The sequence below is a fragment of the Macrotis lagotis genome, chromosome 5, assembly GCF_037893015.1.
Source record: "Macrotis lagotis isolate mMagLag1 chromosome 5, bilby.v1.9.chrom.fasta, whole genome shotgun sequence".
In the NCBI taxonomy this organism is placed as follows: domain Eukaryota; kingdom Metazoa; phylum Chordata; class Mammalia; order Peramelemorphia; family Peramelidae; genus Macrotis; species Macrotis lagotis.
The window spans coordinates 25,608,526-26,110,740 of record NC_133662.1 but is presented as its reverse complement, the minus strand read 5'-3'; the positions used below and the strand labels follow the sequence as shown (position 1 = coordinate 26,110,740).

The 502,215-nt window shown below is 35.4% G+C and overlaps 2 protein-coding genes, 1 long non-coding RNA gene and 4 pseudogenes across 11 annotated transcripts; 5 read left to right on the top strand and 2 right to left on the bottom strand.

Moving 5' to 3' along the window:
• Positions 1-77,892: 77,892 nt before the first annotated feature.
• Positions 77,893-382,489, top strand: RCAN2 (regulator of calcineurin 2). Of its 2 annotated transcripts, XM_074237103.1 has the most exons (5): positions 77,893-78,223; positions 127,391-127,617; positions 355,333-355,506; positions 357,542-357,713; positions 382,239-382,489. In XM_074237103.1, exons 2-5 carry the CDS (start codon positions 127,393-127,395, stop codon positions 382,400-382,402), a joined length of 735 nt encoding a protein of 244 aa, XP_074093204.1. In that variant the 5' UTR covers positions 77,893-78,223; positions 127,391-127,392; the 3' UTR covers positions 382,403-382,489. The 2 variants fall into 2 exon arrangements, with proteins under 2 accessions (XP_074093204.1, XP_074093205.1); XM_074237104.1 differs by lacking the exons at positions 77,893-78,223; positions 127,391-127,617 and adding an exon at positions 260,986-261,178.
• Positions 128,295-147,784, bottom strand: LOC141523705 (uncharacterized). Its single transcript, XR_012478565.1, has 3 exons — positions 145,076-147,784; positions 132,140-132,236; positions 128,295-129,431 (listed from the first exon to the last, which is right to left on the bottom strand). It is a non-coding gene; the product is annotated as an uncharacterized LOC141523705 (long non-coding RNA).
• LOC141523704 (cytidine deaminase pseudogene) lies at positions 192,961-226,268 on the top strand (annotated as a pseudogene).
• On the bottom strand, positions 196,079-215,334 carry LOC141487737 (transmembrane protein 179B-like; annotated as a pseudogene).
• Positions 226,300-257,157, top strand: LOC141523702 (farnesyl pyrophosphate synthase pseudogene; annotated as a pseudogene).
• Positions 382,490-402,045: 19,556 nt separating the features above from the next.
• Positions 402,046-501,686, top strand: LOC141523700 (maestro heat-like repeat-containing protein family member 1). Of its 8 annotated transcripts, XM_074237096.1 has the most exons (35): positions 402,046-402,181; positions 407,092-407,166; positions 416,658-416,753; positions 417,767-417,836; positions 418,240-418,359; positions 419,359-419,435; positions 425,734-425,856; positions 428,897-428,995; positions 429,323-429,470; positions 433,649-433,716; positions 435,948-436,089; positions 438,006-438,055; positions 439,075-439,182; positions 442,969-443,085; positions 445,140-445,262; positions 448,277-448,420; positions 449,108-449,227; positions 454,297-454,376; positions 458,616-458,745; positions 460,048-460,143; positions 463,147-463,242; positions 466,466-466,607; positions 468,473-468,558; positions 472,206-472,355; positions 473,272-473,426; positions 480,502-480,649; positions 480,759-480,925; positions 483,266-483,403; positions 485,344-485,458; positions 485,832-485,984; positions 490,623-490,802; positions 493,858-494,007; positions 495,562-495,693; positions 500,474-500,543; positions 501,515-501,686. In XM_074237096.1, exons 3-35 carry the CDS (start codon positions 416,694-416,696, stop codon positions 501,580-501,582), a joined length of 3,825 nt encoding a protein of 1,274 aa, XP_074093197.1. In that variant the 5' UTR covers positions 402,046-402,181; positions 407,092-407,166; positions 416,658-416,693; the 3' UTR covers positions 501,583-501,686. The 8 variants fall into 8 exon arrangements, with proteins under 8 accessions (XP_074093197.1, XP_074093196.1, XP_074093199.1 ...); XM_074237095.1 differs by lacking the exon at positions 407,092-407,166; XM_074237097.1 differs by lacking the exons at positions 402,046-402,181; positions 407,092-407,166 and adding an exon at positions 413,083-413,175.
• Positions 473,507-475,295, top strand: LOC141487735 (protein tweety homolog 2 pseudogene; annotated as a pseudogene).
• Positions 501,687-502,215: the final 529 nt, after the last annotated feature.

Here is a 502,215-nt window from a genome sequence, read left to right as displayed (position 1 = left end):
TGATTTTAATTGAGGTTATGCACTGGGTTCATGGTTCTGAATATAGAAACTGTATTCAGTTCTGCAAATAGAACTAAATATTTGAGGGGTTCCTCTGGGCGTGTTTGGGCGAAAATAAGATCCATGAACAAGTATGGGACGGAAAGGGAGACAGGTCTTTGGATAGGTCAGTGCCTACAAAGAGTAAGGCTTTAAGGAATTGTTGGAATAATGGTTAATATGACCCCTGTGAAGGTCATTAAAGAATAAGTCATAGGGAGTTTTGTTGGCCTTTGGAATAAGGGAATCACAGAATTTTAGAATTGGAAAAGGCCAACTTTTAGAAATGGAAAAGTTGAGAATCTTAGTTAAAGTTGACAGAAAATCACTGACTTCTGATGCAACTCTTAGTCACCTAGATTTGTATGAGAATGACAAAGTCAACTTTCATCCCACCAAGAACCATGAGTGGTAGTCTTTATAGTTAGGGTGATTCTAGCCAAATTGTAGATCAGTTACAGAATGTAACTTAGCAGATATATCAAAATGCAATCAGAATGCAATGTGCTTTTAAAATGTTGTCACATCGGAGGCAGCTAGGTGGTGCACAGGCCTTGGAGTCAGGAGGACCTGAGTTCAAGTGCGACCTCAAATACTTAATAATTTCCTAGCTGTGTGACCTTGGGCAAGTCACTTAACCCCATTGCCTTGCAACCCCCCCAAAATTGTTACATACCTATTAAGAATTTACCATCTGAGCAAATCGTGGATAAGTTCAATGGAAAAAAATTATAAAATAATTTTATTTTCAGGTATTCAAATAAAAATTGCAAAAATATCAAATATGCCATTTTAGCCAAGAATTTTATCAGAATTGTTTTTCTTTATTCACTGATGAGATATCTATTGTAATCTTGTTATTGATTAACTTTTGCAGAGATACATCTTGCTTAAATATCTTAGAACAACAAGTAGTGTCTTGGATGAAGATATAGAAGATCATTTTAAAATATAATGCAATACAACAATTAAACATGAAGTTCATTTGATATGTGAATATAAACATCATTGCTGAGCTCCAGTCAGTCCAAATTGATTTCTTTACAAATCTCTTAATGGGACACTTTGAGTAGATTTGTGATTTTTTCCCTTCATTCTCGAAGAAGACCATGACACCAGGGAATTGGTCCCATAACAAGCACATGATTTAGATTTAAGTAAGGGATTCTGTGCAAAGTCACCAGCCTCACTTCCTTCTCTAGAGCTGAGTCCAGTGGCCTAATATGATTCAGGATGACTAGAGATTGTCCTGGAGGCAGTCAGGGTTAAGTGACTTACCCAAAATCACACAGCTAGTAAGTGTTTAGGCTGGATTTGAAGTCAGGTCCTCTTAGCTCTTGGGTCAGTGCTGTATCCACTGTGCCACCTAGCTGCCCTATTAGGAGATCTGAATTCTATCCCTGGTTCTGCTATTTACAGATTGTGTTACTTCGGCTAAATCATTTCTCTTCACTCCAACTCATTTTCCTCTTCTGAAAGGTAATAGGTTGAACTAAATGATTCCAATTTTATCTCTTGTCTTTGACCTTCTGATTTTGTCATTCACTTGGTCTACCAAAGGCATGAAATATATTTTTTCATCAAACTCAATGTCATATTCCTATTATGTTCATTAACAATGAAGACAAGCCCTGGCAGAACTGATTTCCTAGGGCTTGTTTTCCCTGCTGCTAAAAGTAAAGAAAACAAAGTCCCAAAATAATATTCCCCCCCCAAAAAAAAACCCAACATTGATTTCCAAAGAAGCTCTTTGTGTTGAATAAAGAGGATATGAATGACATACAAGAACCTTGCTCTATAAATAAATATGAATTATAGCTCACATTTTTGAGAAAGGGGAGAGGGGAATGGAGACACAGTCAAGAATTCTGGTTTCTTGACCTGCTGCTAATGTAATTTATTGTATTGCCCAAGGCAAGAAATGGAAATATTGACTTTATGGTTGCCCACCTGCTGGTAATCAGCAAATGGGGTTTGCTTCCATTTCTGATTCTGTGTTTCAGGAAAAGCAGGACAAAGTCCAACTGAAAGATTAATTCCTGGGCATAGTTCTTTCTTCTGCAACAGGCAATTGGAATGGTATATTTGGCATGCTGGAATGAAAAACATCTTAATTTTTTCATTCCCATTGTACTTCTTACTAAGGTCTTCTACTTATAAAAAAAACTTTCACATTTGACTTGTGCATTAACTAGGGAAAATAATAAGGATGGGATAACCATTTTAAAGTAAAAAGCTGTGTGGTTAAGAAGGTCCTAGGATACAGACTTCTCTGAAATGGAAAAATGATAATGATCACAAGTGACTAAGATATCTATTCACCCAGCCTGAGTCTCCCTCCTGAGCTCCAACTGTATATCTCTGACTTACTTATTGGGAATGATAACTATAATTGTAATAATAAGTAGCATTTATATAGTCTTTAAGGTTCACGAAACACTTTAGCCTTGTTTATCTCATTTGAACCTCACAACAACCCTGAGAGATAGGTGCTGATATCATTTCCATTTTATAGACAGGGAAACAGAAACAAATAGTATTAAGTGCTTGTCAAGGATTTTATATATATATATATATATATATATATATATATATATATATATATATATATATATAGTTTCCCATTATAGAATATAATTTCCTTGAGGGCTAAAAATATTTCATTTTTGTCTTTGTATATCCATTTTTAATAGCTATTGGCATATATTCATTTTAGTCTAGTCATTTTTCAGTAATGTCTGACTCTTTGTGACCCCATTAGTGTTTGGTTTTTGAGTTTGTTTTTTCTTTTTGCAAAGACTGGAGTAATTTGCCATTTCCTTTTCCAGCTCATTTTATAGAAGAGATAACTGAAGTCAGTAGGGTTAAGTGACTTGTTCAGGATCACATAACCACTACTACTGAGGCTAGACCTGAATTCTGGGATATTACTCTATCTATCTCTAGGCCTAGAACTTTATCCACTGTGCCACCTAGCTGCTTCCTGGCATGTATTAGTCACCTATTAAATGTTTAGCAATTGAATCACTGATAAACCTACACCCCAGCATGTTTATATTTTCAGTACCCATTAGAATCAGCTCTTGGGGTGAATTCCCAACCATCAGGTTTTTTTCCGAAATCCACCTATAGAGCCATTAGAAGTTTTTCATTTGAAATGATGGTGGCAAAGAGGACACCCTTAAAGAATCTAGTGGTGTTGGAAGGGGCATCCTCCCATCCTCCAGAGAGTCTAGTCTTGCCCTTTTGAGAACCTGGAGGAAGGAAGGAAGGTCATATTTCAATGGCAACATGAGAATGGATGTCATTTGGTGGTCAAGTGAGGAAAAGGGGATCACAGTGAAGAGGGCCACAATGTAAAAAGTTAAAATACTGTAGTGTCTCTAGATTGCTGTGAGAAAGTTTGACTCCCCCTACTAGGTGCTAGTACCCTAGGAAATTACCTTGTAGGATCCTTCATTTTTGAAGTTATAATTAGGTTACTCTAAGTTTTGAAATTATTTCTTTCGCAATGTCTCATTCACCAACTGTCATCACTTACCTTTTTGAGTATTTTCCTTTTATAGTCAATTCTCTATTAATTTTGATTCCACCACTTATTGCTACAGAAGCCCAAAGGGAAGGAGTTTTAAGAAAGGAATTTTTCGAAGAGTAAAAATCAATGACAACTGTTGCTTGGGTGCTAGGTTGCATTTTCAACATTCTTTTCCCACACTGTGTACATTTGACATATGGCCAAAAAAAAATTCTAGCTCTTAGACATGGAATGTAGGCTCATAAAAATGAACTAGATTAGAAAAAGTAGTAAAAAAGAAAATTAAAAAAGCACAATACAAGTCTTACATGGGAACACTTGGAATATTTGAACAAGTTAATTTGGTAAATAGAGAGAGACAGTAAAATCTAAGCAGTCATAACAAGAAAGTAGCCCATGTGCATTCTCTAGTATGGACTTGGAATTTTGGTTATTACTGGAAATAACTGAAAGAGAGAGAAATCCTATAATGAGATCATCTGGAAAAAATGCTTTCAATGAACAAGAGTCCCTCAACATCTCCCCAGGGTACTTAATGGAAAAGGATCTTAGTTAAAAAACCTAAGTGAAATCTTTATTTAAAAGACTGCATTTTAAAAAGATCATTTATAGAGTTATCCTTTCCATTTTTTTTCTGAGTATATAGAAAGGGCTCAGAGGACTACAACAGAATGTTCTCCTTTTACATGAAAAATGTATATTGAGTTGCTTAGTAATATCAAGGTTTCAAAATGGTTTAGATCTGATGACTGAATAGAGATGTGCTTTTTTGTTTCCTTATCCTGTCTGCAATGTCATATGAAAGCACTATTTTAGACATTAAAAACTTAGATGGTCTGATTTCTCTATACAGGTCAATGCACTTCAGTAGTGAAAATCTTGTTATTTTTAAATAGACGAATAATTTGCCTTCAATCTAAGAATAAGTAATTAGATTTATTCTCAAAATAACCAAGATTGCTCAACTTGGGACTCTGGATATCTTGTAATCCTAACTGAAAACTGGTTACTTAATTTGTGGTTTACTTGATTGATAAGTTGGTACAAAGTTGAGACTTGAACCCTCAGCTTTTAAACCCAGGACTGACATTTTTCCCACTTGAGCTCTTTGTCCTATTTCTGGGCTGTCAAATGATACTGACTCTGTCTATGACACCCCCCCCCCCACTATCAACTGGACTTTTGTTTCTATAAGGAGATCCTTTTATTCATCCTTTTCCTTTGTTTACATGTTTTTCAGTTGTGTCTGACTCTTCCTGACCTCATTTGGGATTTTTTTTTTTTGGCAAAGATATTACAAGAATTTGCTATTCCTTCTGTAGCCCCTTTTTACAGATGAGAAAGCTGAGGCAAACAGGATTAAATGACTTGCCATGGTCACTCATATACTAAGTATCTGAAGCCAGACTTGAATTCATGAAAGTGAGACTTGCTGATTTCAAGTCCAGTGCTCTATCCACTGCCACCTTATTATCATATTTCCTATCACTTTTCCAAATCTTTTCTTCTCTCTTCAAGCTCCCAATTTACCTGCTTCCTCCTCCTCCTTCCTAACAGATTATCTTTGTTCCTACTTTACTGAGATTGAGCTCATCCCACATTAACTCCCTCTATGTCTAAACTTATCAACAGCCTCCCCCACAAAGAACATTGTAGTATTATCATAATTTATAATTATAACTTAATACTATTTTAAGATAATAGAATTTTTGTACCTAGAAAATACTTTAGAAATCATCTAATCCAACCCTCTCATTTGACATTTGATTAACCTGAAGCCAACAGAGATAAAAATGATTTGCACAAGGTCATAAAGTCTCTTTCATATCCCAAAATTCATCCTTCACTTTTAGCTATATTTTCCTCACTGAAATTAGAGTAAGTGAGGAGGAGGATGGGGATGATGTGGCCTCTGTGACTATTCTTTCATGAGAAACAGCCAATTTACTAGGCTTAAAAATGGAATCTTTCACAAAGCAACACAGAACTAATAAAAAAAGAGTTCTTAAGAGTGTAGGTGTTATAACCCTCAGTCAAGTTTCTTTTCCTGTGTGGTTCTGTCATGCGTGAAAAGGGACAGGTCTCTGTGTAGATCATATTGACAGCCATGTTTGCTATCATCTGAGAGCCAGGGAAAGAAAAGTTAAAGAGATTATGGAGGAAAAACCTTTTACTAAAATTTTTAAAGGTATATGAGAGAGGTAGTAGAGGAAGGAGAAGGGAAGGTGTGAAATGGGGGAGAAGATTAAATGAGTAAACACATGTTACTAAATGTTTAAAAATTGACTTTTTTTCCTTTTTGTTTTTTGCGAGGCAATGGGGTGATGTGGTTTGTCCAAGGCCACACAGCTAGGTCATTATTAAATATCTGAGGTTGGATTTGAACTCAGGTACTCCTGACTCCAGAGCTGCGCCACCTAGCTGCTCCAAAAATTGACTTTCAAAGGAAAAACTGTATGAAACACTATTATGTTTAATCTGAAATATCAATGCTTTGTCTATCAAAGTTGTAGTTTCCTAATATTTGACATATAAATGCTCCTAATAAAAATTTAATAATCAGCTTCAGCACAAGACTACAGTTTAAAATAGTTGGTGATGGAGTGGGAGAAAGACATATGCGAGTAAATATGGGATCCATAGTTTGCAAATAGAAATGAGACTGACAATTTGATGTATGTTGAAGATTAAATTATCCTAGGGAACTAAAAAAAGTAGTTTAAGCTGTTATTGTTACTGTTAGTGATTTTTTTTTGTTTTGATATTCATAAGAAAGCAGGTAGTATGGTGGAAATGTATGAAATTTGAATTCATGGGACCTGAGTTTGAATCTCAAATCTGTCACTACCTGTGTGACCTTGGGCATGCCATTTCACATCTCTAGACCTCAATTTCCTCATCTATAAGAGGAGATTGAACTAGATGACCTTAAAGCCTCTTCCAACTTTTAAGTCAGTGATCCAATGACCTTTTTTCCTAAAATCATCCCTCCTCCTTTACCTCCCTTGTAAGAAAGAATAAAAAAGAAAGAAAATTAATGGCCAACAAAATTCAGTAACATATTAAGATCCCTTACAAAGAAGGGAGGAACTTCATTTTCTTAGATCTTATCCAGGGCCAAATTTGGTCATTGTAATTACTATAAAGTTTCATTCTCTCTTTCCGTGGCCACTCCACCCACCTCAACACTAAATCAAGGAAAATATTTTATTCTCTATTCATGTATTAGTGTCTGTATTTATTTGTTTTTCTGTATGTATTTATCTTATACAGTCAGCTTCTAGGAAGTAAGGACAAGTTTTAAGAGTTCTGTGATATGACAAAGTTCCACCCCCCCCAAGCCTTAAATGAACTAAATTTTACTGAAACTGTCTCCTTTCCCCTTCCACATTAGCTAGCCAGCAGAAGTTAGGACAGAACAAAACTGCCCCTGCCACCTGATTGTCCTCCATTAAATTCCTGGTCATCTAGGGACATGAAAAATCTCAGCCACATGGAGATTTAGTAGTTTATCTAAAACCAGTGAGTCTTTCAACTGAGCAGACAAATTTCCAAATGAAGATTAGGGGGACTGTGTCCAGAAAAGCTAAGTGCCATTTTATCCTTGTTGCACATTCTGACTGTGTTAAGACAAAGTAAACTTTCTTTATAAAATATTTAATGACCATCTAATGTCTCACTGAATCCTAATTTTGAACCTGAATTAATAGGTTATTGGCATTAAGTATCTAACCTTGTCTCATCTGAAATTAGGTTGTTACAAATGCTACCAACAGTGCTGAGTATAGCCTATTGAATCATTGTTTTAGAGTTGGAAGAGATTTCGGAGGTCATCTAGAATTTCCCTACCCCTCTTCCATTTATAGATGAAGAAGCTGAGACCTACAGATGTTAAGTAACTTGCCCAGGATTTTACAGCTGGCTAAGTAGCAGAGTCAATGTTTTGAACACTTTTTTTTTTTCCTCTGAATTCAACCCTTATTCCAGGACATCGCTTTGGGATGGATGAGGCTACAAACTCCTTGCATTCTGTCCTAATAAGACTACACTTGGGAGTACTATGTTAAATTATGGGTGTCATATTTTAGAAAATTCACCGATCATCTCCACATTACTCCAAGAATAGGGTGAAAGTGGAGAGTCACTAAAATGAGAAGATGAGAAACTATGCTCCAGGAGGATCTGATGAAAAAAGAGGGCCTGATTAGCCTAGAGAGAAGACTGGGGAAAGCAAGCTAGTTCTAATATTTGAAGAGTCAATATATGGAAGAGGTAATATTTAGATGAGGGTGGTGGTGAAAGTAATAGTGATAATGAAAAAAGAACTAATGAATGTTATGGTGGAGATCACAATTCAATTCAATTAAACCAACATTTATTAAGTCCTATTTTATGTACAAGGCATTATGCTTATATAAGCTCCTGCTCTGGGCATACAAATGAAGGAAATTGAACTTTGATCATCCATTTCCTTCCCTCCCAGCCCATAAAGTCCAAAGTTTTCACAGATATTAAGCAAAGTATTAAATAATAAATATGCTTCTAAGCCTCCTTCCCTTTATGGTGTATAAATATCTTTTTCTTAATGGATCATGGGGGTCAATCCTATTATTTCACAGAATAAGAATGTAACCAAGTAACCTGTAAAAAAAAAGTTCAAGGAACTACAGACTTACTTTAAGGAAGAAATTATTGCAGGGTGTGAGGTGAGAATTCTGTGTCTTTTTTTTTTTAGCATAACTCAGCATATAGTGCTATTTTCCCAGCATAGCCTAGCATATAGTGCATTGACACTCTAAGTGGTCATTCATCAGATCCTTAGAGTTCCAGGCACAATTGAGGAAGGAGAGAAATGTATTTCAGAGATTAGCAGTCACTTGAGAGAGGGAACTTTGTCTAAGAATGAACTGCAAGTAGAGAAGAAAGCTAGATATGGATTCAAGAGATCTAACCATGTCCCTGTCTTTACTTCCTCCTTGCATTCTGTCCTAATAAGACTACACTTGGGAGTACTATGTTAAATTATGGGTGTCATATTTTAAGGGTGAGTCTTCATGACCTTTCATAAAAAGATAAATGACTTTCAGGTCCAGAAATTGTAAGATTCATTGTAGGGCAGAGTGCTGGCCCAATGAATAGAACACCAGACCTGAAGTCAGGAAGACTCTTCATGACTGGCCTCAGTTGTATGACCCTGGATAAGTCACTTAACCCTGCTTGCTTTAATTTCTCTTTTGTAAAATGAGCTAGAGAAGGAAATTGGGATAGTAGTCCCCACCTTCCAACTGGTAATTTAGCCTCAGGCAAGGAATCTGACTTCACTTGTCTTCCAATGACTTACTTGTATTTATTTACCTTCTTGGAAATGTGGCCTCCAGAGTGGACTAGACAAACAATAAAGGCAACGAATATGGTAATAATGGAAAGGACATTGGTTTTGGAGTCAGGGAAACTGGTGGAGTGACAAAGAGTCATATTCAATTGAACAACAAGGTCCCTTGGTCACATATGAATACATATTCATGCGCTATTAATATGGTATTCTAAAATCATGATTACTCTCTTCCCATCATTTCTCCAAGTATTGGTAGGAGAGTACAACCTGGCTTTATTTGGGAGAATGTTTTGTGGCTACTTCCTATATCCATGTTAGTAAATGGTTTTGCTAAGAGTCAGTTGAGTCTATTGGTGAACTATTAACAGGAAGCATAGTAGTGCAAGCTATATGTTGTTAGGAATGGAGACCTACAAGGCACCCCCTTGAACCTCGAGATAATAAACAACATTTAGGGGAATATCCCAAAGGGGACACTACATAAGCATAAAAGAAAGGCATTTTCAAGAATTTACTATATACAAATGACATGCACACAAATAAAAATAACTAAAGGAAAACCAAAAAGGAAACACCCAAAACCTGGAGGAGGGATATGCATGAAATCTTATAGAAAGAGGTAGCATCTGAACTGAGAATTAAAAGAAGGCAAGGATTTTTGAGAGACAGAAGTGAAGAAAGAGCACATTGAATATGAGTAGTGTAATATCAGAATTTAGAGATGGAAAGGTATTTTGACACAACTTAGTCTAACTCCTTCATTTTATAGATAAGGAAATGAGAACCCAGAAAGGTAAAGTAAATTTCCTAATGAAAAACAGCTGGGATTTAAAGAGCTAGGATTTGAAACCAGTTTCCCTGACTCCAAAACCAATGTCCTTTCCATTATTACCATATTCGTTGCCTTTATTGTTTGTCTAGTCCCCTCTGGAGGCCACATTTCCAAGAAGGTAAATAAATACATGTAAGGCATTGGAAACCAAGTGAGGTCAGATTCCTTGCCTGTGGCTAAATTACTAGCTAGTCCAAAGATGGGGACTAGGATCCAAATCTCCTGATGGGTCAATGTTTTTCCACCACACCATCTAGGAATTCAATTATAACTTGCTAGGTTAAAGAGAAGTCAGATGCATGTGTAACTGTACCCCTTCTCGCCACTCCTCCCTTTCTTTCCTAGTATTGGGAGAGGATGAACATTGTTTTTTATTTCAGTGTTCATACTCTTGTTTGTTGGATAGAACTGATCTAACAAATGAGATTCATATTAACACATGTAGCTTATAGTATGTTACTTCTCTTAGACCATTTATACCAGTGATTTAAAGAACAATAGTTTTTTAGGCTAGAGTAAATATTTTCAGGATACCATCATCAATTTCACTATTTCCTGAGAATAAGGGGGAGTCATTTTCAGAATAAGTGAGAAGAACATACCATGTCAGGTCTCTAGACCAGTCACCTAGCTGGCTTGTCCAAGAGCTCAGACACAGTCTACTAGCAATGGAGTTGTTCATGCTTCATTTTTGAAGAGGACCAATAATGTTACGAAGGTGATGGCTAGACTTCAATTTGAATTGGATTTAAGTGAGGCAGAGCTGTGCAAAGTTGTCAGTCTCACTCTCTCCTCCAGAATCATCGAAGTCTAGTGGTAAGACACAAGTTAAAATTCAAAAAGAATTTTGTGATGGAAAATGCCATGCACATCCCCCCCCAAAAGAACTATACATCTTGAATGTGACTAAAGCATACTATTTTCACTTTTTAAAATTTGTTGTGTTTCTTCTTTCTCACAGTTGGTAAACTTGCTATGATATAGAAGAAAGATTTGTAGCCAGAGCATCTGAGTTCAAATCTTGCTTCTGTCAATAAGTATCCATTTGATCTTAGGCAAGTAACTTCTATGGACCTCACTGTCCTGCTGTATAAAATAGAGTTGGATTAAAAAACTTCTAAGGTCCTTTGACTAATTATTGAAACCATAGTCTCTCTGTGTACTTTCTACTTCCTTTTCTAAATGGTGACTAACTCAAAATATGTTCATGAATTTTTTTCCCCAAAAGATATTTTATTTTTCCAATTACATGTCATAAAAGTTTTTCAACATGCATATGCATATTTTAAAGTTACATTATTTCCTTCCACCTTCCCTTCCAACCCACCCCTCTCTGTCTGGTAAATATTGTACATAAACAAATCTGTTTAACATGTTTACAATTAGTCATTTTCTGTATGAGAATTAGGATTAAGAAAGAATTAGGATTAAGAAAACTAGGAGATAACAAAGAAAAACCGAAGAGAAATTGTTAAAAAGTGAATGTAGTGTTCATTCAGATTCTGTAGGGGGTTTTTTGTTTGTTTTCCTTTGTTTTTCTTGTTTTAATTTTCTTTCTCTGGATGGGGATAGCATTGTTCATAGCGTCTCCCAGGATTGTCCTAGCTCTCTGAACTTCCGAGAGTAGCTACATCCATAAAAGTTGATCAATTCACAATAATGTTAATGTGTACAGTGTTCTCTTGGTTCTGCTCTCTTCACTCAGCATCAGTTCCTGTAAATCTTTCCACATTTCTCTAGAGTCCAACCATTCATGGTTTCTTATGGAATAATGGATAACAGTACTTCATAACATTCATATACCATAACATGCTCAACAATTCCCCAATTGATGGGCATCCCCTCAATTTCCAATTCTTTGCCATTGCAAAAAGAGCTGCTCCAAATATTTTGGAACATAGGATTTTTCTCATTTTTATGATTTTTATAATTTCTTCTAGGCCTAGTATTGCTATTTGTGGGTGAAAGGGTATGATCAGTTTTATTGTTCTTTGGGCATAGTTCCATATTGCTCTCCAGAATGGTTGGATCAGTTCACAACTCCAACAATGCATTACTGAACTAATCTTTCCACAATCTCTCCAATTTTGATTGTTTTCCCTTTTTGTCATTTTAGTAAGTCTGATAGGTATGAGGTAGAACTTCATAGTTGTTTTGATATGCATTTTTCTAATGTGTAATGATCTGGAGCATTATGAAATAAGATTATGTATAGCTTTAATTTCTTCATTTCAAAACTATCTATCTGTTCATATCCTTTAACCATTTATCAATTGAGGAATGATTTGTAACCTTATAAATTTGATGTAATTCTCTGCATATTTTAGAAATGAGACCTTTATCAGAACAATAACTGAAAATTGTTTCCCAACTTTCTGTTTTCCTTCTAATTTTGGCAGCATTCATTTTATAAGTGCAAACTTTTTTAAATTAATATATTCAAAAGCATCCATTTTTCAATTTATAATTAAATTTATTTCTTGATTGGTCATAAATTTCTCCCCCCTTTCCATAGATCTGACAGAAAAAGTATTTCTTGGGACGACAAGGTGGTGCAGTGGATAGAGCATCAGCCCTGGAGTCAGGAGTACCTGAATTCAAATCCAGCTACAGACACTTAATAATTACCTAGCTATGTGGCCTTGGGCAAGCCACTTAACCCCATTGCCTTACAAAAAAAGAAAAAAGAAAAGAAAAAATGTTTCTTGATCTGTTAATTCATCTATGGTGTTGTACTTTATGTTTAAATTCTTTACCCATTTTGACCTTATTTTAGTGAAGGGTAAAAGATGTGGGTCTATGCCTAGTTTTTGCCATATTGTTTTCCCAACAATTTTTGTCAAATAGTGAATTCTTATCCAAGAAGCTAATGTCTTTGGGTTTGTCAAACAGTAAATTACTGTAGTCATTTACTATTATTTCTTTTGAACCTATATCCTAATCCACTGATCCATTTCTCTATTTCTTAACCAGTAACAGGCTTCTTTATAATATAGTTTTAGAATTGATAGAACTGGGCTACTTTCCTTTATATTTTTTTCATCAGTTCACTTGATATTTTTTACCTTTTGTTACTCCAAATGAATTTTGTTACAATTTTCTTCTAGCTCGGTAATGTAGTTATTTGGTGCTTGTATTGGAATGGCACTGGATAAGTAATTTAATTTGGATAGAATTGTCCTTTTTATTATGTTAACTATTTAATTATATTAGAAATTTTGATAATAACTGAAGTCAAGTTTGCTGATCTACAGTTTGCAGGTTCCATTTTTTTCCCTTTTGGTAACATCAAGAGAGAATTTCTTCTCCCCAGTGCTAGGGTAACTGTTCTTCCTAAACTTTCAAATATCCTAGAAAAATGCCTCGATTTCCATGTCTGCCATTATTTTGTTCTCTAAAGATAGGATTATCAGGGCCTAGTAACTTAAATTCACCCACAGCTTGTTCAGTCTTTTTTCAGTTGCATTCAACTTTTATAAACCCTATTTAGGATTTACTTGACAAAGATCCTGGAGTGATTTGCCATTTCCTTCTCCAGCTCATTTTACAGATGAACAAAGTTAGGCAAACAGGATTAATTTACTTGCCTGGTTAATGGTTAAACCAGTAAGCTACTAAGTGGTTGAGGCCAGGTTTGAACTCATGAAATGAGTCTCTGACTTCAGGTCTGGTGTTCTAGCCATTGAACCACACAGCTGTCCCTTATCAATAGCCACTTTAGGTTTTCTTTGTAATTTCCTATTTGCCTTGGTTTTAACTCCTTATTAGCCATTATCACTTTCCATTACAAAAATTTGTCATTTCCATTATAAAAATTATTTTCTTTGGTAGAGAAAATGAAGAAATATAAGAGGTGACTAGTTATTATTCTGTCATTTGTAAGTTATCATTTGATCTGATCTCCCCAATTAGAAGTGATCCTTTCTTTATTTTCTGCTTTCTCTCAGTTTGAAATAACACACCCCAAATCTTTCTCACTACCTTCAGCTCATTCTGAATTTATTATTTCTGATACTATTCTTAGAATACCATGACATACTTTTATATTTATCCACTATTAACCTGGCCGTCTATCTTCTTTTCACATCTTTTATGAATCTCTTTTAACAATTTCCCCATCACCTCCTAATTTTTTGTCTCTTCAGAATATCATTTGTGAGAGATTTGCACACCCCTAGGACTGATTTCCCTTATAGAATGTTTAGTAATTATCTAATTATTAATTTTTTGAACTAATTTTAACTTTTAGAAATGCATTCTCTAAAATCTGGGGTTCTTCTGTGACGGTTCTCTCTCCAGTACAAATTAAGATGGAATAATCATTCCCCAGTCTCTGGAACCTGGTTCTCTTTTTTAGTGAGATTTTTTTCCAGAATAGAAGTTCCCTTTGTTGGTTCCTCTTTATTTTGAAGGATGAAATTATCACTGTGCCAAGCCAAGAAATAAATATATTTGATTTTTGAAAAAAGAGAAAGGTTCAGTTCATAGACATCTAAATAATTTAAATCTTCTACCACTACTATGTCATGTCTCTGGAATTGACTTGTGATCTGTTTCTCTGATCTCCTATTTCCTTTTTCTGCCCGGGTGCTCTGTAACATATGCAGATGACAATATCACTTTCATGCTTCTTTATCCAAATACACCCTCCATGCTTCTCCCTTTGATTTCTAGATTTCCTCATATCTTTTTAACAAAATGGTTCTCACTCTTTTTTTTTTTTTTTAGGTTTTTGCAAGGCGAATGGGGTTAAGTGGCTTGCCCAAGGCCACACAGCTAGGTAATTATCAAGTGTCTGAGACCAGATTTGAACCCAGGTACTCCTGACTCCAGGGCTGGTGCTTTATCCACTGCGCCACCTAGCCGCCCCTATGGTTCTCACTCTTGACCCTGCCCTCCCCATCGTCTGATTTAACTTGTTTCTGTTGGTAAGGCTAACTCTTCCAGAGGCCATTCCAGTCATGAATTCCTTTTCTTCCTTCTTAACACCTGAGATTAAGCTTTCCGTTCTGCATTAGGATGTTTCATTCCCCTTGCTTGTTAGCTTACTTTCTGAGGCAATGCATAGACATAATTAACCCTTCAATATCTCAATTTTTCCCTATCCCAGTTTCAGTATATCACAGTTCATCATAAGAAATTAAATGGGAATTTTGGGGAGTTTTGCAGAAGCCAAAGATAACACTCGAAAACCAGCAGATGGCATAGAAAAAGTTTACAAACTCTGAAATGTATAAAATGTATATACAATACTATGAAAGAGCTTATGATCAGATGCTTAACCCAAATTTTACAATAGGGTAGTGTAAACATCCCATAAAAGAAAAGAAAATTCAGACTTTGTTTCTGGTGTGAAGGGAATTTCAAAATATTTTATGCAGATTTTCCAGTTCACAGGGCCATCATCCTCTGTGATATGAAAGGGATAACTTTATAAATATGTACATATACATATTTATACATAAGCACATATGTATCCACATATAAATATGTACACATATACATTCACATAGAAGTATGTATATATTATTATAAGCTATTTGATTTAAATAGCTGTTATTCACACTATTTATAGGATCTACAATTATATAAATTCATATTGCACACATATTCATATATATATTTATATACACAGTGGATATGAGGACATTTTTCTTTATCTCTTTTCATTTTTCATTTAAAGTCATTTTGATTAGATTTGTAAGATTCTGGGCAGTGTTTTTTAAAAGGTAAATAAACACAAGAAGATTTTGTTGTAGTACACAGAGTCTGATTTGATAAGCTGACCTACTTTGCTTAAAATACAACATGGATCTGTCCTCCTGCTGTTCCCCCTCCTCCAATTTATACATTTTATTTACATATTCCTTTTCTTTTTTTAACATTAGAAGCATTTCCAAATATTTTCCCTTTTTCCATTCAATTCTCTACTGTAACAAAGAAAATCCAAACTAAAACCAACCAACCCAAAAATAGTCTTACTGACCCTTGGACAGGAGCATTAACTTCCTGAATTTTAAGTCTTAGTTAAAAAATTCCAATCCCATTCTTATACATCATCTTCTGGAACACATTTTCACTTGCTCATATGCCATTATCTTCAGAATACTTCGCCTTCAATCTGTAAGTTATGATTAAATCACTCCCTGTACCATTAAGGTCTGAAATTTATTGTCCAAGATTTTGTAATCTTTATTTTTGCTTTCTATATCCCTTCTTGCAATGCTATTTGTACCTATGGGACTCAAAATAACATCAGCTTTCACTGTAAAATAGTAATACAGTAAGACTCATTTTCCTGAGTTCAAATCTGGCTTCAGACACCTACTAGCTGAGTGATCCTGGGTAAGTCACTTAACCTTGCTTGTCTTAGCTTCCTTACCTGAAAACAAGTGGAAAAATAACAATATCTTGGCCAAGAAAACCCCAAATGGGGTCATATTGAGTTTGGTCATGACTGAACAACAACTGAACAATATGTAAATGTACAAAATATAGCATTTAGTCCCTGGAAGAATTTATGCATTCATATATGGATTTATGGACCTCATCAGTAATAACTTTACACCATTAGTCCTATTCTCCAACCTTGACCTACAGGTTGAGTGAGGATCCTCTGATCTAGTTCAATCTTCTCAATGTGTTGTTGAGGAAAATGAGGCTCAGAGAAGATGCGACTTGTTCAAAGTCAAACAGGTAGTTATGTACAATGAATAAAATTCTGGGTCTGAACTCAAGAAGAATTGATTTCAAATCCTACCTCAGATACTTATTAATTATGTAACCCTGGGCAAGTCATTTAATCTCTCTGTCTCAGTTTTCTCAGCTGCAAAATGGGGATAAAAGTCATTGTGAGGATAGAATGAGGTAATATTTATAAAATATTTTGCAAATCTTGAAGGACTATAAAATTATTAGGGATGATTATGATAATGATGATGATGATGATGATGATGATGATGATGATGATGATGATTATGATGGTGATCTGAATCCAGATCTAGTTTTTTTGCTCACATTAAGGTGGGAGGAGCAGAGTGAAATCTGAATATGATATTTTAAGAAGGGGAATGTGACATTTCAAGAAAGGCAATCTCTAGGAGGTTTGATGAGAGGGTGTAATCCTATGTGATAGTGCCATTACAGAAGATGCTTGTTTGTCCAATAGTTTCCAGAAACCATCTACCTTATTAGCTCACCTTGCCCAAATAGGGCTGATGGGCCTCAATTTGTACTGACAGCCTGCCTGTTATTTAGAGTAAGTATTTTGGCTATTGAAGGGGAAAAAAAGCAAAATAGTTACTTTTATGCAGTGACTTGCCTCATCCTTAAATTCTTTTTTTTCTGTTTTTTCAAAAATGTAGGATTGATATGTCATTGTCTTTCAGATTTACTGCCATTTGGATACATATTTTTGTTGCCCTTGATCTTTTTTTTGGAATTTGAAAAAAAGATAAGCTATATAATTTAGACAGCTGACAGTTATTCATATTGTTCACAGGATCTGTGATTATTTCAGTTCATTAATGGTAGATTCAAGATTTTCCTTATAGGTTCCAGAAAATTCACCCACCTTTTATTCAATTTTTATAGAACTTAAAAGTTCACTTGGGACAGTAATATCCTGACATCTACACCCTCTTCTATGAAGATAATTCTATGAAGATAATATCTGGGTATTTTTTAAGAAGATAAAAAAAGGAAGACTTGATCATTTTGCATGGTCTGCACTTTATGACAAAAAATTAAATTTTACTAATTTTCTTCACCTTCTTTCAATTCTGTTCTCTCTTTCTCTCTCTCTCTCTCTCTCTATATATATATATAAACTCCATATATAATATGTATCTATTAAATATATGTGTATATACACATAATACATATATACATACATGCATACATGCCACACCATGTGGCATCTAGAGGTAGTCCTCTGTCAAGTCATTCAAAGGTCTGTTATTAAACAAAGGATATTCATTTTGCATTACTTGAGACCTCTGAAGAAAAAGAGTTTTGTAGTATAGTATCATGAGCACTAACTCTGGCAATAGAAGGTCTGGCTTCAAGTCCTACCTATGATACTAGTTGTATGTTAGTGAGCAAGTCCATTTTTGACCATAGTTTTGTCGTATGTAAAATGAGGGATCTGAACTAGATACATGTAGAGGTTTTATAATTCTAGATCTCTGATCCATAAAATACTTTTAAATATAATAAATAACTACTTCATCTAAATCCTCTAAGCTTTCAGGATCTTTCTAAAGATCAGTTACTTAAACTTTAGAAGGTTTTAATTTGATTGCAATCTCCATGAAAAATATATCTTAAATGCCCCCCTTCTGTTCAATTAATGGTTTTTGTGCAAGACATATGAATGATACCAAAATGAAGAAGCTGTTTTCTTTCTGCCCTCACTGAGTTCACAATCAGTGAAGGAGGGGTAGCTAGGTGGTGCAGTGGATAGAGCACTGGTCCTAGAGTCAGGAGTAGCTGAGTTCAAATCCTCAGACACTAATAATTACCGACCTGTGTGGCCTTGGGCAAGCCACTTAACCCCATCCCCCTTGCAAAAACCTTAAAAAAAAGACCACAATCAGTGGAGGAGATCATAAAAAGTCACAAATAGCCATAAAATTTGATGGCATGTGATTTTTTAAAAATAACATTAAGAAAGGCAGAAAAAAGTGCTCTGAAAAATTCAGATGATGCACAAGAAATGGTAAGTTGTTTAGCTCTTAACTTCCTGGGACCAATTCTATCTCTTACTTTGAGAACTGTAGTCAAATTAATATTACCATTGCCTCTGCTAAGGACTTATCAGGCCTATTGTCAGGGTTATTAACCTCCCTCACCATACAGGTGACTTCCAAGACATACAATATAAAAGGTGGATGAGGATACTTTCTGATTGTTTCTGGTTGCCCAAGTATGGATGACTCATGATGTGATGGCTTATTGCATCACTTAGCAAAGAAAGGAAAGTGGTGTTCCAGTTTATAGGTGTGAAATAGAATAGCCAGTAAGATGTAGGACATGCAATATTCAGCAATGAATATAGAGTACTTAGGGTTCTTCTAAATTGTTACCTTAGCTGAGACCCCAGTTGACAAGAATGTTATATAAAGGTCCATTCTTCCTTATAATTGATGACCATTAATAGCATTCTTAGACAACAGATTAATATTGTGTTGCTCTGGTATCATAGAGATATGTCAGTTTGCATATATTTTCTGAACTACAGTGTCTTAAAAGGATCACATACCATCAAGAACAGCCCACATGGACTACATTAAATTTTATCTTTTACTATGATATAATAAGCTTAAATAATTTTTAAGATTAAAAATAATGCCCAGATTAAATTCCCCTCTCATTCTGATTTTTCTCTCCTGTTACTTTCTGCTTCTCTATCTCTGCCTTTGTCTGATTATCTCATGCAAATACATATGCATGCACTTATATCTCAAGGATTTTAAGCACCTACACAATGTCCTGTATACCCCACATACCTTGATATTCAGAGAATCTAAGAATCACCTTATGTCAGCTCAAATTTATTTGATTGATTTCAGAAGTTCATGTGTGTATATATGTGTATATAAACATATATACATCCACACATGGAGATGGGGTGTAATGTTCTGGATAAGAATAGGAATAGCAGGGGAGTACCATCTGCCTCTGTGGGCCTCAATGCCCCACTTCTGTGTACAATAGTCATGGTCATATTTCTCTTTTCTTGCTCCCATAGGAAGCTGCTGTAATTATTATTTATATAGTGCTAACTATGTGCACGTCACTGAACTAAGCAGCTTACAATTATTATCGATCCTTAGGACAACCCTGAGAGGTAAATATTATCCATTTTGCCCGGGGTGACAGCTATTAAATGTCTAAGGTTGGATTTGAACTCAGGTCTCCTTGCCTTCATACCCAACACTCTATTCATTCTATCCACTCAGTTACTTAATTGTCATTGTGTTGTGCTGTGATTTTATCTGGAAGGGGAAGGTAGTCCACTGCCAATAGGTGAAGTGTGGAGTCTTCCGTAGCTCAAACTTAGGCTCCATGAACTAGGGAGTAAAGTAAAAGTCAGGCTAGGAGTTCTTCACTAGTAAGGATTAAGAAGCACCAAATCAATTATCCAGAATAGAGTCAATTATCAGAGCTGTAGAGTGCTAAGTAGAGGGCTAGAGTCAAAATAACTAGGTCTCTCTCTCAGAATAATGAATGGGTATCAGAGAACCACCAGAATTCAAGGAGGAGAGAAAGTTGTGGATTAGAAAAATGTGGAAGTTGAACAAGGAGGTCCAACTTCTTCAAAAAGTCAGCGATTATTTGATATATATGTGTATATATATATATATATATATATATATATATATATATACAACTTATGGACACAAATATTTTCATTTCTGTGTGTGAGAGAATTGTCATACTTTGCAATTTAGAATTTCATTTCTGCTGGACAGCTCCCTGCAATATCATCCTCAGAGAAAAATAGAAATGTGTGTGTGTGTGTGTGTGTGTGTGTGTTGTGGTATTGTGGGTATGTGTACATGTGTCTGTTTCTTGGCTATGGGGTGGGAAGAAAGGATGGAGGGATAAAAGTAGACAATGATACTTCCTCAGACCCTTTATAATAACTTTTATTTTAACTTTTTATTTATTTCACCTCATTTATTAATTTTTTATGCTTATGATATTTCTTAGATAATAAATGTTTGATGAATGAATGAATAAATATTCTAGCTCAGCAGCTACCAATTTTTTTTAGTTCTAGGTATATAATTTATTGATCTAAGTTCATAAATTAACCCTAATAACAACTTCACAATATATAATATTGCCGAGATATTTAGGACATTACATTTTTCTGAAAATATATTTAAACATTGCCACATATGTATTCATTCATATATATATAATATGTATGTATATATATATATATATATATATCAACTGTATACATTCTCAGTAAAGTCTTATAATAATTGTGTGAGGTAAGAAGGATAGAATTTTAATTTTCTTACTCCAAGCACAATGTTTTTGTTACTCCACTTGTTTTTGTATTCTTTCTTTTTTTTGGAATTATAAAGATTTTATTTATTTTGAGTTTTAAAATTTCCCCCCAATCTTACTTCCTTCCCCCCACCCCCCCATATTGTTTCCATGTTATACATTGATCCAAATTGAATGTGATGAGAGAGAAATCATATCCTTAAGGAAGAAACATAAAGTATAAAAGATAGCAAGATCAGACAATAAGATATCAGTTTTTTCCTAAATTAAAGGTAATAATCCTTAGTCTTTGTTGAAACTCCACAGTTCTTTCTCTAGATACAGATGGTATTCTCCATTGCAGACAGCCCTGAATTATTCCTGAGTGCTGCACTGATGGAATGAGCCAGACCATCAAGGTTGATCATCACCCCCATGTTTTTCTGGTTCTGCTCATCTCATTCAGCATCAGTTCATGCAAATCCTTCCAGGCTTCCCTGAGTTCCCATCCCTCCTGATTTCTAATAGAACAATAGTGTTCCATGATATACATATACCACAGTTTGCTAAGCCATTCCCCAATTGAAGGACATTTACTTGGTTTACAATTCTTTACTACCACAATCAGGGCTGCTATGAATATTTTTGTACAAGTGATGTTTTTACCATTTTTCATCATCTCTTCAGGGTATAGACCCAGTAGTGGTATTGCTGGATCAAAGGGTATGCACATTTCTGTTGCCCTTTGGGCATAGTTACAAATTGCTCTCTAGAAAGGTTGGATGAGTTCACAGCTCCACAAACAATGTAATAGTGTCCCAGATTTCCCACAACCCTTCCAACAATGATCATTATCCTTTATAGTCATATTGGCCAGTCTGAGAGGTGTGAGGTGGTACCTCAGAGAAGCTTTAATTTGCATTTCCCTAATAAGTAATGACTTAAAGCAGCTTTTCCTATGACTATGGATCACTTTGATCTCATCTGTAAATTGCCTTTGCATATCCTTTGACCATTTGTCAATTGGGGAATGTTTTTTTTTTTTAATTTGACTCAGTTCTCTGTTTATTTTAGAAATGAGTCCTTTGTCAGAAACATTAGTTGTAAAGATTGTTTCCCAGTTTACTACATTTCTTTTGATCTTGGTTTCAGTGGTTTTGTCTATACAAAAGCTTTATAATTTAATGTAATCATAATTATCTACTTTGTTTTTAATGATTTTCTCCATTTCTTCTTTAGTCATAAACTGCTTCCCTTTCCATAGATCTGTCAGGTAAACTAGTCCTTGATCTTCTAGTTTGCTTATAATATCGTTATTTATGTCTAAATTCTGTATCCATTTGGATCTTATCTTGGTATAGGGTGTGAGGTGTTGGTCTAATCTAAGTTTCTTCCATACTAACTTCCAATTTTCCCAGAAGTTTTTATTGAAGAGAGAGTTTTTATCCCAATAGCTGGGCTCTTTGGGTTTATCAAACAGCATATTACTATAATTACTATTAATTACTATAATCATTTCCTGCTATTGCACCTAGTCTATTCCACTGGTCCACAGCAGCTTCCAATTTTCATACATATCCCTGTAGCCACATATTCACTGACCAACCAATCAACAGATATTTATTCATCAACTACATTGTAAGAGGAGTGCAAGAAATGGTGGCTTATATTCTAATCAGAGGGGTCAAAATTACATACAAGAGACAATCAGAAACCAATCCAAGGAAACATAATTACTGGATTGTGTAATAGAAAAAAGAGTTGTGTAAATTCAGAGAAGAGAGAAATAGAAGAAGAGAGTTGAAGAAGAAATCAAAGATGTTCATGGGATCATAGATATAGATCCTTAGAGGTCAACTGTACTATGTCCTTCATTTAATGATGAAGAAACTGAACTTTGGAGAAGTTAAGTGACTTAGTCAAGTTTATATAAGTAGTAAACAATTGATTGTTCTGGAGTTTAAAGGATAGGGAGAACTTTCAATAAGCTGAACTTAGAAACAATACCTATTTGGGGAGTTCATGGACACAGGGAAAGTAAAGGGAAAGCTCTTTATGTACTTAGTTTAAAATGTATCACCAGGGTTGAGAGGTTCCCTTGATCTTTTCTTGACACAGTTAAAACCCTGGCCAAAATAGACAACTACATTCAATGGAATAAAATGTCAGTAGTTTGAAGTTCCTTATTATAATGATAAGAGAAATGCACAAAGGAATGTATATATTCTGTCTGAGATCTGATAATCCAGTGATTTAGAGTTCATCCTTTCCCAGGTCCTAATTTAGCAAAGATTGTGCTAATACATAAACTACTTCTATGGTTACAAATTGCCCCTATTCACCTCATTTAGAGTTCTATTAGGAAACAACTTTTCCTTTAAACTTGCTGGCAACAGAAGACAGCAACCAGCAGCCTGGAACAGAACTGAAAGAAAAGAACAATTGAAAGGCAAGTTTTGAAATCGGGTCATTCCTAGTTTTGGAAGAGACATGAAATAAAATTCTGTGACTTTGTAGGATTGAGTCAAATTCCCTTTTCTTCTTATAGATAGGAAAAATCAAGCCCAGAAAGAAAATGACTTACATAGGATCACAGATTGAATTAATTAATGAACTAGAACTGGAAACTTGGCCTTATGATTCTCAGTCAGTGTTGTTTTTATCCAATCAAAACCAAAATTCTTGCTTCTTACTCACTGATTGATTGGTTTGCTAAACATCAAGGGGAAGCCAAACTTGGGAATGTACCATATGAAAACCAATTATGTCTCTCTATGGGGACAAAGAAGTAATCTCTGAACTTTTGGATTGAGCATACCTATCAGAATAAACAAAACAAAACTCAAAAAAACCTTTTTAGTATGCATCTCTAATATGCACTTAGGTATGATTTATATATGTGTACTTCTGTACAAACAATTATATACATTATAAAACTATTCAAGCATAAAAAATTAGATTTGAAGTCAGGAAGAGCTGGGATTCAAATCCAACCCCAGACACTTACTGGTTATGTGACCCTGGGTAAGTCACTGAATTTCTGTGAGTCTCAGTTTCCTCATTTGAAAAATGAGTCAGTTGGATTGTCTAGCCTCTAAGTTTCTTTTCAGTTCTAAATCTATGATTTTTGATGAGATAAAGACTAAATCATTTTTGATCCTTGAGTCAATAGTCAATAGAGTCACTTTCCATTGACTAGGGCAGTGATATGACCAGACCTATACTTCTCTTTGACAGAATTTATTGGATGGGGAGATTTGAAGAAGGAAAAAAAATTAGGAACTTATTATTATTATTCAGGCAAAGAATGATAAAAGCCTAAATTAGGGCAGTAGCTGTGTGAATTGTGAAAAGGAAACACATGGCAAATATGTAGCCCTAGAATTGACAAAATTTGGCAACTGACTGTACATATGAAAATGATAGTAAAAGATGAGGAGTCAAAGATGTCATCTGACTTCCAGCCAAGATAGTGGAGAGAAGTCAGGCACTGTGCTAAGGTCTTCTGGCTTTCCCTCAGAACTAATATGAAATGGATCTCTGAACAGAATTCACATTCACAAAATCCAGAGAAGAACAAAGGAGAAGAACATCTACCAATAAGGTCTGTCTCAGGGGAATGTGGGTGAGCCAGGGACAGAGAGTAGAGAACCAGAACAGGGGTAGTGGGGTGAGATCTGGACTAGCCTCAGAACAGCCATGGAAGGTTTTGGCTTTGTAATCAGGCAGGAGAGCTCCATTGTGGTTGGAGGAAGAGTTCACTGCTAGACATCAATCCAGTCAGCTCTGCTGGCCTGGAAGACCAGGGTCTCAGCCAATATTTCCAGTGAAGTCCCTGTGTTTCCAGTTGAGTGTCACCACCACCCACATCACTGTGAGAGAAAGGGACTCTTCCCAGAAAAAAAAACACATTAACAACCTTCCCACCCCACCCCATCCCCCAGGTTCATGTGAGGACAGCAGATCTCTCTCAATACTGAGTAAATAATAAGATTAACTACATAGCCTGAAGGCCCAGCTCACATTGTTCAAGGATAATTGGACCCTCCTCCCATCCCCCCAGGTCTGGGTAGGCAACAAATGAAGTTTACAGATATTCTAGAGAAAGCATCTAACACCCCCAGTGGTGAACCCACTTGGAGTTACTAAACCCAGGCAGCAAAGCCTTTAGGGTTTTCAGAACCAAAGGTCTGTGAACTAGCACCTCCCCCAACACAAGATCCTAGGAAAATGAAGAAAGGCCAGTGAAAGAGAGGGTCCATTGAAAACTACCTCAGAGACAAAGACCCTAATTCAAAGAGAGCTAGAACTTCTGAGGAGAATGTGAATTGGTCTCCAACCCAGAAAGACTCCTTAGAAGAGATCAGGAAGGAGTTGAAAAACCAATTGGAAAAACTGGGAAAAGCAATCCAAGAGAAAATTAACATCTCGCAACAAGAAAATAATTCTCTCAAAACCACAATTGGCAAATGGGAAACTCCTTCAAAAATAGAATCGACTATTTGCAAAAAGTAAATGAAGAAAATTCTTCTCTTTTTTTTAGGTTTTTGCAAGGCAAATGGGGTTAAGTGGCTTGCCCAAGGCCACACAACTATGTAATTATTAAGTGTCTGAGACCGGATTTGAACGAAAATTCTTCTCTTAAAAAAGAATGGAATATGTGGAAATAATGACTTCATGAGTCAACTAGAATCTGTTAATCAAAACTAAAAAATAAAAAAAGAAAACATAAAACACCTCATTGGCAAAACTATTGCCCTATTGATCCAGGAGAGACAATTTAAGAATCATTGGGCTTTCCTGAACACATTAAGGATAAAAAAAAGGCTGGATTCAATTTTTCAAGATGTTTTGATGAAAAATTTCCCTGATATCATGGAACCAGAGGGCAAAATAATTATTGAAAGATCCCCTCCTGAAAGGGATCCCAAAATGAAAACACCAAGGAATATTGTGGTCAAATTTCAGAATTATCGGATAAAAGAGAACATCCTGCAAGTAGCCAGAAAGATACAATATAGATACCAAGGAGCCACAATAAGGATTACACAGGACCTGACTGAATCAACATTAAGGGATCAAAGGGCCTGGAATACAATATTCCAAAGAGCAAGGGAGCTTGGAATGCAGCCAAGAATTCACTATCCTGAAAAACTGAGCTTTCTTTTCCAGGGGAAAAGATGGACATTTAAAGAAATAAGAGACTTTCAACTTTTCCTGATGAAAAGCCCAGAGCTAAATAGAAAATTTGGATTTCAAATAGGAAACTCAAGAGACACATGAAAAGGTAAAAAAGGAAAAAGAAAAAAACTGCTTTCAATAAGATGAAACTATCTGTGTCCCCACCTGAAGGAAAGATTCTCATAACTCTAGAGAACTGTAACTCCATTAGAGAGAATATACTTATCCAGAAGTAATGGATACTCATGACTTGTCTGTGACTCAGAATGATTTAAAAACAATATCGTGTTTTTAAAAGTGGTGGGGCATAAAGATATGGGAGGATGGAGAAGAGTGGATGGGGTAGATCACATTAAATAAAGAGGTACAAAGGACCTATTGCAATAGAGGGGAAGAGGGGGAGGAAGTGAAAACCATCTGAATCTTTCTCTATCAGATTTGGCTCAAAGAAGGATTAACATACACACACTCAGTTAAGTTAAGAAACTTATTAACCTTTCAAATATTAAAAGGAAAAGGGGAGGTTGGGAGGCATAGGGGAACTAACAGAAGAAAGGGAAGGAAGAAGGGGAAAAGGGAAAGGGGAGGGGTGGATATAAGGGGCAAACAAACTGCAGGAGGTGGTATTTAGAAGTAAAATACTGGGGAATATGGATAAAGTAAAAAAGGGGAAAAATACAAACAGAGGGAAGATAAGATGAAGGGCAATAAAGAGTTAGTTATTAGAATGCTGAATGTGAATGGGATAAACTTTCCCATAAAACATAGGTGAGTAGCAGAGTGGATTGAAATAAGAATCCTACAATATACTGCTTAAAAGAAATTCATTTGAAGCAGAGTGATACATATAGAGTAAAGGCAAAAGGTTGGAGCAAAATATATTTTGCTTCAGACAATGTGAAAAAGTTAGGGGTAGCAATCATTATCTCAGACAAAGCAGCTGCTAAAATAGATTTCATTTAAAAAAAATAAGAAAGGAAATTATATCCTCTTAAATGGTAGCATAGATAATGAATCAATTTCAATACCAAATGTGGTATAGCATCCAAATTCTTAGAGGAGAAGCTGAATAAGCTACAGGAATATAATAATAATAATAATAATAATAATAATAATAATAATAAAAGTTTGAAATAGTGTGAGAATTGTCAAAATGTGACACAGAGATATGATGTAATCACACACAACTGGAAAAATGTTATCAAATAGACTTGCTAAATACAGGGTTGCACAAACTTTAAATTTGTTAATAAAACAAACAAAAACACAATATCTGCAAAGAACATCTAGTGCTGGGAGATCTCAACCTCCCTCTCTAGATTTAGATAAATCAAAGCACAAAATAAACAAGAAGGAAGTTAAGGGGGTAAATAGAATGTTAGAAAATCTAGATGTGATAGACCTTTGGAGGAAACTGAATGGGGATAGAGGGGAATATACATTTTTTCCCTCAGTACATGGCACTTACACAAAAAATTGACTTCATAATCAGATATAGAAAGGCAGAAATAATTAATACTTCCTTCTCAGATCATGATGTAATAAAGGTCACATGCAGTAAAGGCTCATGGAGAGACAGACCCAAAACTATTTGGAAACTAAATAACCTTATTTAAAGAATTAGTGGATCAAACAAATTATAGAGAAATTTAATTATAGAGAAAATTATAGAGAAATTATAGAGAAATTTATAGAGAATTATGGAGAAAATGATTTAATCCTTGAAAATGACAATGAGATGACATGCCAAAATTTATGATATACAACCAAAGCAGTTATTAGGGAATATATTATATCTTTAACTGCTTCCATGAATAAAATGGAGAAAGAAGAAATCAATGAACTAAGCATTCAACTAAAACAATTAGAGAAAGAACAAATCAGTCCCCCCATTAAATACTAAATTAGAAATTCTAAAAATTAAAGGAGAAAATAATAAAATTGAAAGCAAGAAAACTATTGAACTAATTAATAAAACCAAGAGTTGGTTTTATGAAAAAATCAATAAAATTGATAAAACTTTGCTTAATTGGATTTTTAAAAAGAAGAAAACTCAAATGCTAGTATCATAAATGGAAAAGGTGAACTCACCACCAAATGAGGAGGAAATTAAAGTAAATTCAGAATTGTTTTATTCAACTGCATGCCACTAAATTTGATAATCTAAGTGAAATGGATGAATATTTATGAAAATATAAGTTGTCCAGGTGAAATGAAGTGGAAATTAAAGACCTAAATAACACTGTCTCAGAAAAAGAAATTCAACAAGCTATCATTAAACTACATAAGAAAAAATCTCCAGGGCCAGATGGGTTCACAAGTGAATTCTATCAAGAATTTAAGGAGCAATTGGTTCCAATTCTATAAAACCTCTTTGGAAAAATAATTGAAGACAGAACTCTGCCTAACTCCTTCTATGACACCATTATGGTGCTGAAACTTAAACCAGGAAGAGTCAAAACAGAGAAAGAAAATTACAGACCAATTTCCCTAATGAATATGGATGCAAAAATCTTAAGTGAAATCTTACCAGAGCAATTACTGCAAGTTATCACTGAGATAATACACTATGACCAAGCAGGATTTATCCTCGGAATTCAGGATTGTTTCAATATTAGGAAAAATGTAAGTGTAATTGACTATATCAATAACAAATCTAACAGAAATCATGATTATCTCAATAGATGCTGAAAAAGCCTTTGACAAAATACAACACCCGTTCCTACTCAAAACACTAGAGAATGTAGGAATAAATGGATTTTTCCTTAGAATGTTAAGCAGTATCTATCTGAAACCATCAACAAGCATATGCAATGGGGATAAGCTAGAAGCATTCCCAATAAGATCAGGGATGAAACAAGGATGCCTGTTATCACCACTACTACTCAATATTGTATTGGAAATGTTAGCTTCAACATAATAGAAGAAAAAGAAATGGAAGGAATTTCAATGGGAAGGGAAGGAAGAAACAAAACTTTCACCCTTTGCAGATGACATGATGATACATAGAGAATCCTAAAAAAATCATCTAAAATACTACTAGAAACAATTAGCAATTTTAGCAAAGTCACAGGATATAAAATATCTATATATTTATATATATTAATAGCAAGCTACAGCAGCAAGAGCTAGAAAGATAAATTTCATTTAAAGTAACTTTATACAATAAAAAAATACTTGGGAGTCTATCTGCCAAAGCAGACTCAGAAACTCTGTGAAATCTACTATAAAACACTTTTCACACAAATAAATTCATATCTAAATAACTGGGTAAATATGAACTGCTCATGGATAGGTCAAATTAATTAATAAAAATGACAATTCTGCCTAAATTAATCCTACTTATTTAGTGCCTTACCAATCAAACTTCCAAAATATTACTTTAATGAGCTAGAAGAAATTGAAAATAAATTCATATGGAAGAACAAAAAGTCAAGAATATCCAGGGATTTAATGAAAAAAGGGACAGAAGAAGGTGATCTAAACTTAAAAATTAAACTAAATTTAAATTTAAATTAAAGCATCAGTCATTAAAACTGTCTGGTATTGGCTAAGAAAAAGAGTCGGGGATCAGTGGAATGAATAGATTAGGTGCAAAAGAAACTGCAAGAAACAATTATAATAATCTGCTGTTTGATAAAGCCAAAAGTCCAGCTTCTCGGATAAGAACTCTCTATTCAATAAAACTGTTGGGGAAAATTGGAAGTTAGCATTGCAGAAACTTCAATTAGATCAACACCTCACACCCTACACCAAGATAAGATCAAAATAGGTACAGGATTTAGACATAAAAGACAATATTATAAGCAAACTAGGTGATCAAGGAATAGTTTACTTGTCAGATCTATGGAAAGGGAAGTAGTTCATGACCAAGGAAGAGATGGAGAACATCTTTAAAAACAAATTAGATAATTTTGATTACATTAAAGTAAAAAGCTTTTGCACAGACAAAAACACTCTAACAAAGATCAAAAGAAATGTAATAAATTGGGAAACATATTTTGCAACTAGTATTTCTGACAAAGGACTCATTTCTAAAATATATAAAGAACTGAGTCAAATTTATAAAACTAATAAGCCATTCCCCAATTGACAAATGGTCAAAGGATATGCAAAGGCAATTTACAGGTGAGGAAATCAAATCCATATTCATATGAAAAATTATTCTAAATCATTATTGATTAGAGAAATGAAAATTAAAACAACTCTTAGGTACCACCTCACACCTCTCAGACTGGCCAATATGACCAGAAAGGACAATGCTCAATGTTGGAAGACATGTGGAAAATCTAGAGCACTAATACATTGTTTGTGGAGCTGTGAACTCATCCAACCTTCCAGAGCAATCTGGAATTATGCCCAAAAGGCAATAAAAATGTGCACACCCTTTGATCCAGCAATGCTACTCCTGGGGCTATATCCTGAAGAGATTATGCAAAACGGTAAAAACAGCACTTGTACAAAAATATTCATAGCAGCCCTGTTTGTGGTAGCAAAGAATTGGAAAAATATTTTTTTTTTAAAATGGTGGGAAAAATATTTGAGGAGAGAAATGATAGTATTTTATTTCTATATCCCAAGAACTTTGTCTATCTTTTTCTTTAATGTTGGACTTGTGATTTCATTGGCATAAGGAATTTTTTGTGAGGAAATTTCTTCCATCAATGTAAACTAATATCCTCTGAAATTTATAATCACAGAGAATCACTTGGGGATTCTGAAAGTTTGAGTGGCTCACTCAAGGTCATAGAAATAGCTTGCATCACACACACATAGGCTAAACTTGAATTCAAGTTTCCATGACTTCTAGCTATTTCTTTATCCGCTGTGCCACACTGTATCTAGTATGTATCAGTTTTGAAATTAATTGAATTGCTAAAAATTAAATCTATTTCTCCTCCCCTAAAACATACTTCTTTTCCACTATCTATTGTAGCCCTAGATGTGATATTCTAGAAGCAATGAATCTTTACATAGAAAACTTTCAGGTATTATTATCCTTGTTGAAGTTGCTACAGTCATCCCACGTTAGTGCTTCAGAGTCATAATATAAAATGTAATGTTTTACCAAGACTATTGACCTTGTTTAAAGATCCCATTCTGGCCAGAGAGACTCAGAAATGTGAACCTCTTTCCCTGTTTAAATCTGATGGTATTATCATTGCCTATTTTAAGGTTGTTTACAGAACTAGAATAATACTGTACATAGATATATAAAGGTGATTACAGCAGAGGAAGTTTGACCTTTGAAAATCCTTGCCTGTATAAACAAAGCAGGAATGTTTTAATAACTCAAAGCTATTCAGTGACTTTTTAAAAAAATCATAAAATAAATGTCCATTTTGTTTAAAGTCTACTTAAAATTTCCGTTAGCTCATAAGCATACAAGAAGCAAGCCAAAGGAGGTTATCTCCATGAATATTCCACCGGTCTGTGTGTGAGTTTCTTTAGGCTGAGGATGGTATTTTATTTATTCATGTATTTCCTCTTGTGCCTGACACAGTATATTGCACAAGAGATATTCTTAATATCTGTATGTGGAATGAATGAATGAATGATTCTTAGATTCATTTAACCTTTGGCTTTATCTAGGCCAAACTAATTTGCTGTGATCACAAGATTCTCCATGGTACAAGAGTAAATACTGGCATGAGAGTTAGAAGATAAGAGTTCAAATCCAACTTTAATACTTTCTATGTGTACTTGGGTAAGTCAAAGCCCCTATGGGCCTGAGTTTCCTTATCTAAGAAGATAGGGGGTGACTAGGATGTAGGTACTACCATTCTTCCTTCTAGAACTAAAATTCTTAATCCGACTTTAAACTTCTTTTTTGATTATTCCCCTAAGTGTATCCTCTTTGCTTTTTAGACTGTCCTATTTTCCCTTTTCCTTCCCCCTGGGCTTTTTTTTTAGGTTTTCACAAGGCAATGGGGTTAAGTAGCTTGCCCAAGGCCACACAGCTAGGTAATTATTAAGTGTCTGAGGCCGGATTTGAACTCAGGGACTCCTGACTCCAGGGCCAGTGCTCTAGTCCCTGCCACCTAGCCTCCTCCCTCCCCCCCCGCCCCCATCCTGGACTTTTTAAACATTGTTCTCATCACTTCTCTCATGGCTCTATGGCCTACTAATTCTATGTGCCCCTGACTCTGTATTTTAAACAAATCATTTAACCAAAGCCAGCTTCAGTTTTCTAAACTGTAACAGGAGAGATTGGAATTAAGTAATCTATGTTTGAAAGCTATGATCTCATGATCCTCTTTTCCAAGAGGATTTCTATTAAGTCATCTCATACTAAGCTCTGCCTTCTCTTAATTCCTATGATATATAGCCCTATAAGACTTAATTATTCTCTAATTGTTTTTAAGTGCAGGTAGGTGAGAGTTCTCAGGCTCAGGAAAATTCCTCTTACTGAATTAAAATCTGTATTAAAATCTGTAAAAATCTATAGTTAACTGTGTGAACCTGGGCAAGTCACTGAACCCCGTTTGCCTCAGTTTCTCATCCATAAAATGAACACAGAAGGAAATGACAAAACACTCCAGTATCTTTGCCAAAAATACAAACCAAAACAAAGCAAAATAAAAACAATGGGGGTCACAGAGTTGGACATGTCTGAAAAACAAAAATCACTGTTTTATGTGTTTTAATTTTGACTCACCAAATAGACTTTATATTCCTTTTGGTTAAAGAAATTGATTTCATTTGAAGTGATTTCAATTGCTAAAGGAGAGTGCTTTGTAAATTTTTTAAGATTAAGAAATAAGGAGGGGTATGTTTTGCATGACTTCACATGTGCAATAGGTATCATATTGCTTGAATTCTCAATGATTAGGAAAGGACCTAGAAGGAGGGAAAGAATTTGGAACTGAATTTTTTTAAATTAATGATAAGAAAGGAGAAGAGAAAATAAATGAGAAAAATGGTCTAGAGATTAAGTGCTTGATTAATTCTTAATGGACCAGTACCTTTAAATCTGGAGGCTCTTAAATTGGGATCCATGAATCCATGAATCTGAATGAGAAAAAAATTATGTCATTATTTCACTATGGTTGGTTTTCCTTTGAAATTCTATGAATTTCTATGAAATTTCTATGAATTTCATTTTATTTTGTACATTTAAAAACATTATTCAAGAAAAAAGTTCAAAATCTTCACAAACTGGCTAAGGAGTCAATGTCTTAAAGCAGGCTACAAATCCCTGTTTTAATCCCTATAAAAGGTGAAACAACCTGGAAGTTTTACCTGGGTAAAGAATAGAGAATCCAACTAAAATCATTCTCTATTAAGAATTCTCTTATGGTAAAATGTTCCATATCTTTTCCAGAATATTCTCAAACAGGGAAATATAATCTCATGGTAAGTTAATTATGTCTTTATATTTTGATGTAGAAAAGACAATTCCCAAGTGTGTAAATAAATTTATTCTTTTAGGATTCCAGAAACTTTTCTTTTGTCCCCCCCCCCAATACTTTCATGTATGCGTGCGTATATCATAAGATTCAGAGCTCCAAGAAAATTTAGTGAACATTTATTAAAACTGAAATTTTATGAATGAGAAAACTGAAGCCCAGAGTGGTAAAGGAAGCATTATCCATGTCCTATGCATGGGCATATTGCAGAATTCCATCCTTTCTCCATACTTTTGACTCTTGGTAAAATCATCAGTTTCTACGGGTTCAATTATTATATATTTTCAGATGACCCTCCCCTTCCTTCCCTCCTTTACTCTCTCTCCTTTCTCCTCTCACCTTTTTTTCTTTCTCTTTTCTCCTCTTCTCTCTTCCACTCTCCCTGATCTCTCCTTTTATATTTCATATATATATTATATATAATATATATATGAGTGTAACTTCTCTCTCCTCTCTCTCTCTCTCTCTCTCTCTCTCTCTCTCTCTCTCTCTCTCTCTCTCTCTCTCTCTCTCTCTCCCTCACTCTCTCCCCGCCCATATCCTCCTCTCCTTTTCTTTCCTGGGCATCATCTCTTGAGGTTCATATTCATCTCTACCTGGAAGACCCATAGGCATTTCAAATTCAACAGATCCAAAACTGAACTCCTTATTTTCCCTACCTCCATTACTACCTTTTTTCCTAAACCTGCTTATTTTAATCTAGAATAACACCATTCAAGGGCAGTTAAGTAGTGCAGTGGATAGAGCAAGTCTCTGGAGTCAAAGAAGGAACTGAGTTCAAATTTGATCTCAGAATACTTAATACTTAGCTGTATATGACCTTGGGCAAGTCACTTAACCCCACTGCCTTGCCAAAACAAAACCCAAACTGTAAAATATTACCATTCTTCTAGTCACTGAAGTTCACAACCTTGGTGTAATCTCAGACTTTATTAGTCATCGCAACCTCCTACTGGGACTTCTTGCTCTAGGTCTTTCCCCTCTTCAAAATATCCTCCAAAATAATACTTCTAAAACACAGACCAGACAATATAATTCTCCCTCTCAAGAAATTCCAGTGGCTTCTTCATGTATCCAGGATCATCTCCTCTGTCTTGATCCATAACTGGCCATGGGACCCAGATGACTCTGGAGGAGACAGAGAGAGACTGGTGACTTTTTATAGCGCCCTCCCCCACCGTTAAATCTAATTCACTTGGATGCCATGGCCTCACATTCCCCAATGCCACAGTCCTTTTTGAGAATGGAGAGATAACAATTGTAATAGTATAAAACATATATATCTATCTTTAAAAGCCATTCACAGTCTGGCTCCAACCTATCATTCTAGACATATTTTACTTTATTCACTCTCATGTACTTTGCACTCTAACTAAATGATGTACCCATCATTCCATTGCCCCCATCCATTCTCAGACTGTCTTCATCCCTGAAAGACTGTCTATACACATTTCTGCCTCTTGGAATTTCTAACTCTCTACAAAGTTTAGGTCAAATGATGTGTCTTATAGGAAACCTTTTCTGATCCAATTATTAATATTTCCCCCCTGCTTCCAAATTGCTTTCTGATCACTTTGCATTTACTTTGCTAGATGTATGTGGTTTCTCTTCAATAACATGTAAGCATTTTCAGAGCAGGAACTGTTTATTGTTATATCCTTGGTACTTACCCTGCTGCATCGTGGCTGCATGTATGTATGTATATATATGAACATATGTACATATATTTATATATGTGTGTGTATTTTTCTCCCTAGGATCAAGCAAGATTTTATTGTTTAGGAAACTCTCAATGAGGAAACTCTCTACAAATAAAGTTTGGCATCTATTCTGAAATGGAAAATTTTAGAGTGGAAATATTAGGTGATTTGTCCAGGGTCCCATAGCAATATATACCAAAGGTGGCAGGTAGATTCTCATTCACCATGACTTGTACACAGTAAGCAATTGTAGACTGAATGAATTTTGGATACAAGGTGAGTGAAATTCTGAACTTAGTATTTCCAATTCCAAATCATTATTTCTTGCAGCAGACTACTTATCTATGCATAAATGCCTGTGTATATATTTAGCAAATATGTATCCTTGTAATTATCCCTGTTATTATAAGTCTGATAGATCCTCTGCTTACCAATATTAGCATAAATCTCCAAGAGAGCATACTCCTAGTGAATTTGAGAATTTGAGAATAAATTAGGCATTGGTTAAAATAAAAGCAGCAAAATGAAAATCTCAAAATGATCTTTTAGTTGTGAACATATGCTCCTTTCCTATTATCCCCACTTCTCATATGTAAGTCATGAGTCATGGTACCCCACAGAGAATGAGCATGCCAACAGTCTCTTCTACTTGAATGCATACTTTTCTAATTAGGGGTGTTCTTAAGGCCTTTCCTTAAGAATTTAATACTTGGGATGTCTCTTCTAATTATCATAAATGCCCTGAGACTGAGAACTTTCTTCTATCAAGGAATAGAAGTCAAATAGACCCAAAGCCAAGTGCAGCTATGTCTTACACATAGATCTGTTTTAAAATCATAAATCATCTTTTGAAAAATCATTTTGGAGAAAGAAATCAAGTGGGGGAATAGAAGGAGTGATGGCAGTCTTACTGCTGTACTAAAAGTACAAGTTGGGATTTTTGCTCTCTCTCAGGCCCCCATCCTCTTCCCATTTACATCCCAATCTCTCTTCTCAGACCAATTGTCATCTTGGTTCTTGAAGTACCCATCCTTGATCAAAGAATTCATTGACACTCACCTGGTAGCTGCTGTCTGCCACTATCTTGTGGTGATGCTTGCTCCTAGCCTTTGTTGTCAGCCAACCAGGAACTCTCTATTCCATTTTTTGTTTCAATCTTCTCTGGTTTTGCCTGGAACTCTATATCTATGTACCTCCTATTTTTAGGGGGTCAGTTACTAGCATCTCAGTTCCATTTGACAGGTTAAATAGATAGATATAGAGCTAGATTATATATACACATACAAGTAAATACATATGTATGATATAAGAGAGAGATGAGGAAGGGAGAGCGAGAAAGAGAGATCTTACATTCACCATCCTACATGTTTCTACATCCATCTATCTGCCAGTCTATTTATCTATGTATATAAATATCACTATAAGATAATAGTATAGGACTGAACCTGTGATTCCATTAGTATAATTTAGGGATGCAACTTCCATGGAGAAGAAGCAGCCATCCCCACTAATTGCTGTCTAAATTATACCTAACAAGAAAGCAAGACAGCCTAGCTGAAGTAGCAAGATGATCTAAGGGATAGACAAGAAGCAGAAAGTACCTGGAAAGTCAAACCACCCCTAACTCTATCAATCTCTTTTCTCAGATCCCAATGGCAATAGTGTAGGACTCTAAATCCAAGAGCTTGGGAAGAACGTGCCCCACCCCAGACCATTAGATCTGCTTCCAATTCTCCTCCCCACTTTCCAATCCTCACTGAGATTAGTAATAATTATGGAAAAGGAATTCTCCTTCTTAGGTAAGACTCACTACACCAGCTGCTGACTAACTTCCACCAAGTGACAAGTAAACTCAAGAGCCCAGAGAGTGATAACACCACTAATAGCCCAGATCATTAGTCTTGTTTCTTACCCAAATCCCTCAGTCATTATCTCAAGAAACAACTCCCTTGAAGATACATCCTAGCAACTGCAACAGCCAATAACTGCTGAAGACCCAGAAAAGAAAGATTTTGCCAATAAAGTCTTTGACACTTTTAAATGGTTAACATCAAATATGAATTATTTCATTAGTTGAAATTATTTTTAAGAAGAGATAATTTCAACCTAAGCACTAGAGGAACAATCCTGGGCAATGCTAAAACCAGGATGAATTGGCTCATGAAAGAGATCTGGTTGTTAAATTTTCAGTATGAGCATTAAGACTTCGAAAATCATCATAAGCTATAAATCAGATCTTAATTTGTCACTTTGCTAACTACCTAAACTTAAGAAAGTGATAATCAGAGAAAATTATAGTAAAACAGAGAAAACTTTAAAAGTATTTCATGGAAGCTTGTTTTTCAAGATTCTTTAACGTTATTAGAACTGGTTTTAAAGTCAGTGGACAGGTAAAACTCTTCCCTTCCCCCAAGTACTGGCACCAATCTTATTAAACTCCTGGGGAGAATACAAAAAAGTCTTCATTCACATCTCTGTTGGGGGCAGGGAGGGATTTTAGTGGGCCATTCATTATGGTTGTCAATTAAAAAAAAGTTACAAATATTAAGGCAGAAGATACCAAAAAGGGTTTTTTAAAAAAAGGATAACATTAAGTTACATGAAAAACAATACCAGTACCTTCCCCCCTCCCCCCTCCCCTTCTGGATGTTTTGTTAAGTAGCTCCTTTGCAGGATAGCCACCTTCACAGAGACAGGTAACTCTCTAACAATGCATTATACAATTATTTGGAATGACTTGTACATTTGGGGTTTTTTGGTTTTTTTAAGCCATTGCAAATAATTGTATAATGCATTGTTACAGAGTTAAACATACTTTCATAAATGCATATTAAATATAAAGACTTAAACATACATCAGATCTATCTATATCAATGGATATAGATATATAGAGAGATAGATATTTGAATATTAATGGATTAATATGAAAGGTTCCCATCCATTAGCATGTCATGTTTCTCAACTATTTTGTGCAATGTGGATGGTTGAGGCAATCTCTGAGATATAAATATATATATACACATATGCATACATATATATACATACATAAATGTACATATTTAGTTATATATAAACTATGTAGTATTCTAGACTTATTATAGTTGTTATGCAACTATTTTCAAATAAGAGTTTATAGGGAATCTTCTGATTACTAAGGAAAACTTTTGCCACTTTATCAATATTAGCAACATCTTATATAATCAAATACCTCCCAGTATTACCTCTTCATGAATATACTCAGCAGACTATTAAACAAGCTTATCTCCATATGTCAGAAAGCCTGATATAGTTTTAATACATACTTGAGAGGTATCTCACTTGAAAAGAGACTCCAAGTTTCCATTTTATTCAATAGAATCAAATATATTTTGTAATGAATAAAAAATATGAATTTCTATGTTCTTTACACCTCTTAGTTATGTAACTATGATCATGTGCACTTGTCTGGAAAACTCCCTACCCTTCCCTTCTGATATATCCATTAAAGATATTTTTGGTAGGTGCATGGAAAATTTTCATAAATATTTTAAAGAGATAAAAAGTAGGCATTATATTTGACAAATGATATTTTAGTTTCCTTTTTTTCTTGGTAAAAGCACCTCTGGCAGCCTTTTCCATTCTTTTGAAATCTTCTGCTCTTTGAAATACCTTGAAAAATCACTTCTAAATATTTTTTAAAATTACACTGCCTCCTGCAAGAACTTCTTGTCTATGCATGTAGTTATTTATGTACAGTCATACTTCCCTTGTGCATTTACTTTTATTCCATTAGCTTTTGGTCACAGCACATAAAGTGGTAACAGATCACCATGGAAACACTAGCAGAGCTGTTCCATTTTGATTCCCTTTGTTGTCTTCCTGGTTTCATCTACAAGTATTCTTGGCTTAACTGAATTTCAAGCCACATTCTCTGCAAGCTCAAGTTTTTTGATACAAGACTATGAATAGCCTTCCATGCTCTTCCTTTCCCCACTTCTCCTCCTTCCTTTTCCTCTGTAACATTTCGTAAATGAACTTGTATTCTAAACAGGTGTTGATCTTGGCTGCCATGGCTCTTGGCTTGGCAAGAGCATTAAATGTTTGGCGCCTGAAGGAATTTCAATGACAGTAGTGCCAAAAATAAGGCATAAATCTTTAGTAAAAGCATTTTGAACTCTATGTAGACCAGATAATATATAAGCATTTTAAAGTATTGAAATACCAATTATTTATAGTATAGTTTAGTCATTATAAATGCTCATTTATCACTAAATTATTGTAAAAAGTTTGATCTATTGTTTTGTATTTGGGCAAGATTTGAAGACTGTTTTTTAAGAGTCACTTCATTCATGCCTCCCATTAGAGCAATCAGAAGAGAACTTGGGAGTTGTATTAGTATTAGTATTAGTATTATTAGTAGTATTATTATTCATAGTAGTTAGATGGAGCAGTGAATAGAGTACAAAGCCTGGAGTCAGGAGGATCTGAGTCCAAATCTGACCTCACATAATAGCTGAGTGATCATGGTTAAGTCACTTAATCCTTATTTGCCCAAAATGGCCACACAGTAGAGGAGGAAATGACCAACATCTACAATATCTTAGCCAAGAAAACCCCATGAACTTTGACTATAGGGTCATGTAGAGGCAGACATGACTGAATGACTGAACAACATTATTATTGTTAACGTTTATATAGTGTTTAAAATGTGCCGGGAACTTGACAATTATTATCTCATGTGATCCTCACCACAACCCTGGGAGGTAGGTGCTGCTATTACTGCCATTTTCCAGATGAAGAAACTGAGATCTAGATAAGGTAATTGGTTTGCAAAAGTTTCCTAGATTGTTAGTAATAGAAACCTGATGTCCTGACCCAAACTCAGGTCTCTTGGAACAATGAATGGAGGAATTGTGGAAAATAATATGAGGAAAGATAAGCAGTTTCCTACCATGCCTTAACATTAGGCATTTCAACATTTAAAGCAATAGAAAACCATTGAACGTCATAGTGAGGCTTCTTATGTAACAATGGTGCCTCTGTAGAACATTTACTAGGGATGCTAGACAATCAATGGATAAGTATTTATTAAATGTTAATTATGTGTCAAGCTCCACGATAGGAGCTAGAAATACAAAGTTAAAAGGAAAACAATCTTACCCTTGAAGAGCTTCTTTCTCATGAGGAAAACAATATGCACATATTTCCAGAACATCTTCAAAATGGTTATACATTAATAGGAGGCGATGGTGAGAAAAAGGAGGCACTAATAGTTTGGGGTTTTCAGAAAGACCTCATGAATAACATAGTCTTCGACCTGAATCTTTAAAGAGACCAGAGATTCTATAAAAGTAAAGATAAGAATTGAGTGTATCCTAATCATGGAAGACCATCTTCAGGAAGAAATGAAGTTGGGAACTGTAATGTTGCATGTGGATAAACTGTAATATCTGTTTGCCCATACCATAGAATGTGCAGAGGGGAATAATGTCTAAAAAGGGAGAATAAGGCCAAGTTATAGAATACAATGTACTGATATATATATATATATATATATATATATCCCATTCAGCTAAGTAAATGTCTCTAAAAGCATCATGAAGCTTAGAGAGGGTGAGTTTCCAAGAACAGGACATGGTCTGTTGGGTTCAACACCTTGTGTGCCTGCTAAGGGAAGGGATACTATAACTCACTTTGGATAATCATCTTATACTTAATCTTATTTTTTATACATATTTAGTTTTGAATATACATAGTAATATGCATATTAATAATTAAAACAAAAAATGATTATGTTCAGATGATAAAAAATATTTGGCAATATTACTATAAAAACACACAAAAAGCATAGGATTAAATGAATACTTTTTTAAAAGGTTTTTGCAAGGTAAATGGGGTTAAGTGGCTTGCCCAAGGCCACACAACTAGGTACTTATTAAACGTCTGAGGCCGGATTTGAACTCAGGTATTTCTGACTCCAGGGCCCATGCTCTATCCACTGTGCCACTTAGCTGCTCTTAATGAATACTTTTTAAAAATAATAAATAGCAATAAAAGCAAGTATTATCTATAATTGGGTTAAAACTTTTCACAAGATCAGAGTTAAGTTAAAATGTTCATTATTGGCATTACTATCCATCTTTGTACTAGAGATACTAATTATAGCAAAAGTCAAAAAAATGAAGAAACAAAACTTTGACTTTTTTAGATGCGAACCAGAGAGTAAAAAAAAAAAACACCTACTCAAAACAATGAACAATTTTAGTAAAGTTGCAGGATATAAAATAAACCCATTGAAATCATCAGCATTTCTATATATTAACAATCCACAATAATCTCCCACCGAGAAAACCCAATAGTAAGAGACAGAGATTCCATTTAAAATATCTTCAGACAGCATAAAATATTTATGAGTCTGTTTACCTAGATGTGCAGGAACTATATGAATATAATTATGAAATACTTTTTTATAATTTTATAATATAATTTATAATTTCTATAATAATTTTTGTGAATGAAGTGACTCTTAAAAATAGTCTTCAAAAATGCCCAAATCCAAAGCAACAGATCAAACTTTTACAATTTATATTACATAATATAATTTATAATAATATAATACAAAATTAATAATATCTAATTATGGGTAGTCTGAACCAATATAAAAATGACAATATTACCTAGTTAATTTACTTATTAAGTGACATACCAATTAAATGATCCAAGAATTACTTTATAAAACCAGAAAAAATGTTAACAATTTTCAGAAGGCACAATAGGTCAAGACTATAAAGGGCATCAGTGGAAAAGATGGAAAGAAAGAAGGCCTAATAGTACTAGATCTCAAACCAATTTATGAAGAAGTAATCATAAAAACAATTGGGTAGTGAATAAAGAATGGAATGGCTGATCAATGGGCTAGAGTTGGTACATAATGTATAAAAGAAAATGAACACAGGGGGCAGCTAGGTGGCGCAGTGGATAAAGCACCGACCTTGGAGTCAGGAGTACCTGGGTTCAAATCCGGTCTCAGACACTTAATAATTACCTAGCTGTGTGGCCTTGGCCCCATTTTCCTTGCAAAAAAAAAAAAAGAAAATGAACACAATTACTTAGTGTTTGATAAATCCAAAGATTTCAGTTATTGGGCAAGAACTCATTATTTCACAAATTCTGTTGAGAAAACTGAAAAGTAGTCAGGTAAAACTAAACATAAACTATCATCTTATACCATATACCAAGATAAGTTCAAAATTATTACATGATTTGGGTATAAAAGATGATATTGTAAGCAAATTAGGAGGTATGTTAGATCTATGATAGGGGAAGAATTCATGACTAAACAATAGATTCATGTGAGGTAAAATGTATATAAAATTAATTTTTTTGCACAAACAAAATTGACAGAAAAACTGAGGGTAAGGGTGAATTACAGCAAATTTCTTTGAAAATTTTCTCAGATATTAAGAGAACTTGAACTAAATTTAAAAATAGAAAAATGAATAAAAATAAAAAATAGTAGCAATTCAGCTGATAGTCAAAGGACATTGTTTTCAGAGGAGGAAATCAAAGCTATTAATAGCTAAATGAAAAAATTCTCTAAATCACTATAAATGCAAATTTAAAAAATCTCTAAGCTACTATCTCACTCCCATCAGATTGACTAACATGATGGAAAAGGAAAATAATAATTGCTGCAGAAGTTGGAAAAATAGGAACACTGAGGCATTTTTGGTGTAAGTGTGAACTGGTCTAGGGGTTCTGAAGAACAATCTATAATTATGTGCAAAAAAACTATGAAACAATGCATACCCTTTGACCTGGCAATACTTCTACTAGTTCTATACCCCCCAAAGAAATCAGAAAGAAAAGGAGCCATATATACAAAAATATAGTAGTTCATTTTTGTGATGGCAAAGAATCAGACTCTAACTTGTTAACCAATCTGATGGGTGTATTGGTACTCAGAGCTGTTTTAATTTATATTTCTTTAATTATTAGTGATTAAGCACTTTTTTCTATTTAAGAGAATGCCTATAAATTAAGGAATGGTTGAATAAGTTATGACATGTGAATATGATGGAAAAATATTGTGATGTAAGAAATTATTATGGAGATGATTTCAGCAGGATCTGGGAAGACATATAAACTGATATAAAGTGAGCAGAACCTGAACAATATGCATGGTAATAGAAATATTAATATTGTAAAGTCAATCAACTGTGAAAAACTTAATTACTCTGATTAATGACCCGCTATAACTCCAAAATCATGATGTAAAATGCTTTCTACCTCTAGATGGAGATCTCACGGACTCAGATTGAAGACAGAGACATAATATTTTTTCCTTTTTTTTTGGGAGGAGTTAGCAGAACTGGTATGCATGTTTTCATATGTATAATGAGTATCATATTTCTTATTTTCTCAATAATAGTGGAGAAATTAGAGGGATGGAGGTCATTTGGAAGTGAGGATAAAGATCAAATTTAAAATAAAATGACTATTAGCAGTTCATTCTTAAGTAGGAAGAAATTGGTAAGTGGAATTCCTAAGTATTCAGTCTCAAGTATATGGCCACAGTGCAGAAAAATGTAACTCATGCTTTCCTTTTAATCAGTGAATGGCACGATGGTGTAGAGAACAGTGTGATAAAATTGACATAATCCAACAAGCTGTCAAGAGTTGCCAGAAATTTGGAAGGGCAGTATCCAAGACAATCTTGGCAGATGAAGGAATTGTCTAAATGACTTAGAAGGGAATAACAAATCCCATAAATCCAAGGAGACAAAAGAGATAAAATGACTCAGCTCTCAATTGTGTAGCACAGTTTTAAAGAGCTAAAATGAGAATAAAAGTCTTTCATTCTAATTGCTCAGAAGGGGAGAGTAGGAGCACCCCACTGAACAAGTTACAGGTTCCCTGGGTCTTTTCCAATCTTGACCAAGTGAGACTTAATTAAACATTATATGCAGATGTAAATTATTTCTCTTTTGTCCAAATTTCTTCTGCCTATATTTGATTAAGGTGCAGTTAGGTGGTGCAATGGATAGAATATTGGCACTATCTTCCTGATGCATCTTCCTGAGTTCAAATCTAGTCTCAGATACTTGATTCTGAGCAAGTCACTTGACCGTGTTTGCCTTAGTTTCCTTATCTGTAAAATGAGTGGAGGAAGAAAAATGGCAAAACCACTCCAAAATCTTTGCCAATAAAATCCTAAATGGAATCACAAAGAACTGAATATGATTGAACAACTGAACAACAATATTTCATTAGGTCTAAGTTATCTTCCCAACTTCATTTTTAAAATGCCATTACCATTTGATTGAATAGTAATAAGTTGGTAGAGTTCAAATTGGTGGTTCCAGAATCATCGTGGTTGATAATAATTTGCTCTGAAAATACCAGCACATCTGTTTTGTCTGCTCCTTATCTTGCTCTAGGCTTCATCTACCAATATTCTTGAGATTATCTAGTTTAAGAGGATCTAACTGGGCAGATAGGTGTTAACAGTGAATAAAATGTTAGATTTTAGAGTCAGAAATTGAAATTCAAACCAGATTTAGACACTTAATGTGTGACTCTGAGCAGGTCACTTTAACTTCTATTTGCCTCAGTTTCCTCATCAGTAAAATGAGGTTAAAAATAGGACATATCTCCCAGTGTTATTGTAAGGATCAAATGAGATAATAATTGCAGAGGATTTAGTGCCTGACTCTATATGAATATTATTGGTGTTCTGTCATGTCCAGTTCTTGGTGATCTCATTTGGGGTTTTTATGGCAAAGATGCTGGAATGGTTTGCCATTTCCTTCTCCAGCTCATTTTGTGGATGAGAAAACTGAGGCAGACAGAGTCACAGAGTCACAAAATCACAGAGCTAATAAGTGTCTGAATCTAGTTTTAAACTCAGGAAGATGAATTTTCCTAACTCCAGGTACAGGGCTCTGCCCACTGCACTACCTAGCTGCCCCATGTAAATCTTAGCTGGATATTATTATTATTATCTCATTCCAAGTTCATTTGCCCCTCAATGTACTTCATCAAATGATGAAATGATCTTACACAAAATGTCTCATTATCCTAATGTTAGTTTTTTTTAAATGAATTTGTTAAGTATATTCACAGTTAAGGTAAAACTTATAGTCTAAAAATTTTCCCACTACTCTTTTGTGATAATTGTAAAAACGGAAGAGGCTGAATAGGGCTGAGAATTAATATAATCTGTCTATTTCATGGGTGCATGTGGTCATCAATATTTGGCAATTATTATCCAATATTCTGGTAATGAATACCAATCAGTCAAGCAGAGACTTGGGCAGCTGAGTTCACACTTAAAGACTTTCAATTTATAAAACTTACACTTAGCTGGCACATAGAACTCATAGATGTTATTGATGTGATTGAGGACAAGAAAGTCAAGTATCAGGGAGGCATACACCTGAGCTCTCTCATACAATTCGACAATGATTCATAAAATGAATCTGATTGACTTCTGATAGGAAAAAATATTAGAGTGAGTCACTTTTCCAGCCAATATTGCAATGGGGGAGACACATAGAGGTCTCAAGACACTAGACATGGAATTTTTCTTAGGAAATAAACATTCTAGCACAAGGGCTAAGATCCTGTGTAAGGAAAAGAATTGATTCTAAAATAGTGCAGGAGCCTGGCCTGGTATAAAGTGCAGAAAGGGCAATTAATTTGAATTAATTCTAATTTTAGGTTACAAATCCAGGGTAGACTGAGGAGTGAACTTGTGTCTTGGGATGATATTCAAAAGGAAGGAATGATCACAGACCTTTATCCAGAGCAAGGAAGAAGGAACAACAAAAATTAGTAGTTTTGTGTTCTGAATCTGGGAATGGAGTGGGGTATCAGTTTTAGAACTTAGCCCAATCTGAAGCCTATAAAATAACCTGGACAGGGATCCCAAATAAAAGAGGAGTCTGTTGTTCTACCATTCTGAATGTATATAATTTTCCAGGTGGTTAGACCTCTGGAATTCCAAATAAGGGCAAGTTCATAGATGTGTTGGTCAGATGCAAACTCAGGTCAGGAACTTTCTGAGCTCTGACAAGGAGGGGATTGAATGGACTTTGTCCTGGATCAAATCACTTTGGGAGCACAGAGGACTTTCAGTCCCCAGTCTAAGTTATCCCCCAAATCCTGGAATAACACATTTGATACCTCAAGAAAGCAGCAAGAGAACCCGAGGACACAAATTCATCCTAGATATAGAAGTATGCAGACTGTAGATCTAACATGAAATCTGAAGTCTGGAAGTGAGGTAGAAGAATGAATAAAAAACAATGCTAAAAAAGACTATTATGGTGACAAAGAGGTTGAAGATGAAAAATGAAAAAAAGATATTAATTCCAAAATATGTGCAAACACAACCTCAAAGCAAAACAGAACTTGGGCACAAATTCAACTAGAATTCTTGGAGGAGATGAAACAAGGTTTTTTTTTTTTTAATTAAGGGTAAAAATAATTTTATAAAGGAAATGAGACCACTAGAGGTAAAAAAAATAGAAAAGAAATTATGTGTATATGTGTGTATGTGTAAAAATAGATATAAGGCCATTTGGAAAGAAAATTAATAGTTTGGCACAAGAGGCACGAAATCTTCTTCAAATAACAGTCTCTGAAAATTACAAAGAATGAAATAGATAGAAGATAATGAATCCATGAAAGAACAAGAAATAATAAAAATAAATACAAACTTATGAAAAAATGAATGAGATGTAAGGTATCTCTAAGAACAAACAAACTTGACTAAGAAGACAGTATCTTATGAGTAAACAAGCAAAAAACCTAGACATTCTATTCCAAGAAATTATAAAGGAAAACTGTTTTGATCTCTTACAAGATAGAAATATGAGGAATACACCAATCATCTCACAGAGAAACATAAAAATGGCAACTCCTAAAACTGAATTTCCTTGAATGGGTACAGTCTTGCATGCCCAAGCAATTTCTCCAAATTCTCCCATGAAAGTAATTACCATATATCCCCAGGTATAAGATGCACCCTTTTTCAAAAGATTTTGGGGTCTAAAAACTGGGAGCACCTTATACAGTGGTTGTAGATGTTTTTACTTGCATTTCCACTTTTTTCCACTTGTCTTTATGTTTATTGTTTAGCATTTGTTACCAGTATATTAGGTTACATTTTACCAGATTCTGATCAGAAATGGCTCAAAAAAGATTTTCATACAGTACTTAATTCAAGTTCAACGTGATCTAGTTTGTAAAAGTGGATGGAAATCGTGCTGCTGAATGTAAGTTTGGTCCTCTTACAACTGAGAAAACAATCCAAGACTGTCTATGGGAAGAAGAAATCCTACTGAAAACACCCCTGGCAGAAGAAGGCCATGAGAGGCAAGTCAGCAAAATGGCCTGAGTTAGAGAGAGAATTGAAGATATGGATTGAAGAGTAAGGGGCAATTGGAATTCCTGTATCCATAAAGATGGTTCAGCATGAGGCAAAAACAAGTTACTGGTTTCAAAAGAGTACATAATTGGTGCTTCAGGTTCATGAAATGAAATACAATAAGTATGTGTACACGCACCAGACTTGCCCAAAGTAAGTCTGAAAGCTATCAGCAGAAGGTCCTTGAATTTTATGATACTTTAATATTTAAGTACATTAGCTTTATGTATGTACTACATTTTTTAAAAAAACTTTGGGCTCCAAAATTAAGGCGTGTCTTATAAATGGGAGCATCTTATACATGGGGAAATACAGTATAACTTATTGATCTTATTGTTATTCTGATGAGGTCTGTGATGAAAGAAATTAAATAAAGAAGGGACATCCAGGTGGTGAAGTAGATAAAAAAGCTAGGTCTGAATCAGAAAGACATAGGTTCAAATTCAATATTAAATACTTTCTATCTGTACACCTGAGGAAGTCACTTCACATAGATAAAAGACTAACAATAATAACAAATTAAGGACTAAAGTCTATATACCAATGTACTTTATGTTTGTCTCTGCTGATGCAAAGTGGAAAATAGACAAATCTGCTCAGATAACTGAACCTTGAATCCTTGTTCAAAAATTTCTCATAATAATGAAATTTCCCCCCCAAATTATAAACATGTTACTAAACTGTTAGAGTTGATTTTAATCTTAGAAATCCAACCAATCTTAGAAATCCAGGTCCCACTTAACAAATAAATTGAGCACCAGAAGGAACAAGTGACTTTCTCAAGGTTACTGAGGTAGCAACCTGGGCTTCATATCCAAGACATTTGATGCCAAATGTGCCACTTTTTATATTACATTGTACCGTTTCTCCATCTAGTCAACATTTTGTTTTAATGTGATCATAGTTTATGGATACAATAACACAGACATGTTTGGCCCAGCCCTTTGACTTTACCAGATGAAACAACACTTTTTAGAACTATAAAAAGCATGAAAAAGAAGCAAAAATATTATTATATTTCAGAAAAGTATGATCTTTGGAGTGAACTTCAGAAAATGAGACTTGTTCAACATAGGGGGAATAAAATAGTAAAAGGGAAATGATCACAGTCCTTTGTCACTTATAGACAAGGAGTAAAACTTTTTCCTCTCTTAGAATCCTTAATCTCCTTCAAAGTGCAACAGAAAGGCTGGCTCCTATGCAAGACCAGTATAAATTCCTAGAGTTGTTAAATATTCCAAAGCATTATTTTGTTTATATTTTGTATTTCTCTATCAGAAACTAGTTTTTTCTCTCTATTGTATTTATCTTTCAGGAAGCCAGAGACTATTACATTTTTATATCTCTAGTACCCAGTACAATACTCTACACTTTGTAGGTGCTTAACAAATGTTTGTTGAATGGATAGTTACAAAATGTAACACAAGATCCTCAATAAAAGTTAAAAAATTGAGAATAAAAATTATAAGCTCAATGATACATTGGAATATTTCACATTTGAAGATGATGGAAGTAAACTAGGAAGCTCCCACAACTTTTTCTGTAATAACTTTAAATGAAGCCTCTAAACAGACCCTAACATGATAGAACTCAAAAAAACAAAACAAAAAAAAAGCAGAGTGAAACAAGTTCTCAACTCAAGATATCTTTCAGTAAAGGTCTGTCTTATATGGGTAATATAGGAATATAGTCCAGCACAGGCAGAAAAGCTGGAAAGTCAGTGGGAGATGCTAAACTACAACACAACTCAGGCTTAGACTCAGGTAAGCCAGGGGTACAGCAGGTCAACAGTGAGGGTCCCAACACCAGCTCAGAAGACAAAGCCCAAACCCTGGGATTGCTGATGCAACAGATAGGACTGGGTTGGGCTATTCATACAGGGAACAAACTACTAGCGCATGAAATACCATAGTCAAGTGGTAAGCCAGGTATCAGCCCCCCAGCTCCAGCACAAAAAGATTATATCCTACCTTTGCCCTAGAAATAGAACTTCGACTTTCAAAATGAGCAAAAAAACTCCCCCCAAAAGTGATAAATACAAAAAATCTACTATTCTGAAAGGAGGCTAAAAATGCCAGTTCAGAACAGGAAAGCAGGGTCAAGATGCTTACATGTGAGTCTCAAAGGGGTTTTTAAATTGTTCTCAAATCCCCCCAAAAAAAACTTCTTGGAAGAGCTCAAAATGGATTTCCAAAACTAAAGAAGAGAAGGAGGGAAAAAAATGGAGAAAAGAAATGAGAGTCACACAGGAAAATTATGAAAAATTGACTGAAGAAAACAATACTTTTAAAAATAAAGTTTACCAAATGGTAAAAGAAATTAAAATTAATCAATTAAGGAAACACAAATGTTAATGAAGAAAATAACACTAAAAAGTTAGAATTAGACAAGTGGGAACTTCATGAGACTCCAAGATTCCATCAAAGAAAACCAAAAGCCTGAAAAAAATTGAAGAAAATGTAGAGTGCATTTTAGGAAAAACAACCAACTTGGAAAATAAATCCAGGAGAAATATTTTGCAAATTTTTGGTTTACCTGAAAGCCACAACCAGAAAAACAGCCTGGACCATATCATACAGGAAATTATCAGGGGAAACTATGCTAATATCCCAATACAAAAAGATAAAATAGTCCTTGAAAGAATCCATCAATCAGTCACAGAAAGAGATTCATTCCCAAAATAAAAATTCCAAGGAATATTTTAGCCAAATTTCAGAATTCTCAGATAAAGGAGAAAATAATATAAGCTGCCAAAAAGAAGTAATTTAAATTCCTGGGAACCACATTCAAGATTACACAGGTCTTATCAACTTCAACATTAAAGGATCAAAGGGCCTAGAATATGATATTCCAGAGGGCCAGAGGGCAAAGGAGTGTGGATTACAACCAAGAGTCAACTATCCTGCAAAATTCAGCAGATTCTTTCTGGGGAAAAGATGTACTTTCCATGAAATAAAGGATGCTCAAACTTAGTTGATAAAGAAACCAGAGCTGAACAAAAAAAATTTATCTTCATATAGAAGATTCATGAGATACGTAGGAAGGTAAACAGGAAGGACAAAAATATTAGTAAGACTAAGAAAAAAAGTCAGAACTAAATGAGAATATAATACCTGTAACTTTTGAGAACTGTATTTATTTTAGAACAGTTGAAAGACAGATAAGTAAACAGGTTGTGGGTATAAAATGATTATGATAGGATGATTTACTTTACCTCATGAAGGTTACAGTTGGAAAGAGGGTAATTGGATAGAGGATGTGGATACAAATTCATCATGATCATAATAATACTTATGGCTCTTGAGTATTGTTCATCTTTCAGGATAATTGAAAGAAGTGTAGTTTCACAAAGTGTCAGAATACAAGACAGTACATAAAACAATTAAGATATAAAAAAGGATTATAATGGAAGAAGAAGGCAGAAGCATTAGAGAATAATTAACACCATATGAAGAGACACAATGGTCTAATTTTGTAGTACGGGGAAAGAAAGGAGAGTATAAATAAATCTTTGACTCAAAGAGGGAATGATATATATTCCCAATTTTGTTTAGAAATTTATCCTATCCTACAGGGAAATAGTATGGTAATACTATAGTACAATAGTACCCTATTGGGTAAAGGACTATGTGAGACAGATGGCAGTTAAAAGCAAAAATTGGTGAGTAGTGAAAAGGGGAAAGGAGGAAGAAAAGTGTAAATAGGGGGACAATAGAATGGATGTAAAGAAATGGTGTTTGCAAAAATAAAACCAATGCATCCAAGATTAGCAGGAATGCAGAAAGTTGGACAACAATTTTCACAGTTACTGTTTCTGGTAAATATAGAGAGATATAGAAATATAGAGAACTGATTTGAATTTCTAGGTATATAAGTCATTCCACAATTGATAAATGGTCAAAGGAGACAATCAGACAATTTTCAGGTGAGGAAACTAAAGCTAACTATAGTCATTAAAAAAAGCTCCAAATCATTAATGATAAGAGAAATACAAATTAAAACTACTCAAGATACTCCATCACTTCTATCTGCTTGACTAAAATGATGAAAAAGGAAAATGATCAATATTGGAGAGGAAGTTGGAAAACTGGAGCAATAATGCATTGTTGTAGAGTTGTGAGCTGATCCAACAATTCTGCAGAACAATTTGGAACCATGTCCAAAAGGTAATAAAACCCTTTGATCCAGCAATAACACTACTAATTCTATATACCAAAGAGATCATAAAAAAGGAGAAAAGGCCTACAAGTACAAAAAATTTATATTAGCTCTTTTAATAGTGGCTAAGAATTGGAAATTGAGGGAATGTCCATCAATTGGGGACATAACCACAAGTTATGGTATATCAATGCTATTGAGTACTGTTGTTCTGTAAGAAATTATAAGTGGTCAAGACTTTAGAAAAGCATGGAAAGACTTGAATGACCTAATGCTGAATGAAGAGAGTAGAACCAAAAGAACATTATACTCATTAACAACAGCATTGTGAGATGATCAGCCATTATAGAAGCAGCTCCTCTCAGAAGTTCAGTGATCAAGGATAATTCTGAGACACCTCTTATGGAAAATGCCATTTCACATTCAGAGAAAAACCTATAGAATCTTAATGCAGAGCAACATACTATGTTCACTTTTTAAAACTTCTTTTGTACTGTTCTTTCTCTCTCATAATCTTTCCCCCCTTAGTTCTAAATTTTCTTTTACAACATTCCTACTATGAAAATATGTTAAATGGATTGTACATGTTAAACCTATATCAAATTGTTTGTTTCCATGGGGAGGGACTAGGGAAAGGAGGGTGGTAGAAAAATGTCTCTCTGCCTTTCAAAAGTTAGCAAAAGAATAAATATTGAATTCAATTGGAAAAAATTGATAAAGAATATTTCATATTTGTTATGGTATCTCTTCCATTAGGGAAGGAGGGAGAAAGGAGGAGGAGAGGAAGAGAGGCAGATAGACAATCAGAATCAGAAAGAGATGAGAGACATAGACAAAGAGAGTTATACAGAAACAGAGACAGACAGAGACTGAGAGATAAGAAAGAGATAGTCAAAGACTGAGTCAGATGAGAGGGGCAGAGAGGTAAAGACAGAATAGAAGTCAGACATCATCTCAAGGGAATAATTCTGGATGGTTCATTTTTGTGATGAGCTTTCATGAAGGAACAAAGTAGATGATCTTCATAATTTTTCCAGATTTATTTGTCTGGGCCTACATGATGCCATGTTATAAATGAATGAACAGTCCCATGTGAGGTCTACATTTGCCAATGAGATTCTCAGCACCTAGTTCCAGTGCTCTTATTTCATGTAGTTGTGCTTTGTATATCTAGGATTAGGTCATAAAGGAAAAGTGAAGGTGGCTGTTTCTCATTTTTACACATCACCAACCGATATATCAAGACTTTCAGCCTGGAATAGCAGAAGTGATAAGAGAAAGAATGGAGGTGAATTGGCAAAGCACCACAGGGAAAATTTAAATAGCAGCCTGCTATCTCTTTTCCACAAGCCACTTTTAATTGTATCTTGCTTCAAAATACTTCCATTCTACCTTATGAGTGACTGTTCAAAAAAAAAAGACAAAAACAATCTTGTATACATATAATAGATATAGGAATACACCAAAGAAGGTGACTGTCCCAGTTAATATTGGAATTTCTTCCTTTCAATTTTCCTTCCAATACCAGCAATTAATGTTACAATGAACTTTTAAGAACTTTTAGGTGGATATTTCCTTTTCTTCTTAATCCATCAAGATCAATATTAAATTTTTATTCTAATTAGTTGAATGTTAGGGGATTTTTTTTCTCTTGGTCTCCCTACACTTCCCCTCCACCAGCAAGGGAGCAGGGAGTAGAAGTCTCTCATGTCCTTTGCAGATCATTGAATTTTTGTTAAATATATATGTGTGTATATATATATGCATGTATATAAATATATATGTATAAGTGTATACATATATATGTATATATGTATATATATATATATATATATATATATATATATATATATATAATATGTGTATGAATGTGTGTGTGTTTCTGCTACAGCTAATTGTATTTTTTGCTGTCCTCTCTACCAAATCCAGGCATGTCACCAGCATATCACAGAAATACATCATGCTGACAAGTTGACAGCTGAAATGGAGTCCCTAGGCTGGCATTAAATCAGATAACACCAATCCACAAACAGAAACTGGTTGTTAATAGTCACTGCTTTCCCCCCAGACAGTATTTCTATTGATAGATCCTATTATCCAACAAACAATACACATTCTGTTTGTACTGAGTCAGGTTCAATGCTATGCTACACCTAAGGATGCATTAAACTGCTTATTTTCTTTTAATAGTTCCTTTTATAAGTATGTTCAAAATCTGAGTTTTTTTCTCTTTTAGGTCTACACTTGATAGCCACAGAGTCATTCTTATTCTTCCTTTTTCACTTCTCCCCTCTCACATTTGTCTAGCCTCTTTCTGACCTTCCCCTCTCTCCTCTTTCTGTGTCTTTCATATTTATTCTTTTTCCATTTCCTTAATTTTGCCATTTCCTTAAAAATGACATTTCTCTACCTCTAGGTAGAGATTGTGAAATAAAGGAGATTTTATTTAAGTAGATGTGAGATGACCAGTAGAAATACTGATTTAAGTGAAAAATATAACTCCATCATATTGGTAACATGTTTTCTTGGGGCACCAAGCCAAATATGGCTTTGGTATAATCCTGCCAAGTGGGGGAAAGGCTGGGCAACATTCAACATACTGCTCAATGTTTTTGCAAAATGGTACAGAATTTTTTCATAGAATGTTAGAACTGGAAGAAATCTCTAAGACCATTCAAATTACCATCTTATTTTATAGATATGGAAACTAAGGACCAAGGAGATGAATGATTTTGATCCATGAAACACAGATGCTTATAAAGGAAGGCAGATCTATTGATTCCTTTCTTGGTGAATTTCCACTATATCATGACCCCTGCCTCTGATGCTAATTGCCTGTATGACTTTGGACAAAGCTTCTAGCTTTATCTGTAAAATGAGGGAGTTGAACTAGATGACCTCTAATGGTCCTTTTGACTTAAGATCTATAACTGAATAAATCCTAATTCAACCTCCCTGAAATACATATCTGTGTTATATACATATATTTATATATACATATGTGTATATTCTTATGGATGTATCTATATTTGCTCATGTTTGTGATTTTAAAGATTTAAACAAGTTCGGAAGTTCAGGCTAAGAGAATTTGACCTTGTTCTCTGAAAGAACTATAGTATATGTAAAGCACAGCTAGATGGCAGAGTAGATAGAACACTGGTCTTGGAGTAAGGAGGATGGGAGCTTGAATTCAATTTCAGACATTTGACCCTTACAAGCTGTGTGACCTTGGGCAAGTCACTTAACCCTGATTACCTTGCATCCAAGGCCAACTCGAGTTGTTTTAATTCATATCTGACCACTGGACCCAGATGACTCTGAAGAAGACAGAGATGCTGGTGTCTTAGCACAGCATCCCCCTCACTCAAATCCAATTCATGTGCTTGTCATGGCATCATCTCCTTGATGTTGTGGTCTTCTTCAAAAATGAAGGACAATATTCATATATGATTTAAAAAATTAATAGTTTTTGGTCACAGACATGGAATTTAATATAGAATCTAATAGATTGTTGCTTTGTAGATTTTTCTATAATATTAGAGTTCTACTCTATATTCTTCCCTGCTCAGAAAATATTTGGAGTATTATACACACTTCTAAATTTCACATTTCATATTATGAAGAAAGATTTAAAATTCTTAGAAATAGTATTTTATTTTTTCCAATTACAATTCCAGGCAATTTTAACTTCATTTTTATAAGATTTTGATTTCCAAAATTGTCTCCCACCATTTCTTATCCTCCTTTCTTCTGCAAATGGTAGGCAATTACATTTCTAATTAGTTGGTGTTATGAATGAAGAAACTGGCCAAGAGAGAAAAAATAATGATAAAGAATAAAGTAAGGGGAAAATATGCTTCAATCAGCATTCAGAGTTCAACAGTTCTTTATCTGGATGTGGATAGAATTTTCCTTTATGAGTCCTTTGTTCTTCTCTTGAATCACTGTGATGCTGAGAAGAGGTAATTTTAACATAGTTGATGATCACACAATGCAATCCTCCTATTCATCATTTCTTATTGCACAATACAAATTATATTTATATTCCCCAGTTGTACAGCCATTCCACAATTGATGAGTATCCCCTCAATTTACACCATTTTGTATATGTAGGGCCTTTTTCCACTTTAGTGATTTCCTTGGGAAACAAAGCTATGAATCAAAGGGTATGCATAGGTTTTTGGTCTTTTGAGAAGAGTTCCAAATTGCTCTCTAGAATGGTTGGGTCAGTTCATAACTCCAACAGTGCTCATTTTTCCATATCCTCTCTAACATTTATCATTTTCTTTTGTTTGTCATATTAACCAATCTGATAGATGTGAGATTGTACCCCAGAGTTGTTTTAATTTGCCTTTCTCTGATCAAAGTGATTTAGAGCATTTTTTCATAAGCTTATAGATAATTTTGATTTTTTTATCTGAAAACTGCCTGTTCATATATTTTGACCGTTTATCAGTTGGAGAATGACTTGCATTCTTATAAAATTGATGCTGTTCTCTCTCGAGAAATGAGATCTTTATCAGAAACATTAGCTGTAAAAACTGCTTCCAAACTTTCTGTTTTTTTCTAATCTTTGTTGCATTAGTTTTGTTTGTACAAAACCTTTTTATTTTAATATAATCAAAAATTATCCATTTTGTATTTTATACTCTTCTCTATCTCCTGTCTGTTCATGAGTTCTTTCATTTCCCAAAGTTTGACAATAGACTATTCTTTTCTCTTCTAATTTTCTCATGGTGTTACTTTGTCTGAATCATGCACCATTTTTTACTTTATTTTGTTATAAAGTATGGGATATGATATGTACCTAGTTTGTGTCCCATTGTTTTCATTTTTTCCTAGAAGATTTTTGTCAAATAGTGAATCCTTACCTCTAGGGTGGGATCTTTGGGTTTATCAAACACTACGTCCATGGTCATTGACTACTGTGTCTTGTGTACCTAATCAATCCCACTGACCCAGCACTTTATTTCTTAGCCACTTTCAGATAATTTTGATGATAACTACTTTATACTATAGTTTGAGATTTAACATTGCTAGACCACCTTACTAGACAGAATTGTCATTTTTATTATGTTGCTTGGCTTGTCCATGAACAATTGATATTTTTCTATTGCTTAGAACTGATTTTATTTGTGTGAAAAGTGTTTTATAATTGTATTCATATCATTCCTGGGTTTATCTTGACAAGTAGACTCCCAAGTATTTTATATTGTCAATAGTTATTTTATCATTTGCAAGGAAATGGGGTTAAGTGCCTTGCCCAAGGCCACATAGCTAGTCAATTATTAAGTATCCAAGGCTGGATTCACACTCAGGTCCGCCAGACTCCAGGGGCAGTGCTCTATCCACTATACCACCTAGCCACCCCATCTGTATGGAATTTCTCTTTCTATTTCTTGCAGTTAGACCTTGTTAGTCATATAAAGAAATGTAAATTATTTTTTTGGAGTTATCTTCTATTCTACATCTTTGCTGAAGTTGCTAATTATTTCAAATAGTTTTTTTTTTTTGGTTAATTCACTAGGGTTCTCTGAGTATACCATCATACCACCTGCAAAGAGTGATGATTTTGATTGCTCATTGCCTGTTTTAATTCTTTTGATTTCTTTTTCTTCTCCTATTTCTAAATCTTACATTTCTAGTGCTATATTGAATAGTAATGATGATAACAAGCACCCTTGTTTCACCTCTGATTTTATTGGGAAGGCTTCAAATTTATCCCCATTAATGCTTGTTGATGATTTTAGATAGATAATGTTTATCATTTTAAGGAAGGTTTCATTTATATCTATGTTCTCTATTTTTTTCAAGGAAAGGGTACTGTATTTTGCCAAAAAGTTTTTTAGCTTCTGTTGAGACAATTTTAAACTTTCTGTTGGTTTTGATATTGATTTGGTCAATTATATTGATAATTTTCACAGTATTGAACCAACCCTGCATTACTGGTATAAGTCCCACTTGATCATAATCCTTGTTATATGTTGCCACGATCTCCTTGCTTATATTTTGCTCAAAATTTTTGCATCATTATTCATTAGGGAAATTGCTCTATAATTTTCTTTTTCTTTTTTGGTGCTTCCTGGTTTAGATTTCAGCACCATATTCATGTCATAAAAGGAGTTTTGTAGAATTTATTTTTTCCTATTATTTCCAATAGTTTATGTATTATGTACTATGTATTGAAATCTATTGTTCTTTAAAGGTTTGGCTAAATTCACTTATGAATCCATCTGGTCTTGGAAATTTTTATTACTGTTCAGTTTTTTTGAGGATGGCATTATTTTGGCATTCTATTTCTGTTAATCTGGGGAATTTATATTTTCATAAATGTATATATGTATATATGTAAAAGTACATATATATGCAACTCAATGCACACAAAATATATATGTATATATGCATAACATATTTATTTCTCTAGGTAATGTATGTGTATGTATGTAATACATACACACATATATACATTTTCCTATGACTAGATATTTCATTATATCACTAACTGGAGCTTTCAATTCAGGTAACTAATTGATTGGTGATCAAGAATTTCCAGCTCTGCCTAAGCTAAGACAGCAACTACAACTGTAGTCCTCTCTGGTTCGATCTTGTTCTTTCTGATTATGGTTTGAGATAGCAGCTTTAGCTTTAATGTTTGCTGATCAGATTATTATTTTACCTGATACTGATTTTTCCCCTCTATTATTAGTTCTTCAGTGTTCAAATCTTTACCTTCTCCTTTTGCTGTTCGTAAAGATTCCAATTGTATTCATCCTGCCATGATCTATATAAGATTTTGGAAATGCTACTTGAGATGAATTGTTTTTTGTATATCATGAGCCTATGCTAAACATTAAATAAATTGGCTATTAAAATATGTCTACATGTCAACACATATGATTAGCAGCAGTATCTATAAATAAAACCTTATTTATATAATCATCTATCTATTCATATGTATATGTGCACATACAAGCATACAAATATATATATAATATACATATTTTGAATACATGTGTGCATGTTGAGAGAGAGAGAGAGAGAGAGAGAGAGAGAGAGAGAGAGAGAAAATCTCCATCCCCACCAGTGTCCTGGTCAGGGTCTGGAGGAAAGTAAAGTTACTTCCACCTAAAAACTGTGTGTGTTTGTTTATAGGACAGGTGTCAAACATGCATGGAGGCTGTAACTTTTCCTTACCTCTAGAACCATATTAAAATATAATTGGGAACTAAGTAAATTAAAATAAATTAAACAGAAATAAGATATTCTAAAACTAAGTCACTATGCAGTGTGCAGGGATACTTATGAAACAACTATTAGCAATATTTCTGTTTAAAGAAGCTAAAGAAGGGGTGGCTAGGTCGCACAGTGGATAAAGCACTGGCCCTGGAGTCAGGAGTACTTGGGTTCAAATCCAGTCTCAGACACTTAATAATTACCTAGCTGTGTGGTCTTGGGCAAGCCACTTAACCCCATTTGCCTTGCAAAAACCTAAAAAAAAAATCTAATGAAGATATGGTATGTGGAATCCTAAACCTACAAGTGCTTAAGATTCAATCAGATAGTTTTCATATTTTATCTCGTCATATGGGATAAATTCTTTTTTCTGACTATCGTGTTTATAGACACCTTATCTTAGCAGTTCACTCTAGTTCTGAAATTCACTCATTGGTAGAAATCCTGTGGGATCTCCTTCTCATTAGATAATGTTTGCCCTTCATTTTCTAAGAAAAACACCGTATCAGGAAGACAATGACCCCTCCCAGAATCTCCCCTTAAGGTAGAGTCCTAGGTCATCCAGATTTCATTCCTCTGTGGTCAAATGTTTCCTATTTTCCTTTCCCCAGCTCTATCTCCTCATTCCCTACTTTTTAGTTTTGTTTTTTAAATAACTAGTTGTAATATAAGATCCTCAAGAACAACCATTCTTTTCAGGTTTGTATTTTTCTTTCTAGCTGAGAGAAATAATTCTTTCCTTCCCATATTAGTAGTCAATTATTGAATTAGGACTAAGGTTCTTCCTCTTTTCTACTTCCTCATTCAGAAACAAGTCCCCATAAGGGAGACTTTGAAATCCAGGGCTGATAATGAGAGCGAAAACTCAAATATGTTCAAAAGGTAAAGAAATTTAGTTCAAGTGAATTGATAGATTCTAGCCTATTGTAGTTTACTCAAAACAGGTCTGGGAAAAAGTGAATTCTCCTTTTTTACTAGATTACCCTAAATAGGATGATATGGGTATAGATAAGTTTCTTTGCCTAAAATAGAGTGATCAGAGTCAATGCTCATATCATGAGTCCCAGCTACTCATTAAAGTATGTTCACCTCTTATTCTTTCCCCTAATTGTTAACCATTGCCCAGCCTCAGGAGCACCGACTCTTCCAAAGGGATATAAGCATTGAATGTGTTCCAAGAGTGATCTCTAGCATTTGGAAGTGTCACTGACTCTTTATTAATTATATGCTAGCATGATTAATAAAATGATTAATTACCCAGAAACTATGTCTCTTGAACTTTTCATTTGTCACACAACACTTAGCACAATGCCAGCTCATGGTAAACCATTAATAAATGCCTGTTGACTAATTGACCGATGGGAGTGGAAATAAGCCCACAAGGATGTCATTGTGACTTGCCCAAGGTCAAAAAAGTAGTAAGTAGCAATGATGAAAGGAGAAGATGAATATCAGGAAGAGGCATTTTTTGACCAGCAGGAGGGAGTACATATAAGTGTGGGGAATGGTGTTTGGGAAAGCATGGGGAGAAGACAGTTCAGGTGAAAGAAACCATTTTTTTTTTTGTTAAACTGAGCTCACAGCTTGATATGAGTCAAAATGATGGAATGCAAAAAGCAAGCAAATGAACTTTACCCTTCCCTTCCCCCTCCTTTTGCCCTTAGGCTATATTAATAGAAATAGCAACCAGAATGAGAGAAGTTATATTGCCCTGGCCAGACCAAATCTGCAGTGATACCTCCAGTTCTGTGTGTCACATATTGGTAAAACTGGATTGTGTCCAAAGGCGGGCAGTCACCATGTTGAGGGGACTCAAAATCATGCCATACAAGGATTGATTAAAATGTTTTTAGCCTCTAGAAGAATAGATTTAGTAGGACAGGGACAACATGATAGTTGTCTTCAAATAATGGGCCAGTCATGTGAAAAAGGGATTAAACTTTATTTGCTTGGTTGCAAAAGAAATAATTAGGATAGACATGTGGAAATTACAACAGGGCACTTTTTGGTTTAGTACAAGAGAAAGCTTTCCAATAAGTCCTGTCCAAAAATCCAATGGGCTGCATTATCAGGTGGGAATTCTCTTATGTTGTAAGTTTTCATAGAGAGGACTGAGGATCTCTTTTTGTAGAAAAGATATACATTTCAGGTGCCAATAATGCCAACACTGACTCTGGGACCTCTGGGAAGACCCTCCTTGGATAGATTTTCCAGGAATGGGGATGGGGGGAGGAGGAGTTAGATAACCTCTGAAGTTTCATCTATCTCTAGTATACTAAATATGGGAAAATGTATTCTGAGTTCCAAATAACTAATTTATAAACTTTTATAGGGTCAAAAAGTAGAATGCAAAGAAATATTTTTACCAAGTTTACCCAACATATCTTCTTTAAAACAACCTTGAGAACACAAGACTGACTTCTAATTGGGAAATTCAAGAGAAAAATCACAATATATCATTTTTTGAGCCCAGGACAGTTTGGAAATATAGACACACAAAGAGTTATAGACACTGGTGTGAGGTCTGATCAGTAGTGTTGCTCTTTGGTGGCAGTGGTGGCAACAGCCAGATTGTAAACAATCTGGTATCCAGGGATGGAAAGGAAACCAGGATATAAGTAAGGACTGGAATGGAAAGAAATCCTGGGGAAATCCTGAACTAGACAAGGAGCAGGAGCTGGTATCATCTGGCAGTTCTGATATGTATTATTCAGGTTCAGCTCAGAGATCCAGGGCAGAGAGAAAAATTCATAGGCCCCTAGTTGAGTACTAAGCATATTTTTTTACAGAAACCTGTTACTACACTGAGCATTTGACAGAAAAAGTGATATGTGGCAGTGTGGAAAGGATCAAAAATCTGACATTGCCACGTAACAGTGTTATTACCTTGGGCAATTCACTTTACTCCAAAAGACCTCAATTTCCTCATTTGTTAAAAAAAAACTGAGAATTGGATTCGATGACCCTTCAAACCAGATTCTATATACTTATGACAAGACTTTTTCTATATTGTGTGGTGGAAACAGGCGAAAGAATTTTTTATTTTGACTTATACCAGGTGATTATTGTAACGTTCTTGAAATTTAAAGCATTTTATTGGCTTCTTTGAAAATGTCAATTTTATCACACAGATAGAGTAAGCTAGAGGATGGAATTTAAATATTTCCAAAGGATCTACTTCTTTCAAATATCTCCCCCATCAACCTTACCCTAGTGCTTGTATTCACATTGTGACTCTTCCAGGTTGTCATAGATTTTATTTTGTTATATATTTGTTAAAATATAGATATTATGTGAAAGATGTTAGATATGGGGAGAAGAGATGTTGGGTAAGGTGGATTGTATCTGATTTGTCTTTCCCTTTGTAAACATATACAAAACGGATATTCCCCAGGGTGACTTATGTCTGCTACTAACCACACAGTTTCCAAAGGACCTGAGTGTGGGGTGACTAAGGTAGAATAATGTAGCAAAAAGCACTTTTATTTTAAGATGCCTTGTTCAACTCTCAATCCTGACATTAACTGCACAACCCTAGATACATCCCTGCTCCTTATGAACACCGTTGTATACCCTAGAATCTTATGAATGTAAAAAAACCTTTTAAAAGGAATTATTTAAACCTTCAAGGTTTGGAATTTGCTTAAAAATTCAATTCAGCAGACTTTAGAAAAAATCTACTATGTAGAAGGCTTGATGTTAGTAGGTGTTCAATGCCTATTTGCTTCTTACTTTTTAAACTCAAATAAATTTTATTTAAGCCCTGGCTATGTAAATTTCTCTTTTTCAAGGAGCTTACATTATCCTTGCTGGGAAAAACAGCATGTAAACAGAGAAGAAAATGTAATATTCAAAGTATTCCTATTTTTTTCACTTGCAGACAGTTAACAAGCATTTATTTAGATCTTGAATTTTTTTTTCAAGGCAATGGGGTTAAGTGACTTGCTAAAGGTCACACAGCTAGACAATTATTAAATGTCTGAGGCCAGATTTGAACTTAGGTCCTCCTGACTCCAGGGCCAGTGCTCTATCCACTGTGACACCTAGCTGCTCCAAGAAGATCTTGAAATACAAAGAAAGACAAAAATCACAGTCCCTGTCTTCAAGAAATACACTTTCTAATGGAAGAAGACACATGTAAATTACTCATGTCTACTTTTCCATCATGATTTATCTTTAGAAACCTACTTTGCTATTGTTGTTCAGTTGTTTTTTTCTTCAGGTCTGACTCTTTGAGACCCCCATTTGGGGATTTTGTTGCCAATACTGAAATAGTTTATCAAACTGAGGCAAATAATGATAAGTGATTGGTTCAGTGCTACATAGTAAGTAATTGAGGTCATATTTGATTTCAGATTGCTCTATCCAATATACCACCTAGCTGCCCTTAGAAACCTACTGAGGGCCACTTATTAGGAGGGGCATTGACCAAATTCAAGACCTTATGCTATGGCTTACTCCATGAAAAACTTTGGGTAGATTGTTTTACGTCCTAAGATTTTAGATTCACCTGTGGAATCAAGGTGATAGAACTTTAACTAACAATTCTGGCCTAGCACAAATTCCATAAAATGGGCCCAATTGTTGGAAAATTGAAAGGCTCCTTGGGAAATCTGGAGACTCTTGCTGGGAAGGCTACTACTCAGTTGTTGAGAAACCCTCCTGGGGTACATTTTCTGGGGAGAGGAAGTGTGTCATTTACTTATTTCCTATTATAACTAATTATTTTTTTCTAATTAGGTGATAAGCTGAGTTTCTAAAGGAATTAAAATGTTATAAAGGTTCTCTAAATTTTGGAACCCAGTTCCAAGTTCTAGTTGTCCCAACCTAAGTTCTACATTCCATGATTCCATTGCAGACTTACTTAGAAAAGCAATAAGAAAACACTGGGTACCTTGTGAGGTTCAAAGGAAGGAAGAAGCAGAGATGTCAAAGATAAACAAACCCATAGTTTTGCCCATGCAAAATAATCAAATGATTTATTGGGACATTATTATTATTATTATTATTATTATTATTATTATTATTATTACTATTACTATTATTATTCAGTGAAAATGAAAACATAAGGGAAGGATAAGGAATAATTATATAATATTTATTTGATTCCAGATAACATGCCAAGTCCTTTACAAATGTTATCTCATTTGATGTAGCACATAAAACTCTAGATAGGATGCAAATACATTTCATATTCCATGTTGACTGATATAATTCTGCCATCCTATTATTTTCACCATTATCTAAACTGAATGAATAAAATGAATAAAAAATGAAAAACATTTCTATGGTATATACTATATAACATCCATCATGCTTGGTGCTTAGATGGTTAGGTGGCACAGTGGATAGAGCCCTGGGCTTGGACGTAGAAACACTCAGCTTCATGAGTTCAAATCCAGCCTAAGACACTTATTAGGTATGTGATTTTAGATGAATCATTTAACCTGTGTGCCTCAGGTTTTTCTCACGTATAAAATCCACCTATAAGATGAGCTGCAAACCATTCTAGTATCTTTGCCAAGGAAACCTCCAAAAAAGAACCTGAAATGATTCAAGGACAAAATGCTTAGTGATGAGCACATACATTGCCAGTTTTTGACTTCAAGATTTCCCACTAGGGAAAGGCAGCATATGTAGGGGTTGGAGGGTAGTGCGAAATCATTGAGCAATTTTTTGACAATTTTGAGTCTATCTAAACCCTATGATTGGGGAAACGATGTCAGGAAAATATTGATGATACAACTTGGCAACTTTTATTTTTCACTTATACATACAAAATTGTAATTCTATTACATATAAATAATAGTACCATCTCAAATCCCGATCTGGAAATTGAATGATTTAAATATTGTTTTCAGGACATAGTCTTAGCAAATAAAGGAAATTTCAAAGAAGCATGAGTTCCAAGTCAAAACACAGTGAATAAAGAAAAGTTAATATAAAAAATCCTACTTTCTATAAGAAACCTTTCCTGATTCCTCTTACTTTAGTGTCTTCTTCCTCCCCACCCCTACCCCAGTTATTTCAACTATATCCTCTTGATAGCAAGTTTGAAAATAGTTTTTTGTATGTCTTCCTCCCTTTAGACTGTGACCTCCTGGAGTACAGGGAGTGTTTTGTTGTTATTGTTCAATCTTTTTTTGGATCTCCAGTACTTAGCACATAGTCACATAGTGTTTCTTAAGAAATTGACTGATAGATATCTAAATATTGTGATCCTATGGAACAGTAGACAGAGCAATGTACCTGGTATCCATAAGTACTGAGTTCAAATTATTCTTTGAATAAATGCTTACTGTGTGACCCCAAGCAAATTAATTAACCTCTGTCTTTCTCAATTTCCTTCTGTGCTAGTTCTTATTCTGAATTTAGCATTTGTTTAAAGTCATATCAGATAAACACAGAGCAACAAAAAATTAAATACTAGTAGTTTCTTAAAAACTTAAATAAGATAACTGACTTTGTTCAGTTCTCAGAACTAGCATGAATCAGATAGTTATCCTTGAGAATGGGCAGAAAGTAAGAGATTATTTTGTTGTTACTGTTTAAGTTGCTTCAATCATGTTTAATTATTCATGAACCCCTTTGGGGTTCTTGCGGTAAAGATATTGGAATGATTTTCAATTTCCTTCTATAGATCATTTTACAGATAAGGAAACTGAGACAAACAAGATTAAGTGACTTGTCGAAGATCACACAGTTAGTAAGTCTGAAACTGAATTTGAACTCAGGAAGAGTCATCTTTTGGACTTCAAGACTGAACTCTATCTACTGTGTCATCAGAGAGTAATAGAGCTTTTCTTCAAATATGGCTTTCTAACTCAAAGTATATAAAGCTCTGTATATTCCAATATGTAACACATCCTTCCTACAATAGGGGAAAAATATTTTTCAAAGTTACTATTATGTTTTCTTTCTCTTCACTCTAGCAATACACACATTTGGATATAACAGAATATTCCCTTGCCACATCCTTCTGCCCAGTCCTCTCCCCACCACCAAGAAGGAGAGGGCAAATAGCTCAGCTGCTGGGTAGCTGCTTCTCATGTGTATGCCATTTTCTGACACTTAACTGAACAGCTCTAACACACCCCAGACACTCAGACACAGCTATATGAGATCTAAAGCCAGCAACTGTTACTTTCATTCTGGCATGCTGAATGTGGTACACTCGTGAAGGTTGACAAGAGCTATTTTGGGCACAGTGTGCAGTAAGAGGTGAAAAAAGGGAAGATGGCAGACAGGTCGTTTTCAGGTACCATCTGAACAGCAGAACAGATGTATGGCAAGCACTAAAGAAATATCTGGAGGAAAAATACTTTATTGTCAACTGGGAGATAGTAAGGTATCGCTCTGCCCTATTCAATTAAAAGTTTTGGGGGGGATTTTTTCCCTTGTTTCTGTAGTCAAGAAGCAATAAACACAATGATCTTGTCTTTGTTAGTCATTTGTAGTCAGTCACTTGTGGGAGAGTTAAAGAGACAGCCTACTGTAGAATTTTGCTTGACAAAACCCACCTGGTCCCTTTGATGATATTAATAAAGGATGCTCTCCATGTGCATCTCGATTATTTGCACTATTTTTGTTTTTGCATGGTTATAAGTCATGGAATGCTGGTTTCCAAAGAAATGAAAATGAATATAATACCTGAATATTACTATGCTGTAAGAAGCCATGCATTTGAGAACTATAGAAAATATAGGGAAGATAATGTAAACTGATGCAAAGAAAATTAAGTAGAGCCCAGAAGACCCAATGACTACAATGATGAGAATATAATAAACAACAAGAAAACAATAGAAACTGAATGCATAAAATTATGACCAAAATTATCTTTAAAAGGGAAATAAAAGCCATTCCTCCAGTTTCTTTGAAGACATGGGAGACTATTAACATGGAAGATTGTACAGATTGTCAGACATTTTTGATATGTTTGTTCTTTTTTTAATATTTTCATTTTTATTCTAAACTTAACAAACACCAAACAAAATGGACATTTTTATAAACAAAGAACTATATATTCATATAGTTAATATAGGTGATATAAAAGCAAAAGATTAAAAATAAAATGTGCTAAAATTCATCCTTTTATATTTTTCACTTTTTATTCTTAAACATAACAAATGAGTTCCATAAACAAGGAAGAGTTAAAAAAGAGGAGCACTTGCGAAATTGCACATTTCTATTCTGTACAGCATACTTTTCTTTTAAAACATAATACATTCATATATTAATTAGTTTTGATGAACTGTTTATCCCCCCCCCCTTTTAAAGGGAGAACTTTCTGGGAAGGGAATTGAGGACATATTCATATACTTAATACAGGTAATATAAAAACAAAAGATAAAGCATAAAATGTATTAAAATTAAAAGAAAATGAATATCACCTAGAGAGAAAAGTACAGCAAATGAGTATTTGCCAAGGAGAATCACAGGAGCATAGATCATATGATGATAAATTTAGAGCTGGAAGAGACGTTAAAGGTCTTCTAGTTCTTTCATTTTACAGATGAGGAAACAGTCTGAGAACAATGTTAAGAGACTTACTCAAGGTCACACTGATAATAAATGATATAGGCAGAATTCCAAATTATTGCTCACTCTACTTCAGCAGAAATATTTTTGAGACAAAAAAAATGGGCTGGTTAAGTGGAGAGAGTTAGGGATAATATATGTGAATATGTCCCACTGGTCTGGCACAAAGCTCCCAACATTGAACAAATTCTTATGGCAATCATGAAAATCATTAAGTACTTATTAAGCACTAATGTGTCACAGGCTTCTAGATGACTCAGTGGTTAGAGGTCTGGGCTTAGAATAAGATAGTTCAAATCCTAACTAATTGTGTGAACTTGGACAAGTCTTTCCTCCTATTTGTATCAGTTTCCTTATCTATAAAATGAGCTGGAGAAAGAAGTCACTCCAGTATCTTTGCCCCCCAAAAAAACCTTGGATAGTGTTAGCCTTCTATGGTCAATGAGGTTACCAAGAGTTGGGCAGAATTGAACAAGAAAAACAACATGTCATATATTTTGTATGACATGCATGACAAAACATTTGTCCCTGGGGACAAAACAGATATAACCCTATGTACAAAGAGTTTATAATTCTATGGAAGTAGATTACACATGTGCAAATGGCAGTACAGAATATATTCAGAGTAAATATAAAATGTTTTTCCCCCCGGGGATAGAAGGGAAGTACTCTTACAGTCACTGTGTAGTATCTGAAGAAAGTCTTTTTGAAACTCATGGGAAGACATAGACAAGAGTTGAGCAAAATGAGTGGATGTAAATGGGTTGTCACCTTATAAGTGAAATCATTGACATACTGATGATAAACTCATGGATCTATTTGAGGCTGCCATGGCACAGTGAGAGAAGAGGGGATGAATCGCTAGGCATTTTTTCTAACTAGCTTCTTTCCTGGAAGAATGCTATAAGGGGAAAAGTCTCACACTTAGACTGTGCTGGAGCCAATTCAAAAGGATTGGAGTCTATTGTTAAATTCTCACTTTGGAAATCAGCAAATCTACAAATTGGGTTTGATTTACTGTTTTCTTAATTATCTAGATAGGCGGTGTCAAATGACTCTACCTAAACCAGGTTAAAATATAATTGGGCAATATTTAGCCATATAGTATAAAACATATTATATTACATTACATTTAAAATTAAGTCAATAATTAAGTCAGTTTGGATCCTTATATATGGATTGATAACCCTTGTTTCTATTGGTCTAGACTTAAGAAAGTGACAGAGAAAATGTATATTAACAATGCATTTAAAATGTATTATTTATCAAATTTGAGAGTAAGATTATATATATATTATATACATATAATATATATATATATATATATATATGTATATGCATTTTCTCCCCAGGGAGTCAGTTGTTAAACATTTCTGAATATACCACTCCTCAGATTCTTCCCTTCTAAGGGCTGCCAGGCTCTGTGCTTGTTCTTGACTCTTAGGTGAAGGACACCAGCACTGGCTATGACCTTGTGGATTCCATGCTGGGATTTGCTGGAAGCCAGATGGTGAGTATCAAAGTCCTCAGTGTCTTGCCAGGCCCCAGTCCAGTAGAGCAGAGATGCAAAGTGATCCAACTTTCCACCATGAAGCTTTTGAAAGTGAATTAGTGAATTATTTGTAAATGAATGTTATGCAAGGTCTGAACCTACTCTCCCTAGGGACACAGGTGATATAGGGGAGAGTATGCCATGCAGTATTGGTTCCAGGATGACATCCATATCATGAGCCAGGATGCCTGAAAGAATGGTGTTGCTTTTAGCAGTAATACATGAATTCTCTAGAGGGTAAGGTTGAAGGGAAAGAGAATTACTTTTATGTTAAACCTGGTTAGTTTGAGATATTTGGGGGACATTCAGCTTGAGATGGCAGAGTGTGAGATAAGAGAGTAGAGTTCAAGAGAGAGGTTAAGGTTAGATAAATAGATCTAAGAATCATCTTTATAAAGATGATAATCGAACCCATTAGAGAGTTGATGAACTTTCCAAATGTAATAGTAGAAAGAGGCAAGAGAAGGAGGTCCAGGACAGAACTTTGATGATCAATTACAGAAATGAATATGATCTGGATGAATATGACAAGGAGGGGTCAAACAATTCAAAGAACACTGGTAGAAAACATTGTCAGGAAAAGCTATAGTTTCTAAGAGGAATGATGATCTATAATGCCCAAGGTTAGAGAAATCAAGAACAATGAATATTGAAAAAAGGCATCAGATTTGGCAAACATTGCTAATTATGGAGAGAACAGTTTCTGCTGAATGATAAAATCAAATGTCACACTGCAAAAATACTAGAAAGGGGGCAGCTAGGTGGTGCAGTGGATAGAGCACTGGCCCTGGAGTCAGGAGTACCTGAGTTCAAATCTGGCCTCAGACACTTAATAATTACCTAGCTGTGTGGCCTTGGACAAGCCACTTAACCCCATTGCCTTGCAAAAACTAAAAAAAAATATCAGAAGAAAACGAGAGAAAAGGAAGTGGAGACACCCATATAAACTCTTTCTAAAGGAGTTTAGCCACAAAAAGAGGGAGATGGAATATCATTGTTTAACAGCAAATCTCTAGGGTAACAAGTTACCAGAGAAACTTCTGCCTATAGTCATTCATTCTTCTCACTCTGCATTCCAGGGGAAAAAAAATGACAATGTGAACTGAATCTGAAATTCTTCAAGATCCATTTCCTCCTTCATTCAAATTCTGACTCAACTCACCATGATTTAACATGAAATATCATAGACTAAAATATGTTTTACTCATAGCAAGAACCATTTTCTGGATGGTGATTAGTCTTTTTCAGTCTTTTCTTCTTATCCAGTTCATTCATTAATGAATGTATAACATTTATTTCTAACCTAAGGAATATGCATTTTCACACCTGGATTCACAACTAATTCAAATCTATGGGAATTTTTCTGAAATTTGAAATGCTTTGGAATGTACTGTTTCTTAAAATAAACACAATCTTCCTCTTCTGAGGCCTCAATAGCTTGTTTACCTTTCAAAAAAAGTCCATATTCTGATTTATTCTATATTTAGTTGTTTTCTTGCCTTATTTCTCCCACTAGATTATGAGGTCTAAGAGCAGAGAGTGTGACTTGTCTTTGTATTCCGTCTAGGGTCTAGCACAGTTCTTTGTGCACAATAGGTACTCAATAAATACCTAAATTATAGGAATATGATTTCTGAATTGCTTCAAGGCAGTATATTTGTTTAATTGTTCTATTAGCCACAAATAAATACTTAAAATGTTATTAGGAGAATGTGAAAAGGAGACAAAAGAAAGGCCTTTTTGAAACTTCAGGAAATCTGAGTTCCTCATAAATTATTTAATCAATAATTTTTTTTATCAAATACCACCTATATGCATTCATTGTGTTATATACTAGACTTAGAATCAGGAGCTCTAGATAGGAAACCTATCTCTGATGCTTGCTGGGTGACATTGAATGAATCACTTGACTACCTTTTCCAGCTCATTTTACAGATGAAGATACTGAGGAAACAGGGTTAAATGACTTGCCCAGAATCTCATTTAGTAAGTTTCTGAGACTGAATTTGAACTTGGGAAGATGGGTATATCTAATAAACTTTTTACTTTGCTATTCAACCATAATTGTCAAAGAGAACCAATGATAATATGAGGGTGACATCTTGACTTGCATGTGAATTGGATTTGAGGAAGGAAGAGTTCCACAAAGTCCTCTGCCTCACTCCCTCCACCAGAGGTAAGACAAATGTCAAAAGGACTGGCTCTGGTCCAGGATACAGTAGATGATGTTGGCCTTTCCAAATTAAGGTTTTTCCTTGGTCTTAATTTATCTGAGACAATGCCCATGCAACTAAGGAATAGGTAAGGATTGAATCAAAAGATGGCCTTGTTTATCATCACAAAAATATTATTTTCTGAGGGGAAGACCCTCAGAGTTTCTAGAAAGAACAGAAAGCACTCATTCTAAATCATCAAAACTATGAGCTACAGAGGCTTGAATTGAGGTCTATTATTGACTATTCAATGAAATCCACAGTGATTTGAGCTTAAAGGCATAGTCAAATTACTTGAATTGAAGTACAGTGGAAATAATCTGGGATCTAGATTGTAATCCTGGTTCTGGTACTAAGAAGCTATGTGATCGGCTTCAGTTTCCTTATCTGTAGACATAAGGGACTAGACTAAATTATTTTTTCTGTAGTTCTATAACTATCTAGGAAAACAGGTTCTATAGCTATCTAGGAAAACAGTATCATGGAAATCAATAACTGGGAGTATCTCTGGATCATTCAATCCATCCTGTTCATTTTTTTGTTAACAATGAAAGAATACAATATGGAAAAAGGCACTGGATTTATTTTATTGTGCCAATAGCCAAACATTAATATATGTTTTATTATCAAGAGACAATGTTGTAATAATGTGAAAAAGATACAAAAGAAATCAATGAGACCATTAGTTTAAAAAAGAGAAAACAATTGATCTGCTAATGCAGTTGCTTGTCTTGGGCCTGTATTCTTGTCCTAAAATACAATCTTGTAGAGTTTACAGTGTTCTCCTAAATCAAAGTCAATGATATCCTTTCTCTTAAGCATAGCCTGTCTTTAACAATGTCACCCTAAGACATGATTTTTCAATATCTGCAGTAACTTCTTTTCCAGGGCAGAAAAGCATGGAAAGAGCCTTGGGAGGACCAAGGATACAAGCCCAGTTCTGTTGCTTATTCCTTTCATCAACTTGTATATGCTAATTAAGATTAACTCCATCTATTAGAATCATATACCTTCTCTTGTACTAGACATTTCCTGATATCCTCCCCATTATTGTAATTGCTCCTGCCCTAAATATTGCTATTTGCCTTGTTTACTTTTTTAAAAATGTTTTTCTTTTTTATTATAAAATAATAATAAAATAATAAAAAATGTTTTTCCACACCTTTTTTTTCCTAAAAAAAAATTTCTTTCCCTCATTCTCTCCATTAATTCTCTTCTCTTCCACTCTATTCTAGACTTTCATTATTATTTGACTTATTTATTCCATTTTTAGTCTATGTATTCCTCATGGAATAAGTTTCTGAGAAACTTATTTTTGACTGCCCTCTTTTAAAGTTTCTGTGTTATTGTTGATGAATCATCCAGGTGGCCCAGTCCTCTAAACTATTCATTATTCTGGAAGACTTGACTTCAAATACTTACTAGCCATGTGATCCCAGGCAAATCACTTCTCCCCCTCCCCTTTTTTGCTTCATTTTTTTTCAACTGTAAAATGGGGGTTGGAACAGTACCTTCTTAGGGTTATTTTAACAATCCAATAAGTTAACATTGTTTTTAAAAGCCCAACACACTAATTATAATTCCTGCCATATCTCCTTTACTGTCTCTTATTTTTGTTCTTGTTGTGCTTCACTCTTAGAAGTATCAATACCTGCTGATAAGAGAGCAGAGAGTATAGAGTAGAACTGATGAAGACAGGGAACTGGGGGAAACTACCAGTGCTGGGAGAGGAGCGAAGCTCCACCAGGCCTAAAGAAAAGAGGCCTGGTGTCTAGCTAGGGTCAGTTTTGTCCCATTTCTAATTCTTCTACAAGTTGTTTGGGACACTGACTAAGGGCAGTGAAAAGTGAATTTCCCAGATAAGGGGGAGGCTGAAACAGCTTTGAGATTTAAACCTTGGGGAAATCTACCATCAAAGGGGAAGAAAAGTGAGTGGAAGTAGAATAAAAGGCAGGCTAAGAAATTTTCCTGGTTTCCTAATTGTACCATTCTTTACACCTTCTGTGTTTCCAATGACTTTTTTCCCCTTCCATTTGCCATGAAATCTTGTGCCCTACCATCCTTCTGAATGATGGTTGCTTCTCCCCTCCCTCAGGACACTGATTCCCCTTTTCTTGAGAAAGACCACTATCTATGGGAGCATAGTATTTTCTCTCAAAGGTATTGATCCCTCTAAATACAAATAATTCCTGCAGATTTTAATCATTTTACATTCTGCCTATCCCATCACAGAATCTCTTGCCTCATATGGCAGTATTCTTCTGTGTTACAGCTTCCTATTTCTGAAACAAGATTTTCCCCCCTTTTCAAACCCTCTTTGGTACTTCACCCATTCTCCAGTAGGGATTAAATAACTTATTTTCCCATCATATTTTTTTACATTGACTTTGATTAGTGTACATTTCACGTTGCTCTTTTTTTCCTCTCTCTCCTTTTATATTTCCTCTCATTCTGCAGTTTTTTTCTCTCCCCTACTCCTAAAAATCCAAATCATTGACTCTTCTGTGAAGTTTAATCCATGGTATTTCAAGCCTGAACCATTATTTCTTTAGCCTTTTTCCTTGTACAATAGTTTATATTCCCTCCGGGTTGTTTGTTTTCGATTTTTACTGCATGTGTCTTTCTCTTTCTAGTTCTTCCCCCTTTACATATTCTGAGTCAATTTATTTCATTTTTTGCACTTTAATTGCTGTATTTGTTTACCTTTCTTGTATTTCTGTTGTCTGGGGTGTTTGCAAAGCAATAAATCTGCTTACATCTGGTTTTCTTTGTAGGAATGTTTTAAATGATTCTCTTATTGAATTCCTATTTTCATTGATGCTTAGGCTCTGGTAACCCAGTGGTGGGATTCAGTCAGTTACCACCAGTTTGAATTGATACCTAATTTTATGTTGAGTTTGGCAAACTGGTTGCTAAAATGGCACTTGTAATCAGGGTTCTCTCTAAAGTGGTTACCTGGGCAGCTACCTAATGTGAAAATCACAAATTTTCATTCCCTTACTCTTTTTTTTTTTCATTTTTGCGAAGCAATGAGGTTAGGTAATTATTAACTGTCTGAGGCTGGATTTGAACTCAGGTACTCCTGGCTCCAGGGCCGGTGCTCTATCCACTGCACCCCTAGCCGCCCCCTCCTTACTCTTTTTTAATGTTCACCTGCACAACAGTGTTTTTCTAAGCACCTGTAATAATGTTCATTCTATACATAGGTTAAAAAAAAGTAATGGAGCTATGCTTGTGCTATCTATTCATTTTTAAAAACTCATTATACCGTTGATGAAATACTACATTTTAATTCCCTTGTTGTTACTTCAATAAACAAACATATAACATAAAGAGAAAAAGTGCAAACAACCAGTGGGTGACAAGTTGTCATTTTTTTCTACTTTGTGTTATGCTCAAAATTCCTCCTGGATATTATGAGTATGCTAGTGTTCCCTGAATGGTGAAACAATGAACCAATAGAAATATAAATTTCAGGAGTGTTATTGCTCACTTTGGAAGCCATGGAAGTAGAAGAAAAAAGAGTTAGAATATGTAGAATGAGTTTTGGATCTGCATATGTTCCAACATTGGCTGCTGTGGTCACATGACTGCTTTTGTTCCATAAGGATTTGTTTGCTTACTGTGAATAATATAATCTAGTTTTGTGGATCTCTTATATTCTTCTTATTTGAGAATTAAATGCACGAAATATTAAACTATCTTTTGGTATTCATTTTGTATCCTTAAAATGCTCATTAGGGCAGAGAACCGGTTATTAATTTATTTGAATCCCAATGGTGATGTAAACAAGTTACATCTTGAACTACTTTCCTCTTTGAAAGATTTTATTCTGTTTCCTTCAGCAGTTTCTGTTGAATGTAGAATCTGTTATTTTTATTTGAATTTCTCTTATTCATTTACAGAATATGTGTGTATGTCTTTTTTTGTCATTGTAATTATTAGGTTTAACCACTATGTGTCTAACTTTGAAGCATAGAAGTTTTTGGTTTGTTTATTTGGGTTTGTCCCCTAGGGGCAATCAACATATTATTTTCATTGACATCTTGTATTCTGTGATTTGTTCTGATGCATAATGTCTTCAAGGTCAATATATTTTACTTGTATAGCGCTCATAATTTCTTTTAACATTATTGCTTTTTGCTTCTCTTCTTCCGGATTGATCTTCTAGAGGAATTCTGTGTATTTATATTCACAATCTATTTTTTGTTCTCTGTTTCTTTGTTGAGGTTTGCCACTATAAATTCAAGTTATTTTTTTCTATTTTACTGATTATTTCTGCTATGGTTGTAAATTCTGATTTCAAAATTTTTGCTTCTTTCTTAACCATTCAAGAATATCCTTCTGTGGATCTATGACCTCTTGAGAAGCACAGGCTCCTTTATCTCATCAAGTGTCGTTTCATTTTCCTTTCTTTTGAAATCTAGATTCATAGATATTTGAAATTATTTAAATATTCTGGGAGACCTCTTCTCTTATAAATATATTTCATGCTTATTTGCTTATGCTTTGAGGTTTTTCTTCCCCAATTTTTTGCAATATCTCTTTTTTCTTATAGTCTACTTTCACTCACTTTTCCTCCTGAGGGCTAGACCTCAAAGTTGTTTCAGTCTCCTCCCAACCTGGAGAACTTGTTTTCCATTGACCTCAGTTTCTGCCCCAAGTGACTTCTAGTGGGATGAAGAGATGAACAGGAGTGACCTCAGGAGGATGCCAGTCCCCATTTCTTCTGCTGGAGTTCTGTTGGATGTCCCCTCACTTCCATGCCAGTTCTGGTACCCTTCCCCAATTCCCTGTTTCATTAGTTCTCTGGCTCATCATTGCTATAGCATAGCACACTGTCTGGCTTGCCACCTTGATAGAGCAAGCTACTTATCTTCCTATATATCTGCTTCTTCCATACAAGATATGGTAGGGAGAAGAGTTGAGTTCTGTAGCTAACTGCTGCAGAATGGTGAAGTGAGGACAAGGTTAAAAGTGTACTGATAGAGACTATAGCAGCAGCAAAGGGATTACTGAGTGGATGCCAAGAACAGCTGTTGGGATCTTGTTGTGCAGTCCTGCCAGAGTATAAAGGGTGGTGTGGAAAATATTGTTGAGTTAGTGTGTTCAGGAATTGGGATTAGTCTTCTCTGTTATTAGTTGAACAGGTTGTTGTTTCATAAGAGATCTTGGGGTCTTAGACATAGGAGAAAACTGTAATTGCTTTAACCACTTATGAATAATTTGTATTTTGGAGAATTTTGGGAGAGCATAAGGTTTGGAAAAAATTGTACAGTCACATGATCCAGAAGGCTCTATCTACTCTTTATAACATATTGTGTATGAACATATCTACATACATTTTCTTTTTCGCAGGAGAGTGCAAACTACTCGAAGTCAGGAAATCTTTTGCTTTTGTCCCAGGTTTCCTTTTCTTCCTCGCCCTGTCCCGAGAAAAATATCAATATACAGGAGGTGTTTAATAATGTTCACGAAATGAATGGATAATGGATTAGGTGATCTAAAGCAGTTGATTTCCATAGGGGATTCATGAGTAGATTTCATGGGGTTCTGTGACTGTGGATTGGGGAAAAGATACATCTTAATTTTTCACTAACCTCTAATAGAAATTTGGTAGTTCCTTAAATTATAAATATAAGAAACAAATTCTGAGAAATTTGTAGCTTTTACCAAACTGACAAAAGATTTCAAGGAAGGTTAAGAATGCCTGATGTGGAGAAGATCCCTTCCAGATCTTAATCTTATGGGTCTTCTTCAGTAAGTATTAAATCTCTCTGTGTCTGATTTCCCTCTCTCTCTCTCTCTCTCTCTCTCTCTCTCTCTCTCTCTCTCTCTCTCTCTCTCTCTCTCTCTCTCTCTCTCTCTCTCTCTCTCTGTCTCTCTGTCTCTGTCTCTCTGTCTCTGTCTCTCTGTCTCTGTCTCTCTCTCTCTGTCTCTTTCTCTCTCTCTCTCTCTCTCTCTCTCTCTCTCTCTCTCTGTCTCTCTCTCTCTCTCCACTTTATACCTTTCCATTCAATTTCACTTTCTGCAAGACATAGCTCCATAACTCCATCATTGCCTCTCAGTTAGTCATAACTGTCTCAATCATCTCATCTGTAAATTATCAACAGTCACCGGCTCTGTGTGCTTCTTTATCACTTTCCCTTCTCGAGCCTTTGCCTTCTTTCTGGATTAATAGACAACTCTTTCTCTTCACCACTATCTATCCCTGTGTTAGAGTTTCTCTCTGTCTGACTCCTCCATCCCTACCTTTGTAACCAACCTAAACCACCACTCTCCCTACTCTGTTGCCATTCAAGCCACAGTCCTATAGTCTTGTCTTTTCTGTGACAGTGACACCCAGGTTAAAGCCAGCCAGTCTTTTCTGCATCCTTTCCAGGAGCAAACAGGGCAGCAGAAAGACTGAGGGTCTATGAAGGGGATCGGAGTATGGAGAGTGGTTTTTGAAACAGGGTGCTGGCTGAACCGGCATGTTGGGGGGCTACTGGGGGTGGATTGGAAGTTGTGGGGTGCGAGGTTTGGAGAGAGAACAAGCAAAGGTGGTGGTGGTGGGGGGAGACTGAAAGTAGAACCGAGCCCTCCGGTAGGATCCAGGGTTGGCTAGGTGAGTTGGAGCTCAAGAGTCGCCCATCGTGGCTCCTCTGTGTCCTGCCGTGCCCCTCCCTGGAACAGCTTTGTCCCGGGTGACAGCAGTGGAGGTTGGGGCGGGTGAGACAAGGGAGGGAGAAAGAAGAAGAGAGAGGGAGGGAGGAAGGGAGGAGGGAGAGCTCGGAGGAGAGCTCGGCAGCCTTTCAGTTGCTGCGGGCCAAGAAGGCAGGTTGGGCGCTGTGGACACTCTTTAAACACACCTCCGCAGCACCGGCACACACACCTATTTGCACGCTTCTACACAACGCGGACACGCATCAGCAGGGGCAGGTGAGGAAGATCCTGAGCTTTATCCTGAGGAGTCCAACCCGCACCATCCATTTTGCTGCGTCCCGGGCAACTGCAGATTGCCCTGCCCAGTCCAACTAAGCCGAGTCACTCTTCGGACCCCGATCCGCTGCCCTCCTCGGGGCATCTCGGACAGCCGGCAGGTCAGTTACGTAACAGCGCCAGTCCCTGGATCACCCCACCTAACACATGCGCCTGACCGGCGGCGGCCAGGGAGGTGGGGGAGAGCGCTCTGGCCTCCCTGGTCCCCCCAAGGATGGGGGTGGGGGTGGGGACGAGGTCTGCCAGTGAGTATCTGCCCAGTTTTCTGAGGGGAGAGGAGGGGAAATGGGGGGAAGGGTTCATTGTTTATGATGGGGTAGGAAGAAGGGATGGGGGGGCAGCAGGTTTAGTCGGGCAGTGGGCGACGGTGCATCCTGGGGACTGTTCCCCGCCTTTCCCCTCCTCCCCCTTCACCTCAATTGAGGCGTTTCCGCAGGGACCGGGTGGACTGAATCTCTGTGGCAGTGCGAGTTCGAATGAGCCGGGTCCCAAGAATTCCGCTTTACGGGAAAACGGGCTTCGCGTTAAGTATCTGAGGTCGAGCAGTAGCAAGCAGCAGGTGGATAAGTGGAGTAGAGCAAGGAACAGAACGCACCCGGGACTGAGGGCTCGCAAAGGGGGCTTGGGGTGGGAGAAAGAAAGGAGGAGAGCCCCTCCCCAAGGCCAGGGGTAGGAGGATGTGGGTGCTGGGGAAGGGGGCGACTTGTTGCCAGGTGGCTGAGCTAGCTGGGAAACTGCCCTGAGGGGAATTAGCTAGCTTGGGTCAGCTAAAAATAACTTCACGTTTGTAAAGTGAAAGAACTAGACTGTTCTGTGTCTGCCTGGCCCAGGATTGTGGGATGCTTCGCTTTAGAAGTCACAGGAAAGAACAGGAAAATCTCAACTTGCCCCAGAGATACCATCACTTTCTTCCATCGCTTTGGTTTCCAGGGCAGCTCTGTTGGACTTTGAGTTAATGATTCATTTTTCCAAGGCAAGCAGATTCTTTCCTTCATCTGCTAAAGAATAAAGCCAGAGTTCATGGAGCCTGCTGGTTTGGACCTTTTCTGATGCGATGCATTGGGCAATTCAAGCATCAGCTGCAATGCCAAAAGGGGGGGGGGGGCTTGTGAAGAAAGGGTTAAACATTTATTTTATGCTTTTGCTAGCAAGAATTTTTAAAAGCTTCTCTGTTGTTTCAGTTTACTGAGGGGGGGGGAGCCTCTTTGTATCTATTACAAAAATAAAGTTTAAAAAACATTATCCCATTCCTGTGGTACTGGAAGACTTATATAGATCCTAAAATTTAGACCAGGAAAGAACATTAAAGATCATCTAAAAAGAAATCTTTATACAGATGAGCAAATGATCAGAGAGGTTTAGTGATTTTCCTAAGGACCCAAAGCAAATAGAACACAGATTTTGAAGACACCTAGTCAAAACTCTATCTACAAGTAGGTTCTTTACCTAAAAGTCCTTATCAGAGTTAAGCAATATTTAGGAAAAGTAAGATATTGTTAGCAACAACATAATCCAACTACTTCATTTTCCTCTTTTATATCCAATCCAAAATCGGGGAACAACAACAACAACAAAAGGCAAAAGATCCTCAGCTGACTTGCCAAACAGTCCCAGCTTGAGGGTATTATGAAGTTAGAAATTCACAGGGCTGGGAAATATGCTTAAGGGAGAAGCACATTGATGATGGCTCTCCAGTGGTAGTGGATATTTGGCAGGATTTCAGACCTTATTTATTGATTGTCTTTACCTTAAAGCCATTGTATCAAACATTGCCAATCACCCTGTTAGCTCATCTTTTGCACAGTATATAAGTTTCTTATTGAAAGCAGATAAAATCAAGATATATTTACCAGGAACCCACTAGGTGCAAAGCACTCTGTGGGACTCTAGGGCTATTTACAGTAAATACTTCCAGCATCAAACAGGGTTGTTCTAGGGTGGACTTTTTGACCTTTTGCTCCATTAGTTCTTTCAGAGCTTAATTCCCTTCCTTAGATTATGGAAGAATTTAGTGATTTAGCTTGTGAGTAAAATTTGACTAGCATAAATGATGCCTTGGGAGCCCTGTCATTTACAAATACTCATCCCACTCCTTTTAAAAACACCTGCCTAATCAGGCAAAGAGATGCATGCCTGTGCATTGCAAATCTATCCCTTATCATTATTTAGGTCAATTTTTTGCTCTCCTTAAAGTTGTCATGTTTTTTATTCTTCTCTTTTCTCCGCTCCACTAGTCTATTTCCCCACCCATTGCACAAAGCAAATTTCTTGGGGTTTGGCACCCCTGAGTCCTATTTTATCTTCCAATGCGAAAGTGTTTGTCTGAACACTGAAGAACTCCTGAGTAGGAGTGACCTAGCTCCTAAATGTATATCCCATCTAGTAGCTAAAGTCAATCTACTTAAGAGATTCATTCCTTTTCATTACTTAAAGTCTCAATGCTACATTTTTAAAATGAAAATTCAGAGAAAGAATCATCTATGAAGTTGTTATCCATCCTTGAGAATTAGTGCGATTTAGTTTTTCACATATTTTCTTCAAAGATATTGTTTTGGTGGTCTTTGATTCTCCAAGATGGCTGGATAAATGAAGGAGGTTCAGACAATGACTGTATTGAGGAGAGAGGGGTTATTTTGAAGGGCTGAGTGCTGATTGGATAAGTGGGCCTCAGAAGAGCCTTGCAGCAAGAAGTTTAGAACAACCAATTGAGTATAGGTCATTTGGTGACTTTGTAGAGAAAAATATAAAAAAGACTTCGGAAAGAAGTAATTTAAAGTGTTTCCAAGGGTCATCTCTACTATTGAAACCAAAATTGTATTGATGTGTCAGGCACCATGATATTTTGGAAAGAGCACTCATCTTGGACTTCAACTCTGCCTCTAACCACCTAGTTTACCTTGGACAAATGATTTAAGCTCTCTGCATCTCAATTTCTTCATATGTAAAATGAAGGTATTAAACTAAATGACCTTTATGGACCCTTCCAGTTCTAGATCTATTATCCCAACATCCTAGAAGGGATACCAGAGTTCAAAGTCACAAGACCTGAGTTCTCCAGCTCTGACTTTATTATTTATTGACCTTGAGAAAGCCACTTTAATCTGTTTCCCTTTCTGTTAAATGGAGAGATATTAGAACTTGCACTGTCTTTTTCTCAGAATTGTTTTTAAAGATGAAATGAGGAAATGTAATTTGAAAGTAACATATAAATGTGAGTTATCATGCAACTATAGAATATTCAATGTATGTGTATGTTCACATTGAGACATATGCTTTGAACCCTTTTAATTTAGTTTATTAATTGGTTAAGAACACAATAAAGCAGCAATGTTGTCTAAAGTCAGTGATTCTAGTTAGGTTTATCGTGGCTCGAATTATAGCAGATGAGATAAAATATTGGGTTTTTGTTGTTGTTTCTGTTTTCCCCTCATACTTTTTATATCTTTGTGAGCAACATTTTTATGCCTATAAAATTTTAATTATTTTTTTTACCCCATCAACTTATTTTACTGACTGTGAGGTGCCCCCTGGCATGATTTGAATGACTTAAGATGGGTCATTTTTGTTTTTACACATGGAAGCAGCCTAAAACTGAACAGAAGCTATTATTCAATGTCTTGAAAAATAACCAAAGTGAATGACTGTGAAGGGCACTCTCTAGAGGTTAAAAAAGTGGGGGGAGGCGTTTCCCAAAATAGCCTAAACTAAAATTCCCGAACTTGAAAATGTTCACAGAAAATCTCTTTCTCCCCATAAGAAAAAGGAGTCATGTCACAGATGATTTATTTATTAGGCACTTCATGACTATAATTTATATTTCTAAAACATTTATACATTTAAAAGGTACCTTTTTCATAACAACCCTATGAGGTAGTAATAGCAATATTAATAGATAACAGTGCTAGATAGAACTCTTCAAAACTATTTTATGTATGTTGTCCCCAAATTCTTAGTTCACAAAGAGTTTTAGGACATTCTGAATATTATCTCTTTGATATCACAAAATAACTTACGAGGTAAATACCAAAATACAGATGAAAAATCTAAGTTTCAGAGAGATTAAAGGACATATATGTGTCAGAGATCACAGATTTTATGAGTTTGTAAAGAACATGGTTTAGTCTAACATTATGTTTTATAGATCAAGGTAAAAGAATCTGCCCAAGGTCCCATGGGTAAGATCTGGGATTTGAATCAGGTTCCCTGATTCCAAATCCATTTCAAAATCATTCAATTGAGTGGTGTTAGAATCAGAACTGTAATTCAGGCCCCTATTGACTCAAGACTTTTTTCTCTTTTCACCCTTATTACTTAATAAATTCCAGGGGCTCCCTCTCATGTCTAGGATAAAATGCATAATCCTCTTTTTGGTATTCATATTATTATTTCACAATCTAGCCATTTCCCCACTTGCCAGATTTCTTACACCTTAATTCTTGGCTTCTACTCTTAGATCCGGTGATGCTGGCCTACTAGCTGTTCCATGAGCAGGACACTTCATCTCTCAGTTCTGGGCATTTTCCTGGGCTGACCTAGAAAGCTCTCCCTCCTCATTTCTACTTTCTAGCTTCCTTTGTTTCCTTTAAGTCTCAATCAAATAATAGATACTAAAAGAAACCTGTTCTATTCCCAGTTAATTCACATAGTTTCCCTCTCTTACTTTCTATTTATCCTGTTTATAGCTTCTTTGTACTTGTTTGCTTGTTTTCTCCTCCATTAGATTATGGCTTCCTTGAGGGCAAGGATTGTCTTTTGCCTCATTTTTTTTTCATTCCCTAGCACTATACACAGTACCTGGAGTATATATATTCAATTTTTTAGTCATATCTGACTTTTCATGACTTCATTTGTTCTTGGCAAAGATATTGGAGTGGTTTGCCATTCTCCAGATCATTTTACAGTTGAGAAAACAAACTGAGACAAATAGAGGTAAGTGATTTGCCCAGGGTCACACATGTAGTAAATGCCTGAAGCTAGATTTGAACTCAGGAAGATGAATCTTTCTGATTCTAAGCTAGCACTCTTATCTTTTGTGCCCACCTAGCAGTCCCTGAGATATACTAAGCACTTGATAGCTGATTGATGGACTGATGAAATAGTGCTTCCCCTCTTTATTACTCATTTTTTCTCACATAAAACGTCATATCCTGTGTTCCAGTTGGGCAGGCCAGAAAACCCAGCAGTAAAAATAAGACAAGAATATTAGGATGAAGTGAACATCAGGGCATACTGGCGACAAATAGGTCAAATTATAGTTATAACATATAGCTATAGTTAGGGAGTAGAGAAAAATGAGATGTGACCTGGGTTGTGCTGATAATGTTTATCAACTGGTTCTCTGGAAAAGAAAAACCAAAAAGGAAATTTGTTAATCTAATCTGCATTGTTAACATTATCTTGTGGGTTTCTGAAGTGAAATGACTACACAGAAAAGAACAAGGACTCTTTTCACCTTTGAGTTGGCCCCAGCACATCTCTGCATGTTCAGAGACCTGAACAAGTCAGGCCATTGTATTAGACCAAATCACAGGGAACACCTAAGATATGGGGTCCAAGTGTATATCCTTCATTCCTGAAGAGGAACATGATATCAGAGAGGTGATGCCATGACTTGCAAATGAGTTGTATTTAAGTGAGGGAGGGTTGTGCAATCACAAGTCTCACTTTTTCCTCCAGAACCATCTGTCTCCAATGGCAAACTTAGGTCACTGTTCAAAAAACAAACCCAAAGGGAAAGCACAGTCAGAAGAAAAAATGAAAGATAGGTAAAACATCTAGGCAGGTTAAATCAGGTAGGGAACAGGATCTGATCAGTATGATCTTGAAGGATCTCATACTGAGTCAAATGAATGGGCCACCCCAATTGTTCTGAAACCCCCTAATTGAGGTGGGCATATATTGAAATTGGTATATATTGCTCAATGGAACAAGCTATGACTATGTAGGTTGCTTTAACAAGGACTTTGAAGGTTTCTATGAGTTCTAGAATGTCTGAATGAAGCTAATCAAACTGTTATTGATGTTTTTCAATCATGTCCCACTTTTCATGCTCCCATGGACTGAAGTAGTGAGTAGTCATTGCCTAATGATTTTATTACTGAATTCCAGAGCATATTAATATTATAGTATCTACACAGAAGCCTGCAGATTGACCTATAAGCAACTAGCAAATTACCAGAGAAGATATACCCAAAATCACCAAGTTAGTTAAGTACACTTAGACTATTAGGAACAATAGTTATAATTTGAGATGAGAAGAATAAAGTCCCAAGTGGAAATGTACAAATGAAATATTTTTTTTAAATAGACATCCATTATGTGCTGGACACTGTGGTATAATCTGGAGATAGAAATACAAAAGTGAGATGATCCCTGCCTTTAAGAATTTTGCATTCTGATAGGATGAGACAACATAGAGTGAGAGGTGGATGACTAGGGAAGGGTTTGGTTTCAGAAGTCTAAGGAATAAGATAAAGCAATGGGCAGTCAAATGTAGCACCCTCTCCAGAAGCTTTGGTCCTGTTGATTGGTTAATTGTTTCCAGACCTAGCTATGTAATCACTTCCAGGGCTTTGTTTTTGGGCAGGTGGCAAGATAATATGGGTGGGTGAATGTGTGGGCATTAGTTCTACCTTTTTCTTCCTTTCAGATCTACTAATCCTTATGCTAGATTTGAATTCAGTGATTCTGAGTTTGAATCCTAACCTATTCATAATTTGTGATCCTCTGCAAGTCAGTTACCTTCTCTAGATGTCAGTGTACTTATTTGTAAAATGAGGGGGTTGGAGTTTCTTCCCAGCTCTAAATTATTCCTTCTGTGAAAGTCTGACTATTTCATAAGTACTCCACCCACCCACTCCCATCTCTTTTGGGGTCATTTATTTATTCTATCACCAGTCTAACTCAAAATTTATAATACTTGGTTCCTTCTGACTGCAATTGTTTCTGCCCAAATACACAGAATTTATATTATCATATTCAGAGAATTTCATCTATCTTCAAATGGACATGGGATCAAAGTATTTATTTTCTTTATTTTGTATATGCTTATTATTTATGTCACAGTTGTCTCTCCCATGAGAATATAAGCTCCTTAGAGCCTATTTCATTTGCTCTATTTGTATCCTTAGCACCTTAGATAAGTACCTGCTATATAACAGAAATTTCAAAAATGATTATTGATTCATTGAAAGGGATCCAGTCCAATGTCTCATCTTACCTTCTGAAGTCCATAGAAATCAAATAACTTGCTTAACATAACAAATAAATAGCAGAGCTGAAGTTTAAACCCTTTTCTTATAACTCTAAATTGAATAATCATTGAATTTGGATATATTGCTCTTCTGCAAATATGCTGTTTGCTCAATCTATGACTTACTAAGGATTATTATAGTGAAAAACTGTAATTTGTTGACTAAACTGAGGGTTACTTTGGGGATCAACTGCTTGATTTGTATGAAAGTACCAAACAGACCATTTTTATTATATTGACTTATCAATGCAGGCACAAAAAAGTCCTTATTTGAATGTTAATTTATTCTACACTGAAACTGCTAGCTGTTAAATTGATTGAATCAATCAGCTGTCTTGATAGATTGTGAATGTTAAATAAAATGCAAATTCTGTAAGTTTGATTTTTGCTCTTCTTTCTCCTTCCAACAATCATTTATGCTTTAAAAAAACTTGACTGATTGAAACCAAGGATTAAACATTATTTGGTTAATTCTGCAATAGCATCATAATGCTGGGATTTTTGATGGAGTTTTAAGATGGTTGGGAAACCTTGGGCCCATGAGCCATATAAGATCTGTGTAATCATTTGGTTTGACACTGTCAAGGAAATCATAGGTGGAACTTGAAAAAAAATCAATAAATCTAGTTACTTTTTAGGTGGGAATTGATTAAATATTTGACCAAACATAGCCTTCGAATGATGTTATAAATATCCAAATAGCTCTTGGTGGAAGAAAGGTTCCCTACTCCTGCTCTAGACCCTAACCTAACATGCCCTTAGAAAATGAATACCTCAGATAGTTTTGCCAGAGAATCCAGGCTTCATTGACTTTGTGCCAAGGATTAATGACAACAAAATTTCTAATTTGTTTTCTCTGCTCAAGACCTCAGCTGGCTTGACAACTCAGTATGGTCCATAAGATCCTCCAAGGGAACATCCACATTAAGGCACAAACATACTAATAGTCAACAAGAGAAAGACAATCATAGACACAAAGGGAAACACATCCAAGGACAGACACCTAATCTACTCAGCCTTGCAATGAATCAGGGTTCTGTTTACATTTCTAATAAGGATAAATATTCAGAAAATTTAGTTGACTGATTACAGGGCCAGTTGTTCCTTGAAATGGAAAATGGAAACAGCTACATGTATGCATTCAGAAACATCTTCACTTACTGAAGAGAACTAATAACTAGAACAAATAATCTTTTGTCTTGATAAATGCAAACAGGGCCTCATTTCATGAATATGCTAAATATGTCTTCTGCAGAAGACACTAATAGTATTCAGGCTTTCACTGTGACAAAGTCACAACCTTAGGCAGACTATTTATATTTTAGCCAGGAATCATAGTCAGTAGCACTCATTTTTCTATTTTTCAATATTTAATTTTGTTCGAGTCATCCTCAGAATTGTTATTTAGAATTAAATGCTGTAGGTTGACAAGGTCAATTGTACTAATAAGGTAAGAAAGATGAGGTAATGAAGACCTGAGTTCAAATTTTATCTTAAACATTAGCTCTATCACTCTCTCTTAGCTTCAGTTTCCTCATCTATAAAATAAGGACAATAACATTTAATTCATAGGATTTTTGTGAAATTGAAATTATATAATGGACATAAAATAATTATTAAACCATAAAACTCTTTATAAAAGTGAACTGTTTCAATCTATCGATTTTAAACTTTGGTAAACAAGTCTACAAGCACTTATTGAGCACTTACTATTTTCCAGGCATTGTGAGAAGCTCTGGAGAAACAAATACAAGCAAAAAAGAAAAGTAGTCCCTGCCCTATAGGAGCTTACATTCTAATGGGGGTTGGAAAGTTAAGGATGAGGATATACCATTTGGAGAATTGGGGCTTTTCTTCCAAAAAAACCAAAAAGAAGACACTGGTGGGAGTCAGGAGGAGATGTGGCAGAAGAAGCAAGCAGTCACAACATAGTAATAATATCTGGAGGATGAAGGTGAACTACTCAGTATTTTGACATACAGAACTTTTTTGTATTCCTTGTCAGAACTCTAGAGCTTGGTTCAGTTCTATTCACCCAAGAAGTACAAATGTCAAGGTGTCACTCCAATCTGGAGTCATTATGAGAAGTTCCATTCTAGTTCTGAGATGATCAAAGTCTCTGACCACTGATGTTAAGATATACCTTGGGAATATTGACCCTAGGGGACAAATGGAGACTGAATCAAACTCTTTGGGAAATCTTACTTTTTTGGTCTACATCAGAATTCCTGAGATTGATCTAAAATTATAAAAAGGTATAAATTAGGAAAACCAAGAAGTTCAACATATACCTAGAGTGATTTATAGTATATTTCATTTATGTCAGACATGGATCCTGGTTCCCCCCCTTGTGACTTTATGGCCTTGGGCAAGTCATTTCATTCTGAGTTTCAGTTTCAGCTGTCAAATGAGGAATAGACAAGATCATCTTTAAATCCCCTTTATCAATCAGAATTGGCAATGAGGAAGCAAAGCTTTCATTCTTTGTAGATGATATGATGGTCTACTTAGAGAATCTGAGAAAATCATCTAAAAACTCCTTGAAAAAATTTAAAAATTCAGCAAAGTAGCAGGATATAAAATAAACCCTCATAAATCATCAGCATTTTTATATATGAACAACAAAGCCCAAGATCAAGAGATAGAAAGAGAAATTCCATTTACAGTAACTGTAGACATTAAATACTTGGGAATCTATCTCCCAAGACAAACCCAAAAACTATATGAACACAGTTATAAAGCACTTCTCACCCAAATAAAGTCGGATCTCAATAATTGGAAAAATGTGAATTGCTCATGGTTAAGTTGAGTTAATATAATCAAAATGACAATTTTACCCAAATTAAATTACTTATTCAGTGCCATACCAATCAAATTACCAAATAACTATCTTACTGAGCTAGAAAATAGTAGCAGAATTCATCTGGAGCAACAAAGGATTGAAAATATTGAGGGAACTGATGAAAAAAAATTAAAGGTAGACTAGCTCAACCAGATCTAAAAACTATACTATAAAGCAACAGTCCTCAAAACTGCCTAGTACTGGTTAAGAAATGGAGTAATAGAGTAAATAGAATAAAGAAACTGCAGTAAATGACTATAGCAATCAACTGTTTGCTAAACCCAAAGACATCAGTTTCTGGGATAAGAATTCATTACCTGACAAAAATTGTTGGGAAAATTGGAAAACAGAATGTCAAAACTAGGCATAGACCCACATTTCAAATAAGGTCAAAATGGGTACAGGATTTAGACATAAAGGGCAACACCATAGATAAATTAATAAACCAAGAAATTATCTATCAGATCTATAGAGGGCAAATTTATGACCAAACAAGAATTAGAATACAGTGAGAACTGCAAAGTGAATGATTTGACTATATTACATTGAAAAGGGTTTGTACTAATAAAATTAACACTGCCAAAATTAGAAGGAAAGCAGAAAGCTTTCTTCACAAAAAGGAGTTCTGGAAAAAGTCTCATTTCTAAAATATATATAGAGAATTACATTAAATTTATGAGATTACAAGTCATTCCCCAATTGATAAATGGCCAAAAACTATGAATAGACAATTTTCAAATGAAGAAATTAAAGCTATATATAATCATAAGAAAAAATGTGCCAAATCATTATTAATTAGAGAAATGCAAATTAAAACAACAAGGAGGTATCATCTTACACCCATTAGATTGTCCAAGGTGAGAAAAAGGGAAAATGAGAGGTTGTGGGAGGATTGAGACATTGATGCCTTGCTGGTAGAGTTGTAAAAGGATCCAACCATTCTAGAGAGCAATATGGAATTATGCTCAAAGAGCAATAAAAATGCTCATTCCCTTTGACCCAGCAATTCCAATTCTAGGTCTATATCCAGAAGAAATAATAAAAATGGGAAAAATCCCACATGTTCCAAAATAGCAGCTCTTTTTGTTATGGCAGAGAATTGGAAATTGAGGGGATGCCCATTAATTGAGGAATGGCTAAATAAGTTATGGTACATTAATACTATGGAATATTATTGTTCTACAAGAAATCATAAGTGGTCGACCTCTAGAGAAGCATGGGATGAGTTACAGGATCTGATGCTGAACAAAGGAAGCAGAATCAAGAGAATAATGTGCACATTAGCAATAACATTGTGAGATGATCAACCTTGATGGAAGCAGCTCCTCTCAGCAGTTCAGAGAGGTGGGACAAATCTATTAGACTGGCTATGAACAATGCTATCCTTGTGCAGAGGAAGAAAAACCAAACCAACCAAACAAAAAATAGCCCTTCAGAATCTGATGAACACATTATAAAAATTATCTCTTATGCATCTCTTTCCCTTAATCCTAATTCCTCATACCAAAAATAACTAATCTGCAAACATGTTTATCAAAAGTTTGCATGTACAACGCTAACCTGACTGTTCACTGCTGAGAGGAGGAGGGTGAAAGGAAATATTGTAACTTAGAAATAGACATGTGCATGTGGATGAAAAATAAATAACAAGCAATCCCCTTTATCTCTAAAATTTGTGGCTCTATAATATACTCCTCTATGGACCTGTCAGTCATCATTGTTTCTTGTTGTTGTCATTGTTTTTGCCTTGAAAACAGATGCAAACTCCCTTTGCTGACTGTCATCACTCACATTCTACCTGTATATTTAGAGTTACATTTTACATGAGCAGTTTTGAAAATGTGCAAACAGGCAGATGATCATATCCTGGCTAGTCAAGTTTTACATTTTACAAAGAGGGTGAGAGGGGAGCAGACTTGGTAGTTATATTGATTTAGGGAGCTCCCTTCAAAGACATTCTCTATTCCAAACAGATTAATACCTTCTCCAGAGCTTGTGACCTTAGAGAATTGTCTGGACCATGGAGAAATTAAACATCTAGAGTAAATATGCATGGGACTGGACTCAAATCTTTTTGACTCTGAGCATGACTTTTTTTGTCCATTATATCAATATGTGACCCAACTTAGGAACCTCTTAATTTCTCGGCAATTCTTGACTAATAGTATAATGCCTGGAACCAGGTAGGAGAATGGATGAGTGCTTCAAATAGGTCTTTTGTTGAGAAAAATGGATGAGCATTCATTTTTTGGATAGGGATAGGGAAAGATGGTCTTTTCCATCTTGAATTCTCTAATTATAAGGTTAGGCAGCCACTAGGTGATGTGTGTTCAGGAATCCTTCTGCCCTCCCCCCACCTTCCCAAAGTCTTTTTCACTAATCTTTCTAGAAATTACTACATGAGTCATTCCATTAGAATATGAGATTCTTGTATTCGGGGACTGCTGTTATCCTTTGGATGTCCACCTTAGTATAGTGCCTGGGATATAACAAGAAGTTTTTAAATGCTTGTTGACTGACTTGTTAACTTTCAGTTCAACTAAGCTTACTTTCCATCTATTCTTTCTATATCTTGCATGTACTCATTTATTCATAGAAAGTCTCTTCATTGGAACAGAAGTTTCTTGAAGGCAGAGACTGGTTTTACAATTCTGTAGGATGAAAATTATAAATGCCCAATAACTGCTTATTATTGATTGGTCATTAAAATTCTTATGTGTGTGAAGACTTTGATCCTCCCTTAGTTGGAGTTTTTTTTGGTTGTTTATTTGGTTTTTGTTCGTTCTTTCATTTGTTTTTTGTTTTAATCTTGATTAGTTTTCTGGAGATTCCAGATCCTCTTTGAAGGTGATCTGAAGGGCAGGAATGGGGGAGGGAACAACAAATAACTCCCTGGGCTTTCCTCTTACTAACTATACTAAACATTCCTCATTTCTAAACCCCAACTTGAGGCACTGCACTCTCTGACTCCTTTAGTACTTGAATCTATATGATAGACTGACGTCAGAGATATGGTGGCACTGGAATCTTAATTACCTTTCCTCTTTCAGCTGCTTCTACAGTGGATGCATGCCTGAGTCTAAGCATCTGCTTTTTTCCTTTTTGTCCTTGTCTGTTTTATGCTCCAGATGTCAAGAGAATATACCAATATAGAATAAAAGAAAAACTGTAAGGTAATTGGGAAAGTATATAAGAAAAGACCACTCAGTCCCAAACTGGGAGTAGCTAAACTTTTAAACTTTGTTGAACTGAATTTCCCTTGGACTAAGAGTTAGCCCAGACCATTTGTTCCATCCAATTGTTGGCCTGCTGGACACCAGTGGACAATTGAGTATTCACCCAATAGATAGGCTGGCTCAAGTTTATTCATTGCCTCTCCAATCCCAGGTTTACTTGAGCTAAACTATAAGACTCTAGAGGATTTGAGATCTATTTTATCCATACTCCTATGAGCTTCTTTTTTTGTTCAAATGGAATATTTTATTTTGCTTGGTAATAGAAATCTAAATTAATTTATTTAAATTCATAGAATATAAGTAATTTTTTGACTATCTCACCATTTTTCTTTCCTTCTGATTTTTGGCTTATTTAATCATTCTCATTCAAAGTTTCTTTTATATGATCATAAATATTTCTAGTTCTACTTTTTCTTCAGATTATTTCACAAAGGTCTTTCTAGACTTCTTTCTATTCCTTAATACTTATAGACCTTAATTATAGTATTCCAATACATTAATGTATAACTTCAGTGAATTATTCTCCATTGTTGGACAATAGATTGCTTCTAGCATTTTAAATACAGCTGTGAACATCTCTGAATATGAGGCTCTTTTGGATTATTTTTGATAATACTTTTAGGGTTTATTTCCAACATTAGAATAATTGAATTGAAGTCTATTGCAGTCTTTTATTTTATTATTGTTTCCTTTTTCAATTATCAGACATGTATTTTCTTTTAACCATCAATCATTTATTTATTTTTTCTCTCCTACCTACCTACAGAGGCAAGGAGATGGGTGGAGGGTGATGCAATAGTGGGGAGTGATCAGGGTAGAAAAACCCTGTAAAAAGTATAGGAAAGCAAAGCCATTTTCCATATTGGCCATGCTAATAGTATATATGTCTCATTCTACTTGTTAGGCCATCACGACTATATTATTAAGCTTGTAAAATTTGTTACACTCTTTTAAAACTAGCAATAAATGACCTGTTTTTTCATAACATAGCCAGAATTAAGTTATTTTTCTTTACTTTTTTTAAAAATAGGTCCTCTATAGTGAAATGGAATAAGGATTTTTGAGTTAGAGGATCTGGACATTTGAATCAGTTTTATTTCTTATGCCTGTGTGAACTTGGGCAAACCATTTGAGGCCTCATTTCTTCATATGAAAAATGATGAGGTTGAACTTGATGATCTCTGTGGTCCCTTCCAGTTCTAAATTTATTATTTTAACTTTTCTTTCTCCTCAACTTTACTTCAATAAAGAAAAGTCACTATTACTGTTGCAGCAAACATCAATAATCCAAGCTTAAAACCAGTTCATATCTTACATACTATAGAAAAGAGTACCTCGTGGGAGTCAGAAAGACTCAGTGTCTTGACACTAACTGTGTGATCTTGGTCACTTAACCCAGTTTGCTTCAGTTTCCTCATCTGTAAAATGAGCTAAAAAGGGAAATGACAAACCACTCCAGTATCTTTTACAAGAAAATCCCAAATGGGGTCCCAAAGAGTCTAACATGACTGAAATAACTGAAGAAGAACAACTAAGTTACCATGGGACGAGGCTATAAGGCAAAAATTTTCCTGGGGAGAAAAAGAAAGAAGCAGAAATATAGAGTGGGGTGGAATGCTGTTTTTTTTTAACTGGTAGAGGAATTACTTTAAAGCAGGAGATTTGATTCTGAAGTTTAATGTACTAACCACTTCTGTTTTCAAGCTTCAATAGATTTCCCCATGAAAGACCAAACCTATTAAGATTCAGTACAATAACATGAATTACAGCATTCATGCATCTTGTCTGTTATTAAAGAGAATGACCACTGTTGAAGTTCCATCTCTCAGACTATAGGACTATTCTTAGCCAAGGGGTCAGGGAAATTTTGCTTTCATCATCTCTAATGATAGTGACTTTCAGCTCCCAAATCTCTCCCATGGCACTTAGCCTTTCAAGTGTGTCACTGGAAAAAAAGACTTTAACCGAAAGTCCAATGTCAGAATTATCAGGATTCTAGATCTTCCCATACACTTAGAGTTTGTCATTCTAGGATGGAAATTGCAGTTACTGATGGTTTTCCTAAGTGTGGTCAACAAGGAAAGCATCCTCATCCACCAACAGGCACTTACACCCACCCTAATTTTTAACTGACTTAGTGGAATGATGCCAAGCAATGACTTCAGTCATGATTAATATTATCAGGCACTTTCTATTTCACTGAAATTCTGGGTTGTTTGCTTGGAAAACATTTTTATTTTAAAAAAAAAACCTGTGATGCCTAAATTGTCCATAAATTGGGCACATGTAGAAAATCCATGAAAAAGTTTGTTCTCTTGCCATCCATTGGTGTGCCTTTTTGCATGTAGATTCTCAATAAAGATTTTTTTTAAATCGAAGAACAAATGATTTTAGTGGATATCAAAACCAATAGACATCACAGTATAACATGATAACCAAAAAAAAGCAATTTAAACTCAGAACACTTGGTTAGATCCATATGCCTACTTTCTTACAGCTCTAAAACCTTCATGTTATGATCTTCTTTGAATGAAGGACAAACAGCAACAAAATCTTAATCATAATGGGCTAGATCATTCTTGATAAAACAAAGACTAGGGGCCAGGGAATCTTTGTAAGTGATCCTATGGAGAGAGACTTGAGTACATCTTTAGAATCACACAGAAATGACAGAAAATTACAAAGAATAGATGATTATCTATATTTACTATTTATTGACCTCAAAAAAGTGTCTGACTTTAGCAGGCAAAAATGAAGTCTCTGATAGTTTCCATAGATAAGATGTCTCTGATTTCTGTATCAAAATTACATAAACTTACAATGGACAAGAGTTTTGTTTAGTAAGTTATTGAATATTGATTGACATCCAGGGAGGCCTTAAACAAACAAGTATTGATAGTCTCCTTAATGTTCAGTTACCATGTGCTCCAGAAGATTTTTCTTAATTCTTCAGCCATCAGTGTTTTTTTCTCTCCTCATTAGTTTGAATATAATTTTGATTTACTGACTTGTGGATATATCTCATCTTCTCTGTAGAATGTAAGACAGGAACTGTTTGTCCTTTTTCTTTTTCTCTTCTTTCTCTTCTTCTTTCACTTCTTCTTTGTTCATCTTTTCTTTATCTTTATTCTTTTCTTTCTTTTCCTTCCTTTTGAATCCCAAGAACTCAATGCCTTGTGTATTGTAGGAGTTCAACAAATGTTTATCTACTCAATGGGTGGGAGAAGGGTTGATAGGAGGGAGAGAATTTGGAACTGAAAATCAAATTTAAAAAACATTTTTTGTGACAGCTAGGTGGTACAATGGATAGAGTACTTACTGGCCATGGAGTCAGGAGGACCTGAGTTCAAATCCAGTGTCAGACACTTAATTACCTAGCTGTGTGAGTCTGAGAAAGTCACTTAGCTCCATTGCCTTGCTAAATAAACAAACAAACAAACAAACAAACAAACAAATAAATAAATAACTTTATTAAAATTAGTTGACAATTTAATGGTTTGGAATTATGTGATATATAACATCAAAACAAAAAATATTTTTTTTTGTTTACTTTTAGTTTTCAACAATCATTTCTGTTTTCTGTAAGGTTTTGAGTTTCATATTTTTCTCCCTCCCTCTTTTCTCTCCTCCCTTCCTTGACATAAAGCAATCTAATATAGCTTTAAATATATGACTATGTTAAGCACATATCCATATTAACCATGTTGTGAAAGAAGAATCAGATTGAAACATAAAAAAATTAGAGAAGAAAAAACATAATATATGACAACTTTTAAAAAACTGAAGATGTTAAGCTTTGATGTGCATTTAAACTCCATAGTTTCTTCTCTGGATATAGTTGGTATATTCCATCATAAGTCCTTTAGAATTATCTTTGATTATTGTACTGCTGAAATTAAGCAGTCCATCATAGTTGATCATCACACAATGCTCCTGTTAAGATGTACTATGTTCTCCTGATTCTGCTCGCTTCACTCAGAAGCAGTTCATACTAGTCTTTTCAGGCTATTCTGAAGTGCCATCCCTCATGACTTCTTATTGAATTATAGTTTTCCATCACATTCATATACCATATATTCAGCCATTCCTCAATTGATAGGTATCACCTCAATTTCCAATTCTTTGCCACTTAAAAAGGAGCTGCTATATTTTGTTCATGTGGGGTTTTTTAAAATCATTTTTTGTGCTCTCAGAAAGGGTTGTGTTTTATTTATGAAATTGTCCAATTACTCATTTGTAGAGATAAAATTCCATTGTTACTACGACTACTATTGCTACTATTACTCCTGTCACTGCTACTGCTGTTAGCTAACATTTATATAGTATTTCACTGTCTTCTCATTTTTTCATATTTACATCAGTCCAATGAGTTAGGTTTTATTACTTTCCTTATTTTACAAATGAGGAAACTGAGGCAGGCAGAAGTTAAATGACCTTGACCATAGATACAAACTAATAAGTGTCTGATGTTGGATTTGAATTCAAGTTTATTCAGCTTCTAGGTCCAGTGCTCTATACACAGTGCCACCTTGTTACCTATTATAGAAGTCTAATTTGAATGCAACACAGAATTAAATTTTCTTAAGCAAAATCTAGACACAAAAATGTGTAAGATTGACCAAACCCTCTGTACAGAAAAACTAAGGCAGCTGGAAAACAGATATTGTTCAGATTATGACATGTAACTAGCTAAGTAACATGCAAACTCAACCACTTTGAAGAAACAATGAATTGGACCTATGTTAAAGGAGGAAGAAGAAGGATAGATTGAACCTGAGAAAGTATGCAGTGCATTTAATGGTCCTAAACCATCTGTCACTGATGCAGCATTGCTCTTGGGGATACAGTCTGACTATAAACAATGGAAACAATAATAATAGAACTCAAAATGCCACTTTAGAACATATGACTAGAACCATACTTTCCAGAATAAGGGATATAATAGTCCTAATTTACTTGATCTTGATCTAATTCAATTTGGAATATAGTGTGAAGTTTGGGTATCATTTTTAGATATCAGTCATATAGTCTTGGGTGTCAAGACAAGATATGGACAAACTTGTGCAGTAAAAAGCAGGGATTCTTTAATTGTGTTTGTGTTTCAGATCTTTTTTGTTCTGGTGAAGCTTATTGACCACTTCTCAGGGAAACACATAGAATTACTTAGGAAACAATTTTACTGAAATATAGCTATTAAGAGAACAGCTAGGTGACTCAGTGGATAGAGTACTGGACGTGAAGTCAGGAAGACTCATCTTTCTGAGTTCAAAACTGACTTCAGACAATTACTAGCTATGTGATCTTGGTTAAGTCATTTAACCCTATTTCCCTCAGTTTCCTCATCTGTAAAATGAGAAGGAAATAGTTTTCCTTTTGCCAAGAAAACTCCAAATGAGGTCATGACTGAAACAACTGAACAACAACAACAGTTAATGAGAGATTAAGAAGCTCTGACCTAGAAAGTAACTAGAAAGGTGAAAGAATCTAAAAAGCATATCTTTTGAGGATTGATTTAAGAAAATTTGGGTATTTATTTTAGAAAAGGAAAGTCTTAGGAACATCAAGAAAACTGACTTCAATTATTTAAATGGTTGTCATTTAGAATCCAAGCAATTAAGAGACCTCAGTACAGTTCTACTTCTACATGCTACAGTCCAGAATCTAATCAGACTCTGTTAAACAGTATAGCCAAAATTGGAAATTCCTCCAGAATTCTCCTTCAGCAGTCAGCCATGTTTTAAAAATTGAAATGATTCACAAGGACAGACCAAGACAAGGCCTACTTTAGGTCAATTCATCAATAAAAAAATCTTATGAAATTCTTATTCCATGATGAAACAGAAACTTCCAATTAGAAGGTATAGTGAAACAATTTTGCAGTATTCTTTAGGCAACAGAATAGTACAGTAAAGTGCTAGTCCTGGAATCAAGAAGACTGAAGTCTCAGGCACTTAATAACTATATGACTTTGGGCAAGTCACTTAACTTGTCTTTCTGTTAAATGGGGATAATAATAATAATAATAATAGAATTCAGGGTTATTTTGAGAGTAAAATGAGATAATTATTTATAATGATTTTATCTATAAAATATAACAATAATATATAAATATATGTGTAATGTTATAATTATATTATAATTTTATCACTATATGCTTATATAATTATAATTTATAAAAACACAACACAGTACCTGCTCCCTTAGTAGGCACTCTATAAATGCTAGTTATTATTCTTATCATTATTATTATTAAACTAAACTACTTGAGAGGTATTGATGATAAATTAAATGATTTTGGAAAATAATTTGGAATTATGTCTAAAAAGTTGGTAAGCCAAAGATACTTTTTAATCTACCAAGATTACTAAAAGGAATGTACCTAATAGTAGGTTAGAAGAATATTTATAACAACATTTTTTCTCGTAGCAAAGAAGTGGAAACAAAATAGATGTTCAACAGTTGGAGAACGACAGAACAAACTGTGGTTTGTTAATGTAAGGGAATATTTCATTATTCCTTAAGCAATGGGTAATATGACAGATATAGAGATATAAGGAAACATTTATATGAACTAATTTACAGTGAGGTTAGAAGATCATTGGGGATGACCACAACAATAATGTGAGGTGATACAATTATGAAAGCACTCTGCTCAGAGCAGGAGTCAATCATGAATTAAGAATACCTATGATGAAACAAATCCTCTACACTTTGGCAGAGATAGACTAGAGAAACCGGATAAAAAGTGCATTCTCAGACATGACTAATACTTTGATATGTTTTACCTGATTATACATATTTCTTATTTTAAGGGATTGCTTTCACTAGGGAGAGTGGGAGAGAAAAGCTAGATTTTTGGGTAATAATGTTGTTTTGCAGTCATGTCTGTCTGTGATACCATTTGGGATTTTTGGGGGGCAGAGATACTGCAGTGGTTTACTATTGTCTTCTTTAGATCTTTTTATGGATGAATATACTGAGAGAAACACAGTTAAGTGACTTGACCAAGTGTTTGAAGTCAGTTTGGAACTCAGGGAATGAGTCCTCTGACTCTTCAAGGTCTGGCACTCTATTCAACGAACCACTTAGCTGCCACATAATACTTATAGGGATTTTTTTGAGTTATTCTTTTATTCATTGAAATGAATTTAAGTGTATATGGATATTAAAATTTTAAAGTTATTGTATTAATGTTCAATGCTATCTTCATTAAAATATTTATGTTTAAAAGAAAGTTTGTGATAACAGACATATATGGAAAATGAATCTACCCTTTCAAATATTCCATAGTTGATGTCAAAACCTGAGTTGCAAGTGACTCAATCCTGATACATGCACATTCTTATCAGGGTCTTCTTTAAAATTTCCAAATATTCTAAAATTTTGAACCATGAGAGAAGAAAAAACTTTCATATTTTTACCTAGGTATGCAAGAAATATCAGTATAAACATCTGTGCTTGTGTGATCTAAGAGGAAATCAAAGAAAACATTTGGGATACTTCATATAGTATTTAGAAGGAATTGAAGAAATATTTATGTGATTGTCAACAGATAGTCAGCTGAAGGTTTTGAGTAGAGTAGAGGAAAAATCAGAATTGTGGATAAGGAAGAAAACCTAGGAAGTAATGAGAAGTAGAACTAGAAGGGGGAGCTAGAGACAAGGAGATTTATTAAAAGGCTTACACAATAGAGTAGGTGAGTATTGATAAATGCCTTAATTATGGTGGTAACAATGAGGGAATGAATGTCCTCTTCATCTCTTATCCACTCCCAAACCTGTATCTGGAAGAAACCTCTTCATCTTCTTTTCTTATTGAAATCATTCTCTTTAAGGAGCATTTTGTCATTGAATTTCTACAAGTATTAAATAACTAGAGAAATATTCAGAGATCATGGCTGGACCGTGCCAATATTATAAAAATGACAATATTATTGAAATTAATTTATAATATTAAAGTTATGCCAATCAACTGTTCTTCTTTTAGGAAAATACCCTGTAGAATTCATTTATAAAAAGAAAGTTCCCAAATGAGAATATTTGTAACAGTACTTTTTGTGGTAGCAATGATGTAGAAACAAAGTAAATGTCCATAGACTGAGAAATGATAAAACACATTGTGATAAAAGATTATAATGGATTATTACTCTACTATAAGGGAGACTATAGAGAAGAACAGGAAGAGTTATGTGAAATGAAACAGAATAAATAAGTAGTGTCAAGAAAAAAAGTATACACAATGACTACAAAGTGTATATAGAAAGAACAACCATACATACATTGAAAAAAATTGAATGCTGCCAAATTATAAAGAACAAGCAAGAATCAATAAAAGAGATATAAGAGGATAATTTACCACTTTGCAGAAGTAAGTAATCTACAAGTATGGCACATTACATAAAATTTCAGGCTTTTGTATTGATCAGTTATGCTGATTTTTTTTCACTTTTTCTTTTTGTCTTTTAAAATATTATTTAGTATATGGAATTTTTATGGAAGGAGAAGTGATAGGAAAACTGGAGAAAATTTTGATGATATTAAAAACAAAATATATCAATAAAAATTTTAACTTTTGAAAAAGAAAGTGAATGTTGCAGAATTACAAAAAAAATATAGATCCAAAAAAAGATATAGGAAGACATACACCTCTCTTTTGCAGAGGTGTTGGGTTCACACATATGATTGGCATTATATGTTTTCAGTTTTATCAATGTATTGAGTCATTCTTTTTACTGTTTTTCCCCTTTATTCCTCTTTTTTCCTTAAAAATACCCTTTGTTATATGGAATTACTCTCTAGAAAGACGAAATGATACTGAAAGAAATATAGATGATATAAAAAGCAATATTAATAAAATATATTGTTTAAAGATTATAAACTCTGAAAAACAATGTAATTTTTCACCTTTGTGTACAAATTACTCAGCACACAGTCATGCACACAATAGAACCTTTTGTTGTTGTTGTTTGGTTGGTTTTTTTGTTTTTGTTTTAGGTTTTTGCAAGGCAAATGGAGTTAAGTGGCTTGCCCAAGGCCACACAGCTAGGTAATTATTAAGTGTCTGAACCCAAGTACTCCTGACTCCAGGGCCAGTACTTTATCCACTGTGCCACCTAGCTGCCCTGTTGTTGTTTGTTTTTGCAAGGCAATAGAGTTAAGTGACTTGCCCAAGGTCACATAGGTAGGTAATTATTAAATGTCTGAGGCCAGATTTAAACTCAAGTCCTCCTGACTCCAGGCTCAGGGCCCTATCTACTCCACCACTTAGCCCCACACAGTAAAACTTTAATAAATGTTTTTATTGTTGTAGAATTAGCAAAAGCAAGAGATACTGAGAAGTAGAAATAACACATGGAAATTGATTAGCAAAAGAATGTGAGGGAGAAGAGTCAAAGATTAATGAGATTTAAACACCAGTCCCTTGGAAGATGGCAATGTAATCATTATAAGGGTAGATGCTAGGAAGTGATAATTTTGTGGAATACCTTGAGAGTTTCAGTTTGGGTTGTGCTATATTCAAGGAAAAAGATGGATGGCAAGTGGAAATACCTACTAGAGGATAGTGACAGTAGGACCAGAGCTTTGGTAGAAGCTTTTATGGTTCTGAACATTCTGATCATCTTTTACAATAACAAATCTATGGTTTCTTGTATGTTTTTAAATTTTCATCTTTTATTTCTACTACAATTTGATCTCTGATCTGGGAGCCAATCTGTTTTCCCAAATGCCTTTCAACCAGTGGAAAAATTCTATTAGTTTCCTTCATCTTTTTTTTTTTTTACTCTGTGCTTTAAAATATGTCTTTCTATACTCTTGAATTCTTTTCTATATTGTAATATTCATCAAATTTCTGAAAATAGTTCATATTAAAACTTTTTTTGTTTTTTTTGCAAACATGGGGTTAGGTGATTTGCCCAAGGTTACTCAGCTAGGTAATTATTAAGTGTCTGAGAGTAGATTTGAACTCAGGTCCTCCTGACTCCAGGGCTGGTGCTCTATCCACGCACCACCTAGCTTCTTGGTATGTTAAAGCATTTTTAATTCAAGTTCAACCTGAGGAACATCTCATTCTTTGGGGTTAGCAAATAGTGGATTCTAACTGGAAGAGATCTTGGAAGCAATCTAGTTCTACTCCCTCATTTTATAGATGAGGAGATTAAGGCACAGAGAGATTAACTGATTTATGTAAGGATACAAAGGTAGTGAATATCGATACAATATCTGAATCTATCATTCAAATAGCAACACAGCTCCATTATTCTTTCCTACTTCGTCATGATGCCTTATTGTCTGTCTACTCTATGTAGATTTAGCAACTTTTTTCCTTCTCTCTTTCCTTTTCCCATGTTACCTAAAAGCTATAGTTCAGGACGGTCCAAAATTAATCTTCCACTTCTGGTACCACGTGTTGTTTACAAGAGAAAGAAAGGACTGACCTAGATTCTAGATGAGCTAAAACCACTGAAACATTTAATTAAAACAAGGTGGCTGCTAGGATTGAAATCCATGATTCTTTGGGATGAAACCCACATTCTTCATTCTTTAAAATTCTCAGGGAAGGGTCTGAGGACATGTGAACTGTCATAACTCTGGAAGGGAGATTGACTTTTCTCCATGGTACTGAATTTAGATTTCAAAATTTCAAGAACATCAACAGAACTTAACAGCAAGTTAAGGGCAATAATTCATTAAAACATCACCTGATTTTTCTTATAAAATGATGGTGTATCTTGTGATTATAATCATCAATGAGATAATGCACATATTTATATCCACATTTTATAAATTATAAACATTATAATAATTACTATTTTCTCAATTTTACAGATGAGGCTCAGAGGAATCAAGAACCTTATCCATGGCCACAGAGTTAATAAATGCTAGATATGAGAATAAAACCCAGTTTTTTTCCTAACTCCAAATTCAGAGTTCTTTGTATCATCATACTTTTGTACTAACCTCTGAGTGGACAAATATCCAGCATAGGCTAATCTTAGATCTGCTCTGACATATTCAACATGACAAATTTGATTAAGAATTCTGTACTGTAGTGAGCACAGACCCTCAAAGTAAACCAATAGCAATCATCTGATAGGAATAGCATCAATTCATATAATAGGGTAAATGGTAGAAAAAATGGTAGCCTTAGCAATTTCTATCCTCAATGGTTTTCATCATAGATTAATCCAAGTGTTCTGAGTGAAAACTAAAGTTCAGGATTTTTTCTGCTGATTGTTAGATGAATGACTAAGATCTTTAAAGATAATTTTTAAGTGTATTGAGAAGTGTTCTGATATGAATAATTAGTTAAAACTATCTGTGGGTATCAAAAAGATTGCTTTTGTGAGTTTCATTCTTTAAAAGGTTTCTTGACATTTTGAGATCATTGGCAGTTAACTGGCAAAATGGATAGAGACCTGGTCCCATAGATACGACAGACTGTGTTCAACATCAGAGGCAAAGCAGCTATGTGCCTAGTCGATTAACTTTTGCTTGTCTGAATTTCTCAGCTATAAAATGGTGATAATAATAGTACTCACCTCTCAGAGTTACTGGGAAGATCAAATGAAATTTTGTTTATAACATATCATAATAATATTGACATAATCAATCCCTCATAGAAAGAATGAGAAAAACTAGCTATTTAATAATTATGACAAACCTCACTTAAATTCTCAAAATATACCATGGTAATAAGCATCTCTTATCACCACCCCTAATCTTATAATCTTTTCTATACTCTCTTCTCCTTGATATTTATCCTAATTGTTGATTGCCAGTCTCATTGCTTCATTTTCCACAGAGCTTTTCCAAACTAATTCTATTCTAGTATTCTCATGGGGATTTTCAGCCTCTTAAAAAATCTCCCTGCCCCAAGTATGTCCCTTTTCTAATCTACTTCCAGGATCATTTTTCCTGATGCACTGTCTTGATTATGTTTTAATTCTACTTAGAAACCTTCAGAGTCTTTCTACTGACAGATAAACCAACTGAGCAATCAATCAGCAAGTATTTATTAATCACCTACTATATACAAAACCATGTTGAACATTAAAAATAAAATATAGAAAGAATGCAACATTTTTTATTCTCGAGGAGTTTATATTCTAATGAAGTACATTCAAAAACCACGTAGAATTCTAATTCTTTATCTTTCTTTGAGGTTCTTTCAATCTGATTTCAGTCTACCTTCTCCAATATTATCTTACATAATTATCTTCTGTGCCAAATGAGAGATTTACAACCTCCTTTTCATGCCTTGTCTTCTATCTCTATGTCTTTACCCATATTGTCTTCTATATTTGGTATAGACTCCCCATAATTTGTGCCTTTTGAAACCCTTATTTACCTTCAAGATCTAAATCAGAGACTACTTTCTCCAGACAGTTTTCCCAGATAAAAGTGATCACTCACTCCTCAAATTTTTCATCTCTTTCTGGATCTCTCCTTTGTATTTCACCAAATTCTGCCTGGTATTGAAATCATTTATATGGGCATTTAGATGACACAGTGAACAGAGCTCCAGGTCTGGAGTCAGGAAGACCTCAAGTCAAATGTGATCTCAGGCACTTACTAACTGTGTGACCCTAGACAAGTCATTTAACCCTGTTCAATATCTCTGCCAATAAAACCCAAAATAGGGTCATGAATACTTGAACATGCTTAAAATGGCAAAACAACGACAATTATAATCCCTCTCATACATGTTTAATGGTTTTGTTTCTCCATTAGGCTATACATGCTTTAATTGCATGTTCTGTCTCATCTCATTCCTGTATTCCCTTTAGGCCTTCTACACAATGAGGATTTAATACATATTTTTATGAATACAATGAAGTATTTTCATCCAGAATTTAGTTAAAGAAAACAAAGCTGTAGGAAAGAATATAGTCTTCAGGGGGTGGAGGAGTGCTCCATTAGAATCTGGACATTGCCATCTTTTTCTTTCTCATAAACACCACATATTCAGGAACCACACCGTGTGCCAGCCCTTACAGGCAACAACAAAAATGTCTAACCATATGGAAGAAGATGTTAAAATTGCACTAAGCTTACTCATTTTGCCAACTGTTATAAATAACAACATATGTATGATCTGGACAAAGTATTGAAGAGATATGTAAACCTTCTCCCACCACCCCCACTCCCACACAAATCCAGAGGAGAAATTCTTCACTGGAGTCTTGAATGATGCTCTTCCAGAGAAGAATGGAACATGAAGTTAGAAGCCAATAATAAGTCTCAGTTGGCTTCTGGAACTCAGGCTCATATGATGCCAGAATTTGTGAAACAGCCACTGAAATATTAGCTTGAATTGGTGCATTGGAAAGAATACTGAGGGGCAACTAAGTGGCACAGTGAATAGAGCACTGGCCCTGGATTCAGGAGGACCAGAGCTCAAATTTGACCTCAGTCACTTAATAATTACCTAGCTGTGTGGGCTTGGGCAAGCCACTTAACCCCATTGCCTAGCAAAATCCTAAAAAAAAGGAAGAATATTGGTTCTGTCAGGAGATTTGGGTTCAAATCCTAATTCTTTTTGTTTATTCCCTTGGACTTTTTGTTTGACTATGGACAATTTACTGTCTCTCTAGATAGGGTTTGGACTACCTAATCTCTGTGGTCTCTGCAATTTTAATTTTATTTAAACCATTGAAATTAGGAGCATAAGTCAACAAATACTTTTCTATTTGATATAGAAATAAGCTTATTGGAGCAAAAAGAATGCATAAACAGAATGGTCAAGCTAACAACCACAAAAATAGGGTATAGCACTACTTAAGTATAGGTTCTTGTATACAAATAGAAAACGATTTGTCTGAAATAATGATTTCATCAGCCTGGGGAACTCACATTATGGGGACTCCCTCCTCTGTTCATCAGTGATTTGAAGAGAATTATCTGGGGCACTTGGATAGGAGTGACTTGCCCAGTATCACAGAATTAGTACTTGGCCAGCCCTCTTTAGTCACTGCTCCTCAGGGTTTCTCAAGGACAAATAAAACTTGGTTTAAAAAATATAGCCCTTTTGTAGAGGAGTGGGAGTATAGGTAGAGAGGACTTGGGGGGGGGATGCAGTAACAATATTATAAGCTACAATTGTAAGAGTCCTTTAAGTTAAAAAAGTATTTGAGACATTTCAGAGACAGGCATATGGTAATATGGTAATAGGATTACCCAGAATTAGAAAGACCTGAGTATATACATATATATGCATATGTGTATATGCATGTATTTATATGTCTATATGTGTATAATTGTGCCTGTATATGTAAGTATGTATATATGTGTATATGGATATATTGTGTGTAGAGATATAAAGTATCTTTATATATGTAGCTATATAAACAGAAACAAGATATAAATCAATGAATAGTTTAAAGATCTATAATTTCAATAATTTAATAATATATTCCATACAGTACAAATAGATGACTAAAAGATGATCTATGATAGAGGCATAGACAGACAGACAGATAGATAGGTAGATAGATAGGGAATATCTAGAGCGTTTGGAAAAAAGATGATCCGTATTAAATGGGAGAAAAAGTTATAGAGCTCATCCCCCCACCTGAGGTTACTTGTATGATATAACAGAAATAGTCTTGGATTTGGAATTAAAAGGTCTGGGTTTGAGTCCTGCCTCTTCTTCCTTACTGTCTTTGTGACCTTATGCAAATTAACTAAATTTCTTTGGCCTTACTTTGCTTCTCTGTGAAATGAAAAGTTGGACTAGAAGAACTCAAGACCTTTCCATGCTGGGATTTAGTGGGATTCATTTTGTTTCTTTTTGTCATTCACAAAAATAAAATAGAAATCCACATGAATACATTTAAATAATAGTCTTTTATATATAATTAATAACTTAAATGTTATATGTAGGAAAAAAATAGAAAAATTAAGAGAATTCTAATATATTCCTCTCCTCATGCTTCTATTTTATTAGACTTGGAGTTAAAGGTGTGAATGCTAAAGGGAAAGTTGGTCCTTCCTGATATGTTTACCTTGATTTGTGTTATGGCATTAACATACTTAAAAACGGAAGGGACATGGAAGGTCATGTAGTCCAAACTTCATCTTGTATACACACACACACACACACATCCAAAGTGGGTAAGTGATTTGTTTAAGGTTATATAAAAGTGTAGGCATTTAAAGTCAGTATTTGGATTCAGGTCAGCTGACTCCAAGTTTAGTATTATTTTCCTTTCTTGCATCACTGTCAAAGCTAGAAATAAAAAGATCATATTATAAATGACTTCCTGGTGTGCCTCTCAACTAAATTTTTTACTTTCAAATATGACCTCAAAGACACATCTGTGTGACTGTGGGCAAGTCACTTCACTGTGTTTGTCTCAGTTTTTTCACCTGTAAAATTATTTTTGAGATGGAAATGACAAACCACTCCTGTAACTTTGCCAAGAAAATCCCTAATGGGTCACAACTGGAAAATAACTAAGCAAGGAGATTAAACTGCTTTGGGAAGTAGTAAGTCCCTTTCACTCTTTGGAGGAAGAGGTATCATAAAGAAGATTTCTTGGCCAGCCAGGAAGAAATTTGTTTTACTTGACCATTTGTAACAGAGATTTTGTTTTTCTTGCTTATTCATAGGAGTATAGGAGAAGGAGGGGAGAAAAGGCAGATTTTCATTTGAAGAATAAAATGTAATTTCAAAACAAATGTTTCTCAGCCATATATAGGTTAGACTCCTCTGTGTGACTGTCTGAGACATACCTAGGTGGCATAGTGAATAAAGTGCAGTACTTATAATTGCTAAGAGCTGAGTTCAATTTGCTCCAGTTGCTTCCTGACTAGTCACTTAACCCCAGTTTTGTCAGCTATAAAATGTGGATAATAATGACACTTACATTATAGGACTATTGTGAGGATCAAACAAGACAACATGTAAACCTTAAGAGATATATAAAATGTTAACTTTAGAATCTTTAAGAATACTAGTTGTTATTATCATTCCATTATTTCATCAGATTTTAGTAACCTAGTCTAAACATTTCTTTTTACAGATAAGGAAACTGAGTTCATCAAAGGTAAAGTAGCACCCCTGTTTTCAGAAAGACAGTAAAACTGAGCTTGAAATTAAACCTGGTTCTTCTGATTTGATATCAATGCAGTTTCTACTTTTTTCCCCTCTAGTGGGCAAAACATGGAGAATTTGGCCTTTAAGAAGAAAAAGTTCACTGAAGGGTAGTAAATGTGACTAATTGCAACAAAATTTTCAATTTGGTTTAATCTAAGCTACAATGGTAGGGTGAGTACTTTTTACCTCATGATAGAGCCACTGGAGAGATTCAGGTGCTGGCAGACACTGCTCCAGTGTTGGGGGGGGGAGCAGGATTTGAATGGGTGGAGGGAAAGGAAGAACAAGATGTAGATCTCAACTGAGAACACAGGAAAACCTTTCCTTGGAATATTCATTGTGCACCCACTCTCCCCACATGTTGTCATGCTAACTTCTAGTTCTCTGACTGAAAATAGAGCTTTTGTAATATATTCCCACATAAGCTTTCCTCTCCCCCTCAAGTCTATTCCAGAAATTTCTGACTGTTTCATCCCCCCCTCACCCGGCAACCCCTAACCCTCTTTTGCTTTTCTTTTTTCTTCCTGGAATATCAGATAGCTCTAGCCAGACTTCCTATTCCTTTTTTTCCTTCATGGTTCAAAACGTACTATTCTTCTCCCCCCCACTTCTTCAATCTCCAGGATAAAGGTTTTTTTTTTTTTTTTTTTTGTCATTTGCTTCTCTAGTTTATTGTGGAACCCTGGCTATATTACTTAAGCTTTGTATGCTTCAGTTTCCTTATCCATGAAATGAGGGAACTGAGGAAGAATTAAGTGTCTTGCCCAGGATGATATAGCTGGTAAGTGTCTGAGGTTAGATGAGAACACAGGGAGATGAGTTTTCTAACCTCCAGGCCCCATATTCTATCCACTGTGACACTAGGCTGCCCCCTAGGATAAGCTAGCTGCCCAAAGACAAGAGGAGAAAGCTCATCTTTGTTACCAGAGCACCATCTTAGTTTGGAAGTTCCTTGCAGTTGTGAAAGTTATTTTGCATATAGCTGCTTAAAATCACCTATTAATTAATTTGAAGGGGTGGAAAATAAATATTTATTAAATGCCTTCCTTTTGCTAGGGACTATGCTAAACATTTCACAAATGTTATTTCATTTAATCATCATATTCACTGTCAGGTAAATACTATTATTATACCCATTTTACAAGTGAAGAAAGTGAGTATAATGACATGCCCAGGTTGATCCAAGTAGTTTCTGAAGCTGAATTTGAAATCAGAAGTCAGTACTCTATTCACCATTACCACCTAGCTGTCTCTACATTAAAAGTCTTCTGTTCTCTCCAAATTTCATTTTAAAGTAATTTTGTCCCTTTTTTCTGTCAGAAGTTTATATTATCTATTCAATGTATAACTAGTGGATTGAAGAAAAGAAATGTGGCAGGAGAGAAAGCTAACTTAAGTTCACATCTGGCACAGATGTTTTTATTTTATGATCTTAGGCTAAGTATTAATCTTTCTGAAATCAGTTTCCTTATTTATAATGTGCAGTTAACAGTTTTACAATATTTGTCTTAGTGTGCTGTTGTGATGGTCAAAAAAGATAATACATGTAATATATAAATATCCATTGGGGCACTAGATGGTTGGATAGAGCACTGGTCTCAGAGTCACAACAGGAGTTTGAATCCAGACTCAGACATTTACTAGCTGTGTGACCTCGGGCAAGTCACTTAGCCCTGATTGCCTCACATCCAGGGCCATCTCCAGTCATCCTGATTCCTATCTGATCACTGGATCCAGATAGCTCTGGAGAAGAAACTGAGGCTGGTGACTTAGCACAGCGTCCCCTCACTCAAATCCAATTCATGTGCTTGTCAGAGCACCACCTTCCTGAAGTCATGGTCTTCTTCCAGAATAAAGGGTACACATTAAATATCAGCTCCTCCCTGAGGTTCCTTTCTCCTTAGTACTGACTCTCTTCTTAAATACTATTTCAAGAAGGACACAAGGGATATTTCACCCTCCTCTTCTTTACCAGCCACATTGTCTTCACCTGGATACCACTTTCCCATGCACTTCCCCAAATACACACATGCCTTTCTAGCTCCTCTTTTAGTGTCATTTTTTAAAATTAGAAATAATGATAATTGTTAATTAATATGGAATTTTACAAATATTTTATCCACACACCAACCCTGGAAAGGAAGGTGTTATTATTTTCATTTCATTGATGAGGAAACTGAGGCATACAAAGCTCAAGTAACATAGCCAGGGTCACACAGAGTGAAAGAGAAAGAGAGAGAAAGAAAGACAGTTAATGGGTTCTAACTTGCAAAGGTCTGGAACAGGATTTGAGCTTAGGTCTTTCTGACTCCAGTTTTAGTAGTTTATTCACTGTGCCTCTCCAGCTCTTTGTTGGGACTATCATTTTTGCTTGATTTCTCTGGAGAACATGATAGTACCTGGCATAGACTAGCACTTAATTATGCTTTCTGTCTCTCTTTCTACCTCTATCTCTCTGTCTGTCTCCCTTTCTGTCTCCCTTTCTGCTGTCTCTCTCTCTCTCTCTCTCTCTCTCTCTCTCTCTCTCTCTCTCTCTCTCTCTCTGTCCCTGTCTCTGTTCTCTCTGTTCTCTCTCTCTGACTCTTTCTCTGTCTCCCTGTCTCCTCTCTCTCTGTCTCTCTGTCGCTGTCTGTCTCTGTCTCTCTGTTTCTGTCTCTGTCTCTGTCTCTCTCTGTCTCTCTGTCTCTCTGTCTCTCTGTCTCTCTGTCTCTCTGTCTCTCTGTCTCTCTCTCTCTCTCTCTCTCTCTCTCTCTCTCTCTCTCTCTCTCTCTCTCTCTTTCTCTCCTTTTCCATATTCAATTCACTGACCTTGGCCTTAGAAAGTCTATTCTGCCCTTCAAACACATTAATTGGAAATGATTCTTCCTTAAACTAGGCCAAAAGCTAGAATATCCTGTACCATACATAGTACCATTTCTGTCTCTTTCAGTCTTTTGTCCCTGTAAAAATACCATCAGTGGTGGTGAATCAGAGACAGCATTATTCAAGCCCTAGTTAGAATTGTCATCTTAGAAATGACTACTTCTTCATTTAAAAAAATATCTCTAGTAGGGATTCAAGGCAAAATCAAATTAGTGCAATTGAGTTGTCAATTTGTACAATCAAGTTGTTTTCTACTTTTAAGGACACACCAGCTTTCTCCTTAGTAGTGGCTCTCTTCTTAACTACTATTTCGAGAAGGACACAAAGGATATTTCACCCTCCTCTTCCTTACCAGCCACCTTGTCTTCACCTGGATACCCCTCTCCGATGCGCTTCCCCAAATACACACATGCCTTTCTAGCTCCTCTTTTTGTGTCTCTTTCTGTCTCCCTTTGTCTCTCTCTCTGATTCATTGCATTGTTTGTCTCTCTTTCTGACTCTCTCTCTCTCTCTCTCTCTCTCTCTCTCTCTCTCTCTCTCTCTCTGTCTCTTTCTGTCTCTGTCTTTCTCTGTGAAACAAAGACTCATCTTTTGAAATAATTTTCTTCTAGCAATACTAAATGTAATATGAAACAATATAGTCTGTGAAGGGCTAAGTTGAAGGTCACTCTAAGGACATTGCAAAAACACATGAGGATGATGTGTAAACAATGCATTACAAATTGAGAACAGGAAAAATGTAGAAAACACATTATCTAAGAGGTGCATAACTAGAATAAAGATGAACTGGTCACATAACAAGGATGGGGAAATGATTAATGGGTAGCTTCATAGACACTATTGTTATGCATAGGCTGTCAAGATCAGAGAGAGTTCTCTAGAAAGAGGCAAACATAGAGGGTTTATGGGAGAATTCAGATAAAAATTTCACATGATGGGTAGATAATAAAGAGTTACAATTTGTATCAAAAAAGGCATACTCACATCCCTTAGATGAGTAAACCATTGAAGAATGGAAATCTCAAGTTGCTGAGACATTGTCTTCCTTTTATAAGGCATCTTGCACTATTAGGATAATATGAAAGAACTTTTGCATAATTAAAATAAATATTTCTTATATAGATACATATCCTCATCTATTGTAGGAGTTTAAAAAATCATCCACATGCATTTATTAAGCACAGATTTTGTATTGGCCATTGTGCTAAAGTAGTGGAAATAGGAAAAACATGGCACCCATAGTCAAATAGGGGAGATAACCTGCAAACAATTCAGCACAAACAAGATATATTCAGGATAAACTGGAAAGAAGCAACAGAGGGGAATCACAAGCATTAAAGGGGGTGGCTTCCTTTAGAAGGTGAAATTTTTGCTGAGGTTTGAAGAAAGCCAAGGAATTCTCCTATGGGAATGGGCAGATGAGAAGAACATATTCTGACAGACCTGAAGTTGGCTGAAGCAGGTGCTATGGGGCTATGGAGTATGGTCAGACATGGAAGATATTAATTGATTGCATCCTGGGCCGTTGTCAGTCTTTTGACTTTTGCTCTACCACAGGACTTTGATGACTTTGAAAGAGATTGATTGGGATGACTTTGTGCAATTGTTATTTCACTTAAATTCAATTCACATGATAGTCAAGACATCACACATGATGTCATTGATTTTCTTTGAAAATGAAGGCCAAATAATAACAACAATGCAGAAATGAAGAAGACCATTCCAGGTATGGGGTTGGAGTGGGAGGGTGGTTAGCTAGTATAAATGCACTGAGGTGGGAGGTAGAGTGTCTTGTTACAGGAACAGCAAGAAAACTGGTATCACTGTATAACAGAGTACCTTGAGGAGAGGAAGGAAGGTATAATAAGAAAAAGGTAGGAAGGAGACAAGGTTAATAAAGACGTCAAGATTTTATATTTATATCAAGACTAGAAGATTTTATATTTTATCTTGCAAGTCATAGGGGACCACTAGAGTTTATTGAATTGATGGAGGGAGAAGCATAGAGAGTGACATGGTCATATCTGCCTTTTAGAAAGATTAGTTTGATAGCTGAGTCAAGGATGGACTGGAGAAGGGAGAAATTTGAGAAGGAGATCAAATGGAAGTTTTTCAATAATCTCTCTATGTGGTGATGAGGGTCTGCACTAGGGTAGTTGAAGTATCAGAAGAGGAAAAGGGGATATATTTAGGATATATTACAAAGGTGAGTGATAGGATTTGGTAGCAGATTGAATTTAGAGAGTAAGATTTGGAATTGAATCCCCAGTGAATGGCATACTTAAAGAGTTTAATAGATACTTTGATATTAATTATTTCATTTATTAATTCATTTTTCTGCCCATTTCTACCCAGCTGAAAGGGCTTTAAATGAAATTCTGTCTGCTAAGCCTGGGGAAGCTCCTTACCAAGTTACCAAAAACAAAACTACTTTCATCTGGAGAGCATAGGAGTCAGGAAAGAACCTCAATAGACAAAGGAGCTATTCTATATAGCCTGAGAAGCTAGTGAAAAGGATTAAGACTCTACTCAAATTCCCTAGTATTCAACTTGCTAGAAAGATAACAGTAAGGTGGAAAGGAGACAAGAATGGGAGGTAAAAGACTAGTTCTATCCCTGAACCTGCTTCAAATTGACTATCTGACCTCCCAGAAATACCTTTCTTCTTTCTTGGCCTAGGTTCCTTCATCATTTTCGGAAAACAAAATGGTGCACTCAAAAAGACTAAATTTTATATCAGAAGATTTAATTTTGAATCCCAGCCCTGCCATTTCCTACCTGTGCCACTTTTCCAAGTCATACACAGAACCTCTCTAGTTTGAAGTTTCTTCACCTGGAAAATGATGGGGTTGAACTAGATGGCTAGAGATCAGAAGTTCTTTCCAATTTTAAATTGGTGATCCTATGATTAAATGAGGGCAGCTAGGTAGTTCAGTGTATAGAACACTAGACCTGGAGTCAAGAAGATTCATCTTCCTGAGTACAAATTTGGCCTCAGATATCTACTAGTTATGAAACCCTGGGCACTTAACACTGTTGCCTCAGTTTCCTCATCTGTACAATGAGCTGGACAAGGAAATGGCAAACCTCTCCAGTATTTTTGCCAAGAAAATCTCAAATGGGTTCATAAAATGTCAGTTATGACTGAAGTTACTGATCAACTATCTGACTAAAGAATTTTAACTTCCTTTCTAATCTTTTACCTTTCAAATAATAATAATGGTATGCCATGATCCCTAAAGCTACAATATATAGTATTATGATGTGTGTGGTTTAGGTACTTGCCACTGTTAAAAAAAATTAAATTGGCAAGGAAAAGAAAAAAAATTGGAAACAAATTGTTAAGTTATCCCCTTCAGCTACAGGTGTTTGGGAATGGATGCTTCCTTAGGTCTTGCATTGAGTTAGTTTTAATTAAATTTTTGCCTTGTGGGAAACTCGAAGTGAACAGTAGCTCATGAAATTGTCCTGAAGGGACATAAGAATAAGGTAACTTGGATAATTGGCTCTGAAAACTGCAAGTCATTGACTCTTTTAAGACCACTCCAAAATTGATAACAGGTATAGCATGAGGTTCACACAGCTCAGCAGATGTGAGAATTCTGTCACTGAATTAAGTCCTGTTACACTTCAGAAAGAGCTGGAATTTGTCTCTATAGAGCACTGTCTAAGAATATCTCATCTCTCTTTTGTAGCTAGTGATATAAAAAGTTATTATGACAATTACATTGGTCTGACTATAAGCTGTTCCCCTAAGGAAATACTGATTTGAAAGGTAAGCTATATGTCCAATAAGAAGGTGATTGTTCAGGAACCTTCAAAGTATGTTTAACATTTAAGCAGCATTGGGTAGTCTTGGGAAAAGAAGGAAGGATTCACGTCGTGGTGCAATGATAGTAGTCTCAAGTTCCATTTCCTTCTAGGGGGAGTACATGAACTATTTTTTTTTATATCTCTCTCTTCATGAACTCCTTTAAGTCCCTATGAGGGTGGGGAATAGGTAGGATAGGTCCCTATCCTACATTCAATTAGACAACAAAAAAAATATGAAGGTTTGTGAGCTTATTTGGAATTTTCTTTTTCTCTTTCTTTTTTTTTTTTGATTTTCTTAACAAAGACACTGGAGTGATTTGCCATTTCCTTCTCCAATTCATTTTATAGAGGAGGAAACTGAGGCAAAAGTGTAAAGTGTCTAGGGTCATACCCTCATGATATCATTGGTCCTCTTTCATAAGGAAGGATGAACACAGACAACTAGCCAGTAGGTATCTAAGATCAGATTTGAACTCAGGGCCCTCTGACTCCAGGTCTGGACCACTATCTATTGTACCACTTAGCTGCCTATTTAAGGTGGGGAACTATTAGACTAGATGATTTTCCACTCCAGACAACAGACTTGGCATATGGATCAAATTTATATCCTTTTCATCTTTGGAACTTTTGCAATGGAGCTCCGTGATTCTGTTTGGTGACTGCCTCATCTGATATACTATTTCCAACATGCTTTATTTCACTTCCTACTACGCTTTGCTATCTTTGCTATACCAGCCTTATTGTTGTTTCTTTACTTCTTCCTTGATCCTGCTTTTTTGTCTTACCCCCTACAATTCTTGAACTGTGATCAAGTAAACTCTGCCATTGCTGCTGGGATGAGTGTTTCCTTATCGTCCCACTCATTATTCTTCTCACTTTTCCAAACAAAGTGACTTTCCCTGACCACCACTTTTTTATTTGGGTTGTCATCATTTATTAAAATCTAAGGTCTTGGTGCAGCTAGGTGGTACAGTAGATAGCGCACCGGCCCTGAAGTCAGGATGACCTGAGTTCAAATTCCGCCTCAAGACTCTTAATACTTACCTTGCTGTGTGATCTTGGGCAAGTCACTTAACCCCATTGCTTGCAAAACAAACAAACAAAATAAAATCTAAGATCTTTGAGAGTAAGGACAACATTTGTATTTGTTTCTCCAGTGTTTGCACTTTTTAAAAATTAATTAATTAATTTGACTCTAAAGTCCCTCCTAGCAAAAAATTTTATGAATTGATATTTCTATAGATGAGTCATTTTCTTTTTCTTCCCTTTTCTATTTTTTCTTTTTAATAGTATTTTATTTTTCCCCAATTGCATATTGCAAAAATTTTATCATTCAATTTTACTTGATTTTGAGTTCATAATTTTCTCCCTTACTCCCTCCCCTCCCCTCTTTTGAAAATGCTAAACATTTTGATAATTTTATTCATATGCTATCATGCAAAACATATTTCCATATTAGTCTTAGTTGTAGAAGAAGGAATAGATCAATAGGAAAAAATAACCATGAGAAAGAATAAAGTAATTGAAAAAATATGCTTTGATCTGAATTCAGAATCTTTATCTGGATATGGTCAGCCTTTTCCTTTGAGAATCTTTTATACTTGTTTTGGATCGTTATTTTTCTGAGAAGTGTTGGGCCATTCACAGTTGACCATCTCACAAAACATGTACAATGTTTTTCTGCTTCTGCTCATTTCACTTTGCATCAGTTCATTCAAATCTGCCTATTCTTTATTTCTTATTACACAATAGTATTCCATTACATTCATATTCTACAACTTGTTTAGTCATTCCCCTGTTGATTGGTATCACTCCTGTTTCTAATATTTTGCCACCATGAAAAGGGCTGTTATGAATATTTTTGCACATATAGTTCCTTGTGCCTTTTTTATGATCTCTTTAAAACATACAGACCTAGTATTGGCATTGCTAGATCAAAGGATATACATATTTTGATTGCCCTTTGGATATAGCTGCAAATTGCTCTTGGAATGGTTGGATCAGTTCACAACTCCTCCAATAGTGCATTAGTTTCCCAATTTTTTCCACATCCTCTCCAACATTTATCATTTTTCTTTTTTTGTCACCTTACCCCATCTGATAGGTGTGGGATGATAATATAGAATTGCTTTAATTTACATTTCTAAATGAGTCAATTTTTTGCCCTTTTTCCTTACCACAACTCTACTTCAAGGCTAAGTCCTCATTCTCTTGCAAAGTTTGGAAACCCCACTACTCAGTGATATCTGACACCCTTAATTTTTCATTCTATGACAATGACCTTTATAGAACATCCTCTGAGATCTTTTAACTACAAGTAGCAAATGAAGCCCAAACCTGAAAACCAAGAACTGACTTTTTAGAGAAAGACATTCTTGAGGATTTCTTATTACAGAGGCAATATGGTGAAGAAGAAAGCACCCTAGCTCTGGAATGAAAATCTGGGTTCAAGTCTACCTCTTATACTTGCTGTCTTATGACTCTGGGTAGGTCACTTAAAATTTCTAGATCCTAGTTTTCTGAGAAATAAGGGGGTTGGATTAGATGACCTCTGCAATCCCTTTGAGCTCTAGACCTTCATCTTCCCACCCACTGGTAGAAGTTCTTTTTTAGTACTGTCTAATACTATGCTATACATAGTGAAAGGAATTTGTTATAAAACAGAATTTTGTGAGTAGCAGATCTATATTGTATGTTATCCCTTTATTTATTGAAGTATTTTATCAAAAGAACTAAGTGGTTTCCCACTAAAGTTCTTCCATAAAATGAATAGTATTGTGGTGGGCTATAATATTTTAGATTGCTTTATTTTTTCATCTTTGACCTGAGATTTCATTGCTCTAGGGAAAGCTAGTGAGAAAATCTCCTCTACCAAATGAAGATTGGCAACTGTTTTAATTGTCAAGAGTCATCTAGGGACTCTGAGAAGTTGTGATTTGTCCAGAGTCACTTGATCAGTAAGTGTCAGAAGCAAGACTCCAATCCATTGTGATTCACTACTTACTGTGTCAACCTGCCCCCCAGCTTTACCTTTGTTGTCGTTGTTGTTCAGTCTTTTCCGACTCTGGAGTGAGAGGCCAGTTCTTTGTCAGTGGAGATATTGAAATAGATCTCTTCTTGGATAAGTTGTAGGGGGATTCATGCTTTGGGTAGTATCTATGATTCAACTGTAAAGTAAGCTACTAGATGATTTCACTTGAAGAACCCTCCTGTAGAGTAAGCTACCTTAGTGTCATTGTAATTGTTATTTGTGTAACACTATTTTCCTTCCAGTCATTTCAAAGACTTCCAGATGCCACCATGGAATCATAGAATGTTAAAACTTTAGATCATTTTAGAGTTGTTATAATTCAGCTTCTGTATTTCACAGATTTAGCTTTTAAGTTCTATAATTGAATGTCCTAGTACAATATACAAATTGTAAAATTTCAGATTTTTCAACTATTCCTTATAGTAATACTCCAATCCAAGACCAGAGTTTGGATGGATAGGGTCAGGAATGCTAAATGAATTGAAGTTGGAAAGGAAAATTTAGTGCAACAAAGAGGTTGGTTTTGTTTTCTTTGATTTTGTTTTCCTTTTGATTTTTAACTATCTTGGAGGAAAGAAGAGTATCAAATAAAAGGTAAAACTACAATAAAAGGGAAAAACACAACACTACTCAATTCTTACATTGGTTCTGTTTCCCATGCCATAGAGAATGACCATTAGACTAAGAAGACCCTAATAAAAATGACTAATAGGGAGTTATATCATTGATATTGAAATCAAAAGGCCTAGATTTGCATTTTATTACTCATTTCTTTGAAATATTCTGGTGGTGCAGTGGATAGAGCATTGGACCTGCAGTCAAAGAAACTCATCTTCTTGAGTTCAAATCTGCCTTTGGACACTTACCTTGGCACATCATTTTACTGTTTGCTTCAATTTCTTATCTATAAAATGAACTCCAGTATCTTTGCCAAGAAAGCCATAAGTGGTAGCATGAAGAGTTGGAAAGAACTGAACAACAACAACAATTTCTTCTTATATGACCTAGCTTTTCTACTTCTATCTTAGGTGACTTCAAGTGGACAAGTCAGTTAACCTTTGTGGGTTCAGTTTTCTCATCAGCAAAGTAATTGGGGAAAGGGTAAGGTTTGGTTATTTATCTAAAATATTCCTTCAAACTCTAAATATAAGATTGGTGATCACCTAAGGCAGTAAGAGAGAAATCATCTTTGATTAGTTCAAATTTCCTGCCAAGGTAATCAATTTAAAAAATTATTAAGGTTGAATTAAGACCAAGGTGATACATTTTAGGGACAGTTAGGTGGTACAGTGGATAGAGGACCATGCCTGGAATCAGGAAGACTTGAATTCAAATCTAGTTGTGTGACCCTAAAGCAAGTTTGCCTCAATTTCCTCACCATAAAATAAGCTGGAAAAAGAAATGGTAAACCAATCTGGTATTTTTCCCAATAAAACCTCAAAATAGGTCCTCAAAGAGTTGGACATGACAACTGACTTACATTTGAGGGTGCTGGAAAAATTTATTGATGTGATTGTATAGTCACCATCAATTATATTTGAAAGACAATGGAGAAGTAGTCTGAGATTAAAAAATAGACACATACTGTTCTGATTTCCAAAAGTGAGGAGAAAATGGCCAAGAAAATACTTTGGAGGAATATTTTCTGGCAGATGGGAAGTTTAAAAAATGATTGATGAGAGCAGTTAAAGGCAGAGAAATGGAAGTAGAAAAGTCATAGACTGGGGTAGGAGTGGGAGAGCCCTGTGGAGCTCTATAATTTCCCAAAACCCAGGAATCTGAAAGATTATGGACACCAGAGCCAAGGTGAGAAATATATGGAAATCTTCAATGTGTCTCAAGACTTCATCAGGGCTCCATAACAAGAAAATATTAGATTCGGTGTATTTTCTTTTAAACCACTGAACTTTAAGTTTGAGGTAGTAGCGTTATTACCTCCAATATACAAGAAGAATTTGTGGGAATTAAATGGGGAGGGGGGAAATTAGATTACAATTCCTCTGAAATCTATTGCAGATTGTACCCTTTTACATAATAGGGTATCCAAAGATGACTCTATTTAATGATTATTCTATTCTTGTTTTAAAATTTTTTAAATAAATGCTATTCCCTGAGATTTGTCATTTTTGCAAAAAACTGTGAACAAGATTATAAACCAATTGAAATGTGGGTTATTATTTACATAATTAATTGCTGCAAACATTCCTCAGTGAAAAATAGCAAGGGAGATAGAATGCTTTGGAATACTTCTGTTATTTAAATGCATCATATTATTGCCAGCTTTTTATATGTTTATTATTATATATAACAACTATTTCTTTATTGAATAACAACCATTATTCTTGAGAGGGGGTTCCTGACATCACCATAATAATCTTAGTTAATATTTCTATTTTACCTATTGCTATATTACCTTCTACACTATATGTGCCAGGTTATTCTCCCCATTGTCCATATGAGAAACTAGGACAATCAGAGGTTAATTGGCTTGCCTAGGGTCACACAGCTAGTGTGTGCTAAGTATTCTTTCCCCTGTATTGTGTATTATACTTTAACCTCTATTTTGGGGTGGGTGTCTCTTCATTCATTGCTTGTCATTTGTTGCCTGACTCAAACTAGCCAGCTAGCAAATTGTTAAAGTATCAAAGGACTTCATAAACCAAAAAATGTTAAAGACTTCTGATCTATTGTTTCCTTCTCTGCTTTTTCTCTATGATATTTCTATCATAGAAGGGACTTCCTTTTCTATTTTATCAAATAGTTTATATAGAATTAATTATTATAATTATTCCATTCCCATCTACATATGAATTTCAATATATTGTAAATCTTCATAAGAAATTAAATGGGAATTTTAGGAGAGTTTTGCAGAAACTGCAGAAGACACATGAAGACTGGCACATGAAGGTCACTACATGACAGAAAATGTTTAGAAACTCAGAAATGTATAAAATACATAAAAACATGTACAGAATTGTATAATATCAACACATTTCATATTTTAATACCATATATACATACACATAATACATAAAACTTAAAATAAGAAAAAAAATAGTTTTGCAAAAAAGAATGCAAAAGTTAACAGAAGACAAAGGGTACTACATTTTATGTAGGTTTTCCAGATCATGGGGGCACTGTGCCCTCCAATTCCTGCCCAATATAGAAGGGATAATTGCATTGATAATTATATCTGATTGTTTACTTGTTTAATTCAAACCTTTAGAATTCTTTATAGCTCTAATAGCCTATGATTTTATTTTCTTCGCTTTAGACTTGTGTAGACACATCATTCATATCCAAAAGATATTTAATGTCTACCATATAAAGCATTGTGCCAACTGCTAGTAATACAAAGACAAACCAAAATTAGGGTCCCTATACTGGAAGGGATCAAATTTGCCCAGATAGCTCCATATCAAATAGTTTGAGGAGAAAGAAGATATAACAACCACAAAAGGGACCAAGAAAAATGCTTCTAATATGTTTAAATAGGGTTTTTCAAGATTTAATTAGTAAATGGATAAATCAGAGGCATAAAGGATAAAACATTTGCATTGGAGTCCAGAAGACCTGGGTTCAAGGACTACTTGTGACATATATTGGTTTTGTGATCATGGTCAAATCACTTAATCTTTCCTTTTGCTCTGTGAAACTTTTTTAAGACTCTCAATTGCAGGGAACATGTTGACCTGCATTGGTAAAACTTGTCTCCACTTATAGCTTGCTACACTGGTAAATCATAGGTTTGGCTCAGATGAATAAAGAGAAAAAAAGTTATTTGAGAATTTCAGATAAAAAATGACTTTAGTGAAATAGTGCAATTATATTTCCATATTACAATCTTTTCCTCTTTTAAAATAGCCGAAATTAAATTTCTGTGGTTCAGTGCATACAGAATTTACATGATTTTTTAAGCCAGTTGCTAAATGGACAATTTGCAAAGGAACTACTATTTTATTATATTCCTCTCTAAGAAGATGTTTTCATTTCTAAGGGGTTTTACTCATCAAATTCACTGTAGATATTAATGAAAATTCTTTGCTCTTTCCTCCCTTTTTCACTTAATGATTCAGATTTAGCACTCATTAACATTCTCTGAAAAAAAGAAGCCTGAAGAATTTGAAGTAGTCTAATATCAGTAGCTGGCAACTGTGTTCACAATGCCAGAATTCTACTGGTATTTATCCCCATTTTATGTGTCTAGAAATGATAATATGCTACATTTTCATGAGTTTCCATTTTAAAAATACTTTTAATGAAATACTATTTTGTTGTAAGAAATGATGAGCTTAATGATCTTAGAAAGGCATGGAAAAACTTGCATGAAATTATGAAGAGTAATTTAAGAACAACTAAGCGAACAATGTATATACATTATACATTACTGTAACAATATTGTTTTAAGGATAACTGAACAAAGAAGTCATTTTGACTATTATAAATATACAAATTAAAAATACAGAACATATGTAGGAGATGTATTTAGATCCAGAGAAAGAACTGATGAACGATAGTATGTATAGAATAATTTTGCATATTTATGTCTAATGGATAGACATCTTTAGGGCAAAGGGTAAGGGAAGAAAAAAAAGGAAAAAAGAAATTAACATGAAAATTTTGTTGTATAATTGGAAGGAACAGCAAGTTGTACATGGTAGATTTGCAATTTCATATACAGTCACCTTTTAAATTGTGTATCGTGCCATGGAAATACTTATTTTGTTTTGATTTTGCTTGAATTAAAAATAAAATGATTTTTTATAAAAAAGTGACTTGATCATGATGATCCTGAAAATAACCTTATTTTGATAGAGGAGCTGTCTTACTTTACCAATGGGGATACTGAGTGGCAGACAAGTTTAACAATTTAGAGATTATAGAGAAAGCCCTGGTTTAGGCATCAAAGGAAGTTCATTCAAATCTAAGCTCTGTCATTTGCTATGTAACTGTGGTCAAGACTCATAGTGTCTCTGAGTTTCAGTTCTGCCTTACCTATAAAATGAACAGTCCTTCCAACTTAGGATTCTATGCAGATAAGAGAAGTATTCTTTCTATAATAATAATAATAATAATAATAACAATAATTATTATTGTAATATCTACTTTATTACTATTCTTTCTCTACTCTACAAGCAATACTTTGGTACAGGCCCTCGCCTAGACTTCTATTTGCTCTCTCTCAACTTATCCCTTTTCGAAACCATCTTCCACAAAGTTGCCAAAATAAATTTACTAATGCATACATTTGACAGTGTCATTGCCTTGCTTGAAATTCTTTAGTTTCTCACCAATGTTGAGAGGATAAAATTCAGATTTTTTTAGCCTGTCTCTAAGACCCCCTGTAATCTGACTCCAACCTACTTTCCCAACCTTATTTCTCTAGGTCACAGGTGTCAAACAAATGACCCAGCATGCATAAGTCCTTAGAAGGGCTCAACCGGATTAAAATATGGTTGGGAAATACTTTATGAAAGAAATAAAAATACAATAGACCATGGATAATGCTACTATGTATTCTTCTAATATGAACCAATAGGAATCTTTATGAATAATTCAGCAGCCTCTGTTTCTATTTGACTTTGGCATCACTATCTAGTTTCAGTCAGATTAAACAACTAACTATTCCCCAGATTCAATACTCTTTCTTGCATTTTTGTTTGCACAACTGTTCACCATGTCTGGAAAACATCTCACTTCTGATTTTACCAGGAAGTGAGAAAAGAAGAGGTGGAGGAGGGAAAGGAGAGAGAGAGAGAGAGAGAGAGAGAGAGAGAGAGAGAGAGAGAGAGAGAGAGAGAATGAGAGAAAAAGAGAAGGGGAAAAAGAGAGGAAGAGAGAGAGAGAAGGTAAAAGGAAAAAGAAAGGGGAAAAGGAGAGAAAAGAATGGATTGAGAGGAAAGAAATATATATACATACAGAGAGACAAAAAACAGAGACAGAGAGAGAGAGAGAGAGAGAGAGAAAGGAGAAGAGGGGAGAGATGAAGAAGGGAAAGAGAGAGGAAAGGGAAAGAGAAAAGAGGGAGGAAGAGAGAGGGGAAAGAAGAACGAAAAAGAAGAAGGAAGGGGAATAGACACAGAGAGATAAACACAGAAAGAAAAAGACTCAGAGTAGACGGGGGGAGAGGAAAAAGGAGAAGAGTAGGGAGAAACAGAGGGAGAAAGAAAAGATGGACTAATGGACTTTGCCCAGTTGAACTAAAAGTTAAAAGGCTCTTAAGGCTGGTTCTAATCCTTATGAATTAAGGATTTCCAATACAACATCTTTGACAGCTGGTTGTCTAACCTAGGCTAGAAAAGTTTCAAATGATAAGGATTTCATGTTATCACAAGCTAGTTCATTCTGTTCTTAAACAGCTTTAATGGTTTAAAAAGCATTCCATCTTTTTTGTTTGTTTGTTTTATAGAGGGTGCTTTTTAAAATTAAAGTGAATTTTTTTTCTTCTCTTAACTGAATCTTTGGAGTTAGAGCTGGAAGGATCCTTAGAGAGGAGTTGGTGAATCTAATCCCTCCCCACCCTATTCATTTTAGGGATGCAGAAAAGGAGATGAAAAGTGACTTTTCCAGGAAAAATAGCAGTTGGTAAATGGCAGAATCAGGATTCAAATTGAAATTCTCCAAATTCAGTGCTATTTGGTTTTTCCCCTGCATTTTCATTAAGCTTTCTTAGACTCATCAGTAATATGTATATGTAATATATATATATATATATTTCTATGCATATACATATATATTTATGCAATTTACATAATTGAGTCATTTAGCCTCCATGAGTGATAAAAGTTTATGAGCATTTTATCTTGCCTCCAAAGGCTTTCTCATAGTAGTTAGATAATTGAAAATGAGTTTTAGTAGTTAAAACAGTTTACTTGATCATTTAATCATTAAATGTCTTTATTTTAGAGTTGTGCTTCCCCCCACCCAGTTCTTCACTTCTTTTCTTCCTTCAAAGTAATAGAATTACTGGAAATTAATAGCAAAGGTTAATTATTCGGCTTCTGAGATTGCAATAATACCTAATATCTTATATTTAAATATCTCCTTACATATTAGATGATACTGATTAAACATACTTCCTTCTCCCTTCATGTACCCCTTTACCTCCAACTTTGCTTATATAGACAATATATCCTTGTTAAATATCTTTGTTCTGTTGTTGGACAAACTGAGTCATAGAATGATTAATGAATTTATTTAAAATTTTGAGGTGAGTCCATTAAGGATTCTTTATTCATGGTTCACTAACCTAAATTCTGAAATATTTCTCCACATAAGTGTAATAGGTTAGTTGCCAAGGATTTATTCACCTTTTAAATCTTTACTGAATTTAATGGGCTTAGAATAATGTCCCATGAAGATAATCACATTGTTACAACTTAGATCTGAAGTTCATTTTATTTGAGTAGATTAAAGTGAGTCATGAGTGGGGCATAACAATTAGTCTATTAAATTAATTGGTGCAGCAATGACTATAGTTTCCTGAGAAGAAAGGGGAAAATGAAAACACTGTATCAGAACATATCTGGAAGCATTTGGGAGATCAGATGTTAATTATTTTTAAAAATATTTTTATTAAAGGCATTAGGCAATTTTTAAAATTCAAAATTGGTACTTGATATTTATATTGACAATGATCATAAATGTTTCATACTTCTTTATTATAAATGTTTTATCCATTATGAGACTCATCTAATCTTGACATTCTTAGTGTTGTATTACTTATAATGTCTTAAAAACTATATGCTTAATAATAGAAATAGTAATAATAATAATAATAATAATAATAATAATAAACGGTTGATGAAGCTATGAATTGGTACTTCATGGAAGCTAAATGACCCAGTGGATAGCTGGGTCTGTAGTCAGGAAGACCTAAATTCACATTCAGCCTCAGATACTTATGCTGTGTGACCCTGGACAAGTCATTTAATCTCAGCTTGCCTCAGTTTCCACAACTGCAAAATGGAGATGACAATAATACTTTCTTTCCAGGATTGTATGGAGGATAAAATGAGAAAATATTTGTAAAGCACTTAACACAGTACCTCACACATAGATGGATGTTAGTTGTTATTTATTTTCTTCTTATTATTATTATTAATTATTATAACCATTCTGGTAATTTGGAGATATGCAAATAAAGTGACTAAATTGACTCAGATATTTCACTGCTGGAATATCTAAATGAAAATGAAGTCATTGACCAAAAAGAGGAGTCCAAATATGCCAAAATTGTTTATAGTAGCACTTTTTGTGGTACATAAATATTTATTGACTAATTATGGAACAAAGAACTAAAAAAAGCAAATCCACCCAGATTGAAGAGTACCTAAACATTATAATAGATGCATGCAATGAAATATTGCCTTACTTTAAGAAATGGAAAATTTAATAAATATAGAGAAGCAGAGAAAGTTTTTGTGAACTGATACAAAATGACTTAAGCAGAGCTGGAAACCAACATGTGCACTTAAGCCCCAGAATGTAAATGGAAAGAACAACCACCACAAAACAATTGAAATTGAATACTGCAGAATTATAATGACAAGGCATAGATCCGATGAAGAAATACAAGAAGCCAAATCCCCAAACGTCTTGGTTCATAGTTGTGGAACATTGCATAGAGTTCTGTTTCTGACCTACAGTAAAGACAGAGACAATGGGATGCCTGTTCTAGGTTGGATGTTAATATTATAAGTCTCAGACTATCCAAGGAGGGGCAAACCAACCCAGGTTAGAAATGGAGATCAGAATTCCAGTACTGATCAACAGTAGTAAGATCAAACCTGTGAGTAATTGTTACTCCCACCAATTCATTCTAATTCAATAAATATTTATTAGTTAAGTGCCTATGATGTGCCAGACATTATGCTGAATAATGGAAATAAAAATTAATTAAAAGAAAGATAATGCATGTCCTCCAGGAGCTTATAATCTAAAAATACAATATGCAAAAGTAGACAGAAAAGAGGAGTGGACACCAAGGAATATTTGGTTAGTAAGAAAAACAATCCAGCATCTTTGCCAAGAAAACTCAGCTGGACGTAACTGAAATTACTAAATAACAAATAGACATCGGGATGAGATATGCGATTTCCCCACTTAAAGGACTCCTTGGTGTTGCAAAGTAGAATCCAATTCCTAAGAATTCAATCTCTGCTCTTTATAAAGGAAGACATAGGGAAGAGTCGGGCACTTTGTCTTCCAGTCTTCAGTTAGAGAAAAAAGAAAGTTTATTTTACAACTAAGGCAAACAGTGTTATGTGACTGCCTAGTATCACACAGCTAGTAAAATGACTGAGGTCACATTTGAACTCAGGACTCCAGGTCTGTACTCTATCCTCTGTACCTTATTTGTCTCCTTTTTATGAAGAACAGTGAGTTTGGTTTTTAGTAGGTGCAAATATTTCAACCTGTGTAATGATATGTTGGAATATAGTGTTTCTTTGAAAACTGAATTAATCTCTAAGTCTGTACTTCCTAAGAATGAGCTCTTGGGTAGCAAATGCCAAATCTTTTTTATCATGACTCCCTCCATCTATTTTTTTAATTCTCTTTTAAAGACTTTGTTCTTGACTTATTATATTTCTGTTATTAGCCATTTGTTCAAAAACACTTCTTTGTTATATTATTACTATCTGTTTTCATCTTGTTTGATGACATTTAGAACAAAATAGTCCTGGTAAAAGATGTTATTTGGATATTGTTCTTTAATGTTATTTGAATTGTTGTTTAGGTGGATAAAATGATTGACTCTTGTACTTAAATAAAAGGAATTGGATTATTAGTTTAATAATAGTTAATAAATCACACTAGAGGCTAATTTTGGCTTCTTTTCTATTTCACCACATTCAACTTGACTGAGAAATTTCTAGTCAAAAAATACCTGGGGATATAGAACTATTCTGGAAGTTGAATATCTGATAATCTTTGTCACTCACTCTGTTACAGTTTCTCACAACTCGTTTGTACCCGAATGTCTGTAGAAAACAAAGTAACAATATCTTTTACTTCTTACCTATTTCATATCTCCATGCTTTATATTGATTATCTCCCATGTGCATAATTATAAGTCTCTGTCTTGTGAAACTTGACTTTTATTCCAATGTTGAATTGTCTTTTTCTCACCAGAAATGAGGGCAGAATCTTACTTCATTGGAATGAGAAATCCTGGGCAATATGGTCATCTCTCAGAAGATGGAGGACTTTTCTTACTATACTGCATAGATAGAGACTGGGATATAACGAGATGTTTCACAGAAGAAGCCTTCCAAGCAATAACCGACTTCAATGACCTCCCAAATGCTCTTTTTGCCTGCAACGTTCACCAGTCAGTATTTGAAGGAGAAGCCAGTAAGGTAGAAGCCCTTTTTTATTTATAACACCTGATGAAGCCATGGGGTTTTTTTTTTTATTTTGTTTTGTTTTGGGGTTTTCTTTTTTGGTTTTTGCAAGGCAAAGGGGTTAAGTAACTTGCCCAAGGTCACACAACTAGGTAATTATCAAGTGTCTAAGGTCAAATTTGAACTGAGGTCCTCTTGATTCCAAGGTCAGTGCTCTATCTACTGTGCCACCACTAGCTGCCCCTATTTGGGGAGGACTTTTTGTCCTAATTTATTTGAGGATTTTTTTCCTTGGTGTCAAAGAAAGTTCTTTGTAAAATGTTTGGGTTGTTCACTTCTGAGTATACACATGAGAATGAAAAGATCATTTTTTATTACTTAAGTGCTAGAGGCCTTTGAATTGTTGCTCTGTAGAATAGATTTTGTTAAGTAAAATTGCTATCCCCAGAAGATCAACAATTAAAAGGCAGCTATAGCAGATGAACTAAGGACAAAATATTCTAAAGAATATAGACTACAAGAAATTTCTTTGTTTCAGTTAACAAAAGTCATTTTCTCTTGTCCCTTGTCTAGCCTCAACCTGAAATGTGACTTATGCCTCCAAATGATCTGATAGCTATATATATATATATATATATATATATATATATATATATATATATATATATATATATATATATACATATGTTCTGGTACAGTCCTCACTATTTTTATTATAGAAGATATTCTCCATAAAATCTAACTCACTTTTTATGTCAGTTTTTAAAATTTCTAAAGTATTTTTCACTCAATAGTATCATTAGCCCCATTTTGATGAGGACAATATTACTTGGTATCACACAGTTAAGGAAGTGTTGGAGCCAGGATCTGAAACTATGTCTTGTCCTTGACAGTATGGTATTGGAAAAAACAATATTCTGGATTTTGAGTCAGAAGACCTAGATTCAAATCTTAGCTTTACTATTTATGAGTTGTATGACTTTGGATAGGTTACTTGACTCTTGGGCTCACTTTCCTCATGTATAAAATGAAATGATTTGATCTCTAAAGAACCCTTTCACCTCTAAATCTCTAAATAATGATTTATGATCCTTTAACTGAGTTTTTTCCAGGAAATACTACTAGAAGTAATGTATGAAAATATGATCAACGTAAGTGTAGAATTTATGTCAGATTGTATAGTCAGTTCATTATTGACATAATCATTCTCAAAAAGTACTGAGCCATTTAAAATTAGGAGCAACTAGATGGCTCAATGAATAAAGTACTGACCCTGTAGTTAGGAAAACCTAGCCACAGATGCTTACTAGCTGTGTAATCCTGGGCAAGTCAATTAGTCTCTGTTTTACTTAATTCTCTGGAGGAAGAAATTGCAAAACACTGCAGGATCTTTGCCAAGAAAATTTCATGGATTTAGCATTGGTGTGCTATATGAAGAATCAGACATGACTGAACAACAACAATGCAAAATTGAACAATAAAAACAACAGAACTTATGGGGGAAATGAAGCAAGAGGTACAATGCTCAAAAATTTCATTAGTTGCACATAAAAAAATAAAAAGGGATGTGAGGGTAATCTTTCTGTGACATGTCATCCTATTGATCACTAAGATTGATTTGGCTGATCTTGCTGGCTCCATATGCAAGCCGCATATGCCTTTCAAGAGGAAGACCCTCACCAATAGAAGAGTATCATTCTTTGGTCAAGAATATATGAATAGTTGTGCTCCCCTGGTAGAACAAATCCTCAAGTTTCACAAGTTTCAATTGTAGGAAAATGTGAGATAGTCAAGCTTCCAAGACTCCAACCATGCAGTCATTTGCTTTCCTTTAAAAAAATGAAATTAAAAATTTTAAAAAAAGTTGGGAACCTGATTAAAATGATAACAGTTTTATGCTTGTTTAATGGTTATATATATGTATATATATATATATATATATATATATATATATATATACATATATTGCAAAAATGGTGGCCTGATCTATAACCTCCAGATTGCAAGTGGTGGTGAACAAGTCAAAACTCCAAGATTCAGATTGGAGGCTATGGAAGAAGTGAGTAGAGTAGAGGTGGAAGTGGGAGTGGTAAGAACAAATTCTACATAACTATTACTGCATCAGGAGATATAATGCAAAAAATAACCACATATCACCTAAGTAAATACTGAAGTTTTCTTGTAGAAGTTGGTTTAGTAAGTGAGTTATTGTGAAGTGGTGTTGCTTTCTGAATGTTTTCTCCATATCTCTTTAAAGAAAGCATAATAAGCAAACTCAAAATCTGAGTCATGCTCAAAACATTTTCATTTATCAATCAAGTTGGAACAGACTCTTGTTTATAAAATATGTTAGAACAGAACTGACTACTGAAAAAACATTGGCATTCATGGTTCAGTCTTCAGTGGCTCTCTATTGCCATTCACATAAAAATATCAGTTTTCTAGCCTTATTCTTAAATCTTTTCATAATGTGACTCCCATCAATTATTTAGGGCAGGGGTTGACTCATATTTTTACTTTCTACTCTACTTTTACTCAATTAGTAGTTGTTTCCTAAGCTCAACATTGCATTTCTCTTCTCTATGACTTCATAGCAAACTATTCTCTGAACCTAGAAGACAACTCTTTCTTATCCATCTTTCTTCAAGACTTGGGTACTATTTCCTGAATCTGCTCTTTCCCAATTGATAGATTTTCTCCTTCTTCAATTTATCTTCTATTTATTTATATATGTAAATACTATATCTCCTATTAGATCAGATTCTTGAGGGTCTCAAGAACATGTATTCCCTGGGCCCAATGTACTACCTTGTCCATAGTAGTAATTTTAGGAATATTTGTTGAAATGAATTGAATCAAATTGCAATTGTAAAAATATAACTCCTAAAGAAGTTGATAAGGATTTGCCAACAAGCCTTTAAATATTTTAGAAGTTAATTTTAATTTATTCAATTTAATTAGATTAATTTACTTCAATTTAATTAGAGAATAAAATAGGATAAAGATACAAACAAGTATACTTGAAAGAGATACTGGATAGAGAGTTGATTTGGGAGTTAGGATGTCCTATATATGGGCTATTTGGTCCAAGGTAAGTCACTTCACTTGTTTTGTCCCAGGGAACCATCAAAGACTATAAATTGCCAAATTATTGAATATCTGCACAGGTAGGGAGAGAAAAGGAAATAATTTATATATAATCCCACTATGTTGGTCACTGTGCCAAGCATTTTTTTGGTAAATATTATCTCATTTGAGATTCTCACAACAATATTATCCTCATTTTACAGTTGAGGAAACTGAGACAAACCAAGGTCAAGTGACTTAACCAGGGTCACATAGCTAGTAAGTTTCTGAGGCTACATTTGAACTTAGGTCTTCCTGACTCCAGAATCAACTTTCTAGTTACTTCACCACCTAGTTTCCTTTATCTGGTAGGAAGAGTTTCCTTATTGAGAACTTCATATTCTAGTGAAAGCAAAGAAATATCCCTCCCCATTCACAAAATATATAAAATACATATTTTCATTATGTATAATTATATTATATATGCTCTATAATTTTACTATATACTTATATAGTATATATAATAATATACACATATATAATCAATTATAATTTTGAGACTTTAAATCACAACCTTATTTTACAGATGAGGAAACTAAAGTATAGGGAAGGATGTTAACTATATCATGAAGTGATATGATGCATGGCAGAGGGAAGATTCACTTTCATTACCTCTGACTTTACATAACAGTTTTATCTTCTCTCTGGTCCCAACTGACTTTCTGGAAGTAAGTTCCCTGATTCATTTTCCCTTCCATTCATCAAGAGTGAAAACAAGGTCATTCCATTTGTCCACATGAATTACTGGGAAGAGAGCAATTTGAGGAACACCACCAGAATTGAAGAGGGTCTTAAGAAATTGCACAGTTGAAAAGGAATAAACATGATGGAGATCAATGGTGACCAGGGCAGAAATGACTCAGAGTCCACAGCCAAAGTGAGAATTTTTACAGTAAACAGGTAGTGACATATATTAAAGCTAGCTAAAAGCCAGGCATATGAACTTTAACCTTGATTTAATTATATATAAACAATTTGAGAGAGGAGTAAAAGTTTGTCAGACAAAAAAAATAGTCTGAATCTACTGAGTGAGGCAAAGCAGTAAAAGAATTGTTTCTTGGAGCCCTTGGATGCCTGCCTTAAATGCCAAAGATATCCAGGCTTACTTACTCCCCTTCTCACATCTCCTTTCTTCTTTGCCTCATTAAAGTATATCTTTAATGTGAATGCTCCTACAAGGTGACAGCCATGTTTATCCTCATAAACTGCTTAAATTTTCTTCCCTTTCTTAATTTTTTTCTGATATCTCTTGTTTTTTTCTAAATTTTAATTCTACCCCTAAATTTGTCCTTCCCTATCCAACCAGTTGGCCTCTTGTAACAAATAATTTTAAAAAAAGAGAGAGAGAAAAACTGGATTTCGGTAAAATGAATCAGTCTATCAAATGAGTCTGGCAATGTCCCAAACTCACCTCCACATTTGAACAACATCTTCAATGGACAGTAACAATGAAATTTCATCAAATGGTTGGAATTTCAGTCATCATTTTGAACTCTTAGAAAGGTGTTCTGGGGAAGAGAAGAAAATTCATTAACTCTCATACAACATAACATAGGCAGATACTTGCTCTATGAGAAGGACTATCTAGCCTTAATGACATGTGACCTCAAATCATCTAAGTCTAAAAAACCTGTGTTTTAATCCTCCCTTTAGCCCTTGTTAACTGTGATCCTGGATAGCTAGGTGGTGAAGAAGACAGAATGCAGTAAGACTTGAGTCTTGTAAAGGCATATGGGACACACATGTATTTCTATGGGCTTTGGTGACTAGTGACATCTTTAACAGCATTGAGGTTATTCCAGGGGGAACTCACATAGGGTGAGAAGAACATATGATGCTTATGGTCAGTACAGGGTGGGTATGTGAATGACTATAATTAGATGCTTAAGCAGAGACTATTTTTGTCTTCCTACTTTAGTGACTATTGGCCTTGGGGTCTCTTCATTGTCCAAATGAGTGCAACATCAGTAGCCATCTTTCCCTCATTGTCTTTAAATAGTGACATGGTCATTTTTGCTGAATAGTTGCTTACTTGAAGTCAGTAGCACCCATGTATGTGTCCACCCATCTATATGGAGGACCTTCTCTAATCCCATTTGATTTAGGTGACGTTGTGAACCAGAATAACAAATATAAGAGATAGATACTGAATTGTGATTTCATTGGCATAACTAACTCCCATTAAGGAAAATTATTCTACCAATGTGGGTCAGAGTCATTTTGGCAATTAATAGTCTTGGAGAGTTACCCAAAGTCTTAGGATGTTATATGAGTTGTCCATTGTCAGGAAGTTAGTATATATCTAAGAGACAGGAACAAAAATAGAATTGTTTATAAATAAAGGTAAGAAACAGGAGGGACATTTTGTTTCCCTTTAATATCTACCTTGGAGAATGAATGATATTGAAAAGGTGTTTATTAAAAGCATTCTATGTCAAAGTATCCTGCTAAATACTGAGAATCTAATTATAAAAACAACACAAAATCAGTCTCTGACTTCAAAGAGCTTACAGTCTGATGATTTGGAAAGTTATAGGCATAGTGTCATGTAATCATGGAGAGTAGATGGATGCCTGGATGGATGGATGCACTGGAAAGTGGAAAAGGGGATAGCAGAGGGTACATGGTTTGGAAAGGCAATTTGTCAGAAGGTGGTAAGGGAATGAAATGAATGATTGGAGCCAGGGAAGGGTAGGGCATAGAAGGGGGTAGAGTTCTGGATCTGAAAAGATTAAATCTCCCAGGGAACAGTTAAGTGGTGGCATAAGGTGACTACTGAGAAGATACTTTCAGTCTGGAAGTGAAGAGAATGAGGAGTGTCCCTGGGTACTCCTTTTATGTCTTGTAGATATGGAATAATTGAGAAGTTCTTTGCAAGGGTCCTGACATTTGTTTCCAGTTTTTCAATGACAGAATAACGTGAGATTCATTTCAATATGGGATCATTGTGACTTTTCCTAGCACATACTTCAGTGTGGCTTCTTAGGGTCCAGATGGTTGGGATTTGTTTATATAACACCAAGGAGAAAGTGGAGCTGGAGGAAATTGGCGGCTGAAACTGATAAGTACAGATTGCTGTTTGTATGCCACAGCTTGGAGCATAAATATTTTTGTATGAAACAAATTTAGATTTGGGATATTCATAGACTCCAACTCTTAAAAAGATACTAGGGCTCATTCCCCTTCAATGAAATTCCCAATTATTTTTCCTTTGGTGATCCAGCTAAGGAGCAGAATTAATAATATAGTAGGTGAGGATAATAATAAATTATATTTTATAAAACTTGCATAATTACAAAGTTTTTGCCTCACAATTATGGGAGTCAGGAAGTATTAGCCTATTATTCAGTCTTCTAGATGAGGAAATTGAGTCCAAGGGACTCACTCAATATTATATAGCCAAAGCATGGTAGAGCCAGGATTCAAAGTCAGGCTTATTTAAAATTATTTATATTTAGAGTTATGTTATGAAGTCACCAAAACATTTTGTAGCAATTATTATTTTGTTGAGATAAAAAATCAAAATTATTTTTCACAAGGAATCATCTCTTATCAAATGATGTCTTCTTGGCAATCCACAGATTTGTAGAGGCAGCTAGATGATTTGAGGTCTAAAAAGCCTGTGTTTTAATCCTCCCTTTAGCCCTTGTTAACTGTGATCCTGGACATCTAGGTGGTGAAGAAGACAGAATGCAGTAAGACTTGAGTCTAAATGCTGTTTCAGACAGTTACTTGCTATGTAACCCCAGGCCAATTGCTGAACTTCTATGTGTCTCAGTTTCCTCATCTGTAAAATTAGGTTAATAGTTCCTACCTTTTTTAGAATTCAAATGAAATGATATTTTCAAAGTTAATTGTAACTACCATAGGGTCTGACACATACCAAACGAGATAGAAATATTAGCTATTACTTATCTATACTTTACATTGATAATATTTTTATATGATGCCAGAAGGTAGTTTGGTATAGTGGCTTGAGGGCTGTATTTGAAACAAAAGAAGACCTGGTTTCAAATCCCATTTCTGTCACATGCTTACTGCATGAAGTAAGTAATTTAATCTATCAGGACCCTAACCTGTATAAGACTAAGTTATAGAGAAGATGTCAAACAAACTATATTGGTAAAAGGAGTTTCCTCTGAGCTTAAGTTTTCACATCTGTAAAATAGTGATAATTATTTTATCGTATACCTCACAGGCTTGTTGGGAAGAATGAACTTTGTTTAACAGTATGGACATGAAGGTGAGTTATTGTCCTGAAAGAGGCAAACTGCAAGATACATACTTGGATCCTAATTCTCATTACTAATGCCTGATGGCCAGTTGGGTTCTTGTAGGAAAGTACAATTCACCTCCTATACTGTGTTTTGATATATCATTTTAAAAATGTTTAGAAGTTACCTGGACTTTAGTGAATCTAAGCAGAAAGACTGAAAGTCATTTACCTCGAAGGGGAGAATTACAAAGAGTAAAAAGCAAAGAAGACTGTTTAGAATACAAAGCTATAACCAAGACTGAAGCAAGTAAGGATTTGACCTAAAGAATGACAATTTAGAGATGTTGGAAAGTCCTGTACTCTTTCAGAGGCAGTTGATTATCTAGGAGATTGAGGATTGGGTCTGGAGTCATGAAAATCTGAGTTTCAATTCTATTTTAGATGCTTACCAGTTTTGTGATACTGGTTAAAACACTTAATTTCTTTTTGCCTGTTTACTCAACTTAAAATGGGGATAAGAGTTAGCAACCCCTTCCCAGAGTTATGAGAATCAAATAAGATAATATTTTAAAAAACACAAGATTTACCATGAAGTGTACATAGTAGGTACTATATAAATGCTTATTCCATTCTTCCTTCTCCCATCCTTTCAAAAGTAGAGCCACCTAAACTTATTACCTGATTTTTATTCATAAGAATAATTAGTTAAGGAGTAGATAGATGGCGCAATGGATAGAGCACTGACCCTGGAGTCAGAAGGACCTGAGTCAAATATGACCTCAGACACTTAATAATTACTTAGTTGTGTGACCTTGGGCAAGTCACTTAACCCCATTATCTTGCAAAAAAGAATAATTAGTTAAAATAGGAAGTTCCCAAATGATGCTTCACTCTTCTTTCTTTCCATTCCACCTATTCCCTGTTCCCCCTCAACCTAACATTTCTGTTAACCATCTCATAGTTTTGTCCTGTCCCTCCTCTCGGAGTGGGTCCTTTTATCCTAGAGTCTGTCCCATAGTTTGACTACTTTCTTTCTGGAAAAAGTTAACTTGAAGACAATTTTTTTGCTATTTTCTTCAGGCCTACCTTGCATATCTTGGCATCTTGCTTAAGGCTTCCTTATAAAAGGCAAATGAAAACTACTTGGAGAGAAGGAAAATTACGAGGAGGGATAACCATGGAACATCATGGAGACTTGGTCTTTGGAAACCTTGTCAACTTTGAAAAGTTTAGAAATGGTTGAGATTTTTTTCTTTTAAATTTTTTTTGATGTTTTGTTTTTAAATTACAAATATTTATGTATTACCTCCATCCCATTTATTGAGAGCTTACTTGTAATAAAAAACAAATAAGTAAATCTAACAATATAGCAATTCCATCTAAAAGTGAATACGACATTTTTACACTTCTGAAGCAACCAAACTCTATTTCTATTAGATTGTATTAGATTTAGTTTTTTAAATGTTTGGTTCTGAATTCTCTTCCTCTTTCTAGCATCTCCCCATCCTTTGAGAAGGCAAACAATATGATAGCCATTATAAATATGAAATCATATAAAACATTTCTATATTAGCCATACTGAAAATAATTTTAAACCAAGAAAAATTAAGTTTAAAAACACGCTTCTATTTGTACTCAGTTTATTAATTCTTTCTCTGGAGATGGGTAGCATTTTTCATCATGAGTCCTTTGTAATTTCATAGTTGATTATCATTTTAAAATGTTGTTTCTGTGTACAATGTTCTTCTGGTTCTGTTCATTTCACTTTACATCAATTCCTATAAGTCTTTACAGATTTATCTTAAACCATCCCCCTTGTCATTGCTTTTGACACAAGACAATTTCATCACAATCACATACCACAACTTGTTCAGCTGTTATTCAACTGATAAACATCTGCTCAATTTCCTATTCTTTGTTGCAAAAAGAGAGCTACTACATTTTTGTACATATAGATTCTTTACTTTTTATCTCTTTGGGGTACAGATCTAATAAAGGTATAACTGAGTCAGAGTATACACAATTTTATAGTCCTTTGGGCATGGTTCCGAATTGTTCTCTTGAATGGTTGGACTAGTTTACAACTCTGCTAACAGTGTACAAAGTTCTCTTTTTAAAAAGGAATAGAAATCTATTTTCTTTTCTTCCCAACCTATTGAAAAAGAGCGAAAGAAAAAGAATTTCTTGTAATACAAAAATGTAGCACAAATTCCTTCACTGGCTATATGCATCAAAAAAGCTAGCTAGCTAATAGATAACATATGAATACACACACACACACACACACACACACACACACACACACACACACTGCTCATTCTGTACCCTAAATCCATCTCTTTTAGGAGTTGGATAGTATGTCTTACTATCTATCTTTTGGAAACATAGACGATCTTTGTGTTGATATAATTCTTACAGCTTTCAAAGTTGTTCGTCCTTACGGTTTTGTTACTGTATAAATTATTCTCTGGATTCTAACTCGGTTCAGTCATCATCAGTTTACAAAAGTCTTCAAAATTGTTTATATTATAATATTGATGTTACAATATAAATTCTTTTTCAGTTTTTGCTCCTTTCACTCTGCGTCACTCTTCCCATATCTCTTTGAAATCATCTATTTCCTCATTCCTTAATAGTAAAATAGCACTTCATTATATTCATATAATCACAATTTCTCATTTGATGGGTATTCTTTTAGTTTTGAATTCTTCACCATCATAAGAAGAGCTTTTGTGCCTATAAGATCTTTTAATATATATTTTTAAATTCTTTTGTGTTACAGTGCTATATAGCCAGGTCACACCCTCTGTTCAGTAACTTTTTGTGTCTTTTTCAAAACTGTTTTCCAAAATGACTGTACCTTTTTACAATTCACCAATGGTGCATCAATGTGCCTGTTTTCCAACAGAGATTCTCTAGATAGGTGTTATAAAGTTGACATGTGATATTTCTGATCTGGGCATAAGTAACAGTGCAGTGGCAGTCATTATCCATAGCTTAAGTATCAGACTGAAAAAGTACACCTGGAAACTGTGAAAGTACTTTGTAAAAACTCAAATATTGAAGAAAAATAAATGAGTCATCAAGACATCAGTAAGCAAAACAGTTTAATACCAAGTGCATAGTTTTTCCTCTCCTTTTATGTTGATCTAAAAAGAAAATTTTGAAGTTTACATTATAAAATGAAATTGAGTTATTGTTTTAGTATGCTATTATGATTTTTAAATTTAAAAACAAGTGAATGCATTATGTGATCTCTCCTTGTCTTGGTTCTCCATATCTGCGGTAAATTAAACTGTGCCTCAATTATCCTAATTAGCCAGGATTAATCACTCAGTGGCAGCTGCTAGAGGTGAGGCATCTTGAAGTGGAATTTTAAAAAACCCCAGCTTTTCTATGGCTTGTTTAAAAACCTTTGCCCTTTTGCTGCACATTTCTCCACTTGCTAGCTAACTTTACTGATATGCACAGTCTAAGTGTATTGTAGTTTCTTCCTACTACAGTCAGTCATTAAGGATCAAGAGATGTCTTGAGGCTCTTTTATATCTGGGAGAAATTAAAAGGAGTGTGATATCCCACAGCTATGGAAATAACACTCCCCTCATTTGCTCTCCCTACTCCAGCTCTCTGCATTTCCCTGGCATTCTTAATATCAGTCCTGTAGGTGAAATAGTTGAAAAGTCATTGTTCTTCAGAGATTTTTCTTTGCCTTTCTCCAAGAGAGGTCTCAGTGACTCTCTAGAGTCCTAAAAGGGGAACACTGCTTCCCTGAGCACCTCCTTTTACTATCAGGAAGCAATTTAGGCACTCTGGAAGATTAATCCTAATGTATACAGAGTTTAGTGTTTGCAGTGTCTTTGCCAGGGAGTGAGTGAGAGTACATTTTTGGCTGCCTACGTGGGGAGATTTATGCCTTGCTTCTTCATTCAGTCAGAGAGGGCTCTCTGGATGGAGTAAAACTTTGCCCCAGCATCAAAGTGAAGATGCATGGCACCTACCTCTCCTACATCCCCTTTTATATCATTTTCCCCCACCCCCCTATTTCTCCTTACTGAGCCTCTGATTCTTTCAGAATCCTAGCTTCTAGCTAGGTACCAATGATCCCTCCAAAGGAATACAATGTGATTTAGACTATGCTTCTTCCCATTGAATTGACATTTTAATAGGGAATCCTAATGCCAGAAGAGCCTTTGAGACCCAAGAAAAAAATAATCTCTAATGCTGGCTTTTCAGTATTAGTATGCATGTCAGTGAGGGAAACTGATCTGGAGTCAAAGGAACTGAGGTAAACTCCTAATTAGGTTATTAATTTCATTGTAGTTTTGGGGGTCAATCACTTAAACTCCCTAAACTTCTATTTTCTCTTATGTGAAACAGGGGTAGGGGGAAAACTCTTGATGATTGCTGAAGTCCCCAGAAATCCTAAGTTTTTGATATTCTGACTAAGAATTCTAAATAACTTAGAATAAAGATTGTCTATAAATTCAGTTGTTTGTGTATCACTTAAGGAATGTGCATTTAATTAAGGTCTGTTAAAATCTGATGTCCCAGCTCAGTGCTCCAATTACCTCTATCCTTAATTCCAACTGCTTATGTGGGCCAGTTATGTTTATTTCTGATTGTTTAGGAGAATGCATTTGGTTGCATGAAGGTACAGTCATATATTGAATCCAGTCACACTGGTACCTGTTATTTCTGAGCGACTTTCTCAAAGGGGAAGAGTAAAGAAAGTATAGGCAAAATGCTGTTCTGACCTAGAGAAGATACAAGTATTGTCCAAATCCTCCTTATCTTCAAGGGGGTTTAATCAGGACAGAGCTTAATGTTCATGAAATCCGTAGATGGATCCGAAGATAAGCCTAGGATGTCAGGGAGTTTCAAAAATCCACTTTTAGACACTTCCAAGGCATCTGTCACAGCAGGTCTGACATTTAGTTCAATAGAAGAGATCAGTGGGGGTTAGGCAGGCTGGGTGCCAGTTCCATTAATGTCATATGATGGTATTTACTGTAGGAGAATAGCATTATTAAGAATCACAGGATAGATCTTTGGAAGGAACCTTGGAGATCATGTGATCAGGTCACTGATCGTTTAACCAAGACTGGCCAAGGTCATGCCTCTCTCAGACCTCAGTTTTCCAAACTCTAAAATGAGTGGGGCAGGCTATTTAATCCGAGGGCTCTTCAAGTTCTTACATTCCTCATGTCTGATTCATTGTTATGTTAGCATTAGATATACCCTCTATTCAGTCATTTTTTAATTGTGTCTGACTCTTCATGACCCCATTTGAAGTTTTCTTGGCAGAGTTACTGGAGCAATTTGTCATGTCCTTTTTCAGCTCATTTTACAGTAAGGAAACTGAGGTAAACAGGGGTAGTGACTTGCCCAAGGTCACACAATTGATTTGAACTCAGGAAGATGAGTCTTCCTGACTCTAGCCCTGGCATTGAATCACAATGGCATCCAGTTGTTTATATGTTCCACTTAACCAAAATTCCTTATTTTTAAAGATATTTTCAAGATACCGAAGTTAGTTTAGAACATTCATGTTTTCCTGATCTTTCTGTGTAATGAATTTACCTAATCTTATCATATCTGGGAAACTGGATTATAAAGAACAAGAATTTTTTTTCAAATTTGAGGAGAGATATTAATTAGTGAGATTTCTTGAGATTAAAGTTCTTCCTCTGGCATTGAATTGTATCACAGAATGGATACATAAAGTGTCTACATAGTAGACACTCACTATATGTTTGTTATATGGAATTAAATAAGATTTTGATCTTTCACAAGTTTTTGCTTAATTCATTCTGTCTTATATGGACCTCTGGGTGTTTTAAGAAGATTCTAATTTGCTTGAAGACAGGGACCACATCTTATATTCCTTTTAGATTCCACACCATCCATTGTTTGTCTATTATGGTATCATGGAGGGGGGTTCTTTATCCTAAAATATTTCTTCCCTTGACATGTTGTGGTACTTGAAAATTCTACAATTACAATAACAATATTTTTATTATTAGTTATCTTTTATATAGTGCTTAAAATTGTATGAAATATTTTACATATGTCATCTCATTTGGTCCTCACAATAACATTAAGATATAGGTGCTATTATTATTCCCATTTTGTAGATGAGAACATTGAGGCATAGAGAGAATAAATAATTTTCAAGGATCCCATGCCTGGTGTCTGAGTAAGGATTTGAACTCAGGTCTTTCTGATTCCAAATCCAACAATCTGCTCTGTGCACTGTGGATAAAATGTCTTTGAGTCCTGGAGGCATTTTTGTCATTATATTTTCCCAGTTAAAATGAAAATACTACAGGAAGACTATTCTTTAAACCATTATTAATTAATTCCTTTTCAACTAATTGGGAACAAATCTTGAAGGGAAAAAAGGGAACCATAGTGGGGAATGGGCACAAAAGGGGTGATACTAAGTTATCACAGACTTGACTTCTGTAAAAATTTTGCCTATGAATTTTTCCTGATTGATATTGGAAAAGCTGGATTTGAAATCAAAGGATCTGAGTTTGAATTCTAATTCTATTGCCTACTACTGTGACCTTGGCATTACTTAACCTCTATAGGTCTCCTATTTCTTATCTGTGAAAATAAGGATTAGACTCTTTTAGAATGGAAGCTTTCTGAGGGCAGGAACTGTTTCACTTGTGCACTTGTATCCCTCTTCCTTAATATAGATATTGGCACAAGGTAGGCACTTAACTGTTTATTGATTTATTGAAAAGATGACCCTTAAAATCCTTTCTAGCCTGAAATCAATCATTCCATAGGATATTGTAATTAATCTAGTTCAACTTCCTATTTTTAGAAATTAAAATAGCTTCTCTCAGAAAAGCTTAATGAATTTGCCCAAGGCAACTCAGTTGGAATTTCAACTCATATCTTTTCATTACTAGTTTGTGATCTTTGTTATACCATCCCTTTGACCAGGAACCTGTCCAAAACCTAGTTTAGCTTCAGAGATGCTTTCTGAAGCTATGAGCCCTGAGTAAAAGCTTGTTACTTATTAGAAAGTGCACCCACCTTTATTTCATATCTGCCTCCCTTTTCTCCCACATAATGGGTAATAATTACTCGTGATTGATGGGAATCACCACGATCAAGGTCTGACTTGTTTACCAGTCTCCATGTTACTGTACTAAAGAATCAAGAGGAATAACACTGACTTTGGTTGGGGAACGGTTGGGGTGCCTTTTCTAGCTGGCAGATTGAACCAAGGTGACAGGAAACTGCATGCCTTGAATATTTTGTCCCCAAACCCAGGTCCTATTTTCCTCTTTCACTCTGGGAAATATTCCTTTCTCTGAGGTGAGCTGCTATCTTGCCTAATTTAAAAACAGCAACCTGTGAGGAGATGGGGTGTTCTTTGACAGCATTACATCATTGAAGCCTCTAGGTGTTGAGTCATCATTATTTTAGGCAGCTATGTGCTTTTTTTTTGGTTATTCTAAGAATAGCACTTGGGGCTGGACTCCATGGAAAGTCACCTCAGCAAGGATTCTGTCCCTGCTAGGAGGTTGGAATGGAATGCACCCTTCATTCCTAACTCCTTCGGACACTCTAATTGTTGCTTTCAATATACCTTCCCATTTATTACCTTTTAAGGTAATTCTTCACATGATAACACCACCAGGAATTGCCACTTAAAATGACATAATGCTTTTTTTAACTGTATTTTTGTTTTGTTCTTTTATTTAAACCTTTACATGCAAATAAGAAAGCATTAAGGAGCTGCACTTCCTTACAAAACAATGCAACATTTCTTAGTGTTTTTATGCGCACATATTAATCTGCAGAAATATCACGAGAGTAGGGCTAATTGAAATGATCACCTCACTTCTATGCTTCTGATAGGAAAAAAAAAGGAAATAAATATTTATTAAATCCCTACTGTGTACCAGATGGATAATTAGGTAATGCAATGAATAGAGCACTGGGTCTGGAGTTGGGAAGGTTCCTCTTCCTGAGTTTAAATCTGGTCTCAGAAACTTACTTACTGCATGACCCTGGGAAAGACACTTAACCCTATTTGTCTCAGCTGTCCCAAAATTCTATTTATTTCACCACCTCGCTGCCTATTTAGTAAATGCTTGTTATATGTGTTTAGTGAATGGATGAAAAATTCATTCATTGAGTTTCATAGCATTGTAATATTCTATCATTTATGTACTAACAATTTGTTTAACTCTTCTCTCATCCATCATGCATTCATTCAGTCACACCTCTGAGTCTACATGCTATTTATTTGTCCCTGCTCTGACTAAAAAATTAGAACTAGAAGGAATCTTAGAGGTAATCTTAATTCAACCCTTTTATTTTACAAAGAAAAAAATCAGAGACTGAGACAGATAACACTGAATTAGTGGAAGAGCTGGGACTAGAACTCTACTGGGACTAGGACTCTAGGTTTGAATCTCATTGTTCATTTTCAACTGATTTCATCTTTATAAACAATTGTATATGTGTTTTTCTATGTGTGTATGTGCGTTTATTTATGCAATATGTAAATAAATTAAGAGAAGAAAAGGAATTAATAATAAACAATGTAATATGTCTCAGACCTCAAATCTAGATAGCCTACGAGAATGCAAGTATGACACCAAATACACCTCTCCTCACAGATTGTGTGCTTTAAATTAAGAAAGCCATCAACTAGCTCATAGTCTAAGGTAACAGAACATTTAAGCATGGTGCTCAGGAAGCTAAATCACTAGAGGCTGACTGCTTGCATTCTATGAAGATTGAATGTTCCTCTGTGAAAATAAATATGCATATAAATTGTAGCTGATATTGTACTGGAGGCCAGGGTAATAAAAACAATTGTGCAAGAACAGAAATGGAATTTTGTATGTGTCTCTTTCAATAGAGAGGTTAATTTTCTCCACTGCTTAAAGAGAACGCAGGTGCATATAGCATCACCTTATATTATCTGACACTTTTAAACCCAGAGGAGGGCTAATGGTTTTGTGAACATCTCCCCAAAGCTATTTCATCTGAAGTATAAATGAAACACCTGCTTGAAATGAACTGAGGAAGTTGTTTAATGTTACATTACAGTGTTGTCCTTTTGTAGATGGAGGTGACTGTGAAACTGATCCTGTCCTTAACCTTAAGCCTGTAAAGGCGTGGCATTTTTCCCCAACCCTGAGGATATAGGGCTGAGGTCTGTGTTTTGGTTTGTTCTTATAGGTACTGTTTACAGAACCTGGAGCTGTTAGCAATTTGGCCCACTTCACAAAAGAGATCATCTCAGTTGGAATTGCTGCAGAACCAAGCAAATCCCTGGCTGGTTACCAGCTTTCCACAGTGATGTTGTCTCATTCAAAATCATATGTGTTTCTCTATGTTTTTAATACTCTTTCTCCCCCTCTACCTCTGAGCTCCCACCCTGACTATGGCTGCCCCACAACTCATTATAATGGCACTTCCCTGGAAATCCTGCTGTTATCCATCTTTTACACTTGTCTAGCTAATTTCTGTAAGCAAGCCAACTGGCAAGGGCATGTTGAATGTTTCCAAATTTAACTACAGGGAGAAATTAGGTAGGCAGAATATAACTTATTACCTGTTGAAAATAGAACAAGGTTTCTTTCTTTTCACAAGAAAGTGATCTCAAATAACCAAGTTTAAGATCTGCCACATTTTTTTAAAAAGCCATCTTTTGTTTTTACATCACTTTATTTTCTAATATATTCCCTTTCTCTTCTATACTACAGAGCCATCCCGTATAACAAAGATTTTTTTAAAAGAAAAAAAAAACATTTGCACAAACCAGCCAACACATCACCCAAATTAGACACTATAATCATGGTTTTGTCTCTGTATTTACCCACCTCTGCAAAGAATACAGAAAGGGAAGGCACATTCTCATACCTTTTGGGGACTAAGTTCAGTCATTATAATTTCACAGCATTACACTTTGATTGCTTTTCATCAGATTATTTGTAGGCCATTCAACTGCTAATTCCTTCCCTGTTCAAATTACATTTATCTAATTTGAATATATAGCTATAAATGGCAGCTAAGTAGTACAGTGGATAGGGTCCTGGGACTAGAGTCAATAAACTCATCTACTTGTGTTGAAATATGACTTCCAACACTTACCAGTTGTGTGACCCTGGGCAAGTCACTTAACCCAGTTTGCCTCAGTCTCTCATCTATAAAATGAGCTGCGGAAGGAAATGGTAAATTATTTCAGTATCTTTGCTAAGAAAGTCCCAAATAGGGTCATAAATATTTAGATACAGCTTAAAAACAAGCTAATAACAAAATATAGCTATATATTTACCTGTTGTTACCCTCATCAGAATATATGTTCCACCTATAATCTAATCAAAGTCCTTGCCTTCTCAAAGTGGGGAAAGGACAGGGAGGGAAGTGATTTGGAATTCAAAAGTTATTTTAAAATGAAAGTTAAAAATTGTTTTTACATATAATTGAGGAAAATTAAAATAAAAAAACCTTAAAAAAATAATATGTTCCTTGAGAATAGAGAATGTTTTTTTGGTTTTCTTTTGTTGAAGTCAAGTCAGGGGTTAAACCCCAGCCCCAGCAAAATAAAAGCTTGGATCTAGATTCTGTATATTCCAGGAGCAGAACTACAACAACAAAGATGAGCACAAAAGCTAAAAGAGCACTCACTCTAGAAAAATACTTCAGAGATAAAGATGACAGACAGCAATACCATGTCTGAAGAAGAAAACTGTGAAACAGCATTCACAGAAGTACCAAAACAGTGTATAAACTGGACTCAAATACAGAAGTCAAAAGAATTTAAAAACCAAAGAAAAGAGAAGGAAGAAAAATGGAAAAAAGAAATGAAAGTCATTCAGGAAAACTGTGAAAAGTTGACCAGAGAACTCAACACCTTTAAAAAGGAAACACAAAGGTAATTGAAGAAAATAAAATCCTAAAAACTAGAATTGAACAATAAGAAACCAATGAATCTTCAAGATTACAAGATTCCATCAAACAAAATAAAAAGGCTGAAAAAAATGAAGAAAATGTAAAGTACCTTCTATGGGAAACGAATGACCTGAAAAACAGATCCAGAAAAGACAATCTATGAATCTTTGGACTACTAGAAATCCTGGACCAACAAAAGAATCTGGAGAACATTGTGCAGGAAATTATAAGGGAAAACTGTCCCAATCTACTAGAACAAGATAACAATATAACAACTGAAAGAATCCTGAGATAAAGAGCAGAACTGAACAGAGAATTCAATTGAAGAGTTACATTAAAAAAGGAAAATGAAAAAGAGGACTGAAAAAACAAAACTGTTTTAAACAAATGTTGATCCCTAAAAGGGAAGACATGACACTTTTAACTCATTAGAACTTTACTTCTCTAAGGATAATTAGAGGGTAGAAAATAACTGAAGGGAATGAAAATAAGGGATATAGGTTTAATTGGGTCTTGTCCCACAATTGAAGAGGTCCAAGATCACATCACTATGCTTGAGATAAAAAGCCCTGAAAAAAAAGCAGGAGAGTCAACTTTAACTTGTTTTGTGGGAGTTAGAAGAGGAAGACTTTGGCTATTTTCTGTAACCTGAATATCATTAGATTATAAATTATTTGAGGTCCATGACTGCTTTTTGCCTCTTTTTTTATACCCAGAATGTCGCATAGTACTTCATTCTTAGTAGATACTAAATAAATGTTTATTGATTTCTTGATTGATGCTGGCACATAGTAAACTTTTAATAAATACTTCTTGTGATTTATTATTTAAAGTTGTAGCACTGTATTTTTCCTCTGGTTCTGCTTCCTTCATTTTGCATCAGTTCATATAAGGCTACATAATAACTCTTATATAGCATAGTAATATTCCATTATATTCATGTATTACAATTTATTTAAGCATTTTCCAATCCATCAGTTATCCTTTGTTTCTAATTCTCTGCTACTATGAAAAGTGCTGCTATAAATACTTTCATATGAGACTTTTGTGTTTTTTTAATTATTGACCTTGGTGTACCTGCCCAGAAATGGAATCTGATTTACAGGATAAGGACATTTTAATCACTTTCTTAGAATAATTCAGACTTGCTTTTGAGAATGATTACAACAATTCAGAGCTTTATCAATAGTGTATCCATGTGTTCACTTCCTAAATGTCTTTTTATAATTTAGTTTTTTTTTCTGCAAGGCAATGGGGTTAAGTGGCTTGCCCAAGGCCACACAGCTAGGTAATTATTAAGTGTCTACAGTCAGATTTGACTCAGGTATTTCTGACAAGGGTCGGTGCTCTATCCACTGAACCACCTAGCCTCCCCTAAATGTCTTTTTTATGTTTCATTTTCCCCCAATTTCATGAAAAAACAATTTTTAATATTTTCTGGGATTTTATTAAGTTTTAATTTTCCAGTTCTATCTCTTTCTTTCCTTATCCTCCCCCCTCCCTGAGATAATAAGAAATCTATAGAGGTTATGCATGTACAATTATGTAAAACTTTTCCATATTAACTATTTTGTATAAGAAAACTTGTACCAAGAGAAAGTGAAAAGTGATGTGCTTTGTTCTGTACTCAAACAATGTAGTTCTTTCTCTTGAGGCAGATGGCATTTCATCATGTTTCCTTTAAGATTGTCTTGGATCTCTGTATTACTGAGTATATCTATGTCATTCATAATTCATCACCATATAATGTTGCTGTTACTTCATACAATATTCTCCTAGTTCTGTTTACTTCACTTTTTATCAATTCATGTATGTCTTTCCAGATTTTTCTGAAATCATACTTCTTGTCATTTCCTTAAGCCCAATAATATTCCATTAAAATCATATAACATATAGCAACCTTTTTTATTTTGCTTGGAAAATTAGGCAATGGCCATTAATTAGCCATTAATTAATGGACATTGCCTCATTTTCCAAGCAAAATAAAAAAGGTTGCTATATTTTGCTCTTTGCCCTGTTTTTTTTAAATCTCTTTATCATTCAGAACTAGCAGTGGTATTGATGGATCAAAGGGTTACTTGAAAGTCTTTTAACAGTAGCACATTTTCGCTTAGTTCTAGGCAGAGTTCAATACTTTCAATACTTTTTTTTCTTGATTTCCTTCTTGAACATTAGAAAACTATTCTCTTCTACACTATATGGTAGGATGACTTCTAAATTCATGTATATGGTAGTACTGCATATATATATGTATATATATACATATATATGACTTGAACTTTCTCTCTGGATTAAAGGTACTTATTGGACTAGGAAGCTCTTTAAAAGGGAACAATCAGGCATTCTTTCCTCTTTGATTTTTAAAAAACTGCTTCCTCCTACCTTGTTTTTTTTTCATCTGTTGCCTCTGGAAACTTGATTAGTTGTCCATTCTGTCTTTTCAAAGGAGTTGAGCCATAATTAAGGTTGCTTCATATTTTAATGTCAGGAAATATAAGTTGACTGTGCTTGGATTTCATCTTACTTAGTGGCAGGTTTTGAGTGAGTGCAATCATAACTGCTGATTTTCATATATTTAATGGATTTAGAATGGATTTGCATAATAAGACTTTGGTGAATTGAATTTACATATATACAGAATATAAAAAGATAAAAGAATGGAATTTTGTAACCATGAAAGATTAATAACATTTTTCATATTCAGAAAGAATTCCAAATATTATTCAAATATTTAGAAGATTGTGATATTAATCTTAGACTTTTGGGCTTTTTTTCCCTTTTAACTTTATTTAGCCAAATAGAGAAAATGTAGGCTCCTTGAGAATAGGAATTCTTTTATTTTTTGTCTTTCTATCCTCAATATTTAGCATAATTTCAAGCATAATAAATGCTTAATAAATGCTTATCAGTCATTGATTAGAAAGTATACTTTGGAAGAGAAACTATATTCAGGACAGAAATATAATATAATATAAAGTAATTATTTAGGCCACTGTTACCTTATAATTTTGAGGCAAGTATATTAGAACCCTGATCTTGGAGCCAGAAGACCTGAGTTCAAATCTTCCATCAAACATTTAACAGGTTGTATGATTCTAGTCAAGTCACTTAACTTCTACGTACCTTAGTTTCCTTATTTGAAAAATGTGGATAATAATAACACCAATTTTGCAGGTTTGGTGTGAGGATAAAAGGAGATAATATGGGTAAATTACTTATCACAGTATCTGGCATATGTGCTTGTTGGGGGGAAAAAAACTTTGGACAGGTCACTTTACCTCTCTTGGCTTCAGTTTCTTCATCTGTAAAATGAAGAGAGTAGTTAGACCAGAGGAATTCTACGGTTCTTTCCAATTTTCTATTTTCCTATGAACTATTCACTATAAGAGCACTGCTCTATGCTTTGGGAAAGATACAAAGCCCAATAAGATAATATATTCATAGTTTTAGGAGGAATCTCAGAAGTCAGACTCATGGAAGTTACAAAGGACTTATCAAGGTCAAACAGGTAATAAGCATCAGAGGCAAAAGATTGGTCCTTGACCTTGATAAAACAAGTTAATATGAGTATCTTATGAAAAGGCCTTGGGGATCCTGATCTACTCCCTCACTTTACAAATTAGAAACTGAGGCTCACTGTAGTGACTTACCCAAGGTCAGACAAGGAGCAAATGATAGATCTATGATTTAAGCCCAGGTTTTCTGTCTCCAAATCCAGAATTACTATTCTATTCTCAAAATATACTTAATGTTTTCTGTGACAAAAATAGTTTTTAAAATGAATTAAAGATAAAAAATAGGAAATCCTCTGTAGCAGTAGCAGTCTGTATGGTAATATTTAATACCATTTCTAAAATTCTATTTTAGTCTCCTTGGATATAGTTTGTCACTAGACAATAATAGCCTACACAGTAAGGAGGCAATGGGATACAATGGAAAGAGTACCACCTCTGGAGTTAGGGGAGCTGGTTTCAAATCCTGCCTATAATGTTTATACCTTTGTGACCTGGGCCTCAGAAACACCTCTGTAAAATAAAAGAACTGAACTTGAGGAGTTTGGGGCTACCTTTTAACTTTTGTTCTAAGATCTTGTTCAATGCTTCCATTGGCAAAGAGGATAAATTAACATAAAATCTGGCAAATAATTGTGGATAATCAGTTCATTTCATTCATTCTGGAAACAAGTTGGAGTCCTTTATTTGTTCTTTTTTGTTCATTTAAAAATATAATTTCCATGACCTTGGTGAACAAAACTCTAGTCATCACTTCTACCAAGAAAAAGTCAATACCTGGCTTTACATTTATTTACTTATTTGTGTTTGTATATTAGTCTTACAAACATTTTATGAATGCTGCCTTTTCTTTTAAATTTAGTAAAGTTGTGCTTAATGTATACCTGCAAGTCATGGAATACCCCAAATTCTAAAAAAATATTGTTGTTCACTCAAAAGCCAATGGAAGCTCAGCTAGATGGCACAATGGATACAATGCTGACCCTACAGTCAGGAGGACCTGAGTTCAAATTTGACCTCAGACACTTTTTACTAGCTGCATGACCTTAGTCAAGTCATTTAGCTCCACTGCCTTACAAAAACAAGTCAATAGATTCTCATTGTGGATGGGTTGTAGCATATTGTGAAGAAAGTATTTAAAGAAGAAATGGTATAGATGATGTCATCAGAGAAATATATATATATATATATATATATATTTATATATATATATATATATATATATATATATATATATAAACAGTAAAAGATGTAGGGAAGTTCTAGAGGGAGGATGGAAATATAACTGACACATAGACTGTGAGCCCTGTGGATAACCATGTAGGATTAAGAAATCTAGTTGGAGCCCTGCCAATCAAAATGTGGATGGGTTGTGATTTGCCTATCAAATTGTTGTGATTGGAGAACACATACAGACAACAGTGTGATCACAGATAAAATAAGACATTGAAATAAAGTTATTCTAATATACATTTTAAATCAATCCATAAGTATTTACCAAGCATCTAATATCAGCCATGAATTGTGCTAAGGATACAAGTTAAAAGAATGAAAATAGATTTACTGTCATGAAACATACATTCTAATGGGGTAGACAAATACATATAATGTGTTCACATACACACAGATATCTAGTTTAAATGCAACATGAATAAATTCAAACATATTCAAAGTATTTAAATACAAGGAAGTTTAGTAATGAGAGCACTACAAATGAGGAAATCATTCAGTCAGACCATACACATCTGCTATGTTCCAAGACTGTGCTAAGTATTAGGGACATCTAAAAAGTCCAGATAGTTCCTGTTCTCAAGGAGCATATAGTCTAATGGGCAAGCAACATGCAAACAATCAATTACAAACAAAAGATAAATTGGAGATAAACCAAAGGAAAGGACTAGAATTAAGGGAAAAGGGGGAAGAGTTTCCCTGTGAAGGTGGGAGTATAACTCAGATTTCCAGGAAGCCATGAAAGCCTTGTGGGAGAGATGAGGATGGAGAGCATTCCAAGCAGGAAGAACAGATGATGAAAATGCCTCGAGTCAGTGCTAGAAAAGTAAGGAAGTCAGAGCCCCTTCATCACAGGTAATGTAGAGAATAGTAAGGTGTAAGACTGGAAAGATTGACTCAGGAAAAGTTTTGTGCAAAAGATGGTGCTTGATCTCAGTCTCAGAGGAATAGAGGTAGAGGTATGGAAAAGGCAGAGATAACGATATATATATATATATATATATATATATATATATATATAGAGAGAGAGAGAGAGAGAGAGAGAGAGAGAGAGAGAGAGATGGAGATGGAGATGGAGATGGAGATGGAGATGGAGATGGAGATGGAGATGGAGATGGAGATGGAGATGGAGATGGAGATGGAGATGGAGATAGATAGATATAGATATCTGAGGTATAAGATGACCAGTTCATGGAGATTGGAAATAGAAGTTCATGGAGAGGAGTAAAGATAAAGTCAGTTTGTTTAGATCACAGAGTGCCGAAAAGGGAGTAATGTCTAATGTGCTGGAAAGATGAATTGGACATCAGCTGAGAAGGGCTTTTCAAAGCTAAACAAATTTTATCATTTATTCTAAAGGCAGTAGGAAGCCATTGGACTCAGTTGAGGAGAGGAATCACGTGATCAGAAATACACTTGCTTTGACAGTGGGGTATAAGATGGGCTAGAGTGATGAGAGGCACGGAGGGGTAGGAAGATCAATTAATAGGCTGCTGCAATAATCTAAGTGAGAATTGAAGAGGGTTTGAACTAAGATAATTGCATGAATGGAGAAAAGAGATAATACGTGAAATGTTGTAAAGGTAGATTTGGCAAGATTTAATATATGAGGTTTGAGACAGAATGAAGAATTTTAAAAAATGCTAAAGTTACAAATATGGAAAACTGAAAGATTGGTCTCCAAGATTGATTCTATCTTCGGCTGTTAAACAAAGTAGGAAAAGGTTAAAGGAATTGTCTAAATAGAATTTAATTATGTGTAATGGTCAAGATTATGAAATAGGGTTGGTGTCTCTGTTCCTTTATAGAATATTTTATGATCTTTTGAACAATTAATTTATCAGAATTCATTTATTAAGTACTCACAATATACCAGGTCTCATGCAATGTTCTGGATAGAAATTAAAAAGTCAGATAATGCCTGCCCTTAATTCTATTGAGAAATACATGTACAGTATATCCTAAGTATATACTAAATAAATACAAGATAATTTTGTGGGAACTAGTATTTGAGGGTATCCAGAGATGTTTCATGGCAAAGATGGCTCTAAAACTGTCTTTTTCTGAAGGAAATGAGGGATTTTTAGAAGTAGTAGTGAAGTAGGAAAGGATTCCAGATCTGAGGAACAGCAAAAGCAAAGAGACAAAATGATGACTGATAAAGTTTAAATGATGCAGTTTAAAGGGGAAGGACTGGAGTGATAAAAGTTAGGGAGTGATAAAGGTCATGATAGCACCTATGGCACAGGATTGTTGTGAATATTAAATGAGATAGTATGTCCAATATAACAGTCAGCTAATGCTATTATAGCTATTAAAATTTTGAGGCCTCTATATAACAAATTACATAGAGCACTGAGACTGGAGTGAGGAATATTTTATTTTGAATTCAGTCTAAAATGTTTACTAGCTTTATGAAATTGGATAAGTCTCTTAACCTCTGCCTGTCTCAGTTTCCCATCTCTGTAAGATGGAAAATTAAAATAACTGTAACTATGACTATATATAAGATAACTATATATATGTAATAATATAACAACATATAGCTACAACAAAGGTTTGCTAAGATAATTAAATGAAATAATATAAAATGCTTGGCACATAGGAAGTGCTTAAAATGCTTATTTTCTTTCTTGTTTCTACTCTGATGTTCATGATGATGATATACTTTTGCCAGCTCTACTTTGTATACCATGTGAAATATCTCAGTTGTCAGAATGCCACTAATCCAGTTGGGCAGAGTATTAGAACTGATTATTGGAAATATACCCAGAGTAGTCTCTAAAAAAAATCTTCTCAGTTCAATACTTTAGTATTTTTGAAGGAAGAAGAACTCCAGTCAGAAACTCTTATTTATTTACTTTCAATCCCCCCCACACACACATATATACACACATATGTAAATGTACATATGTATGCATTTAATCACTGAAAAAATTTGCTTTCTCTTTCTCCAGTGAGAAACATTTTTTAAATTGTCAATATATTTTAATGTAGTGGTAAAGAGAAATGAAATTCAAAAGTCATTTTTGGAATTAGAAAGACGTCAGATTCAATTCTGGCTTTGCTAGTTATCAAGTGACAATGGAGGAACTGATTGGCAGTCAGGTGACTTTGAAAATATTTCTCTGAGCCTCATGGTCCTCACCTGTAATTCTTTTAAAATTTTTTTATTTATTTAAGGCAATGGGATTAAGTGACTTGCCCAAGGTCACACAGCTAGCAATTATTGTGTCTGAGATTGGAGTTGAACTCAGGTCCTCCTGACTACAGGACCAATGCTCTATCCACTGCATCATCTAGCTTCCACCTTCACCTGTAATTCTTGCACTGTTTATCTCACAAGATTGTTTTCAGAATCAAAAGAGATCATGGGCTTTTGAACTTGAAAAGTCTTTAGGAAACCAACGAGTTCAACCACTTCGCAGATCAGAAATGAGGATGTCTAAATAGTAAGTAGCGAAGTTGGTATTTGGAATAAGGTCTAATGATTTCAAATCCAAACAATATACATATACATATATATACATATATATATACACACAATAGATAGAGTGCTAGGCCTAGAGTCAGCAAGACCTGAGTTTAAATATGACCTTAGACATTGAAAACTGTGTGACCCTGCAGGAGTAACTTAACCCTATCTGTTTCAGTTCCTTTAATTATAAAATAAACTGAAGAAAGAAGTGACAAAACTCTCCAATGTTTTTGTCCAAAAAAAAAAAAAAACAAATGGGATCATGAAGAGGCAGACATAACTGAACAACAAAAGCATTACTGTTATGATGATTGATAATAATTTTTAAAGGAATTTAAGAATAATTTTAAATGAAGAATAATATTAAGCTTACTTTTCTTTGATGAAAATAAATGATGCTGAATGATACCCTAGAGGCCTGTTACCACTTGATTCAATAATTCTTACTGATGGGAACTAGCTTTTTCAAATCATTGTTCTCTGAATGACCTCAAGTAAAATACAAAATATATTATATGTATTTTTTGAGGGGTCATTTTGTTTTTCAAAAAAGTCTTTGTGAATCAACATTTAGAAATGACATGTTTCCATGCACAATGCCATTAGCATTTCTGTTTAGAGAGCCTCTTACACAACTGAAAAAATCAACTTTAAAAATGTGCAGTCCTAGCTGAAGGAAATTAGTAAGGAGTGAAATATCTCCAGCTTCTTTTAACTTGTAGAAACATTCCTCTAAGAGAAAGTCCCTCTTACATATTCTGTTTCTGTCTTCATTCATTCATTAATTATTTACATCTGCCATATTCTTCTCTGCTAGGGATAATTTTCCTGATTGATGGTCTCTGAAAACCTCTGCACAAAAGTATTTTAAAGGCCATGTTGGTGAGAGTCATTTAAAAAAAAAGTCTTCTCACTTCTCCCTCAATTTTTAATAACCTCTGGAATCTAATGCTAATAACTTTCCTTAATGCCCCTACTATTCCTTCATATTCTTAGTATAGCCTCCATATTCTTAGTATCAGAATTCTTCTTACATTCCTCTCTTTTAGGAAATTATATTTTTTCTCTTTGCTTTAGAGCAAAAAATCAAGTGACCTATTTAGTGAGGACTACCCAATTTGTTTAAATAGATAAGACCTGAGGCAACCTAAAAGTAGAACCTCAAAGTATTTTCAAATGTTAATGAAAAATCATTGAAAATCTCTGAATAGAATTATCTAAAGGCAGATAATGGAAGAAAAAGACACTTCTGAAAAGGACCAGGTGGGTGGATTAATTGAAGTATTCTTATTGAGAAAGTAAATTCATCAAATACATAAGCACTGCTTGTGTCCAGCATATCATGCTAGGTGAGAGGGGTTGCAATTTAAATTTTTATTATATTTTGAGTAGTCCAAAATATTTTCCTTAATGTGTTAAGGAATACACAATGTGCTATTTTTGCTTAATTTACAGATGAAGCAAGTAAGTCGCAGGGAACACAAGATCATAGATTTAGCACTTTAGAGGTAATCTAGTCCAACTTCCTCATTTTATATTCAACAAAACTGAGGTCTGGAAAGATTATGTGACTTGTCCACATCACACAGATATTAAGTAACCTATCAGAGCCAGGATTTCAAGTGAAGTTAGTTCTTTGATGACAGATATAATGTTGTTTTCATTATTCCACACTAAAGTGACTTGCTGAAGATCACACACCTAGTTTCACAACCTGGATTTGATACTAATTTTCATCTAAGTCCAAAATTCTTGCTGGTATCTTTCCCCTGTCCCAGCTTTTCCTTTTATACTTTCTTTTTATACTCCCCTAAGCTCCTTAAGGACAAGATTTGTTTTTCCTTTGCCTCACATTTGTATTCCTCCCTTTTTTGTGATTCTTTTAAAAATTTTCAAATTATTTTAAGTTTCAAATTCTATCCCTTCCTCCTTACTTTCTGCCTTCTCTGAGACACTAAACAATCCAATATATTTTATACAATACAACACATTTTATGCAATCATGTTAAAATATGTGTATATTAGTCATTTTGTACAAGAAACCACAAAAAAAGAAAGGAAGGAGGGAAGAAAGTAATAGAAAGAAACAAAGAAAAGGAAAGACAGAGAGACAGCAAGACAGCAGGACAGCAAGAAAGCAAGAAAGGAAGGAAGGAAGGAAGGAAGGAAGGAAGGAAGGAAGGAAGGAAGGAAGAAAGAAAGAAAGAAAGAAAGAGAGGGAGGGAGGAAAGAAGGAAGGAAGGAGGGAATGAAGGAAGGAAAGAAGGAAGGAAGGAAGGAAGGAAGGAAGGAAGGAAGGAAGGAAGGAAGGAAGGAAGGGAGAGAATGCTTCAGTTTTTTCAACTCTTAAGTGTTTGGCACTGTTGTAAATAATGTGTGTTGCCCTAACTTTCCATTCTATCAGTGAAAAGATGAATGGGGAAAAAATTACATAGCCCCAGCCATTAAGGACTTTAAAATCCATTAGAGAGGGGGCAGAGGCAAAGGGCAAGGAGACTAGAGAGCTGTAAAGAAAGGAGGAGGCATTAAAGAGAAGAAGGCATGCTGGGGAAGAGAGACTTGTGATGATCTAATTCTATGTCAGAAGAATATATGATGGATTGAAACCTGAGATTTTTGAGACATCTAAGAAACAAAAAGTAATTTATAGACTGGAGAAAGAAAATGTAGATTTCCCAATCCCTATTGCAGGAACCAATAAGTAATCAGCCTACTTTGGAATGGAGATGGCTGTCAAATTAGCTTTGCTTTAGTTAAAGCCAAAGCATTAATGTTTTTGGTTGTATGTAGCTAGGATCTAGACAGGACAGAACTCTGTTTTTCCACATACATAAAAGGGCAGCTAGGTAGCTGAGTGTATAGAGTGTTGGGCTTGGATGTCAAGAAGATTAATTTTCTAGAATTCAAATTCAGTGTTAGAAATCAACTGTGATCCTGGACAAGTCATTTAATACTGTTTGCCTCAGTTTCCTCATCTTGGGAAATGTCCAAATAAATTGTGGCATGGAATTATGATAAAATACTCCTGTGCTATAAGAAATGATAAGCTCAATGATCTTAGAAAAAACATGGATGCATTTACATGAAATAATGAAAAGCAAAATGAGTGGAATCAAGAAAACATTGCCTATACTAAACACAATTTTTATTAGCAACTTTGAGTGACTAATTTATTTTGATTTTTATAAACATCCAAATTAACTACAAAGGACCTATGAAGGAATACTCTATATTTATCCAGAGAAAGAACTAGTAAATCAATGTATGTATGGAATGTTTTTACATATACATACACTCACATATATACATACATATACATATTATTTATAAGTGCAGTATATATGTTTACATTGTTTAAGAAACATTAAATTGTTTAAGAAGCAGTATTAATTAAGCACCTAAAGATGTTCTAGGAACTCTATTGAGTACTATATGAACACTATCTTAGGAAGTTGGTACATTTCATCACAGGTTCACCATCCTAGAAATATACGTGTATATATATATACATATATATATATATACACGTATATATGTATGTATATATACATATACATATACATATATATATGTATATATATATATATATATATATATATATATATATATATATATATACCTTTTCCGCCAAAGTCATGTTTCAAGGGCATTGTCCAGTTTTAGATGACATGAATAACAGCATTTAATCTAATCTAGTATTAGGTAACAGAAGTGCTGACGTTTAATTTAATCTAGTTTTAAATAACACAAGTAATGGCATTCATATTTCAGTTCAATCTCATTTAATGTAAGGTGATATACACAAATTTTTTTTATAACACATAGGATCAATCAAACCAGATTTATGCAATTAAATGACTCTACAGACTTTGAAAGAGCCTGTCAATGTCCATGTTGCTTAGAATACCTGTCCTCTCTGTTCTTGCCTTGACAAAGTAAACTATTTTTCAGGTCTTTCTGCTTCTCTAATCTTAGTTTCTTGGTATTGTATTCTAGAATTACCATCTTTTTTCTCCCTCTTTAGCTTTGCCTTGCTTGTATCCTCTTAATTTTCCTTCTTTTTTTTGCCAGAAAGGCTAACCAACTTCTAGGCAGTGCAGTCTGGAAAAAATACAAAAACAAACAAAAAACAATCTCAGCTGTTATAATCATGTACCTTGCTTCCTGACTGTCAGCTCTAATAAGAACAGCTACTTCAAGGAGACTGCCCTGCAAATATAACAGGAACAAATCAAAAATGTCTCACACTTGCAGATGCTGTTGAAGTCTTTCTGAATCTTGTTAGAGTATATTTTTTACAACCAGTGCAAATTTCCCTAGTATGGCATTTCTGTTTCTTCAGGTGCTTTAAAGGTATCTGAAAAGAAACTTGCAAATATATATATTATATATATATATATAATATATATATTTGCATATAATATACAAATATATTAGAGACTCTATAACATTATTATATATTGCAACTATACCACATATATTGTTAAATTATAATACATTTTTCAAGAAGGAAAATTATTTAAGAGAACTAATGCTAATTCTACTTTGGGGATGGGGAAAAGGAGCTATTTTGCATCCAATAATAAGGTCATAGCAAGCAAACAAAAATTTCAATATGCAAAAAAGAGCATGAAAAAGGATTGTATAAGAGATAATAAACTGTAAGGTAGAATGTTGTAATGCTTGTTTTTGTGTGTTTTCTGAATTCTGATCACATCAATGACCAATCATGACTTTAGAGACAATTCACTGAGAAATGAAGAGGTGCCTAATGGGATATGTGATTTCAGACATGGCTAATGTTTTGGCTTTGTTTTATCATGCATTTTTGCTATAAGGTCTTTTACTTTTCATTCTGTAGCTAAATCAAATCTCTCTCATGAATTCTAGTCCCTGGGGCAGCTAAGTGGCACAGTGGATAGAACACCAGCCCTGGAATCAGGAGTACCTGAGTTCAAATCTGGCCTCAGACATTTAATAATTACCCAGTTGTATGGACTTGGGCAAGCCAATTAGCCCCATTGCCTTGCAAAAACCTAAAAAAAAAAAAAACCAAACTAAAACAAAAACAATTAATTCTAGTCCCAAATTGCCAACTGCCTGCTAGGTATTTGCACTCGGATCTCAAACTACCTGCATCTCAGACTCATCATGAATTATATTAAACTCATTATTCCTCTTCCCCATTGTATACTGCTAGCCTCTTCACCCCAAAATATTCCTAAACAAATTCATTCTTCTTCTAAGCTTCCTTGTTTCTACTGAGAATGCCATAATTCTTCTAATCACCCAAATTTACAACCTTAAATACATCTTGAATGTTTTTCTCTTCCTTAACCCTCCTATCCAATCAGTTATTTGTTTTTTGTGGATTCTTGTGTTTTTCAGTCATTTTTGACTCTTTGTGACCCTATTTGGAGATATCTTAAAAAACAGTGATTTGCCATTTCCTTCTCTAGTTCATTTTACAGGTGAATAAACTGAGAAAAACAGGGTTAAGTGATTTGCCCAAGGTCACATGGCTAGTAATTCCCTGAGGCTAGATTTTAAATCAGAAAGATTAGTCTTTCTGACTCCAGTCCAGATGTATATCAAATGCTCCACCAGATTGTGGCCACTATAGCTGCAAAATAGGCTATCATTCTGATCTTTTCTAGTCTTAATTATTATTGTAACCTCCTAGTTCATGTTTCTGCTTCTTCCTTCCAGTCTTTCCTCTTTCTAAGCCATTCTCCTTACACCTGAGAAATTAACATTCCTAAGACACAGGTCTGACTAGGTCACTTCCCAGTTTTAAATCTAGAGTAGCTTCTTTATTGCTTTTTAGATAAAATACAAACTCTTTATCCTAGCATTGAATGTCCTTTGTAATCTGGTTCCTATCTCTCTTTCTAGACCAGGGGTTGGCAAATCTGGGCCTGAAAGGAGCTTCTGCCTGTTTTAAAGCAGCCCCACTCAAAAGTTAAGATGTTTTTTACATATTTAAATGAAATTTTGTAATTTTTAAAAATGTTAAAATCATTCTTAGTTCTTGCCAAATCCTATTCTAGACATTCCATTTAGTATTCCCAAATTTAGTATTTCTGCTTTTCCCTAGCACATGGCATTTTCAAAGCCATGACACTTCAACTGATATTTGACTTATTAAGTATTGTTATTCTTATCCCTTTTTAATTAAAATTATTGTGATTTCTTTAATAAGTGATAATAAAGATATCCTTAAATCTTGGAATTGAATTATTTTAATATTACCCTGGAGATATTATTTTTTCTTTCTTAGAAACACATCTTTGATATATCATAAGGGAATTGAAAAACATAATTTTGTTGGCAAAATTGAACTTAGGATCAGATGTTACATATTTCATATCCCTGTGCAAACCTCTTAGCTTCTTCAAGTTCAAATGTTCACATCAATAAAATGAAGGAATTGTACTAGGTGCCATACAAATCCACATATGACAATTTCCTAAGTGACCTTTACTAGTGCATCCCAAGAAACATTACTCCAAGGATCTTTCTATAAGCTTCTTCTTAGGTATAACAAAGGATATTTCTGGTTTTATTTTTTGTTTATTTTTTAAAAATTAAATATCCATTCTTATTTGCTGACTTTTAGATAGGCAAAACAATTTGCTTTCATGTCACTCTTGCCTTTAGATATTTGTTATGGCCAAGTACAATGATAGCATTCTTATCAGGGTCTCAAAATCATTTATTTTAAATTAGTTTTATCTTCTGCTATTTTATGAATTGAAAGAATGTTTCATTTAAACTTTTAATTCTAAAGTATTATAAACAAATCTTTTCCTTCTACTCAATTTAGAAACATTCCCTATAGAAGTGTTCTGAAACTTTATTTTCCTAGTCATATCTCTGATATTAAGCCTGTAAGATTTGAGTTGTGATCCTATAGGGAATCATTATTTTGAGAAAGCTAGAATAGCTTATTTACTCCACTTAAATATAACAGTATATTAAGCCATATGTGGCAAGCATTGTGCAAGGAATGTCAAAGGAATACAAAGATAGAAAATAAGACTGTCCTCAAGGAGCTTATATAGTCATTCCTTGCACACTGTGGGATTTAGGTGTATGGTGTCCCCAAGTTCTGGAAAATGCATTTAAAATTTTTGACCTCTTCATAACAGAGAAGTCGGAATTTTTTCTTTTTTTAATGGGGTGTTTACAGTACCTTATTATAAAATTTGAACTGATCTACAGTACTAGACAGATATTTTATGCATTTCTAAGTTTCTAAATTTTTCTGTAGCTTCCACAAAACTCCATCAAAATTCTATTTAATTTCTTATGTGAACTCATAATATATCAAAACTGCAATGGAGAAAATTACAATGTGAAAGAGATAACTGGAATGTCCTAGAGGGATATATATGTCTATCCCTCTTCAGACAGGTCTTATTTAAAATAAAATTGTTCAGAATTGTATTAAAAGTATTATCTTAGTTGTCTATCCACTATAATTTCATATTATAAATCCATTATTCCTTTCCTTCTAAATATTGATATTCAAAATTGCTCTAAGATCTAAACTATCTTTGCAGCCTAATTTTGCCTATACTTCTTCATCTATTCTGTCTCCTTTAAAAGTGAACTAGTAGTGTGTCATCGGTCCTCCCTTCTGCCTTCATGAATTCACTCAGCTCTTTCTCAGTCCCTTAAATACAGCACTTCCATACTTTCAATTAGGGTATTACTTATGTTCTTTTGTAACTCCAATCCCCAACCCCCAATTAGAATGGGACACTCTCCTTCTGTGTAGAGATCAATGCCTTACTCCTCATGCAAGGACAAGGCATTGATTTCTACTTATAAGGATAGAGTCCCATGGTAATGAACTTTGGGGTTAATTTAAAGGGATGCCTCTTTCAAGAAGTCTTTCCTTAAATTACTCTCTTCCAAAATAACAAAAACACCCCTAAACAACAATAATAATAAAACCCAGAAAGTGATTGATCCTTTACATTTTCTTATTGTATCATGGAATTTAAAACTGAAAAGAAAGAAAAAAAAAGGAAGGAAGGAAGGAAGGAAGGAAGGAAGGAAGGAAGGGAGGGAGGGAGGGAGGGAGAGAAGAGAAAGAAAGAAGGAAAGAAGGAAAGAAAGAAAGAAAGAAAGAAAGAAAGAAAGAAAGAAAGAAAGAAAGAAAGAAAGAAGGAAAGAAAGAAAGAAAGAAAGAAAGAAAGAAAGAAAGAAAGAAAGAAAGAAAGAGAGAGAGAGAGAGAGAGAAAATCTTTGCCTTTGAGGATCTTACATTCTATCAAGAGGAAATGACATAGAAAAGAGAGAGGTAGGAAAAGTACCTATTTAGGGCCCTGGTGGCAAATTCTGAAGAATTATAAGTAGAACTGGAGAAGAATGATGGAAGGTTGTTGGGACCTTCCCTCAAAATGTAAGTTCTGGGAGGAACACAGCATTGGAAGAAGGAAACTGCAGGGATATACAGATATATACGTATACGTATACATATACATATACATATACATATACATATACATATACATATACATATACATATGCATATGCATATACATTTATATTTACATAAATGTATATATTTGCATATACATATACATTTACATATACATATACAAATATATATTTGAAGAGGAGGTTCTTTGAGCACAGGGGCCGTGTTGTTTTTCAGTTTCATGTTTTTCTTATGAGGTAGTCTAATATCTTATTTATAGAAACCTCCTTTTAAAAATATTCTTATTTCAATACCAAATTGTCTCCCTCCTTCCCCCACTAACTGAGAAGATAAATGATACTTCTAATAAATATGATGCTAAGCAAAACATTTCCATATTAGCTATATTTTTTTAAAAAATAAGGAAAATATAGGAAAAATCCTATGCACTCTGAGTACATCAGTTCTCTAATAATTTTTAATATTGATATCTTTTGTTTTTACATTGCCTAAATTTCTCTCTCTATGGTCTACTTTTTCCTATCTCATTTAATAATGAATAGTATTTTTTAAAAAAAACAAAAGAAGAAATGAATCAATGAAACAAGTCAACATCAAAAATTCTGATTATATAATATATACACACATTTATAATATGTGTGTATAAAAATGAGTGTGGGTATGTATTCTATACTCATGGACCCAAAGAAGATAATATTTATAAATATTTAGCAAGCATACTGTCAAGCACACAGACATTGTTTAATAAATATTTGTTCCTTCCCCTTTCCCTCCCTTCTCACTTACCTTGGCAAAGGAGTTGGGGGAAGTGTGTTATCATCTTTGTTCTTTCAGGCCAACCTTGTTCTTTTTAAGCCTCAATCCTTTTCTTGTTTGGGGATGGTTGTTCATCATTGAAGTTTTTTGGGAAATATACCAAATATTGATATACTAATATATGAATAAGTATTTATTTAATTGAATTGTTTGTTGAATTGTAATGCTTCTAATTATTCATTTTCTTTCTCTAGCTCATTTCACAAATAAGAAACTGAGGTAAATAGGATCAAGTGACTTGCCTAGGATCACCTAGCTAGTGCCTGAGACTGAATTTGAACTTTGATTCTCTGGACTCCAGAACTGGCATTCTTTCTACTATATCATTTTAGCTGCCCTAATGTAATATGCTTAAAATTAACTATTCACAAGATGCAACTGCTTTTGGTTTTACACTAAAATATTAAATTTTAAAATTTTTATAATTTTAATATGAGAGCTAATTTGTTTGACAAATATGAGAGACTATACTTGGAAACATACTTAAAGTAAATTGTAATTTTTGCTTAAATATATATATATATTAAAAGCATTTATAATTGAAGAATGATTAAAATTTAAATATTTTATCATAATAATAATAATGAATCCCAAATTGTAACTTTATTAATGAAAAAAATTATTTAAAAATAAGCAATTCAAGAAAGCTAAAATTGCTTATAATAGTATGAAACTCACTATCACTGTCAAAATACAGAAGAAAATAATCATATAGAATTGGAGAACCAATAATATATTTATGAGGCAAATTCTCAAGTTCTTATTAAGAACTAAGCATACATTGAAAACAAAGCATATATATATATATATATATATATGTATGTATGTATATGGAAAAGTATGTGATAAATGCACATATATTTAAGAATTACACTTAAAGGGAGCAGCTAGGTGGTGCAATGGATAAATATACCAGCCTAGAAGTCAGGAGGACCTAAGTTTAAATGTAACTTCAGATATTTAATACCGACTAGCTGTGTGACCTTGGGTAACTCACTTCATTGTCTCATAAAAAAAAGTATTACATTTAAATATATTTATATTCTGCTCTACATTTATAATAAGTAGCTCTATGGTCTATTAGAATTGTTTGTAATTTTGTAAAAATTATTTTCTTTTAAATTCACTCAGTTTTACAATGGATACTAAAAACAACTGACAAACAATGATACTACTGAAAGTTACAAAAGCATATGCAACATAGTAAGGCCTTTGATAGTTTTCTGAATCACTGGAGTCCTGACTATTCTTCCCCCATCTCAGGTCTGGTCAGATGAGATTATGAGGCTTAAATGAAATTTTATATATAAATATATGCATATAAACCTATGTTAAAGGTTAAAATAAGAATATAAACATATGTATACACATGCACATATATATATATTTTAGGGTTATTAGTAGTAACTATTATAGCCATTATACATATATATTTGCATGCACACATATGTATTTAAACAAATAGGTATATATGTATATATTTATGCATATTTATACATGCATGTGTATTATATGTATATGTAAATATATAATGCATATTTATATAAAATATATATATAACCTAGGGGGCCGTGAGGTGATATAGTGTCTAGAGTACTGGGCTTAGAACCAGGAAAACAAATTTTTATGAGTTCAAATCTGACCTCATATACTTGCTGTGTGACCCTGGGTAAGTCACTTAACCCTGTTTGCTTCAGTTCCTCATCTATTAAAATGATCTGAACAAGGAAATAGCAAACCATTTCAGTATCTTTGCCAAGAAATTCAAATGGTTTCAAGGAAAATTAGACACAATTGAAACATCTAGTAACCTTTAAATACTTAAATATTAGTTTATTTCTATTACTTTTTAAGTAACGTGCAAGTATTAATCCAGATATGCTTTAGTTATGGTTTGGGATGAAGCTAAATCTGTGATTAATTATTGTAAAGGACTCTGGGTTAGGAAACTTTACCAATTCAGACTATTATTTAAAGTAAATTATAATCTTAGAAACTTTTCTTATATACAGTTAAGTGAATTCTCCAATATTTCAATACCAGCATGTATCAGACTGAACTTGAAAGCTAATCTTCCTAAAAAAACTAGCTTGCTGTCCACTACAACACATTGTCTTTCTTTTTATTTATATTATCCAAAATATTGTTCACTCTTTAGGCAGCATATTTAATTAATGAAAATTTGTCTAACCCACAGACACTTTACTGATGTAACATGTCACAATTCTATCACTTACACGAACTTGGTTAAATCCTATGGACCTCAGTTTCTTTCTTTGTAAAATGACTGGGATTATGACTGCTAAGATGTCTTTCCACTTCTGATTCCATGGATCCTTGGTCACCTTAAATTGCAGATTTCTAATTACCTTCCTTTCCCTTTCCTTAGAAATCTAGTTCCTCCATTACTTCTCTTTCTAATGTGCTACAAAATTCTTGAATTTAGGAGAAATTCTAGTTCCTTATTCTAGGCTTTGAGACTTATTCATTTACCTTTTACCTATTTGCATATCCAGCTGCTACTCCTATTCAATGTATACAATGTACAGACTCCCTGCTGTTTTCCCATTCAGATTAATTAAACTGGTTGGCAGGAAGAGCTGTGTAATTGTATGTCTCTTTTAAACTACTTGGTTATTAAGAGTATTACAGCAGTAAAAAAAAAAATTGTTGATGGTGCTGGCACACACACACACACACACACACACACACACACACACACACACACACACACACACACACCAAATCCTGAGTCTTAGTGGTACATTTTATTGTCTTTAAGATCACTATGTTACAGAGATCCTGAATTCCAACTTTCTCAAAGTCTTTGTTGGAAGGAGGGAAGGAGGTAGCAAATAATTTAAAAAAATGGAAACCAATTAAAGACAGAAGTCTGTCACAAAACCATTCTAAAAGTATTTAAACTTCTGACAAGAAGGTTCTTTAAATGTTTCTTTTTTTATTTCTTTAAGTGTTTATTTCTCTGGAATGGGATGTGATTCTTTTAATAGAAAGCTGTTTTTATCTGAACCAAACCTAAGAGTTAGAACTCTTCTAAAGGTAACAAACTGATAAATGTTTAAAATATAAATATTGGAATTATTAGTTCATATAATACATGAAATGTCATGAAATATTTTCTTCCTAATAGCTCCTGGAAAAAGATAGGCTTGAGCATTATTATTTGCATTTTTTTCAGATGAAGAAACTGAGTCTAAGAAGAGTTGAATGGATTGCCACTGGCTATATACAGTAGCTAACAAATCATAGAACTGGATCTGTATCCTGGGTATACAGACTCTATATCTAAGGCTATTGCTACCATCCCATACCTAACAGTTGAAAATTTACTTCTATACATGCTTATTTATTAATAGTATATCTTGACTTGTTATCTGTGGGACCCTAAGCAAATCACTTAATCCTGTTTGCCTGTTTTCACATCTTTAAAATGAGCTGGAGAAGGAAATGCCAAACTATGCCAGTATCTTTGCCAAGAAAACCCCAGATGGTAACACAAAGAGTCAGATATGACTAACTGAACAACATGTTAAAGTTCCCTTGTAGCATCTTATGTAAATTTTCCAAATTTACTCCAAATTTAAGTAATGAAAACAGAAAAAAATAGGATGAGAAGAAATTAAAAGTATTTGAGGTTAGAACTAGATAGCAAAGGTCTATGAAGATATATGTATTTTGCTTCATGAGAAATTGAGGGGGAAGCAGTGGAATAGCTGGAAGAATACATTGAGCTCCCTTCACAACTTGTTCAAATAGATCTAGAAAAATACACACACACACACACACACACACACACACACACACACGAACGAAATCTTGATTAGAAAAATCTAAGAAAAAAAATCACAGTGAGTCATTTTTCTAGGCTAGGTTGACATAGAGAGACAGAGACATCTGGGGAGAGGGTCTGACTAGGAGCAGATCACAAGGACTAATCTAGCCCAGTGGGAAGGGAGGCTCAAGAGAAAGACATAGCTCCAGACTCATCTGGGGAAGGCTTAAACTACAGGGCAGGAACAAGTGCCAGTTGACATCTCCAACATGCAAATACTCAGTTTCAGATCATAATTCCAGGATAGACTGAGGAGGAAACCAATTCCTCTTTGTGGTGTTCTGGGGTGAGGAGAGGTCATGAGCCCTAGGCTGTGTATCAAGCAAGAAGCAAGTTCAAAAGCAAGCAGCAGCTGTTTGGCTCAGAGCCCAGGGGAAAGAGGCAGTATACATACACAGAGTACATGTGTATAGAGTAATGTCAGGAGGGAACAGTGTGGTCAAGGTTACTCTCATCCTCAGTGCTTCAGGGACTTGGATGTCATTCTCTCTCCTTTTGTGGCTACGCTCTGAATATAGCATCTTTGCTGGGTAGGTCACTCTAGGGCTGCTGGCACCTGCTTTTCCATAGTTCAATTCAGTTCCATATAAGTGGAATCTTTGGTCCTTTTCTTCTGGTCACAATATCTCTTGGATGAGTTCCTCTATTGCAAGATGTCATTGTCTATAGGAAAGAAAGTTCTCGCCTCCTGTTCCTGCTTCCTTGCTCTACAAGAGGCACAGAGGAAAAGGCAAAAGACAATTTCCTTTCAAGACCTCCATAATAGTATTTTCTCCACTACCAAAGATGGTTCTCTTTTTGATGGATAGCATTCTCATGTGTTCACTGACCCCCTGAGGTAGTAAGTGTGCTTTTTTTTAAAGGAACTTTCTGATAACAAAAAGCTGAGACCCTAAAATTTTATCTAGTCTGGTTGAAGAGCTTCTTCCCTCTTTCTAAAGGAAAAAGGATGTGTAAACCCTCTTTTACAATGACAAGTCTATTTTATCATTCCAATGTAGGATAACATCTTCAATTAAGTTTTACCTCCACCTTCAGACCTTGGGGAAAGAACTTCCAAAAGCGTTTGTCAGTGTTGACTGACAGAACAGAAGGGCAATCAGATTGTCATCTGACAGTTCCTGAGAGGAAAGACTGAATTTCTTCTTTGTTCAATTTGAGTAGGCCCAGAGAGTAATGGAAAGTAGAGAGAAAATGGAGTGACAGTTGTGATGTTTCTGTGGTGGAGTGAAAGGAGGACCAACCCTGAAATCAGAAATATTCAAAACTAGGTATGTAGATAAATAGATAGATAGATAGATAGATAATTAGATAGATAGAAAACTAGATGATGGGTGGATGAATGGATGATTGGTGATAGATAAAAATAAAAATGTGTCTGTATGTATGTGTGTGTGGATATAGATATAGATATAGATATAGATGATATAGATAGAGATAGAGATAGAGATAGAGAGATTTATATACATGCCAATATGTATACACACATATGCATCTTAATCAACTTCTATATCTGAACCCTGTGACTTTGGACAAGGTAAAAAAATGTGTCATAGACACCTGTCTCAAAGACTATAAATTACATCCAGTGATCTAGGCACCCTTCTAAGACTATAAATTACAGATTAGTAGAAATATGAATCAGTGGAAAGACTTCAAAACTGGGAGTTTTCCAAACCAATGAAGTCACAGGAATAGCATACTCAAACACTCCTCCCCACCCAAAAGTGACAACTTATGATATCTTGACACTTCATGAATAAGCCAGTTCTTGGTTCTTAGGTTTTCAAGAAGGTGAAATGGTAAAAAGGACACACAGGTACATGAAGACTTGGTTTTGGAATAAATGCTATGAAGTCTCTCTGGGTCTCAGTTCCCTTATTTGTAAAAGAAGAGGATTGGATTACAACATCTCAAAGCTTCCTCCTAGCTCAAAAATGCCAACAATCCCATGAAGTCACAGATTAAATACAGAAGTCTGTGGGTTTCCCAGAATTATAAATAAGAATTCTACATATTCTAGTAATCACTTTAGACACCAACATGGCTTTACTAGCAGTTACTATTAAAAGTTTACCAAGCATTATTTAAGCTGTTTTGAAAAGTTCATAACAACCAAGTTCTCATAGGCATTCCCAGAATAATGCTGGACATTTTATCTCCAAGGGCTCACTTTCTTTATCTGTAAAATAAAACAACATGGACTAGATTGTCACTGGGATACTTTCAAGTTCAAACTATAAGGTTCCCCCCCCCAAAATATTTTAATTCTTTAATTCCCCAAATAACAGGAAATTATAAGCTTACTTGATACTAAAGTGTTATGTGAGCTAAAAGTTGCTTATCTAAGCTTATTTTCCTCTATAAAGCCTGGTTTTAATAGATTTTATTTTAGCCTTTGCACATAATTACCAAAGATTCTTCTGTTCTGGTGACAGGCAAACAGGACAGATCTTCTCCATCTCTTAAAAAGACATTGTGATCAGTTTTCATATCCTAGCATTTTTACCCCAATGTGTTCTAAAATATTCAGCAATTCTAAACACATTCTTACATTTCATTTTATATATAATTGATCATCTGTTAAGTGAGAATCATTGTATTTTCCCATATTCCCCATCACAATTATTTCAATGAAATCTACTTCTATGGCATTTTTCAAATCCTCATAGAATAGATCCAAAACTGGAAGGGACATTAAAGTCCATCTATTTGGACTATCTTATTTTACATATAAGGGCGCAAAAATGGCACAGTAGATAGAACTCTAGGATTCATCCTCCTGAATTCAAATCTAGTCTTAGGCACTTACTAGCTGTTTGACCTGGGCAAATCAATTAACTGTTTACCTCAGTTTTCTCATCTGTAAAATGAACTGGAGAAGGAAATGTCAAACAATCCCATTATCTTTGTCAAGAAACCTCAAAAATAGACACAAAAGTTGGACATATTGGACAATATTTTATAGATAAGGAAAATTAGGCTTGGGGTGTTAAATGACTTACTAAAGTTCACAAAGTAGTAAATACCAAAAGTAAGATTTGAACCCAGGTCCTCTGACTTCAGAATCTTTCCACTTTTACCCAGCCTCCTATTTTCCTTGAATTCTCTGTAATTGTACATCCTTTTGGTCATCCACTTCATGATATTCTGTTCTCACTTGTGAAACTGTGAAAGAAGAAATGGATCAAAAGACTAAAAAACATGAGAAAGAATAAAGTGGAAAAATTATGGCCCTGGGCCATAATTAGTCCCTAAGACTTGTGGTCCCTAAGACTTACTGGGCCTTGCGATCTGTCACACCAATGCATCCTGCATTTTTAGGAAGTCTATCCCAAATCTGAATCCTTTTTTCCCCCTTATCATCTCTCTTTTTTAGAGCGGTAGCTCCTTGAGAGCAGGGACTGCCCCATTTAAAATATATATATATATATCTTTAGTGCTGAACACAATGGTGGACACAGTAAAACTCTTAATAGTTTTTCATGTATAATAGGTTTAAAATAGGTTAATCATTTGCCTCCAAATTGCCTCCCTACCCCAACCTCACTTATTTCTTCATTCTCCAAGGGCAGCTATGGACAGAATACCAGCCCTGGAGTCCTCAGGAGGGCCTGAGTTCAAATGTGACTTAAGACACTTAACACTTACCAGCTCTGTGACAAGTCACTTAACCAGGGCCATCTCCAGTCATCCTAATTCATATCTGGCTACTGAATCCAGATGATTCTGGAGGAGAAAGTGAGGCTGGTGACTTAGCATAGCCTCCCCTCTCTCAAATCCAATTCATTTTCTTGTCATGGCATAATCTTCCTGATGTCATGGTCTTCTCCAAGAATAAAGGACAAAAATCATCACTTAGAATAGAATCATTAATATTATCTTTGATTTATTGCTTATCATTGACTGTTGGTCAACACTCCCTTCTGTGGAGCTCTTATACAATAATTTGTTTTTAAAATTATCTACCTGAGATTTTTTGGATCTGGGTAATAGTTGATCTCTATTCCTATTTAAACCCAGACTAAACCTTATTTCCTTGTAGAAATTATAATGATCCTATATAAGATCATTCTCAAAAAATGCTTTATAATTTTCTTTACTTTTACAAAATAAATTGCTTGTACTATTTTTGTATGCTAAACAAAATAAATAAAAATAGTTAATACATAATAAATCAGTGGACATTATTTAAATTATGCTGCTACTTGATTAAATATTGAACAATTTATGAGACATAATTAGATAAAAATAAATATAATTTGTACTATTTTGCATATTAAACATTGAAATAAACAAATAATCAATAATAAATCAATTAGTAAGAATGAAAATTATTTGATTTATTTAAATTATAATTATTTGATTAAATTAATTATTGAACAAATTGAGGAACATAATTAGATAAACATACTACTTAAAGATAATTTGCATCATTTTTGCATACTAAATATGTTGATAAGATGTTTGACTTTTCATGGTTGATGATTCTGATGATCCGTTTTCAAATTTGATTCAAATATGAGAATTTCCGTCCGAGACTGAATAACCTGACAAAAACTAGAGCTGTTAAAGAATGGGTCATTTTGTAGAAGGGGATGACTATTCTCTGAAAAACAAGTGACAGAACAAAATTATCCTAGTTTTAAGAAATCTATCCAGAGATAGAAAAATATGAAATAGATAATTATCTGGAAAAATACTTATATTTCCCATAATAAATTATGATCATTCTATTCCAATTCCCCAAACTTTTGTGTTTTGTATCCATGAGGTTATCATTAAAAAATTAAAAAATATCTCTAGTGCCCTCTGCTGACTCCTACTTTCATAGCTTAATCCTTCCTTAATGGAGTATAAACAAATTGGTTTTGTAATGTAATTTTAAATACATTTGGGGATGGAAAGATGTGGGAATGGGGAAATTGAAAGGAAATATAGTAATAGATTAAAATGGTATATAAGATTTTCCTTTGAACACATTATTCAGAAAAAAGAACTTTTGAATAGAATCTAAAGCATAAATAACAGAAAAACCATCAAAATGAAACATCATAATTTAATTAATCTCTAAATTTGATTATATTCAATCTAAGGGAAAATTAAACTATTTCCCCTTTGTCTTCATCCTTATCCCCTACCAACAAGCTTCAAATGGAAAGGACAACACGCAGTTTACTTTTATAGTCTTCATTTTTATTGATTTAATAATTTGCATATTATTCTCTTTCACAGATTATCTGGTCTCACCAAACTAAAATTCTTATTGTTCTTTACTTGTGACATTACACCTCTCATTTCTGTGCTTTTATACAAGGTAGCTCTCTTCCCGATCCCTCCTTATTCTGGACTTGGAGTCAGGAAGATCTGAGTTCAAATTCTACTTTAGATACTTACTGGCTCTGTGTGATCCTAGACAATCTCTCAAGGCCCAATCTATAAAATGTGAATAATAAAAGTGCCTATTTTCATTCTTCATTTATTTCAGTTGTGTCTAACTTCATAGAGCCATTTGGGGTTTTGTGGCAAAGATATTAGCGTAACTTGCCAATTCCTTCTCAATCTCATTTTACTGATAAGGCAACAGAGGCAAAAAAGGTTATGTGTCTTGTCCAGAATGACATGGCTAGTAACTCTCTGAGGCTGGATTTTTACTCAGTTCCTACTGACCCTAGGCCTAGGATGATTCTATACACCAAACTACCTAGCTGCTCTAAAAGATCCTATATCACTGGGTTAATGTCAGGACCTAATGGAATAACATTTGCCAGAGATATCTAAAGCACTAGTTATTATTATTACTTTAGAATGCTTGTAGTTTAGTATTAATTTCTTTATTGATTGCATGGGGCAGGGGAGGGCAATTTTTGTCTAGTATTATTACTTGTATTCTCTGGCAATTTCAATTAATTTAGATTACTCAGACATCATATCATTGTAACAGAGCCTAAGAATATTAGAGTTGCAAGAGATGATGGGTGCTGCCTTGTGCCCCCTTTTCCTGAACAAGGATCCCCTTAAAGTATACCCAATAAGTGATCATTTAGTCTTTATATGAAGACCTTCAGTTGAGAAGAAACAATCGTCACCTCTTTATTCCATTTTTGTATGGTTCTAATTATTAGAAAAGTTGTTTTGTTTTTGGATTTGGGGCCAAAATATGCATTGACAACCCCAAGTAGGCTCTACTAGTTCTGCTCTCTAATAATTTTCTTGTGGTTGCCTGGGCTTACAACCTAAGAATGATCTTTTTTTAAGATCCAATAATCAATCAGTTGTCTTTTTATTATATCTCTTCTACATTTCTCATATCTATCTGATTTTTTTCTGTTAACATTGCAGCTCCTTAGTTCAGATCCTTATTACCTCTCTGATGTATGACTGAAATAGCCTCTTAATTAGTCTTCCTGCCTTTAGTCTCCCTTCTTTTGTCTTGAGATGCAGGTAGGTAGTTCAGTGATTAAAAAGAGCTGGACCTGGATTAGATCTAACTTCATACACTTACTGAGTGAGTCACTTAACCTCTTAATATAATCTAATAAATTTTTATTAAGCACCCACTATAAGCACTAGGAATGCAATTAATAAAAAGACAGTATTGCCCTCAAGGAGCTAACATTTTAAAGGAGGAGACAATATGAAGGAGGTTATAAAACATCCCACAGAACCAAGTGAGAACAGTGTGGAGCCATGGACTATCTTTCCTGGTTAATTAATACCTTTACTCAGCATTGGGATTTGGGAAGAAGTTTGTTAAATTTTCTAGTTTGTTTAATGATATTTATTGCTGTCTTTAAAAAATAAAATAAAAAGTTTCAGAGCATCTTAAAAATACAGAGGGTATCTTGCTGTGGAACTGAAAACAGGCAGGGCAGCAGATGCAAGTATTTACCTCAGTTTTCTCATCTGTAAGGTGGGGATAATAATAGTATCATCCTCCCAGGGTTGTTGTGTGGACCAAATGAGATAATTATAAATCACATAGACAGCGGCTGGTACATTTTAGGCACTATATAATATTGGTTATTATTACTATAATATTATTTAATATACCTTCTTGACATTTGCAAAATTGGGATTTCATAATAGACTGTGAATTCCTTCAGAATAGGCTTTACTTTTTGCTGCTCTTTGTATCCTTAATCTTTAGCATAGTGCCTTAGCATAGCTACCTACTGGTGCTAAATGGTATGCTTATATGACTTGACTCAGGTTTGAATTTGTCATACCTTTGCTCATGAATCTTTACTAGCTCCCCATAGATTTGAGATAAGTAAAAACTCTTTTGATTTTTAAAGTCCTTCCCAATAGCCTGTCTTTCTATATTGATTACATGTTAATGACTATGTTCCACTAACCCAAGCTACTTGCTGTTTCCCAATCTCCCACCATTGTGCCTTTGCATAGTTTGTCTTTTACGTCTGGAATACCCTCACTCCTTGCTTTTTACCTCTTGCAACACCTTTTTTACCTTAAAGTCTCAGCTCAAGGACTGTCTCCTTCGAGAGGCTTTTCCGAATTGCCCCTTTTGTTAGTGCCCACCCAGTTCCCTTCACTTTGTATTTATTTTGCTTTTTTATTTACTTCTTTATGACAATGCTTTATGCCTTCCAGTAGAATATAAACTCACTGAGAGCAGGGTCTGGAATTTATATCCCTAGTGCCTGGAAAATAATAATAATGCTTGTTATTTGATTACTTGGTTGGTTAAAGGCAAGTAGAATAAATTCAATCCATCATCCAGGTCATAGTCCTTCAGTTACTTGAAGGAGGCAAAATGAGGGATTACAGATCCCTTGAAGGAGCAAAACTTAGGGATTACAGATGGATAGCCTACCACCCATTGGTGACCATAGATTAATATGTTATAAGGGGCTCTTAACTTAGGGGTCCACAGAATCTCAAAGAGTATTAGGATATAATTCAGGGGATTGGTGAACTCAGGAATGGGAGCAAAATAAGTGTCTTTATTATTAGTAACCTTTAACTAAAATTTAGGAGTAGCTAAGTGGCACAGTGGATAGAAAGCTGGGCCTGAAGTCAGGAAGACATATCTTCCTGAATTCAAATCATGTCTCTAACGCAAGTTTTATGACCCTGGGTAGGTCATTTAAACCATGTTTCCCTCAGTTTCCTTATCTATAAAATGAACTGGAGAAATGGCAACCCACTACAATTTATCTATCAATAACACTCCAAAATGGTATCACAAAGAGTTAATCATGATTGAAATGACCGAATAACATCAAACTGAAATTTAACATTTTCTTCAATAATTTTAAAATATTATTCTGAGGAAAATTCCAAAGACTTCACCACACTACTAAAGGGAACCATGACACTTTGGGGAATTCTTTTGTCTTCTTGGAATAAATACAACTATCAGTGGGGGTCAAAGAGAGTCAAAATTAAAGTAAAGAGATGTATTAACCATTCTAAGAAATATGTTCTCATTTATAACAAATGAATCAAGTCCTCTGGTTTTTAAACCTCTTTCTAACTTTCCTAACCTCTTCCTCTCTAAATTTTCTTCTTTCTTATGCCTTGCTCCCCTTTACCATTTAGTTACACTGCTCTTCTTGCAGTATCTGGAGCATGACCCTCAATATCCTGCCTCTTTGATATTTCTCTGGTTTTCTCTCTTGTCTGGAGTGCTCTTCTTCTTCCTTCTCCCCTTTCTTGTCTTCCTGCAGTACCCAGCTCAGATTTTACCCTCTATAAGAGTTCTTTCCTGGACCCCACAGCTGCTAATCTCTCCATCTTTAAGTTGACCTTAATATACTCTGAATATTAACTTGTATGGTCCTAAATCTTTATATATTATCATCCTTTTGAGAGTATACACTCATTGAGAGCAAGGATTTTGATAGTGTTTTTGGTTTGTTTGTCTTTTTCCTCATCCTTCTTTTAGAAGATAGGCTACATCCATTGCTACTACTCTTCTGAGATCATTATTTAAGGAACAATGGTTTCAGAAAATGACCATCAGGGACCAGGATGACCTGAATAAGGAAAGACAATTCCTTGAGGATATCTCCAGACTGGACTATCACATCTCAGCAATAGTTCCATAGTGATGGTGGGGGAAGAAGGCAATCAGTTTCCTGTTTTGTTATTAACTTGCAAAGTAATGTATATAGAATTAAACCTGCTTTGTTTTTATTTCTTCCCCTTTAAGCTGGGATATTTGAAATTAACTCACACATACAAAATAATAAACTTGGTCTCATAGTCATCTTAGACTCATAGAGTGATAAAACTGAAAGCAACTCTTCAGATCATTTAATATGGTCTAGAAATAGAAAGTCTAGAAAAGATAAGTGACTTGTTTGGGTGCTTAATAGACCATAGAATTTTAAGGTTGGGAGAGATCTCAAGGAGTACCTAGTCCAGACAACAGTGACGACTATAGTATCATAGATTCAGAGCTAGAGTTCAACTTCATTTTATAGATCAGAGAAACAGAAGTCTAGAGGACTTAAGTGATTTAACCAACATGACATAGGTAGTAGGATAGCTAGATGTTGCAGTAGATGGAATGCCAGGCATGGACTCAGGAAGACTCAGTTTTAAAGTTCAAATCTGGCTCCAGATATTTACTATCTATGTGACCCTGGGGAAGTCACTTGACCCTGTTTATCCAGTTTTCTCATCTGTAAAATGAGCTGGAGACAGAAATGACAAATCACTCTAGTATCTTTGTCAGGAAAACCCAAAATAGGGTCACAGAAGATTTAACATGACTAAAATGATTGAATAATAAAATATAGGTAACAAATGGAAGAATAGGGATTTGGGGGCAGCTAGGTGGCACAGTGGATAGAGCACAGGCCCTGGAGTCAGGAGTACCTGAGTTCAAATCCGGCCTCAGACACTTAATAATTACCTAGCTGTGTGGCCTTGGGCAAGCTACTTAACCCCATTTGCCTTGCAAAATCCTAAAAAAAAAAAAGAATAGGGATTTGAATTCCATTCTTCCTGACTTCATATCCAATAGCCTTTCTAGGACAACTTGATATTTCCCTAATGGTGCTGAATCTAAATCAGCATAACTATTAATTCTGAGAATCTAGTGTGTTCCACTCCTATTGAGTTAGGGAGTTGGGCAATAATGATAATGATAACAACTAGTATGTATACATCACTTTAAAGTTTACAAAGCAATTTTGCAATCATTATCGCATTATTTCCTCATAACAATGCAGGAAGGTAAATGCTGCTATTACCCTCAATTTATAGATGAGATTGAAAGAGGTCAAGTGATTTTCCAGGGCTTGTTGTTCAGTCATTTCAGTTGTGCTTAACTCTTCATGACCCTATTTGGGGTTTTCTTAGCAAAGATACTGGAGTGGTTTGCTATTTCCTTTTCTAGTTTCAGATGAAAAAACAGGCAAACAGGGTTAAGTGATTGAGGGATGAATAAAACAAGGTGGCCCATGAACATAGTAGAAAATTTCTATGTTATAAGAATAAATGGTCAAGAAGAGAGAAACATGGGAAGACTAATGTGAAATGATGCAAAATTAACATTTTTGTTTGATTATGAAATGAATTATCCCTTAAGATAGTTGAAACTTTGTTTTAGCTTGCATTTCTATGAAAGGAAAAACAGAAATTGGAGGAAAGAATGCTTTAGATAAAGGCCCAGATTTAGTCCAATTCTCATTCTTTTAGGGAGAGTTCCAGAGAAGAGTCCCTAGAATTTCTTTTCATTCTACAGGTGGTCTGGGATCATAGAAAATGGCCCCATCTGCAGAACAAAAGAAATATAACTATACACTCTATTCTTTTTAGGTTTTTTTTGCAAGTCAAATGGGGTTAAGTGACTTGCCCAAGGCCACACAGCTAGGCAATTATTATGTGTCTGAGACCGGATTTGAAGCCAGGTACTCCTGACTCCAAGGCCGCTGCTTTATCCACTATGTGCGCCACCTAGTCGCCCCTATACACTCTATTCTGAGACTACGTTTCAATGCCTAATATAGTCACCTGTATTAGTTCTGTATGCCTAGAAAATATACATCAATGACACTTAGTTCATTTTCCTAAAGAAGGGAAATAATGTGGAAGAAGGGATTGAGTGATAGACTTGGAATGAGAAAAACCTGAGTACAAATCTTGTATGACACTAGTTATTTGACCATGGACAAATCATTTAATTACTTTTTGTTTGACAATTTCTCTATCCAAAAATGGAAGGAAAAATATCTAGAATATCTACTTCAAATGATTTTTATAAGGAGCAAATGAGATTCTGTATATAACGGACTTTGCAAACTTTGAAAGGTTGCATAAATGACAGCTGTTACTAAAATAAAATAATGAATATATAAGAAATGTTGTATATGTTCTTAAACATGTGTTCTCAAAGATTTTTAATATTTTTATTGATTTTCTTTGCTTTTTATCTCACCTTTATTTCAAATGTATTCCTTCTTCCTTCCTCAGAAAATCATATCTTGTAATAAGGAATAAAAAGGAGAGAAAAGGACTTCAACAAAATTAATCAATGTCAGCTGAATCTTACCATATATTCCTTTGCAAAGAAGAGTTGCATTTTCTCCTCTTTTCTTCTGGACCATTATTTGCTTTCACTTTAATTTTCATTGTTGTTGCCTTTTCCATTTACATTGTTTTAATTATTGTGCACTTTTGTACTTTTTTTGCTTACCAAACTTTGCATCAGTTCACAACAATCTTCCCATGTTTTTCTTTAACCTTCTTATTCGTTTATTCTTATGCCATAGAAATATTCTACTACAGTCACATGCTTCAATTTTTTAGCCATTCGTCAGTCATCATCTCTTTCTCAAAGGATTTTTAAACTCCCCCATAGAAAAACATATGTTTGTGTTCTAATGCGAATTGCTTTCTCCCAAATCATTTTATTTAAGAGTCCACTGGTCAACTTAACTTCTATTTGCCTCAGTTCCTCATCTGTAAATTGCAAATGTGCTGGAGAAGAAAATGGCAATTCTTCTCTTACAAGAAAGTACAGGGATCACGAAGAGTCAGGAATGACTGAAGTAGTAAACAATAACAATAATAATAACAAGTATCATGGTAGAAAGAGCAATGGACTTGAAGTCAGAAGATTTCACAAAGAACTGAATTTGAATCCTAACTCTGTTCCTATGAGACCTGGCAGGAGTTATTTACTCTCTCTGGGCTTATTTCCCCATCAGTAAAATAAGTGGGCTGCCTGAAATTAGATGACCTTTAATATTTCTTAGCTCTAAAAATCCTTTATCTGAATTATTTTTTTAGGTTTTTGCAAGGCAAATGGGATTAAGTGCTTGTCCAAGTCCACACAGCTAGGTTATTATTAAGTGTCTGAGGCCAGAATTGAACTCAGGTACTCCTGACTCCAGGGCCAGTGCTCTATCCACTGTGCCACCTAGCCACCCCATCTTAATTCTTTATACATAGGCTTAACCTTGAATATCAAACATGATTACAACTCCTCTTCAAAACTAGAGGGAATTTTTTAAAATTCCCACACCACTCTCTATCCTTCCTTGAATAATTCTTTCCCCCTTCTTCAAGCCTCCTTTTAACTAGGGCTGATGCTCCCCAGTGCATTTCTTTTAAAAAGTGAGTAACCGCCAAAACTTAGTAAAGAGAAAATTCATCATACTATAGAAACTTTTTATTTTATAATTAATAAAACTAATTATTTAATTCAAATACTCCCTAATTATCACAGTGCTTTGAAATGTAACCTGTTCTTTTAAAAAGAATCTTCAAGGCTTCTCCTTTATCTTTATTTAGTTCATTTTAAAAGTCTGCCATTAGCTAGGACTTTGTTTTTATGACAATCCAAGTGTGCTGATTATTTTTAAAAGAAGCTTTCTCTGGCTGACCTCCTGCCACTATCAGAGTCTACTTTTTTCTGTCTGAAAGTTGAAAAATTTAAGGTAAACTTTTTAAATTATGGCATCTCACCTCAGCAGTAATTAGTTAAAAGGGAAGATTTTTGTCACAATAGAAAATGATTGGAGAAGGAATCTAAGAATGTGTTGTTGGTAATATTGAAAGAAGTACATGTTAAAAAAAACTTCATTAGATAAGAGGCAATATTGACTTGCAGAATGGTTTAAAGGGATATGAATTGTTGCCCTCTTGTTAAGCTACAGATCAAGATGTTCACTTTTAAAAATAAGTTTTAGTTTATGTAATTTTTTGCATTCATATAATTTCCTCTGATATTCCTCTTCCATTCTCTCCAAGAAATATATCCTATGCTAAAAATAGTATTTGAGAAAGAACAAGGAAAAATTATCATAACTAAAGAATAATAATAATAACTAACAATTATATAATGCCTTCTGTTGTGTCAGGCACAGTGCTAAGAAGTACATCAAAAAAAGTCTTAACCTATGCACATGTCCAATTCTTATAGATCTACACCTCTGCCAAGGTATCTCTTCTTCTGAAACATGCTTGTTCTTTATAATTTTGTTATATTCTTTCCATTTACACTCTTGTGGTCATTGTATATATCATTTTCTTGACTTTGCTCACTTCACTTTGCATCAGTTCATGTAGATTTTTCCGTACTACTCTGTATTCATCACGTGCATCATTTTTTACAACACAGTAATTTTCCATTATATCAATGAACCATAATTTATTTCATAATGTACCTGTGAAGGACCATGAAACAAGAGCAAGTACACATACCTGAGGGTGACTCAGAGGTCAATGGGGTGATGCACCAGATGATATGTCATCTTTCCAGAGATGACTTGTGAACAAGAAGTGATATAGATATCCTTAAATAAATGTATGATCAAAAAGAAAGGTAGCTGATCATATAGAAGGCATGCAGCTTAAGTAGGTGGATATAGTGAGTATTATACTGGTATTCATGGGAAATAAAAAGACAGCATGTTGGAGTGGATAGAACTTTGGAATTAGAATCAGGAAGACATAGGTTCAAATCTTGATAAAGATACTGGTTGTTTGATCATAGACAAGTCAAATTAAACTCTGCCTTTCTCAATTTCCTCATCTAAGGCTTGAAGACTTTCAAATTCTAAATCTATGATCTCTAATTCTATTACCCTATCACCAAGAAAGGTCTCTTGTTTGTTGGGCAGGTTATTTGTGAGTGATCTATGGGCAAAGATTCTTTTACTCTCATTACATGATCAGCTTATCTCCTCTTCAGATTCACACATTTCTTTTAGGGTTCTACCACTTCTTGTTCATATGACATGATTGGAAAGAAGGCACAGGCTACTTATAATCAAAATGTGGAAGTCTGACTAGGTTGAGATCCAAACCAAAGTAGGGAATAGACATTTTTTTTCCTAGCTCTGTTTCTGACCTCTATTCCTAGGTTCTCCATTTTAAGAAAAGACCAGATAATCCATCCTTCACTACTTTCTTATCTCTCCTCCTGACTATATTTTACACTATGACTTTTAGCTCCTTTTAGATGTTATCTTCCTTAAATAGAATATAAATTCCTCGAGACCAGGGACTGTCTTTCTTTTTGCTTATATTTGTATCTTTGATGTTTATTACAGTTTTTAGCACACAGTAAGTTCTTGCGTAGTTGAAATATTTTCTTTTAATTTATTTTGTTTCTCTTCTTTTAGATTGTCCTTCACTTTTATATATTCACATCCAGTTTTTCTAGTCTTTCCATCATGTTCTGCTATACACATCATAAATTCTACTCTCATAGTTTTCATTCTCTTTTGAACCATTCAGGAAGAGCCAATTTTTGGTTCTATTTTCTCCTCACATTCTATAGACTCTTCTATCTTATCAATTGTTGAATCATTTTCCTTTATTTTGAAGCATTTGTTCATAGATTTCTGAACCTTTTTTTATTAGATCTGGAGGTCATAAATCCTTCTGTTGTTTATGTTTTCATTGTTGATTTACCTACTTATTTAAGTCTCTGAGTTTTCTTCTTCCTGAGATCTTTGGTAATTTCAGTCTTTCCTTCTTTCCCATAATTCTACCTTATTGCTCACTTTCTGACTCTGTACCCATTGATAATGGTTTCCTTGAGGGTTGGATCTTAAAGAATCTCAGCTTCCTCTCATACTAGGTAATTCAAGGTTCACCAGGCCAGGTGAACTTTGACTCAAGTGATATTTGGGTAGATAGAACTGGCACTAGCTGGATGCTGAGCTCTTTCTCTCAGGCTTAGTGGAATGCTTAGAGGGCTCCCATCCTCCCATTCCTGCACACATGTCCTGCCTTATTCCTCTGATCCTCAGTTCTCTGACCCAACTGGTGGTTCAAAGTTTTTCAGCACTGGTAATAGTCCTATTGAAAGAGTATGCCAGGGCAACTAGGTGGTGCAGTGGAGAGAGCACCAGCCCTAGAGTTAGGAGTACCTGAGTTCAAATCTGACCTCAGACACCTAGCTGTGTGGTCTTGGGCAAGCCACTTAACCCCATTGCCTTGAAGAGAAAAAAACCCAGAAAGAATTTACTGTCATATTTTTTATCACATCCTGACCAAACTTGCAGTCTGAAACTGGGGTCACCCTAGCACTTGAAGAAGGAAAGGGATATACCAGGATATGGGTTGAATTTTGTTGCAAGCTTGTGTATTAGTGTCCTTGGATTAGTTTCTGAAATCTTGTAACTAGTGAGGGACCTTAGGTTCAGTGAGTGTTAGTTCTTTTTTTTTAATACCTTATTTTGGATTCTGAGTATTTCCAACCAGGGAAACAAATGAAGTTACCTTATGTTTGGTACATGACTTCCATTTTGGAGAAGGTCAAAAGACTATGTAGATCAGAGAAAATGTCTAGTCTTCTATTGTCTTGCTCATATGATCACATAAACACTTTTAATAAATGTTTGAATATCCAAAATAAAACAGCTTTTAATGTCTTAACATGAAATCAAAAATAACATAGTCACATTATATTCCTGAAAATGGCATTAGAAATCAGAATATTCATCCCCTTTCCCCAACAAAAACAAAACAAAACAAAATGAAATACTGATGACATCATAACCCTATTAGTTGAAAATTCAGCAGTTTTACTCATCAGGAACATAACCAAGAACCAGTGATTGACCTTTACATAAAGACCTCTGTGTAGCCAAGATAAATGGCATTTTACTTATAGCACTTTACTTATAGTAGAGTCCCTTAGGCTTTCACTTAGAGCCTATTCCCTCTGTCTTCATGCGTTGTTACAACTAATTAAATTATCTGGCTTCCAAGAACATAGCATATTAGAAAGGAAAATGAGCAATTAGTAAGGATTGCTAAAATCAGGAGGATCCGACAGTTGGTAATAAAGGAGCAAATAGAAAAATTATGAAAAATAGACATAAGAACTGAAAGTACAGCAGTATGAGAATACTGAGCACAGAAACCAGTAACTGGAAGTATAAAATAACAAATGACCGCTGGCCCCTCACGTAAAGAAAGCAGCAGGGTAGGGGCAACTAGGTGGCACAATAGGTAGAGCACTGGCCCTGGAGTCAGAAGGACCTGAGTTCAAATGTGGCAGCAGACAATAATTACTTAGCCGTGTGACCTTGTGTAAGTCATTTAACCCTATTGCCTTAAATAAATAAAATTTTTAAAAAACAATAGAAAGCGGCAGGGGGGTGGTGGTGGTGGTAGCAGTAATTTATATGATATCTGATATCTCATGTTTAAGGATTTACATCTCTATATGATAGACATTTTAATTTGTCCTCTGTATGTTATGTAGCTTCATTCATGTCATTATATAACAGTCATTCTATTTTTTTTTTTAGTAAGGTAAAATACTAACTAATCACATTAAAAGATGAGCTCCTTCAGTCAAGGGCTTGGAGTACATGGGGTTACAAAGAGTCAGTATACAGAAACTTAAAGTTAGTTACCAAAATTAACTTATGAGTAGGCAATTACACCCTGAAATTATTAATGTTAATTTCTCATGGATGAATGAATTATAAATTATACAACCCTGGTAAGAGGGATTGTGTGGGTATACATGTTTATGCATATATGTAAGCTTATATCTATAATGCCAATTCAAAATATATATGCTTACAAATATATATATATATATATATATGTATATGCATACAAGATCCTTATCATTTGTGGCAGCTATTCTATGAATTGCGGGGAATAATGAATTAGTAAATAGTGATCCATTGCTCCTAGGGTAATACAGGGTTTGGTTCCTATGAACTTCTTATCCCAACTTTATTTCAGCACTTTCCAGAGCAGCCTCTTTTTCTTTTGTATTGTTGATTCATTAACATTGAACTTCAAGCTAACAGTATTATAAACCTATGCTTGAAGAAAAGTCAGTTATCACATCTATTGTCTCCATAAGGTACATAAGTGCTTAGGAACACTAGATAGTTTTTCACTAGTAAGCTTAGGGCCCTTTTAAACAGCAGACTCACCAACTAAAAGCACAGTAGCACAAAAAATATGACTGAAAAGGTCATTTGTTTACAGTATGAGAATTAAAAGAAGGCAGAGGATTGCCTTGTTTGACTTCATTTGTGAATATGTTTGCTTCAGATGATTCAAATTTTTCATTGCCTGCACATGTCCAAGAATGACCCCAATAATTCAAGAATATTGATTTTAGGATTACAAATAAATTTTAATAAGTTGACACATTTAAAAATACAGAATAAAAAAATAATGAAGATTTATTCTTTGTGTCTGTATATATGTATATATGAGACATCTGTACATACACACCACACACACAGACATATATATATAAACCATTTCTGTATACCAATATACTCACATGCAAGAAAGTTTTTATAATAATATATATTTATGTAAAAGATGATCTCTTCATACATATATATATAGTCTATGTGTATATAGATCTGAATCTATACTATATACTATATTTATACAAAATTAGATCTAGATCAAGATAGAAAGAAAAATATACACATTTCTGTTTATCTTTGACTTCCTTAGGCTGCAATATGCCCAGAAGTTGGATCACAGAACCAAAGGGATCATGAATTTGCTTGCCTCTCATTGCAAATTCTTTTCCCAAATGGTTACAGCAATCCATAGCTTCAGTTCTAGTGTATTAGAATGCCCATATTCCCACAAGCCTCCAACAAGGATTCTTTCTGTATACTATCATGTTCCTTGCTTGCAGTTCTGATGAGGTAGTCTTTTTCACTGTGCCTTGAGTAAACCATTGTTATATGAGCTCTGTGAGACACAAAGTTCAGTGAGACTGAGCAAAGATCTCAGTGAACCATTTCAAGTTAAAAGTCACTAGTATCTCATGAATTATTGTTGTTATTTTTATTGCAAATTGCTACTATAATTCAATGTAAACAAACACAGAATTTCAGAGTATGCATTTTTCTTTAAAAAAATTTAACATTCATTTTACAAAATGGGGTTTTGAATAATCTTCCACCCCTAACCATTTAGAAGGCAAGAAATATTATATTGGCTATACATGTGGAATAATATGAAACATTTCCCTATTAACTACGCAACAAAAAAGGCAAGAAAAATAAAATGAAAAAATTATACTTCAATCTGCACTTGGATTACATCAATTCTTTCTCTCGAGGTGGATAGCCTACTTCATTATAAGTCCTTCTGAATTGTCTTGGATCAATGTATCAATCAGAATAGCTAAATCATTCACAGCTAATCATGGTACAATATTGGATTTTCATTTCTTTATAGAATATTGAAGAGAATCATCCTCTTCTTTCACCAGACGGTGGCGACATACTACTTTAAACACCTTACCTGTGTTTTGTTTTTTCTTCCAGTTTTTCCTTTAAATTAGGTATTTTATTTCCACAGCTGTGTGGTGTTGTCAATATTATAAAAATCTACTTCAGAAGATTTTAAAGATAGGTTCTACTCCATGTTCAGAGTATTGTGCTGGGTATATAAAAACAAAAACAAAAAATCCAGTTTCTGCTCTCAAGGGGTTTATACTTCAGGGGAAGGAGGTGTATACTTTGTACACATACAAGTAAATTCAAAGTATATAAGAAAGTAATTTCAGAAGAGTGAGAGTTTATATAAATGGAGATGGGCAATAGACAAGGGAGTTGAGTCAGGAAGACCTGTAGAAGAGTTAATACCTGAATGATACTTTTGAATGAAGCTAGAGATTACAAGAGAGAATTTAAGACATGGTGGTAGTCCTGGGGAGCACTTGTCCAAAGGCATGAGTGGACTACTATGTGTGAGGAATAGCTATTAGGTCAATTTGACTGGCATAGAAATCACATAAAGGAGATTAAATATGAAATAAGACTAGAAACTTAGGTGGAAGCCAGATTGTGGGAAGGATGCAAAATGTCATGGCATTTTATCCTAGAAGCTATGGGGAGGGACTGGAGGATTTATGGGGAGGAGAGTTCTATGGTTAAATCTATGTTTTAAGAGTATCAAATTGGCAAATGGGTAGAGAAGTGGCTAATGGAGAAACTAAACTCAGATATTAACTAGGAGATTATTGCAATAATCTAAGTGAAAGGTGATAAGGACCTGAACTAGGGTAGGAGGTAGTGCAAGAGGAAAGAAAGATAGATACAAAAGACAGATGTTAGAAGTAGAATCAATAAGACTTGTTAACTCATTAGATATAAGGGGAAGAGAAAGAACCAAAATTAACTCCAAGTTGCAAGTCTGGATGACTTCACAACAGAAATAGTAAAATTTGGGAAAAGACAGATCTGGGGACAAAGTTTTAACATGGGTGATCTTAAGACTCCCATGGAAGAGTCAGGTGTATATAATAAGCAAGCAGTTATTAATGTAGGACTAGAGTTCTGGGGAGATATTAGGGCTGCTTATATAGATTTAGGAGTCATCTTCTTGGAGATTATAATTGATCATAGGGGGCCTAATGAGGTCACTAGGAGAAAAAATAGAAAGAAAAGAAGAGGACCTAGGACCAAGACTAATATAATAGATGGCTATCACTATAAAATTACATACATACATACATTGAATGGTATTTCTCCAATGGAATATTTTTTTAATACATTGAGTTATTCCATCAATATATACCTCTTAGACAGATACTATGCATAGAAATTAGTTGGAGGCAACTAGGTGGTGCAGTGGATAGAGCATTGACCCTGGAGTCAGGAGAACCTCAGTTCAAATCTGGCCTCAGACACTTAATAATTGCCTAGTTGTGTGGCCTTGGGCAAGCCACTTAACCCCATTGCCTTGCAAAAACCTAAAAAATATAAGTTGGGATCAGAACTGAGACAAAAAAGATATGGATTGACTTTGGGAAATGGTGTTATGCTTTTAGTGATCCAAAACTTTTACTTCATGAACAAAGGTCCATATTGGTAATATCATTATTACTCTTATGATACTCTGTGGTCATGAATAATAAATTATCATGGTCTACAAAGATTTGAAGTTAAAGGCAAACAGAGGATAATAAGGAATTGTATAGGGACAGTTAGGTGGTACAGTAGACTGGAATCAGGAGGACCTGAGTTCAAATATAGCCTCAGATACTTACTAGCTGTGTGACCCAGGACAAGTCATTTAACCCTTATTACCTAAAAAAATTACAAAAATTGCATAATTGGTGCTAGTTAACTGTACATATTTGAAATAAGGCATCAAAAGAATGTATATTCAGAGAAGAAGTGAGTTTGTCATGTGGCAAGAGCAAGGGAAAGAGTTAGGTTTGCTAGGGATTTCCTTGCCAAGAGAACAAGAGGAAGGACCCCTAAATTCTGGGTAGACATAGTAAGTATTTAAGTATTTGTCAATTAGTTCTTTTGAAGAAAAATATTTATATGGTACTCTTCATTTTAGGCATGTCTTTCAGAAACAATATTTTATTCATTTAAACATTCTAAATCCAAGCATCTCCTACTTTAAAGAGATATCCAAATGGGCAAAACCTTCCCACTCCCAAAGCCCAACCTGTTGGACAAAGCCCCTCTACCAAGACAATTAGAGGAATTCATAGGAATCTTGTCAGGATATGTATAAATACAGTTTGAGGTTAACAATCCTGAACAGTGGAACAATCATCAATTTTCAACCTGAAGTACTTAATTCTCTCCTGGATCACTTTCCTCCAGGATTTAATGGTACTGCTCCCTTCAGATTCATATACTAATCTTTTCTGAATGAAAGGAGGATATTTTTCTTTGGGGAATGGGTTGGTAAGTCACTGGATAGGCTTTCCGGAGAGGAGTAAGATTAGTTTGATCCATAGTTTGCTACATCTCAGCTTCAGAGGCTGCATTGAGTAAGCAATCATCTGCAAATAGACAATCATGCACCAACACTCCCTCTACTTTGGTCTTGGCTTGTAGCCTTTTCAAATTGAAGAATTTGCCATCAGTGTGGTAACTAACCTTAAGGTCAAGTTCATTCTTATTAAAAGTGTTTGATAACATAGCTGAAAACTTCATGCTAAAAAAGTATGGGAGCAAGGACACATTTTTGTTTCACTCCATTGGTGACTGGGAACTCTCCAGAGCATCGTCCACTATCCAGAACCCAGGCGTGCCTGTCGTCATGAAATTGATGTGCAATACTGATGAACTTCTCTGGGAAATCAAATTTTGACATAATTTTCCATAAAGCCTAATGACAGATAGTATCACAGTCCTTGGTCATATCTACAAATATTGTATACAGACCTCTGACAGTATGGATCAATTCTCTGTTGCTTGTGCTAATTTTGGTATAACAATTAATACCAAGGAAACACAGATGCTCCATCAGCCAGCACCACACCATCCATATGTGGAACCATCAATTATAGCAAATGGAGAAGTTTTGAGTACTGTTGCCAAGTTCAATTACCTTGGCAGTGTCCTTTCCAGGGAGGTACACATTGACAATGAGGTTGACACATGCATTACCAGAGCTGGTTAGTATCTGGGAGGTTCTGAAAGAAAGTTTGGGAAAGAAGTGGTATTAGACTGACTACCAAACTGTAGGTATACAGAGCCGTTGTGCTGACCTCATTACTATATACTTGTGAAACCTGGACAATCTACCAGCACCATGTCAGGAAATTGAATCGCTTCCATTTAAATTGTCTTAGGAAGATTCTGAAGATCACCTGGCAGAAGAAGATACCAGAAATTGAGGTCCTTTCCTCAGCTGAATTGCCAAGCATTCCAATATTATTACAGGGAGTGCAACTATGATGAGATAGCACATTGTTAGAATGCCAGATGTACACTTGCCCAAAAACCTATTTTATGAAGAAGTCACACAAGGGGATCTAAAGAAGCACTACTGAGACCCCTCAAAGATCTCACTGAAGAACTTTAAAATTGACTGTACAGCATAGGAAAAACTGGCACAGGACCACCCAGCACGGCATGCCCTTATCAGTGGGGGTGCTACAGTCTATGAGAAGGGCAGAATTGAAGCAGCTCAAAGGAAACTTGACATATGTAAGTTTAGAGAATTCACCACAGGTATTCACATGCCAAACCTGTGGTAGAGCATTCTGAGCTCATATTGGTCTGATCAGCCACCGTTGGACAACATGTCTCAAACATGGTAATGTTTTTTGGTTTTCTTGGATAAAGGAGGACAAGAATCAACCAAGATTATCTTGATAAGAGATAACTTTGTCAAGTTTACTTAAAGAAAGACTTTTTTTTCAGACCTAACTACTTTTCTAAGAGCTCAAGTCCCCAGAAAGAGTTTTTAGATTAGGAAAAAAACATTTCTTAAAATTTCTGTAAGGGGGCAGCTAGGTGGCGCAGTGGATAGAGCACTGGCCCTGGAGTCAGGAGTACCTGAGTTCAAATTTAACCTCAGACACTTCACAATTACCTAGCTGTGTGGCCTTAGGCAAGCCACTTAATCCCATTGCCTGGCAAAAAAACTAAAAAAAAAATTTCTGTAGAAACTAAAAAAGATGTTTTTAATATGAAAATTGGTAACCAACAAGTATTATATGTTCTAGGCACTTTGCTAAGGTCTGAGGATACAAATACAAATCAAAAGAAAGGTAGTTCCTGCCTTCAATTTTTTATTCTACTAGGGAAAAACAATAATTAAAAAGATATTGAGGGGCAACTAGGTGGTACAGTGGATAGAGCACCGGCCCTGGAGTCAGGAGTACCTGAGTTCAAATCCGGCCTCAGTCACTTAATAATTACCTAGCTGTGTGGCCTTGGGCAAGCCACATAACCCCATTGCCTTGCAAAAACCTAAAAAAGATATTGAAAAGGAGAAGAGAAGAAGAGGAGAGGTTGGTGAATGCTAATTAGAACTGGGAAAATCAAAAGCACATCTGGAAAGAGAACGAACCATAACTGGTCTTGACCCATTTCCAAAATGGAGACCTTGGAAGGAACTCACTAAGGGAAAAAGGGATCCACTGGGCAGAAACTTATTTCATCTGAGTTATGGTGGGAATCATGAGAGTCAGGAGTACAGCCAAGAAGGAAAATAATACTTCCACTATCAAATCTCAAGCCCAAGGACTTTTATACTAAGCTATAAATGGGGATTGAGATAGTGTAGTGGGGAAATCTGCATTGATGAAAAGAGTTTTTCATAATGCTAAAATATAGATCTTTCACATAATATTTTATTATGGTATTGCTCTGCATCTGGTAAATGGTTGTACTTCCCCTGTTATTGCTATTGCCAACATGACAATATAAGAATTATAACTAGGGGTAACTAGGTTGCATGATGAATACAGCACTGGTCCTGGAGTCAGAAGGACCTGAGTTCAAATCCAGTCTCAGACACTTAATAATTACCTAGCTCTGTGTCCTTGGGCAAGTCACTTAACCTCAGTGCCATGCAATATCCAAAAAGAAAAGAATGAAAACTAAACTATATAAACATGAAGATGTAAACAGGGGAGTGCTGGTGTTTAACAGATTTCCCCTCCCCTTCCCCAAACTGCATGGAAGACACATTTTAATTTACATCATTAACATTTTCTCCATCACTTCCCTAAATCTGGAGAATAAACAAAATAACAAATCAGACCCCATATTATGTGCTCATTTCTGAGGTATAAATGTTCATTTAAAAAATTTAGCAATCTCTGGAGGAGCTGGCTATACCACATCCCCAAATGTAAGGGACATCAAAAGATGGAAGAGTCCATGAATTTTGGCTTTAGAGACCATTTAGTTAAATCCACTTATGTTTACAGAAGAAGAAACTTTGGCTTAGAGAAGCTATATGACTTTCCTATGGTCACACTGGTGACGGAGGAAAAAGAGAAGCCAACAACTTCAGCCTAACTCCCATTTATCGTGCAGAATTACTAACATTTGTGTATTTTTATACCTAAAAACCTCCAGGGCTGACAATTGGTATATTCTATGACAGAATTAGTGATGACAACTGAATACCTTCCATTTATATAGACATTATCATTATGAAATGCATCATATCTATTTTCTCATCTGAAACTCACAATCATGAGGTGAACAGGGCAGATATTAATTCCCATTTTATAAAAGTAGACTTGCTCTTATGGTTAAGTGCCTTACCTAGTGTCACACAGCTAATTATAGGAAACTTCTATCTCAACTTCAATGCGGTTCTTGTTCCCCAAAAGATGAAAAATAGTCATGGATTTAACAAGACTATTACTTTTAATATTCACAAAAGAAAAACATGTTACAGAAGAGAGTACCACAGTCCTTGAGGTTGAAACTGTCATCAACAAGATACAACAATTGACCTTTGGACTAAATAGGTTTCTTTAGCTAGGCATTGGATGGGTTTAAATTTATAAAAAGATATCTAAGTAAACTAATGGTGAATGGGGTAAGTTGAAGAGTCCATAGGGAAATAATACTGGGGACTCTCAGAAGAGCTGTTTCTTAAAGATATCTGACAGAAGAAGTTAGGAATCATGAAACATTCAAATTTCAGAAGTACTCAATCCAGAAAACATTCAGTAGATGTCCCATAAAACAGCTTCCCTCCTGAAACAAATTGCTGGTATCCTTATTTAAAATACTGATTTTACATATTAATGATAAAAATCAAGGATTCTCTTTTCAGAATGGACTGTTTAAAGGTCACTCACTGGCTAGCAGATGCATAACCTTTTTTTTTTGACTTTTTACAAAGCAATGGGATTAAGTGACTTGCTGAAAGTCACACAGCTAGGTAATTATTAAGTGTCTGAGGTCAAATTTGAACTCAGGTCCTCCTGACTCCAGCGCTGGTGCTCTGTCTACTGTGCCACTCAGTATAGCAGGTACATCTTTATAACTTTTCCTTGATTATCTTCTAGAAATTTCCAAATATATCATTTTTAGGTTCCTTATAATGAGATCACCTTATAAAGGAAGTGTCTTTTTACATATGTATCTCTATGACCTTTCATATCTTGTTAACTGAGATATGAAATTGGATAGGTGTTAAAGATGAATCAAATTTATACTCATTTCTATTCTGGAATAATTAACTTATGTAAATTTGGCATAATGGAAAAAGTACTGGCCTTTTTCAGGAAGAATTAGATTCATCTTTACCTATGACTTCTCCTATATACCTCACTTCAGATAGTGTTCTAAAGCACTGTTGAAGATAGGTGTTAATCCCAATAGAGAATTTTCTAATCAGGAATTCCCTCTATCAACAATTCTCCTCTTCATCCAAAATCTACAATGATATCTCTTTCTCTCTCTATGTTTATCTCTGTTCCTGTCTCCATCTCTATCTCTATTTGAATTGATATACATATATATATATACATATATGTATACACACTCACAAATTCATATATTGATTTTTTGAACTGATGTTTATATGGATTATTATATTCAATCAATTGATTAAATTGATGATCAATTGACTGAATATATGTCTATACATTATATATGTTCAATGTATAGATGCACTCAATCGATATATAAATAAAATATGTATTCAATAAATATGAAATCAATCCAATATCACATAAACAAATACATAAATACATTTAAATAGATATATAACTACTTTCTTCTGTCATTTTATACAACCATAAAAATACTGCACTAGCAGATATTTGTCATAAAGGAAAATTTGGTATCAGACTTTTAATAAATATAGTATAAAAACCTCAATTAATTAAAAATCCAATTAACTAGTACCTAAATTTATCCTATAAATTACCCTCCCTTCATTTTTATTTTTTAATGTCTTTGGGGAAATTTTATAAATGTTTATTTCTTTATGTCTTTGAGAAATTTTTAAAATTTTTATTTATTTTGTTTTCATTTATTTTATTTATTTTACATTTTAATCTGGTTCAGCTACACTCAGAAGTATTGTGAGTCAAATGCTTTATACTTTTAACCTAGAAAACTGAGAAATTGTGCCTTGCTCAGGGCCACAGAAACTGTATTTGTGAGAAATAGGAGTCAAGGTCTTGCTGGTTTCTGATTAGATCTCTGTATAGGTAAACCTCAAAGTTAGTGTGGGTTTGGTTCCAAAAGCAAATGTCACAATACAGTCAGCGGTACTAATTTTTAGGTTTCTAAGTGTATATGAAATTTATATTTGTACTTAAGAGTTATCTATTAATTAGGCAGTAGTATTATGGCTAAAAATAAACCCCCAAAACAATATACATACCTTAATTAAGCAATACTTTATTGCTAAAAGAAAAATGCTAACCATCAGCTGAGCCTTAAATGAGTCATAATCTTTTTGCTAGTGGAGAGTATTTCCTTGCTATTGATGGCTGCTGACTGACCAGGGTGGTTGTGGCTGAAGGCTGATATAATTGAAGTAATTTTTAAAAATAAGACAACAATGACATTTGCTACATCAATTTATTCTTCCTTTTACTTAAATATTTAGAGGCCATTGATGGTTATTAATTGACCCAGTTTCAATATTGTTGCGTCTCAGAGACTAGAAAGACACATACATATAGCATTTATCAATAAAGTTCACTGTCTTATATGAGCATGATTTGTGGTATCTCAAAGATCACAGACCACCATAACAGATATAATCATAAAAAAGTTTGAAATGTTGTAAGGCTTATCAAAGTGTGACCCAGCAGCACAATGTGAACATGTGCTGTTGGGAAAATGCCACTGATTGACTTGATTGATGCAGGATAGTGACAAGCCTTCAATTTGTAAGAAATCCAGTATCTGCAAAGGACATACAGTATTGCTTAATAAGATGAGGAATGCCTGTACATTGTATCTTCATAGTTCAGAAATGTGACTAAAAATTAGTGGAAATTGTGGAATCTCATATTTATACCTTAAAAAATTTGAATTCCTATTGCTCATCACTGATTTGAAGCTGGATGTCAAGGGAAATATCTTGTGGTTAGTTTTTTTTTTACTTTAAAATCAGGAGGAGGGAGGAGAGAACATTACATTTCACAGGGACAAAAATACCACTGTTTGAACTAAAAGTTTCAGGGTGATTTGTCGATAACCTAGTTTGAGTAAATAGCCACTCTGGATGGAACAAGTGTCTCTTAAAAGTGTTTTGACACATTTAACAGTCATCTTATGTTAAACCAATGGATTTTTTAAAAGCAAGGCTTCTCTTTGTGAGTCATTTTTGAGTGTCAAAAGAAAGAGCTGCAGAAATATTTGCTTTAAATTGCCCTAAAATTTGAACTACCATTATGAGCTGGCTTTGGTCTCTGATCAAAACTAGGAGACATATGAAGGCAGAAGGAACTGAGAGGACTGAACTAAAGGTTGTAACACTTTGATGAAAGCATTTGAAGTTTAAGAAAGAAATAGAAATAAACAAAAGAGCTGCTAGAATCTAACAAGAGAAAATATATAATATAATAATAATAATAATAATAATTTATTTTCCCTTGAACTTGAATACAGACTTTTTTTGTTTAAAGCTACTTAAAAATGGAATAATGATATTGAATTAAAAAGAATAAACATGGTTATAAAGGAGAAATTTAAGAAGATACTCCCACCTTACTACTTTGCAGAGGTGAGAAATCTCCTGGTGTGGAACATTGCTCACAAACATATGTATGTATGTGTGTGTATGCTTATGCATATATGTATGTATGCACATATAAAAATTCTTTTTGATGCAACTCTATCACCTCATACTTTTTTGTAGAGTGCCAGATCTGACATGCAGTCCAGCAGTGTAGTTTGGCCACTCATTCTTTCTTATTTTGACTCTCCTCTTTTTTTCCTTTAAAATATTGTTATATGGGATGACTTTGGGAGGGGAGGTAATGATACTTTGAGAAACTGGTGGGAAAGCATAAAATCAATAAAATTTTATTTCACTGATGAATTTTTTGAGTTATTTATATCCAACTTTTTTTAATCTTTTTTTTTACTCTTTATGAAGTACATACTCACAAAGAGTATCATTTGATTGTTCCAGTCTTTTGCGACAAAAGTTTGCAGCAGAACATATGAAAAGGCATATAAATGAATAGCACTGTGTAATGCTTGATGGCAGGAAAGATTAAGTATAAAATTCCAACTCTGACACTTAATAGCTGTCTGGTTCTTTAAGAATCACTTAATCTTTCCTGAGCCACAATTTCCTCATCTGAAAAATGTTTATTTTACACAACTATCTCACTGGGATGCTTTTGAGAATATATTTTGTAAGTTTGAAAACTTATATAAATGTGTGGGGTTATGGGGGAGAAATTCAGAAACATTCAATTGTGGCCAGTACCTGAGTTATACAGAAGGGAAGCTTAAGTAAAAATGCTAAGCAGCCTTCCCAATGACATACAATCTGTGATCTTTGACACTAAAATCTCCATTTACTAGAGTTTTGCTATTTCTACTATTGCTAGGTTTCTCTGTGTACTTACCGAATATTTGAAATCCCATTTGACTTTTTTGTGTCATTTGGCTTTTAAAAACTTTTGATTCATGCAACAATAATATATATATATATATATATATACACACACACACACACACACACACACACACACACACACACACACAAGCTTCTGTTCTGGGCTCTTATCAAGTTTGCCCTCTATTTGATATTCAGTCTTGTGGCTTTTTTGGATCACATTGATCCAAAAGCTTGTCAAGGGCTGCATATAGAATTTAACATTTATGACTCAATGTAAGCAATATTACCAATAATAAAATGTAATAATTTAGTAAAGTATAATAAGAATAATTAGAATAATAATCATTTAATTTAAAAAAAAATAAGAGCATGCCATTTTTAATGTGAATACTGAGCCTGCTTTTTCAGTACCAGTACATCTTTTAACTGGCTTGATAGAGGTTGTAGCAATGAGAAGAATATTTTCAGTTATTCAGAAAGCCTACTTTTTTGTAGGCTTCATACAGGGAAAAAAAGTTGCTCACAAATATACATACTTCAGAACAGGGCATGTTTGTGAAATGTCAGACATTTTTGTCTAGACGAGTACAACTTAAAGAATTCTAATAAAGACACTAGAATAAGTTTTTCTTTGACTTTGCATATCTGATTGCAACTCTATACACTCTATTTGAAAGTTTGTTGGCAACCTGGTATTAATGTCAATAGGAGAACAATGTAAAAAATATACTGAAACGCAGTTGGTGTTTTCTAAAATATTGAAATTTACTTTCAAAATCCTAAGACAAAATGGCAGTGAATGCAGCATACAACAAAGTTGTCTGTTGCAGTTTTGATGAGTCCTACAAATAAATATCCTAATTGAAAATAAAGATTCTAATCCCTACATGCATATCTTTTGTAAAACAAAGCAAAGCAAAACAAAACTCCAGCAGTCTATGAGATCACACAATGTTAGTTAAATGAAAAAGTTGAGCCATGTAGTTAAGGGTTAAACTCATCTGTAATGTTGCAAGTTGGCACATGTACTCACTTGTTCCTTCATTTTCCAGTTAAGTGACAATGGGCTTTGAAGGTTATCCTAAATAGGAACAGCTAGGTGGCATAGTAGATAAGGCAGGATTTAATAAATTCTGTGATACTTTGGTTTCTGGAACACTGTCCTCTTCCTAGGTAAAGATGGTATTGCTATAAAACCAGAGAAGGGACTGGTAGACACGTACACTCTCTTACCTGCTTCTCTGACAATTAGAACAGCAGGGAAAAGATGCCATGATATTCATACATCAATACTATCCAGAAATGCAGTCATCTATTATTGTTACAACAGAGGTGAACTAGCCAGCTTCCATAAAGCTGCTGATCATGGCACTGACTATTACAGAGACAATATTAGTGGTTACAGACATTTTACCTTACCTTTCCTTCATATAACATGCTATTACAGATAAAACATATATGTTAGGATTAGCAAAATTTTAGCTATTATTACATGTCATTATATTTCATTATATACATTGCTACAATGTATATAATAAGGTCATTTGCTATTTAGGATTTTTTTTAGGTTTTTTTGCAAGGCAAATGTGGTTACGTGGCTTGCCCAAGGCCACACAGCTAAGTGTCTGAGACCAGATTTGAACCCAGGTACTCCTGACTCCAAGGCCGGTGGTTTATCTACTATGCCACCTAGCCGTCCCTATTTAGGATTTTTTGTAGTTGTGATTTTTATCCTTCCTCTACAAATAAAAATAAAGTAATATCACTGTGAGAGAATGTTTATTGACATATACTTTACCTCCTTACACAATTTAAGTATATATTCAAGTACAGAATTCCAAGGGAAAGTTCTAAGTTCTTTGGGGCAAAGGGCATTAGGATTCTCCCCAAGTCAGAAAAATTTGTCTTCCTGAGTTCAAATCTGACTTCAGATGCTTGCTAGATGTGTGACCCTGGGCAAGTCACTTAATCTTGTTTACCTCAGTTTCCTTAACTGCAAAATGAACTAGAGAAGGAAATGGTAAACCACTCCAGTATCTTTGTCAAGAAAACCTCAAATAAGTTCACAGAGAATCGGGCAGGATTGAAAATGATTAAACAAGATTCAATTTATTCCTAAGTTTCAAGGGAACATCTCTCCCTATTTCTAAAACTGTGAGAATGCCCATTTCAGCACAAATAAAGAAAGATTTTAGAGTGCCCTAATTCCTACAGATAATGAATCTGTGCATTTCAAGAAGAAATAAGAATGAGTCTCCTTATCTTAGCCTGATAGTCTGTCCAATTAATTCTCCTGGATCCCTAAAAACTAGAAAAATGAAAGTACACTGCAATAAGTCAGATTTTGGGGATTTGGGGTATTTTTGATGCATAAAAAGGAAAAATTGGTGATCTGTCCTGGGTACTGGTACCCCTGCCAAACACTTACACTAGTCCCTAGACATACTTATATTCCACTCCTATTCCTCGACTGCTCTGAGATCATAGATCATAGTGGTAGTTGGTGGAGAATAATTCATCTTTGGTGCCAATACTACTTCTGGATTGCTACCAACCCATTTTGGTGGTCCAGTGTTCATAACACTTCTGGAAGTAATCAGTCAACCCTTACCAAATTAAATGAGACAGTGAGCCTCTAACTAAATCATCCTTGATGCTTCCACTGGATCTGTTGTACTATAATTCCTGATCACTAGGACATTGGGGAAGCTTCCTCCTTTTTCCCCTTTCCTTCACTAGCTGATATTGAGAGAACAGATTTCTGCACTGCTAAGACTCAGATAAAGGGTGTAGCTCTCTAACTCAAGAAACAGACTTGAAGTGCATCCTATCTCATCTCCAGCCTTCTAGAGAACTCTACTCAATGTAAAGATTTCCTTCAGTAAGGTATAAGAACACCTAAGTTCTCTACATGTGACCTATTTTTTTCCTTGACTGTGGTGACTAGTTCAATACAAAATAGCCTATTTATAGAGCATGTAGGGAATGATATGAATAGAGAAATATGTATTTCTCTATTCTCTCTGGACCCCCAAAGAAACCATAATTTATTTGCTAAAAGCAATGGGATATTTCATCATATTGTTCTGAATTCTTTACCAACTCTATTTCTTTATGTAGGTTGCATCAAAAACCTAGAATAGTCTTCTGTCATAGCTTTTCATCTTCAAGTTCCAGAGAAGGTGCTAAATAAGAGTTGATCTTGTTAAAGCACTTCAATATAACTTATTTAACATTCATGTTTTAAATTTTGAGTTCCAAATTCTCTCCATCTCCCTTCCCTTAACCATTGAGGAAACAAGTAATATGGCATAAATTATATATGTAAAGTCATGCAAAACCTATTCCATATTAGCCACTTTTTAAAGTAACAAAAATAAAGTGAAAAAAGTATTCTTCAGTCTACACTCAGGTTTCATAGAGGTTAATTTTCTCTCTGGAGGTGGATCTCATTTTTAGTCATGAATCCTCTGGAATTGCCTTAGATCATTGTATTGATTAGAGTAGCTAAATCTTGACATTTAAACCTTGTTACATTGTTGCTATTTCTGCATACAATATTCTCCTGATTCTGTTCATTTTACTTTGCATCAGTTGATATAAGTCTTTCCAGATTTTCCTGAAATCATACCTCTTGTCATTTCTTAAAGCAGAGTAGTGCTTCATCACGAACATAGATGTGATATAATTCTAACAAACTATATTTAAGCAAATTCACAACTCATTAACATGGTGCTTTTTATCTTACTACTCTCAACTAAATACTAGTGATCAAGAAATGGTTCTTGTCCTATGTTATCGAAGAAGACCAAAATGGCATCACTATGTTTGAGACAAATTACTGTGTGTTCAACTGTGACTGAGCAGACCAATATGAATTCAGAATTCTCTACCAGAGCTGGATACAAATAGTCCACGGGAACCCCTGGGGTTGGTACTCTAAACTTAGGCATATCATTTTCCTTTGAGCTGCTTTAATTCTGCCTTCCTCATAAAGGATAGCATCCTCACTGATGAAGGCATGCCATACTGGACAGTCCTGTGCCAGTGTCTTCCATGCTATGCAATCAATTCTAAAGTTCTTCGATGAAACCTTCAAGGTGTCTTGGCAGTGCTTCTTCTGATCCCCTTATGAGCACTTGCCCTGTATAAGTTCTTCATAAAATACTTTTTTTGACAAGCATACATCTGTTATTCTAACATGTCCAGACTATCATAGCTGCCCTGTCTATAGTAATATTAGGATGCTTGGCAATTTAGTTTGAGAAAGGACCTCAGTGACTATCTTCTTCTGCCAGGTGATCTTCAAAATCTTCCTAAGACAATTTAAATTGAAGTGATTCAGTTTTCTGATGTGGCTCTGGTAGACTATCCAGGTTTCACAGGCATATAGCAATGAGGTCAACACAACAGCTCTGTAGACCTTTACATTGGTGGTCAAACTAATACCTCTTCTCTCCCATACTTTCTTTTGAAGCCTCCCAAACACCAAGATTGGTTTGAGGAAAATGATGGGGAAATACAGTAGCTGCTAAATGAAAAATGAGAACTCCACAAGGTTTACTAGCAGGATAGTTAATCCATTTCTAAGAAGGCAGCATTTAATTCCATTAAAAGTAAAGTCCAAGTGAAACTTAGAGGGATACATGATTCTTGGCTCAGTAAGAAGGCAGATGAAATTCAATTTTATGCAGAGTTAACAAACCAAAATGCTTTTATGATGCCCTGAAAGCTATTTATGGACCAAAGACATATGGGGCATTTCAATTACTCAGTGCTGATGGAACCATATTGATTAATGATAGGCACTTAATCCTAGAGAGATGGGTTGAACACTTCCATAGTGTTCTTAACAGCCTATCATCAATCAATGCAGAAGCCAATGACTGTTTACCTCGAGTTGAAGTCAAACAGTCCCTAGCTGAAGTTCCAATTAAAGAAGAGGTTTATGAATTCCATTAGGCTCTTTTCAAGTGTCAAAGGACCTGGTAATTATTCTATTCCAGCTGAGATCTACAAGGTAGGGGAGTCTGAAATTTTCCAGGTTATATGGCATGAAGAGGTTATCTCCCAAGAATTCAGGGATGCCTCCATTGCCATCCCTATGATCAAGAAATATATCCTTTATGGAAGTCAAAATTTCAAACTTTTACCTTTCAAATTAATTTTTTGGTTAAATTATATGTTCTCTAAAGAACAAAAATTATAAATGATTCAAAGGACAATGAATGAGAAGATACATATGAGTTTAAGTACTTGCCACATGTCAGAAATGGTGACTTGTGTACATGAAGTAGTTTAAAAGAAGATGATCAACAAACATTTATCAAGTAGCAGGTACAGTGCCAAATGTTAGGAATACAAAGGACAGTTAAAAAAAAACCAGTTCCTTTTCTCAAGGAACTGCTGTTGGTGAAGACAATATGCAAACAACTATGCAAATAAGATGAATTGGAGAGAATCAACAGAGGACCGGAAGAAGCACCAAAGACATGTATGTCTAAGAAAGGCTAGACATGAAGTAATATTTAAGAATAATAGAAAGTCTGTATGGATATTGAAAGGTAATCCTAGAATAGTAAAAGAAGCAGAGGTATATTATGATGGAGACTTTTAAGCAAAGACATGGACAAGAATGATAGAGGATAGCTCTCTTAATAGCCAAAATCTGCTTAACTCTGCTTACCCTAGTTTCATCACTTGCAAAATAATCTGGAGAAGAAAATGGTAATCTACTTTAGTATCTCTACCAAGAAAACCCCAAATGACTGAACTACATCTGCAACAACAAGACACTGATTTAGGTAATGAAGAGATGATTTTGTTGATGACTTAATTTGGAAGTTCCTTAGAGGTCTATTTAGGCTTAATAATAACATGTACTCTGTGACAATAAGAACTCCCCAAAAGTGCCTCAGGAGGAGGTGGATTGCCACTCAGAGGTCTTCAATCAGAGGCTGGATGACCTCTTGTCACCTGTTTTTGTGAGGGTTCCTTTCATGTATTGACATTAACGACTACTGAGGTTCCTTCTCAATATGAAATTCAGTTATTTCGATTCTATGAATACATGAGATCAAAAAGAATTACTAAGATGCCCTCTAAATCAGTGGACAGTGTGCTTTCTTTCATTCATTATGGGTACTTTGATGTATTGATGGAGTATTGATGTATATGTTGAGGCAGGAGGCAACTAAGTGATACTAGGGAAAGAGGAGGTGAACTTATGAGAACCTGAGTTTATATCCTGTACCAGATATTTATTAGTTATGTGATACTGGGAAAGTCATTTAAGTTTCCTCAACCTCTATTTTCTCATCTATAAAAGGGGATTAATAATAGCATCTAGTCGATAGGATTATTGGGAATATTAATGAGATATGTGTAAAGTGTTTTGAAAAAAAATCTTAAAACACTGCATAAATGTTAGCAATTATAGATTGTGGTCCTCAATAAAATTTAAAGCTGCAATAAGGTTTTTGAGATGCCTTTTGAGTAAGTAGTTTATATATGAATATATATATATACATATTCTCATACATATGTGTATATAAAAATAAACATTTAAGTACTTCAGTGCATTTGTAATAGATTTAGAATAATTGGCTGGTTATCTGTTAAGTGCACACACATCTATAAATTTATACCTCTCTAGATTTTTATTTATTATTGTTCAGTCATTCCATCATGACTTCACAGATCATACTGCCTGTGGAATTTCTTGGCAAAACTACTGGAGTAGTTAACCATTTCTGTCTCCAATAATTTAAGGCATATGGTGATGATTATGATGATGATGATGATGCTCCCCTCTATAACTGAAGATGTCCATGTAATCATATACATGGTAACATGACTTGCATGATATTTATTATAGCAAGGAGAGTATTGTTCAAAGACATCCTTCTCACTTATCTTTTCAGAACCATTTTACCCCATGACCTGATTTAATATGAAAGAGGACTATTGGTGATGGCCTGGATGCTTTGGGAGTCTCTTGGGCTACAAAGATTGTGACTTAGCCAGTGTCATTTAGACAGTTAAGTTAAATTTAAACACCTCAGGTCTTTAGGATTTCAGGCCCAGAACTCTATCAACAAAGTCATCTCTTCATTGCCTCTCCTAAAGGCTCACCATATTAGTGCCACATTTAATGTATGTACCTGATCAATTTTAGTCCATTTCCATCTCAGGACTTCCAAACTCAAATTATCCACCATCTCAACCACAGGGGATTTTGAGCATGTATCATCGTACTCAGTTGAAATTTATTATCTTATGGTACTCTGCCCTTCCATCCTGATCTCTTCTGTGCTCCTGCATTACAGAATATGTAACAGTCTAATACATGATTTAGTCTTATATTGTTCCCTAATTATTTCATATTTCTAAGTCTTACCTCTTTCCATGAATGATAAGCTGCTCACTGGGCAGGAACCAAATCACATTTATTTTATATACCTTACAATACCTAGCATAGTTCCTTGTACTTGTAATTGTTCAATAAATACTTTTTGATTCATTGAAGTTTAATTTTTATTTTATTAAATATTCATTTTAACACCCATTTTTTCATTCCTATTATTTCAACTTCTCTATCTCAAACATTTCTTCTTTTTCACTAGAAAACTTGTCTATTTTTTGCAAGAAGCCAAACAGCTACTTTTCCTCACTCTCTTCTTTCCTGCCTTTGGGGACATTCTCAGGCACATTAAATTAATCATTTCTTTTCTTTCTGATATTCTCTCTACCTGTCCTAGTTTTTGAACTGCAGCATTGCCATAGGCCTGAGCTCAAAAATATCATTGAATAAGTCTTTTCTCTATTTTTCTAAATCATTCAGCTCTATAAAGTCTCCAGGATGTATTCGGGGAATATCATAATTAGTCTCTATATCATGATCAAGAAAGGGTCTCACATATATTACTTTTTGATTCAAGGTTGGAAAGTGAGGGAAGTGACCAGTAGAGGGAGTTAGGAAATATTTCAACAAGGTAGGAAAAGAAAGTTATCTTTGCTTATAATAAGCAAGTGATTAAAGATTTGCTAGTTTAAATTGAAATTTAATTACTTTTAATATTTTTTATTTAAATTTTTAACCAATTCTTAAAATTCTACCAATTAGAGAGTCTTTTGAAGATGCAAAACAACAAAAATTCATCTGGAAAAGCAAAATCAGAACCTTAAGGGCAATAATTTAAAATGAAAGGAGCATAACATTTTAAGACCACAAATTAAGTAATTGCTAAAACTATGCATTAAAAGTAAAAATGCATTTTTTAAAGTTGATAAATGTAATAGACTAGAAAAGGGAAATTACAAAGCAATTAAATAAATTAGCCTTGAGTTGAATAAATCAGAAAACCACTGGGTTAAGGACTCCCTATTCAACAATAACTGTCAGAAAAATTAGAAAGTAGGTAGGCAGAAATAGTGTTTCAAACAACATCTTATACCATATATCACTTTAGGTTCTGAATGAGAATGTATTGTAAATGTTAAAATTCATACTATAAGAATTAGAGAGAGAGAGAGAAGGAAATGTCTTGCATAAATGTGGTTAAAGAGATAGAAGTGATTGCCAAAGATAAAGCATAGATGCTGTTCAGTCAGTTATTTCAATCATATTCAACTCTCTGTGATCCCATTTGGGGCTTCTTTTTGGCACTAGAGTGACTTGCCATTTCATTTTTCAGCTCATTTTACAGATGAGAAAACTGAGGCAAAAAGGGTTAAGTAAATATCCCAGGGTCACAACTAGTAAGTGTCTGAGGACAAGATTTGAACTAAGAAAGATAAGTTTCCCTTATTTTAGTCTAGATGCACTATCCACTCTGCCACCTAGCTACCCAGTTGTAATTGTATATGATATAAAAGATTCAGAAGAGAAGCTGTTATTGGGAAAAATTGCTATAGCAAATATCTTTGTCTAATATCTAAGCTACATAAGAAATTGATATAGACATGCTAAAATAAGTGTAGTATAAAAATTATCAAAAGAGAGGAAGATGTAACTTTCAAGAGAGGAATGGCAAATTGTCAGCATTGATATGAAAAAATGATTCAAATATTCAAAAATAAGAGATGGATTTTATAACATCTTTCAAACTTCAAATCAGCAAAGATGACAAAAGACAAAAAGGGTAAGTATTGAAATGTCTATGGAAAGATAGATGTAAATAAATCATTAGGGAACCATGAATTAATTTTTTTCTGGAAATAAATTGGCATAATACTAGAAAAATAATGAAGCTAGATGCCTTTTTATCCAGTCATCAAATCAAACATATACCCACAAGAAAATAAAAAAGAGAGGGCTCATATACATAAAAATTGTGCCAACTTCTTTTGTTTAATCAAAGAACAAGAAATAAAGTGATTATCTTGTGATTAGTAAACTGCAGAACATATTAAGGCAATATTGTTGTACTTTAAGAAATAGCAAATAGAAAGAATTCATGGTAACAGAGGAAGATTTGTAAGAACTGACATCCAGCAAAGTAAGCAGAATCAAGAGAACAACTTACATAACAGCAAAATACTGTAAAGGAAAATAACATAAAAGGCATCAAAGACAGATGGAATCTTAAAGGCAACACAGATAAGCAGAGCAGTATTAGAAAAACCATGTTAAATTTTACCTATACAAAAACAAAAGAAACAAAAACAAGGTATAAAGATTGGAAATAGAATTTATCTATAGATTCAGTTTTCCTTTTTTCTCTTCTCTAGGCAAAACTTCTTGTCTATTGATGTTTATCAAGTGCTAAAACAAAGGAAAATTTTAAAAGAAGAAAATACAAATATCAGAACTCTAATCAATGTAGTGATTAATCATGACTTCAGTGAAATATTGGTGAAATAGAATGAGGCATATGCTTTCAAATATGATCTGGAACTAATTCATTTTGCTTATTTTTAGAGAGCACTATGGATAGGCCATTGGACCTGCAGTCAAGGAGTTTAGAACTTCCCTCAGATACTTATTAGCTGTGTGATTCTGGGCAAATCCCATAATCTTTTCCTACTTCAAGACAATTCTTCACCATTGTTATAAATTGCAGATTCAGTGTGGATCTTCATTAGTATAGGGAGTATGCTTTGCCTGTGAAATCATGAATTTTCTCTAAAAAGGTTATAAGTGAAGAAAAAATCATGAATCTTAAATATATGTGAATTTTTGATCCCAAAGCACTCTATTGGGAAAAGAAATCTGAACTTGGATTTGTCTTTGCAGAAGGTTTCCTAAGTATTTTCAAATTTGTCATCATCAATCAACCAATAAACATTTATTGAATATCTACCATGTACACCAGAATGAGCTTGTACTATCCATTTTAGGAATAGAAGGGATAGATACTTAACTAGAAAAATCCTCAGAGTAAGAGAAAGGAAATAGATTTGGCCAGCAAGCTTGTCAGCAGCAGATCTGTGTTTAAGGATTTCAGTTTCATTCTGTGCTCAATTTTCTATTCATCAGCTTTAGCACCATCAGAGTAAATTTCTCTAATACTTTAGAGCTCCTCCTGGAGCTCTGTCCTGAATGAACATTGTTAACTCATACATGGATCCATATAGGCATATAAAAACAAGCTCATATTTTACTGCATATTTCAAATTCTAAATTAAACTTAAAACAGAGCTGTATCATCCTACTTGTACATAGTTGCTTACATGTGATCTCCTTTGTTAGATTGGGAGCTCCTTGAGAACAGGGACTGTTTTTACTGTCTTTGTAGCCTTAGTACTTTGCACATAGTTTTTTTGTTTTGTTTTGTTTTGTTTTGTTTTGTTTTTGCAAGGCAAATGGGGTTGAGTGGCTTGCCCAAGGCCATACAGCTAGGTAATTATTAAATGTCTGAGACCGGATTTGAACCCAGGTACTCCTGACTCCAAGGCCAGTGCTTTATCCACTGCGCCACCTAGCCGCCCCATACGCCACCTAGCCGCCCCTACTTTGCACATAGTTAAGCATTTCAAAAATGCTTCCTAATAATTAACAGACCTTAGTAAATGTTTAATAAATTCTTACCTACAGTTAACTGACATAGTAGAAATTTAATCAACGCTTGTTACTTGATTAATATAGTAAGTACTTAATAAATGTTTACTGAATCTGCCTGATGTCTTGGTTAATAACTTTACACATAGTCTCTAGCTATATAACTGCCATAGAACATCAATTAGTTCTCCAATTCCACTATGATCAGCTCCCAGTTATACCTGCCAAGATTTTTTAAATCTGAGCTCTTTTAATGATACCATAACATTGCATCTGAATTGGGTAAAGAATGAAGCTTGGGCTATTTTCTGAACCATGTTTTCTCTTGCAGAGGTATCACTCCCAGTACTTGCCATGCATAATGAATAGTAGGGAGGTAGGAAAAAAACAAAACATTGATTGTTTTTTCTTGCAAATGTCATTCTCTGTTTAATATTGCTCAAGTTGGCAGACTTCAGACCAATGGTGATTCATGGTAGCTCAGGACATCTTAGTTTATGTATATGCCAGATTTCCTGACTGATGCCATCAGTTTTTGTATAGTTTGTCACCCTGACCCTAATTTGGCAGCCTTTATTCAATGTCAATGCTGCTATTGAACATGTGTTCTAGAATTATAATACAATCATCTACCAGTCACAAAAACCCTCCAGAATAAGGTCTTTCCATAGCATTTCAGGAATATGAGAAATGGTTTTTGTGAAATAACAGAGGCCTCCACTTTTGGAATGCTTTAATTGTTAAGAAGTTCTTGGTACTGTTAAATCTTTCTCCCTATGAATAACTTCTACATGCTATCAATAGAGAATTCCTTATAACCCAGAAATTTTTAGAGGGTTCATGGATAGATTTCTAAGGAAAAGTGGTCTACAAACTTGGATTAAAAAAAATCACATCTTTATTTTTTACTAACCTTTGATTTCCTTTAAAATTCTATGTATTTTATTTTATGTATTCCAAAACATTCTTCTGAGAAGGGGCCCATAGATTTCACTAGACTGCCAAAGGGGTCTATGACATCAAAAAAAGGATAAGTCCTCCTGATCTAGGTTAATATTGACCCAATATAAATATCAGCATTCTTTGTGGTTAGCTGTTTCATCAATTATTCCACCTAACCTACATTTTTTCAATGTGAATATAAGGTTTAAATAATATTCTTTAATCAATTATTTTGCTGAAATTGTCAGGAAGAACTGAGTCTAAATCTGACCTCAAACATGTGACCCTAAGCAAGGGACTTGACTTCTGTTTGCCTTATTTCCTCTACTATTTCCTCTGTTGAACCTCCATTCCAGGATTGTTGTAAGGATCAAATGAGATAATAATATTTGTAGGAAGTGTTTAACATAGTGCCTAGCACATAGTAGATGCTTAATGAATTCTTGTTTGGTTTTAACCTTTCTCAGTTTCCTCGAGTTAAAAATAGAAAGGTTATTGTAGATGTCCTTCAAGGGTCCAAGTCTAAGATTCATAGAGCTTCTTTTTCAATCTTGTCTTTTTTTCCTTCAAGCCTCACCTCATTTGGGGTTTTGGCTTTTATTGATGCTATTTATGCTTGCTAATGTATCTCACTTTCACATTTTGTTTATGCTCTTTTAGAATAGAGGTTCTTCTTTCAGTCCAGTAAAGCTGAACCCTTTCTTCAAACAATATTTTAAAATTCATATCATAAAATGCATAGTATTACAAAGGAAAGCAATTATACTCAAATACAATTATTAAAATGTTTTTTAAAAACTTATGAACCCCTAGATGAAAAATTCCTGATTAAATGTGTTTACCAGTTGCTTCCTCGACATATACAAATGCTCAACCAACTCATTTTACAAATGAGAAACCTGAAGAAAAGTGAACTTAGAGTCAGGAAACATCTCAGTTCCCCATCTGTACCAGGTGACCTTTGAGGTTCCTTCTAACTCTAGAACTGTGAACTTAAGCACTAATGCTTTTTCTAATATAACATAACACATCAACTCCTAGAGAATTCTGTAAGATCAATGGAGAGAGGGAGAATTTATGACCAAAGAAGAGATAGAGAACATTATGAAATGCAAAATGGAGAATTTCGATTACATTAAATTGAAATTTTTTTTTTTTGCTCAACCAAAACCAAGACAAACAAAAGTAGAAGAAAAGCATAAAGTTGGGAAACAATTTTAACAATCAGTGTTTCTGAAGATCTCATTTCTAAAATACATAGAGAACTAAGTCAAATTTATGAAAATACAAGTCATTATCTAATTGATAAAAGGTCAAAGGACATGAACAGGCAGTTTTCAGATAAATAAATTAAATCTATCTCTAGTAATGTGAAAAAGGTTCTAAGTCATCATTATTTAGAAAAATGCAAATTAAAACACCTCTGAGAGCCTCCTTATACCTACCAGATTGGCTAATACAACAGAAAAGGGAAATGATAAATGTTGGAGAGGATATGGGAAAACTGGGACACATATACTGTTGATGGAGGTGTGAATTGATCCAACCATTCTGGAGAGTAATTTGAAACTTTGCCCCAAGGACAATAAAAAATCATAAAAAAAGGGAAAAGACCTATATGTATAAAAATATTCATAGCAGCTCCTTTTTGTGGTGGCTAAGAATTGGAAATTGAGGAGATGTCTATCAATTGGGGAATGTTTTGATAAGTTGTGTTATATGAATATGTCAAAATATTGTTTTATATGAAATGATGAACAGACAGATTTCAGAAAAAACTGAAAAGACTTGCATGAACTTACAATGAGTGAAGTGAGCAGAATCTGGATAACAGCAACAGCAACAATGTGGATGATAGACTTAGCTCTTCTCAGCAATTCTTTGATTAAAGACAATTCTAAAAGATCTGCAATGGAAAATGTCATCCACATCCAGAGAAAGAATTGTGTTATCTGAATGCAGATTGGGGTGGCTAGATGGCACAGTGGATAGAGCACTGGCCTTGGAGTCAGGAGTACCTAGTTCAAATCCGACCTCAGACACTTAATAATGACCTAGCTGTGTGGCCTTGGGCAAGCCACTTAACCCCATTGCTTTGAAAAATCTAAAAAAAAAAAAAAAACAAAGGAAAAAACCCTATAAAGCTGAATGCAGATGAAAGCATGCTATATTCACCTTTTTAAAATTGTTTTTTCTTTTTCCTTCTCATGGTTTTTCCCTTTTGTTCTGATTCTTCTTTCATCTATACTAAAATGGAAATGATTATACATGAATAACCTATATCAAATTATTTGCTATCCTAGGGTGTAGAGAGAAAAGAGTAGGAGAGAAAACTTTACAAAAATCAATGTTGAAATATCTTTACATATAATTGAAAAATAATAATAAAGAAAAAAGAATTCTGCATATTTTAGCTCCATATTTCAAAAATGAGATATGATTTCGATATTTTTGTGGCATTTGAAGCAGCCATGACAAATGCCAGATAATAAATGTCTAGTTTATTATTTACAGAAAGGTACTCTGTGGTTTTACTTTGAAATTGAATTTTCACTTGTTTTATCACATTTATGACACGTTGTATCCTATCCTATAGGACAATAGACATATGTTTTTTGAAAACAGATAAAAATAGGGGCGGGTAGGTGCCGCAGTGGATAGAACACCAGCCCTGGAGTCAGGAGTACATGAGTTCAAATCTGACCTCAAACACTTAATAATTACCTAGCTGTGTGGAACTTGGGCAAGCCCCTTAATTCCATTGCCTTACCAAAAAAAACTAAAAAACCCGATAAAAATAATTACATTTTCATAAGATAAGAGAAAGGTCAGAACTGTCACGGTTGTCTCCTTAACTGCCAAGAAGTTCCATCATTGTTGCTTATTACCCACATTACTATCATTTATAAGGGACAACCATGGTTATGCAGGCATGATTTAAACTAAGTTATTTACATGATATTTATAGCAATTAGCATTTGATCCTGAGACAAAGTAATAACTGATTTTTTTTTCTCACAAGGGTGATTTATCTTGAGTAGAAAGAAGAAATTAAGAAATAGAGTCATAAGCATGATGGTGCCACCAAGCTGCTTCTCCCCATTGTTTCTAGTTCTTTGTGATAAGCAAAAGTATTGATATGTGTGTATAAGAATATGTATATATATATATATTTAATATACATTGTATGTATATATTATATGTATGAAATATCCTATATACATTATATATATATCATATATAATCATCTGCATATATTATTTTTGTATTTAAGGAATTTTTAACTCTTTCTTTGCTATCTCCAGGGGTATAAGGTTATAGGTATAAAAGTAGCAAAGATACATTAATAATTTTTTAGTCATGGTTCTAAAATTCTTTCCAGAATGACTGGACCAATTCATAGCCCCATTAACAATGCCTATTCTGCCATTTTACTTTTATGCTGTTTGCCAGTCTAATAAGTCTGATGTGAAATGAGAGGGCTGTTTTGATTTGTATTTCAGTAATTATAACATTACAAATAGAGATTTGTAGCATTTTTATATGGTTATTGATTTCTTCTTTTCAGGATTATCATTTATCTATTGGAGAATGTCCATCATTCTTATTGGAAAAGTTCTAGATTATCCACTTTTATCAGAGAAGCTTGCTGCAAAATTTTTCCTTCAGTTAACTATTTCCCTTCCAATTTCAACTGCATTGGTTTTCTTATCTGGTCTTCTCTATCTTTTGTCTAGTCACACTTGAGCTCTTCCCTTTATCAATAGTTGCAAACATTATTTTATTCCTTGTTTTTCTCATTTATGTATATGTGATCTTTTATAGCTAGGTCATGTTTCTATAAGGATCTTATTGTGGCTTATGATCTAATCCTAGGTATATGCCTATTCATTTTTGGAATGTTATTCTTGTTCACATCTTGTTTACATGAGCAGAGCTGCCTAGAACTCATTCACACCCACATTATTCTGTTGATTCATTGGTCAATTCAATTAAGAATTATTCATATTATATATTCTTCTGATTTGAAATTCTTTACCCCTTTTATTGTTCTATGCTTAGTTTTCCATTGAGCACTTTTTTTCTGTGTTGGTATGCTTTCTAATATAACTTTTCAGATACAATGTGAAAAACAAGCAAACTCAACACTATTTATATAGGAATGGGTTTGCATTACACTTAGGCTTTACCATTCTCTATTCTGGTTATCTACATTAAGAACTTCTTACTTTTGGCAATCATTTCTTAGGAAGCCACATTTTACTTACTGACACAGAAAGTGGATCAAAAGCCCAAGATAATGATAACATTAATAAACCCAGATCACACACCAGAACACTTTTTTTGCTAAAAATAGAAGCAGAATGTTTTCTCATATCATGTAGTCCTGAGTTTATTTTTGCTCAGTTTACAATTTGCATATTTTCTAATGTGCATAAAAAGAATCAATGGAAAATTTATCTAATAATGTTAATATATCCAACATATCCAATTGAGGAATTGACACAATTTTTTAAAAGATCTATTTGTGTTTTCATTCATTAGGGAAGGTAACTTAGAAACCAAGAGGCTTTTTTTAAAAGGGAAAAGCTGTAACATTTAGGTATAAAACAGCAGCAACAACAAAGAGGGATGGATGGCCTCAAGCCCAGGCTTCAGTTGACTGCTCCCACCGACACCCTTTGGTGTCTAGGTCCCACTCTCTGCAGGACAGCCTCTGCTGCCTGCCAGCTCCCAGCCTACTGCTGACCTGAGAGAAGAGTTCCTCAGGGTCAAGCCATGGATCAAGTACCCGTTGACCTGGCCCTGTATCCAAGCACCTCAGGACCTTTAGATCCAGTTCAGATTCAGAAGATCATTTGCAGGGGCCAAGAATCCAAGAAGTTTGTCTATTGTCCCTACAGTAATTTCTCAGTGGGGGCGGCTCTCCTGACCCTGGATGGGAAGATTTTTTCAGGATGCAACATAGAAAATGCTGCCTATCCACTAGGCATCTGTGCAGAACGTACTGCTATTCAGAAGGCCGTCTCAGAAAGGTACAAGGAGTTCTGGGCCATTGCTATTATGAATTACTTGAAGAATGATTTTATCTCACCTTGTGGAGCCTGTAGACAAGTAATGAGAGAGTTTGGAAAATATTGGCATGTCTACATAACAAAAGCAGATGGTACATATGAAGTCAAGACAGTCCATGAACTACTGCCTAGATCATTTGGACCAGATGACCTGCAGAAGCCCCAGTGAACCCTGAAGATGGAATTGTCCAATTGAGAGGCTTTTCAAGTATCTTGTCCAATAGTGCCATCCCCAGAGCAATATTGATATGAATCAATCCCAGGGCTAACTAGGCCCAAAGTGCTGGTTGCTTCTCAATCTCCTGTTCAACCTATGAAACCTCTAAGTCATATTTGAAGTGCCTTGAATCTGCTACATGGTAATAGAAGAAAGAAAGCCAGTCTGGGAGTCAAGATATCTGTGTTCTATTCTCAGCTCTGCCTCTAATTTCCTACATGACCTTACAGTAATTATTTAGCCTCTCCAGGCCTCACTTTCCTTTTCTGTCAAATCATAATGTTGGCCTAAAACAAATGTTCTTAAACTTGTTTGTATCCTAGACTCTCCTGGGACACTCTGAAGCCTCTGAAGCCCTTCTCAGAAGAATGTTTTTAAATGTACAAAACAAAATACTTACCATTACAAAAAAAACAACAACAACCACAAAAGAGGGATGGAAGACTGCTATTTACATTTATCTGTCTTGTAGGGAGCACTGGGGAACATTCCAGGGCTGCAGAGCAGAGTTCCATCATAGACACTTGATTATCCAGGAGCCTGCTAACTCCAGGTACTCTTCAGGGATGAGATGGGTGGATCCTAAAGAGGGCACCTGTTTCTGAGTTCCCCCTTGGGGTCCTCTCACTCTAGGTTCCAGTGGGCTTCCCACTTCCCTTGCAGCAGCTATAATGCCAGAAGCAAAACCCACAACACCAGGCTTTTTTGGGGAGTTGTGAAGTAGAAGTCTGGGCTAGGTCCTGGAGGCATCAGGGAAATTTCTGGATGTCTGAGCAGCAGTTCACAATTTTAGAACACACGACAGTCACACAGAGGGACTTGGTGCCAAATTATAAGATGACAGCAACACTAGGAAAATCATTGCAGCCAACAAGCTCAGTGAGATATGGAGGCCAAGGTGACTTCTGTGAGAATCTTCAAAGCAGATGCCTTGATTCAGTAAAGCAACCTTAAGAGGCAGTAGAGGGTCCAAGAATTCTGTCACACAAAGTAGCAGAGGGATGGGGCAGAGGAACTAAACAAGGAGCCTCTCCAGGTGGTGGTACCTTGCGCAGAACACTGACCATTGAAAGACAAAATTGCTAATTGTGAAAATACACAATCTCTAATCTTGTTGATTAATCATTTTTCAGTCATATTCAACTCTTCAATGACCCCATTTGGGGTTTTATTGACAAAGATACTGAAGTGGTTTTCCATTTCCTTCTCTAGATCATTTTACAGATGAGGAAACTGAGGTAAACAAAGTTAAATGACTTGCCAGGGTCATGCAGCTAGTAAAGCCCTATTTGAACTCAGGAAGATAAGTCTTCCTTCCTCCAGCCCCCTGGGCTCTCCACCATGCCACTTCATTGCCCCTTTCTCTAATACAGACGTAACTGAAGCATGTGAACAAGAAGAGAAGAGATTCAAGCTATTGACAACCAAATGAGAAAGTGTTCCTCATCACTAATAAGAAAAATTCAGATTGATCAGATGAGCACAGATGAATAAAAAAGAAATGCCTGTTATCTTAGGGGCATATAGAACTATAGCAATGTGAATATACTTTTGGTGGAGTTGTGAACTAATTCTATCAATAAGGAAAGCAATTTGGAATTATATCCATAATAAGTAAACTGCATAAACTTTGAATATTTACAGCAGCATTTTCAGCAAAGGATTGAAAAACAAATGGGTGCACATCATTTGGGGAGCAGCTGAAGAAACTTGCACATAAATATAATAAAATATTATTGTGCTATCAGAAATTATAAATGAATTTAGAGAAAACTGAGAAAGACATATATGAACTGATGCAGAATGAAATGAACATGACCAAGAGAATAATTTTTATAATGACTACAATAACAAAAAAGAAAACAAACTTCAAAAGAGTACAGAACTTTGCTCATCAGTGACTAGTCTTGACTTCAAAAGACTGATGACAAAGCATTTCTTACACATCTTGTCAGGAAGGTGATAAACTAGAGATTCAGAATGAGACATAAATTTCCACACAAGGTCGATGGATTTCTTTGTCTTACCTGGCTATATACTTCTGGGTTACTAGGAAGGGTTTGTATTTTGTCACCAGGGTTGGAAATCTCTAACCACCTTTTATTCTTCTCTCTCACTTCCATACAAAAGCAGTTTCCAATTCCCCTTGATTCTATCTTCCTATTACCTCATGGATTCATCCCTTCCCTCCAAACTGGACTCCCTACCTCAAATTTTTCAGTTCAATTTTCCAGTCCACCCTTCATACAATTTCCAGAATAACCTTACTAACACATAGGTCTATCTTGTACAAACTTTCATTGGGTTACATAAAGGAAAACATGAAAACTTGTTAACCCTAGCAATTAGGGTCTTCCACAATCAGACTCCTACCAGCTTTTCAAGTCAGTCAGTCATTTATAAAGCACCTACTAACTGTCAAACATGATGATAAGCACTGGGTATATAAAATGGCAAAAAAAGCCCCAAACAACCCAGTTTCTCTAAGAGCTCACAGTTTAATGAGGGAGAAGACATGGAAGTAGTTCTTGTAGAAGGTGAGACTTTAGCTGAAGATTGTGGGGGGGAAGGTCTGGGAAGCCAGGAGGCAGAGAGGAGGAGAAGGAAGAGAGTTCCAAGCATGGGGGACAGCCAGTGACAATGCCCAATCAGGATATGAAGTATCATATGAAGAAGAGCCAAAAAACCAGTGTCACACACATGGTGTGGGTGTGAGCAAACTATAAGAAGACTGGTACTCTATGTTCCAGCTAAAGTAGACTACAAGCTGTTTCCTGATTTCATCCTGTTTCCACACATATGATATCTCCCTGATAAGGCAAGCACCTTGAGTAAAGGATATGCCTTCCATTTTGTATTTTTATCTCCGGCTTTTAGCATAGTTCTTGGCCCATAGTAAACCATTAATAAACATTTTTCCTTACTCATTTATTCATTCATCCATATCAATCATTCTTGGAAGGCACATTCTTCTCATGTTTGTTTATTGAAACACTTCTTTTACTTTAAATTTCAACTTGAGTGTCTAACTTCTCCAGGATGCATTTCTTGACTTCTCTGAAATTAAATCAGCATTTTCTCCTTTCTTCATTTTTAGGAAGCTTTATGTAGACCTATTCTTTGTTCCTATCACCTTGTGTTACACTTGCTTCTGTTGGTCCTGCCTTTTCCTTTCTCTCTTTCTCCTCCTTCTCCCCCACAATTAGATCTTAAACTCCTTGAAAGGAAGGATGATAGCCTTATTTATCTTTGTATGCCTGATGACTAAGATTGTGCCTTCCATGTAATGAGTGCTTATAAATGATTCATAAATTGAGTTAGAACACTGTTATCTACTGTGGCTTTCAAGCATATCCCTGGATAAAACTAAATGACTATCAATGGTCACTATTAAAATCCAATATTTATTAACCTAATAAATAATGGAATGTTCATGTATTCCAAAAGTGTTGAAATAGGAATGGGATCTCTACAGTCATTATTTTTAGTGGAAACAATTTCCTAGCTGTTATGGTTTCTGGCACTTTTTTTTTTATCATGTTAGTCAGAATACCCAAAGAAATGCTAAAATTAGTTTGGATAGGTTTATGGTAGATAGGAAGTGAAGATCAGGGTGGATGACTTTGGGAAAATTGTACTTTTTCTGATTCTAAGCTATTTCAAAAGCACAATTTTGTAACCCTAACCTTCCCCCAGTGGTGTTGAATGGCTAGAAACATGAACACTACAAACACAGAAGCAAATCACAATTATAAGTGACCCAAAGTTAATGGAAAAATGCGTGATGCTTATCAGAGGCCTGCAGCATATTATAAATAATGGCTTGTATGAAAGAAATGATAAAAGATAAAGGATATAGAAAGCTGGAAAAGGAAGTTAATGGTAATGAAATTTGAATGACACAAGAGATGAGTAGCTAAAGTCCCCAACATTGACTTTCTTGAGATCATAGTAGTATAGTTTTAGAAATATGGGGGGACCTTAGTCCAGAGGTTCTCAAAATTTTGGTTTTAGGACCACTTTATACTATGCAGTCCTGAAGTCAGAAGAAATATGTCTTTAGATATTTACTAGATGGGTAATGACTGGCAAGTCAAATAATCTCTATTTGCCTTACTTTCCTCAACTCTAAAACAGAGGTAATAATAGTACCTGTCTCCCAGGTTGTGAGGATTGTGAGGACCAGAAAATGCCCTGATCTAGTCCATTCTTTTTATTTTGCCGAGCTGATGCTTAGATATGTTAATGGACTTACCCAAAGTCACAGGTAGTGAGTATCAGAGCTGAGATTTGACCATAGATCTGATGACTCCAAGACTCTAAAGAAAGCTTTTAGTATTTTGGAGGATTTCTTTATGGATAATTTGGAAGACAAGAATGGCCCAGATAGGAAGGTGCAGAGGAGTTGTAAATAGTGTAAATATCCACCATATGGATGATAAATGATATTAGTAATAACTGACATTTATTTTACATATGCAACCTCATTTAAGGGTCACCAACCTTGTGATATATATATATATATATATGATATTATTTTACCCATTTTATAATGAGGAAACCAAGTGTCAGAGAGGTTAAGTGACTTAACCATAATCACACACTGTTTAGTATCAAAGAGATTTAAATCCAGATCTCCCTAATGCCAAATCTAGTATTTCATCCACTGTATTATACCACTACTGCTAGCCAATGAAATCACAAATTCATCTAAATATTGCTTGCATGTTATCAGTGATCTTTTTTTAAAGGACCTATCTCTGAGGGTTGTGAGGATAAAATGAGGTTATATTTTTAATACTAATTAATTTTTCCCCAATTAATGTAGATTTTTTATTGATACCTATCCTATCCATATGTTTTAATTGATATTTTATTTTTCCAATTACATATTATGAAAGTTTTTCAACATTCATCCAAATGCATATGCATATTTTTAACTTACATAATTTTCTTCTACCCTCCCTTCCTACCCCCCTTCCCTGAGGGATAAATACTCAGGTAAATATTGTACATATACATTTGTGTTTAACATGTTTATAGATTAGTTATTTTTGATATGAGGAATTAGGATTAAGGAAAAAGAAAGAAACCATGAGAGAGGAAAGAAATACATAATAGAAAAATTTTAAAAGGGAATGTTCATTAAGATTATGTAGGGTTTTTTTTTTGTTTTGTTTTTCTTCTTTTCTCTGGATGGGGATAGTGTTGTCCATAGCTAGTTTCCTAGGATTGTCTAGCTCTCTGAACTGCTGAGAGGAGCTGCATCCTTCAAGGTTGATCATCTCACAATGTTGATATTAATGTGTGCAATGTTCTCTTGGCTCTGCTTCCTTTGCTCAGCATCAGTATCATCAGTATCTTGAAATTCATCCCATGCTCCCATGCTTCTCTATAGTTCAACCATTCTTGGTTTCTTATAGAACAATAGTACTACATAATGTTATACCATAACTTGTTCATCCATTCCCCAATTGATGGGCATCCTCTCAGTTTCCAATTCTTTGCCACTACAAAAAGAGCTGCTATGAATATTTTGGAACATGTAAGACTTTTCCTATTTTTATGGTTTCTTCTGGATCTGGTCCTAGTATTGATATTGCTGGGTCAAAGGGTATGATCAGTTTTATTGCTCTTTAGGCATAGTTCCATATGGCTCTCCAGAATGGATGGATCAGTTCACAACTCCACTAACAATGCATTAAGGTCCCAACCCTTCCACAACCTCTTCAACATTGATCACTTTCCTTTTTTGTCAAAATAATTTTTTAACATTTTTTCTTAAATTTTAAACTTCAAATTCTATCTCTCCCCCATCTCTGAGATAACAAGTAATCTGATATAGGTTATAAATATGCAATCATGTAAAACATTTCTATATTAGTCATTTTGTGGGACAAAAAAAGAAAGAAAGAAAATAGAAAGAAAGAAAGAAAGAAAGAAAGAAAGAAAGAAAGAAAGAAAGAAAGAAAGAAAGAAAGAAAGAAAGAAAGAAAGAAAATGGAAAGAAAGCAGGAGAGAAAAGAAGGGCTTTTAGTGGTCTTCTTGAGGAAGGTAAGTAGCACAGTGGAAAGAACTAGACATGATGTCAGAAAGATCTGAATTCGGATAATACTTCAGATTGTGTTGGTGACTCTAAGCAAGTCATTTAGTCTTTTATTTTTTTTGACTTGTGATCCCATCTGTAAAATAAGAATAACATTATTCCTTCAAGGGTTGTTGTGATAATCAAATGAGATAATATGTGTCAGGTGCTTTGCATACTTTGAAGTCCTATACAAATTTTAGCTATCATTATCATCCTAACTTTGCTACAAAAAAGCTGGTGATTCTTTCCAAACTTTTGTTAAGTATACAGCTTTGTCATTCATTTACTTATTTATGATATAATAATAGCAAGCATCTATTTATCTAGAAAGAGAGTCAGAAAAACTGCCTGCCTATAGGTCTGGCATAGCCAAGGCAACTGCAGGTGGAACTCTAAATTCAGTAAATCTGATAGTTTTTTAGGTGAATTAATTAAATTATTGACCAAATATAACCTGTAAATAATGTTATAAATATCCAAATGGCCCTTGGCTTTTGATCTAGAATAATTGCAAAACTATGTCCTATTTCACTTATTTTAAGGTCTAATTGACTAAGAGTTGCCAAGATACATACAAAACTTGGAGCATCCATTTTCAAACTGTTGGAGTAAAAAGAAATATCCCTCAAGAAATGATGGTAAATATAACACAATTCTTTTGATGATTCATATTGCACAAAGTAGTACTTTGCACACAGTGTAGCTTGTAATAAGTATTCATTGAATTGATCTGTTTGAAAACTGCCTTGGGGTTTTATGCACATCCATTAATGTTGTATAAAATCTGAGGGGGCATTGAAGGGAGGAAGGATAACAGACTTTTTGAGCTTTTGGTTAATTGGATTCTATAGAAGAGGAATTTTAGTGTAACTAGGCAAGTGGCATAATTAGTCATAAAGACCAAATTAGATTTTTCTTGGACATATTGCAAGTCTGTCAATACTATACCAGACTTGTGAACTTAGATGAGTAATTTAAACTTTCCTAACCTCAATTTCTCCTGTAAAATAAGCACATGGCCACTAATACTATTAAAAATATGTGAACTAGTACCTATGAGCTTAGAAGGAGCAAGTCAGTGACACAGTGGAGAGAGTGCTGGTCTGGGAGCCAGTCAGACTCCTCCTCCTCCTGAGTAAAAATGTGGCTTCAAATACTTACTAGCAGTGTGATCCTGGAAAAGTTACTTAACTGTGTTTGCCTCAGTTTACTCATCTGTAGGCTATGACAAACCACTCCAGTGTCTTTGCCTAAAACAAAATTCCAAATAAAGTCATGAAGTATTGGACATGACTGTAATGATTCAGCGACAAAAGATGCATAGTGACTGGTAGTATCACATATTTAACATAGATATAGAATTTCAATAATATGCTTCATTTGCATGTGACAGATGATTAAAGAACCTTTCTATTTCCCAATGGACTCATTATTTAGATAGGTGAAGAAGAGAGCACAGGTAAGAATACATGGGAAAAATCAGTCAGGAGTGAAATAATTTGCTTTATTTCATTTAAGTAATTAATAGACTAGGGCTAGAATGCATCCTGACTTCCATTCTATGCTCTTTTCACTAAACCTATGATAAAGTCTATCAGCATTCAGCAGTTGGTACTTTTTGTGTCCAGCATTAAGAAATGGACAAGAGTTAGAAAATTAGATAATGGAGAATGATAGAGATGTTAGGGATCCTAGAAAACAGTGTAATCTTCAAGTTTGCCCCATGAGTTAAAGGAGGCCCAGAGAGGTAAAGATATTTTCTCAAGGGCATATTCTACTTACAAGTAGCAGAGAAAGGATCTGAAGACAGATCATTTGACACCAAATCGAAGGGGAATGAGTCTTTTTGTGGAATGAATGAATGAAAAGAAATTCATTTAAGTGCTTTCAATGTGCAGAGCATTGTGCTTTGCTTCTGCAAATAGATGAGCAAGACAGTGTATTCTAGAAGTTCACATTCTGATAGGAAGAGACAATATATAGGAGATTTCAGATGGAAGTCAGATGGGAAAACTCCACATACTTTGGTTGGAGAACCAAAACAGATGATAATTCTTCTCTTTAATATCATTTGCACTGATGTAAACCATTTCTTACATTAAGCTCTTTAACAAGACCTTGGTGACAAGAATCTTTTGCTTGATGCAAAATATATTTTATTAATCTTTACAACTAATATGATGATGATGATGATGGTGTTTGTCCTTTGTTCTTGAATAAGACCATGACATCAGGGAGTTGATGACTTGACAAGTACATGAATTGGATCTGAGTGAGGGGATGCTGTGCTCTCACCAGTTTCACTTTCTCCTCCAGAGTTATCTGGGTCCAGTGACCAGATCTGAATCAGGATGACTGGAGTTGGCCCTAGATGCAATGTAATCATGGTTAAATGACTTGCCCAAGGTCACAAAACCAGTAAGTGTCAAGTGTCTGAGACTGGATTCAAACTCCTGTCCTCCTGACTCCAAGGCCAGGGCTCCATTCACTAGGCCATCTAGCTACCCTTACAACCAATAGGATATATAACATTATAATATATATATATATATATATATAATATGATAATATAAAATATAATGGATATATGATTTTTTAATAGAGAGAACTGGCAGTGTGGAAAATACTCAAACTTGGTCTGTAATGTATAGGCTTTGACACCTGTCTGTAGTATTGAAAGGCTATTTATTATTCAGAGTCACACAGCTAGTAGGTATCAGAGGTGGGACTCTATCCAGGTTTTTCTGATTTCTAAGCCAGTTCTCTATCCAATAGGTTACACTGACTCTCTCTCTCTCTCTCTCTCTCTTTATCTCTTTCTCTACATACACACACACACACACACACACACACACACACACACACACACTCACTCACTCACTCACTCACATGTATATAGACCTGACCTCCTGATCTCCTCTCCATGCTCTTACCATTATACTTATGATAAAGTTTATCAACATTCAGTAGCTGTACTTTCTCTGTTTGGCATCAAAAAATGAGCAAGAGATCATGATATATATAGATATAGATGAGATAGAGATAGAGATAGAGAGATGATATAGACATAGACATAGACATAGACATAGACATAGATGATATAGATACATATACAGATACAGATACAGATATAGAGATAGAGATAGAGATAGAGTTAGATAGAGATAGATAGATGATAGATAGATAGATATCTGTGTGTACACATATATTCGTATTCATACAAAATACATATATGTATAGGCACAGAGACAACAATATGTAGGAACTCAAGCTATATCATCTTAGACCATAGCAGCATGCCATGCCTAGTCTGGAGGAATAGCACTCCCTGATGGACTATGTGGTTTACAGAAGCATTCCTTCAGTGCCCAGGCAAATCCTTGGGGCAAATGGACTTACGACAAATTCTTAATGAAGCTTATAAAATCATAGTATTATAGAATTACAGATTTAAAACTGAAAGGGATTCTGAGGTCATATTCAATTACCTTTTCTTCAATTCATCTTCAACAAGGAGAGAAAGGTTTTAATGGGCTCCATTTAAATCCTTGGGTTTTGCTCTTTTTAAATAATTTTCCTTAGTATAATTAAAGCTTAGAGAAGACAACATCCACATGCACACACATATAGAATACTTGGCTAATGAGTCAGTTCAAGCATGAATCCACTGCTCAGGTCCCCCAAACAGCATTTCATTTCAATCTAAATGCTTTCTAGGGGGCATTACAGAACCATAAAGGGATTTTCATCATGAACCATTAGCATATGTTTTGCTTTAAATTAAACTTTGAAACTAGCTGAATTAAATGACTTAGAGACAATATGCTAGAATAGAATGAGTTGGAGAAACTGGGTTTAGAGCCAAGTCAAAGGTAAATTTCTACCTTTGTGGTCTTGGCCAAGTCACAACTCTTCCTCCTTAAAATAAGGGAAAAAACAGCAAGGTGAATACAGCAACTTTTCTTGGAATCAAGTGGACCAGAATTCAAATTTAACTTAAGATATTTATTAGCTATGTGACCCTGGGCAAGTCACTTAACCTTAATTATCTCAAAAAAAAAATAAAATGAGGGGATTTTGTCAATCAATCGGTAAATACTTATTAAACATTTACTGTGCAACAGATAGTGGAGAAACAATGGCAAAGAAGAAATAGTCTTCTTAAAATGGATTTGTGGTTACAGAATCATGAATATTAAAACTGAAAAACAAAGGTCATCTATTCTGATGATTCATTTTACTGAAGAATCAGGAGAGGTAAAGTAATTTGCCTAAAGTCCCACAATTATTTAGTGACAGACAGAACTCTCAGATTATCAAAATCTAGGCTAAATTTTTTTTCCACCAAAGGAGTTTACATTCTACTGAAGACTGGACTAGATAACCTTGAAGTTCTCTTCCAGCTTTAAATCATAGGAAACCTATCAGTTTGAACAAGTATCAGTAATACCAAAATTATTTTTTAAAGAAATAAATTTAAGAACTTTTGATTCTGTGTATTGCTTTTGGACTTATTTAGGCCAGATTCCATAAAATTAATTTTGTTGTCATGTCTGACTCTTCACAACCCCATTTGGTATTTCTTTTGATAAAGATATTGCAGTAGTTTGCTATTTCCTTCTCTAGATCATTTTATTGAAGAAGCTGAGGCAATCAGGGTTAAGTGACTTGCCCAAGATCATACATCCAGTAAGTGTTGAGTGCCTGATGCCAGATTTGAATTCAGGTCTTCCTGACTCCAGAGGTGATGCTCTATCCACCATTCCACCTAGCTGCTCCTATCAGTTATGCTACAGGATACTGTGGCTAGAGCATTGGGTTTGGAATTGGGAAGAGGCAACTTCATGACTTTGAATCTAGCCTCATACACTAGCTATATGACTCTGGGCAAGTCATTTAACCCTGCTTGCCCAGTTCTTCATCTGTAAAATGAACTGAAGAAAGAAATGGCAAACTATTCCAGTATCTTTGCCAAGAAAAACTTGAACAGGATCATGAAGAGTCAGACATGACTGAAATGATTTAAAATACATATCAGATATACCAGAACCCTGAAGACTGGGTTCCCTATAAGAAATTATTATTAGTATCTGTCCCTAGGGTGACTACTTTATAGAGTGATTTGAAATCCTTGGTTGAAAAAGGCACAGAATAAATAAATAAGGCTAGAAAGGACATTTGGGCAGTTAGATGGAGCAATGAATTTAGTGCCAGCCTTGTAGTCAGAAAAACTCATTTTTGAAACAAGCTGAATTAAATGAACTAGGACTCCATCTACTGAACAGCACTGCCTCTAATAATAAATACAATTGGTGGTGAGAGGGAGAGGTATGCATCAGCAACTGAGAGGGTCAGGCAAATCCTCTTGAAGAAGTTGTGCTTTGAGTTGAATCTCAGAAACTAGGGATTCTATGAAACCAAGGTAAAAAGAGGCAAAACCAAGTCATGAGACAGTCTACACAAAATCCACAGGAATGGAAGATGCACCCTTGTGGATAAAGGACAATAAAGAGGTCAATGTAGTTGAATTCTCGAAGGAATTTTTGTGTTCCCTGGGATTTTAATACTGCTCAGGATTTATTACAAATTATTAAAAAGTAAATAGGTTAATTCAAAAAGCAGTAAGCACCTTGAGGACAGGTTAGGTGAAGTGTGAGTGAGGGTGGGGAGAAGGAGAGAGAGAGAGAGAGAGAGAGAGAGAGAGAGAGAGAGAGAGAGAGATGCTGTCCTGGCCACATGGCAAGGGGGCCCATGGTTATCCACCAGGGCCTAGCATGGGAACACATGGCCTAAGAAGGAAAGAAAGATGTAGATATCCTGCAGGGTGAAAGGTAGAGTCAAGAAGAGGTGGTGCTTCCTCTTACATACAGTTCTATAGTAGGTTGGACAAGGGGAGGCTTGGGGAGTGGTCTAGCACCTGGGCCAGGAATCCTCAAATGGGCAAGCTATGTATTGGTCCTTCCTGTCCCAAGGTGTGTGACCTCTAAGTTCAACATGTCATTTCTCCATCACACAACAATGGGAAATGGTGAAGGGGGGATGGGAGACAGGATGCAAACAACAGGAATCAGTTTACATCTCAGGAGCAAACAGCCTTCTATAATTAGCAAAATTGAACAGCATAAAAGATTACAGGATTTGTTTCTAATTATAAATTTCCTATAATCACAATTCTCTACATCATTGTGGCAAATCATTTTAAAGTTGGAAAGGTAATTTGGGACAGCTTGGGACAGGTTAGGAAAAGCTTTGACCATACAACAAAGAGACTGATGCTTGAATTTAGAGATGATCAGAAGTCACTGGAGTTTATTGAGTAAGTGGATTGATATAGTCATATGTAATTCTGTAATGAGTCAGGAGATGGCCAAGAAAGTTAACAATGAAATCTTCTTAAGTAGATAAGACTGCACTCCAGCATGAGGACAACAAGAGGAAAAGGGAATTAGGAACAATGAGATGAGAGCTGACTGATGAGGAAAGAAAAAAAGCAGAGAGTTCAGTTTGGGATTTAATAATAACAAATAGCATATATAGTATATATACATATATATGTATATATACATAAACATTCGTATAAACACACACACACACACACATATATATATATATATATAATGTTTGTGATTTACATATGTGATTTGCGTGATTTATCTCCATTAAATTGTGAGTTCAGTAAGAGCAGGAACTGTTTTGTGCACCCCTCTCCCCCTTCTTACCTCCTTTTCTTTGTGTTGTTGGGTGTTGGTGTTGCCAATTTAAGATTGAAAGGCCTTGAATGGTGAAAGAATTCATGCACAACCCTAGGATTTTAAAACTGCTCAGGATTTATTATCCAAGCCTGCAAAATATACAGATTAGATATATATTTTTTTTTCCTCCTGGAGATGCTGCAAGCACTTTGAGGATGGACTCGGCAAGGTTTGAGTGAGAGAAAAAGACAGACAGACAGACAGATAGAAACAGAGAGGGAGGAAGGGAGGGAGGGAGGGATAGAGAGAGAGAGACAGAGAGAGTGAGAGAGAGAGAGAGAGAGAGAGAGAGAGAGAGAGAGAGAGAGAGAGAGAGAGAGAGAGAGACACGGGGATGGGCAGACAGACAGAGAGACAGAGAGCTGACTGGGGAGTCCACACCTGACTTTTATAGACTTTCCCATTCTCTGGGTACAGAAGAGTCAGAAGACTGTGGGCAAAGGGAACATCCCTTCCCCTCTATGTGACTGAAACCAGGTAAAAGATTGGAAGTTGGGGGTTGAGGAGACATTACAAGTTTACATTTAACAATGGAACCATAGGAGTCAATTTATATCACAGGAGTAGATGACATTTTTATAAAATTTAACAGTATAAAGGATTATAAAATGTGTTTCCATTTACAAATCCCCTATGTCCATAACTCTCTGTATCATATTCTTATAACTCCCTGCTTTCATATTCTTATAATCCCTGAATCATTTCTATCCCTTGCATTCAACATCCCACCTAGCTGAATAAGTAAGGGTAAGGAAAAGAGAAGGAAATAAGCATTTTAAAAGTTCATACTATGTTCCAGGTTCCGTGCTAAATGCTTTATGAAATCTCAATTGATCTTCATAACAGTCCTGGGAGGTAGATAATTTTATTATCCCCATTTTATTGATAAGGAAACTGAGGCAGACAGAGATTCAGTGTTTTGCCCCTCTCTTTCATAATGCAAAGTGCTTACAACTAGAAGGCACTTTGAGGAGTTTTTGAAAATGATCAAACTGAGGCTCTGAAGGGTTATTGTCTAAAATAATTTTGGATAATTAATTAATGGTAAAGATTGTAGTTGACACGGATTTAAGTGTTCTTTCCACTGTAACACACCTGACTTTGCTTCCTCAATAACCAGAGGAAGTGAAGGAGCCAGCTCTGGTTTGGACTGGGGATAAAAAAGAATGGTTAAATCAGGAAAAGAAACTTATTTTTTCAGAGAGCAGGCATCTATGTATAGTTTTTCTCCACAGGTGGGGGTATCCTGGAACCAGTTACAACAGACATGGAGAATTCATTGTTAAGTTTCCATTGTGAGCATTTATGCCTCAGAAATCAACAACTGCCACAAATAAAGACTTGATTTATAATTTTGTTGATTTTGTAGAATTAAGAAAGTATTAATAATGTAGATCAAGCTTAAAAGGGTGTATACAAAAAAAAAACACCTCATACCCTCCCTGCAAGACCTCATTGTTAAATCTTTGTATTGTTCTATAAACATTGCTCAAGTTTAGAAGTAAAAGGTTCAGGGAAAGAAGTTATCCTCAGACTGGGGTAGTATACTACTGTAAGATAAAAATAACTACAATAATAATATTAATAATAACTGACATTTATATAGCACTTTATAAAAGTATTTTACCTCATTTCATTTGAAGTTCACAACATCCTTTGACCTGTATGCCTATTTTTTTTTTCCTGGATAGAGTTTGTCAGACATTTGCCATCACACCCTTGTCCTTAAGTTCCTTGAAATTTAGTAAAGTATTTTCTGTACACTCAGTAGGTGAATGTTTTTGATGGCTCATGCTGGGGATAGCAATGGAAGAGAGTAAAATGTCAAGAGATTTGACAACCCTAAGTGGAAAACCAAGATTTTCATTTCAGTTTCAACATTTTAGGAATTCAGACAAGTCCACTGAGCCTCACTTTCTATATATAAAATGGGGATAGTAATATACTTCTTTTCTTCTTTCCCTTGAATCCTCGCTCTCCCCATCTCAAGTCAAACCACCCCTACCACATTGACCACCATCTCCTCTCAAGACCTTGATGGAGACAGCCCAGGACCCTCAACCCAAAATCCTTGAGAGTAGCACTGTTACGAATATAGCCTTCTTAGCCATTGTGCCAGAAAGCAACCCCAATAGAGATGTAGCCTGGCACCTGGTCTTACAGGGGCTTTGATCACAACTACTGAAAACTCAGAGAGGAAAGTCCTTGCCACTAAAGTCCTTGGCACTGTCAAATGGTTTGGTATCAGAAATTTTTTTCATTATAAATGACATAAAGAAACAACAGTGACATCAGCATTGTCCGTGCACTCTAAGGACCATAGCATAGGCTCTTTTCATTTGACTCATAGCTGAAATCTCCCATATATGTCATTTTCCCCATTAGAATGTGAGCTCCTTGAGATCAGAGATTTTCTTACTTTTCTATTTGTATTCCTAGCACTTAGTATTATACATTGCATATTAGCAAGCACTTAATAAATATCCATTCATTTATTTCTTAATATGTGTTGTCTTACCCATTAGACTATAATATACTCCTTAAGGAGAGGGATTCCTCTTCCTTCCCCTCCCCTCTCCTCTCCTCCCCTACCTTCTCCTCTCCTCCCCTCTCCTCTCCTCTCCTCTCCTCTCCTCTCTTCTCCTCTCCTCTCCTCTCCTCTCTTTCCTTCCCTTTTCTTTGCCTTACTCTTATTTCCCTTGACCCTTCTTTCTTCCCACCCCTTCTGCTTTCCCCTTCCCTTCCTTTCCAGTCCATCTTCTTTCCTTTTTTCCTTTTGGCTCCTATTTCCAACTCTAGTCAATAGCACAGTGTTTGGCCCATAGTAAACTATAAAGCTATATTTGTCTATCCTACTGCCTTAAGAAGGTTGTACAGAACCTGCTATAAAAGAAAGTGCTTTAAAAACATAAGATTTATTTTTTCCAATAACCACAAAAGTCTTAGAATCAAAGGTTAATAGATTTAGAACCAAAAGGAACTCAGAGGTCATTTGATCCCAGCAATATATTTGTCCTTTTTTCTCAAAGAAGACTATGACATCAAGGAGTTAATGCCATGACGAGCACATGAATTGGGTTTGAGTAAGTGGTGCTGTGCTATATCACCAGTGTCACTTTCCTCCTTTAGAGTCTTCTGGATCCAGTGGCCAGATAATTATCAGGATGACTGGATTTGGCCCTGGATGAGAGGCAATCGATTTTAAGTGACTTGCCCAAGGACACATAGCTAGTATGTAATAAGTGTCTGAGGTCAGATTTGAACTCTTGTCTTCCTGACTCCAAAGCCAGTGCTCTATCCACTGCACCATCTAACTTTACTTTATGAATGAGGAAACAGAGTTCTAGAGGGGTCAAGTTATTTGCCTAAGGTCACAGGAGACTTCCTTATTTAAAGGTATCTACTGAAAAAATAAAACAGAGCTCTTCCCAGTAGATGGAGGATTTGTTAAAGAGATGTTGGCAATTTTTAAACCAGAAGCCAATAGAGAACTTGGGGGGAAAGCAAGGAGGCACAATGAAATTACTCTTTTAATATGAAGAGTTTTATCATTCTTTATTCAAAAATTTACTGTTATTGGTGAATCTTCAGAAACACAGAATCTCATCCTAATAAACTATATAAGAAATGAAATGGTATAGGCTGCTTCATTCAGATAAAAGCTTAGTTTAATGAATAAAGCATTCATTTAATCCCTTCTTTCTTGTACAGTAAGCAAACAATGATAGGTGTCAGAAATCTTCAGCCAGACAATGAAATCTCTACAAATTTAATTTCAATTTACTACTAGTAGTAGTTCTTTGATCTCAAAGAGGTCTATAACAACCAAGCAAGTGATTAGTGGCATAAGTGGAACATTTATGTTTATAATAGTGAGAGGTATGCTGTGCAAGTCATCCTTCTCATTTGCCTTTACCAGAATCATCTCACCCCTTAACCTGATTTGTAGGAAAGAGGATTGTTGGAGATAGAACTGGCTACTGAGGGAGTCTTTTGACATTGAATTGGTTTCTCTTCCTCCTGTGTCAGCCAGGTATCACAGTGCATGATCAATACCAAGTAAATACTAGCATGTGATATCTGGTAACATAATGAGGCAACCCGATACATCATAACTTGTCTCTTGATGGACTTATCTTCAAATCAAACATTTATTAATCACCTAAATAGGAAATTCAATTTTAAAATGAAAGACCTTGCTTTCAAGGATCTTACATGATCCTAGAAGAACATCTGAATAGTAGTAAGCAATACAAAGTGAGTATATAGGTCCATCTTATCTCCCTATATAGAATAACAAGCTTCCTGAGGGCAGGAGTTGTTTCATTTTTGTTTTAGTATTTATAGGGAGCCATAGGATATGGTAGACACTTAAAAGGTTGTTGATTAATATATTCATCAAAGTGGGAGGGAGTGCTAATACCTGAGAGGAATCCAAGAAGATTCAGTTAGAAGTAGGTACCTGAGCAGGGCTTTTAAGGAAACAAAGGATACTTTCATCACTACAAAGTCAAGAAAGAAAGCAAATTTTGGTTGATAAGTGACTGTTGATTTTGATTCCCTTTTGGTGTATGGCACTATCCCCTCCCTCAGTTCATTTTAAATGCATATAAAGTCCATGTAATTGTGCAGCAATTAAGATATCAAGAAGGATGATATATCTTGCTCTACCTCCATTCCCCTTTAACAAGATTGATGTGAAAATGTTTTTCATGACTTCATATGTATAATGAGTATTTCTTGCCTTCTCAATGGGTAGGGGAAGGTGAGAGGAAAAGGGATTTTGGAAAGGAAAATAACATTTTAAAAAATAATAATTTTAAAAAGATAGAATATTATTGTGAAGAATGAACTGACTTCTGAGTCTGGAAGACATAGGTCCAAGTTCTACCTTTAACACCTACTGACTTTGTATTTATTTATTTTCTATGGATTAAAATTTTGTGTGGATTAAAATTGACCTCAGCTAATTAATTAACTCTATAAAACTATAAATTTGTTTCTGCAGAAAAAAGTTTTCATCGTAGGAGTTCCCATCTGCAACTCTATCTTGAAACAAACAAAAACAAGATGACCCTAGACAAGGTACCTCCTGAAAAACCTCTGGTTTATCAATTCTTTCCACCTTCTCCTTGGGGACAGGAGCTCACTTTTTCCTATTTATATCCCCATGGTGTGCTTGGCACATGATAGGTTCTTACTAAATCTTTATTGAATTAAAATCATAGTTCCTGTCATAATAAAAAGTTTCTCTTGACCTTAACCATTGATAATATACCTTGAGATTTTTATTCATAGTCAAATGCCCCAACAGTGATATTAGAAAAATATTCTTACAATCTAGGGGTCATCTCATTGATTGCAATTTTAAACACTTGTTTCTAGAATAAAAAATAATGAAAATTTGACATTAATAAAGATATACAATGTAGGGGTATGACTAGGCAATTGTATAGATTTTATCGTGTGGTTTGGAGAGTCAGTTTCAAACATCAAAGTTACATATATATATATATATATGTATATATATATATATGTATATGTATATATATATATTTATATAAAATGAAAGAGGTACTCCACAAAGATAGGAAGTGAGTGGAGAATTCAACAGTCTTATTCTTGTTATTTGAGGTTGTTCATTGTAGTGGTTTTAGTGGTGAGATACAAGACACATTCATAAAGTATAAGTAGAAATAATTTATGGATTCTACTGGCTCTCTTGGCTTCATATGTCTTCATCATGGGAATTTATTTTTCACTTCTCATTCTTGATTATCTGACATTACTTTCTAATTGTGAGTTTGTTTTAACTTTGTATTATTTAGCACTTCCTCACCCCAAGAATTTTAAAAATAAAATTCATGTAATTGAAAACCATTAATTAGAAATGAGGACTCTGATTATCTAATATATGCTCCTCCCAAATATGATATTGTACAACTTGGAGACTGGAAGGAAGGTGCCCTTGACAGATTGAGGAAGTTTGAAAGAAGAATGGGATCTGTAACTTCCTGCACCATCATTTTCTACTGTTTCATCTATTGTTACAGTCCTGGGAGAAGTAATTCTCCTTGGCAAAAGTCTCTACTTGTGCCCTTTGTCTAGAGGTGTTCTGGTAAATGTTTAATAACCATCTTTTTAAAAATACCTATGACACATCTTAAATTTTAATATGCATTACTAACATTTTCTTTATCACTTTCTTAAGTCAGACAATCAGAAAAACAATAAATCAATCTATAAAACTGACTCATGCCATTTGCTGATTTCTCAGGTGCAAATGCTCACACTGAATATTTAACAATCAGTTTTCCCATCAGGTAGGAGCTGTCTCTAGTACAACTCATTTCCTCCTATAGAGTGTAGTACCTTATCTTTTTGATTATTTCCTTTTCCTTTATAATCTGTAAATTATATTTATCCAACAACTCCTTCTCTGAGGCTTATAAAAATACCACGACTGCTCCATGTTTAAAAACCCTTCTCAAACAATTTCTCTATAACCCCACTCTGTTTTCCTTTTAAAATCCTAGAAAAAGCTTCCTATATTTCTTGCTTCCATTTACTCACCTCAAAGTCACTTTTCAAACCCTTGTGTTGTGAACTCCAGTCCCACCACTTAAATAAAATTGCTCTCTCTCTCTGTCCTGCTCCCATTATGTACCTATATTCTATGTTCTATCTTGCATCTTCTTTTCATTTCTCTACTCTCTCTTAATGATTTCATCAGCACCTGTGAACTTAATTATTTATAAACCTTATCTATATTTACAAATAAAGATTTAGCTATTTGTGTATGCATATCCATGTACATCCATATGCATTATTTACATAATATATAAGGCATTCATAGCATTTACATGCATATGTTGTTTGGTCATTTTTCAGTCCTGTCAAACTCTTTGTGACCTCACTTGGTGTTTTCTTGGCAAAGAAACTAGAATAGTTTGCCATTCCCTTCTCCAGCTCATTTTACAGAAGAAAACTTAGGCAGAGTTAAGTGATTTGCCCAGAATTAAACAGATAGGAAGTGTGAGAGGTCAGATTTGAACTCAGGAAGATGAGTTTTCCTGATTCTAGGTCCAACATTCTATCTATTGTGCCACCTAGTTGAGTGTGTGTGTCTGTGTGCATGTGTGTGTGTGTATGTGTATAGAGAGATTTTGTCCAGATAGATATCTATAGATATCTATCTTTCTGTGTCTGTGTGGGTATATACAAATACATAACCAGCCCTCATATCTTCTGAGTTCCAATTGTACATAACCAACTGACTATAGTACATATCCTTTCAGATGACCCTTAAGCATCTTAAACTAAATATACCCCAAATAAGATTCATTATCCTCTCCTCAAGCCCTATCCTTTCCCTTAACTCTTTATTATACTGTCTCTTTTCAGTCACTTTATATTTAGAATCTCCACTCTTCACTCCCCCCCCTTCCATATCCAATCAACTGTCAAGTCTTATTCTTCACAATGTATCTCATTCATCCTCATCTCCTCCCTCACAGAGCATTTTACTGTGGGAAACAACATGTATGCAGATATTTATACATACACTGTATATAGAATAAGTACATGGATGTACTTTATAGCACTAGAGAGTTGTAGCATATCTCATTTATTCACAGTATCTAGTTCTGATTAATGAGAATTCTTCATGATTATGATGATAATGGTGACAATGATGTTGATGACCACAATGATGGTGATGATGATGATGATGATGAAGTGGTTATGTGATTTTGAATTCAAGCTATTCAAAGATATAATTATTTAAAATATAGTCACTGGTTCTAAGGTCAAATGGAAATATGAAGTGTGAATTCAGTTCCAAAACTACTTCATAGAATTCGTTACTCTCACCAACTAGTGCCTAGCTATATAGGCAGAAGAGGTATTATTATCCCCTCTTTTATAGATAAGGAAAAATCTGCTCAGTGATAGATAGAACAGGAGTTGTACCCTAGATCTTCCACTTATAATGTAGGCCAGGGGTCTTTTAATATACCATGATAATTCTCTGCAGTTTACATTTAAATCATGGATTATGGTTTTAGAGTTATTTCCATTCAGCATATTTGAGTTTTACAACGATCCTATGAGATATGTAGATCTAATAGAAACATATTAATTTGGCAGATGAGGAAACTAAGGCTCAGTAAGATAAATAATCTTGTCCAAGATTATGTGGGGGGAGAAAGCAAAAAGGGAATTGGAGACATGAACTCAAATTCTATTTTAAATTCAGACTCCAGTCTGAATTTCAGTGTTCTAGCACTCTAAATTTACCTGGAATCAACCAGGAGAAATGCTTTGTATTCTGATTGCTAGAAGATGGAGAATGGATGAAGATGGGTCCATTCTTTCTAAGGACTATTTTAAAAGCCAATGTTTATTCATTTTATCAGTACATCATGAGCAAACTCTAGGTGTAAAAGAGAAACATTTCTTTTGTCAAACAAAAACATTACAAGGAAGAAAATTACTAAACAGTAGCTTTTTACTTCCAAAATAATCTTCTGGAGAAAATTGAAGCATCGGGAAACAATATAGAGGTGCAGCTCTTGGCATGACTAAATGTTTAGAGGGATAGGTCAGTTTTGCAAAGCAAATGCATGAAGTGATTGCTATTATGGTTCATTGTACAATGGAACTTGATCTTTTTTAGATTGGGACCTGAAATATCTTTGTACTCCATGGAACACTTTTCTTATAAGGTTAATGTACCATGAACATATCAAATGAGAGGAAAGCCTGTACCTTTTAAGCATCTGGAAAAAAACATGCCATATTGTCCATTGGTTTTTCTTAGACTTTACATCTGAATGATTGGTTATGCTTATTTTTTATATCCTAAGAAATTATATATTTCTTTCACTAAGTATATAGATTTTTCTATTCATTACTTTCTATTTTGGAAAACACAGCTAGATTTAGAATCAAGATTTTAAGTTTCAAATCTCAAGTTCCACACTGCTTTTAACTGGGTCTTATCTCTCTCTGAGCCCCTGGGCACACTGATGATAGTTGCCTTAAAAATCTACATACAGAGGGGGCGGCTAAGCAGTGCAGTGGATAGAGCACCCATCCTGGAGTCAGGAGTACCTGAGTTCAAATCCGACCTCAGGCACTTAATAATTACCTAGCTGTGTGGCCTTGGGCAAGCCACTTAACCCCATTGCCTTGCAAAAAAAAAAAAACTTAAAAAAAACACAGAGAAATATGGAAACCAAAGTACAAATGGTCAAGTATTCATGTTCGTCCCTCTTCAGGCACAGCATTGGTTCATGTTTCCAGGATCTCTCAAATAAAACTTTTAACAACTGCAAGTGTGAGGTCAAAAGCCTGTCTGGTTTGAATCTTCCCAAGAAATACAAACTAACCCAAAGATTAGTAGAGCTCAGTGCCATGTGGCATGAGAGAAAAATTGGCCCTCTGATTCTTTAATTAAGAACACTGTGAAAAAGAATCTGATAAACAACTTGGAAATTCTTCCATCCAGTTTGTATCTGGTTAAATTTAAGCAGAATAGTTATTGTATTTCATTCACTACTTGTTAGGATTATATATTTGGGCTGTATCTGCAGGACATCTAGACAATTGTTGAACTTCAGTAGTTCAGTGACAGTGAAACCATTTGTTTTCTAGTTTCTTAGCTAAACAAGTTTTAGGTTATGTTTTTGTAACTTTCCTTTTGATTCTTTAGCAAAGCAGAGAAACAAGCTGAGGATCAGGGTAGACAGAGATGAGACTCATCTGTTTTTGTTTTTTAATATTTCCTGATTAAAATTAAAAGCAGGTTATTGGCAAAGCCATCACTGGTTTCCATGTATCTTGTATATGAATTCATTTTGCAAGGTTCCTGGAATATAATAAGGGTTTATTTAACAAATGGTTGCTGATTTGATTGATTACTTCATTTCCATCATGCTTTCTTGCTTTCCATAGAGATTTCAGCTTACTCAATTTTGCTTCCAAATCTCAGTAACCACATCAATGCCTTTATTTCTTCTTTGTATAATGCACTCTCTAAATGCTGACCTAAGTGATTTCCTTTTTTATCATCTTGGGGATGAGATCCTGTAAGCATATAGATGTTTGGGATAAACATCCATAAGTAGAATGTCATAGCATCTCAAACAACTTTGTGATTTTGAGATATCCCACTATTGGGATGTATGGTTGGATGCCTTTTCTACAAAATCAAAGTTAGTTTCTATACTATCCAGATGGAAGGAGAAAGACTGTAACTGCATCCTCTTACCAGAATGAACAGAGATCAGAAATCATTGTTTGCCGAAGAGAAGCAAGACTTTGTCCAGCATCTCACCCAGATTGTAAAGATCCTGACAGAAGATGGAATGGGACATCCTGAGGTGGGAGATACCATAGCCAGATTCAAGGAGGTCCTAGAGTATAATGGGAAAATACAACCAAGACTTGTCTGTGAATGGAGCTGGTGGAACTACAAAAGCAGGATGCTAAAAGTCTACAGAGAACACTAACAGTGGGTTGGTGTGTGCAGTTGCTCCAGGTTTTCTTCCTAGTAACAGGTGACATCATGGATGCTTTTCTTACCTGCTGGGGATAGCCGTGCTGATGTAAGAAGCCTGGTATTGACTTGGATGCCATCAATGATGCCATGTGTTGGAAGTCTGTATCTATTGCCTGCTGAAGCATTACTATTGTGTGTAGCTCATTACCTGATCCTTTTTGAACTCTTCCTACAGCTCACTTACCACAATGAGATTAGAAATTGGCCAAACCCTTGACTTTATCCCTCGGGACAAGATTGATCTTGACAGATTCACTGAGCAGAAATATAAGACCATTGTCAAATACAAGACAACTTTCTATTTCTTCTACTTACTATTAGTTACTGCTGCTATGTTCATAGCAGACATAGATGGGAAGAAAGAACACAACCATGCCAAGAACATCCTACTGGAGATGGGGGAGCTTTTTCAGATTCAAGATGATTACCCTCAGGTGACCCCAGTGTGAATGGCAAGATTGGACCTAACATCCAGGACAGCAAATACAGGTGGCTGGTAGTGAAGTGCCTTCAACCATCTTCTGAGCAAAGACCTTCTCTTGGAGGAGAGTTATGGACAGAACGATCTGGAGAAAGTTGCCAAAAAGAAGGAACTCTATGAGTTCTATGAAAAACTATGAGTTTCTATGAGAAACTTGAATTGCCTGTTCTTTTCACCAAGTTTGAGAATGAAAATTATAGTGGACTGATAGGGCTTATTGAGAAGCATTCATCCTCCCTTTCCCCATCTATCTTCTTGAAAATGTCAAAGATTTACAAACATCAGAAGTGACCAAGGAGTTGAACATGAGGAGGGGAACTAGGAGGGCAGAGCATGTGTAGAATTGGGAGTGGATGTATTCAATAAACTATAGTTCTTTTACTCCCCTCTGCACCCCAATAAAAGACTTAGTCATATCACTCCATAGATGAAAGTCAATGACAGTTAATAAAAAAATTTAAAGTGATGCTCTGCCACTTCTTCATTTTCCGTATTTAAAGTCTCCTCTCTTTAAGGCAACTTTATTTACATAAAATACCAAAACAACTTGTGTTTTTTTTTCACTTGAATGGTGTAGGGCAACGATTTTCAAAATTTATTGTCCCAGGACTCTCTTAAAATATTGGGTGTCCCTTAAGTTTTCATCTTTTGTGAGTTATATTTATTGATATTTAACATATTAGAAAGAAAAATTGCTAAAATTATTTATAAATTCATTTGAAAAGAATAACAAACTCCTTAACATAAATAACATTCATTTAGATGAAGCTCTATTTTCCAAAACCAAAAAAAATTAAATGAGAAAAATGTTATTGAGTAAACATTTTTTGAGAATTTCTTTCATATCTGGCTTAATAGAATATAGCTGGATTATCATATCTGCTTCTGTATTCAATTTGTTGTATTTTGGTTGAACTATTTGAAGAATATTTGGTTTCCCATAGCCACATAGTTAGAAAAGAGAGAAATATTTTAAAAGTTGAATGACATCTTGGCATTATTATATAAATAGTTTTTACCTCAAGAATCCTCTTAAAGGGTTATCTATCTATCTATCTATCTATCTATATATATATATATATTATATATATATATTTGCATATATAGAGATATAGAGACTGGTATTTTCTCTGCAATTTATAGTTTTAGATGGTTGGCTTGGACATCATGAAAGACTGAGACTTGGGGGCAGCTAGGTGGAGCAGTGGATAAAGCACTGGCCCTGGAGTCAGGAGTACCTGAGTTCAAATCCGGTCTCAGACACTTAATAATTACCTAGCTGTGTGGCCTTGGGCAAGCCACTTAACCCCATTTGCCTTACAAAAACCTAAAAAGAAAAAAAAGACTGAGACTTGCCCAGAGTTAAACAGGTAGTCTGTCAGACGTGAGACTTGAACCCAGATAGATCTAAGACCAGCTTTCTACTATACCACACTACCTCTTAATAACAAACAAATAAAAAGTTATTTTTTACCTGTATTTGAGGCTAAGATTCACATGAAAGATATTGCAGATGTTATGAACTATGAAAATTATAGTTAATGTTTTGAATACTTAGTAGGACATGTATGCATATGTGTGTATATATATATATGTATTATATATATACATTTTCAATGACATGAAAAGACAAATTTTAACATTCATTTTAAAAAATTCAGTTTCCTCCCTTCCTCACCTCCTGTTCCCTAAAAAATTTTTAACATATGTTATATAAACATATATTTTTAATGACTTAATCATCCCACTGATTAAATGGAGCATCTATACAAATTGGACCCATAGTGACATCAAAGGTAAGGAAAAAGGACATCATAATCAGACTCTAATGCCACCTCAAAAGGCAGTGTGGTACCCAAGGACCTAAAAGCTCCATTCCAAGATACATATCCTTTGGCAAGTATCAAAATGATCAAAACATTATTGAATTTTCCAAACAGTAAGCTTTCATTTGCCCAGTGTAGAAATCAATTAAATATTTCAGTATAAAGATTAATTGGGATGGAAGAAAATACATTTTTTTCATTGTATATTTAAGCCAATATGTTTTCTGGTTAAGGAAAAAGATTCTCACTAACTGCACTGCGGAAGATGGGAGCTTCAAATGATACTTTTCTGTATTTTTTTTCTGTATTTCAGAAAGTGAATGACTAAGCTACCTAACAAATTATGTGATTGTTCTTTTCTCACATATAAGCATTCCACAGTCTTCTTTGGTAACTCATTCTAGTATTTTATCACCCTCATTAAGAAGATCTTGCTCATGTCCAAGAAAAACCTCTTTGACTTTCATAACTTATTTCCTCAAGGAAGGCAGAAAACACATGCTTGATAAAGTTCATTAAAAAGAAGAACTTAGAAATATTTGAAGCCAGTAATCAGGTGAAAAGTTGTGGCAGTAACATGGCAGAATGATATCATAAAGAATCCAGGTCAAGACCTACCTTTGACATATCTGGGCAATTCCTCAGACAACCCTCTATGGCTATAAATCACAGACAACTTTCCAATCTATGTCAATGGATAAATTTCCATCAAGGCAATTTCCCCTTTTGATACAATCATAGGTCTGTATAAAATAAAATAACCCAGAGTTAATGGAAGATCCTTAAGGTTAAGGATTGTTTTTGTTTTGTTTTCTGTATGGTATTGTCCCCACTTTCATCCCACCCCCATTGACTTGAGATTCTCTTCTCCTCATTAGTAATTTCCTCCTGAGACCACCATTTTGTGAGGTGAAATATGACTGGAAATAAATGGTTCATTTTTACCCCCAGATTCCATGTTGCACACATCCTTCTCTTTGCTTGCCCCATTGTTCCCACTCTAACATCATTAATTCTCTCCCCTGAGTGAACAGCCTCCTCTCTTTCAACCTAAATAATACCAGTTCTCCATAAGATCTATCTTCTACCCTTTTAATGAGCTTATCTTATCTTCCCTGAATTGCCTGTAGTTTGGTCCACATCTTTTCCAAGTGTTGTGATCACAATCGGTTATAAGTATAAATTATAAGCATTGTTTATTAACATCTGACTGAAACAATTTAGTAGAAATCTTGGTTTCTTATGTTAGTATTTTTTTACTCTGTTTAGTATATCATAATAGTATATTAACTTTTTTCATCACTACACAAACTTGGATCACCTGTGACAGACACACAGAGGAGGAAGGTTCAAATCCTACCTCTCTGAACCTAGGCAAGTTTTTAACTTTTCTGAAACTCAGTTTCCTAATCTGTAAAGTGAGAGAGTTAGACTGAATGGCTTAGATGTCTCTTTCAGAGATAGAACTGTTTGTAATTTAGCAACTTCTAACACTGGTTGCAAAGGGAAATCTAGAGGGCCAGTCTTGTAGTCAGGAAGATCTAGGTTCAAATTCTACCTCTACTAATTCTAGACTGTGTGATCAGGAGCAAGTTGCCTAATGTTTCAGAGCATTGTTCACTAAAAATTTAAGTTAGAGATCAGTTATTACAGTTGAGGGTGTTCCTTTACCCTGGAGGTTCTCCATACCAGTGAAGTTACAAATCTAGTCTAAATCTACTTTCTTTTACCTTCCGTCCAAAAGCCAAATCCCTCCAATGATTTCAAGGTCTTCCTAGTTCTTCAATTGGTCATTAATTCTCTTCCAGTAGTTTAATTCTTTTTCCTCTATTCCCAGACCCTCATTAAGATTTATGTTTTAAGTATATGAGAACTGATATACTTAAAATAATTGCTGTGTGCTTCATTTGCATATGATATGTAGCCAGGTGAGGTGATTCAAAAAACAATACCACTGGAGATAAGTACAATTTTTTTCATTCTTTTAAACTTAATCCAAGCATTAGCAATGTTCAAATCCAGTGCACTAATTTTATCATGAAGCAATTTGACCTCTCTTGGTTTCTCCTTTAATTTGTTATTAATAGCATTGCCCCTGAGTTTTCTTGGAGATCTACCTGTCTTTAGCTCAAACTCTTTTTCATTTCCTTGAGAAATTTTTCAATATATCATCTTTAAAGCAGCTTACTATTTTTCCCTTTTAACCAAGCCACAGTTCAATGGATGCAATGAATAGAAGACTAGGTCAGAAATCCAAAAGTTTTGGGTTCAGACTTCTTGATTCCCCAGGAAATTTTACAATTGCCAACCTGTATCAGTAGAGGGAATTTCTACAGCAGAGTGCTTCCCAAACCAGTGGATTAAGAAATCTGGACCAAAATTACATAAATAAAGTTGAAAGATATAGCAATTTCTACATTTTTGTAAAAAAACTGAGTTAATATCTGTCATAAAGGTAATAAATGACAGGTGATTGAGACTTTAGGTATTCAGGATCTCAATTTAGTGTTCTTCCTAAATTCCACTTTGTTTTGCTTATTTTCATATCTGGGTGTGTGTGTGTGTGTGTGTGTATGTGTGTATACACATATGTACATATGTGTATATATGTATATATATACACAACATTTATATGAAATTCTCCCAAAATGAAAAGAGTTACTTTCAGAAATAGTGATCTTCTTGTCTATGAAGGTTTTCTAGTCAAGTCTACATAACTGTGTTTCCAATGTCATGGGGAAAATTCATGTTTTAAGTCAGGGTTGAATTAGGTTTATTTTGAACTGAAAATCTGTGCTTCTGATATACCTAGGCTTATCATAAAATTCTTTTGTGCTTTTAAATTTCAATAATGGGGATTGTTGGTATGAGAGAGAGACTCCATATAAAACAAATACAGACTTCACAAGTACTAGATGGGGAAGAATGATTGTCCAAAAAAAAAAGATCTGGGGGTTTTAGTGACCTGGAAATACAACATAAGTCTATAATGTGAAATGATTGATAAGAAAATACAATATTAAGCCACATTGAGAAGTATAGATTCCAAGAAAAATAAGATAGTAGTCTTACTACATCTGAAATATTGTGTTCAGTTCTGGGTACCACAATTTAGGAAGACCAATCAATAAACTAAAGAAGATACAGAGAAGGATAACTAGAACAGCAAAGGGCTTTGGGTTAATAGTATATGGGGATTGTTTAAAAAGATGAGTAATGTTAAGCCTAGAGAAAAGAAGACAAAGGGGATACTTGATAGTTCTGAATCTTTATAAAGAAGAAATAAAAATTGTAGATCCTATCATCTAACCCAGGAATATCTATCTCTAGCTATGGGTGAGTTTTAATAATGCTAATTCATCATTTTGCTCAAAATGTATTATCTTAATATTTATTATTATTTAATTTTGGATCCCTTTTATCTGCATTGCCTTCCCCCTCCCACTTCTTCAGTTTTGCTGGATTGGCAGCATGTACTGTTCAAAACAGTCATTCAATCTTTTCCTGACATGTGGTGTGCAGAGCTGCAGTTAAAAGATAAGGCCCTCCAGAGCAGAGCATTGGTATTCAAGTCTTCCAAGGACATGCTTTCCTTCAAACCCCTAGTACAGCATCTCAGATCAAAATGAAAATAAACTGCTATGCCCAGTGAACTTCCTGCTCTTTATTCCACAAAAAGCAATAGAAATACATTCTTTAAACATTCCCAGTCATGTACTGACACTGACAAATTCCCCAAAAAGACTTAAAGCAAGTATCACCCCCCATCTCCACTCCCTACCCCTCACAATTAACTTAAAAGTAAGCTGAGAGCTTTTAACCTGTGACCAGCATGCTTTGAATATTTTGTGTATTTGGAATAACAGATGACAGTTAATAACTGAAGCATAGCAGCAACCAAATTCGGCAGCTGGTTCTGATACAAGGTAGCTTCGAATTGTCCTTAGGCCAATCTGTTCAGGGATGAATCGCTGATTTATTTTTATTCTACTAGTGATTTATTTTGGTTTTAAAATTCCCATTATTTCTGAATATATCCTCTTCTTTTCCAACCTAGTGAGTTTTTCCTTACAACAAAGAACAAAAAGAGGAAATAACAATTCAGCAAAATTAACTAATATTAAATTTAAATTAATTAACTTTCTGAGTCTATATATATATATATATATATATGTAAACAATGTTTTATCCTCATAATTTCCATTTCTTCAAAGAAAGAAGACTGGGAAGGTATTCTTCCCCACATTTGCTTTCAGGGACAAGTATGATAATTACTATTACATAGTAATAAATTTGTATGTTTTTAATCACTCCTATTTACATTGTTATAATGATATAATATTTGGAAAAAAATCACAACACAGTACATAGTAGACACTAAATGCATGCCTTTTTCCTTTCTTCTCTTGTAGTCATTATGTATATTGCTTTCCTTGGTGGGCTACTTCTGCATATATTCATATAAATCTTTGAATTTTTTGAATTTTTATATTCATAATTTCTTATGGCACAGTAATATTCCATGACATTGTGTACCACATAGTATTTTAACCATTCCCTATTCAATGGCCATTTGATTTTTTTTCTAGTTCATTGCCACTAGAAAAGTGCTGCTTTGAATATTTTGGTGTATATCTCATTGATTTCAAAGAAAATTCTAATTATAGAGGAGAGAACTGTTTAAGCTCGAGTGCTCACATAGGACTCATAATATCAATTCTTTTTTAAGTATTTTAAAAACTCTCAGTCAGGAATTACTTTCATCCTAGTCCAAAGAAGTAAATCACAGCAAAGGCTTGGAGTCAAAGGAGACTTCACTGACTATCTTATGCAACTGCCTCATTTTACAGCTTTGGAAACTGAAATCCAAAGTCAGTCTACTTATTTTAAGGGGCAAAGCTGGAATTTGAACCTTTTACCATTCTCATTTTATTGATAAGGAAACATTTTTTTTTCTTTTTGGTCAGATCTGTGATTTCATCAATATAGAAAATTCCCAGTGTAAAATCTACCTTTCCTGATTAATATCAGCAACACATCTGAAACTATTTCATTAAACAGTTGCTTGAGAATAGTGGAAGTTAACTGAATGACTCTTAGTCACACAGTCAGTAAGGGGAAGAGTTTTAAATCCAGGGTTTCCTGGTTCCAAAGTTAGTCATCTAGCCACCATCCTTTGTTGCTTTACAAGGAAATACACAAGAAATAGTGAAATTTTATTTAGTCAGGAAAATTTATTAAGTGTTAACTTGTGAAGTTCTACATTGCATTCCAAGTTCAACATTGGATTCTCTTTAAAGGACTAAAGAGAACAGTTTTTTAACACCAGCAGCTTGCTTCTTCTCCCTGCTTCCACCTGTCCCAATTCCTCCCCCGATTCTGTTTCCTTTTGAGTGTGTATTTCTAGCACATTTTGTTGTTCAGTCATTTCAATTGTGTCTGAAGTCTTCCTGAACTCTTTGAAGTTCTCTTGGCAAAGATACTGGAGTGGTTTACCATTTTCTTCTCTAGTTCATTTTATAAATGAGGAAACTGAGGCAAACAAGGTTAGGTGACTTGCCCAGCATCACACAATTAGGAAGTTGAACTCAGGCTCAGCAGTTATCCACTGTGCCAACTATCCACCCTGTCTGTTACAGAGTAGGTGATTAATATATTTTTATTGATGAAATAACAGAAAACTGAGGTTCAGAGTAGGGAAATATTTTGCATATTAGTAATAGTTTCCAACTCAAAAGTTTAGTGTTCTCTCTCTAATGCCTTTTATTCAATCAGTAGAGTACTGATATGGAAATATTTCTTATTTTATTATCCATGGAAGTAAGATTGTTTCTTATTTTATTCTTATTTCTAGATTTTTGGTAGTTTGGGATATATTAGACATTCCCTTTACAACTCAATTTTTCAATTGAAATTCACTTATCATTTAGAAATCAATTAAAAAAATAGAAAATTAGGATTATTCCATCAATCAATAAGCATTTAGGGACTAGGATACAGAGCAAACAAACAAAGGCCCAAGCTGTTCCTGTCTTCAACATTTAAATTTTTTTTTAAAAAATCAGATTTTATACCTAAAAAATGCATCAGAGATCACTAAATTCAATTCTTTCAAATAAATTATAACTTAAGTGGGGTGAAAGAAACTCATAGCCCAAGAGATTTAGAACCAGATAGAATCCTCAGGGATCCCTCATTTCTCACTTAAGTCCTGATGCCCAGGGACTTGAATAAGGTCCCATAGAGAGTAGGTATTAAAGATAGGTTTTGAATCCAAGTCCTTGCCCTTACAGCCAGTATTTCTTTAAGACCTAAGACTATAAAGTACAATGTTGACAGAGTGGTGAATACAACCCATGCCTCTTGACCTCTGCTATTTCAATTTGATTTTGCAAGAGGCAAAGGTACCACTTAGGCAGAGAAGAAGATAAGTGCAGGGAATCATTCAAAATAAAATAAGAGGTAGATAGTGGTTCAAAAAACAGCTGTGACATAGGGAAGCCATCTTAATATATTCTGCACAGAAGAAGGAGTGCTTGAATCTAACATAGCAGTGATTCCAGATAAAATGATAATTTATTGCTTCATCACAAAATCTGACATGATTTTTGAATTGCATATTGTATAGAATGGGAAAACTCTGGTAAACTGGTTAATAGTGCTTAAAATTGTGGTCGTTGGTTTTAGATCATTAGAAAGATAATCTGCTGATTTCTTTTTCTTATTCTTCCATAAATTTAGCTATTCTTTTCATGCCTTTTATGGGTAAAAAAATTCTAACTATTATTTTCACTCAGAATTGATATTCTTATTGATATGTCTGGAAAAAAGAAAGTCTTTGGTTGTTTTGAATAATTTTCCATGGTAATGTTCCCTTTGTAGGCAAATACAAATACTTATACAAATATGAAATTTAGGATGGTTCTTATTTGTATTCAGATTTTTAGCATTATTAGACAATTCAATCATTGACCAATCCTTCAATGATGCAACTGTAATATTTTTGATGAAACTTATTTTAGTTTAGTTCCTGGGAACTAGAATATAGCTTAGACATAACTAAATTTCACATGCACCACACACAAACATACACACATACACACACACACACACATATTAAGTACTTACTAGGTGCCAGAAATTGTCTTGGTAAATATAAAACACAGTTAGTCAGTTAGACAATGTTGTTGTTGTTGTTGTTGTTGCCATTGTTTGTCCTTCATTCTGAAAGATTATGATGACATCAGGGTTGCAGTGCCATGACATGCAAGTGAATTGTATTTCAGTGAGGGAGGACTGTGTAAAGTCACTAGGCCCTCTTCTGGAGTCATCTGTATCCAATGGCCAAATATGAATTAGGATGACTGGATATAGCCCTGGAGAGTAAGTCAGTAAGTATTTATTAAAAGAGGAAAAGATTATTCTAGTCATGAAAGACAACCAAAGAAAATGCTCAGAGCCAAGAGATGAAATGTCTCATTTGAGAAGCAGAAAGGAAGTCAATGTCACTGGATCAGAGAATATCTTATGAGTTAATGATATAAGAAGACAAGAAAAGTGGTGGTAGTGGTGAGATGGTGTTTATATTTTTTTGTTATTTTTGCAAGGTAATGGGGTTAAGTGACTTGTCCAAGGTCACAAAGCTAAGTAACTCTGAAACCAGATTGGAACTCAGGTCCTCCTGTCTCCAAGACCAGTGCTTTAACCACTATGCCACCCAGCTACCCCAGGTAGTTAGATTATGATGGTCTTTGAATGACAGAGGATTTTATTTAATCCCAGAGTTTAATTTGTTAAGAGTGACATGGCCAGAAGTATGCTTTAAAAAGATCACTTTGGTGGCTTAATGGAGGATAGATTAGCATAAGCAGAGTCTTATGGAAGGCAAAACTACCAGAAGATTACTACAATAGTCTAAGTGTGAGGAGATAAGGGACTATAATAGAGTGGTGGCAGTATCAAAAGTGGAAAGTGGACAAAATTGACAGACCTTGACAAAAATTTGGACAGGGAAGGTTAATGATAATGAGAACTTGAGGTTGGTATCTGGAAACCTAGGCTTCTGGTAGGATGGTAGTACCCTACAAAGTAATAGGGAAGGTAAGAAACAAGAGGATTTAGAGGAAAAGGTAATGTTTGTTTTAGACATATTGAGTTAAAGATGTAGTGCTCTCTAGACAAAGGTATAAAAAAAGAAATTAAAAAAAGAATAGTGGATGTAAAATCAAAAGCAGGAATGAAGTCCCTGCTCTTGATCACCTTTGTCACCATCTACCTGGACTCAATTCCATCTCACCAAAAGTTACTTGGAGCAGAAACCTAGGCTAGTGAAGCATGAACTGTCTAGCAGGATAGAACAGTGAGATACTTTTGAGTTCTAGCTCCCAAGGGAAGTACCATCAGAAGGGAGGGAGTCAGAAAGTGAGCAATAGAGAAAAATAAAGTAAAATATTAAAATTACCAAAGATCTCATGAAAAAGATAATTCAAAGACTTTGAATATAAACAGATAATTCAACAGAGAAACCATTAATGATAGAAAAAATGTGAATTCCAGATGCAGTAAACAAGTTCAGCCAACTATGAATAAATACTGTAAAATAAAGGAAAATTATTCAATTTTTGAAGAGATAGAGAACCCTGTAGAATGTAAGGAAACTATGAAATCAAAACATACTGTTCCATAGTGGATTAAAAACAAATAAAAATAATAAAAACAGAATTTATGACCTGTACAACAAAAATGATTGACAAGAAAAAACAACAACTTGAATCTATAGCAAGTCACACTAAAAACAAAAGTAAAAAGAATTGGGAATAAAAATACAGAAGTAAAGGGCAATCTATAAGGAGAGAATAAGAAAACAACATTGTTAAAAAAAATATGCACTTTATCCAATTAAAATATACTAATTTTGAAGACACAACACACAAAGTTTGCATAGACAACCCAAGGATTATAGGTCTCCCAGTAATATACAATAAGCTAAAAGGTCTGAACACTATATTGTAAAAAATATTATAAGAAAATGCCCAGCATTTCTGAACACAGAAAATGAAACAGCAATTGAAATAATTCACAGATTGCTTTCAGAAAAAATAAAACAAGTAAAAACAAGACATGCAGTGGTTAAATTTAGCAATTCAATTCTGAAACAAGTAATCAAGAAAAAGACCTTTAAATGAAAATGAAAGGAAATTCAAATAACACAAGACTCTTTTGAACATTCCAGAAAATACAGAAGGAAATGGAATAATATCATCTGAAGAACTAGGAAATTCAGAATGCAGGCCAAGGTGACATACTCTTAAAATTTAACCTTAATCATAATTTTCTGAAAAAGATAGATATTCAATAATATAGAGGTATTTGAAATATTTTTAGACAAAACAGAAATGAAGAGACATTGTTGCTTCACAAATACTCTAGACAACAGAAATGTGAAAAAGGAGAATGAATGCTGCATGAAAAGAAAGCAATGGTAAAGAGTGACAGCAAAGAAACTAGACACTTTTTTTCTAGATGTACACAATGATTCAGAGAGGAAGAGGCAGAAATTAGCAGAGGTAATCATAAAGATGCAGGCCAGGACATTATGGTCAGGACCTAGAGATGTTCTGCCTAAATGCCAAATGAGAGGATTTGTGAAAAGGAAAGGAATACAGGGAGTGTGTGATGTGACTGGGTCAAATCAAGGGTTAGCAAGAAAAGGAAGATGATCCCGATGGCCTTTCAAGAAAAGAAGAGTCTGCAGGGGAGTGGGTGAGGAGGAAGTGTAAGGACTCAAGAGGGAAAAGGAGGGAGACTTTGCCTTGGTGATAGGAGAGATTTCTACTGATGAATGCTTCTGTGGATGAAAACAAATGACCTATTAAGGGAGATGGGAGCCTTGTTTTAGTAAGGGGGATTTTGAGCTTGAAAAAAATCACTTGTATTACCTTGGGAGAGATTTGGAATTCCTTGGGGTAACTGGTACCCAGTGAATGGGAAGGCATGGAACCATGGGAGAGATTTTGGGATAAATGGGGAAAGAATGTAGTTAGGAGGAGGGGGAGGGAGGGAGAGAGAGAGAGAGAGAGAGAGAGAGAGAGAGAGATCAGTAATAACCAGGGTTATATAGAGGGGTGTACTACCATGGGACAATGTTCTATGTAACTTGCAGGAATTAGCATTTTTCTGGTAGTGAAGCACAATGGGGAAAAAGAATCCTCAGGATAAACTATGCAAGGCAAGAGCAGAAACTGTCTAGTGGGGAGAGCTCAGAATGAATATCTTGGCAGTTTTAATCCCATGAGGAATACAGTGAATGGAAAAAGACAAGATAATTATATAGGAGTCATGAACCAAAGAACAAGTATAGACTAGACAGAAAGAGTAGATGGATAATGAAGAAAGTGAGATGAATCCTCTCTAGAAAAAAAAGGTATTTTAAAAAAGAAATTAAAAAATAATAGTGAATGTAAAATCAAAAGCAGGATTGAAGTCTCTGCTCTTTATCACCTTTGTCAAGCCAATAAACCTCATCAATATTCATATCCATAGAATCTCCAAAAGGAGTATAGTTAGTAATCTCTAATCTACCTATATTATCGAGTATGTATTGAGTATATGTGTAAATACACAAACATATATATGTATATTAAAAAGATTTATATGAGCTGTTAATTGAACTATCTTGGTACTAACTACCATTCTGATGAAACTGTTTTCTTAAATTGGTAGACAGCTTCAAGCTTACATGTGTTCCTTTGGGGGTTAGGGCCTGAAGTGAGTCATATAGTATTTTCCTTCCCTTTCTTTTATATCAGTGAAATCTATGGCCAAGGAAAATTAAGTTGAGCTTCAGCCCACAGGTAGAACTCAGACATAGAATTATGGAATAATTATATTACTTCTTATTTATAATTACTATGGAGTCCATATAATTAAAAATTTGCTGATTTTTTGGCACTAGATTTTTTTAAAAAGTTGAAAAACCAAGACCTTTCCAAGCAACCTTTCTATTATCTGCTTTCCTTTTTTTGCTCCCAGTTTTTTTTTCTCCCTTCTTGAGCTAATTTCTTCCAACTCCTCTATTTCTGCAAGTGCCCAGGGTTATATGCTAAATAAAATGTGGGTACCTACATCTTTGCTAATTAAACCTACAAATTAATTAAAGGCCTACAAATAAGTATAAATGATCAAGTTCATTCACAGGTCATCCTGTCTTTCAGATTCTGTCTCCTAATGGAGTGCCTTAGAAGAGTTTACTCCAGGGTGGCTAGGTTGCATAGTGGATAAAGCACCAGCCTTGGAGTCAGGAGTACCTGAGTTTAAATCCAGCCTCAGACACTTAATAATTACCTAGCTGTGTGGCCTTGGGCAAGCCACTTAACCCCGTTTGCCTTGCAAAAAAAAACATAAAAAAAATGATGAGAGAGAGTTTAGAAAAACCTGGAAAAACTTGTTTGAACTAATTCATAGTGAAGTGAGTATAACTAGGATAACACTGCACACAGTATCAGAAATATTTTAATAATGATCAACCGTAAAAGACCTAGCTACTCTCCTAAAAATGATCCATTCCAATTCGAAAAAATGCATGATGAAAAAAATACTTTTCTTCTCCAAAGAGAAAATTGATGAACTCTGAGAGTACATTGAAAGTATATTGATTTTTTTGAGATATGGCTGAAATATAAATATGTTTTATATGATTTCACATGTAAAAAAATAACATGGTAACTGATCTGATCTTCAAAACAGCCCAGTCATTCTTTGAGGCAAATGATGAGGTTAAGTGGTTTGTTTAGGATCACATAAATATCTGAGGTTTGGTTTTAGGTTTAGCAGACACCAGCTCCAGGAATCTATTTACTTCACCCCCTAGCCATGTCTGTGACTAACAAATTATTTTTGCCAAGTATCTTTGATAGTGTCTTTGCCAAGAAAATCCCAGACGGGGACACAAAGAGTCAGGCTTGACTGAACCGACCGAACAACAGGCATTCATTGAATGGTGGTAAAGAAATGTAGGAATAATGATTGAACCTATGATTTCATTGAGAACACCCTATACCAACAAAGATTGGCATCTATTCTTCATTTTATAGTCTTATAGAATTTCTTGGGGCACCAAGAGGCAAAATGATTTTCCTAAACTCATAGAGGCAGTGAATCAGAGGTTGGACTGGAAATCAGATTTTTCTGACCCTGAAGTTAGTTCAATAGCCACTGCACCAAATTGCCTTTCTGAAAAGTGATTTATTATGAAATGACAGAGGAATGGTATGACCCTGTAAGAAATTAGGAATAGGAAGAATTCAGAAAACCATGCAAACACTTGAATGAGATTATGCACAGTAATGAGATGAAGTTTGTCCTTCATTCTTGAAGAAGACCATGACATCAGAGGAGGCAAAGCCATGACAAGTACATGAATTGGATTTGAGGGAAGGGGTGCTGTGCTAAGTCACCAACCTCACTTTCTACTCCAGTCATTTGAGTCCAGTGGCCAGATATGAATCAGGACAACTGTAGATGATCCCGGATGCAAAGCATTCAGAGTTAAGTCACTTGTCCAAGTAAGGTAAATAGAATGGGGAAAATCGTAACATTGATACAAACAGTGCACACTTAAAGGCTGTGTATAATGACCAGACTTGGCCCTGGAGAGAGATGAGGAGATATACCCTCCTTTCTTTTATTCCATATGATGAATGCAAACCCTCTTAGGCATCAATGCTGTGTCAATTGGTTTTCTAAGAAAAGTGGTAAGGTATGTGTAATAGTAATATCTCAGAATGATTGTAATATAAAAACAAAAGCATTCAAAAAACTTTTTGATGTGGTACTTGTAAATGAATAGAATAATATGCTTAATATAGCCTGACTGGATCAGTTTTTAACAAAATTGTCACCTCCTTCCTTTAGAACACTTTTTTTGGGCTACCATAATTGCATTGTTGACTCACCGTGACCTTACATCCATTAGAAATTCCAGTTGCCTCCTCCAATTAGAGACAGCTGCTTTAGAGCATAAGGCAAGTAGTTGTGACAGAAACTTTCCACATGAGTCTATGGTCAGTTATGCTTGGGAAGGAGGCCATACAAGCAATTATGTGCCTCTTTTCCAAGTTTATTTCATTCTAGTAATCACCACTCTTTGGGACTAGTTATTGTGCCAGGTTTGGGGTTTCAATCAACCTATTATTCAATAAGCACTTTTTATGGACCACTAGATATTGGACACTGATCTAAGACCTATTGTTCAATCATTCAGTCATGTTTGACTCTTCATGATCCCTTGGACAGAAGGGCTAGCAGTATGACAAGTCACTTAACCCTGATTGCCTCACATCTATGGCCATCTCTAGTTGTCCTGATTCATTTCTGGCCACTGGACCCAGATGGTTCCAGAGAAGAAAGTGAGGTTGATGACTTAGCAAAGCACCCCATCATTCAAATACAATTTATGTGCTTGTCATGGCATCTCCTCCCTGATAGCATCATCTTTTGGAAAATGAAGGGCATGGAGTGGCTAGGTGGCACAGTGGATAGAGCACTGACCCAGGAGTCAGGAGTACCTGGGTTCAAATCCAACCTCAGACATATAATAATTACCTAGCTGTGTGACCTTGGGCAAGCCACTTAACCCCATTGCCTTGCAAAAAAAAAAAAAAGAAAATTAAGGGCACACTTCATCAACATCATCATTTCTTTTTCCTAGTGAGAATAAGATAGCTCATCACACATACCTTCAGAGAACATTCCAAGAATTCCCCCCACCTTGTGTTATGCTTACAGATTCAGAGCTAGAAGGGACCTTAGAGGTCATTGAGTTAACCCTTTCATTTTACAGTCCCAGAGAGGTTATGTCACTTGCTGAGGGTCACACAAGATTTTTCAAAGACAATCTGAACCTAGGCCCTCCTGACTCAATGTTACCTCTCAAGTTTCTCACTCCTGGCTTAGGAAAAATGCCAAGGATCTCACCTGTGTTTGGATGTATATAAAAAGTCAGAATGATTCTTGCTGACTTTCCCAGAAGCCCGCTGGCACAATGACTTTGCTGGGTCACTCTCTGGCATATTGTAAGCTCTGATCAAACAGGGGCTCCTGGGGCTTGGCCAAGGGGATGAAGGAGGCCACAACAAACCTTCTGCTAAGCTGATATATACTTGACAAAAATTAGTTCGGTGTCCGATAGAGTGCTTATCAGGGTTTTTCTCCCTAATTCCAACTCAGTTTCAATTATGAAAGCAGATTTATTTCTGTCTCATCTCTTCTGGTCCATCATTCCCATGGCTCTCTGTCTGTGTCTGTAATCCTGAACTGTCTGGCTGGCTAATCCCCTATTGTCACAATTTCGTGCTGGTGCAGTTGGTTTAGTGTTGCAGCAATTGCAGAGAACCCTCATGGAACTTTCAGCTAATTGAATATGGGGCAAACTAGGTGGGAGAGTATGTATTTCCAGAGGATGAGCTGCAAAAAAATAGTTGTGTGACCCTGGGCAAGTCATTTAACCCTGATTGCCTCCCTTAGTCTTAGAAAGGATGAAGGACAAGGAAAAGAAGTAGTGTGATGTAGTTGTAAGAGCTTTGATTCTAGACTCAAGGGTGCTGAATTCAAAATCTGACTTGGCTACTTAACAAGATATTTTAGTTTTCTCAGTTTTCTCATCAATAAAAATGAAAGGGAAAAACTAAATGATCCTTAAGGATTTTACACCTCATGTAAAATCATGAGGTGACCTTTATGACCTTGGGCAAATCATATTTCCCTGCTCCAAATGGAGGATTGGATCATTTACAATCTCCCTGACAGAGAGATCTATGATCCTGTGATTCAGAGATCCCATGAGTCATTTCACTCTCTCAGGTCTCAGTTTCTTAATCTGGAAAATGTGGGATTGGATTAAATCACTTGAATGACCCTTTCCACTTTTAAATCTATAAACCCTTTGATCCAACTTGGGAAAGATCACGTCATTTCATGACCCATGATTTCTGAATCTGTAAAATGAGGCAGTTGGATGAGAAAAATTCCAAAGTCTCCTCCAAATCTATGATCTTAAGGAATGATGCTACTCCTTAAGAGCCTACTCCCTAAAATTAACTGCAAAATTGTGTGTATGTGTGTGTGTGTGTTTCCTTAAGAATCAGCAAAAGTAGGTACTCTGTGGTGAAGAGATAATATATATTAACAGGTGCTGAGTCGGCCTGAGCTCCCTGCAGCTGTAAAGAAAGCTGGTTCTTAGTAAAATTGAAAAGGAGGCAGTGTTTGCCTTTGCTACCTTCCCGTCATTCCTTCTGCTTGTAAGATGCCTTCTTTCTCAAACCTATAATTCTCTTATATAAGGGCATGCTGGTATAATGTTTAACAACCAGCTTTCAAAATAAAATATACTCAACCCATTTTTCAGCTTAATTTGCATTATTAATAGTGTCTTCATTCCTTTCTTAAGACTCAATAATCTATAAAACAATAAATCAAGCCCCAATTAGCAGCATTTGCCCAGAGCCTGAATGTTGTTTAATTATTTCAGATTCTTCATGCTCCCCTTTGGGGTTTTCTTGGCAAAGATACTGTATTGGTTTCCCATTACCTTTTGCAGTGTATTCATTTTGTTGGGCAGTCAGACCTCTGCCCAGGGTCACAAAGCTAAGAAATATCTGAGACTGAATTTGAACTCAGGTCTATCCTGACTTCAGGCTTAGTGCTCCATTCACTGAGTCATCAACTGCTTCATCTTTGCTAGGATTTTTTTAGGTCTTTATAAAGGGATAAGTTAGAATCAACTCATATCATCTTGGGAGATCTGATTGCTAAATCTGTATGAGCATTTGACCCTTAAAAACTATGAAAAATTACAAATCAATGGTTGAATTATTATTTTGTTTATTGTTTAGGTTTAAAGAAAGTGATTGATAAAAAAAGTTCATAATGCATATTAAGCTTAAAATTGGGTGTAAGTACTTTTTTCCCAACTGAACTGGTTGTTAAACAATTCCCAGTGCTCTCCTGCCCTTAGATGACCAGGAAAAAACATCTGGGAAGTTGGGGTGAATCTAGACCTGGGGGCAATTTTTCTTTTAGGTGAGGTAAACACAAATTGTGTGTGGAAGGAAAAAGCTTCAACAGGGGAAAACGTCATACTCATCATCTTATCCAACACCATCATTTGACATATAAAATAAATTGTGCCTCGTATAGATTAAGAGATTAACTCAAGACCAAGTCATGAGAGTTAGCAGCAGAACTAGAACCCAAGGCTCTTAATTCCTAATCCAATGACAGTTCAATTATACTAAAAGCTCCTCTCAGTCGGTAAATAGTAATTAAACACATTCATGCCAGTTTTGTGCTGTAATTCCAGGTTAACAAAGAAACAGTCCCTGCTCTCAAGAAGTTCAAAATCTAATGGAAGAGATGACATGGAAACAATTAGGTACAGACATGATACAGCCAGTATAAATAGGGGTGGTCTCAGAGGCACTACTGTTAAGGGGGAATGATTATTCATTGTGCAGATGTGATAGGTTAATTCATGTCAAGGTGCTAATAACTGATGATAGATGAGGAAGTAGTTTGATCCCTGAAGATTTCTGGACAAGTGTGGGAAAGAGAGAGAAAAACCTGTACTGCTTTTGAAGGTGATTTGTGTTTATTTGGGGTTTTTTTTTTTGTTTTCATTCTGACCTATGATTAGGCATTCTTAGTACAGATCTGCATTTATTCTATAACTTGCAATCTCAGAGAATGGCCTGGGAGTACTGGTGTCTTCCTCAGCATTGACACAGCTGGTCTTGTTTAAGGGGCAGCACTTGAACCCGGGTCTTCCTGACTCCGAGCCCAACATTTTGGACTTTATTATTTCATACTGCTTTAGTGTCATATCTTGAAATAAACAGGTGATAGAAATGGAAAATCATCATACCAATTAATGAGCAAATATAACTGGTGATGGTCTCTCATGCCCAATGGCCAAAGAGACTGGTATCTCTCACAAACTGCTGGTCTAGACTAACCTTATGCAGAAACAGAGGAAATGAGTGCATGGTTGGTTTAAATCCAGAGATCCTGGAAAGATATCTCCTTCACCCCAATATATCCCCATTTTCCCTACTGATGTCTAAAAGCTTAATATTAACGTTGGATTGCCTTTGATTTCTAATAAAACACAACTTCCAGAGTAACACCAAGCCTCTCCAGTCATTTACCTTAATTTGAAAGTATTTGTGAGTCTCTCCTCTTCAATCCAAACAGTTGCTAAAATAATCCTCCTAAAAGACAGATCTGACTATACAAGTGCCTTCCTAATTAACCTTCAGGGCTCCCTTTTGCCTTGTATAAAATACAGATTCATCCTGGCACATTCCTTAATAACTGGGCTCTCATTTACCTTTGCATTATTGCACATTATTTCCCTTCAGTCTTTCTATATTCTAGTTAATAATAATAATAATAATAATAATAATGATAATAATAATAATGGTTGTCCTTCATTCTCTAAGAAGACCGTGACATCAGAACCATGAAGCCATGACAAGCACATGAATTGAATTTGAGTGGGGGTGCTGTGCTAAGTCATCAGTCCCATTTTCTCCTACAGAGTCATTTGGGTCTAGTGGCCAAGATAGGAATCAGGATAACTGGAAAGGACTCTGGATGCAAGGCAATCAGAGTTATATGACTTGTCCAAGGTCACACAACTAGCAAATATTTGAGGCTATATTTGAACTCCTGTTCTCCTGACTCCAAGGCCAGTGCTCTATTTACTGTGCCTTCTATTCCAGTCAAACTGACTACATAGAATGCATTCTATGCCTTCCAATCCATATTCCTGAAATGCTCACTTCCTTCATTATGCATATTAGAATCCCTCCCCACCCCTCTCTGTGGGAAGTCTTTTCAAATCCCCCTAGTTCTCAATGCTCATTCCTCAAATTATCAGGTATATACAGTAATTATCTATTTACATCTTGTATTTTTTACAAGCTAAATATTAGCATTGGAAACTTTGAAAGTTTAGAACTTACAAGTCTTTTTGGATACCTTGAATATTTTTTAATTCAAATAACTTCTCTACCCTTCTAGACCAAACTATGCCTTTTCAATCAAACAATCAACAGATATTTTTAAAGCCCCTCCTACATGCCAGACACAGTGTCAGATGCTGGTGATAGATACAAAGGCAAAAATGAAACAGAACTCAAGACATTTAGATTCACATATAAAGGTATTTTGGCCTGGGGTGGGGGCATTGAGGGTGGGAGGAAGCATTAGTAATTGAGGGAATAAGGAAAAAGTCTCATGTAAAATTGGTTTTTGAAATGAGCTTTGGAGAAAATTGGGGATTCTAAAAAATAGAGGTGAAGAGGGAGTACATTTACATTCTGGGTCAAAGAGACAGACTTTTCAATGGCAGGATGGTGAAAGAAGAGGTGTTTTGTGTAAGACAGAGCAAGAAAACCAGTTTTACTGGTCTTTATGGTGTGAAGGGGAATAATAATGTCTGGCAAAGTAGCTAGGTTGAAGTCAAGCTATGAAGGGTTTTAAATGCAACCCACAAGGGTCTGTATGACTTCCTGATCATTATAGGGAGCCACCAGAGTTTTATCAGGGAAAGGAGGACAGGAGGAGTCAGACTTTTAGAAAAATCATATTGACAATTGTGTGAAGGATACATTGGCAAAGGAAGAGATTTGAAACAAGGAAGCCACTTAGGAGACTGTTGTAATAGTGTAGATGGAGAAGAATGAAAGCCTTAAAAAGGGGAGATGGCTTTATGGGGAAGTAAGGGAACAGAAACAAGATATATTACTTCTCTGTAACCCAGTCCCAGAACCCTATCTACAGAAAGTACTCAAAATGCATTTGTTGTTTTGTCTGACTGATTAAATTTGATACGTATGATTCCTTGAATGATGAGAACATAGAATGTTCAAATATTGTTCAAAAAGGTCAGAAAACAAGGATGACAACAAAAGAAGTGTATCTGGATATATCACAATTGTCTTTTATGAGTAAAGTTGGAGCCCTTTGTCCTGACATTTATTTGAACAAAGGATCTTGAAAATATCCCTAATTTCCATTTTTTCTCTTCTCCCTCTCTACTTCCTCTTCACAAAGAAAAGGAGAATATCCCAGAAGTATGGATCAAGAACTCACAGAACTAGAGGGCAGATCATGGGAGAGGATAGTCAGTTGTGATACATTTTCTTTTTTACTTTTTGCAAGGTGGTGGATTGGGTGACCTGTCTGGGACCATGGGGTCGGGTGGTTGCTGGGTCTCTGGGGTGGGATGTGAGCTTGGGACCTCTTGACCCCAGGGCTGGTGCTCTGTCTGCTGCCCCACAGCACATTTTTGAAGAGGGACAGAGTGAAAGGAGAGAGAAAATGTAATGGATGGTAGTGGGAAGGAATGGATGGAGGGAATTAAAATCAGCAATAGAAAGTGTGGAAAAATATGGAAGTAACTTCTATGATGGACTTATGATAAAGAATGTGATCCACCTGAGACAGAGCTGATGGTATCAGAACACAGACTGAAATACATTTTTCCCCTTTCTTTCACTTTATTTTTCATGAGGTTTTATATTGGGGGGGAGGTATTTTGTTTACTCTTACTACAAGAATATTTTAGTAATGTGTAAATAAATTAAAGAAAATTTAAAAATAAAAAGAACTTGTAGAACTTAGTAGTCATTTAGTACAAACTCTAAATTTTAGAAAAGAAGAAATCAAAGCCCCAAAAGAGTAAATGTCTTGCCCAAATAATACTGGTAAGTTTTCGCATTTAAATTTAAACCTGGGTCTTCATACTTCATTCAAATTTTACACCATTCAGTTAGGTAACTAGAGGGTCCAGTGGATAGAGTACTCAACTTGGAGAAAGAAGTCCTAGGTTTGAATCATGTCTCAAACATCTTATTTGTTCTTTTTGAGTAGCTAGGTGGTGCAGTGGATACACCAGGCCTAGAGTCCTCAGGTAGATTAAATTCAAATATGATCTCACTTATACTAGCTGTGTTACCCTGAGCAAGACACTTAAACCTTTGTTTGCCCAAGTTCACTCAACTGAAATGCATCAGTTTTCTTTCAATATTTTGTGAGATAATATTTTAAATTTTTAAAAAATGAAATGTATCATAATCTATTTCATTTTTTAAAAATAGCTTAATATAGTACCTAGCACATAATAGATACCATATAAATGCTTATTTGCATACTTCATTTGTGGCAGAGTCAAAAATCCTATTCCCCCTTGTCACTGTCTCTCAGGATCTAATTTCTCTTTTGTGAAATGAGGATAACAATATCATTTACCCAACAGGCAGGCTTATAGTGACAATCAAATGACCCAAGACATTTACATATATTGTGATATATTATATATATATATATATATATATATATATATAATATCTATCACTATTCAAAGCTTGAAGTGTTCTTTATAAATTCTAGCTATTATCTACTGAGTTACTCTTCCTCTAGAATGCTTTTATGAGTTCTAGTGATTAAATGACAAATTTTGTTATTGTAAAATTGTTTCAGTGTTTTCGACTCTTTGCAACACTACTTTGAATTTTTCTTGTCAAAGATACTAGAGTGATTTGCCATTTCCTTCTCCAGTTCATTTTGCAGGTAAGGAGACTGAGTCAATCAGTGACTTTTCCAGGATCACACAGCTAGTAAGTGTCTGAGGCCAGACTGGAACTCATTCTACTCATTTACTTACTGTGACAATTAACTGCCTCAAAATAAGAAATAACATTTTGCAATATTAGCGTATTTTACACCCAAGCTAATGGGATAGGAATCCCTTTAGGTAAAAAGCTATTAGAGTATTAAAGTAGAGGCTATATGGTATTATGAAAAAAGCTCTAGACTAGGAAACAGATCATCTGGGTTCTAGTCCTACTTCTGCTTTGAACCCACTATGTGACCTTGGAGAATCCATTTCACTTTTTGGTATTTATTTACTTCTATGTAAAATGAGGAGGGTGTTGACCAGAGGATAATTTCCAAAGTTGCCTCCTCTTAGAAAATGCCCCAATATTTGATGAATAACTAATGGAATTTTCATAATTAATGTCTAATGAAAGTCAATTCTCAAACTCTCCTCTGTCCTCCCCTGCCCACAGCTCTCAAGAACCAGAGGCAGAGGATGGGATGCCTGTGGCTAGTGCAAAAGACAGACCCGGGTCCTGTCTACTAATCTCTGCCAATGTGTGGCTCCCATTATATCCTATCATCTGCCTCCTTAGAGAAATCGATGCACGTTTTGTTTGTAACCTTCTTGCACATGGCCCATTTCTGGTTAGAGTGACCTTGGTGATCGCTAGCATGTCTGAACATGGGAGAGAACTTTTAGAGTCCCCAGCTTGCCCTGACACTCCTCCGAGAGCATTTAGCCAAACTGTAATTATCTCTTTCTCCTCTCAGACTGCCTAAGTGACTGATGGCCAGCCTGTATGTGCAGCCCCTTTAAGGATGGAGTTACATTCTTCTTATCCCCTGCCTTCATTCAGATGCACAGGACATGTGCGCTCCGCTGATGGGCATCAGGCAATTAGAACAGAAGCTCAACGATTTTCAAAATGTCTCAACTTCATGCTAGTATTGCAGTGGGGGGTGGGGGGAAGGGGGCAGGGAGAGAAATCTGCCAACCACCTCACAATGCTTAACTGCAGAATTGTTTCCCTCAACAGAATAGAACCTCTGATGTCAATATCCCCCCCCCCTTTTTTTTGCAAACATAAGCACTCGGCAGAAACAACAGCTATGACTCAGTTCCCAGTGAACGTTGCCCGAATTGATTTAGTCCAAGTTCAGATTTAGCACATAATCATGTTCAATTTGCTCCACTGCACTGCCTGGAGATAAAAGGCTTGTGGAGGGGGAGAAAAAAAAAGTAGATTTAGCTTATGTCAGTCTTTGTGGTGATGTCATTGCCATGCGAGAGGGACGAGGGCTGTTTCTCGGCTGTGCCTGCTCAGTTGCAAGGGTATACCAGGCAGAGGCAGCTCTGGGTGCAAAGAGTCCCTGGCTCCTGACTCCAAGAAGAACACATCACTGCCACTTCTCAGTGGATATTCTTAATTGGAGGCTTTTCACATAACTGAAAACTCCAAAGCTGCTGAGTTCTATTTTTTCTTCTTTTTTAATACAAAGAGTGGGGAATGCCAGCCCGGAGCATGGACTGTGATGTCTCCACTCTGGTTGCCTGTGTGGTGGATGTGGAGATTTTTACCAACCAAGAGGTTAAGGTATGCACTTGCATCCCCTTTTCTCTTTCTCATTTTTCCTTTTCTTTCTCTTCTTTCTTCCTTTCCTCCTCCTTCCCTTTCCTTTTCTTCCCTTTTCTTCTCTTCATCCCCCTTTTCCCTTCCTCTCTTCTTCCTTCCCTTTGTCCTCCTTCCTTTCGTTCTTCCTCTTTCCTTTTCTCCATCCCTTCTACCTCTTTTTCCTTCCTCCTTCTTTTCTTTCTCCTTCCCTTCCTCTTCTCCTTCTCCTTCTAATTCCCCTTCTCTTTCTTTCCTCCCTCTTCCTCCTTCCCTTACTTCATCTTCTCTTTTTCTTTTTCTTCTTCTACACCTCCTCCTCTTTCTTGGTTATCACTGATACTGATTTGAAAAACCTTTTAACTCAAGGAAATAAGAGTTTGCTTAGTAGTTTTAAAAAAAACAGAGGAGAGATGTGATAGTGGTCTGCAAAAGAAATGCATGCAGTCCCTGAGTGTCTGAACTACATCAAGTTAGATGAGAAGATGTTCTGTGAATCTTTTTTCCCCCTTTTTCTTTTAATGCAGGAAAGGGCAATAATCAACATCTCTTTGATTATTCTATTGATATCACATGAGCCCTTTTCATGATAGCTACTCATAGATTCCCTCTCATCTTATCTGTCAATTAAGAGAAAAACAACAATCTAGTGTTAGTTCTAAGAGTAACTAGACTCTTAAATGGTTAAAGAAAAAACATGCTCAGCAAACATTAAGGCCAAGATAGTCCTATGTGATGACAGAGGCTCATTTGTCATTTATTCCATTTGAATGTCTTGGGAGACGCTCCTTTAGTTGAGTAAACAGAGAGGAGCTGCATGGGGCAATTATAATCTTCTACAATCCTTTCTAAAACAAACAAAACCAAACTAAGTTCCATAGCATTTGTTTAGGGGTTCCTTAAAAGTAAAGGAACAGGTAATTTTGTGACTCAATAGATTCCCATAAAGAAAGTTTGGGCAGTTCAGTCACAAACAGAATGGGGTAGAAAAATCAGAATCAGTTTTTTAGACAACATTCGCTGCTAGTCCTTACTGATTGCTGCAGTTGTAGTCTAATTGTCATGGATAATTGTACTCTGATGAAATCAATTATCTTCAGCATTTGGTTTTCTTTGATGAAAAGAATCCACTGTCCTGAAAAGGAAATTTTAATTACTCTTCTCATATAGGGTTAAAGCAGCTAAGCTTCAAGAATAAGCAAAATAGCATCTTCTTTCAAACATTGATATACACCAACAAAAAATCAAGAGTTGCAAGATGACTAGGAGGAAGAAAGGGGGGGGGATGGGATGCATCATCATTTCCTCCAAAGTTTCAATCATTGTTTAAGAGAAAAAGTTCATTTCTTTGTTGCTGTATTTGCAGGTGCCACATAGTGTCTTATGGGCTGGTACATGTAAATTACCAGCAGGAGATCATATCATTCAAGGATGTCATTTGGCCAACAGAACTGCTTTAAAACAGTGTTGAACTGGACTCAAGGATTGAGTTGGTCACACTTGCTTAATTTTAATCAAGCATCATGACAAATTTCCAGTGTCTTCTCTATAAAGTAGTACCAATAAGTCAGAGCCCATATTAAAATCTTGTGGTCTTTATTTAAGGAATGGTTATTTTAATGTTGATTGAGTTGAACTGAATCAAGTGCAGTGGTTTTTACATACATGTGAAGTTAATTAGCATTTCAAATACCCTTTTTAGAAGATGTCTCCTTCCTGAAAGTGTTGTGCATTTTCATGGGCTGAAACCAACATAGGTAGTAGAAATAATGAAAGAGTTAAGTGATATCTTCCAGGAATTATTGGTGCAGAGAAATGTATAATTATAATTGGGAAGCAAAAGCCATCATTATGCCTAACAGTTGTATATAGAGTATTTTAGATAATGCATTGCCAGTTTTCCATGTCATTGAATAGCTTTGGACTTTTTCCTATCATGTTTTTTTCCTGAAACATGGTCACAGGAATTCACATCATGAGTATTATCATCATTAGTTGCTGAGTCCTTACTGTGGCACAATGTGGGGATAGAGAGGATAAGTACAATTCTGGTATTGCAAGAGCTTGCATTTTAGTTGAAAAAATAAAATAGGCATATCTATATGAAAAGATAACACCATAACCCTAACCCTCTTCAGTTTTATATAATAGTTTTCTGTTTCTACCTCTATAATATATGCATTGTATTCTGTTTTGTTCTATTTTATTCATATATATATATATATATGTATATATATATGTATATATATATATATATATGGATATGGATTCTTAGAGCTTTGACTGAGTGTGCCCATACAACCTGAATATGTTCTATAAATCCTATGTCTCTAGGTTTATGTATTCTGGCCCCAAGAAATTTGTAAGATCTATGAAGGCAGAGGCCATATCTTATTTATTCTGATGACATCTAACACTATGGCAAGTACCTAATATCTAAATATCTGTTGAGCTGATCAACAAGTCTTTTCTAAGCACCTACTGTGTGTAGGGAATTGAATTGCAGAATGAATGAAAGAAAATGCATTTATTAGGTGATTAATCTGAAGATGGTACAGGAATAAAGATTATAAGTTTAAAGAATTTCAAAGGAGATATGAGATCATTTCTAGCTAGAGAATTTAGACTTCCTGAAAGATATCGGATGGATCTGGTTTTTATGGGTAGAGGGAGAGAGAGGGCATTTCACCCAGGAGCAAAGTGGAAAAGCTTAAGGAGAATTGGAGGGAGACTGAGTAGATCAGTCTATGTGGAACAGTGTTCACCTAAGTAAGGTTCATTGTGTGTGACAGGCTGGGGTCACAAAATAGAGGATCTTGTACAGTGTGCTTTCCAAAGAGTCTCCAGCCAGAGACTGACATTCCATTTCACTCCAGTCTATTAGTAATGCTACAAGAGATTGGTTTCTGTTTACTCAATCTATAGAGCTGATAGATCAATGACATTTGCTAGGATAATGCATTTCCTCACTTGGAGAACATCATATTGAGTTGCTTAAGGGCTGACAGTCTTTTCGCACAAATAAATAAAACTTGACCTCTAACTTCAAACACTTTTTGGACATTTACTTTAAAAAAATATTCTCCTTGTGTTTATGTCCAGTCTTGTATTTTTAATGCCTTTGTGGAAAAATTACACATAGTCTATCTATGTGTAATGTAACTAGAAATGCCAAAGATGGACTTGAAAGCCAGAAGGCAATGGCACTGTTGCTGATGGCATTTATAAAGTAAACTAGATTAATGCTATTTAAATTAATATAATTTAAATGCATTTGAAGTCTGGTACACAATGAAAAAAATTCAGAGAGGATGCTCTAGTCCTTCCTTTGTCTAGATCCATGATTTCATTTGGGAGATATAATTCCTGGGAAGGAAATCCACACCCCCCACCACCCCCTCTACCAATACAGATTAATAACTATTCTGTAATTTATTTATGTTAGTTGATATTTTTATTATTACCAAATAATTTATTTTGCTGTCTCCTCCATCATACATTTATCTCACTCTGGTTTGTGGGGTTAAAATCTAATTTCCTCTTTTGCTTTTTATTATTAGTTGCTTAATAAATGCTCATTAAATTTATTTAGATTTAAAAGATGACAGGGGTTCTAGGAGGTGAGGTTCCATTTGAAAGCTTATTTATCCCTGGGCAAGAATTCCAGGCATTGCCTTCCACACCCCACCTCCCCATAATATCTGGGATTTGTGACTGTGAATTTCTTGTAGAATGATGTAGTTGCTGCCAGGAATTTACCATGGAAATTTTGAAGTTTATCTTTTCTGAAAAAATATATCTTCATGTATTACAAAAAGAATTGAACATCTAATAGTGGATGTCATAATAATAAAAGAAGAAATCCCTGCAATGGGAGAGCAAGACATAATCTGATAGGAACAATCAAGAAGTGCCATTTAAGTCCGGCACAGTTAGTTGTACAACTTGGCTAGTGAGAGAATGTATTGCAAAGAGTTCAGAGAGAGAGAAAGAAAGGAAGAATATAATGCCTTATGATTGTGGATGGAAATTTGGCTCAAGAGGCATAAGATAATGTTAAAAATAATATTTTCCCCTACATCTAAAAACAATTTTTATATAGTTTTTTAGAAATTTAGAAGAACAAATTCTCTCCCATTCTTCCCCTCCCCCTCATCTGACCCTCTCACTTCCTGAGATGGTAAGAATTTGATATATGTTATTTATGAACAATCAGGCAAATTATTTCCATATCAGTCATGTTGTAAAATAAAACACAGACTTCTCCCAGACCCCTCCCTGCCAAAAAAAAACCCAGAATAAAATGAAAGATAGTATGCTATCAATCTGCTTTCAGACTCCTTCAGTTCTTTCTCTGAAAGTAGACATTATTTTTCATCATGAGTCCTTTGAAATTGTCTTAGATAACGTGTAATGCTGAGAATAACTAAGTCATTCACATTTGAAGATCATGCTATATTGTGTAAAGTGTTCTTCTGGTTCTGCTCTCTTCGCTTTGCATCAGTTTATAAAAGTCTTCACATTTTTTGAAATGATCTTGCTCATCATTTGCGAATGAAATTCTGATGAAATAGACACTAATTATTCTTATGCAGATGAATAGTGTGAATAATATTGAGTATGAGCTCACTGATCAATTTTCATTTTTTTTAGGTTTTTGCAAGGCAAATGGAGTTAAGTGACTTGCCCAAGGCCACACAGCTAGGTAATTATTAAGTGTCTGAGACCGGATTTGAACCCAGGTACTACTGACTCCAGAGCCGGTGCTTTATCCACTGTGCCACCTAGCTGCCCCTAATTTGCATTTTTAATGACAAGTTCAGAAGTAGCAAGGGTAGGAAATAGAAGATAGATACAAACGAATGGCATAAGAGATAGCAGAAATGGTCAAGCATGAGACATTCAGTTAAGTGTAAGGACCAAAAAAAAAAAGTTTTTAATTGTGTTGAGGGCCAGAAGAAAATCAAAGAAAAAACAGTTACTGCTTCCCATAAATGCAAAGATGAAGAGAAGTCAAAATTACTCTATGCCTAATGGGTTTCAATTTTCTACACAGAGAATAGTGACATTCTTTTACTGATCTTACACTTGAGAGAAAGTAGCTAGCAGGGAAGTAATTAAAGCATGAAATACATGATAAGTCACCAAACTAGACAATCTACATGCCCACATATTGAAAGAGTATTTTCTAAGTACTTTGCTAAACCCCTGACAATGATCTTTTGAAAAAATGAAGAAGGAATACTTCTGTGGTACTTTTCCATAGAGACTGAGAGAAGTGATTCAGGACTAAAGATATGAAAATATAGTTATCCTTCCCTATCACAGGGGTTAGGGATGTGGCACCCTTACAATCTGGAAAATATGTGCAAAAATGTTTGGCCCTCCTTTCATGCCAAAGAATAAGTATGAACTATTATGGCATTAAAAGATTAAATATGTTGATATTGAGCAGTACTACATATATAAATATATATATATGCATATGTATATATATATATATATATATATATATATATATATATATATATGAGTTTCTAAACTTTTTTGGGTTTCTCTGCTGGCCTTCACATGTTGTCTGTGACTTCAGCAAAGTCCCCTAAAATTTCCATTTAATTTCTTATGCTAACTCAAGATATTTCAAAACTACAATTGGAGAAACCATGATGTGGGAGGCATAACTATACTGTTGTCAGTTTCAAATAGGAAAAGATGTGGATCATCTAAAATTTAAGCTGACTGGAGTAATGACTTTCATTATTGGCACAATTCTAGAAGGATGATTTAGATATAGCATGGCTTTATCAAGAACAAATCATGCCAGATTAAATTAATTTCCTTTTGTAACAAAGTAATTGAACTGATAGATCTGAAGAACATTTTAGACCAAGCATAATTGAATTTCCATTAGAAAATTTCTGTTTTCTTATTGTTTTATTGGGGACAAGATGGAGAAATTTTGACAGGATAATAGTACAGTTCAAAGGACTGGGACAAGTTCATATTACTGACCCCAAAGAGTGATGATGAATAAATCAATGTCAACATAGGTACCAGTGAAATGCCAAGACTCTGTGTCCTTCACCATTTGTACACTGGCCATTTTATCAATGATATGGTATAGCAGGCCCACTTCAAATTCTCTCATAACCTACTGCCATGAGGGATAGCATATAGAAAAATAGAAAAAGAATCCTCAAAAATCTCAGGGTAGACAACATGTTCTGTGAAAAAACGATCTGAGAGTTTTAGTACTGCAAATCCAGTAGTAGGTCAGTGACATGATGTAGTAGTCCACAGTTAATTTTCAAATTGTGCTGAATGAGGTCTTGTGTCCACAATTTGAGAAGTAATAGCACTGTTGTACTTAGGTCCAATCTTATCTGATTATGGCATTAAGTTTGGTGCACCATATTGTACCAAGCCAGAGAATATCCAAAGGAATGACAACATTTTGAATCTTACATACAACTATGCCATAAGGGAATCATTTGAAGAAACTGGGAGCTGTCATCATAGAGTAAAGAATACTTGGGAAGAACATAATAGATGTGCTCAAGTATTTGAAAGGCTGTCAATGGAAAAAGGATTAGGGGGCAGCTAGGTGGCACAGTGGATAGAGCAACAGCCCTAGAGTCAGGAGGACCTGAGTTCAAGTCTGACCTCAGACAATATTTACCTTGCTGTGTGACCTTGGACAAGTCACTTAACCCCATTGCCTTGCAAAAAAAGAAAAAGAACTGGTCTTTTTTTCCTTGTGGCCTCAAAGGGCAAAGTAGGATTGGAAATTATTTGTGGAGGATGATTTCAATACAATACAAGTGATGTCTTTGTAATAGTTAGAAGATTCAAAAGATTGAATAGGTTGCCTAGGAATTAATGAATTCCCTATCACTAGAGATATTCAGTAGGAATTAATGAGTTCCTGGTCCCTGGAGATATTCAATCTGAATCTGGTTGTTAAGGATTGTTTTTTTTTCATTCCATAGATTCTATAAGAATTATAAAAATAGTGGGGCGGCTAGGTGGTGCAGTGGATAGAGCACCAGCCCTGGAGTCAGGAGTACCTGAGTTCAAATGTGGCCTCAGACACTTAATAATTACCTAGCTGTGTGGCCTTGGGCAAGCCACTTAACCCCATTGCCTTTTAAAAAAAAACTAAAAAAAATAAAATAAAATAGAATTATAAAAATAGTCTCCAAGAACAAAAGCATAATTGATGATGAATACAGAACTCCAACTTGTTTAAAACTAGAGTACGTTACTGACTCATGATCAATACGTGGAGTGTTATCCCATTTGTTATAGAAGTAATCCATACTGTGGAGCTGCTCAATACAATATGTTTCTTCTATCTGGAAACCAAAACCATGTTCAGTTCAAAGAATCATGCTTGGAGCTTGTTTCCTTGACACATTTTTCATTCAATTGATATGAGAAGTATACAAATTTCCAAGGAGCCTAACTATTCTGGAGCCTCAGTTTCCTCATTAGGAAATTTCTCATTAGGCAAGTGAGGATTTGGTCTAGATGACCTCCAAGGTCGCTTCCAACTCCAGAATTTCCAACTCCTTTGACAGCTAAGCAAATTTGTATCGGGATTAATTAAAAGCACATCACAAAAATGATACATCTTCAAATAAATATCCCATAATGTGAGTAATGTGTTGCTAACCAAAAAATGCACAAACAACACACTTTTAAGTTTCATTTCATTACTAACATTTTCTCCATCACTTTATTAAATCTAGGTATCAACAAATCAATACAGTAAGCCTTGATTTGTAGTTTGCAAGTCACTGAGGAGGTTCTTAAGAGTTGTTTCAAGCTAGCTCCAGCATCCCTGTCATATCTTTTGTATCTTTCCCAACTCAGACTTTTCCAAGGTCTGAGACTCTTATATCATTCTGAAACTCAGGCTCCTTCTCTGAAAATGGGAATAGCAATACCTCTTAACTCCTCATAAAGTAGCTTTGAGGCTCAAACAAGGTAACTGTGTGTGCATTTATGTAAAGACACAGGCTTCCTCCACCCATAAAATTATTGACATAGAAACATGGTGAGTGAGGTATTTGCCTTCCTGATGGACAGATACAAAGTTCTTGAAGTGCCATTGTTGGTCTTGTCTGACTTGAACTGAATTCATGGGAATAAGGCAAGAGGGTGATCAAAGAGGAAGTACTATGTGGGATGGTGTTCTGAGACTCTCTTCCTGCTATATAAAGAATTTTGAAAGCAGAAAGAAAGAGGAAGGAAGGAAGGAGGGAAGGAAGGAAGGAAGGAAGGAAGGAAGGAAGGAAGGAAGGAAGGAAGGAAGGAAGGAAGGAAGGAAGGAAGGAAGGAAGGAAAAGGAAAGAAAGGAATGTTGGCAGGAGAAAGACATACCGTGAGTGGAAAAATCTAAGCTGTATCTTGGGGACATTTTGGGCCCAGGCAAGAAGATAGATTAGTGAATAAATAAGAAATTCCACTAGGACAATTGGAAGATATTCGGTATTTCAAGGACATTTGCACTGGTGTGAATTACAGGCTATAATGTCAGGTACTATAGTCTATTTCCATTGAAATTGAATCTCATTTAAAAATTGATGTTTTATCATATTTTAATGGAAACTCAAGGAATATAAATTCCACTAGCATTTTTTTCACTAGGCATCAAATAGGTCAACAAATATATATATATATATATATATATATATATATATATATATATATATACACATACATGTATGTGTGTATATATATATATATACATACATGTATGTGTATATATATATAGATATATATATATATATATATATATCAAGGGTCTTCTAGGTTCAATGTAATATATTTCATGATGGGAATTCACAGAAAGATAAAAATCAGTCCCTGCTATCAAGGAGATCTAAACCTAACAGAGGAGATGACAAGCAAATAAATAACTATGTTTTAATAAGATATGCTAAATTGAAGATAATTAACAGAAGGGAGTCATGAGCATTAAGAAGGATCTGGCAAGGGTTAACTGGCTCCTGAAAGACACAGAAAGAGAGATGATCAACAGATTTCAAACCTGAGGGAAACGAGAATGATGGAGCCCTGGACATTAATTAGGAAGTTTAAGAAGAGAGTAAACTTTTGCGGGGAAGATACTAGTTCAGTTTTGGAGATAATAAGTTTGAAATGTCCATGGTACATCTAGCTTAAGAGGTACAGTAGGCATTGGCAGATGAGATTAGGAGAGAAATTAGGTCTTGATAAATAGATTTGAGAAAATTCTACATAGTGATGATAATTGAATCCATGACAGCTGAATCCAAAATAGCATATAGAAGAGGACCCAGGACACAACCTTGTGAGATACCCAGTTAGCTATGACCACATGCCCTCATAATAAGAACTCCAAATGACAGTTATATTTATACTTTATAGTTACAAAATGCCTTTAAAAAAACACATCTTACTCAATCTTCATTACACTTAGGAAAATAGCACTGTGGGAATCTGGGTTTAGATGCTCTGATGTATAGAAACAGTGTGAGTTTGTCCAGGTCATTCCTAGCTGACAATCAGTTTCCACATTTTTAAGTTGCAGCTGATCTTGATGGTTTCTTAACATTTTTCAAGCCTTTAAATCTAATATCCATCCCTAAGTTTTCATGTAATTTAGTTTATACAAAAACTATGTATTCTCTTTTACAAAGAAAATTGAGGCTCTGGAAATTTAGATGACATGCCATAGCCATATTACTGGTAACCCAGAATTTTGACCAAAGTCAGTTCTCTGTGGCATGCCATTCTTTACCCAAGTAACAACAGTGATAAGAACCTGTCTGTACCCCATCCCTTTTTTTTAAATCAAAACGCAAAATTAACACAGGAAGAAAATGGCAACTAATGATCTCTTCATTGACAATGCAATAAATATTTGTTGAATAGCACATTGACTTGGAAAAGAAAACAAAAATGGTCTCACCACACCTTGTTTCCACCTTCAGGAACTTGGTACAATGGATAAAGGGGCCCCGAGAGACCTTGGATCCAGGCTTCCTTCTGACACATATATAGGCCTGGACTGGATACAGAATCTCTTAGTGCTCCAGGCCATTCTCTAAGACTATGTATTGTGGAGGGGGGGATCAAATCAGTATGGAGAGAGGGAAGTGTTAGTACTTAAATTTCATATCTTCTTTTGACCAAAGTACATAAGTCAAACTATTTCCTGGCTTCTCCAGGGGAGTCCCAAGAACCTCTATTAGCTCTAGGATCAAATATAAGCTTCTTGATTTGGCATTTAAAGCTCTTTGTAACCTAGCTCCTATCTTTCCAAGGGATAAGTAAGTGGCACATTGGATTGAGGGTCAGGCTTGGAGTCAAGAAGACTCATCTTCCCTAGATTAAATATGGCTTCACTTACTAGCTGTGTGAACCTGGATGAGTCACTTAATATTATTTGCCTAAAATTTCCCCTCTGTAAAATGACTTGGAGAAAGAAATGGAAAACCATGCCAGTGCCTTCTAGGAAAACGCCACCAAGGTCACAAAGAGTTGGACATGACTGAAAACAATGCAATAACAACAGCCGGCCTTTCTAGTCATCTTACAGTTATTCCTTTAATACTGATCTGGTCTGATGTGTATCCTTTAAAACCAAAAATCACTGTGTTGTCACATACACGATAACATGACTTGCACAATTATGTTTATTATAGTAAGGGAATTGTTGTACCTTTGCATGTTCTCTCATTTGCCTTTACCAGAACTATTTCATCCCATGGTCAGATATTGTTGGTGGTCTAAGTACTTCAGGAATCTATATTCTTTCCCTCCACCGGAATTTCCAAGTCTTTGTTCTGATGGTCCCCCATCTCTGGCAAGTTTTCCCTCTCACCTCTACCTCCAGGTTTTACTGGTATCTTTCAAGACTCAGTTCAAATACCACCTGCTGCAAGATGGTTTTTCTAGTCCCTCAGCTATTACTGTCCTCTCCTCTGAGATTACATTCCAGTCACTCTATATATCTTGCATTTACCTAGTTATGTATATTTTCTTCCTCATTAGCATGTGAGGGCAGGGATCATAGTGCTGTGTCCCCAGGACTTAACACAATGCTTTGCATATTTTTGTTGTTGTCCAGGTGTTTTTCAGTCATATCCAACTCTTCTTGAAGTCATTTAGGATTTTCTTGACAAAGATACTGGGATGGTTTGCCATTTCCTTCTTCAGCTCACTTTACAGTTGAGGAAGCTCATGCAAAGAGAATTAAGTGATTTTCTCAGGTCCACACATTTAGTCAGCATCTGAGATAAGATTTGGTTTGGGTTCTTTCTCAATCCAAGTTTCATAATCTCTCCATTCATGTGATAGAAATTTTTGCCATATCAGCTTGAAGATGACTACACAGAAAGAAAAAATCCCTAGCCCTAACTGTACAAACTAGGTTTATTTGAAGTCAAAATAATTATCAGTTTCTCCTTCTGACTGAGAGAAATTACTCTTGCTAATAATTTTCTCCTGAAGAAGGTATGTTGCTTATTTCCACTCTCTTGTAATGAAATTGTGCCCAATTATTATCAGATATAACCAATGCTATTTGAAAGAAAAGTTCTGAAAATCTGGGACCCTCAGAGCCAGGCACAGAAAGAGAATGTTTCAACTTTTCTAAAGTTCCCAACACTGCCTGAGATGCCCTTTTCTGAAAGGAACTATCTTTTCAATTACATTTTCATTACAGACTTTATCAGGTTTACCTTCTTTGTTAGATAAGACAGTGAAGGAACTACAGTCCCGGATGAAACACCAAACCTAAGCTTTGTCTAATATCCTGCTAGTCACCACAATGACCCGACTTGCTTCATAATTATAAGAACCTATCTATCTCAGTTGGTTTCTACTTTATCCCAATCAAAGGAACTAGGTGTCCATCTTGCACTTTGTCCTAAAGTGTTTGATCTCTGAAAATCAAAGATATTCTGAGTTTTATTTTCAGAATTTGCAACTCTCAGTGAGTTGATTAAGAGAATGGTATTGCCCTAAGGATCTCCACATTTATGGCATCTGATGATTCAGTCTCAGTGTTGGGTATTTTTTGGGGGGGGCAGGGTTTTGACTTAGGGAGAGCAGTGGAGAGAGCTCTGGGTTTACATTCAGGAAGACTTGAGTTCAAATCCAGATTCAGATACTTACAAGTTTTGTGGCCTGGGTAAATCATTGAATCTGTTTACCTCAGTTTCCTCAACTGTAAAATGAAGATAATATTAGTAAATCCCTCCCAAACTCGCTGCGAGGACCAAATGATATATTTGTTGTTGTTGTTGTTGGTGGTGGTGTCCATCCTTTGTCTTAGAGAAGATCAATAAAATCAAGAAGATAATATCTTGACTTGCAAGTGAATTGGATTCAAATGAGACAGAGAAATGCAACATTATCCACCTCATTCTCCCCTCCAGAGTCATCAGAGTCCAGTGGCAAGTCATAGGATAGAATGGCTTTAGTATGAGGTCTGGCATATAGTAGGTCCTTTACACATCTTCATACCTTCTTATTGTACCATCCTGATCCTGATCATGATTAAGTCAAAAGTATTATTATTAATGGGTTGGCATCATGCTATATGTTAGCACCATTCTATATGCTTTGTTGTTGTTACCTGGTCATTTTTCAATTTTATCAAATTCTTTGTGACCCTTTTTTGGAATTTTCTTGGTAAAGATACTTGGATGGTCTGCCATTTCCTTCTCCAGCTCATTTTGTGGAGGAAACTGAGGCAAACAAGTTGTGACAATTAATAAGTGTCTAAGGTCAAATGTGAACTCAGGTCTTCCCAATCCCAGATCTGGTACTCTATCCATTGTGTTACCTAATGGGAACATAGGAAAAGTAAAAGGTAGTTCCTGCTCTCAAAAAGCTCTGAAGCTACAGACAACATGCAAACAATATTTCAAATAAAAACCTATTTTATAAATACATTATATGCATATGTGTATATATAAATATATAATGTATATGTATAATATGTTGTTGTTCAGTCATTTTCAATCACGTCTTACTTGATCTTTTGGGAGGTTCTTGGCAGAAATTACTGGAGAAATATGCCATTTCCTTCTTTAGCTCATTTTATAGATAAGGAAATTGAGGCAGACAGGGTTAAGTGACTCGCCCAAGTCTAGTAAGTGTCTGAGTCTGGATTTGAACTCAGGTCTTGCTTTCTATCCACTGTACCACCAAGCTGCTCTATATATGTAATATATGCAACATATGTATGCATACACATGTGTGTATATATAATATATAGGTATATATGATATAAAGTTGTATTTTATATTCTATGTGTGCTACACATGCATATTACACACACAATACATGAACATGTAACAAAAATAAGATTGTGTGATATGCAATATATGAAATTCCATGTACGTGTGCAGTGTACATTCATGTGTGTATGCTAATATTCATTGTGTGTGTGTATGCACACATACACATATACATGTGTCTGTCTATCTATCTATGATGGAGTTATTACCACAGAAGAGAAAGCATTAAGATTAAGGAGGACTGGGAAAAGGTTCTGTCAGAAAATAAAATCTTAGTTGACTTGAACAAAGCCAGGGGAACTAGGAAGTAGAGATGAATTGTAGGCATGGAACACAACTAATGAAAATACCTGGTATTAGGAAATGGGGGCTTTTGTCTGATATGTAGCAGAGGCACCACTGTCATATATCATATAGTTCATAGAGGGAAGGACAATTTAGATGCCTGGAGAGTTCAGAGTCCATAGGATCATATTGCTAAGGTTCTAGAATGACTCCTAGGTCATCTAGTCCAACCACCTCATTTTTAACAATGGGTAAACTGAGGTCCAGAGATGTGAAAAGATTTGCCCAAAGTCACACAAGTGGCAGGAAAATGGCAGAGTCAAGTTCAGATACATCTTAGATGCTCTGACTCCAAGTCTAAGTACTGCTTTATGCCTTTGAGAAAGGAATACTTTGAGGGGTTCCCATAGTTTCTGTGTCTTTTTTGCAGGGTAGTAGCAATCAACACTTGGTTCTTGGTTCACATTTGAATGTATCAAAGATGGTTAGGCCATAGTGTAAAGGAAGATAGACTGGATTTATAGTCAGATGACCTGGGTTCAAATCTCAGCAGTTACTCCCATTGTGATCTTGGCTAAGTCACAATTCCTCTCTAAGCCTTAGTTTCCTCAACTGTAAAAATGAGATGATATCTACCTGATATCATCTTAGATCTTTTCCAGTTCTTAATCTATGTTCCTAACAATGAAGTCTGGCTAGACTTTTGTCTGAGAAACAACATATTGAGACCTTATTCTTATATACTAGTAGAGAGAGGTAGGAGGCAGAGTAGGCACAATTCCTCTAAGAGAAAATAGTAAATGGATACACATTCTGGTGTTATAAATACAATTTGAGGTTTAGATTCTTCATCTAAATCTACTCACAAAAGATCTTAACATGAATCAATAATTGAAATCACTGTGCTAATTCCCAAAAAATTGAATAGTGCATCAATTCAGGGAATAGGGTTTGTATCACAATGTTAGAATTTAATTTTCTTTAATCCATTGATAATTTAATTCTTCCATGAGGAGAATGTGGATAGAGAGTTGGTCTTTTGGTCATGAAGAACTGGTTGCCTCTGGCAAATATTAGCTATGTTGGTCCTCCAGGCTGGGATAGGAGAACTTCACTGGGAATTCCTAACTCCAATGAAAGCAAAGATTCAGGTCTTGCCCCTATTCCTATTTAGTGTGAGAACAATCACTTAAAAAGAAATATGAGTTCAAGAAAGGACTGAAAAATTCCAAATTTTAAAATGTCCATTAAATTTTTGTTCAGAAGCATCACAGTTTGATCTGTCTAGCAATCCCCCTGTTTTTACACCAAGTCATACTAATATTGGGTTCCTGGGGTTCGAGATACACTGTGAATCCCCCATAGATGTATTTAGCTTTTAATAGTAAGTTAGTAGAAATATTAGATCAAAACAAAGTCATTTGCATCTTAGTAAATCTTAGGAATCATAAGAACAATCATAACAAAATATCCAACACACTTCTCAGCATAAACCTAGGGTGCACTCTCCCTGAACTATATATAGTGTTAATGGGAAATATAGGAACACACATAGAGTATTTTGGTAGAGAGGTATATACATAAATGAACACTTGTGGGTGGCCAGAGCAATTTACATCTTCATTCTTGATGTCTTTCAAATTTTTTCAATTTTTTAATTATATTTTCCTTCTTTCCTTGTGACATTCATTCTGTTTCCCTGGTCGTAACAAGTCTTCTGGGAAGGGTACTCACAGAATTTTCCCCAGGTCTGTTCCTCTCTAGAGCACCATTCCTGATAGCTCTCTTCTTAGTCCACAGAGGTCAAACTCCTAAAAATTATCCTTTGCCTTGGTCACTTGGCCTCCTCTCTCCCAGTTGCAGGATTCCTACTACCTGAGCAGCCCTGATCTTTTTGTAGCACTTTTTTCTCTGCTTTGCATATTTTTCATGGGATCATAGAATTTAGAGTTGCAAAGACCTTAGAAGCCATTCAATCCAACATTTCAATTTGTGAAGGAGATAATTGAATTAGAATCAGAATCAGGATCAGAAAGGAAAAGTGACTTGCCAAAATACACTAAAGGAAGAATTCTAACCCAGATTCTTTCACTTCAAATATAAAGTTTTCCCTCAGCAGAATATTGTAGATTTTATTGAACTTAGACTCAAGAAGTGTGAAAGCTGCATTAGATTCTTACAGTGACTCCTGAAAAGTTATCAGTGATTTCATCTGTAAAATGAAGAGGTTAGAGTCAATGGCCTCTAAGTTTCCTTCCAATTCTAAATTGATGATCCTATGATTCTCTCATCTCCATAGCCTTCCCTTGTGCATTTTTTGCTTCAATACTATACTTGCTTCCCCAAGGCATTATTTCCCATTTTATAAGCATCCTGAAATGTACTGAAGACAGCCATCTTTGAAATGAATTATTTATCTTTTCAATGACAAATAAGTAATATAAATGTAGCTTTTTTAAAAAAGTATTGAAATAGATTCTATAACGGAATATAATATAAAATAGTCTCACTGCAGTAATGCTAAATTGTAGTTGCTATACAATCGACATAGTCCTTCAGGTCCACGTTTTTACTCAAAAACTATGCAGAGATTTCAAAATGAGATTAATTGTTCCTATTTAACTCAACTTCTCTTGAGCTTAATGGGCATCTTATGATGAGAATTCTGTTTTTCCATCATGAATACCTACTCCTGGGTGCTTATTAGTTCTTAGAATAAAACCAATAATCAACTTCCTGATACAGATAAAAAAAATTAAAAAAAAAAGTCACAGAAAAGTCAAAGAAGTTTCTTTCATTGCCTGGAAGGATAGACAATTGATCTAAATTAGTAATGAGATTATGACTTTTTAAAAATATATTTTCCTTCTGTTAAGGTGTCTGTTCTTTATTGGATGAAGGCAAGTGTCTTATGACCATTCATTCAATAAATATTTATTAAAAGCCTACCATTTCATTCATTCACCCCTTCAATTAATTGAATTCACCAATTCAATCAATAAGTATTTATTAAGTACTTTTTATATGTCTGGTATTATATTAGGCACAGCAAATACAAAGTCAAAATAATACCTTCCCTTAAGGAGCTCAAATTCTACAATATAGAAGTAACATATGTAAAGATAAGTCAATGCAAAATATATGTGAAGGTGAGTGGGGAAAATCAAGAAATAATTCCTGTAGGAGTTGAGCCTTGAAATAAATTTTGGATGCTTAAAGGAATACAGTCATATACATATATATATATATATATATATTATGTATAATATATATATATATATCTACAAAATTATACATATTTGTATATGTTATGCATAATACAATATATATGTACATGTAATAATAGTTATATATATGCACATACATATAAATTATATTTATATTTATATTTATATTCAGCTTCTCAATTGTGTAGCATTCCTGAGAGGTGTCCATAGAAGTTCAGGCAATATCTAAGGTCTTTTCCAGTTCTAACATCCTTTTATTCCTCCCTGATAGAAAATAAACTTCTTGAAGGCAGGCACTATGACTTTGTTTCTTTTTTTCCAAATCTAGGCACATAATAAAAATACTTGTCGAATGATTAAGTGACTGCAAAAAAAAATATTATGGAATTCAACAAATGAATCTGGGCTGTAGAGGAAAAAACAACTCCTGGTCAAATTCTTCCATTAAGTTTTATAACTTAGGTTGCTTCAGCTTAGCCTCTGACTTGGCAAAGATTGAGGACAGTGGGGATAGTTAGTTGCTCATTCTTCTAGATTAAGAAGTGGTCAGTAAACATTTATCACACAAAAAATGCTGATCCAATCCTTGATCTTTCAAAACCTATTGGAAAAATAGGGCTTCTGTAGTGATCTCAAAGGATCAGAAGCTCATATGCTTTTCATTCATTATTGCTTTTGAGTTGAACTATAAAACTACAGAGCACATACACACACAATCATATAAAGGTTTCCTGAGGATGTTCTGGCTTCAAACTCTTGTGCAGATAAGGGAGATAAATTTGAAAACCCTCTAAGCTCTTGAAGTCTGACTGAATTCAGTGGAATAAAGACCGGGCTCCTTTATCTTTCCTCTGAGCTCTCCCCACTTATCTGCCTCTCCAATTATTCTAGGCAATGCCATCATAATCCCAGGCTTAAGTTTGGTGCCATCTCACAGAAATGCAGGGCTGGAAGGGGAACTGAGAAGCCATTCAATCCCACTTATCTCAAAAATGAGGAAACTCAGCTTCTGAGATGTTAGAACTGTCCTAAGGAATCTGAGCTCTTAAGTATCAGAAATAAGATTTAAATTCAGGTTATAGATTATAAATTCATGGTCTAGGGGTCCAGAGAAGGCAAGTGAGGGGGTCATCTAATCCAACTCTCTCATTCTTTTAGATGAGAAAACGGAGGCCCACAGAGTCTTACCTACAGTTATTCCTGGAGTGACAGCAACTTTACCTCAATCCTTGTTCTCTTAAATCAGTCCTATTACATCAGAATAGAGAGGGGTAAACATGCTTTTCTTTTCAAGCTTTAAACCTTCCATGACTCCCCATTACCCACTGCCCTAGATTTTATCTCCTAAACTTGATTTTATGTCTTTCCACTGTATCACACCACTTTTGAATCTGCCCCCCTCCAGGCTTCTGTCTACTAATTGCTCTCCCTGTTAATTACTTAATTCGACTACCATCAAAATTGTCAGAATTTGTGGTGTAGGGGTAAGGTGGAAAGATCAGTGAAAAGGAAACTATAAAAGTAAAAAGTGTTGTTGGGTATCTGCAAAAAAGTTCTTGATGCATGTTGACCAACTTAGATTCTAAGCAGGGAGAGTTACAATATATTTAATGCATGATGGAAGTTAATGAATTCAATAAATGTTAATGCTATACCTAATATTAGAGGAAAAGGTACAAAATTTTAAAAAAAGACACTATCCCTCCTCAGAGAACTTAAAGTTAAATATGGGGATAAGCAGATAATTAGTATATGTAGTATTGTAGGCATGTTTTAGAAGGATGTTCTGTTTTGGTGAGATCAAGGTCATTAACTAGAGGCATCAGGAAAGGCTTCCTGGAGGAGACTGCATTTGGGTTGAATCATTATCCATAAAGCATGGGTAAGGATACAACAAGTGAAGAGAGAAGAAGGATAATCAATAAATATTGAACCAAAATAGTTCTACTTAGATTGTCTTGGCTTTATATTTTATTCTGATGTCCCCCTGGGAGAATGCCAGGATTATTAGGGAAGGAAGTAAACATCTTGCCAAATTGTGGAGAAGCGTGGAAAGAAAATTGATTTTAGAGTCAGAAAACCTGGATTAAAATCCCACCCTGATGTTTCATGGGTGACCTTGGACAAGCCACTTAACTTCTGCGGGTCTCAGTTTCTTCATCTCTAAAATGAAGGATTTAGACAGATGAACTCTGAAATTTATTCCAGACTAAGTCTATCCTAAGATTGTGGAATCAATTTCTTTTGCATCTATTCCTGAGGCAGTCTGCTCATGAAATGTTTGGCTCTTGTTCTTTAATTATATCTCTTTGCTCTAGTGACTACTTAAACACTGAAAATGCCTTTGGCTTTTGTCTCATGTTTAGACATCACACATTCAAGGTGATTGGCACCAAGCTATGAACGATGAGCACAGTACAGATGGACTCCTTAATAGATGGAGCATTCACCAGATAGGCTGTCCAAATGGTTCCCTTGAGGACATGGAAGGATTCTCAAGGGAAATTGTATCTTCACTCTCAAGAACATTTGAAAGGACAAATGTCAAAATCAGGGCAACAGAATTTTAATTTGGCTTCATTGAGTTTAAGCCGCTTCCTTCTTCCTCCTTTGTCAGACCTACAATGATTTGTTATTACCTGCCTCACAAAGGAAACCCTTTTTTTGTCTTGTTCCTACCAACTCCTAAAAATTAATCAATAGAATTCCAACTGGTATTTCTTCATTTAATCAATTCAATTCACTCATTCATTTCAGAGGCATTCATAAAACTATTGTTGTTGATGTTGCCATTTCAGTTGCATACAACTCTTTATGACCCCTTTTTGCAATTTCTTGGCAAAGACCCTAGAATGAATTTCCATTTCCTTCTCCAACAGATGAGGAAACCAAAGCAAAATGGAATAATTGACTTGCCTAGGTTACACAGCTAGTAAGTATCTGAGGCAGTATTTGAATTTAGGAATATGAGTCTTCCTGATTTCAAGCCCAGTGCTCTATCCACTGTGCCTCCTTATTCAATTTAACAAACATTTATTAAGTGTCTTTTATATGAACACTCAACATATATTGAGAGGTGGAAAGGACCTCAGAGGCCATCTGGTTGAAACTCATATCTTTAAAAATGAGGAAACTGGCATAGAGAGATTATGTAAGTTACCAAGGTTATGAAAGTAGTAATCATTAGAGATTTTATATAAGCCTACGTTTTTTGGCTCCAGAATCATTGGTCTTTCCACTGTACCACACTCAATGACAATCTCTGCTCTCCAGAGGCTAACCTTTTCCTTGGAGGGAAAGTCATGACCCAATAGTCAAAAAATCAGGGGATCAAACTATAAGGAGGAGAAAAGCATTCAAGGTTGTCTAAGACAAGAGACAAAGAAAATTACAGGATGGAAGCCAGGATCAGCAAAACAAATGCTGCAGGTCTGAACTGAAGGTGAGAGATGCCCATGGAGATACAATTAGTTCATTTGTAGTATGTCTGCAAGAGAAATCATACTTGGTCCATTCCTAGAATCAGAGATACAGAGTTGGTAGGGCCCTCTGAAGTCACCTAATCAAAATCCTTTATCTTACAGATGTGGAAACCAAGACCAATAAAGTTAAATGACTTACTTAAGGTCATAGGTAGGTAGTATCAGTAGTGGGATTTGAACCCAGGCTTTTGACTCCAGAACATCTCTTCCTACTGTAGTAATCCTGATTTTTAAATAAGCTTGTGCAGACCAAGCTCTGATCTTAATCATTTGTTGTTTTTCAATATTAGAAGGGAATTCTAGCTATGTGAACCAAATTGTACTTGGAAACTTTTCATTTCTTTCCTGCTCCTTACTGTAATTTACTTCCCCTCTTTCCTCCTCCATGGAAGAAAGATGAGATGATTTCAAAGACCTCTCCTAGTTCTGAACATTATAAATTTCTACTCTTCTTCCTCTAAGTCTCTAAAATATTCCATAGTCCTAAGAAGAAAATGAAAGCTGAATCTGCTTTCCAATGGCACTGGGGAGTTATAGGAATTCTAAGGATACTGTGAGTACATAATATTTTGAGACTCTGACTCAGCACAAGCTTACTGAATTTTTTCTCTTACTCTTTTACCACTTATGGACTGAAATTACTCAAGGAGAGTAACTCCAAGAAGACAAATGGTTTTGAACTGAGCAGTCAATCATTGATTCTTTTGATGTGGGAATAATCCAGTCTTGGGGCCAAGGCCGCCCAGAGGTGTTAGTTATCGCAGTACCCTGGTACTGGTTCCTGTCTGCTTTTTACAATTTTCTCCTTAGTCCTAGCTTTCAACAGGAGATTGTTTCTGAAACAGCTGGACTGCCTTGAGGCATGTTACTACACGCCATTTGTTCATTTTATTTTTCGGTCCCATGGTAAGGGGCCAGGGCTACATCATCGTCATCATCATCATCATTGTGGCCAACACATTTATTCAGCACGTGTTCCTGTGCTACGCACTGGGAGAGAGATACCGAGATCAGACATAAGATTATAGGATTTTGATATAAAAGGCTTCTTAAAACTCCATCTAGTCCATCCTCTTCATTTTATAAAGCCACAGCCTTTAGACAGTGCCTGAAGAGACTAAGAAAGGCAAAAACAATCCTTGTTCTCTAGGATACTTAGAGTCTGACAGATGAGACAATATGAGAACAACTGTGCAGGCAAGATACAGACAGAATAAACTGAAGATAATAGTAAGAAGGAAGGCATCAGCATTAGGGAGTCTTGGAATGGCTTCTTCTATAAAGGTCAAATTACTTACTTCAATCAGTCAGAAAACATTTATTAAGAGCTTACCACATGCTTGGCTCTAAATGATAGAGATACAGATGAGCAGCTAGGTGGTACAGTAGATAGAGCACCAGCCCTAGAGTCAGAAGGATCTGAGTTCAAATCTGGCCTCAGATTCTTGATACTTACTAGCTGTGTGACTTGGTCAATATTGCCTCACAGCCAAAGTCATCTCCAGTTGTCCTGATCCATATCTGTACCCTGAACCCTGGAAGAGAAAGTGAGGCTGATGACTTAGCATAGCATCCCCTCACTCAAACCCAATTAATGTGCTTGTCATGCCATCACTCTATGATGCCATGGCCTTCTTTGAGAATGAAGGACAAACAGTATATTCAATGTATCTGATGCCAATAGTAAAGAGGACGAAGTACTTGACAGTCAAGAATAGGAGAGGACAGGAAAGTTTATAAATACAATTCTGTTCTGCCATTGAAAAACAATGAATGATCTAGGATTAAAGACAAGAGCATGATGCAATGGAAAGAGTGGTTCCAGATCAGAGGTCCTAGGTTCAAATCCCATTGCTGATACAAATACAATTACAAAACTATCCCCAGCCCTCAAAGAGTTTACCTTCTAACTAGAAATCTGCAATGTGTATATAAACATGTACAGAATATACAAATATAAGCAAAAGGTATTTAAATGAAAGGTAGTTTGGAAGGAAGTTGAGGAATCTCAGGAAAGTTGTTTATCCTAAATGATGACAGTATTCTATGAAGCATTAGTAAAGAGGAGAGCATTCCAGGTTTTGGAAACCATATGGAAAAAGGGATGAAAAAGCCAATTGGCTGGACCATGAGTGATGGAAGGCAGTAAGTGAAGATGGAAAAATATAATGCAATCCGTTGAGGAGGACTGTTTTTTTTGCAATGTTTAGCTTTGGGCCTGGCCCATAGTAGACATTTAATAAATATTTATTGACTGATTGATTATTTGTTATTGATCCTGGTTGCATGCTCCTATTGTTGTCAAACAGATCCCTGTGCCTTTTTATATCCATGAATGTTAATTGTGTGTTGATAAATATTTCCCTTCAATTCCACCCACTCCATTTCACTCCTGCTGTTGGGATCCTCATTTCCTTCTACAAGAAAGACATTCTGTGCCTTTTTGAGGTTTTTCTCTCTCTGACAGGAGGCTTGACTTCCTCCATTCTGTTTTTTCAGCAGTTCTGTTCTTTTCTGATGACAGTCTTATTGCCAGAGAAGATAATGAACTCTCCCTTAGGAGAGAAATGACTTGCCCTGCCCCAGGCTTCCTCTTTCCTCCAACTGGGATCATGGAATTCCCATCCTAGTTTAGCCCTGCCTCAGGCTCTGGGACCAAACCAGGCCCCTTAAACAGAGGGAACATGAAGTCCCCTGGATCAGATGGGTATATCAAGTTACTCTTGCTTCTCATTCTGCTCAGAAATTATCCCTTGATTCTTTTTTACTGGCACAAAATCCCTTGCCTTGTATTGTTAGTGATGGATTATGTCTCTGTCTTGCTCTTTGTAAGAGACCTCAGTCTCTATTTTGGTATTATGTCCCATATCCCAGATACTCTGAATCAAGGACTCTGACTGGTTCTTGTTAATCCTCAAAAGAACTGGGGCTTTGTCCAGAACCACCCTTTCAGTGGATAAGTCTCCAGCACTTATTTAGGCACTTATCATCTTCTTGGTCCCTTATCCATACCAGTTGCCATCTGGCTAAGATTGTATTCTGCTTGTTTGCTTGCCAGGATTCCACTACCTACCCATACAACTACACAGAAGTGGGGAAGGTTACAGAGTACCAGCCTTGGTTTTAAAGGATCTGGGTTCTCCGGAGAACATTGTACACAGTAACAGCAATATTGTGTGAGGATCAACTATGATAGTTTTAGCTCTTCTGAGCAATACAATAATTAAAGACAATTCTAAAAGACCTGTGATAGAAAATGCTATTCCTATCCAGAGAACGAACTATGGAGTCTGAATGTAGAATAAAAGCATCCTATTTTCACTTTTTCTTATTTCTTTTTTGTTTTGTTTTTTCTCATGGTTTTTCCTTTTTATTGTGACTCTTCTTTCACAACATAACTAATATGGAAATATATTTAACATGATTGTGCATGTATAACATTGGATTGCTTATGTCTTGGGAAGTGAAAGGGAAGAGAGAGAAAGAAAAAAATTTACAAAAGTGAATGTTGAAAATTATCTTTACTTGTAATTGGAAAAAATATTAAGAATTTTTTAAAAGATAAAAAAGGATTTGTTCAAATCTACACTCTGGTAGTTATTACCTTTGTGACTGGGCAAATGATTAATGTCCCAGAACCTATTTCCTTATTTATAAAGAATGATGAGGCTAAACTGGATGACCTCTGCGGTTCCTTCCAATTCTAAATCTATAATTATATGATCATACCACTGTACTTCACTGATGCAAACTATCAACCTGCCTAGCCTACCATATCCTGATGCCAATACTCTCCTGATCCTCTCTCTACTTCTCTAGATATCCTCCCATGTCCTTCCATTACCCCCTTTACTCCTTACCAATTAGTCTGTCTAGGTTTCAGAGGCCATCCACCCTTAATCTGGCCAATCATAGACCAGAGATCAAGAACTTGAGGTTATCCAGAAAGAGCTAGAAGTTCTTAAACTTTTTTTCTATTATGGACCCCTCTGCCTATAGATCTCTTCTCATACAAAGGTTTTTAGATAGATGAAATAAACCACATAGAAAGGACTGCAAAGAAAATAAATTATATAGAAATAAAGATATATTTATTTTCCCATCTGAATTAGCAGATCCTCTAAAATTGGTCAATGGATCCAGTCCAAGAACCCCTACTCTAGTCTGACTTTGACAAGTAGTGAAACTGTAGTCCAGTGAGGTTTAAGTGACTTGCCCAAACTCACAAGAGAAGTCAATGACAGAGCCAAAATTCCAACTCAGGACTAACTCCAGCTCTCCTTCCTCTTCACTACACTATATCCCTATAAAGACTTAAAGACAAGGCAGGAACTGTTTTAGTTACCATACCCCTAGCACCCAGCACAGTGTCTGGAACATAGTAATTAGTTAATAAATGTTTTAGAATCAACCTTCTTCTGTAGCAACTTTACACTTAGGCAAACATTCAGTTCATACATTTTAACAGGTGTCAATCAGATATCACTCAAACATGATAATGATAGTTGGTTGCCAGTATTAAATATGAGATTGCATTTGTGACTTATTTTCATGGTGGCACTGATAATTATTTTGTAAAGTTTAAGGACTTCTGACTATTTCTGGAAGAATCAGGGAGATGTTGGGTTTTGTTGTATCTGGCTAATAGTTGTGATAGAATGCTGAACCTCAGGAGTCAGGAAGATCTGAGTTCAAATTCAGTCTCAGATACTTAATAATTGTGTGACCTTGGGAAAGTGACTTAACCTCTTTTTGCCTTAATTTCCTCATCTATAAAACAGGAATAATAATAGTATCTTCCTCTTAGGCTCATCGTGAGGATTGAATGAAAAAATAATTTGAAATCAAGTTAATCTTATTTTTCAACTAAGAAACACTTATTATCTTTCAATCTTTTCCCTTCTTCCTCTATGGGAATAAAGGGTAGTCAAAGAAAATAAAATCATTTTCAGAAATATGTATAATCAAGCAAAACAAATTCCCACATATAATTAAATCCAAACTTGTATATTTCATTCTGTGCATCACCTCTCATTCTTTTAGGAGGTAGATAGGATTCTTTATCTTTGGTACTCTGGTATCATATTTAAATATTTCATGATTAGAGTTCTCATGTCTTTCAAAATTATTAATTTTTACAATGTTGTATATGAACCATTTCGCTGATTTTGCTCAATTTCATCATTTTATGGTATTTATTCTTATACTTTACTTTGTTCTCTCTCTCCCACCTTTCTTCTCTCCCTCTCTGTCTCTCTATCTTGAATCTCAATCTCTCTATCTGTTCCTCTTCCTCCTTGTTTCCCTCCCTTCATTTTCCTTCCTCTCCCTCAACAAAAAGGTGCCTTCAGAGAAAAGTAGAGAAATTCATATAGCTCATATTTCTTTGTAGACTACACTACATAGAATAATTTATTACACTTAGTAGATCCTCAATAAGTATCTTTTAATTGATTAGTGTTTTAACAAATGCATATTTCCAATCACTAACAATGAAAAAGAATTGGTCCTCATTAACACTTAAAAAAAAAGAATCCTTAGTCAGGAAGAAGGATCTCTTCTGCCACGTGTGATTTTTCAGATTTAGCTGAAGTAACAACCAATTCAAATTAAAGAAAAGCATTTTGGCTGGATTGGCTAAAAAGTCAATGTTACAGCTCTAAATGAGGTATCATTTTGGGAAGGAAACAACTCAGACCAAAATAACAACTCTAGCTTCACTTCCTCCCACTTGGCCCAACAGAAGATTGTTCAAACAAATATAGTGTTGATTTTGCAAAGGTGGGCAGTATTCACATGCCACCTTATATTTGGATTGCATAGTTTAAACCACAACTGAGAGAGTGAGAAAAAGAGAGAGCAAAAGTGATAGAAAAATGGGTAAGAATGTGGTTTTTGTTTGTGTGAGTGACTGAGGGGGTTTGTGTGTGTGTGTGTGTGTGTATGTGTGTGAGAGAGAGAGAGAGAGAGAGAGAGAGAGAGAGAGAGAGAGAAAGAGAGGAACAGAGACACATAGACAAAGAAACATATATGTATATATATATAAAATTTTAAAATGTTGCTACTTATTTTTATTATTAAATCTCAACTTAAAGTCAATTTCAGAGAAACTAGTTCTGCAAGTGCTTGCCAACAGCAACAGAGTGATCTCACAGGGCACAGCTCCCAGAGATAATGTCAGGAGCCAGGAATTGTGGCCACATGCAGCCACATACATGGCAGGGGTCAGTTAATAACTGACACATGATCTGACTCAATTCAATAAAAACGAACATTTATTAACCAAGTCATGTGCTTGATACCAGATGACATGAAAAAGGTCAGAATTTCCTGTCTAAGTCTTTTGAGTGAAGAGTCACAAAGAGATTTTTCTCATGAAATGAAATGATTTTTTTTTGGCAGTTATATTGATGGTTCTCATTTTCATTCTAGCCCTGGACCTCAGTTCACCTGTCTGTGTCTAGAGCTGGCTGATTTTGAAGCCCTCCTTGCTTACACTTAACCTCTGGATCTGGACTACTTTCCTTTGTTTTAAAAATTATTAACTGATCATCTGGCTGGTAGGGAGTTTTTGAGAAGCCAAAAGTCAACCAGATATTGTAGCTAGGAGCCTTAGAATTAAGAATTCCTAGGTTTGGGTTCAGGTCTTCATAGATAATAGTTGTGTGATCCAGGGAAAGATACTTTACCTCTCAAATCCTCCTAATGAACTCACTAAGTCTGTGAGTTTCTGATCTGAATGACTAGATTCAGTTGAGTAATCTTTTGTTAAATTCCTATGTGGGGGGGGTGGCTAGGTGGTGTAGGTGGTGCAGTGGATAAAGCACCCGCCCTGGAGTCAGGAGTACCTGGGTTCAAATCCGGTCTCAGGCACTTAATAATTACCTAGTTGTGTGGCCTTGGGCAAGCCACTTAACCCCATTTGCCTTGCAAAAACCTTAAAAGAAATTCCTACATACAAGACAAACAAAATAGTTCTTACACTCATTGAAGTTACAATTGGGTAGGGGAAACAATATGTACACAGAAAAACATTTAAATGTAATTGTCCATTTTGTTCTCTCAATCTCCTTTCTAAATTCTGCTCCTTAAGTTTTTTTCCCCTACTCTCCACCCCCCCCCCAATCCAGTTGCAAGCAATTCATGGAAAAAAAGAAGCTGGTTTTGGAGGCAAAACCTGGGTTCAAATTTGTCTCAGCTGTTTATTATATATGTAACTCTGGTCAGCTCATATCCCCTCTTAGCTTCCTCATCTGTAACATGTGTTTTGTTTAATTGGGTGCATCTATATGTATATGTTGGGGAAATTTTTGGATTACATAATTTTTAAGGTACATTCTAATTCTAAATTTGTGATTCTTTGATAGTGATTTTAAGGAGTTGGAAAAATTCTAACAACTTTGGGTGGGTGTGGGACAGCCTCCTGTAGGAGGGACCAAGTTACTACACTATCAAAACTAGTGTAAGGGAAACCTGAATTCCAATGTGGACTCCAATTCTAGCTCTTTGACCCTTGATAGATCTGCTTGTTTTCTCATCTGTAAAATGAGGATAATAATAGCACCTCTTAAGAAAGAATCCTATCAGGAGTACCTGGGTTCAAATCCAGTCTCAGACACTTAATAATTACCTAGCTGTGTGGCCTTGGGCAAGCCACTTAACCCCATTTGCCTTGCAAAAACCTAAAAAGAAAATAATAATCCTAAATGAAAACAAAAATTTATGTCTAAATACATATTTTTATAAATTTATATTTATATAAATTATTATTATTAGACTATTAAGGATGAAATGGTCAGTCTAGGAAAAATACAGCAACAACAAAGCAGTAGATCTGATCCTGTAAACATGATGCTGTTATAATTTCTTTTACTAACTAATTATAGTTACAGCTGGGTGGCACAGAAGATAGAGCATTGGTTCTGGAGTCAGAAAGACCTGAGTTTGAATCTGCTCTCTGATATTTACTAGCTCTGTGACCTTGGGTAAGTCACTTCCCCCTGTTTGCCTCAGTTTCCTCATCTGCAAAATGAGCTAGAGAAGGAAACAGCAAACTATTTCAGAATCTTTCCCAAACAAACCCTAAAAGGGTCACAAAGAGTTGGGCATGACAGAAAAGTGATTAAAAAATAAAAGGTAATTACAACTTTTGACATGGTTAATAAATTACAATTATCTAGAGCAATGGAATATAAATGTTTTTGCTCAGGGGCACACAGCCAGAGAGGTTGGATCTCTGTGTTCGGATCTCAGAGAATACTGGAAGGGTATTCCATTATATCCCTTCAAAAAGAGTCCTTTCTGTACCTCTAAGTTGGAGGTGGAAGAAAGTATGCAGTTTTGCCTCATTTAAATCCAATTCACACAGAAGTCAAGACCTGTGATGTCATTGATCCTCCTTGAAAACAACAGCAACAACAACAACAGTTGGTCCACTGACTTATTCTAAGGAAATCGCAACACTAGCCTCTATCTCTGCCATTAAAGGATCAGTTGCAGGTCTGGCTATCAGTCACAATTCTACCTTCCTTTTTCATCAAAATTCATCCAGAATCTAGTTTTCAAGCTCTCATTTCTGCCAGTTGGCTTTTAATACATACTTACATTCAGAGAACAAAAGCAAGAGGTACTAGCATGCTTATGATGGATGTCTCCTGAGGGGGAGAACAAGCTATACATACATATATATGGGGAGGACAAGCTACATATATGTTGATTATTCTGCTGCTGTTCATTTTAACTCCTAAGCTGTCAATGGAGCTGGTTCTATGGGAGGTTTTCTGCTTTCCATATCCAAGGTGGTTGTTGTTGTGGTGCTTTTGGTGAAGGGCGGAGAGCAGATATTGTCATTTTTTTTGTTGTCAGGTTATCAGTGCTGAATTATTGACCCACTGATAATGCCTCAGCAGCTTCTCACAATTATAGAGCTTGAAGGAACCTCAAAAATAGCTCCATCCAGGTTTCTTAACCTGATACATTTCAGGGGGTCTATGAACTTGAATGGGGAAAAAAATTACATATTTATATTGACTCACTTCTAAAGGAAAGAATGTTTCTTTCAATTACTTTAAAAAATATTCTGAGAGAGTTGTCATACGCATCAACAGACTGCCAATGGGGGTTTCATGACACACGCAAAAAGTTAAGAGCCCCTAATCTAATGAGGAAACTTAGACCTGGTAAAGTTAAAGATTCAAGAGCACAGAGTCAATAAATATCAGAGGCAAAATTTGATCTCAGATCCTCCATTTCCAAGGTATTTTTCCAGATTTCCAGAACTAGTATGTGAACTGAGTCAGGATTTGAATCTAGCTCTTCCAGTTTCTATCTAGTTCTTGGAGTCCTAATAATTTATGAACTGCAGATAAATATATCTTTTCCCCTCTAAAGAAGAAAACAGGGATTAGAGATACAGAAAATAATGTATGTCAGAAGGGACCAGTGGATTACTTGATTTTTCTGAAATGTTCTTTGCTACAAAGAAAGGGATCAATGGAGGGAGAGTTAAAGGGAAATAATGGATATGGGGCGGGGCAAGGAAATACAGAATAAACTTGAAGTAAGCATACTAAATTTCCATGAAAGTCTTTCTCAAAGGTAAAAATAGAGTCATTAGTACATAAGATAGCTTATCTTCAACGAGGACTAATTGACTCAGACCAAGTAGAGACTTCTAAAAACTGAAAAATAATCATCAATTTTGAAATGAAACTACACTAATGAAAATATGAAAAATAATAGCTAAAAAACCAACAACAACAATGGAGTTTCTCAACTTTAAGAATCTAGAGTTAGGTTTAAAAAAATCAGAGAAAGGAAGGACACTGTTTATCTTGCTTATCTCAAATCAGAGCCAGCCAATGAAGCACTTTTCAGAGTAAGCTTAATTTGGTGAATAATAAAAGGATGTATTTTTTTCTTCTGCAAATAGCTGCAAAAGAATTCATTTGGAGAAAGACAGAATGGAGTGGTAGTGAAAGAACAGGACTTCACCTAAGGAAGATGATCTTAGGTCATGTCCTACTGTGACACATAGTAATTCTGAGACTATAAGGAGTAGTCAAGCATCTCTCTTATGTAAGTGAAATACATTAGTGAAGGGAACTTTTGTAAAGAAAGTTTCTTATACTTCTAAGTCCATTGGTATGGGACTCTCTCCTCATTGACAGAGATCCAAATCCTGTGCCTTCATGTGAGGGATGAGACAGAGTTGGTGAGGTGGGAGAAAGAAGAGCAAAAGGCTCAATCTTGCCACTTATAAAGAGGTAGAGAATCAATCAAGGAGACTACCCTCATCCACATGATCAAAGGCTAGATTTCATTTAGCCAAACTGGGCATGATCAAAAGGAACCCTACTTATAAATTAGAGAATGAATACCCTCCCCCCAAAAAAATAATAAGTATAAATAAATAAATATTTTAAATCACTTTGCCTCTGTTTCCTCAGATGTAATATGTAGCTGGAGAAAGTAATGACAATCCACTCCAATATCTTTACCAAGAAAACCCCAAATAGGATCACGAAGAGTTAGACATAACTGAATAACTTTAAAGTCTTCAAACCACTTTCCCTATATTATCTCATTTGAATTTCTCAACAGCTGTGTGAAGTAAATTAATTTGAGGTTCATAAAGATGAAATGACTTGCTCATGGTTTCAGAGCAATTAAACATCAGGAAAGTTTTTGGAATCCAGGTCTTCTTGAATCTAGACAGAGCATATTATCTACTACATCCATTGACTATAATACTAAAGATAGTATTACTTGAAAATTTTGAGTCAACAGAGACAAGTATCTAATATATAAGAAACAGATTTCTATCAAAATGCCTAAAGTTTTACTGCTTAAATGGGATAAGCTTCATTTGTTTTTCCACTGTGCTGAATAATTGAGGTGCTACCAAATAGAGTTGGGACAACATAGAAGGGTCAGAAGAAGTCCATCTTCCTGAATTCAAATCTTGCTTCAGATATGTTTTAGCCATGTGTCTTTGGACAGATCACTCTACCCTATTTGTCTCAGTTTCCTCATTTGCACAATGAACTGGAGAAGAAAATGGCAAACTACTTCAATATGACCGAACTAAACCTCAAACGAGGTCTTGAAAAGTTGGACATGACTGAAAAATGACTGAACAACAAAAGATGCTAGCTTTTATTATATGATGATCATGTTGTACAGAGGATTTTTCACTTATTCACCCTTTGAGGGATGCAGTTGGGGTAATCATTATCCCCATTTTACAGGTAAAATATCTGCATTTCTGAGGAGTTGAGTGATTTTCAAAATGGAATGTACTTTGCCTCGTAAGCATCTGAGCCAAGTCTTAAATCTAGATTTCTTGACTCCAAGTTCAAAATTCTTTCTACAACCATGCTTCTCAATAAAGCCAGCTGTTAGCTTAGGAACCAGCATCCTTGCAATAAATGAAGGAAAATGCTTTTTTAAAGCTGAAAACAGCATGTAATCATCTTGAATATTGTGTATTCCTTCTTGTTTATTCCTGTATTGCACAGACTCCCCATATGTGGGGGCAGAGCCCTTCCTTCCCTCTTTCAGATGAATTCCATTAGATTATTTAGTTCCTAGCTGAGAGATTCTTTAGAATAGTCAGAGAGGCTAAAATTTGACTCAGTTTTTTGGAGCACCTGAACAATCCAAGGTACTGCAGATGAAAATACAATTTAGTCCCATGTTTCAAAATGACTCAACCCTGCATTCAGGGAATCTTCAAAGTTCTCTGCATTTTTCCCCTCTCTCCCTTGGTACACTTATGGGTAGGCAGTTAGCTGATGTCTGTGCTTTCAGCAAGTCCTTGGGCTTTAAAGCCTTTGCGGGGGGGGGGGGGGGGGGGGAGTGCATGCAGGCATTCAGGCAGCAAAAAGGAAACTGCAGAGTTGCAAATAGGGAACGACTGAGTCCGTGTCTACAGGAAATTATTTGGGGCACATGGGCCAAAAAAGTGACTTGAAAACCAATCTCTTCTCTCAGCATTTCATTTTTTTCTTATTTCCTAAGCCAGGAGGCTGGTTCTTGTCACAATATAGGTTGCTACTGAGAAACACAATCACTTACCATTGACATGACACCTTGATTACTTTCTAAGTGCTAAGAGAGCTTGTCTGTTGCCAGTTCATTAGTTCATTAGCTCCCTTTAAGGGATCAGAGTGTGTACTGACTACTTGGCAAGGACACTGACCTGGCAAAGGTGCCCTAGGTTTTGACATATCCTTTGATTTTTATAGGTACTCTGTCACCTTTATGTACCCAATACAGTTCTCTGGGAATGCTGGGAGACTATCTCACAATCTCAAGAGGCAGGAGATGCAGAATAGGATAGGCTTCACTAGTTTCCCCTTCCTCCACCACTTCCCTTGTCTCCTCTACTAAATTCTATGTGTCTGTTTCTGCATTCCCTCAGTACTAGCATTGGACTCTGCACACTGTAGGCACTGTAGATAAACATCTGTTTAATTGAATCAAATTGAACTTCCTTATTTTTGTGATGTCGTGAATTTGAGATAGGAGATTTAAGTTTAAATTCTGACTTTTAATCACTGTGTGACCTTGGACAACTTATGTAACCTTTCTGACCCTCATCCATATTATGCATATATCTCACAGAAAGTGAAAAGGGCTTTGTAAATCTCAAAGCACTGTATAAATTTGGGCTTTTAACGTATTTCTAATTTATTAGAACTTTTCTGGAGACACATCACCTTAATGCAGATAAATGACTAATGCTGGGAATTTCATATGCAAACCAGTAAAAGAGATGGGGGAGGGGGTGTTGGGGGATAAGATAGGAAAGAAAGAACAGGTAGAGCACTGAGGCTTCCTTTTGCATCATGTTATACGGACAGACTCCTATTACATTTACAGATATGGTCACCCTTAAATGGGAGCTATCCTCTGTACTAGTTCAGATGTACTGGTGTCAGTTCTGCCACTAAGTAGTGAATAATCTTTGGCAGTCACTTCCTGATCTGGATCTCAGTTTGTCTTCTGTAAATTGAGACAGGTAGATGAAATTACCAATGAGGTAAAACCCTTCCTTACCTTCAGTTCTAAGGTTTTAAAATTCCTTATTTAACTATCCAGATTTGGATTTTACAGGTGGAGAATTGGGGGAGAGCTCAAAGGAAAGCATTGAAGTAACTGAATTTGTTTCACATCATACCAGATTTCTATAAGCAAACTCTGATATGTATGGAAGATGATAAATAGTTCTCTATCTTTGCTGGAATAGGAGCGAATGGATAGTAGAGAAGATACGTAAGACATAAAGATTACAAGGATGGTTAAAGTATGGAATGAATATTGTATTAGAAGTAAATTTATGCATTCATTTAACAAACATTTGTTAATCACCAACTGGGTATAGAACATTGTAGTAAATACTGGAGTGGGGGTAGAGAAGGTAATACATTTAGTTAGATTGTTAGTGCCTTTGAGCAGATATTTCATTTTGTTTTTGTTATCTTTGTATTCCCAAAATCTAGCACACAGTATCTGGGCACCTAGTAGATTCTTTAAAAATGCTTATCAATTCATTAATTTAATTGGTTAATTAAATTATATAAGATAGAGCTTTCCTTCCCAAGTTTTCTATTTGGAAGAGTGATAAGACACAGTCAGAAAACAGGAATGTATACCATCCCAAAATAAGAATAATTCAAGGTTGTCAAACAAAATGATATGCAACATGATGGGTGGCAGAGTGAGAGGAAAGGCTTTGTGGAAGTAATTTTTGAATTGGGCTTTGAAGGGTTAGGAAGAGGTTTCCACTTCTATGGAACTATGTGAGCAAAGTTATTCTTCATCATTCAAAAACATTTATTTTTAAAAAACTATTTATTATATCCCTGCTACTTTGCTCTGATGATCATAAAAGGATGAAAACAAAACTGTTACTGTCCTCAAGGGACTTGAAGTCTATTGAAAGTAATTCATACATGCACAGGAAAGTAAATATGAAATGCATACTAAGTAAAAATAATTTGTGGAGAAGGGAGAGAGTTTACCACCATATTCAGTGAACAGAGTTTGTCTGAGTCATAGAATACATGTTGCTTTTGAACAGTTTGCTTAAGTTACTCTATGTGACCCCTTTTGGGGATTTTGGCAAAGATATTGAGTGATTTGACATTTCCTTCTCCAGTTCATTTGATTAAGATGAGAAAACTGAAGCAAACAGGGTGAAATGATTTGCCCAGGGTCATAGCTAGTAAGTGTCTGAGGTCAGATTTGAATCAGGAATATGAATCTTCCTTACTTCTGGTCCAGCACTCTGCCCACTACTACCTAAGCTGCCAAAAGAGTACATGGAGTTAAGTAAATATTCTTTGATGTTAGTATTTTCATGGAGATCTTTAAAAATACTCAAAGATGGGGTGGCTAGGTGGCGTAGTGGATAAGATACCGGCCTTGGAGTCAGGAGTACCTGGGTTCAAATCCAGTCTCAGACAATAATTAGCTAGCTGTGTGGCCTTGGGCAAGCCACTTAACCCCATTTGCCTTGCAAAAAAACTAATAAAAAATATACTCAAAGATATTCAATCTCGAGGTGGCTAGGTGGCGAAGTGGATAGAGCACTGGCCCTGGAGTCAGGAGTACCTGAGTTCAAATCCAGACTCAGACACTTAATAATTACCTAGCTGTGTGGCCTTGGGCAAGCCACTTAACCCCGTTTGCCTTGCAAAAACCTAAAAAAAAAAGATATTCAGTCTCTCAGATAATTTATCTACAGCTATATCCTAGCAACTAGAGAACAGTTGAAATACAACTTTTATAAGCATATACACATGTCCCCCATTATTTGATTTTTTGAAAATCAACATTAACCAAATACTTGTTCAAGACTTACCATATATGTTGCCCTGATTCTCAGAAGTGGGGAAAAGGTGAGATTTGTTTGGGATCCATGAATCATGATTAAATTTTGTACAGTTATTGCATCAAACAACAGGAGGGCTTAACTAAATTTAATGGGATACTAAGAAAATCAAAAAGCATCATATATTCTCTTTCTCATTTGGGTTCCAACATTTAGAAATTCATATTAGATTAACAAACTATATTGAAATCTGCTGTTTCTTGGTAAACATCACCTGGTTGTTACAAAAACAGCTATGTTTGTTCTATGACCTTTTATTCACACTTGAAATCCTTCAAAGATTTCTGGAAGAAATTTTAAAATGCTCTGCTTCTTCTCCTAAGTAGCCCAGAGATTTTTTTGGTTGCTTGAATAAGGCCCCTAGAGAAGAGGGCCTGGCTTCATCTTTTATTTAGAAGTCTCCAAATGAAATATTAGAATAAAGTCTTTCAGTATGGAACTGTTGATCCTTAAAAGCTCATTGAAAGTAGGGGCAAAAAAGTGGTGAATTGTGTACTTGCCTAGGTTCATCTGATCTCTTATTAAGCATAAGGAGAAAGCAGTAAGGTGCTAAAAATAAGACATTTAGAATTATAAGGAGTCAAAGAAATATGTAATATTTTGTTTATCAATGAAAACATGCTAATATAAAAAGGACAACCTCCATTTTCCAGAACTTCTTCCATATTTTTTCAGCTCATTACCTTGTTTTTTGTCATTGTTTAGTGATTTCTTTTTAATCATACCCGTCTCTTTGTGACTCCATTGGATGTTTTTTTTGGCAATGATACTGGAACAGTTAGCCATTTCCCTCTCCAGTTCATTTGGCAGATGAGAAAAATGAGACAAAATCAGGTGACTTGCCCAGGCTCATATAATTTAGAAATGTCTGAAGTCAGATTTGAACTTGGAAAGATGAGTCTTCCTGATTTCAGGCCCTGTACTCTGTCCTCTGCATCATCTAGCTATCAATCACATTAATAAAATGCAATGTAAAGGAGTATTGAAGGGAAAAAAAGAAAAAAGAAATTTACATGATAACTTTATTATATATTTATAAGGAATAGAAAATTTTACATAATAGATTTGCTGTTTCATTTGCTATCTTTTTTATTAAACTATGTTGTGGAAATGCATATTTTATTCCATAAATTAAAAATAAAACAACTTTTTTAAAAAAGAATATTGACTTGGAAATTAGAAATGGGTTTCAGTCTCAGACTTGCTTGCAAAGAACATAGACAATCCAGTAGAAAAAAAATGTTATGGCTCTATGGCTTTGATGCAGTGAAGAATAAAACAGAGAAATAAAATGTGTTCAAAGTGTTTGCCATTACTCTGCCAGTACAGAATTAAATCGGAAGAGAGGTTCTACTAAGATAGTGGAATCCTTGAGGTGTACCTCTTTGTAGATGCTATTGTACAGAATGCATCATACTCCTCCTGAACATTACCACATTACAGGTTGTCTTGATGATGTCCGTAATTACTCAAAAGATACAATAAGTTTAATAGATTCTAAGGTTTAGTGATAAGGAAGCTAAGTAGCTCAGAGTATTGGACCTGGAATCAGTAAGACCTGAGTTCAAATTCATCTTCAAATTCAGCCTCAGACACTTAGTAGTAAGTACCCAGGGCAGGTCACTTAAGCTCTGTTTGACTTAATCCACTACATTTCAATTTATTTGTCAAGAAAATCCTATGGGCAGCATTCACATTCTATGATCTACAGTATCACAAAGAGTCATACCCAATTAAATGACTAAGCACCAACAAGGTTTAATGGAGAAGCAGGTGGCAGAGTACCTAGGTTTGAACTTGGATTCTGCTATTTACTTTGCAAAAGGAATACCTAAAGGAAGATCTCTAATACATTAGATAGAATGATCCCTTTTTCATGATCTACAGACAAGAATTGTATAGGATGGTAATGGATTAGCCATCCAACTGTGAGTCATACAGAATATGAACAATAGAAATTATCTTTCAAGTCAATTTTTGGTAAGATTCATAGAATCATATATTTAAACTGGAAGAGAACTAAAAGTTCATCCACTCTACTCACCCCACCCCTCCCAGCTCCTCAATTTTTCTTTGATGGTTTGCTATCAGTAAAGATGGAAGGAATATGTACATACTGACATCACAGATTCACTGAAGTATTCACATGTGGCCTCTCTACTTACACCAGCAGGAGTCCTATACCCAGGGGTCTATGTACTCTTAAAAAAAGTTTTGATCGGGGTGGCTAGGTGGCACAGTGGATAAAGCACCAGTCCTGGAGTCAGGAGTACCTGGGTTCAAATCTGGTCTCATACACTTAATAATTACCTAGCTGTGTGGCCTTGGGCAAGCCACTTAACCCCATTTGCCTTGCAAAAATCTAAAAAAAAGTTTTGGTGGATATATGATACTATAATTTCCTTTGGATCTCTACATATTTTATTTTGTGCATTTAAAATCCATATTCTGAGAAGAAGTTCTGGCTTACTAGGCTGCTAGAGGAATTCATGCCACAAAAAAATGATGAAAGAAGGACCTTTGTACTAGAGGAAGACCAGAATCCATATTGGAGGACAGTTCCTTCTCCTTAACCTCTGCTCATCCAGTAGTCGTTAGATGGTACTGGTTAATATGCCTTCAACATGATGCTAGATACCTTCAGGGTCTTTTGAGATAGTTCAAGAGAGCTATTTGGTACCCTATTCTGCCAATCTCTTCTCTTGTCTTAGTTCTATTCTTCCTCTCTATGTACCGCCTCTTTACTGCCTCTAAATGCCACTGCCAACATTGGAGTACCTATTGTCTCCAGGCACCACTGCAAATGTAATAATAACAATAATAATAAGTACTATAATTATTACATACTATTTTATTTAAGGTATATTCTATTCTGTTATATATTAAAAATATGTTCTATGCATCCATCATTAACTTATTAATATAATTTAAATTGTATTAAGTAGTATAATTATATTTATTATTTTAGTAACTAGTATTTTTAAACTTTTGAAGGACCTTTCATTTAATCTTCCTAATAACCCTGGGAGTTAGGTACTATTATTTTCCCCATTTTACAGATGCGGAAGATTGAGGTTGAGAAAGGTTAAGTAATTTGCCCAAGTCTCTAAAGTCAGACTTGAACTCAGGTCTTCCTAACTCCAAATGGTCCAATGCTTTATTCACCACACCACCTCACTGTCTCTTTTCTCTCTTTCTTTTTGATTTTCTTTTCTTGTCTTTTTTTAAATATATCACCTTTTGCAAGAAATCTTTTCTGCTTCCCCATAATGCCAGTGCCTTCCCTCTGAAATTGCCCTACAACATAGTGAGTATGTATTTTGTTTATGGGGCAGCGAGGTGGTGAGGCGGATAGAGCACTAGGCTGGGAATTAGGAAGATTCGTCTTCTAGTCTGGACACATATACTTAGTAGCTGTATGACACTGGGCAAGTCACCCAACCCTGTTTGCCCAAGTTCCTCATCTGTAAAATGAACTAAAGAAGCAAGTTAGGTCATAAAAAAAATACAACTATAAGGACTATCTCCCTTGTTAGTTTATAAGCTTCTTGAAGGCAGGTCTGGGTTTTTTCCCTTTCTTTGAAACCCAATGCTTAGCAGAGTGTTGAACATATAGTAGGTACTTGGCTTGGACACTTGACTGGCTTGTCTCTTCTATATCCTGAAATTTATCTTGGCCTGTTGGCCTTTATGCAAAAAAAAAAGGTCATACTTTTGCTGACATCCAGTCTATCAGCCTCCCCTATTCCTCCTGGGCAGTGAACTGACCAATCCTAGTGCACTGGGTGTAATCTTTAGCTGCTCTCAGCTGTTTTCATTTGTTGCTGACTGATCAGAGGTTGCTTTTTCATCAGAAAGAAAGTGAAGAACATTTATTGAATTTTTTTTGGCTGCTTCCACATCTGGGGCCATTCTAGATAGAGAAATTTGAAAGGCTGGATTTGAGTAGCTGATTCTATAATTATGAAAATGAATAACTAGCTCTCTTGCCAAACATAACAACCACTTATATAATGATAACTGACATGTATATAACACTTTTAAAGTCTGCAAGTGCTCATATACATTATCTCATTTGATTCCAAGAGTGAGACAGGTAAAATAAGTCCTATTCTTATTTCACTGATGAAAAAAACTGAGTCTGAGTAGTAAAATGTTTCAATGTTAATCACAAAGCAAGCTTATAAGTTTCAGACAAAGGTTTTTTTAACCAAAGGTCCTCCTTTTTCCACAATTCCACAATGTCTCTCAGACTAGAATAATCTAGGATCATCAGAGAATTAGATGGGGCTTCAGAAGCCTCAATTTATTGATATGGAAACTGAGGCTAGGAAGGTTAAGTCACTTATACAAGGTCACTCAAGTAATAGATAACAGAAGAAGAATTTAAATTTTCCTGACTTTAACCACCATGCCAGATAATTACTCATTGTACATTAGCAAGTTATGAATTATTTGTAAATTCTTATGAGAAATGCCTTTTTCTCAAAGTTGAATAAAGATCATAAGGTCAAAAAAGGAACAAAGGCATAAGAATTCCCCAAAATAAATGCTAATAACTTTTAAATAGTTGAAGTTCCAGACAAAAATTAATCTCTCTGGGACATGAATCCCATTAGGCTCCTTATACTTCTGAGTATGAGATGATGATCAAGAAAGATAAGACTAAACTTTCATTCCTGTGATTAAAATAGCATTTCAGAAACAGCTTATTGACTAAGATATCACACACTCCATGAATCAGTGGTTTCTTCTAATGTGTGATACTGACTAAGCTATCAAAGAGAATTTCACCAACATTTGACTCTCCATCAAAATCATTTTTCTTAAAGTAGAAAAAAGATGAAAATTACATATGCACATATGCACATATAAATAGTACATATTTCTCTCTCTCTCTCTCTCTCTCTCTCTCTCTCTCTATATATATATATATATATATATGTATGTATATTTTCCAGTCCAGAGACAACTTGATGTTAGCCGTTAGAGCTAAAAATTTAGAGGCAGAAAGTCTTAAATTCAAATCCCCTTCTGAAATTATATGGGTGACTGTGGGAAGCCATTTAAACTTGCTGACTGATCCACTAAATTACAGATTATTGTGATCTGCAACCAATGGAAGGGAGTAAATCAGTAAATAGATCTTTGAAGTATTTTTCAGTCTTCTTGTTGTTGCGGAGTCATTTTTAACCATAGCTGACTGTTCGTGATCCCTTTTGAGGTTTTCTTGGAAAAGATATTGGAGTATTTTGTCATTTTTCTTCTCCAGCCCATTTACAGGTGAGGAAACTGAGGCAAACAGAATTAACTTGTCTAGGGTAACTCAGCTAACTCCAGCCCTGGAACTCTCTCCACTGCACCACCCATCTGCCCATATTCCAATCTATATTTTAGAAATGTAGTAATAATGCTTTGAGAGTCAGTATTAAGTGCTTTAATTGTTGGGATATAGAAGAAGAATATTACCTCTTTATAGTTTTTTTATGTTTGTGTCTTATGGGTTTTTCATACTTTTTGCTCTTTCTTAAAGAATGAGAGGGCAGAAAAAAGACCTCATATATTATCTACTCTATGTCTTCAGACTTTTACAAACCCTAATCCCTTACAAATAGGAGAATACTTTGCCTGATTTTTAAAATATCCAAAGAAGGTAATATTACAACTCTTTCTATTATATAATTCTGACTGTTTAGTCATTTTCTGTAACATTTAAGACATCCTGATCCAATTTGGGATTTTCTTGATAAGTTTGCTTGAGTAGTTTGCTATTTCCTTTGTCAGATCATTTTACAGATGAGGAAACTGAGTCAAACAGAATTAAATTACTTTCCCAGGGTCCCACAGTTAATAAGTATCTGAGACCAGATTTGAAGTTAGAAAATGAATTTTCTTGATTCTAGGACTGGCACTCTATCCACTGAACCATCTAGCTCAGTTCCAATGTTTTATAGATTAGGTTCTCTAGAGGCACAATGGAAGGAAGAAAAAGAAAGGAAAATGGAAAATAAAAGAAGTAAATTAGGAAAAGAAGTCACATTGTTCCAATAGCTTTTGCTAATATTATATAATATTATTATGATAATATTATATAATATTATACTGATATATATAATTATATCTAGTAAATATTAATTAATATTGCAGGGTAGTGAATAGAAAGCCTACCTCCTCTGGTGTTAAGAAGCCCTGGGATCAAGTCCCTTCTTTGACACATACAGATTGTGTAACTCTGGGTAGAGCATTTTACCTCACAGAACAGAGTAAATACCAAATATACAAGGATAGAAAGAATTCTTTCTCCTTGAGTTTCTGGTCAGAGTGAAATCATAGTTCCTACCAGTCAGTCCTCAAACTTTTATTAAGCAATTACTATATTCAGGCCCTATGTTAAGTATTGGAGATACAAAGAAGGCCACAGACATGGTCTCAAGGAGCTCATATTATAATGGGGAAGAACCTTCAAACAATTTTATACATGCAAGATGTGTGTGTATGTGTGTATGTAGAGAGAAAAAGAAGAAAGAAGATAAAGAAGGCAAAGACAATGAAGAATATGCAGGAAGGAGACAACAAAGACAAGAAGATGATGTTGACAAATAAGATGAAGATAAAGAAGGAGACAGAAGAAGATATATCATTGAAGAGGGAAAGCACAAGCAAAAGCAGGGGTGGTGAAGTAAGGAGAGGACATATCAAGGTCTACAAGAGAAGACAGAATAAAATGAGATCTAAATGTTAAAAGAAATAAGAGAAGTCAGTAGGCCAGGTTGTGGGGGAAGAACATTCCAGATATAGGAGTGAGGCAGTTATTGAAAAGATGGAGTTGCAAGAGAGCTCAGATTACTGGAAAAGTATGTGGAAGGGAGGAAAGTATAAGAAAGCAGGATGAAAGGGAGGGACCAAGTTGAGAAGGATTTTAAATAGATTCAGAACATTTGATATTGGATCCTAGAGGTAATAGAGATCCATTGAGTTTAGCCAGTAGGTGGGAGATGACAGAATCAGAGTGGTAGCTTTTAGAAAATCCTTTAGAAGCTGAGGGAAGTAGGAAGAGACTTAAATCAGGGAAACCAGCTAGTAGGTAATGGCAGTAGGGATGAAGGCCTGCACCAGGGTAGTGGCCATATGAATAGAAAGAAGGGAACCAAAGCCAAACAAAATATAGTAAGGTAAAAATTATTGTCCTTTTGGCTATTTTAAGTCCATAAAAGTGGAATAATATTTCAATCACAAAATTCATACTGAATCATGTAATTAATATAACGTATTCCCCTACCTTCATGTGAGAGATAGCTTTGAATTTTTAAATAGGAATACCACATTTTCTATTTTTAAAAAATGTTACTATATTTATCAACATATCTATATTGGAATAGATAGATTGAATGATTGATATGCACTTCTTGTTAGTACTTACTCCTCTTTATGTAGTGGGGGAAGAGCTTTAATTTTCCAGTCCCTCATTCTCAAAAAAAAAAAAAACCAAATCTCTTCTTCTGGGTTATTTACAAAACAAAACCTTCAATAATGGCCATTAACCAAGAGGCTTGAAAACGTTCTTTGAGCTGTTCTAACAATGATCACAAATGATGTTATTTTCAAAGATACCCTTGCTCATATCCCCCTCCCCACAGAAAAAGAAAAAAAATAATGAAAAATTGTTCACTTCAAGCTTAAGATAAACAAATATTGAGGATTCAAAAAGAAATCTCTATTTTGTCAAAGGAGGGTAAATTTCTCAAAGGATTTTTATCCATTTTCTTTTGTAGAATTGAAATGTCTCATGCAATATAATCTCTGTCTCACTAACAGGAACACAAATGTGCTCCTTGAGAGTAGAAACTGGTTCTTTTTACTTTTTTGGTTTTTGTTTTTTGTTTGTGTATTGTCAGTGCCTTAGCTCAGTGCACTTGACACAGCAAAAGTACCAGAAAAATGCTTAAACCCAGGTTAAGTTAATTTAGTTAGTTCCTTAGGATCACAGGACATTAAATCCAGCAGAAGATATTTTAAAAGGTGGCTTCATCTTAGAAAACTGTGATGGGAAAAAAGGGCAGGCTAACAAAAGAACAAATCAAAATGGGTGTGATTTGATTTGTAATGATATAAAGAACAGTTAAATTTGATCATGGAATCATTGATTTAGAACTGAACCTTCATTTTATAGATAAGGAAACTGAGGTTATAAAAAAATTTATAAAAAATGATTTGCACAATTAAGTATCTGAATATTTAAACCAAGATCTTCTCTCACAATCCTTTCAATTTGGATTTCAAAAACTAAGGTTCTAAACCCAACTTTGCTATTTATTATCTGTGTGACCTTGGGCAAATCACTTCCACTCTGTAGGCATATGAAATGAGAGTTGGATTGGGGATATCCAAGACTCTTTTCCTGTCTAAAAGATTTATGACAATTATGTCACACCAAAGTAATTCAGACTATTTACTTGTTTTGTCATGAATGTACTAAAATTCTGATAGAATGATATTGAAATTCTGATTTTTTATTTGGGCGATTAATTGATTGCAGGGAATAGAGCACTAAGCTTGGAATCAAAAAGACTCACATTTCTAAGTTCAAATCACTTACTAAGGCAAATCCTGTTTACCTCAGTTTCCTCATCTGTAAAACGAATTGGAGAAGGAAATGGTATATAACTTCAGTATCACTGGGCAAGAAAACCCTAAATGGGATCACAAAGAGTTGGACATGACTGAAAAGAACCAAATATACACAGTTTCTTATTTGGGTTGAATCAAGGCAGTATTTTTTAATTATATCAATGCAGCCCAAGACAAGAGTACTCAATATCTCTCCAGTTATTTTCAAGTGGTTCTCTATTTCTTTAAAGTATGTTTTAAAATTACATCTTGAATCTGTCTTACAAGAGGGACTTACAGATATTTTATGCAAGTTATAGTTATTCTGACTGAAATTTCCCTTTCTATTATTTTTCCTGGATTTTATCATTGTTTTATAAAAATGCATTGACTTATGGAGAATTATTGTTTCCTGCTACTTTACTGGTGATTTAATTGTCTTAATTACTCTTATTGATTCAAAGTTCTTCATTGTTTATTTGTTGTAGCCTGCCCTTGGCCCACCATATTCCTCCCTATTGCCCTCTGGGTGATAGTTACTTTTTGATTCTGCTACATCCTCTATCCCTTGATATTAAAAATGATAGGTCTTTCTTTCCATAAAAGTCTTGGAATCCCACATTCATAGAGAGAAATGAAATTTTCCAATATGCCCTTTTCTAATAGTTTCCTCCTAGTCCTTGCTTATAAGCCTTTTTTGTACAGGCTATGTGCCCCTTTTAATTTTGTCCCAGAGAAAAGGTATTCAGATTCAAGACCTGACTCAGGTTGGAACCAGATTAAAATTAAATGGGGGAATATTTAGCCAACTAAATAAAATACAATAGAGCATAGGTAATGGTAAGATGAGTTTTTGAAGTCTATGTGAGGTCTTTAGGAATCTTAATGTATGATTTTAATGGACCTTGTTTCTCTTTTAGTTTGATACCATTCACCTAGAGGCCCTCCTCTTTTGCCCTGAATGATTGGGTATAAACTAGAGGGTAGGGAAGAGGCAAGGTTGCTGTTGTCAGCCTACTCTGAGTCTTTATACTCTTAAAGGGAATTTCTCTTCCTAAAACAGGAAGGACTAAGTTTAGCTTCTCTTCTGGTATCCCTAGTTAGTGTTAGGATGGGAGTATGGGCCTAATGTTTAATTCCCCAAACAGAGCTCCTAGTGAGATTAGCTAACTAAACAGCTTGAATTGGACATTTAGTGACATGACACAGTTAGCTAGTCAGAAAGACCTGGGTTCAGATCCATCTCAGGCATTTATTGTTTTATCACCATGGGCAAATCACCTCACATATCTCAACCCCAACCTCAGAAACTATTTTTTGAAATTGGAGACATAATAGCACTAAGTTAACTAGCAGGGCTGCTGGAAGGGCCAAATGAGAAAACAAGTTTTGCTCTTACAAAACTGAAAAAATATTATATAAATTCTAGTGACTACTAAATAATATCTGTAGATAATTCTGTAAGGAAAGCAAAAAAAAGAAAAATGGAGGAGTAAAATAAGAGTAAAGGGAAGAAGTATGTGAGTATGAAAGGAAGTTCATATGAAAAATCAGAGAACTGAAACCCATGTATGCAGTGGAAGGTATTAGCTGTCAGAAACAGAAATTGTTCAGGAGCTGCAAAGGCCATAGCATAATTAATAAGTCCAATTATTCCTAGGGAGATGGAAAACAAATAAGGTAGGTCTAAACAAAGTCAAGGGGAGACCTAGAATGATTAGAAATTGTTATCAAGTATGTGTGATTTGGAGAAGATCTAGGCAGTTAGAGTGGAGAAGCAAGAAGTGGAAAAAGATTCCTATTTAATGCTATGAATTTGCAGGAGTAGTTGCTCAAAATGCTTCTGTCTGTCTCTGTCAACTGTCTTGCTCTCTCTGTGTGTCATATCTCTCTCTGCCTCTGTCACTGTGTCTCTGACTCTCTTTGTGTCTTTTATCTTGCTCTCTGCTGTCTCTGGACACTCTCTGACTCTATCCATCTATCTCTATGCTCATCTCTGTTTCTCTGTCTTTCTCTTTCTGTCTGCCACTTTCCCTCTCTCTTTCTCTCTCCTGTGTTGTATATTTTTATACCAAACTGTAAGCTTTGGTTCTGACTAGCAATAATCCTAAAGCAATAGCTAGAATATTTGCCTCAGGGACAGGCATCACAACTTATAGTCAGGTAGAAATAATAGCTATAATAATAATTATTATCCTTCATCTAGTACCTTAAATTTTTCAAGTACTTTATATATGTTATTTTATTTTATCCTCACAACAATCATGTGAGGGTCAAATGAACTACCATATATAATATGCTTTGATAACCTAAGAGTCCTGGTAAGTATTATTTTGATCTCTCCCTCCCCACCCCATTTTACAGATGAGGAAGCCAGGTCCCCCAGAAGTTAAACACTTTGTCAAAGTCACATAGCTAGTAAATGTCCAAGGCTGGTTGGAGACCTGATCTTCCTGATGCCAAGTCCACTTTGCCACCTAACTGATTCTAGGTGGGAAGGAATCAGGCCCATTTTTCTGAGGGAAAGGACATGCAGTTCTATGTATGAGAAACAGAGACACCAGGACTCCAGGGTAAAGCTAAGGCTTAAAAAGGCTTACCATGGGCCAAGGAGAAAAAAAGCAGCATAGGGGAAGTGCTAACTCACTCCAATAAAAATTTAAGATTAGAAGGTTCAATTTTGCATCAGTAAAAAAGTTTCTTATCCAGAGCCCTTACATTAATGGATTATTATTTGTTGGGTAGGTGCTGGGTGCTGCTGTTCCTGTGCTCTCAAAGACCTACAAGTCTCAAAATTCTGTACTTTATACCTAGTTTGAGCTGTTGGCCTATGTATCCTAGGCTGCCCACAGAACTGCAGTCTGTAAATTAGTGCTTTGATATGGCAATAACTCCATTAGGAACAAGGTTCTTTTGTTACAAATGTTGTTTTATAAAAGCAAACAGGAGGCTTCATAAATGCTGCAGCTACATATAACAAAAATACTGTATTAATCTGAATATAGTCTATATTTCCTGACTCTTCACCCCTAAATCTGACTTGTACAAACATTAATTTTCATTATGTTCCCAGTTAAGAGACATCTAGACATGGAGGCCAAAGGGTCAATCATAGTTTCCAAATATCTTGGGTTCAAGGGCTGCCCTTGAAACATACTGGCTTTTTGACCTTGGAAAAGTGACTTCCCCTCCAGGAAGCAATCTGAGATCTTAAGTTTCAAATAAGTAGAGGTAGCTGTCTCATTTTGAGTTTCCTACACCAGTGAAATCACTGGTTCAGTCCGCAGCAAACAACAAAGCAAACAATTACTGATCTCCCAGGATTGTTGTGAGAGATAGGTTTTGTTAATTATATGGTCAAGTGCTATATAAATATGAGCCATTATGTTTATCAATATCATTATTGTTTTCATCATCATCATCATCATCATTTCTGGAGGCAGCCTAGTATAGTGAAAGGGCCAGTTGCAGAATAAGAATGACTTGGGCTCCAATTTTTGTCACTGATAAATACTGGTTGTGGATTCTGGACCAAAAATGAAATTTTTCAGTGTATCCCTAGATAACTAAGATTAGAAGGTTTAGTTCTGTTTGAGAAAATTTCTCATTCAGAGTTCTCTATACTAATGAAATCAGGGGTGGAGAAGGGAAGGACAAAAAACAGGGGGTGAGGGAAAGAAAAGGAGAAGAGAAAGAGAGAAAAGGAAAGAGAGGGAGGAGAGGGTGGGGAGCAAAAGAAAAGAGAAGAGGTGAGAGAGAAAGGAGAGAGAGGTTAAGGAGGAATAAGGAAAGATGGGAGAGGGAGTAGAGAGAGGGGGAGAGGAGAGAGAGGGATGAGAGAAGAAAAGAAGGATTGAGAGGAAAAAGAAAACAGAAAGAATGAGGAGAAATGCAGAAAGAAAGAGACAAAAGAAGAGAGTGGGAGAGAGGGAGAGACAGACATGAATAAAAATATAATGAAGAAAAAGATGAGTAATGGTAATAAAAGAATAAAGCCTTTATTTGAATTGAAAGAAATGTTCAAAGAAACAATCTTTGTAATGAGTATATTTTTACAAGGCTATGATCTTCTCCAATACCTCATCAAAGATATTGTGGAGGTGCCTCTGAATTTTCAAAGGTGTATGGCACTAATGATTGAGTTCTTCAAATAGAAGAGAAGTTGTAGTCTGGATCTGGGAAGGAGTTTGCACACTGGGAGATTCCAGTAAGGATGAAATTTCATGTCTAGACACACAGAGTCAGTCAGTTTGTCAGTTAAAAAGCACTTAATATATGCTACCCATGACCCAGGCACTGTGCTAATCACTGGAAATGTAAATACAAGCAAAGAAAGAGTCACTGCTGTCAAGAAGCTTACATTCTGCTGGGGAAGATAAAACATAAAAGGAAACTGAAATGTGTGTGAAATCTAAAAGAGCATAGCTTGCTGAGAAATGAAAAAAATTACTGGCCTGGGCTTTATGCTTACAGGGAAGGTCTGGGAGGAGCCATTCACCTTCTAATAAGAGGGAGGGACTCAAGAGGAGAGGGTTGTTCAAGATATGAGTTCCAGGGATGAAGTGATCTCTAGGATGAAGAAGTTCCTAGGGCATTATGGAATAGTGCAGAAGAGTACAGAAAGTAACATACCCACATATACATATATTTATGCATTCACACAGTTTGTCTTGTTGCAGTTTTAAGTCTTGGTAACAAAAAATTCATATATATTTATGTATATATATATATGCATATGCTTAAGTACATGTATGTTATATATGTATATAGAAAAATTATGTGTGCATATATTATAATTATATAAAATTATTTGCTATAGTCATTTAAAGAGATCTTAATTTAGAGGAACAATCTATATTTGAAATTAGCCTAGATTCCTCTTGATATAAGGCTACCTCACTGCACAGCTTTTATTTATCTCTCTGTGGTTGCAGGTAAATAGAGCTAACACAAGGCAGAATTGCGATGTTTGCTAAGTTTGTCTTCTGTATACTCAGCCTTCCCTTTCAGGACCTTATGGCCCTTTGGTAGACTTTAAGGAATCAAAACTCTACTATTCTCATCAACCTTTTCTTGTGCTAAAAAAAAAAAAGAAAAAAAAGAAAAAAATCAAAAAAATCTTGATTGACTGATCACACTTTCCAGTGAATTACTTCAAACAGGCATTGACATTTTAAGCCTTTTATCTGTGACTAAGGGATGAAATGCTTTATACTTTATGTGCTATTAGAGGAATTTCAGGCATTTATAGATACATAGGGAGTTGGTTGTTTTTTGGTTTGTGTTTGCTCATGAGGAATTGGCAAGGTGGGGGGGAGATCTAAAATCACTCTGTGAAGATACTTCTGCAGGTAAACTAGGCTTAAGATTGACTACAATAAAAGAGTCAAAAGTGGTCATCCCAGATATCTTCAACTGCTGTGTTTCAAGGGTGCCCCATTGTCACTAACTTCTTAGATTCTGGAACCTCCTGGCCCAGGACAGGAGTCTTCATTCCAAACCCTCATCTAGTCCAGATGGCTCTTTTCCCTTCCCTGCTTGAGCACTTATCCAGGTTCCATTCTAATACTTGCTCTTTTGTTAAGCCCTCACTAACTTAGAACCTTAGAGAAAAGATGTCATCTCTGAGAACAGATGTTCGATATAGTCTAGTCAAACATACACTTGCCCAAAGGATGGATTGTCCCTGCTCAATATTTCAATAAGTAGTAATCTAACTTCTGTTCAAAGGCTTTTTGCCCCAGGATTTCCTTTGCATAACTTAAATATTTGGTGCTGTTTTAGAGAGGACATACTAGAATGGGAGCTTCGATGATTTTAGATACAAATATGAGAGATTTGGAGTCAGAGGATGTGGGTTAGAATCTCATCTGTGCCACTTACTATCTGTGTTACTTTGGATAAGTCAGTTAAGATCTCTGGGTTTCAGTTCCTCATTTGTAAAATGTCAGGAAAGATACACTAGTCTCTAAGGTTCCTCCTGCTCTAAATCTATGATCCCATGACCAGCCTAAATTTTCTATCATCTTTTGTAATGAAGTCACTGTAAAAGAAATATGCCATTGGAATGTGACCTTTTTAATTAATATATATTTAAAATATTTATACTATTGCTATGATAATTATATATTTTACATATATTATTTTATCAAACCATAATTTTATAACATAATAATTATATTGTAAAAGCATAATTATATTATAATAATTTTTATTGTATAGTATATATTTATAGTATATGCAATATAGTATGTATATATATGTAGATAGATATAGAGTGTATATAGACAGTATAATTATACATTATTATAAAGTTATGGCTTTGTTATAATAAATAATTATTTTTATAATTATTACTGTTGGGAATGGAGAAGTAGATTAGCAGATGAAGGGGGGAGAGGACTCAGGAGGAAGCTATAGGTTCATGTCCTGCCCCTAATAAACACTGTGATCCTGGGTGAATAACTTCAGCTCTACTGTACTCAGTCAACTGTCTAAAACAGGTATACTTAACCTGGAATGCTTGGATCGGTTTCAGGGCATTTATAAACTTTAAATAGGGGAAAATGACATCTTTCTATTAATCTTGGCTTTCCTTTGTAATCCTTTGAATTTTATTTTATGCATTTAGACATAATGTTCTGTCAAGAGGTACATATACCTCACCAGACTGACAGTTTCATGACACAAAATCAGGTACCCCTGTTCTTAGATTAAAATTGAAGATTATTTATCAATCATAATTGGGAAAACTCTAGGCAAATGAATTCATAAAGACAGAAAAACTCAATGCTAGCATTGTAAAGCCCTTTTATACTAAAAGATTCAATCCCTCTTTCAGTAAGAATTTATGAAGCCCCTACTGTATGCAAGGCCTTAGGTAAGGTAAAAAAGTTACATTAAGAGGTCTAGTTTTAAGACAGTCATCGTATATTAATTGCTTTCAGTTACTTGTAATGAGGATGAGAAAGTCTAAAGATACCTTTCCAAAAGGATGGAATATGGAATTTAAAAGAAACATTCCACTTCGTTTTTTTTTTTATCTTAACTAAGAGAAGGGACGGTAAGATAAGGCTATAGTAATATGAGATTATGCCTATCTAGATCAGCTAGGTGGTACAGTTTCTAGAGAATGGGGTTTGGAATCAGGAAGATTCATCTTTATGAGTTCAAATCTAGTCTCAGTTACTTACTAGCTGAATAACCCTAGGCAAGTCACTTAACCTATTTGCCTCAGTTCCTCATCCATAAAATGAGCTGGAGAAGCAAATGGCAAATCACTCCAGTTCTTTGCCAAGAAAAGCCCATATGGGTCAAGAAGAGTGAGACATGACTGATAAATAACTCAACAACAACTAATGACTAACAAGATAGTAAGAAAAAGCAAAGAGTAGTTTGGTTTCTTTCTCCAACTCTCTTCAATATGAAAATACTGCTGTATTTTGAGGGGAAAATTGTTCAGTTACCATATCGAAGGCACCCTTCAAGTAATGGGGAAAAAAGCTATTTATTACTTGAGTTAGAAAAAGCTAGGCTGGGGCAGCTAGGTGGTGCAGAGGATAGAGCACTGACCCTGGAATCTGGAGTACCTGAGTTCAAATGCGAACTCAGACATTTAATAATTACCTAGCTGTGTGGCCTTAGGTAAGTCCCTTAATCCCATTGCCTTGCAAAAAAATAGAATAAACTGGTTTGAAATTCTGACATAAACCAGGAAGGTGGAATTGGTTAAGTCATTTAATATCCAGTGCTCTAAGCATCTTGAACACTGAGTCACAGAGAAGGACCAATATTCACTGATAGAGTTTTTTCATTTGCATGTACCCTATATCAATAAAATGACAAATCCTATCCTACTGAATTTTTTTCCCATGAGTGAAGATGGCAAGCTTTGTTATTTTCTGTAAGAACAAATTTAACTTTACCTTCTTTTTGCAAGGTCATAGAATTATAGAAATTTAGCTAAAAGGGAATTTAAAGATCATTTAATCTAAATCCTTCATTTGACAATTAAAGAAACTGGATAGGCAAAGAGAAAGGAAATGACTTAACTGAAGTCATAAATTGAACTGGTATTTTGTTGTTGTTCAGAGCATGAAGATACATTCATTCTCTCTCATTCTCTTTTCTTTAGTCTTCCTTTATTCTAAATTAATAGAAAAACCTGATTATATATTTCATTCTATACCTTTCAGAATTGCTCCCTGAATTCATTTAGCCTTTAAGTCCATTGAAATCCTAATAGGTTTCAAATAAAAATGGATTTTAAGAGGTCTGTTATTTATTTTTTTGCCTCCTTGTATTTTGATCCATTTTCTTTGCAATAGCAATCTGCTTTTTTTTAACCACTCTTTCTTCTCCCTAAAATCTTTAATTGGCATAATATATGGAAATGTAGTTTCTCTTCCATTAAGCAGACATGTTAATGAGTCTGCAAATCATCATAATGTGTTTTGTGAAATCATATTGGATGTATTTACTCTTGTTTCAGAGAAATTATAGATTTCTGTGCTTTAACTATGACATCTCTTATGAAGATTCAGCCTGGATCCTTAAAATTACCCCAGACTTTTCCTGATGTCACCAGAATTAAGGGAATGCTCACTGTAATATATTATCCTGTTCTTGTATTAAATGGAATCATACTCAGTTATGACTTCATAACTGTACCTGATTCTTATTTTGGGCCCTCATTTATTCAAATCCACAACTTCTGAGCCCCAATTATCTGAGTCTTTCTTAGACCAAGTCAGATGATACATGAAAGCAAAAGGTATTTAATGGAACAGAAAAGTTAGCTTGTCACAAGTATATAAATGAGATAGAAAATGCTATCTGTGCTGACAGTCAAAGGTTATTACCTCCCAGGTCTCCCAGGAAGACTTTTAAACCAAGTACTCATTAAATTCCCCTTTTATTCTTTTATATAGAGAGAAGTATTAAAGAAGAATTTCAGCACATAGTTTTAGTAAGTTCCTTAGATCACTATCTTGATAAATCAGCTAACAAGCACTGGCTTTGAGTTTACAGATTTTGTAAACTTTATTAGCTTCTCCTGTGACTTTTAGTCACTAAACTGTTTCCAGGTTCATACCATACTTGCTAGGCTCCTGAAGACTTTGCCCTCACTCTCAGCAGCATCTCACTGCAGCCAACATTTCTTCTTCATCCCTCCTGTACCTAAGCTTTCTGAGGACACCTAAGTTCGGATAGGTACATTGCACTCTTTTTGGCCACAGCAACTCATAAAACCAACAAATAAAAGGTTTCTCATCTGTCCTACTAGACAGAAGAGCCAGGCCTATGAAATAATGGATTTTTGGAAAATGGAAGAATGATGGGGCGCCTAGGTGGTGCAGTAGATAGAGCACTGGCCCTGGAGTCAGGAGGACCTGAGTTCAAATGTGACCTCAGACACTTAATAATTACCTAGCTGTGTGGCCTTGGGCAAGCCACTTAACCCCATTTGCCTTGCAAAAACTTTAAAAAAAATGGAACAATGCAAAGGTTTTTCCATCAAATAATCAATTTCCCCATTCCCGGTTTTTCTTTCCTTTAGTTAATTACTGTGAGTAAGTATGTCTTACTAAAGGTTTGTTGTTGTTCTAACTATTCAATAACACTTATTAGTAGACATTTAATTTACTTCTCCATGACTGTGAAAGGAGGCAAAAAATCAAAATGATTATGTTTCCTTTTCATTAAGCAGTACAATAAACCAGTTTGAGGAAAAACAAGCATTCAGTGATCTTTACCCAAATGACATATTCCTATATTTATCATCCTTTGCTTCTCTCAACATCTTAATGGAACTGAATGGTTGAGTTTGTATATCACAGATGTAACATAAGACTACTACTGCATCTTGCCCTATTGAATAAAGAGAAGCATTTTGTTCAATTTTATTTTTCCATTTTCCCTTAATGGTTTTTTTTTATTAGCAAAGAAGAAAGCTTCTATCTTTAACTCATTTTTCCCATTTTGGGAAAAATGTTTAATTCCACACTTGCATTTAGCCATAAATCAAGAGTAACAGAACTGAAAGGGACTTTATAGATAATTTTGTCATAAGGAAAATAAAACTCAGAGAAATTTAATAATTTCCCAAGGATATATAGCTAACATAGGAACTAATCCATAAACAAGCATTTATTCATTAGCTACTAATGACTTACTGGCTTACTTTCCATTGTTGCAGTAAGGCCTAAGTGAGAAAATGTACATAAAATTTTTGAAGATTTTAAGCTGTAGTATTTCATTGTTGCTGTTCAACCTGGTCTACTATTAAATGAGATGTTCCAGTTGTATTTATGTATTTATATACATGCACACATGTATATATATATATATATATATATATATATGATTTCATTATTATTTAGGTCCTATAGAAAATAATTAATTAAAAATTAATATTTCAGGGGCAGCTAGGTGGCATAGTGGATAAAGCACCAGCCTTGGAGTCAGGAGTACCTGGGTTCAAATCTGGTCTCAGACACTTAATAATTACCTAGCTGTGTGGCCTTGGGCAAGACACTTAACCCCATTTGCCTTGCAAAAACCTAAAAAAAAATAATATTTCACTTTGTAGGCAACTGGGTAGCAGAGGAGACAGAGTACTAGATTTAGGATCAAAAAGCCGCATCTTCCTAAATTCAAATTTGGCCTCAGACATTTATTAGCTGTATGACCCTGGACAAGTCCCTTGATCCTGTTTGCCTCAGGTTTCTCACTTATAAAATGAACTAAAGAAGGAAATGACAAACCACTCCAAGAAAACCCAAGGGATTATAAAGAATTGGAAACAACTCAAAGGATTGAATTAGAATTTACCAAAATTGTCTTTGAGCCTCCACAGAAGAAAGATCTTTGGATCCAGGATCAGAATACCTCGCTTCAAATATTATATCTGATGCTTATTAGCTGTGTATTGTTGGGCAAGTCATTTAAGGTCCCTAAGCTTCATCTATAAAAGGAAGGAGAAAATGGTTTTTGGGAACTCCTAACTCAGCTTCTCTGCAGTATCTTCTGCATCTCCCTTACTCTGAATTCTTTTATTGTGGGGCAAGATCTAATTGATGAGTCCCTAACCCAGAATGCTATTAAATGAGGTGTCTAGTCATCCTCATTTCACTCTCAACTCATTTTCTGGATTTCTTTATTTCTTCTTCATCTGCTTGTCCTCCAACAGGTAATCTCTTTCCCAACCACTTTCCAGTTCCCCTTTATTTGTTGTCTTCTCTTATTAGAATATGAGTTCTTAGAGGGTAGCTGTCATATTTGTATGTATTCTATCCCTAGCATTTAACATAATACCTGATTTATTACAATAGAAGGTGATTAATAAATAACTTATCTGGAAATCCCCTACAACTCTAAACTCCTAATCCTAAGGATTTTTTTTAAAGACATTCTTAGAGAGTGAACCATCATTTTAACAAACTCTGTAAACTCTAAAAATGACCAAGAAGGAAAAAATAGAATAATATTAAAACTGAAAATAACTGACTCCTCTATTCCACCCCCTTGATTTTATAGAACAGGACAGTTAAATGATTAACCCAAGGTTATGCAGCATTTTTCATTACTAAAAATTGACCCTCTAACTGGAAGTATCTATTCAAGACTTATCTCCTAGGTGCTTAGTCAGACATTCTGTTTTTAGCTAATATCAATACCAAGGCAATCTGCCTACTTTGTCTTCAGATTCCAAGGCTATTCTGGAAACAAACCTGTGGGAGTTTTTCTGATTCACTCGCTCAGGCTTATTCAAAATCCAAAACGTCAAGATACCTTTTTAAATTTTGTCTGGTATGTTTTTATGACTGCACTTAAAGAAAGGAGAAGAGGTGGTAAAATGAAGTTAGTAGAATTGGGAAGAGAAGATATGTATTCTTATATTCAACTCCCAGCCATGTAGTCATTTACCTTTTTTTTTATAACTGTGTTTTTTTTTCATTGATAAAAGCAAGATAATGTGACTTATACTATCTGCTTCATGAGGAAAATGATAGGATGATAAGTAGGCAGCTAGATGATGCATTGTATAAGACATTGGTCTTAGAGTTGAGAAGATCTGGATTCAAATCCAACTAGTTATTTGACCCTGAGCAAATCACTTAACCATTTGCCTCAGTTTCCTTATTAGTAAAATAGAGATACTATTAGTACCCATCTATTTAATCATGTATCTATCTGTCTTTCTATATCTATTGTGAAGATAAAGCAAAATAATCATTTTAAAGTATTCCACAAACTGAAAGTGTTAAAGCTTCTATGATAATGATAATGAATAATGTTCAAAAAAAATTTCAAATAAAACACTCTCCTCTAATAAAAAAAATCCTCCCAAATATAATGGATAAATATTGTTATCATAATGTGGAAAATGAATATTTTAAAATTTTATGGATTTAAATGCTTAATATGATAAATATCCACAGTTATAACCCAAATAAACAAAAGCTTTTGGGGAACTTCAATAAGATTTCATTATAAAGGGGTCTTGAGATTTAAAAAAAAGTTTGAGAATTACTGGACTCATGGAGAAGGTCATGGATAGCCTGGGTTCAAATTTTAACTAAGACATTTAGTTGTGTGATCATGGGCAAATCATTTAATCTTCTATTTTCAGAAGATTAATGTTTCCATCTGTTAAATGAAGGCATTTGAAATGATCCCTAAGGCTCCTTTTAGCTCTAGATTTATGATACTCTGTTCTTCCCCATTAGTATTTCCTCCTTCCCAACCCCCCCCCACTGTCCTGTGCAGTTGCTTAACCTCTTAGATTCCCTAGGCAGCTCTCTGTGGTTTAAAATTATTGATCAGCATTGGTGAAATGAGTTCCCATACTAATGAAATTGCAGGTCCAGACATCATCATCAATATGTGCTTGTTATTAATATTATTTCTATTCAAATTAACTGAATCTATAGTCTAGTGCAAGTAATTATTCCTATAAAAAGTAAAAGCTTGGTTATGATCATAAATATATTATTCTTGTCCTGTTAAGGGTTTAAATAATATAAGGGAGGGCTTTGAATGGCATCCAGCTGTGGATAAGTAACTAATATAATGGGGTAGCTTTGTGATCCTGCAGTGGATAGAGGGCTGGACTTCGAGTTGGGAAGGTTCTTGTTCCTAAATTCAAATCTGGGCTCAGACATTACTCACTATGTGAACCTGAGCAAGTCACTTCACCCTGTATACCTTGGTTTTGGCATCTGTAAATTGAGTTGCAGAAGGAAATGGCAAACCACCCTATTATTCTTCCCAAGAAAACACCAAAGGGGGTCACAAAGATTTGGACATGACTGAACAACAACATCGATAACTAATATAAGTTCTGAGATTTGGGAGCTTGTGGTGTCAATGACTAGCTCAACTTGGTCATGAGACACTTTCATTCTTCTGCTAATGTATGCTTTCTTACTAGAATCTGTTATCCCAGGAGAGTAGTGACCCATGTTGGAAGGAACAAGTCTTTTTAATCTATTTTTTAAAAAACAGTATACTATGAGGAATAAGAAACCTTAGAGATGGCTAGCACAGCCTCCATTATTATAAGGAAGAATCAAATGGAAGTCATATCTAAGATTCAGAGGCAGGCAAAGTGGTGGCTTTCTAGAATGAAGAAGATCTGGGAACACTAATAGCTGACATTCATATAATATATTAGAGTTTATAAAACATTTTACATATATTATCCCAATTTATCTCAGGGGATATTTTAAAATATTACTTTTCAAAAGCTACACATATCTTTCTTTTAAAATACAATTTTATTATTAGCCTTTATATTACTATCACCCATAATTTTCATTGTATCTTTTCCTATCCAGAAATATATCCTTTACCATAAAGAATGTAAAAGGAAGATGGGAAAGTTCAGCAAAACTATACAACATATCAAATAAGTCTAATATTATATGCAGTATTACATACTCATAGACCTCCATCTTTTGTAATTAGTAAGGAATATAGGCAGGTAGATAGATAGCTAGATAGATAGCTAGATAGCTAGATAGCTAGATAGCTAGATAGATAGATGCTAGATAGATAGATAGATGATAGTTGGATAGAGAAAGAAAAGAAAGAAAAAAGAAAGATGGATGGATGGGTGGATAGATGAATGAATAGATAGATTCAAACAAAAAGACAGATAGATACAGAACTTGATACAGAAAGATATAGAAAGACAGATAGGCAGGCAGGAAGATAGAAACAAAAAAACAGATAAATAAACAAGGAAAGACAAACAGCTATAGAAAAACAGACAAAAAGACAAATTAGCTCCAGAAAGATAGATACAGAAAGACAGAGATAGAAAGACAGATAAATAAATACAGAAAGACAGACAAAAGAAAGATACAGAAAGACAGATAATAGATACAGAAAGATAGATAAAGAATGACAGGCACAAAGTCAAATAGACAGAAAGACAGACAGATATAGAAAGTCAGTCAGACAGATAGATGCAGAAAGACAGACAAAAAGATAGATAAAGAAACACAGAAAGGCAGAAAGATAGAAACAAAAAGACAGACAGATAGACAAAGACAGGTGGCTACAGAAAAACAGAAAGATAAATGGAAATAAATAGATCCAGAAAGGTACCCAGATACAGAAAGACAGAGAGATAGAAAGACAAATACAGGAAGACAGACACATAGAAAACTACAGAAAGACAGCAAACGGATAGACACAGAAAGAAAAATAGATATTGAATGACAGGCCACAAGTCAGACAGATAGAAAGACAGATACATAGATACAGAAAGAGACATGCAAATAGATACAGAAAAAGAAGCAGACAGATAAATAAATGCAGAAAGATAGCTAAACAGATACAGAAAGACAGATAGAAAGATTCAGAAAATCAGACAGATAGACATAAATAGATACAGATAGACAGATAGATACAGAAAGACACAACAGATACAGACACAGACAGAAATTCAGAGACATATGAATGGATAGATAGATAGACAGACAGACAAAGACAAGTAGAGAAAGACACAAATCATTAAATAGGAAAAGTGAGGGGCAGCTGGGTGACAGAGTGGGTAGAGTTCTGGCCTAGGGTAAGGAGCACATCTTTCTGAGTTCCAATTTGGCCTCAGATACTTGCTACCCATATAACTCCAGGCAAATCATTTAATCTTTTTTGCCTTAGTTTCATTATCTGTAAAATGCTCTAGAAAAGGAAATGACAAACCAGTCCAGTATCTATGCCAAGAAAAAACCCCAATGGGATCACAAAAAGTCAGGTACAACTGAAAGAACTGAATAACAACAACAATATAAATGCCCAAATGAAATGCCCAGGTCTGCCTAGAGTAAATACTATTGAATCCTAGGAAAAGGTATTTGAAAAGATTATATTCATATATAAATATATATATGTGTGTGTGTGTGTGTGTGTGTGAATATATATGCATGCAAACATATCTGTACATATCTGGGAATATTGAATCTAGACAGTTTTAAAACCCTCTGGAAATCATAGAATCATAAATTTACAGCTAGAATCAATATCAGGTGCCAGCTAGTCCAGACCACACCATTCTACAGATGAGGAAAAAGAGGTCTAAAATGGTTAAATAACTTGTCCAAAGGGACATATAGGTATGATCTCCAAATTGTTTTTCATTGCTTATTCCTATCTATAAACATCGTTTCAGTGTGTATCCCAATATGCATATATTTATTTATAAAATATATACTCACTATTAAAATAACTACATATGCATAATATAAAATTCATACAAAATAGAAATTTAAAAGGATAGAATGAATATTAAGATTCTATACCTTTACCAATATATTAATAATTATATAATATGAAAAATAACAAAATATAAATTTTAAAAGATAAAATAAGGAACAGTTGATTCAAAAATCAATAAGAAGATGTTAGGGTTTATTGAGCAGAGGAATGACACTTTAGGAAATTAATTTAGCAACTATTTGGAGGATAGATGATAATAAGGAAACCAATTACACAGTTAACAAAGTATTCTAAGAGAAAGGTGAAAATAAGACAGACAAAAAGACAGATAAAGAAAAACAGGCAGAAAGATAGAAACAAAATAAGGTGGGAGCTGTGTGACCAGAGTGAAAGGGATGGAAACATGGGATATTGTAGAGGCATGAATGACATGATTTGGCAACTATTTAAATATGTAGCATTAGAGAGGGTGATAAGTAGAGGCTAAGACCTGAATTACCAACCTAAAAAAAATGATGATATCCTCCAGGGAAGTTTGGAAGATGATTGGATTTGGAAGGAGAGCTAATGCGATTCTGATAACAATCTCTCCATGACATCTTTCATACAAAATGAAGAGAGATGTGACTCTTACTTTCCAGTCATTGCCTCTAAGGGAAAAGTCTCTTCTCTAAAGGGGAGCAGATATGACAACCAAGAGATGAACTCAGGATTCAGAGGTAGGGAGAGATTTTCCCTAATGTCAACTGAGAAGATGCTGTGGCTGGTTAGTTTAGGTTAAAACTGACCCTGATTCAGAAGGGAAAATAAGGTAAGTTGGTTGTGTTGGAAACAAAACTCAGCTTGGCTATCAAAAGAAGGATAAGATTTAACCCATTTACCCACCCTCAGATTTGTTGATAACAAATCCTTTGAAGTTAGACAGGACACTGACTTAGGGGCATGCCCCCTTCTAGTTCCACCTCTATCCCTCATTATTCTGCAGAAAATGTTTTCCAGTAAAATAAATAACACAAAGCCTGGTTTTTTCAGCTTGCAATTGCCAGAAACAATGATTCAAAATAACCAGTACAAAGATGGCAATGAAAAAAAAATCCCCTTATAATCATCCTGAAAACGTTTTATTTGCAGTAAGAATATGTGGGTTTGAATCTTATGGGACCTTGGGCAAGTTATTTCCCTATTTTAGCCATTTGCAAAATAAGAGGGATGGACTTCAAACACATAATAGTAGGGGTATTCTGTACTCCATTTCTTTCTTACCTGCCTTAATCACTGAATGGGCATTGTCTCAGTCAAACTGAGACCTGCTAAAGACAGCAGCTTAAAAAGACCAAGGTCTTCCATTGCATTCAGAGTCACTTCATATCTGGTCACTGGACCTAGAAGACTCTAGGTGAGAAAGTGAGACTCAACTTTGCACAACCCTACTTTACTTAAATCCAATTCACTTGCATGTCATGGCATCATTTCCCTGATGTCATGATCATCTTTGAGAACAAAGGACAAATAATAATAATAATAATAATAATAATAATAATAATAATAAACAAGGGGCAATAGAATCATATAAAAGATAGAGATCTGGGTAGGGAGTCATGAAGACCTGAGTTCAAATTTTACCTCAGATTCTTACTGGTTATGTGAACCTGGACCAATATCTAAGCCTCTGCATGCCTCTGGGTAGCCCTGACCTCCCAGGATGGTCAAGTGAGATATCTGGAACATGTAAGAATTTAATAAATGCTTGTTTCCCCTCCTTCCTTCCTAACCATGTCATATCCCTAATTGATAAAAATCCAATGACTTCCTATTTCCTCTAGGATAAAATACAAAAGTTTGGTTTTTACTACTCTTCAGGAATTAGCTTAACCTATCTTTCTTTTTTTTTGCAAGGCAATAGTGTTAAGTGACTTGCCTAAGGTCACACAGCTAGGTAATTACTAAATTTATGAGGCCAGGTTTGAATTCAGGTACTCCTGACTCCAGAACTGGTGCTCTAATCACTGCACCACCTAGCTGCCCCTTAACCTATCTTTCTACTCATATTTAAATAGGACTGTCCACCTCACACTTTTCAGTCTAGCCAAATAGCTCTTCTTTTTGTTCTTCACACACAGCCCTACCTAAATTGACCCCCATGCCTATTTATAAATATATGTATATATGTATTTATGTGTATATGTACACATACATACATATATTTATATATCTCTCTCCACCCACATACCTATCTAGATCTATTTAGATATATCTCTTCTTCTCTCTTTACTCCTGCCTTATAGAAGCTTTCATTTCCTTCAAATATCACCTTCTATTTGTTTCTTTATCCTCTCCCTACTTCTAGCTTTATTCTGTGAAGATAGAAAGATAGTATAAATATCGATAGCATATACATAGCATATATATATATATATGTTTCTGTATATATAGTCATATATACATATAAACATATATAGGTATGTATACCTATATATGAATTTATATTGTCTCCCCCAAAGAATGTAATTGCCTTGAGGACAGGAATTTTTTTTTTTCATTTAGTGGGTGGGAGGATGGACAAATAGTGGTATTTGATAAGTGTATGTTCTTTAATGAATTAACTGATTCCTAGATATCAGAAGAGTAAGCTGTGGCCCAGGTATTGGCATTTCAGTGGCACTAGGAAGACCCTCCTGAATAGGAAAAGAAAAAAAACTTGTTTAAGTTATCTAACAAATAATGACATTTCTTAGGATAATGATTCTCAAAGTATTTTTTATCTTGAGACACCTTTAAACTCTTAAAAAATTATTGAGGACCCCCTCACATGCACAAAGAGTTTTTGTTTATGTCTATTGATATTTACCATGTTAGAAATTAAATATAAAAAATTATAAATATCAATCTGTATAAGAATAAGTTTTATTGTTATTGTTTATTATTATTCGCAAATAATTATGAAAAACCACTATCTTCAAAACAAAAATATTAAAAATAGCTATTTTCAGACAAAAAACTGATGAGAAACATTTCACATTTGTAAATCTCTTTAATATGTAACTTAATATAGAACAGCTGAATCTTCACATTTATTTCTGCATTCAGCCTCTTGCAATATAATATTTTGAAGTCTGTGGAGAAAATCTAACTTCCTAAGACATGTAATCATAAAGGATAGTATTTAAATAAGAAAGTAATGTATTAATATTATTGTGAAAATAGATTTAACTTAGTTACTCCCTGAAAAGGTCTTAGAGGTCCTATTCACATTTTGGGAATAATTGTCTTAGACAGTAATGGACAAAACTTAATATACAAATACCTCTGAGGAAGGTAAATGTCTCATCTCTGAAGAGACTAAGATCTTAAAGGAGGCAGAAAAGGCATTTGATATCTGAAAAGATAAATGGGAGAGAAGGATTGGAATGGTAGTGTATAAAGAAGTAGAGAAAAGACTGCAAAAAGAAGAGACAAAGATTCTGGCACAAGACAATCCACAATTTTGTCCAGGGCTGTCCTTGTGGCAGCTAAATTTATGATTATGAAATGTTATTATAATTTGTATTTATATATATAGGGATCACACATCTTTTATATAAGAATATAAGCATCTTTGAACTGCTAAAAAAATGCTAGGACAAAATTTCTAGTATTGAAAAGCACACACACACACACACAAAAAAATCATTTGCGTAATACTCTCAACAGTGTGAAGGATGGCACGATGAGAGAAAGGCAGATGTAAGTGAAAAATAGTCATCATGTCCCTCTCTGAAAGGTGGTTTGTCTGGTAACTCTGATCAAGCAGTTACTTCAAGTACACATTCAAATTGAGTGACATTGTCTGGAGGATCTACCTTATTGTTTAGAGTTGGAAGAAGCCTCAAGATAGAATCCAATTCCCACTCCATAGATGAGGAAACTGAGATCCAGGGACAATAGATAATATGCACAAAATTCATAAAAGTTTTAAAGAATCAAAAGTAGGATTTGAACCTAGGTCCTTTAGATCCCAAGTGAGTATTTGTTCTACTCTATCAACTCCAAAGAATTCAATGAGAATTTTATTGAATTTATTGAAGTTGATTTCCCAAGGTCACAGAATAAGAGGCAAAAGCAGAACTTGAACATTGGCCTTTTCCCCTCCCCCTCCAAATATTTGTTATTTATTTATTCATAACTGTCTTTTCTTTTTTAAAATTCTGAGTTCCAAATCCTTTCCCTCTCACTCTTCCTTTTCTCACTTAGCAGGCAAACAAAATAACATCAATTATACATTGTGAAATAATGAAAAACATATTTCCATTTGAGTAATATCACAAAAAAAATAAAGCAAGAAAATTATACTTCAATTTGCATTCAGAGTTCATCAGTTCTCTTTCTGGAGAGAAACAGCGTTTCTTTTTATCATGATCCTTTGAAAGGGTCTAGGATCTTTGTATTGATCAAAATGGTCAAGTCTTTCACAGTTGATCATCTTTGTTGTGACTATGCACAATGATCTCCCAGTCCTTCTCACTTTGCATCAGGAAACCACCCTCCTCTTCATTTATTATAGCATAGTGGTTCTCCATCACAATCATATGCCTCAAGTTCTTTGGTCATTCCACAACTAATGAGCATCTCCTTGATTTCCCATTTGGCCCTCTCTTGGCATACAGTATAAGCTGTTGGTCTATACTTAGGCACTGTCATATTGGTTTTCAGGTTTCCTAGGAATTTCTCTTAAATAATGGGTTCTTATCTCAGCAGTTGAATTCTTTGAGTTGATCAGACACTAGATTACTAGGATCATTTTGTACTGTGCCTTGTGTACCTAATCTATTCTACTGATTCAACACTGTTTTTTATTTATACAAGATTGTTTTCTGTAAGTGTATATATAAAATATATATGTACATATATAATGAACACTTTATAATATAATATAGTTTCAGATCAGGTATAGTTAGGCCACCTTCCTTTGCATTTTGCCATTAATTACCTTGATAGTCTTGACTTTTTGTTCTTCTAGATGTATTTTGTTCGTTTTCTTTAATGCTATAAAATAGGGGGGGTTTGGTAGTTTGATTGGTACTGAATAAGCAAATTAACTTAGTTACAATGATCATTTTTTATTATATTGGCATATTATGTTGGCATAAACATGAGTAATTCATATTTTCACAATTGTTTAGATCTGACTTTATTTGTGTGAAAAGTGTTTTATAGCTGTGTTCAGGGGCAGTTAGGTGGCACAGTGGATAAAGCACTGGCCCTGGAGTCAGGAAGACCTCGGTTCAAATCCGATCTCAGACACTTAATAATTACCTGGCTGCGTGACCTTGGGCAAGTCACTTAACCCCATTGCCTGGCAGAAACAAAAAAAAATTATCTTAGTTGTATTCATATGGTTTCTGGGTTTGTCTTGGCGGGTAGATTCCTTGTCTACAGTTATTTTAAATGAAATTCTCTTACTATATCTTGATCCTGGACTTTCTTAGTAATATATAGAAATTCTGAAAATTTATGTGGGTCTATTTTATATCCTATTACTTTGCTAAAGTTGTTATTTCTATAGTCTTTTTAGTTGATTATATAGTATTCTTAAGTATACCAACATTTCATCTGCAAATTTTTGTTTCCTTGTTGCCTAATTCCTTCAATTTCTTTTTCTTAAAATTTATAGTGCAATATTAAATAATAGTGGTAATAATGGGCATCCTTGTTTTACCCCTGATCTTTCAATACCCCTTTTTTGTGAGGCAATTGAAAATAAATTACTTGCCTGATATCATACAACCCAATGCCACTTTTTTTTTTAGGTTTTTGCAAGGCAAATGGGGTTAAGTGGCTTGCCCAAGGCCACGCAGCCAGGTAATTATTAAATGTCTGAGACCGGATTTGAACCCAGGTACTCCTGACTCCAGGGCCAGTGCTTTATCCACTATGCCACCTAGCCGCCCCCCAATGCCACTTTTTAAGGAGTTTTTTCTTCAGTGAATTTATCTGTCTCTTTAATATTAGGTCAATTTTTAAGATATTGTTTTCTTCAGTATTTTTGTTCTCTCTTTTATCAAACTTAACTTTCTTTTCATTATTTTCTTGCATAAGCATTATTCCCCCCCCCAATTTTTCCTCTACCACTCTTATTTCTTTCTTTTATTCTTCCAGGAATTCTTTCTGGCCTTGTATTCAATTAACATTTTTCTTCAAGGCTTTGCTTGTAGTTGTTTTCATATTTTTGTCTTTTGAATTTATATTTTGATCTTCCCTGTCACCATAATAATTTTTTATGGTCAAGTCCTTTTTTTGCCCAGTTTCCTAAGCCATTTCTTGACTTTGAACTTTATGTTAAATTTTAACTCTGCTCATTTTGGAGTGGGGAGGCATTGTCCAAAGTTTTAGGGTTTCTTGGTGTTGCCGTTTTTCAGAGTTAGTTCTGGAAGTCTGCAGGTTGTTGGTGCTTCTAAGATGGTGTGATCAGGGAAGAGGTGTGGTAGCTGCTCTCTTGGTCTGTACTCCGATCTTTACCCAGGAACAACCCCTCCCACCCTGCAGTTGCAAGGGCTATCATTTCCCTTTGCCTTAGAATTGTGACCAGGTTTCATGTTCTCCTGTAGCCACAAGTGTTAATGCTCTTCTTTATCTTGAACTATGTCCAGTCGCTACTCCCTTGTGACTAACCACAAGTGTTGCTCTCTGACCTGGAACTGTGAACCAAAAGGGTATAGAGGTACTAGAGATGCCAAATCAGTGCTAGCTACATCTAGTGCCAGAAAAGGGTCCCCTATAATCTCTTTTTGACCAGTTGTCTAGCTCCCTAACTATATCTGCGCTCAGAGACCACAAAGTTGCTGCTGCTGTCCAGTCACCTCCAAGGTTCATCACTAGTCCTTCTGCCAGAATTTGACCTGGCCCCTGCCAAGGTATCATAGACCTCTCCTGTAGATGTAGACCTCCTAAGTTATCTTAGACTTGAAAAATATCTCACTGTGACTTTTCGTTGGTTCTGCCAATCCAAAATTTGATTTGAGAGGTTATTTTAAAGTTGTTAGGTGAGGCACATTAGGATAATTCAGCTGGATTGATGCCTATATTCTCCTATCATAGGGCCTCTTGGACCTTAGTCTTCTGACTGCAAGCCAATACTTTACCATTATATCATTTGCTTCTCCATAATTATGGCATAATAAATATGCTGAGTCTTAAAGATGGAAAATAGTAAGCTCATTTGTCTTTTCATTTCTCTTTATGGGAAAGCATTGCTTTCATGTAAATTCAACCAGCTTATTTCTGATAATCACAAACCAGCAGGTTCTGTCTGTTTTTCAATATTGACAGTGAATGATGTCTGCTTTGCTTTAATCAGTCTGTTCTTGAAAATGATGTCTGGAATATGTCTATCCATCTCTAATTCATCATAGAGAACTTTTGTAGTGTTACCATCATAGCATGACACTCAGTACTGTCCAATAGATATAAGTGATACATTACATAATACTTAATCTTATGTTATGCTCAGCCAATATCCTATATCCGTGCCATTCTAGACAATTCACCTCCTCTATACTTCCTGGGTTTTCCCACAGTTCAGGCCTATGCTTTGAATCACCTTTGTCTTTCTCACTCCCTCTTGAAATCTTACCCATCTTTTAAGGACCCAATAGATTTTACCTCTCAAAGTAGCCTTATGTTCAGTCACCAAAGACCTTCTTCTATTTTAAGCATACATATTTCATCTCTCTTTCAAACTTATTATATATTATTTTATGTTAAAGTCATTTATCTGACAGGTAGCATAGGTAGCCCACAATAATGGATAAAGAGCCAGTCTTAAATTAAGAAGACCTAAGTTTAAATCTCGTTTCTGACACATACTATCTATGTGATCATGAGCAAGTCACTTAACTTCTCAGTATCCCTAGACAACATTGTAAGCCTATAACTTCCTGAGGAGATGCCAATCTGCATCTGTGAAGAGACTTTCCATAACAAACTATCTCTTTACCAATGAAATCACAGGTTCTAACCCCATATTCTGCCCAAAAAAGTTATTTGTGTACATTTTGTTTCATTCTAATAGACAATAAATTCAGTTAGTGTAATCTTATTTAAACTTTGTTTCTCACTTGATCCTTAGCATAATACTCTCCTCTGCACAAAACAGGCATTAAAAAATTATTTGTTTAATAGAGCTGAATCTCAGGGGTGGCTAGGTAGTGCAGTGGGGTTAGCTAGGTAGTGCAATAGGTAGAGCATCGGCCCTGAAGTCTCAGGAGCACCTGAGTTCAAATCCGACCTCAGACATTTAATAATTACCTAACTGTGTGGCCTTGGGCAAGCCACTTAACCCCATTGCCTTGTAAAAACTAAAAAAAAAAAAAAAAAAAAAATAGAGCTGAATCTCTATAGTTTCCACATAATTTGAATAAGAAATTTAGAATAAACACAACCTGATGAGGGACAGAGGATGGGAAAGAATAAGTTTGTACTTAGAGATAGCACTTTTCTTCCAAGTTTCTGAGTTTCACAGTTAACTCTTTTAATGAAAACTCTTCAGTAAAATGAATATCTGGCTTGTTCTTAGAATGAGAAAAGGGATATTTTGGTTCAGCTTAACAATCCATTTGTCACAATGAATGAGATCCATTGGCCTATTATTTTGTGAGAAAGTATAGGCTTTTGGCTATAGAGTTTATCCTCAAATGGTCCCCTAATAGAAGTAATGAAAACTTTGACCCTATGGGTAGAGTTAAGTTCTCCTCTTTTCTGAATTTTATAACATTTTTATTGAGTGCCTCAGGGAGAAGCACTATTTGTTTTTGAAAGCTGTTTTATTTACCCTAAATCTGACATAGAAAGAACCTGCTTCATTTTGTAGTCTTATCCCTGGGCCACAAGTAATAACCTTTGCTAATGTTTATCTCTGCAAAACCATAGGAAGCATAGCTTAAACCTTTAAGGGCTATCATTTTTTAAAAAATAAAGATTCAGGATTCTGGGTCCAGATGCTTAAAAAAAAAATCAGTGCAAGTTCTATAGATGTGACAGAGTAATAGGAAATAAGATCTGCTTATTTTAATGTTCCCTTGAGCAAATGTAGAACCTCAATGATTTGGGTATGATCAATTTAAAATGAAGAATCATTTGTGTGTTCCTCTGAGTTTGTACCCTTTTCTATTGCTGCACCACTGCCTATAGCCAAGTATGTAACAATTAGTGAATTAAATATGTAGGTCTTGGATAATTCAAGTGGGATTAATGGTTTGAACAAAAGGAATTGATTAGATAAACTTTTGAATTGTCTTCTAATGCTTTAACTTGGGATGATGGCTGTTTTTCATTTAAGAGAATTCAAGAAGAAACAAAAGCAGAGGGTTCATTTAAATTTTCATCCCAGCAAAGACAGGATTATCTAGATAATGGTACACAACTGTTCTTTATCATTATCAGATGAAATGGTATTGAATTGCATAAGGCTTTCATCAATATATAAAGAACAAAGTCTCAACAGTGACAATTTCAGGCACCTCACCATATTATTTAATTACACCCTGCCCCTTTATTTCTTACTATCTCTTACTCTGAGAACAATAATCAAATCAATTTTACCTTTGCTCCTCAAAAAGATTGTTCCATTTTCCTATTGCTCCACTAACTAATGCTGTGATTTGTCCTTTCTTAGCCTCAAGTCTCCTCTATTCAATGTCTCATTCTATTATGTACTGTATACTTATTTCATCCACTTTTAATACTTGGTGGTTAGATCATAGAACAGATAGCTTACCCAGAGTCAATCATTCTTAGTTGAACTAAGCATCCTTGCCCTTCATTTTTATATGATTATATGAAAAAGAAAACTTTAGATGAAAGAGACTGTCTCCAAAATTCAAATAAGGTAACATGATATGGTAGAAAAAAATTGCAGGTCTTAAGTCCTGTGAGACCTGTGTTGTTAGAGCAATCTCAAACTGAGATCTAAATAGTCTATTTCCTATCCTTTTGTTCAAGGTCATCTAGGAATCTATTTTCCTTTATTTTGTTTTGCTTTAAATTTATGGAATAAAATAAACATTTCTATAATATAGAACAATTAAAAAGAGGATGAATGCACATGAAACTGCAAATTTACTATTCACAACTTACTATTCCTTTCAAATATACAACAAAATTACCATGCAAATTTCTTTTTTCTTCCCCCTTCCCCATCTCAATCTAGAGATGGCCACTAATAGTTTAAAGACAAGTATATGTATATAAATTGTTCTTTCCATACTTCTATTTATCAATTATTTCTCTGGATGCATATAGCATTTCTTCATATATCTTTTATAGTTAACTTGGTTATTTATAAAAAAATCAAAATAACTTATTCCATCAAAGTCATTCTTAAAACAATTTTGCTGCTATCATATACAGTGTTCTTTTAGCTTTACTCATTTCACTCTTCATTATTTCATGCAAATCTTTCCATATTTTTCTAAAATCATCAAAAGTTCATTTCTTACAACACAGTAGTATTCCATCACAGTCATATACCACAGCTTATTCAAGTCATTCCTCAATTAATGGACATCCTTTTAATTTCTGTTTTTTGCCACCACAAACAGAGCTACTATAAAGATTTTAGAACATATAGGTTCTTATGCTTTTTTCCTAATTATCTTCAGAAATAGAACAAGGACATAATTCCAGATTGCTCTTCAAAATGGTTGAATCAGTTCACATTTCCACCGACAATTTACTAGTGTCCCAATTTCCCCTCCAACATTTGTCATTCTCCTTTTGTATCATTTCAATCTATTTTCTAATCTTAATAGTTAATTTGTATATAATGTTTAAAGTTTTGCAAAATGCTTTGAATATATCTCATTTAATCTTTGCAACAACCCTTTAAGATTAAATGCTATTATTATTATCATTTTATCGATAGGGAAACCAAGACTGAGAGAAGCTAGAAAATTTGTTTAAGTTTATATAACTACTAAGTGACTGAGGCAGAATTTAAACTCAGATCTCCTGGCTCCAAGTCTGGTGCTTTCATCACTACATTTTTTGACTGTGGACTTGTCTTTTTTCTTTCAATTTTAGTTTCCCTCTTTGAAAAATGGTGATAATACCATTTACTTCCTGAGTTTTCTGTGAAAATCAAATCAGGTAATGTTTATGAATTGCTTTGCTATATCAATTCAATTATGACTATAAGCATCAAAAGGTGAATAAATATTAATCATGATTTCAAAGGGAGATTCCACTTTCTAAGAATAGAAAGTGGGTGAACAATTATAGTATAGTGGAAACTGCAATGGGGATTTAGAACCAGAAGACCTGGATTCAAAAACTGGTTCTGAGTGACTGGAGCAAGTCTTTGCTTCTTTTAGTTTCCTTTCTGAAATATTGAGGGTTGAATTCAGGAATCTCTAAGATTTCCTCTAGCTGTAAACCTGTGTTCTTCCTGTGAGCTTTCCTAGGCAACAGCAGTGATCTGAATAGTGTTTTCTTTAAATGGTTTCTTACTGTCTTGTAAAAATAATTTCACCTCATATGGGAAAGCACTTTTATGCTAAAAGATAAATTTCCCATGTGGAGTATGAGATTTAATAACAGTAAACTCATTCACATCCAGGGAAATAGCTAGATGGAAACAAGCAGCCTAGTTTAGATGGAAACAGTGACAGTGATAAGAAAGGAAGCAGAAAATGAAAGGACTTTTAGAAACAGAAAATCAATCAAACAAGAGAGTTGAATGGGTCAATTTTTTCCCTCTTAACAAAAGTCCTTAATCATTGCATTTAGGACAACAAAGCACCATTTCCCCTTCACCCATTTAGGCATAGATTTGCCCATCTCAGATTTCATTTGAATCCCATTTCCAATAAGCCACTCCACAAAAAAAAGCCCAATAGAATCTGTTTGTCAGCTTAATGAAACTCATTTCCCCATTTCAGGAAAGGCAGCAATTTTCAGGGTCACAGAGTATCTTTCAGTTGCTTCTCCTGCTTTCAACCAGCTCACATCCCAGCTTACCTCATGGAGTGACGCACCTGCCTGCTGTTGGGCTCAGCTCCACTTGTCCAGAAACCAAAGATTCTTTCAAGATGAAATAAATCATTCCCATGGCACTGCCACAGAACCAATTTAATGCAGTCCTGACAATTTTCAAATCAGTTTTGTATCCTATGATCAAGGATAGAAAAATTATAACCATAGGGAAGATATCTCACTGATAAGTACATGGGATGGTTTTTAACAGAAGTAGATGGCATTTGTACAAATTGAGTGTTCTCAAATAGCCTATGTCATCAAGTGTCCAGTAGCTGGTAATTTCTATTGAGGGGTGAGGTGGTTCCTAGTGACTAGATCAGAGTCCAGGGTTCATGTTTCTATTCCTGGGTCAAGCTATTTTAATTGAGCTATTGGTTGAAATGGCTGAATCTCATCAGTTCCTCTTTTTGATGTGAAAGCAGTGCAGCCCTGATTCATGGAGCAACTTACAGATATCTTACTAGAACACTGAAGATTTGTTTTTGGTTTATTTTGGTTTTGCCATTCTCTTAGACAAGGCTTTCATGAATTGACATGTTGTAGCATGTCAAGCCCCATATGGAACTTTTTCACTCCCAATCCTCAGTAATTAAAAAAACCATTTGGAGAATCCTTTGGAGGAACATAAGCAGCTGGGGCTATCTGGGCTCAAATGCTAAATATAGAGTCACAAAGACCTGAATTCTACCTCAGATACTTACTACTGTGTAGCCCTTAATCTTTTTCAGGCTCAGCTTTCTTACCTGTAAAATGAGAATAATAATAGGACCCACTTCAAAGATTTATTATGAGAACCATATGAAATAATATGTGTAAAGTGCTTTAAAAACCTTAAAGTCAATAATTTTTTAATTGTTGTTATCATGAGCATCACAAAGCTGTTAGTCATTATTTTGTTTTGAAATTTTAATGATTTTCATCTACAAAATATGGAACCATAGTAATTTTGGAATCAAGGACAAGTATCACAAAAAAAGCCCAGAAAAGGCACCCTAAAACATAACCTCAAATCAACTTTCTAAGACAAATAAAATTTTGGAAGAGACCCTGGAGTACTATCCAATGAGGAAAGGAAATAGAAACTCTAGAACATCAACTCCTATGAATAGAGGTCCTGGGTAGGCGACTATGGAGAAAGAAGTAGATGCAGCCAGATTCTTGGGGTAAAAACTCAGAGAGAAGTGTACCATCTAACATAACTTCCAGTTTGAGTTAATTGTTCTTGTTAACTTAGAATTAAACATCATTGTTTATATGCTACTGAAGGAATGCAACTGCTGCCAAGTTTCCCCCTTCTCTACCTTGAATTTTGGTTCCCTAAGACAAATTCCCAGTTCCAGCCCAGTTAAAGCTCTACTGAAACATTGCTAGCACATTGAAATTGTGCTGGTATCAAAATATACTTCCTTCCACTGATATACTGATATTTTCCTAGAACGTGAATTTATCCACTATACTTTTTTTACTTTTTTCTTATTTTGATGTTTTGTGTGTGTTACATGCTCCTGTTAAACTGAAGAGGCTTCCTGCCAAGGTGATTGTATCGATGTCCACATCTCATGGCTTTGAAGTAGAGTAGTGGTTACTATAACACCCTACACATTGGGGGGGGGGGGCTGGCAGAAATGGTCTTAACTGTGAGTCTTTACAAATGGAACTTGTTCACTATCCAAAATTAGCACTATTTTCAACTAAGCAGCTAGCTATTTCTTCTCTAGTGGTGGCATTGTAAAAAAAAATTGACTTTTACCAAGATAATCGAAGTTGTCATTGACTTTTTTTCATAACTCATTTAGCAGGACAACAAATGTGGCAGAGACCACTGCTAATAGAAAATGGCGGCTGGCAAATTGTCATAGCATCTGTCTGTGAGCCACAAAGGGTGTAACCATCAATAAGTACAAGTTGCTCATGAAAGACACAGAGTAATTGTCACCAATTTTTGCTATTAAATGTTGCAGGTGTTCAGAACCATAGTAATTCCCATATGGCAGAGCAAAAAGGAAATATGGTTGACCATTAAACGAGCTCTGACCCAAGTAGAAAAGTTGCATGAGAAAAGCTGTCATTCTGCCACCATCTATTGCTCCCATTCAAAGTGTTCTCTCCCTGATAAAACATATTTTCCAACTTTGGATTGCTGCTACACATCTTTATTCTGCTGTGTTTTTAGTCTTGCATAGAATTTTACCAAGAACTGTTTAACCTTTCTTACAGAATTTAGATGAAGAAATTTTTTTCCTGAGAGTTTTTATTCATTGTCCTCTACTTAGTATCAGGTATTGGACCCATCCAATTTATATTTCTGCTCTATAAATTTCTGAAATTTGTATATCTGCTGTAATCATGGTATTAATGTCTTATAATAGTTGGGAGAGGTAATTAATGAAACAGCAAAGAGATGGAATTATGTTTGGTTCTGTTACATGAGACTTCATATTTCTCCTGCGTCTAAAACTCTAGCCATTGTTTCTCATTGTAGTAACATTTAAAATGGAAAAAAATGCATTATTTTTGCTCTATACCAAGCACTTTGGGGTAGTAAGCAAAGCATATAAATAGAAAAGGCAAGACAGTTCCTGCTCTCAAGGAGCTTTTACTCAGATTTGGAGAGACAATGCAAAAAATATATTTTATCCATTTTGGATATAAAAATCTTAAAGTCATAAAGGCGAAGTAGAAGGATGGATAGCAAGACCCAGGTGTCCTTAGGTTAAACCAAGTAAACCAGATGATCATTCTATGGGTCTAGAAGAGGAAGAAGCTAGGCAGCCCAGAGAACTGCAAAGGACAATGACAGGAACAAATGGTATGTTTCCCTCAGCAGTTTTTACATACTAGCATTTGTCTCTTTTGGGGCCCAGACCTATAATTTCTTCATTGTAAGGAGCTTAAGTCATGATAACTCCCTCCTCTGATGCATTGATGCAAATTGGCAATTTGTCTAAAACTTAATAGTCCATGTTTGTACATGTAGAACCAATATCAGATAACTTCCAATCATAGAGAGGGGGTAGGAAAGGAAGGGAAGGAGGGAGAAAAATGTAGAGCTCAAAGTCACACAGAAAAATGAATGTTAAAATCTAGATTTGCATATAATTGCAAAAATATATTTAAAAAATAAAAAAAACAAACTTAAGGGGGTGGCTAGGTGGCGCAGTGGCTAGAGCACCAGCCCTGGAGTCAGGAGTACCTGAGTTCAAATCTGACCTCAGACACTTAATAATTACCTAGCTATGTACCCTTGGACAAGCCACTTAACCTCATTGCCTTACAAAGCAAAACAAAACAAAACCAAACAAAACTTAATAGTCAATAAACATTTATAAATAACTACTATGTGCCAGTCAATTTGCTAAGTGCTAGGAATATGAATGCAAAAAATGAAGGCAATTCCTACTTTTAAGGAGTTTACAATCCAACAGGGAAAGATAACACACACACACACACACACACACACACACACACACACACACACACACACACACACAAGTTTAAAAGGGAAGTGGGAGAAAAGGTTCCAGGGAGGGAAGGGACCCACCTTGGAGTCATGGTGGAAAATACAGACATGCAACTGGTGAGAAATGAAAAGATACCTGACATAGGTGCCCCCCTTCAATGAAGGTTCTGGGAGGAGCTCTCCACCTTCCATTCGGAGGGATCCCAGGAGCAAAAGGAACTGATGAAGTAGGAGTTCTACAACTGAAAGGATCTTGAAGAATAAGTTACTGAAAAAGGAAAAAGGAGTACAGAGGAGTATAACTGAGAGGAAAGTAAAGACTCAGAGACTTAATCCAGGCTTGTTCTTGTTTAGTCATCTTCATAGTCATTTAAGAATCTTTGATGCTCCCCTTAGGAGTTTCATGATGAAAATAATGGAGTTGCTTGCCATTTCCTTCTCTAGTTCATATTACAGGTAAAGAAACTGAGACAAACAAGGTTAAATGACTTGACCAAGGTCACACAGTAAGTTTCTGCTTGAACTCAAATTTGAACTCAGATCTTCCTGACTCTACCCCACTGTGCCATCTAGCTACCCTTTGTCCCAGGCCCTAAGAGTTTAAATGACTTTTTCATAGTCACATAGTATGTATTTTATATTTTCCTGTTTCCAAAAGTATTCTGTCCATTAACCAGCCCTGTAATGGAATTATATAAATTCCTTGCTTAAATCTCCACTACAATGCACAAATCATAAAGATGATTATGCCACATTGTCTTCTAATGAAGGGAGAAAATAATATCTACTTTTTTATGATCAGTGCAAAAGCCACACTTGGCTAAGGAGGTAAAATCCTCATGTTATTGACATAGATGGGCAAATGGTTGACTTTGAGTGAAATAAGATGGTTGAGACTGGGGTTCGAATTCTCTCTGAACATTATAGCTTTGGGGCCATGGGTAAGTCATTAACCTTTCTGTGCTTAGTTTCTTCATTCGAGAGACTGGAGACAATAATACTTTTAAGATCTACTTCAAAGGGTGGTTTTTTATCTCAATGAGCTAATATGAAATATGTAAAGCCCTCTGATATCTTCAAAGTACAATAAAGATATCAATTACTATTATCTTAATTTTTGTTCAGTTAATGCCAAAAAAAACGCTATTCATGCCTTGGTCACTATCTTAAAATAATTCAGTTCTTGTTTGAAGACCTGTATAAACAATGTCTCAAGACTTGTGGAAGTAGCTAACCCTTCTATCTATATTTAAGCAATGGTAACCACAAGCAACATGGTTGCCAATAATAAGAGACATTCTTAGCTGTATTAAAGGCAGATTGTGTTGCCAAAGAGAAGTTCATGATGAAAAAGAGAAGACAAAGAGATTTTGGAAATGTTTTTGGTTTGATCTTTTTTGAAAGCATTTTATAAATTCCAACTCCCCCAAATAATTCATACTCTTATTCATTATGCTAAATGGGCTTCCTTCAATGTAGGACCTTATTGGGAAGAGTAGGGAAAGGAATGAAAACTATGATTTTTATTGGCCTAAGTAACTAACTCTCTGTCACTCTGCAAGTGACATTTTAGAGTGCCCATCACACCAAGAGGTCAAGTTATTTGCCCAGGATGTGTCAGGAGTGAGACTTGAGTCCAAGACCTCCTGGCTCAGAAGATTGTTCTCCATCCACCATATCATACTTCCAGTAACAATAATTAGAAACAAATTGAAAAACATTATTTTCCCCTTATAGGAAACCATGGTGAATCAAAGCCTAGAATAGATGGAATCACTTCCTTTCCACCACTGTCTATTCAAAGCTTTCTCTTCCATCAATGTCTAGCTAAATGTCATTCTTCCATAATACTCCATCAATAGGGCTATAATCTACATGTTGGGAAATATTTCTTTCATGTATACATTTCATATTGTAACACTCTTATTGAAATCCATTCATCTTTTCATTTGTTGAGGTTTTTTGGACTAGGCCTGTGATTTCAGGCATGTTGAGAATTTCCATAAATATTCTTTAAATTTATAGCCTTAGAGAGTTGCTAGGGAAATGGAAAGAACTAAAAAGTTAAGTGATTTGCCCCTAGTCATCTATTCTGTGTGTTAAAGGTAAGATCTGATTTCAGATCTCCCTAACTAGATCAGTCATCTAGCTACCATTAATCTGAGTTCAAATCTCTCTGTAGGCACTACTCATCCACTTACTGACTATGAGACTCTGGGCAAGTTACTTAACTTTCCAGCCTCAGTGAAATGGGAATAATAAGAGCATCCTCCTCACGGGATCATTGTGATTGCTATGAATATCAAATGAAATAATATACAGAAGGAACTTTGCAATCATTCAAGTGGTGAATAAACATGTTATTATTGTTGCTCCAAAGTGTTAAACTTACTTTGGTCATTTTATAAATAAGTTTATGCCATCTTTTGTCAAACAATAATATGAAGATTACTTTTTTTAGATTTAGTTTTCTCAATAAGGTTTTTCAAGGGACAGTCTTTTTGTTACAATGTAACATGCTTTTTACCAGACAATGACTAGAATATTCAGATCAAATCTTTCCCATTAATCCCTGCTAATAAAATGTCACTGAGGTCCTGCTTTCTTACCAAAAGAGGTCAAATGGAGACCAGTGCTTTGGAAAATCAATGCACCCAGGTGTTCATTTTTGTTGGTTTATTTTAATGATTAGGAACTCATACCGTGTGAATGATGAAGTCACATGCAAAAAGGAAGAGAGATTTCATTGCTCTCTTTATTAAATTCCTTATGTAAATTAAGCCATGGTGTCTGCTTAGTAAGTAAATGGGCATAAAAGTTGCCAAGAACTTATTGAGCATGGTGTCAATAGAAGTGGATAAGCTATTATAGAAGCTTGATAGCTTGATAGCATCTAACCAAGTGGCATATAACCTAAGCAGTATAATTTGACCTCCCCAAAGCCTTACTAATGGCAAGAGTCTGAGCCTATTCAATTAGTCAATAATTCTTTGGTATCCCCTAGGTACTAGTCAATGTGTTGAACACTGGAGAAATAAAAATAGAGACAAAAGACAGTCCCATCCTTCAAGGGACCAATTGGGGAGACAAGATACAAACAAATCTACAAGAAAAGCAAGCTATGTATAGGAGAGGAGGTACCAGAATTAGGAGGGGTAGAGGAAGGCTTCCTATAGGATATGAGATTTTAGTTGGGAGTTAAAAGAAGCCAGGAAGGTCAGTAGTCAGAGTGAATGAGGGAGAACATTCCAGGCATGGGGGATAGCCAGAGAAAATGCTCAGAAACAAGATATGAAGTGTCTTCTTTGTGGAACAGACAAGAGGTCAATATCACTGACCAAAGTACTTAGTCACATATGCTTTTTTTTAATTTATTTTTTTAAAGAAGGCAATCAGTGTTAAGTGATTTACACAGGATCACAATAGCTAGTAATTGTCAAGTATCTGAGGCTAGATGTGAACTCAGGTCCTCCTCACTCCAGAACCAGTGTTCTATATTCTGTACCACCTAGCTGCTCTATTATCTTTTATCTTTTTTGCCTTGTGGTTTTAATTGTGGGCAGCCTCTTAACATTGTTCAAAATGAAAGATCATCTCCTTTTGCCTTTGGTGAATTAGAAGAATGATCCAGTGGAAAGACTGCTGAACTTGGCATCAGGCAGGCAAACTGTTATTACATTTCAGCACTTTACTAAATTCAGAAACTACAAGCCAAAGGAAAGACAGTCCTTTTGGACTCAAAGGGTTTGCATTCTAATGGAAGCACAAAATATATAAAAGGGAAAGGGAAAGGAAAACCTAAACTATATCCATTTGAGGAATGGTGGTGAATCCCAGAGGGTCAGAATCACAATTAGTAAATGAATGAAGGATAATCAGCCAAGATCCATGCCCCAAATGGCACTTCCCTACCTAAAGAAAACCACCAATGAGAGAAAGATTCAATATAGTAAATGAATATCACTCAATAAGAAGGTCTCAGGCACTTAAGAAAGTTCCAGAATGAGAAGGCAATTAAATCATGTTGGTGAAGTTTAGACAGGGTTCTATCTTGGCTTTGCTACTTTTTCTGGGATTTAGTTTCATCATTGGTAAAGTGACAGCATTTATTTTGCCATGGTTGAAGTTTACAGTGTCCATTGTAAGGTGATAGGTTCTTCTTTTTTCATCTTTGTCTTCTAAGGCTAACAGGCTAACCAAAGGTGAGCAGACAAAAATTGGTCCAACCCTAAAGAGGACAATGATGACTGTAATTGCTGTTCATCCTTGATTTTTGGAGAGTACCAGTAAAATCATGTGTGATACTTGACTTGGTTATGAATTGGATTTCAGTAAGGAAGAATTGTGCAAAGTCATTAGCTTTACTTCCTGACTGATCTAAGTTCAGTAGCATGACAAAAGTTAAGACTACTGACAATGGTCTGGGATAAAGTGAATGATCTTGGTTCTTCAGTGTCTGACCAAGGTTTAAGTGCTCCGCTGAAGCAACTACTTCAGTTGCTTTCAAAGCCATTGGAACATGTTCTCTTCTGTTCATTCTGACAGGAGAAGTCTTCACATTCTTGGAATAGATATCCTTGTAACTCACCTATAGATTTGAGACCTATCAGGGAGTTAAGGGAATGGCTATAATAACAAGAGTGGAGTTTATCAATATACAACATTTCAGCTAAATTATCAATCCTGACAGGTAAGCCTGGATGGTGTCCCAAACCCATAACCAGGGGTGTACTAGAGGCAGTTTACACTGGTTCTCAGTGAGTATCCACACCTAGGAAATGGACAAATAACATAAAAGAGTTAGTGATTTATTTTTGGTTGATTTTCTAGACTTAAGAAAGTGATTGAGAAATGTTAATAATGTAAATTAAACTTTAAAAGTGTGTCATGCGTTTTTTTCTCCAGATAATTGGTTGTTGAACATTTACCAGCATCCCACTGCCTTTAGTCTTCTTTTTCTGTAAGGGATCACAGTTTATATAAAGTAAACCTAAAAATTTTTCTGAATCTAGATATCTACTATACTCTCAAAAAAGAAATGAGATAATTTGTACTCTTAAGGAGTTTATATCCTATAGGGCAGAGAAGAAACCTGCATTTATTTTTATATTATCATATAATATATAAATTTTACTATATGTAATATATATAGAACTATATTATATAATTCTATATTCCTATATAAATATATAGGTAAAACACACACAAAATAAGTTAAATGTGCTCTGGTAGTTGGGATGTGGAAAGAAGAATGTCAGGAACAATCTCTTATACAAGGTGATTCTTAAATAGAAAAGTAGGAATCCCAAAAGACAGGAATTGAATGCATTCTAGTGGGGGCGGGGTCCATATAAATGCAACAAGATGGGAGATGGAGTGACCTGTGCAATAAGCAGCAAGAAGATTAACTTGACTACATAGCTTACAGGTTATGAAAGGTTTTCAAATGAAAATGTATGACAAAATTAGAAGTTTATTTGAAATCATGGACATTTCATCTTAAACATCTTCTGTGCTTATTTATCTTATCATGTCAGGTATACCCTAGTCTTTCCCATTCTCCCTCTGTTGCACTGGTACAGCCATCCCCGATGGATTCTGGTTCCCACTTTAAGCATGGCCACCTGCTCATTATATACAGCTGTTTGTTCCTTGCTGAACATCTGGTTTATTATGCTGTACAACACCTAAGTACCATCTCAATCAGTTTTTATAATACTTCATTTGAAACTATGCTCAGTACTTGCTTTAGCTGAGGAATCAGTTTAGCTTTCAATAAATCCACATTTATCATTGAGGATATTGACTATCTTTTTTTCAATTAGGTTTTTTTTCTAGCTCTTGTAAAATGTGTTCGGGAATCATCAATTGATTAGAAGGATGATTTACCAAAATGCCAATGAATTTCAGTGTACATCGGTTTGTTTTCTGTCTGGATATTATAATTAATGAGCTTTTGGTTTCTAGGGTGTACAAAGAGTGGAACAGATCAGAAAGATCTGCCTCAAGCCTAGAGGGCTGACATTCTAAATAAAGGAAAAAATACAAGTGTGACATGGAGATAGGGGAGCATGTGTATTCTTAGTAGCATAATTGATTCATACGCCTTAGTTCTTGAGTTCATGATTTCTACATTTGGCAATAAAAGGTTGCTTGTATCTTTGTTTAAAAAAAAACAACTCTATCTTTCTAAAAAAAATTAAAGGAGAAACATCTTTGAAGATTGCTTTGATCATTTTCCTAAGCCTTAGCAAAATGAATAAATTAAATTTTAAACTGAATATGTTTAGAAAACTGGATTAGGAAGCATATGAGAACCAGCAGGGTGTTGTGGAGAGAGTACTTAACTGGGAATCAGGGAACCTGGATTTGAATTCCCTCAGTCTGCCTCTGGTTCTCTGGAGAAGTCAGCCTCTTTTTGGGATTTCAGTTCTATTCTTTTGTAAAAATTGAGGCAGGAATCTGGCACTTCCTAATTGGATAAGCTTGGTCACATTACATGTTCTTTCTGGGGCTCTTTCTCTTCATCTGTAAACTGTGAATTGAACTGAATAACCTCTTAGGTCTCTTCTAATTTTCAATATATGATCATCTAGATATAAGATTCTTTACATATATGTAAATTCTAAGGCTGCTTTCTAAGTCCAGATTTCTGATTCGATGGTTTCCTTTTAGCAATTTGTAAAATCCAAAAAGGGATCATAGTCCAAGGAATTCACACAAAAAAAATTCTTTAAAATTTTAATGGCATCATAATCAATAAATATTACAAAATATTATGACTAGTATATTAAAAGGGTAATGATGTGGTGCAATAGATAGAGTGTCAATTCTGGAGTCAAGAAGACCTGAATTCAAATCCAGTCTCAGATACTTACTAGTAATGTGACCCTGGAAAAGTCATTTGATCACGTTTGCCTCAGGTTCCTATCTGAAGAATAAAGCAGAGAAGAAAATGGCAAACCACTCTAGTATTTTTGCCAAACAAATCCCAGTTGGAATTACAAAGTGTCAGACATGACCAATTAAAGAATAACAACAAATATTAAATTACTCTTTGAGTTTATGATACTTTTTTGTTATTGTTATTGAAGCAAGGTCAAGGAACCAAAAAACAGTTGGTGTTTAAAGACAATAAAAACTCATTCAATAATTCCCTAATGGCATTAAGTTAATAAAATTTTTCTAGACTCCTTAATGCCCATATGAAAAGCCTGCTTTAAATTCCTGTTCCTAATGAGAAGATAATAAATTAGTGTTCAGAGAAAAGTTTATTGTTTCTGTCAGCCAGGTCACCAGGGAATGTGAAGGGTAGCTAAGTGGAAGAAATAATTTCCTAAATGGACTTTATAGTCTGAAAGAGTTAACACTATGTCAAGAGAGAGAGTAGTTTATACAAACAACAGCACCAGCAAAGCCCTCATGTCCCATAATTTAGAATTAAAATTAAAGTTATTTAAGGAGGTGCCCTCTTAGGAAAGTAAATATAAACTTTGTGAATGAGAATCAATATACTTTAAAATGAATACAATCCCCAAATCACATTTAGTTACATTATATTTATTTAGATTTTTAATCATGTGTGGCATGACATAACAGCAGTCAGCCAAATGACATCATCTCCAGGGACACACAGATCATTGCTAAAGGAAAGGGCATAGGACAAATCATGCTATATTCAGGCTCTTTCTTCTACCCCTAACCTTTTCACATGGAGGAAATTAGATTAAAATGAACCATGGAGAACAAGAGGAAATGAGAGGAAAATATTAAAAGGAGTACTTACTGTCTGAGCCAGAGCTACAATAAGGTTAAGGTAGCTAGGCCTTTTCCTAAGTGCTGACATATTAGGATCGTATCTGAAGTAGAGGGAACACTATTTCCCTCCATCAAATCTCTCCCCTGACTTCCCAATTCACTTCCCCATGATGAAAAGGGGGTAAAGACAGATCCTGGAAAATGTTGAGAGATTCACGTAAAAAGAAGTCAGAGAAAGAGGGAAAGTTGGGCCAAACTGCTTCATCTCTCCCAACAAAACCATACCAACTTATTTCCCTGAAAGTTTTGGGAGAGAAAGTGGGTTCCAAGATGAGAAAAGGAAAAGGGAGCAGTCTCTTTGTCTCAAAGGTCAAGAGAAATTGAGGGATGGAATATGTCCTTTTCCACCCTCTAAACCATCCCTATTTATGGATACCCTATCTTTCCCAAAGTTGACCTGGTCTGTCTGAGAAATGCTTTATCTCTTTTCCACTCAACTGAGTTTGCTCCAGATGCCAAGATATTGTAACCAGTTAACTGGTTACAGTATGTCCAGAGAAATATATGCAAGGTTGGTGAGAGGTGTTCCTGATTACTTTAGTAATAGATTGGTTGATTCCATGTATGTGATACTCACATATATACATATATATATATGTATATATATGTATATATATGTATATACATATACATATATATATTATCAACAGAAGAGAGCCTCCTAATTTTCTTCTAACTTTTCTTGAGTCACATCCAGCACTTAGAGCAGAAAGGGCAATCTCTTTAATTGACTTGATTCTCAATGTCATAGGGACAGTCCAATTACTCAGAAACACCCAGTTTTAGTGTTGGATACGATAAAATTTTAAAATTTAAATGCCTCCACTTTTGAGGTAGAGTCATCACATCAAATTCATTATCATCATGGCCAATATTTGTATAATGAGCCTCAAAACAGTCCTTCATATTGCAATTATTATCATCATTATATGAATGGGAAAACTAAGTTTCATAGGGATATTAAATGACTTGCCCAAGATCATACCATTGCTAAATAGCTGAAGCAAAATTCCAGCTCAGGTCTTCCTAAATTCAAGTTCAGTTATCTATACATGATTAAATTAAATTAGGACCAATTAAGTTTATACATTTTATACTCATTTCCTTTAAAATGTCTTTTAAATTCTTTTAGACTATATATGTGGGTTTATGATCTACCTCTGAAACTTGTTAAGTATGTCGCCAATAAACTATATGTCTCTTTATTTCAGGCAAGTCTCTAAGATTTTAACAGAGTAGTTGCAAATCTACATTGATGGAGGGACTATTCACACTGGAAATCTCAGCACCATGAAATCAAAGGTTTAAACCATCAAAATACTCCATATTTTATATGTGTCTATAGAGACTTATACAGTAAATATAGAGATATAGTCTCTCTCTCTCTCTCTCTCTCTCTCTATATATATATATATATATATATACACACACACACATATAGTATATGTAGTATGTATCATGTAATATATACATAGTATATACATATATATACTATAAATATTTATATATAATGTGATAAACTGCCTAATTATGATTCCATGAGTCCTTATGTTCCTTCTGTATATCTCTACTCACATATAATGTCTGATTTTGAATCTGTAAGTGTGTACACATACATACACACACATGCATATACACATATTTAAAGACCCAGGAAGGTTTGGACCATTAAAATAAGTTTAATGAAAAAACAATCACATTTGTTCTGTTGAACCCAGATTTTCCAGGACTGTTCGTAACAACTCCCTAACCAATTTACCATGGCTACCTCTGAATGCCTATATATATAAATTCTTCCCTTTGAGGCCAGGAGTAATAAACCTAATGGAGGAATCAATATTTAAATGCACTTAGAATACAAATGATATACTTTTAAAAGATGAATTAACCTATTAAAGGAAGTTATTTGTTTTCTGATTTTAGCATGAACAATTAGATTTTTCTTTTCAGAACTAAGATCATATATCTACTCAAGAATGCTGAAGGCACCAGATACTTGCAGATTAATGGTCAGATAAGAGGACCTGGAGTAGAGCTAAGCTACCATTAATTCCCAGGAAATGTCCATCACTAAAGTAGTCCTTACTATTTTAAACTGAAATTTGACAAAGATCAATGAGAAGTGTACTCTTCCTTGGGCAATATTTATCACTTATACATACAGGCCTGGTTTTTTTTTTCTTTGGTGACCTCCATTATTTACAATATATAGCCTAGGGTAATACTTCAAGGCTGTGATCATCTCTTTATGTTCCCTTAGGCTGAGCAGTAGAAAAAAAATGTTGGCATTACTTAGTTCAGCTTCATAAAAAAAGTTGCATTATGAATTTGAATTTGATGAAGAGTTTAAAAATTATTTCCAGCATTCTAGGAGATAAATAAAGCATGACCATGTTGCCTTTCCCCATCAAAGCATCACCTTCCTGGCATCATGGTCCTCTTTGAGAACAAAGAACCAATAATAACCTGGTGTGGCTCTTGGGGTTCCTAGAATTTAGTTCTTTCTCTTCCTTTGAGACAGTTAGATGACTCACTAGGCACAGTGTTGAGTCTAGAGTCAGTGTTGGGTCTGAATTCAAATCTTACCTCCAATACTCACCAGTTGTGTAACACTGAGCAAATCATTTGACCTCTGTCTGACTCTGATTTCTCAACTGTAAAGTGAAGCTAATAATAGCACCTACCTCAAAGACTTGTGAAAATCAAATGAGATATTTATAAAGTCCTTAGCACAGTTGAGACAACTGAGTGGCAAAGTGGATGGAGAATTGAGCAGGAAGTCAGGAAGACCTAAGTTCAAAGCTGGCCTCAGACTCTTACCAGCTGTCTGACCACGAGTGTGATAATAGCACCCTCCTCCAAAAGTTGTTGTTAGGATCAATTGAGATACTGTTTGAAAAATACTTAGCATCGTGCCCTAATGCTTGCTTCTTATCTTCCTCTATCCTTTACTCTTTCATATTCATAATTTCATATAAAATTAAGCCAAAAATCATCCTTTTCCAGAAGATGCCACCATCTATCATATAGACTTATATCCCTTAAATTCAAGACTTCAGATTCGATGAAAATCAGCTATTAATAGGATCCATTTTTCTCTGAATCTGGGGTTGGGTATGCTTAATATCTTGAAGAAGTAAAGGCCAAGAAAGTGAAACTTGCTCACTGTCTTCAAGTATTAGGAGGGAAGATTCATCTTTGTAAGTTCAAATCCAAGTTCAGACTCTTACTAATTGTGTGACTCTGGGCAAGTCACTCTTTGCCTCAGGTTCCTCTTCTGTAAAACAAACTGGAAGAGAAAATGGCAAAGCACTATAGTACCTCTGTCAATAAAACCCCAAGTGGTTTCATGAAGAATTGGACATGACTGAACAATGTTGCATATTTATGCAGGCGTGGAAAAACCTAGGACTAATGGGATGGCTTATTGTTCATGGATACTTTCATTTTCTGTGTTGTTATTAGATCGTTTCCTTCATGTCTGACTCCGCGTGACCCCATTTGGGGTCTTCTTGGAAAAGAAACTCAAGTGGTTTGCTATTTTTGCCTCTAGCTCATTTTACAGAATAGGAAAGTGGTCAAATAAGATGAAGTGACTTACCCAGGTTCACATAGCTAGTAAGTGTTTGAGGCTAGATTTGAATTCATAAAGAGGAGTTTTCCTGATTCCAAGCCCACTATTCTACCCACTGAACCATTTAGTTGCCCTTAATTCCCTATAACTCCTTCTTATAGAGTCAACATAACCCTAGTAAAGTAATCAATTCCTTTGGCTTCAGTTTTCTCATCTATAAATGGGGATAATAATAATAATAATTAATGTACAATATTTCTGTGAAGACTCATTGAGATAATATATGCAAAATATGTTGCAAACTTCCAAACAATATATTTGAGGAGTTTTTAAACTGATGTCCATGGACTTCCATTGTGGATAAATTTCAGAGTGATTTGTAAACACAGATGGAAAAAAAATTTCATGTTTATTTTCACTAACCTTTAAAATTTAGCACTTCTTTTCACTACTAACTTTTAAAGCTTCATTAGTTTGAAAAGAAACCCATAGGCTCCACCAGACTGTCAAAGGAATCTAGAACACATGCAAAAAGATTAAGAATCCCTACCCGAAAATATGAGTAAATTATAATTTTGTAAATTAGATCATTCTAAATGCACTGGAAAAATTTCAATTTGAAGAAACCTCTAGTGTGAAATGGTGTTGACCTTATGATTCTTGACCTTAGAGTCAGAGAAGGAGGTTGAATTCTGGCTATGTCACTTACCACCTTGGGTAAGTCACTTAATGTGGTTTTTTAAAGCCTTTTTTCTCATTTATAAGATGAAGGATCTGAAAGGAGGAATCTTGACTGAAATAATTTTTAATCATCCCTTCCATTCCTTTTCTCCCTCCCATGACTACTTAATAGAAACTAGGTGGGATCAAAATAAATGCTTCTGACTTCACTAAAGAAAACAAAGAATGTACCATCTCATTGTAATGTTTTCCAGGTACAATGAATTTTGAGACTACTATTACTAGAGGGAACAGATTATAACAAAATAAAAAATATAGAAAGTACTCTTTTGAGAGCTGTGGGTATTGAATTCATGCTCTATTAACACCAAGCTGCTTTCTTGACATTTAGAGTATAATACTTGAGCTAAATATTAGATTGTGTTCTTTCAAAACAGTCCCAAGTGAGTTGGGGGTGTAAGGAAACCCTTTATAATTCTAGTATAGTAAATTCTCTTTGCAATAAATAGAAAATAAAGTAAGGTCTATCCACAGATAGACTGCTTTGAAAGAGGTTTCCTTCCTTAATTCCTTTCACTAAAAACTCATAGAATAGCCATTCTCAAAGGACTGCTGGAGGACCTCAAGACCCTTTCAGGAATCCATTGAGTCAAAACTGTCTTCATAAGAATACTGACTTATTTACCTATAAAATATTCCTTCCTTTCCAACTATTTTTCTGAGTGAGGCCAGATTTTTTAAAATATATATTTTAATATGCTTCAATCAAAACAACAAATCACAACAGATTGAATGCAAAACATATAAGTGAATTCAGCTGTCTCTCATTTGGCCATACCATATTTGTTGTTAAGTTGCATTTGATTCTTTAAGAGCCCATTTAGGATTATCTTGGCAAAGAAACAAGTGTTTTCCCATTTCCTTCTCCAGCTCACTTTCTACATATAAAAAAAACTGAGATAAACAGGGTTAAATGACTTGCCCAGGTTCACACAGCTAGTGTCTGAGGCTGGATTTGAAATTAGATATTTCTGTCTCTAGGCCTAGCTCTCTACCTTCATTATGCTATTAAGGTAAAGAGACTTGCAAGGAAAAAAACATAAAACATGCTATTTTTTGTTTAGGAAAATGTAGCTATTTTTCATTAAAATGGTATTTCTGTTAATATATAATGGATTTATTATTGCTATGTAAATAAAATAACTTTCTAATTTTATTAGTTTCATTCTAATATAATAAACATCAATAGCTGTTCTATCACTGAATATAATAGGGAAAAAAGCTCTTTTATGTCTTCAGTAATCTTTCAGAAAATAAAGCTCTCGTTCTGGAAGTCAATAGCAAATTTTATCATGAGTCTTCTGGAATTTTGGTTACTCATTGTACTAATCAGAGTAATAAGTCGTTCTAATTTTCTTGTCTTTGTAACATTGTTATTATTGTATAAATCATTCATCTAGTTGTGCTTACTTACCTCTTTACTAGTTCATACAAAGTCTATCCAATTTTTTCTGTATAATATTACATCAGATTCATATACCATATCTTGTTCTATCATTTCCCAATTGATGAAAATTTCCACTAACTTTTCTTTTTTTGCCATCACAAAAAGGAGCATCTAATATTCTGATAAGATATCGATATCAGGGTGCTTCGTTGAATGCCTTTAATTTTGACCATTGATTTGCAATATATAAGGATTACAATATATATAAGGATTACAACCATAAAACTGATTAAGATTAGCTATCAAAAATTAAAGGAGGAAGTGGAAAGTGAACTGGATTTTCAGGCAGAGGAGATGGTTTCAAATCCTGGCTGTCCCAGTTACTAGCTGTGTTACCTTGGACACATCACCTTCTCTGGGTCATCCTTATTCTTCTGTTATAAAATAAGGAAATTAGATCAAATAATTTCTATTGTCTTATTTCTGTCTCAAAATCTATAGTATTGATCATCATATCATCATAGGGTCTAGTCTTCTCTCATACTTCTCACACATGAAGATTTTCAATTCCCATCTCTAAGATGTTTTGGTGGTTTTTCTATTAATTATCTTCAACTTTTAAAAAAAATTGAGTTCTGAATTCTCTCTCCACCTCTGAGTTCTTATAGTTTGTTGCTTATTTCCTTAATTTTCATTGTGTAGGGGCAGCTAGGTGGTGCAGTGGATAAAGCATCAGACCTAGAATCAGAAGTACCTAACTTCAAATCTGGCCTCAGACACTTAATAATTACCTAGCTATGTGACCTTGCAAAAAAAACCTAAAACAAACAAGTATTCATTGAGCACAGGATATAGTCCGCCTTGTATTATTAGGACCTACATGAGGGGCTGGGTCATGGGACTGTTGCTCCCAGCTAGAACTTGTAATTAAGTATGAAAAGCAAGAAAGTTCTTTATGTCTCCCCTCTCAACCCAAGTTCTATTACCTTTTCTAGAGGATACTCCACAGATATTTGCTCAAATCAGTCACATATGAAGTAAAAACCAACAACAGTCTCTGCCCTCAGAGGTGATATTCCACTTGGATGACAACAAAGTATATAAATAACCAAATATAAGGTAATTTAAGGAGGTAGAGATAAGTCATATTGTGAGTATCAAGGAAAGATTTTCACAACAAGCAACAATCATGGTGAACCTTGAAGGAAAAGAAAGATTGAAAAGAAGGAGCATATTCTAAATATGAGGGAACTGCTTGAGCAAATATATAGAGATAGAACTCCAAATTCAAAGGATAGGGAGCAAGCAGGTTAGACTGAAAGTTACATTTCACGATGGGGAGTAATATATAGTAAAGCTGAAAAGATAGTTTGGAGCTAGACTGTAAAAGGTTACTAGATGTAGGTTACTAGATCCTCAGACAAGACCAGATTGAGATGGCTATCAACAAGGATAGGGCTAAGAACTAACAGAATATACACAATGGAGAACTAAGGACAGAAATGGTTGGCTTGGAATAGACACTATGAAGTCTGGAAGGACTGATGGTTTACTGAATTCCAACCTGTATTTTATTGAAAGCAAAGCTGGAACTCCTGGGTTTTTGTAACCAAAGAAGAAATGAATGAGGAAGTTCTTATTGAACAAATTAGTCTCTATTCTAAGAGCTAAGGATAAACATATAATAATATTATTATCATAATTGTTATATGACAATGCATTGTTACATAATAAAGTTGAGACATAATTTAAATTATATCTAATATATTAATTTTAACATCAAATGTTTCTATACATGCTTTGTTATACAATAAAATATTTGAATTATTGTTATTTAATAACAACCAGCATTTATATAGCATTTTAAGAATTGCAAAACATTTTACAATTTTACAGATATTATCTAATTTGATCCTCACAACTATCATGGGTATAGGTGATAATATTTTTCCCATTTTACAGATGAGGATGAAGTGACTTGCTTAAGATCACACAGATAGTAATTATAAGACAGGATTTGCACTCAAATCTTCCCAACTTTAGATTCAATTACAATTGCAGGAGCAACTGTATCACCTAGTTGTCCAAGAAAAAATGTCCAAGAAAGCCTCTCAGTAGTTTACATTCTAAAAAAAGGGAGAAGACCTATATGTACATGTGTGTATACCACATGTATGTCTATAAATACACATGTGTTTCTCTCTAAACACACCAGTGGTATTTGCATATCATATATGTGTTGGTGGTAACCTGGGAAGTCATAGACTTCTCATGTAGAACCATAGGATCAGATGAACTCACTCTTTCTGTAGCAAGGAAAGTGAAGGAAGTAAATGTGCAAGAAGCCTGGCAGAAAGATATCTTTGAAGGCTGATAAGATGAATTTGCAGCCTAAAACCCTTTCCTGAAAAACCTTCTGTAGCTCCCCATTGCCTTCTAATAAAATACAAACTTCTTTACATGCATTTTCTATTCTTCCAGAGTCTGATGTCAATCAACCTATTTAGTCTTATTTCTCATTATTCACCTTCACTCTGCAGTTTGGATAAACTGGAGTAGTCCATAGTTACTGACCTTTTTCTCAGTTCCCTCCTCTCTTTCTCATCATTGTTCATTACTATGCATTGCCCATTAGGCTTAGAAGGAACTCATCCATATTTTTTTCTGTCAGTTTTTTTTCCCAAGCCCAATTGGACAACCATCTCTTACCATGAAGTCTCTTTCTCATTCTTGTTAGAAGGGGTCCTCTTCCTCAAACATTTCCTGCTACTCCATTTGGAACCCCCCAAGTGCTTACTTGATCATACTCTAATTTATCAAAAATATTTTTCAAAAGTCTTCCCTGTTGGATTGTAAACTTCCTAAAGACAGGGACATTTTTTATCTTCATGTCTCCTTTATCATCAGCATAAAGTGAGCATTTAACATATATTTGTGAATTAAAGTGATTTTTAGGGAAAGAAATTAGAACACCAATTTTTTTTGTGTCCTCTAGGCCCAGGAGGGCACAATAAACCATTTGGACTAAACAACAGTTAATAAATGATTAATACCTGTGGGCCTTCAATCCAGGTCATTTGACAAGGATGATACATTAACGAATCCTTATTCTGAGGAACTCTCAGGAGAATTCTCAAGTCCTTCTGAAATCTAAGAGACTATAACTTTGTAATGGGACATTAGAAAAATAATCAAGAGATTGACATCAAAAGGTAGTAGACACTATCAATGTAATAAGAGAGAAAAAAATGATTAAAGAGCTATATCACTTGCACCATAGTTGGTGGTTGTTGTTGATGTTCCACAGAGAGACAATATGATGCAGTAGAAATTCTATGGACTTAGGTGTTGAAGCACTTCAGTCCACAAATATTTAAATACTTATTATATATTAAGTATTGTGCTATGCACACAAGATGCAAGAACAGGGACATTTTTCATCTTTGAATCTTCTTAATACAAAGTGAGCATTTAACAGATATTTGCTTTTTGTTATGTTTTTGCTACTGTTTTAACAGATATTTGTTGGATCAAAATGATTTTTATTAAAAAAATATTAGGAGATCAAACAATTCCTGTTTGTAAGGACTTTACATTCTATTGAAGTAGACAACAAATGCATATATACAAAAAAAATTAAGACAATAAACCCAAAGTAATTAAATACAAGGAGCATCTAGTTTAGGCTGTGGATAGGGCCTGGAGTCTGGAAGATGAGTTCAAATCTGACCCCGTCAGTTGTGTGACTAGTTGTTACTAGTTGTGTGACCCTGGGCAAGTCACTTATCCCTGTTTGCTTCAGTTTTCAAGACTTACTCCAGTATCATTGGCAGGAAAATCCCAAATGGGTCACAGAGTCAGAAACTGGCTCTGAATAACAATTGAATAACAAGACCTTATCTTGAGGGGTAGGCTCTTTCCCATTTATATTAGGGCAGCTAGGTGGTAAAATGGATAAAAAAAAAACTCAACCAAGAGTTAGGAGCTCCCAAGTTCAAATTTAGCCTCAGACATTTACTGTGTGACTCTGGGCAAACCCTGTTACATGCCTCAGTTTCCTTACCTGTAAAATGAGCTGGTAAAAACACTCCAGCATCTGCCAAGATAACTACAAATGGGGTCACAAAAAAGTCAAACATGACTAAAACAACTGAACAACAACAAATGACGAGATTAAATATAATCATTAAAATGATTCCCAAAATTGAACACCATGTTCCAAAGAGGACATTAATAGCAAAGAGCCCAATAAAATGATTATTTATTGTAATCCAGGCATTTTATTTCTATTAATGTAGTCCTAGATGCTATTAATTATTTTAAGAGGCATATTGATCTCATAGCTTATATTATGTTTATTGAAAAAAATAAGTTAAATTGATCTTCTCATTTCTAATTCATAATGATTTCTAGATTTTCTACCCTGAAAGTAAAGCTTCCCTTGTGACAAAGAAAAACAGCTTAGCCCAAATAATAAAGATTGTGTGTAGCAATGCATGCAACATCAGGTTCCCATGGTTCCTTCTCAGTGACTAGAAGCTGGAAATATGTGATATTATGTATTTTCTGAGTTTTTCAATTACCAAAGTCCAACTTCCTTTCAATGACCTTTCACATTATTGTAATCTTACATATTGCTTTTCTGGCTTCTTATTGCATGCCACTAGTTTATTTCATTCACATGTGATAACCATAAATTATGCTTGTATTCACCTAAAATCTCCAGGGTTTTTTTTTTCTCTCATAATTCACTTCTTCCTTTTCTTGTATGAATTTTATTCTTGTTTCCCCTCTTCTGATGGTAAAAATGAGAATTAGGAGACCTGGATTCTAGTCCCAAGCTATGCCACCAACTAGCTGTGTGATCTTGGGTCCATCAATTCAGCTCTTTTAACTCTTGAAGGGGTTCCACAATCAGGGGTCAGCAAACTATCATTTACAAAACACAGACAGACCATTCATAGCTCAATGTCCTGGGAAAAGAAGTGGCAGACAGGATTTGGCCCTGCAGGTAGATAGCTTTTCAATCTCTGAACTAGATGTTCAAATCAATACATATTCCAAGGACTTGGTTTCCTCATTTGTAAAATAAGAGGACTACATGAACTTCCAGGTTCATTCTGGCTACAAGTTGAGATTAGGATCCCTTCTGGTTCTGAAATTTCCTCATAACCCCCATGCATCTCTGTCGCTACCTGTACTAACTTGTCTGAAGAAAAAAAAAATACCTTTTTTTTTTAGAAAAAGAAGAGTCAAAATCATTTTACAATGTTGTTTGCTTAATAGTCATCTCCCTGACAAGAACATATAGCATGTTGGTTTTGTTACTTGCAATAAAAATAAATAGAATAATGATGAATAGAATAGGAAATAATATTCAGAATATTATCTATATTTCATTAACCTGTATTCTCATGATTTGGGTTTGATTTTTGTTTTAAATGCTAAGTCTCTAGACAGGATTTACAACTGACTAATAACCATCAAAAATAAATCATTAAATAATATTCTTTTCTTTTGCTTTAATCAAGGCTTTAATTATTTGTGTAATCAATGAAACCATATATATTAAGTGCCAGTGGATTTTCTTATATTTTTGCACATGTGTGTTTTTTTTGTCAAGGAGAAATTCGAGGGACTGTTCCGCACTTATGATGATTGTGTGACATTTCAGCTGTTCAAGAGTTTCAGACGAGTACGAATAAACTTTAGCAATCCCAAATCTGCAGCTCGGGCCAGAATAGAGCTCCATGAAACACAATTCAGAGGGAAGAAGTTAAAACTCTACTTTGCACAGGTAAAAATATCATTTTTCATGCACTTTATCCTCTTTTTCCTTAACTGAATAACCATTTAGTTCATAATATATGAGAGAAGTTAGATGAAGCAGTGGATATAGACTGTCAAAAAGAGTTATCTTCCTGATTTCAAATCTTGCTCAGGCAATTACTAGTTGTATGATCCTGAGCAAGTCACTTAAGCTTGTTTGCCTCAGTTTCCTTATTTGTAAAATGATCTGGAGAAGGAAATGGTCAAATAATCCAATATTTCTTGCCAAGAAAACTCTAAAATAGTCAGCTAGGTGGTACATTGGATAGAGTACAAGCCCTGGAGTCTGGAGAACCTGAGTTCAAATCTGAGCTCAAACACTTAATACTTATTTAGCTGTGTGATCTTGGACAAGTCTTTCACCCCTTTGCTTTACAAAAACCAAAAAAAAACAAAAAAGAACTCTAAAATAGGGTCACAAAGAGTTGTACATGACTTTAAAAAAAGAGTGAAAAATTCAAAGAGAATCAATTATATTGAGATGTATTTGTTAGAATACTTGAAAAAGCAGGTTCTACAATGGGAATTTAGGTTAATAAGCTCATCCCAAGGAGATCAAGAAAGATTCTGGAGTGAAAAGAAGTAATTTTAAATCTCAATTTTCATTGAAAAATAGGTCAGGGGTGGCTAGGTGGCGCAGTGGATAGAGCACCGGCCCTGGAGTCAGGAGTACCTGAGTTCAAATCCAGCCTCAGGCTCTTAATAATTACCTGTGTGGCCTTGGGCAAGCCACTTAACCCCATTGCCTTGCAAAAAAAAACTTTAAAAAAAAGTGAATGCAGAGGGACAACCAGGTGGCCCAGTGGATAAAGCACCAGCCCTGGAGTCAGGAGTATCTGAGTTCAAATCCTACCTCAGGCACTTAATAATTACCTAGCTGTATGGCCTTGGGCAAGCCACTTAACCCTATTACCTTGCAAAAACTAAAAAAAAAGTGATGCAGGTTAGGAACACATGTGTCCTTCAACATATGATTCCTTTATGTCCCCTAAAGAGAAATTTTGACTTTTCATAAAATGCACAAATTAAGCCAAATCAATTCAGCAAGCATTTATTAAGCACCATCCAGGTCCTGAGAATGCAACTATAGAAATGAAAATAGTCTTACCCTCAAGGAGTTTATAATCTTTAAAAGTCAGAAAAAAATTTAAACAAGTAAATGAATTGTATTGTTCCTGAAGTTTAAGACTGTTTGATGCCCCAGGAATAATAATAAAGGATAAGACCCAGGGCTGTGTGATACCCCATGAATAATAATGAGTAAATTAATAATAATAATAATTTTTATATAAAACTTTAAGGTTTGCAACTGGGAGGTAGGTACTATTTATTAACCTCATTTTACAGATGGGGAGAAGAAAAAAAAGAGATGAAATAACTTGCCCAGGATCACACAAGTAATAAGGATCAGAGAATGAAAATGAATAATTAGGAATAATATTAAGAATAATATTAGGAATAACCCTAATAGTGTTCCTAATTCGAAGGTAGCTAGATAACTCAGTGGATAGAGTTCTGGGTCTTGGAGTCAGGAAGACCTGAGTTCCAATCCAACTGCAGAAATTATTAGCTGTGTGACCCTGGTTAATCATTTAAACTTCTGTTCTTACTTCAGTGGAGAAGGAAAGAGCAGCCCACTGTAGTATTTTGGAGGGGGAGAAAACCCCACAGACAATACTGACAACATCAATTCAATGATCCATATAGCCACCAAAAGTTGGAAACAATTGAATGCCTGAACAAGCACAATTTCCGGACTCCAGGTCCAGCACTGTATCCACTGAGTCACCCAGCTGTCTACCAAAAGTCTTTCATTTCTGACCTGGAGGGAATTTTAGCTATTCATGAACTGTCATATTTGAGATCTTGGCCAGAATTAGTATTAGCTTTTTCATTGTCTAATTTTTCATATTCTAAAAGTATGAGACCACATTCTCATGCTAGTTTATGAAGTCTCAACCTAATATGAATGCTGAGGTTCTTGTCCGTGATTTGTTTGAAAGGTTCAGACCCCTGAGACAGATGGAGACAAGCTTCACTTGGCACCCCCCCAGCCAGCAAAACAGTTTCTCATCTCACCTCCAGCATCACCTCCTGTGGGCTGGCAGCCTATTAGTGATGCCACACCAGTCATCAACTACGACCTTCTCTATGCTGTTGCAAAGCTTGGACCAGGTAAGCACCAAGAGCTCCTTGAAATCTCTCTTTGGCTCACTGTCTCTCTAACTCTGTCTCTGTCTCTCTTTCTCTCTGTCTCTCTGTCTCTGTCTCTCTCTGACCCTTTGTCTCTCCCATCTCTTTCCCTACCTGTCTCCCCCCTCCCCCTCTCCCTCTCCCTCTCCCTCTCCCTCTCCCCCTGCTGTAGCCTGGAAAGTTAACCAAGATAAACAACCTTGAAAACCAGGTTTCCCAGTCCCGGCTACATTTCTAATGGATGTAATCGAGCAGGGTGAAAGCAAAGAAAGGGATGAGGCTTTGCTGAAACTGCTGAGTCAGAATTAAGGCATCAGAGTCACTTAGGACTTGTATCTCATGAAGGAGCAATCCAGGACACTCTGCCCTAGATTTATTGCAATTCCTGCAGCTTGCAGATTCCATGCAGATTTCCAAAAAAACTCGAGAGAGCCTGCACTTCTTTATGGGATTTCCATTTGGATTTGAAGAAAGATGTTAGCAAATAAAATTAAAAAATAGTACCAAAGGCTCCCAGCAGTTTATAATAAAACTAAATCCCCATGACTGTAAAGTAAGCTTGGCTGAGGGCATGGTCTGCAGCCCACTGGAAAGCACACTTGTTGTGGTGTCACACCCTGGGTTCAATTCCCTATTCTTCATGGTTCCCATGAAATCTTGGGCAAATCATTCACTCTTCCTGGCCTCTAGATTCCTCATCTGAAAAATAGAAAAGTCAGACTTAATGAGCTCTCAAGTCCTTTCCAACTTTAAGATAACAATCCCATGCTTGGGTGTGCACAAAGTATGGATCCCTTAGAGGACAGAGAAGACCTGGAGGAATGCTTTCTTGACATTGGCTATATTATATGTGACCCACAGGCTGTCCATAACTAATCAAGAAAATCCTGCAAATTGATAAAATATGAATTGATAGTATATAATGTGATATGTAGCTTGGCAGGGGTGGGGAGATGGAGATAACTCACAGGACCCTTAATTTTTAATTGGCTTCCATTCATTTTGAGAACTTGAGAAAAGGCAGTCCTACAAATAGAACACTGAGTCAAAATCAGGAAGATCAAGGTTTAAATCCTACTTCTGACATTTCTAGCTGTGTGACAAGTCACTTAATCTCTGCCTCAGTTTCCTCAGTCATAAAAGGGGGACCATAAAATACCTATTTCTCATAGTTGATGTGAAAATAAAATGAGATATTTGTTAATTACTTAGCATGCCTGGCACATGTAGATAGCCTACTTAAGCCTTTGAAATGGATCACACCACAGCAGCAAAGGCTTGAAGGGATATTAGAGCCATCTACTCAAGCTTATTTATTTTGTAGGTGAGAAAACTAAGACCCAGGAAGATTAAGTAAGATCCAAGGTCATTAAGGTAAAAATCAAAGGTGAAATGGTAACCCATGTCCTCTGATTCCCAAACTAAGTCTCTTTCCACAGTACCACACCATAAAGAGCCACTGGGAGTAATGTTCAGTGTCTGAAATGCTCAGCTAAAAAAGATGACATGTGATTGTAAGTGCAGTATTTCTGTATGCATTTATATTCTGACAGCTTATACTACAAGGTAGCTGAATATACAAAAATCTTTGAGGTATACAATATCTATTCAGTCACAGTATATTTTTTAAAGAGGGGAGACTATAGTTGATGGAGTGTATATCATAGAAAATGTGTGTAGCCTGAATAATTTAATGTCAGTGGAAGTGATTTTCTCATGGTTATTATTCAGTCATTGTGCAAGCAAGCAAGTTAGTACTGCTCACACTAATCAGTTTGAGTTGTAGGTTCCTCTTATTTCTACTAGTGTCACTCCTAAATAGAGAGAAATTGGAACCAATACTCTGCAAAGTTAATATAAACATGTAGATAAATGAAATCAACCTGTGTCATAGAAAAAATGTTAACTCATATGATCATATACTTAAAGTTAGAAAAAAATTTAGAGGACATCTTCTCCAGTTACTGGCAGAGGTAAAGTGATTTCACTGACATCACACAGGTAGAGACAGGATATAAACCCAGATTTCATTTATTTCGTTATTCTTTTCTCCTGCAGTATAGAGATCATCTCATCTAGCTTCCCCATTTTGCAGATGGGATCCAGAGAATTAACTAGTCCAAGATCACAATAGAAAGTCCATGATAGAATTGGGGCCTTAATGTAAGTTTCCTGACTTTTAGGCAAAAATTCTTTCCAATTCAGAAGTTCATTTCAGAGAATTACAATGGATGGGGGTTGGAATAGGGAGCCAACAAACTTTTGGAAAGGGACCTATAAGCAGAAATGGAATAAATTGAGTTCAAGGTAAAAAAGAACTAATTTGGGGGGAAAATGGATTCACAAAATGTTGGTGATAAGAGAAGTGATGAGGTTAAGAGCAAGAACCTTCCTAAAAGAGATCCTTGGAATCAACTAAGTGGTATAATGGATAGAGTACTGGACTCCATGTCAGGAAGACAGGGGTTTGAATCCTACCTCAAATAGAAGTTGTGAAATCCTAAACAAGTCACTTGCCTCCATAAGCTTCCATTTTTTCGGCTGTAAAATGGAGACTTGTTGACCTCTAAGTTCTCTTTTAGCTATGACCTTAGTAATATTGAGAAAATCTAATGATGATACATTCTACGAAGCTTAAAGTCATACAGAGTGGTTTCATTAAGATATACCCTGAGAGCTATAGAGTATGAGTATTATGATTTCCATTTTGAAAATGGGAAACACATCCTTCATGAAGTTTGTAATACCCATGGTCCCACAGCTAGTGAATGTTGAAATATTGGACTTTCAATGCAAACTCAGTTCCCTAGACTTTCTAAGTCCACTACTAATTCATGATACCTTTAGTAATCTCTAGGATTGTAGTTTCCAAAATGGGACCATGGCCCTAAGGGAGGTGAGCTCTACCAATTAGAAGATGGGAAGATGCGTTGTAGTCTATCCTCCCTGAAATGGATAATGATCTAACCACACTAGCCTTTTATTTTATTTTCATATTCTCAACCCAAGGTAACTCAGATTCACAACCTTTAACCTGCTGAGATAGTTATCAGACTCTCATGACAGCTATAACCTTTCCTGGATAGCGGCAGTTATGCAGTTGCTTTTGAGAACATTATCTATCAAATCTACCACTTCTCTCTCAATATACATACCAGGAAAAAAGAAATTCCTCTAACAGAGTTGGATCAAAAATATTTAGAGGCACTTTTCTAGTCGTGTCTCTTGTTTGGATTGGGGAGGGCAATAGTCTATTTTTAGGTTCAGAAGATGGTGCCAGTTTAGTGATAGGGAACAAAGACTGTGAATGAAAAGAATGGATATAAAGAACCTAAAGACCTGAAGTGATGTTCGAGACATGAGGAGCCAACACTGACAAGTTTAGACTAAGAGCTGAAAAAAGTTTGAAGACCTAGAACTATTTAAAAGTTAATGAATCGATACATTATTGGGATTTTTAAAAATTACTACGTTACATTAACTTTGCTATTGATGGCTTAATTTAAGGGTTAATTTATCTGTTTCCTTCACTTTCCATTCACATTTCCATCGTTACTATGGTTACTAGTCTTAGAAGACAATAATAAGTCAGCAGCAGCAGCAGTAGCATTGCCAGACTGTATATAGCACTTAAAAGTTTGCAAAACACTTTACAAAGTTTATTTCATTTGCTCCTTGCTATATACAATCCTGCAAGGTAGATATTATGATCACCCCCATTTTATAGATGAAGAAAGTATGGTAGAGGTTTACTAACTTCTCTAGGGTCACACAGTTACTATCTCTAAGACTGGTTTTGACATTAGATTTGAATTATGATCTTCTTAATAGCAGGTTCAATGTTCTACCCATTAACTCATCATGCTTCTTCACATGACTATTTTCAAGCAGTAGATAAGAGGTTTTATCCAATTCTTAATTGCTATGTGGCACCAAGTAGGTCATGTAGCCTTTTTATGTCTGTTTTCTGACCTGTAAAATGGGGATACTCATACCTTCTGTACCTACCCAACAGGGTTATTATGAGAATTAAGTAAAATAATGTAGGTTAAATACTTAACACCACAAAAAAAATTCTCAATATTTTTTTTGCTTTGTTTGAATTAGAAGATCTGTCACTGACTAGCTGGGTGACTCCAGGCAAATCTCAGTTTCCTTAGCTAAAAAAAAATGGAGTAATAATGCTTATTGTGAGAAAAGTATTTTAGAGACATTAAAGCACTAAGTGTGAATCATTAAGTTATTTCTGCATTTAGTTCCAATGTCAAGCTTTGGATCATGTCAACTACCTGAGCAAACTGTACCCATTTAATAATAATCTCAGGAACCTAGATTGGGATTTGCCTCTAAACTACCCAAGTCAGAACCATCATATTATAGAGTTAGCTCTATGCAACTATTTCTGTGACAATTTCAGTAGAGGGGAAAAGAGGAAATGATGTAATGGGTGATGTTCCAGACTTGTGAGGAAGATCTAGGTTAAAATTCTACTTGTGGTACTGGGCAAATCACTTACCCTTTCTGATCTTTACTTATTCATTCCACCATCTACTCCTTAATCTAAGTAACATTCTAATTCTGAACTGCAAAGGGGGAGGGAGTTCTCACACCAACAAAATCACAGATCTGGATGTGTTAACATTCAGCAGAGAGAATTTTTATTATATAATTGAAAATGCAATAAACTTGGATCAGAGGAATGGAGTTCAAGTGCTATAGTCACAGTTTTACTTCCCATGTGAGCTAGGGCAAATCACTAGTGATGGGCCTGAAGAAGATCAAAGATTAACTCTAGTCTCAGAAACTCTGTACAAGTCACTTAATATTTGCCTCAGCTTCCTATTTATAAAATACAACTGATCATAGTACCAACCTTCCAGGGTTGTTGTGAGATCAAATGACACAATATTTATGAAGTGTTTTGTAAAATAGAAAGCAATATCAATGATTGCCATCATTATTATCAGATTTATTATCTTTATTATTTTAATTCTCTAGGTCTTAGTTTTCTTATCTATAAAATAGGAGGGCAAGATGATGTCATCTAAGGTTACTTCCAGGTTTAATTCTAAAATCCTATAAATAATAAATGAGCAAAATGGAGAGACAAACTATTCTGTTGCCCAGGTATGTTTTGTTTTCTTTTGTTTTGGTGGCAGGAGTTTGTTTTTCTTCAACTTTAATCAAATTCATTCCCAAAAAACTTTAATTTCATGAGCAATGAATTAGTTATTTTAAAAGATCATTTTATTTACAAAAACAAACCAACCAACCGATTACCTTTCAATTTTAAAGTGAGAGAAAGGTAAGAAGTTATTTTTTTTAATTGGATCAGTCTATTTCCTTAATGAAATTGAAATCAGAGGACCTGGGTTTAAAATCCTAGCTGTTACTTAACTAACCAATCCAGAATCATTTCCCTTCTCTAGGCCTCAGTTTTTTTTTCCTCTGCAAATTGAGGACAATTGGATTTGATGGTATCTGAAGTTAAATATAAAAGTACATCAGTACTCCAGCACCAGAAATAAAGAAACAAATGAGAAGAACAATGCAAATGATGGAGGAAATGGAAATCTGGGCAAAGGCAGGTTGATTCATAGTACTAACTTTGTAGAACTGAGCTTTATTGGTGACTAAGAAAAGATTTTAAAAGATACAAATACCTTAAAAAAGATAAATCTAAAGAAAGTCACAAAACAAGATGGTAAATAACAATAATGCCCAAGATGATTGTTAAATGTTGTAAATTTTCATAAAAGTTTCACAAAAACTTGGGAACTCTGAGAGTAGGTCATTTAAAAGACTTCTACCTATCTGCACACACAAAAGTTATGATTGGAAAAAATGCTCTCAAAAAGGAAGTCAATAGAAGCCTTCCTTTGATAGCAAAACTAGAATAAACAAGGAGTGAAGATACATATAGCTGTCTTTTCATTCATAAAGGGACATGTATGAGAAATGGTCACTTTAATCTAGAGGAAACCAAACTGCAGCTATTCAGAATTTTAAGTGTAGCCATTGAAGCAAGTGATCAGTTATTAAATGTAGTGTTTCCCATATAGGATTTATGGATTCTATAAAACTCTTTGAGGGCAGGCACTGTTCTTTCTTTTTTTTAAATCTTTCTTATTTCTTTTTTATTGACTACAAGCATATAGTAAGCATTTAATAACTGCTTCTCGACTGACATCTAGAATGGTAAAACATAGAGGCACATGATGGAAAGAAGGTACAGTAGTATGATGGGAAGAACACTAGATTTGAGGCTAGAAGACATGAATTTGAAAGTCAGATCAGCCACTCACTACCCTTGTGACCTTGGGCAAAGTATTGTTTGGACTTAACTTTTCTGATCAATAAAATGAAAGGGTTGGACTAGACAACCTCTAAGGTCTCCTACAATCCTAAATCTTTGCTCCTACTGATTGATGTCTCTTCATACATATTTGTCAGCTCTGTTCACTATACGTGGATTCAGAAGACAGTATCTTTCCATTTAAAATATACAAAGACCCTGGTAATATTTTCCAAATGATGACTTGCAATGGAAAAGGCAGTCAGTTTATTATCAATTATACCTTGGGTAGGCACTAAAGGAAGGCCAAGGAGCTGAGCCTAAAACTGAAAGAATGAGATGGGATTATATTACATTTGAGAATCTGTGCTGCCAATTCATTGATCCCAAATTTACTCTGGAATTTACTAACCTTGGAGCTTTAGGCTCAAAAGCTGGGAGGAATCTCAGAGAACAACTAGTTCAATTAATTTATCACCCTGAGACTCGGGATTATTTTTTGTCCTTCTTTGTTTTAATAACATATGACTCTGGAAACTCTCAACCACTGTAGTTCATCACCTGCTCTGAAATTTAAAATGTTAGAGATCTGGCTAGGACAGTGAGAAATTAAGTGACTTATTCAGTGTCAAACAGTCAGTTTATGCTAAAGACATTGAGGCCAACTCTGTATTCATCATGCCACACTACCTTTTCAGCTTCCTGTTTGTCATTCATCAAATAGAACATCAACCTCCTGGGGTTGTGATGGAGTGAGTACTTCATAAACAAAATTATCATCTAAATAGAAGCTTTCAAAAGAGAAACTTAGAGGTCTATAGATACCTTTGAGGGCAAAACTAGTAGAAACAAGGAATAGAGGTACCATTGACCTTTCTAGTATGGCCTTTTCTCCAAGGTATTTTTCATGAGCAGGGTAAGATCATGTAAGGGTCATAGTTTCTGTGATTTGTTCAACAATCCTATTTATTTCAAGTGAAGAATAAAACAGGGAGAAGAGCCATGCTTTTCAAAGGAATTTGTCACTGTTTTGGAGGATGTAAAAGTCCAAATGGAGAAGCATTCCTTACAGATGGTTCAAGTGCTCCACTTTTCTGATAGTATTCTGATTGTATTGAGCTCTGAAATACCTTAAATAGAACAATCACTCAAGAGAGTGATTAGTTGATGACCTCTGAAGTTAAATATAAAAATATAGTAGTACTTCAGAAGGAGAAATAAAAAAAATAATGGAAATAATGAAGGAAATGAGAGTCTGGGCAAAGATGGGTTGCTTCATAGTACTAACTTTATAGTAGTTTCCATGTATTAGCTATACATGGAATATAGAATGGGAGAATGGTGTGAGGAATTAAAGACTACATATTGCCCAAATGACAACAAGCAATTAAATGAGAAGTCAATTAAAGTAAAATCATAGATAGCATCATAGACTCAGAGTTCAGAGAGACATTAAAGATCATCTAAACCAGTAGTTACCAAATAAAAATTTTTAAACTATTTGAAAACTTTTCAAATTAAGAGTTTGTGATTTTGAATCTATTTGTTAAAAAAAAGAAATGTAGCAATCTTTTATTGTTTTATAAGAATGACTGATTAACATCAGGGAAAATGTGAAATAAGTCTTCAAGTATTTAGCAGACTTTGAGAAGTATTGAATTTGTTCCAAAGGGTAGAACATGGAGCAGAGGCAGATAAAAACTTTGGGACAAAATAGTGACAATTGGAGCTATTTCAAAATGGGATAGATTGCCTGGGGAGATCCTGGCTTTCCTCTCATTGGAGATTTTAAAGCAAACTCTTGATTTCTATTTGTCAGGGATGTTGAATGGTGGAATTTTGGGGGATCTGGGTTGGGACCAAATCACTTTGATGACTCTTTCCATGCCCCTGTGTTCCTACAATTCTGAGACCCCATGGAAGTTCTCATTCCATTACTAATCAGAAGTGGTGGAACAAGTTAATGAACCCCTCAACCTTGGTTTTTTTTTTCATTCATAAATAGAAGAATCAAACTAGATTGTAATATCCCATCAGAAAGTTATAAGAACATTAGAGTTCACCAAACCTTTAACTTTACACAGGAGATAGCTGAAACCCAGGAAGTTTACAAGATTTGCCAGGGGCTAGTGGTAAAACCAGGATGTAAATCTAAGTTTTCCATTGCTCTTTCCAATGTCCAACACTGCTTCACATAGCTCTAGAATTCCAAAATCAATAACTCTAGACTACTCAATATTCTTTGAAAATATATTTTTTCACATACATACAGTCTCTTCTTTTTGCTGTTCTATTCTATAAAGATCCATAATACTTCATTTCTCATTACCTTTATCAGCTATTGGATAGTTCTTGCCAGTGAACATAGGAAGGGAACAAGGTAGACCAAGTCAGCAATCCTTTCCAATGTGACCTGTTTTAAGTGATCACAGTCAAACTCTTATTAATACACCATCTTCAGCAACAGAGAAAGTCTAAAAGTGGCTTCTCCCTCCATTACCAAAGTCCCATTTGGGGAATTTATTGAAATCCTGTCATTCTTTAGACATTTAGGAATAAAGTGAATATAATAGAAAGAGAGAATGACCTGCCATTACTGGGGAAATGAAATGGATGTTTAATTCTGTTTTGCCCTTTAAAAAGAAAATAATCATCATTGTCTGACTCCAGAAACATTTTTTCTGGTTGAAAATAAAATGGAAAGGGGGATGAGGATGAGAGCAAGGATGATGAGCCCATACATGCCTTTCTAGAACAATAAAAATGTCCACCTTTAGGCACAGTCTCCCTAGTTAGGGATTAAATCAATTTCCCCCATACAAAAGCAACAGAATATGGAATATCAGTCATTGTTCCATGTTCTGGGATAGTCCTGCTAGAAGGTCAGGTTCACTGTCATTTAAAGAGCCCAGAGGGAGCAATATGTAAAGTCTTTGTCTGCTCTCTCTTGCCTCTCGCTATTTTTAGTCCTTGTTAGGGAGATCAATTTTAGTTAACTGCAGAGGCGGTTTTAAAGTGGTACTACAGTTCCAAGCAATGTGTGCCTACTATATTTGGTGTTTCATTAAAAAAAAATTCTTCTCCATCAAACCAGGCTCTAGGTAAGGTAATTTTAATCTTAGTTGTTGCTTGCTATAGGTTCAACTTTCTCCAAAAGAAAATCTATTCATTTTATATATGTGGGGATAAAAATTTACATTTTTAGGCATCAGCTAAATATGAAATATAGGCCTATATTTGCACTAGAATTTGTGAACTGAATATTAAATAGAAGGAAGTCATTCTTTGTTGCTGCAATTGCTATGTTCTAATTGAAGGTTTAAAAATCTGAATAAAATAGCTAGCATCATGTTGTCTATATTAGTTCAGTGAGACCCTATTTGAAAGCCCTTGATTATCAAGTTCCCTGCCTGAAGGATTCAAATTTGTAATGACTTGTGTATGACTTTTTCCACCTCCCTTCAAGGAAATTTTCCCTAGAAAATATTTTTAAAGCACTTTCTATTTTAATGAAGTTTCACTTTCATCCTTTATCATCATGAGAAGAATAGGGTATCATCTCAATAATTAAATGAACCCTTGGTATTTATATCATGAAAGACAAAATATTCAGCAGAGAAATACTCTAGAATTAAGACAAAACTGGAAATGTTTCATGTGGAAGGTAGAATTTTTATCTGAAACTTGAAGGAAACCATTATATTCAAGGAATTATAATTAGGACTTGTAATATACAATATACAAGTCACAAAGTTTCTGTATAGATTTTATACCACAAAGATGAAGCTAGAAGAAATAAAAGCATACAAGATCAGATTTATACAGATGTACAGAAGAGAGCAAATAACAGGGAATAAAATCATGAGTTAGGAAGACTTAAGTTAAAGGCAGCTAAATGGCACGGTGACTAGAACACCAGCACTGTAGTCAGAAGGACCAGAGTTCAAATTTGACTTCAGAAACTTGCTAGTTGTATGACCCTGGGCAAATCACTTAACCCTGATTACTTATTAAAAAATCTAAATTTAAGTCCTGAAACTGATACAAACTAGCTATGTGACTCTGGGGAAGTCATTTATTTCATCCTGTTTGCCTCAGTGTCTCCACCTGTAAAATGAGCCAGAAAAGGAAAGGGCAAATAACTAGCATCTCTGGCAAGAAACCCCAAATGGGGTCAAGAATAATCAGATAAGATTAAAATGACTAAAACAATGATGAGAGAGAGAGTTTTTTCTGCCCACTTTTTCATTCTGTGTCCTTGATCTGATCTTATATTTAGTCAAGGAAAAAGATTGCTTTCCCCTGGCTCGTGACCTATGCAGCCATCAGTTCCAACTACTTCTTATATACCCTTTTAAAAATAGCATAGAAATGAACTGGAGGAAATAGAATGGGCAGCAATTGTAAAAGTAACTACATTTGCCTTTACTTAACTATGTGATCTAGAATAAATCTCTTCTCCACAATTTCCTCATCTGTAAAATGAAGGGATTGTAATAAATGACCACTAAAGTTTCTTCTTGTTCCCCAGTTCCATAGTTCTATTTACATTAGTGTTGTTATTGTTAGTTCTACTCCCTCCACTAGGGATTTAAGAGTAAGGATCTCTGGTGGCCCTTTTGTAGAAAACCATTCCCTGGTAGGAAATGTGCATGTGTGTGTATGTGTGTGTGTGTGTGTGTGTGTGTGTGTGTGTGTGTGTGTGTAAGGGGGGAGTAGCGGTAGGAGTGTAATTCATTAATTCAAGGTAACCACAAAATCACCTTCCTTTGTGTTAAGTTTCATAAGTTCTCTGAGCCTGGGAAGTTAGTTTTATTCTATCTTTAGCTCATACCCTCCAGAAATCACATTTCCCCTAAAAATGCATTTGGGATATTCCTCTTTATTTCAATATCTATAGGGCAAAAGAAGAAGAACAAAGATTAAGTGAAAGTATGATGTGAAGAAGTAGATAAAGCATCAGATCCAGAATCAGGAGATCTGAATTCAAATTTGGCCTTAGTATCTCTGCCAAGAAAACCCCAAATGGGGTCACATAGAGTTGGACACAGCAGAGAATGACTGAACAATAACAACAAAATGGAAATAATAGCAGTACCTACCTTATCAAGTTCCCTAGAGGTAAAGAACATTCTAGAGTGGCACAGTTAATATGGATCAGAAACAGGGTTTGAACCCAGTAGGAACCTGGGAAAGTTAAGGAAACACTAGTTTTGAATTCAGAGTTCCAAATTCCAACTCTGTTTTTGCCATCCTTCTGACCTTTGGTAAATGAATTTCCCCAATTTTAAGACAAAATGATCTCCGATGTACTTAGCTGCTCTAGATCTATGGTCTTGTATCCTTTTGATTCCTAAACTAGTCCTTGATCATTTGTACTCACAGCCTCCCTATACCTTAATGAAGTTTGATAGCTTGCTTCCCAACCATGATTGCTCTCAGAGATGTGCATACAACACAGGTTGAGTCCTGAGTAATGAGGGAGGAAGGTAGGAGGGGGGAATATTAAGAACAAATTCCAGTTAATTCTTAATTTAGTTTAGGTCAGAGATTCTTCACCTTTTTGTGTGTCATAGACTTCATGTGTGTGGATGTGTGTGTGTGTGTGTATGTGATATACTTTTTTGTCAATCTGGTAATTCTCTGAACATGTTTATAGGAAAATACTTTAAAAACTTTAAAAATATAGCACTTGGGGGCAGCTAGGTGGCACAGTGTATAGAGTACCAGCCCTGGAGTCAGGAGGACCTGAGTTCAAATTTGACCTCAGACACTTAATAATTATCCAGCTATGTGGGCAAGTCACTTAACCCCACCATTGCCTTGCAAAAAGAAAACCTAAAAAAAGCATATATATATATATATATATATATATATATATATATATATATATATATATATGTGTGTATATATACACATATATATGCATATATATGCACATATATATGTAAAAATTACTTGATCAGTCATTTCATTCTTACAGGGAAGATATTCCCTGAATTCATACATGTTCTGCACCTTCTTTGTGAATATGGCTTAAGGAATATCTAGAGCAAAAGTGTCAGACTCATAGAGTTCCCTATGGTGGCCCCAGTCAGATTAAATTTAATTGGAGCAAAATTCCTCCTGTAGGAATCTGTTTCTCTTTTATTTGTCACCATAGCAGTAAAGTACTGAGAGTTTACATGATTTTCCCAGGATCACATAACCACTTTGTTGGAGGAAGGGCTTGAACCCAAATCTTCAGAAGACTTTGAGGCTTGACCCTCCACTATGACATGTTACCTTTCCATGAATCTTCAAACACTAAAATCAATGTTAGTCGTTAAGGAAAGTAATTATGGCAAAAAAATGCTTATCAAGTCCCTGTTCAGTAAAGTTCCATAATATATTTTTTGCATTATGGGATATGTGTTTATTCATTTGTTTTATCTTAGACAGACAAGAGAAAAAGCTTAAAAGGGACAGGAAGTGCTCTCAAGTTCTTTCCAATGTCTGGGGATGGGGAAGGAATGATAATTAACACTCACTCCTTGTTCTTCTTTTTTATAGTTACCTCCTTTCAATACCTCTTGGGCTATCTGAGAATTTACCAGGGAGTTGACATGAGAAGGTTGAAATAACATAATAGCAGCAGTTGCCTAATCCTTCTAGGCCCCATTGAAAGTGATTAAGCCCTAAATCTAAAATTTAAAAGGAAAATCTATTCTAATATTGAACAAATTACTTACTTTCATTCTATCAACCTCTTAAACTGTTTCTATCTCATCAACATCCACACAGTGAAACTCATTTTCTTCATCTATATAAATGATGGTGGTTAGACTAAATGGTCTCTAAGGTATTTTCCTACTTTAAATCTGTGATAATGCTAGACTATGAGTTTCACATAAATATGTATCATTGCAATTAGTCACTTTAGAAGAAGCAAAGTGGTACAGGGGATAGAGCCTTAGGCCCAGAGTCAGTAAGACCCAAGACCAAATTCTCCCCTGAGATACTTACAGGTATTGTTATCCTGGGAAAATAACTAAGTCTCTGCCTTAGTTTCCTCAACTCTAAAATGAGGATGATAGTAGCATTTTGCTACCAGGGTATTTGTGAAGATCAAATGAACTAATATTTGTAATATTTGTAAAGTGCTTAGCAAAAATATTATATAGATAGATAGATAGATAGATAGATAGATAGATAGATATAGATATGTACTTGTTTCCTTCCTTTCTTTGTTCTATACCAGCTCTGAATAAGGGCCCAAATATTCTCATCCTATTCAGTTCAATGAACATCTAATAAGAGCCTACTATGTTCACATTATAGTGTTGGGTGCTAGGATTAAGAAGGCCAAAGGGGGGAAAAATGACCCAAAGAGTCTATGTTCTGATGAGGATGCACAAACAAGCAAGCAGATAAAGGATGTGACAGGTTGAGACTTGAAGAATTCAAAGAAAGCAGAGTGGAAGAGGAAATGTCTTCCACTCATGGTGTCTAACCTTGGCAAAGACTGGTGAGTGATAGGATTCTAAGATCCAAGAATACCAACTGGGCCAGATTAGCAGGAACACTCTTCCATCTTCTGCTCTATATTAAAAACTTTAGAAGGAAGGGGGAAAAACACATAGGTAAGATGGCAAATTTTCTAAATTTTTCTGAAATAGTGTAATACAGAAGAAAGAAAGTTGTATTTGGAATCAAAAGACCTGGGTTAGATATTATTTAAATCCAATATTGAATAAATTAATGTTCTTTCAGGCACACAAAATGAAAATTTAGGTTTGGTATGGGAGGGACTGCAGACAAATGAATGAAAACCATAAAGACCTTTCCCTGGCAGTCAAAGGCTCTTGGAGACATTTAAATGGACTGAGTTTATAACCCACAGCATGTTCACCTAAGCTGTTAATTTTCATTATTTATCGAGTCAGTCCATTGAGTTAGTGTATGACTACATACATCTAGGGAAAGCATTGTAGGCAGATGTTGAGCCAAGTCCAGAATTGGAAGAGAGGGAATGTGGTGTCTATATTATATCTGGGAAACAAGGCAGGCTTTTGACCATCTCAAGCTGCATACACCCCACACACACACACACACATATACACACATACCTTTTTCAATAGCACTGTGTTGTCCTAGTGATATCATAAATTTGCAAGCTTTAGAACATTCCAATTTTTGAAGACCTAAAGTGACAGGTGAACAAGCAGCTTGTATTGTGAGAGTTAGGAGACTGTTGCATGTTTTCAGTCAAAATCTTGCCAGAAATAGCTAAATAATAAGGAAAAAAAAGAGGAGGAGAGGGAAGAGAAGGAGAAGGAGGAGGAGGAGAGGGAGAAGAAGAAGAAAGAACTGTGCATGAGATTTCACTGCTACAGGGAACTCAGGGGAGCAAGCTCCTTCTCTCAATTCAAGTCAGCACTTTCTCTGTAACTAAAGAAGGAATGATTACTAAATGTTTACTAAAATGTTTACTAAAACAGAGATGTCACACAACACTCCTGAATGTGGCCTGAATCAAAGTAAAATGTAATTGGGAAATATTTAATAAAATAAATTTTAAAATAGAATATAGATAAACGCTAATATGTTATTTTCTAAGTCAACATGACATCTTTAGGGGTCCTGTTTCTATTTAGTTTTGCTAACACTGGTCTAGAACACTGAAAGGTTAAGGATCAGAGGATAACATACCCAGGAGTCAAAGCTGGGTTTCCTAGACTCTTAGGGCAGCACTCTATCCACATATCACATACCAACCACCATCACCACCATTATCATTACCATCTTCATCATCTTCTATACAGAGCTTTAAGGTTTGCAAAGCCTTGCCTTTGATATCTCTGCTATCGTTAAGAAAATGATTGATTCAAGTTAAGCAAATTATTCATTGAAACCCATTATGTGCAAGGAGCCAGTGTTACTTAGTGATTTAAAGGTCTATCTGAAAAAAATAAAGGTCTAGCTTAGAAACTTCTGCATCATCTTTTTATTCCATGTTTCTTTTCCTTACTTAACCTAGCCATTTGGTTACTTGGAATCCCTTCTTTTGCTGATAGAATTCCACGCTACTCTTCAGGACTTAACTCCTTGAAGCCTTCTTTGTTGACTCTGTCTATGCTGATTTTTATCTTGAGAAGAATACTGAATTTGAATTCAATGTCTCTGGGTTCACATTCTTGCTCCAACATTAACTAATTCTGTGACCCTAAACAACAAAACTCTTCCCAAAGTGAAAGACAAAATGAAAATTTCTACCCTCGAAGAGCTCCTATTTTGTGGTCATATTAAGCATTCAAATCTATACTACTGTCCATGATCTCTAAGACATTATTGTTGTTTATTAGAGCAGGGCATAATTAACCTAAAGAAATTATAATCCATAAAATAGAACAAAAGAATGAGATTGTTATCTGTGAGTTAAATCAATGAGTCTGTGAAGTCTGTTTCTAATGATCATGAAAAGGTAATTTTCCCAAAGAGATAAATTCTGACATATTGGACTGTGAGAGATGAATAAGGACATAGATGTTAATAATGAGTGCATCAGAAAACATTTATTTAATGCTTACTATATGCCAAGCCTTATGCTTGTCTTAAGGACACAAACAGAAAAAGAAACAATCCCTCTATCAAAAAGTTCACACTAATTAAAAGAGAAATTTCAGCTTCAGTGCAAATAGAAAGGACCCAAAGTTCTAAGGGTTCAGTGGAAGGTCCTGATGGAAAGGTCTGGAAGACTTTATGATGCAGTGGCAAGGCAGAAGATAAAGTCTAGTAATCTTGGTAGTCTGGAGGAAGAATTGCTGACTCCTATATAATTCAAAATATGTGTCTGGGTCTTAGAACCAACAAGAAGGAGGACCAGACTCCAATCCTTGTGATATCTCAAACCTCTCCAAAATTAAGAATTATATATCTATAAGAGATAAAGTGATTTCATAGTCTAGAAAAGTAATGCCAAACTCAAATTAAAACAGAAATCACTAAATTAGGCATAAAGATCCCTGAGTGCTATAGTGATTTAGAAAACCAGATATGTATTAACATTATCTATATTTTATTGCTCTTTGTTTTGTAAAATGTTTCCCACCACACCCACTGCCCATCACACTTCAGCAAACCTACCTTTAACTTGTCACCAAACCCAACTCTAACCTCTCCATCTCCTCCTATTGCCATGAAAATTAAAAGGCAAGAAATTTGTTCAAACTGTGACAACAGCATAATATTACTACATATTTCAGCAAAGCTCAACCAGAGAACTGAGGGTCAGAAGAAACAGAAATAGGACAAATGTGTTGTTGTGTGTCCCTCCATTAAACCTGAGGAGCCCAGTTCCAGCTAGGGACAGTTCTGTTTCTCCCAGAAGTCACTTGAGGCAGAAACTAAAGAGGTGAAAAACAAATTGTCCAGTATGAGACTAGGCTGAAAGAGCTTTGAGATCAAGCCCCAGGCAAATCATACCCAAGGAAAGAAAGAGATAAGATGCAAATTTAAGGGAAGGGGAAGAAAGATTGAAATTGCTAAAGAATTCAGAAGAAAGAATTTATCCAAGTTGTGTGAGCAGTCAAGAAGTCTAAACGAGTTCTGAGTTTCTGGGAATAAAGTTTGCTATTGTTGATGTTTGTCCTTTGTTCTTCAAGAGGACCATGACATCATGGAGGTGAAACCTGACACGCAAGTGAATTGGATTCAGGTGAGGGAAGGCTCAGTAAAGGCACCAGCCTCACTTTCTCCTCTAAAGCCATCTGATTCCAGTGGCCAGTTTAAGAATTTTCCCTAGATAATGTAGCAGTTGTCTGCTCTCAAGTCATCTGGGGAGGGTACAGGGTATCAGGGTCTGTGAGAAGATGCAAAAGGGGAAAAAATAAAAGTATAATATCTCACTCCATCAAGTATCTATTCCCCCATAGTAAATAATTAGAAGGTAGGGATGATGCCTATTGTAATGGTAGGACACATAGTGAGACTTAATATTGTCTAACTTCTTCACCCTACTTCCAACCCTTTAGATATAGTGAAGTCTTTTTTCTCCAAGAGGCACTTTCACACTGGGGTTAAAAAGAAAGTCACCTTTGGAATCATAGGACTTAGGCTTACCCTACCATTTAATACCTGTGTGATCTTAGATAAATCATTTCTCCTTCTGTAAAATGAGAGTTGAACTAAATGGCCACTGAGGTACTTTCCAACTCTACACCTGTGATCCTACAAATCCATTAGAATGATTTATTGTCTGTGTGATGGCACCCAAAATTTAAAATTCCTACCCTTACCACCCTTCAGGTCGGAACCCTGTTGATTTTGCCTTCCTGTGATTCATTGGACTGATAAAACAAATAAAACTGTCATTGTATAATAGATACAGTTAATTGAAGATAAAGATTATTTAGAAGCAGAAGATTATTACTAAAATAATGTCTTTTCATGATAGGTGGTAGCCAGCAACTGCTTTTCAGCAAGATGCAAGTTGTTGGTGCAACTACACACTTTACTGATGCTATGGAAAATACCAAATGTCTCTCCAATAGAGTTGGAAGCCTGCATTTGGTCTCAGGGAGCTTCCTTCCCCACCAGCTTTTTCCTAACCTATGGGGGGGAAAAGGGGGACCATCACTTTAAAAAACATTTCCAGCCCTGACCCACTCCCCCCTGTGGTGAACAAGACTCAAATTTAGAGACTGGGGACATGGGTTCAAATGCAAACTTCTGCTTATCACCTTGTGTAACTTTAGGCATGATATTTCCTCTCTTTGGGGGAATTACTCATTACTCTTCAGGTTATATAGAAAGAAATGTGGTGTTAAAACTGAAGAAGAAAAGACTCAGAGAAAGAACATTTAGAAGAGTTTTTAGATTTGATTGAGAAGGGCAGAACTCAAAGCAATGGAAGGAAATTGAGGGGGTAAGGCAAATTTAAATCCTATTGTAGGGAAAACTCTCTAAGAATTGAAATTATTCAAAAAAAGAACATATTATCTTAGGGGAAATGGGTTTTCTGTCATCAGAGGTCTCCAGGAAGAGGTTAGAAGATCACTTTTCTTGCTGTTGTTTGTTCTTCATTCTCAAAGTGGGCCAATGCCATCAGCAGGATGATGCCTTGACTTGTGAGCTGGATTTAAGTGAGCAGGGATGAACAAAGTCATCAGCCTCACTCTCTCCTCCAGAGTCATTGGAGTCCAGTGGCAAGACATAGATAAAGACAACTGGTGATGGCACTGGAGGCAGTAGGGGTCTTTAGCCTTTTCAAGCTAAGTCTGTCCTAGAAAAACACTCATTCAGTTATTAAAGGCTACTTAAACATTAAAGTAAGGGGCAGCTAGGTGGCCTAGGGGTGGCTAGGTGGCATAGGGGCTGCTAGGTGGCATAGTGGATAAAGCACCGGCCTTGGAGTCAGGAGTACCTGGGTTCAAATCTGGTCTCAGACACTTAATAATTACCTAGCCGTGTGGCCTTGGGCAAGCCACTTAACCCCATTTGCCATGCAAAAAAAAAACCCTAAAAAAAACCATTAAAGTAAAAGGCTTATCTTTATATAAAAAAAAATCTGGTAGGGGAAGACACTCAACACTCACTACTTTTCAGTATGTTGAATCCCTTTTGGTCATAGGTGAAGTAAATAGCCACTAAAGTCAGTCAGTCAATGAACATTTTTAAGGAGTGGCCATGATATTCCAGGAGCTGTCCTAAGTACTGGAGACAATTCTAAAATTCTGTAAATCTGGGCTCTGTAAACTAGGTTGAACAAAATGCTCTCTTAAGCCCTTTCTGGCTTTAAATCATGTCTTTTAAAATTACATTGAATCTAGGTGATAGAGATGAGAAATTTTTTTTCTCTTGGGGAAGGATTTGGGAAAAGAAAGATTTGAATACTCTGTTCTTTGCATCTGTGTCAACAATTACAAAACTTGATGTTATTCAGCCAAAATGAAATAATCTTTAATAATGGTGTCCTACATTTTTTAAGGAGAAAATTGTTTAGAGGAGTAGAAGACAGAAAGACAGAAAGGTATTTAAACTGGTGTGTTGTTCTTTAAGAGAAAAGCAGGTGAGATTTTTTCTGTCCTTATTGTATTGGAAATTCCCCTTCTCTATAAATGCAAGGACATAGTCAGTGGCAAGAAAAACTTACCACTGACAGTGACCAATTGGTTCCCACTGCTGGTTGGCAACATTGACGTCAGACCCATGGCTGAGAAATTAGCTGAAGTCTGAAGAGGAAATAGGCCAAAAAAGAAAAAGAAAAAAAATTAAATCCAGGAAGAGCAAAGTTATTTCTCTCTTTACTTTGTAGCCTCTCAGCAACTGTGATGCTTTGCTGCTTTTTGGTAGTAGGAAAATTTCCAAAAATAGAACAGTGAAATGTCAAAGTTAATGGGATCACAGCAATAAAATATCCCTAGTACCAAGAAATCCGACTTCATTAGCTTGATGTGAACATTGTTTTTGGCCCTGCGGCAGACAAACTGTGCTGCCATCACCTTTACTTTTCCCCATAGTATATTTCCCCTCATATATACTCTCATCCAATGAAGGAAAGCAAGACCATTGCCTATATTTAGAATTTTCCTCATCTATAGTGACTTTTTTTTTCTCTTCATAATAAATCCCACACCACTGACAGAGGCTTCACTCAATAGAACCTGGTTTGTCCTGCCCAAGGCAAACATTTTAATTTTTTAAAAAACACAGGATTTAAAGCTGGGAGAGAATTTAGATATAATCTCATTTGGTCCAAAATTCATATTTTTCAAAGGAGGAAACTGAGTCTTAGATTGCCAGGATTTGAATTCAGGGATTTTGACTCCAGATACATACATTCTTCCTTGCCTTGACTAAATGTGGATCGGATCTAGTCCACATTTATTTATTCTTTCACAAATACTTATTACTTGATTACTGCATTTCTCAGATTTACCTGCCCTTGAGCAAAAAACTTAAAATAAAAGAAATCAATCCCACAGACCATAAAAATATATATAAAACTGCATTATATCTAAAAGTTCTGAAGTCAGGTCCCAGTGGCTGCCACAGAGAAATTAAAGCCTACACATTTTTGTTGTTTCAATTGAAGATTATGTGCTGCAAATGATCAATAAATAAAAACTAAATACTTATCATTCTTAAATCTTTTTCATCTGTTTCTTTCCTACTATCCACAATGTAGTTATAAATAATTGTATTTTCAGTCTTGTGGCAAGATGAATGAGGAAATGGAGAATTAGGGCTGCAGTGATGGACTTGTTCTTCTTCCCCAGAACTGAGACTTAAGCAAAATTCAAAAATGTCCTAAGAGTAAATAACACCTTTTAATCATTCACAAATAATTTTTCTCTCCCATTTCTCTCCCCTTTAAAGTATTCTTTTATTCTAAATTGCTGAAGGAAGTATAGTAGTATTAGATTTCATTTAACTTGTTCTCTAATAATGGATGAGAATTAGAATCCAAAAAATTAATGGAAATCAATGATTTCTCACAACCTAACCCAGATTTCCCCTTCCTCATTCCTGTTTTAAAGCAAAAATATTAGGAGAAAGTAAGAGGAAGGGAAATGTGAGCAAATAATATATCCTTTAATATGTAAATATATGAAGGATCTGTAACACTGTCACTGTGGAAAACTAAGTCCTTCATAAAGACTTTTGCATTCATTCCAACCAAGACAGATTGCAACACATCTGTGATTTAATAGTTTGTAAAATCAAAGATTTATTGCTTTAGACTTCATATGTCATTTAGTATAACCTCTGTCTCACAGTACAGGAGACTGAGGACATGTCAAGTTAAGATTCTCGAGATCAAACTAGTAACAAAGCTGGAATTCAAAATAGAAAAGTTGCCTTAACTGTTTATTGGCTCAGATGCAAATCTTTTACATATTCTTTCACATGAAATATGATCAATCATTATTTAATGTCTTATTAGCCTGAATGCTTTCATGGAAAATAAGAGCCCTCTTTTTTTATTTTTTTTGTGGGGGGGAACCCATATAGAAGCCAAATGCTGATGTTTCCAAAGGAAATCCTTGCAGGATGATGGGAAGGGGGCAGAGGAAGATAGATTGTAGTATGAACCTCAAGGTATTAACCCAAAATTGTCCCTTTAAAATCTGAACCTGTGGTTCTGAGTCATAGGTTACATATGAGAATGCCAAGTTTCTTAAATTATATACTTATGTACCAGAATCTACCAGGGAAATTTTTGTTGATATTAATGATAGGGTTATGACTCCCAGCTAATATGTGGGTTTTAAAAGCAAACTCCTGAAGACAAAATCATTTCATTTACTGATGAACCTATTAGTGATCCTAATGGTGCTTATTTCAGGTTTGTGAATATATTTGAAGCATGAAGCATTTGAAGGCAAATGGAATCTCCAACGTCCCTTATATAAGGCAGGCAGCCACTTATTCTACTGACCTTTAGATTGACAATTGTAGTAGAAGTCAACTGTAGATTCCTTAATCCCTTTAAAGGAAGAATTCCCATAGAAATCCTAAATTAATCTACCTGGCAATTTGTATGGCTGAATAACAGTTGGATCTTGAGTAATTTGTAAAGTGTAAAAAGATATTTGAAATAAAAATATGGAATAAAAACAAACCAGTTGTTCCTCACTTCCACTGCATAGATAAACTAATGATGGAAGTATTGTAATAAAAACTCACAATATATGGTAGAAAATGTCATAAGGATGGCTAGGTGACACAGTAGACAGAGCACCAGCCCTGGAGTCAGGAGAACCTGAGTTCAAATCCAATCTCAGACACTTAATAATTACCTAGTTGTGTGACCTTGGGCAAGTCATTTAACTTTACTGCCTTGCAAAAAAAAAGAAAAGGAAAGAAAATGTCATAAATTTGGAGTCAGAAGATGGGGGTTCCAGTACTAATATTGCCATTTACTACTCATATAACTGTGGCAAGTGTGTATATATATTACAAAACATAACAAACTATTTAAATATGAAGGAATTTATGCATTATACATGTACATATAAAACCTCTCTTCTTACTTTCCCCAAGTGTAAAAGGAGTAACATTTTGTCTCTGCATTTTCACATCATATAGTAATCACTAAATAAATCAATATTATATTAGATTGATTTGCCTCTATCATAGAGTTATTATAAGGATAAATAAGTCAATAAATATTTATTAAGCAACAGCTCTTGCCAAGATAATCCTTATCCTCACAGAGCTTGCAATCTAATGGGGAGACAATAATGTCTATGAATAAAGAAGTTGTAGACAGGATAAATGGGAGATAATCGGCAGAGGAAATATGCTAGAATTATGGGGACTCAGGAGAGCCCTACTATAAAAAATCTTTATAGAAGGCTTAGATGGGACTTGAAAAGAAAAAAATAGTACAGTATAAAATTCAGTAAAATCATAAAATATTATTTAAATATATTAAAAAATTCAGAGACCTATAATATCTTCCATTTGAGTTCATTTCAAAGATATAAATCATATCCAATCCATGCCCTCTCATCCTCTGCAGGACAAGACAGGACATGGTCTGTGTTCTCCCATAAGTTAGTTTCCCATCATAATAGACATCTAGGAAGTGTAATAAATACAGTACCAAACCTAGAGTCAAGAAGATGTGGTCAAATTCAGCCTCAGACACTTACTAGCTGTGTGACCTTGAGCAAGTCATTCTGCTTCAGTTTTCTCACCTGTAAAATGGTAATAATGATGACATCCATCTCTCAAAATTGAGATGATAAAATGAAATATTTGTAAAATAGTTTCCAAATCTTAAAATGCTATGTGTTAACTATTATTGTATACACATAACACATTACTATATGAGTTTGTAAATACTTTTCTGCAGTATGATTAAGGGGCAAGAATGTAGAATTTTCTATAATCCCTACTGATTATTTATTTATTTGTTTGTTTGTTTATTTGTTTGTTTATTCCAACTGCAAACCTGGGCAAATCACTTCTCTCTAGGTTCAGTGTCTTTTCTCATTCATGAAATGAGAGAGTTAAACAAACCTATTATCTCCCCCCCCCCAGAATGTAGGATTCTTGAAGTTGGCATCTGTTTTTTGTCTTTGATTCTTCAACACCCAGCATGGTGTTTGGCCTAAAATAGCTTCTTAAAAATCGTTTATTAATTGATGAAAAGCTATTCTAGTATTGCAGCTAGATATAGTACCCGGACTGGAGTCAGGAAGACTCATCTTTTTAAGTTCGAATTTGGTTTTAGACATTTACTAACTGTAAGACCTGGGCAAATCTGTTTGCCTCAATTTCCTCAACTGTAAAGTGAGCTGGAAAAGGAAATAGCCAACCATTCCAGTATGTCTGCCAGTATCTCACGAAGAGTCAGACATGACTGAAAAACAACTGGACAACCACAGTCTAAGATCCTTTTTGGCTCTAAATCCTTTATCTTTTAATTTAACAAGTCTGCTCTGTTTTCATATAAGTAGGTATCCATGGCTTATAAATGAAGGCTCCAGAACTCCATATCTCATTCATCTTTCAGGAACCCAGTAGTTGCTAAATGAACCAACCTTAAAGCTTTCTAAATTGGTCTTCCTACCTCTAGTCTTTCTCCACTCCAGTCCAGTCTATACCCTGCTATCTAAGAAATTTTCCTTAAGCACAAATCTGACCATGTGATTTTCCAACTCAATCAATTCCAGTTTCCTTTCGCCTCTAAGATAAAAACTTCTATTTATCTTTTAAAGTAAGATAGTCTAGCCCCAACCTATCATTCCAGACCTGTTGGATGTCATTCCCCCTCTCCCATTTTGCCATGCCTCCAAGTTGACTTTTCTCCTGTTCTTTATACAACACTTTCCCTCTGATTTTTGCTTTTGCACTGCCCGTCCCCCTCACCTGGAATGCACTTCCTTCTTACCTTCCTTCATTGCAGCTAGATGGCTCAGTGAATAGAGGTCTGGACCTCTGGAGTTAGGAAGACCTGAGTTCAAATGTGTCCTCAGACATTTTCTGTGTGACTGGGAAAATCACTTTACTGGAGTGCCTCAGGTTCCCCATCTGCTGAACTGGAAAAGAAATTGATGGCTTTAAAAGAACAACAAGATATATGGCGTGAGAGTGAAAAACCAAGGATGGTTCAGAGGTTGTCAGTCCGGATGTCCTGGAGAACAACAGCACAGTCTCCATAACTAGTGGTCCAGAAAGGTTCAATTGTTCTAACCCCTTTCATTTATCTTGCTTTTCAGGGGAGAAGTATGAACTTCATGCAGGAACAGAGTCAACCCCAAGCGTTGTGGTACATGTATGCGACAGTGACATTGAGGAAGAAGAAGATCCAAAGAATTCTCCAAAGCCAAAAATCATTCAAACCCGGCGTCCTGGCCTGCCACCACCCCCAGTGTCTAACTGAGCTTTCCATCTATGCCTCAGACAATATAATCACTTCTCTTTCACATGCTTTCCTTTCTTGTTGGCTTATTTTTTATTAGGTCAGTTATGTTTAAAGGAATTGGTTGTCTTCAAATTCCTGGACATTTAGTTCTCTGGAACACTCCCCCCCTTCCTTATATTGAAATCTCTCAACATAAGGGCTAGGAAAAGGGGATCTGTTTTCTGAATCCTGTCATTCATTACTAACCCTACTACATCTTTTAGAAGGGTCTAAAATAAATAGCATTTTGTTCTTAAGGCACCATTACATCTCAGAGCTATGTGCTCAAAAGCCAACTTAAACCAGAGATGTCAATAATGAATGTCACCCTTTGGGGGGGGGTGTGCTTTGACTTTCTCAATCCCCACACTGAAGTGTATGCATTTTCTTTCCTTGCCACAATAATAGGACCATATGTAAACTTGAATTTTGATTGCATGAGATTCCATTCATTGTCTCTCACCCAGTCTCTGCACCCAACATCTACATGATATGCATGGTCACCAGCACTTGTTTTCATCATTTGAGGTAATGGTAACCTATTCATGGTAACCCATGAAATTCCCCATGTCTAGCAGAGAACTCTTTAGAGGGAACTTTGTTAAGATTGTCTACCTGGACAGGTCTTATTTTGTTTTCTGATATACTCATTGTTTGGAATAAAACATTTCCTTAACACTGTTAACATTTCTGGAGGGGAAACCAAGTCTAGCACCCAAAGATGTTTCTTGATGTATTTTGGATATTGCTTCCACACACTAGCTACCACATCCCACCTAGGAGGTATGTCCAGGGTGATAGAGACTGACTTTAGCAGAAGCTATTTGTTATTATGGCTATCTGGTGTCAGAACTATTTGTTATTGGTTTTTTTCCCCTTTTCCTTTTTTTTGTGTATAATTGTACAAATGTTTCAGCTGTGCTCTTGAAATCAGGAACTTTTTTTTCAATTTGGTGATTGTTCAACCTTCACCTGCCTGGAAACATAACTCATGCATTGCTATTAACGCATTCATAGAATATTACAGATGTTATGGTAATATTATGGTATCTTATGGATAATACTGAGTATTGAAGGTGCACAAAGATTACTTCAAAGGCATATAAGTAAGGATTGAGCATCTTTGTTATTGAAATCCAGTTTTAAAATGTTATCATATGGGAGCATCATTTGAAGGTGGATTAAGGAGAAACAGCAGTTGAGCAAACTAAAATGAGAAAGAGAAAAAAGATTATTGGAAAATTATCCTATTCCTTCAATGCCCACAAGCTGTACATATAAGACATTGTTTTAGTTTGTGATTTTCTATTTCTCTATCCCAAAGTGCATTACAGAATATACACCTATAGAACCATTACCTTCTCTGCTGTATGTTCCCGGCCTAGGTCATCTACTACTGTCCATTAATGAGTTAGATTAGATGTGTGATGCCAGTTTTATGATGGAGTGGGAAAAATCTTTTCATTGCCCAAGCCGCAGAACAAAGCAAAATAATACAGCCAAATGCCTGAAGGGATTTCATGGTTTTTGACTAGGGTGTATAGCTCAGTTTCATCAGAGACTGAAGTCACATAGAATGTTCATTCAGAAATTAGAAGTCCTTTTAACTGTGAACATAGCAATACAGTACTGTACTGCAGAGGGGAAACTGGGGGGAGGGGGGGTTGGGAGGGAGCATGTTAGAGTTTCTCTCTCTCTCTAACAATAGAAGAAGGGGATTATAAAATATGAGGTTCCGAAGGGGAAGTAAAAGATGGCTCCTAAAAGGAAATTATTTTTTAAAAAGGAGAAAGAAGTATGTGAACAAATGTTTTGACTTTCACTTGCTGCAGAGGTTGCTTTCACTTGAAATTTAAGAGATTTAATAGTGAAAGAATATTGCCCTCTAGTGGAATTCCTGTCCAATCCTTTCCATTAAAATAATAATACCAACCCTATTTCAGCAATCCACTCTAAACTGAAGTCCCTCAGTTTGATTTTATAGGCTACTTGTCAATAATCAACAAGCATTTATTAAAGCACTTACTATGTTTCAGCCACTGGGCTAGGTGTTGAGAAAAAAATTTTTTTAATGGAAATCAACTCTGTCCTAAAAAGAATTTGCATTCTGTTCTTTCTGATTACCCAAAATACAAGTTTCAAAGAAATTTGTATAAAGAAATTTGGAACTCCTGTTTTCCATTTAGCTCTCTAGTCCTGCCAGCATATCTAACACATTTCAGTCAAGTGCAATATAATGCAATACCTTTATAGAATTCAAGCTCCACATAGCCGATCTGATCTCACCAGGTAGTTATAGCAGATGACAAAGTTTTGCCCAGTCCCAGTGATAATTTATTCCCCAAGCCGAGTACATCTTTCACTGGGCAAGGTTTGTATTGAAAAAGAGAGCTTGGTTATCTAGGTGAATAAGAAACTCAGAAAGACACAATGGTACCTCCTAGCACTGTGAAAGTCAGAATTGCCTCAGCATTTTCATGGACATGCATTATGCAAACCTCTTTAGCACTATTTTTCAGTTTGAAGAGTGTAAAAAAAAGTGAGAGGTTCCCACTGAGTGAATCATTTGTGCACGTGTATAACTCAAGAGAGCTTAGACTTCAAATAAATCTGGTGAATGATTCTTTGTCCAAGTGGTTTACTTACTTTGGGCATTTGGGAGGCTAATATCTAGCATAAACTATCTCATTGAATGATTGTCCAAGTGGGTTTCTAATCAAGGAAGAAATATGATAGAGCAAATAAGATAAGTAGACCAATGGTCTGGAAATATGAGTTCTAGTCATCACACAATCTGCATGACCTCATTTCTCTGGTACTCAGTTTTTCAGTTGTAAGATGAAGGGATCCCTTTCAGTTTCAAATCCTTTGTTCCTATAAGATGACTCCCTTGAGGGGTGGCTAGGTGGTGCAGTGGATAAAGCACTGGCCCTGGAGTCAGGAGTACCTGGCTTCAAATCTGGTCTCAGACACTTAATAATTACCTAGCTGTGTGGCCTTGGGCAAGCCACTTAACCCCATTTGCCTTGCAAAAAAAAAACCTTAAAAAAAAAAGATGACTCCCTTGAGATTTCTCCAAACTCCAAAAGTTCTATCATTCCAGATTTTTGCTCTGTGTAATAATTACTTTGAAAAAGCAGTTAAAGGTGCTTGTAACTTAGTGGCCAAATATCAATGAGAAATTTGAGAGGCAGAGATCCCTAGTGTGAATTTGTATTTTGAGACATCTTATCTCTCTAGTATCCATATATTGGCATTGATGTCTTTAGTGTTGAATGGGCATATGTGACATAGAGGAATTTTTTAGAGAAATTGCTAAATATCCCTTGGTTTCTTCATTTTTTTAAAAAAAGATACCCTTCAGCCTCCATGATGATTTCAATAAGAAAGACTAGTGTGTTGAACAGCAGGATCCAAGACTGGTGCTTTTCACCCAGGTTTTATACACATACACAAACACATACACATACACATACACACACACACACACACACACATATATATATATATATATATATATATATATATATATATATACATACACCACACAAACACTTATATGTGTATATAGATATAAGTAGATGTAGATATATTTAAAGTTTGAAGAATCTTGTGTTTTATGCCAGGGAAGTGAATCCTTGGCTAAAACTAAATCATATATACCTATAATTATGTCAATAATAATAATCAGTATTACTATAAAAATATGCCAGCTTAAACTCATTATCATTCTAGTTAATCTTAAAGTCATTATTATAATTTTTAATAGAAATGAATATGATTTTTAAATCAGAGTGAGAACTAAATCAAAATATATCAAGGCTTTGATGTTCTTCCACATCTCATAGAGACTTTGTCCAATGAGTTTTAAATTAGAGGTCAAAATGATACAGTAGATGAAGGCAGTGAAAATAAATCCTTTCTCTTCTTCAGGTTGAAAATTGAATCTATGTATGTTAAGAGATTGACTTTCTCACAAAAGTCAAAGAAATATAAACTTGTTTATAAAATATATTGACATCCTTGTAATGTCAATCTAAATGTATACTGCTAGCATAATAAAATGAATAGCAGTGAATCCAGAAAATGTTCAAACAAAAACTTTCATAATGTTAACAAAACCCTGGATTCATCCCCCCGACAGATAAAATTTATGACCTTCTAGTCAAAAAGAGGAATGTGATGATTGAGTCATGTTCTTAGAGTGCACAATAAATAGGTAAAACATAGAACTGCTTTTGGAATAAGAATACCTTCACAAAGCAATAGTAAAATCTGACAATGTATATACACTATTGGATTTGTTGAATGCAACCAAAAATTTCATTGTTTTTCTGGCATTTAATGGATTAATATAATGGGCTCTTGATTATGGGATTAAAATAGGCTCCTTGTGGAACATACAAATGGTGGTGATCCAGGAGTAGAATCAAAAGTATCTCATGTGGGCAACATTCACATGAAGTCAACACCATTTTTTGCAGAAGGAAAGAGAGAGGTACAGAAAGGCTAAATGATTTGAGTTAATGGGAGTCAATAAATAGCTGTTAAGCAAGCACTCAATTTATGCTTAGGATCTGTGGGGAATATAAATTATGTGAAAGATATCCCTCCCCAGTCAGGTTGGAACAGAGGCTAAAAGCTAGAATATAGGACCTAAGAGATCATCTAACTTAACATTTTACTAAGGAAGGAAACTGAGATACAGAGAAGCAATCTGTACAAGGTCACACAAGTTATAAAGAGCAGAAGTTGTATTACATAGCAATATAATACAGCCAACAAAAAATAGAGAAAAAGGCAGTCTCTGGTCAGGTATATAGAAATTAAGAGACAAGAAACAAATGTGGGTTAGAAAGATCTTAAGCCTTCATGAAGAAAATTGGTATGATAAAAATTATCTCGAATGTTATTTGAAGAAGCAAAGAAAAAAGAAGAAAGTATACTGGTTTAGGCATGGAGTGAAGTAAATTATATATCAGCAAAGGCATACTGAGCTATACATGAACATGATATTCATTTCCAGATCAGGTCCAGAATTCATGTCCTCTTGGTTGAGTCTCTTCTCAACTAATTAACTGTCACTTGATTATCCATAGAAGTATAAAAATAAGATCATAGATTTAGAGCTAAAAAAGAATTGGAAACAGTCTAGTACAATTCTAGGTCAAGAGAGATAAAGTGTTTTTTGTGCTTTGCACAAGGAGTGACAGGTTGAATTTGAACTCAGGTCCTCTAATAACAAAATCATGCTCTTTCTACCATATCATGACATTTACTTATTTGACTCTTCTTAGGAACTGTAGGAGATTCATACATAGGCTCAGTTTTGATAATATTGTCTTCTTTTGTTGCTTTATCTATTGTCTCAATGCTGGTTATTGACCAATCTTTTTGGTCCGCCCCACCCCAGTCCCATATTTCCCACTTCCTGCTGGACAGCTTCACCCAGATGTCTCATCAAGACCTCAAACTCAGTATCTTTCCTACCACATCATTTTTTTCTTATGAGTATGAAAGGTACCATCATTATTCCACTTCTGCAGGCTCAAAAATCTAAGTCATATTTCTTTTTTTACTCCATCTAGCTTCCTTTGTTCCCATCTTCATTTCCCTGCAAATCTTAATGTACTATAGAAATGTGAGTTATGCCTTAGAGAGATTCCCTGTCAAGAGCTCCTTATCTCTTTGACTGGCTGTTACAATAATGTCTTAAGCTATCTCCCAGATGGGAGGAATATCGTGAGCAAATCCATGGTGGGAGTGGGGAAGGAGAGGAAATGAGAGGTGTGATTAAAGAACTATGAGGAGTCCAATTTGGCTAGAGTATAAAGTAAACAGATGAGAGTAGTGGGAGATAAGAGTTGTGAGGAAAATGATTCATAAACCTCAAAGCACTATATGTCCTGAGTTATTTTGACTTATTTTCTGCCTTTCCAATAAATCTCACCCACAGCTGCCAGATTAATCTTTATGAAGCATTATTCTGATGGTACCAACCCCCTCTCATGAATCTGCAGACTCCCCACTGCCTATTAACTGAAATCCAAACTTAGCCATTACAGTGTTCAAAATATTTGATGATGTGACTCCAGTTTTGTCCTGAGTTGATTACTGCTGTTCCTATCTCTGTATACTTTATACTCCAGCAAGATTGAACTGCCCATTGTTCCCAATCATGCCCCACATTTTTGTTTGATTTTTAATATTCCTTCTGATTGAAATGACCTTCTTTTGCATCCCTGGTATTCAGAATTTTACTTGAATGTGATGCCATCCTCTGAGTCTCATTAGTAATAATAATTTAGTAATAATTATATAATTTAATGATACTAATGAAAATGCTAATACTAACATACAGGGTTTGTAGAAACTATGCTAGGCACTTTATAATTATTATTTCATCTGTTCCTCACTACAACTCTGAAGGTGTATTATTATACCTATTTTACAGATGAAGAAACTAAGACAAATATTTAGGGTCACACAGAAAGCAAGTGTATGAGACTGGATTTGAACCCAGGTCTTTCTAACTATTCATCCAATGCTCTATCCACTGAGTCAACTAGCATATTATTTGGATCACTCAGATATCACTAATCATACTATCTGGCATCATATATATATATATATGTATATATACATATACATATACATATATATATATATTAGAATACTTGCCTTATCCCACCTATTGGATATCAAACAAGCAAGGGGACATAGTGAATGTGGAATCAATGGATATGGATTTAAATCCTGGTTCTGCCATTTAGAACTTGGAAAGTTACTTCACCTGCCTAGAACTTGGTTTTCTCCTCTGTAAAATGGAGGAATAAAGTAGACTAGGTAACCTCTAAAGTTTTCTTCTCAATTTATTATCTTTCCAAGAAGAGTTGTGTCCTACTTGCCATAGATAAGATCAGAGATATAGAGCTCAGAGGAACCAGCAGGGTCTGATATTCTTATTTTATAGAAGAGGGAACTCAGGATCAAAAAGCATAAAGTGATTTGCCCAAAGACACATATATAGTAAGTAGTAAAGCCAGGATTGGAACCTAGGTTCTCTCCACCTAGATACTCTTTCCATTATACTATGTTTCCACTGCTTTTCTATCATTCTAATGGTTTAGAAAAGTACCTGGTCCAGAGTAAGTGAATCTCCAACCTAGCCTTTATCTAAGTGCAATGATTCTTCCAGGGAAGGGTCACATGATCAGGTCACGACCAGAACAAAGCTAGGTAGTACAATTATTTAGATACTTGCTTGTGTTCACTAAGAAGCCCTAAAGGTCTTGCCCTCCCAGTTTATCTTTTTTCCTAAATAAAAGTGGTCATTCTTGTCTTCTTTGCCTCCCCTCTCTTTTTTTTAAAAATTTTATTTATTTATTTATTTATTTGGTTGTTTTATTCATTCATTTATTTTTTTTTTTTAGTTTATTTATTTAAGGCAATGGAATTAAGAGTGACTTGCCCAAGATCACACAGGCAGGCAATTATTAAGTGTCTGAAGTCAAATTTGAACTCAGGTCTTCCTGATTCCAGGACTGATGCGGTATCTACTGTCACTTAGCTGCCCCCACCTCACCTCTCCTAATCATTTAATGGCTTAATCACTGAATGGCTAGTGCCTTAGTCAAACTTTGACCTGGGAAAGACCTTAGCTTTTAAAATCCAAGGTGTTCTACTGCATCCATGGCCATCTCCATTCTTCCTGATCTATATATGACCACTGGACTCAGATGGGTCTGGAGGAGAAAGTGAGACTGGTAACTTTGCATGGTCCCCCCTCCCTACTTGAATCATGGTATCATATCCCTGAAGTAAAGGTCTTCTTCAAGGAGTGAAGGACAAAACAGCAACACTTTCAATGATAGATTTACTCTCCTATACTGATGAGGTGCTACCATGAAGTAATGGAACCTACTATAGACCAGGTAATGTTGTCTGCACTAGGGTTTCAAATAAAAAAAAGAAAATCCTTGCCCAAAAGTCCATGTACCTGCATTCTAGTGGGACACATTTGCATACATAATAAATGAATACAACACAATTATAGGGTAGTTTGGGGAAGGAAGGTGCTAGCTTCTGGGAGGACCATGAAATGACTTTATTAGAAAGCACATGATCTATTTCCATCATGGATCTTTGGAAACCAAGGATCCCAAAAGGCAGAGATGACCTGGGAGGGCACTCCAGGCATGCCAGACAGTCAATGCTAAGGCATAGTATTGAAAGATTGAGTTCTTTGTGTGAGGAATAACAAAAAGGTCAAACTATAGCATGGGGTGAGAGTGACATATATGATGACTGGAAAGATAGGAAGGAGTCAGGTTATAAAAGATTTTAAATTCCACATGAAGGAATTTTATATTTAGTCCTGGAAGTAATAAGATGAATTGCAGTTAATTAATTCCATATAAGATACATAAAATGAACATTGAGTTTTGTTCAGTTGACATGTTGCCAGAGCACTCGTGGGGAAATCCCCAGGGTAACAGCTGTGGGGAAATCCTGAGGGGGACAGCTGTGGTTCCTTTCAGTGATGAAATCACTAAACTTTCTGACTCAGGGAGGCAAGAAAGGCTTAGACTTTAAATCACAGATTGCAGAAAAGTTTACAAGTTGCTACAGAAAGTTCACAAACTGCTACAAAAAATCACAAATTAGGTTCTTTGGAAAAGCAACAGGATAGTGAGTTTCAGTATTTCTATGAGCTAAAGGGAGAAACTTAAAAGACAGGCTGATTAGCAAAAGTTGAGGGAAAGGGCTAAAGTGAAAACAGGAAACCACGATTCTCTAATGAGGGAGAATATTCATGTGAGAATCAAATTTAGGTACTTTGACAAGGTAAAGAAGGTGAATTTCTAAGAAAGTAATGGAGGGAGTTAGCTTAGGTGGCATAGTGGTTCGAGCACTGACCCTGGAGTTGGGAGGACATGAGTTCAAGTCTAACCTCAGACACTTAACAATTACCTGACTGTGTGACCTTGGGCAAGTCACTTAGCCCCATTGCCTTGCAAAACCCAGAAAAAAGAGAGATGGTAATGGAGGGTTAAACAAAAAAGAGATGACTGGGAGAATAGCAAAGAGGATAGTCAAATTAAAGAGGGTGAGTTTCTAAAAAAGGTAATAGGGTTAAACAAAAAAAAAGACAGTTGAGAAAGGATAGCAAAGAGTATAGCCAAGTTAAGAAAGGGGAAAAAAGGAAAAAGAAAAGGAAACATCAATGAGGCAGTGACTGGGCTTAGATCAGCATAGATTCAGCTGCATGGAGCTAGGACAACATGGGTCCAGGAGCATGGAGCTAGGATCACATGGATCAAGCCTGGAGAAAGGAAAGGAAAAACAAACCAGGCAGAAGCTTCCCCAGCAAAATCACATAGGAAAAAGAGCCCAATGTGGAGGTGATGCCTCCTTAAGTATATTTTCTGAAATGGAAGAAGCAAGGGCAGTGCTTGAGAAGTGGTTTAATTATCACCTGGTGCAGGTATGGTTTTTCCACTGCTCATGCCATAAGGGCATCCTTAAGGAGTGGCTTAATGCCTAATGTAATGCATTATCCATTGCCATGTGTAGCATTTGTGGCCTACTGAGAATGCATGATGTCTATTGGTATCACAGATTTGCTACTGCCCCAAGGGTGTGACCAAAGTCAGATACCTGACCAACCACCAGGACCAGATAAGGGATACCTGAAGGGAGTTTCTCAAAGTCAATACAGAATTGAAAACACTTTAACAGTACAGGAAAATGACAAGATTTGTTTCCAGTGAAAAAGGATTACAACATTTTTCTGTGCCCATAGTTTCCCTGCTTCAGAAGAAGACCTGTCTAGTCCTGGTTCTTAGGTGAGTGACTCTAGGAAAGTCATCTTCCTCTTGGCCTCAGTTCTTCATCTGTAGAATGAGGGGGTTGGACTTTACCTCTCAGGGTCCTTCCACCTTTAATCAAAATGTTCTTTGACTACATCAGAGACTGTATCATATAATCATAATGTTCTATGATGATACTGCATAATATTGGCTTGGCAGGGAGAGGGCAAGGGAAGGGAAACCCCAGACCTGGGATTTCACTGATGTGGGGAACTCCCAATAAAGAATTTTGCTCTGTCAATGATACTTAGCACTGCTTTACAACTTTCAGTTCCTGTAACAGAGAAAGGTTAAGTGGATGAGGGAAGGAAGGAAGGAAGGAAGGAAGGAAGGAAGGAAGGAAGGAAGGAAGGAAGGAAGGAAGGAAGGAAGGAAGGAAGGAAAGAGGGAGGGAAGGAGGGAGGGAGGGAGGAAGGCAGGGAGGCAGGAAGTCAGGAAGGGAGGAAGGAAAGGAGGGAGGGAAGGAATACAAATACAAATAAAAGGAAAGACTATGTCTATATGGAACTTAGATTCATAATCTTAGTTTTCATAGTCTTAATGGGAAAGATAACACATAACAAGGAGATGAAAAGTAAGTGGGTTGAAGATGGGGAGAAGGTGCCTAAAACAATGAATGATTTTTGAAGTTTAAAGGAAAGGCTACCCTAGGACTAGCCTCCACAAAATGGAGGCTCTAGGAGGAATTCACCAATAGGAGAAAGATGAGGTAGGCAATGTGTGGGGAGGGATATTTCCATGGTGAGTGGGTCATAGTGAGTGCTAGACTGATTTAGGGTTAGGAGGCCCTAAGGAGCTCAGAGAAGCTCCAGAAGGAATCAACAGCAGAAGGGGCATGATTTTGAAGTACAGAAAAAGGAAAACCATTCCAAAGTTTGAAGAGATCAAAGAAACAATTATAATAATAAATTAAGTAATATAATTATATATTATATGACATCCATAATAATGAATTAATATTATTAATTATATATTGTATGTGATATAATTTGTACAAAATAAATAATTATCATAATAAAAATGAACATATATAGCATCTATATTGTGCCTTAAGGTTTGGGAATCATTTTACATTTATTAAACCATTTGATACTCACAGCAACCCATCAAGGTAGGTGTTATTCCCCCCTTTTTACAAGTGGAGAAATGAAGAATAAGAAAAGTTAAATGACTTGCCCAGGATCCCATAGCTTAGCAAGTATTTGAAGCACAGGCCATGATACTAAACCTAGATCTCCATCCACTAGATCTTATGAACTCTCAGAAGTCATGCTATTTAGGTTTTAGGGATTCTTAAGGGCACAAACTTCAAATAATTTGGTGGTAATTTCAGTAATTCCCTCCAAATGATTTTGCCTAGGAGCAAAAAAAAAATTATATTGCTTGCCTAGCTTTAGAAAAGTGATTTATTTTTCCCCTGAGTTATTTTGGAAGACTTTGAGGCAGGAAGGATGAGGAGCAAAACAGGTGATGGGGAATGATAAGTCTTTGCTTCAGGAAAATATATTCATTTTGCTCCTGGTTCTGAGTGTCCCTGCCAGCAATGGAAATGTCTAGCATCACTGAGCATTTGGCAGACCTGCTGCCTGTATTGATGCCATTTGAATGGCATAAATTTCAAGCGGAAAAGTTTTCTGTCATACTCATTCATCAATTCCTCCCATAGACAGTCTCCATAAATGGGCCTGGGTTTGATTCAGGGCCTTTTATGTCTCTAGAAGGAAGCTATATACCAGATTAGCTTTGTTTGCTTATATCTTTGAGGGTGGAGGTCAGAGTGGATAATAGTCTGAAATGCAGCATCCTCTGCCTCAAGGAAAATCACACACAACATCTACTTTTGTTTTTATCTTACTTTCCATGTCCTCCTGATAATCTCGCATGGGCTCATTTGCAGACTAACCTAGTCTAACAAGAGTTTTTTGACTGGGAGTCAGAAGATATGGTGGTAGTAGGGGGAGAGATCTCTCAGTGATGTAATAAAAAACAATACAATGAGCCCAGGAGAGATGGGTTCTAGTCACTATTCTGCAAATAAATTCAGCAGGTCACTTTGCTCACTTTGAGTATCTATTCCCTTTATGAAAACTGAAGAAATTGGACTAGATTGTAAAATTATAAACCTCTGAGGTAATGACTGGGATATTACTTTACCAATTCTGCATAGGGAGCAAGGGGCAGTAGGGTAATCCATTGACAGCTCTCTCAACAGAGTGATGAGTGATCCCTCAAGGGTGAAGAACATACTCAGAGGCAACTATCCTGAATACTATCCCCAGATTGGAAAAGTTACCACCTTTGGCAAGTATGTCATAGGATATCAATCCTTGAATAGTAACTTCCATTTTAAGGTTTATAAAACACTTGAAATATTTCAGCCCACTTCATTCTCACAAAGGTTCAATGAAAGACATAATATAATTTAGATTCCCCTGCCAAAAAGAGTCCAGGATTTCAAGGAGAGTTTAGAGACAAAGAGCAGAGACAAACATACAAACAGAGATAGAGAAAGATAGACACTGAGACAGAGTCAGTCAGAGAAAAGACAGAGAGATAGAGACAAAGACAGAAATGGAGACAGAGAGAGATGGGACAGAGGAAAGGAGGGAGTCAATAAATATAACCATGAAATTTATTGATAGTATAAATATAAAGGTATGCTGGAACTAGTTCATACTGGCTGAAGAGAATCAATTATTAAAATTTTAGCAGGAGCATTTACAGATTAGAAATCAGAAAACACTACAAATCAGGATTTGATTCATTATTTCCTTCTTTTTTTGATTGACTAGTCTCAAGAAAGTTTGAGGAAATGGTATTAATACTAAAAGTCAACTTTATGGACAAAGGATATTTTGAGGATATATGTGCCCAACTGCCTTTCCTCTTTGCAGGGTCTCAGTAGTGGTTCCAATTCAAAAGTAAGGGTCCCAGGCAAACAACTTTGCACAGAAATGAAGTCTTATTTAGTGCACATCAATTAAAGGGAGAAATATTTCACATGTAGGAGGATTGAGGGATCTAGGGTCTTTGAAAAGTGCACCAATCCAAGGAAATCAAGTTCTTTTGAATTACACTTTTGGATACACCAACCACTAATAGACTAAATAAGATAAAACACAGAAATTGGTTGAATTCATGCTGTGTAAAGTATAATAAACTTAATGTACTCAGCAACAGTTCTACTTGTTTCTTTCCTTTATTTTTAATGAAATTTCATTTTATTTTTCCAATTATATGCTAAGGTCAGTTTTCAACATTCATCCATTTGCAAATTTATAAGTTACACATTTATTTACCACCCCCATCCTTCCTCTGAACAATCTGGTAAAAGTTGTGCATGTATATTTGTTTTTAATATATTTACATATTTGTCATCTTGTTGAAGAGGAATTAAAACTAAAGGAAAAGAAACACATAAAACAAGAAGGAAAAGCATAAGAGAAATTTTTAAAATGTGAACATAGTATATACATTTAGATTCCTTTTTTTTCCTTCTGGATATGGATGGCATTGTACATAAAAAAGTCTCTCAGGGTTGTCCTTGATTTCTGAATTGCTGAGAGGAGCTACATCCATCATAGGTGATCATCTTATAATGTTGTTCTCTTGGTTCTGCTCCCTTTACTCAGCATCAGTTCATGTAATACTTTCCAGGCTTTTCAAGTCCAACCACTCATGATTTCTTATAGAACAATAGTACTCCATAACATTCATATATCATAATTTGTTCAGCCATTCCCCAACTGATGGATATCCCCTCAATTTCCAATTCTTTTCCACTATAAAAAGAGCTGCTATGAATATTTTTGAGCATGGGAAACTTTCCCATTTTTTATGATTTCTTTGGGATATAGATCTTGTATTGGTATTGTTCGGTCAAAGGGTATGATCAGTTTTATTACTCTTTGGGCACAGCTCCAGATCAGTCCTACCTGTTTCAACCTACATGTCATATCTCCTCCTTCAAGGGGAAGAGGCCCAGTATAAGTGGCATTATTCCTCAACCTACATATGAGAAACCTGAAGCTTGGTGTGAGTGACAGGACCAAAATTCAAACCCAAGTTTCTTGCTCTCAAATCCAGGACTCTTTTCCTGTAAACTACAGATACCTCAAATCTCACAGTAGAAATGTAATTTTGCCATTATGTATGCACTAAGTGCAATTTTTAACTGTCCCTATACAAAGACTTTTCACATCTATGTTTCAAACTTCTTGTTTTGAAGATAAAGTCCAGGTACCTAGCCAGCATCACTTGTGTTAGAGCTGGGTTTCAAGTTCTGGTCTCTTCTGACATTCTATATTCTATACTACTGGTTTCAAACTCAAATAGATATAATAGCCACTAAGTCATACCAGGGGCAGCTAGATGGTAGAGTGGATAGAGCATCTAGCTTGGAGTCAGGAACACTTGAGTTGAAATCTGATCTTAGACACATTACTAGCTGTGATCCTGAGTAAGTCACTGAACCCCATTTGACTAGGTTTCCTCATCTCTAAAATAAACTGGAGAAGGAAATGGAAAATTACTTCAGTATCTTTGCCAAGAAAACCCCAAATAACAATATTCACTACTAGGAGTTCTGATAAAGGTCTCATTTCTAATATATAGAGAGAATTGTATCAAATTTATAAGAACACAAGTTATTCCCCAGTTGATAAATGGTCAAAGGATATGAACAGACAGTTTTCAGATGAAGAAATTAAAGCTATATATAATCATATGAAAAAAATGCTCCAAATCACTATTGATTGGAGAAATGCAAATTAAAACAACAATGAGGCATCATCTCACACCTATCAGATTGACCAAGATGAGAAAAAAAGAGAAAATGATCCATGTTAGAGAGGTTGTGGGAGTATTGGGACATTGATGCATTACTGGTGGAATCGTGAATGTATTTGACCTTTCTGGAGAGCAATATGGAACTCTGCCCAAAGAGCAATAAAACTGTTCATACCCTTTGACCCAGCAATTCCAATTCTAGTTCTATATCCAGAAGAAATTAGGGAAAAAAAGAGAAAAGTCCTACATGTTCCAAAATACTCATAATAGCTCTTTTTGTAATGGCAAAGAATTGGAAATTGAGTGGATGTCCATCGATTGGGGAATGGCTGAACAAATTATGGCACTCATACTATGGAATCCTATTGTTCTATAAGAAACCATAAATAGTTGGACTCTGAAGAAGCCCTGAATGATTTACAGGATCTGATGCTAAGCAAAGGGAGTAGAACCAAGAGAACAATGTACACATTAAAAACAACACTGTGAGATGGAAAACCTTGATGGAAGCAACTCCTCTCAGCAATCCAAAAAGCTAGGACAACTGTATTACAATGGCTATGGACTATATTATCCCCATCCAGAAGAAGAAAAACAAACCAAAACACACACAAAAACAACCCTTCAGAATCTGATGTACATCTTATAAAAATCATCTCTTATGTATCTCTTTCCCTTAATCCTAATTCCTCATAATGAAAATTAACTAATCTGTAAACATGTTTATCAAAATACATATGTACAATGCTAACCTGACCACCTCCGAGGGGTGGGGGGGTGGGAAGGGAGGGAGGAAAGAAATTTTATAACTTAAAAATATACATGTGTACATGGATGAAAATAAATAAATAATTTTTTAAAAAAAGAAAACCCCAAATAAGGTCATGAAGAGCCAAAAATGACTAGGGAAAAAAAAAGACTGAAACCATACATAAAGGACCCCAGATTGACTTAGTTTAAAATTTTAAAATTATCTGCTTTTATTGTATATCTATTTATTTTGCTAAATATTTCCCAATTTCATTTAATTTGGGTTGTGTGATTTGATGCTTATAGACTACATTATTCTATTGCCCTTTGTTTAGAATTGTTCAATCACAGAATGGAATGCCTTAAGGGTAGGGAGTGCTCCAATTAGTGTAAATGCTGGGGAAAAGAATAGATGAACATATGTCGGGAGTGTACTATTCTCATAAAATTTTTTAAACTGAATTTCACAAGATAGTGATAGTTTTAATAGGTCAAGTTGTCATGAAAAAGATTCTGAGTTTTAGTAAAATGCAATCTCAAAATTCACCAGCAATGTGACATGACAGCTAAAAAAAATAATGTGATCCAACTTGTTAAGTATGATTATATATATATAACCTTTATCAGTTGACTTGTGATGGAAGTAGGAAAATGTGGAGTTCAATGTCTCAAAAAAAGATGAATGTTGAAAGCTATCTTTTCATGTAATTGGAAAAAGTAAAATAAAATTACACTTAAAAAAAGCCAATGTGGACTTACTTTTAAAATCTAAAATAAAGCATTAGCTTTTACTTAAAGACCTCTAGTAGTGAGGATCTCACTACTATGCAAAGTAAATTGTTCTACCTTGCATAGCTCATATTCCTGATGATATATATATATGTGTGTATATATATATGTATATATATATACATATATATAATATATATATATAGTGAATGTCAGAGATAAAATGAAAGGGGGAAAAAATCAACAATTTCCAATCATTTGATTCCTTTTACTTCACCTGACCCAATAGAGACCCTCCTCTTTCAGGATGATATTTATACCCTGAAATTCCTAATCATCCACTTCAATGAAGACCTTAATATTTTAATTCCCAAACCAATCATACAAACCCCCTCCCCTTCTTTTACTAAGCTGTAGATATCTCTGAAGTAACTTAAGTCTGGATGAATCATAATTCCAATGGCCTGTTGGACCTCTCCACCTAGCTTGAGATTATTAGTTTCATGAATGGTCTTCTTATCTATAATATTTTCAATTCTTCTAGCTTTATATATCCACTACTTATTATTGGTTACCACAGAGATGTATGTTGACCATATTTCCATCCTCTGATTGGCCAATCACTCACCCCTTGGCCTTGAGCCATAGGCCTCATGATATTATTCCTCACCCTCTACTTTGGTGATCAATGAATTAATTAACAAACATTGCTTAACCAGATTAATCAGGTCTTTGGACTGAAGATCCTATTCTATTTCTGTTATACCATGCTATCGCAATAGGTTACCCTTCTGATTTTACCTTTTCTCCTATTTTGTCATTTCCAAAGAACTGATTCTTCTCCCTTTGAAAGGAAAAGAAAAAAAACCAGTTATTTTTAATCATTTAATTCCTTTCAATTTACCTGGCCCAACAGAGACTCTCCTTTATGGGAGTGATATTTATCTCTATTAGACTTTAGAATTCATGATCATCCACTTTAATGAAGCACTTTACTTTTGAATTTCCCAATTTAATTATACATTTTCTTGCCTTATTTTCCTAAGTTGCAGATTACTGCTAGAGAAAGTAACTGAAGTCTGCTGACCTAGTCCACTACAAATTCAGGCTTTCTAGTTTTACCTGTTAGTTCTCATTGCTACTTATTCATCCTCCTATTCAAATCTTGTTTGCTCTAAAGTAACTATTTCCTATACTAGTCATACTAAACATTCTAGAGTCTTTTCAATTTTACTATCCCAATCCCACACCCTCTCCCACTAATTTTTGAGATTGAATTAGTAAGGTTTGAACTTTTTTATATTCCTTCCTCTTCATATCTTTATACCTATTTTCCTTTTCTTTCTTATCCCTCTTTTCAAAGGTCATATCTTTTATCTTTGACTTTGGTCCCATCCCATTCTTCATCCTTTGGGTCTTATCCTTTTGAATATTCCTTTCTTCTTCATAAAGATCTATTTTTTCATCCCAGTGATTTGTCTCTTTCTTCCCTCAAGTACAAGATCTTCCCTCCTTGAAAAAAAATCTTCCCATTAACTCTACCCTCTGCCCCCCTGAGCTACTGCCTTATTTCTTTTCTTCCTTTCACTGTCAAATTTCTACCATTGTTGCTTCTTTTTCCTCATCACTTGCTTGTGCCTGAACTCCTAAGGAACCGAGTTTTTGAAATGATGCTAAACTTAAATTTACAAAGCAAAATATTAAAATAAGAAATAAAATTTAAAAAGTGATCACACATAAAATTACAAACTTCGAATTAAGCAGAATTTTTGTTTTTTCATGAAATGTCAATGTCCTGTGAGACATCTCTACCTATATATTTTACTAGTACTTCTGTCTTAGACTATTAGTTTCCTAACTGGTTTTAATAATCGCTTCTATTCATTATATTTCTATCCATCTGCTACCCTACACCAATCCCTCCTGCTGTTTTGTAAACTCAACTTATTCTTATCTGTAATGAGTTAATAATGAATGTGGTTTTGTTGAAGAAAAATGCCACAAAATTAAAGCCTCTCTAAGGTACCACCTCACACCAATCAGACTAGCCAATATGACTAAAAAAGGACAATGATCAATTTTAGGAGGGATGTGGGAAATCTGGGACACCAATACTTATTGGTAGAGCTATGAACTCATCCAAGCTTTCTGAAGAGCAATTTGGAATTATGCCCAAAGGCCTATAAAAATGTGCATACCCTTTGATCCAGCAATACCACTACTGGGTCTATATCCTGAAGAGATTATGAAAAGGGGTAAAAACATCACTTGTACAAAAATATTCCTAGCAGCCCCATTTGTGGTGGTAAAGAATTGAAAATTAAGTGAATGTCCATCAATTGGGGAATGGCTTGATAAATTGTGGCATACACACACACACACACACACACACACACACACACACACACACACACACACATATATATATATATATATATATATACATATATATATATATATATATATATATATATATATACATATATATGATGGAACATTATTGTTCTATTAGAAATCAAGAGGGATGGAATTCAAAGAAGCCTGGAAGGATCTGCATGAACTGATGCTAAGTGAGATGAGCAGAACCAAAAGAACATTGTATACCCTAACAGCAACATGGAGGTGATGATCAACTTTAATGGACTTGCTCATTCCATAAGTGCAACAATCAGGCACAATTTGGGGCTATCTGTGATGTAGAATACCATCTGTATCCAGATGGAGTTTGAACAAAGACCAAAGACTATTACCTTTAATATAAAAAACCCATTATCTTAATATGTAATTTTGCTATCTCTTATACTTTATTTTTCTTTCTTAAGAATATTATTTCTCTCTCATCACAATCAACTTAGATCAATTTATACCATGGAGGCAATGTAAAGATTGTAAAGCAATGTAAAGACTGCCTTCTGTGGGGAGTGGGGAAAGGGAAGCAAGATTAGGGGAAAAATTGTAAAATTCAAAATAAATAAAATTTTTCTTTTATAAAAAGAAAAAGAAAATCCCCAAGACTGGTCACCACAGAGGTGTATAGAGACCATATATTCCATCCCCTGACTGATGATATACCCCTTGGAGTCAAGCCTTAGCTCCATGTTGTCATTCTCTAGCCTTTACTATGAGATCAATGAATTCATTAACAAGCATTGCTCTAAGCCATTCTGCCAACTCTAAGCATAGGAAAACTGAAATATAATTGAGTACTCTTATGGTTACGTTATCCGCTATTCATATCCATCAACCATGAATTATATTTTTGAGTGCCTCCTCTAGGGATGTGTTGGTCAAACAGGTGGAACCCTTTGGCATAAACAACCTTTCCAATGGTCTGTAAATAATGTTGGTTCATGAACACCAAATAATTTAAATGTCAAATGAAGAAACTGAACTGTATGACAACTCAAGAGTCTTCAAGTTCTTACACTTTGTGGATTCTATGACATGGTTCCTCAAAGAGGTCACAATGACAAGAATGGAACCTTGAATAGAGACTGATAGAACCACTTAGCTCTACTCCACCTGTCTTGTACCATCTTTGATATCAGTCCTTCAGGTTCCTGTACAAATTTCCTGCTCCTGATTTCTGCTCTCGAAGCTTTCACTTAAATCATTATAGGTGAGCTTTGAAAGATTGATCTAAGCTTTCCACCAACACACTGCAAACAGACTACAGGGTTTCTGTAGCCTATTCCTTCTATTCTACTAAAGTTTTGTGGTGACTCCTATCTCTAAAGTAGGGTTGAATTTGAAAGACATGACATCTATGGGTGGATTAGTTCCTACTGGACACTAGTACTACAATTGAAGTAGGTAAAATTCATAGGAAGTGTGACATAGTGACATTGTCCCTGATAATAGCTGTATGACCTAATACTAGTCAGTTAATTTGACTTGGTCACATACTGTCCCTGATAATAGCTGTATTACCTCATACTAATCAGTTAACTTCTATATGTGTCAATTTTCTCATCTATAAAATGGTAATAATAATAATAGCTGTTGTAGAACATATTTCATGAGTTGTAAGTTCTTGGGATATCAGGTTATTGTCAAATAAGTTAATATATATAAAGTACTTTGTGAACTCTGAAGTGCTTCATGGCAGTTATCAGACTTTTAAGGGCTGAGAGAATTATATATGAAGTTTGTACAAACATGGTTATTACTTATCTTTCAGAATTTTTGAAAAAGATTCTATTTTCTCTCCTGAACTTCTTTACTACTGCAACTCTTCTAGAAACACATAGACAGAACAGCCTTAGCATACATTAAGTTTGCCTTCATTTTTAAATTAAATTCTTTTTATTCTTTTCTTGTGCCACATCCCTTCTCCCATATTCCTTGTAAGGGTCTGGTAGTAGATACATGAGACAAGGAGTATAAGACATGATAAAATGATAGAGATAGATAGAATGATAGAAAGATATGTCAGATAGAGAGAGAGAGAGATGATAGAGAGACAGATGGATACATAGGTGATAAATGGATACATAGATGATAGATGCATAGATTGTAGATAGATAATACATAGTAGATAATAGGTATAGATAAATAGAGACATAGATGATAGCATTGCTATGGATAAATATAGGTTACAAGTTAGATAGATAGATAGATAGATAGATAGATAGATAGATAGATAGATCATAGATAGATAGATCATAGACAGAGAATAGAGTTGTATACATGGGTGATAGATACATAGATTATAGGTAAACAATATCTGGGAGATTATAGATAAATGAATACTAGATGATAGAATAAATATGAATAGATGATATATAGATAACGAGGATAGACAGATAGATGATAAATAGAAAGATAAGAGATATGATAGACAGATGGTAGTGATTGGTTCTTGTCTTTCATTATCGAAGAAAGCCAAGATGACATCACTATGTTTGAGCCAAATTACATTATGTCCAATTGTGGATTATCAGGTCAAAATGAGCTTGGAATGAGCATATAGCAATGAGGTCAGCATAACAGCTCTGTAAACTTTCAGTTTGGTAGTCAAATCCCTCTTCTCTCCCACACTTTATTTTGGAGTCTCGCAAATACTGAACTAAATCTGGCAATGCATGTGTCAACCTCATTGTCAACGTGTAGCTCCCTGGAAAGGACACTGCCAAGGTAAGTGACCATGTCCATAGTACTCAAAACTTCTTCATTTGCTGTAATTGATGGTTCTTTGTCTCCCGCCTCTTCAATATTCGCCTGGGTAAGGATAAGCTAGCCAGCAGGAACCTAACACTTCCTGAGCAGCTAGTCTAACAGGAACCTAACCACTTAAATACTTGCCAGGCACAATGCTAATCATTTCACAATTATTTCATTTGAATCTCATAACAAACTTGAGAGATAGATGCTCTTATTAGCTGCATTTTACATCATTATTTTCATTTTAAACTGATGATTAGTAACTTATACAAGGTCACATGACTAATAAGTATCTGATGCTGGATTTGAACTCAGGTCTTCCTGACTCCAGGCTCTATTCCCACTAGAGATCTTTTGATATTAATTAGATAATTACTTGTTTAAACGTTTATAAAAGGAATTCTTCTTTACATGTAAGTCACTGAGATACTTTCTGATGTTGACATTCTGTCATTTTCTGCAAAAACAACCTGCTTACTTAAGGGCCTTAGATTTAGTATCAGGTGACCCAAATTTGAATTGTGGCTCTCTTATTTGCTACTTATATGATCTTAATCAAAAGACCTCATCAATCTGAGCTTCAGTTTAATCATCTGTTAAAAAAAAAAGATGTTGGACTAAATGATCTCTAAGGTTATATCTAGAGCTGTGACCCTAGGACCTTACTCTTATACTTCCACATTGTTTAGCATATATCCACTATTCAATGGGGTACTGATAAATATTTAACAACCAGTTTTCTTGGGGGGGAAATGAATGCACATTTTTAAGTTCACTTTCTATGATTGATATTTCCTTTATAACTTTTTTTAAGTCTAGACATTAAAGAGGAGACAGAACCAAGATGGCAGAGTAAAGGCAAGGACTACCACTTGCTCTCCACCAAACCACTCCAAATAAATTTAATTAATAACTCTAATCAAATTCTAGAGTGGTAGAATCCACAAAAAGACTGAGTGAAACAATTAATTTTCCAGCCCAAGACAACTTGGAAGATCTGTGGGTCTAATATACCAAGGTAGTCAAGGGTCCACAGCAGAATGAATAGGCTCCAGCTATCTAGGACCAACCTGCAGGGTGTCTGGGTTCCTGGATGCACCTGGGCCCATGGCAGCCGGGGCAGTTTCCAGACTTCCCAGCCCTGAGATTGCCAAGGACAATTAGAATCTCGTCAGGAAAACTCTGACACACCAGGAAAACTCTGAGCCCAGGCCAGCACAGAAGCAGGTCGGAGACCCAGGGGAGATTTCAGAGGTCTCTTTGTTCTCCCTGAAGGAGGATTCTGTTGCTCCTCCCATACTCAGATCTAGGTCATAGTCTGGGACCTCAGTCTCAGGAAAAGAAGCAAAGATATAATTTAGCTCACTGTCTGCAGTGGAGCCAGGACCCTCCTCACAATTCCAGGGCAGTAAAGAGTAATTGTGGTCATCCACAGACCAGAGCACAGACCAGGAGAACAGTCATAGCCTCTCATAAGATTTTTTTTTAGGTTTTTGCAAAGCAAATGGGGTTAAGTGGCTTGCCCAAGGCCACACAGCTAGGTAATTATTAAGTGTCTGAGACCGGATTTGAACCCAGGTACTCCTGACTCCAAGGCCAGTGCTTTATCCACTATGCCACCTAGCCACCCCCTCTCGTAAGGCAATTAAGAACTATCAGGTCCCTGGGGCGAGTCCCTGAAAACAGCTTCAAAAACCCTTAAAAGTCTGGGACAGTGCATCCTACATCCTGGAAACAGCTACACCTTTACAAAGAATTAAAAATCAAGTCATTGACTGGGGAAATGATCAAGCAATAGAAGAAAAAAATCTTACCATAGACAGCTACATTGGCAAAATGTACATAACAAAATGAAACACTAAATACACAAAGTTTCTAAATCCAAAGCCTCCAAGAAAACTATGAATTTGTCTCAGGCTATGGAAGAGCTCAAAAAGATTTTGAAAATCAAGGTAGTGGACAAATTGGGAAATCATGAGAGGAGAAGAAAAATTGGGGGAAAAAATGAGTACTGCAAAGAAATCTTGAAACATGAGTCAACAGTTTGGTAAAGGAGAGACCAAAAAATAGTGAAAGAAAATAACCAGTTTATTCCAGGAATTGTCATAGAAATGAGAGCTGTATACAAACCAAATATATAGATATCTATTAATATGTATGTGTAGGTATTTCTATGTATCAAAATGTATTTATATCAAAATTTGGTTGCTCAGATAAGTTCATCAGTATTATACATCAATTTCATGATGGCATACTTGCCCAGGTTCTAGATAGTGGATGATGTTCCCGTAATATCACCAATGAAGTGAAACAAATATGAGTTCTTGCTTTTTAGCATGATGTTCAGTCATGTTACCAAATACCTTCACTGAGGATAAACATGGCATCCAGGTCATCTATCTCACTGATGGTAAATTCTTCAACTTGAAAAGGTTATATAAGTCAACACCAACATGGAGGGAATGTTGGTATATGATCTATTTGCATATGAATGTTGGTATATGATCTGTTTGCATATGATTGTGCTCTTAATGCAGTCTGTGAAACTAGATGCAACAAATTATGAATCAATTCTCTGCTTCTTTTGCTAATTTTGGCCTAACAATCACCAAGAAAACACAGGTGCTCCATCAGTCAGCATCACACCATCCATATGTGGAATCATCAATTAATAGCAAATGGAGAAGTTTTGAATATTGTGGATAAGTACATTTCCTTGGTAGTTTAATTTCCAGGGAAGTATACATTGATAAGGAGGTAGAGACACACATTTCCAAAGCTAACTCAATTTGGGGGAGGCTCCAAAAGAAAGTGTGGAAGAAAAGGGTTACTAGACTGACAACCAGCACCATGACAGGAAACTGAATTGCTTCCACCTAAACTGTTAGGAAGATTATGAAGATCACCTGGCAGGAAACATTACTAAACACCGAAATTCTTTCTTGAGTTAAACTACCAAGCATTCAAACACTACCACAGAGAGTGCAACTCTGATAGGCTGGTCACATTGTTTGAATGCCAAACAAATGATAGCCAAAAGACTATTTTATGGAGAACTCACACCAGGCAAGTGTGATACAAGGACACTCTAAAAGTGTCTCTGAAGAACTTTGGAATTGATTGTGCAGCTTGGGAAACACTGGCACAGGACCATCAAGCTTAGTGTGCCCTCATCCAAGAAGGTGATGTGCTCTATGAATAAGGCGGAATTGAAGTAACTCAAAGAAATGTGAGATGTGCATATTTAGATAATCCACCCCAGGTGTTCACATGGACTATTTGTACCTAAGCTGTGGTAGAGCACTCTAAGCTCAAATTGGTCTGATCAGCAACAGTCAACTTATCTCTGTATCTTGTCTCTAACAGAGTGAAGTCATTTTGGTCCTCTTCAATAAGAAGAACAAGAACCAACCAACCATATATGTGGATATGTATATCTATGTGTGTGTGTGTATATATATATATATATATATATATATATATATATTCAAATATTTAATCATTTACAGAAATATAAATTGTCTATATATGAGTGAATATGTGAGTATGTAAGAATATATGTGTGTGTGTGTATATATATATGCATATGCATATATGCTTGATTGTAGCTATGGGGGAAGGCAGATATGTGGATATATGTATGTGTATGTATGTATATATACTTATGCATATATTTATACACACATGGTTTATATATGTGGGTGCATATATGATTATGTGTGTAAATATATATACATATATATAGATACATATGTGTGTGTGGTTATATGTCTATTTATGTGTATGTGTGTATATGCTTGATTATAGCCACCATGTGGGTTAGGGGAGGAGGGGAAAAAGGGGGGAGAGGGAGAGGGGAAAAATGTACAGCAGAGAACAGAACAAAACTTACTTGGAAGCAAAGAAAATATAGCAATTTTGAACATAATGTATTGTATTTATTATGTAGGTTTTCTTGAAATGGAAGTATATTGCTTTTTATTATGAATTTCTCAGTTTTGCTTTGCATATGACAATTTATTGTGTATTTAAATTTAAAATAAAAAGTACATCCATGGAAGATCAAAAAAAAGAAAATAACACTTAAAGAACAGAATAGGCTAAATGGTAAAAGAGACACAAAAATCCAATGAAGAGAAGAATTCCCTAAAAATGAAGAATTGGCTAAATGGAAAGAGATATATAAAAATTCACCGAATAAAAGAAATCCTTGAAAAATAGAATCTGTCAAATGGAAAAGAATATACAAAAGCTCATTGAAGAAAAGAATTCCTTAAATAGCAGAACTGAGGAAGTAGAAGTTAATGACTTTTTAAGGAATCAAGAAACAATAAAACAAAATAAAAATGAAAAAAGTAGAAGACTGTGAACTATTTCATTGGAAAACAAATGGCTTAGGGGTGGCTAAGTGGCACAGTGGATAGAGCACCAGCCTTGGAGTCAGGAGTACCTGAGTTCAAATCTGACTTCAGACATTTAATAATTACCTAGCTGTGTGGCCTTGGTCAATCCACTTAACCCCATTGCCTTGCAAAAACCTAAAAAAAAAAAATGACTTGAAAAATAGATCCAGAAGAGATAATTTTAAAATTATTGGGTTACCTGAAAGCCATGACTTTTAAAAGAGTCTAAATATCATTCTTCAAGAAATCATCAAGGAAAACTGCCTTGACATTCTAGGACCTAAGGATAAAATAATAATTGAAAGAATACACCAATCAACCTGAAAGAGTTTTCAAAATGAAAACTCCCAGGAACACTATAGTCAAATTCCAAAGCTTTCAGATAAAGGAGAAAATACTCCAAGCAGTCAAAAAAGAACCAATTCAAATACTGTGAAGCCACTGTAAGGATAGCACAAGATTTAGCATTTTCTAACTTAAAGGATAAAAGGACTTGGAATATGATATTTTGAAGAATAAAGAAACTATCTACCCTGAAAAACTGAAATATTCAGTAAAACAATATAAACTTTCAGAGGAAAAAAAATACATTCCATGAAACTGAGAATTTCCAAGCATTAGACACAAATATGTGTGTATAAGGAGCCATATATATGCATAAATGTGTATAAGTGTATGTAAATATATAATAATTCTATACATCTATTCTTCAGTTCTCTGGATACAGATAATACCTTCCTTCATATGTGCTTGTGCAGTTATTTTGAGTATTTATAATGATCAAAAATGACTTAGTTGCTCAAAGTTGTTCTTAAGACAATATCATTACTATAGATGATGTTCTACTAATTTTACTCTTCATCATTTCATACAAATCTTTTTCTTTTTAGGATCATCAATATCACCATTCCTTATAGCACAGTAGTAATCCATCATGATCATATACCACAATTTTTCAGTCATTCTCCAACTGATAGGCATCCCCCAAATTTCCAATTCCTTGCCAGCATGAAGAAAATTGCTAAAAAATATTTTAGAACGTATAGGTTCGTTCCCCTTTCCCCAATTATCTTTGAAAATAGGTCTAGTAGGAGGCAGCTTGGTGGTGCAGTGGATAGAGCACTGGCCCTGGAGTCAGGAGGATCTGAGTTCAAATTCAGCCCCAGACACAAATCCAACTGGCTGTGTGACCTTGGGCAAGTCACTTAACCCCATTGCCTTAAATTAAAAAGAAAAAAATATGTTTAGTAGTAGTATTGCTGGGTCAAAGCGTATAGGTAGCTTAATAACTCTTGGGGCATAATTCCATATTGTTCTCCAGAATGGTTGGATCAATTCACTGTTCCACCAATAATGAATTAGTATCCCAGTTTTTCCAAATCCTCTCCAATATTTACTGCTTCCCCTTCTATCAGATGAACATAGCTCATAAGTATAAAAATGATATCTCATAATTTTTGTTTGCATTTCTATAATCAATAATAATATAGAGTACATTTTTATGTGATTATAAATCGTTTTGATTACTTCATAATAAAACTTCCTTTTCATATCCTCTAACAATTTATCAATTAGAGAATGACTTGTATTCTTATAGATTTGACTCAGTTCTCTAAACTAATGAGATTTTTTCCTGGAAAACCATCTATAAAATTTTCCCAAAATTTTCTCCTTTCTAATCTTAGCTACATTGGTTTTATTTATATAAAGCTTTTTTAAAAATTTAAAACTATCTCTTTTGACTGACAATATGATGACATACTTGGTAAATCCGAAAGGTTTATCTAAAAAGTTAGTTGAAACAATTAGTAATTTTACTAAAGTAACAAAACCTTGAAAGAAGAGATAGTAAGATTATGACCAAACAAGAGATAGAGAACATTATGAAATACAAAATGGATAATTTTGATTACATTAAATTTAAAAGGTTTTGCACAAATAAGAACTATGTAACAAGATTAAAAACAATTTTTACAGTTAGTGCTTCTGATAAAGGACTCATTTCTAAAATATGTAGAGAATTGAGTCAAATTTATAAGAATACAAGTCATTTCCCCAGTTGATAAATGGTCAAAGGACATGAACAGGCAGTTTTCAGATGAAGAAATTAAAACTAACTATAGTCAGATTAAAAAAAAACTCTAAATCATTATTGATTAGAGAAATGCAAATTAAAACAACCATGAGATACCACTTTATATTTATCAGATTGGTCTATATGATAAAAAAGGAAAATAGTCAATATTTGAGGGGAAGTGGGAAAAGTGGTACGCTAATGTGAACTGCTCAAATCATTCTGGAGAGCAATTTGGAATCACACTCAAAGGTATGTATACCCTTTGATCCAACAATGGGATACTAGATCTGTAACCCAAAGAGATCACAAAAAAGGAGAAAAGACCTCCATGTACAAAAATTATTTATAACACTTCTTCTTTGTATCAAAGAATTAAAAATTGGAGGGGGATATCCATCAATTGAGGAATGACTGAACATGTAGGATGTGAATGTGATGAAGTACTAATGTTCTGTAAGAAATCATAAATGGGTGGGGGGCAGCTAGGTGGCACAGTGGATGAAGCACCGACCCTGGAGTCAGGAGTGCCTGAGTTCAAATCCAGTTTCAAACACTTAATAATTACCTAGCTGTGTGGCCTTGGGCAAGCCACTTAACCCTGTTTGCCTTGCAAAAACCTAAAAAACCAATCATGAATGGATAGACTTCAAAAAAGTCTGGGAAGACTGGCATGAACTGATGCTGAGTGAAGTGAGCAGTATCAAAAGAACATTGTAAAGGGGGGCTAGGTGGCCCAGTGGATAGAGCACCGACCCTGGAGTCAGGAGTACCTGAGTTCAAATTCGGCCTCATACACCCAATAATTACCTGGCTGTGTGGTCTTGGGCAAGTCATTTAACACTATTGCCTTGCAAAACAAACAACAACAAAAAAGAACATTGTACACATTAATAATATTGTGTGGGGCAGCCTAGGCAGCACAGTGGGTAGAGTACCAGCCCTGGAGTCAGGAGGACCTGAGTTCAAATCCAGCCTCAGACACTTAATAGTTACCTAGCTGTATGACCTTGGACAAGTCACTTAACTCCATTACCTTGCAAAAGCAAAAAAAAAACCCAATAGCATTGTTTGATTAATGATCATGATCAAAGTCAATTCTAAAGGACATGTGATGGAGAATATCATCTACATTCAGAGAAGGAGCTATGTGGTCTGAATGCAGAGCAAAGCATATTATTTTTTATTTTTTAATTTTGTTTTATATCTTATGTTTTTTCTTTGTTTTTTCTTTTTCTCTGATTCTTCTTTCATCACATAACTAATATGGAAATATGTTTAATACAGTTACACTTGTCTAACCTATATCAGATTACTCAGTGTGAAGGGGAAGGCAAGGAAAGGAAGGGAGAGAGAAAAGTGTGGAATTCAAAACCTAACAAAAAAAAATCAAATGTTGAAAACCATACTTGCATATAATTGGAAAATTAAATTTATTAAAATTAAGAAAGAAAGAAAAGAAGAGATAACAAGAGATATCCCATTTAAAATAAATCTAGTCAATATAAAATATCTAGGAGTACACTTGCCAAAACAAAGCCAGGAACTATATGAACAAAATTTATAAGAAAACAATTTTCTACAAATAAAATCATATTTAAATAATTGAAGAAATAGTAACTGTTCATGTGTGAGCAGGGATAATACAATAAAAAATGAGAGTTTAGACTAAATTTATATTTTCAATGCCATCCCAAGTAAATTATAAGAAATATTTTTATGAATTAGAAAAATATTAACAAAATTCATTTAGAAGAATAAAAATTTGGAAGAACAAAGTTTGAGAATATCAAAGGAATTAATGAAAAAATATAAAATAAGAAGCTTTAGCAGCACCAGAACTTAAACTATATAATAATGTCATAATTATCAAAATTATCTGGTACCAGTAAGAAAAGTATAGATCAGTGAACAGAAAAGACAATTTACAGTAGTTACGATTACTTTGTTATTGTAACTTTGTTTGACAAATGTAAAGACTTACATTTTTGTCATAAGATTTAATTATTTGACAAAACTTATTGGGAAACCTGGAAAGCAGTTTGGCAGACCTTGGGCGTAGATCAATATCTTACATCATTTACCAAGATAAGATCAAAATGGATACATGACATATATAAAGACATATTAAATGATATATAAACAAAGATACAAGAAAATTTGAAGAACATGGAATCAGATTTAGGGACAGGCAAATAATATATGTATAAACAAGAGCAAGAGAGTATTGTGAGATATAAAAAGGATAATCTCAATTATAATAATTTTTTAATGATGTACTAATAAAATCAATGCAAACTTGGGACATTTTCTAAAAGAACCTTTAATCTATGAATGAGCATTTGCTAATATAGACCAAATATTCTGCTTCACCCTGGGGATGCAAATATAAAAGAAAGTTTTGCCCCCTAAAGACAGGGTCAAATAGTAGCAAGTGTTTGTTTCAGGAATCTGCCCTTTTCTCAAGTTTCTATCCCCTGTTTCATGGCAAAATTCTCAGTATTTTTATCCAGGGCAAGTTGGAAGGATGGAAAAAAATTCTCATCAAAAATTTATCTTAGGTGAAAATCTGATTAAAAGTGCAGTCACTCAAGGATAACAAGCATTCTCCTACTGCCAGGAGCAGAGTAGGCAGAAGAGGAAGAGAGTCCAGGAGTCGCTCTAACTATATACCATAACTGTTTCCTCAAGGGATATTGAGAGATGATGTGTTCCTAGGAATGTGCAATAAGGAAAAATTTAAAATTTTTCACCCTGTGAAGAGGACTGACTGCCCCATCCTTGTAATAGGTCTGTCACTTAGTCTATGTTTGAAAAGTCAGCAAAGTCATTTGAGATTCCTTCCATTTTTTTCTCCAGGTGCCTGAATACCTCAAATACAAGACAAATAAGTCTGGGAAAGTAAATAAAAAGTTTAACTGATTTGCAATTCAGTCAGGGGAAAAAAAAGATATTTTTCCTCCAAAAGAGCAGGTAAAATATAACAAAAGTGATAAAAGAGAAAAATGATTCACACAGAAGTGTTAAGAACCAACCAAAGAGAAAGCATAGGAGATAATCAAGGAAGCTGTCCTGTATTAAATGGAGAGGCTCAATTAAAGAAGGGATTAATATAGAAAAGAAGGGGAAAGAGAAAATATGAAAAAGAGGGAAGGGATAAAAGATAGGTGGATACTGGTTCATCTTTCTTGTTCTGCTTGAAGAAAGAAGAGCAAAGGATTGAAGCTGCAGAGGGATAAATTTAAGTTACCTAGCTAAGACAGCTTCCTAATAATTAACCATCCCAAAATTGAATGGACTTCCTCAGGAAGTAATGAACTTCCCATCACTGGAGGCATTCAAGCAGAGACTTCATGACATTTGATGGAGATGCTTAGTTATAAGATTCTGTTTGCTTCGGTATCTTTGCCAAGAAAACCCCAAAAGGGGTTGTATACAACTAAAAAAATGACTTTAAAATGATAAATAAGGGAGTTCAAATGGAGATGACTTCCTATAGGGAAAAGCAGAAAAATCTTGATGGAAAAATCACATTGGAACTGGATCTCATAGAAAGATTAGTGCCATGTAAAAAGGTTTAGGTTTTATTTTATTAGGCAATGGAGAGACAACGAATAACAACAACTAAGGTTTGCGAAATATCTCATTATATCTTCAAATTAAGCCTAAGAAACAGACTTTTATTAAACTGAAATAGTTTAATAAATAGGAATAGTGGTAAGATCAGGGGATTTTATACAGGGGGAAAACTTTACATGAAAGGATAAGTTCAGGTTGAAGAAAGATCTTTTAAAGAACTATTATAATTTATCATAACATTTCTTATGATGGTGAAAGATATGTAGCAAAAATGTTACTTTAAATTCCTCTTTTATTTGTCTGGGAACAATTAAGGAAAATACCTTGAGTGATATAGGTAAAACCAGAAAGGATCAAAAAAGGAATTGGATTTGTATTTAGCTGGATTCAAAAGTTCGATTAGTCTCCCAGAAATATGCTTTTCATGGTAGCTAGCATAGAGCTAGTGTTTTATAAATGTTTTTCCCAATCATTCAACACTAATATTTTGATACTTGATGGATCTATACACAGATCACAATCAAATTCTGTTATTATATGAAAGGAATAAATAGAAACTGTGTAAGGGTTTGCTTGTTTGTTTTCAGACTCCTCAGAATTTGGATACAAGTCAATAAAAAAGCCTGAGTCCAACTCAGACTAGGTTGATAACTTAAATTTGAGGTTGGAACAAAATAAGGCACTTGTAATCCTGCTAATAAAAGATTTACTCATTCATACCATCAAAAAGACATCAGATCAGGGAAAGGTTATTCAACAAGGATTCAACATTGGCTCAATTGCTTAAAGCTTCTATATTTCTATGTTGCTCATAGCAGTCTGTCAATCAAATATCTACGGATCAGCCAGCAGTCCTCATGGCCTTTTTTTTTTAATCAAGTGACCAGGAAACTAAAATAATAACCTGAACCTTTAGCACCTTGAGACAATTAAGTCCCAAGCATAGTTTTGATACCTATTAAGAAAAAAATTCATTCTTTTTCTAACCCAATGGTAGATATTCCTCCTAACATAGTCTTCATTGCAAGCCATGGGAACACTAGCATTGCTCCATTAAGTAACCTTTCCCTTCTGTCCTAATTATCCAGAATCTAGAAGTGGGGAAAAGAGATAACAAATTGAATCACAAGCTATTTGAACTGAACTTGGGGAGGAAGATCTATTGTATTTAAGTAGTAAGTACAGGGAGTACTTGCTAATCACTACTAACTTTATAGACTTAAGGCAGAGCATCTCTATGAGTGGAACTTACACAAGAGTTAAGCTAGAGGGAAACCTAAACACAAAAGGAGAAAAAAACAAAATAAAGTAAGGCATATAAAGATAGAAGTTTCAGGGTCCTCCTCTTTGTTTCCACACTATAACACAAGACTGATTATTTAAGGAGGTCTAGGACCTCTGGGGTAAGGGCTTGCTAAGTTTAGGGCTACTCATCCTCCTTTAATTTTTATCTTTCACCCAACTCTTACCCATGACTCCAAGAGGCTGTAACGTGTGCAATGACCACATTCCAGGTAGAACTATCTCAGCAGATGGGCTAAACCATGTTGAGGGGAACCAACATGACCCAAACTTGCCAGTGAGTTAGTGGGATGTCTACCCCAAGCATGTAAAGACTTCCTCCATCATAATTGGTGGTTGAAAATAATTTGTTTCAATGATCATGAAGGTGATTGAAGCAGGTGCTATAAAGTGCTTAGAACTTGGTCAGACATCAAAGATGCCTAGGCCATTAATAATCACCCTGACTTTTGTCTTACCACTGGACTTTGATGACTCAGAAAATGAGAATGAGATTGATGACTTGGTGCAACTCTACCTTACTTAAATTCAGTTTATGCAGGAGTTAAGACATTACTCCATTGATACTCTTCAAAAACAAAGAACAATAACAACAACAATATAAGATAGTGTTATCAGAAGGTTAGAATTCGAGAAAAATACTGTAAGAAATTTGAAAAGGCAGAGATTGTTATCATGAGATAAAAGTGAGATGAGGGATGGTTCAAAGAAGGTTTCACCTAAAATTAATGATACATTAATTGGACCCTGAAAGAAGAAAGATCACAAAAATGAGTGAAATTCTATTATAGGCTTGGAAGTTGATGTAAGCAAAAAAATACAGAGAAATGAAGGATGGCATGATGAGAAAAGATGACAAAGAATACTCTAGTTGAGAGTAAATAAAGACTATGAGTTAATATTGGAGCCTAGTGAAACAAATAAACTCATTGAGAGCATTGATTGTCAAGGTTCACAATTCAAGTTTCATTAGTGGACCTTAGGGAGTAGCATAAGTTTTCTTTGTTTGTTTTTAGTAGATTATAATTGAAAAAAATTAGAACTTGAGAGCTGACTTGAAAAGACCATAGACTGGGGAGCCAGAAGGCCAGTTGAGAGATTACTAAAATAGAAAAGGAAAAAGAAGGTGAGTACAGTGGAAGTGGAAGGGAGGGGAATGAAGGAAAAAATATTGCCAAAGGGGAAACCACCACACTTGCCAAGAGATTGGAGAGGGGAAGTGAGAGAGGAGAAAAAAATCAAAAACTGACTTTGAGTTTCCAAGTCTAGGTAACTTGAAAGATGATGATGCCATTGCCAGAAATAGGTATATTAGGGGGAAGGGTAGGTTGGGGGAGAAAAATCTGTGTCCTTTCCCATGATAAAAATATCAAGCTGCTTGAGGAGTTGGCATTTATCTCTTTATTTCCCATATATGGTGTCTCCCCCAAAAATGGAACAGTAGAATTAGAGCAAAGTATAACAACATGGAAAAGAATAGAATGTTCAAACACTGGAGTTTATGATCCATTTCTGTCAACTTGCTTCCAACTCCAACATAATTTATATATTTTTCTCTTTCTGACCCTGGATAGAGTGACCTGGACTTGTGAAAAACAGTATTTCCTTTCATGGAGATAAAAACAGACCTTCCAGACCCAACCCACATGTTCCAAGAGCTGTATTCACAGGTAAGGAGAGTTCAGGTTCTTGGTAAAGTCTACCTGGGGCCCCTTTCTCCTTGATATATATGATAGAATTTACAATGAAATTCCTTAGTTCCTTAGGCAAGAAGTTGCTAGAAAATTATATATTTCAGTACACTAGCTCTAGGCAAAATTATGTGTAAACCATTCTCTTTAAATATTCTAGTCTTATTTTCAGTGGAAGCAACTCTTCAACATCTTTGTTCTGATGTTTAACAATTTCCCCTTAAAAGTCCCTCTTCCTATTCAGCTACTATTTAAAGCCCATTTTCTTATTACATTTCACAAGTTCCTTAAAAATACAATTTAAAATTTTTATGTTTCATATATTATTATCATAACCATATAGACAGTCATATATGTGACACAGTCAGTCTATAAAGCTGACCTTAAAAATGAGGAAGTCCTGGGTTCAACTTTGGTTTCTAACACTTGTCAAAAAAAAAATTGTGTGACTCTAATTGAGTATTTGAACCTTCTATATGCATTAAATAGAGGGTAAATTAACCCTCTAAAGGGTTAAACATCTGTTCTGCACAAATCTCTAAGACTATTAGGTACAAAGAAGTCGATGCCCCAACGCCAGAAGTTCCCTACAAAAAAGAAATAACATGTCAGTGTCAAAATACACAAACACAAATGTGTATGTGCAATATGCATGTATGTATGTATATATATATATATATATGTAGCTACTATGTAATATTTAATGCCTATATTCATGGCACACATCTACAGGTATGATGAATGTATATAGGTATATATTGAAAGAGAGAGAGATACAGAGATGCAGAGGCATAGTGAGAGAGACTCATAAACACAGAGTGAGATAGAGACACTGAAGGAGAGGGATAGAGAGAGAGATAGAGATGGAGAATATGAGAGATGAGAAAAGGAAGTAAGGAGAAAGAAGAATTTTTCTCTATTGCTCCATTGTGTCCATCAATACTTTTCCATGCTCTTCCTTTTGTAGTCAATGGAGTGCTTTGTTTCCACAGCTAAACCAACCTTTTGCTGAAATTACAAATGAACAGGTGCAGATGGTCCTTGTCAGACTTTTAGATATGGGTAAGAAAGAATTAATCAATAAGCATTTATTAAATGTCTGTTGTATGATATGCATGGGACAGACAGGTGACAGAGTGGATAGAACTTCTGCCCTGGAGTCAAATCTAGTCTTAGATACTTAATAGCTGTTTGACCCTAGGCAAGTCACTTAACCCTAACTCAGTTTCCTCATCTGTAAAATGAGCTGGAAAAGGAAAGGGCAAACTACTACAGCATCTTTGCCAAGAAACCCCCAAAAATGAGTCTTGAAGAGTCAAACACGACTGAAATGACTGAACACAATGTTCCATGCATTGAAAACATCCCTCCTTCCTCCCTCACTGATCTATCCCCCTTCCATCCTGGCTAATCTCTGCCTGAGAAGATGCCATGTAGAACTTCATTGTCTTTTTTTTTTCTATAGGTCCTGAGGACCTGGAGAAGTTACTTGCCTTCTTATTTCTGAAAATTGAGGAAAATGAGGGAAATGAAGCTGTCTTCTGTTGGCTTATTGGGGTCCTGGAAGACTTGGTGAAGACTGACCGTAAGTGATTACAATGAGAAAGTTGTGGACCTTTTTAATTTGACTGGACTGAATTTGGTTTTGTTTTGATTGTTTTTAGATTTTTCAAGGCAATGGGTTTAAGTGGCTTGCCCAAGGCCACACGACTAGGTAATTATTAAGTATCTGAGGTCAGATTTGAACCCAGGTACTCCTGACTCCAAGGCCGGTGCTCTATTCACTGCGCCACCTAGCTTCCCCTGACTGGACTGAATTTGACAGCATATTATGTAACCAAGATACTTTGAGAGTTTACTTACCGCCTTCAAAATGCCCTTAAAAAAAAAAAAGTTGTTCCTGAGCCATTTTGGTTGTGCCCAACTCTTTGTGACTCCACTTGGAGTTTTCTTGGCAAAGATACTAGAGTGGTTTGCCATTTTCTTCTTCATCTCATTTTATTGATGGGGAAACTGAGACAAGATTAAAAGACTTTTCTAGTTTCTGAAGTTAGTTCTGAACTCAGGAAGATGAGTCTTCTTCATTTCAGGTCTGGCACCCTATCCACTGCACCACCTAGCTAATAGTTGTTCTATTATTGTCTAGGACTATTCTGCTAAAACGGCTTTGTAAGCCAGTAGGTTGTCACTTCTCTGCTTCCTTTATCCATTCTCTCTCCTTCCTTCTGAATTATGACTTTTTGATAGCAGGGACCATGTCAAATTTAGGTGTCACCTACCAGCATCTATTCATAAGGTAGTTTGTGAAAGCTTAGTAAATATATACCAAACTGAATTGAAGAAGTGTGTCACTCAAAGAGAAAGAAAGATAGAAAAGAAATCTTAATATATTTAACAATTTTATAGTATACCAGCAGGCCCTACCCAGCAGTGGGTTGCCCTACCTCCACTATCCCATTAAGGAAGGGATATTTTATGAATGCTTTCATTGATGCTTATTACAACTACAGGTAACCACACTTGGGTTGTCTTCTCAGTGCTTTTCTATTCCATTGATGTGTTTATCTTTGTTGTTTTTTTCCAGTTCCTTCAATGATTCCCAGTGTGATGATAGACTTGCAGCATGCTTTGTGGCCATGGCTTCCTAACCACAACTACAAGGTAAGTGAATTAAACAAAAAAATGAAGACCATTCCTCTGCAGGACTTGGACTTAGGAAGACAAATTAAAAATTAATGTTGTTGGTTTCTGATATTAAGCACAGGTGGGCATCATCTCATCACTCTTCCCCCATCTTTCTGTAATGTATTCTTTTTTTTAGAATTTTTTTTTGCAAGGCAAGGGGGTTAAGTGGCTTGCCCAAGGCCACACAGCTAGGTAATTATTAAGTGTCTGAGACCAGATTTGAACTCAGGTACTCCTGACTCCAGGGCCAGTGCTCTATCTACTGCGCCACCTAGCTGCCCCTGTGTAATGTATTCTGAGTTTACCTAAACTCACTTAATCCTTCTCCCAGGTGGACATTATAAGAATTGGAGAAAAATAAGTATTGTGTTACTTAAGTGACCAATGAATCAAGAGAGTTTAAATAGAATGGTCAAAGAACTGGAATTTCAAAAGTAATAGACTAAAGTGTTCCCATGATTTAGGCAAGTATTTGCCTAAAAATGTCTTTTGGGCAAAGAGCCATTAGTTTATTAGGTGGTTTCTACATAGATTATTCCCAAATGTAATTATAATTGAGTGTAGCAAAGTGGAACATTTCTAGCTTAGCAGCCTTTGAATTTTAAAATACTTTTAACCAAGTGGTATAAAGGATATCATCAGAGAAATATATGACTGAAAAAAGATGAACTTATCACACAAAAAGGTGCAGATAATTGATGTCCAATCTGATGTGGCAACCATTGGTGGTCACAAAATATCAAAAGAACCAGAGGTAAACTACCAAAATGTTAGATGGACCCTATCTGGTAGATTTACAAGCAAACAAGAGACCCATACTATGGTGAGCATAAGGTTGTAATCTATATCTTTATGATGTATTTGATCTCACTTCATTGATGAAAATCACACATTAGAATACCAAAGTCAAAAAAAAAACTAGTACCCCTCCATGCTTTTTTTAAGTGGAAGAAATACATGAAAATGTGATTGGTTGAAAATGAAGAAATTATTTGGACAAAATACAGCACCCATTCCTACTAAAAACACTAGAGAGTATAGGAATAAATAGGCTGTTCCTTAGAATAATTATCAGTATCTATCTGAAACCATCAACATGCATTATATTCAATAGGGAGAGGCTAGATGCATTTCCAATAAGATCAGTGGTGAAACAAGGGTGCCCATTATCACCACTACTATTCAATATTATATTAGAAATGCTAGCTTCAGCAATTAGAGAAGAAAAAGAAATTGAAGGAATCAGAACTGGGAAGGAAGAGACAAAACTCTCACTCTTTGAAGATGACATGATGGTCTACCTAGAGAATCCCAAGAAATCATCCAAAAAACTACTATAAACAATTAGCAATTTTAGCAAAGATGCAGGATATAAAATAAACCCTCATAAATCCTCAAATTTTCTATATGTGTCTAGCAAGATATAGCAGGAAGAGCTAGACAGAGAAACCCCATTCAAAGTAACCTCAGACAATATAAAATACCTGGGAGTCTATTTGCCAAGACAGACTCAAAAACTTTTTGAAAACAATTATAAAACATTTCTCACACAAATTAAATCAGATTTAAATAATTGGGCAAATATCAACTACCCATGGAAAGGTAGAGCTAATATAATAAAAAATGACAATTCTACAAAAACTAAACTACCTGTTTAGTGCCCTACCAATCAAAATTCCAAAAAATTACTTTAATGAGTTAGAAAAAGTTGTAAGTAAATTCATATGGAGGAAATAAAAAGTCAAGAATTTCCAAGGATTTAATGAAAAAAGTGCAAAAGAAGGTGGCTTAGCCCTACCTGATCTAAAATTATATTATAAAGCATCAGTCATCAAAACTGTTTGGTATTGGCTAAGAAATAGAGTGGTGAACCAGTGGAATAGACTAGGTGCAATAACAGGAAACAATTACAGTAATCTGCTGTTTGATAAACCCAAAGAGTTCAACTATTGGGATAAAAACTCTCTCTTTGATAAAAAAAAACTGTTGGGAAAATTGGAAGTTAGTATGGAAGAAACTTAGATTAGACCAACACCTTATACCCTGTCCCAAGATAAGATCCAAATGGATACAGGATTTAGACATGAAAAAACAATACTATAAGCAAATTATAAGATTCAAGGACTACTTTACCTGTCAGATCTATGGAAAGGGGAGCAGTTTATGACTAAGGAAGAGATGGAGAACATCACCAAAAACCAACTAGATGATTTCGATTACATTAAATTAAAAAGCTTTTGCACAGATAAAACCACTGCAACCAAGATCAAAAGAAATGTAGTAAATTGGGAATCAATCTCTACAACTAATGACTCTGACAAAAGACTCATTTCTAAAATGTACAGAGAACTGAGTCATATTTTTTAAAAAAGCCATTCCCCAGTTGACAAATGGTCAAAGGATATGCAAAGGCAATTTACAGATTGAGATCAAAGCAATCCGTAGTCATATGAAAAATTGCTCTAAATCATTAATTATTAGAGAAATGCAAATTAAAGCTTCTCTGAGGTACCACCTCACACCTCTCAGACTGGCCAATATGACCAGAAAGGATAATGATCACTGTTGGAAGAGTTGTGGGAAATCTGTTACACTGTTGGTGGATCTGTGAACTCATCCAACCTTTCTGGAGAGAAATTTGGAACTATGCCAAAAGGGCAACAAAAATGTGCAGACCCTTTGATCCAGCAATACCACTACTGGATCTATACCCTGAAGAGATGATGAAAAAGTATAAAAACATCACTTGTACAAAAATATTCCTAGCAGCCCTGTTTGTGGTGGCAAAGAATTGGAAATCAAGTATTTACTTCAACTGGGGAATGGCTTAGCAAATTGTGGTATATGTATGTATGTCATGTAACACTATTGTTCTATTAGAAACCAGGATGGATAGGAATTCAGGGAAGCCTGGAGGGATTTGCATGAACTGATGCTGAGTGAGATGAGCAAAACTAGAAAAACACTGTATACCCTAACAGCAACATGGGGGTGATGATCAACCCTGATGGACTTGCTCATTCCATTAGTACAACAATCAGGGACAATTTTGGGCTGTCTGCAATGAAGAATACCATCTGTATCCAGACAAAGAATCATGGAGTTTGAACAAAGTTCAAGAACTATTCCCTTTAATTTAGAAAAAAACAGATATATTATTGTTTGATCTTATTATCTCTTATACTTTTTGGTTCTTCCTTAAGGATATGATTTCTTTCTCATCACACTCAATTTGGATAAATGTACAACATGGAAACAAAGTAAAGACTGACAAATTTCTTTCTGTGGGGTGGGAGGGAAGTAAGATTGGGGGGGGGGAATTGTAAAACTCAAAATAAATAAAATCTTTAATTTAAAAAATGAAGAAATTAGTCATTTTGAGGCATTGTCTCAACTTCAAAGATCTCAAGGGCATAGGAGTTATCAATAAGGCTCATTCCCTTCACATTAGAAAGAACCTGAGGCATTCCTGGGTCTCCATTTTTAAATGTAACATTTATTTTACTTCTTTGTCAACTGACAAGCATCAATTTTCTATTTTGATTATTGTAACACATATGCATTGTCCAACAAAATAGATTCTTACATTGATTTTATCCAAAATCTAAGTCTCATTCTGTAGTCATCTCTCTGGATAATAGGATGGTAGCATGCTTCATTGCCAGACCTCTGGAATTATGATCAAATTGACCTGAATTCTTAAGTCTTTACTTCAATTAAAGTTTAGAGATTTTGCCCAGGTCTTTTATTTTAACTCTTATATTTTAACTTTATATTTCTAGTATGTTTCTAGTAAATTACATATTGTTGGATTCTGATTTATAATTCATTCTGCTTTTTTTTCTTATTTTACATATGAGTTCATCCCATTCACATTCATAGGTAGGATTAATAATTGTATATTTCCCTCCATCTGATTCTCTTATGCTTCTCCTTTTCTTTGTTTTCCACCTTTATAAAGAAGAGAGTGGTCTGTATGCTAAGCAAGCTAAGCATGCTCTCAATTCCCCTGCCCTTTTCTCTTTACTTTTCTCACTCAATGTCCAAAGATTCTTTTTTTTCTTTTCTTTTAAATCGTTTTTTGCTATCCACTCTCCTTAGAGTTTGTTTTCCTTAAGACTAATCCCTTACTTAAATTATCCTTCCTCTTATTACACCATCTCCCTTCTCCCCTTCTTCCACCCAAATCTATGGTTCTCCAATTTGATCAGTTCAGATGAGAAAGAGGTTCAAGTATCACTCACTCACTCCCTAAACCTTTTTTCTTGTCTGTAGTTTTCTTTTTTGACTCACTTATGTCAAATAATTTCCCATCCTCCTCCTTTCTTTTACCCTGTTATTGAATTTCCCCTCTATTTTCTTCCTCCTTTTAAGGTAATCAAAATAAAAGAAATCATTCCTAGGTTCTATAATAACTATGCTCCCTCTATAACCAATGATTATAAGTTTTGAAGGGAAACATTATCATTGACTAATATTAGAATATAAACAGTTGATCCTTTTTAGTCTCTTAAAACTGCTCACTCATGTTTATCTTTGAAAATTTCTCTTCATTCATAAGTTAATATTACAAGATTTCTATTAAAGTGTGGTATTTCAGGGCACCTAGGTGGCACAGTGGATAAAGCACTGGCCCTGGAGTCAGGAGTACCTGGGTTCAAATCCAGGCTCAGACAATAATTACCTAGCTGTGTGGCCTTGGGCAAGTCACTTAACCCCATTTGCCTTGCAAAATCCTAAAAATAAATAAAGTATGGTATTTTCATCATGAACACTTAGAAGTTGTTTATTTTATTAAAGATCTCTTTTTTCTATGAAGAATTGTACTTAGTTTTTCTGGATAAATTATTCTTATTCTACTCTTTTGCATTTTGTTTCCCTATAGCTACCAGAACTGGAAAAAATGATTCACTGGGAGTTTTTTTTATTGGAGTTCTCAATCAGGATTTGATATGGTGAATTTTTATAGGTTTTTGTGAAGTTGTTAAGGAGAATGCATCATATCAAAAATACTTCATTCTGACCCATCAGTATGAGAAATGGGACATGCAACTAATGAGAAAGCAATCCCCTTAAAATCTTAATTGTCTATGGATAATAATCAGAGAGGCAATGAATTGGTCATTGAAAGTTTAATGATGAGGATCTTGTAAACATCTTATTAAAGTTAATGAACTCAGCTCATTTATGTGAATTTTTTTCTCAACTTTTAAACATAACTTCTCTTAAGTTTAACATAGAATTCCACCCACTGTGGTGATGGCATTACCCTTAAGCTACTGCAAAGATACCAGTGAAGAGAACAAGATTTGCCCATTGGTGGTCCCTCACTCTCATCAGGTTAATAAGACCATATTATTTTATCAGTCGTGCCTAAGAAACCTTTTATCCCATTTCTGCATCATGGTTTGTTATGTATCAAATTATGTTCATACCCCAAGTGTAAGTGAGTCTCCATTGCCCTTTGAATGAAACTTGATTCTAATTTTTCAAAGACTATTACTCATAGCCAGATATCATGAATAAAATATTATTTTTAAAAAGATGGTTCTTATTTATAAGAGAAGTACAGTGTTCTTAAAAGAAAGGGGGTTTTTTGTTTTGTTTTTGCAGGGCAATGAGGTGAAATGACTTGCCCAAGGTCATATAGTATTTAATAAATGTCAGAGGTGGCATTTGAACTCAGGTCCTCCTAACTCTAGGGCTGGTGCTCTATCCACTGTGCAACCTAGTTAACTTTAAAAAAAGTTTTGTAACTTCCCAAAGGCTGTTCAGCTCACTTTTTTCTTTTTAATTATGGGTCCATTCTGGTTCCATTTTTCACTCTCTATATGTTTGTAAATATACATGTATACACTCATACATATACATAGATACATATATATGAATGTTTTGGTTTGTGTGTGTATTTATATATTATATATAATTTATATGTTGGTGTGCATTTGTGATATATATTCTGGGTCCATTTGCTGTATCTGTTTATGAATGTTTATAAATATATGTGTGTATACATATGCATATATATACACTAAGTATATACATATATCCATATAGTTATATATTTACATGCATGCCTACATGTGCAAGTATACATGTTTTTGTTTTATTGCCTGTATATGCAAATGTTTGATTTCCTTTATGGTTTCTAAGTATAGAATAAAAATAAAATAAGATTACATATCCATGCATATGCAGACATACATTTAATTAAAGTAAAGAGCTTTACCCACTTTATAATGGCATTTCCTCTTCTTCATCTTTCTTTTGCTAGGTTAAAGGAGTTGTGGCCAAGCTCATCCTTACTCTTGGGAAAGGAGGTCACCTGTGTACAGACAGTGCAATAGTCTTAATCCGTTTCCTCATAGATGAATGTATGAAGCCACTGGATGTCTCAGTAAGCTCCTTTGTCTGGGAACATTCACTTTCCCAGGACTTACTCATTCCTAGTAAATTTGAGGTGCAGAGAAGGGAAGGGTATGATTGCTTGTCATATGGCCCTAGTCTTCTCAGTAAAGTAGGAAATGGTGGTCTCTGAGGATCATGGGGGGAAGACTTAGAGTGAGATGCATGAGGACAAGGGAAAAGGTCTGAAACTGTTGTGGAGAATGTGGTAAAAGTATCAAGCTGAAGTGAGCAAAGGATTTTAGTGAATCTGGGCCTGGATGGTAGAAATTTTCAGGGAACTCTGTAATAGGATTTAGTGATTTCCTCCAATATTAGCTATTCAGAGAAAAAGCAAAGGAGACTGATGTTAGGAATTACTGCGATTGAAGATTAGGAGTTGAGAAATAGAGGAAGGATCAGGTATATGCTGAAATTAGCTCAAACCATTTTGCAGAAACTATTGCTAAATTTTCAATGTGAGCATTCACACTTAAAAATTGGTTAATATTATATATAGGGGGCGGCTAGGTGGCATGGGGGCGGCTAGGTGGCACAGTGGATAAAGCACCAGCCTTGGAGTCAGGAGTACCTGGGTTTAAATCCGGTCTCAGACACTTAATAATTACCTAGCTGTGTGGCCTTGGGCAAGCCACTTAACCCCATTTGCCTTGCAAAAAAAAAACTAAAAAAATGGTTAATATTATATATCAAGGTTAAAAGTGCGTCATGCTACATTTTCTTGTTCTGATAGAACATAGCTATGAAGAAGGTTGGATGAACATTTTAACAGAAAAGTCAATGATCTCAGTTTGGAGATTCTTTTCCATAGCCCCTGCCACCTACTATTAAGTCATTTTATGATCATTTTCAAGACCTCCTGATCAAAAGAGTTTAGTTCATTCATTTTTTCAGTCACCATATCCAACTCTGTATGACCCCATTTGGGATTTTCTTGGCAAAGATATTGAAGTAATTTATAATCTTCTTTTCCAAAACAAGAGTAGCATGAAAGACAAATTGAAATTGATCAATGTTTTGTTTTTGTGTAGATAAATGAACTATCCTACTTTACATAATTAACACTCATTTAAATACTATACTTTGGTATTTTTTTTCTATTTAACTGGTGATTTCAACTATGTATTGACCTCCCAGTATGGAAAATTCCTTTTCCTTATTCAGATAGCAACCTATCTATAACTTAGTCATAGACAACTGTCTGTGGTACCAGGTTATATGATTTGGCCATGATCACAGATATGTGGAGACTCACATAAACTTTGGTGTATGAATATGCTGTAATATATAACAAATAAGCCATGAGGCATTGAACCCATCTTCCTGACTCCAATGCAATTCTATGTATCATGTCATGTTGTTTCATCAAACTATCTTTTATAGTTTTCCAGTTGTTTCTTCTATATTTGATTTCCCCCCTTTACCTCCCCATTTCCCCAACAAGAGTCATAAATTACTTGGAATCAAATATATTTTGAGCTTCTTTCCCTTTCCTTCTGCCCCTCCTGCTCAGGACAAATAGGTGACACAGTGGATAAAGTATTGGGCCTAGAGTCAGGAAGAATTGAATTTAAATTCAGTCTCAGATATTTACTAACTGTAGCATTCTGAACAGGTTACTTAATTTCTATATCAATTATTTAATTTGCAACATTTTCCTATCTGTAAAAAAATCCCTTGCAAGACTGATATCAAAATATTTTAAGCACACTTCCTAGTACATAGTACTCAACAATTTAATTAATTATTTCTCTCTTTGCTGACTACATTTGAGCCACAGTCCCTGGGTCAATCAAATTCTGGAAACAGCTCTGTCAAAAAAAAAAATCTAACCTAACCCATATGAAACATGAGGGCACCTAATCAAATATATTTTGAGCTTCTTTCCTTTTCCTTAGGCCCCTCCTACTCAGGACAAGTAGGTAGCACAGTGGATGGAGTATGGGGCCTGGAGTCAGGAAGGCTCATTTTCATGAGTTCAAATCTATCACTTTATTCTACTTGCCTTGGTTTTTCATCTGTAAAATGAGTTGGAGAAAGAAATAGAAAATCACTCTAGAATCTTTGCCAAGAAAAGCCCCAGCCAGGTTCACAGAAAGTCAGATATGACTGAAATGACTCAACAACAACAACATGTAGTGATGGTAGCAGTGTTGATAGTAATGATAGTGGTAGTTGGGTCCTATTATTCCTTTATAAGGGTTTGAAATAAATCCCCAAGGAAAATACCTAAGAGGGTATTTTTTCCAGAGTTAGAGTAGAGGATCATAGATTAACAGGATCATAGGATCATAATATTATAGCATCACCATTTTAGAAATGGGAGTAGAGCAAAAAGGTGGAGGTGTAACCATTCATTCTTCAAAAGGAAGAGCTGGGTATCTAAAGAGATAGATATTAGAGTACCAAAAGAACGCAAACAGAAGTCATAGCAGCAAGAAACCATTAGAGGGAAGCAGAGAACCAGATCTAGGACTTCATGCTATACAAAGAGACGATGTATCATGAAGCAAGGAGATAGTGGAAATAATGGTAGTGACTTGCTTCTCTTCTAAAATCCCCTCTCTTCCCTGCCCACGACAAGTCAAAAGGACAAAGAGGATGTGATGTAAAGACTAGTGAACAAAAAATAAGGAAGAGCTTATCCAAATGTCACCTTTGTTCCTAATCAAGTGATATACCTCCCTTATGGACATTGCTACAATTTGGCACTTATAAAGTAGAATTTAGATCATTTTAATCAAGTTAAAATTTAGATAAATATGAGAGAACTTCTCACACATTCAAGTGAAATTTATTGAATGAAAGAAGATTATTGATTTCAATATTTTCTTAACTTCCAACCTTATGAAAAGTAAAGAAAATTCACAAATGAATTAGAAAGGTAATTCTCCAGTACGGGTACTCTGTAATTGTCTTCTATTTTTTTCCTTTGCTTTCATTCTGATTATGCCTTTCTGATCTTTTTAATATTGTTGGAAAAAAGTGGGATGACTAATGAACTATCTGATGATTTTACCTTCCTCTGAAAGACTTCAGATAAGATGCGGGTTAATGATGAAAGGAAAAAACTGAAAACATTATGTCTGGAAATCTTAACTGACTGTGTCCATAACCCCTGCATGACCAAGGTAAGGGAATCCTTTCATCACTTCTCAGGGTGTCTGACAGTTTTCTGACTCTCCAGTGAACCTAATATAAGATCTTTCTGCAGACAAAGATGCATGAAAGTTAGTTTCTTTTCTAATAAGTTATTGGAATTCCTCACGAGGAAGGGATTAAGATTCACATAATATTGCCAACTGAGAAGATAAGGGTAGCGGGTGGGAATCAAATTTTTATTACCATCACTTCTAAAACATAAGTTTGACATTGTGTTTAAAACTCCAAAGGGAAAGAGATGATGGGTTTTCATAAAGAGAAAAGTCAGTGCTAATGAAGGTCACCTTTTCTCCCAGCTCATGTGGCCAATGCTCCTGGAATACATAACCCCAGATCAATATGCCAGCATCTCCCTCATCCTTAGCTTTGTACTGTACCTGGCTGAGAAACTTCAGCATGAAGAGCAGGATGCTCTGAACATCAACTATTCTGAATGTGTACTTGGTAGGTGCACTGTTGTCATATTCACTATACCATAGGAGGTTGGAATTATAGTGTCTGCTTCATGTTTTCCACACAACTATATGTTACTGTTATACACACACTAGGGAAGGTGATAATGGTCAAAGGGGGGGAGGGAGAGAGAGAGAGAGAGAGAGAGAGAGAGAGACTGAGAGAGAGAGACAGACACAGAGACAGAGACAGATAGATAGACAGAGACAGACAGACAGACAGACAGACAGAGAAAGTCAGAGAGAAAGAGGAAGGGAGGGAGGAGGGAAGAGTGGAAGGGAGGGAAGAAGGGAGGGGGAAAGGGAAAGAAGAGAAGAAAAGGAAGAAGTCCCTACAATGGAGACTATCCTAAAATTCTGGAACTGTGAAGAAAGATCCTTGCTGCTTCTCAGCTACTAGGAAAATGTATATTAAAGTTATGGAGAATCTAATTTATTTTCTCAGCCAAAGCTGCTGCCAAGGCTAAAGGATTCCTCACACTAAACTGAGATCATGTGGGGCCCATTACCAAACCTCATTTCAGCTGTGGTTTCTCATACTGTGCTATAGAGAATGTTTATGAAGGAAAACAATATGTTAAAGGATCACCTGCTGTCTGAATTATATAATGAATGTATTTGATGTTTCCTGCATTGTTATTTGGGACTTATGGATTTCTTATATTTGTTTTAAAGAACGAAGTTCTGGAATAACTAAATAAACTGATTCCATTCTTAGAAAAAAAGTATCAGAATACATACATGCATGTCTCCTAACCTAAGTCTCAGTTATCTCCTTTTTTAAATGATGGGTTTGACCATAAGGCCTTTAAGAGATTCCTTCTAGCTTTAGACACATGATTCTAAGTAACTGAATCCCAAAATGCTTCAGATCTTACAATTTCATTAAGCTTTTTCTAAGATCCTTGTATCTCTTGACCTGTGCCCTGATAATCATGAAAGAGGGAGTAAGTTTGACCTCAGAGATAGGCAGATTCAAGGAACCTTTCTTTAAGACAATCCCACTCAGTATTTTAATATCTTAACATTGAAGATTGTGCTTTTTTTTCAGGGGAAGCAAGGTGGTGTAGTAGATAGAGCACTTGCCCTGAAGTTCAAATCCAACCTCAGACCCTTAATAATTACCTATCTATGTGACCTTGGGCAAATCACTTAAATCCATTGCCTTCCCCCCACCAAAAAAAAAGATTGTGCTTTTCTACATGATCTAATGATCATAGTAGTACCCTTTCAAAAAGTATTCTCTTGGGTAACCTAGGCCTAAAAAAGTGAATTTAATTGATTTCATGGAATTACATTTAGAGTGGAATCAATAGCTGACACAAAATATTAATTTTTGATGTTCTGTGAACCTTATATCAACAGGATATACTTGTAGTCTATTCCCCAATAGTCAATAATTACAGTAAATTGTACTGAGTTGCTTAAAATAACTTTCTTATGAATCCAAGCAATGAGTAGGAATTGTGACATTTTCTGTTTGCAGTGAACTTTACATATTGTTACTTCTATGACACAATGGGTCAGTAATCTCATTGATGGGTATTCTTCATCTATCAGAGGCAATGACTCTACTATGTACAAGGCGCTACTTGTCTGGTTGATTAAAAAAGTATTATTTCTAAAATCAATTTAACTGAAATAAAACATATGAATGGGAAAGGGATATTCAAGGAGAACCATTCTCCTTTTTATATATTGTTTATTTCTACCCTTTTAATGAGATTTTTCTATTTTATCTATGACAAGCCATGAAATTCAGTATTTTCACAATAACCAACTCATGAGTCTATCAATTTTGTCCAAGACGTGTGCTGAATCACAGTGATAAAGTCTATTGCGCTAAATAACCATTGAAGCTTTTCTCCTTGAACTGAATGAAAATTTTATTTCTAATTATAACAGGAGCTGTTAATGGCAAGCAGTAAAAGCTTCTAACATTGTTTAACCGTTACAAATATAAGCTAGTTAAAATTCCTGGGCTACTATACCTACTCATGTTTCTCACAAATTTCAACAGAAGTAGTATATCTCTTAGCATAATGAGATTGATCATTTTCTTAATGGTCATGAAATATACATTAGATTTTACTCAGAACATTTGACAAAGTGCACATATAATACCAAACCTTCATAAATCATGATTACAAATTATTCTTACCAATTAAAATTTATTCTCACTGATGCATCTATCTTCCTATGCTTCCAAGCCTGATCCAGAGACTAATGAAAAAAATCTAGATTCTCTCATCTGATTAATTAATTCAAAATGAATGTTGTTATTCAGCTGCAAGACCGGAATAATATGGATAACACTTGACAGCAAAGCTTAAAGATTTTATTTCTTATCTGTAAAACTGCAACTTCCTGATTAATGGTAGTTTGTGAAAATAATGTGTGAAAATATTGTTTTTCTTGGCACAACTGTGAAAAAATTATTTGAATGGGGAGGGGCACTATTGTGGATTATAAGGGGGGTTTTTGTCCTTGGTTAATCTTGTTAATATTGTCAAATATTTCTCACATTTATTTTTTGAAAGCAAGAAAATTTACAATAATAAAAATAGCTACAATTTTATAGCATTTTGAGGTTTATAAGAATTCAAAGCAATATATATATATTCACTTTATATGTAAAGCTATGTGTGTGTTGATGAAATTTCCACATTATATTTCCATATTGTTATATTTGCTCCCAAAACAACCCTGTGATGTAGGTAGTAATATTGTTTCCATTTTAGAGGTAAGAAAAATTGAAACTCTGAGGGGTTAAGTCATCTAGTCCAACCTCAACCATCCCCTCATTTTGTTTAAGAGAAATATAAAGAAGGAAAAAAGCTTTGCCCAAAGTCTGGGAGACAGATTCATGCCCACTTTATCTGACAACTATCAATTTCTCCCCTTTAATTATATGATTCCAATTTGAAGAACAAAGATTGCATGGTATAGCAGATAGATACATTTTCTAGCTCCATAGTAAAAAAAATCTTTTAACCTTCCAGGTCCATATTTAGATAGATGATGGAGATAGAGATAGAGATGATATGATAGAGATAGAGGTAGAGAGAGGGAGAGAGAGAGAGAGAGAGAGAGAGAGAGAGAGAGAGAGAGAGAGAGAGAGATGAGAGAGATAGAGATAGAGATAGAGGTAGAGATAGAGATAGAGGTAAATGTAGATGTAGATGATGTAGGTGTAGGTGTAGGTGTAGGTGTAGGTGTAGATATAGAGAAAGAGACAGAGATAGAGATAGAGATAGATAGAGACAGAGATAGAGATAGACTATGTATACATATATGTGTGTATGTATATGTATATATAGATACACATATATGTATTTTATGACTATAAGTTGCAATAAGAGCAGAGCCAAGATGGCCAAGTGAGAATCAGGATATTTTTGCCTAACTCTCCCAATTGACCTTCTCTGCAACTAACTAAAAATAAGGTGCTGAATTCTGATCAAGAAAGTCAAGAAAGGTCATGCTGAGTAAAATAGAGCCCAACAAATTAAAGCCTCAGTTAAACACTAAATTAGAAATCCTGAAAATCAAAGGAGAGAGATTAGAAAAAATTGAAATTAAAAAAACATTACTTTTTGCACTAAAAATTCTAGCTAGTAGAATAAGACAAAAAGATGAAGGAATAACCATAAGCAATGAGGAAACAAAGCTATTCATCTTTCCAGATCATATGATGTTTTGCTAAGAAAACCCTAGGGATTTTGGAAATTTTGGAAACAAAATTCAATTTACCAAAAAAGTTTGTTGTATGGCAGATAATGATTTTCATTATTCAAGGGGATTTCCTTACTGCTAAATTCCCAAACACTAGGCTTAGTTCCAAAATACATTTTGGTTAGAGGGATATCTGACATAATAGATAAATAATCCTAGAGCCAGGAGCACCTGGGTTCAAGTTCTGCCCTCTGATAGATACTAATGATATAATCATGAAAAAAGTCACTCAACCAAACAGTGCCCTCAGATAAGACATTACAGATTAATTATTCTTCTAAATTAAAGAGAATTTCAATATCAGGAGTTCCTCACACCAAAGAATTCACTGGTACAGATATGTCACAAGCAAGACCTTATTTTTTAAAATTATTCTCAATTTTTTTCCATTGCAAAACTGGAGAATCATGTGAAGGTTCTTTCTTCCATTCTCAGGAACAATTATCATGCCTACAGGAAACAGAAGAACTCCAACCCCTCAATTTCTTTTCTTGCAACTTATGGTAAGTAAGCTTAGTACTCAGGTGAGGAAGGGAAGGAAGGGGATGGGAGGGGAGGAAGAAAAAATAATGCAGCTATGGAAGCCAGGCAGGCATGGAAAATGCAGCTAGGAAATGGAATATCATGTGTAAGGAGAATAACAAGGAAATCATTAAATCACTAGAGTATGTAGAGGAGAGTTAAGATGGAAAAGATAGAAAGGGACAAGTTGCAAAGAGTTTTCAAACTCAATATAGGTTTATGAGATATTTGAGATATTCATGGAGAATTAGCACTTCTGATTGAGAGCTCATTGAGTAATTTTCAGTGTTGCTCATCATATTTGGTGTCTGCCTGTCTCCCAATTCTAACCTATGCCTCTAATAAACTGTAACTCACTCAGTGGTCACATTTGATATTGGCAGGTGGTCTGAGTCACACTGAGGCTAACAGACCTCAAATCTGTCAGTGAGTTGGGGAATGTCTGCCCCAAGCATGTGAAGCCTTCTCCCAGTAGAAAGGGTAGATGAGTATAATTTGTTCCAATGGCCATGAATGTGGTTAAAGCAGGTATTTTAAAGTGCTTAGGACTTGGTTAGACATCAAAGATACTAAGGTTATCCACTGCATTCCAAGCCATCACCAGTCATCTTTTTATCCTGACACTGGATTTTGATGACTCTGGAAGAGAGAGTGAGGCTGATGGCTTTGTACACTCTCCCTCACTTAAATCTAATTCATGAACAAGTCAATGACCCATGATGTCACTACACCTCTCCAAAAATGAAAGACAAACAAGAGAGGATTAAACATTTGATCCTGAAGATAATAGAGATGAACTAAAGATTATTTTTTTTAGGTTTTTGCAAGGCAAATAGGATTAAGTGGCTTGCCCAAGGCCACATGGCTAGGTAATTATTAAGTGTTTGAGACGGGATTTGAACCCAGGTACTCCTGACTCCAGGGCCAGTACTTCATCCACTGCGCCACCTAGCCACCCTGAACTAAAGTTTATTGATGATAGCATCAAACCCACACTTTAAAAAGACAAGCCTGAGTAGATGATGGACAAGAATGATGAAATACTTGAGGGACGGCTAGATGGCGGCGCAGTGGATAGAGCACTGGCCCTGGAGTCGGGAGTACCTGAGTCCAAATCTGGCCTCAGACAATTAATAATCCCCTAGCCGTGTAGCCTTGGGCAAGCCACTTAACCCCATTGCCTAGCAAAAAACTAAAAAAAAATACTTGAGACAGAAAGACCAATCAGAAGATAATTATAGTAGCCCAGGAATGAGGATTGTCAAGCTTATTATCTCTCGAATCATTGGCTGGATCTCTTTTCTGTTACAAAGGGTCACACTCCTTAACACTGCCTCCTCCTGTGATTCTTTCTCTTTGATTCAGTTTCTCCTGTTGGGCAGGTAGCTCAGGTGTAAGATGCCCTGGCCAATGGTCTTTCCCCACTCCCCCCTCAATTGCCATCTGAAAGAAGCAAAGGAACAAAGTCTAAAAAAACTACTTCCTGCTACAAATATCTTCACTCTCTCTAGGGATTAAGCTAAGTAAGTTTTGCTTTTTAAAAGTCGTCATAGGGGCAGCTAGGTGGTACAGTGGATAGAGCACTGGCCCTGGAGTCAGGACCTGAGTTCAAATTTGACCTCAGACACTTAATAATTACCTAGCTGTGTGACCTTGGGCAAGTCACTTAACCCCATTGTCTTACAAAAAAAGTCATCATGGTCAGTCTTCAGACAACTACTGCCATACTGACCTTCTAATTCAATCTGGGAAACTTCTTTTGATTTGTAAATAAATGAGAGGGCAATAGACTCATATTAGCATTTCAATTAACACATTAATTTCTCATTATTTATGATTTTATTATCATATCACCAGGAAAAGGAGATTCCCTTCCTCTCCTTACTGTATCTGCAGACTGTAAGTTGCAAAGCAACTAGAGATCTGTGTTGTAGGGATAATTTTCTTGCTGGGTACTTCTTAAAATGGTGAATTCCAATATCTTGGCAAAATAAAAATGTTTTATTGAATATCAATAACAATCAGTCAAAAATGTTTGTTAAGCACTTACTATGTGGATTCACTATACTAAGTACTACAGATTCAAAAACAATAAATGAAACTATCCCTACTCACAAAGAACTTACATTATCACAGAGGAAGGACATTCTAATGGGGAAGAAGAATGGAAATTCTCTCAAGGAGGTCATGTTTCTTCTTCCTCCTTCCCCAGGTACTTTCTTACTCTAATAATGTGAACAAGAAAATTCGGGAAAATGCCCTTAGGATCCTTTCAATTCTCCACCACCAAATCAGTAAGCAGCTGGGAAAGGGATGGATTCTGAAGATTGAGACCCTGCTCAACTACCTGGAAGGTAAGGTTCAGAAAAGGATCCTGCTCTATGTGGGTCAAAAGCCATGATGTCATTCGAGTCAAAAACTGAGCCTTTTCACCACTCCACCCTCTATTACCTAGGGATATAGCTAGACTTGGAGTCAGAGTTAAATCCTATCTCTGATACCAGTTGACCGCAGGCAAGTCACTCCTTTGTGCTCAGTTTCCTCATCTGTAAAATGAGAGATTGGACTAGATGGGCCCCTAAGATTCCTTTCTGTGTTTAATCTATGATCCTTCAACCTAGTCAGAACTTCTTAATAAAGAAAAGAGCATGAGACATTTTTACCAACCAAATTCATATAAATGGGGTGGGAGGAGAATTGGAGAGAGAAAGAGGTAGGGAGGGAGGAAGAGGAGAATAGGAGGAAGAGAGGAAAGAAGGAAGGTAAGTAGGAAAAGAGGGAAGGAGAGAGGAAGGAGGAAAAAAAAAGAATTATTCCATCCATCTCTTAAGTAAATTCCATCTACCAATGCAAATTGACACATTTTCTGCATTTATGGTTTTACAGATTAAGCAATCTGCCCAGGGCTATACAGCAAGTGATTGTCAGTCAGGACTTGAAATCAGAACTTTCTGAATCCAAGAGGTTGGCTCTCTATTCATTATACCTTAGTACCTCTCAATAATTCCAATTTATATAGTACTTTAAGAGTTATAAAGTTCTTTATATATTGTAATAATTATTTCACTAATAATAATGATGATAGATCATATTTATAAATCATTTACATCAAATATATATGCATGTATATATACAGACAGAGATAGATAAACAAAGAATCATGCAATCTTTGCATCAATACTATGAAGAATAGATGTAATTATTATCTTGGGACATTGTTTCAATTTTGGATCCAAGATCTGTTTTGAGAGCCAGGATGGCATAATGGCTAAGACACTAGATTTAGAATCATGAATACTTAATTGGATTCAGAGCTTGCCTTGGACACTTTCTAATCTCATGATGCTGGACAAGTTACTTAAACTTTCTATCCCTCATTTGTAAAAATGAATGTAATAGATTCAATAGCCTCTAAAGTATTTTTCTAACTCTGAGCCCATTATCTCATTCTATTGATAAGGAATTGAGACTCAGAAAGTCTGGCTGAAGTCTTAGATTGCATCATTTGAAAGATGGCCACAAGGGTCCCTTACTCCCTAGTGAAATGATTTGCTCAGGGTCAGCCAATATGGCAGTGATTTAGTTGATAGAGCATTGGACTTGGAATCAGGAAGATTCATCTTTGTGAGTTCAAATCGGGCCTCAGATACTTACTACCTTGTGAAACCTTGGGCGAGTCACTTAGCCCTGTTAACATCAGGACCTCATATGTAAAATGAACTAAAGAAGGCAATGGCAAACCAAGCGGGCTTCAAATTCAGATTTCCTCACAAGTCCAGCTGAGAATGAAACTAATGAGATTCAGTTATTTATTAACCTTTCAGTCTTAAAAGGTCTTAATTTGAATTTTGAGGAAGGTTGTGAAATATTCCTTTCAGGACTTTATAAGAGACAATTGTGTTCCTTCTCCCTATAAGTGATCATAAAACTGGCCAGTCAATCAACAGCATTTATCAAGTGTTCACTAGATTCTAGGAACTGGAGTTTAAAAAGAAAGGCAAAAACACTCCCTGCCTTCAAAGATATACATTTTGATAGGGAAGATATATAAAAACTAAGCACAAACAAGACATGTATATCAAGAAGATCTTTTAAAAGGTAATTTCAAAGGGGAAGGGGATAGGTGCTTAGTGGGACTGAGAGAGTCCTCCTAAAGAAAAGTGGGTCTTGAGCTGAGAATCTTAAAAGGAAACCAGGAGAATCCAGAAGCAAATATGAGGGGTCAATTATGATGTAAACAGATGACTTTCATGTTCCTTTCTTTAATAAGGTGATGAGCAATGCTACAGTCAGAAATTCTGGGAGGAAAAGGTATTGATGGTAAGTTGATATTAGACTTGTTACCACTAGTGGTTATTATAGCAAGTCAAATATTTTATATTTTGGCCTAGTATTAAGTGTCCTTTGCTGGAACAAAGGAGTCTGATGGGCCAGTAAATGCTGGAAGCTTTAGATTTGTTTACCTGGTGTATTTCAGAGGAAAAAAAAATAATGTGGCTTAACTGAAAACATGTAAGGTGACCCAGATTCAGAGAAGCAAGGTCAATAAGAGGGTACTAGGGTTAGCTCACCAAGCCCTCCCACTGAAGCTGGGACTTATACCTCCAAAGAAGGATCGGGAAGGGTTACAGCATGCTACCAGGAGTCTCAGGTCCAATGACCTCTATGCTATAGCAGGAAGAGGTAATCCAAGATGGTTTTGAGAGGCTACTCCCTGGGCAGAGGTTTTACTTAGTAAGTGCAAATGCTTCCCTCCACCCCACCTCACCCCACCACAAAGTCACAGGCTGGAAAATGACAACCTGAAAAAAATGAAAGTTTCTCAGACAAAAGCTTTCAAGAATAGAAGATGCAGATATGGAAACATATAGAACTGGGTTAGTCAGAGGGAGAGAATATGGCAAGGATATAGACAGTATCAGACAGAAAAAGACTGAAAAAAAAGGTTTAGACATATTTGTTGTTCTTGTATTTCTGTTTAGGGAAAGTGGGTGAATTCGCTGTCTTTTCAAGGTCTTTTTAAATTCTATGATTCCATGACAGTCTACCTTTTCCATCATAATTGACTTCTGAGTTTGATGGAAGGAAAAAAATGACTTTGAGTGACCAATGTTAATTTTAGCACATAGAAGAAAGCCCATGAATCAAAGATATTTTGTGGAGATAGCCTTGGCTTCCTAATACAGAACTGTTTTAAAAAGCCTCCATTGTCAGGAGACTGGTTGAACAAGGTCTTGTATCCATACCATGCCCTTTTTCCAGTCCTAGGAAAGGGTATATATTTCTAATGGAATCAGGAGCTTGCACTGAATTTACAATGACTTTTTCTTTCTTTGTAGTTTCTTGATTATACACTCCAAAGTATAACAAAGCAGAAATGGATCTTCCACTTCTTAGAGGATATTATCTCTCAACTGCGCCTTGGGCAGGGATCCCCCAATGAAAAGGTTAGTTCTGCTAGACTCAGAGTCAGCCTTACTCATAGCAAGTTACTGAAGTCTTAGATTGCATCATTTGAAAGATGGCTGCAAGGATCCCTTACTCCCTAAATATCTTTCCAATGATGCTTGAAATTTTTACCATTAGAGAGTAATTATTTAAATAATTAGGCAATGGGATAATGTGGAAAGAGTACTTGGGCTCAAATCACTGCCCTGATACTTAACAAACTATGTTACCCTGGGTAAGACATTTATCCTCTCTGAGACTCAGTTACTTTATCTGTAAAATTAGGCTGTTAAGTAATCTCTTCCCCAAATCACCACCTATGTTCTGTGTACCCATTTTGCATATGCCAATTTAATGTATGTTGTATCTCCTTATAAAATATGGACTCCTTGAGAGCAGGGACTGTTTCAATTTTCTCTTTGTATCCTTACAGCCTAGCAAGTAGATGATTAATAAAAACATGTTGATTAATTTGTCAGACATAACACTATATAAATGTAAATAGCTATTGACAACACGCTTTTTTTCCTTTGGATTTTGGAGTGAGGAAAACATGGAAAAGTATGAAAGAAAACAAGGAGCATAAGGGATAGGGAATAGGGAGAATTGGAGTACTGAAGACAAATTTTAGTAAATTACATCCCTAGTTGCTAGCATATCATATACATACATATATATATATATATATATATATATATATATATATATATATCTTTGAGGAGGCAGCTGGGTGACTCAGTGGTAGGAGAGCTAATGGAGGGAAGGAGTAAGAAGGATTGATGAATATTTCATCATATATTTCAAATGCCTCAATAGTGATATTTTTTAAAAATTATTTGTGGTAACTTCAAGCATAATGTTGTTTCACTACAAATTTGTTGCCTTTCATAATCAGTTTGTTACTGTAAATTTATCTGACCTCCATTTTAAGAGTGATCTGAAACATAATAGATTTTGTATCATTTTTCATTTTCATTACATATTTATCTATATCCTTTAAATGTTGCAGCAAATTATTGTTTTTTAATCAATTATCTATTTTATTGATAAAAAATTCATCAGCTCACATTTAGGGTCATAATTATGAAAACAGTGTTTTCTTTCATTAAATTTTGTATAGTATTAAATATATAATATTAGATATTATGTATGTATATTTACTTTAATGTATATACATTTGCATACCATATATGATGAAAAAACATGAAATCAGTTAAAAAGAAAACTTGTTATCTGTAATGTGGGGAGGGCATAATGTGTGTCATAAATGGCCCTCAAAGAGTCGGTAGATCATTTAGGTCACTGTGAAAGGAACACTAGTTTGAGGGGTCATTATAGTTGGATCTTTACTCTTCTGCTCTTTGGAATTCTTTTCACCAAGTGACTGATTCTATTCAGTCTCTGTGTTTAGAATAAGGGATGAGGAAGGAGATGTTGAGATTCAAGGTTTTCAATCCACAAAAAGGTTGAAGTAATGTCCTCCAGGTCATAATGAACACTGAGCCCTAAATTTCTTCTCACTAGGTCATCTGAGTAGGATTCTCATCTGATATTCTAACAAACTCCATTCATTAAACAAATTGTTTTAAAAGATTTAGTAAAAGTTCTTAATTGGAATACAAATGGAAACTTGGGATAATAAAAGCTTTATAGGATCATTGTTGCAGGACTGGAAGGGATTTCAGGGGCTATCTGGTCCAATCCCTTGATTTGACTGATTAGAAAACTAAGGCATAAACAATAAAGACATTCTCAGTATGCATTTCTCATATAAATAACCATCCATTCCCCTTTTTTCCATCATAAACTGAGAAAGAAATTTCCCTTTCCCTAGTTCCCCATTTAAAATTGTGGGAAACAGTGCAAGTCTCATTCATTCATTTTAATCATTTTATGACTCCATTTAAAGTTTTCTTGGCAAAGCTACTGGAATGATTTACCATTTCCTACTCCAACTCATTTTACAGAGATAAACGGAGTTAAGTGATTTGCCCAGGGTCACACAACCAGTAAGTGTCTCAATAGTTTTTAAAATCTCGTTTGTGTGCTAAATTTTTAAAAAAAGTACCAAATCTTTTCCCTTCCACTCCATATATCTTTTATCTGTAATTTTCTAATATAATTTTCTCTATTTAATAGTTTTTAACTACAATTTTTGTTTTGGATATTATCACATATTAAAAGAACATTTATTTTATGCTTCTTTGATATCTTCCCTAGAAATCAAAGGCAGATAGCCAACTATCTAGGACTCAGCTCCCAGCTCACTAGCTCCAGATCATGTTTGGAATATATGCTGGAGACCAAGTGAATCATTGCTAAAGGGAATTCTAGGGACATGTTAGTTAGTCCTAACTTCCATCTACATCCAAATGATGGTAATCAGTATAGTAAGGATCCTGAAAATAATGCAATATAAAGATCTTCTGAAGAAAATAATAATTTTTAGCCTGGGGAAAGAGGATTGTGAAACACAGGATAGGGATCTTCAAGTATTTGAAAGACTTTCACAAGGAGGGGAGAATAGATTTGTTCACTCAGAACCAGAAGGTAGAACTAAAACCAATGGATAGAATTTGAAAAATACAAATTTAGGCTAAAAAACACAAATTACCCAAAACCACTAAAATTGTTAAACTCACAAATAATCATAGAAATATAAATTAAAACAAATCTAAACTGCTTCCTTATTCTCATTAAGTTGTCAGAGAAAGAGTATAGTATTTTATCATTATTTTTAACTTGGTTATGAAAGGTATGGAAAAAACAAAAATTATTTCATTGCTGGTGGAAATATGAAGTTGTATGACCTTTTTATAAATCAATATGACATTAAAAAGCAAAAGGAAAAGTATTGTTCACAACTTTTTACTTCGTTTTCCCTCTACTAGTACCATACACAAAGGAATATAATTGAAAGAAAGGGGGAAAAACATTTCTCTGTAACAAAAACATTTATAATAACTTTTTTCATTATAGTCAAAAAAAATGGAAACCATCCATGTGTCCAAGAATGAGAAAGCACTCCAGGAAAATATAAGCTTCTTGATGGCAAGGATTGTTTTGTTTTTCTTTATATATGCTCAGTGCTCAACAGCACACTTGAAAATGCTTCTTGAATTTCAAATTTAATAACTTTTGTTTCAGGAAGAAGTTGTAACATTAAAATACACTCCATTTTCCTCCTCCTATTCCTGTCTGTGATCACTTCATTATCCATTTTTGGCTTCTGTCTAACATAAATACGAATGAACAAGAAAATTTCTGGGTTTTTTTCTTTTATTAACTATTATAATATGTATTTTTCATCCACTTGGCCTTTTCTTTTTGTATAGTTAGACCAAACTTCATAGAGTACTTAAGATAGCCAGTTATGTAGTGCTATTATGTTCCAGGCTTGATAAAAGTTTAGAATGTAGAAATAATTTTTAAAAATACAATATCTAGGGGTGGCTAGGTGGCGCAGTGGATAAAGCACCAGCCCTGGAGTCAGGAGTACCTGGGTTCAAATCCCATCTCAGACACTTAATAATTACTTAGCTGTGTGGCCTTGGGCAAGCCACTTAACCCCATTGCCTAGCAAAAACTAAAAAAAAAAATACAATATCTAGACAGTAGACATTCTTAGCAGGAGGGAGAATACAAAAGGGGGATTAGAAAACATCTCTTGTGTTTACCTCTACTCAATCTCAATTTGTGCTTTGTTATTTTCTTTTAACCTGCTCTAATGGTTTCCTTATATGTTCAAATCAAACTTAACTCAATATAGTCCTGTATTTTTGCAGAGTTTTCTCTACCAGTCCTGGGGAATTGCTCAGAAGGTATTAGACTATAAAAGCAGTGAGGATCATCTGTGGACTTGCCTTGAATCCATAAACTGCAAAGAAGAAGAAGAATGTGAAGTAAAAACAAATTTCTTCCTAAAAGCTACTTTATTAGACCATTTTTTTCTGTGAATATTTATTGAACATCAAAGGGTGAAGGGTGATATAATAAAAAGAACCTCAGAAATCATTTTTTTGCAAATTCTACAAGTCTACTTCAATTCCCAGTATTGACAGTAGCTAGGTATATGCCTTTGAGTCACTTAAACTTCTCTGTCTTTGTTTCCAGATTGTAGAATGGGAATAATGATGCTTCAACATCAACTTCATAGGGTTGTTGTTGAAAAGGGCACTTGGTAAACCTTAAAGCACTATATATATATATATATATATATATATATATATATATATATATATATATATACATATGTATGTATATGTATATGTGTGTTATTTCTTATATCACCTTCATTCCCAAGTAGTGAACTTTCTTACCTTAGTGAACCATTCTTTTTTTTTTTAGGTTTTTGCAAGGCAATGGGGTTAAGTGGCTTGCCCAAGGCCACACAGCTAGGTAATTATTAAATGTCTGAGGCCACATTTGAACTCGGGTTCTCCTGATTTCAGGACTGGTGCTCTATCCACTGCCCCAGCTAGCTGCCCCTGAACCATTCTTTTTCTTTATGGCAATGGAGTTAAGTGACTTGCTCAAGGTGACAAAGCTAGGCAATTATTAAGTGTCTGAGGTGAGATTTGAATTCAGGTACTCCTGACTCCAGGGGTCTGTGCTCTGTTCACTGTGCCACCTAGCTGCCCACCCAAACCATTCTTTATAACAAAGAATAAGAAAAAGGAAAAAAGTTTCAGCTAAATTAATCAACCCATCAGCTGTATCTCACAGTATATTCAACATTCCATTCCCATAATCCCCTCACTTTGCAAAGAATGAAGGGAAGTAGGTTTCTGTAAGTTATTACTGTTATATATGTGAAATAGTATGAAAGATATAAAATACAAAACTTGGCTCCTGTCCTCATGATGCTTACAATCATTGATGAAATAAGAATATTTGTAAAGTATTTCACAAATCTTAAAATACTATGTAAGTGCTAGCTATTATAGTATTTGTTATCATTATTATTAATGTTAAACATAAATAGCTAAAATACAAATTAAAATACAATAGCACAAAGGAAATGTGAGATGTACAAATCTAGAAACAGCTTCACCCCAGATGTTCAAGTGGACTGTTCATGTCTGATCTGTGGTAGAGCCTTCTGAGTTAGACTGATCAAACTCATACCTTAACTGCAAAAACATGAACAATGATAATAAAAAGAAAGCTAGGAAGTACCATTATTTCTTTTTTTTAGGTGTTTTTTTTTTTTGCAAGACAAATGGGGTTAAGTGGCTTGCCCAAGGCCACACAGCTAGGTAATTATTAAGTGTCTGAGACCAGATTTGAACCCAGGTACTCCTGACTCCAAGGTCGGTGCTTTATCCACTATGGCACCTAGCCACCCTGAAAGTACCATTATTTCAAAGGAAAGAGAGGTTACTTTCAGAGGAAGGTATAGAAAGGAGAGAGATCAAGAAATATTTCATTTAAGACTTAGAATTTAATCTGAATCTTGAACATTGATTGATTGGAATTTTACAAGTGGAGCTAAAGAGGAAAGATATTTGAAGAGGCAACATCATGAACAAAGAAATCAGGAATCCCTAGGTCTGGTAACCCAGTTTAGCTAAATATTAGTGTTTGTAATGGTGGTAATGGAAGATGGTTGGTAAAATCTATTGGGCTCAATTCTAGAGGACTTTGAATACCAAAAAAGGAAGCTAGGAATAGGAAGTCTGAAAACTATTGAACATGAGGGTAATATGGTCACAGCAATGTTTTAAGAAACCTCTTAAGATCATGGTGTATTAGAGCTGAAAATGATCTGAGAGCTCAACTGCATTTATAGATTATAAAACTGAGCCTGAGAAAGATGAAATGATTTCCCTAAGGTTCTGAAGCTACTTGCTGGTCAAATAAAGAAAATTGTCCTTTCAGTCCAGGGCTCTTTATATTACACAATGCCAGCTCTCTGTTGTCTTTTTTCCAATAATATTACAAGCTTATTTTTCAGGGATTTTCTTATGGAGTGGGGATCTGGGCTTCAGGACACCTCCAGGAAGCACTGAATAACTTAGAAAGAATGGGAATGCTTATTGAGAAGTTACATGATGGAAAGATACTGTACTACTTGGAGGTAATTAGATCCTTTTTTTCTTTTCATGTTTCTCTAGTTCCACCAGTTTAATTAGATAAGAATGAAATGGGAGTGTCCTATTGTCTACTTGTCTCACCCTCAATTCCAGTCACAGAAATATGGTTTCTGCTCTGTGGGGATCAGAACCAATGAAACAACTCAGAAGCATTGATTAAGTCTTGGCATTGTGTTTAGCACTGAGGATTCAAAGGAAGATTTAATAATGAAAAAAGGAGGTAATTTAGAAAAGTCATAGAAGGAAGTTCTGTCCAAATTTACAAAGCACACAGAGACAATTTTAGACATATATGTATGCATGTGTATATGTGTATATATGGGTAAATGTGTTATGCATATGTATGTGAGCATATATTAAACATTTCCCCAATGATATGTCAAAACAATTTTTATGTATTTTTTTGAAAGTTTTGAGTTTCAGTTTCTATTCCTTCCTTCCCATCTTTTCTGAGATGATAAACAATCAGATATAGTTTATACATGTGCAATCATATAAAACATTTCCATATTAGTCTTTTTGTATAAGAAGACTCAGAAAGAAAGGAAAGAAGGAACAAAGAAAGGAAAGAAGATAAGAAAATGGGAGGAAGGAAGGAAGAAAGGAAGGGAGGGAAGGAGGGAGGATTAGAAAAATAGCATGCTTCAGTGTGCATTCAAACAGTATCAGTTCTTTCTCTATAGGTAGATAGCATGATTCATCAGGAGTCCTTTGAGATTGTTTCAGATCATTGTATTACTGAAAACAGTTAAGTCCTTCATAGTTCATCATATAATATTGCCATTACTGTGTATAATGTTCTCTTGATTCTGTTCACTTCATTTTGTATCAATTCATATTAGACTTATTTATTATCATAATCTAGAACAGTAATGAGTATTTGTCAAGAATTGTACCGGGGGAGGGAAGCCTGGAATGATTTGCATGAATTGATGCTGAGCAAGATGAGCAAAACTAGAAGAACATTGTACACCCTAACAGCAACATGGGGGTGATGGTTAATCTTAATGGTCTTGCTCATTCCAACAGTGCAACAATCAGGCACAATTTTGGGGTATCTGTGATGGAGAATGCCATATTTATCCAGAGAAAGAACTGTGAAATTTGAACAAAAAACAAAGACTATTAACTTTAATTTTTTAAAAAAATGTTATCTTATTATGTAATTTTGCTGTCCCTTATATTTTATGTTTCTTCCTTAAGGATATGATTTCTCTCTCTCTCATCACATTCAGCTTAGATCATTGCATACCATGGAAACAATGTAAAGACTAACAGACTGCCTTCTGGGGGTGGGGGAGAGGGAAGCAAGATAAGGGGGGGGAAATTGTAAAATTCAAAATAAATAAAATCTTTCTAAAAAAATTGCAATGGAGGAAGAGAGGCTGGAAGATTGTGTTCAGATTTAGGAAGGGCACTGATAAACTGGAGAACATTGAGAGCTAGGGTGGTGAAGAACCCTGAGTGCATGTCATACAAGAGTCAGTGGAAGGACCTGGGCATTTTGACTTGTAGAAAAGGTCTTGGTCCAGGAGAGGTGTTATTGTTACTTATTCTCAAGAATTTGAAGGGTAGCCATGTGGAAAAAAAGATTCGTCTTGTTCTTTTTGATCCCAGGGGACAGAACTAAAATTGAAAATAGGTAAATTTAGGAGAGAACTTGGTGTCAGGAAAAACTTTACTACTATCTAAAAATATGACTTGTGTGGTCATCAGGCAAAGGCTGAGTGATGACTTGTTTGTCTGTTATAGTAGATAATCTTTTTTTAGAATGTTTGTTTATTTATTTTTAACATTAATTTGTTTTTATTTTGAGTTACCAATTCTCTTCCTTTCTTACTCCCTCTCTTATATATCGAGAAGGCAAGCAATATGATATCTATTTTATATGTGAAGTGATATAAAACCTATTTCCATATTAACCATGTTTTGACAACAAAAATAACAATAAAAATAAAGTGAAAGAATCCTTCAATATGCACTAAGAGTTTATCAGCTCTCTTTCTAGAGGTGGGAAAGCATTTTTCATCATGTATCCTTGGAAATTGTTGTGAAACATTAGATCTATCAGTGTAACTAATGTATTATCATTATAATATCATTATCATTATCATACTGTTACATTGTACAGTGTTCTGGTTCAGTTCACTTCACAATGCTTCAGTTCCTATTCCCAGGTTTTTCTGAAACCATCCTCCTCTCCATTTCTTATAACATAATAATATTCCATCACAATCATGCCTCAACTGTGTTCAGGTATTCCCTAGTGAGCATCCATTCAATTTCCAATTTTTGCTACTACAAAAAAGAATCACTATATTTTTGAACGCATATGTCCTTTTCCTGTTTTTAATCTGAGATACAGACTTAGTAGTGTTACTGCTGAATCAGTTTTATAGATCTTTATGCAGAGCCTCAAATTGTTTTCTAGAATGATTGCACCAATTCACAACTCCACCAACTCCATCCCTTCCAGCATTTGTGATTTCTGATATATGTGAATTTAATTCCTCAGAGTTGTTTAAATTTACATTCTCCAATTAATAGTGATTTAGATAATTTTAAAATATGGAAAATTATAGCTAAGATGCCTTCTGAAAACTGCCTATTTATATCCTTCCCTGCCCTTTTTTTCTGAGGCGATCAGGATTAAATGACTTGCCCAAGGGTCACACAGCTAGTGTTTGAGGTCAAATTTGAACTTGGGTCTTTCAGATTCCAGGGCCAATGCTCTATCCACTGTATCATCTAGATGGCCCTCCTCTTTCATATCCCTTGACAACTTATCTAATAGGGACTGGCTCTTATTTTTATAAATCTGACTCAGTTCCACATATATTTGAGAAAAGAGACCTTTATGGGAGAAATTTGTTGTAAAAAATGTTGAGATTACTTCATTGTCTAAGGTACTTTTTATAAAATGTAGGAATGAAAGGAAATGCCATTTCTCAAGTATCTGATCTCTTATCATCATCATGCTTTCCTCTGGAACTTCTAGGTACCTACATGCAAGGAGATGACTTGGCTCCTATTCCACAGTTATCAGAAAGTGCTTCTACTAGTCCCCAAAGAACAACTCCTTCCAATTGTGGAGACTGGAATTATTGAAAAATTAGTCAACTGCTTCAATACCAGCTGTCCTGTAAGTCAAACACTACAGCCAAGTGCTTTACAATCCATACTCAGGGGCAACTAGATGGTGCAGTGGATGAACTTTGGTCCTGGAGTCAGGAGGACCTAAGACCAAATTTGACCTTAGATACTTTCTAGTTGTATGACCTTGAGCATACCATTTAACCCTGTTTGTTTTAACAACAAAAAGTTACAATACATACCCAATGAATAGTTTGAGTATTGAGCCTGGAGTTAAGAAAGACACACAGATAGTTAATTATATATTATATCTTCCATTAGAATTTAAGCTCCTTGACATCAAAAATAGCATGTTTTTACCTTTTTCCTCATTCCTACCAAAAGGCCCAAGTTCTCCCATTGCATCCGGGGCCATTGCCATCCATCCAGATCTATGTCTTGCCACTGGTTTCTGATGACCCTGAAGGAGAAAATGGGGCTGGTGATTTTGCACAACTCTGCCTCACTTAAATTCAACTCACTTGCAAATCACCCTCCTGATATCTTTGGTCCTTTTCAAGAAGGAACAAACAACCACAACAATGACATTTATAACACTACAGAGTATATAGTTTGTGGTTTATATTAAGGGGCTTAACAAATTCTTATATATTAATTGGCTGACCTTATGCTAGGTGGGGTGTGCTGCATGATTCTTTTTATTCCTCTCCTTCCATGTCCTCTGAACTAAATGTAGGATGTACAGATCAGGAGAGCATTTATTCAGTCCCTTCTGATGGCTGGAGAAATAATGGCCCAGGGAAAGAGTTTGTTTTTCCAAACTAATTTGAGGAGGGCAGCAACGAATCATTTATTGGTAAGTGAGATTCTTTTCTTGGACAAAAGTCATTCTATTTTAAAAATACATGTTTTCTGCAAGTTTTATTTGTTTAGTTGTATTCGATTCATTTATAGGTTAATTAGGAAGAAACATTAACATAAACAACAATCTTAATTGATCTCTTGAGCCCGAATTTGGCACAAAATATTCAGTACTGGGACAAAAGAAAAAAAAATCAGCACCAAATGAGTTAAGGTTCTACCAAATATCAAGAGAAATTTTTCTTTAAATCAGGTACCAAGACTCCCTTGCTCTCAGTGTAGCCTTAGAATGCTTACTTTTTACCACTTTTGTGGTCTCACAAGTACAATAAACTCCCAGTGAGAACTTTGCTCTAACAATTCTGATCTTCTGTCATCTCTGAAATTTATAGGCTTACAGAGTTGCTGGAGAACTTAGATGTAATTTACCCCAGGGTCACACAAATTGCAAATATCAAAGGATGAGGACTTGAACCCAGGTGTTCCTCCCATTCAAAGGCATGTTGTAGCTACCAGAATTAATGTTTCAGGAAGTTGTGGAATCTGTCTTTGGTGAAGTTTAAAAACAGAGCATTCTTATCTGATTTGGAATAGTGTAAACTGGAAGGTTGGGCTGGTGTAGCAAGAATGCAACAGGATGTAGCAATGCCTCCAGGGAATTGGGTCCTTCTTACTTTGGGTGGCTTAAATGGAAATGCTGAGGCATTGACTTAGGAAGCAAAGAAAAGGAGATTCTGATAAGTAGTGCCAAAAATACTTCCACCAGAACCATATAATCAGGAGTCATATAGAGAGATGAAATTTGATAATATGTTAATAAATTTTATATATAAAATACACATATAAATACACTATATAAATATATATTAAATATATGTTCTATATAAATATTATATATAATATGTATAAAATATAATTAAATTTGTTGAGCATATGTATAAATCATATAATATTATTGTCAGAATATTAACATAATATTATTTTAAGGCAAGGAGCTTAAACTCTCTCTGTCTCAGTTCCTAATTTATAAAATTGGGATAATAATAACACACAGTGCCTACCTCACAGGGATCAAATAAGATTCAATGCAATTAAAGAAAATTTGTTAAATGTTTGCTATTGTATCTGGCATTGTGCTAGATGCTGGGGATCAAATAAAAATGGAACAGAGACCATGTTTAAAAGGCATAGTAAATTTAAGAAGAAGGCAAGTAAACCTTAAAGCACAATAGAAATATCCAGTTGCTATTATTAATATAATACATGGGCCTCCCAAAACTCTGTGTTTTGGGACTCAGGACCTTGGGACCTGAACCAAAAGAGTCATATTCTCCCTATGATACAATATTCCTCCTCAGAATTTTCTGTGGGGAAAAAAGTCACCAAATAAAACACATCTATATTTCTGAGTCATTAGGTCCTGCAGTGGATAGAGTCCTGGACCTAAAATCAGGAAGACCTGAGTTCAAATCTTACCCCTCATGCATATACTATTTATGTGAACCTGGGCAAGTCACTTAACTCTATTTTACTCAGTACCTCATATGTAAAATGAGTTGAAGGAAATGGCAAACTATTCCAATATCTTTGTCAAGAAAACCTCAAATGGGGTCATGAAGAGTCAGACACGACTGAAAATTGACTGAACAACAAATTAAGGTAAAATAGTATGTTCAGATCCCATGTAACCACTAAAAGTAATAGCTACTTTTCAGTTTAACAGATGTTATTTCACAATACAGAAAATAAAAATACAAAGATTCAAAGGAGCTTATAAACATAGATAGGATAGATGGATCTAGATATACATATCTATATATCATATAAATAATTCACAGAAGCAAATAAACATATATAGAAACAATAAAAATATTCACAATAGTTATCCTTGAAAGACACTGAACTCAAGAATGCTGCCCAACAAATTCAGTGAATCCCTAGCTCTGCCCAGAATCCCTCACCTCACATACACATAGTGTCACTTGGAGTTGCTGGACAGACTTTATCCTTCCCATCAGACTTTCACACCAGACTGATTATTCCTTAGGAATAGCAAGATCTTGAACTCTTCATTTTTCCAAAGTCATGTCTTAAATCTCCAGCTGCAAAGATATGCTATTTAGGAAATTTTCATCTCTTTCTAGGTCTGATTCCTGAATCTCAAGGTTCAAAATGCCCAGGAAAAATCTCTTTTCTTTAGCTGGAAGGCAATAATCTATGGTCTTCTTAGGGAATTTCCTTCTCTTTCTAGAATACTAAATTCCAGGATCTCAAATTTGGGGTTTCCTATGACACCCAAGAAATTTTCCTTCTCTGCCTAGATTCTGGGATCACTTAGTCTAGAGATTTACAATCTACTCTCTTTTGCACAGGAGGTTGGGATTCAGGGTCATGATCCATGACTTTCCTCTCAGGTCATATGGACAAGCCCAGGTCTACTTTCGTTTTAATAGAAACTTTTAATCCTGCTATTCCTGTTACTATCTCCAAGCCAAGGAATAACCACTGGAAATTCACCTTTCAGGTAGACTGGGCAAAGACAGCTATGAACTAACCTATATAATTATGTTTCTGCTCCAAGGCAACCATTAAGAGGTTCTGAAGGGAAAGATTTTGCAGGCATGAGCTTCCTTCCCCTTACCCCTCCAAGAGCACAAGTCTACCTTTATGCACTGTGTTTTGTCCTCTGAATAGAGAAAAAAAATAGATCACTGAAATTTACCACTTCACTTTTATAATAATAATGTTTGTCCTTTATTTTCAAAGAAGACCACAACAACAGGGAGGTAATGCCATGAAAAACACTCAAATTAGATTTGAGTGGGGGAGTACTATGCTAAATCACTAACCTTACTTTTTCCTCCAGAGTCATCTAGGTCCAGTGGGCAGATATAAATCTGGATGACTGGAGATGGCCCTGGATGGGAGGCAATGAGGGTTAAGTGACTTGCTCAAGATTCCACAGTAAGTGGTGAGTGTCTGAAGCTGGATTCAAACTGCCATCCTCCTGACTCCAAGGCCAGTGCTCTAACCATTATGCCACTTTAGCTGTCCTACTTCACTTTTATAGACCATTGACAAAAGATGACTCCTTTCACAAGAGTGTACCCTCCTAAATTCCAGCCAGCCAATCATCATGGGAAAACTTCTCTTTTCTCCAATCAAGAGCCATATCATATCCTTTCAAGAAGACATTAATAGATATGCCTACTCTCCTTGAGGGAGGCTCACCATTTATCCCCAAAGAATTCTAAAATCTCATCAAGTTGATGAATTTATAAAATTGATCAGAAAACTCCCAGGATCAAATGTCCTTATACTAGTAAGGTATAAATTAGGGGTTAAAAGAATGAGTGCACAGGACTTGCCACCATCCTCATATAGTTCATAACTACCAATCCCTTGAATGATTATAATAACTTCCTAAAATAACTCCCAGTCTCTAATCTCTCCTCCTCCTCCTCAAATCCATCCTTCATACCTCTATTAGACTTATCATTTCGGTTTTTTTAGGTTTTTGCAAAGCAGACGGGGTTAAGTGGCTTGCCCAAGGCCACACAGCTAGGTAATTATTAAATGTCTGAGATCGGATTTGAACCCAGGTACTCCTGACTCCGGAGCCGGTGCTTTATCCACTATGCCACTTAGCTGCCCCTTAGACTTTTCATTTCTGAAAATAGATCTGCTCATCAATTCTTAGATTTGAAACCTTTCATTGACTATCTAGTAAGGGCTAAACCTCTCTTTGGTCTTGGCTCCAATTAAGCATAACATAATTTTCTCCCTCTGGAACTGATCTCATTCTCCTGTCTCCTTTTCTCACATTATTACAATGTTCTCTCTTTTTTCATTCTAAGACATTTTACTTTTAGTGTTAAACTTCATTTAAGAAGTATGTTTAGACCATTCTTCACATCATTCTTCTCAAGGTTTGATTCTCCTCTAGGACTTTCTCTCCAATGCTTTCTTGCGACTAAATTCTTTCCCATTCCCTCTGACTCTTCCAACTTCCTTTTATATGTGATCATCCTCATTAGAATATAAGCTGTTTGAGGGTAGGGACTGCTTTTCTGCTTCTAATTATATCCCCATGACTTAGTGGATAATCAATATTTGTTGACTTGAGTTAAGCTGTCATTTCACTCACATAAGGGATTTCCAATGAGTTACCTCACCCCAATAAAAATAGGCATTTATTTTAAAACTTCTAATCTTAAAGTAGGGGTTCTTAGCCTAGAGCCTGTACTTGTTCCTTATTTGAGTGTTTAAATAACTATTTCAAAACAATTTCTTTCCTTTGTAATCCTATATATTTTATTTTAGCAATTAAAAACAATTCTGAAAAGGGGGACTAAGAGTTTCATTAGAAAGCTAGAGGAGTCTCTTGACATTAGAGAAAAAAAGTTAACAATTCCAGGTTTGAAGAGTTATCTGAGGCATAAGAAGTTAAGTCACTTACAGAGAGCTACATAGCCACTATGATAACAGAGGTAGGTAAACCACTGCTTTTCTAGCTCCAAGGAATCTGTACTATATAATTTTATACAATGATGTGATCTGTGTTCTTGTCATCTCTCCTCTAGAAATGAAAGGATTAAGTACTATCTAAACATTACTTATTGTCCTGCCTACAGTTGATCCTTTTAAATGTTTTCTGTATTATGCTGGATTGTTGGGGAGTGGAGAAGGACAATGTGATAAGCATTTGTACAAAGAGTAATGTTCCTGGTCTGCTAGAAGGCTTTGATGGTTTTTCACAGAATCATCTGAACCTGAACTCCATAGTGGTTAATAGAATACTCAAGGCTCTTGTGAATCTTTTTTTTTCCCCAACCAATATTTGTCTACAGTAAACTACACTGAGGATCGGATGATCTTGTTCCTCTGCTTACTGATTAAATTAAATCTTTTTTTTTTAAAGTGCTTCAGTCTATATTCTGACCTTTAGGAAATACATATGAAAGACTCTTAAGGAAACCTTTATGGAGGAGAGGACAAGAACAGCAATGTCCATTTACATTTTGTTTTATGTTGTTGTTTTTTCTCTATATTTTTCTATACTAGCAAATACTGGCAGCAGAGTCCAAGGAGGACCCAGACACTTCATTCTGCTCAGATATCATGACAGCTCTATCTTACTTGGGGTAAGAACATGACCAAGAATAGACTCTAACTAGTATTTTTCCATGTGATTACAGAAATCACCATAAACTATTCCTTCCCTGAGGATAGAAGTCAAAAAGTTATTCAGTCATTTTTCAGTGCTATCTGTATTCTAACTTGATGCTTCCAACAATAATCAAAAACATTTATAAAATACCTTAACATTTCTTGTTCACATGTTTCAGTCATGTCTGACTCTTTGTGACCCCATTTGGGGTTTTCTTGGCAGAGATACTGGAGTGATTTGCCATTTCCTTCTCCAGCTCATTTTATAGATGAGGAAACTGAGGCAAACAAGGTTAAATAACTTGCCCAAGGTCACTAATCAATGTGTATGAAGCCACCTTAAAATTCAGGATAATAAGTCAAAAGTACCCTCAAATTAATTTTAAAGACATTCTGGCAGGAAGAAGAAACAGTGACAGAGCTCCAAGAATACAACAGAAATGCTCCACTTCTGGTAACTATTTTACTAATCTGGTTATTTTAACTAATTATTTTGACTATCACAGTTGTTTCCTAGAAGCAAAGATGCAAAGTTAGAAGGGACCTCTGAGATCACCTAGCCCAATACCCATTATTTTACAGAAAAAGAAACTAAGGCCCAAAGAATCTAATTAACTTGTTCAAAAATAATAAGGATTAGAGGTAGGATCTGAATGTAAGTTCTCTGTCTGTGGAACCCAGGCTTTCTGGGCTAATGAAGAATGATGAGAGAGGTATGAAGTGCTCTGCAGTTTTATACCAGCTGTCATCTTTGAAGTCAGGAGACCCAGGTTCAAATTCTTGCTCTGCCATTTACTATCTATGTAAACTTGTGAAAGGGGAAGTTAGGTGATACAGTGGATAGGGTGCCAGACTTTGAGTCAGGAAATTCAAATCCAGCCTCAGAAACTTAACTAGCTATGTGACAGTGGGATAAGTCACTTTGCCTCAGTTTCTTCATCTGTCAAATGAGTTGGAGAAGGAAATGGCAAATCATTCAATTATCTTTGCTGAGAAAACCCCAAACACAACATTATGAAGAGTCAGATATGACCAAAACAATTAAACAACAAAGGTTAAAGTGCTCTATAAATATTTTTCACTATTGTTGGAGCAACAAGGTAGAGTAGAGATAATACTGCCTTTGAAATCAGATGAACCGAGTTTGACTCCTAACTCGAATGGTTATAACCTGTGCATTTTGGGACAAATCACTTAACTGATCTGGATCCTCTTTTCCTCAAATGAAATGACCTCTAAAGTACTTTCCAAGACTAAATCTGTAATTCTATTTTTAGTATTATTAATCTCAAGAGTAAATATGTCTATGCAATTTCCTACTCAGCCCATGATTTAAATAATCTTCTGCAATTATGGAAACATGTAAGGGTATGAAATATCCCAGATGTAATGACCCTGTCACTATATTCAAAGTTGTTAAATCTCAAAAACCTCTAAGGAAGGTGCACTTCACCTTTTATTGAATCAGGGATTCCACTGGAAATCTAATGAAGCTTATGAATCCCTTCTCAGAACAAGATTTTTAAATTCTTAAAATAAAATATAGATCAATGTTTCAAAGTATAAAATAAAATATAAGACACAATTTTAAATGCATAAAATACAGAACAAAACATACATAGAAATAAAAAGGAAAAAAGAGAAAGGAATATAACATTTATTAAATGCCTACTTTGACAGGCAATTAGAATTATTATTTCATTTAATCTTCACAATAAATCTAGGAAGCATGTACTATTACGCTCCTCATTTATAATTGAGAAAACTGAGGCAGATAGAAGTTAAATGACTTGACTAGGATAGCAAAGCTAATAAATGACTGAGGTTGGATTTGAGCTCAGGTCTTCTTGACTCCAGAACCAAAATTCCATTCACTGCATCATCTACCTGCTAAAGGAAACCAAATACATTGAAATGTAATTATCAAAATTTTTAAAAAACAGTTCATAGAACTAACTTTAGGACTCCTACTCTAAGGGATCCAATCCAGCAATAAATCCAAATTCCCTAATCTCTGAATATCTAAATTAGAAGGACTTCAAAGCTTAAATCTGATTCTTTCATTTGACAGATGTGAAAATTAAGGTTCAGGGAAATGGTGACCTACCAAAGGTGACAAAGTGAATTATACCAGGGCCAGATAAAACCTAGAACTCATTTTATTTTATATTCCAAATTCTCTTCCTCCCCCTTCTCCACCAATTGAGAAGACAAAAAAAAAAATCAAGCCCATTACAAATATGTAAAGCATTCTCCAAATGATGGGGGTCTTTATTTAGCCTCATAATTCAGTTAGACTTCAGCTTGGGAATTCACAGGAAATTGGTACTTGGGAAGGAAATACAAAAAAAAATGAGCTTTCTTATGTGGCATAGGATACAAATCATAATACACTATCAGGTAATCTGATTTCTAATTGGAGGAAAGATTAAGGGCTTTCCAATTTGGGAGGGGTAGAGTAAACAGGTGCAATTCTTTGAAATTTGGAAAAGCTATGTCCTACTCTCCCCACACATACAAATGTCAGTATTCGTTCAAAGATACAAAGAAATAGTAACTGATTGACAAGTACAGGGTCAATTTTTAGATAAGACATATGGGCTGTTTAAGATGTATAATTGTGAGAAAACTCCCTGCATTAGTCTTTGAATCTAACTGGGTTTCTGGTCAGCATAATCTCAGTAAGGGTCCTTAATTAAGGGTCTCTAAGCATCAAATAATGCAATAGTTTTCTCACATGATTAAAAATTAGGCTAGAACCATAACTGAATAGGAAGTTGAGCTAAATCCAAAATGAGTCACAAAACGAAACCACCTTGTTTCAATCAGTCCCTATGATTCCCTCGGCTGCTATAAATATTTCTGTAAGGAAAGTCCTTCTCTTTAATCTCTTTTTGGAATATACCTAATGCTGCTAATTTCAAATAAAAGGGCATGTAAAATCTTCATGGGTTTTGGGGCATAGTTCCTTATTGCTTTCCAGAATGGTTGGACTCTAACCAACAATAAGTGGGTACACCTTATTTCCCACATTCTGAATAAGCAAATTAATTTAGGTAATATTGTCATTTTTATTATATGACCCAAGCAATTAGTTCATTTTCATTTAGATCTGATTTTATTTGTGCAAGAATATTTTTTCCAAACAGTGTGCAATTACTTTAAATGGAGTCATTTTATTCCATCTGGTCACTTCTAATTTTAAAGGAATTATTTTCTTTAGTAAGATTCCTAATTCAAGATTAGTATATTATTTTGTGTGTTTGTTGCCATGTGTGTTTCAGTAGACTGCTACTGGACTTGGTAAGAATTTACCCAATGTGTGTTTACCCAATGGGAGGTTTTGCAGATTATGAACAACTGAATTTTTGACTATCCTTTAGTCTGGGACCAAAATTGCAGCCTTATGTTCTGAGCTAAAGGCTAAAACTGAATCTCTGCTCTGCTCCTGAACTCAGAACTACATGACTTCATTTCCAGAATTTGTTCCTTACTCAGTATACATCTAGAGCCCATGTCCAGATCTCTTCTCTGATCTAGAACTGAGAAATGAGAAGGAGAATTGCTAACTAGTTCCCACACCTGCTAGTTCCCTTGAAATTTTTTTCATTGCAGGTACTTCCTGCTCTGGTGACTTATCTTAGCACCCTTTCTAACCCTAAGCAGTGGAATGTTGCCTATTGCAGTCATTATGCTCCTGGTCAATCCCTGTCTCCATTGTCCACAACCCTCTATCTCTGACTCCCTAAGTTACTGTGGGCTGTAAAAATGACTCACTGTGACTGTAACTTGATTTTACTGATCAGAATTTGGCCTGTTCCATTTTCTAGGTCATGATGGATGAAGTATGCAAACTGAGTTAGGCAAAAATACTTCCTGTCACTCCCCACCATTTTTTACTTTACTCCTAAAACCTGCATTGCTAAGACTATTTTGTCCATACTGCCTCCATGCTGATTTGATAGTTTAATATTTGCATTGAATGGCAGCTATCTGAGGGAGGGAGTACAGGTACCATAATGCTATCCCCCATTTTACAGATGAGGATTCCTAGATTTAGAGAGGGTCATTGATTACTTCAAAGTGCACACATATAATAAAGGGTGTGTAGCAGGACTAAAACTCAGACCGACCTTGTCCCATTAAACCAAGAGCAGTCAACAACTTCACTGTGAACTTGAGTTTGACAATCTACCTTATCCCTCTCCTCTCAGGGAACTGTATCCACCCTTAAATGGGGAAGAGGTAGACCTGATCATCAGTTGCTGCCTCACATGTGTGTTCTCTCTGCCACCTAAAAATGATTCATTGACAGGAAAATCACCATCAAGGATGCCAGGGAAAGTGAGTTTCAGTGAGCCACATTCTTATCAGAGCAACCTGTTTTACCCCATTCTCACCCAGTATTCTAATCAGTCTTACTGGAACTAGTACAGTAGCCTCCAAATTGTTTTCCCTGATTCAACTCTGTGTTTGTGTGTGTGTGTGTGTGTGTGTGTGTGTGTGTGTGTACGTACGTGTGTGCATGCACATGCACCTGTTTCTTTCTCATCTCTATCTTTCCTTTATTTCTGTCTGTCTCACCTATGTCTCTTTACTCTTTTCCCTTTCTTTTTCTCTCCTCTGTTTCTTTTTCTCTCTCTGTCTTTCCTATGTCTCGGTCTTTTTTCCTCTCTTCTCTCTGCTTGTCTGTCTATCACTGTTTCTGTCTCTCTATCTAGGTTGTTTCTATGTTTCTGTCTCTTTCTCTTACACTATCTCCCATGTTTCTTCTTCTGTCTCTGTCTCTGTCTTTTCTATATCTCATCTATTCTCTCTCTCTCTCTCTCTCTCTCTCTCTCTCTCTCTCTCTCTCTCTCTCTCTCTCTCTCTCTCTCTCTCCTTTCTGTCCCTGTCTCCTTCTTTGTTTCTCTCTGTCTCTGTGTTTTTCTTCCCATTTCTTTCTCTCCTCGTTTCCTCCATCTGTCTATCTGTGCCTCTCTGTGTTTGTCTCTCTGCCTTTCTTTATCTCTCTTCTTGTCTCTTCCCCACATCTCTGTCCCTTGTCTCCTTTTGTCTCTGTCTTTCTGTCTCTTTATATGTATCTGTCTGTCTCTCTCTTTCTCTCTTCCCCCATCTCTGCCTCTTTATGTCTCTATCTCTGTCCCTGTCTCTATATCTGTCTTTCTGTCTCTGGCTTTGTCTCCCCCCACTTGCCATCTTTCATACATCTGCCATTCACGTGTTCCCAAAGCACAGGTTGGACCATGACACTTGCTTGATTAAAAAATTCTAGTAGCACTCTATTCCTCTAAGATCACCTCACTAAAATTTCTTATTCATGTTCTCTTTTCATGTAGTATAAATAATAACTCACACTAATAAAGGTTTAAAGTTTGCAAAACATCTACCTCATTTAAGCTTCATTAAAACTCTTTAATGTTATTATAATTCCCATTTTACAGCTGAGGAAAAGACTTTTCCAGGGTCACACAGATAGTGAGTGACCAAAGTAGAGTTTTAACCCAGATCTCCATGGCCCCATATCTAGCACCCTACCTATTCAGCCAATCTGTTTCTGTATCATGCCTGACTTTTTTCAGATTTTCAGCATTCTTTCCCATTGGCCCATTATAACATAATACTCCTCTCTTTGTTTCATATCAGTCCCTGAGCCAGAAGAAGATTGAAGCCTTGGATAATATCATCATGACCATTTTGGAGAGTCAGCCAACACCAGAAATTACCTTCAGGATATTCAAAGTAAAATAAGTTTATGGGAGGGGTATGTGGGGGGATGACCTACCAAGAGTCCTTGGGATAGTGGGATGGGGAGTGATTTCTTTACATTTCTGGCAAACAGTTTGATGTTTATCCAATCATCCCTTTTTACCCCAATTGTGAATCTTTCACTAACTACTGGTTCCTTCTCTGTTGCTGAGAGTTCTGTCATCTTTAAAGGAAATTTTCCCTTGACCTTATCATCTTTTCAAGTTTGTGTCCTATACTTTCCTTCCCTTTCATAACTCAATTCCTGGGGGGGGGGGGGGACAAAAAATAAACCTTTTTGTACTCCCTCCTTCTTTCTCTCATTTAATTCTCAATCTCTTGCAATCTGGCTTCCCACTTTATCACACGATTAAAACTTATCTCCAAGGTTGAGTATCTTTTTGGAAGTTTTTCCCAAGTTCTCATTCTTGATCTCTGCATCATTTAAAACTCACTCTGGATTTTCATGACATTGTCTTTCTCACTCTGTCTTTCTGTGCCTTCTCTTTGACTCTCAGTATGTCTATATTTGTTTATCTGTGATTGTTTCTTCTTTTTTTTCTCCTTTTTTCTGTATATCTCTATATCTCTTTGTTTCTCTGTGTCTTTTTTGTCTGTCCTCTCATTTCATCTGAAATTCAGTGCCTTTCTGTATTTGTTTGCCTATCTCTGTGTGTCTGTTTCTATAGTTCTATTTTTGTTATTTTCTTTGTGGGTGTGCATATATCTCGCTGCCTATGTGCCTTTCTCTCTGACTTTCTGTATTTCTCTGTGTTCTTTTTCTAACTCTCTGCCTCTCTCTGTATATCTATCTCTCCATCACTCTGTATATTTCTCTCTGTCCCTCTGACTTTCTCACTGTCTCTCATGCCTGTCTGTCTGTCTCTGTTCCTGTCCCTGTCTCTGTCTTTGTCTCTTTATCTCTCTATCTTTCTGCTTCCCTATCTCCCTCAATGCTCTCTCCTCCCTTCTACCTGCTTGGTCTCCTTGTTCATACTTCATTCCCTACTGTAGATTTACCCATAAATCTCTGTCCTAAACTTCATTTTTACTTTATTTCTTCACACATTCTCTTTGGATTACCTCATCTATTCCCATGTTTCAATTATCACCTCTAGGAGGATAATTCTCATATCCTATATGCTCAGTACTAGTAATTCAAATTTTCCTAAGGCCCAATCCCACTGGATATCCCCTAGACATCTTAAGTCCAATATGTTTAAAACAAAATTCAGTATCTGTATTACTGAACCCAAACCTACCCCTCTCCATAACTTTTCCATTCTGTCAAGGGTGCCATCATCCTTTCATCTAAAGTCCTGACCTCAGAATCATGCTCAAATCTTCACTCTCCCAGGCCCCCATATCCAACCAGGTGTGGAACTTAAGCAATTCTTTCTCAAAAACATTTCTCACATCTCTCCTCTTGACTCCTCTATCTATCCAAGCTCTCATCACTTGTCTCCAGAACTAATGAAATAGTTTCCTAATTACTATCTATCTCAATTCTCTCCTCCTAGTGTTACTCCTAGAGCAGAAATTCTAAACCATGTCACTTTAAGTTTAGTAAACCCAAGTTTCAAACTCCTGTTAAGTATTTTAAAATCTCTTCAATCTAACTCCAGCCTACTTTTCCAGACTTAGTACATATTACTACTCCATGTAGTCCAACTAGCCTATTTTGTCTTCCTGTAGATGACAGTCCACCCCCCATCTCCATGCCTTTATACTGACTGTACCCTCATACCTGGATGTTCTCACTCCTCATCTCCATTATCATTTAGTTTCCTTCAAAGCTCATCTTAAGTTCAGCCCCTAATGTTTTCTGAGTCTTCTAAATTCTAGTGCCTTCCTCTCATTGGAAGTGCCATATATTTATGGATAGGAATAGAATTTTGTTGATGCAAATTACCATCAATGAGAACACTGCCTCCTAGGCTGGCCTCTCTCCAACTAACAGTAATAGAGAATGAGCTAGAATATAGAGGTTAAGTGTCTTAAGCAGAGTCACATAGCCTAGATAGACAAGAGGCAAGTCTTGAATCCAGGAAGTCCACATTACTTCTTATTTTGTGTTTATAATGTATATAATATATTAAAAAGTTTATATAGTAGTAAGAGAGCCAGTCTTGAAGCCAGAGAGACCTGAATTCAAGGACTACATCTGATATATATGACTAGGTGTCCTTGACCCAGTTACTTAACCTCTCAATGCTCCAGGCAACATCCTAAGATTATAATGTGCAAAGAGTATGCCAACCTACATTGGTAAAGAAACTTTCGTCAGCCAGGAGTTCCCTCTATCAGTGAAATCACATGTCTAGTCTCTAGTGCTCTCTCTATATATAATGTAATTACTTTTCCAGATATGCTATTGGTCAATTATCACGTCCAACTCTCTATGATCCCAGTTGGAGCTTTCTTGGCAAAGAGATTGGAGTGATTTACCATTTCTTTTTCCAGTTCATTTTATAGAAGATAAAACTGAGGCAAACAGAGTTAAGTGACTTGCCTAGGATCACACAATTAACTAGTGTCTGAGGCTGGACTTTAACTCAGATCATTCTGACTGCATAGCTAGCACTCTATCCCCTGTGCAGATTGATTAGCTGTATAGACAGATAGAGAGGTGAATATATGTATATATATATATATTTCTCCAGATAGCTGTGTATAATATATATATGCTAAATATTATATACAATGTAAACATATAATAAGAGGTAGCAAGGTAGCATGGATTTTCTGGCCTCAGGATATATGCATGTGTGTGTGTGTGTATACACACACACACACACACACATATATATATATATATATATATATATATATATATATATATATGAAATCTTTAATAGAATGTAAACTCTTTGGGGGCAGGGAATGTTCTGTTTCTGCCTTTGTCTCCCCAGTGTCCACTACAATGTCTGGAATATTGGTAGTCACTTAATAAACTTCTGTTGGTTGATGTATTGATTGATCTTCTCTCTCACACAGCATCTTTCTAAGTGGTTGGGATTAGAGAACCCAGTGTTGCGCATCGGAGCAATGAGATTAAGCCAGCTGCTCTTCTCTTTCTATTACACTTCTGAGGTAAGGTACAGGTATATCTATAGGAAGAATCAGAGGTATGAGAAGCAGCTTAATTACAAGCTGTGTTGTAAGAATCAAGGTTGGGAGAGATTCACTGTACAAGAGCACCTGTGTGGAAAAACCAGTTCTGCATACAGTTAGTATATCTTTGTACACATCAGAAGGGTAAGAATTATGATTTCCAGATTGATGATGTAAGAACAACATGAAAACATAAAAAGTCAGTAGAGAATAGAGACCTGGAAAAGATCCTGGTATATTCTGGGCCAAACATGATTAGAAAATTTTGGTTGGAATTATGGATTATGACTTATATAATAGAAAGGGAGAATAAGATGACCTAAGTTTGAATACCTGGTTCTGCTATTTAATACCTGTGTGACCTTGGGCCGATCACAACCCCTTTTTTCCTCCATTTCCTCATCTGTAAAATGAAAGGGTTTAATTAGATGGTATCTAAGGTTTCTTCCACCTGAGAACCTGTGATCCTATTCTTTTTTGCTACTTCCCACAAAAGGTTTTATGACTTCATCCCACATGTAATCAATTTTATTTTAATTTTTTGGTTGGACAATGGGGTTAAGTGACTTGCCCAAGGATCATATAGCTACTATCAAGTATCTGAAGCTGGATTTGAACTCAGGTCCTCCTGATTATTGGCAGGTACTCTATACACTGTATCACCTAGTTGCCCTCATTTAGTCAATTTTTAGATGGAAAGAAGGCATTTGGGTATCACCCCTTCATTTTACAGATGGGGAAAGTGAATCCCGTGGGTTGAAGTGACTTGCCCAGTCATGCAAGGAGTAAGGGACAATACCAGGAGTCAAACTAAGTTTTTCTGACACCAATCCCAGGGTTCTTTCTCCTATATTATCACAAAAAAATGCTAACACATACCAACAGGAAATGGTTGTTTTTAGCACTAAGATCGCATGTGCAATGGAAGTTATCAAGGGAGTGCCTCTTCCCCATATTTCAAACATGGTCCAATTGAAAGAGGCCATAGCCCAGACACCACACTATGTGAAATCTAGTTCATCAGATAAGTGGAACACTCCTAAATGTACTTCAAAATGTCCTTCACCACACCCTCCAGTCATATTATTCACTAGATGATCATTGTCTACTTTGTCTACTATGCCAAAGCCTAATTCTGATAGTTGAATTTCTTTGTATATTTTTCTTAAAAACTTCACTTTTTAAAGCAAATATTGTAAAAGACTAGGAATTAGTTTTTACTATGTTTCTCGGGTGGACATTCAATTATACTGTATCAGCCTAGAAGATGCTAAATAAATATCCCTTGAGTAAGCCATAGGAAAAAAAAGAACAAATAACTTGCTGTAAAATATCAATATTTCTATTCTAAATGGAAGCTAAAGGTTGTGATTATTTTAAAAATTATTCATGGAACTACAGAAACTCTTCTCAAAAGGGAAAAGAAGGATGTATTGCATGGTGGATAAAGAGCTGGTCTCAGTGTCTCAGATTTTTCTACATACTCTCTTCAGGTTACCTCATCAGATCCCATAGTTTTATTTATTACCTTTAAGAGAACAATTCCCAGATCCCAGAATAGTTCTCCTCTCACTTTACCAATTGCTCATTGGACATTTCCCACTAGTTATTCCATAGCATAGCAAATTAAACACGTCCAAAACAGAATGCATTCTCTTTCTGTTTCAAACGGTACAATTTTCTTTCTAGGTACCCAAGTTGGTTGGCAATTCAGACAGAATAAATTCTGATTGGGGTTCAGAGACTCGGAGTTTATACTCTGGCTGTGTTCACATGTGTGATCTTGTGGAAATCACCTAACCCCTTCTGACCACAGTTTTCTCACTAAAATGAAAGGATTAAACAGAAAATCTCAAAGGACTCTATGATCCTATAGTAGCACAGGCTCTAAGACTACTTTTGCCTTCTACATTAGTACATCCTGTTCTTAGGGCTCCAGAGTTAACCTGGGAATGGGTTGGAACCTTCACCAGGATGCTTTCCTTGATCATTATCAGCTGTTATCAATTACTCAGTGAGAGTTAGTCCTTTCTTCAAGTCTCAAATTATTCATTTATTATTGAAAATTATTAAAAATATGACCTTATGATGCTGAAATGGATCCATGATATTAATGACTTGGATGTTCTTTCCAGCAATGTAGATCTCAACCCTTTGAGGGTTGTTTATCATGCTTAACTTTTATCATGACTTCCCCAAAAAAAGTCAAAGAGGGTTCAGCCAATGTCCTAGTGGGTCTTTGATTTCTCCTGACATCACAAAAAAAATTCTTGGGCTATTCATTTGCTATACTTTGCCATAGAAACAATCCATCTCTTTGTTTCCCTGTTAACATTTTTTATTCTAGTCCTCTTTCTAAGGGAGTCTGTTGCCTGAATTTTAGTATACAGTTAGACATCCTGTGGATATTGTCAGTAAGTGAATAAACATTTATTAGACATGTGCTTGAACAGTGCTAAGTGTTGGGGATAAAGAAATAGGTAAAAAAAATAGTCTCTTCTATCAAGAACTCAAAATCTAAAGGAGAAGTCTACAACTAGGTGCAAACAAACTGAGCACAGGATAAAATGGAGATAACAGGAAATGCATTCGATTTAAGAAGGAATTAGAAAATCTATTTATAGAAAGAGTCTTAAAGGAAGTCAGAGAAACCAAGAGGGAGGGTATTCCAGTCATGGGGCACGGTCAGTGAAAATGCCTGAAGTCAGGAGATAGAGGAGACCAATGTCACTGGCTCAGAGAGTATTTGTGTCCCCCTTGGGTGGGAGAAAGGTGGGCAGCAGCATAAAATGTAAGAAGATCAAGAAGGTAAGAAGGGACAGATTATGAAGGAATTTGAATGCCAAAGCAAGGATTTATATTTGACACTGGAGGGAATAAGGAGCCACTGGAGTATTAAATAGAGGATAGGGGTAACATAGGTCAGACATGAACTTTGAGATCATCTTGGCAGATGAGTGGAGAATGGACTGCAGAGGGGAGATACTTAATGCAGTGAGATCCACTAGCAAGTTATTGAGATAGTCCAGATGGGAGGTAGTGAATATAAATGATAAATCTGCTTCTGTCTATCATAGTGGAACAATTCTGAAGTTTAGTCAGACCAGGGTTGGAGAAACACTTGGGATGCAACAAAAATTTCTAGTTGCTTGAACTAGTAGTTCACCTCACTAATGACTTCTAACTCCCTTTTCCAAATTAGGAAGTTCGAATTCTCCCATATCTTGGCTTCTTTGCCGGAGCCCTAGTTCCCCGATGCTTTGACCAGTTGCCATCTGTCCGCAGATGGGCTTCTAGTACCATCATCTCTGTGCTTCAAGGAAATAAGAATAATAAACTTTCAGGTAAGAGCTCATGAGAAAAACTAATGTCTGAAAAGAAGGGGAAGTGAAAGGGGAGGGGAGGGAATAAAGAGGGAACCTCACGTCAGGAAGAAGCAGAATCAAATCTGACCCCTGGCATTTACTGGTTATGTAACCTTGGGCAAGTCATTTAATTTGTTAGTTTTGATTTTCCCATCTGTAAAACTGAAATAATAGTAGTGCCTCCTACACAAAGGTCACTGTGGATCAGAACCGAATTTCTGTTTGTTTTCTTCTGTGTAATTTTAATGTTTAATTGGCACTCTTTTCACCTTTTTCTTTTGAATCATCACTACCCAATCCACTCCCCACACTTTCTTCGGCTGCTTAACAAATAATCGCTGAAAAACAGAACAAATTTAAAGATGTAGGCTTCATACTCTACCTCTATTTCCCCAACCTGCTTCTTAAAAGGTGAGAAGTATTGTTCATCTTCAGCATTCTTGAATCATGTTTGGCCAAAGTTAAATTTAAGTGTTTTTTTCCCCAAGGTGAAATAGCTTTTTAGTGGCAGAATCTTTATTATATTAGTAAAGGTCACCTAACTCTTCTTCTAGTGCTCTCTCCATTCTAATTTTCCATTATGGGTCTTTGTGAACTAAAAACCTTTCTCTGGTAGATTCTAGAGCCATAGGCATAATCTGAAGCTGCTGGGGATAGGGTGGATAGAACAATAGGTCTGGAATTTAGAAGAGGTGAATTCAAATCTAACCTCATGTACTTCTGTGTGATCTTTGGCAAGTCATTTAATCTCTATCCCAGTTTTCTCATTTATAAAAAAAAGATAGTTTTAATAGTACTTACCTGTATTGCTCAAAAGTACTAATGTCCCAGATAATATTTATTTGTAAAAGGATTTCTGGCACATAGCAGTCACTTTATACATGCTTTGTCCTTTCCTTCCCCACTTATAGAACTATAGCTATGCTAAGACAAGAAGAGAGAAGAGAGAATAAATGTCTCATTTCTTGAGCTCTCTTTTAACTTGTTCTTCATTAAGTACTTGGATCATGCCATTTTCCTTGCTCAAAATCCTTCAGTGGCTCCCCACTGCCTACAACAAAGGTGTCAAATACATGACCCACAATACTCCTGAATACTTCAGAACTACATTCAAATGTGATTGGAAAATCATTAACAAAATAAATAAAACTATAATAAAACACGAATACCATGGTTGATCAAAGGAATTTTCTCACTGGGAGTTGCCAGTACCAATGAAATCATAGGCCCAGAGCAAAAGATATGCATATATATGTATATGCTATCTATCTATCTACATATACACATGTATGCATGTAAATATATACAATTTTGTTTTATGTATGTATGCAAATACACACAAAGAATCTTAAAAATTTTATTACCACTATAACCTCAAAAATACACTTAAGACTTTTGGGACATTGTGTGTATGTATATATGTATATACATATATACTGGTCCCTACAGCAATTAGGTGGTACAGTAGATAGAGTTTCAGGTCTGGAGTCAGGAAAACTCATCTTTCCTGAGTCCAAATGCAGCCTTAGATGCATACTACTTAGTGCCTCTGGGTCAAGTCACTTAATTCTGTTTGCCTCAGTTTCCTCATCTGTAAAATGAGCTGGAAAGGAAATGAAAAACCACTCCAATGTTTTTGCCAAGAAAATCCCAAATGGGGTCATGAAGAGTCAGACATGATTGAAACAACTCAAAAGAATACTAGTCCCTGAACTATAACTCCTTATCTCCTTCAAATAGTCCAATCCTAGATTTTCAGACTTTGCTACTGTTCAAGAAAGGAGTTGAAAGAATAAAGCAATTGGGATCAATCATCTCCTTAACATAATTGGCTTCTTATTCAGGATTTTCAGAAATTGAAGGCTACAACCTGAAGACTGATGGCCAAGAAGCTGAGGCTTTTACCTTCATGCCCATTGACATTGCTAAGGTAAGGAACAAAGGGTTCATGACAAAAAAAAAAGTCATTCAATCAGGAGCTGACTTGAAGGAAGTGACAGGTTGTGGGGGAGAGGATCAAAATACAAATCCATAAATTGACTTCTAAATAAGTAGCAATATCCCTAAAGTAATAAAAACTGCTCACATCCATAAAGAAATCTGTATAGTACTTTTGTTTTTCTTGTGATTGCATTTCTTTGGAGAACTTACAGAAAGGAAACTCCTAAATGTCCCACAGCCTTCAGTTTTAAAGAGTAGCCGGGGAATTGAGAGGTTGAATGATTTGTCTAGAGTCACATAGTCAGTCTGTGGGAGAGGATGGGGGGGAAGGGAACCTGACCTCAAGTTTCAGGATCTTAGATATAGAACTAGAAGAAACCTGAAGGGTCATCTAGTCTCAACACAACCCCTCTTCATTGTATGGCTGGTGAAACTGAAACCTACAGAGGCACGATGACTTCCATAGTCATCCAATTAGCAAGTGGGAAAGCTGGCATTTCTCTGTCCATCCTCTCTAAGTGTAAATATAGGCTCTTTGCCATCATATCCTGCTTCCTGACTCTGACACTGACATGCTGAATTTCAATAAATATATTGATAGAAAGATCAATAGATGAAGCAATGGATGGATGAATGGATGGATGGATGGGTGGATGGATGGGTGAAGGAGAGAAAGAGGGAGGAAGGAAGAGAAAGAGACAGATATAAACTGACAGACAGATGGGGCAGCTAGGTAGCACAATGAGAGAGTGCCTGGACTCGAGTCAGGAAGACTTACCCTCCTGAGTTCAAATCTGACCTCAAATACTACTAGCTGTATGACCCTGGACAAATCACTTAAACTATTTGCCTCTGTTTCCTCACTTATAAAGTGAGTTGAAGAAGGAACTGGTAAACTACTCCAGTAACTTTTCCAAGAAAACCCCAAATAGGGTCAGAAAAAGTCAGACACAACTCAACGGTATATGTGTGTATACAAAAAACCCACACATATGTCTAGGTACATATATATATACATACAAATATAGGTATCTATATTTCCATATATAGTTAGAGGGAGAATGATAGAAAGGGGAGGGGGGAATTCTTAGAGTTCAAAATATTTGGATCATAACATATCCTTTAGTCTTACAGTTTTATCAACCTTTTGTGGTAGTCCAATATGATGAGGCAAACAGAGTGCTGGAATAGAGTAAGAAAGACCTGAGTTCAAATTTTACCTCAGATACTTACTAGCTATGTGAACTGAATAATAACTGAATGACTGAATAATAGCAATAGTATAATGTTATTTGGAGTTAGAGGATCTAAATTCAAATCCAGGTGCTATTAGTATAAAACAAATGTGTCTCTTCAGTCCTCCATTCCCATTCCTCTTATCTCTCAATGGAAGGAGTTGATTCACTAGAGAATCTCTAAGGTCCCTGTCTGTTATAAATCCAGAATCCTATTTTAAGACTAGAAACCTGGAGTTTAGAATAAGACCTAGTCCATGATACTCTAGTCTACACTCAAAATTCCACACCCATTCAGCTGATTGATGGGAGCCAGTTACCCACAGCTCATTCCACTTCGAGGTCAGTTCATTTCTATGTAATTTAAAGCTTTCTTAGGGAGCGAAGTAGTTGATGCTAGCAAACCAGGCTCAAGGCCATTTGGAGCACTGTACCAGTGGGCAGTGGGACATGAATGGAATGCAGTTCCCAGTCACAGTCAGTCCTGCTTAGAGTCTCCCATGTAATTCTCAGGTATTTTTATGAAAGAATTGAATTTTTATTTAAAGCCATAATCACTGGCAGCAAAAATGGTTATCAAAGTCTTTATCTCCCCATGGAGCTGAGTGGTCAGAAAACCATGGCCCTTTACTGTTCCTCATAGATGCCTTTGGTCCATATTCTTTCCACATGCTTCGCAGCAATCCTCTTTACAATTTTCCTCTCAAATGAGCAGAGACGGGCTTTCCAGACATGATTAGGTAATCAGGAAGCCTGCTTCAATGACAGAAACACCAACCTATCCTTTTGGGGGGCCATAAATAAGTCTGAGTCAAGAAATATTTATTAATCACACACACACACACACACACACACACACACATATATATATATAGTAGATACAGTGCTAAGCAGTAGGGAGATAAAAGGAGGCAAAAGACAGTCCTTACTCTTAAGCTCATTATTTAATGGGGAGAAAACAAGAAAACAAGTGTGTATAAAAAAGCTACATGCAGGTTACTTGTTGTTATGTCATTTCAGTGGTATAAGACTCCATGACCCCATTTGGAATTTTCTTAGCAAATATATGGGAGTGGTTTGTCATCTTCTGCTTTAGCTCATTTTACAGATGAGGAAACTAAGGCAAACAGGGTTAAGTGACTTATCCAGGGTCACACAACTAGGAAGCCTCTGGGATCAGATTTGAATTCATGTCTTCATGACTCCAGGGTCAACACTCCATCTTCTGTACCACCTAACTCCAATACAGAAATAATTCAAAGAAGTCACTAGAATTAAGAGAAATTAAAAAAGATTTGGCGATTCACCTTCCCTCTTTTCCTACTTTTTTTTTTTTGGAGGGGGATTGGGAAGAAATTCCAGATTTGTGATTTTATTGGTGCAGGGAGCTCCCAAAATGGAGATTTCCTTCACTGATGCAAATCACCAAATTGTCATCATTTTTCTTGTTTTTTTAGTCTTGAGAGGCCTAAGTCACTAGGAATTTAAATGTCTTGCCCATGTTCATGCAACTAGACTTTTTTTTAATGTAATATAGTTCTTATCTGCCTCACTGATGTCTATTAAGGATTAGTAAGCTAGCCCTGTTGTTCAGTGGTATGCCTCCTTATATACCCTGCAATATTAATGTTGTTATTGTTTTTGAGTTGTTTCAATCATATCCCACTCTTCATGATCCCAATTTGGAATTTTCTTGGCAGAGAGATTAGAGTGGTTTTCCATGTTCTTCTCCAGCTCATTTTACAGAAGAACTGAGGCAACCAGTGACTTGTCCAGGTTGTCATACCACCTAGTAAGTGTCTGAGGTTGGATTGGAACTCAGGAAGATAAGTTTCTGATTCCAAGTCCATTATTTATTACACAAATAAATGAAGGGTGGTAACTTATTATCCTGCAATAAGGCTGGCCCTATATAGTCTTCCCATCTCCTCATTTACATGAAAATATGATTAGATAGGTGTAAAGAGAGCCTCTAAAAGACCACAGCAAAGGTGTTTAGCCTGCTAGAAGCATTTCTAAAAATACCTGTGGTCAGCTATAGGTTGTTTAATGAATTGTTAAAAGAACACTAGCTCTAAATCAAAAGTTAGATTCAAGTTTCATCTCTGACACCAACTGATTTTGCACTCATCACTTCCCCTCTCTGGGCCTTAGTTTTTTAAAATGTGAGACTAAACAGCCTCTGAGGTTCTTTCCACCTCTAGATATATGATTGAAGGAGGGGGGAAATTCTTTCTGGTCAGTCCCACTGCACTGCTCTGCTGGAGGAAAATTCCAAGTTTCTTCTAAAATAAAACTAGGCTCACAGCTGTGGTTGCCCATTTAACCAGATTCGGGGCAATTCCAAGGGATGTTTGCTTTGCTTAAGACTTTGACCTACTCTTTTCTTCTTTTTCTTCAGCTTATTTTTAACTATCTGCCTCTCGGGGAACTGCTTAACTTTCTATATACTGCCTTTGATGGGATAATGGACAGAGTCACTTGTCCTCAGTCAATTGTGTCTGTGTTGAGGATGGTGGTAGAGTTCAATGGGACCAGAGTCAGAGATGAGGTAATGCTGTGTGTTTCAAAGCAGCACATGAGGTTTGCCATATTTGCAGTCCTCTGTCATGAATGAGGATTATGGGAGGGTTTGTGTCAAAGGATAGGGAAGAACTGTAACTAGGGTAAGGTGACTAAAGATTTGTTCAAGAACCCCAAATCTAAATGATACTAAATTTTGGAGGTGCTGATAGTTCTTGGCAGTCCTTCAGCAATCTAGAAACAAAAGTGTTTGACAACCTTTAATTGGCACCCAGTTAATAATAATTAAAGGAAATAAGCTACCAGATGGTAGGCACCATGAGCTCCTCTTTTGTCCCACTCTGCTCTTGCACCCCCATCCTCCACTCCAGGATTCTCCAACAACAGTGTTAACTTAAAGTCTTTATCTCCTTTTCCCAGAGGGAAGTATCCATACCCTCTAAAATAAGGTTGCCTTACCTTAGGTACAAAAATTCCAAGTTATGGCTTAGATGAAAAATTTGGAAAAAATACGTCAATAATTGGAATTCCGATTCCAAATCATTATAATCAATAAACAAAAACTAATCATGATAATGAAGTTGGATATAAATACAGGAAGCAAGTATTCAATATTTACCTTTAAATTTCAATTGCATTACTGGAGATAGGACAATGTGATCACCTGCCATGCCAAGTAATAACTACATGAAGCCTTTTCAATCAAATTCTCCCACCTTCTAGTCCTCTACCCCACTTACTTTATAATTTATGTATAGTTATTTATTGTCCTTATTTTCTTTCCTGATAGAAAACATACTCCTTGAAGAAAGAGATTATTTCATTTTTGGCTTTGTATCCCCTACATCTATGCTTGGCATAGGAGCTTAATTAACAATTGTTGATTGATTGATTAGTCATATGTGAAAATGAAGCCACTCTGTATTCCCCTGCTATGTTCATAGATACCAGCTATTGTGACCATCCTGGTGGAAATGATGCATTCCTTAAAGGATGAATTAGTACAAAAGGAACTTATAGCTATGATCCAGCAATTGACCAAGCTGGCTCCAAAAACTGTTGTCCCCTGCCTCCTGAAAACCCCACTGCCATATGACAAGTGAGTACAACTTCATCCTTATGTGCCTGTCGCTCTTGCATTAAATATATTTCTTTCCCCTTCTTCTTTGCCAAAACGAGATGAGCAAGTCGCCCCTCTGGGTAGTGATTCCCTCTCCTTCCAGTTTTCTCAAAGGTTATATCAAAAATATTCAAGAAAAGTCTCCAGAAGGGACAGGGTGAAAGGAGAGAGAGAGAGAGAGAGAGAGAGAGAGAGAGAGAGAGAGAGAGAGAGAGAGAGAGAATAGAATAAATTGGGGTGGAGTGGGGAATAGGATTGAGTGAAATAACAGCTAGCAATAGTAACAATGGGGAAAAAATTGTTGAAGCAATTTCTCTGATGGAATTATGATAAAGAATGCTATCTATCCCAAAGAATACAGATTGGAGCACATTTTTTTCTCACTTTATTTTTCTTGAGGTTTCTCTTTCTCTGTGGGGGAGGGGGTTATGTTTACCTCTACAACATGATTATTGTAGTAATTTTTTCATGGCTACACATGTTTATCCTACACCAAGTAAGGGGGGAGTAAGATGGAAGGGAGGAAGGGAGAGATTTGGGAAGTAAATGTTCATACTTGTTTTTTCATGGAGCAGGGAGAAAATTTTGAAAAGAAAAGAAAAATCTCCAGAGAAAATTTGTTTTAATTTACTTTCATTTTAAAAAAAGAAATAAATACTGGCCAGAGGTCTTTGTTAAGGTTGATTAGTATTGATCAGATCAATAGTTTGGCCTAAAGGTTGGGATCCACTACTGAAAACTTTTCACACTTCTTCAAGGAATGCTTATCTAGGTGCGGGGGCCGGCCGGGCAGGCACATTCGGAGCCATGCCGGCTGCCCAGGTGGACTGCATCATGCCCTGGTGGGCCGTCTGGCTGCACGGCTTCCCGCACCTGAAGCTGCACCTGCAGCCCACGGACAGCACCTTCAGCCCCCAGGCTCCCAGCTACCAGGAGTCCCTACTGTTACTGGGTCTTGTGGCTGGCATCTGCTTGGGCCTGAACTTGATCTTCCGCTCCTCCTCAGTTGGGCCTCGCTGGCTGCAGACACAGCAGCTGCAGTGGGCACCAGTGATTTCTGTGTAGCTCCTGACAAGTTCATCCTTAATGTCACACAGAACAAGATGAACACGGAGATAACCCACTACTACTTGTATTGCAGCCAGGACCCGAGTAACCCATTCCAACAGGCACTGACCATCTTCCAGCGATCCTTGACAACAATGCAGATCCAAGTTCTTGGCCTATTCCAGTTTGCTGTGCCCTTGTTCCTCACAGCAGAGAAGTATCTGCTTGGGATACAACTGCTGCTGAACTCATCTGAGGCCAGCCTCCACCAGTTGACTGCCATGTTAGACTGCAGAGGATTTCACAAGGATTATCTTCATTCCCTAATTGGTATCTGCTATGATGGTGCTGAAGGGCTGCTCTATCTTGGCCTGTTCTCCCTTTTGGCTGCCATGGCCTTCTCCACCATGATCTGTGCAGGGCCTCAGGCCTGGAAGTATTTGACTGTCAGGGACAGGAGCTATGATGACATTGATGAAGATGACCCTTTCAATCCCCAGGCCCTTTTGCATCACTGTTCACAACCCAACCCGGGGACAACTTGGAAGTTTTTGTAGTTAGAGCAGCAGCCTGAGCAGCCAGACCAGCCTGCATCCTCCAGCCCAGACAGTCTCAAATGCCCCTGTCTCAGAATACATGAATCAAGCAATACTCTTTGGTGGGAACCCACGCTACGAAAACATCCCACTGATTGGAAGAGCCTCTCTTCCTCCCACGTACACTCCCAGCATGAGGGCAACATATCTTTCTGTCACTGATGAGCATATGAGGCATTACAGGAATGAGTTTCCATCCCAATAGTCTTCCAGTGGTTTCTTTTTTTTCTGAAAGAAAACACAAGCTATATTTCTTGAATAGAAATTAAAGAAAATTAGAAAAATGCATGAACGAAGGGAATGAAACAAGCTCAGTTGAAGGGAACATGAGCTGATTCAAGGGAGGGCAGGCTTCTGAGCAAGACTGGAGTGTTGGAATATGGCAGACTACCAACCATAGGAAAAGAGAAGATGATGGTACTTTCTAGGGTTTGCGTGCCTAACCGTCCCCAGCCATCTTTCACTTCATATTGGAAATGGTACTATGGCAGGAACCTAGAAGCTGCTGTTCACCAAGCTATAACTTCATTCATTTTCTTCTTTCAAAGAAAAGATGGGAGACCTGACCAGGACCAGATGCTGAGTCCTGGGGAAAGAAATGTCTCTCCTTGGACCTTCATTGAGGACATTGTCTTTTGTTACATTTTGATAGTTATTTGGAGTCAAAAGCACAGTTGATAAAATTTCTTAATAATCTCTTTCCTCTCCTTCCTAACTGCACTGATTAGGAGAGATTTTTTTTTTACTTGCCTGAAATAGAGGGAAGAATTTTTCTTTTGTTTTTTTTAACTTTTTTTTCAAAAGAGAAGTTAAATGTGAAATGAGTAGTTTAATACTGTCCAAATAAATAAGACAATAGGGCCACACTGACTCTTTGGTATCAACATTCTTACAGTATAGAAGTAAGTTTGTTGAGTATAGAATGTGGGAATAGGAAGGTGCTAGAGATAGAAAAAAAGGAATAGCTTTGGATAGTGCACATTGATATTCTTCCAGACTTTGGAATTGGGATTTGGGGCTGATTTGGCCTCCTCCATTGTATACACATGCATCATGCATGTTTGCCACTGAACACCCATCCTTCCTATGTCTTTGACCACCTTGTTTTCTTCCACAGATATAAATTCTCCTCTGAATTTATCAGAGAACTGGTCTCATGTGTTCATGGAAACATTTGAAAAGGCATCTTTTTTCCTTCAGTTTTTTTTAAATTGGTTATCTAAAGGAGAGAAACCTTCAGTACATTCTCCTTTTAACATGTAGGATTTCAAGTTAATTTACTACATTTTAAAAAATATATTGGTATTATTCTTGATATGATCAGCTCCCTTGGACTTAGCAGATTTTTTTTAATAAAATACAATGGAAAACTTAAGAGTGAGACATCCACCAATGCTTGCAGAGAATCCTGGTTTCATCCCACTTAGGGAGAAATTCTCTTTAACAAGAGAAACAGCTAACTAGGATAAGGGAACTGAATTTTGACACTGGGAAAGAAGTGAAAGAGACATATTACTTTTTCATGTTTATTTCCACACAAAATTTTCTCTTTTTCAAGAGGAGGATGTGGAATCTTGCCAACAAATAGGAAAACATGTCTTCTACTGTCACACCTCTTCCCTACCATTGGCACATTTTCATTCATTCTTTCATATACTATGCTATCAGCCTCACCTCCATTGTGAAAATAGACTCTCAGGTCAGGAGGAAATAAGCTTTCCCCATCTTCCCTCTCCTGAGGATTAAAGATTAGGGTCTTTGGTGCTTCCAATCTTCTGCTAACCCAAAGTGCATATACTCAAGTCTTCTCCTGGAGCAGAAACAAAATTCTGCTTTGACTTGGGATCAGGGGACTCCTTTGTGGTTTTTAGAAGAGGCCCCTTGTTAGAATAACAATGCTGATAGTGTGGAATATTGGGTTTTTTGGGGAAGCTAAAACCAGCATTGATTGGCAAACCAGGCCACCCCAACCCAGGGTTCTTCCATGGGAGCTACTGGTCTATCACTGTGTCCCTCATTGTATCCCTCACTAATACTAGCCTGTATATACTGTATATCATCCATCCTTTGTATGTCCATGACCATGAGCCATGTGACTAGGAGCGACCAGTTACACAATGTTTTGCTTAACATTCATCATTGTGACTAGGACAACTATTTTTAATTCATGTAAATGAAACATTCTTTTGGGGCTCCTGCAGGAGCAAAATGGGGAAACTTCTGCCTGAATGTAGATGTACCTGCCCAGGAGAAAGAAATAAACACTTGTATTAAATTTTGAAAAAAAAAAAAAGAATGCTTATCTAAGATTAGGAAGATTTCCCTTTTCTTTTTCAATCATTATATGGAAATGGTTAGGCCTGTTCCTTTGTTTTCTCTGCTGATTGTTCGGGCATCTTCCTCCTGCCCTCTTTGTGTCATGTCTCCCAAGTTTCTATTCTTGTCCACTTTTTTCTTTTCTCTTGACATTGTCTGTCTTAGCAATCTCATTCATTCCTGTGGCTTTGATTTACATTTATTTTTTGGCAAGGCATTGGGGTCAAGTGGTTTGCCCAAGGCTACACAGCTAGGTAATTATTAAGTGTCTGAGGTTGGATTTGAACCCAGGTACTCCTGACTCCAGGGTGGTGCTCTATCCACTGAACCACCTAGGCACCCTGATGTACATTTTAATGAAGATATCCTCTACATTTCCAGTCCTGTAATTCCAACTGCCTGCAAAACATCACTTCTTGGATCAACATTTCAGACTCAATATGTCTAAAGTTAACCCTATTGTTATCTTTATGAAATCTGATCCTTTCCTTAATTTCTATACTTCTATTGATAGTTCCACCATTCTCCTTTCTCCAAGGATTAAAATCTAAGTTATCTTTAACTCTTTTTTCTCTTTTTTATCCTATTGATTTTATCCTATTGATTCTATCTCTAAAATATGTCTAGCATCTATTCCTTCATTTTCATTTGTCATTGCAAATGCCTAGTTCAGGCTTTCATCTCTTTTTACCTTCAATCTTGTAATAGCCTTCTAATGTGTCTTCTAGCCTTCAGTCTGTCTCCACCTCCCATGGAGGTTTGCCCTCCAAACCAAGCAAAATGAATGGTGCACTAACCTATGGACCACGAAGGGTAAACTTGTATCATCTGGGAATGGAAATGGATTTGTAGCATTTGACATTACTGACCATCCTCTCCTTCCAAATACTGTACATTCTGGGTTTTCAAGATACTGATGTCTCTTGGTTCTCCTTCTACCTGTCTTAACTGTTCCTGGGTCTCCTTCACTTTGTCATAATCTGTATCCTGCCCATTGTAGGTGCAAAGTACATTTTCCTTAAGTCTCTCTCTTCTTTTTTTAAATTTTATTTATTTAAGGCAACGGGTTTAAGTGACTTGCCCAAGCTCACAATTGTTAAGGCCATTATTAAGTGTCTGAGGCCAGATTTGAACTCAGATCCTCCTGACTCCAGGGCCAGTGCTCTATCCTCTGTACCCATCTAGCTGCCCCCAGTCCCTCACTTCTTTCCTCCTTTCTTGTCTCTTGCAACTTCTGTTACAGTAATAGGCCAGGCCTAGTATAGTAGCTCAAGGTTTGAGACTAGAATGAATTGAGATGTAGACTATCTGACAGTTAAGAAATATTTGATTTAGTCGTAGTAGGGTACAGATACTCAGCAAGAATATACATTGTTGTTTTCTTAATTATTTTTTTAATTTACAGAATAAAACAAGCATTTCCATAAAATAGGACAATAAAAAAGATTGCATATGAAATCACAAATTCACTATATGCAATTTGCTATTCCTTTTAAATAAACAAGAAAGTTATCATGGAAAGAAAAAAATATACCAACGATTCAGTTGGGTTAGGTTCCCTCCCTCTACGTCTCTTATTATCATCTGCTAGAGTCAAGTGACTCCTTGTAGCTTGATTTTTTTTTTTAAAAAACCTGTCTCCAGGAAACTATATCACAACAGCATGAGCTTTTAGTCTTTTGAGTCAATAATTCTCAAAGACAATCTCAGTACCTTTTAGGGAAAAACTAGACTAACCTCCCTAGCTGGCACAATATCTTTTAATTGTTACTTTTGTCTATACAAATGACTCCCATATCTATATGTCAAACCCCATCCTTTCTCTAGAGTTCCTACCCTAACTGCCTATGCTCTAGAGGCATCTCAAACTCAATACATACAAAACAGAACTATCTTTTCCTCTTTCCCTAACTTGTCTCTCTCTATCAAGGATACCATCATCTTTCTGGTCATTCAGGTTTTCAACCACATACTTGTCTCCTCACTTTTATTAATTTCACTTATCCAATCAGTTACCTTATCTGCACTATTCAACCTCCCCAACACTTTTTTCCTCTGTGTCCATTTTCTACATTCACATGGCCATCCTCTTAATTTAAGACCTTGTCACCTCATATCTGGACTATTACAATAGGTAAGGGTCTACAGCAATTAGAAAATTGATCTCCCTGCCTCAAGATTGTTCTCTCTCCAGTCTATCAATTGCCTAGGCAATTTTCCTAAAAGGTAGGTCTGGCTATATTATTCTCCAACTCAAAAAAAGCAGTAGTGGTAGGTTCCCCATTTCCCATGGAATACATTCAAACTCCCCTTTTTTAACACTTCCCATCCTAGTTTTGACCTTCTTATTCCAATCTTATATTACTCTATTCCCATTCACACATTTTTCAGCTTATCCAAACTATGCTCCACATAGCATTTTATTTTTCACCTATATGGTTTGCATAGACTGCCCATGATTGGAATGCATTCCTTTCTTAAATCTTTTTAGAATTCCTGGTTTCAGCCCAAGAGGTCTCCATCTACATGCATCCTTATCAGCTGCTCCTACTTTCCTCTCTCCCAATTAACTTCCATTTCTGTCCTACATTTCATATCTATTTAAACAGTCAGCTAGGTGGCACAGAAGCTAGAGTGCTGAACAAAAAGTCAATCATCTTCCTGAGGTCAAATCTTACCTTACTAGTAAGCATTTAACCCCATTTGCCTCAGTTTCCTCATCTGTAAAATGACCTGGAGAAGAAAACCACTCAGTATCTTTGCCTAAAAAAAATCTAGTTGGGGTCATAGGGAGTTAGATATGACTGAAATGATGCAACAATATTTACTCATATATGTGCAATAAGTTCCCTGATAACCGAGACTGTTTCTGTCTTTGTAGCCCTACTATCTAACTCATAATACTCACCTAATATAACCTTATTGATTGATTATTTTAATTATTCAGAACCATAATAGAATGGTTTTGATTAACTGATAGAGTTTTTCCCCAGATAAATCAATTATTTATATTAATTTCTTCTTTTTTTTTACTTGTCTCTCTGTCAAGTGGAAATTTGGTTTTAGCATTTGGATCCTTGTCTTTCTCTCCAAAGGGATATCAAAGAGCTATGGAGATTATTTGGGAATGATGCTTGCCTTGCCATGTTAGTATTACCTGTTCTCCTCCATTGCAACAAAGGCCAGAAAAAGGAGACAAAGTTAAGGATTAAATCTCATGAACCAATCCCTCCATTTCCCAAGGTGAGTCCAAGAAGTCAATCTTTATTGTTTGGGCTGATAACAAGTAGTCTCATCTCTTTGTGACTTCTGCTGAAAGTAAACCCAATTGTTTTCTCTCATTTCCCTTCAGGAAACACAGGCCCTATGGGAGGTCACTGCTGCATTAGAGTTTAAGGAAACCCTAGATGGATTAGAAGATAAAATTTTCACCACCTATTTCCTCTCCCTTCCACACTTAAGCAGGGAGCAAACCTTAGAATCCAAGGCCCAGAGTTCCATTGAGCCAACTTCATATAGGTAAGGATGAGATAGTATAAAAGAGAGGAAAGGACCACTGATACTGCTATTGAAAACAGTCCTTACATCTGGGATTAGGAGACATACAGGTGATTGATAGTAGAGACTTTGCTTGACCATTTGAGAAACAGTACAGGATACAATGCTAATGCGCTGGATGTGGAATCAGGGAGACAATGGTTCATTTTCTGCTTCTGAGACTATTTGCCTTATGACTCTAGATAAATCACTTAAATTCTCTGTCCCTCAGTTCCATCATCTTTAAAATGAGAGTTGAAATTGATAACCTTCTAACTCAAAATCTATGATCTAAGACCAGGGTTCTTAACCTTGGTTCCACAGACCCCTAAGGATATTAATGACTTTGGATGAGAAAAATAAATACATATTTATTTTCTCTAACATTGAAGTGAAATTTAGCAATTCCTTCCATTTTGCATGTAGACAACAGAGGTCATAAATTTCATTAGACAGTTTTGTTACAAAAAGTTTAAGACCCTTTGATCTATAAGGACTTGAATTTAAGCAGTAGTTATCTGGGAAATTGTGGAAGTTTTGTTATTACAAATAAAATGAAATTATATACAAGTTTTTAACATAAATTTTACTTACCCAGTATATATAGTACAGTAATATATTCATAAAATAAACAAAACTTTCCTCTTATACATTTACGTTAATCTCAAAATACATCTAAATTTGATCTCAAAATTGCTTTGTTAGATTTCATATTTGTTATGAGAATTTTACTTTAATTTTTAAAATCATTCAATAGTGGGACAATGGGAGGGAAAGATAATGCTTTTAAAGACAGATAGATAGATATGAGAGAGAGAGAGAGAGAGAGACAGAGACAGAGAGAGAGAGAGAGCTTGACCCCACCAAGAACTTTTTTAAATGGCTGCTCTAATTCTTTCTCAACTCTACTATATCACCAGTTATTTAGTGTGTCATGATTCTCCATTCCAAAGAATATTGAACTATAAGAAAAAAAAATTTGCGATTCACTGTCTCAGAGGATGGAAGAGAAGAAACTGGCCACAGCTGTCAGAATATTTTGCTTTCATAGGGAAGATGTTGATAATACCTTGCTTGACCTCTCCCCTGTCCTTCTGATAGAACTTAATGAGCTAGAAGTCAGAGTGCACATGGATAGATGGAGGAACTTACCTCCTTGCTGACTGTCAAAAATCATGAGACTGAAGACCAATGTTCTGAACAGTTCCAATGAGACTGAGAAAGAGCACTGAGTCTTGAGTTCTAATCCCCACTTTGAGGCCAATGCTGACTCTCTCCTTCCTCTTCTATAAAATGGGGGGGGTCTTTTCCAGCTTTGAAGGTTTTTGAATATGAGCTTTGGGCTTCATATGACTCCACCTCAAATTGGCCATAATTTCATTGAGTAATTTGAGGGGTAGCTAAGTGGTGCAGTGGATAGAGCACTGGCCCTGGAGTCAGGAGGGCCTGAGTTCAAATTCAGCCTCAGACACTTAATAATTACCTAGCTGTGTGACCTTGGGCATGTCACTTAACCCCATTGCCTTGCAACCCCCCCAAAAAAGAGTAATTTGAGCCTCTTTGGAATCTCAATTTTCTCCTCCAAGAAATAATTTCTTGGATCATTAAGCTAGAGGATGCTTAAGACTACTTCAAATTCTTACCTGATAGTTGGAGAGTTGGAGGCTGGACCAGGAGAGGCTACAGATCCTCTTTCAACCCTCTCTCAAAAGTATCTTTTTAATATGAGTTACTACTCCACTCTTCACTCCCCAAAGATCCTATGTAAAGATTAGGCTTTGTATAGAACAAGTGTGAGAAGCACATTGATAGCAATGAGGAACAAAGATCAATTCCATTAGAAAGCTACCAAATGAATTTCTGGTGATGAGAAATGGACAACTTCCCCAGCAGCAGCCTAAGGTCTCAGTCCATCACTGTAGGCTGTCTGCCCACTCTTCTCCTCTCCAATAGCTTCTAGCTTGGCTTGTGGTGCTTGCCAGGGTGCAAAAATTATTACAGCTCTGCAAAGAAGGTAAGTGACTTTCCCAGAGTCATAAACAGCCATGGCTATATGTGAAAGAATGAAGAGAAAATCCTTAATCTCTTTGTAAAACTCTGATTCAGGGAGTAAGGGCTAGGTTAGACTGTCAGATATCTCTAGAAACATCACTGAAAAAGCTCTCCATGGAAAGGAGCCAAGGTAAAAGTGGATCCTTGATCAGTTTGGGGTCATTATAAGCCAAGAACTTCTTGAACTCTTTTATTGGAACAAGTGCTCCCTTTTGATTTCTTTGATATGGACATGGTAGGGCCAACCCTTTTCTCTTCTTCATTTTCTAGCTCCATGGAGGCTGGATTTAAAAACTTTCTGGAACTCCAGGGATTCCACAATGTTGTGGTTGAAATGGAAAACAGACAGGTTTGGAAGTTCCTTCAGAATGCCCAGTTTGTACACATTGGAGTGATTCATCTATGCAGGTGAAAATCAGTCATCTCCTATTTATTAAGCATCTAACATGCAGCTAGCCAGTACTTTACAAGGAACAAGAAAAGCATGCTTCATGGTCCTGTTTTGGACAGAGGAGCTGTTTGTTGTTACGTAGATATGGTGAATAATGTATGTCATCAGTGGCTTCTATCAGACCATAATACACATGGAGGGCCTAAATTGTGTGGCCAATGCCTAAAGGTACATAGCTCATGAGAACATGTTGCTTTTTCCCAATTGGCTTATGATAGGAACCTCAGCTAAACTCAAGAACTTGACTCCTTTTCATTTAAACTTAGTATTTGATTCAGGTATTCTAAGGACCTTTGCCATCATCCCCAAATTATTTCACAACCAAGTTCACTATTTTTAAACAAATTATATTGATATCTTTTGTTTTTCATGACCTACATTTCCTCCCATCACTTCTTCTTTCCCTTTCCCAGAGAGCCATCCCCTGTAACAAAGAATTTTTGTTTACAAAAAAAAGAGAGAAATCAGCAAAACAGATTAATACAAAGGAAAAAAAATCTGAAAATATATTTAATGTTCCACACTAATGGACCACCCTCTCCCCACTTCTGCCACATAGCTGAGGAGAGCATTTTGATATATTTTCTTTGGAACCAAAATCTAGTTTGAAATTTTGTAGCATTCATCATTAATTATTTTGTTGAGGTTCTTTCCATTTAGATCATAATGCTGCTGCCACCTCCAACTAGAAGTAGAGAACTAATTATTAAATGTTCAGTGTGAGAATTTACATCCCAGAAACTGGCAAGCACTACAGATTAGAATTTGACATTTTTTTGTCATTTAGACATTATGAATAATAATGTAAATTTAATGCATATTATGCAAATAATGTAGATTTTATGAATAACGTTAATTATTAAATTTTTTACCAGCCCACTTATGATTGTAGGCATTGAGTTTATTGCCTTTCAAGTTTACTTTCAAGGAGTTCCAGTATCTTTGACCTCAATTGCCCTTAGTCATCCTAACAGGGACCAGAGATGTACAGCCTTCCAAATACTACCTGATTCCACTGTGGTGAACTTTTCATTACCTAGAAAGATCCAAATCATCTGATCTGGTTTCTTGAGAGCAGGGATTTCTTTCTACTTATAGTTGTACTGCCAGTTTTTACCACAATGCTTATCATAAATACTTCATAAAAGATCTAATTGACTTCCCTGACATATGTAGTGGTCATTGCCCTGAAGTATCATTAACTCTGCCCATGAAATATAAAAATGAAAATATTGCAAAGACTGAAGCTAGGCACTATGGTTTAACCATTTGGTATGACACTTAAGGAGGACATTATATCTCACCTCTTAAGGCTCTAGAACTCCTATTGGCATCTACTAAAGTTGCTGGTTTAGAGTCACACCCTAATTAATCTTTTCACTAGTTTGGGGAAGGGGAGACAAGAATCTGTTTTTCTCATTTTAATTTTAAATTTGTAAAAGCACTTTAAATAGCTTCACTTTTGTCTACAGCTTGTCAGATGTTAAAGATATTCTGGGGGTGGTTTTGTTCTGACTTTGGAAGGAGACTTTTGTATGGGAAAGCTGTCTAGGCATTTGCTCTTTGACATTTACCCAGAAAATTTGATATGCAGAGAGAGTCTCCCCTCCAATGTTGGTGACACTGCAAATCTTATTCATCTGTTAGTATCAGTACCAAAAGGTCAAACTCATATTTCTTGGCAACTGAAGTTGAAAATGGTATAAAATAAACAATCCTGAAGGTTTTTGATGATGATGATGATAATGATGATAAAAACAAAGAAAGTTTGTGTATAGAAGAGGATCAAAAGGAAATTCTGCCAAAGTCCTGGGGCAGAAAGGAAAGATTTTAGGCACATACCCAGAGGCAAGTTACCCCTATTTATTTTATTTGCTGCTGTTCCTCTTCATTGCAGATCTTTGATTCAATTCCCTAAAATCTTAAATCACAACGTGTTACACAGTCTCTTGCCTTTCCTTAAGTCAGTTGAACATGAATACAGATTGGTCTGCACTGCCTTATTTTCAGAGGTAAGTCCAAGTCAGGGAGAGGGGGAGAAATGACAGTTAATCAACAAAGATTATTAAATGTCTGGTTTATTCCAGCTACTGTGCTGGATACTGGGGATACTAAGACAAAAATAAAATAGCCCCACCCTTAAGCAACTTATACTCTATTTGGAGAGATAATGCAAACACAAATACAAGACAAAAACCAAAGTGCAAGGTAATTTTGCACTGGGTTGGGGATCAGAAAAAGACGTCACTTAGAAGGGGCCATTTGAACTGAGGTTTTAAGGAAGATTTTAAGAGGTAGAGATTGGGGTGAGGAGTAGAGGAGAAAAAGGCGTGATAATTGCGTTAATTGGTACATTATACAATGTTTACATTTTCCCTTCTGTAGCTTTTAGGTTGCCAGGAGATGGGAGCCCTGGAGAAAAAGTCAATGAACACAGCACTGAAGTTAGAAATAGAAAGAACCAAAGACATCAACCCCATTATTGGATATCTGGCAGTGAGAGCATTAGGGAATGCTCTTGTTGGGTTACCTAAGGAAGTGAGTCAACATAGATTCTCTTGTTTTTTTAATGAAAAGTCTAGTAGGGTGGGAGAAGGAGAAGCAATCTGACTCAAAAGACCTATATTCTAGTTCTTGTGCTAACTTAACAAATGTGGTTTTCTGGGGTCAAATTTAAATTTGATCATTTCCTAGCCATTTCTTTGGAAAGTGATTTCATGTTTCAGGGCCATAGTTTTTAAATCAATAAAATGACAGGATTTCTCAAGTCTTTTTCAACCTTAGATGTTATTGTTTTGCTTATATCTCTTTCCTTTTCTTAAAAAAATGAACCCATTAGAGAATACTCTTAGTCAGCTTTCTTTAGATAATCATCTTTAGCATAGAACTATGCTCATCTGTTGTTGCTGTTTTAGTCATATCTAACTCTCTGTGACTCCATTAGGAGTTTCTTGACAAAGATAATGAAATGATTTTCCATTTCCAGTTCATTTTACCAATGCGGAAACTAAGGCAAGCTGGATTAAATGACATGCCCAAGGTTTCACCAATAGTAAGTGTGTCTGAGGCCACATATGAACTCAGGTCATTCTGACTCCAGAGTCAGTGTTCTATTCACTGTGCTACCTAGCTTCCTACTGTGCATATAGTAAAATCTTAATAAATGCTCCACTAATTCATTCATTCATGTCTTCTTTTGGAGTTTTGTCACCAGGATCATTTATATCATTGTTTGCTTTTGTGATCCTCTCAGTCTTCTATAGTTTAGCTTGTTTATCATTTTAATGTTTTATCATGGGATCATACCTATGATTTTCCAAGGTTCTTGACTTCTACTTTCAAAACAACTGAAAAAATATTCAATTTCCATTGTTTGAAAGGAATTGTTAGGATTTGTACTACAAAGACAAAAATTAAAAACATTGAAAACCTAGTCATTTGTCTGAATATACCCAGAATTCCCTTCCCTAAATATTTTGAATTCTAAAATGACATGATCACTTTCTTTCACAGTCCCTATATCTCAGGAATCAGGACGAACTGAGTTCAACTCTAGCCTCAGATACTTACTAGTTGTATGACCTGGAAAATCATTTAAGCTTGATTTCCTAAAAAAAAAAAATTAAAATCTAAGAAAATTGCCGTACTTTTCATCTTACTGGCTAATTATCTCCATTAATCAGAATTCCATTCAGGAATTTGTCAGCAATAAAAGTCAAGAATTCATCATATAGTGAAAAGGACAGAACTAAAAGATCATTGTATACATTAACAACAACATTGTGAGTTGATAAACTATGAAATTCCTTTCAGTTCAGAGAGCTAGGACAACCCTGAGAAATCTGTTAAAGCACCCACAGAATCTGAATGGATACTATGTTCACTTTTTAAAAACTGCTCATGTTTTTCCTTCCTATCTCATGATTTTCTTTCTTTTTCCTTAGTCCAAATTCCTCATATACAAAATGACTGATATGTAAACGTGTTAAACACAAATGTACATGCATAACTTTTTACCAGTGAGGGGATGGGGGTAGAAAGGCAGGGTGGTAGAAAAATGTGTAACTTATAAATATGGAAGTGGATGAATGTTGAAAATTTTTCATACCATGTAACTGGAAAAATAAAATAAAAGAAAGAAAGAATTTGTCAGATACGATACTTTTAAAAGATTGAGAGCAGTTATACAAATAACTGAAGTCTTTTGTCATTATTATATCTTGCCCTTGTGCAAGTTTGAGATCTGTCTTAGAAAAGACATCCTTTATTCTATATCAGATTAAATGGCCTGTTTCTCTCTGTTTTTATTCTAATCCAAATGTTGCCCTCTGTGTTTCTGCTATCACATGGAGAAATCTGCATGAATTTCCATGCCATCTTAACAACAAATGCTACTCTTATACTCTTACCTACTTGGGGAGATGCTTTTTGGTACAAAGTGTAGAAACATGAATTCAAATTTAGCCTCAGACCCTTACTAGCTGTGTGAACCTGGACAAGTCACTTAACCCTGTTTGCTTCAGTTTCCTTATCAATAAAATGAGCTGGAGAAAGAAATGGTAAACCACGCTAGTAATGTTGCCAAGAAAATCCCAAATAGGATCATAGAGTCAGACACAAAATTATATTTCCATTGCCAAAGTTTGAACATGAACTTCATTCATAATTATTTTGATGGTATGAATATGTCAAGTTGTTTTGTTTATTGCACAAATTCTGTTTATTTTGGTTGGTTGGTTGGTTGGTTGGTTATTGACTCTCATTCTCAAAAGGACTAAAATGACATTACTATGTTAAGAGTCAAGTTACAGTATACCTGACTGTGGCTGATTAGCTTAATATGAGCTCAAAATGTCTAACACAGATTGGGTATAAATTGGCCATGTGAATATTTGGGGTGGATTCTCTAAATTTGTGCATCTCAAGTTCCTTTTCAGCTACTACAATTCTGCTTTGTTCATAGAGTACAGTGCCTTCTCTGATGAGGGCATACTCTGCTGGGTAGTCTTGTGCCAGTGTCTCCCATGTTGTACAATTAATTAGAAAATTCTTAAGCAATACCTCAAGTGTCCTTATAGCACTTTTTCTGATCACCATTAGAGTGCTTATCTTGGGTGAGTTCTCCATAAAATAGTCTTTTTGGCAAGCATATGTTTGGCATTCAAACAAAGTAACCAGCCCATTGGAGTTGTATTCTTTGTAGCAGAGTTTTAATGATTGGCAATTTATTTTAAGAAAAGACCTCAGCATCTAGTACCTTATACTGTCAGGTGATCTTTAGAATCTTCCTAAGACAATTGGAATGAAAGCGATTCAATTTCCTGGCCCAGCACTGGTATACAGTTCAGGTTTCACGGGTGTACAATAATGAGGTCATCACAATAACTCTTATAGACCTTCAGTTTGGTAGTTAGTCTAATATCTCTTCTCTCCCACACTTTCACTGAGCTACCCTCTGAGGTTGAGATGCAACCAAGTAATTGGATCCATTCTCTGCTATTTATGTTTATTTTGACCTAACAATTAACACCTTGAAAACACAAGACTTTCATCAGCCAGTACCACACCATCCATATGAGGAACCATTTAGTAAATGGAAAAGTTTTAAATACTGTGGATAAGTTCACTTTCCTTGGCAGTATGCTTTTCAGGGAGATACACATTGATAATGAGATTGATAAATACATTCTGTTTAACTACATATATAGTGGAGATAGTAATATTATTATCAATCTCAACATCTCCTCTACTTTTGTTGGTCTTACCACTACTGCTTACCTGCTGTCCTTCATTAAATCTATTTTTATATTTTAATATGAACAGTTTTCTGCTTTCCTTTCAATTTTAGATCAGTAAAATTCCAAGAAGTCCTTGCAAAAAGTGTGTCTTTTATTCTATCTTAAGTGATGGTAGAGGAGGAAGGAAAAGCAGTCCTTATTTCCTGACAGCATTTCCAAAGTCAGTTGTTCACTTCCAAAGTTTCCTTTATCTTTGAATGCCAATCTTCAATGTTGTCCCAATTGAACTTCTAACAGACTTTTTATCTAAGCCAAATCAAAATAGTCTTGCATCTCTGATGTGCCTGCTGTATTTCTTAGTATTTTTAAACCCAGCATCACTTAATACTTTAATATTTAAACCAGTAATACATGAGACCCCTTGGGAAGCTAGCCTCTTGTAAAATCTGCCCTATAAGCACCCATCCAGATAGCCCTACTTCTGAGTAGGAATAATAGCTATCAGTCATATAGTGCTTTAAGTTTGCAAAGAGATTTACATATTAATACTACTTTACCTTTACAAAAAACTCATGAGGGAAATACTTTATTACCCATATTTTGCACAAGATGAAACCAAAGTCCACAGATGCTAGGTGACTTGTTCAGGGTCATACTGCTAAAAAAATATTTCAGGCAGGATTTAAACTCAGAACTTCCTGATGATTCCAAGCCTAGCACTCTCTTCCATACGCCACTTAGCTGCCTAGGAATATTATTCTGACTCACATTCCCAGCATATTCTCCAGATAAGTGCAATTTAAAGATAGCTATTCAGGTCTCTATGTTAAAATTAGAGTGACTTAGCAATGGAGTGAACAATCTTTCAAAGTACTGAGCTTTCCATCAGTGCAAGTATTCAAGTAGAACCTAGATGACTATTACACAAGAGAAAGTGTCTAATTTAATCAAGAAATAAGTATTGATTACCTCCTAAATTGTTCTAAGGAGTGAACACAGAAATATAAGTGAAATAGTCCCTATTCTTAAAGAACTTAAATTCTAATGATGAAGGATCTCAATGCTGCTTGGGAGATTGTTCTACATTATTTCTAAATCTAAAGTTTCTTTTATTTTTATTTATTTATTTTTTTTTGCTAGGCAATGGGGTTAAGTGGCTTGCCCAAGGCCACACAGCTAGGGAATTATTAAGTGTCTGAGACCGGATTGAACCCAGGTACTCCTGACTCCAGGGCCGGTGCTCTATCCACTGTGCCACCTAGCCGCCCCAGTTTCTTTTATTTTTTCAAAAAAGTTATCTAATCAATAGAGCATTACCTTCATCATTTTGTGCCTCTGACACTAAGAAATAGAGAAAAACCAACTCCATATTGGTAGAGGATTTTTCAAAGAAGATATTATAAAAAATCCTATGTCATTTGAATCCCATTTTTTACAGACACCCAAACATAAGAAGACAATTTTTAAGGTACTAACAGAAGCTTTGTGTCAGGCCTGTGACCCAAAAGTTATTGAAGAAACCCTAATTGTGCTTGGAAAATTTATCCCCTTCCTGAAGACTTTGAAGTGGTATACTGTATTTCAGTTGGTTCTCCAGATCAGAGCATTATTGAGAGATGTAAGTATACAAAAGATGATGAAGACTACCTTCCTGTCTATAAAGCAATTATTATTGATTATCCTTTATGAGTTTCAGTTCAATGATTTTGAAACTTTAAAAAAATAACCATAAGGCGGCTAGGTGGCACAGTGGATAGAGCACAGGCCCTGGAGTCAGGAGTTCCTGAGTTCAAATCTAGCCACAGATACTTAATAATTCCCTGGCTGTGTGGCCTTGGGCAAGCCACTTAACCCCATTGCCTTGCAAAAAAAAAAAACAACAACTAAAAAATAACCATAGTCCCTGAGATAGTTTAGTTGCCCACCCCTAGCTTTATCCTTTAAGATTCCTTAAGAACCTGTCAGAATCACCTTAAATAAAAAAATAGTTGTGTTTATTTATAATATAATATGTGGATAGCCATGGTGTAAAATACCTACAGTCCCTACTGGAGGAGGGTTGAAAAGGGAAGGATGAGTCTGGTAGACAGCTTGACCTCAAGGGTTCTGAGATATAGTTGTTTTTAGTGAGTCATTTAAATTATATCCAACCCTTTGTGACTCAATTTTGGATTTTCTTGGCAAAACATAAGGAAGTGGCTTGCCATTTAAAGAACCCTGATAATGAAGGCTTAAATATCAATTCAGTTTTCAATATTTGTGTCTTCCTCAGCAGCACATATAGTGTTAGTCAGTCAATCCTAATTAATTCATGTTCATTGCACACCTGAAAAATTTAATGCTTCTATGCCAAAGAAATAAGATAGTATACTTGCTTTAATGGAAATTATAATTTATAATTCATATATAAAATTTACATTTATAATTTAATTTATAATTCAGTTATAGGCATGTACATGTACTAAACATTTACAAAACAATGTAGAAAATAAATACAGGGTAATAGATAAACTGATCAAAAAAAAATCTCCTACTAACTATTCTAAAAGAAGAGAGGATTAGTCCAGGGAAGAAATTTAGAGGTTTTGATTAAATTCAGTCAAGTGCTTTTTAAGTCATCAGAGAATTATAGGATCATAGATCTAGAAAAGGAGGGGACCCAAGCCCTTTGTTTTACAAATAAGAAAACTGAGGCCCATATAGGTTAAGTGAATTTCCCAAATTTACCCCAGTGACTATCAAAATAGGATTTGAACCAAAGTCCTCTGATGCCAGAACCACTTTAACATACTATCTCACTTAAGAGAGTTCCTTCTGGCAGAAGAATAGAAAATGACAAAAGTTGAGTATATGAAGGGCATTGATAGTGACCAATTTTGCTTGGAATGTATAGTCCATATTGGAGAATAATAAGGAATAAAATTTCTGAGGTCAGTCAAAGGTCTTTTCATCAGGCTTGACCTTTCCTTATGATTTTATAACATGAACCTCTAAGTAGTATGCCCATGTAGACATGGGCACAATAAGACCGGGACAAGGGAACACACACAAAATAATCACTAGGAATAAAAAAGAAAAGACTCTTGGGAAATCCTGGGTTATCATGGATGGGCTAGTTCATCACTTTAGGAATTCCATCCCAGGTTTCCTGTTGCACCAGCTATTGGTGCACCTTAGGATGAAAGGATAAATTTAGAAATATGAAGAGTATTTCTCCTGATCCATTTTCCCTTAATTATAACCAGCTAATTACTACCCTTGCCCAGCCCCCCAAAGACTTAACATTCCATATCTTCTACCTATACTCCAAAAAAAGAAATCTTTTGATTACTCTCATTATTATTATTGACAGGTAGTATGATTTACAGTGATTAGATAAGAGGAGAGAGAGAGAGAGAGAGAGAGAGAGAGAGAGAGAGAGAGAGAGAGAGGAAGGAAATTTATTTAGTACTTTCTAGGTGGTACAATGGATAGAGGGCCAGGCTTGAAGTCAGGAAAACTCATTTTCCTGCATTCAAGTATGATCTGCATTTACTAGTTGTATGATCTTGGGCCAGTGACTTAACCCTATTTAACTCAGTTCCTCATCTACAAAATGATCTGGAAAAGGAAATGGCAACTGTATCTTTTCCAAGAAAATGGCAAATGAAGAGTCAGAAATGACTGAAATAACTAAACAACAATGTTCTTAGGCACTGGGGTAAGTACTGAGCATACCAAAAATATTTATGCTAGATGGTACCTGTTCTTAAACATCTTAATGAAGAAAAATACCACATAAAGCAAGCCTGGAAATTTTATATGAGGCTGTATGCCACACACACAATGGCATGGCCTAGAGATGTCTAAAAAGATCTATAGAAGTCTGGCACCCAGCAAGAAAAAGCCTAATATAGCCTTAAAAAGCTAAGAAGTTCCAAGGTCAGAGATAGTTTTCTACTGGAGAGACCAGAGGTGATGATTCAAGTGGAGACTGTTCCACTAGAGATATCTAGAAAGTTTTTCTGGGGAGCAGTGAATTAATGGGGGCCTTCAATGTCAAGCAGAAAAATTTGGATTTCAGGTTTTTAACTCTTTATATAGCTTCTTAAGATTTCCTCAAAAAAAATTTATTTTATTTAATCAGAATTGATTTTTTATCAGCAAACAAAATTTCTAATTAGGCAAATCCCCCAATTATTATAGAGCAGCATTTGCTCTTCCATTTTGAAGAATTTTTTATGATACAGGGATGTCAATGGTCATACAACCAGCACGTATCAATGATAGGAATTGAACCTAGGTCTTCTCCAGCAGCTCTCTATCCTCTCTATCAATCAAGCATTCTCTCCTCCCTCAAAAGAGCAATGAACTATGGTCAGTTCAATTCAGTTCCATTTAATAGTCATTTATTAAATACCTATTATGTATACAGAACCATGCTAGACACTGGAAATGAAGAACCAGATATGATTCAGGACCCCAGTTTCAAGATTACAATTCGAGAATTAATATACTAAAAGTTTGTCCCCGAGTAGTAAGAAATTGAGTTTCTCTACTGCAGGATATAACTATTACAAGTTCTCTTTACTACAGAGGGATCACACTTCTTATTATTACACTAATGGAGACAGTTTATTATGACACTAATAGAGACTATTAATTGCTGTCTTTGCTCTATCTTGTTCCCGTAGGAGACAACCACCATACGCCTGGCCGCTGTCACTCTTTATGGTCATCTGCTCTCTTTTGTCAATAAAAAACCTGTATTTGTGGATCAAGTAGAGAAAAGCTTGGGTTCACTTCTGATCCTTCTGAAAGACAATGACCCCCGAATAGTCAAAGTAAGAACAATTGTGTATTATTGGAAATGGGATAGCCAGGCTCAGTTATTCAGGCTTCTGTTAAAGATCATAATAACTTTTCCTGCAGAGGCCCTCCAACGTCCCTGTCAATTCAATCCAATTCAATGAGAACTTATTAAGGACCTGGTATGTTCCAGGCCCTAAGCCTAAGCCAAACCCTGAAGATTCAAAGATGAAAATGAATTCTTACATTTCAATGTTTAAATTTAAAATATGAACAGATAATTAAACACAAAATATATACAAAAGTATGCAAAATAACTTAAAGAGAGGGACCCCCAATAACTCTGGAGAATTCTGAGAGATCTTTATAATTTCATCCTAAAAGCAATTGTGAACCAGTAAAGTTTTTAAGATTCACAAGTCTCTTGATTTTAAGTCTTTTCTTCTCATAATCAATGAATAAGCATAACCAGCTATGTGTTTGACACTTGGTGTGTAAAAGCAAGAACTAAATAACCCTTACCCTCAAGAAGTTTAAATTTTACTTGGGGAAAATTAAATGAACACATATAAGTACACATAAAGATCTATGAAGAAACTTATGGGAAAGAGGGGAGGATAAATTAGGATCAGTAAAGGTCTCATCTAAGAACCTAGCTATGAAAAGACTTAGTTTCCAAGAGGTAAATATGAAAAAGACATGTATTCCAAGAAACACTGCATAAAACTAGAAAAATCCTCTGGAGATAGCCAAAGGTACTTATATTTTGCCCTCTAGCCATTAAGAACCCCTTGGAACATTCTGAGCATGAATGACTTAGTTATTCTCAGCAATGCAATATTCCAAGATAATCTAAAAGAACTCATAATGAAACATGCTATCTGCCTCCAAAGAAAGAGGGGAAGAGAGAAAAGGCGGAATAAATTGGAAACAAAAGTTTTTTAAAAAGTTAAAAATAATTTTTACATGTAATTGGGGGGTAAATAACACATATATAAGGCTTTGGTAGTTGCCAGGAGGATGGATAGTATAAATTATATCAGTATGTAAGCTCCTTAAAAGGCTGGGATAATTTTGGGGGGTTTTGCATTTCTTTGAATTCCCAGAGTTTAGCACATTGTGTGGAACAAAGTAAGGGTTTAAAAATGCTTGTTGATGGGCAGTGAGGTGGTGCAGTGGATAAGAGCACAGGCCATGGAGTCAGGAGGACCTGAGTTCAAATTCAGCCTCAGACATTTAATTACCTAGCTGTGTAACCTTGGACAAGTCACTAAACTCCATTGCCTTATTAAAAACAAAAGCAAAAACAAAAAATGCTTGTTGAGGGGCAGCTGGGTGGTGCAGTGGATAAGAGCACAGACCCTGGAGTCAGGAGGATCTGAGTTCAAATCTGACCTCAGACAGTTAGTAATTGCCTAGCTGTGTGACCTTGGGCTAGTAATTTAACCTGACTGCCTTGCTAAAACAAAAAAAAAAATGCTTGTTGATTGATTGAATGGCTGTCACAATAGTTTCCACACTGTGCCTCAAAGCACTTTCAGTAAATTAGGCTACTGAATGTCCTGACATAGCAATTTCACTTCTTTCAGAGTTCCAGAATTGTGCTTAGGGATTGCTCTTCATTCCTCCAGTCAGAACCACTTAAGGAATTCCTAGAGAATCTTCAACCTGAAGGAGAAATCAACTTCCCACAATTTTATGGTAAAGTTTACAATCTTCTGGTAAGTAACCATGCTTGATTTAACTCTATAGGACTTATGAAGTTGGAGAAGAAAAGAGATATGGAGAATGGCAGAATTAGCATCTATTTTACTCATAATTTTTATGAATAAATTTTTATGAAACTACACTAAATGAGAATGAATAACCCATCCAGAAAAGCATTTGACAATCAAATTTTCTATTGTTATTCATCTTTAAATGAATTAACATTTTGAAAGCAAAAGAAAAAGCATCATGGAAGTTAAGTAACTATCTGAGACTTGAATTGTTTTTAGAGCTATTGCCCATGGAACTTCAATTGACCATTGAAAAATATTTATCACTTCAATGTTTAATTACTCTTTTTTGGAATATTAGGGTTTTGGGGGGTGGGGGAGAGGACAAAAAAGGACAAAAGATGGTTCCTCTTCTCAAGATCTTACACTGTCTGGTATATCATAGGTGATTAATAAATTCTTGTTAATTGATTGGTTGATGAACTCTTTTATTCTGCAGTCAAGTCCAAACTTTTTTGAGTCAGACTTCTATTTGAGATTTTCTTGGCAAAGAGACTGGAAATGGTTTGCCATTTTCTTCTCTAAATCACTTTACAGATGCAGGACTGAGGCAAAACAAGCTTAAGTGATTTGCCCAGGATCATACAGCTAGTGACTGAGGTCAGATTTGTCTCAGAAAGAGGAGTCGCAAGGCTGGGCACCTTGAATAATATCAACATATTATACCAGCTCATTGATTAATTCTAATTAGGTAAATAAGATTATATGCATAAATAGAAACTATAGGGATAATATATGTGTGTGTGTGTGTGTGTGTGTGTGTGTGTGTGTGTGTGTGTGTGTGTTTTAGGAATTAAAATTAAGACTACAGAAATGAAATGTGTTAGTTCCATTAGTAGTCATTCAAAACAAAGGCTACATAAATATCACTCCAGGATGTTGTAATGGTCCTCAAATTATAATCTACAGACTCCTATGGGTCCCCCCAGACTCTTTCTTTTTTTTTATTAAAGATATTATTTGAGTTTTACAGTTTTCCCCCCCAATCTAACTTCCCTCCCCCCACCCACACCCCCACGGAAAGCAATCTGTCAGTCTTCACTTTGTTTCCATGTTATACATTGATCCAAATTGAGTGTGATGAGAGAGAAATCAGATCCTTAAGGAAGAGACAAAAAGTCTAAAAGATAACAAGATCAGACCAAAGGGAATAGTCCTTGAACTTTGTTCAAACTCCACGGCTCTTTATCTGGATATAGATGGCACTCTCCTTTGCAGACAGCCCAAAATTGTCTCTGATTGTTGCACTGATGGAATGAGCGAGTCCTTCAAGGTTGAACATCACTCCCATGTTGCTGTTAGGCTATACAGTGTTTTTCTGGTTCTGCTCATCTCACTCAGCATCAGTTCATGCAAATCCCTCCAGGCTTCCCTGAAATCTCATCCCTCCTGGTTTCTAATAGAACAATAGTGTTCCATGACATACATATACCACAGTTTGCTAAGCCATTCCCCAATTTTTTGCCACCACAAACAGGGCTGCTAGGAATATTTTTGTACCAGTGATGTTTTTACCCTTTTTCATCATCTCTTCAGGGTATAGACCCAGTAGTGGTATTGCTGGATCAAAGGGTATACTCATATTTTTTTGCCCTTTGGGCATAGTTCCAAATTTCTCTCCAGAAAGGTTGGATGAGTTCACAGCTCCACCAACAGTGTAATAGTGTCCCAGATTTCCCACAACCATTCCAACAATGATCATTATCCTTTCTGGTCATATTGGCCAGTCTGAGAGGTGTGAGGTGGTACCTCAGAGAAGCTTTGATTCGCATTTTGCTAATAATTAATGATTTAGAGCAATTTTCATATGGCTATGGATTGCTTTGATCTCCTCATCTGTAAATTGCCTTTGCATATCCTTTGACCATTTGTCAATTGGGGAATGGCTTTTTGTTTTAAAAATATGACTCAGTTCTCTGTATATTTTAGAAATGAGTCCTTTGTCAGAATCATTAGTTGTAAAGATTGTTTCCCAATTTACTACATTTCTTTTGATCTTGGTTACAGTGGTTTTATCTGTGCAAAAGCTTTTTAATTTAATGTAATTGAAATCATCTAGTTTGTTTTTGGTAATGTTCCCCAACTCTTCCTTAGTCATAAACTGCTCCCCTTTCCATAGATCTGACAGGTAGACTAGTCCTTGATCTTCTAATTTGCTTATAGTATTGTTTTTTATGTCTATGTCCTGTAACCATTTGGATCTTATCTTGGTAAAGGGTGTGACGTGTTGGTCTAATCTTAAGTTTCTTCCATACTAACTTCCAATTATCCCAGCAATTTTTATCAAAGAGGGAGTTTTTATCCCAATAGCTGGACTCTTTGGGTTTATCAAACAGCAGATTACTATAATCATCTCCTGCTTTTGCACCTAGTCTATTCTCTAGTCCACCACTCTATTTCTTAGCCAATACCAAACAGTTTTGATGACTGATACTTTATAATATAATTTTAGATCAGGTAGGTCTAAGCCCCCTTCTTTTGCACTTTTTTTCATTAAATCCTTGGAAATTCTTGACTTTTTATTTCTCCATATGAATTTACTTACAATTTTTTTCTAACTCATGAGAGTAATTTTTTGCAATTTTGATTGGTAGGGCACTAAACAGATAGTTTAGTTTTGGTAGAATTGTCATTTTTATTATATTAGCTCTACTTATCCATGGGTAGTTGATATTTGCCCAGTTATTTAAATCTGATTTAATTTGTGTGAGAAATGTTTTATAATTGTTTTCAAAAAGTTTCTGAGCCTCAGACTCCTCCTAAGAGATCAAAACTATTGTCATAATTATGCTGTCCTTATTTGCCTATTTATACTCTTCTTTTTTCTAAACACATATTTGTATGAGTCTGGAATTCCTTAATATGCCTCAACGAAAACAATATATCATATTGAATGCCAAAGCAGAAATGAGGATCCAACTGTCTCTTATTAAGTTTGGTATTAGATTCACAAAAATGTGTAAAGCAAATGACACTCTCTTCACTATTTTAAAATAAGATTTTATTTTTCTAAATTACATACAAAGACAATGTTTAACATTTTTTAAAATTCTGAGTTCCAAATTTTCTCCCTCCCTAAGATGATAAACAAAATATGTGCAGTAATGTATTTTCATATTAGCCATGTAGTCTTTTCACTTTTTTTGGAAAATATAATTATTTATTTAAATACTATTTATTTTTCAAGTAATTATTGTTGCTTTAGGTGAAATAATATATAATTAAAAATTTATACTTTAAGGAGTCCTGAGATCAAAAAAGATCAGTCTGCTGTTGATGAGGGAGTTTGTATTTCAAGGGGGATTTGGACACTATGGATTCCACCATACCTATCAAGAGATAATCTAGAATGCTATGAAATAAAGTATATAATAGCAGGGGCATCCTAGAGCTAGGTCATACCAGCTCACAAAAAGTAATTTTAAATTTTAGAGAACATTTGTTTACACCTCATAAATCAGCAAATACTACAGATTAGAGTTTGAGTTATTATTTTGTTGATTGTCTAGACTTAAAGTGATGAGGGAAGTGTAATAATACAGACTAAACTTAAAAGTATAGAAGCTCACTTTTTTTTCCCCTGGGAGATTCAATTGTTAAACATTTCACAGAACATCATGGAATAGTATTATTCATAAAGAGTTAGAGTAATAATAGGTCAACCTTTGAGCCAAGAAGATCCAGGTTTAAGTTGTCCCTCTGAAATAATTATCCTTTCCATAATTCATATAGAGGCGATCCAGAAAATCCAAGTAAAAATTTTAGCCATCCCCTTTGTACTAGAGAAGGCTGAATTATTATGATATCAAAAGATAAAATGTGCTGATATTGTACAATGCTATACATAAATTTTATGCACTTCTGAGTTTTCTAAACTTTTTCTATCATCTATTGGGCTTCATTTCTTATCTGTGGCTTCTGCAAAACTCCCCCAAAGTTCCCATTTTAATTCTTTTGCTGACCTGTGGTAGATCAAAAATGTGATGGAAAAAATCATGATGTAGAAGGGATAACAGTATACCATTAAGCCATTTAGTGCACTCTGGAGACTCTCAGCCCATAAGTAACAAATGAATTACTGATCTAGTCTGGTAGAGAGAATTTTGATACTGGGAGTTTGACTCAGATGAAAATATAGTTTCAGATTCTACTGTTCTTGCAATAATATATATAATGATAATGATTAAATGCTCAGTTGTATTGTATATGCTAAAAAAAACTAAAGGTTCATATGAAAATGAACTCAAGGTTGGAAAGGCTTTAAGGAGGATTTGGGGTATAAGCTTGAGGATAGGTAGAATTTATATAGGTGGAAAGAAGAAAAATCATTCCAAGGAGAGAGAACATGATGAAAAATATGGAGGTCATAAATAGCATATTGCTTTTGATGGATAATAAAGGTCCAGGCCAAATAGTAAAGGAATATGTGATGATATAGGATTGTTGGGTTGTTAATTTTTTTTTAAGAATGGGCTCATAAGATTGGGTCTCCACTGATTATTTCATCCCACTTAAAATTAATTGTTTTTTGTTAAATAAGAACACTTCTTGCTTGAATCATTTCTTGTGTACATGGTCTATTTTATTACTTGAATCAAAGGTGTTACAGGATATTATAAGTCATTTCAGAAGGGTTCACTTCGTGTCTGCTGCCTTAATAAAATAACGAGAGATTGGAATAAATAGGAAAATTGAATTTGAAGTATTTATGTGCATTTTCTAGATGGAGGAATGTTCAGAAAATGAAGATGAAGCACTGATGTCAAAAGCAGTATCAGCCACTGAGATTCGATGTAAGCAAAAGAACTTTTTCTGAAAATAACCAAAAAGTAGAGTTGGCTCTAGGAAAAAATTGTGAAGCTAACCAAGTGTGTTTTTAGTGCTCTGAACCAGTCTCACAAAATCAAAGATGAATGTAAAAAATGCCACCAAGGTATGGAATTTTTGAGAATAGAATTTCCTAGAAAAATAATAAAAATCTAGCTTTAAGAGCAAATTACTCTCATTTAATCAATCACCATGCATTTTATAAGGGTCTTCTAGGTCTATGCTAAGCATTAGAGATTCATAGACAAAAATGAAACATCCTCTGCCTTCAAGGAGTTTGCTTTCTATTGAAGGATACATGTTCATGTAAAAAGTGCACACAGAAGAGAATTCAGATCTTCTTGCCATTAAGACTATCTCTCTATCCTCTAGTCCATGCTGCCCATCAAAACATAATTTTGTAGCGAAGTCACTAGAATGATCAGAAAGGACTTGTATCTGAAGGTGCTACAACCTCACCTGAACTACAAAGTCAGGGATTCTAAGAGGTAAAGTTGGGAAAAAAGTGCATTCTGGGCATGAGGAATAATATCCGGCCTGTGCATAGATATGGGAAATGGAAATTTAAGTGAATACAAATGGAAAGATGTCATTTGAGGAATATCAAGGAAGTCAATTTGACTGGTCCATGTAATTCATGAAGAAGAGTAATGGGATGCTTTCACCAACACAAAGATGGTATATTTCATATTTGTTGAAAAGCATAATATATAAGGTATTCCCCAAATCATTTTATGGGATTAAAAAGTCAAATGCCCAGAAGGGTCACTGCTCCCTTTTAAGTTACATCTCTAGAATGCTTTGGTTCTTGCCTGTTAAATCCAATCCAATTCAAGCACACATTAAGATCTATTACATACAAGTTGCTATACTCAGTTTTGGATCTAAAACAACAATAAAAAAATAATAGTTCCTCTTCTTTTTGTGTGGTCCTCAGGCTTCATGGAGCAACAGGATATGAAAATTAGCACTTCTGGGAGCCCTAAGGAATTCTTGCACCTGTAAGTTCTTGTATCCAGAAGACTAAATTTTTGATGTTCCAGTATAAACAGAAAAACTTCATCAATCTGTAATGGATGCTATTTTAATACAGATTGGATTGAAATTGAGTTTTGTACTCTCTTTCAATGATGAATAAATGAATGAATAGATGGACGGATGGATGAATGGATGGATGGATGGATGGATGGATGGATGGATGGATGGATGGATGGATGGAAGATTCACTAAGTAAATTAAGAGAATGTATAAGACTGGAGGGGTTTAGAGTGGAGGGAAGCATATTCAACCCATCAGAGGAGCAAATGAATAACTGAACAGTTTCTGAAGATTGTAATATACAGTTTGTCTGCAGATGCATTCATTTGCAAACATTTCAAGAAAAGGTTCACTAGTTCAATATCACATGTTCACCAAGCATTCATTGAATTCTTATTCTGGGCAATGCAACGGAAATATGAATGCGAATAGGACATAGCTTCTGTTCTCAAAAAACTTGAGTTTAATGGTGAAGGATAAGAATAATTGAAAGTTTAATACAAGGGTGAATATGACAAGAGCCATAGAAGAATAATTATAAAGATAGCATGTTTACTGGAAAATGAATTTGTTGTCAAAGGATATGAATTCAAATCCCAG

Bases quoted from the DNA above. Each gene is read 5' to 3' on its own strand.
- RCAN2 (XM_074237103.1), top strand. From the start codon at position 127,393: ATGAGGGCAGAATCTTACTTCATTGGAATGAGAAATCCTGGGCAATAT. The intron at 127,618-355,332 runs GTAGAAGCCCTT...TTTTTTGTCAAG, and splicing joins TTGAAGGAGAAGCCAGTAAG to GAGAAATTCGAGGGACTGTT. The intron at 357,714-382,238 runs GTAAGCACCAAG...CTTGCTTTTCAG, and splicing joins TGTTGCAAAGCTTGGACCAG to GGGAGAAGTATGAACTTCAT.
- LOC141523700 (XM_074237095.1), top strand. From the start codon at position 416,694: ATGGAGATAAAAACAGACCTTCCAGACCCAACCCACATGTTCCAAGAG. The intron at 468,559-472,205 runs GTAAGGAACAAA...CTTTTTCTTCAG, and splicing joins TGCCCATTGACATTGCTAAG to CTTATTTTTAACTATCTGCC. The intron at 490,803-493,857 runs GTAAGTATACAA...TTGTTCCCGTAG, and splicing joins TCAGAGCATTATTGAGAGAT to GAGACAACCACCATACGCCT.